Genomic DNA, 576,716 nt, shown 5'->3' on the forward strand with positions numbered 1-576,716 from the left:
CACACAAAATTTTCAATTTTTCATTAAAAAAAATACATTTGTCCTACAACCAACAACTCCAAACTTACAAAAAAAATTATTTCCTCCCTTTCCCAAACTCAACCTTCCCTCGACACCCCCCAACACCCAAATTATCTTCAAATTAAAAATTCTCTCACCCTTCATCTCCCCTTTAGAAACCGCGGAAAAAAAATAATAAAACAACCCATAACAGATCTATCAGTTAAACAATCCCGTCGCTCGTGACGTTGGTTAAATGCACGGTAGTTTCATGAAATTACCCAGCGGCCAGGGAGGTGGGAGGGGGATTAAAGTGTGCCTGGATATAGCGTGAGTGGTATGAAACTGTTAACCAACGCGTTTTGCGTTTACCACGATGGAATGGTAGAGCTCATCGTGGGGTTGTCAGTGGCGAGAGGAGAACATTGTAGCCGAGTGGGGAGGAATGAGGGGGGCAGGGGGGGATAGTTGGCTCTCGACTTACCGAGCAGTTCCAATTATCTAATTGAAAGTAACAGCCCCTCTTATTCCCCCCCCCCACCACATCCCTCTTGTTTCTCTTCCACGGACATGTACAATTGTTGTACTACTGTTGGCCTGCTCCCCTTCTCCTACTCACCCCCGATGAATCGCCGTAGGTGGATTGTGGTCACGCGCGATGCCTTTTGCGGATGAAAGAGAAAGAGGGAGAGAAGGAAACGCGTGGAAATACACACGAGCCAATAACCGTTAAGGATTTCCATCTGCTTTGTTCCCAGTATGTGGTTCAACGCCACGAGAACAGTCTCACTGAGCTAGGGGTGGGGGTAAAGGGGATGGGTGACCGGGATTTTTCTCATTTTTCTTTTTCACAAATGAAGGCAATAAACAGAGTAGCGTTTCGCTCCCAAAAGGGCATTAAATATGTGGAAAAAAAAGGGATATGTATGTGCTATTGACGTTTGCAGACGGCGAAGGGGTGTAAACGCAACGTTTGCTGACGCGTGATACCACCACCGCAATTACATCAACCCCAAGCACGAGTGTTTTGCGGGGTGTTGGGGGTCGTGGAGTCGTGCGTGTGTAGATTTCAATGATTTTAACACACAGCCGCCAATAATTGGAAGGTCAAATTTTCGCACGAGAGGAGAGTGTCACGTCGGGTCAATGGTGCGATAGGTAAATTTGTTGAGGGGGATATTATTTTTTTTGGTGATTAATTGGGGAAATGTGATCGCGGGGACAGTTTTCACGGGGAATTGAATAAAACGGGGGATGGGATTAATTGATTTTTCGAGGAAATTAGGGATTGTTTGGGTTTTTAAGGTGGAAAATGTACGATAAAAATTAGGGGATGATTTTGTTAGTCTAATCTTGCTGAAATTCGAGAACAATGGGTTCACTCGCGATGTTTTTCCCCAAAATCAGCGCATTTTATTCTTCGTTTACCCTGGAATGATGAAATAATAAATATTCGATAAGAATATATTTAATAGAACGAACTAGTCGATACATCATCGATACACATTTGTTATTTCCTCTTCTCCCCGGTCTCATTCGCGTTGAAATTCCCCTCGTAACGTTGTTGGGGTATTGAAGGCCCCACAACTCGATCTTCCTAATCGCATCTTGATTCGGGGAAAGCCTCTCATCAAGATCTCACCCCCCACCCCCACCCCACCCCGCAGCGAGTATTACCGAAACATTGGAAGAGGGAGGCACGACGACGGAGGCTTTTGCCAATACTTTGGGAACAGACCGAAGCTGTCACGACACGCCTACTCCATCTGCAGATCTCCTAATCCGAGTTTGAAAGCGCCCTTTGCGCATAAAATCCGGTCTCGAAATAATTCAATAACAACATTGGTAAAGCAAGTGCCTTGTACCGTATCTGGACGGGGGAGATTCAGCCAAGAGTATTGCTTAAACCCTCCTGGGGAATGGAGTTAGGAGACGCATTCCCTTATGACTCGCCCCAGATTGGATGACGTCTCGGTATTAATATTGGGATGAGTTGTCCCAATGTCAAATTCAATTTTACGTAATTTGTGATCATCCCAAACTGTCAAAATTTGATTTAACTTTATCTTTTTATTTTCCTCGTATTTTCTCAAATATTGGGAAAAGGGAGGGAAATCTTGAAGATGTCGGCACTGAGATCAAAATATCATTTTTCCAATTATATTATTTTTTGAGGAACAAATTGCTCGAAATTTTCATTGGAAAATCCGCTTTAAATTCTTGTCAGGAGAATATTTAATTGGAAAAATGATATTTTTCCTTCGATGTAGGACATATACTATAGAAAATTAAAATTCACCCGAAGTGACCTCATATGAATCAAAAAATCATTTATTTTAAGTCGAAATGGGTTAAGTCAACTCACTACATTAAAAAGTTGAAAATTTCTTGTTCATATTTTCATATCTTTTCACCCCAAATCTCTCTCATGAGAATTTCCCTCGCATTTTCCATAAAATATCAGAAACGTTCTAACGGCGTGAATTAAACTCACTGAATTAATGACTTCATATTGTCCTATTCATCAATATTCAAATAAAAATTGATTCTCGTATAATTAAATTATCCACTCAGCCTGTGGAAAAATGAAATCACCTCTCCCCCCCCCCCCGGAAATACCGCCGAGTAAATATGCACATACACAGTAGGATGAGCAGACACGTACTATAACATATAACATTTTGGTCGGACTCTCCCGTTCCTCTTCCAACGCTACAGTGACGACAGTCTTATTAGTCACGCTACAGGCCTCTGCTACATAAGCTTATTATAGAATATACTATTCCCTCCGCCAGGGAATACACCCGAGTTTCCCTGAATTTTATACGAGGATTAAACCCAGACCGGGTTGGCCTGTGCCCACTGTTCAAACTCGGTCACTCAGGGTGGATTTCATTGAAATTTTATAATTAAATATTCTATTAAATGTTGAGTCGGGACTAAGTCGCCACGAATTCTTGGGAATTAGACGAAAAATTCATCAGAGTTAGTGGACGTGGAGATTTCGTATGAAATTGCGGTTCAACTGCTTTATTCGAGGGTCACCATTCTGGTTTAAACATTAACAATGGGATTTGTTCATCATATGAGATTATAAAACCTCTGAATCGTTCTTCAATGTGCTTCGGGTAAAATTGTACGGGGAATTTTCGAGGACATGAAAAGCTTTTTTGACGCACAAAGAATTTAATGTCCCAATATTTAGCAGTTAATTAAATTATTTTATTCCCAAGATTTCGCGACGAGTTTTCCTGTTATTCATTCAAATCTCAAATCGAGTGCGTGTGTTAGCCTTAATAAATAAATTGTTTACGGTCGACAAACTCCGAAATGATCACTTTTATATTTTATAATCTATATTTTATAAACTTTCGTGTATGAAAATCTACAAAATTTTATTTACATGTAAACAAATGTTTCGACACCTTGAAAACCCCTCACTCTCTAAAATATTTATCAAAATACCCGTAAAGGTTCACTCTGTCCCAGCACTTCCACACTAACACCCATAAATCCACTTTAGTTCCCCAAAAATAAACCAACAAATCTCCTGTTGACAAATGATGAGCAATGAAAAATAACCCGAGAACATAAACTCCTTCACGCTTTCATATCTCCAATTGAATCCAAAAAATGTTGGTACGAGAATTGTAGGAATGTTGAAGGGTCCACACAAGATCCATTTCCTCTCACCTTGAACGGACCCCGGGGTTATTAATTACCTGGGTCCAGTGGTGCCCTTCCAATGTCCCAAACTAATTAATTCCCCAGTTGTTTCCCACCTTTTTTTGTCGTTCACTCCGCTCAAAATAAAATTTTTTAAATCCACCTCGTCGGCCGCATTGTTCGGCCACAAGCGGAAGAAAAATCGTTTATATGTTTGCGAGCGATAGTCGGTGAGGCGTGTCGACTACCTATCCACCCCCTTACCCCCCATCAATGAAGAGAAATACTGGAGGGAGGGAAGGCTATACGAGAGATTTCAGGATGGATATTAGGTCGTCGTAATTACAGCCATTAGTCTGCGCATACATCAATTATCGATGACACGATGACACGAGACTGGTCGCTTCGGGCTTACCTCGCACGATGGGAATGACCGGACACTGGTATATACGTAAGCATGTCTCTATCTGTGTTGCCAATGTGGTACGCATCCCCCCGATGGACAATTGTGCAGAGGTATATTCATGCTGGGAAATCAATTCCCGTGATGTATTCTTCATTAAAAAATTCACATGCACAGATAGAAAAATTATTTAAAAATTACGCGCCTGTTCCGTGATCTGTCAGTCAAAATAATATTCAGGAAAAAATGCGGAATAGTTACGTATTTGTTCACTGAATGTTCCATTAAATCGATGTTCCATATATTATTTATATACTATATACCTAATCTGTATAAAATACAAAATATATATTCAATTTATCATAATTTTGCAATTATAATTAAAATAAATTCTATTGAAAACTCAATTCAAAACATAAAATATATATTTGATGATTTATTTATTTATGTCTTCTCTGTTAACTTCACAGAAAAAAAGGGTTGAAGGCCCCAGCTAACTAAAGTATCAATTCAACACATATATATCGGAAAACTGTCATATTCAATGTTTTGAATAACTAAATAAACATGTCATATTATACATACATATCATAATTGGAAAATATGGAGATGACTTGTTGACCTAACGACAAGTGCTGCTAACAATTTTTTCCATCGTCAAGATTATTATCCAGTATTCATTTAAGTTACAGTGAATTTAATCAGCAAAATCTTCAGTTGCCACAGGAGAGGCGAAGATGAAATTGAAAATTAAACTTGCAACTTGTAATAAATAGATGGAAAATGACTGTACCTCGATATATCCTCATAATTTATGACCTCTATTCCACCTGTCAGAATATTGGAGACTCGGTAATGGCATATGAGTGTCCTACCTTTTGTGACAACTGGTGCGAATATTTAATATATATCAATACACTTTCGTAATAATTCCCATAATTTATGGGAATGCCTAAGATAAGTAATCAAATTATTATCTTCGAGATTGTATTGTTTGTAATCTCTCTTAATAAATTATCATTCCGTGAATAGCTGATTGGTAATGGTGAAGGAAATATCAAATTCATCAGATCGCAAACAATTATTCATAAGTTGAAATGCAATCGTCTAATGGGGTATTCAGATATAGTAATTCCCAGCGACGTCTGCAACATCAGAATTCATTTCACTCGAGATGATTTACTTGTCAAATTGTCAAATGCTCGAATTAATCATACAAATTTAACTCTTCTATTTATTTATTCATATATCGTGGGCAATATCCCCATACGATAATTTTCTTCTTCCCACGTGAGAAATGTCCATCTTGACAATGGAAATAAGATGAATCCAGGACTGGAGATGTATCGAAAACTTTACGGAACTGTCAGGGAATTTTTCCTGAAGATTCCGTAATTTTACAAAATATTCTCTCCGTGAAGGGAATAATACTTTGCATGACCTACGTCTTTAATACACCCCAGAGATTTCTCTCAATTGCAAATCGTTCATTCCAGAAGTCATAAAAATTCTCCAGAGGAATGACACGACACATGAAATTCAGTTGAGAGCATTTATTTGATTCACCAGAGCAACGATAAATTTCCCTCATCATCTTTTCAATCATAAAATCCCATCAGCCTTAAACAATGAATATTTACTGATCATCACACTATGTACCACCCACCGGGGCCATCTAATTTGAAGAAATCCCCCCAAGGATGTGTTAATCTCAAAATTTAAACTCACACATGTGAGATGTGTAACCGGAATTGTGTGATGTTTTTACGACACTCGAGTAATTCAAAGCCTGTTTCCCATTAAATTTATTCTTCTCTGTTTCAATGTGAAGCAACACGGTTTTACGTGCCCTTTTTTCCACCATTTTTCTCCCACAAGAATAACAGAAAAATAAAATAAAACGACAGATGAAGAGGAGAGTGTCTAGGAAGAAGCGTGCGATAACGTCACGTTTCTAAACCTGCGCCTCGTAATTAAGACTTAAACTAGCCTCGAGCATTTTCACCCCACCCTCATTCACCTCTGGTAACTCGGTTATCTTATCGCGACGCGTCCTCCAGCCGTATATGGTCGTGTCTTATTTCCAGTCACAAGGCATCGACCCAAAAATCAAAGCGCCTAGAATGCTCCTCCCCGAAGGAAGTAAGAAAAAGTATCGAGAGATAAAAAAAGGGAGAAACTGTTTGAAGATGCAGGCGCCCTTTTTATCCACACCAGCTTCACTCGATGGGCGACGAGTGGCCTCGTTTGGGGTCTTGATGAATCGGCATCCGGTTACACTGGAACGATAATCTAAGTGGCAAAATCTGTTTTTTTAAAGTTTATTTTCAATGCTTCCGACTGGTCGGATTATGTTTCGTTCATTGAGTGGGTATTATCTTTTGTACACGACACTGTTTTTTTTTTAATTTTTGTTGTAAAGAAATTGAAGACTCAAAGGTGTCTAGGACATCGGGGAATTCGAAATTGCGAATAAAAACTTTGGCTTTTGTTGATTAATTTATTTAGTGGGGATATTTAGGAAATATCTTCTCAGGTAATCGGACGCCTTAAATAACTGTCAGCAAACAAAAATATTGAGTAGACATTTAAACACTTCAGTAACCAAATCATGAAAAATTTATGGAAAATTCACTATTCAAACTCTCTAAGCACTAATGAACTTTATCTATTAAAGTCAATCAGCTCGATTACAATGCAGAATTCCAAACTTCGCAATGTCCCTTCGAGATTAATTAATCAACTTCCCGAACGCTCCGTTAATAATCGTGGAAAATCGCCATATCCTCCCGAAGTTCCCCCCTAAAAATGTGTACCTCATTCAAAAAACTTAATAAAGAAAATGAGGCTATGAAAAGTATCAATAGTATCGATAGTATCGAGTATCAAAACCCTCCTAAAAGAAAACATTTCGCCCAAAAAAATAAAACATAAAGAAAAGAATCATCAGCGGAAAAAATATTATTCCTGAAGATGCCAACCTCAATAACCCTCATATCCCCCAGATGATCGCTCGTAAACAAGTCCATCGAAGCCGTTAATTCGCCAACACAACTGATACCTGACGTCGGAGAAAAAGAACTACGGATATCATCTCCACCCGAAATAATACCACCAATGGGTGAAAAAATTTCCGGTAGTTTAGTCAAACTGAAAAACTCGCCGCAATGTATCGGCGTGCAAAGGCATCAATGGGGTACCTCGACAGCAGATGCTGGAGTGTATTTGACTGGTACCGTATGCTCGGCTTCTGCATTTCAGGTGCAACCGTGCGCGATTAACGCACTCCGAAGACGAGAACTCGGTGGGCTTCGTTATTTTGATAGCTCCAGCTTCTTACATGATCACTGGTGCATTCCGTATACACAACATGAGAAAGTTGAGTGGTCATGATGGGAGCTTCCATTCCTATTCGCTCGTTGAGGTATTGGACCCTTAGTAACACAAAACGTGGGGGCTGCTTACTACGAAGGCTTACGTGAACATTTATAACGGGGAATGAGACCAAAGCCGCCGCAAACAACGAGACCACCTTTGAATCATGCTTTCGAGCATGTAATGGAGATAAACGCTTCGGTAGCTTCTGCTATCATATCACTCTAAAAAAGCTCATCATTCACGTGGAATTGCACCGGTAGTACAACTGTGGGTCCGTTAATTCGAATTTCATGAATTGTGAAAGTCAGAAATGAAATCGGATTGTAATAAGAGATCTCAAGTCGTCATCTACTCGATTTAAATCGGAGCAAACGAATTCATTTATTTTTGTTCTACTTGATTCACATCAATATTTGATCCCGTTCAAGTCCCTTTGATACTTCATGAAATGAACTCGATGCAAACCGCAGTCAACTCGAAAAATTACCAATGCGTGAGCATTTTCTTCTCGAAGATATCTCGAAAAATATGAATGACATCGTACAATTTCATAATTTTATTTTTCAATATTAAAAATACAGATTCAACTCCTGATGAAAAATTTCATCGTCCCAGGCAGCTTAGTAATTCATAATGCCCAAGATAACACAATCGACATGGGACAGTCAATCGTTTCAATAAATTCAATCAATCAAAGGAATTCGAGAATGACTCAAGCGGTATATCACAATTCAATAATCTTATATTAAATACTTCAAGAAAAAAACTCTCGAAATGCTATCATGCACAACTCTGGTCGATTCAGTTATCATCAGTGTCTGTTGTTTCAACAACAACGGTTCTACTTCCTCTCTTTCTTCGTCGGTTATTTTTGGAGGCAGCATCACCTCCAGCATGATTAATCTCATGAAGTATTTCGTCCTTGGATTTATCATCAGTCTGGGATAAATTTCTCGAAGATGATACTTTTACCAATGAAGAATTCAATTGATCTGCGTCACCACCAGGCGAAGGTTCCAATTCCTCCAGTGACTTTATTTTATGCTCTATTTTCGGAAGTTCCTGATTACTGCTATTGTGGGTAATTTTCATTGGACCTGGCGTATCTGTCGACACCTGAAATATTGAATAATTAATCCTCTGAGGTCATCCAGTGGATCGAATGGAGGCGAAAATTTTGTGACGTTTCAATACTTTTAAGTTCAAGATAACTTCGATGGGCTCTCTCATTCCCTTACTGGTAATATGTCCGGTTGGAGTTTCGTGATAGTGCCCTGTTCTCGAATTCCATATAGCTGAAAATGGACTCAGTGCTAAGGATTTCATGGATGTACTCAAAACAAACACTATTCCTATTATAACAGCTGCAATTATGGCAATGATGAGCAGCGCCTCGACAAGCCACTGAACTAGGGATGGCATGTGACCTAAAAATATAAAATAACATTGATAATAAAAACTATACGTATAAAAACAATTTTACAATTTCGCAATTTTATGCTGATTGTATGAGATCCCGAAGCTAATGACGTTTTCTAATTTGATGTTTCTCAATTTGCTGTAATGGACATTCTCTTGGAAATTGTGAGTGAATTGTCGACGAAATTTTAATTTTTACTCAATATTGGAGATGAAACACAAGAGTAAAGGGAATAATGTGCGACTCACGTGTGGAATGATGAACGAAATCGGCCAGAGCTCCTCCAATTAATCCAGCTGGCTCAAGAATAAGTGTACCCATTACTCGCGATAATACTTGTGCTGGAGTGACGTGGAATCTGTGATCTTCCATCATTGCTTCATAATATTGGATACAGTGGTCATCAGAAGCTGGAAAAATGAATGAATTTTATTAGTTTCATTCCAATTTTTCATTGTTCATGAAAGTTTATGTTCATTTTTATGGAACTACATACAGAAAAATGAGAAGAGTTTCTGATACCAAGACATTTTATGGGGTTGACAGTGGGTTGGCATCTCGCTGAAACGAAACTGTTTGGCTGTCAATTTTATTTCTGCGTCCTGAGAAAGAGAAAAATTTTTCATATTAGAATTTATTCCACTAGTTTGAAAAAAGATATTAAATTGTTTTACCTTTAGAAGCTTGAAGTATGTGATGATGAAACTAGCAATAAAGGTTACTGTTAAAAATAGCAAAAACATCTTCAAATACGTCCATTTCGTTCTCACTAGAAGCCACGTAATCTGCACCAGCGCGACAACTGCTAAAATCAATTCCCTCTGTAAAAATAAATTTCATTGAAAATCCGATTGAAAAGAATGAGAAGTAACGGTTGAAATTATTTCAAGCTAATTGTTGCTAAAAATCATTATAAGTTGAGGCTAAGAATTCTTTTTATTACAAAATTGTTGTAGCCTACGTTGAAGTAAATTTCATGTCGCTGTTTAGAGCGTTACTATGTAATAAATATAACGATAAATTACTTACATATGGCCAGATGTACGAATAATACACTCCATGAGTTCTTAACGAAAAACCGTGCAGTATTGAATAAATATCCATAAAAACAGTGGTCTTTGGTGCACGAAAAACATTAGAAATCATGGCATCTACTTCTCGCACAGTGGTTTTACCAACACCGAAATTTTTCAGTCTTGATAACTCAGCCCTCGTCAGTTCCATAACGATGTTACCGCTCAAAAGGCCATCGTCTTCCTAAATTAAGAACAGAAGGAAAGCTATCGATGTAATTAACTGGAGCTTCTAAGTTTTATTTTAAGTATCTACGAAATATAAAATTCTCAAAAACTCGGAAATTATTGAAAAGACTTTTAAATATCCAGAAATATTCTATTGCTTCATAAAGTTTCTTTTATTATCATGTATAATTAATCATCCACTCACTTCCAGGGAATTAAGTTCTCTATCGGTAAAATAATTAGGCTAAAAAGGGAAAACTTGCAGATTTAAAAGATCATGACTAATTCTATAATTCACCTCGAAAGTGACGATTGACAATAGTTTATTGATTAATCTTCGTGAGAACAATTCATCAGGAAGGTCTTTCAACTTTCCACCGTTGCTATCATTGAACGTCTGTTTACAAGTTGATGACTGCGATTGTTGTTGGACAGACGTAATTTCTCGTCGCACTTCTTTTTGTTCATGTCTGTTGTAATAAAAGGAGTGTGGATCCACGTAGTCCTGTTTATTCCTGAAAAAGAATAAATGCCTGAATTCCCACTGTTCGAATTGAACCAGAAATCGGAATAACCGTAACAACACAGTACAAATAACATTTGGAAAAATAAGGGCAGTGGAAATGATTTTTGAAGCATTAATTTGAGGTTATGATATTGTTGACTTGTTACAGTGCACTCACGTCGTATCAGAAGCCTCCAGAGTATTATCAGAATGTCCCATCGCTAATCCCCAAATAAACATCCACAGGAGGAAACAGCTTTTCGTGTTGATAAACATTGCGGTGCCTAATTGTTGGAGTGCGGTAACTGGGCTATTTTCTACGATGACTACTCTATGATCAATTTATTACGAAATTCAGCGGTGACACCAGTTAAATGAACACTTCCCCGTCGAATACATGACGAATCTACTCCTGGAATATCAAAACTCTCGAAAATGTCAGTGCTGGCGATTAGGCACCGAGGTTATTTACAAATTCAATAATGGAAGAGGGTGGAGGGGACTTTGGGACGTCTGAAACTGTTTGAGAGTTTCGTGGGAGCCGGCGACTGGTAAGTACTCAATCGATATTACAGATTTGGGTCTGGTCGGTGAGAGAAGAATCTACACTATCGATTAATGATTATTGGGGAATTTATTTTTCAATAGAATTATTGAGGTATATAATTTTATTATTAAATATTACGGACACATAGTTAGAAGGTAATTAACGAATTTTGAGATGAATCTAATCTCAATCATTTGGGAATAGTTTAGGAAAGTTTAGGAATACATTCGCATAGTTTAGGAACTAATAGTTTATTTATAATTAATGACTCTTTTATTGGCGTATAGTTAGCAGGTGGAGCAGATGATAAGTTCGAATCTTAATCGGATTTGCATAGATCGATGTAACATAATTTGGGAAGTCTAAAAAACATTAATTCAGAGTTTAGGAATTAACTGTTATTATTTAATTAATGGTTTTCTAATTGTGACTGGGGGGCAGGCTGCGCATGCGCATACGCCCTTGTGGCCGAGGGTATACAGGGTCCCCTTTAGCCTCCTGCTGGTGGTGCACCGGCATGTTTTGGGGGTAATTTTGAACCGAAAAGTCCTTTTCCACTTTTCGCTCGGACGCACCCCTATCGAGATATTGGGGTGAAAAGCACGGCCAATGGGGCGCGAGAGAGAGGGGGAGAGATATTTCTCTCTCACTCATTGGCAATTTCAAGAGAATCCTTGGGGGGGGGGGGGAGGTGATTAGATTAGATAATTAATGTTTAAAATCGTCGAAATAGATGTCGAAATTCCCAGGGGATGGCTCGCGATTTTCGCGGAATCCGGAGCAATAAACGTGTTTTCTTGATTATCAAGTAAACAAATGGATTTACGGCCTTTTGTCACAAGACATTTTTTGCAGAGAATCAAATTTTCTACAACAAATGTCTTCTGGTGGCATCCCGTAAATCCATTAGTTTATTTAATAATTGGATTTAAAATTTTAACCAAAATCCTCAATTTATTAATAAACTTATACATTTTCGCGATTTTTACATAAGATAGTCGTTTTCTGGGTTTCGGGGGGGGGGGGGGGGTGATGATTAGACCCCCCCCCCAAGGATTCTCTTGAAATTGCCAATGAGTGAGAGAGAAATATCTTTCCCCCTCTCTCTCGCGCCCCATTGGCCGTGCTTTTCACCCCAATATCTCGATAGGGGTGCGTCCGAGCGAAAAGTGGAAAAGGACTTTTCGGTTCAAAATTACCCCCAAAACATGCCGGTGCACCACCAGCAGGAGGCTAAAGGGGACCCTGTATACCCTCGGCCACAAGGGCGTATGCGCATGCGCAGCCTGCCCCCCAGTCACAATTAGAAAACCATTAATTAAATAATAACAGTTAATTCCTAAACTCTGAATTAATGTTTTTTAGACTTCCCAAATTATGTTACATCGATCTATGCAAATCCGATTAAGATTCGAACTTATCATCTGCTCCACCTGCTAACTATACGCCAATAAAAGAGTCATTAATTATAAATAAACTATTAGTTCCTAAACTATGCGAATGTATTCCTAAACTTTCCTAAACTATTCCCAAATGATTGAGATTAGATTCATCTCAAAATTCGTTAATTACCTTCTAACTATGTGTCCGTTTAAATATTCAGTCATCAGTGCTATTTAAAATAAAATTTGAACGATAGTTGGACCAACGCAAAAATAATTTCGATAATTTCGCAGACATATAAAATTGGCTTTGTGCACGGAATTATACGAAATTCGATAAAATTAAACTAAATGATTCATTGCAATTTCAATTATTCATTGAGAAAAAATTATTGTTGCCAATATTTAATTAAGTTCTAGAATATGATCAAGTTAATTATAACTGAGTGAACTCCTGCAATAACTATGAGCATTAAATAATTCATCGAAATTCTTCCCTCAAGAAAATCACAAATTTAGAAAAACTCAGTAATTATTAATAGAGTTCGTTCACGGTCACGTACAAAATACTCATCCTCTAGAGTAATATCATAATCGTAATTTAAACGTAACTCTGTCCCTCTCGATAGTGCTCAGACCGGGGACAACACTTATAAAAAAATAAATACGCTGGAGTAAATGCATATTTAGAAAAAATAATTTCTTCTCTCAGTGCACTCATTATTCTCTCGATCTCTCTCTTTGCACCTGCGTACATGATTATATTTTGATGATCCTTCGTATTATTCTAATGCTTCTGAATCAATTATCATCCAGAACACCAGGCGTGAGGTTTATCACGCCCTAAACTGAAATATTTCCCTTTCTATCGCCAGCTATTCAATATGAATTTCCGAATTTGATCTTCAAAATGCGGTCCATTTATACCCTACTAAGGCTGATCACCCTGACCCCCCTTAGCAATTCAAATCGCAATGTCGAATTTGTTCCAGCGTAAACCTCATAATTTGACTCGCCATTAGCTGGGGATTTATTTAACGTAGTTTGATGCAGCCACCCCTAAACCCAAGATTATATCCTATGCCATTTCCATGACTGAAATTTCAGAGCCGTCGTAAAATTTCGTATTTCATCCCTCTCCCTCGCTTCGCCTTATCCATACATTTGTCGCACTTGTTATTACAATATTTATTATCATAAGCTTTCCTCCCCTGCGATGCACCATCTAAAAAATACACCAGCTCAGAGCCATCGCACCCGGTGTTCCCTCATTGAGATTCAAGTGTCGACGTCAACACTCGGTACTGTGTTATATCGATACACATCATGAATGTGTTGACACAGGCTTCCTGGCCCTGGTCCACCAGCCAGCTTCATCATCCACCTCCACCCCTTTTCCACCCCTGTTCCCTTTCTCCCACACTAAACGATTTTTCCCGATGATAACCGGAATTAATGATCGAAAAAAACGACATAACATCAACACAATACAAACAGGGGTTGAGACCATCAGAAAGAGGATATGTGACCGTTACTTTTTGTGTCATCTGTCCCTCGTGTTTTCATTTATACCGATTCCATTGGTAGGTGACCAGGTCAGCAGATAGGAAGGAGACACGGAGAGAAAAATTGTTTAAAAATTACGTTGCGTAATCTGTCAGTAACAACAGGATTCAGTTAAGATAACAGAACTGTTCCGCATTTTTTTTACTGAATGGTCCGTAGTTCCTCTTGAATATTTTGGACATTTTCCTGAAAATTCATTGAAAAAGTGCGTAATTGTTCCGTCATTTTTACTGAATATTGTTTTGACTAGCAGATTACGGAACACCTAATATTTAAACGGCCGAGGCTTCACTTACAATCCTCGATCAACCCTGCGAACTGTCTGATAATTCCCCGATAATTAATTATCACTGAAAACCCCTTAAAATATTTTAGTGGAATATAATTGTGTACATTGTATCATTCTTGGATTCGATGATGAAATCAAGATTTATTCCACCCTCGGCTCTCCAGCCTGGAAGAACAAGACTGTTGCAAGATTGGATTGACATTCGAAGGACCATATAGGGATCAAATTGGACCAATATTGGATCCAACGATGGAATCAGGATTCTTCCAAGCTGGATTTTCCAGGCTCGATCTCCAATCCTTAATCTACCTTGTTGCCATCGTCACGATGGACCTTTCTCGCCTGGGAACATGTCCCAAGTTTTCCCGTTTCATGACATTCTTGATATTGTCGTCAAAATTAGGAGATCAGAAAAATCCTCAAATACGAAACTTCTATTCCAAGTAAAAACACGTCCCATGGTGCATTGAGTCAGAGCAGATGGTGCCTTGAATCGCGGTGAGCTCTTTTCATCAGCGGAAAGATTTCAAAAAATCCGTTGGAAGTTGGACCGGTGGGGGATGGGGATCGACTCTGCCACTTCCTGAGGGTGAGTAAACCCACTAGAATATGCATGACGGAGGTTATAGGCAGAATGCGACGATGGGATCATGTCGTGTCGTAGCTATATTGACTCCATGAAGTGCATATAGCGTTTTTCCAGTGCTCGACAAGGAATACACGAGCTGAGGGCTCTTGCTCTTCATTTACAGGGGACAGACCCACGGGAAATTGAACAACTTCACCGGGAAATAAAAAATGCGGAGATCGGAGGTTGGATGTTGAAGGGAGAGGATTTATTGCACTTAGGAAAAAATAATAAACATCGGGGTTGGGGGGAAATTTATGGTCGTGGTAGAACGCGAATGCCATAATCATCGGGGAAATGATTAAAAAGGTTTTAATTGTAGGGAAATGTGTTTACATAAAGTTGCAGTGATTTCGTAACCTTTTTCCAAGAAAAATGCTTTCTAGGGACGGCTTAAGGGAGAAATTATTAATTTGTTAAGGGACTAATTTTGGAAAAAATTTTTGCGATACACTCTCAAGTCCACCTTTTATCCCATAAAGGTGTAATAAAAACGCTAATTAGTCTTCGTATAAAAATCTCAATTTATTAAACAATGATGAATGCCCAGGAATGACAAATTTTTTTTTAGGGCAAACGAATTATCTCATATTTGTACGTATTCAATTTTTTTCTTCATTTATCCAAGTTAATGATTTTTTCCAAGTGAGTTACTCGCGCGGGACTTTCTCGACCTGCGAAATAGCACAAAAATTCTGAAGGAACGAATCGTGAAAAAGTTTTCCTATTCCGAAGGGAAAAATTCTCGTATCCAAGTGCCCCTGAATTCTCAATGCACTTGTCAGTTTTCCGTGCACGTACGAATGACATAAATTTTCATAAAGTCGCTGGAATATCACTGACATCAAATGTAATAGCGAGGGAGAAAGAGAGGGATCGCTTAAATGTGCAGAACAATGTCTGAGTTCTTCCGGAGGTGTTGAAGAGTTCCGTCCCCAATTCAGTATCATAATGAATTTTTATGAATTCAGACATCACGGCGAGGTAAATGGACTGCCTTAATTTTTTTACTGTATGGTACTGAATTTCTGATCGGAGTGAGTCGTCAAAAGATCCGACGAGTTTGCGGATGACCTGGCGGAAACTTTGTGCTCTCAATTTTGGTAATTAAGGCAGAACAAGTTCAGTTAATTTTTGGGATAATTATGTTACTCAGGGAAATTCTGTTAGCGACGTAGTACTTTCAGCGGGTGAAGCTACAGCGTGATATTCATTTGGTGGGTTTCACTCACACCTGTGAAATGTTGAAAAAAATTCGCCTGAGTGAAATGTTTGAAAAACTCGCGAAGTAGTTGATAAAAATTAGGAAAAAATTGATAAAAACCTCTATAATCCGTATTCTGCTAAATTTTTTAATAAAAAATTCCTCGTCATAAATTCTCTAAGTCCCGTTCTATCTATTATACGATAAAAAAATTAACAATTAATGCAAAAAAATCATCGATATCCAACAGTTGGTCTTTAACTATTCAATAAAGCATTCGCAAAGTCGTGAAAATATTTCCCACTAATCGAATAAAAACCGAGAGAATCCGCTTTGAAAAAAAAGTTCCCTAAATTTGATTTTTCTCAACGTGGGATAAAAAAAAATTTTCTAGCGTAAAATTCTCGATTACGCCATTTTCCAGCCCGAGAAAATCCTCCCCAAGCCTTTTGAGCCCTTCGAATAAAATCGTTTGAATTCTCCCATTTTTTTTTCCCCCACATGAATGTGAGTAGAAAAGCCCCCACAATCTGCAATCCGATATCGTTGAGTTTCTCAACCACGAGGATTTCCCCAGCAATTCCCTCTGTACTTTACGTATCGGAAAATAGTGAAGACCGCCTTCGAATCCCTTCGAACGTGTCTAAGATATTTCTAATTCCAACGTGACTCCATCCTGGACATTTCAATCCTTCCAGTTGATCGAAGCCTCTCAAAACTTTTCATACTGACTTGGCCATTTCCCCGAGTTTTCACCGCACGTTTACCACTCTCTACCCCCCGCCCCCATTCACCTCCTCCCCATCCTCCTGGAAATCCATCAATCATGTCTTTATCAATTCGACATGGTGATGCTGATGTTAATGGCTACTGAAATCCCAATTTATCTCGTTTCAAATGACTTATCTCAACGAAATCCTGTGGAACAGGGATTTAAATTCACTTAATAAAATCCCAATGGGGTTTTCAGGAAAATTGGAGATAAATATTCTGCCAACTGCATCTGTCGAATTCATTGAATATCTCCATCCACAAATCACTCTCTGCGGTGATAACTCATCGTGTTTGTGGTAGTGAAACATGAAATTGAAATTTTCTCATTGTTTTTTTGGAAAAATGTGCCACAGGGAGATAAAAATCGCAGAAATATTATCCCCAAAATTACGAAGACTGAATAAAAAATCACATTCGCCGATAAATCATTGGTAGTAGGAATATTTCTGTGGATCGCGATGTTGTTTATCCAATAACATATTCTGTGTTAGTTTTATAATTTATTCCCAACTCTACTGGGGAAAAAGTTTCTAGTTTTCAGAAGCAGTTTCTGGACTCGCTACTGAGTACGAAGTAAATCGAGATAAGTCACATTATTTCAATAATTATTTTGGACCAAAAGGTAATTTCTAAGAAATCTGAAAGTGAGAAAATATCTGCAGCAGCTCCTTAACTCTTTTTCAATGAAAAATTCCAATAAAAATATAAATAACCACTGCAGTCATTATAATAATTTCTTCCCCAGACCCCAATATCCATATCATTAAAATTAAACGGAACATAATTACAATATTAATCATCTAATAATTATCCCCTCCTATTTCCCAATATTTTCCCTGAAGAACCTGATGTCCTCCGTCTTTTCCTTCACCTCCACGTCCTGGGATTCACTGCTATCAAATGTCGAAATATTTTTTTTTCAATGGCACATTGATGGGGCACAACGGCGCAGGTGTGCATCCGCGCTCGCCCGGCCGCAGCCGTGTAGTTTCCAGGGGGGTGCTGGGGCTATAGATATATCCAGGGGAAGGCAGTCCAATGTGCCTGCGCGAGAGGGCACATTGCCGTTGGGGCGAGGTGGATTGAACGAGGACAGAGTTCAAGGGTAGATACCGACTTCGGGGGGGCAAGGGGACAGCGGGGGTAGGAAGGGAAAGGGGATGGGAGGGTGGCTGGATATTGCGAGGGGAAGGGAGGAGGACTGCGGGAGGGATGAAATTGTGGAGGGTGGCGATGGTGGTGGAGAAGGGGATGGTGCGTCACAAGCTGCAGTGAGCCCAGCAGTGAGGCGAAACGTTGGGCTCCGCGCGGGAGTCTCGTGCGCGCCCGCTTAAAACCCCTTGGTGCCGGGCTAAAGCTCGTCAACACGCGACTTAACCCTACATTGGTTTCAGTTATTGTTAAGGGTCAAAAGTGGATTAACAGTTTTTTTGGTAAATTTTTCTTTTAACCGAAATGCTTGGAAAAGAATGTTTATTAGCTGAACGATTGGCTATTTTAACGTTCTTTAATTAGTGGGGGTGGTTCAGCCACTGGTGATTTATATTTTTATTGGTGATTTGGGTGATCAGCGGAGGGAAAAAATTCACCGATTTCGGGGGATGATTTGGCGATTGGAAAATATTCGTTGTGGGGATTTTTGTGGTTTTTTAACAGTGGAGAACACTATTTTTATAGTACCTGTCGTCAATTACTTAATTAATTGTGATTGTTTGAAATTTTTACTGATTTAGTTTCCATAATTAGAGGGGGTGTGAATAATAATCACATTTTTGTTGAGAATTCTGAGGGTGGAAGTGAAAAACACGGTCGTCTCGATATTTTTCCTTCTTTTCATATTTCTACCAGTGATAAACACTATTTTCCTATAACAATTTCATATTTTTCTGAATTAAGTTCGAGTATTTCAATAATTTTATCCATTGAATCAATTAATATTTTCCTATTTTCTTAATATTTTATTAACAATCATCAAAAACCTCTGAATCAATTTTAAATTATTGAAAAATTAGCTTTGAAAATCATTTATTACTCCGGCTTTATTTCTTTGACAAGTAATAAAGTGAAAAATAGACCTTTATTTCCTGTAATTTTGCAACTTTTACGTATTTATTTTATAATGATTTTAATTCCCATTTATATTGTTTAACCAACAAAGGAACAATAGTACAAAAAATCTTTTCCAAATATTCCAATAAATTCCACTAGTTTTTCAAATGATAAATTCCAAAAGTTCCTCAATTTTTCTTCACGAAACTAATTAATTATTAATTAATTTGTACACGTATACTCGGCCCTGTGGACCCTCGCCTTCATTTTTTATTTTTACATCATTCATTCATGCGTTTGAACACATCGGGATACACAGCCATCGGTCAAGGGACTGTACGTGATCGGGATGTGATACTTGTTTGTGGATTCACTGTTCATAATAGTTAGGGGTGGCGGGAGGGGATGGGGGAGGGTTGTTGTGTCGCCTGGGTGGCCTAGTGTATCCGAGAACTGGATAAATGGTCGCAGGTGGAATTTCCGGGGGGTCAGTGGGTGGCTGCGGAGAGCTGCGGATGCGGCCTGTGCGTCTGACTCAGTGGGGAGGTGATCCCCTGCGGTTGCAATGCGGCGTTTCATCCTTAGGCTGAGTTGCTTTTTGAAAAAAAAAAATTTTTTTTACGTCACTTTGAGTAATTCTTGAGCGCTAAGTAGGGATACATCGATGTTGTCAGACATGTCGCAGCGGACGCTTGTTTTTTCACTTGCGCTGGGGTATTCGGAGGTCTCGCAGTCTCTTTGAGACCGGTGGTCGAGAAAATTCGATTTTTCCAAGGACGAACGTTTGATCGTTAATAACTGACGAACCGTAGAGTGAAAGTTCAATATTTTTTTTGGTTTTCGAGGATTTTTTAGGAGCTTTAAGATGAAATTTGACTCACTGGAATCGCGTCGTTTGATGAGGAGATATTGAGGATCGAAATCAGCAGTTTTTTATGGGATCGGTTTTGGTTTACAATTTTGGTCAATGCAATAATTGATAAGTCATGAATCGCAGAGAATTTCATGATTCTTTCCGATTTTAAAATAAAGTTTGAGGCACCAAAATCGTATGTTTTCAATGAGAACATATTAACAATTAGAACCATTTTATTTCACACGATGGGACTTTTTTTTCAAGTCATTTTAAAGTCACGTCTCTCTCGATAGTTGATAACTTCATAGACCAAACTTCATAATCAATTTTCATTTTGTTCTCAAAAGTTAAGACGTCATTTGACTCACCAGTGTCGCCTGTATTGATCGGAGGTACTAATGAGGAGAGTCATTAATTTTTTCATTGAAATACCGTTTTTCTCCCGCAGTTGATTCAACATTTTCTCGTAAAAGTTAACAAAGTTGGAGTGAAAGATCTACAGAGTTCTCCAAATAATTCCGGGTTATAATACTGATACTAAAGTTTTATTGGCTCCTTGTTGCAGTAAAAAGTGATTGCTCGCGTGAGACAATGAGTCTGTTCATTAACGTTTCCAAGTTAATCCACTGACTTCTTTTTATTCTTCTAATTAATCCATTTTTTACCATTTAAAGATTGTCAGGCGGATTCTGTTGTTGGGCGGGATGGCGGATGGGGGTTGGGGGGGGGGGAGAAGTAGAAAATAGATGGAGAGTTTACGGGGTTTTCGGGGTGGAAATTGAAATGCTAGGGGGTAGGTCAGAGGGGAAAAATCAAGTGGCAGGTTAGACATGTACATAACCGAGATACCTCGGGAAAATAGCATTCTTGAGGGGTGGAGGGTGGGTGGGAGGGGGTTGGGGAGCGGTATTATATGAACGCGATATTTCATGGGAATCTCTGAAGTCGGAAATTCTCATACTCGGTTGCGATCGTAAATGGTATTGTATTGCGAATGGGGAAGGATAATTTATTTTTTCTGACGTCAGGTTGCAATAAACTGAAATAAAACGGGAGCTGAAAATATTGGGGATAAATAATCGAATTATTTTCACTGTAATTCCTTCATTTCTCGGCTGTTTCCATCAATATGAGGAAATATCGGTCAATGACCCAACTAGATCGAGATTTATCCAGTTATTACACATGAATGGAATAATTAGAAGGGAAGTTTCTGCATGGAGACAAAATTAAAAAAAAATGACGTGCCTGATCCCTAATCTGCCAGTTAAAACAATATTCATTAAAAATTATGGAACAGTTACGCATGTTTTCACGTGCTGGACATTTTCCTGAAAAATTTTTACTGAATACTGTGTTAACAGGCAGATTACGAAACAGGCACGTAATTATTAAAGAATTTTTTTCTCCGTCCGATGAAAGAAGAATAAAGAAAATTAGTTGAAATCCAGTGGTCGTCTTCAGAAAACTACGACATTAAAATCAAAATCATTATTTTTTTCTCTGTGATAAACGCCCCTGGTCACCCCTTAAAACCTGAAATTTCGAATGCAACCCCACATGTCAACGTGCCACGACGAAGTATCCACTCGGCTAACAGCAAGTGTCTCTTACCGCGGTTAAAAAAATAATAATCACAGGTGAACTGTACACAAACCCGCAATGCCCTCAACGAGGGAATAAAAAAAAATACCAACCCCTGTTTCTGTCTGTGTTGTCCAGTGTGTATGTGTTCATGTCTGTGTTATCCAGCGTGTGCATGTGTATCTGTCTACGAGAGTATGTGCGAAACGTGCAACTCATGAAATATTGTTTGCAGTGTAAAAATGCGTTCACGTCGTCGGCATATCAAGTGACTCCATTGGTGTTTCACCCAACAGTGCGTGCATTTTTTATCCGTAACCCAGTGTCACCCAGGTGCTCACACGTACACACAGATACAGCATTGTTCGCCTTTTTTATGTTTAACGGGGGATTGTCAGAGGAAATGACGTGACGTACACGCTCAGGACAAACAAACTGTTGAACGAGTTGTGAGATTTTTTTTTTCTGAAAAATTGTAGTTTGTTGCGTGCCAGGGATTTTCATCGTGATTTATCCCTGAATTTTTGTCATCGTGTACAAATTCAAATAAGATTTGATGGATAACAGGATAAATCTTGCAATTATTTTATCAATATCAATTGTGGGATTTTTGATAGATGGAAAAATTCTAACGGACACAGGGAGAAATATTAAATAAAAATTACGTATTTTTTCATAATTCCCATTACAATCCCCCTCCCCACCCCCTCAATAATCACATCCCCGCCATCTGTACACTTAGAGAAAAGTCTGAAAAATTACTGTGTCGGGCACTAGAATCGAGTTGCACCATAAAAATAACACATAAAAATTTCTATCAATACCGTAAATTTCCTAACATATTTCATAATTAATATGTGGCTTCGTAAAATTAACAAAACAGTACTATAAAATTTAATGGTCCATCATTTTTCATTTGATGTTAAATAATAAATGGATCGAAATCTTCTAAAAAATTCTATTTAGATCAGTCTATTTTATTGGACCTTCTTTCACATTTTACTGTGCCACACAGCAATTTTTCGCTAACTCATTGTGATTAGTTAACGGTTAATTAGTGAGCGTCGAATATAGCCGACTACTGCTGAATTTTTACGACACCGATATAGAAGGGTTAGGAGGAGGGGGGAATCAAACTATAAAAATTATCAGAGTTTGCTCTTTGCGTCACAGCCTCGAATATTACCCCCCCCCCCTTCAAATTACTGAGCTCATTCAACCGCTAAATGACGGCCTCATCTGTCCACTCAACTAGTATTTCTCCATGTTTTCATTTCAATTTTTTTTTCACCGATCCCCTGCCCAGGGTCGCCCACAAGTGCCTGAGATTTCTTGGCATTGAGCCTCGGCACGCCCGCGTTTCAGTCTCCAAAGTACTTGATAACACAGGCAACAGCCACTGTCGGCCGTCTGGACACATTTCCGAAATTCATCCTGGGTTTCTCTGACTCTTTGAAAATAAAAAATCAGCCAACCGTCACTCTCCGTCGCTTTCAGGTTGTAACAAACGATTTCGAGTCGTACGTTCTCCGCCTATTCCTCACTCTGCATCTCAGTCGAGTTAATGCTCCCCCGGAGGTTGAAAAATAATTGAATTTCTCATGCAAAGGGTTCTTACTTCCCCCATTTTGTCCCCTCCACCCATTCGCAAAACTGAAATGTCATTTCTTCTTCTCTCAAACTTTCATAAAAACTCATTAGCAGTAAGTGTACCGGATTTATTCAACATTTTTTTTTTTTCGAATACGAGAGAAAAGTTAATTCTTGTTTGAGGTAATAATCCTCGTGCACGGTTGGAGGAACATTGGATGAGTTATACATTTTTTTCCCCTGGAATGGGAGTTTTTTTGCGAAAAAATAGTGGAGCATTATTTTTTTTGGATAATGTCATTCGTATTCGCGAGTCCATAAAAACAAACAGAGACATAATGGCGGACGAGTGGAGGGAGAAATGGAGGACGTGCAGTACGTTCGATATTACTGGTGATGTCCGCATTGCGTTTTTTTTAATGTTTGAAAAGTATTTAACTTTGGGGAAAAATTAGGGTTGCGATGGTTGACAGGTGGAGGACGGGATGGGGGATAGGGGGAGGGAGATGTTGCGGGAGGTTTGAACGGTGGATTTTTAATGAGATGGGACGAGCGGGGTTGGATTAGCCCGAGGGCTGGATTAATACTTACTTACCAACTCCCTCCTGGTTGGGTAAACCATGGTACCGCGGTACACAGGGTAAATCGACGAATCCACCACTCCTCCGTTTACGTGTTTCGTGTTCCTTTCAGTTCTTCGGAATTTATGAAAAAGTTTTTCCTGCGATGTTCCTCGGGTCGGTCAGGAGAAGTGAATATTGGAAGGTGTACGGCGAGGGGGCGGGAACGGGCTGGAGGGAGGGTAGAAATGTTGGGGAATTGCGGGCGAAATCTGCGGAAGATATTCAATTAGTAAATTCCGGAATTCCATTAGTAATTTTAATTGCCGCAGTGTTAGAAAAATATGAAATCACACATTTCGATAATGATGAATTAGTCCGTCTGCCCTCGGGGCAGTTGCCACCCCTGATCGCCCCTCATCCGCTAGACCATTTACCCAGATAAACAAGTGTAACTTCAGAGGGTTTATAACCATTGACATCGGGCAAACGTATATCATACGATTATCGATAACACTGACATGTATTTGTCTCCCCCATGTTTACCCCTCTCCCCCATTCTCCTTCAGGAAGTGTTTTGTCGTCCCGAGTTTCTGCTGTGAAGTCCGTAAAACAAGTGAGGAGATGAAACTGTAGAGTTGCCAACGAAAGGGTGTCTGTGTGGGGGGGTAGGGAGAAATGAGAAATGGGTGATGACACCCCAAACAAGAGGGAAAAAGTTTAGATGGTACGTGAAGAACAGAGGATAAAGTAACGTGTGAGTTAAAAAAAAAAAATTTAGTGAGAATTCCACGAGCCGAGTGAATTTCGTGGTACAGTGTGTGCTGGGGGGTGGGGGTGGGGTGTGTTGTGAAAGAAAAGAAAGTAGTGGATGGAGTTTAAAGGGTTACAAAGTGCATGTGAAGTGAGAGGTGAGAAAGCGGAGCCACTGAAGACAGGTCAGATAGATTAGATGGTGGAGGTGCTTGATTGGCGGCCTTGGGAGCCTACGGGGCCGTGCAGGGCACCTCGCACCACCCCACGTAGTCTCCCGGGTTATCGGCAGCTCTTGCCGAATATCGTTGGTTGGGTCTTAGTGGATCCCGTTGATTTTGGTTGGGGGCCACAGACAGTGGCTCCCTCGATAAAGAGAGCGACTGGCGAGCGTCATGTGGCAAAGCGGCGGCATTGGGGCCCATGCGGCCAACAATCCGTGGATGAAGTTGATGGGTATTGTACACAAGGAGAGAAGACATCACGATTCGGGGGGCGTTGGGGGCAGTGGACAGGCCGCTGGTGGTGCAAACGAACGGGGACTCAATCAGTAAGTCCAGATATTTTTTCTTTAATTTTTTCTAAATTTTCTGTTAGCGATATATTTTACCTGCACGGAGAGAACTCTGGGACCTTTTATTGTACGATTACGATGAAAAAGCACAATGTCGGTAAAGCGGACCTGAGAAACAACACTAGGCCGCTTAGGGAAATGCGCGAAGAACAAAATTCTTTAAAAATTATGGGCCTCTTCTGTAATCCGCCAGTTAAAACAATATGCGGTAAAAATTATGGAATAGTTACGTACTTGTACAATGGACGACGTAACAAGCCCCGTGACGGGGGCCAACGCCGGCAATAATCGGAGATATTCGGCCCTCACCGTTAACCAATCGCAGCGAGTTGATGAAAAATTTCTCAACATAATAAACAATGGAGAAAGAGAGAGTGAAATAAATTGATCTACGTAGGAATTTTTAAGGAATTTCTCTCAACCTTTCATTTAAAATCAAGTAAAAAATGCTAAAGCTTCAAATTTTATAGTGCTGGTTCGTAGATTGTTCGAAGCAACATGTCGTTAATTACAAAATGCACTGCAAAGTTTACGGTTTTAATAGGAATTTTTATGTGTAAATAAAACACATTCCAGTAGCCTAACATTTTGCTCCTCGATTCTGCTGCCCGACACAGTAATTTTTCTGTACTTTTTCTCACGCCCCAGGGTATTAAAAAATCCAGGTGAAGTGCACTCTTTCCTATCGTCTTTTGTCGTTAAATTACACTGTAAAAATGAGGGGAAGTAATTGTTGTCGTTTTAATTGGAAATTCCCATGAGAGAAGTGTTGGAAATTGCACAACTTATTGCCGGTAACGCAGGTATTGGACTTTCGGGGTAGTTTAAGTCGACCGCAGGGAAATTATTGGTGCAATAGTCCAACTGGTGAACCTTATGTATGGATTGGCCTTCATACATGCAGTTCTTGTACTGTTAAAATATCCTGGACTCTGTCCAATACTGCGGTCTGTGGACTGCGTCGTTATTCATTTAGTTAATTACAAATTTACCGCGTCGTTATCGTAACAATTAATCAAACTGTTACTACATGATTATGAATGACTTCAGGATTGTTAAATCTAATGTTAAAGGGAATTCTGCTTTCTGGATTATCAAAATTAATTTTTAAATGCTTCGAGTCGCTCAATTTGTACGCTCCATTAATTTCCATAAAGCGATTCAATATTTCACTGCTCTCACATTCCATCTGATAAACTTGACAACCGAACCGAAATAACTGACCCTATCTACAAACCATTGATCCATTCGCGTCGTTTTTTATTCAACTTGCCCATCAAATCTGATATGTGGGAGGGATTCTTCATTGGGAACATAATAAATTTTGCATATAACGATTTTCCTGTCCGCGTGCGATTTTCGATTGAAATGTTTGAATTTTTATTTGGCGATGATTGAGAACAATTATCTTTTTCCATTAAGGACAATGAATAATATTGTTGGAAATTTCACGTGAATCCTTTTTCAAAATTTTAAGAGCTATAAAAAATTGTTTTCGAATTTTTTTTTGTCTCGTACATAAGCCATCATTATCTCACCTCTATCCCGAGCTCTAGTGAAAATGTATTTCAAGATAGAAATGAGATAACGATGACCGATGACCGATGATATTCACAGCACGTTAAGGTAATTTTTATTTAAAAAATTCTCTCTGTCTAGTAACATTTTTCCTGATTTTTGGGAAACTTTTTACTCATCTTTTTTCCCAGTGCATCATTGCATGAAATGGACAAAATCCTCTCAAAGCTTGTGAGTACTCCAACGTCAGACATGGAGTTATGAGGGGTCCTCCTCTCACACAGAGATGTCCCTAGAAAATATAAATGTCCTCCATAAAAACATAAACTCCCTTATGCCTGGGAAACCATCGGATGAGTCACGTCGCAGGGTGCGATTTTTCCGTGTATTTTACCGTTATAAAAATGCACTAGGAATTACGTATGCTTTCCCAGTGGAGGAGCACTATCTCCAAGACGACGTTCTCCACGACGTCGGCCAGTAATATTTCATCGCCCCCCGGGCGACTTCTTGTGAATAAATTTTTTCTTATTTATTTTCTTCCTTCGACTCAACAACGACTACCGATAATGCTTTCGAGGGATCCGGGGGGATGAAGGGAGCTGCATACACGGTGATGCGAGCAATTTGAAGACGGCTGTGCCTCGCGTGCCAACATTCAAACACGGACGAAAATACAGAATTTAATCCTAAGACTGTGGTGTCGGGCTGCATTGAAAGATGTGACAGTTGCGACGTGAAACAGACGTGGATCCAATAATAATGATGAATAGAAGCGATAGAATACACGCACACACGTCATTTAAGGGTTGTGAATTTCATTAAAATTTCATTCACACCTTTGGAGGGTAAAGTAAACGGAAAAAAACTTGAATCAACTGTACGGAGAGGGATTTTCAATGAAAATCCTGGTACGAGAGTTGGAAAAAACTACAATTCCTGAGTCATGAAAAAATCTAATGCTGTTGAGGTAATATTTCTTGGAATTTCTAGTGAAATTCCTGGAAAATTTTCAGACACAGTCGGGAAAAAATTAGTGAAGGGACAAAGTGTTGTTTCACGCAGTAAAATCGAAGAAATATTATTTTTTCGCAAGAAATAGGAGAGAAAATGCGAGTCTAGCGAAATGATTTTTCTAATGCTCCATCTGAATTCTGGGACCCAAGTGGGGTTTCATTAGATTTTGGTTTAATTTTCCCTACGCAACCACGAACATCAATTTAACGTGACGACATAATTTATTTCGTCACCTTCTCCAACCCTCCTAGACATTCCTGCACACCGCAGCCCCAGGCTAATGTTTTCCATGACATCAATTCAGGGAAATATTTATTTATGTTGCGATAAGCCTGTCTAACTTTAATACAAAAATCTCAAAGAGAAAATTTCAGAAAATCGAAATCTATTGACCTATTTCTAGCAAATCTCTAACAGAATCTGAGTAAAAAATCGAATTTTCACAAGTACGAGACCAAACCTACGCTGTAATTATTAAAATCATGATTGAAAATTTCAAAATTAAATGAGTTCTGAATAAGTGCAACAGACTTTCGAGATATCGATGGTCTCGATGGTTGTCCTTTTTGCATTAAAATTCCTCAGAACTTGAGTACATGATCGCAAAGTTTCGAAAAAATGTCTCTCCTCGTACCGATTAATCATTCGGATTCTCACTTCTGAGTCAGAAATGAAATTTGAATATGAATAATTAAGGAAAACATTTCCTGCTTCCTATCCTCTTACTACCGCGCAACTCACATGTACCATAGTAACGGCTATTCACACCGTAAACTTACTTACTCCGATTTAATTGCCATGAATTTCCACGTAAATGTACTTGAAGCGTGTCCCTGGCCTTAGAATCGACCTCGTACGAGCCTGACATGGGTGTACATCTCGCATCGCAGAGTAATGTAGGTGACGGTTTATTGATTCTCAATTATCTAAACGACTGAGGCTGAAGACTGCGTGAAATGCCTCTTTGCATTTCCCCACACGAATGAATTGAAAAAAAAAGCAGTGAAAAAACGTTAGTGTCGTTTGCTATTTATAAAATAGGAGATCCCGCACAAAAATTATTAAAAATCCTGGAAATTATGAGGAGTTTTCCACGAAAAATAATTTAATTTCTGCGAGGGCGGGGGCGGGGGGAATGTTATAATTAAATAATCGATTCAATTGGATTTAATTATCCCAATAACAAACATTACTAATTCAAGACACCAGTGTACACGGCAGAGCGATAATTTGATGTCGATAAGCACGTAAATTTTATCAGATGACTCTTATCGATATAACTCAACGATAACAGTGATATTATCGACCCTCGATGCAAATCCATGAACCGTGAAATATGAATTGATATTCAAGCCCAATTTCCATAACTTTTTTTCTTAAATCCGAATGGATTTGAGAATCGGAAATTATTGAACAAATTAACTGCTGCGTCAACGAAAAAATACATAACATAAATGTACATAAATGTACATGCATTACCCGTAACTTTATCCTTGGTAAAAGTTACCAGTTTCTTTTCCCGCGAATTAGCAAAAGTAATTTTTCAACAGTGAGGGCATTGATTGATTGATTTCCATGAAATTACGAGCGAAAATTCCGGGAAGTCTAGTTGTCAAAGTTACCCTGCGCATGAGTACTTACTAAACTCTAGGTAGTGGGTGAATTCGCGATGTGCTAGTGCTAATTACACTGCGGGTAGAAAATCCCAACACGCGGGGTCACGAAACAAAATAACAACCATCGTGCTGATCATCCCTCACCCTCTCACCCCCGGCTTCACCAACAGACGGAACACGAAATCATAGGAAGACGTTATTTCCTCTTTGCCGCAATCTCAATTTAATTTTTCTGTCTTATGGTGCATTGTACTGAGAAGATGGAGGTGTCATGCACATAGAGAAATATTCAGTAGTTACGCCAATAGTGCTCTAAAATTACCGATAATTATCCGATCACCTCGTTCCCCAGAATGATACAAGTCACTTTTAACTACTATCCACATTTTGATCATTATCTCGAAATCTAGCAATGATGGAGAAATTTTTATCATAACCTTTTTTATGGAGTGAATCTAGGGCTACAATTAGTGTCATTACAAAAATTTTGCTATCTCTCTTAGATTTGGAGATATTTCTCAAAAACTCAATGGATAGATAAGTCGAATATTGCGTTTTACGACGTCGCTGATAAATTATGATAGAATTTTCATTTTTCTGCAAAAAAATAATATTATTATTATTATTATTTAAAGTATTGAAATCTATATGTCGGATTTATTTCCACTGTCGATTGAATACTAAATTCTTAATTTACATTCCTTTAAATATTGACAAATTATTTCTATGTATTTAGAGTCGGTTCAATTTGCAAATTTGGTGGCTGCATAAGGAGGAGTCCTGGCAGACCTTGTCAGCCTGATTAAAAATTTGTTTCTATGGATCTGGAAATTTGGGTAGTAACGTAGGGTGTGGTGAAAATCTTGAGAATCTGCTCCGCATGAGTAGAGCGGATCATTTATAATTTCAACTCGGTGTAATAATGCTTCAAGATGGTAACGGTTTGTTCTAACACGATTGACACTAACAATAAATTCTCTGGGTAAATTATATTACTTGTACCAAGTGTGTGGAGAATTGTCTACAGTATAATTCAAAGTAATTAGCATTTTTTTTTCTTGTGGTTCGTTGATTGTGGTAGAATCATGTTTGTGGTAGTAGATGATTCCTTTGTTTTAAAATGATGTCGATAATCTGTGTAGGGAATGGGAAATTCGTCCGATAGATCGTCCACTGGGTTCGGTAAAACACTTCTCGAATATTCCCCGTATTCTGGTATTCTACTGTAGCAAAATAATTCTGTAATAATAAAGACGTTACAAGAATACATAATCCATGCAGTTGAGTTGTTGCATCCCTTCAGGGAATGGTACGATGGGTGTGGCTCGGAAATTGCTCACTTTGGAATGGACTTTTCGACCCAGATGAATGATTCCCGGAGTTAGCGAGCAATTGCAATTTCAAAAACGACTCGATAAAGTGCACTACGACGTCTGCACCGAATTCTCTTACCCAAAATAGTCTATTGCATCAATTCTCATCGAAATCCGATAGTCAGCTGTATTCTGACACTTGCAGTTATGCTAGAAATAATGGAATGACAAAATCCAGGGATATTCGATTAAATAAATCTCTGATCCAGCGACAATCGACGAATTATGGTCTTCTTCATTTTACGACATTCGGAAATTTACTCTACTTTTTCCTGTGTTTCAACAAAAATATTTGTATTCGTTTCAGCGTCAATTATTCTCAAACAGTGAATTTTTTTTTAACCCTGGAATATTGTATATTATATCTACTAATTTTTTTGGTGTACATTTGCATGAAAGTTCTAGCTGAATAATGGCAAAAATTAAAGAAAAAAATTTCAGGAGTAATTTTCCAAATGTGAAATCAGGAAATAGTTCAAGAAATGGTTAAGAAAAGCCACATTTTCTCCCTGAAAATAGGTGTGTTAAAATTGCTGTTTTATGACGCTCAGGAATCTTCGCTCTTCAATTTGCAGATTCAAGATCTCTTCTCCTAGAATTATAATCCCATAATCGCTTGAGAATAAAGGGCTGCGGAGAGGCCCACGGGCAGAGGAGGGCAAAATCCAGGTATTAAATTTCAGAGTACAACCGGTACTGTAGCACAGCGCTGTTGACGTTTATGCCAGGAAAAACAGGGTGTGGGGTTAATGTCCCCTTAACGATGAGCTTTTATGAAAAAGTCGATTGATAATGGACAGTCTGGAAATTTCCAATAATCCTCACTTGAGATAGCGGTGATTTAGCGTTTATTTTCCCTCCGGACTAGTCTCAATATTTGGACGATTTTTACCTCTTTTCTCTGGAAGTACATGTTCCTGTCATTGACAGAGGAGATAAAAAAATATTGAATTATTGTAGTCGATATTTGACTCCTGTGGACTTATATTTTACTTTTATGTCGAGCTTCTCTTTTTTTCAGTCAGAAAAATTGATTTATGCCTCGAGGACTGAGAAGTGTTGAACTTAATGAAGGGAGATTAGAATCGAGGTGTCGAGGCCCTAAGGATATAAATACTATGTTCAAGTCACTGGTACAGAAGGTTCGTACTCTCTGATGAGCGGCAGGAAAGTGAGTACTTCTCGGCCCTTCAAACCCCAAATTCTCCCCCATTTTTCAATTTTAAAAACATAAAAAAATCGCTAAATGATGATTTTTTTTCAACCTTTTCCCGCGATCTGTCACTTGTCTTTTTTTCATAATTTCTTGTCGTTTTTGAGAGGAAAAAAGGTCATTACAACACCCCTGGCAGAATGGTACGGTAATTTGTATCTAAAATTTCTCTTCATATACGTTTTCATTCCACAGACAGAGTCTCTAATTTTTTTTTCAACTTTTTTCGCCGAACATCGGGAAATTGGATTACTCGAGTTGTTTACTTCCACCATTTATTCAAAACCCCCAGAGGGTAAATGTAACGCCAACCCTTAAAAGCATATCGAATACAAAAGTGTGATATTTCCCGAGGAAATATCATACGGAGTGTTATCAATGTTAAATGGATCGGAGGGTGGGAAATTTTCGTAGTGACCATTGCATTCGGTGTGATTTATACTTAAGAAATGAAGTAAATTAAATCGCCAAATTTTCGCGGTCATCCCTGGCTTGTCGAACAAACGCAGCAGGTCATCGATCACTGGTTGGAGTCGCGAGGGTCAATTGGCTGCAGTAACATTTGACCTCTCGAATTTCCAGGCATGTATACAGCAGTGATTTTCATTCGTCGAGGGCAGATGTCCAGTTGCCTTCGAGCTTTCAGGATATTGTTCATTCGCCGAATGAATCGCGAAACTCCATCAGCCAAATGTCCACTAAATATCAACAATATCAGCCTGTAAACAGATATATGGGCACTTGAAAACTGATTGAAATTTTATGAACAGTTGAACAGGAATTTCGAGTAAGCGGTGCACGGAGGGAATAATTAAATCAAAATATCGGAAGAGAAACGCCGAAATTACGGTTTCAAACGAATGAGGGGAAGTTAATTGAAAATTATAAGTTGGATCTGAAATTTTACTTGCGCACGGAATCTTTAGGTAGTGGTACCGTAAAAATGAGTTATCAGTTTTCCTCTTTTACTGAGATTGAGATTAAGATAAGCCGCGAAGGAGGAATAGCCCATCCATCCGAGAAAATTTACGAATCCCGGAACATAAAAATTACTCTCCAACTCTGAAGAAATTATTGATCGCTCACGAATTTTTATCCTCGGAGCCGCACTAATTTTGGAACTTTTAGTTCAATACGACCAGTTTTAGATAAATTAAAAACTTTTTGAGATGCGAAAAACAGTTTTGGAATTATTCTGCCTGTCCTCACGAAAAAGGGAGCAACATTTATGCTGAAACCCCAGGCAATTATGTGATTGTAAATTTACATTTTGAAGATTGTCATCAATTTTTCAAAAATCCTTTAACGATCTGGCTATAAAAATTTGCTCAATATTACCACATAAAAATTCAGATAAATTGAAAATTCTCCAACAGGCGGTTATTAAAAAATACATCTTTATTAAAATCGTTAACAAAATATTAAATTCCGTTCAACATTCCCCTTCAATTAAATGAAAATCAATTTGTTTTCCGGCCTTACACTTCGTAATTGAATTTTCACCTTTTCTTTAGCTAATTATCATTGATTTTTTTCTTCCTGCAGTTCGCATCCCTAATTCTAACTTGAAAAAATCCTGATGTCGTCCTGAGCCATTTAACCTCCACCGAGTAACATTCGGCTATCATGTTCTGGTATCTCTCCACCCGGAACCAATTTCCGCAAGTACTTTATGCTTCCTCGGATTAACCGAGAATCTTTTTCTCAGTGAAAAAAAGCATTTCCGCGGCGTATCCTAACCACTCTCGTGTTCACAAATACCAACGAGTCCCGCCTGTTTCCCGTCTTATCGCATCTGCAACGTTGATTCTCTCCGGAGGGTCGGATAGCAAGAAATACACCCACCTGGAAACTTGTTTATAAAAGGGGACTTCATAAACAGAGCTCCTCTCGCAGCCCTTAACGACTGGCTTTCATTCCCTCCTTCTTGTTTGCTGTAACTGCTAGTGAGGCGTCTGTCTGTTTTTTTTCTTACTAAAGTACACTTCTGGGGTGATTCGACGCAGTTCCATTTGCAATTGCACTATCAATGGCTCCCAGAGACATGAAGGGAATATGTCGGTCGTATTGTTTGAGTTACTCTTCTCAATGGATCAGAATTAGAGCAGCGAAGGCAATGCAAGCGTTGTTTGAGTTGGCTGTACATCTTTGATGTCTCGAAGGACAATATTAAGATGCAGTGAAGCCCGAAAAATCCATGAGGTAGCCATTTCTTGATGGAATGGGCTACTGACCATTCCATCATAACGGAAAGTTAAAAAATGTTATAAATAGTGCACCTAAAATTTGAATTTGAGTCGCATTTTGAATCATCTTCGAGAGCAGAGGATTCCGCACCTTTAGGACATTTGAATGGGCGTTAAATAATTTTTTCCTCGATAACCCTCAGCTGATGATTTTTTGGTCTAAACATCTGTTTGGGAAAATTGGTTTTCCTCTCAGAGGACCTTGCGATCTATATTTTTCACCCGGACATGCCGCTGTGGATCCCCATCTCTCAATTAAAACTTGGTCTCCGTCGAAAATAATCAGAAATCGAGTTTTCCACTTAAAAACTCATAACAACGAAACAATGGGATTCCCCTTAACAGCATCACCTCCGGGATGTACAGCAAATTGTTAATTACGCCTTATTTTACTGGAGCACCTCATTAACTTGAATAAATACCGGGGTCAAGATCTTCGCCTGAGATTACGCGAGCGAAACCCGACAAAATTTCCGGAATAATAAACCTGAAGAGGAGAAAAAATTGGGATATAAAGTTGGATGAAGACCAGCGGATCCTCGTCCTGGGAAAATTGGCATTATTCATCGGATGGTCTACTTTACCCTGACATTTTCCATTCAAAGAACTCACCCACGACTTCCTCACCTCAGGTGCTTGTCAACTTTAAAACAGTGCTCCTCATCTTCTTCCGTTCTTCGGCTTCTCGAGGAAACGGATGTGAGTTTCGAGAAGTTGGAGTGTAAACATGAATCGATGGATATAAATTGTCAGCGAGAGTCTTCTTATTCCATCATGAGCCATCAGAGGGAGAAAGAGAAATACACTCCAGCGACAGGGGTTGTAATTTTCACCCAGAAGTCGGAGCTATTTGTAATGTGTCTGCTGCACCTGATAAAAGACCCGAGTTCTTTTCAGCAGAAGGTACTATACACCTTCAGCTCGTTAGTTTTTTGCAGATCGAAGAGCACGTGCATTCGCATTTAACTGCAGTAACTCACGAAGGGCTGTTATTTTCGCTGAACAATACAATTGTGACAATGCAATTATGAGATTCCGAAGGGGTTCACGTGGTTTTTATGAAAGACTAGAAATTGATGAGATTGAGTTAGTGATGAATGTAATTGGTAGATGTTTTTTAAACGACAGTTGGCATTTTATTCATTTATTAATTCATATCGTAAAGATATCCAAGCAGTCCTTTGACTGCCCTTTCTCCCCTAAAATCCCCTTTACTTTCGTTGAAGTCCGTTTAACGCTAAGTTTAACATTTCATAATCACATTATTATGGAAACTTCACCGATGTGAATTTGAATTTGGATATTGAAATATCAGCGAACACTTCAAAAAATTACAAAAAAACGAGGTTTGTTGATGCTAAAGAAAAAGTTAAAAGATTGCAATTTGTCAAGAATTATGAGAATTTTTACTTGAAATAAATCATGAACAAGCAATGAATTTTCAATCAATAAGGTATTAGCTCGGAATCTTGACAGATTGATTGACCTTCCGCTGATTACTGACCGTTAATGTCATCCTCACAAAATACGTTTTCGAATAATTAGCCAACTCCAATTATCGACTTATAGTTAAAGACGTTTAAAAACAATGTTGATGGGCAAGATATAATCTGAGACATAATTTTTTCACCGTTGAAGGTCGAAAAATTATGACAAACAATCGCCAGCACTTCATGTTAACTCCATTGATTCGAAAAAAGCAAACACATTATTCTCGTATGAAATACCACGTCAAAGTACGTTTTAAACCCACAAATAGAATTTTAATTAAAATTCACGAATTCAGATTGGAATCATAAAACAATGAATTATTACTCTTGTGATCGTGTGAAATTAGGGCAACAGCAGTACAACCGCATTGGCAAAAAAGAAAGCAATACTTTATTTGAAAAAGAATACCAAAGCAGATAAGGTAGCTGTCTCGAGCTGGCATGAGTGAAGATGGTAAATATCTTGGAATGGAAAGAATAGAATAACTCTTCCGTGTCATACTCGAATCAGCAACTACTAGGTATGTCTGCTATTTCATGTAGACGAACCGTGCCTCCATTGCAATGCCCTTCGCGTGCCAACAGAAGGAGCTGATAGTGAGACGGAGAGAGAGAGAGAGAGACGGAAAAAACCAGGGAGGATGAGGGGCTGAGATATCTTTTGGTGAAGAGGACGAGTAGTGGGTGGAGATATGCAACGTTGACGAAGCAATCTTCAAACATTGTTGAGTACAGCATCGAAATCTTCCTCGTAATGTATATGTGACTGGAGGGCCAGAGAAAGGGATGTTAATTATCAGAGACGTTAATACACAGTACAACTGATGTCTTAATTCATAATTTCATACAAAATCATTTAACAGAATTATGTGGGATATCATTGGAGATGTAGGAAGTGGAAATGCCTTACTGGTCAGACTTGTGGCAATTGAAGTTTTCGAAGCTGTGAAGAAAGGCCACTGGTGACCTTATTTTTGGGACAGAAGATCACTGGTGACCTTATTCTTAGGGAGAAAGGTTACCGGTGACCTTATTTTTAGTAAAACAGTATCAGAGACATTGGGCTATGATTGAGAGTAATTAGAAAAACGATATAAATTTCCTTGCATCAAACTTTGGAGTGGAGACCGAGGAAAATGTCAATTTTCATTTTCCCCATTGATGGCATCCTATCAATGCAGAAGAGTCGTTTGAATTCTTGATGAGTTTGTCGAAGTACTTTTTGAAGGAGACGAGCTAAAGGACCACAGACCCCCCTGGAGATTGGAGAAAGAGCGAGGGTAATTAAAGTGTTAGTGATGAGACAAGTTGGAGCAGTCCGATTGCTGAGGGTGAAGTTGAATTTGAAGTTGGTGATGGGATGCCGGAGGATACATGACATTTGGCCATTGTTTCCCCGTAATGTCTCTTATGGTAAAGTTCGAATTAAATGCAAACAGAAATGCCGACAAGAAATTGATAGTGTTCAGGCTGAATTAGGCCAACGTGCAGACATTTTCCAAAAAAATTGTATTTTCTACATTTCCGATTGTTCTACATCGTCTCCAGTCAAATGATTATTATTTTGAACCGGAATTGGATGACTGCAATGCTCTCGTCCGGATACAAACAATTGTCTCGTAGCGGTCTTAATCTCTTCTAAGAAAGTCTTAATTGTTAGGTCCGGAGGATCTCCTCTTCGATACAAGAATCCTTCTTCCGGTCTCATTACTCATGAAAGTATTCCATCTACTTCAAGGAATAAGAATACTTCTGTTGGATCGACAAGGACTTAGTATCACCGTCAGCTTCGGCTTTAGCAAGGGCCAAGGTGTTGAAAGCTGGGCGGAGTGAGAAGCTTTCACCGCACAGCTAAACCGGATTTGTCCTAATCCGTAATATCAGGACTGTATCCACCACTGCACCACCCGAAAGCATCTCCAAATTTTCAGAAGTCTCCCCTTCCTCAAGAGCTTTTTTTGTCACCGCAGTGGAAGGAGGAAACTTGGAAGGGACTTCGGAAGTTTTTTTTTCATCTGCCAAGTATTTGATTTAATCAGTCTAAAAGGTTTTTCTTGTTGGGATTGCTCGATCTGTTTTTGTTAGTCACCAGGAAGGGGAGGAATATTCAATGATCACCGGGTGTGCAGTCTGCATGGATTTTCATTCCAACTGTTGAAGTTCACGGGGATGAAAAATGCAGGAGCACCAGTGATTTCTCCACTGGGAGATTCCATCACCCACGGGACTCAAAGGCTGATTGTCAGCACTTTACCGAACAACTTGTCCCACGAGTTGTTCTCCGCCAACACCTATTACTAGTTACATGATAAGATAGAATCCAATCAGATAACAATGGTCCTCTGATCCGTAATCGTGATGATTGTATGATTTTCGCGTTAGGGGTGAATTGGAAGTACTCCAATTAGACGTAACTCACGTCCAAACTAACTTGTTAGCATTTATGACGATGGTTACAGTGTAACGTTTAACGATTCCAGAATTTCGGAGACCAGATGTTGCTGGTGGGGACTGAATTTTAGTGGTAGTTCTACAAGTTTTCATATGAAACGTAGTTCATTTTGGAAACGTTATGGTTAGAATTTTTTGGTACATTTCGAAAAATTTTAACACAATTTGCAATGAATTTGTAATGAAAGTTCAACTTTTTTCATTCGAATAATTAACTCCGATAGATCAATCACATTTTCTCCTTTAGTAACATGGATTCAATCGCTTTGGTCCGACACAATTTTTTGAAAGGTTATTTCCCGAAAATGATTAATTTGGATCATTTCTTGAATACTTCCAAAACAATGACTTCAATATTTGGTGCAATAAAAAACACATCCCAATACCTCAAATCATTCTCATTGTCAGTTCCATTAAAGTGCCGTACACACAACGGTGCCCAAGGGTCTGACTAATGCCCTTCAACCGTCTCGAAACAATGAAGGGCCATCGGTGAAAAAAAAACTGAACAATGGCGCACGTTGGATGGTTGCCCGTGGAAAGAATGTATCAAGCAACATGTGGCACGTTACTTTGTCATTATCCAACGGCCATCCTCGTCTCATCGAGTGAATAAAGTTGAACAAAAGACCGAGAGTCCAGCGGTGAAGTCCGATAGATCAAGACTGATTAATCACCGCAAAAGATACCTAATTGAATTCCTCTACTCGAAAATCTGTCGGCTCCTGTCCAACCGCTATATCACCCCTAATTGATGTCCCTTTTCTGCTTCCAAATTCCGGTGATAACCATCACACTCACTTGCACGTTTATCCCCATTTTCATCCTCCATATTGGCTACGATGGTAACATTATCGTCCCCTAAATTTCCGTCACTCCGAAATTCGTTAGTATTTTATTGCACTCACGATCGATTGTAATAAAGGGGATTTAAGAATATTTCATAATTCGGTGCAAAAGAGTATAAAATTTACCAATTTTTATTTTTTCATCCTCTGTCATGAATAAATGACTTATGCAAATGTTGTCAATCCTCATAAACTTTACTTTTGAGTTGAAAAATCGTTTTTTGGTTAAATTCCGACTTCTAACAAATTTATTGCAAGTTTTTGCATTTCTGATAGACCACAAACTTTATTATTCATTAGAGAGCGGCTGAATTAAAATTAACCACATCGGACTATTGAACCAATGAGGAATAAGCGGGATACACTTCCGAGATATCGATAGTCTCGATATTTGCCCCTTTTACAATAGGAAAATACGATCTCCACCACCCATTCGCTTTTCTCCGTACCCTCACATCTGTGTTTCTGCGATGAAAAAGCCACCCTCGTGCGCATATCACTAATTCAAATTGTTCATCTAAAAAATTAACAATTGGCGGGAATATTCGATTTTCATCAAGCATTGTATCCCGTTGCAGATTGAATGGCTGCGTGTACCTGCGTTATGTACATAACGTGTAGCCTGCGTTGTACGGTTTTTCCTCAGCTATGGGCTCATCGATCCCCAGGCCCCGTTGTATTCCAGCTTATAAATATCCACAACGTGTACAAAAGCAAAAGTGGAAGGGACTGCTATATTCATGTATTAAACATGAGACGAATATGCAGTCTGGTCAAATGTACATTTACATCGGGTTTACATATTTCATATTCATGTTCATGTGAATGCGCGTACGTCTGTAGCCACTACGTTTGGTAAATGTTGATGTACGTTTGCCCTGTACCTACATTTTATGTTTTTATGCTAATATGGGGGAGATTGAAGGGGCGGGGTGAGACTATAAAAAAAATATTGTGTCGAACTGTTCTGGGAATTTTTTGTGGAAATTTCAGACCAACACTTATTTTGTAGGGAATGGGAATATCGGAGTGATTCTTTGTTATAGAATGGGTGAAATATTTTTTAGTTAGAGATCTACTTTGCCGGAGGTTATCTGTTTTTTTGGAGCATGCGCTGGAAAAAATGGCGTGAATCAACCGCATTTCGGTGTCTGGATTTTTTCGCACGGAATTTTTCTTTAAGTTTGTAGTGAGGTGAAGAGTATTTTTAGTTTATCTTGATTTGTGTACAAACTAGATGTTTTTTTTATTAATAAAAAAAGTAGGAGAACAATTGTTAATGTAGTAATTGTAGGGGTGAATTTTAATATATTGTTTTGATAGATTGTTGAAGCAGAGGAGGTCGGTTTATGATGCGTTTCATTAAGTAATATAATTATGTGAAAAATAAAATATATGAGATAATAATTATCATCGTGTATATTACATAATTTCACCCTTGAGTGGTCGCGCTTTTCTAACGTTTCCCTCGCACTGCGGTAGCGGCCTAGGGGTTGTATGAGGTTTAGCTACCCTCCGCTCAAGTGCGAGCAGCCGAGGGTTGAGTTTGCATTAAATAACATTTTCTATGTTGTTAGTGATGGATTTTAGCTACATGTAAAGTAAAGAAAAATATTTGCGAATATTTATTGACTAAGCACAGATGTTTATGAAATATTTTTTAAGGATAATTGGGAGGGAGAAAATTATTTAAAATAGGCAGTCGATATTGGGAAGATTTCATGAGTAATTAACCTTCCGATAGGGAAATTATTTAATCTCTTCTAATACCCCATCCATCCGGGGATTTCTGAATTTCCAATAACGTTTATTATTCGTCGAGAATCGATAATTTTTTTATCGATTTTTGAACATAATTGACGTCTGGGCACATCATATTCCGTCGATCCTTCAGAATCCTTCCTACCTTAGTATCCTACACTTGAATGTTACAAACTACGTGCACTTCCATCTCTAATCGTGCACATCATTTCTCATTGGTTGGCATTCATGCCGCGAAATTCAAAGTTACTAGAAGGTAACGGCGCCCAATCGCGCGTCGTTCGTACTCCAATCAGCATAAAATTATATAGTTGGGTATTTACACATACACATGTATACATACATACTACTTCCATAAATTTTGCTCCCGCTGAACGATAATTTTTCCGCTGCTCCACAACAATTTTTCCAAGTGTACAAACTGCGACTCGTTTTACGGTGTCAGCACATGAATTTTTCTTGAAAATTTTTCTCAACACAAACTACCAGCGCTCGCGATCTGTGTTGGGTTAGGAACTTTAAAGGACTAGGGAGAGGGATCTTCCGCTTACGTATTCCTTCATTTCCTATCCTCAAACTCCGTGGTGCTTAATACCCGCTATCTCTTTCAGCTTCACCCGTTAAGTTCAGAGTTCCAGGCGAACGGTCCTTTCACACGGCGCTCCGTAGTTCTCTGCATTTTTTATTACTCAAGTTTTGGGTAGCATTGAGTTTATTTAAAGGATCGCGATCGCACGGGTGTTGCGAGTTTACTTGAAAAATTTTCCTTCATCGACGTTGCTTGCGGGTCTTCTAGGGATGACGAAGTAAGTTTCGCTCGGGAAAATTTTCAAGAGTTTGCGTTAAGCGCCTGTTGAGTGCTGCATTTTGAGGACACGTTTTAAGGAGAGAAGTTTGAGGATTATTCGCAAATTTCCAGTTCATCAGGTAAAAAGTATTTACCTAATTTACGGATTTTTTAATTTTATTCACCAATTCTATTTTACAATCATCGAAAATGTGTTCGTCATGGAATTTCTTGGAGAATTGGACCTCGTTCGCTGAAATTTAATCCTCTGAAAATTAAACTGACTGCAGTTCAACTTCCCAATGAGTTTATAAATTCAAGCTGTAATTAAAAAGTCAATGGTCCTTTAACATTTGCGGAGATAAGCGAGACAACTGATAAAGGTTTTCACTTAAGATTGAATTCAAGATTTGTAACATTGAAAATTAAGTTAACAATTGATAATTTTATTGCTTTTTCACCGGTAAATCGCATTCAGTTTTACTCTCCAGAAAATTTCCAGTCAATTGTTTATGACATTTCCTATTATTTTTAACAGAGTGACATATTTCTCTGGAAACTAAAAACGTCGTTCACTCAGCTCTTCTTGCTGTGATATCATGACACTATCAATGTCCCCAATCCATTATTGGCGAAGGAAAAAGTCGTTAAAAAATCGTACCCACGGAAGAATAAATCTGTAATGGTGCCCTCTGTTCGTTCTATTTCCTCATCCGTTTGATAATTTAATCCTCATTCTATCACCCAGAGTACGCCTTTCGGGCGTAGCACTTGGACCCCGTTAATTCTGCAGAGGTTTCAAGCTCTGCATCCTGTCAGCCCACCCTCTCCCCCCATTACCATTGGAAAAAGACGGGAAAATTTAATACCGTGGAAATTTCTACGGCGTCGGGACGAATTGACCATTTCCACGCTTTGAAATTGTTTCCCTTTGTTTCCGATTTGACGGCTCTAAAACTGGAGACAGCCAAATTCATCACGTCAGTCAAGATGACCTTCAAATTGTCATTCAGTGTCCTTCATGCCTTTCGCTGTCATTCAACTCGTTTTGAAATGAATATTCGGCTTTAGCTCGATTTTTCGTTCAATCTGCATTCGCAAATTTGATTCCATCACGTGCGGATGCAAATGGGGGTGCGGTATGGAAAGTGGAAATAATTTAATTGTACAGGGAATAGATAGCAGACAAATTGAGTAATTGGAAAGTGGAGTTTAATTAATTGGGAATATTTTTCGGTCTTTAATGGAAAAATATGGCGATTCAGATTTTTTCGCTCAGGGAGAAAAAATGATTTTTGCTGATTTATTTTGGAGAAGTATTTAATTTTTGAAAATTGTATTTCTCAAAGGGGGACCGAGCTAGGTTTAAATTACGATAATCATATTACTCTAGAAGATGAGTATTTTCAACGTGGCCCTGAATGAACTCGATTGGTAATTATTCAGTTTTTCTAAATTTTTGATTTTCTTGAGGTAAAAATTTCAATGAATTATTCAATGCTCCTAATTATTGCAGGAGTTCAGTCAAAGTTATAATTAACGTGATCATGTTCTAGAACAATATAATTCACGCAATTTATACCTAAGCAGAATTGTCAGGGAATTACTCGATTTCAGAAATAAAGAATTGAAAAAATAAATATTTCTGGGAAGTAAATGGATATTTGACAAAAATAATTTTGTGTTGATATTTTTCAACTAACTTTTTACAAATAATCCCTCGGTTCGTGAATTTTATCCAATCACATGGAGCAGTAAATACATATGAACGTTGCGGAGTGCGAATGATTTGACTCGTTCCCACCAGTGGCAGATTAACTCATTTAATACTACGCAGAAGCTGTGTTGACTAACGATGAATTTCGTGGATCACCACGTGTGTCACAGGCCCCTCTGAACAACATTAGAATTTCAACAATTCAATTCACAAAAGTGGTTAATAAAAAACAATCCCCAACCCCGGATTTTAATTACGGAAAATGTAGAAATTTTTTTGCTTAGAAATTGAAGATCTTGAATCTCGTTTGTTGCATCAACAAAGTTTGATTAAAGTTTAATTAAACCTCAGTAACTTCATCTAATTAGAAGCATGATTATATTGCGAGTTATACTGGTATCTCGATATTTCCATAATTTAGATAACAAGAGGAAATTCTGACGGGTTGTGCATTGGAAGTGAGATTGATTAGTGCATTTCGGTTCGTTAGGAATTATGCGAAATTGTGTTTGTATGCACAACTCTGTTAGATTTGTGGGGTAGAGATACGCGCTGGAGGGCGCACCGTAAATGTAGGAGGCTCATATCTTTTTGTGCTTGTGGGAAAATGTTACCATTATAATTATGATATTTCCGCCCCGAAAATATACCATTTTTCGGGAAAAATTAAACGAATGAGGGAACGTTTATTTGTGCGGGGGAGGTAAACTTTACCAACTGGTACACAATTTTCGTTGTTATCTACATAAAATTTATTGGACTGGAAGACTGCAGTCAGAGTAAAACTTCTGTAGTCTAGAATAAAAGTTAATCATCATATGATAATTTTTACTAAACTCCGGGGTACAAGCGATACAACAAGATAAGTTGACTGATCTCTGACTCGAGTGTATGAGGAATATCTTCGAATCCAAGAGAGATAACGGAATTTTTGTAATAACATTTGTTATAGCACTTAATTCGCTTATCAAAAAAGGTCATAACAAAAATTTTCCTATTTTCCCTAGATTTCCGGATATTCATCAAAAACTAGTCAATACCCAAACGTGACCTTTTCCCATTTCATCCCTGAACTTTCTCATATAAAATAAACGAAATTAAATTGTTATAAAATTCCTGTCAACATTTCTCTCCCTGTAGATCACAAATGTACACCATAACTTCCATTCAGTCCCATTTCACATTCACAAATTCATCTTCACATGAAGCCATTTGAATTAAATGTATCATTCTCCATCTCACGTCTTTAATTTCCACAAGTTTACAATAAAATCTGAAATACCTCATTGTTACCAACAAACAGAGTGATGAGAATGACATCGTTATCAACGTTGAAAGGCGTGGCTGTTTAACCGTACTCTCCTTTGTCGGGGATTTCCGGTTCACAGAGCGACATCCAACATGAGAGCCCGGGACGCGAAGTTTAATCGACGTCTAAACCGCATTTGGGCGAGTGAATGGAGCGCTCCCGGATGTAATTGTTAGATTGTGTTAATGATGGCCATCGGCTTTATCCATCTCGAGAACACATCCTGTGTTCCTGGACCATTGCAATATCTTGCCATCGAACATCACGCCACGGGGGGATATTCATCGTCAATGGCTTGATTGAATTTCCAATTTTTTTTTTCATCGGCTAAAAATATATCAACGGTTGATTTTCATGGACAAACTGGGTCGGGGTCTACACCACTCGGGCGTTATTCCATGCGTCAAAGTAAAGTGGAACGTTCATTCTCATTCATTCCGGGTGGTCTCCGCTGGAGTTGACTCTTTTTGGAAATTTTTTTTTCGACGATACAAAGATTCTTTGTCACGCCTTCTTGGAAAATCGTCTCTTCTACACGAGGGACGGTATTGTGAGGAAAGAGGAAAAGGGGATTAGCTATAGAGAAAAATTTTAAACTTCAAAAATCGTGATTTCTAGTCTTCATTCTTGGAAAATGGAGAGAAATTTTCAGAGAGTTGTGCGCAATAATGGATTAAAATTAATCATTAATCCGGGATTGGTCACTTCTCATTAATGTTTGTATAATTAATGAGACGTGATATTCCTGAAAAGGACCCGCCACGGAGGGGAGGGCAGTTTTGGGGAATTTTCGGAGCATTGCCTTCTTCCTCCCTCGGAAAATTAATGGAGTAATTTTCGAATTAATGTGAGGGGAAAATTCAGTTCAATTAAATGAGGAAAGCGGAAAACTCGAGGTGAACATATTCTTGAATTCCCGATAAATTACAAATTCTGCATAAGTTCACCCGGAATATTCATCGTACCATTAAATATTCAAAGAAGCTGGAAAATTTTGACGCTTTGAGTGGTAAAATTTCTGAAATGTCCTTAAATTATTTATGAAATCCGCAGCTACTTTTCCCATAACTGAAATTAAGTCTGGTTCAATCCTAATCCATAAAAACACTCTCTAATTTTGTTTTCATTCCATTCCATCTCTTATTGATTCAAACTAAATGTTCTTAGAACAGTTCATTTTCAAAAAAAATTACTAGAATTTTGTTTGCAAGACCCTCAAGGTGTAACACATTTCGTAGAAAAATTTTAAATCCCGTGAAAATCATTGAATCCAGTATGAATTTTTTCGAATCGGAGCTTGACCTAACTCCATCACCAAGTTATTGATCAACAGACGAAAAAGCCCCAAAAATTTCCAGACTCACTCAGACCCGGTGCACTCCGACATAAGATTCGGCATAAACTTTTTGTCGAGAAGTCTAAAAGCATGAGAAGATGGAGGGTGACAAAAAACTGTAACCTCGGCCACTCGATAAATCGCCCTTTCCACGTCTTGAAAAGTCGGAGTGTCTCTCGTCCGACCGCTCGTTGAGGCTCACCCCTTCTCGGAAGACCCGGCAAATGCCACCATCACCATTTCTACGGAGGGAGTGAAAAAAAGTAAACGTTGTAAAGAGGAACAAATGGCGTTTGGAGGGCTCAAGTGAGTGGCCTGCAAGTGGTTTTCCGTTGATCTTCAATTGCGACATTGATTTATAAGTGGTTTGCTCTCGTTTCGTGGTTATCAGTTTGACGGTGAAAGGGACTGCCCGACTACTTCTGGTGGTTGGTGATCAAAATCAATTGACTGGGGACCTTGCCAAATCTGCGAATTCAATTTATGCATTTAATCAACTTGAAAGGAGACTTTAAAATTACTTCCTGTATTTTATATGATATATTATATATTACACAGTATTTTTGATGATTCGCTTTGAGCCGAAAGACAGTAATTTTTAAATAACTGCGAATCTTAAAAAAAAATCTTGTTCACAATATTCACAGCGGAAAGGAGTTTCCTCCTATGTACAGTGGCACCTGAATTAATAACAATGTGAAAACCTCATTCTTTTGTTTGAGTAACTACCGGAACGAGAATAAAACTCACGTGAAGAATTCAACTTTCTTAAACCCTCGCAGGCAAAAATATAGATTTTTTCTTGTCATGAATAATTGGTGGAGTTGTAACGAATAGGGCTCGCAAAACAAGAGGCAAAAGATTTTAGCTGGTAAAGGTTAGTCAAAAGCATGAGGATATTCATTATGGATAATTTTTCATTGTAAAATGACTTATGATTTTCAGGTACTTGTAGCACAATTGTGTATTTCGTTAGGTCACTTGTTGCCTTGCCACGACAACCTGTTAGGCCAATGTCACGGCATACATTCAAATATTGATCTACATCGTTTACCGGGCTGCGTTGGGTGCCAATTCAGGACACAAAAGACTTGTAAAAACGTGAGTGAAATTGTTGAAAACAATCTCGATTCTTAATGAATCAATTATTTCAGAAAATAATGCAGGTGATGAGGCGCGATAAGTTGACGTATTTGGAGGAATAACTGCGAATCTAAGGGAGATAGGGGATTTTCGGTTATGACATTTATTATAGGGCGTGATTTACTCCACAAAAAAGGTTGTCATAAAAATTTTTCAATCTCCCTTAGATTCTGAGATATTCCTCAAAATCTAAGGGGACCAAGAAAAAAAATTAATGGCTGACATAAAAACGCTTTGATCACTTGTTCCAGAAGCTTGTGCCATTCAAATCGTTTTTTATGTACTTGAGATAAATTTTCCAACCAATTTCAACTTTAAACAAATTAAAGAACAGTAAATAAACAAATTAATGAGCTCTCTAATTTTACTGAATATTTTTTCTCATGAACTCGTGCAGATATTTTTCTACGCGAAATCTAAAAAAAATTGTTTTTACCCACAAATGTTTCGAAAAAATTCACAACAGAGTGACTCACAAAACTACCCCGTGTTATTCTCAGGACCGAATACTTGGTCAGTTAACAATAGTGAGGATAGTTGGACAAGGTCGGAGGGAGAGGGGTTGGAAGCGCAGTAGCAATGTTTGCGACGACAAACAAAGCCGCGATGCGGAAAGCCTCACCAACAGTTGTCATACATTTCGTTGAGTGCTTCACATGCGATTGTTTCACCTATTCCTCGATGGTTTTGGGTTGCCACCATCAAAAGAATAAAAACCCACCCGAGTGAATATTTATTTATTCTCCATTTCTGACGCATCGTAGCTGAATTTTTTCTGTCTCTCTATCGCGGTTATTTATTTATGTTATGTTGGTCAGTTATCCTAGAGAGGATGATCAAGTTCTCGTCATCGGAATCATCTTGAATGTGCTGTGTGCATCTTGATGGTATTGTAGGTGTCTTCGTTGGAAATCCATTACTTCGGATTATTTTTCCAAGTAATAAATTGATTTTCCAATTGTCCGCTATTTTGCTTGACAGGCGATCGTTTTTGTTGCGGTGAAACGCTGAAAATAACAGTCATAAAGTAGAATTTAGGGGGAGCTGGGGGAATTAGGGTGAATGGTATTTTCTGTGGAGGTACTTCCAGAGAAATGGTTTATTCGAATCAAATAAATGGGTTCATTGAAATAGCCGGTAACAGAATTTCTATAGAAACCTGAAATTGACTTTTATTCGTAGTACCATTCACATAAAATAGAAAGTACATTTCATTCTGATTGGAGAATTATTTGTAATTAATCAATTCTATTTTACCACTGTTCAATATTTTTACAGTGAAAATCTATAAATTTTGGAAAAACGTCCCGAGGAAAGTCGCAAATATTTTGTCTATCAAACGTTTCAACTCCGAATAAATGGAATGTTGGAATTGAAAGCCTCCGATATTATTGACAACTTGAATTAACACAGTCATGGAGTCATGCAATTTTCCCCGGTACGAAATTCAGTACTCGAAAGCACATGAAAATAATTTTAAAAAAAATGAACGAATATTTTTTCTCATCCATTCACCCCTTTCGGCTCGGAAAATTTCAAAAGCCAGGGCTCGTTGAAAGCCCCTAGAAATCTTTGGAAATTCATCTCCGAATCGTTGAAGGAAGGCATGAGCCTCTCCCGGTATCAATACACCTCAACACCTGGGGCATCGAAATAGCGGAGAGAGGGAGAATCATCCCTTCTTGAATGAGCATCGTTCGATATCTGAGGCTGTGGAGTTGCTGCATATGAGATCCCCCGGGGGCGGTTAGTCAATGCGGCCAGAGCTACCGTAGAATGTTAAACCCGGTAAACGTAAACTGCACTTCAGATGCTCATTGAAGATTCATGTTAATCCAGGGACGATTTCATTTTCCCAAATGAGGGAGGATCAACAGCCGGGGCTAGAAAAACGAGAAATGGAAAATGGTCTTTCAACAGGGGATAAACAGATGCAGCGGTGTTGAGAATATTCGGTGAAATGGCCGTAAAATTACCTAATCCGAGGAGAAGGGGCTTTTCTAGTGTAATTTCTAGTAATAATTTCGGAACTGTGAGTAAATTCTCCGGTTTGTCGCGGAAAAATTAGGAAAAAATACATAATTTCTATGGAAATAGCAGAATTTATCTGCACAGAGAGAGAAATTCTTTGAAAATCAAGTGCCTTTTCCGTAATTTGCCCGTCAAAATAATATTCAGTAAAAATTACGGAAAGTTACCCATTTTTTCACTGAATTTTCTACACACGGAATGAAATTTTAGGTGAAAATTAGACCTCCAGGGGCGCAATCAGGGTCGAAGGGTAGTTTTATCACAAAAATGAGCCTCCTATGTCTAATTTGTCCAACAAAACTTGACCTAAAAACTGATTGATTGCCATTACATCCCACGTTTCCCTCTCTAAACGTTTAATTTTTATCCAAAATTTCATTCTGTGTATTTTTTCTGGAACGTTCACTAAAAAAGTGCGGAATTGTTCCGTAATTTTCGCCGATTATCATTTAAAATGTTCTCTGCGTGTAAGAGTTCCAGAGTTATACTGATTCCAAATATAAAAATTCATTTCCCCCACTCTCCTGGCGCAATTCACTGAACACTACTCTCCTAGTGGTGGAGTCCCTGCTATCAGTCGTGTTGTTCACTTGTAAACAACTGAAACAAGTTATTTACAAATACAAAATCGAGTTTAATGTGATAGATGTCTCATGAGAGCCATTGGTGTGTGTTATATAGGTCTTTGTGTGCAGTGACAATTCACTGTGGACTTGTACGATTAATTTTCCGCTGGATTTTCCACTGCACTCTTACTCACTATCACGACAGTATGTTATTCAAGAAATTCCCGAGAGTCAGTGCATTCGTTGTCTTCCACGATTGTTGGCGTCGAAATTGAGCGGACACGTATCTTTAAAAATTCTGGTGCCTTAAGAAAAAATATTCATAAACATATATTTGAGAAATCTGTATTTACTCCAGCTATGTCTTGCGAACTTCCACTTTTCTCGAAAAATAATTCTTGTTTGTGCATTAGATGAATAGTTTCGCAATTTTTGCTGGATATTTGTCTCCATGAAGGGAGTAACATACCCCACAGTTGAGCTCGAATTCACTGACAACGAGCGTCACTCAGGCAAATTGCCTTTGAACTCAAAGGGAGGAGGACTCCCTTAACTCTGTGAATTAGAAATGTTTTTGGTGGGGTTACAGTGCGACATGTACACTCCCTGCAACTCGTGCAAATCCCATGAGTCTTCTTGGGTACCAGCAGGACAGGTGGATTAATCAATACACACTGTTTCCTAGGACGACATAATCCCATAGATTATTCTGGTGTGGTTGATTCAAATCGCACAACATTGGAAATTGTGTGATTTATTGTTTTAGGATACTCCTGCGAAAAGAATAAAATCAGGATAATTCAAGTAACTAGGTAGTTGAGTTAATTTTCTGAAATAACAGCGGAAAACGAGAAGTTCTGATATATTTTAAACGCACGTGATAAAAAAAAATTAATGCAGTGGAGATAACCTAGCTGTGCAGAGGCGATGCTCGTATCGACTCAGTTTCCACCCTCTCCATCACTAGGTGCTTATGGATATTGATATGTATACATATGATATATATGCAACGCGCTGTTTCGTACCCCACTGTTAGACGAAATGCGGTACATGGTCGCGTGAGAGAGAGTATTATATTTCCACGAGTTTCTATGGTATATTGCATGAGATCCCACTATGGGTTTCTGCGTTCATGTGATATTGGCAATTTCCTCTCTCCTGTCAATTAAATCCGATACCCACTTTTTATTAATTTAATCAGTGTTATTTCGCAAGTTTATTTCCTCAATTTTGGGTAACTGAACCGTGTAAAATAATTACTTTACGGTGGTGGTCGTGTAAAATATTTACTTGACAGTTTTTGCTTCAATTTATATGGTGAAAAATACATTGATCTCTCCAATCCCTTCCATAACTACCCTAGCTCCCCGGTACTTTTAATTTCACCCCCCAAATTGACATTTTTTCAGCCAAATCCCCCTCTACCAAATTAACGAATACCAATCACCCGAAAAATATCGTTAATTTTACTCCATTACCCAGCGCCTCAATCTCCTCCCCATCATCTCACCAATTCCAATCCCAATTTTCCAATTCCCTCTCTCACACACGAGTGACGACAAAGCTATTGATTCACCGTCTCACGTCCTTGACATGCGACAACTTTCGTAACAAACTAATGTTCTTTCGCATTTCAACATTCTCAACTCTCCAATAATTCGTAACCAGGGAGAATGGCCACTTGAGGTGTTTATTTATTTCTCCCTACATTTCTAGACCTCCAGAATGGCTTCGTCAGTGTGTCGTTGAGTCGAGATTCAGGTCGTTGAATATACGAGTGAAAGTTACGCCAAAAAGGGCAAAAGTTATTCAGCCCTACAAAGACATTCCGCCCCACGTACCTCGGGCGTTTCAATTCCACGAGATTTTTTTTGGATTCCCCACTCCTGCCAATCCTCTTATTCCTGGTATAACAAGGTGGGTATTGTTGTTGAATAATTCTATTTTCAAAAGACATAAAAAAACATATGGTGAATTCATTCGTGCTTCAAACCTCGACAAAGGTGGCGAGAATAGACGGTATCGATCGATACTTTGTCTTTTTCTTTCGATAGTGGACGTACGAGCTGCACTGGGGGTGGAATGATTCAATAATAATGCTCCTACGGGTGCTTTCCTTTTGAAGAATTCAAGATGCTTGGAACGAAGAAAATTCACCAAATTGGAAATAATACGATGGAGTGAAAAATTTCTCTTTGATCCAGATTTTTTGTTGTTAATATGTCATTCATACGGAGACATTAAAATAATTGAACGCAACCCCTTTTTGAGGGGGTTTGGCGAATTTATAGGGGAATAAATTACTGTTACTCGCTACGATTTCCCTACTACCCCTTTGGTCGTTTCAACTCGGGCCCATTACAAACCCAACATAATCCATATGATCCAGCAAATCCAGCAAAATGATCACAAAAGTCAATATTCTCGTTCCCCGGAGTGCACACTAATAAAAGGGATTTGTCACTGTTAACGAATCGATGCTAGTCGTAGGTTAGGCCCTATTAGGTTCCCCCAAACGTTCATTAATAGTCCACGAATGTATTGGAGGACTTTTGCAGATTGAATGCAGAATTTATTAACTGAACGGAGAGCAATTTTCGCTAAAAATCACTCTACCGTTCCATAAAAGTGCATCATGAATCATGATTTCCTCATTTGCTAGCTCATTTCCACCCCCCAACTCTGCCATTTATCAATAAGTAATCAATTACATTCTGAATAAATGAATCGTTCCATCAGTGTGAACATCGAAACTCGATGCAATATTTTAAACATTGGGGGGCAAAGGGGCCATTTTTTTCCGGAAGACCCCGTTCGTCAGAACAACAAATCTGCACGAATATTCAATATCTTTGAAAAATTCAATTCCATTAGTGTCACGTTTGAGGGGATGGGCACTTTGATACAACCCCTACTTGTCAATCATCCCTTTGACCTTCCGATACCACCCCAAAAATATTTCATTCGTGTCTGCGCGATTGTAAAGAGGAAATTTTAAAATATTTGAAATATTTCAAAACTAAAATTTCAGGTAAAACGAAAAATAGAGAACTAGAGATAAAATTTCAATACTCAACTGGAAAATAGCACCCTGAGATATTGTTAAAGAATGAGACTCTATTGACGTGAATGGATTTTTCAGTATTCATCGATCATTCGACTTTATCAGCTTGTCTCACCAAAGAAATTGACAGAAAATTATGGGAACGTGAAAATTCGATGGTTCGCCTCCCCACGAGTGTTTTATTCATCTTCTGACAAGGAAGATTATGTACTCGGATGGTTATGAATGGTATCAACATGTTCTCCACGGAAAATAGTCCATGCGATCACTAAAATTGATGGCAGGTAAATAGACAACATGAAATATCGCTAATATTATGGGATCATATCGACACTCCCTAATAACAGGGCGTGTAAATGTTGCGGCTTCTTAATGAGACTATGAGTTACTCCAATAATTAAAAATATTATAAGAATTATAATTATAATGAAAAGAAATTGTAAAAATCAGTTTATTTTTCAAATCAGATTTTAATACAGTATTTGATACCATAACCATCATTTCCATTGCAATCCGCCATTAAAATATGATTAAAATTTTTTTTGTTGTTACATGTGAGAACATTCCCGGATATGTTATACGTAGATTAGGTAATTAATCAATTAATTAATTAATAGAGAATTTTAATTATGAAATTCGGGAGAATTATCCTTCGGGGCTAGTTCTCCTCGTGAATTTCAGAATCGCCCAAGTACATCCGATATTATTCTCACAACTATATACAAACATGACTCGTAAATATTTACGATTTGTGTTCATATACGAGATCATAACCCTAGCCCCGGGCGTATATTTCAGGAAACTCTAAACCAAATCGTTACACTTTGACGAGCATGAAAGATATGTTCAAACTATTAGTGTCCCATAAAGTTCTCTGACATTTCACCTTTAGTGAGCATCTCTGGTAAATTTCCAACATTGAAAAAAACCGCGATTGTTGAATCGCAGGAAAAAATAAATTGTGATTACGATGAGCCCATTTCTTCCGATTCCCGAGATAAAATCATCAGACCCAATTGTGGCGTCAAAGGAATCGCAAATGCGCATAAGTATAACTCAAAAAAAATTTTGTCTTTTGTTTGAGGTATTTTGCAAACCTCTGATACACCAACGGACAATGAGGTTACTGCGTATATCGTTTTGCACAACTGCAAATGCCCTCTATCGATTGCTGGATGACCCTTGACCTTTTTTTAAGTTCACCATCAATTCTCCCGCAACTACTCGCAAATTCTGGTCAATGTCGACGTAAATCTTGGAAAAGTCTAGCTCCTCGTTTTCGTTGTTCTGCTGATTTATATCTTGATTGTAAACACACCGACCTGTTTTAAATGAAGTCTTCCATAAAACAGGAAATTATTCCACCGCCTGAGTAATTTTTCCATAGGATCGCGACTGGACGATTGCAATCCTTCCATTCAGAATCAGAACGATGCAAAATCAATTAAAAATCCTAAATGACCCGTTTGACTCAATCCCTAGCTTAGAGTATCGCGCTGACTACACGATACGATTTTTCATTATGAAAATATCGATCCCCTGGAGTATTTTTATCCTGAAAAATTGAAGATAATACTCATTACTTCCAGTCCACGTCCCCCGTGATTAATCAGCTCCCCGAATCCCTCGAAAAATCAGTAAAAAATACGTAATTCCCTGCTCTCGAGACTAGAACTGACCCCTGGGTGTCAACCCACTAATATTCCCCCTTCGGTTCCTTTGTTCCACTGGCCGCATTCATTCACAATCGCCATTATTTCTGAATAAAGTCGGTAGAGCACCGCACAATGTACCAAAAGTCCAATTATGAATTAACCTGGAGCTCCGCCAAAATTCTGGAGATAAGTCGTAAAAGCGGGAGCCAGTCGAGTCTCGAATGGGTCAACACGAATTTCTCGAGGCAGAACGAGAGAATATGATGATTCTACCAGATCATACCAGTCCATCATCAATTTTTCCATATCTCCAACACTGTCGCCTTCAACATAAAAGAATTCACTCAATTATCGGCATCTCGGTGCCATTTTTCCACGAGAGTGCTTTCTATTTTCTTCATTTAGACATTCTCCTTGGAATTTCTTCCGTACTTTGTAAAGAACTGTAAGTGCAGTAATAGGGGGAGGGGTTAAATTACGTTCATTAGAGCTTTCGCGAAAGTTAAAAGAATTTGAAACTTCTTCAGCTTTTATTGTTATCATTTCCCGTAATTTAATTTCCGAGACGAATAGTACATTGTCGTCCGACGAGCGAAGAAAATTCAGGGAAATTTACATTTACATTGTTGTAACAATTGCTCCTGAAATATTGATATTTTTAATAACTGATGGACTTGAGTGATCATTCAAGTGTGTTGGGGACGTTGTTAGGAAACAATTAGAGAAAAATTCTAATTATCTTCTAGTGGATTTGAGTGGAATTCAAGGTTTCCTCCGCGTACAGTATTTTTAATAGAAAATAGGAGATGTCACGATTTTATCGTTGATAATTTTACAGAACACGTTGAACGCAATTTTTCAAATGTGTCCATCTCCACAGTTTCACAAACTACACTAATGAATATGCAATTGAATGTAATGAGAATTACCCACCGTAATTGCTCTGCACTTTGAGGAAATAAAAAGAAAATGACTGATGGCCCAAGTGCTTTTAGAATTTGACAGAAATTCCATTAAATACTCCGTGAGGAGGACTTTCGGGGAAATTTGCCTTTGAGATTAATGGGATTTCCCACAATTCCTGCAATTTGACAGGTTGAACAGTGGAATAATTGAAGTATTTCAAGTGCCAATCGAGAATATTATTCCCTCACGTTATTCACTCTGGCGATTCGCGAAAATACTTCAGCTGTTCTTTCTTTTTATCTTTTACCCCGTCATTTGCATTTGAATTTAATCAGTCGATTCAATTTTAACATCTCAAGAGAAGTTTTCTTATCATCTGCATGCCGCGCCTATTCCATCGAAGAACTAAAATAATTATTTCGCAACGAACCCGTCGAAGATTAAATTATTTCGGTATGATACATCGGTTATCAGTGCACTCACGCAATTTAAATATTTTAAACTTTTAAACAACATGTTCAACCCCTCCAATATAATTACTGAAATATTCTATTTTAAAGGGAAATATTCTCGTTTTCAAAAATATCCAAATAATTTATTCGATCATCAAATCCATTCCATCGATTTATTTTCTCCGTTGACCACTTCAGTGGAGCATCTCCCCATCGTGACAGACATCCTCAGAATAACCAAACATTCCTCTCCCCCCCCCCCACGAATTTCTGTATCTAATACGACCTCAACAGCATTATCGAATAATCTCGTCGCTGGAACATCCCTCTGTGGGATAAATTCTACATAGTTTGGATGTGTGGGCGTTCAAGTTGACAGATATACAATACTTGGATGGATTTGATCTGCCTGTAATCCGGATACTGTACCCAAGAGTGTACACACATCGTTGAATTGTAATCCGAGTGCGATCGAATCTATATTCACGTTCGATCTGTAAATCCTGGTGTTTACAAAATTCATCAATTACGGTTTTTATTCTTCATTTATTACATCAGGTTTGGAAAATTAATTTTGTAATGATATTGACATAGATTGGAAAACAATATGTCTTTTCAATATTTCTGAAAAGTCATTTCTTGTTAAAATCGTTCCCTCAGGAATTCGAAAGTTGAAAATACTTCAAAACTTGATTTCATAGTTAAATTAGCGAATACTAAAAATATTAAATATAATTTTAAAGATTATTTAAAAATGAGTGACATTGTCGTTTGTTTCTGCAAATATAGACTGTGGGTAATGTAAAATTTTATAAATTATTTCAAGTTAAGCGGCTCCTGAATTCAATTAAATTAAAATATGTCCAATTGAAATATTTTCCCCCTATCGATATGGACAGTACAATCATCGATACTCCGATAATTTATGAATTCTCTGATGAATCATTAATTTGAATTAATTATTAATACGAAGCGGACTAGCGACATCCACCAATTTATCGGAGACTCTCCAAAATTACGAATTTCTATAACTACACGGTCACAATAATTGCGCAATCTCCATTTTCATAGAAATTTGCATTATCGAATTGACCAACACCTGTGGAGGATTTAGTTAACAAGTAGTGGGGATTGGGTTTACTGGAAATACCATGTGAATATATACTGGGACGAGCAACAATAACCCCTAGAATACCAATTTGCGAAATTCAAGCAGCATAAACAGAGCTTGCTGAGTGCAGATTCATTTGATCGTGAGTGAGGTCACTTCAACATTCCGGACGTTGGTAGTCGCATTCATATCCAAGAGCTGAGTGGGTTAATCGAATAATCCGGTTTGACCATAGCCAATTAACTGTCTTGGCGAGTTAAAATTGAACAACTTCATGATTATGGTATTTCTCGAGAGACAGCCGAAGGACGAGATGGGGTAAACAATAAGGGGTTTCTATTGTTTAAATAGGTTTTTTTTTATTTTGAAAAAATTTATGAAACGTCTGACAAAAGGGAAAAATGAATTTTTGCAAAAAATGCATCAAGAAACAGATTTGTGTTGCAGTGCCCTGAAATTTTTGGGTAAATAAATAGAAATACAAAAGAGCACCAGATTCATTTCATTTTGATTTTTAAAATTTCTAAAAAACTATATTATATTATATATGCACTCGTGTTCTCGGTTGAGGATGCGAGGATCAATGTTCAATGTATATGGAAGTACTTGATTGGATCCCCCTATTCTTATCACCAGCATAATCTCCCCTGATTTATTACCACCTCGTATATCGTATATTTTCACCTCAACACTTTTATTTATGCGGAAGGACTCATAATAAATATCATTGGCCATCTCGCACCCGTGAAATTATGACACTCGACGACGAGCATTAAATTCCCCACCCGATGATATCATAATCCGATTCCCATGCTTCAGGCATGAACATCCCCTATACAAATGCAACATCCTATAATGCGATAATTTCCATGAAAATGAAATGACTGAAATTTTTATACCGGACGCATGTTTAATGAGGAGAAAATTTATTCAGCCCGACAGGTGGAATATTTCAATCAAATTTTGAGGATGAGTAATCGAAATAAAATCGGAAACACATTTTACGGAGGAAAATATTCGATAAAAATTACCGTATGGTAATTACCGTGCCCATTTTTATCCCGAAACATAGTGAACATTCGTATACACTGTTAGGGAAAAATGGACCGTTGCACTAAATGCGATTTTAGGGAACGAAATTATGGCATTTCATATTTGAGAATAAAAATTCAGACTAAAATTTTTAATACTGTATAATAATTAACTTTTATTCTAGTTTAGAGAAATTTTACCCTTTTACCCTAAGGAAAACGAATCCAGAAAAATCCGGGAGAAAAGAGAGAGACACGTCTGGAGACATATTTTTCAAAGGAGATTGCGTCTGAGGAAAATTTTTCCCTGGGACATTTCGTTCGGAAAATTTACGGGAAAAATAATCCGACTACTGTAAAAATTCTCGAACGATGAATACATTATCTCCGGGCAATAAAGTATCAACCTAAAATGTCGCTAACTTCGAAGAAAAATCGACTAGTAGCGATAACTCATCATATAATTTTACAGACCGGTAGACTAATTTTCTATATCAAAAATTCCTCTCCATGCAGAGAACTCACTTCACTATTTCCACTGCTTTAACCAGATTTTTTTCCGCAACTCTCCCTCCGAAAGTTCACCCCATCGAATCCCTTTTTCGCAATTACAACGTACCCTGCGGGTGTAAAAAAGGAAAGAGTTTGCGTTAGTAACGGTGGACGCGGTGAACAGCCTTCCAGCGGCACTTTGATGTCCACGAGAAAATTCTAAATGAGGAAAAAATGACTGTTTTTTCACCTCGAAATTCCCTAGCATTCGTCAACAAGTCAAGCCATACCCGAGGGTATTAGAGTAACGGTTAATTTTCTTTTTGAAATAACAAGCGAAGTTATCGCTCATGGTGCTTTCATACGTGATAATTTAATAGGGCGACAACATGCGATGACAAATATGCTTGTCGCAAGCTACCGCAGCTTGAGGGGTGTGAATGAGACCAATTTGATGGTAGTTTTACTTATTTGGGTGGGAATTAATGAAGTTCTTCCCCCTGCACTCCTCTGCATTCTATTGATTTCCTCCCGCATATAAATAATTGACTTATTTATTTAATTGATAACTTGATTCGTTACATGATCTGTTCCATTTTTTTTTCTCTGTGAATTTCCATAACCGTTCAAATCATGATCGCACCACCTGACTGGTCCTCGACCTCTGGAGCATTTCACAGGGCTCCAAAAATCCCTACGAATGTTATGACACACCGGTATTTAGTCACCTCTCTTTAACGGATATATTTTTATTTCTTGTTTACTGTGACGCTAGCAAATTGACGAGCTCATCGACTCGTGAATTCCTCCCCCCCCCCTCCCTTTCCGTTGTGCCATTGAATTCACGGTAATGGTGTTATAAAAAAAAAGAAATTGCCCTGCATCGGTGCAGAGTTAACTCGCCCATTGTACCAAACCGTTCGCGGATAAAACGCCACTTTCTACAACACCATTTATCCTCTAGCTCTATTCGGATACAGGAAATAATGGAAGGACGTACAGAAGTATCATAATCGTTTCAATTAATTAAAATCAGGGAACAATCTCGAAACAAAGTTCATCGAAATTGCAATAAAGACATTTGTTCTACATATGGGGAGAAATATTCAGGAAAAATTATGGAATTCTCCGTTTGTTTTCCGATTACGGAAAAGACCAAATTGGTATCGACTCGAAATATTAATATTTTTATATGTTCACCTGCACAAAATCCAAATCTAGGAATGAGAATTATATTGAAGCAAAGGATTGTTATTCAACAAATGATTTTGGATAAATATTCAGTAATGATTATTGACATTTAGAATCATCCCTAATTATTTTATTTAAGAAAAATGCGCAAAGTGCCTCTCGAAATGGCGACAAAAGTCTTCCAAAAAAATGTTCTTCTGTCCAGAATATTAATTGTTGTCGAAATAATTTTGAAAAATGACCTGAGCGTTCCGTAAAATTATCTGTAACCACTTCTAAGTCCCGAATTACAGAAAAAATACGTATTTTTTATTGAATAACTTTCTCCTTGCAGCAAAATATATATCGTACCCACCATCCAACTGCCGTCAAAGCACTAAATTTAAGCCTCACAGTCGTCACGACATACGAACCATAAAACAAAGGCATTTAAAGTGAAACCGTAACTAAAGAAACCTGAAAAACAATTAATGCTGGCAGGCATTACCTTCTCGGAGCTTTCGTACTTATAATTCCCCCTAAAACTCCTTCACCAATGTTCGCGACTTCCGCCATCTGGTGGTGCTGCCCCCATCCACTTCAGAAACGGGTATAAAACGAGTGCGCAGTGGGGCGCGCAGGGTAAAACGCGCGAGAACTGCATTAGAAAAGAATAGGGGGGACAATTTCGGTGTTTTTTAGTCGTTTGTATGGCCAAATTTGAGTCATTGATAGAGACGTAATTAAGGTCTTATGACATGCATTCTAAGGGTTTGGGGGTGAAATTTTCTTTTGAATTTCTGATCTCTTATTTATTTTGTACAATACTTCATTGATTTTCCTTCAATTGTTCACGATGTTGCATGAAAAGAACCAATCATTTTTTTACTGATAATTTTGATTCCTTCGAAAATAGAGGTTGTAAAGTATACTTTGATGGAAGTTAAGAAAATGAGAGTAAAGGAATTTTTGTGATCAGAAATATCGATAAAAAAGAATTTTCCTTAGAAAAAGGTCTGAAAAGTTCCGGGCCTTTCAACATATTTTTAGTATTTTCATTTCATAGTTCTGAGTTTGAATTTCTATATTGACAATTCACCATTAAGAATCCTTAATTGATTATTTTTTAATTGGAACTTTCACTTTGAGACAAAGGTGAGGAAACATTTTTAACCGTTTATTTATGAATAACTAATTTTATGCGAATAATTCGCATGAAATTTCCTCACTCGTTACGCTTTTTATAGAAAAAAAAACCCAATAACTAACATCGAGATAATTCATAGAATAGATATTATGGTTTGTGAATTATTGCTCGTTATTCCCACCCACTTTTCTCTGTGTTCTTATGTTTTTATTCAAAATTATTTATTGACATTTTTATTATAAAAAATATACCGTCCACCAACGACCATTTCCCACCGGAGAAAATATCCAATTGCGACGGCCTTAAAACATGTTTTTACAGTCCAAATACGACTCCATTTAAAAAATATTCCCCTCCCGTTATTGCAGCTCGGTAAAATCCCGTGATTGTCAGTGCCACGAAAGCGTGAAGGTCCGTATGTTGCAATAAGTACGTGATGTGGAATCATAAAAAGATTCCATGCAGCAGAATTCCGCTGGTATGACACGTGAAATTGAATAGCGATGACGAACGCGCGTCAGTGGAGTGAGCGAGAGGAGCGAAGTGAGACAGAGCCGCAACAGCACTGGAGTGGGGGAGGGGATGGGGTTGAGCTGATGGTGGCGTGGGTGAGCGAGCTTTCCGAGGGCAGCCGAGCGCCGCCGATGTTTGAATACTCGGCGGCAGCACGTGGCCGCACGGAAGAGGGAAAATCTACTTGCACCGACAGGTGGAGTCGCCCAACGGTGGCCTCTCGCACTAACTCCGTCACCTCTCGCGCATCGGTGGCCTCTCGCACTGACTCCGTCACCTCTCGCGCATCGGCGGCAGTGCACATGCACTTGCACCACGTCCCATCGCGCTTTTGTGACGTCAAGACGCATTGCGACATACCAGCTCTCTCCGTCTTTCTCCGTTCGGTGCATCGTTTCGACATGCGAACTTCGCCACCTCGTCGGCTTAATATATCTGCTTTCATTGAACATCCCTACTCCCGGGGGTGGAAGGGGGCTGACGGTTTTGCGGATAGGCCTGCGCGGCTTCCGCCAATGACAGCGGTGGGGCGCCGTGAGCGATGGATTTGGCATTTGAAAATTTAGACTGTCGGGCCGACGGCAATCGCCGGCGGCAAAGGCCTGCGGGAATGAGTGAGGATGTCTTAGGGTACCTCTGGGCTCGCAGTAAATTCAACGATCATCGGGAACTGCGAAATATCTTTAGACAATGGGAGAGAACTTTCGGAATTTCGCTCACTTTATTGGAGATTGATTTCATTAATTATAATTATTTCTTGAACGTTATTTTGGTTTAGAGAGAAATAATTATGGAAGGTCAATCTTAATTGATAATGAAGTGTAATTAGGGTGAAACTAATTTTTTACATTTTGCAGAAAAAATATTAAATTGTCGTGTGACGAGGTTTGGTGGGATGCGTGCAAATGTTTTAATTGGGTTGTGAGATGGAGATTAGCGAAGTTATGAATGTGTTGATGGGAGAATACGAGGTTTAATATATTCTGGTGGATTTTTAATAACAGTAGTTAGGGGTTTGGCTATCATTGGAGCAGCCATTTTCATCAGTTAATTATTCTCAGATATTGAATTTTTTTATGGAAAAGGTAGTGACGTCGACGATTTTCTTTTTTGCTTGAATTTTAAAGTGATGATACAACACTTTAACACTTAACACTTTGCAATGACAAATTGTCAAATGTCATAGTCGGTGGATTAGAGACATGAGTGGGGATGTTTGAATAGTATTGTGGGTAGAGGATGAGAACGAGGTTAGCGCGGTTAGAATAATTTAGATGTGGCAGTACTCGGGGGTGAATTTATTAAAATGTACTTTGAATAAGAGGATTTAAGGGGTTTAGTGGATATTGAAGTGTTAGTTTCTCGGCTGTCGCTATTTTCAACACTTAACATTAAACAATATTAAAGTTGAATAAAAAAGGAATTTTCTCAAGATGAATCTTGACCCGGTAAAATATTTTTATCAACGATCAATATTTATTAGCCCCTCTCAGTAATTACCGCGTGTATTTAACTGATGTCTGGATATCTATCACCACTGATTTACGCAAATTCCATAGTCAATGGTTTATTTGAAAACAAAATCTCATAAATTCCAAATATGATGAATAATAATTGAATAATTTAATAGCGCAGTTACGTTGTCACATCCACTTGGATGTTATCCATTCTTGGATATCGATTAAATTCTCTTCGCGTATAGTGTTGATTTAATCGGAAATCAATCGTTACATTTCACCGCATAGAATAACCGCAATCACGCATCGTTTCAACACTATTATAGCTTCTACCATCTATTACATCCTCTCTGGTGACTATCCGCATTCACAAGGTATCGATTGTCCCCTACTCGTGAAACAATCGCAACTTATTGGCCGCTTATACTCCACCAGTGGAAACTGTATGTCAGATATTTCTCTACCTCGACAAAGGAGAATTATACTGGATGGGGAATTACACTGACTCGGGGCCAATTTTACGTTTCATTGTCGAGTGGCGAATTCTTGTGTGAACTTGGGGTGAATTGTTCTACTGGAATTTTAAGTAATTGGCCAGCGGTAATAAAATTGCAGCTATTTAACTTCGGCACTTCTCTGGGATGGCGTTGGGTCACTTGAGGGGATTGAATTAACATTAATTGTCATTTGGGGGTAATGAGGTCTAACCAAACGGATAATTGCATTGACAACGCTTGGAACAGTTGGAGAAATTTTCTGGGAATTTAGAATCATTATTCGCATACGTGAACGGACAGAAATATTCAGGAATAGTTCCGGGGAGTTTATGTGAGATGGGGATAGAAGTATGTAACAATTACTGTGCACCGTAATCTGCCAGTCACAGCAATATTCGGTAAAAATTACGGAACAGTTACGCAAACTTCGAATTTTCACGAGGCGATATAGAAGTTGTCCTAAGCTGATAAATAAATTTTTCTAATCGCATTATGGAAATTCTCAGCTTCTTCTCTCTGACCAGTACCGTCATTTTCCACAGACGATTCACATAGAAATTAGGGAATTTTCCGGAAAAATTCAGACGCGAAAGCTATTCCCGAAATTCCGGGTTCTGAATTTCCTGACCTGCGTCAACTTTCCATTGTAGTCTCCGATGTCTTAGAAAGTCGAACCGACTTACATCACAGTTACTCACCACCTAAAAAACCTTAACAGCAGCGCTCCGATGTCTTTGAAGTTTCTAAACCCGTCACGAAGTTTCAAAATTTCCCCTCCAAAACCCCTCAACTCTTCCGGCTTTAAATGTCTCCCGGCTTTTGAAGTAGCTCCACCACTTAAGAATGTTGTTACCGACTAGTTAATATTGAATTTATAAAACTTCTGGCTAACCTGGACCGAGTAAAATTGTGGAACTCCGTGTCCTGCCCAAGAAATTCATCAACTACCACTGTTTGTGTAAATTTCAACATGAGTTACCCTCCCGGCATTCGCGTACTTTGATGTTTGGTTAATAATTTTCTCTGTTTGTTACAGGTAAGTTTCCCATGCGGTGCATATTACGCTCGAGTTAACAGAAATTGTGGTGAGTCTCAAGCATGCCTAGGGGATGAAAAAACAGCGTCACTCCGGCATTATGTCAAGTAGAATAATTTTGCCAGCATTGTTAAAAAAATTGACTCAAGTTGCTGGAAAGAGAGTGGTAATTCATTGTACGAGGCAAGTGCTATGGAATGAATGTCTTCAGGTGCCTCTGACAATTTAAACAAATTTTCATCTTCTAATGGGATTATTTATGCTGATAAACTCACCCTAATGCACACGTTCACCCAATAAAAACAAATATTTCATCACCAGTATTATTTCTGTATTTTGTTATAATGTTCTTCTGAACTGGTTATTGAATTTCTTATATTTTCCATTTATACTCCTCTTTTACGTAATTATTTTCACGAAGAAAAAATTTCTTACGGCAACATCTGAATTCGAACAATCGCTTTTCAAAATCTTAACTATTTTCCAGCTTTCCGAAGGTTTTTCCCAACGTTAAAAATTTTTATTTCATCACCATTAATAAAACTTAATGGGAGGTGTAAATGTGTGTGAATAGTGGAAGCCTGAGCTTACTGGAAGCTCGTGACGGCATAAATTAGCCGAGTCATTACACCCTCTTTCATTTCTACGACTTTAGGCCCGTCCCAAGGACAACTGAAGCCATTTCCCTTCCACCTTCTGTGAGACATAAAATTGAACTCAATTCTGTTCTCCTGGAGACTTTAATCTCCCGAAAGTTGTTGGGGTATTTAGGGAGATGAAGTTCATGCACTTTCCAAAGGAAATTCCTAACTTTCCTCCCGCAAATTGAGAGCTTTCGGCTTTTAGCTTTACTCTCATAACAGGAGTTTAATCGTTTGGACCCACCATTGGAAGATTATTTCAATATTTTCGTTTTATTTGATTGTTTGAGTTCATCATTAAGAGAGTGAAGGTAAACACCGATGGAGTACCTGCACTTGAACTTGGGTGAGGGAAGGGGAAGTGAATTTATTCAAGTTTTAATCTGAGTAATTGCAGTGGGGGAGAACGAGAGTTGGAAATGTGCCAGGGAATATTAAACGGTGATTGGTCTCGTTGTGGAATGGGAAGAATTCTGAATAATCATCTTCTTCATTGAAAGTTCCACATTCTTGGGCAATTATTGAAATAGAGCGTGCGGAAAAGAGTTCGGAAAATTGTTCACCTCCTGAGCTGGGGAAATTAAGTTCTTTTCCTCAAGAAAATATTCCTAATTTCCATTTAATGGTCATTAAATTCGTAAGTTTTTATCATCCAACTAAGAATGAATGTCTCGTTGCACTTTCCTCAGCCCCGGGTAAATCGATAACCCCAGGGAAATAGTACAAAGGGATATTGAGAGAGTGGAAGGTTCAATTTTCGTATTTTCAGAGGGAAAAAAGGACCTTCTCAAAAAAATATTTCTCATTTCTGAATATAATTTCCGGATTACGGAATGCAATTTCCGGATCGCGGAATACACATATTTCTGATTCCGGAATTATAAAGACTCGAAATGAGATTTTTTCCGTGAGAGATTTGTAATTTTGGGCTTCAGTGAAAGCATTTCCATTAATTTCGTATTTTTCCGGAATGATTTCTCGAAATGTTTAAAGCCTAATTCCATTTTTTTGGACGATCGTAAAAATGACTGATATTACATTGCACCTCGCATGAGGTGACATGTGCGATGGTCATTATCGAGGTGTGGGACATGATCTAACTTGAAATTTCTAGCACTAACTCTAACTTCTAAATACAACTTCCCCTTAACTCTAACTTCAACTGCTAGGTTCAACGTCTAACTGTCACATCCAACTGTAATTTCTAATTTGGAACTACTCACGTCTCATTTGAATCCAATAACTCCGACATTTCAAAGCCTGAGAATAATTATCTTATCATAAAAGAGAATTTGTCGAAAAAGAATTGATTTTTGTCGCATATTTTCTCGTCAGTGTAAAACTCCGATTAGATATCTCCATCCATCCCATTATTTTCCAGTATCTCCCATAAGTACTGACAGATTTATGCAAATCACGGACATTATTGTCCCCGCATACCTATCCGTTTCTACTTCAAAATGTCTTCAAGAACATTAGCTTTGAAATTTCAAGCGTAATTTCCTTTTCGTGCAACAACTGCTGCCAGTTTGCTGGAGATCTCAGCATACCCTCTGGAAATGATTTTTACCCCTCGACGTGAGGTTTCCGCATCGTTTCACGAAACTTTAAATCACCCGCGTCGTGTCCTCCTCTGGTAATAATGAAAACAGACTGTCCTATATGTAAGTGGAAACGTCTCTAGTAGTTTACAATGGCAGCAAGAAATACATTGAAATAACAGGGATTGGGGAGATGCCCTTCGTCGTCTTGTTTGCTTGGATTACCTTGAGACAGTGAAATTTGGACGAATTGAAGCAGCTTCGGTCGCCAGAATTTCTGGGTCAACAACAGTTGCCGGTTGTCTGCAAAAATATCCCATACAGCAGAGGGAAAAATTAGTTCTAGAAGAGAATTATTTATTGCACGTGGAAAATATATTGATGCAGACGTTTTTGTTATCATTTCTGAAGAAGTTATTTTAGTCACCCAAACTGATTTTATCATGTAGATTGAAAATTTTCTTTTGCATAGCAGAGTTTAGAAAATCGATAATTTATATTAACATTTGAATCAATATTTTAACGTTAACAATATTTTATCCAAAAATACAAATTAATTCACAGAAAACAAATTTATCAGAAAATATAATAATAATAAAAAACTTAGAAGTGAAATTCCCATTACTGAAGTCATTTAAATTGTCAGAGTGCAATTACGCACCATTCAGATGATTAAATAATTGTAAAATATAAATACAATTATTTAAAAAATTAATCTTGGTACCAATCATCGGTGATTGGATGCAGCAATGAGCGTGATCTTATTATTCCTTTTCTCATTCTCAAGTGCTCTATTTCTTCTATTGGTGGATCATTTTGTATTAAACAACAAAAGTAATTTGGGTGATTACAATGGGAGTTTCGGAACAAGACTAAAAGCTCGAAGACGAGCAAAAGTTTTCTCCATTCTTGGAGTGAGTGTCGGATGCTGATCGACCTATAGTAGACTGAAACAGAAAATCGTATTTCAATGGAAGAAAACTCTTTATTGCTCATTCTTTCGATGCATTCCAATAGTACACGTTGTCTTGGGATATCTGGCAGTTTTTTTTAAGCTGCTTTAAGAATTCCCTATCGAAGCTCACACATTTCGTATGAAACTTCGCAGAATTTTCCGGAAAATCAATAATAGAACTGCCCTAAAAATTCCCCAAAAATATAATACTTCAAAACCAAAGATTCGTTCCCAAAAAAACCTACAAAATGAACTTGAACGTTCTATTTTATCAAAATTCCGTGAGTTTCACATAACTCAACTCTACCATTAACTAACAATTCCCCTCCATATGGTAATTCTTCTCTAAATGGCACACCACTACAGAATTACCAAACTTTCTCAGTAATTTTGTCCAACCTCATCCCCCTCCCCCCCACCCGTTCAATCAAACTAATTCCCAGCGGTCGTCTCCCCAAAATTCCGAATGATCACAGAAAAACTCCACCTATACCATTCCCCCAACCCACCCACCGGTCGCAAAAAATATTCACCACTCAAAACAACCCCCTCCCCCACATTCCAGCAAACTCCCTAATTCCCCCGAACCCCGTAAATGTCTTCTATAAAATCGATCTCCCCATGAATAACACTCCCATCGCAAGCTCTCCCATACCCCCTCCCTGATTCCCACCAAAAGTGATTTTTCTCTGAATGCAAAACCCCACTGCATTCCTGAAAAAAGCCTTCTCTCTTCATTTACATCGAAACCTTTTAAATGCCACGTGAAATATACCTCACTGCCCCGTTTTATGCGCTTTGACCGTACCAATAGATTGTCTCTTTACTCCACATGTTTTCATTGGCACCCGAGTGCTATCCACAGGAGTCTGTGATAGTGTATTTCCTCCCGCAATACATCAACCCATCCAAAATATAAAATGTTAAAGAATCACCAGTGATGTATTTTGTGGTGTCCTCTGTCTGAGTGTCAGTCTCGAACTATTCCCAGGTCAGCTATTACCTCTGTTTCGAAAATATACACCAACACTAACCGCCCACTTGGAACTTAAATAATTCAGGAGCGTGTGGTTACCAGAGTGAATCCCTCTCAGTGCTGATCAATGCAATTGTGTATTTTTGGTCGAATAACATCAACCAAATGATCATCAATAATTCATAGACAAGAGCAGCATCAAATCACCTCGATCGCACCATAATTTGATGTTCAATGGACATTGAAAATGGTTTATGACCATGTTATTTTTAATAATTCACGTTGACGTCGGGAGTTTATTTTAATAGATACATTTCTGAGTCTCAAATGAGCGTCAAGCGCCAACTTCTACTTTGACGATGGTACATTTCGTTGGTCCCAGTTTAATTTTGTTTCTCTGAATAAAAAGAAACCTGGGTTATTATCGAGTTTATCGTTGGTTGCGATGTCGATGGATTATCTTGAAAATCAATAGACCAACTGTCTTCCTTCAGGTGCCTCACGGTGGGTCTGATTGAGGTGAGGTATACGGATATTCAGGTGGGTTGATTGGGCTGTCAGTTGACAACAGCGAGGCGACAGTGTTTCGGAGGGAGGTTGACTCATTTGATTTTTCCTTGTGGGGAGACAGTTTTGATGGATCCGGAATTTTCGGACAATTGTGCTGGAGAAAAATGATGATTGGTCACCAGGTGGATGACGATGTTGGTGACAAGTTAGAGGACATGCCTCGGGTTGTGGTGTCATTGTCAATCAGGACAGTTTATCACACGTTGTGGTGATTTTGGTGATGGTACGATGGTGTGATAGTGATAATTCAGTTGTGTCAATTAACACTTTTGTGGTTAACCAGAGGGTTGATTGGGTTGTGGTGTCATTGACAGATTCTGATTGATTGGTCGCAAATCGACGATGCATGCTGGTATGAGAAGTGCGTTTGTTGGTGCCAGTAGGAGTACAGCGATTAACACCCGAAGGTATGAAACAGGTAATGTGACATTCTGTATCAAATACTGTTCTGTCGATGTTATGAGGTGTTTTTTCGAATTTTGAGAACTCGCGGCTGGTCTGGGAACACGGAAATAGACTCTTCGTCGGTTGTGTTTGTCAGGTGAGAATTGATTATTTGGCTGGTCAAATTTGCCAGGTGCTGACGGACGGGTTGGGATTGAGATGCGTTGGCTCGTCAGAGTGGCGGACTGTGTCGTCGGGGTTTTAATAAAGATCTTGGGACGCCTCGTCGGGGGTGGGATTGCGGCGCTCGCCATCTGGTGGGTTATGGGGGAACGTCGGGGCTTGCGAACAGTCGGGGGTGTATCTAACGGAGTCTCGGGAGCATCTGGGGTACCTTCTGGTTTGGCTGAATATTGTATCGACTCGCTGGCCGGAATTACCAACGAGTGATAAAGAGAAGTTTTTTCATTAGACGAACAGAATATCGAATATATTTCTCTAGTATTTGTTTCTAATTTTTTTTTGAGGAAAAGAGAAGATGGAATTAAGGATTTTGATCTTTTTTTTGGAGATTATAACGAATGCAGGACAAAATTGAAAGTTTGGATTTCTTATATATATTTTTGAACAAAATTACGTACAATTTTCTAATTTAATTCTGTGGTGATCCTGAGTTCTTCTTTCATTCTCATAAAAATGATCGATGATCGATCCTCCATTTAGTCATTTTTACGCAATATTTTTGCAGTATTTATTTTTATAGTTATATTTCATCTTCAAGATACTATTGTCCGTCACGTGATTATATTCTTCCCTTTCAATTTAATCATTACAATTAATTAAACTAATTGAAATTATTTTTTCGATTTGCGGATAAATCCTTCGATCTAGAAATCTACCATAACTGACAAAGCTATCCTGTATGTGCCTCAAACTGAAATTTTTTTTCATTTCCTCTAATTTTGAAAAAAACCTTTCTCCTACATCTGCTCGTGTTTTCATCTCACCCACCATACCAATCCTCGGAGTAATTTCATCCAATGATTGATGGGCACATGCAGCCTGTCTATAACCCCTTCTCGGGGTGCAAATGAGGGCGACGAAAAATATTGACTCAACTCTTCGACTTATTAGCAATTGACGTACAGTCGTTCGAAACCAGGGCAGCCATCGTTGACTTGCTGACCTGGGTCACGAGTTCAAACGTTGCCTGCAGGTGATTCGTGACGCACGCCTCCTGGTTCCCAACTTGCACCCTTCTACATTATCCTTCCCAGGAGCATGCGTGTGTATAACAGAACCCCCATATGCTCCATAACAATGAGTTAACAATGTACATATTTATAAAAAGCATTCTCGTCATGAATATCACGATGAGATATTATGAATACAGTGCAGTTGACGGAGTAAATCGGAAAATCGATTTCACCTGTGACGGGTGGAAGTTGACGATATCAAAGTACTTTGAGAGGTTTTTTCCTGTTGAGATTTTATATCACATTTACGTTCAAAATTCACGATCCCAATGAATTCTATTTGTTCAAATTTCCCAACACAAAATTGTTAAACTTTCATTAAAATTATAACTCATCAAAAATGTCCAATAATTAAATTCACAAACCACAGGTACATCGAAGAGCTATAAATCTCTAAAACCTTATAATTAAAAAATTCACAATACTTAATAATTCCAACTAAAATAATGTACATAAAATATAAAACAACGATAGTGTCATCAACCCAACTCCTGTATTCCACTCCCTTAAACAAAAAAAAAACTCAATTAAAAAAATAAAAATTCAACTCTGTCCACCAGGTTCTCCCCGTGCTAGGATAAGACATATTTCCTAAAATCTCTCGTCTCTTCCAAGCACACCCTTCTGTCAAACCCCCCCTCCCCTCCTCCTCCCTCTAAATCCATCAATACCTGATGCCCCGACACGAGAGAACTAGACAGACACAGTAGAGCACGGATGCCCAGGGGTCAGGTCACTGACATCCACCCATCGGCTGTTTGTTCCCAATCCTCCCTCAGTTGGTCCGCCCAGTGGCATACCCTAACCACTTCAGCATTACAAGCCCCCCAGAGCTGCGGTGCAAGAACCCACCAAGTGGTTATGCCCCAGTGTTGGCGTGACTGTAGTAAAAATATTGTCAGCACACGGAAGAGAAAAAGCCGGTTGCATTCACGACTCGATTGCACGCGAAAAGAGAGTCTCACATGGTGAACACGACGTGGTGGGAGAAGTGAGAGAAGGAGAAAAGAAGCAGGAGGAGGTGGGTCTGAAGGGGTGACGGGGGTCGGGGGGGGGGGAATTGTTGGGTTAGAGGGAAACGAGGGGGATTTAAACATGGCGAAACCCAGTGACCGATAGAGAGAGGGAAAGGAGAGAGCCGACCCACCCTGAGCCCTCACTTCTTTTCACCCCATAACTCGACTGATGCAGTTTGTGCTGCAGTCAGTCATTCCGACGCCGTGTTACCACTAACGTCAGACGAAAATATCATTCGCCCACAATTTCACCCTTCCCCGATGACCATCGATACAACGAGAATTGGTGAATCTGTGAGGAGCCACTGAGATCGAATATTGAGCCAACCTAACGTGGGGTGAGTCTGTATTCAGTGTGAAACGACATCTGTGGGATTCACCAGGAAAACACGGAATATCATCGCTGCAGGGAGCCTGCGAGGTAGAAAATCACAGTCGGTGTTTTTGCAGTGATAAGGCTACTTGTTATCTCGAGCGCTGGAGATCCGAAACTTTGCAGAGAACTGCATATACCGAGAAACGATACACAACAATTACTGATTAACAGTAACAATCAATTTCAAGCTTTCACTAATTCTCAAAAAAAATCACTCTCCAACTTTCCGTCATATTTACAAACCAATATTCCCAAACTAATTACACTGTTATCACAAATTATTTTTATGCAAATATAAGCACAGATATGCAGATCGAAGCCAAACATACATTTGCACTAGTTCCTCGCCCACCCCCCACCCTTCCACCCCCTCGATCTAGAGCTCCGATATCACCAGTCGGTCAGCACATCGAAAATTAAAAGCTCCTGCTATAATCAGCGATGGAAATCTCATCGGGGTTAGCGTGCCGCCAAGCAGACTCGTTTCATCAGAGATGTTTTTAGTTTCCCCCCCTCACCCTCTCGCCCCTCACCAACGAACCCATACGCTAGCACATTGCACTGTGAAAAATCCACAAACTGCGATGAAGTAGGTGTCGCCCCCTGACAACTGCACCGTCAAGTCGCGATATCCTGTTTCGCGCCACTCGAGGGGGTGGAAATCGACTTCGGAGAAATGCGCGGTCAGGTTGCATACCGGAAAGGGGATTGAATGGCGTTGTTGGTGGCCAGCATGGGCGGCTCGATCGCCACGTTGTCGATCATCTCGGGAATTCTCCTGAATTCATCAGCCGAGATAATCGTAAAAACCGATTAAAAATCAGGATCTTGACAAGTGCAATCGAGGCCGTCCACTAAATTAATTTCAAGTTGCAATCGAGTCAGTTCAATCGCCCGATATATCGACAACGATATCCGTCGTGAAAGGGATGGAGAGCTAGGGTTGTTATGATTGTTGAGTGAAGAAAATCGAGATTTAGGTTAGGGAATAGTGAATACCCAGAGCCATCTGCATTTTTCACTTGACAATCTCTGATAAGCCGGTGTCAGTGTCACTCCTGTTTAATCCATTCGTATGATGGAAGGGTGGAGAGTGGGCTGCATATGTTTTGTGATAACGGGAATTAATAAATTGTCACCTTCAGTTATTGAAGAGACGGCGAAAGTGTTTTGCAATCATCGAGTTGAATGGGTGGGCCGGGCACCGAGCGGGCAACGAGGCACAAGCTGAACGGGGTTCAACACAACGTCGGTCACGGGGATCATCTCCTCGTTATCGGCGAACAACCCGCTGGTGCCTGTCGTTGTTATCAATCAAATAATCAACCAAACGACATCGTTAATCTACCAAATATATACCTCAATATACCGCACAGCGTAACCGGAAGTATCAGCAGTTTGACACTCGATACAATTAACAATAATCATCAGGAGTACAAGACATCGAAAGTTGATACTAACGACAGTGCTAAGACAACAATGTCATCACCACCAAAGCACAGACGTGGCTTTGATCCAAGTGATACAACCGGAGGCGGTGATTATCGGCGTTATCGTCGCGTCAAAACGCGGAAGTAAGTCATTAAGTCCAACAATAAGTTGATTTTGTTCGTTCGAGGCACATGTTAACTCAATCAATCCGTGACTCGATTTAATGAACTGAAGAATATGAATTGATTGAATTTATCTCACTGACTTTATTGCCAAGTGACTTGGTTATTTGGGCCAGCTTGACATTTCATCAATCTTCTCGATTTAACCTGTGATACCAATCATGGGGATGATCGACAAGTGATAATGTATGGCTTGATCTTATTCCAAATCATCAATTTTGTTCACCCGCTTATCGTGGAATGCACAATTATATGAGATAAAAAAAAACATGTTCACAGATGCTTTGTATGTAATCACCGTGCTGTTGGAAGATGGACTTGTTAATGGGCTTCACTGATCTCTCCACAACAATTCAGCAAATGGCACAAGTTTAACACTTTGCTTGCGATGTTCAATGTTGGATCGGCTTAAAGAATTTTTTTTTTTCGTACAAATTGCAATCGTCAGTGTGTAATCCAAGTCTCGATCCGAAGCACATGTTGGATGATGCGATATATCGAGGATACATCACGCAACTGCTCCCAAGCTTTGCATATCTCTCGATGTTTCACCGAATTTTGCTTCAAATGTATTTTTGGATATAAAATACGGGAGTACAGAGATAATCGATCAATTACAAAACTGCACTGTTGGTACCATGAAAACACGTGATCATGAGTATATTTTTGTAAGATTGTTATTGTGATTTGAATGACGGCTGATGCACTTGTGTTTTGTGAATTGTTTTACACTGGGAATAAATGATTTGTTAATAAAAGAGGTGATGGGTAATGTTAAGGTTGTTTCTTACACCAGATGAATATCTTCTTTGTCGTTTAAGGTCAAAGGTGAAAGAGCATCGTATATTTTAGGAGCAATTAATTCTGAGTTTATGACCTCGGGTGGTAATCGAGGGTCGTTAAATATCTCGAGTAAGATAGTCCTGGAATAATTTCCAGCCAAATTTCTGGCTGCTTTCTATTTTGATGAGTTGTGCTTGCAGAAAGACGATCACTTAACAGAAATCAACTTTTTATTGATTATGTTATCGGATTTTTTTTCTGGGCATCAGATGCTCGCACTGATGGAACAGATTGGTTAACTAAACTAATGGATTTTGGTTGTGGATTAGAATCCATTTAGTCAATAGTTAACGAATAACACTAATAATGGTAATAGTTAACAAATATATATGTGATAAATATTTTTTTCTTTCCATTCCTTCATATTCAACTCTATCATTTCGTTAAAAATTAACGAATATCGTTTGGAATAAATCGATTCTCCGATTAATGCAATAACCAAGAGATTTTCTCTGTTGTAAAAATTGGATTAAATTTAGGGATAAAAATGTCTTGAAAATGATAAAAAATTTTATTTTCCGAGACACTTTTGTCCTGGTGCACACATTCATAATTCCCATGTCTTCTGGATTTTCCATTGATTCCATATGGGTCACCTCTCAAATCCCGCAGTACGTGACTCAATATGTGTTTCACAGGAAAAATATATCGTACGTTATTTCAAGAAATTACAGAGAGTGAAAGCTCTGGTGGTGGCGTGAAGGAAGTGAATTCGATCGAGTCACATCAACTTCCTTTCACTGATCGAATTTAGTGTTAAAACCACCAACCGAGTGCAGCTATGACGTGACAATGGCAAAATATCACTCTCTCGGGGTATATCGTTAAATTTTGCTGGGCTAAAAAGGGAGAGAATAAATAGAATTTCCTTACAACTCTATTATTCTTACCAGTGGTTTCGGTAAATTTTGTTACGGTGGATAATAACGTAGAGCGAAATTGAATAATACCGTTTTACGTTGTCATAATTTAACTCACTCACCAAGATTTTAAAGTAGTAGAACGCAGCTGAATTTTCTGTAAAAACAAAAGATTTTAAATTGAACGTATAATTGAACTTCAATACTCAATTACGTGATTCAATCGAAGAATAAATCGAACTGATCTCAGTGGCTTCATTCGGGTGAAATTGTCCTCAGATCAAAGTGGAAATAAAAGAATAGAAATTATTTCCTCTTGAGAAAGTGAAATTTAATTTTGCGACTCTTCAACCCCATCACCAAAAGGTTTCCCAAGATTCTGACTTTTACTGTTCTTTTTTCTTCCTCCGACCCCACTTTCTCGCTTTATCGAGTACCCCACCCTTTCGAGTGTCTCTTTCTCTTATTCCATCTTCATTCTCCTTCGGGCGAGTTGAGCCAGTGACGTTGGAGCTTAAATTAAACCCCACCTTGAGTAGCTTCGAGAAGGGATAGCTTTCACCTTCTCATCTGCCTCCCAAAAGCCAATTCCGGTGAATGCAATGTAATTAATTATCAGTGCAACTACAACTAAATATTCTAGTTAGATTGTCACAATACAATTCATTTATCAAAACGCGAAAGCCGAAAGTTTTAAATTTGATTCATTTGGTATGAACAGTCAGTTGAACACTTTTCTGGCAAAGAATTTTCCTCGAGCACTCATACTAAAGATATGTAAGCATTTACTGATATTATCACTACATACGCTCTTTCCTGAATCCAGTGAGACTTAAACTCTAGACGCTACCTCAAAAGCTCAATTTTCCTTCACTCTCTGAGACGCTTTTCCATGACGTTGAAACTCACCTCTCTGGTCCTCCCGCAGGACCTTTCATACTGTTCTATGTCCCGCCTGATCCTTGGATTGACGTTACTGACGCCATCATAACACTTCTCCTCACTTTAATTTGTGGAAAAGGATTGTCTTCTCTGACGTCAGTGACATGAGCTACATGAGGTCCAGACACTCTCTCTCCTTCTCCGTCTTCTGACGTCGGCGACGTAGGGCAGGTTTCAGCGTCATTATTCGCAGCTGTCTCCCTAATAAAAATTGCCACTCTACTCATATATCTACACCTACCGTTCCCGTAATTTCAACTCTTCTCGATCCTCACTGACAAAAAACTTGATCAATCAGACAAGACACAGCTCCTAACGATGGCAAACAACCTCCTTTTTTGCGATCACCTTGTGCGACCAAAAAATGACGATGACGATCATATGTCTCACCGTTTTCTCCTCACCAAATTCCACCTGTAAATCCTTGTCACAAGTAACTCGTCGACAAATCGTAATCAAACGATCTGCAGCCGTCCTTGATAAGGGTGGTAACTGACCTCTATTTTGTGACGGTCCAAAATGGATCAAATACCTATCAAATTGATGCCATATCACAGTACTTCCTCATCGAAGGTCTTCGTGGAACCTCTCGTACGTCATTTTCCTCCATCATCCAAATGATTACATAGTTCCATCACAATTACCCATCACCAAGGTCACTCAATACGAACGAGAACTCCTTTACAAGCTTCTAAGCTTGTAAAACTCAAATCCAAGAGGTTATTCTATTTGAGCACATACCTCTTTCCACATATATCGGCCACAATACCTCGGGAAGCCGTTGAAAATCCCTCGCATGTTGAACCGACTGACCCAGTGACAGGTACGTAACAGCCCCCAGGCACCCAGTTCTCATCCACCAAATCCCTACAACACAACGAAACTCAGTCACTGAATGTTGATACCAATTCCGGCATTGATGAAGGATACAAATTTCGGTGCTACGATCACCTCGGAATATTGGTACCGCAGTATCGAAGGGACACACCTGTGTTAGGGATCATCAAAGTCCCTAGTCTTTTGCTACATCACTGGCGATTTGTCCAAGAGGTGTCAAGAAAGTAATATTGTTTCAGTCGGGCGTGATTCACGGATCGTTCCATACGCGTCATAATGTGGAAGGTTAAGGAGCTTCTGGTTATCAACAATATCAGTGTGATATGGGGTTCGTAGGAAGTGTTGTCATCGATTCGGTGATATTTATGATCATCACCAATACAACACTGCGATTCATCGGCATTTGCGAAGTTTGTATTCCTCATTCTATTCTGCTGACCGGCTTCTTCATCTGCACTCTCTTCATGTAAGTTATGATTAAATATGGGGAAGGGGTTTTTGTTTGGTGGCCTTGTTGCCACTGGAAAACTTAAGAACTAGCTGTACTGTGCGAATATGACATGAGTTTCCAACAAAAGTCCAAAGTTTGTGACCAACTCTTTGGTTAATCGATCGAGGAACTAGTGACTCTGACAGCAGTTGCTAATGGTTGGGGTAATTCAAGATCCTGAGGGTCGTACACCTCGCGATGTGGGGGAAAATTCTAAATTCATTTTCTTTCTCAGTACAATACAAGTTCTTTGTTTTCTTCTGTAACTGTCTTGTAATTGCTTGATACGTAGACCCCCTCGGGCCCTGTGATCTCTATTGTGTTTCTTTCGAATTTTCCTTCGAGTCGCTGATGAAAGGACAATCGTAGTTCAAAAGGAATTCCAGTATGAAATGAACTTCGTTTCGAGGGGATTTTTATTTCTCCGGTTCACGTGGTCTACATGAATAAATAATAAGTATTCGCGGTGACATCATATTATCCTGGGAAAATCCGTTTTTATCTGTCGGTGTAAAGGATTTCCCGTAGAAAAATTATTGTCTGAGGAAGATCTAAGAGAATTCTTCAGAAGAACCGTCCAAAGATATTCGGAAGATCGCCCTGGTGATCCAAAACGATTCTTTAAACGATTTTTTGAGGACAATATTTTTCTCCAAAGATATTTTGAATTCAACTCTGAAACATATTCTTAAAAAATTCTTGAACAAATCTCCAAATAAAAATTGTTTTCGATCTTTCAAAGATTCTTTTGGCGTGACCAGGGAGATCTTCAGATCTTTCGATGATTAATCTGAAGATTTCTGAACGATCTTCGAGAGTCAGACTTTTTCCGACGCGGAAACTACCGAACTCCATTTTGTCCAGAATTTTACAGCGAAAGGATTTCAATCCGAGTTGCGGTCATCTCCCTCAATTCACCGTGAAGTTAAAATGAATGAGATGCAAGTCATTTGACAGTATAATAAGCCACATGCCCTCGTCTGGAAATCCCTCAAATTTCGTGAACGAACCGGTGATAAAGACCTCAGTGACGTCGGCAGGAGCTGCCGAGTGGCCGCAATAGATTCAAACAGTTGCAAGATTTCCTCCGAACAATTAATTTTAATGGCTCGATGATGATACCGTGGGGAGAGGGGGGGCCCGAGGGTTTGGTCACTGTACGTATATTGCAAGTATCGCCTGGAGATTGAAGTGAGGTATTGAATTTAACCCCCAACATGGCCGAATATTGCATGCTCCATCAATTCGTTCAATCATGGCCGCTGACGCACGGCTTGACAGTCATTGATGAGAGACACTGGTGGAGCATCGCTCTTCGATAATTATTCCATCCTTTCTTGTGTGCAACAATGAAATCAGTTTAACGTGACAATGGCAGAGATGCGACTATCGGAATTGATTGAAATACGGTAGCAAAAAATTTTGAAAACAATTTCGTACACTGAGAAAACTAATTATTTTTCCCGAATATCCGTTTCCTTTACTTTTTAAAGAAAAGTATTGATTTATCTATTGATTATATGCAATTCTGATTGGGTTTAAATTGCGGCAATTATATTGTTATATGAGTGCAATCGTTTGACGAAAAGTTAATGGAATCCATGAAAAATCACATGAAGAATTGATTTTGAGGGTCACAAATATCACAAGGCCACTCAATCCTCTACAACAATCTCCAGGAATTCGGACTTGATATCACGTAGAGATAGAACTTGAGGGTAACCTTGAAATAATCGTATTACTTGGCAGCTCCTGACCCTCCAATCATCAAGATGAATTGGATCAGCGAATTGTTTCCAGCTGGGATGATGCTATCTGGTCAGAGAGAACACATCAGACCCAATATGAAGCTCAAGAAGCGGTGATTACACACTGCAAGTGTATAAACCACTTGCAACTAACTCTGAATACCCCTCCACCCCCTAACCCCCTCTCACAGTATATCTAGTTTCCAGTTGTAAATCTAAACTTGTTTGGTAAACTTGGGTAAATCCCACCGTGCACAATTCACTCCTGAATACAGCTTAACCGTAGAATTTGTTAATGGAGAAAATGTTGAAGTTGCCGACGAAATCCAGATAAGCCGTGACGAGATGTAGTTAACGTGGGCTCAAGGATTTTATTGAGGGTATGGACATCTTGGCTCTTGTTATTCGGCATATTCGAAGAAATCAGGGGTGGATCAGAGGGGTTTATAAAATGATGGGGAGGAGGGGAGGGAGATTAAGGGTCAGGAAACTTGGTGAATAGTTAGGCCTGTTCAGTCAAGTTTCTCGGCACTCAATTCCCCTCCCCGGAGAGCTTCCGCGTCGTATTCTGAAATGAGGAAATCGATGACCTGTTCATTGTGCCTGTGTGAGTCTCTTCGGTGAGGGAACTCGGTTCTCGAAGACAATTTAATTCAGAAAGAAAAACTGTTTTAGGAATTTTAGGATAATTGATACAGTTTTCTTGGTATTTTTATGGTTATGGTTTTTCTTGGTTTTTTTAGGTTACAATAAATAGACAAATAATCATATATAAAACTGGTGATATAGTAAATTACAATGAGTTATTTTGTAATCGTTTTTAAATACAAATTTGATAATTAACGATGAATCTATTAATAATTTTCACGAGTGTGAGATAAATTGTGAGGGAACAATTGTTTTTGTGTGGACAAGTAATTATCGTAATTCTTTCTTCATTATATAAGAGGCATTGTCAAAAAACGTGGCCACATTTGCACGTTGGAGACGTAAACGGCTTAATAAGTTATTTACGTTGTCATTAATGTTCCCCTAGATATTTTAAGTTATTCGGAAAAAAACCTCAAATTTACCTTAAGAGAAAAATGAATATTCAAAAATTTCCTAATTAATTATCTAAATTTCTAACTGCCCATGAATATTTCCCATTTGACAACTTTTGTGACACCAGAAATTCAGATGTTGCACCGATGTCAATCGTACTTTACCCCAACTTCCCCTATATCTCCCGCGAAGCCGCAACTCCTCACTTCGTGATGCACAAAACCACAGATGTTGGTAACGTAGAGTTCAACCGCAATGAACTTCCAGAAGTCATTCCAACCAATTTCCCTCTGACCCATACGCAGTTTCCCTCACCGGGGTTTCAGCGAGTCAATCCATTTCCGGCAGATGGCAGTGTCACATTCTGCTGAATTTCAACCCTTTTTGGTGCAGTGTAAGTGCACCAAGGAACAACGGCCGACTTCGAACTTCTTTTTTCACTTTTCTCCTTGCGTTACGAAGACGGTCAGGCTGGTCAGAGGCAAATATTTCCCAATGAATCAGCCATTTTCCCACCCACCCCCTCTCCCCCTCAGATATTTCGACCGCTCGAGGTATCGACGCAGCGGTACGAGTGGTCAGGAATGGTGTGACGCACGGGATTTTCCAGCGATGGGAGAGCACATGGTTCGTCCAGAGTGCAACTGCACTCGGGAGTACTCGGGATACGTTGAAAGTAGGTCGTGACGTAATTCTCGTGATCGTTTAACTGGGGCATATCGATAGAGACAGTGAAACGCGCGTGAAAGCACCGGGAATTCAAACTTGTTATATGTGTGGGGGGCGGAGAGGGGCTGAAGGGGGCGGCAGGAGATCTGAGGGGGGCGGAAGGGAGTCTGAGGGGTTGATGGGGGTGGGACTGGGATACCTGATGATGTTACGCATTTCGCGAGTTCCGCTGCCATGACATTTTCATGAAAAATCCAATACCGTTATTATTCTCTCACTCATCACTATTTTTATTGTCAACAACGAAAGAGGTTTCGCTGAATCGTAGAACGAATCCGATCTCGGAATTCTCTGTTTATATTTCTTTTTCTCCTTAGGTATAGTCCACGATTTTATTTATTTTCCACACATCACAGGTTTTCCGATTCTGGTTTATCCGTGGATTGTGATAAAAATTGAATTGGAGGGACGATGGGGAGAGGCGGGGTTGTGGTGAAATATCGGTGGTGGAAATTTGAGTTGTTGGGGATTCTTAACACGATGGAGTACGCTGAGGGGTGGAATTTCGTCACGTGAGGATTTTGAAGATGAAATTGAAGGATGAATGGAATTTTTAGTTAATTTGGGCCGTTTGGGTGGGAAGAGATTGATGGAGGGGGTTTTATATTGTTGACAGATGGTTTTGGTTAGGGGCTGGGGTAAATTTGGTGGCAGTCAATGGTCATTTGTTGGTAGGTGACAGAGACGTATTTGAGGTGCCTTCGCTGTTGGATGAAAAAGAAATTTGACGTTTCTCGTAGGAAAATCCGAAATTCTAAGGAATCTATATTCAATTGACGGTGGGGGCGGTTGGGGTTTTTTGGGCGTCAGCCCGGTGGATATTGATATCAGAAATTCGAGTTGTTGGAAATTCTCAACACGTTGGAAAAGTCGGGAACTTAAGTCAAAGTGATTGGCGACGTTTTGAGCGATTTGGGGGCGAGGAATTTTGGTCACGTCAAGATTTTTGAAACTACGTTACACGAAAGAAATAGAAACGTCGCTTTATTAGTTCAGTCCTACATTTTTTTCGTCTATTTTGTGAAACGAGATATTTCCAATGTGACTGGGTTACGTTTTTCATCCATTAATTGCCACACAGAAACTCCGAAATGTAAATTACGTTCAAGAAGTTGTTTTTGACGTTTTTCAAAGCACATTTGACGCTCGAAGTTGGAGAGCGAATTCTAGGGCAAAATGCTGTCGTAAATTACGTACCCAAATCGCCGTAAATTATTGTTATAAAAAGGTTGTTTACGGATTCACATTCGTAAATTATGATGAATATTTTTGCATATTACGTTTATTTTTCTGTCATTGACGACGATCAAAAAAGCTACGGTAAACGCTCATAAAATACGATATTTTCTCGCAAATTACGCATAAGTAAATGATAAATTACATTTCCATTAAAATAGTAGTTTACGATTTTTTTAAGTACAAAATGCGCTGAGTGAAATGTAAAAATCCGTTTGATTACCCTAATTTACGTTTTTGTTTTGATCATAAAATCCGCCATTTTGACGACTAAATTCGTATGATGGCGGCAAATAAACCGTCCGATATCCAGTGTGAACTTCATTACACCAAAATCATTGTATCATTTCCAATAAATCTTCAAAAGTTGTCGATCAAGTCCTCATCCAGTCTCCGTTTGCTATTCCGTTGATAAGTCTCAGATCGATTACCTTCACAACAATAAAAAATTTATTGCTCCGAGACTTTTACGGTCTGCATCCGCGGAATGTTCAGAACCTCTCCATAAAAGACTTTGCATTATATGGACAATGAGGTGATCAATACATTCTGATATCATCCGAAGTCGGTTTATTTCATTTTATAAAAATATCTGTGAATGCGGAGAAGAACAAAACAGAATAATTACAGAGCCACAGAGTGGGCGGTAAATTATATATTATCTTACATAGATATATCTATACATTGGTAAATTGAAGTCAAAATTTTGAAAACACAGATTTTCAATAGAAAACAGTTTCTGATATGTCGCAGATCGAATGTATTTTATCAAATGCAGAAACATTTTCTTGTAATTCACCTTGATGTCTTCATAATTGGACGCAATTACCGAAAGATTTGATATCAATTACAGAGTAATTGAACAATAATCATTTCGTAGATAGCCCAGTGTTCAACAGCTGAAGAACAATTATGTCTGTCTAGTGTAATTTTTCACGTGAGTGACTCTATTGTACTGCATTCTGAGTCATACTCCCGGGGAGAATCAGAACGAGAGCTATTACGGTAGTCGGTTCGCGCTGATTTCCCGTTTGTCGCCTTTGTGCAATTCATTATTTGGAGATTCGCAATTTTTGCCACACCAGTTAGTCGTTGTCAAATCCGAATGAATCATTATTTCAGTGGACAGAGATGTTTTCAAGGAGAGCTGAATATAGAATTTATGAGCGATACTTCCTGTGTTTGTAGAATATGAGTCTCTGAATTTTTTGGTTGATGGAAACTCACAGCATTTGCGCATTTCTCTCAATTATTGATTGAATTTTAGTGCACCGTAGTTTTGTGGGAGAGAAATATTGAGTTAGATGTGGAGGAAATTTCAATTCCTTGGAAACACGAAAATAATTCACGAAGTTACTTCGAGATCCAGATTAAATATAAATATTTACGATAACAAAATAAAATCCCTATCGGTTAATTACTATTTATTATCTCTCTTTTTATTTATTTTTTGTTTTAATTTATTCAACATTAAAATTTTCTCACTGTTTACTGTACAATGAGACTAAATTATTTGCAATTCATGTAATCGTCATTCATGTTCCTGCAATAATTAAAATAAAATGGAGATTTTGCTGTGGAGAACCCAAATTACTTTCAAAATTCCACGTGACAATCTTAAAAATTTTTAATAAATACCTACACAATAAAAATTTATTAAATTATGGGCATAGATTGTTAAATAATATCAAAACGGTTCGACTATGAACTGTAATCTTCCATTTATCGCACGCCAAAGATATATCTTTCTCCTCTGATGTCTCCAGATCAACTGGCTCTCTTAATAACAAAGTTTTTACACTCTGGGCCCATTTGACAAAAGGCCCTGGTTAATTGATTCCTCTCTATTTCTTCTCTGCTTCTGTTTATTGAAACTATTCTAAACATTTTCCTACTGTTCTGAGAAAAACCGATGAAATACTTCTTCGTCTCTCCATCGACTTCTCCCATCCCCTTAAAACACAGCCATCCCCCTCCCCCCGTCCCTTAATAGCCCACCCACAATTGGATTCGACTTATGATTACAGAAACTCTCTCCTCCGATACTTAACGCGTGAAGAGAGGGATTAAAGGAATGAGCGGATAAGTTTGTTAGGAAGTCGAGCTGAAAATAGCTGCACTCTGTTTCTCCAGACCATCTCAAGTGCTAGGGCTTCGAGCGACCACTCTCTCTCCCCCGATTCTCCTCAATCGTGTTAAAATAACTGCCCAGTCTTATATTTTTTTTCACCTGTCTGTCCAACTGATCGAAGGTGATAAATAACTGAGCGCTCTAAACCCAATTTCCAAAAGTTTCCGACACGATTCAACTGGCCGCAGTGACATCAATAAGTACTGGACCCAGAAATGGTCCATGATTCATCTTGAAATCACCTTTGGTTGATTCTCCGGATTATGAATTTTCCGATAATCGATTGAACATTTTATCTACTCTATTTTCCAATCATAAAGTCACCTGAAAAGGACTCATCGACTGTTCGACTCTTTATCCCCTGCGGGAGCTGTCTATCCAGCAATTCATGGCTTTCAGCCCCTAACAATGTAATATTAACCACGTGTGCAGTGTATTCTTCATGTAATCCTTCTTGAAGAGAAAGAAATGTCATTTTTGTGGATAATGTCTCGACGAAGAGTCGTTTGTCAGATGTACGTGAAAAAGTCATGATCATCCGCGGAGAAAATTTATTGTCCGCCGAAGATCTTTCCGAGTTCTGCAAAAAAGTCGTCGGAATATTCCCGGAGATCGATAGTTTTTTCGGAAAAATATGTGTTAACGAGTAATTTAGAAAATTTCAGGGCCAGATCAGCAATTGAACTAATTTTCTCATCTCCCAGCCCTTCACCCATTGTCCATTCAATGAATTGTTCCTCATCAATCTCAAACATCATCATCACCTGCAAAGAAATCATTTCGAACGCATTTTCCCCTCGAATTTCCCGGGCTATTTGTTGAATTCAAAACATCATAGTCACCCATCTCCGGAATTTCCCTATTTTCTTAACAGTCCACGCATTTCCCACAGTTAGAAACCCCATTAAGGGCAACAGAAAGCTAAAAATCCCCATCTCAAAGAGTTTATCCCCTTGAGTCTTCCGTGAAGCTGAAAATTCCCCGGGATTTGAAATAATATTCTTAGCTTTCGGTGCAATAAAACGAGAAATTCCACAACACAGGGCACATTTACATCTTCCCCCTTAGGTCCTCCACTCGGGCATCTCAAAAAACATGCGACCCTTTCTTCTTCTTCCCCTCTTTCTTACGATTTTGCCAGTTCAGCGTGCGATATTAGCGCTCGACGGAAATTCATAGCTGTTACGAGGGCAGAATATTTTGGTCACGGTCGAACAAGCCAAGAAGGGCGCACTGTTGTTACCGCCTTGCGCTTCTCGCCAACCCTCCGCCAACCTTCCGCCGCCTGTCCACCGACTCTCAACCGACAATCGGTTTAAACGCATAAAAATGGACTGAAACACTAAAACCATTATCCATTCTTACTGTTTTGTTTTATCCACTGCAGATAATGTAAATGCTGGTAGGGAGAGAGGTCACACACTGTGTAATGTAATCTGCAGTGTCGCGTGCAGCGGAATTCCCTCCGGATACGCACATACACAGGGTCCCTTCCCCACTTCCATCCCCGTCTTGTTAAGGTATATTCACAGGTTTGCCTTTCTCTCGGTCTTAACCTCAAACTCATCCTTTTCACTCTGCGTCAACGCTTCCAGCTACTGGGGCACTACAATTCCCCGCGATTAACGAGCTGACGAGCCCATTACCATCGATTTTCCACTTCCGACTTTGCCCCAGTGCTCGGTTCTTCTTATCAAAGTCAAAATTGCGAAGGAAATTTGTCGGAGATGCGAGGGGTGGAAATGCGGAGATAAAAGATCAATAAAAATTATCCCCAAAGTCGTGAAAGTTGGGTAATTCTCGGACGAAGTGTCGTTCGGGGAAAAATTACCAGGCGAAGTTTCAGTTTACGAGACGTTGGAGGAAAATTACGCGAAGGTCAATCAGTTTTCATTGAACACACGGAGAGAACAATTTTTTAATTACCGAACAGTCAGGGATTTTTTACTGAACATTCCATACTTTTCTGAAACGTTTGGGACTTTTTCCTGGAACTTCACTGAAAAAGTGCGTAATTGTTCCCCAATTTTTACCGAATATTGTTTTGACTGTCATTTTGTCTTCAAAATCTTTCGCCCTCCGTGTTGACTCGATCCACCTTGATCAATTCTCAATCAAGCTTGATCCAATCATCAGTCCATCGTCCATTCCCACCTGGAATATTATTCATTCAAAATGCTGAGAATGGGGGTTATGCATTGAAGAGGGACAACAGGTATAAACGATTTTGGGGTGGGGGGTTGTAGCAGCTGGAGTGATATCCCGGTACAGTTTGCGCGTCGACGAGTGTAATTGGGACACGGTTATCGCTCTTTGGCACCGGGGGTACGCTGTACCCGTCACGCTAAGCGCCATTGATACTGGATTTCGGTATTGCTGTGAAGATAAATTGCCGGGGAATGGGAAAAATGTCTGATGAAACTTTTGGAAACTGTTCAAGGTCATTTGTGTGGAATTCCTTGATTCCATTCCACGATTTCTGATAACTCAAATTTTTAACTAAATTGTTGAAGAAGAGCTGGAAGTTTCGGTGACAATCGCTCCACAACAATTAATGCAGATCAAATTGCGTTTGGAAATTTCCAATTAATGTGAAATACGATCCAATTTGATACGGAATGTTTACATTTTTATTACAAAGTTCAGTAGTTCAGGTGATTCTCGTTCTTCTGCTCGCAACTCCATTGAATTTTCAGTGAGATTTTATATTTGCTGAATATTTTCCCCTAAATCGAATCCAATCCAACTCATCCGGAAAGGGATAGTAAATTCCCTATAAGATTCCAATCTTTTCTCATTCCTTTTTCACCTCTTCCCCGTCGGAACTTCAACATTTTTCAAAAGCGAAGGATCGTTGAATACTTTTCAATCAATTTTATTACTTTTTTCGCAAAACAAATATACCAAAGAAATGGTATTCTTCTCATACCCTTATTTAATCTACATTATTCGCACTACGAAAATTCCATTTCCTACCCTAAAGCCAACACTGTCCTCAGGAATTTTTCTCCATATTTAATGCGTCATGCAAACCATGAAAAAACACTGATTCACCCAGATTTCGGCCTGTGTTACTTCTGCCCGAATGCTCAAACCCGATCCAGCTCACGAACCCACGAAGGCAGAGAGTTAATTCGGTAAATCGAGCCGACCGAAGCGTTATTCTCACCAGTTTGATTCTCTCCGTCTCCAGACTTATCCACTTCCGGTGAAATTCGAATAGTGTCCACTTTGAAAGCAAAGCCCAGTGATCAAGTGATCATTGATCCCCGTAACTCGGTCCTATCAGTACGGATTGATGCGCTCCACCCCCGGGCCAATCCCTGGACACTTCGCGTCACAACTTCACGGTGAAGCACTGAATATCGGAATGATCCCGCTTTGATCGATCGCCAATACCAGTTCACAGAAAAATATTCAGAACGAAAATAATCGCGAGGATTTTTTAACCGTATTTCCTCTCTCACCCTCACCCCCCGCCCCCACCACTCCATGAAAATCGAAGTTGTCGGGCCAATCCTGAGGGGACTCTCGACCCGTCACATCCGATAAATTCCACAATTTCAATATTCCCTACTGAGAATATATCGATTGTAACAAATAAAGAGAAATATTCAGTACCGAACCATAAATTGAGAAAAACTGACACGTTTTCAATTTTTCCTTCAATTTTCTTGATGTTCCAAATGCCCCCGAAATAATCAAACTGATAAATAAACCATTTCGTTGGTTTCCCCCCCCCCCATATATGAATATTCAACAACAACAAAAATTCCTGTTTTATCGGTATTTAATTACTCAGTGAACGACACAATCCCACCAGTTTCGACATCACTTCCATTTCCCCGAAAAATATTCAGAACCGCAGAATAATTTTACTCGACATTTTACTCGACATTTTCCCACCCCCCGTCTCTCTTGAAAATACAAAAGCTCTTTATCAGCCGTTTCCCCAGTTATCTCTCGCCTCATTCCCCCAAACACGGACCACGGGCATCCCGAGCCCAGTCAAAGTTCTAGTAACTCCCCGATAAACAAATCCTCACTGTAACCTTGCCAATTCAGTTGACAATGGTTATGTAAACCCTTCAAGATTGAGCCACAAGGCCACTCGCTCCCACCCCCTAGTCCTACCCACCCCACCTCATTCCACCCCTCCCGCTGACCTTCGCGAATCGCCTCGTTTCTCCTCCCACAGCCAAAAATCCAATTTCACTGGCATTGAATATCATTATCACCCTTCCAACCCTCAAATTAATCATAAAATCATGAAACAATTGGATCATTTACCGCCACCAAAAACACGGATATCAAATTATACCTCAATTTGATGTGCAATAATTGTAACGCAGTTGATTCTGCGACTGTTAATACTGCAGTCGTCCCCCAATCGGTGGAAATTCCTCAGGTAACTGCATGGGAATACCCGGGGATGCCACTCAACAGGTCGATATTATTGGAACGTAGACGGGTGAAAATTTCGGGCATAACCCACTGCTGTCGTCCCTTTATTCCCGGAGCGCACTCTCCATTACCTCCAATTCATCACAAGTCCCATTGTCCGAGTGAACAGTAAACACTTTGGGGTATCTCAGAGACAACTTGACTCACCAAAACCGAGAATTTCTACCGGGAATTTCTAGAACTGGGGGAGAATCATCGAGCCAACAGAGATGAAAAATCCAGATGACACAACATTCAGAACTAAAAGACCTGTCAAGTACAGTACAAACCGAGGAAATGAAAACGAATAAGCGCGTTGTATGATCCTGCTTTCATCCGGAGTAGAATAGACGGCTGGAAGGAAAACTAAACAAGGACATTATTGTACGATGCAGTGGAACAGCAATCGAAATTTTTGATTAAAGTGTTTTGGTGTTTCTGTAATGACCCGTGATTTCCGGTGCTAAAATTATGATTCTCTTCATATTCTCCACAGTCAAAAAATCAGCAGTTAGGTATCAATTAATTTTGCAAATTATTGCCACAGACAACTGCACAATGTCCCATTTAAACAACTTTCATCGGAAATCGAAAATTGTCGATAAATCATTAATGATAAGTAAATAGTTTTATTGTTGTATGATTCCCCCTGCGAGATGTATTTCAAAACTGCTTTAAATTCCCAGCAATCACAATTGAAATCTATAATTAAAACTCCCACTTACCATCGACCAGGGTATAAAAACTAGTAGCTATGCCCTCCCCTCTCATAAATGGACGTATCGACCTCACGAATGAAGAGACGGAAGGAAAACATTTCAATGCAATGATGACACGTGATTACTTGACATGAATTTTGTACTAATAGAACGATTAATTTATTTCGAATGCAGTTAACTTATATCAATGAACGAACATCATTAACAATAACTAAACCTCTCTCCAAACTTCAAAAACGTTCGTTCAAAAATGACCAGTGGAGTAAAACAAGCCCTCATTGCCCTCATCTCTTTATTACCAGTAATAATTTGTCCCTCACACATCTGTGTTTGGAATATCTTCCAAAAATCTTTGACAGAATCTTCCAAAGCTCACCCCAGAGATTTTTCTCCTGATCCAAAAGCTCTTCAAACGACACTTGATTTCCAAATACTCCAAGAACTTCGACTCCGCTTGCCAAATCATTCTCAAAAAACTTCTGCCTAAACTACCCTACAATTAAACCCTTTCTGGAAGACTTTGTCATCTCCAGATCCTGTTGGGTCTCCAAAAAAGCTCTTCCACATCTTCTCCAAAAAATTCTCCCAAAGATTTCCCTCCATCAACCTACGATTCTCCCCCCTCCCCCTTACATGTATCTCAAAACCGTTCTACATCTCCAACAATCAATTGAACCCCACAATTAATCCACCCCTTCCCCACTCGCTGAACATCGTTCATCAAGACATCTCCCTCCCTCTCTCCATCATTCATCGAATAAAAACCCATCTTGTCCCATGCAACCAGCAACTACCTCTTGCATCCATCTCCATTTCTCCTCCACCCCTCCCTCTCCCCCTTCCACCCACACCATCCCAACATGCCGCCCCTACCCCTCCATTTCTCCAGCATCGCCCCCACCACAATTCCCTCCCTCCTCCCCCCAGCATCGAGCTTTTCCTCAGCATATCCCACCGCCGCATATCTCTCTCCCCCACCCGTAATTTCGGTATATCCCCCTGTTCGTCTCACCGTCGGTTCGCATGCACCCAAGCGCCCCAGTGGCGCCATCCCCAGCGTCGACGCCGGCAATGGGTACCATTCCACACCCGCCGTATCCTACTGCCTCTACCTATCCCCAGGTTCAACCTACCCGACGGCAAACCTATTTAGCGAGGGAGCTCCTCGGCTCCGCGAGCGCGCTCGCGAGGCTACTCCTCTCTGATTTAACGTGACATATTAGCAATAATAAATAAATAAATAACAATTCGGGGAGTACCCAGATGTACAACTCACCTGACGATACGTCACAGAGCTGTCACAGTGGTATTACTTGAGAGTGAATTAAAACAAAATATATATATACATATATATATACAGATATATTTTTCGACATCATCCTCATGTGCTTCCGATGTGTATCAACTGCCAGTGGTAGTGGTAAATGTGTCCCTACGTCTTCAAAATTTTAGATGCGTGTGCGCGAGTGTCCGTTCATCTCCGGTACATCACACTGTACAATCAGTTTCAGTTTATACCCGAAATCACGTTGTTCCGGGGCGATCTGATGCACTCCAGTATTCATCAAATGATGCACTCGGTGTTGATGTTTTATCGTTATCAGTGTTAATCGTTGAATATTCCGTTGAATATTTTTAGAATAATGTTGAGTAAAATTAACGTCAAAATATCCCAGTACTCGCCGACATGCGGTGAACACTGACAAGTTCAGCGATTGTGCTTGACGATGATGTGTAATCTGGAAACAACATCCTGGTGATGTTGGTGAGGAGGTGACTGGAGGATGAAGTTCTGGTGGAGGATACACCAGTTGTCATCACCAGGGTGGTCAATTGATAACCGTGGCGATCGCTGGCCAATGAGCTAGCCCCTTCATTGATGATGTGACAATGTGTGATTGATTAATCCGAATAATTGTAGGACAGTTTTTAACAGCACACGCTACCGTCTTGTCCTTCCGTCCTGTCACAATTTGTTCACCTGTCAATGACGTTGATGAGCCAAATCCTCGTGTGTGACAATTAACCAAGTGCTGGTTTTCGGGGAGAATTCATTGGATTTTGTCATTCATTATTGTCGTCCTGATTGAGGGACGATTGTTCATCGAATAAGAACAGCGAACAGAGCAGCCGCCCCCATGCAACATGCAGATGATCCTGGTTGCTGGCGGGTGAGTCCATCTCCGGGTAACTCCTCCATTCGGTGTTTATTTTTTTTCTAAATATATTTTCATTGTTGTTTTTTCAATGAGAGATGTGTCAATTGTATCATCTGGATAACAGCCACTGGTGTCTCGTGGTACCACTCATTCAGGGGTTATTTCACACACTGTCATGACTATATGCCATTCATTCGCTTTCACATGACAGACGCAAGAGTCTCAACACTTGTGTACATGTGTTGGGCTGCGCATAATCAACGAGATGTGTGATCCATGTGTATCGGGTGGAATTGACGTTTGGTATAGTGGTGTTGGGAAATATCTGTGGGTAATTGCCGTTTGCTCGATGACCTTTGAAGGGATCTTATTCGGGGTTAGATAGATCTCTGTTGCGCTGGGGATGTGATCGAATGTCGTTGGCACAGTCCCGTGGGAATGTGTTCCTCCCTTACCCGTCAGCCACGTGCATGTCGACACTACCCAACTCGCGCCTGTCTGACCCGGCCATATACTCCATCCACTGATTCTTCGATATTTTCATTCATTTTTTAATTGTCGGCGATTCGAGTGGCGAGGAGGGGAAGGGGGGAATGCACTCTGCGGGTTTGGGATCGTGGGAAAATTTGAATATCCAGCGATTTCGGAGTAATTCAAGAGCTTTTTCACTGCAATCATTGGAAAATTGTTCTTGAGAGGTTTAAGCAAATGGAAGTTCCGCCGGAATTTTTGGGATTTTTTGGAGCGAAGAGGAGTTTTTTTTTAATAGGATGGTGGGAGGAAGGGGGAGTTGGATGAATTGTTTGTTAGAGAGATCATTTCGTTTTTGTTTTCATAATGAAGAGGATATTTTAGAAAATGCAGTTCTTGGAGATAAATTTAGTTTTTAATTGATAAATTTTGGATTATTGTTATTGGAGAATAATACATATAATATCGTATATGACATATGTATGGATTAATTTTGTTTTTTAATCGGTGAAAAATTCTGAATATTCGATTATTTGGGTTTCGATTTTGGTATTGAACTGCGCATGTTACTTCATCGACGGAATTTATCATACCTGAAATCCATAACCCGACGACGACCTCGGACATTTCCAGTAAGTGAAATTTGAAAGTTCATTATTTTTTCCCCCTGCATCAACCCTAACGCCGGTCTCTTGAAAATATCGATTAACTCTTGTCTGAAATTCCAATTATTTTCTAACAGCATTAACCACCATCTTCCAATGACTTGTTTACTATTTTTTTAAATAAAAATATTTTCCCTGAAGACATTGAATTCCTGATGAATTTTGATTTCCTCTTATCGTACACAATTCTCTCGTCACTCGATATTTTCCACCCAGAGGTTAAAATGTTGCTGGCATACCACCTATATGGAAAAACTGTCGATTCTTCTGCTCCTCTCGATATGCCATCACAAAACCCTGTCACCATCGAGGGCAAATGTACTGAGAAAATTCCCTCGTCTGGGAATATCCTTTTTCCACCCTCCGACTGAGTTCCTTCGAGCAGTGACACTATGAATGGGGAAAGAACAAGTGAACGACTGAAGCCCGGTCATTCCTACCCTCTCAACCCCTAGCCTCCCCTCTTGCCTACGGCTTTTATGTCTGCGTATTTCCTTTCCGTTCGCACCTTCCCTCTTTCGGCAATTTCTCCCGAGGGAAAAACCGGGACAACTAATCGTTTGCTCTTTTTTTTTCTCAGTGACCTCCGGCAGCTGTCACCCCACACGCTCCACATGCTCACCTCTCGTTTTTTCCTCATCTCGTTTTCCTATTTCTCATAAAGAAAACGATGCGACTCCCCAGGAGTCACAAAATTGTTTCCACTCTCTCGGGAATTTCCACAATTTTTTTTTATTTATGACTTTCTTTCGCTGAACGGTAAATGAGGAATTCTTTGGGAAACAGGCCACTGGAAATTTTTCTATGACTTCCAAAATTTTGGAGATATTCGAGGGCACTATTTTAGATGGGAGGACATTTCGTAAATTTTTTCAAATTTTAATGGCGAGGCGCAGATTGGATTTGATGTACTTTTTCGTCTGAGTAACTTGATAAATTACGATTGGAGAGAGAAATATTTTTAATAAAAGTTGTGTATTTTATTATCATCTTTATGTAAAAAATATTCAATTTTTTTCTCGCCGAATTTGTAGCCAGTCAAACGCATTTGGTAGCAGAAATAAAGGGAAACCCGTGGTTTCTTGAATTTGGACATTCAGCGGATGGTCCTGCAAATTTATGATCAACTATCCATAAATATGTATTTTTTTCTAACTGTGTACTTCCATCTCTATTGATATTTCCAAATTTTTCAATCATTTCCGTTGACACCGAAAATTTTGGGTGACACACTTGACAATGAATCCCTAAAATGTAGGTTATACATCTGGGTCACTGACATTTTGGACGTGGAACGTGGGCAGGAAGGGAAATGGCAATTCGAGATCTCCATTCCTTGTGCATCCATAATCCTTCACTCATTCAATTGAGAATCTGAGATGTCCATTCTTTCACGTAAAAATACGAGATCACGTAGCTGATGGAAGAAATGCACATTCAATCAGAAACTCACAAATCCTTGGATAAATGTTGACGAGCATTCAGAACTTGTCGAAAGTTGTCGGCAGAATGTAGAGTTATTCATCGATCCATTCAACATTATCAGACAAGGACATTACCACACAGTAGATGCAGACTAATGGCTTTAGTGCTAGTGTAATTAATTTAAATCTCACACGATAATACCAAGGGTGCGATAGTCACGGGAAAATTCAATGTCCCTTGACCGGTGGAAAATTAGTCGTGAAAGATTAAGTGAAATATCCTGAGAATCTCAGGAATCATTGAATTTATGGTAAAAATCCGGTAATTTACGATACATAATATTAATAGCAATTAATCATTTTATCATCATTTTATTTTTGCGTATTTTGGTACAGGAGAATTTATTAATTTTTTGTCTTGTCATTACACTATTAGAGTGCACCAGAAATCATTTATTCTCCAGTAATAAAAATATAGAATTCCGCTGAATTTTCACTGAAAGGTCAGATGTGTCAATTTACCCCTCCCTTAATCGAATTCAATAACGTCCCCAGAGGAAAGTGCAGCTGTGACTCCAGCAAAAAAATCCCAGCAGTTATGCAGTCACAGTTAAACGGAAAATTCTTTAAACAATTATTGAATTTTCAGTTCATCCTTCGGTGGGAATGAGGTACACCCTCTTGATTTTTAAAATTTCATTACTCTTCTTCTTCTCCCCAGTCACTTACCACATCAATTTTTCTCCTTCACTCCTCTCCATCACGAAAATAAAATCCACCTCATCAGACAGTACCGGGGGGTAGTACAATGCAAAGAAAAAGTGATGATGGAAATTACTAGGGCTGCGGAGAGGGAAATACTCCGTCAACTTCTGTTGATACTCTATAGAAATCACTTCGATTGCACATTCAACATAAATCCGGTGAATCGTGAAGTGGGAGAGGAAAAATTGATGAGTTGCAGAGGTTTATTTACCAAAAAAACGTGATTTCCAGGGACTTGAAGTGTAATTAAAGTGGAAAAAATAAATCAGAAAATTATGTGCTGATAAGACACTTTTTCTCTCTTTCTGGTGTTTTTCGGCGGTGATAGAAGGGGGAGGGGTGGTGAGGATAGATTGAAAACTTTGTTTGGCGAGTGGCTTGTAGTTTGGTGAACGCAAAAACTAGATTTTCCGATATTCGATCGGCACGAAGGGACGAAAGTGGAGGATGAAACCCCCGTTGTCATTGGGTATAGACTCTTCTTCTCGTACACATTTTCCTTTTTTTTTTCACTGGAAAAATTGTCCCCTCTGAAACTACCGCATCCATACTGTGCACAAAGTGTCGCATTGTTCTCACAAACTACCGATTGTATGAGCGTCACTTTGGAACTTGATTTTCCCTCATTTTTTTTCTATTGAAAGTCGTTTCTCCTGATTTCCTCGGTTTTTTGTAACGGAGGAAGCGTTAGCAAAGGATTTATTGAGGGTATAGTATTTTTTTCTATTTCAATGTCCGTCAGAGGATAATTGATTGATTGAAAACCAATTATTGAATATCAATATCTTAAATTTATAGCCTGTCACATCATAAAATGTTCTAGAAAAAATATTATTATACAGAAGTGGAATATTATTATAATATTTTATATTTAATTTTTTTATTACCAAAATGCCAATATTATTAATTAGAACTATACAATATTTTCCGGTCTAAAATGAATAGAACACGTGTCCAAATATCACAACAATCGGATTATTATTTATTATCTCCACCAAAATTTGTCTAGAAACTCGTTTCTTGGAACTTACAATTGGCCTTCATCCAATTTTCATTTCATAAACCTAATAGTTGAACGATTGTATTAGTGTATTTCACCCCGAATTATCACGTCAATCGAGTCTACACATATCATCCTACCATTCCATTATCATCACCACAACAAAAAATCATTTGAACTGCACCTACTCACCTCACAAAATCAATAAAACACCCGCAGAAATCTCAAATCAATTTCATCTCATATTTTTCCGTTCGCCACTAAGATATTCCCAAAAACCGACACCTGAAACATGAAATACAACAGAATTAACAATAAATAAACCCATCACCACTCTCCCCCCTTCCCTAATACCCAATAAAACAATTCAGACGACAACACAACGAGGGACTCGAGCTCTCCAAAACCCGTTGCTCTAAATTCTCAAATTTCCTCTTCTACTTGATCTCTAGACATTGACAAGGCCGAGTCTAAAAACGTGCCGCAGCAGTGCCGGCTATTTTTACATCATCACGGAAGAAAATAAAAAAAATGAGAGACCATTGACTCGTTGTCAAAGGTTGCAACGAGTGTAAGCGCTAAACTCTCCACCTGACTCATTCCACACATTTTCCACCAAAACTTCCACCCATTGTTCATCCCCTAATGACGTAATTAGGTTCAGTAATTGGTTGTGTGATGAGAAACGCGCGATACGATCATTTCTCTCATTAGAATTACTAGAATTCCCTGCCCTTCACCGTCTGCCTCCCTTCCCCGTCCACCGACGGGTCAACAAATCAGAATCAATATATCATATCGCCCAATCTATCTCTGAAATATTCGATAATCCACGTACGCCTAGTAAACTGTCACCGCTGTTTCTATTTCCCCCTCACCCCCCCCCCCGCCGCAATAACTTGTAATTACACAGTAATTGCCGGTGCAATTATGCGAATCAGAAAATTACGTTTGGACGGGTGAAATATACGATTGTGAGAAGCAATTGGTATGATTGAATCGAACGAACGTGGAGAATTCTAAATCCAATCGGTGAGAGGCTCTATTTAATTCGTCGTCGTAGTGATGAAAAAAAAAGGGGGGGAAGGGAATTAGGTGCATCACATTTGGATCGATTCTTGGAGGAAGACGGGGGAATTAATGCGTTTCAGGGCTTTTGGGTTTTCAGAGGTATCAGAATTGTCTATTCGAGGGGATCGGAAGGACTTCGGACTGTTCCAATTATTGAATTAAGGACGGAGGGTGGGGGAGAAAGGTGTAATTGTATTCTGGTGGTTGTACGTTTCGGATGTAAAACACGAGGGGGATAATAATGCAGGGGGAGAAATATTCTTGGAAAATTAGGTGTCTGTTCCGGAATCTGCCAGTTAAAACAATATTTAGTAAGAATGAGGGAACAGTCACGTCCTTTTGAGTGACTTTTCAGGAAAAAGTGCGAAACTTTTCCTCCATTTTTACTGACTACTATTGACTGGTACATTATACGTAACGTAACGTTTTATATTTGGGTCTATGTTTCCCCCACCTCCCCTGAATTGAAAAACCTCCATTGTGCATTCACCCACTCACTTAATCCCCGAAAACCATCTCCCCAAATTTACTTTCTCAGCCAAAACTGCACCAACAGCACAACATGATTTAAAACAATTCATAACTACCGCATTAGCTAATGATCCTCTCAGGAATGATTGGCATAAAACACTGTGACGCATCTTTATTGTGGGTAAAGTGAATTAGTGATAAGGCAGTCAGACGATCCAGTTTTTCCCGACGTCAGGAATTCCAAACTTCATCCGAAAAAATAAACATTTGGGTCAAATTCCTCGCGTACTTCCAAACTGCCACTCGATTATTTTCCTCCTCACCCCCCTAAACCCCACCCAACGCCCCACGACGACTCAGTGGATGCACAATGTATCCGTTAATTAATTCCTCAATTAGTGCTGTTTGTCCCCAGAGGTGTTCGAATGCATCAAAGAAAATGAAATCGTGACTAACTGAAGTCACAAAGGTTTAATATATGATGACTTCGCCGCACGTGTTTTGGCCGACGGGTTATTTTCGGGTTGCGTTATATGTACAGGAAATAAAGTGAGATTTGAGTTTTCAAGTGGTGTCGATTCACGGGTGGAAAACAAGGTGAATTTTCATTTAAAACGGATGAGGCGGAGTATTTGTTTGAACGAGCAAACGGTAAAATAATCAAATTATACGTTCGAATCTTTGGTTTCAGGGGGATTATGAATATTCATGAGAAACAGGTGGGGTAGAATATAATGTTTCACCTTTCGACGGAATGTGGGAGTGGAATTTTAATCAAGTTTGCTGGTACATTGTGAGTGATAATGTGGCCTTTTAATTCAGGCATTGAAGCAATTGGGAGAATTTATTAATTAATTGGTGGAGCTGTTGAACGAGATGAGAGAAGAATTAATTATTTGAGAATTATCTTGGGAATTGGGCAGAAATTGCGATATTTAGAGGTAGCGTAGTAATTGATTTTTTCAATGGACTAAGATAGCTCAGAAAATTTATTAATACATTATTAGAGCTATAAAATTTAGTAATGAACGTTTTTTTCAAATAACTCCCTTCTAAAAGTCTTTCAAATTAAGGAATTTAGGTGGATTTTGTCATCGATCTTTTTAAGATATCGTAATATCTCTACTTTAATCTGTTTTTATTATTCATAATAATGGACTGGTGGTAATAAAAAAGTTATTGTCATTTGGAAAATTATTATTAGCTTTAGGGCCATTCACTGACTGATTTCAATGGAACGTAAAACAATAACACGAGACAACTTCATCCATTAATTGGTGAAACTGTCAAATAGAAGAATAAACTTTTAAACATTTATATAATAACAATATTAAAAACTATAGGATTTAGAGCTTTTAGAGGGCTTTAAGATTAAATCTTCTACAAGATTATGAAAATCAGAAATACCGAGTGTCTTATAGAAATCTCTCCGAACAGTCGAGTTTTTATCTCGTAGTCTTAACAGTTGAAATAATTAATGACAGATTAATTAAAAATAATTTCGGAAATTTTTTTTACGGTTTTCCATGCGCTGATTTAGAGGCAGCTTGCAAAGACCATTGTCTATAGAGAGATTTAAGTATTTAAGAGGGCGTTGTCAGACAATTTTCTCTGAATTCGCTGGCTCCCGGAATATTCGTAAAATTATCCACATGAAATCTGGTGGAATGGGGTAGAGAAAAATTAATTTCGGAAGGATTATCTTATGAATTTTTAGAAAGAAGCGATTTAGGGAAATTGGACAGGATTTTTCGTAAATGATAATGAAATTATCTACGGGGAAGTCTTCAGGTCTTACTGGGGGTGTCTCCCTCAATATATAATTTATTACTCTTTCAGTGAAAAAAGTGGACGAAAATTATGGTGACAGTTTTCAGACAGTTTTGATACAATTTTCGATTAATTAAAATTTTAAGAGTAATTACATCTGAATTCCCAACTGAAATTTACTGTTGTCCTTAATTTTTCAAATGCTCAAAACAGGTACACAAGGATGCAAACAAATAAATCGATGGAATGTAATTAAATGAATAATATGAATCAACCAGAAATAGGGGGAGGGGAAATTCATAAAAATTTCTATCTGTCCAAGATCTTTCAGAAATCATCAGGACAATTATCGAAAGATCTTTGGAAGTTCTTCCTGATGACGCAAAAAAATTCTTTTCAACGTTATTTTCTTTCGATAAAAAAATATTTTCTTTGAAAAATCTCCCAGAGAATGTTTTCGGATCCTCAAAGAGATCTTCGATAATCTTTCTATGATTCCTCTGAAGAATTCCGATAGATCTTCGACTTGGAAAAATTTTTTTACATATGAAACAATATCTAGCAACGAGAAACTTTATTAAACTCTAGGAATCCCTTTTTTGCGTTCATTCTCCTCAATTTTTAATCTCAAAACTCAAAAGCATCGGTTCAACATTATGGCTGACAATTTAAACTCGTGCCAAACGACAATGTCCTCGGCTATTCATTCTTATCTTCAGAATTCAGGCTATGGGAAAATACGGGCAGCAGGCCAGGGTCTACGAACGCAATAATGTGACTTGAACAGTTGGATGCTCTCACAGTCGTTGAACGTACCCCATCTAACCTTTCAGCAGTAAAAAAAAAGGGAGGTGAAGAGGACTCCCTGGATTGCGCCTTGGAATTGAGACTGAAGCGAATTTTGAAGTGAAATTCGTTGGAATAAATTGACAAAGCCGTGAGACCCGTGCAAAGTCTCATTTACTCACAAGAGTCACTTCTTCGCAGGGGCTATTTTAACTCGGAATCAATTTGATGTGGCAATGATGAAAGTGGATGGTCACGCGAAGTGGATAGAGTTAGTTTTCCCCTCATTGGAGAGGTCTATCGATTCCAGAAATAATTTTTCTTCCGTGTGATGCCGGTAAAAGTGAATTGATTATTTATTTTTAGTTGTCCAGGTAAAAGGGAACAAATTAGCTGGACCGGAACCAGATCTGGCCGAAGATTTGTCAGTCTCGGATCGAGACTTGTTTTGAATTTGGGATTTTAATTGGTGTCGTCTGCACGAAGAGAACAATTTTCCAATTTTTATGGTGTGATTCCGATACACGGAAATGAATTTTAGGGAAAAATTAGACCTCCAAGGGGTGAAACGAGGGATGAAGTAGGAGGGATAGTTTGTAACTATTCCGTCATTTTTACCCAACATTGTTTTGACAGGCAAATTACGTAACACGCACCGTAATTGTTCAAGAATTTTTCTCTCCCTGTGGGCTTATCAATTATTAATCCTCCCCCAGTCAGAAAAACATTGTTTGGCCCAACAAACAAAGACAATTCTATTCTCGATTCAAATGGAATATCTTTCCTTCAAAAAGTATTCACGACAGCAAACATTACCGTCTTTTAGTGTCAAATTTCCTAGTATGTGATTTCTCCAAAAGCCAGTACTTAAATCTCTTTATTTTCGTTATTCTCCTTCTCTCATCCGCTTTTGATGCTCAATACTTCGCAGACATCGCGATAACACTCACCGGGCATTTCGCCCACTCGCAGCTTATTGTATTGCAGTGATAGAGACTCGCAGCTATGAATACATGATAAATCGAGGGAGTTACTGTTTTCTTTGAGAATCGCGAAGGCTTTCTGATCTTCTTCACCCGCTACAATCTCAAACTATTCCACTTTCCATTGTTTCCAGCGCTTCTGCCAGGGGATGGGCGGACACACCAGAGGTGAATTTCATTTCAGTTTTTCGGTTCCGAATCGCTTTGTCCTACGCTGTTCGCGAAAATTTTTCGCTCTGAGATGGAATGGTTGAGTAGTCGTGGATAAAATAATAAATCATGGTTAATGAGGAGTTGAACACCCTAATAAACGAGCTCTTGAGATTTCAGTCGACTGGTAGAATGGGGGTTGATCAGGAGAAAGGAGAGCTTCAGGCGATAATTATTGATATTTATTAGACAATTTCACCATTTTTCTCTGCCCCTTTCAGACGTTTTTGGGGCGTAATTCTAGACTAAAAAGAATTATCACTGAATAAATGTTTGCACCATTATTGCCTGAAGAATTTCCAGGCACACCCCCGGAATTCGATTTCAGTGTCGTTCTTCCTCAAACTTCTACGAAACTTTTCAACAACTGAATTATTTCTCGAACAGAATAAAATTTTTTTCTGTTCAAATTCTTCAGAATTATCGTAAGTCCGTCCGTTTCGGAAGCCAATGCCGTTTTTCGCTCAATCGCGACATTTATGGAAGAAGTTTCGGAAATGCCTGAGTGCTCGTGAATAAAACAATAAATCGTAGTTAATGAGGGGTCTAAAATGATATTAAATGAACTCTTCAGATTTCAGTCAACTAGAAGAATGAAGATTAATCACGAGAAGGGAAAGGTTTATTGGGAATATGAATATTGGATGGAAATATAATACTTCATAACTGATCAGAGCAATAAAATCAATAACTTATTTATCTGGATGAACAGAATCTCAGACAAAAAAATTTACAATTTTTTAAATTAAAAAAAAGTACCCAATGAATTACGGTCTGACCCGGGTGATTTATCTAATCGTTGATTAATTTTAACGGAGCAAACCGCAGAATTTACCTGGCAACTCATACAACTTTAATTTCGACTATTTTTTAATTAAATTTTACTCCGCTCGCGAATTACACCGCAATCCCCCTTCGAAACGTGATTTTTCTTCTTTTTTCTGGTAATTTTCATTGAATTTTATACTCCGTGTACTCAAAAGACGAGTGAATTCATCGGGACTGCGAGGACGGAATCGATTTTCCAAAATTAGCACCATTTATCGTCAGACAGAAGCGTTTATGGAAAACGAATCAGAAGCCAACGGAAATTTATTCATTGCATAAACGATTCCATCCATCCAATTCTCCGCGGTTATCTACGACATCCCCTCAACGATTGAACATCATTGCCAGCCCTTAGCCCCTCGACTCGCCCACATTCCGAACATTCGTTTCAACTTTCCGACAGACTAGTGGTACTTTCCGAAAAATGCCTCTCGAGCACTCACCCCTCACATCTCGTTCTTACTAGCCTCCTCGAGGAAGTTGGTACATCCTCACACGTGCTCCCAACAGATGACATTCTTCGAGTGCACTTTCAGATTCTGAGACAGGGAGAATCCATTCACCTTGTTGGAGGTAGTTCAGCTGTGGTAGTGAATTGCGCTGAGCCTCTGAAAAATATTGGCGATGAATCCTGATGGTGTCTTAGCGTGAAATACGAGGAACCGAATCGAAGATATGAGAGAATTATGAGATCGTCGCGGTGAGACTAAAAACAAAAATTAAAATAAAACTTTGAGAGCTGGATGAAGCCCTAAAATCTAGGAAAATCATGTCACGAATGTGGGAGATGTCTTATCGTGTAGTATGGTAATGATTACATGATAATGAGACAGAAAAAATATTTTTGTCAAGAAAAGATAATTTCTCACGCCTTTTGTGAATATTAACAGAAGAAAATATATTTCCACTTCACTTTACCACACCGAGACTTAACCACTCAATCACTTCCTTAATTGGCTGGAGTTGCAACGAGTAGTAATGATGTAATTGGTCAGACATTCGATAATCAGTGATCGAACGGTTGATTTTATTCGGAAGGAGAAGAGCGTTATTTGTGTGTTAATGATCTCGATGTTGTTATGAGCTCCTCGAAACTTATTCTGATTATTAATTAAGTACCGAACTTAATTGTTTTGAATTTTTCCAACTCTGAATAAAAATCAATCATTAATTAACTGACATGATTGCTAAATATACAAATAATTTTCAGATTTCCTGGATATTTTTGTAGTGAGAATTTTGTTGTGGGGTTATTTTTCCCCCGGTTATTTTTCACACAAAAAAATCGTAGCTGTTTTTGTTGTTTTGGTAGATATTTTGACGCGGTAAATAAGTTGGGAAACTCGAATTATTATGTTTTACCCTCAAGTGCGAATTTACCCAGTGAAGTTGGAACAAAACCACCGGTTGTGATATCACTGGTATCACCGATCGTATAGCACAACTATTCTTCCTTTATGCTCAGGTGGTGCCAGACAGGAGTGGCAAATGGCTGAAATACCCGTGTCCTCTGTGGTTTTCACCCTCACAGACGGATATTGAGCGCCCCCTGTTCGGGTATTTAAATGCAGACATGCCGGACAAAAGCGCTTACTGTTGGTGGAAATTTAAGGGAATTATTACGAGGGATGTGATGGGTGGGTTGAGAACCTTTTTACTGTTAAATTTATGGGGACGAAGCTGTGACGAATGCAAATTATTCTTACATTGATGATTTCAGTGTTTTTTTTGACAATTTTGGAAGTTTTGATTGCAGTTTAAAATAAATTGTAGATAATTTGAGTAGAGGAGGGATAATTTTTAGTGAATATGTTTTTTCGTGCATAATGCGATATCGTTTAATTAAGGCGATAGTCAAAATTGAAATTTAATTTTATAATTGAGGAAGGATTTTTAACATTAAATCAAATCAAGTTTTTCAAGATTTAAAACCATATTTCTACTAATGGGAAGACGGCTACTCATTTTTGGAGAAACAGGAAAGATCTTCAAAAATCGTCTGACTAATTATTCTCCATATGCGACTGAATACATAACTTGACTGACCAAATCAATTAAAAATTTCGGATTATCAAGAGTCTAATGAGCTTACGTCTTATTTAAACCAAAATAATGTTCAAATTATTTCCGAATTAGACAGTACAAAAATGGAATGACATTGCGAAATGTTTAAAAGTAAGATCTTTCTCTGAATTTCACGAAGAACTCGACTTCCGAGATCATCTGAAAATAACCTGAACGTGATTCAGTTGCTTATCTCGATTGGAGTTCATCCCAACATCAATCGCACTGGTTTAATATTTATTAGTCCTCGTAATCTAACGTGAATGTTTCCAGCTTCGATTTCCTAACACAATGATCCAGCTGCCCCCCCTCCCGCCCCCCTGCGGATCGCTATCAATCTTCCTCGGCTGTAAAGACCCTCTTCATGATGATGAAAATATCAGTGAGTTCATAAAAATAATGCTGAGGAGGAGCAGTCGAACGTCAGCAGTTTCGTCATGTGATGGTTTAAGTCACTAGTCTCCCTTGTTGTATTTCTTGGTGAGGCTCTTTTTTGTTTGAGAAGTTTTCTTCCAATGGATCAACATAATGCGGTGGACGTAAAAGTGTCTTGGGAATTATTTCGAGATGATCTTCGTAAATCTTTGAAATTCAGGGGAAAATCAAAGAGCTGGGTTTTTATATCAGATTAGATTCACTAAGTAAAATCGTCGTGAAAACACCTTTCGTCATTTCCGCTTATCGTTATTCATTAGACTGACATCAGAGTTAGTTTTGTGAGGACAATTTTATTTGAATGATCATTCAGATGATGATCACCAAATTAACGTCATGTTGTCGGGAATGTGAATTATCTTTTTACGAGATACATTTTCTTTTGGTAAATAGAACTTTTCCAGAATGTCAGTTTGTTTTCATTTTCACTGCAATATCTCTTTCGAAAGATTCCAGAGATCTTCCAATGAATATGCTGAAGATTTCTGAAAGATCTTCACAGACAAATATTTTTCAACACAAATTTCATTTTTTATTCCACCATTTCACCCAATAAAATTCTTCTCACCAAATGTCTTTCCACAAATTCCTACAATTCATTCGTTCCACAATCAACGTCTCCACGTCTCTCACTGATGACTCAACCCCCGAATGAATCCCTTTTGTTGATGTTCATCTAGATCCATAATCCACGATGAAGAATCGCGCATAATCCGCAAACTGGAATGACCCCGGATTTTCCAGTGCCTTGTTTCGGGTATCAAGAGTAATATTCCTCTCATCTCAGTCCAGAAGTTTGCCGCAAGCCATCTCTCCTTGATGACGGTGCAGTCGAGTGCACGCCCTGCCCACTGGCAAGTGAAATCAGGCCACAGGACAAGCCCGACATATTTCAAATTTATTAATACACATTTTACGAAATTCGATGGCGCTAGATATCACCGAAGTATCACGATTGCTATCAATTATTCATGAGGGAAGACCCAAAAAAGCGATGGCCTGTTGTAATTCCACTCTTGCACGACTAGATTCTCATCAAAAAAAGGGGTCTCTGAAAGTGGATATTCAAGTGCCTTTTACCCTCCAAATTCATCAATTGAATTACCCGATAAAAATTTAACGAAATGGATAAACAATCTTGAGGTATTTACGGAGCGGTTGAGGAGAATTCTAAAAAGTCAAGGATTCCATGGATTTTGTGAATGCGATCTTCCAAATTTAAAAAAAGAACGTACACAATACGTTAATTCATCCCTTTACAATTCCATTTCATTTCAGGATTCAGTTCACGATTTTATAATAGTTCACAGTTTGATATTGTGTGCGATGCCTCACGGATACGAAAAATTACTGTATATTACAAAATGAAATGACCAACAACTGAATTGACTTCCAAAAGTTCATTAAATTTTTTTATGTAATTTAAAGTTATGATCCTTGATGTTTTCCCCAATCCTTAATATTTTAAATCCATCTTCACGACCTGTAGGAGCTCTATGACCCTTAGGACCCTCGTAACGCCTGAAAATTCATTAATATCAGGTAATACTACTTGTTAGTCACATTCGTATTAAATAGATTCTCATTAACATCATTATGAACAAAATCAATCTAATTGATCTGATTTTTTTACACAGAAAAGTTAGGGTTTCGTCGCAAAAATATGAGTGAATTGTCCATGTGAAAAATAAGATGTCTGATTCTATTTTTTTTCAACGAAAACTAACAATTCACCAATTACGACTGCACACTGGAGTCGTAATTTAAAAGTTTTTATTTTTAGTTTTATCAGCTAGCGGATTGCGATACGAGCATTGTTTTTACACTTATTTGATGTGCAGTGCATTGTAAAATGTTGCTAACATTTTTTTTGTGTGTGTAGACAAGCTAGTACACCTGAGGTAGTATCCAGGTGGTTTTATTTTCTTTCATTCCACCGCATACATTCGTTCTCCGCAGTTTCTTTCTTCAGTAACACATTTCTATGGTAATTCCAGTAAATGTGCCTCAAAATCATGAATTTTTACGCCAACGTGAACCTTCATAAAACGAGAATTTACTTCGTGTTATCTTCTGTTATCTTTCGTTACTATTTGCGATTTCGTAACGCTATTTCATTTGAGATTTTCCATATTTTTTCTCACATATTTCATCTTTAAAATGTGGACTGTTTGTGTCAAAGTGCTTCATCTAGGAGGAACATTTTTCTAGACTCAGGAAGATTATTCTGAGAAATTTTAACAGCGGACCAGAATGTGTCTGAATGATCAATGAATTTGGTGGAATAGTTCCTTACGGTTAATAATAGTTTACCAAAAGTAAAGTGAATCGACAATGTACGAGAAAATAAAAAATCCTACGAATCTATTTGAGATAATTATATGAATATATTTATTTCAAGTATATTCTATACTTAATTAAAGTATAGTCATTATACTTATATCAAGTACATACATTATATATTATAATTTAAATTTTTAATTAAACAAAATTAAGTTTCTATTCTCTTCTATATTAGATTTTCTATTAATATTTTTTTCATGCTTTAGATTGAGACCTACACAGCCTCATATACTAATTTAAATCAATAAATAAATTTCCAAATAAAAATACTCCCATTCAGGTTTGCATTCTCTTGAAATAATGCACCACCAATTGCATCAATTCTCCCTAAACTGATCGGGGAGACGAGCCAAATTCGATGAAGTAAATCCCCTTGACGTTCCTCGTCTGGCAAAACTCTGGGATATCCCAAAGTGCTTCAAATTAAATTTATAAAAATCTCCTGGCAGCGGTACACCTATGTCTCACTACAATTTACACTTCCCACCACCCCCGCCCGCGCTGGTCCACCCCCATCCCCATCGATTACGTCTACACATCAACAATTCTTCCCACGTTTTTTCATCTCTCGCCTATAGACAAGTATAACCGAGATAATCAGCGTTCCGGTGGTGGCTCGAGTCAGTGCGCAACTCAGCCAGCCAAAAATTCATTCAATCGTGTGAAACCGCACGGACAGCGATGCAGAATTTATCGGACACTGGTTAGAATGAATGCGACGAACGTGTTCGCTTGACGCACCAAATTAAAAGAGCGACTGTCACGTTTTAACGGTTGAATAGTATTTTTTTGCCTGTCATCGTGGATATTTGTTTTCTGAGTGTGTCATAGTTTTTTTGGTGCTCTTGACAGAAATTTTTGAATGAAATGCGGGGGAAAAGTCTTGGAAATTTTGGAGTGGTGAGATTAACGATTTTGAAAATTCGAGACTATGCGCTCGTAAAAAATTATATATATGGAAATTAATTGTTATTCTCAGTCAGAAAAATTATATTTTGACCTCCAGTCCAATAATGTTTATATCAATTTTGTCATATCAACTTTTTCTCACCATCAGGACCAAACTGAAGTAACGATAATCCATTAAACACTTTTACCCAACGGTACCACAATTTTTATCACAAGTTTCTCTTCACGTCCATTTATTATTCAGATTCCTGAATTTTAATTCGGCGTTCCAAATTCGTACTATCATATGTAACATTTGTGTAACCCCTGATATGACTTTAAAAAACGATATGAAAACCTCGAAATGTTATTATCATCCCTGTGAAATCCTCTATTTAATGTGGCCTATTATTACCCCTCATGTTTTTCAGAAAAAGTCAGGAATAAAATGAAAATGATGAAAAGTGATGGGAACATTTTAAAGAGAATTCACTGACACTCGTCGAATGCAAATGCGTGTGAGAAGGAAAGAGAAAAAAAGTGCATCTCACAGGAACAAATGTCGGTCCAGCGGAAAGTTTCAGGCAGCTCTCGTCCATTTCCGCAGAGCCCGTGGGTTTTTTACACTTCCTCTTCATCCCGTCTCTTCCGTTCGTTGGAAGCACATTCACATCGTGCATCTCAGCATCTTTCCACTGTAATGAATTATTAATTAAAAATCTCGGAGTTTTTAATGAAATCATAAAGGGGAAGGGTATTGGGAAAAAAGAGCTCCACCACCTCTGGGTATTACTTCCGCTACATTGAACAACTCGGTGGAGACTTGAAATAATCGCGGTTATTAGAGTCAAACCGCGGGGAAGGTCTGCGCACATCGACAAACCAGTGACCTGGGGACTGAGTTCACCAGTGTGATGAAATTTCTCAGATCCGAGGAGTTGAATACGTCATGTCTTATTTTTAATGGCATCACAGCGAGAGAAAAATTCAAACAAAATCACAGCTAAAAGAAATAAAGATTATTTTTGGAACGAAATTATTGTTGGCTTTTTGTTATTGATATTATTTGAATATATTACAAAACATTTTGGAAGAAATAATCTGTCAAAAATCTCTTAGAATTCTGCAGAAAAGTCATCGAGAGATCTTCGGAAGTTGAAAAGATTTTTTGGAAAATTCTCTGAGGACAATTTTGTTTGTTAAAGATCTTCTGAATTTGGTTTTGGACAATATTTTTAAAAATCTCTCTTTCGAATATCTCTAATAAATAATTGTTTTGACAAAAATTTTTCTACGCAAGCATTTACCATAACAAAATCGAAATTTCTTGAATTTTGGTATTAAAATTGAATATACATTCACAAGATTAAAAATGAGATGACATTGTGACGGTAATTTGCAGAAATTTCTACCATTACACGCCTCAAAATATTGATATTCAATACAATTTCTGTGAAAGTCCATTTCGTTTAAATCCACTTACGTAAGAAGAATTTCCCTCTCAATTGTATTCACTTCACGTGAAAATACTCCCCTTGTTCCCTAGAATATTTCCCTCTCCATCTGTTTGTTTACAACGGTCTATTCCTACATTGACAGGTTCACCAGTACCTCGTGTTACTCGACTACAAATCGATATCGTTTCCCGGTATTTCCACACAACAAAGCCGATCAATAACAGCTGTTGCATTTTTCGTTGGGTCTGGTTAATTATAATCCCCCTAATGGGCACCCCCTGAATTGTTAACAGACCTCAATGCTGACATTACATTACTGCATTATTCACTCAGTTCGCCTATTAGATTCCGACTAGTCAGTAATTACGCAGGATATTACAAGTCGACTCACGAATGGGTGAAAAAAAAAATGTTTTTTAATGGGTAACGTAGAGAGCTTTAATGCCGTGCAGTTTATGAGCCGTTAAATTAAACCGCGATGATGCGTTTCGCCAGTTGGTGTCAACAATAGTTTTTCCTTATGAAAAATCGTTAAAAAATTTCAGACCTTGAAATATTGCGACACACAAATTTTTCAGTCGCGCCAGTAAACGGACACTCGTACGTTCAATTCATCAAATTTAATAATTTATTAGAAATAAATGAACGAAAAGGTTGATTTCTCAGTCAATCACACCTAGAGATAAATCTGTAATACGTCCCGATTAAAACCTTCATCAAAGCCATAGGTCAGGAAATGCTCTCTGTGGCATTGCAAATATTGTTTTAAAAATATCCAGAACGATATAATCCAAGGAAACATAAAAAAACCTTTCTTCGCGGTTCAATCGAGTCGATAAAAACTCTTGTCTCTTTCTAATCTATAAATAAATGGTAAATAAGTCTCCCTGTCATATAAATATATCATATTTTTCCCCTATATGCTCATCAGCCACGGAGCGTAGTGATCACTTGAGGTTCAGGGATTTTTCCTGGCTCCGCAATGTCTTTACGACCCCCAATTTCCCAAATTCTCATTCGTTTCAAAGATTTGACCTCCTTGCTTCGTGCAACTCACTCTCACGAAATTTCGCAAAAAACCGAAAAAACACGCAACTATGCACTGAGGAAGTTGCTGACGTCTTTCTCCCCCACCCCTTTAACTCCCGGGACAATTCGTAACATGGAAGTAACCCAAATAAATAATGAATAAAATGAGAACACAGACTTTTTACCATTGTCGAGTTAAATAAATTGCTGTCAATATTTACATAAATTTTTTATATGCCTTTTTCTAGAAAATTTAATTTAATTTTTAGAATTCAACGGTTCCACTGTTATTATTAGAATTTTGGAAACTTCAAGATCTAAAACTCATTAAATTCAGATCTAAACAAAATTTTTTTGGTTTTAATTTTAGTTTAAATAAATTCAATAATTTGGTTATTACAAATAAACTTTTAAGGGCATCAAACCGATGATTTTTGTGAACTAAATGAATGAGTGTTTTTTAGTTGTTATCATTTTTAGACCTTGATGATTTTTTTTTAATTATACATAAAAAACAGGCAATAATGATTGAGGATTGTGTCTCCATCACGCGCGACTTTTGTGGAAAAGAATGAGGGAGGAATTTCTGTTGAGCTGCATGGTTCCACTATCAGCAACGCGATAGTGAAAGAACGTAGTATATACAGGAATGAAAAATGTAATCAAAAATTGGATCAAAACGATTCTAAAAGGCTGAAGTTGCCCGGATTTTACGTTTCCTGGTTTAAATTCAGATGACCTTTTTCTCCTTAATGGGGCTGAAGTACTGAAAATGGTCAATACAACTTTTTTCCACAAAACGCGAGAATATTCCTGATCCCCACAGGAACTTCCTCCCCAGAAGACACAAAAGTTTATTTTTTTATGGGAAAAAAACATTCCACAATAATTTTGGCAACATCCACTCTCAGGTTTTTACTGAAAACAATCCCTTACAAATCAAATAATAATAAAATATTAACTACAGCTCAATAATTCGTTTACTTGATAACTAAAACAATTTACTATTAGCAAACAAAGTTTTTACTCAGTATAAACATTTTTTCCTTCAAATACTCCAACCATTTAAAATAAAATTATCATATGACCAATAAAATCAATTTCGTTTATCATCCAAATACCTTAACTCCTAAAAAATAAATCATCTCGCCCGCATCTCCAGTCCCCCCTCAATAACTAAAAACTAAAACATACAACAATCTAAAAATTTCAAATCCACATTATGTACCCACCAAAACCAATTTATTTCCTCATCCAAATAATTCAAATCCAAAAAATACATCATCTCACCCCAACCCCCATTCTCCCCCCTCACCCAAAAAACTCAAAATCCCTTCTCCTCCTCCACTCATCCCTCAATGATCACCAGCCCCCCCCCCCTCAATTCCATCACTCCCTGCATAACCATGCGGCTCACCTCGTCATGTCTCGTCTACCGCGTTATGCGATCGCGCAATAAATAAGGGGGTATTGTCACGCTCCCGTATTTGCCGCATAGTGCCATGATACGGCAGGAGAATGAGCGAGCTATTCCAATCCAGTCGTGAGTGACTGAGTAAAATACCTTATAAACAATGTATAGCTGTGTCAAGTCGGGCACGATAGCCATTGGCTCATGTGGTGGTTTTCCTTCGCCATGACCCCCCTCCAACCCTCTGAGAGCCGAGCCACAGTCGTTTGTCCATGCTCCAGAGACACCCCCTCCTCCTCCTCCTCACCCCTCCCCCTTTGCCCCTCTTCATCACCCCCTCGTTCTCTCTCAGCGCTCTCGAGGGGGTTTTGTTGGCCGGCTCGATATTCTTTCTTCGGTATTGCGGGACGAAGGGTGGAATGAAGAGAAACTAAGGGTAGAAGGGGTAGAGAAGAGGAGTATAAACTGGCTTTGGGTGACGAGAAATAGTGGTTAGGTATATACGAGGGTAGAAGGATGGCACGCGCTGCACAAGCCAAGGCCTCTCCACGCTTTAGCCTTTGGTTGGTGTATTTTGTCTATTTCCCCCTCCCCCCTTCGTCCCTCATCGCTTACCAACCCCCTGCCGGTCGGTTCTACCACTCGGCCAACGAGCCGATCGTCTACCGCACACGTTTTCGTTGAAACACTCCGATACAACGCGTCTGACCATGTACAGTGCACTTCTACTTGGTGACTAGATAAAATGGATAAACAGGGTTGAGAGAGGGCTTTGAGGGGCTGTTTGTGAGTGATCGGGGTGTGAATTGTTTGGAGGGGGATTCGGGGATCTTTGTGGTGACTGGGGGGATGAGAGTTTGGGGGGTGCGGTGAGGGTGACAGTGGGGGAGACTGTGATTTGAGGAGTCCGGTAAGGTGATTAGGGTGCGATGAGGGGATGGGTTTGTGGGGGAGATTGGAGGGTGGGTTGTGTCATTGGTTCGGTGGGAACAGATTTTGTGGATCGGGGTTTAGGTTGATAAATCGGAGGCGCGAAGGTCGAGTGATTTTTATGGGGAGTTTTAGGGGATTTCCGGTTGTGGAAAATTCTGATGCAATCGAGGTTTTTTGAGGGGATTATTTTTGCGAGCAACAAGTCGTAAGACATTGGTGGAAATGTTTTTTTTTCAATGGATGTCGGTGGGTAGTTGGTTTTTCTTTTTTGGGAGAATGGGTATGAGTTTATAGATAATTTTTGTCGAACTTTTCTCTCGATACATCAACAGGAGTGACGTTGATGTGTTAGAAATCACTGAATCGTATTTTTCAACGCTTCATGCCAGTGCATTAATTTCCCATTGAGTTTTATTAGTTCATCAACAATCCCTATTGTTTTTTATTTATCAATAAAAGTCCTGTGATTCATGGGGGCATCCGGTACTTTTTGCCCTGAAAATGGTCTGCACGAAGTCTTGCGGAGTTTGTGCAGAAGTAGAAGCGAATTATTGATAGACTGGGATAGTGTGTGGGAAAAATTCAGGAAAATATTGCACGGGAAAAAAGTATTTTTTAAAGACGGTGTATTTTATTGCAAAAATATTGGAAGTTTGCAGATATTTTTGAAAATTGTGTGGCCCGGAAGTTTATTTAATTTGTTCCCCGGCGTGGATTTGATTGTATAAGAGGTTCTCATGGTTCAAAAACACGAGATTAAGAATTAAATTCGAAAGTTATGGAAAAATTCCTGGAAATTAATGGAAGTCCTTGAATTTTTGGAGGTGATACGATTTTTATTGACGCAGTTAAAATTGTTGTATATTTTTCGGAAAAACGTGGACTAGTATTTTTATGGCTTCACGAGCTAGTTTTATGATCGAAATTAGTATTCATGGCTTTCACGAAGAGAAGGGGAACTATTTAAGAAGTGATTTAAAAATTTCCGCTTTTCAAAATTACGACCATTTTTCACGAATAATCAGTCATCATTCTTTGGCTTGAGAGTTGTTTACTGGAAATTCCACGACATCAGTCGATACCTCGAACTTTTCCAAAGGAATAGTGGGACATAAGCTATCAAATGTTCACTGAATTTGAAGGTCCCTGTAAAATTCGAAATTATTTTCCCAAAAAATCGAAAGACCGTTAAAAAATATTTCGCCCAAAACTTAATTGTCCTCTGCCTTGAAGCAATTCAGTCTCTTTAAGAATTACCTCCATAAATTAAGATAAATTGGGTCATTTTTTAATTTCTCACATTTTCTTTCCTCATTTAGCAATCGAATCGTCCATATTAGAAAGAAAATTGCTGCACAACTCTCCAAATTTCAACCAATAAATTTTGAGTTGCGGTTCCAGTCTAGTTTGACCCCTACGTGTTCGTCAATTATTGCAACGACTGATGGAATGACGTGTTATTCCACATAGTTATAGTAACTAACGGAAAACTAATTATTAAGTAGGGAAATGAATTCATAAACATTTTTTGAGTGCCATTTTTGTTACGATTGTTGAGAACTTGACATGGTATGTTGTAACATTGCAAAATGAGGAAAGTTTTGTTTCAACCGAGGAACTGCAGTGAGTGCGAGCGTGCGGCTACGATCGAATGTTGCAATCGTTGTCGCATGAAAATGGCCGAAGCACGGCATTTATTTCATATCTGAAAATAAAATTTCGATCTCGAGTTTACCCAGAGCTGGAAAAAGTTGTGGATAAATAAGACTTCTGTTGTTTCGTGCCATTGATAAATTTTCCGAGGGGAAATTTTCATCAGGACCGGAAGCTCAACAAAACTCGATCCATTATCTCCATTACGTGATTCGGCACGTGAGGGGCGAAGGGGTTGGGGCAGTTGCGGAGGCCCCTTCGGATCTTTTCACCTCGGGAATTTTTCATCAAGCGGAGAAGCCCAAGAATTCCTCAAAAAATTTGTTTGCTAATCCACAAGTAATTCTGTGGAAAAAAAGCTTTTACTGAGTTCAAATACATTTACTCACCCCCCGTTTCTGTCTATTAATGACCCAGACTAATCTTAAGTACATTTTCTTGTACTTACCAAATCTATTTGGATTTTTCTGCCACTTTCTATGACATAATTCCCTCGATATCGCAATGTTTCCCCGGATATTCAAATAAAAATTATCGAACCGTCCAAAAAAATTCCCTAGCAGTTCTATAAAAATTTTCTCCGCTAGATGTCACTTCGTAATTACAAAAAAGATTCGTAATTTATATTGACTATTTCTCCCTGTGCACCCCAACCCGTGAAACCTCTTCAAAAAACGATCGAGACCCTTCGGCGCCTCATCGGAACCAACAATTTTCACCCCCCCTCCCCCTCCCCCACACCACAGTATCGCCAAACAAAGGAAAATCCTCCGTTACAATTTCCTCCCTTTTTCCCAGTACGAGGGCATTTGGCATGTGAAGTTTTACTCAACTACTTATATTTCAGTGTCAAGTGTCCCCTCATTCCGCAAAAAGTGCTCGTTAACAACCGTTGGAATATCTGTCATCCCATTTTTCGCTGAAATCTCCGCAATAACTCGAGAAATTGCCATTTTACCACCCACCCCATTCCCTCCTGCCCCTAAAACTCCATTCCACCATCTCCGTAGAGGGGAAAAAAACTAGTCCAGATCCACTGGTTTCTACGCATTGGCGTAAGCCGCGACCTTCCAACAACGATTTAATGTCTCGACTCGCAGGACACGAGCACCAGAGGGGGTCGAAGATGAATATAAGGATTGCACAGAGGGACAATTCACCCACATGACAAGTGGAGTTATAACGGTTGAGGCTGCTTGTCGATCGAAGTTTAGTGCGCGTTTACGTGGAAATTGCGGTTGAGTAACAAATTTTCTACGGCTCAATGACAATGAACAGCGGGGCGTCACATAAGGCCGCATAATATCTAGACCAGTGGTGACGGTACGTGTGTGGTGTGCCATTGGTGGAGGCTGATTGGTGGATGCACGTGATACAGAGCCGGTGAGACCTCACGGTATGAGGTACTTTGTACTCAACAATTCGGTGGAACAGTTTATTTGACTTTTCGAGTTAATTTCCGGTAGTCGCGGAGGCTCGAGTTCATTAATGGAGTTGGAACATTGTCAGTTCGACACTGGGACGTTGTGTGCACGGGGTGAGAACAGTTTATTGAATGGAATTGGGGAAAATTGGGGAGTATGGGACACCGGGATTTATCTGGGAACAGGGAATTATCGAAGGGCGGGGAAAATCGGTGGTGAGGAGTGAAACCCTTTTTATTTATTTTTATTCATTTGTTTTAGACGTCAGGGTGCATTTTCGGGGCAAAAAAAAATTCAAGGTCAATTCCATGCGGGAAACATTTCCAAGAAAAACTCTAGCACGAATGTTAGTTTGATCGATAATTTGCTAGAAAAAAAAATTAAAAACATATGTAATTAACAAAAACAGTGTGAACATCCTCAAGGAGTTAACGAATTAATCAATAAAAAATGCTGTTTAAACTGCATATCATACATATGATATATCATATAATATCACATAAAACTTCAAGTTTTTTTCCTTGAAACTTCATAAATTTCCATTTTTACCTCTAGTATTCGATAAATGTCGACTGGACGGCTCTCAAGTTTTTAACATGATAACAGACCGAATGGCTTCTCAAAATAAATTCTCCCCATATATCAGATTGAATTCCCCAACCCCAGAGATCGTCATTCCGGAATAATCCGCACAGAAAATGCGCTTTCGAACGAATAAATCAATCAATCGTTAAAAATTTCGCAGCAATATATCATGTACATTCTTATCGTTTGTCATTGAAAGGATTACGTCCCCTGGACTCTCAATTCAACCCACACATCCAAACGTCTCGACTTCCCTATGAGAGAAAAACGAGCGAGGGGGTCACGCTTGAAATTCGCTGGCACTGTAAATACAGAATCCAAGACATACGATTTCGTGCTTGACTCCAGCTTGTCCAGTCGCCCGTGAACGCAGTTACGTGAATCACAGATTCACACTGTGTAGCACGAAGTGAACCCACTCAGAGTAATGCAGATACTAGGGTACCAACAGTGTACTGAGTAATCCCAGGTGCTGGTACAATCAAGTACCAGGACGATTTCCCATCGGGCGCCTATCGATCTCAATCACGATTTTTTCGAGGGATACTGATCTACTCAATCAGTCTCCAACGTGTTGCATGGACGAAGATAAAAGCTCGGTAACCAGTTTTATCGAGAGTGAGGATAGACATGGAAAAGGCGCCTGCGTGGAGAGAAAAGTTCGGGAGAAATTAAAATAACAATAATATTTTTATAGTCATGGAGGGAATCAACGCCGAAGAACCATTGTCTGTCAAAGATCTTCCTGAATTCTCCGGAAAAATCATCGAAAGATCTTCCGAAGATCTCCCGTGAGACCCGAAAATATTCTTTGGAAGATCGTCGATAGAAAATATTTTTTTCTGAAAATTTCATCAATTAGACTTTGAAAAATATTCTTAAAAAACTCTTTTGAACATATCTTCAAATGAAGGTCATCTTCCGGAGGTGTTTTGATGACTCTGCTGAAGATTTCTGGAAGATCTGCCGCAGAAAATAATTTTTCTACGCCAGTGGAGATAATTAATATTTTCTGTCGATATTCCTTTCCTGCGCACTTCACGCGTTTTTTGTATATTAAAGTTAAACAGTCGAAAATAAACAGCGTCGTATCGAGTATAAAATGGTCGAGTCAACGCAATTCGCTGAATATTTAACTACCGAAAATGCGAAGTCAGTGTAACCACTGAAAATTAGTACCATTAAGCAATTAATTTGTAGATACTAGACGAAAAAAGCCAATACCGCGCAATGTAGAGAACTCGAAAATCATGTAATTGTCGATGCAAACAAGAAAAAACGTGATAAATAATTTTTTGAAAATACAAAAAAGTGAATGAAGGGGATTTATGACAAATTCACCGGAAATAAATCAATTTCACGGATTGAACTGAGTTTAAATCAATGGCACAGCTGACAATGGGGACTGGTGCTGTTGTTACTGCAGTGTCACTTGTGAATTTATTTGCAGTGAACTTTGCAATCATCGGGATAAATTGGTTGAGTGATATGACTTATTTAACATGACGTCATCGGAATATTGTTTCTTGGTGCATTTTAATTGAGGGGATGGCCGCAGTAGCGGGCATTTATGGAATTTCAGATGACCGTCATCATCATCATCGACATCAGCATCATGCGTGAGTTTTATTATTGATTAAAATGACGAACAGAAGTGGAACAACGGGCTTTTGAAATCCCCTGATTTTTTTATTATCATATCTCTACACAAAATTATACACGAGAGAATGTTTTTTTGAAAAATCCCAGTGCTGACGCGAATAGATTCTAGTGAAGGTACTGGACATTTCATTAAGGAAAATGTGAATTTTTCCCGGTATTTTTCACCAAACTTTCACCAACACCAAAAATGACGAAAAAATTTACCTTAACAGCACTGGAATTTTCCAAAAAAAATTCTCAATCTGTTTCAAGTCGAATTATCGAAACGACAGAGGAATCAAGTTGTCATCTATTTGATTCAAGTAGAAACCTACAAAGTAATTAATTCAGAAAGGTGTTGAACTTATGATTTATCATATCAGCAATATACTTGATCCAAATATAATTGATTAATTAATTTATATACTTAATTGTCATTCAAGTTCTGATGAAGAAAGGGCACTGAAAGACGTTTTTGATACGAGAATCGAGTGCCGTCGACTTGAATTAAGTGCTTCTTTCACGTGAATCAAGTCGCAGCATTTGTGATCCGGACGAAAAATAACTCTATGCAAATTTTTCATGATTCAAGTGGATTCAGGGACAGTTGGCAATTATTTAAAGAGCAAAGGGCCCGGGTAGTCCCTTTGCATAACTACTTTACTGAACCGGAAAATCTTTGATTCATAAACAGCCCCCCTCATTCTCATTCAAACTCCATGTCTCGATCATCATGAAAAACTTTTCCCTGCAGTTATCGATGCAGACACCGGTCGCTTGGTGTGCCGCACGATACGTCTTGCATTAGCCAAGAAATCGATGAGTCAGGGGGGTAAAAATGCACAAGGGATGTGAGAAAAAATATGTCCCGTCTATAAATACACTCTTCTTATGAGTACTCTGCAGTTGAAACTATATTTTTTCCCTGAGAATTTGTATCGGAAGTGCTTTGATGAGTCTAGTACATTTTTATCTCCTCGAGAGTGATTGACACTTGGTGAAAGTGGTGGTAAAGCGTAATAAACCTCGAGCTCAGGCTCGTTGAATCGATAACATGTTTCTAGTGCCTCAGTTCTCACCTGAAAATACTATTACGGTATCTATCGATTTCAGAAAATTATTAGTAACTGGTTATTTTAAGTTAGGAATAGTGAATGCCTAATTTAATCATTTGAGTGATATAATTTAGTTACAGGGAGACTAGAACAAATGACTAATTACGTCGTCTTGCAGGCAGTATAAAAATATTTTTTTACTATCTTTTGTCTCTAATTTTACCCATGAAGTAATCAATTATGTTTATGAATCCCTGAAAATTCTGTGGAACTGGGTACTGGACATTAAAATTCTCTTGGAAATTTTAACGACCTTAGAAATCTTCGTCTTCATGAGACCACCCAGTTTTCGATGAATATCTCGAAAACTGGGCAAGATAGCAAAATTTTTATAAGAACCTTTTTTGCAGAGCGAATTAAACACTACAATAAATGTTCTGATAAACATTCTGCTATCTCTCTTAGATTCGGAGATATCGCGCAGGAATCGACTCAGGGGAGAGTCAACTCATCGCGTATTACCAGTTCGCTACTAAAATAAATCGTTGCATCAGTGTGAGCGATGAATAATAAGTCATATCATCTTTGAGTCAATGGACATAGGGAGTAGCACTCAAGTTCCAATCAGTGTCAAATGATCTACATGATAGCGATGAATAGGTTCTATTACCGTTTGATATCCCAATGTACTGCATCGATAGTTCATTGTGAGGAAACATAGTTCTCGTGCCGCATCGTCCGAAGGTCACCGAGGCCAATATCGGAAATCAATTAAACGACCCAGGGAATGCTTTGGTCGACAGAATTCAAAACTGCGGTTACACACTAATATTGTGTACCTGTCAATTGTTCGTAAGTGATCCTTCGTCTTTTAGGTAGATTGGATGGAAAAATTGTGGGAATTCCGTGGGGAATTAGTGTGAAAAAAAAATACCCTGGTAGGAACGGGCCAGGGTTGGGCCAGTGCTACCAGACTTGGACCAACACGCGCCTTTTTCAAAGATTATTGAAAAATACAGAAAATTTTTTAAACACTCTATCGCATCTGGAATTGAAATTTCTTTTTCGTTTTAATTATCGTTTGTTTTTTTCCGAAAAAAATGTTGAACAATATATGATGAGTTTTGAAAACGTACAATTGATGGCTATCGTTGACACTTTATCAAAGAAAATGAATCATTTGGAAGATAAATTTAATTATTTGTTTATAGGAAGGAAATGTCATTTTTTCAGTGTACAAGACGTGACATAATCCCCGCTCTCAATTTATTTACACTCACTTTTCATGAAGTTCCTATTACATGACGTAACAGTCTAGTTCATGAGTCCCACAATTACCAATCTGTCTCCAATATCCCCCACAAACAACCCCCCTCACTTCCTCCCTCCCCCTCCGTACGGTAAATTAAACCGCGGCGAAATACCTCTCAAATTGAGTGAGCAACACAATATACCATGTAATTATTGTCGGCGAAAATTTAACCGTTCGTTCAAGATGCGTTCGTTCACATGTAGAATCCTCCATCTAAAGTGAATAGCCAGAAAATTTTCACTCCCCCCACTAATGTGGCATTTGCATAAATTAGCCACTCGAGTTTCAGCGCAAACTAATTTCATCAACTCGTAAATTATCCGTTGCCGAGAATGTGTGATGGTCGATAACCGTTTACGGTACACAGGCAGATGATAATTAGGCCTTTAAGTGCTGATAGACAGAGTAATGTGGGCATTAAGCTAATATGGATCGTCCATTGTGGTTTATATTTCCGTGAATTTCAATCGTCTATTATTAATTCTTCGTTGCAAGTTCAATTGCATCAGCAATTCCATTATTGATTTCTCATCAATGATGGAGGTCCTGCAATCGTCCCATCACTCGTGCTATTGTTTTTCTTTGTTTTATAGTTAAAAGGACAATGATTTTTTATTGTTAAATAATTTTAGTTCATAAATATCTACCCGACTAACGATTAACAGTTGACCCAGACCTAAGGATCCACTATCCCATGGTTGGGGCCCGATCATAGCCCATTATATATCAGCCAACTTCGGGTCGAAGTTTGTTTAGTCATAAATTAGTACCTGGATTTCTCTGTAAAAAAAACATGTCAGCTTTTTTGGGTTCATATCAGTCTATATATTATATATTATATACTATTTTTCACTCGAAATTTCAAGGTTACTCTTCATAGCAGTGAAGTATCACAAAATCTACATAAATATTATTCAAAAAATCCTGAAAAAAAAAAATTCCCCATTCATGTCATAAGGCTTATCCGTTGTCATTTCTCACGCGAACACTCTCATCTGTTGTGCAAAATCATTATCCCTGGAGTGCCCCGAAACACCCATATGAAACGTGCCGAGTTCCAGCCGACTGAAACTCATCGATCCGCACACACTTGCATCGTGTACACATGGCTGAATGTACATTCAGCAACAATTCGGTGCAGGGTAAAACGGAAAAGCAGAAAATTGAAAGAAAAAAAGGCCCAGTATCCATCCACTGTTCATATGTTTTCGAGCTTATGCATGACAATGAGATAGCTGGTGGCTTAACGCCCGCGCATTTACGATGACACTCTATAATAGGCTATTCTTCTGTTGCACTCCCCGAGTCTTTACAAGGGAATATGAATTGCAGATCCTTTGAATCCGTGGAGTGCATTGATCAATATTTCAGCAGAAATATCCTTTGTGATATCTCGTTGATTCTGGGAAATGACAGGGAATTTGTAATGGAATGTCTGCTTTGACATTTTTTAACGCGTTTAGTTAAGGATCTGGTGTCTTTTGGGAGATCGATCGAAGAATTTGGGCGATTTATCGAATGGATTTGATTCAATTTGTTTTGCTCATTAAATCCCATGAAATGATTATGCAAGGCTAGTGAGTAGTTGGTAACAATAACCGAATCATCACGATTCATCAGATCTTGATTCATCTTATCTGATCTGATGATTCAGATCTCGATTCAGGGAACCCCCATTACAGAATTTTCACTCCCACGTCCATCATAACTCACTTTAAACTTTTTTCCCTTCATCCAGTCTATACATTTTTAATTATTTTTTAGGGGCACATTCGTTCCTTCACTATTTTCATTAAAAAACATCGAAAGAGGACCCAGAATATGCCGACCCGTCAGACAGATCTTTTTTGTCATCACCAGAATGAATTTCCCTTCGTTCACAGGCATTTGAAGGGATGACGTGGAAATTAATTTATCCCCGAAAGGGTGAATTAATAGGGAATTGAATCGAGTGTTCTCAGTCATCGAAATGTTGATTGAATTTTCAACAGCTTTGAAATTGCTTTTATTACAATCAACATTGATTCATTGATATAACATCAGAGTACTCTCGGAGATTCACTTTTGTTCAAAAGTTCATAACGAGGAGAATAGCTCTCCTGTGTGAGAGATAAAAGTTTCAACTGACACCTGACGCTCTCAGGATGTTTTTCCTTCTTTTACGACATCCATAAGAGAAATGTGGCATCTCTTACACCATCATAATAAGGGTCACACTATCACCAACTGCAGACGTATAAGCTTTTATGCATTTTGCATTGAAAAATATCGTAAGTTTGGATATTCGTCGTTGAGGGTAGAATTTTCCCAGAGCATCACAGGATTTCTGAGGATCAAACTTTTACGATATCCACTCGATTTTCTAGTTTGTTGTTCCATAACAGATGTTCCGTTCAATGCTCTTTATCGAATATTTTACGATTATTTTATTGTTTCAACTTTGAAGGTTCAATTTTCTCAACTACTTTCAACCCTTAAAAATCATTCCAAAATTGAATCGAAGAAACTGGTCATTTTTCATCGTATTCTCATAATATAATAAAAGAATTGAAATTTTTTCCCTGCAGAAAGAAAGATTTTTATTAAACAAATACAATTTGTTTAAATTTCGAGTTTCCCTTGATTTCAATGGCACTGAATGAAAACTTTGCATTACCCTGATAAACATTTGTCCATTATCTACTAACGATTAAACACTTAATGTAACCAAACTGATCCTAGTAACTAATCTGTCCTGTCACTGACCCCATCAACCCCCTTCCCCCTTTAATCATAAAATACGCATTAAAAATCTTAAATTCCATTCCTCAATTTTCCTTCTGTCCTTCAACTAATCCAACGTTTCACTAATTGATACAAAAAGAATACTTCACGAGAATCTTCCCCCAAATTAATCCCTGCGAACTCCTCAAGTGTGAACAGAATATTGTCAGGAACTCGTCATCACTTCAGTATCAATTTTCATGGATGTAGCAATCCAGATGGGTCCCCTCATGAATTCCCATCAAAAGTTTATTGCACACTGTACACAGGAGGCAATTCTAGTTGTTAATACCCCATCATTGCTCCACCCAGTCCCGTACTTGTCTCTCTAATTACCCGGGCCATAATAATCCTGAAATAATTCACAATCCACCCTATCCACAACCCCATCCGCCACTTCTCCACGCCTCGCAACCCTTCCGCCCCCAGGAAAAAAAATCACTCAATCTCAGGGACGTCCTCTCAAGATCCATTCCCTCAACCCTCCTCTCCACCCATCATCCCCCCCCCTCCTGTCCCTCCGCAACCCAGCTCGCCTGGTGGCTTAATTAGCGCCAACGAGGGAGGATTATTCCATTACCATAAATAACAAAAACATACAACAGTAACAGTATTATCTAAAGTCTAAGGGAAGAAGTGGTGGGGTTGCAAGTGCGGGTGGACGCTCGGGGGTTGGTGCAGTGACGTCGATATCACAGTCTGGGATAAATAACTCAGCGCCATCTCCCGGGGAGTTCAGGAAGTAACGCGTGGATGGCGATGCACGTGGACGATCTTACCATGTGACGTGATTCGTATCGAGTTCGTTGGCACACGAAATAACACAGAGTTCTTTTGTACTGGTTGAGGGTGAGTGAGGTAATCTCGCGGAGGAAGTGTTCATGAATTTGATGAGGAAGTTCAAAGTGATTGAAGTACTCCCAATTTTTTGTCAGTCGTTGGATGCAACGGGGGTATCGGGGGAAGGGGGTAGTACTAATGAGGTGAAGTAAACTTCAGGGTCAGGGTTGATAATTTTTGGGGGCATTTAACGGTTGAAATGCTTGGAATTTTTTGATGGGTTTAATTTTTAGTGGAACTTCAAATTTTTTCGTGATTGAAAATCCGGCAAAAATGAGAGATAATTATAAATTCTTCTCTGGAAATTAATGAAATACCAGAAAATTCTGGTACACGTGTACTTCAATTTTTAAAAGATTCACTGCGAATGCGGATTGGGGAGGAGAGAGGGAGGGTGCAGGATTTTTTCGCCTCTAAATTCTAAATTCACTTTCAATTTTTTATAATTATCATTGTGTATTATGGTGTGTTATCTATGTCATATTTTTTTATCCACAATTTTTAGAATCTGAAACTCATGATTATTGACCCGATATTCATGCAAAAAATTTTATTTTCATTAGATAAATAACCGGAAGACAAGAAAATTTCTTTGCTCTCCCAGCAGTTTCCCCAAACCTAACAAGAAAACTCAGCGAGTCAGAAATTTTCAGAGTACCAGAACCAGTCTAAATACTAACAAACACGCCTCAATTCCACCACAGTGCTCCTCACAACACTTCTAAGTGCTTTACTCCCCTCAACGTTGATTATTATCCCCAAACTCAACCACCAAAAATGAAAATAAACCAAACACTCCACTTTGAATTCTCTAAAATCCAACTTTCAGTTTATTTCATCAGGTCAGTCGCTTACGTCGACTGACCGCAAGGTTTTTTGTCTATAAATACAACGCAACACTAAAGATACCAGACAGTGAGTATTTATTCCAGTGGATCGATAGAGATCAATTCATCCCTTTTTACGTTTCCCTGGAGGATAGTAAAACAGTTCAGAAATAGATCGTCAGGGGTTGCGAAGGGGGAGAAGAAAGAACCACCACAAATGCAACTTCCGTTTTCCCTATTTCATTTTTTTTACTGGCGGGGTAAAGAGTCGGCGGGTGGGGGAGAGGGAGGGGGTGGAGAATTTTCAAAGTGTTACTGCACTCTCGACCTCGTGAAACCCAACGCCTATGGATTTACCTTCGTCGCTTTGACGTCAATGATCGGACAGTGGGGGCTCGGGGCAGACTTGTGGCAATGACCGAATTATTATAAATAATCCAATCTGTTTACCGTCTAGAAATGCCAACGTTGGCTCCTCAATTCACTATGTCTATAGGTGGATGACAACACGAGGGTGGAATATCATCCATACGTGACTGTAGACACCTGCTGGGCTGATGCATCACGCTAACCACTAATGATATTACTTACTGGGATTAGGGGATGAACCGTTCAGCTTGTGTGGCCCCTGATTTTTTCTGGGGTGGGATGAGTCGAGGAGGGGAGAGCATTGTTTTTCAGTGGTGTTGATTATTGGCGAGAGGGGCAAGATGAGTTATGCGGGGAACGGTTATTATGAAGAAAATTGAGTTAGGGTAGAATTGTTGGGGGAAGGGGGTGAATTCGCGTGGGTGTGATGGGTGGGGGTTGGATTAACCAATAACTTCTTGACAAATTCTTTTTTTCCTGGAGAAATGAAAGACCCGCTTTTGTCGGATATTGGCATTCGCAGATAAATTTCATGTAAATTTTGGGGGGGGGAGGTGTGAATGTCTCGAGTTTTTTTTTATTCGAAGTCTTGTTTTTTATCGCTCACGTTATCCATCAGAATAATTTATATATGGAAAATTTATACATATTAGTGATAGATTTTACATAAATTGTTTCCATACATTCAAAGAAGGCATTCGATACCTCCCCACATTTGTTTATATAATTTATTCTGCATATGTTTTAATCGCGTGATAAAAATTAACGACAATTGAGTCCCGCTAGTCGCAGACCCTATTCATCTCATCCGAATGTACCAGAAACGAAAAATTCACCTAAATTCATTGGGTACCATCAGCCAACCTCTTCCATCAGTTACCAAATCAATCACTGACCAATAAATAATTGTAGAAACGATCTGCCTCGTGCGTTCCACAAATTGATTTTCCAACTCATAACATCAGAAGCCTCCGCAAACCTATCAATAAACCCGATAAACCCCATTGAACATCTATCGAAGTCACGTGAACACAATGTCACAGTGGTCAGTGGCCCAGATAAACTTGGTTCTCATGGTTTCTACAGTCCATCACTGCTTTTACCAACCACGAATGCCGAGCCGTTCTTGATACTTCATTGATGTATAACGCTGGTTGGCCGCATTCACTGAGTGCAAGTGTACCGTAGTGTACAGGGGCGGGCCGTTTAACAGAAGGCTCCCCCATTGCGCCAAGGGAAAACAGGGATGCTGACCTAGATTTTATCCGGCATAGCCTTCTCCCCTTCCTCTCCTCCCCTCCCTCTCTCTCTCACTCTCTCTCTCCCCTGTCGTTTCAGCGAGTGTTTTACCTTCGACAACGAGATGCCGGTGAATGGACTCTGTTGGGGTATGACGCAAACACCATAGCACACCCTCATCTGGTATATATTTTTTTTTGAGGGAAAGGAAAAAAGCTCCAGTCAACTGGCAGATTCACATTGACATGATTCAACGATTCTCACTCTAACGAGTGCTTTGCGCTTTTGACGCGGTGAGGGGGTGGGTAGGGGTGGAGAGGGGAGCATTTTTCGGCTGGGCGGGGAGGCGGGCGAGGGGTGGCGGAGGGCGAGAGAGTGTGGCGTCTATGGAGGAGCAATTTAACGGAGCAACGTAATTTCATTGAGCTATCGACGATTCAACGGGCGAGGGCCAGTGGGACTCTCGTTTAGCCTTCAGTCTTTGCTCCATTTATTTTTCGCAATTCCGGGAGACTAGCAAATGGGTCAGACGGAGATGGGTTTTCTTGGGGTGGTCCTGAGCCGGAGGGTTTTTATGTGGGTGGGGGTGTTTAGGGGTGTCAAGCGGTCGCGATATTTTTGCAGTGATTGAAGGAATGAGTTGATGTTGAGGAGGTTTGGTAACTGCTGGACAGACGGAGGGAAATTTTTGGGTGATACATGAAGAGGAAAATTTGAGAATTTTTATGGTGTGGTTCTGAGAAAAACTACTTTATCGCCTTGGGAGAACTTCCATATCGGCTTCGTAAAAATTCAAAGTCTGGTGCAGCATTTCCCAGGACGAAATACAACGTCGGGAATATTCGGCTATATTCGGTGTTCAGGGTTAATCACTCACAATGAGTTATTGAAAAATTGCGGTGTGATACACTAAAAAATGGAGGAAGACCCACGAAAATAAACTGACCGAGATGGGAATTTTTAAAAAAATTCTATCAATTTTTTATTTAACAGCAAATAAAAATGATAGACCTTCAAATTATTTACAAAACTGATGACAAATTTTGTGGCATTGATAGGAGTGTTTATGTCTGAGTTAAGCACATTCCAGTGTTCTAGCATTTTGCACCTCGATTTTAGTGCCTGGTACAGTAATTTTTCAGACTTTTTCTCTCCGTGTTCGGCCGGTAAATAAGAGAGATTATGAGTTACACCAAAAATCTATTTAATTTCCAGAAACAATTTTTGCTGGCTCTGGTTTTGATGTAAATCACTTGAGCAATTCCCTTCATCTGATTCATAATTTAATCTCTATTTAATTGACATGAATTATTTCATTATTCAAGACGTTACCTCACCCACTTTCTCACCCGATATACCTCTACATTGTCTTTTGGCAGAGAATCTAGAGTTCTCTCCAAGTCCTTGGCCCCTGATCTCCGGTTGCTGTAAATGTTGGCACTCGAGCCACCACTCACTCAGCCTTAAACAACCCCCGGCTGAAGATCAATCATCGAGTGTACGTGGCCCATTGTCTCTCTCTCTCTTTCCCTTGAGCAGTTGTTTTTTGTTCTCTCGAGTGGTATCTCCGCCCCGTTCATCCCGGGCTTTTTTGTTAACAGAACAAACAGTCGTTGATGGGACATCGTTGAGAGATATTGAGTTACGTCGAGGGCATAATGAATTTTTGAAGATTTGGGGGGCATTTTTCGATGGGGGAGTGGGTCAAAGGGGGAAAATCTGAATTGTACGGAATGATATTTTCCAATGGGGAGATAGCTATGCAGACGTGACGGGCTTTTGGCGGGTCTCCACTGTCGCGTTGCGGAAATTCTGGGTGCCCTGGATATCCACTATTTATTTGAAAAATATTCAGAATATCTTCTCGGGGTGTTTCACAAAATTCCAATGCACATTGAGGAAAAAATTTGTCAGTCGCTAAATTTTATGATCCACGAGGGAATGTCTGGGGGGAGAGAAATATATTTATTGAAGGAAATTTATGAAATTCATAGGGAGAAATATTTGATAATAATGACGTATCTGGTCGGTAATTCCGAAGTAAAAATATCGTGGGGGTGAATTTTACGAGATTTTTATAATCACTATTTTGTATTTTACCAGCTCCGTGGGGCAACGGTTAAAATAATTGGCCAATAGACATCAGGGCTGACTACCAACCTACGTTATAGCCCCCAAAAAAGAGAATGCCTGACGAAAAACCCAGTAAATCCCTTCGTATCGCTCGATACAATACGCGAGAGCCTTACGGTAGCAAAAATTTTAAACCGCTTCCCCTGACGGCAATATATCCTCCCCTTCTCTTCTCCGATAGTGGTTTGGTAATTTATCTGACGGTACTGGTATATCTCATCTCTCTTCAACGGACCGCACGTTCCCTCTCATCACAAATAACGGCGAAGAAGCTCAGCAGTTTCCTTTATCTCTTCTGCGTAGAAAAATATCTATCATTGGAGTATGTTCCAGGAATCTGAGGAAGAATCTTCCGGAGATTATTTTCAAGCGTTTTTAGTAAACTAATAAGGCCTTTAGAAGACAAGTTCTTCCATAGATATTTTTTTTCTCGGTGTTTTTAATACTTTTAAAACATGATTTTTCTATTTGAAGATCTTAAAAAATATGTTTTTAAATAGTTATTTATTTATTAATGAAGTATCTATACTTCACATCGATCATTCGGAATTTTTGTACCATCAGCATTTGCGCTAAACATTTTTCTCTTTCTTCGTCTCGCACAATCGATTCTCGTTACATCTTCAATTTTCAGTGGATTAAATTGATATCCTCGTAAATCTTTCATTCTGGCATTTTGCCGGAAGATTACACAAACTATCAGCTTCCGGAGTTTGTCGGAAAGTTCATATGAATTTTATTGGCCCTTCGGCATTTTTAATTTTAAGGAACCAGAGGAGTGAGTAGAGGGGAGAGAATTGACGTTGCAAAAAATTGATTGGAGGGACGGAGTAATCTCTTGAAATTGTTTTCCTCAGGTTATTATCGCTCTCAGACATTTATTAAATTTTTTCATGTCGTGGGGCATGAGTCACATTTAATAATTTTGGGGATTTGCCGCTTATCTGGAGAGCGAGGATTTCCCGGAAAATGTTCAAAGTGGCTGTGAAAGATTAAAACGTCCTGGTGAATTAGCTTTTTTGGCGGAAACATTTTTTTAATCCTGAGGGTATAAAGTCGCTGCGTGCATCGAGGAGAAGTTATTTTGATGTGACTCAAGTGATAAATAGTAATTATTTTTGGAGGGCCCAATCACGTCAATTAATCAAATAAATAAATTAATAAATTTTTGCAGTAAATTAATCATATTTTTCATACTCTTTTGGTTATTTTTCTTTTAATTATGAAAATATACTTAATGAAGGACCCTGGGACAACTACATGTTGGATGAACAGGGGACTGCTCCAAGGCAGTACTCGTTCCCGTTTTCCTCCATCGAACTGCCGTCCCACGCACTCTCATTATGCTTAAGGCATGAGTCCCTACGACGTCACACTAATGACTCATTAGCCCAGTAGTACTACACATCTCTCACAAATTCTCCCAAGCATCTTCCAAAGTCACTGCAAAGAGCCGTTGGATGACCCAAAACGATCTATAGAATAATTATCGGAAGATTCTTCCAAAGATTTCCAAAAGATTCCGGAGACAGTTATTTTTCTACCCGAGGTCACTAACTTTTCCTGGAATTAATTTTGAGTATCATTGTCAGAATAAAAATGAGAAAACGGTACCCTTTCCTTCCATGTATTACCCCCAACCATCAGAATAAATTTTTATACAATTTTTTATGCGCATATCAACGAATAGAATTGTTTCGAATTGAATAGGGCTTGTAAAATGGTATTTTTCTATTCCGTTCCATTTATACCTTCTACCATATCATTGAGGGATCAATTCCACCCTCTGACTATTATTTTTATCAAAACATCAATCATACTCGTGAGCGTAATGACCCCACCCCAGCCCCTTTCCGCCCCCTAAACTTCCTGACACTTCCCCCTCCCTTAATTATCCATAAAAATGATCTGCTCCCCTCGGAACACCCGAAGCGAAAAGTGAGTCCTTTAGGATTAAAAAAATGGAGTTCCCATCTTCAGGACTTTCCTCTCAAGTTCCGAACATCTTTAAGAAAAAAAATATTCCGTCGAAAATCTTCGAAAGAATCTTCTTACCTCACCATCGAGCAGATCTTCCGAAGATCCTCGATGATTCTCGTGAAAAATTCCGAAACATCTTTCGCAGAAAATACTTTTCCCACGCGGGGGTGTGAAGAACTCTAGAATTCACAATTTCCCCACCCTCTCATCTCCGAAAAACTGAAACAGAGCCAGGTGGCGTGCGCGTGGCAGTTCAGCGGCATGGCCGATGGATCAGGTGGGGTGTGGCGGGGTCCGGGGGTGAGTTAAACCGGTGAAAGGGGTGAGGTGGGCCGAAGGGGAGAGGGTGAAGTGAGGGAGGGTGTATTGATTGTGCGCGTGGTCGGTTTCGTGGAAGTGAGAGGAGGTGAGGAGAGGACACTGGGTTAGCGGCACAGGGGGTGAGAGAGGAGGACTCCATCGGAGATGAGCATCAGCGCCACACGGCCTTGTCTCTTTTCCTCCTCGTGTTACCCCCACCACAAGTACCACTCAGCTTTCTGTGTTACTCGCTGGTCACGCCGCGTGCTCCACGACCCTTCCTGGAATCAATGCCGCGGTATTCTGACGCTAATATGCCAATGAAATTTCCGTGTTTGTTTCTTTTGGTTGAAATTAGGGGTAGTTGGATGAACAAAAAAGGATGTCAGAAGGGAGGTGCTGAGCGATACAAGGAGGCAACACCTCGTTATGGCCATTAAAGGGCCAAAAGGATTTGCTGAAGGATCTTTTCTGAAGGAATTTCTGAACTTCAAAGTCTCAATAGAATTAAAATCATAAACTCTGTTGATCCGAATTTCTAAGGTCTATCAGAAGTGTTTTAATTTTAATAAATGATGGTCAGTGTTTTGAGGTGGAAGAGAGCGTAACCTCCTACTAACTGCATTTGTTAACAATTGCTGATACTTTCTATTGATGGGGAAAGAGGAACACTCGGTTTTTTATACGACAATGGCTGGGGGCATTCAAATATCGCGTCACGCGATTGCAGAGGGGAGGAGGTGCTGTAATTTGTGACGATTTGTAACGGAGGGAAAGAGAGTTGACGACGTTGTAACGTCAGCCTAATTGATGAAGATCATTTGACGTGATAAGAACGGAAATTTAAGAATTTTAAGGTTTTTACGGTGGAGTCAGCAGAGCCCTTTATTTTACTACAGCACGAAAAAAATGAAATTTCACGCGCATTTAACTAACGATTTAGAAAAGCTTCCATTCGGAAGCAAAAAGAGTAAACTAATAAAGATTATAAAATAATAACATCAAAATGTTAAATTGTAAAATAAATTTAAAGTTTCATTTAAAAAAAAATATTACGATAATTGAAGAGTTAAGAAATGAAAAATTTACATCTTTCCCAGGATGCAGAGGATTTTTTCAGTAAAAATTACCACAATAATTGGTAATTGCGTAGCATTTTCACATTTTTTTTTCATAAAAATGATTAACCTATGAAAAATTTTACTAACCAGTTACGTAATTAGCCCGGACTAATTATCTAACTTGAGCTAATCAGTCAATTTATCCTGATACAGTAATTTTTCCCGCACGTCCAAAATACATAACGATTACCAAACGGTCAGGGAATTTCCACTGAACATTTATCTCTCAGTATCAAAGACTCTACCGCATATAAATAATTTTCATTCCATTTCGCAGTCACCCACACCTCTTCTCCTCTTGCATCATTCCCGTGTATATCATCGAAAGCACGTTGCTGCGCGCGCACCAAAAAGCTCCCTCCCCCCTGTAGAATGCGCGAGTGCGCACGAGTGGCGCATGCTACCGAGTCGTTCCGAAGACGTACGACCTCATGTGCCGCCTGAACCGCCAGCGTTGTACCGTAACATCGCAACGCCCCGTGTTATCCGACCAAATGAGACAAAAAGAGACGAAAAAAAAAAATTGCTGCATTTCATTTATTCCTCTCCGTCTTCTCCTCACCTTGGAATTAGTTTTCATTCATTCTCCGGATCCTAATTGGCTGACTACCCTCTCTCCAGAATTAATTAGCGTAACCCCGTGTCAACAGTAATGGCGGGAAAATCATTATTACACGAAAAAAAAAACAAAAATCAGCATCGATCCGCCGCATGACCAGCGTCGTCGTCTCTACCTGTGTGTGCACCTCTTTGTGCTTTCACACCCTGTTTCTCTTCCGGCTACAACCCCTCCCCCCCTCATTCGCTCTCCTCAACCCCTCATTTTTCAAACGCCACACACACACATACACATGAATTCTGAGAGCGATCGTCACGTTTTTCTCGTCGAATGACGCGAAACGACTCCACCCTTGTGCGCTTCGGCGCGTTACACTTCAAAAAGATGAGTGCCTATTAAGATTTACCCCCTCCACATTTTGTGATTTTTCCTCTGGTCTCAACCACTTGAATGGCGGAGCTTCTGTCGTCCCATATCCAACGTCTTTTCCTCTTTTTGCATCTGCCCGAGGCACATACTTCTGCATAATTCGGTTCTTACGTAATCGAGGGGGTCTGACGATTACTTACCTTTTTCCCTTATCGTTCGTGTGACTATTGAAATCGTTTGAGAGGATGGAAATTTCCCTTTATCGGATTGGGACGATTGAAATTTTTTTGAGGGATAGAAATTTGTGTCGATTCAAGGGGAGAATTGAGGTTTCGATTATTATTGGTTTTGGTTATATTTGATAAATTATATTGACGGGTTTCGTAGATTTTGAAATTGAAATTTCTATCCTATTCAATGTCACACTGTCCAAGAAAATAATTTTTTTTTATTTTTCCACGTTTTTCTCAATTCAAAATTCTTTTCCAATGGACTCGCGCGGGTCTGACGATCACTTGCCCTTTTCCTTTATCACTGACACGATGATTCAAGTCTCCCAAGTTGAACTCATCCAATTAATAACCCAGTGAGTCCTTTTCTTAATTGCAAAATTAAAAGAAAATGAAAGGAACGAGTAATTTTTTCAATTGTAAACCTTAGTTTTTAATTTTTGTAATTATTATTCATGTTCAATGGAAATTTCGACTATATTCAAAAATTAATGGCGTTCAATACCCCTTTTCTGAAAATAGCTTCTAAATAATCTTTTTGCATCTCCCCTGAAGCAGATCATTTCGCTTAATTCGTTTTTTAGGTAATCGCCATGGGGTCTGACGATGACATACCTTTTCCCCTTATCGCTCATCTCACGGTTGAAATTCTCGAGGGGAAAAGCAAAATCCAGTTCTATCCACCTGCAGAAGTGAAATATCAATTATTATTTATTTTTGACACGCTGAACAAGGGGTTTTTACACATTTCATGAATTTTATGGTAAAAATGTCCCTCAATACGCGGAATAAATTTTGTGCTCTCTGAAAAGTGTCTAAACTTAAGGAAAAGTGTTTACAGAGCATGGAATAAGGGACAAACCGATAGAATAGAAAGGAAGAGAAACAGAAATAAAGGGCCTATTGTTCGCGGGGTCCAGAGTGTGAAAACTCTCTTTAGATTTAGTCAGTTGTTGTGCATATGCCGTCAGAGAAAGAGATATCTTCTGCATGAGTGCACATTAAAAACTCACATAAAAATTCGAAATAGAAAGAATATACACATTTCTATTTTATTTGAATATTATTTGAGTTTTATTTGAGTATTTTGTCCCCTAACTTCACGCTTCACAACCCAAAAATACATTTTCGAACCTTTAAATAAAAAAAAGTTACTTCCTCTCGGTTTACCCCTTCACTCCAGAATTCTCCCCTCGTTCCTGCTCTATATTTCACCCAAAACTTTTTTTTCTCATGGGAACTCAGCCGCAGATATCGTTTCCACAATCGATTTATTAATTTTCGCTTTAAAACAGTGAAAAACGTTGGACTACAATTAACAACTCTCCCAAAAAACTTTGAATTAACTCATCACCAACGATCTGTTAACCCCCAATGCCGGACCTCACTGAACCCCCGTAGATATAAAACCCTCCAAAATGTCGTCACAACAGATCTCTGCAATAAAATCCCCTAGAGTCCACCCCACAACCACTGATATTATCCCATAAATTTTCCGTGAATTCCTATGATGTCTCCCACCGTCTGGAAAAATCAAAAATCCCCTAAAAAATGCTCGAAATGCTGGAAAATGGCCGAGAGGTCACGTAAGACTTTTGAGACGTGTAAAAATGGCTTGAAGAGGTTAGGACCTCAACGTAGAAATCACCCAGGTGTGTCTGTAGTGGTGAGAGCCATTGAAAAGAGAAGCCCACGGGCGTGCAACAGAGATGGAAAATGGGAGTACAACACGAGTGGATGCGAGCGTCGTTCGGTGAGACGATGAAGAGACGGAAGAGGGAGCCATGAGGATGATAGAGGCAGGTGGTGGTAGTGATGGTGGGGTGTTTGAGGGGCAGGAGGAGGGCGGACTATTCGTTGAGTGGATTGCGCGCAGCTCAGGCTGACAGGCAAGGCAGGCTGGCAGGCACGCAGGCTGCCAGCGCACTTGTACCGCACCGCGGCCTTCCAAAGCTCCATCCAAAGCTTTTGGAACATACACTAAATTTCGTTCCGTTGTGTATCGGCATTCGTTTGCGTCTCACTCGTGATAAAATAATCGGAAGTTTAAATTTAAAAAATTCTACCATCAATGTGCAAGCAAATCAATAACTCGTGATTTCATGAAGTTGATGAAGTGATGACCAAATGTGTCAGACTGTTACTAATAATTAGTGATTAATAAGTATCAGTGATTGATGATAAGACGCATACGAATGTTGCAGTGGCTGCTGTTACGGTGCGACAATCGTGTATTTTTACATTATTAAAATTCTATCACTCGGTTCAGTCACTTTTGAGGGTGAATAATACATCATTGACGGTGATACTCGGTGGTAACGGGGGTTAGGGATGGTGGGGTGCGTCATGAGGTGACAGAAATTTTTTACAGACATTATCTCATTGGAATTGTAACATCAGTGATGTGATTTTCATCGAAATTATCGAAATTTTCAACGATAAGTGAAGGACAGTGCGCAAGATACAGAGAGGGTGAAGAGGGCGTACGGTGTTTCAGGGGTGAGATGGATACACCTAGAGGGACGTTGGGAGTCGTCGTCACGACTCGTGGCGTGACACAGTGACACTAGTTTTGTTGTTGTTATTTTTTTTTTCGTTGCCTTTGATACGCGGGATTTCAAAAAATTCCGGGGGTAGTTTTTTTAAAGAGAATTTTCAGGGAGAGGGGACGTTATCGCGATTGTCTGCAAGGGGGTTTCAAGGCGCACCCGTGGATTACAGATCCAGGGGGGGGGGGAGGGAGGATTTTTGAGGCTGGTAGTGGTAGTGCTGAGGTATCCGGTGAAAGTGGCCCGTTTTGGGGTAGTTTAATATATCGCCGCTCGACGTCGTACCATTCCTTCTTCATTCCTTCCTACTCTGTTTCTCTCTCACTCTCGGTCCTATCTCCTCTGCAACCACCCCCCTCCCCCTTCCGTTTCACCCTCCCACCGCCCCCCCGAAAAAGCCTCGTCGATCCATAATCCGGTGTGGAGTGGTAGAAAGGCAAGGTGAAGTCGTTGGGGGGTCTCAAAAATTTCTCTCTCACTCATACCCCTATTCCCTACCCCCTCTATACCCCCCCCCCCCTATCTCAAACGGGTTGGACGACAACGAGAAGAATCATTGTCATTGGGCGCCTCTGGTGGTAGTTTGTATTCTCGTTTCTCGTTGTCGCCACAGTCGTTCATCGTGTTTTCGTGTGCGTTTTTTAACCCTTAAATTTTTTTTCAAATTGTTGTGTTGTAGTTGGCGATAGGGGGGAGGGGGGATAAGTGAATTTAGTGAATAATACTGATGACAAGTGGTGATGGTGTCGTGCAGGAAGGATCGAGGAATGCCGATGGGTGATATTGAATCATGAATTTATCATGAGATTAAACTAAATTTGAGAAGTAAGATTATTATGGAGAGAATTGTCAATTGTGGATGTGTTTATTGTAATAAAAAGTGGTAAATTTGACGGTGGGATATTTGGAATTAGTAGGACCCCTGGAAGAAGCAGCCATTTTGGTGGCTGTGGGTTCCTGGTGGCGGTGCGGGTGTCGGTGGGGCAAGGGCGGTCAGCCGATTGCAGTTGGTTGCGGGGGTGCGGCGCACGGGGGCATGGGGCTCGGGAGGGGGAGTCGCCCCCTCTCGTAACCGCCGCGAAACGCCAAGATTTCCCGCATCGAGTTCATCGAGAAATGGGGGCTGACCCCTGTCCTCAGACCGAGGCAGGACCCATGCCCCCACCGGCATGGTGCGGACGAAGGCGACGGGAGGTAATGAATTATTTGATATTTTTTTTTTATATGATAGTGACCTAGATACATTCAGGCGTCTGCGGATTATTCGAATGGCAGCAGCGGGTGACCTTGAATTTTTAGGTGACGTGGGAATTCCGGGTTTTTGAGGATTATTAGACTCGTTGGTCAGCCAATTAGGCCCAATTTATTTAATTTTGCGGATGACACGTGGGAATTTTTTTTATGATGATTAAATTTGGGGAAGGGCTTTGGTCAATTTTTGTTTGTTGGGGTGGGAAAATAGTAATATCGAGAGTATAGGATTTCTTCGTTTTATTGGAGTACAAGGAAGGTCGTCGAGGATTGTTTATGGAGAGTTAAAATTATTTGGAATACACTGACGTTTCGATTTTGATGAAAATTGATGGAATTGACTACAAGAATTGTTCCAGTTTATGATAATTCAGGGGTTATTATGTCAGTAGTGAAGTGGTAGATCAGCTGAATTATCTCTGAGTTCAGTGGTAAAGGAATAAATTTAAATTCAGGGCAATGATCTCCGTAATAGGGAAAATTATCCCTCCAGACACATCTCGTGACACACCCCGTGAATACACCGCTCCATTGATCATATCTCAAGCACATGAAGTTGAAGTTTCGATTTTGCCTGTCAGGTACGAGGGGAAAGGGAGAATGGATTAATTAAGAATAGTTTAATTGAGTTATTTTCTTATTTATCATTTGTTAGCATTGAGTATTCCAATCGGTCACAGAGTTTAGAGATACCCTTTTCATATATCGGGTCACGTGTCGTCTATAATTCATATCGCAGGATCGATCGCACTTGCATGTGTCAAATTTGGCTAAATTACTTCCCACTGACTGGATGTATGTCATTGTGAGGGAATAAATTGTTGCGTCGGAAAACTGGGGGTGTGTTCGATCGGTGGGGTGGCATTTTTTTCACCTGCAATTGGATATTCGAGGGCGTCAGGATGTAATTTGATGGTCGATGCTGCTGTAATGGCAATTGGGATTTGCTGGGGGATAAATTCGTGGTATGTTCTGGTGTAAATTTCAACAACAATTTCAAGTGGATTTGTTTGAATATTTTGTAACAAGTAATTGTTGTGAGATGTCCCTGAGTATTTTTAAGGGCATCCCAATGATAACTCAAGATAAAAAAGAAAATTATCGGAAATTCGAAGGAATTTTCTGCTGTTTTCAAGTTTAAAGTAAATTTAATTAAAAATTTTCGTTTGTTAATAAAAAACATCATGCATGACGTCATTTGAGAGGCATTTTTCGATGTTGAATTCATCCAAAATAATTCTGAGTATTTATCGCAATTGAATGATGGAGATGTATTGAATTTTTGGACCCGCATTTGCTTTTATTGCGATTGGATGTTTAAGGGCTTTAGGATATGATTTAACGTGCCATTTAGATATGACGGCAATTGGGGTTGTGGTGGTAAATCACTTGAGGGGAAGTAGTGAGAGATAATGTAAATACGTATATTTTATAAAAATTGATTTATATCAAAATAAAATAAAATATAAAACGAGAAAATCTCCGTTACAACTGAACATAAACAAAATGAATTCCCAATTCCTCCTGTAACCCACCTCAACCAGTCAATTAATTCAGAATGCAATTAACATTTATTCAACAGTCCACCCTAAACAACCCCAATGATTTCGACCTTTGACGAACATTCCAATTACATGAATCCCTCCAAATTACGCATTCGACTCTCATTTCAGTTGCGTGACGTTCACGTAATACTTCCAATTTCAAATATCACATCCACCGCCCTGATATTCACTGACCATGGAACAAAAACTATTTTCTATTTTTATCAAAAATAAATCACCCCAACTCTGGTATTCCCTCAGGCCACCCCCTCATGAAAAAAAAAATAACTACTGAGTAATCACTCCCATTAATCACACGTCTGATATAATAAACCTCCCGGAATCATTAATGATATATTAAGACTGATTATTATTACTGATCACGAAGTTATGATTTGTGTTTATGATGAAAAGCACCAAGGAAAATTAACCCACTGTATCTAATCGCAAGCGAATCAATATTTACAGTCAACGATGAGAGAGTCCTGATGGCCTCTTGCTATGCACCGTTTATCAGTTGATCCTTAACTTCAAACCCGTTACGCTTTCTTTGACGATAAAACATTGAAAATGAAATATGTTATAATTTCCGGATTTCATGACTAAGAAATTTACTAAGAACTGAGAAATTTATATTTAGGGGATTGGGCAATAGGGGATGTCTTCAGTGCTTAATAACTTGAAATCCCTAGAGTGAAAATGCACGATTTTTTTTTCATTCTGACGGCCCAATTTCAAGCTTTTAATGGCCTTGAAATAATTTGATTTTACTCGATTTTACTTGCTCGATCAATTATTCAATTATTACCAGAAAACGTTCAGCAAAAATCGCTCAGCACGAAACCAACTGCATAAAATAATAAATTGACTCGAGGGATTAGTTGTAAAAATACTTGAATATGTGCAAATCGTCCAATGAGTTGGTACGACCAATAAACAATAGATTTTTAATTCTTGAATTGAGAGAAGAAATTGTTTCTGAAAAATCCTGTTTCATATAAGCAACTGCATTGCATGTGAAATAATTCATTCCATTCAACCGCGTATTTAAACATACCTTGAGAAAACCAACACGTGGTAGAATGTAAAGAGGAAAAATATGAATTGAAAAATCGATTAATGGCTCAATTATTGTTAACCCGTTGCATGCAGCCGTTCCAGGCCCAACGCAATGCAGATAATAAGTGAAAAATACTTCAATCTCACGAACTAATTACGGGAATTACTAGTTAAATAGCATTATTCCCGGCCCTTTGAAACTACTAGACAAATCGTATTTACATGGAGTCAAATATATCATATGATCCGTATAATATTTTCCTTTTCTTAAAATACTGATCCCTGTGGGAAAGAAATATTTGAAAGGATATCAACATTTTAGAACATTTAATTGATGTATCATTGAATAAACTTAATGTGTTTTAAATTTTTCTCGTGCACTTCAACTGGAATATCCAGAAGTGCCGTAGCCCAGCAGAAGGCGAGAGCTACTTTAGAGAACGAAAGCGTTCTGCGAGAATCGAGTGAGGTGCTCCATGATTTCACCCATTTTCAGTCGTTTTTTGCTCTCTCATATTTTTTTTTTTCGCCCACGCTAGAATCTGTCGATGAAAATATCCCCGACGAGTGCTTCCCGGCGGTTTGAAAATATTTTTAGGAATGTTGCCAATTGACGGTGCATCAAGGAGATTGTGGGAATGACGAAGGAGAAGGATTTTATGCCATAAACGAATTAGTTCCTCACGTCTCGTATTTGAAAAATTTTTTACCGAAAATGTATTCAGATTTCGAAAATTTGAAATTTCAACGTGTAGCGTATCGATTTAAAATAGTCTTCTCCTCCAATTTAATTAATCAATCCGTTAATTCGACATTTCAGGCCGAATAACATTGAAAATTTTGTTATTCAATTTGTATAAAAAGTAGATCAGAAATCCCCTCACAATTGATTTCTTCAAACCTGTGACATTAGTTAACCTTTGAGTGTTCAACTCAAACAAATTTATTGACAATTATCCATCAAAATCCCCAATTCAAGTTGAAAGACGTTTCAATCGGCTTTAATGGGCCTTTGTTATCCGAATTTCCCTCCCTCCCCTGGGCTTAACTGATCAGAAACTGCAGTGGACTTTACGACGTCATAAAAAATTCAGAAGAAATGACTGGAATGAACGATTACTGGATTTAGGATAAATGTAAAAGGGAAATAACAGGCAGTAGGCCAGAGGCCCTTGTCCTAGGGGCATGTGTGCGGTGCAGAGGATTGCGGAGAAGGGCAGTAGGGCATTGATGCCTGTGGTGGGCATCCATGGCATCCAGCCAATGCCGTAGTAGTGCCGCAGTTCCCAGACACATCCAACTACTGTTTCCTTTTCTCCTCCCCCTCACCCATTTTTTATTATTATCCTGTCGGTATTTCATCGTATGGTAACTCAATAACATTGAGCGGAGAATCCAAGTGCACGCGTATGTTTTTTCTCCCCCAATTTAATCCCCAGGAATAGATTTTTTCGCTGCCAAGAATGCCAGGATGACCTGCATTTTTTTTTACTCGAGTCAAGGATTCTGAGGATAAAGTTTTTCGCTCGATTAGTAGTTGGGTAGAAATTTTGATTGGCTGCCATCTTACCCACTTCTCACGTTTGAGATACTCTCGAGGGGGCTTTTCGGTCTCCAGTGGGTACCCTATATGATCAGTTCGATGAGAAATAGAAAACTTGCGCTGTATACCCATTTCCCCAGTTTCCCATTGCCCTCATTTTTTCATCAGTTTTTTACTCTTACCCAATTGGATGTTTCAGGGGCTCTTTAAATTGATTACTGGATTTTTTGGAGACAGTTGAGGCTTTAAATTAATTATTGCCAATTTTTTTAGAACTTCAAATAGTTATCTATCCGAGCTGTACATCGTCAAATAAAATTAAGGTCGTTCCCGATTTTTTTACGATCTACTGGAAATTTCCCCGACTTCTATAATTCAAAATTTATGGTGTCTCCTCTTATATAATAATGAACGTCGATTGGAATTCTGCGGAAGAATAGTTGCTTTCGATTTATTAAATTTGTTTAGTGTTTTTTGAATAAATAGTTCTAATTGAGACATTGTTTCACTCACTATAGCTTCCAGTATCAAAATAATTTGGTAGATTCTAACAACGACTGATTTTGGGGCTCGGGAATACCGGCTATTCATCCCTTGAATACTCCAATTACCCAAAAATTCGCTTAATCCCAATAGCCTTAATGACGACTATTATTTAACCAATATCTCAATTACTGTCATTATGGTATGTACACGGAGTCAACATACGGCACAACCACGTCTGCATGAGATACACCGTGTTCACTCTAATACAAGGACACGATGGTCATCCTCAACTCCGTGATGCATCAACTCATGTTAAACATATTGATATTTCAACATGCGAACCAACGCATACGAAAATCGATACACGAGGACTAACACATGTCACTTGCCCACCAAGACCACCCACCCGGAATGAAAAATATCCATGGGGGTGGGAAAATACACTGTTGTACGGCATTTTCCTATGTATATTTTCAGATATGAAATTTCTAAATTAACTTGTTGGAAGGAAAATGGGAGAATTTTATAACAAACGCATTTTTTGAATAATTTAGCGTGACAAATCAGTGATGGAAGGAGTTTAGACTGAAGTAAACAATCGATACTAATACAATTGGTATTATAAATTTTTTCTTGTCTGATAAATTATAATTTTTTATCGAATATTGAATCAATAAAATTAATGCAAAACATTTTACAATTTTGCTATGATATTCCAATACTTAAATCCCCAAACATCACTCTCTCTAAAATCATTTCGATTTCCGAAAAAATCAAAGACTGTCAGCCCGAATGCCGCAGTAGAATAGTCCCAACTGTCATCAGACGAATCCACCCTAAACCGTATGTATCAGAATAATCGTCCGTGATGTGTCATTCAAATCCCTATGACTCTAATTATCATCATCAGACTGAAAATATCAACGTCATGACAGCCACCAAAAACCCACTGACACGTACTATCGCCTCCCCGCCCCTTCGCAACATGTAATAAATTGACTGCCACACGTCAATAACGTCATCATTACCTGTCCAGTATTCCCCCATTTCGTGAAATATCGTACTGAAATTTTGGAAGGACGATCAATTCACGTTATAATTAAATATTTTCCCATCAATCGTACAACCTGCATAATTATTTGTTTAAATCTAATAAACAAGTTCATGTAAATAATACTAAGTAGGGGTGGGGGATGATGATCATTAAGTCTCGAAAGTGGAAAAGACAACTGGACTTATTTAATATTTAAAAGATTTATAAATTACAATTTTGACATCGTCAATGCCTAGTGCTCATTAATGTTTTTTACCATTAATAAGTGTTTAATAATTCAGATAAATTGTTTATTCATTCTAAGTACAAAAGTTTCTCCTATCAACAATATTTTTTATTCAAAACATAATTTTTCCTCTCAATATTTAAAAACTACGAAAAATAACTCACAAAAACCCCCTGATGATTCCATATCTTAATGAGGTCATTGCCTGCTATCACCCTCTAAAGCCCCGAACAATCTGCCCCAACCCAAAATAAATCATCCCCTTTCCCCCCGAAATAAATATTTATTTAATGCCATTTATGTGTTATAGCTTTAGGAAGGTAATAAACTCTAAAAAAAATAACATTCCACATAAAGATATGATTTCCAGTTAATAAAAAAACCATTTGTAAACTATTAATGTCTTTCCCTGAAATCAATGAAAAACAATTGAAATCAAATTTTCACTCAACTAACAAATTTCATTATTTATGTCTGCTCGCAACAAAATATTGTTGATCTCAGATGAATATTTTCAAAACAAAAATACTATCGATTTTCCTTTTCAGTTGAAAAAACCTGGTCAAAATACCCCCAAAAAACCTCAGTACCAACTATCGCCCTCTGTACCCCCCAGAAAATATTCCCCACCCCAAAATAAATCACTCCCCCTTCCTCACCCCTTCCCCCAAATATTTCACACAGATGTTCCCAGACGGAGCGTCTTCCGGTTTGTTAAGATGAGGCTAGGTTCTCAAGAGGAAACACTCTGGGCGGCCATTAAATCGAAGCCCAAGTCTCCAATCTCTCCCCTCGTTCCCTCACCCTATCCCCCCTAGTTCAAGCCTCCAGCCTCCCAACATACCCTGTACACATTAAGAGTGAGGAAGGAGCGGAAGGGGATGGGGGAGGGAATGCTAATGAACTGCCTCACCACTCGATACGTCGATGTGAGAGGCACTCGCATTAAACGCCCTCGTTCAAGTCTCCCCCCCCCCCCGTCCACCTCCCACTTCATCCCCCTCATCCCTTCGCAGTGCCACTACCCGTTCTCATCATACCTCAAGGAGAATTGGGGGATGAATCCCTTTCCATCCTTCACCCCTTTGTCGGATGAAAAAAAAAGATGGTAAAGGGCTCAATAGGTTCTCACCAACGCCTTTGGGAAATGTCATATATCCTCTTGAAATAGGGGCGAATAGGGGTGAGGGGGTGCGCAGGGGTGGGGGTGGTGGTATAGGTATAATTCTTTACGGTTTTTGTGGGCGGTCGGAAGCTCACTGAGGGCCGCAGAAGCTACATGAACTACATGATGAGAGAGTGAATTAGTGATGACATGGAGAGGACTGTGGGCGACATCTTGAAAGGGATCATTCAGCCCGTCGAAATATATTCTGGCTCGTAACACTTGGGGGTTGTTTTTTTTTTTTTGCTCAAAGTAATTTCCTTCCTTTGTTCGGGGCGTGGGGATGACTGGGGGAGGAGTGGCAGTGGTACTTGGGTGAGACACTGGGAAACAGACGTCGTTGGCAGGATATTGCTTGGTCTGGGGATGATTACTCCTGTCTGAAATTTGATTTTACGAAATCAGGATAGGGGGATGAGAAGTGGAGGACTGGGGCCGTTCAGACGATAACTGGGTTATGGGGTAGGATGGGAGGAGGGGGATTATTGTCTTGGGATCTGTTAGGGTGGGGAAGAGGAAAGGGAGAAGAATAGGCTGAGGGGACGACCGGTGGGAGTTTCTGGGGGTGAATTGTGGGGCTCAAACGTAATATTTTTAAGGCGTGTTGCACAATTATGGCCCCTCATCGAGTTTGATTGCTCTGATGAACACAACTTAATGATTTATTGGATAAACATTGAACCGACATTGGACCAACATTGGAGGGATTATTTACGTTGGCGTATAGAACGCCAATTTGGTTTCGTAAAACGAGAATTTAAATTAAATTCCAACGTCTTCAGAAATTTTTTGTTTCAATTCTCGTTCGTGATGACTAAAAACGAATGTAACTTGGTTTATTATGAAATTAGAACATTCAGAGTTAGTTATTATATTGTTGTAATGATTTAATGTTCTTCTAGTCGCTTAAGTCATTGAAATTTTGGCAGTACTCATGGGAAACAGAGAATTTTATTGGCCTGATGAATGGCCACAACTTCTCAGTCACGTACGAAAATTGTGAGACACTATTTTACAACCAGCTGATAGTTTATTTAAATAGTACATCGGGTACAGTTGTACTTACACGTACGTGGATGCACTTGAATTTATCACTCTCGTATTTTTAGAAGTATTATGCACCCCACTCCCACCCCCACCAGGGTTATTACCTCTTAATATCCAACGGGTAGTGCATACAGAGGGGTTCTGCCAAAAATTCTCAAACCAAGCTATTTTGCGTGTCATTCAATTTTTTTGTATTCACTAAATACTTTAAAAATAAGAAAAACATTGTTTACACTCACACAAAAACCCGATTATCGAAGAAGACATGAATGATTATTTATTGTGAAGATGGAATTTGAAAACTGACTTTTTTGAGTGTCAAATAAGAAGAAAAAATCCCGCAAATCGACAACCCCATTCGCACACCATAAACAATGCTCTCAATTGGAGAAAAATTGTTCTCTCTATAATTCAACGTTTTTTAAAACGCTGATGATGTATAGAACCAAAGGCCAATTGATTTCACTGGGCTATTCGCGCACGTCACGTTCACGGAAAATAAAAAAAGTTCTAGGTAAAAAGTGGGAGGGGGAAGGGGGAACAGCCATTGGCAATTGACGAACCGGAAATCGAGGAAAATTTCCATTCGTCGCCCGTTGTTGTGTAGGAGAGGGTGCGCCTGTACCCACTCGCCTGGGTTTCTTCACAATTACGAGCTTTTTTTTCTGAGACTTTTGACTCGATGATACGATGCAATCATCCAAAAGCTCTTAGAAATACAAAAGAAAACTTTCGATGTACGATTACATTGATAGGAAAATTCGGTTGACGATAATGAGCTCCGGATTCCCACCTGAGTATTTTCCAATTTTTTCAGAAATTAATTAAATTTTGTTAATGAAATCAAGGGCAAATTGGGGCCGAATCGAGTGCGTCAAGATGGAAATTCACCGGGAAAAAATTCTTCTGCGTTTTTTTTCAGTCATTATTTTTATATTTTTAAGATGGGAATTAATGGAAAAATTAAAATATTTTTGTCTCCACATCTACATCTGGATGATGGAGAATGACAGATTTCAATTCGCGCCAGTGATTCTGCTAGACTGTTATGATTGGCTCCAGCTCGATTAACCTAAGAAATAAGTTATCCAGGTTGAACAATCATAATTCATGACTCATTTGACTATTTCGGTCGTCTTGAACGCGATCACGTGAACTTTAAAAACTTCTAAGAAGGCGTCTGACATTTGTAAGGAAGCGATCGATTCGCAGATTCGGTAGGAATGACTTCTTTAAATAGGACATTCATCTCCATCAATTATTGGATCCCCTGGCAATTACATTAGAACGAAGCCACTGAGCAGTGCGATTGCAGTTAATGTGCAACTCACGCGGTAAAATTGCTATCGGTCAAAGGTCTTCCAGAAATTTTGAGAAGAATCATCGAAGGATCTTTGGCAGACCTCCCTGGTGAACCCAAAAGATTCTCTGGAAGATCTTCGAAAAAAAACATTTGTTTGGAGATATTTTCAGATGAGAGCTTTTTAGAAATATCCAGCAAAGTCCAGATCAGAAAATCTTCAGAAAAAAATATTCTCTGTCAAAAATCTTACAACGAATCTTTTTGGGATGCCAGGAAAATCTATAGAGGATCCGTCAACGGCTCTAATGAAGCATTCTGAACGATTTTTGACAGATAATAATTTTTTTACGTGGTAAGCTCATCTGGATTGCATTCGACTATATAAAAATAAAATGGATAAGTCCTGTTCTCCAGATGAAACAGAGAAGGGGGGAGGAGAATTCCAAGGTATATTTGCACTAGTTCCAGTTCACAATTCTAACCACCATCCGTAGTTACTGGCTTATCGATCGTTAGAGCCACATCGCCTTGTTGGTTTCGTCAAACAGTCACTCTCTCTCGCAACCCTTAACAGAATGAGGCCAGATGACCCAAATTTTACAGACCGCAGTGTTAGAAAAAGAATAAAACTTATGGACAGTTGACTATTAATTTTTAGAATAGCGGGGTTGAATGTGATTGAAGGGTTGAAAAGTTTTGAAATTTCTGGTTCCACCGGGAACTCAGTAAAATCAGAGAATTTATCTGAAGTTAAAGTTCATTAAAATTTACAACCTAATACAACTATTGGGGATCAAATGAATGGCAAATGATTCCCAATTCGTCTGTTATCAACATTTTTTTCCCAGATTTTTTTCAATTAAAAATAAGAAAACTTAGAAATGAACAACATTCATTCGCTGCAAGTCCTCCCTCAATCAAGATTTTTAAAATCAATGACCTTATTCATCCTATAACAATGGTACTGCGACATCTAAGAACTTGACAATTGTGACGAATTTAGTGACAAAGAATTCACGATAGTGAGAATGCATCAAAAGGTTTTCTCATTCATATCATCCAGCGTACTGGAATTTCTGTGACATCACTCGAGGATCCTCCGATTTTTCAACGAATATCTGCGGTTGGGTATCGTCAACTCGACGTATCGACAGCGACACGACAGCTTCAATTTCCTCTCAGATTTTTTTTTCCCCCCAGTCTTCTCAACCCAACTTGATGGAAACACGGTGCAGACGCACTGAGTTGACTTCGAAAATATTGAAAAAAAAACCTGAGAAAAACCCTCTCAACCCTATTTTTACTGAATTCAATTTACCAGTTTCATGTTCTCACAATGTTTCGCATGAAGAGGAAAAACAGTTTTTCATGCGTTTCTTTTTTCGTCGAGTGCACAGGGAAGCAATTCATAAATTAATCTAGGAAAAAAATAACGACCTTGCAGGAGAAAAGTTTTGATGGCCGAGGCATTGACGCACTTTGAGTCACGTAGTGATACAGGTTTCCCATTAGACCACGAGTTGATGTTATTTTTGCGTTTCATCGGGAATATTTTTAGATACAACCAAATGGCAATACCCCGCATGTCAGGTGCGTTGGAAAAATAGAAAGAATTGAGTGCCTGGTTCAATTCCCTCTTCTCCCTCTTCTCGAAGAGATAAATTAATACGAGAATTTAAAAGATTTATAACTGTCGACTAATGTCAAGATGCACTCAATTACTTGAATTAAATCACAGCAGGAGGTGTTCAAGCCAATGACTTAATTTTGAACAGATTCTGTGACTCAATTATCTGATTCCATGACTTGATAAAAATTACTGCTTGATCCAAGTTGAATTGGATATTTACATATTGGGATAATACTTGACTCTGATGGGGAAGTATCTGTCCCTCCATATACCCAATAACAGATTATCCTCTAACTTTTGTGAAAATGATTCATCTCCCCCATTTTATCATCAAAATTCACCAGATGAATTGACAATGCTGATTCTAGGACTTGATTTAAATCACGTTTATGTTTGATTCAAGTTGAGTTAAATGTTCAATTCAACTTGAACTCTCATAGGGGAGTGTCTCCCCTTCCATACAAACCAATTACAGATTGTCATTCTCCTTTTATGAAGATGACTCATCTCTCCCATCCCCTCGTCTAAATTCACCCGATGAATTGACAATGCTGATGGGAAATACGATAAGTTCATCATAAAGTACTGAAAACACCGTGCACTAGTCATCCATTAGGCTTGGTACGGTGCATTTCAAAAGCTGTTACCACGAGGCCCTTTACCGGAAGTGGGTCACCGTGACTGCATCGTGTAAAAGTTTAACGCGTCTGGGGGCCGAATGTCGTAGTTGAACGTCATCCATTCAATGAGCTACAGCAGCATGTCATGCTATCTTTTACGGTTACCGGGCACAAATATTCACCAAAAAATTCTCTGTAATGATGCCACAGGGATGGAATAAAAATACCTCATTTTTGGTCGAATTCCATTCACTGGACGGCTGTGAAAAATATGCGGAGAAATTCCATCAGAATATTTCGAGAATAGCTTTTTCATCGGGCAACGAATTTGTGAGGAACTATCAATTAATAATTTCATATATAAAGTCATTTGTCTCTTATACAGAATTATTTCTTAAGTTATTGCAGATATTCTTATTAATGAGACACATTTTTCGAAATTTTCGTTTCAATTTTTCATGGTAGATCCCAGCAACTTTATCGCATTTAAATTTCTAGGTCTCTCATTGGGGAGGTTTTCATTAATCTCGTATTTTATTACAGATCGCTGCCGAAACTCACTGGCCCAGACGAGGAAGGGCCAAACCCTCACACCCAATACACAGGCGTCTCACAGTTCGAGCCAATACCACACGATCATGACTTCTGTGAAAGGGTCGTCATCAACGTAAGTATTCCAGTCACTTCCAAACGAGCAAAAGATCCACCAAAACCGGCTCCAGGTGAATGATGAATCGTTTTTTTGGTTGAAGTGAGACTTCGCCATTCATCATTTGGCATGGAACACCTCATACATATTTGGCGCTGCAGTATATATCCCCATTCGAGTATTTCTTCCACCCGGAAACTGAGGATAAATACTCACATCCCTTCAGCTCGATCCACCGATAAATTCTGGGAACAATCTATCCACTTGTCCTTCCAAAACTATATTTTTTTTCTCTTATTCCCACTGGTTAACTTCCGAGGCTGATGCATTTTGGCACAGTCGCCAATTGGGCATCGCGTGACGGATTTTGCGGGTGGAAAGAAACTTCAGCAATACGCCCACCCTCCCGCGAGAGTCCAAAAGTATTACCGGATAAAAAAAAAGGAAAGCAAAAAAAACGGAATTCAAAATACTGCAGAACGGAAAACCGTAAAACCCGTCAAAAATGGTGATAATCCGGGAAAAAAGGAACGAGATTCAGTGGCTCCGAAACAACTACCGGTTCCAGAATTCATGCATAAATAAGAGAAACCAGTGGGATCGTCTCCCTTCTCAATCTGGGTCGTGATTTCCATGCTCCCATTGTAAAGCTAATCGTGAAAGCTCACGCAAAATCTATTCAGCCTTTGCCACCAAGAGTTGTGTGTACAAAATTGTCCCTAATTGTCCTCGAGATATATCTCAACTCGGTGTATTCACGATTTGTGAGCCTAATTTCACGACAACAATCTTCCGTCTCTCTGAATGACATCATTTTGCGGATGTGAGACAATATTGTTCACTGAAAATGACAGAATAATCGTAAGTTTTCGGGATTCTATTGCCTTAAGGCATCACTTCTCAAACTTGAGCTCACAAAAAAATTGCGCTCCATAAATTCACGGGGCAGAGATCGACCTAAATATTACGATTGTTAGACTCAGCGGAGAATTAATGTCAATAGACGAATTAATTTTAATGATGGGGATCGTTTATTGATCACAATCGTCAGTCCAAAATTAAATATATTTCGATTTACTCTTCATTAAGAAAAAAAAAAATAATTTTTTTTGCTTCCGAATGGAATATTGATAACGGAAATCATTTTTCTGTCTCTCTTCGTTACACAGACATTCTCATAATAAAGCGAATTGTGGCTTTAGAATTGAAATAAGATTCTGTGAAAATGTCAGAAAGAAGTGAAGTGACCTAGCCACATAATTTGGCATTTGCCCAAGTTCATCTTGGAATATCTGGAGGAATATAGTATCAAGGTCGTATATTGTGTGCAAAGGGGGATTATCCGTTCTCAACCGGTGACATGACCGCATTGCGCCAATTATTGTAGACACTTTGTCTCCGGAAACCTGATAAAAACTAATCAATCAATTTGTCTATTTATATCCCTCGATAAATGTATTCTGAAAATTGTTACAATGTGTAAATAAAATTTTTTATTATCTCAGGTGAGCGGGTTACGGTTTGAGACACAGCTGCGTACGCTGAACCAGTTTCCGGACACGCTGCTTGGCGATCCGGCAAGACGGATACGTTACTTTGATCCGTTACGCAACGAATACTTTTTCGATAGGAATCGGCCCTCATTCGATGCAATTCTGTATTACTATCAGAGTGGTGGACGTCTACGACGACCAGTTAATGTTCCCCTCGATGTCTTCTCCGAAGAGATCAAGTTTTACGAGCTGGGCGAATTGGCAACCAACAAATTCAGGTGAATATCGTTACTTTTTGTTTCTGAATGGAAGTAGTGCAGTCGTTTAAATTTAAATTTATGATCTTTTGAGTTATGTCACATCATTATGATCCGTAAAATTGAAAAAAACAATTATTTTTCAATCGCACGAGAGGCCAGTATGCTAATTAATTATAAAAATACCGGCACTATATCCAACACAAGAACAATGTTTAAGTTGTAAAGCATTTGATGTCTCCTTTGCCAGCGTGCCGACATAATTCATCCACAACTTTCTATTTGGAAGCATCCAAGCTCCGAATTTTGTAAAAACGACTGTTGCACTTCCCGAGTAAATTCGTAAGATTCAACAAATAAGTCTCTCTATGCCCCCCAAGTTAAACAATACCTCCTAAACATGGAAAACGAGGAAGATGTTTGTTCCAAATTTGATTGAAGATACTTTGTTTTCCTCGCAGTTGCCAAATTTGTATAAAGTTTGCATCTAGTGATGTGGAAGTAGGATAAAGTTCGGGGAAAAGTAGGTACGATCATCAGGATTAATGGTTATTTGACGTTTGATGTTCCAGGGAGGACGAGGGATTTATCAAAGAGGAGGAGAAGCCACTGCCGTCGCACGAGCTTCAGCGAAAAGTTTGGTTACTATTTGAGTATCCGGAGAGCTCACAAGGAGCAAGAGTCGTTGCTATTATCTCCGTATTCGTGATCCTATTATCAATCGTAATATTCTGTCTTGAAACATTACCCGAGTTTAAGCATTATAAAATATTCAACACTACGACAAATGGCACAAAAATTGAAGAGGACGAAGTGCCGGATATTACGGATCCGTTCTTCCTAATAGAGACTATTTGTATCATCTGGTTCACGTTTGAGTTAACGGTGCGCTTCCTCGCCTGCCCAAATAAACTTAATTTCTTCCGTGACCTTATGAATGTCATCGACATCATCGCGATCATTCCTTATTTCATCACACTTGGTACGGTTATTGCCGGAAAGGAGCATGAGATGAATTTGCCAAAGGCACCAGTCAGTCCACAGGACAAAAGCACCAATCAGGCAATGTCCCTTGCGATACTTAGGGTCATAAGGCTTGTGAGGGTATTTCGAATATTTAAATTATCGAGGCATAGTAAAGGGCTTCAGATACTTGGGCGAACGTTGAAGGCCTCCATGCGTGAGCTCGGTCTCCTCATCTTTTTCCTCTTCATCGGTAAGTTTCGTCAACATTTGATGGATTATTCAGATATTAATGCCATTGTTTTTAAACGGAAGTCATCATCGAGAGTTATAATTATGCGTTCAAGTTTGTAATCAATGGAGGGATGGTATTATCAAATTTTATACGAACATTTAAATTCTTTTAGTGCAATGACTAAATGTGCTATATTCCTAGATGATGGGTTTCGCATTTGTGTACGGAGACATTCAATAAAAATTACGAAGTTCAATCGCTTATCGTATACGTATTTAGTGCATTATCGAATGCAGAGAGAAACATTTAATAAAATTACTCAAAGAGTTTGCTAAACCTAGAGGGAGGGGTCGCTGAGAGGAAAATTACCGATGGAATTAGAATGTTTACATGAGATTAAAACAGTAAGTTATCTAGAATGGTTTGTTAACATGTTTTGTTTGTGCATTCCAAAGCACAATTGCAAAAAAACGTGATTTTTATTGAATGATTTCCTCCCCGATAAAGGAAAAAAATTCATACCGTTCTTTTTAGCAATTGATGATCTGACGATGAGTTGGGTGAGAGTGTCAACGAATGAAATTATCGGAAAATATTGTCAATGATTGGGAAGGTATCCGTTAGTAGTTACGAGCTCGTGTTTCAGGGGTGATCCTGTTCAGCTCAGTTGTATACTTCGCCGAGGCTGGTACAACAGACAGTTTCTTCAAATCAATACCGGATGCATTTTGGTGGGCGGTGGTCACAATGACAACCGTTGGCTACGGCGATATGAGGTATATAATTATTAATATTACATCTGAAACGCGTTTTTTTTTTATTCAATTGCAGGTGTGGTGCTATTCTCCTCGGCAGTATACTTCGCGGAGGCCGGCTCCGAGAATTCGTTCTTCAAGTCCATTCCGGACGCGTTCTGGTGGGCCGTTGTCACGATGACTACCGTGGGCTATGGTGACATGACGTATGATGTACTCACTTTCATTAACATTTTAGTTTATTGCCACAGTATGCTCCTAATTTTTTTTAAAACTTTGATTTTTTTCATTTCCAATGAGTTTTGTCGTTTAAGATTTCATTTGGAGTTTAACTGTTAATTTTATTTATCAATTTTACTAAATGGTTTGTTGATCGAGTAACTGATTGCCATTTGTCCGCATTATTCCCCTCCCCCCCGAAAGATTGTTTACTTTGATTTATTTATTTATATTTGTTCTAATTATTTTCATTGATTGGGTTCGTTGTATTTACACTCATTGTTTTGGTTTATTTATTTGAATTACTGTGAAATAAAAAGTGATTCACGACTGTTTTTGAGAATTTTTGTTTACATTTTCTGATACACGGTGCCATATACAATAGAGTGATTAATGAATAATTGAGTCGCATTTATTTTCTCAGCGGAGAGCATCAGTATATTTTTGCTTAGATAGAGAATTTATTTGAAGCATTTGTTATACAGTTTGTTTTTTGAAGGCATTTGATACGCACCGGAATGCACTGTACGTTAGCACAAATTATTTTTTTTTTCACGTGAAATAGTATTGAATATTTGTACGCAATTCTTGAAAAGAAAAATTTTTAATCGGGGAAAATTCTTTGTTACAGTTTCGTGAATTGAATTCAATTGTAATAAGTAGAAATTCGGATGTTTTGTTAATGTTTATCACTGCCTAGAAGTGGACGATATGAGTGCATCATTGATCCCAGACTCTTCGGGTATTTATTATTTGCGTTATTTTATTTATTTTCCGTGAATCAGAATGAACTAATAAATTTGATTATTCAGTTTTTTTTTATTCTTTACTTTCATTTAAGTTTGTTAACCCGTGATTTTAATGTAAAATGGAGTACGTCCGACGTCATTGTTACGAGCATTAAATTTGTCTGAACCCAAACTTGAATGAATATATTGTTATACCGATGATAAATAAGGAGAAAAAAAACAATGTGAAGAGATGCTATCGTGGAAAAAAAATATTGAAGTTTGAGGGAAAAACTTGCACTTCTTAATTGGATTGTTAACATTTTTATCCGAATTAAGGGAGAGTCACGATCGTCCACTCGAGCTCTCTCGCATCCCAACAAAGAATTTTTCCAAAGTGTCAAGGTTTCTTTTTTTTTTCTTTTTTTTTTCATTCACCATCGTCATTCCCCCGAATTTTTAATGCATGCAATTCAAGCCCACGCTGCAATGCCGCGAAGAATGTCGAGGGAATGAGACAGGCATGAGGCTGAATTATGATTCGCTGTTTCATATTGCTCGGAGTCCGATGTAGATTATCGTGAATATCTTCAAAGATAAAAATATATTTAGATGATAAAAAAAGGCAGATTAATTAACCACAATTTTGTCTACCTTCCCGTTGAAAATTCATATCATATCATCAGCGAACCAATTTATTTTACCTGAATTTTTCATCTCCTTCATTATGATTCAAATGAATTCACCCCCTCATCACCCTTCCCGGCCTCACCAGTAGTTGGTTTTCCTTTAATTATTTTTTTTTATTTTTCTTTTTATGTATGCCCTACTGAGATAGCAAGATTCACTGAGCCAGATTCACTCGTGGGTCCCATCATAATTATGCATTTGTGTGAACTACCAGTTGTACGATTAGTCGAATTAGTGGAGCTAATGATTCATAAATTAAAAACCAAAGCTTTGAATAAAAAAAAATGTTTTCAAGCTCGAGATAATGTAGAACCCTTTGACAATCGGTCGAGACACGTGAATTGTTTTCATTGTGAAGAGAATAATTCACTAGATGAGCCTCTCGCAAGTAAAGCCACACTCGACACGGCACACCAAATAGACACCACACCTCGCACATAGCTCGTTTTTTTTACAAGAATGAAAAAAAAAATGTTGCATTGAAATGAAGTAAGAGAATACCGATGTGCACAGTGTCTGGTATCACTTGTAATTTTTTTCTTTTTTCTTTTTGAATAATGTTAAAGGCCCGTCGGTGTGTGGGGGAAAATCGTTGGATCACTTTGCGCTATTGCTGGTGTCCTGACGATTGCCTTACCAGTGCCAGTTATCGTCTCAAATTTCAATTACTTCTATCACCGTGAGACTGACCAGGAAGAGATGCAGTCGCAGAACTTCAATCATGTGACCAGCTGTCCGTATCTCCCTGGCACAATAGGTAATTATCAGAATGAAACGAGTGAATTTGATTGAGAGAATAAATTATTTCAGATAAGAATTTATGTTCTTGGCAGAAGAAAATATCTTTCTGGAAACATCTTCTTGTCTCTTGAGATAATTCTGAAGGATTTTATTACTTTTTTGTGTCCTCGAGTGAAACTTAACAATAAACATTCTCATGGAGTCACATAAAATTTTTGTAACATCGAAATCAATTGCTGATGAACGGGAACAAAATTATTTGAAATTTGTATTTCTTCGGTGTAATTACTTCCGACGGGGTTCGACTTAGATTTAAATTATGATAATTATATCACTCGAAAAAGGATGTGTATTTTGTGCGTGACCTTGAATGAGCTCCATTGATAATTATTTCGATTTTCTAAAGTTCTGATTTTCTTGAGGAAAGACTTCTGATGAATTATTTGATGCTCATAATTATTGCAGGAGTTCACCCGACGTTATAATTAACATGATCATATTCTAGAACAATGCAAGTGACGTAATTCAAACCTAATCAGAATTATTAGGGAATTACTCGATTTCAGAAATGAAGGATTGAAAAAATAAATACTTTTTTAAAGTAAATAGATATTTGGCAAAAATTTTTTTTCTCAGTGTACCCTTGGGTGTCACAATAAATTAAAAATGTTATTTCACCAAATTGCCCAAGAAAATTGTCTCATTCTTATTCATAATATTCATACGTGTTAAAGTAACTCGAGGGTAAAATAAGTGTCACATGGTCAAGGTCCAATGAGCCGTTGAAAATCCCTTTACTCAGGAAGCCTCAAGACGTTTGATTTGACACCCGCAAATCCCATGAATTGTTCCCACCGTATTTTTTTTCTCGCCATCCACTTTTCTCAAGGCAATTGAGACATAACAGGAGTAGTAACCGATATTGAAGTGTGTTAACAGGCCTTTAAATTTGATATATTGAATAATTTCATTGAAGCAGAATTGTTTCGCATAGGTCAACACAAAAAGAGCTCGATGTCGGAGTCGTCGTCAATAATTGAGCTTGAGGATGGTATTTTGTTAACCCAGCAGGATGTTGCTAAAAAGCCAAACTGCAATAATCCCCGTTACAATAACAACATTGCAAGCATTGAGACTGACGTCTGACTACTAGGTAATATGTTTAAAATTATTTATAAAAAAATCACAACGTCCGCAGACAAATCTGTACGAAGACGTTTAGGAAAGTCAAATTTACAATTTACTCTCTCTCTCTTAACTGACTCAAACTCTGCAGTCAAGTCAAAAATTTACTTGACTCAACTAAAACCACGTCTGAGTCATATCGACTGTGACTTGAATCAAGTCCTTGAAATTGTCCTCCCGAATGTAACAAGACTTACATCAAATTGACTGACACTTGAATCAAGTTTAAGTCAAGTGGCAACTTTTCTGTCCCTCTCACTTCAGCAAAATAATTCCAACAAAAATTATCAATTCAATCATTAACGTATTTCTCTCAAACAGTGAAGGAGACGGTGGCAGCGTGGCGGCCATTGAAGAAACACATAATGAAGAGCATCAGCTCCCTCCGGTACCTGACATAAGGTTCGTCCCAATGGCACTGCGAGAGTGACTACGACGATAAAGATAATAAGAACCAGAACCACACGTCCAGCAATTACTATCCACAAATAACACAAACATAGCCAGTTTGTGTTACCCAAAAAATATAAATAAACGTCGTGGTACAATCTACACCCTTCGAATGCAGCTCGATGTTATCTTGCAATTGCCGAAAGCAATTCGCAGATGCCATTTTGCACACCGAATTGTGCACAATCGAGATACATTGAGGGACCGATAACTGATGATTAACATACTTTTGGTACCAAAAAAATCAATCAATCCAACGTAGGGAATGAAAATAATGAACGAATGAGGAATAATCCTTGTGGATGCACATTGTTATACAGTGTGCAATAAGCATGCCAATTGCTGTTTTCTCGCCCCACCACCACCGACTCCAGTGTTCAAAATATCTAATCTCCGTTAGCGCCGTAAAAAAAAAAAATTCCCATCGACGAATTAAAGAGTTCAGGACTGAGAGAAGTGCGAGGACAAAATTGAGAGAAGACGATGAACGACTTGATGAGGAAATTTTACATGAAGAAGTCACGACAAGAGGAGTGAGGGAAATCTAGAGAAATTATTTAATAATAAGGTCAATAAAAGAGTGGGAAAGAGGGTTGAGAGAGTGAGGGGAAGGGGGGGGGGATAAATGGGGGCAGGTGGGAGCCCCGGCGGGCCGCGAGGATCATACAAGATAATACTCATTATTATAATTAATAATTAATGAAAAATAACAAAACAAAACGATTATATAAGGACGAAATAAAAAAAAATGTTTTACGAAACGATATAAAACAAAATACCAAAGACTACAGAGGCAAGGAAGGGCGGCGCCTTGCAGCGGTGATGAAGGATGAAATATGTAAAATTATAAGCGTACTAATGAAGTTTAAAATTAAATGAAAAACAATTTTTTTATCGGTCGTTTTTACGAGAAAAACAAAAATAGACGCTTCGGCGCGTCTTAAATGTCGAATTAAGTCCTGCATATATATAAATATACGTGAAGAAAGGGTATATTCATATATATATCTATGTATAATTTATTGGATGTGCGTGTATGTATGTTTTGTTTAATTTAAATATGAATGAATAATCAGATGATACTGAAGTGGGAATTACATGCGCGCACAACCATGGACAGTGGGGCCGCGGCTCGAGGATGGTACCGTGGTAATATATATAAGAATTTATTAAAAAATGGAAATAGCAAGTTGATACAAAAAAAAATCACAAATCCATGTAAAAATACCAAAAAAACATGTGAGAAGAGGTCTTGTCGTTAAATTTACTTTGTTTACTTACTTTTTCATCGAGAGCACCTGAACTCATTCCCGCGGGCGTCGCCGTACGTTGTACCGAGGGTGGAAGCTTTAAAAAAATATTTAAGTATCAGTTCATCATGTGCTCTGGAGAAAAAAAATTATTTAAGTCACGGATGGATATTAATGACAGAAGAAAATACTTTTTTGTTGACTGATATAATTATTATCCTGTGTAGGGCCTTGATAAAAAAATCCTTTTTGTATTTTCCAATTTATTTCCAAATCTTTCAAAATAATTGTAAATGTTGATGATTTTTATTGAATAACTATTCAAGGACATTTTTTTAATGATGATTTTATAGTTTAATGTCATTTTCTGGGAGTAACTGGCCTGAAGATATACACTCAAAAAAATATTTTCGTCTGTGAATACTGCAAAAAAACGTGATGATCGCAGAAATAATTGACTACATGGATTTCATTCGGATGCAAAATATAAAATATCATGTTCTTGGCAAAAATAATTTTTTTTTCTCAGTGTGACGATCGGTTTCGTGGGCGCAGGAAGAGCACTTTGTGAGGCTACAATATATGGGTGAAATGGTGGGGTCAGGAGTCATGATAGTGACGTGAGATAGGTACGGGTTACACGAATCGGTTTAAAAAAACAGAATGGAAAATGCCGCATGATGTGTACGTGACTGTGCACTGTGTCCCATCCTCTATTCCGTATGTCCCGGTGTTCCCTTGCGCGCATTCCAGTTTCAATTTTTTGAGCCTCTGACATCCGACGATGTCAGGGAAGGATGACGGCACTATTACTTTTGGAATGTTGAATTTTTTTCGCGATGTCAAAAAGGTTTCCGCATAAATTTGTTTAAAGAAAATGGAGAAAAGTTATTTTCACGTATGAGGAATTTTAATGTAAACATCTGGAGAATTCGGAAATTTCAATGAATACGGAATATCTACGATTCTTTTTACGGAAATTTCAGGACTTTTTCATCAGAAAAAAGTTCGGTAATTTCCCCCGATTTTCTCGCCATGCAAAAGCGGTAAAAATTTACCAGAAATTTACGGAAATTGTCCAACAAATTCACTACATTTTTACATTGAACAGTTTCTTGCGTGATTCGAAGAAATTAATCGTCCTATCTCTGAAAATATTGGGGCTAAACGAGTCGTCTTCCCTGTCCTTTTAATCGCATAATTATCAAGATTAAATTTCCAACCCCCCACCAGATTTCCCCTCCTAAAATCTAAAAATAATTCTGAGATCGCTTTTCAGAATCGTTGATAATAATATCGTTTACCCGGAAATATCGTCCTCTCCACAACTTTGTTATACATTTTTCTCGTCCTCTCGTCCCGTCAATTACGAAATTCCCCTTCGCATAAATTAGGAAAAGCAATTTGATTCCAAAAAAACGTCAGTGAACAGAAGACCTAGTAACTGGAACTGGCGCGCGAGTAACCATAATGAAATCTTCACTTAATTTTTCATCAAAGGCCCATTCTTTCAGGCAAAGAAAGGGTTCAAGTGAGAATTTGAAATTAAAAACGCAAAGCGTAGCCAATCCTTCCTGCCGATTCCATATTGTACCAGCTAGCGTCTACTTTTCAAAAATGAAAAAAAAACTGTAATTACTCTACTTAGCCGTAAAAATGATATTTCACCGTCTGTGTAAACAAACGTATTGTACAGTATGCTTTTTTTTTCTTCCAGCGAGTCTGGTGACTGCCTATCCTACTTCTCATAGTTATTTAATTGACGAAAAATTTTAAAATGATTAGACGAGAAAATTCTCGATGCCCGGCTTTATCGGGATATCCGCCATTGTGAAAGAAAAAAAAAATTATCCATCCATATACCGTCACACTGGTTGAGAGGTCTAAAATTTGGAACACGTGTTCACTGTAAAGAAAAAAGCAATTGAATTTTTCTCACAATTTTTATGTTTTGTTATAAATTTATATTTGTCTTCAGCGATGGACAAATTTTTATGAGTAAAAGCTCGACAATTATTTTATAAAACAGGGTGAAAGTGCACTAGCTTAAATTTTTTCCAAATTAGAATAATTATGTTAATTACGTGAAAATTTGATCTGAGCGATGAGAGTGAGGAATGACCAGTTGATCATTATTTAAGAAGACCTCTTGCCGTCCCACTTGATCTCCCAAAAAAATTTTTTAAATCAAGAAATAAAAATACCCTCAGCCACGAGCGAGAGAAATTCAAAACCATTTTATTGATGAACAAGTCTGGCAAAAAATGTCCCGATCAAATTCCTAGGTTATACGTTGAAACAAGCCCTAGATGTAAATTTGCATTAATAGCCGTAATGGTTAGGCTAGAGTAATAGAAACAATTCTTGGAAATAAATTATTATTAAGAATGAGAATACATGATCATTACGACGCGAAGTTGTCATTATATCATTACGGTTAAATATCATTAGAGTGCAAAAATTTCATGATCTGTTTTCATTTATTTACTGTTGTTGACGAGTTACGTTTCAATCAGAGTGATTACTAGAGAATTGATAACGGGGCTAGATAAGTCAGAGCTTGAGGCGAAATTAATCTACTTTTCGGTAAATAGGAGCGATGGAAGTGTCAATGACACGTCAATACATAAAAAGATTCATGATTCACGGGAAGCCGGAGTTGGTTCTGATGATTGTCTGCTCGTCAAATCAAATTGTCGTGCGAAAATAGGTCTAGAGTCGTCATCTACTCCATTCAAGTCCCAATACAACTTGAATCAATTGTTTCCCTACTTGATTCACATAAGTATCTCGTCTGAGTCAAGTTGCTTTGGTACCACATGATAAACATGACGCAAAACTCTGCAGTCAAGTCGGAAAATTACTTGACTGGCGTGAAAATAGAGTTTGAATAATACCCAGTGCGACATGAGTCAAGCTGCGAAATCGAATCATGAATATAATGAGGTTTGAATCAAGTAGATTAAGACTTGGATCGAGCCTTGAATCAAACTTGAATCAAGTCGCTGTGTCATTTTGTATTCTTTCGAGTGCGACAGCATTATAACCTGCGACTGCGGTAAAGTCAGTCGCTTCCGTACTTTATCCAATCCTAGCCATATCAAATCGTGGTCGTCGACTTGAATCATGACTCTTTTTTTTGCGACGGAAAAAAAATACAAGAGCCGTGATGGGACTTCAGATCTGTGAGACGGAACAAGAAAGTCGCACACATCATACACTCACGTTATATCATTACGAACCGCAATAATAAATGATAAAACATGAACGGACAAACTTAAGAGGCATTGACGGAGGCGCGAAAATATTCTATTAAAAATTATCCATCATAAACTAAAACGAGAAAATTCAATTCCTTATAAATTTTTCATTCTCAATGAAATCGTCATTTTCCCATCGCCTAAGCATAGGAGTAAATTTTATCAAAACCATTCAATTTTAATAGTAAAGAGAGAGATAAAAAATTAAATAAATAATGACTTTAGAGATGATGAGAGAGAGCAATAATTACACAATTTACGTTACAATGCTTTTAATACAAATGATGAAAAATATTTGAATTTCTCGCCTTGCTGATTTAGTGGAAAGTACGATGCGAAAAGAAACAGTTTAGCTTATTTAATGATGAACAATTGATGAAACAAACTATTCTATAAAAATGATAAAATTTACTACTGCTACTATACTATTATACTACTGCGAAACTTATTAATATTAACTGTAACCATCTAACGAGGTGAAAATTATGGTTAAATCAATACATACCAAACTACTCTGATAGACAGTGTGGTACTAGAATACACAAACACGTGAAGAATAGTCGAGTATTAAATAGTCGTGTAATTACATGGAATATTAAAACCATTTTGTGACGATTGAAGAGAGAGCAATGAAAAATTTTCATTCTTATAATGATGGTATGACAATAGGGAAATTATATTAATTTTTCGCCCCGCAATTCTAATATTTCATTATTTATTTGGCATTTACACCATTCATTGACAATTTGTGAAGTAATTCATAATGGGACGGTTCATTGTATGATTTTTCAACGAGTGAAATTCTCAGTGTAAATTGAATATGAAAGAAACGCCAAAATGTGTTTAATTTTTCGACTAGAAAATGCCCGCGAATCCATTGGACTTCCATAATTTATTCGCTCGACTGCTAGCCATCACATGATAACACGCTGTACTTCAATTTCACGCAATTTATTTATCTCAGAAATAGTGATTGACACATATTTGATTATGACACACGGAAATCGTTGAAATACGCCGAAAAGTTAAATGTCAATGTGGGGTAATGGGGTTTTGGGGGGAAAATTGCATCACTGAGCTGTGAACCAAGTGATGTTGACAATTGTCATGAAAATCTTGTGCTCTAAAGTCATGAATCGGTGAATTTTTTAGTAAATTTTTCACTTATCAAATGATTCGATTGATTGACACTCAATGGACTAATTCCGGTAAATTCTGATATATGTATTTGTCTTCCGGCCGCTAGACCATGAGACTTCACTTAAATTTCCTGAGAAACTTCTAAGAAATTTGGCCACTCTTGCCCTCAAAACAACTTTACAAAAAAATTCTTAATTTTGAATATTATTTCATTAAAAAATTCCGATGATAATGAAAGTGAGATGAAAAATTACGATTCTGAGTATACTTTGAATTTTTTGACAGTTGTCAACCTTTTGATACCACAAAGGGCTCTTATGAGGTCCTTTCAATCACATTAACTCCCTGTTATGGAAAATTAAACTCCATTTTTCACGGTATAAAATCCGAATTGACTTGATTCAGAGCTCGATGAATAAAACTCATAAAATTATCATTCTAAACCCGACAAAAGAGCTAGACCCTTCGAAAAACCAATCGCTGTATCGTGAATAAATGAACCGAGTAGGCATTCCAAAACATAAAATGATAACCTAATTTTCCTTAAAAAAATACTGAGAAAAATCTTTCTAGAGAAATCAATAAACGAGAGGAAAAAATAACCCAAAAATAGAAACAATTAAATTCGTCGCTGACGCCTAGCATAAATAAACAAGAGGAAAAATGCACTAAAGACTAGGGTTTAATCAGGCTGGCATAGAGTCTAACGAGAAATTAATAAAAATCCATGAAAAACGAGAAAAAAACACTAGTGCCGGTGCCGTTGCACATCCCTTATTGGCAAGAAAACTTTTCTCTCCGGATAATTTACAACAAAAGTAGAAAAATAATGATTGACCCTCATGGACCTTCATTTCTTCTCATCAACAAGCATATCAGCGCAAAATTTCTAGCGGCAAAATCCCCCAATTTTTGTAAACAATTCCATATGAATTAAACAATTGTATTCGAATTCATCGCGTGAATGTGCAATAGGGAATGTTCGAATGGCACCTCACGAGACACGAGAGGTGTGTGACAACGTGTGCGACCGCTCGTGGATCGAGCTGACCGCTTTCAAGTGATATATTTAGATATTAAATGGATAAAAAAAACGATTCAGAACTAAAAACCAAAAAATATTGAATTTAATGTAACCATTAACCAGGAAAAAAAAATTAAAGTTTGTTATAATTGAAGTTTTCAATAATTTGAGCCACATTGAATGATAAGTATTACTTATAAATAATAAGTAAATTTAAACATATACCTAGAACATATAGATATACTATATATATATATGTATGATGGTAATGTACATATAAATATGTATATAGTATAAAACAACGTCGAACGGTGGAGATGATGAACGTTAAATAATCGCTCACACTAAAGGATGAAGAGGAAATATTAATTATTAATTAATAATGACAAATGAAAATCATTCATTACCAGAGTAAATGGAGGGAATATACTATTGTTACCATGTACATGAATGAATTTGACTATGATTAAGCTACTCAGTAGGCTTAGAAAAACCAAAAATGATGAAAATGATTAGTATGAGACAAAAATAAAAATTATTTAAAAAATTTGTATAAGGGCTGCACGTGGTGTGGACTCTCGCGCTACTCTAGCCAAATCGGAATTCGTTTCATTAATTATTAATTACTTCATCGAGAAAAAAAACTTATTTATATAGTGTTGAGCACTGTTTTAAGTGCTTTTCATTTTTTGGCTGTGTGAAGCTTCAAACTAAATAACTGAAAAAAATAAATGAAGGAAAAAATACAAAAAAAATAATTATCGATTATTATTGGCTTTGCATAAAATCCATTCTCAAAATTTCTCCGAAAAATAAGGCAAAAATGATGATAATTAACAAAAAGAAAACGTGTTTTAGGTAACGGTATTAGAAAAAAAGTATTTTAAAACTAAACGAATCAATAAATTATCAGAAAAATCTTCGTAGTGAAGTGATCGAGAAACGAGAAATTTTAAAATTTCAATGATAAAAATAAAGTAAATAAAAAATTTAACAAAACGAATATCAGCGCTGTAATTTCTTCAATATGTTATAATTATTCCGCATCTCCGTTTGTACGCATTTTAGAAGAAAAATATTTGATAAAAAAAAATGAAAAAATGCAAGAGAATAACTTCAGATCTACTATGTAACTCTGACATAACGGTACTAGCTCAGATAAACATCCTGCCGAGTTGCCCCGGGTTATGCTAAGCGCCACCTGGCCCGTATACATTATTTTAAACAAAATGATGAAAAAAAAATAACACTAATAAACCACCATTGAATAATTAAAATAAAATGAAATGAAGAAGAATTACATTAAGCATCACGCTCATCATTATAGTAAATGGGATACGATAATTAATACATAGCTCTATTTTTTCGCCCGACGAAATAATAATAATCTATATGTAAAAAGGCTAATTTTTTAAGAACATCAAGCTAAAACTGAATTTCCATCTCTGGCAGCAATGAATGCTTTTGTAAATACCTGGTTATTATTATAAACTATTTTAAAGGGTAGAAATGATGGAAATACTCATGAAATAAAAACTGGCACCAGAACGAAGTTACCGAATTACGATGGATTTCATCACGAGAAAATGATTTTAAAAAACACACAAAGTAAAAAAATAATAATAATAATAAAGAAACAAAAAAGTCGGTCGATCGAATTTTAATATTCCGTGAATTTTGAAGTAAAAATTTTATGATAATGAATATTGATAATTGTAATTCCCACGACCGAGCCACGATGAGAAAATTGAATAAATTAATGGAAATAAAATAATGAATCAATTTTAAGCATCGTTTGCGGAATAAATTTGGGTATTCAGTGCCTTGCAGGGAGTCATTGCAATTTAACATTAATTAGTGTCACTTGGGTCTTCCATCGACTTATCTGTCGATTCCATGAGCAAGTCACTGTTCTCCCTTGTTTATAATTCCGCAGTCATGCCCAAGGTCTTCGCTTCCTTTCATTAAAAAAAAAACGTAAACAATTTTAAAAAAAGTAAAGTCTCTTCAGTACCACATGATAAGTCAGATGAATTTGCACACTTTCATTTTCAAACGCATAGTCATATTTTCTATTTGCGATGATAGAGGTGGAGATGATAAGAGTTCTATCGATGGAAGCGATTGCCAATAGGACGATGGCTCGTCGTGAGGCCAGCCCGGGCTCCCTTATAATAAATTACCAAAGAGAAAATCCAATTAGAAATGCAAAAAAAAAAATGGACGATTATGTGATAAGTGTCTTAAAAATTTGGGTTCACTGCTGATTAACAAAAACCAACTCATCTTAATTTTTACTATTTTTTCAATACTCGAATAAATTACTGAAAATATTTACTTGAACCGGGTACCAAGGCACTCAGGGCAATGATATTATTATGCTATTTGTTTACCCAATAATCTAGCATTAAATTATGTTGAAAAACGTCGAGGATAAATAATGGAACGATGAGACACCGAGATAACAACAAAAATTACCAAAATTCAATGCATATTTTCAAGTACAGAAATAGAATTTACTGTATAATAAATGTATCCCCTATTCAGGTGATACATATAACCTACATAAAAAAATACCTATATAAATTCATAAGGTACTTGTTTTCCCATTCATGAGTACCTCGTGCGTGGGCATGTCCTGTCAGTATTAAAATGAAAATCCCCATATTAAAAAAAACGTATGGAATCAATATAGGAGTAAATATCGTAAAAGAATGGTAAAAAAATACTTCGGAACGTAGTTTGTATCTATAAGATTGAAATAATCGTACGAACCCATCGTCGAATGACCCAAGAGTGCAAAGAAACTGAGGAAAAAGACGAGTAATAATTTCCAACAATTCTTTCGAACTACCTAACTACCTACAACATTCATTCCGCTTTGATTTTGTTTTACTTTTTATTATTCAAGGCGCAAAGTCGCTGTAAATAGATTTAAATAAACAATAAATGGAGCTGTTGGGACATACCCGCGTGTTAGAGTTAATGTATATAGAATGAATAAAGAAGGCAAACCAAGAATTTAAAATAATAAAAAAAACAATTACTGTAGTAAATGGGAGCCCGTTTGACGTTGAAAGTAACCAATGAGAGCGAGAAAGTGAATGCGTGAAGTGAAAGAGAGCGAGAGAGAGAGAGAGATGAACGAATGATCAAGAGATTCTGCTTAAAAGTGAATTTAATGAAGCAGTATCGAGCATTTCCAATAATACCGACACCAATAAATACTCCTAAAGATGAAAATTAAACGTAAAAATTGACTAAATGTTATTTAAAGAGATGAGAAAACATTGCATACATAGTGAGCATGCATTATCATTATCAACTAAAAAACCGTAAAGTGGAAAATATAAAAATTCGGAAAACAAAAACACTACTCTCTATGACTAATTGAGATATCAGTTTAAAAAAGGAAATTATTACTACTTATTAATTACTAATTAGCAAGATACCTTAAGGGTCAGTCATAATGGTAAACCATATAGTCTATTTGTTAATGTTTCAGATATTTTATTAAATGTTGATATAATGTATTGACGACATTCCTTGTTTGTGGCAAATCTCCCTCGCATTAAAAAAAATGAACTTAGAAGAATCTTTACCTCCCCCCAAAAACAATGCTCCACCTGTCTAAGCTGATAATCGTAAACGAGAAGAAACTGAATTAATTGATCGGTCAATAAATTCATTAATCGTACCCCTAAATGAAAAATCAATAAGAGATATTTAACAAAATCTAATGCCTTCGTACAATCGAAGCTGGCAATCTGCGCCGTGTTTGCGCCAAAAAAAATAGAATTTAAATTCGTAAAACAAATATTAAAACTGATTTTATTATGAAAAAAATACATCGCCGTTACGCTTGTCAACGACTATTATCGGAGAAGAAACAACAAATTTATATTAATTTAATATGAGTAATAATAAATCGTGGCAAATTGACTGACCGAGCGACCACCCAGCGACGTTTTAACGTCGTAAAAAAGAATTTATATAATTCTAGGGTTAAAAAAAACATTTTTATTGTAAAACACGAAATGAAAAATATTTATATTGTGCGAATACACGATATGCTGTGCGAATTTAACGAAAGCTATTGTTCTTATTTTCCTTTCTCAATTTATTATCTCAATTACTCTTCCCCCCCCCCCTTTTTTTTCATTGTCAAATATTTCCACACGTTTGTACCTATCGATCAAGTGGAAATACACACTAAATAAGTGGCTCGTACAGGTTGCAATGTTTTTTATCCACAATGAGTATGTTATTTCTAAAAAAAAAATTGAGGGTTATCATTCAGGGTCAATTTAACATGGGGCATCGCAAATCGTAATCTCACACTATACGAGGACAATATATGTAATAACATAACTGTACCAGCGCGAGAAAAATTTTGTGAATATTGATGAAAATGGCAATGATTGAATCGATAAGAAAATTAATGTCAAGAATTCATTCAACCTGTCAACATTGCACAAAAATAAATAAAAAAAAAATGCAGCAATTGTATCGTGTGAAAGTCTTAACTCCCCTGTTCAGTGTTGCCCGAACCAAAGTATTAATTCAATTAATAAAAATTTTCAAATGAAATATACAAGAGATGACGTGAAAATAGGAGTTGACATGCGCTTAAACAAATAATCATTATAAAATAGACGTTCTTCTGCAATCACCAACGGAAAATAATTAATTTAAACGATAAAGAAATGAAATAAAAAATTATAATAACGTAAATGTGAACAAAAAAAAATATATAACTGTCGCGAGTGCATCGACGATTTGTAATATTTTATAAATAAAATTGGCATATCAATTTTTAATCGAAGAATTTCACTCTGAAAAAATAAATGAAATGAAAATAAAGCGAAAAATAATGGATATGAAATGAATAAATTGTCATTCTCATAAAATGCTCTGCTGGTTTGGAGCTGTAGTCATATCGTTAGAGCATAAGTCTGTATGTGACGATGTTAATTATTGTAAGATAAACATGAAAAAAAATTAATAAGTAGGAGCGTATCAAACTATTTGTCTGGTATTACTGGGCATGCTTCAATAGATTTTTTATAAACAAGGTTCGTTCGACAAGATGAAAAAAAAAACAAAAAAAAAATAATGAAGAAAATTTCTTTCTCATAATTTTTTCAGATAAGAAAATAAAACATTTGTTTGCAACGAATTTTACAACTCGATGAAAAAAAAAAACAAAAGCAAAGAACAAATGAAGGATGTGAAATGAGAGAAAAAATAATAACAATCGCACCTCGACGAATCTTATCCTAATTTATCACCTATGCAAAAAAAGAAGATTTAAAAAAAAAATAAAAAATAATAATAACGTGTTTTGGGCCCTTCCGTCCAATTCGCCATGTACCACTGTCATTATTTATTTAATTTTGCAACTTACGTACAATAAAATTGTTATTGCTGAAATAATTACATTGTAATCACCTGAAATCATATATCACCCTCTCACAATAATTCCAAAAATACGGCAAAATTGATGAATCATTTTCGCGCAACGTTGGACAACTGATCCCGAATTCTGGAAAAATCCTCTACCAATGTTTTCAGAGTACTCGGTGGCAATTCCATGCTGATCGTCCTCTGTATGGCATCCGCACCATCGTCCACCGAGGGCTCCTCGATCTAAAGAAAAAGTCAAAACCAAAATGTCAAACATTTCGATCGAAACCATTGGTTTCAATAGTTTTTAGTGAAATAATATTCTAGCCCGAAAGTAAACTATAGGTGAAAAAGTATAGAAATTATCTGCATTGATTGCTTACAATCCAATTATTGTACAATTCTATAGACTTTTCGTAAACAATTTGCAGTGTCTGTGTACGCATTTTGATCGGTGGAATTCTGATGCTGTCATGGGAAAAGAGAAATCCCCAGACATTGTCTTGAATTGAATTGACTTCGGGAAAAATATTTTTTACCGTCCACCGGGACCACACCATAAGGCCCCGGCCAGAACACCGTCGGGTCTCTTGAGATCTCAATTACCGTTCCTCTAATTAAAAAAACTGTCCACCTCCCCCCCCTCTAATCACTTCATTACCGCTTAAAAAACCTCCCCAATATTTTTCCCCCACCGTTAGCCTTCCACCCCTATCCACCTGATGACTTTCATCCCCAATCCCTTCTCCACTCTGAAATGACTCTCCCCCGGACCAGTTGCGTCGGGACATCCACCGAGTCGACGTCTCCAACTCGTCCATCGCTCATTGCCCCGAGCCAATCAACTCCTAATTAACCCCGTAATCAACAGCAATGAAAATCTGAATATCTCCGGACACATCGAGGAGTTAAAAAAGAAAAATGAAATCAAGTACCCAAGAAATGTTCAGTGTCTGCCCGAGGCGCCGTCTCCTCCGAAATCCTCCACGATTTCCCTCACCATCCCGGCCGGCACCGTATCACCACGACCATCACAACCCATCCACAACAGAAAGAGTTAACACATCTACCACAAACCAGCGCAACCATCGCGATACACACACATCAAAATCCAATCGCACAGCCACAAAAACCGCGGATAGCGCCATTGAAATATTGTCAGAGAGTTTAGTAGTGAGACTGAAACGTTGCCCGGCAATAGACAAGATGGAGGCTAATGCACGTGAAATTGAACGTGACAAACAAGAATTCACAGACGCTATCAATCATTGCATTGATTTACTGCGTGCTAATAATTGTATAACAGACATTAACAGTGATGTGATAACACGTAGAGCAGCAGTTATTGGACAAGAGATGTACGAGTGTTTAAAAAAAATACGTGACAGATCAAAAACAGTTACTAAGACCACGAATAACGATAAAAATGAACGTTTACAAATAATTGATATTCATGAACGTGATCACATTGTGAGAAATCACGTTGTCAATCCGGTTAATCAGATACACTACATCAAGGAAGAACCTCCGGAGATAATTGAGACTGAGGAGACTGAATCGTACGAGGACGAGGGTGAAAAGAAGATAACAGTGAGGGATGTGAAAACACTGGAGGATTCCGATGATTTTGATCTCAAGAGGCATGACACAGATGAGGATGATGCTGTGCAAAATCATCAGATGCATCGGGTGCGTTTTGGAAGGGGGAGAAAACGAAGACGACCCTATGCGAGAATTCCCATTGAGGAGAAGATAAGGGTTGTCAATTTGGCTAGATCCAATCCTAATTGGACATTGGCATGGCTCAAGGAACGATCTGGCTCAGAGAGGTTGTCCAGTATTATTCAATTACGACAGTGGGAGAAACAGGTGTTGTCTAAGAGCACCATCATCGATAAGCTCAATGTTATCAATGCATGGGTTTACTCGAGGTATTTGGAGGAGAGGGAGAAGAATTTTGAGGTGTCAAATTCAATGCTGAGAGAGTGGGCTATTGCTGCAGCACAAAAATTTGTTTATCCAAGATTCAAGTTCGAAGCTAATGATGCCTGGTTGGCAGGCTTCAAGAAAATTCATGGACTTAAAGCTGGTGACATTTACGAGGACTGAGTACTTTCTGGTGTGATTATTATGTTTTTTAACATTTTTAAATAGAATATGTCTGAATTGGGTGACCAGTGGGACACATAACCACAATTTGTCATCCCTCGACACAAGAGACAAGTGCAAATATTTTTTTCTTCTTTTTGTTTTTGCTTTCGTCTGAACGACCATCACATTCAATCGTGTACAATGGACCGGTTTCCCGGGAAATTCAGGTTCTCGTAGATTTGTTTTTTATGGTTATGTTGATTAATTGTGGGAGGCTGATGCTGGTGCCATTTTTGACTTGATATCTTTGAAGATTAGGTGATAATGAATGGCTGGGAGTTTCAGTGCAACTCTGGATAATTGTCGTAATGGATTCCTCATATTTTTTATGATAATAAAATTATAAGAATTTTGTAAATAAAGATGTGGGCTTTGGAGATTTTTTGGAGGGGTGTTTACTCACTGTCATTTGCAGGAGGCAGGTCGATGATTTTGGATCCAGTGGGGAGGAGGAGAGACTCTCGTTTATTTGACAGGTGGTGTTTATAAGTCTTGCTGGCTTCAGTCCATCCATTATTGTCGAATTATTGATTTTATTTATTTTTTAGTTGCACGGTGACGTTTGAGGGTTTTGAGGTTATGGCAGCTGTTTTATCGACTACAATGAGAGAATTTTATTGTTTATTTTTTATGAGCACCGCTAGATGGCACACGATGTGTTAAAAGACTATGTGGTAATTTTGCCGGCCGAGATGGGATATTTTTGAAACTGGGAGGGACTATGATTCCAACAATTGGAAAGAAGAATTTATAAACAGGTGAGGTTTGCTGTATTTTTAGATAAGCTATTCATTCTCAACTGAATATCAGTGGATTAGATGGTACAAAGAGAATGTGATTGTGATTGTTGAAGTAAATCACAGGGGCTTCGTTTGAAAACACTGTAGTACCACCGATTTATAAATTGAAATCGATTAGGAACCCTAAACTATATAATAACCACAATACACCTGAAATTAGTTTCTGCCTGAATTGCAACCACAGAATGGGCAACAGATTTATTATATTTAAAATTAATTACAACATTGAAAATAGAGGTTGAAACAAGTGAGGATTCTTAACAAGTAAAATATGCGAAACAGTATCATATATTTTATTTATAATTTAATAATAACATGACGATGAATGAGAGGTGGTGATAGAACAAGATTGAATCTCTTCTTCATGCCTCGACCTCTTCTTCTTTAATCCTCTTCTCCACCCACTCAGGTTTCTCCTGAAATAGACCCAGTGTTTTGTAATTCCGAGTTTTATTTATAATTGTCGAGGTAGGGCTTATGCACGATAATTAAAATAATTATAGTAAATGGGGGCTTGGCTGCAGTGGTTCAATACCATTTTCGCCGGCTAAAAAATAATAAAAATAAATAACTAAGTACTAGTAATTAACAAACAATTAGTTGACACACAAAGCCCAAAGGAAGTTTGAGTTTTAACAGAATGACAGGAAATTTGTTAGACAATTCAACCTGTAAATTACAGTTATTAGTCAGAAAGTCAGTAGCGCTGACACATTTAATCAATCTTTAATGAAATCCTTACCTATAAATTGTAATTACTTTACTTCTTGACATAAATCTCGTTATCTACTGTTTCAATTCATTTGACTAGTGATAGAAGTTTACGGCGTACAGCTGTGAGTTAAATAGTATGTGCACGGTGAGAAAAATATTGGAAAAAGTAGGTGAGAAGTTACGTAAAAATTACTATCTGAAACGTGAGACTAAAGGTGAAATCGAAAAAAATACTGAGTTAAATTTACTGTTGTGTTTTTTGTATTCGACCGGGATTCAAATTCACGACCTCTAGCATTGGGGGGTGGTGATCTTACTTCTTAACTTTTTAACCGTTTATTCAGATCAAATTCGATAAATTAGAGCTATTACGACACTGGGACATATTAATTTCGCAGGAACGAACGAATTAATGATAAATTTATTATTTTTGACGTCCTTCAGGGTATTCTTGAATTCACCCTCCATTTACCCAGAAAAATAATTAAATATGAACTGATTATTGACTTGAGGTTATGTTTCCGCGTTTACCCAATGTTTTTTACTTATTTTTTACACGTAGATATTCAATAACAATTGCGTACTCTTTCCGTAATTCCGGAGTAAGAAGACGTCAAAAAAAATTGATGAAAAATGATTTCATCCAAAAACGTCTGAAATAATGCTCCTGCACGCGATTACGTGACTAGTCACGTACTTTTTCCTGTACTTTTATCTCCGAGTGAGATGAAAAAAAAGATGTAGAGTACTAGATAGAGTAAATAATGTATTTATATTATTCATAAAACTAGGCGTAAGCACTGTGATATTTAATTTGGTACTAGTATTTTTGGGTTAAAAAAATTGAAAAATAAAATATCATGCCAATTGTAAATGATCTGAAAGAGAAGAAAAAATATCAGATTTTAACTCGGTTTTTCTCATTTTTCAGGAAGCTTGGTGCCTGGTTTGATCCAATAATTATTAACAGTGGAGATAGTTGGCAATACAATAGAGGTATTTGGCAAAATTATCGTGTATTTTCTTATTTATGGTATCATTATATCGAGTCTTCATGTCCACTCTGACATTGGGAAGGGGGGTCTACTTCTTCGTCTGCCACTCTGCTTTCTCCGATTTCTTCGGCTAGTGGAAAGAATTACAGACGAATTCCATCAACATATGTACAGGGTATGTCATTTTGATGTACAGAAGATGAATAAATATGGAGGTCGATTGGTTCAGTCACTGGGCTTACCTCTTTGTCTTCCTCCTCAAGGGTGAATTCCTTCTTTTTCACCTGTTTCAGTTGGTTACGGAAGTTGAACTCAGCGGCCTTCTTCTGGAGCTTGGCGAATTTGGACTCGTATTTGGAGACCTTCTTCAGGGTCGGTTTCATGCTGTAATGTAAGTCATTATTTTTTATTCATGATTCACAGTAAAAGTTCACTGTCAAAGTAAAATTCTTTTTGTTTTAAAATTCATTCAAGTTTTTGAATCATTTAGCGGCTCAACCGCTAAAATCGGTTCTAAAATATCATTAAAATTTCGGATACTTACAATTTACCTCGGAGGTCGTTGACTTGGCTGTTCAAATCGTTGATCTAAATATCAATAAAACTGAATATTAAATAGTCTCCTTAACACAGCTCTCTAAAACATCACTTTCCAAATGCAAAACGTAAAAAAAGAACGAAATTGAAATCGAATCTGGAGAATGGAAAATCGTGTTTCGTTGACCCACAATATTCCTCCGACTCTCAACCCCCTTCGAATTCTCATGATAAAAATAAAAGATCTCGTGAAAAAAAAGAAGCAAAGTGAGGATCAACAAAGTTTCGTAATCCCAGTTGAGAGGAGTTTGTGGTAACGTCACGATTTTCAAAAGTCCGGGGAGACGGAAATCGAAGCTTCTACTTTAGTCAGCTGAGAAATGTTAAAAGTCTCGAATTCACGTGGTCTTATTCAACAATCGTTGAATATTTTATTTGTTCACTATACCTCGAAGTCCTTCCTCTTGACGATGTATTCAATGTCGAATTTTTGATCCTCCAACTGGCAGATTCTCTGGTGGTACTCACGTAGCACACGCTTGAGTGTTTCTGTGTGATTGTTAAGAACAAAAAATCAAGGGTTTAGGAATCTACTGATAATTTTCACGATCATTAGATGACGATATAAAAAAAGTTTCCTTTATAGTCGACTTCATTCCGGCATCTCTCGGACGGTTATGATTTTCTCAATAATTTCAATGTCACTTTTGTATCCATTTGCACATCCAATTTTATCTTTGAGACACTTCTGAATTTTTCTCGGCCATTTAGCACCTCTTCTCCCTCGTTACCACCCGATATTTTCAAATAAATTTCTCTCCATGCACTCCTTCGTCGACGAAAGAATAATAATTACCGTCATTGGCATCATCCACAGGTCTGGCCTTTCCGCAGCGCTGTTCAATGATGCGTCTCCTCTCCGCTGCTTTCCTCTCCTGCTCCTTCTTCAGCTCTTCAGCAGCTTTTTTACGCAGCAACAACTAAAGACACCCAGGAAATGTACGGCATGTGGATGGGGAATTACGAGGGAATGGTAAGTCACTCACCCTGAGTTTCTTCTTTCTCTCTGGGGTCATGAAACCCTTCTTGGCCTTTTTGGCCTTGGAGGCCTCCTCCAAACGTGCGCGTACCTCTGCACGTTTTCTGTCGGTCTCCGCCTGCTTCCTTTTCCTCTCCTAATTTCATTTGCATTTTCCACATAACATTATTTCATTCATGATTTAAAGAAAAACTATTTTTTAAAAATGAGAATCCAGTTTACGTGGCTTTCGCTACACCGATAGAAAAAATTAATTTTGTCAAGAGAATTTCATTTGGACGAACTATCGTTACAAATTTAATGTGATGTATGTGATAAGCTCAATTCAAAGCTTTCTGTCATTCTAAGAAACGACAATCAATTTACTCATCGAAGTATTTATTTCATGAGCCCAAACTTTTTTATCAATTCAGGAAAGTCAAAAATTTCTTGACTGGAGATGATATTGGGGTTTAAAAAAATGAACTTTTTCATTCTTGTGATGAGTACACAACATATGACTTGACTTCAAAAGTTATTTCATTTGATTAAAGTAAATACAATTCGTGGAGGAATGACTGATATTCCTCCGAGATGTTATGTATTTTTAATTAGTTCTAGTGATTGATAGTTGTCTGAGGAAAAAAATATCTCGATAAAAATCCTTTTTCCTATCAGTGTAATTCCAGATACCTTCAAAAAATCTTGAATCTAAGAATACTACAGCAGAAAAAAAACGTAGAAATTAAGAATCCAGTAACATTTGCTTTGATTACGGATACAAGTGTGTGTGATAGTGTGTGTGTTTCTTACGTACATCTTCAATGCGTTTTCTCTGTAAAAGAAAGAGAATTTCGTAAGGTGTGACTGTTGAAATTCATTAAATTTTTGTTTTCTTGTTGTGTGAGTACTAAAATATTGGGTTAGCATCAAAAAGCTCATCCTATCGAACTACCCCGTCATGCATGAAAAAAAAAATCTTTCAACACTGAATGTGTCATATCGAAAAATGATATTTCTAGACGGTGTTTGTTATTTTGTCAGTAACGTGAAACGTTGAAGCGCTCGCTCGGTTTTATAATTATCACACGTAGGCAGTGGCGTTGTATCCTATGCCTGAAACAGGCGTCATGAGTTTTGGATGGCAGTGGGGGAGAGAAGCCTTTGAGGAATATCATAATTGTTGGCAGAAAGTCAACATTCACTCAGTGACAACCATTTTATTATATTATGCAAGGATGTCTCGAAAAACTACGTCCAGACGGTTTTTTAGGAAATTGGAATAATTAATTGGGGTGGAGCCACGTTTTCTTAATATTTATCATCACTGGGGAATTTTTGATGAATTATGGTCCAATTAAATTGTATGTCGGTTTGAAAGGGCCTAGAGACTTGGAAATTGGGCTATCGAATGAGTTACGTTGTCACTGATCAATTTGGGAATTGTCTTTTGATCTGAAAATACGAAAAAGTTCTCTAGGAATCGCGTATTATGATGGGAAACAAAATATTATGAACTGTTATGAACAAATGATAATTTTTTTATTCACGAAGGTCATAAATACCAAACTAAATTGCCTCCGACTTCAAGACAAACGTTAAGATTTCAACCTTTTCAGTTTTTCAATCAACAAAAAAATTTCACTGTCACATCACAATAATAATTTTACGAATAATAATTTCCAAGATGAAAAATTATCAGTCGAAAAAATTGTCGTTAACATTGACGACAACTAAAGTTCTAAATATTGATATTTAATCAATTGGACTGGCAGCCATCGATTTAATAATTTTCCTTTTAAAAAATCTAGAAAATGATTTTGAAAAGTTATAACAGAAGTTCTGATTTTTTTTCTTTTTGCGAAGCTCACAGAGGGAAAAACAAACAATGGATTCTCTCTCATCAATGTTCCCCTCCAAATTTCAATCATTCACTCATCAATCGACAAAAATATTCGCCTAATGCCGATCGCATTAACAGCATTGAGGCGTCAATTTCCAATTTCCTATAAAATCATGTCAATGGAAAATTCAAGCGACCTATAAAATGTTATGGAGTGCACACGTATAGTGCTGGAATAGAAGTGGATGATGCTAAAGATACGTTTAGTACCGTAGCTTTAATCGAGTGTGGGCGAGATTCTATATCTGTCCTCACTGCGGTACTACGTGTATCCAGCAGACTCCACCCCATTCCTCAAATAATTTCAAATGTTCCCAATGATTTTGGGTAAAAAAAGCGATTTCTCCATTCAAAATAATTCAGGATTGATGATAATATCATGCACAGTCACGAAAAGCACACTTATTATCTACTTATACTTGATGATGAAGATACTGCGATGAAAAGTTGTGGTGGAGTTGTCGATTGCACACGAATTTTCGTTTTGAATATCGGGTTTCGCCGGTAACCAGCCGAGCATGGAACACAAATATTCAAATTAGGTGACGGAGTCGGGGTGGCTAACGCTGCAGATGTGTCACAGCAATTTTTATTATTTTTTTTTTCCATCGTGTTTATGGGAATTTTTTTTTTCTGAAATACATACCGTACTTCGTCATCGATGGCCATGATTGTATCGGGATGCTGCGCTCGATTATCTGGAAATAAAATATTGTTTCTGGGGGTTTTATCGAATTTATTGGGCAATCAAATTCATCATTAACAGCAGGGGTGAGGGGATAGTCAATATCAGGCTTAAGAGGATCTCCGCGATGAGTTTGAATTTTTATCAACAATTAACAATTTGGAGATTTTAGTCGGTCACTTCGATGGCAAAATTTATTTACTCGGATTTGTATTTTTCGTTTAAATATTGACGTTGCACTGCACAAATCACGGTGATGACAGGCGCGATCGATTCGATATATCGACGATGGGGTCCAGACGTTTGATCAACTTACCTAGTGATCTAAGGGATGAATGCGAGCCTGCCGCTTAACTGAGTGGAATACCCGTGACTGACTACTCCGTTGGGGAGAATTTCCAACTCTACTCTTGGGAACATCAGCGCAGGACAAGATGATTGGCTGGAACGATTTTGGGGAGAAACAGTGGTGTTCTAAAAATAAGGTGAGAAACTGAAAACCCGAGACGCCAAACACCAGATTTTTCTGTCTTGTTTAGTCCGAGGGATTTCAAGTTTTTTGCGAAGGTCTTTATCCGTTGTTTTTTACAGCTGAAGAAGTTTCTATCGATTGGATTTGAAAGAATTGTCAGGCCAATTAACGAATTTCAATCGTGATTGTAGGAGACTGCTATCAGAATTGGAGATGACAAAAAAAATAATTTTTAGGAGCAATTCATTTTGAAACTATAAATTTGAGAAAATAATAGATTCGATTGGAACGCAAAAACCACTTAAGCTTCGCAGAGCTTTCATAAAATGTTATCGTCATTTACAATACCAATAAATTTCTTCATCATCGCAGTTAAAACGGAGCATCACGTGGAATTGACAAAAATAAGTGGAACAAATGGATAAGATATTTTTGTATTTTCGATCTTTAAAAATCGAAATGTGCCATTTAATTTCTGAAAAAAAGTCCACTCTTCTCATTAAGCAATTTATCACTTAAGTTAATCAATTTCAATGGGATGTTATCAATGGTTATATCATTAATTCATCAATTATTAATTTCTTCAAATATTTAGATCACTTTTCTTGACAGCTATTTGTCCCTCGAATGACGTCAAAAATTATTCAAACTTCGCTAGAATATCCGCGTTACCGACGCCTTAAAAAAATCAAAGTACAAGCTTTAATATTCAAAGTTAGATGTCGCTCTTACCCCTCCTCCACCCACATACCGACAGATTCTCGATTCTCTGCTTTGATTCCCGGTCAATTCAACATTCGAAATTTTAACACAAAAATTAAACACAATTTCAACAGTTGAGAATTTATACATAAAAATCAAAAAACTATGTACGTGTGTGTGGTCAAGGACTTATATTTCGGTGGCACTATTAAAAAACACTGTGTATTTAAATAAATAATTAGACAAAATAATAATAAATATAGTTCCTTTTACTACAATTTACTGTCAGTGTACTTGGAAATTTGTTTCAGTGTTGAGGGCTCGACTATTATCGGACTGATTACATTGACATTTCATTCAGGTGTGCTTGATTGATTACATGCGTGGTCCACTTGACAGTGTGTAATGAGGGATTAGAGGGACATTCGAAATTGGATAAATATCGTGGTAACAGGCCATTTACGTCCTATTGAAACTCGAAATACTCCCGGCATTCCAGAAATTAAATTTTCTTTCATTTCGAGATGCATTACACGAACCGATAATTATTTCATAATCAATTTCTCATGCATTCGATAAAAATCGGAATAATGAATTATTATTTATTCATAATGGATGTTTAATCTAGGAAAGTGATGAATTTCACGTTTTGCTCTGTTTTAAAATTCTCCAGAGAGGGATTTAATTACAAACAATGAAAATTGGAAATTGACGTTCTTGTTGAAATGAGATTACTATGAATACGTTGATGATCACACGTTTGATGAAGAAATTACCGGAGATTGGGGATTTATTAATGCAGCGAAGCTCATTATCCAGAATTCCAAATTGAATGTTCCCTTTGCAGTTTGATGGCTAGAGGGGGCCTGTACACTTTATTCTTTCGCGAGATAAATTGAATAATTGCTTGGCTCGTTCGCAAAATTTAACTCTTTGATGTTCCGGGTTATATCAACAGGTTGTGATGCAAAAGCCGGATAGTCAGTAACATTTTTATTTTCTATCATCAATGCAACATGGTACACCTCTGCTCTAACTATTCGCAGAGTCCCTGACAACAACTGGTATTCCTCGCAAAAATACAATTATTGTATTTTTTTCCCCGCCAAAGATGTTGATTTAATCGTAATAACTTTTATATTTCATAGTTCTAAATTAGTGATTTTACTTAAAATTCAAATGATTGACGGAATTTCCATTTCTAAATTTATGGAATATTCGCAATAGACGTATTTGTCCGCTGGTTGGTTTACCATAATAACAAAAAAATTTTAGATCACTAATCTCATTATTTTTAATCATAAATACTAAAGTGAGAGTATGTTAAATTTCTATTCAATTACTCAAAGACGGGGAGGGGGGGAGGAGTTCGAGTCATCAGGCGATGGACCGACAATTGATTGTTAATGAATCTCACGGAGAATAAATTAATGATTCTGTCAGTGTAGGCGACCCACCCAAATCAGAAAATCAAAAAATCGTTCAAATATGAGACTTTCATTTTCCAGGAAAAAGTGATAAGAGTTGTCTTCATTTCAGGCACCAATTTTTTCCCCGAGATCCTAGAACATTTGGACTCAACTATTATTTTCCGTTCTAGTATTTGCCAAGGTAAAAACTTCTCGCTCAACTTTTACCAAAAATTTCCTCTCCCTTATCCCACGGTAATGACTAATTTTTTGTTTCCTCCTGGGATCATCAAATATGTTCGTAATTTCGGAAAAATTGCTGCTTTCTATCATCAAATGGATATTAGGATCATTAAGTATCCCTAATCTTCCGCTGTCTTTTTTAACGCACCGCAATATATCTTTTCTCCTAACCATTGTACACCCTCACTCTCCTGTTCCTCATCATCTCGTTCAACTCTCGATTTTCTCGCGCCCGCTCAGTCTCCGGCGATTCCTAGCGAGCGTACAGCATCCCGCAGGCTCCAACGAGTTCAGTCGCCGTTCAGACCGCGACAACGCTGGGCACCGAACCGGTCGCTCTTCGCCACGAGCCCTAAACGTGCGCCGAAACCGTTAAGTCTATCATTCCCGAAAAATTGCAAATTACAAACTCCATTTCGCTCCGATTGCAAAGAAAAAAAAAATATAAATTTCAGTTTCTGGGAAAAATAATTGAAATTAATTTTAATTGTTGTGTCATCTGCGACGATTTAACTTTGTTATTCTCATCGCACTTCGCTCGTGATAAAGGGGCTTCTGACAGTAATGTATCTTGCACGTGTATTTTTCGCATTTTTCAACTGCAATATTTTTCATTTTCATTAAATTGTTGTTGCGATTTTTTTGCCGACACGAATTTAACGTTTTTATTCCACTTCACGGGATTTTTCTTTGTACTTTTTACATTCCTGTGCGGAATTATTCTTTATGGATTATTTAGTATTATTGTTGGAATTGTTACTATTAATTTCTTTCAGAAATTGAATTTTACTAAATGTTTATCGGGATCGAAGTGGTCTCCATTATTTCCCCCTAGATTTTACCTGTGATCGGTGGCTTTCTATGAAGATTATTCTACGAAATCGTTAGAAATTTCTTCAGCTCAATTATTTTTTTTTTAACATAAATCATTGTTATTGCCATCAACAAGAATGTAAACTTTCCATTTATAAGTATTCCAACATGACTTCCTTTTTTTTATTCTCTGTCAAATTATTTGCAAGATAACACTCTTCACAAATGGCGCGATCCAACGAAAATTATTTCAATGAATAGAAATCCTATAATTAAAATCTTTTATAACTAAGTAGCCAACAAATTTTACTAAACTGTCCGGTTACTTTTCCCCGAACCGGTGAAATAGCATACGATTACCTAATAGTGCGGTGATTTCTCCTGATTTTTTTCTTTCCGTAAAAAGAGTTTTACCCCCAAAAAATTAACTCCTCTCCCCAGACAACAATTCCTCTGCAAAAAAAAATTTTTCTTACTTCATCGCATAGACTGCCTCTTGACGAACATTATATTCCTCCCAATGGATAGAAAATTCCCACGTGTTGTACCGTTGTCCCAGAAGCAGTAAAAAATATTTATAATGCTAAGTTTACCGTCCATTACACGTCATTCAATGTTCGTAAACGTCTCATCGTAAAAAAAAATCTCCGTTCGATTTTTCAAATAGAACAAAATTTCCTTCAAGAGAATTTTAAAAAATATCCAACTCTCTTCCATATTCGATAGATATCCGCAAGTCTATTGTCTCCCGGTGCATAATAGGCCAACTCGTGCGGACCTGTTCGTGTTCGCCAACTGCAACTAACTTTTCAAGAATTTCATAATCGATAAACAGAGTTAAAACAGGAAGTCTCTCCCCAAAAACTTGGACAAACTTGTCCTCGAGGAATTTCAAATGTCTTCCCTTGACCTCCAACTGTTATGAATCATCAAAATTGTTGTCCCCCTCCTTCTCCCCCCCTGGAATAATCGATACTCACTCCTTGCTCTTGCAGTTTTCCATTAAATTTCTGGAAACCTCAAAATTGTTGGTTGAGAAAACGAAATACATTGGAAGTAAATCATCTCCACTGTTCAGTTTCTATTCAATTTTCTTCGGTACACATGGATAACGGCTCTGCAATTTTCATTTTATCGATCACGTTCACATTGTCTTCTCCCCCAAGAATCTTTCACGTTCTATCACTCGTATGTAATCTTTCCGGTTGATCATTTGAACTCCCGGTCGTACTCTTACGATTTACTTGAGTGTCCCATAGCGACAATTTCTTGAAGAGTGCAGGAGCATTTGATTCTTCCCTTTCGCCCACAAAAAAATACGAAAATTTTCTGGAGCGCAGGGCATATATATTTATTTTGGGGGAACTGGCCCCTAACATCTGGGGGTATATCATTGATTTTTAGAGATATATTCTGAATTATTGAAGATATTTCCATCGACCGAAGATGCGGTCAGATATATTCAATGACACTTCCGTCTTATTTCCGTAATAAAAATGTTTGTTTAATTGAAATGAAATTTTATTAATCACAATTATCTCTTCTATAAACCTAAAAATCTCGAATAATTTTTTTTATTCTGAAATCGTTTTTTAACGACCTCAAATCGAATTCTGAGACAGACATTTAAATTTCCCTTAACTTTCTCCTGATTCATTTTGAATCTTTTCCCTGCCTTCCCGATAGTAAAGTGTCATCAATAGCATACCGTAATTTTACGTCATCCAGATGTAACGATTTATCGAAGTAAAAAAAAAAACCTCTGAATGGAAGAACGACCCAAATAACTTAGTTCCAACCTCTCGATCCCCATACTCCACCCACCACTGTTCCTCTCTCCCTGAGCTGTCGGTACGGATTTCCTGCCAAGTATTCTGTTTACGAAACACCTTTTTATTTCCACCCCCATCCCATATCTCGCCCGTACAATTCTACCCCCGTTCAGTCTGTAATAGACTGAAAGGCTGTCTGCACCGAGTTAACTCGGAAATTTTTACGTATCCAACTATTCCAGAACTATATCCGGTATTTTTAATAAAACTATTCTCCCCCTCCGCCGACAAATTGTTCAACTACTGCAACTCCGCGAATTCTTTTCCACGATTTTGCAAATTTTTCCTTCCCTCGAAGTCTCTCTCACCGTTGGAATTTTAACATTTGAATTTCAAAAATGAGTTGAATCATTTGGACTGTAAGGATTTTTTAAATTAACGCTTCCTGTGAGAAATGATATATATTACGTTGAATATGTACATTGATATTGATATTATATATCGACGTGTGATATATAATATATTATGTATTGTATATATTTTTTGTTCATAATATCAATCCTCAGCTAAAATAATTTGTTTTCCTCAGTCTACGGTACAGTCTAACAGTCTGACTCCTCGACGACTCCATTTATTATTACATAGGGGCCAAATACATAGAAAGTAAACAGACGTAATACCTGATCAATCATCACTCGTGTTTGTTTTTTATCCATTTGAAAACATGACTTTCTTCCGCTTCCACGTACCTCTCCATAATTCAAACGACAATTTTATATTTGTTTTCTCCCTTCACGTTTCAAACCCCTCATCTCCGGACAGATATTACACCCCCGATGACACCGAATAACTACCTCTATCTCCCGCGAATTCTAGCCCTTTTTTTTCAAAGAAAAACGAAAATATTCGTTCCCTACGCTTCATCTTTAATCCTACAAATGTCTGACCCAAGCTGGACATATCCACTCAGTCTCCATTCAGTCTCACTCCTCATGACTCTCATATTCTATTTTGCAATCATAATGTTTACTTTGATCGGGCAGTCTGATTGTACAAACTTATGTTTTTATTTCACTTTTCACCACAGAAGAATCAGCTGAAAGGAAAAAAAATGGTAGGGTCTGTACCGGAGTCGCCGTAATTTGACTGCGAAAAGGGAATCTCATTTCCACTTGGGGAGCACCAAAGGACTCGTTGGCACGAGAAAACGGAAATACTTGGATTTGAATATTAGGTCGATGAACATATTCCAGGGGTGGGACAAGGTTTTTTGATTGAAAATGTTGGATTTTCAGTCTCAAATTACGTTTCAAAGTTTTAGTCAAATTATTCTGCTATAAAAAAAACCAGTAAAATTTATTTCAGAAAGAAATAATCTTGTGGAAATGTTTCGGCACATGATGAGCCCGACAGTTCAAAAGCCAAATTCCTCCCCCAAGAAAATTATTATTCCTTTTGCAGATGTAATTTTTTTTTATGAACTCAGTGATCTCATGACTTTCCCTCTCCCTTTTCTTATCCAACGAATGTAAATTAAGTCGTGTATTATCCCCCTGAATTGCGTTGTTCACCATTGTTGGCTGTTCATCGCGGCGAAAAGCCGCAAACGTACACGTTGAAGGAGAAACGTGGGCTTGTTTTAATTCAAACGTTCTAGAATGTTAAATATCCGTGACCGCAGCCACTTCAGAGTGGGCTCGATCCTTACACACCGAGAGCCTCTTTGTTATCTCTGAGTGGAAAACAAAGGGAAATGCTTCAACAATGCTCTGAGATTTCTCTTCCTCCCCTACCTACCCCTTCGCCCCCACCCCCGCCCACATTTGTTGAGAAACAGGGGCACTAATTGTAAAAAAAAAAAGAATAATTCCTGATGTGGCATTCGCTTTGAGGGAAAATAGAGAAGTCTGAGAAATTTGAGACCGAAGTGAACATTTTTTTGGTGTAAATTCTCCAGAAAATTCTGCGAATTTCGTTGAGGAAAAAATAAAAGAGATTCTGCAGTCAACTCTTGATTTTTCACAGAGGAAAAAAAATATAATTAATCAATTAATTGTGAATGATTTTATCGTTCAAAGACTGATTAACTTTGCAATCATATTCAATGAGTTTTATATTATTTTTAGTTATTTTTTTATCTTAATTTCAGCATTTTTTGGTACATTGTATCTGACACATATTCTGTGAGTTTAGAATCATTTTTTTATGAAAAGAATCTAATGGGATGGTAAAGTGTATCAATCTTCGAAGGATATATACAAGTATAATTGATTTATTAATTTTGCAATTTTTTTCTCTGTGAATTAATGCAGTCAACGTGATATCAACTAAGTGACACGTGCGTGGGGTACGTTTGATCATCATGATCACTTTTGAGCTGAACCGTGAGTTAATTATTTTGGGGTTTTATGATGACATTTTCTGAGCTAGTGACATTAATCAGGGCAATCTAATCACTTCATTTTGGGGATTAAAATTCAATTATTGTTTCCTTTCACGTCAGACAGGAGAATTTTCATTCACGATGAGTGACACCCTAGCGTCTTGAAATTTAAGAAAATCAAAAAAAAATTATTGTTTTTTTCCTTTAAACATTTTCTACCATTAATGAACCAGTACTTAATTGAATTCCATAACCTGTTTTAATCCGGATGTTTATTCATCATAGGAGACGTTTTCCAAACAAATCATTCAATTAATTTCATTGAATTGTTTTCAATGATTTCCGGAAAACTTGAAATCACTAAAAATCTTAAGTAAAATTTTCTACCAGTATTTTATCGCAGAACGTAAATTTCTTTGTCAACTGATAAATAAATCCCTTTAAATACTAATCCAGTAATTTTCACGCTCGTGACACTCATAAAAACAAATCTTAGCCTTTCGTGTTCTTACCCATTTTCATTCTAAATTATCTCCAACGATTTCACACAAACGTAACATTTACATTCCAAAACCCGTTCATATGCCGTAATGGCGCTCCTTTTCAACGTAAATGCGCCATTAATTAGCCACCCGTGTCCACAATACGATTTCTTGAATACAGTATTGAACACGTAGACACGTCCGAGTAAATAAATCACTGGTTATTTTTTTTTTATCTCCGTCTGCAGGCGTATTCTACGGAAGTTGACTTGCACTCTCATCATCCAGTCGTGCCCCAACGGTTTACGGCACCTCACGTGAAACAACTCAGCGCAAAGTGTATCACCGTGTATCGTAATTTGATAAATAAAGTCAAAGAATTCAAGGTACATCGATTAATTGAACTATCGCGAAATTTCCAATCAAGAACAATCGATTTAAGACGCAATCGACACGTGTGCAGTGATTTTAACGGGAGAGATCATCAAGAGTGATTCGATATATCGATGCAATCGAAGTGAGTCACGTGCGATAAGCACAGGGGAGGAACGGAACCGGCGGCGAAAGCACCGCAACAATCGCAAATCGTTGGTGATACGACTGTTGCGTTTAGTTACCGCTCCGAGAACGACAACGAAGCGGCGAAGGAGAAAAAGAAGGAAGAGGTCAGACAATTCGGCCGTGATTACCGGAGTTTGTGGACAAAGGCCGGGAGCGAGATCGGGCCCGGATGCTCGCAAGGACAAGACGTCGGAAGTGCTGCCACGTTGGAAGGGAAAATCTTGACAGTCCTCAACAAATTTCTGACAAAAGCCCCTTTGGTTAGCAAGTTTAAACTACTTATGGTGAGTTTTTACAATTTATCTTTAATTCAGTGGGGGATGGGGATGACGTAGGGGATGATTTTACTGATTTAAATGTAGGGATAAAATGACATTGGCATGCAGCTATACGAAAAAAAATTTTGGATAAAAATTAGCCCTCCAGAGGACGAAACATGAGAGGGAATGACAAACAACCACTTTTTAGGTCGAGTTTTCTTGGAAAAATTAGACTTGGGAGGGTAATTGTTAGGATGAAACTAATCTTCGCTCATCTTATAGTAACATTATCGACGCATTAATCCGGAAGTAAAGGTGTTGTCGTTTTCCCTCAACTTCGTCTCAAAATTTTCAACATTTATCTCGACAGCAGTCAGACTTCTGCCGAGTGTCGACTAAGCATCCCATCAATTTTTATTTCTTTCATTCCTCCGTGTTTATCGTATCACCACTGCAGTTATTGCGGAAAACGTTCGTAAGAGTAGCACGTACATTCGTGTCCACATTACGCGAAAAAAAAAAAGTTTAAAGAGAAAAACTGGAGCGCAAAAAGTTTTCGGTCGGCTCTCCTTTGCGGTGTATAGACGAGATTCGTATATACGGTTATAGCTACCGGGGGTGGATGGGGAGTGTGTGGGTGGCTAGATTACGAGGGAAAAATTCTCGGTTGAGAGAGAAAATTGGTGAATGCGATTCAGCATTAACAGTAATCATCCCTTAATGCTTGGTCTATTGAAAAAATTTTTAAGGGATTATGATTTTTTTCATTGTTCAAAGCCTTGAGCTTAATGCATGAGCTTAATAAATAAACATTAGTTGGAGTAATCCATATTTATTCATCAACACAAAAGTGAAATTAAAAATATTGGAAGTATATTTTTCGGGAGGGGAGGGTGGGTTTGTTCGACCTGAGCCTTCACCCACTCATTACGAATATTTTAAGACCAATTAGAATAATTTTGCGACGCCGAGAAATTTTTTTTTAAGCGGTGGTGTGGAAATGGAAGCCCCGGTTTTTGAACAAATTTCCTTTCGGGACTTCAACCCCGGAAATAATCACGTTTGACGAATTTACTCGCGGTTTCTTCGACAAAAGCATTTCGTAACTAATTACGAGTATTTTAAGATCAATTAGACTGTATTATATACTTAGAGAGCTACAATTTTCCTTCCGCAAACTCGTAGAAGTGGTCAAATCTATTTTTTTTCAATTCCCCTTCCCTGATTTTAACCCCGGAACTTCTCAATGAGGAGGGAGCAATCAAAAGAATCATAATAATTGTGGAAAGAATAATAATTGCTGTTAATATTCATTTTCAATATTTACTTTCAACCGTTTTCAATGAAAAAATGCCTCTAATCGAATTAAAAAAGGAATAAAAAACCCACTAAAAATGTGTCTTTTCTTGATCGAGAATAGAATATAATTTAGACTATTAAACACCTATTTTTTCATTTCGAGAAATGAGGAATTGACGATCGTTTTCAGTTCATTTATGATGTCTTTCTGAATGTGTCATGATTGCTCTCGCCATTTAATGGGAGTTTAAATCAGGTTTTATGTAACCAATTCAAATTTGATAAATAATGAGAAATTGATGGTTTTACACGATTGAAAATTATCGTTTTGAGAACATTTATCATGTTTTCCTCAATTTATCACGATTGCCTTCTCCGTTTAATGGTAATTTAAATCAGGTTTTATGGGACCAATCTCAATTTAATGCCTGAAATTCCGTCAAGATTATGGGAATCATTTAGAGAGATAAGCCCCTCCCGAGGTATTTGAGCGTAGGGAGCAAGGGACGAGGCCCCTTGTTCTCAAAATAATAGGAAGTGTATCCACACAGAGAGAATATTACGCAAAAATTGTCTACAAACACTTCCACTGAGAGAAAATGTTTTAAAAAATTAAATTCATGTCTTTATATAATATATGCTATATAATATATAATTCGTGAACTGTCGAACATGAGATTCTGGTGAATCATTATTTTATCCAATAAAAAAAAAATTATGGAACAGCCCAACTGTCAAGTAATAACATGCTCAATAAAATTTTTTTTTCCATCGAATTAAATAGCTCGCATGCCAATAACGGAGAGGTCTGCCACAACCATTTTATATCAGGAGAAAAATTTTCCGGAGTAATAGATTGATTGTTGCGTGGTGGGTGGACCATTAAAACAACTCCCAATAAAAAATTCATAGACTGCTGAAAAAATAATAACCCGGCGCTCTGGTTTATGAATATGCCCCGTCAGTTTGAGTGACTTATCAGTTGCCCTGTCCCTAGTAATTTCATTGGTACTCTTTTGGGAAAACTTATGCAATTTTTCTCATTCCCTTCCCCCCTCGTGTAACACGATTCGACTGACTAAATAACTCCCGAGAGTTTTTATTTACAAATTACCGTGTGCATAAGGAAAATTATCATCAGAATAATTGGGTTGTTTATTCCTCCTCATTCTGACGGCATAAATGAATTATTTAATTAATTTGTTATATGCCAGAATGAACATTGCAAATACGGTTACTGGAATTTCACGTCTGAATTGGAAAATTCATGAACTTTAATTTATGTTATGAATAGAGAGGATTCTGTGAACGATTCAGATTTTTTCTCTTTCACTTAAAAAATTTGCAAAAAATTATGGATAATTCAGTAATTTGTACTGAATATTTCCCTTCGTGTATGGTCCAAGCTACACATCTACATAGTAATTTTTCATTTTAAATTAGTTTTGTACAGACAGTTGACAATCGATATTTAGCTGGATTTCAATGAAAATTAAAGGCAGCTTTCATTTTGCCTCGTTGTGATTGTCAAAATAAATTATTTAATTAACCCGTTATGCACCAGAATGAACATTGGCCATGCCGCTGCCAGTGTCGACGGTATATTGGGAAATTTATAAACTATAAATCTGTAAATTAATTTGGTTAACGAGTTGAAGTTCATAAATTGAGGGAAAAAAGGGGCGAAATAAAGTGGAGAAAATTGGCTACATGTGTTCACTTTGCGGATGGACAGGTGAACAGATAGGGTATAGATGGGCTCAACAAACTCAATGGTCCCCAATCAATTACTCCGTAAGTGCTTTTTTCCATTTTTCACCGGTTTTGTGTGAATAACAACTTGCAAACCACAAGTTCAGTAGTGCAGTTGTAAAACGAAATAAGTCACTTGTGACTGGCGGCCAATTTTCGATGGATATCTCGAAATCTAAGGGAAATTGCCAAATTGTTCTCTGAACATTTTTTGTGGAGCACATTGAGTACTACAATAAATGTTATGATAATAATTGCGCTATCTCTCTTAGATTGGAAGATACTGTTGAAAACCTCTAATCAAAAATAAGTGAACTTATCTCGTTTTACCTTTTCGCTACTGATTTCCGTTCAATAAACCACTGGCATAATATTGAAAAGGAAAACAATTGAATATTGGATGATCAACACTGTATTGGAAATTAGTTTTGTGAATGGAGCATATCACTGGATACTAGGATTATTGGTTGTATTCCCGAGGACTTTGGCTCGTTAATTCGGGGAAATATTTTTTGTGGCTAGTTGTCAGTCACTCTGTTGCAGTACTCGACAGGTTTTCATCGTGACTTTTTCCCAGTCACGGATAGGGTATTTCCCAGTTGCGTTGATTTGAATGGCGGAGACAGGGAAATGAAAAATTTCGTGGCCGTTTTACGTTTCGATTTTTATTTTTTAATTGCCATGCCTTTACAATGTTCAGAATATTTTCTGCAATGGGTAGATGTAATAGGGGAGTGTGAAATATGAAATTCTGATTAATTTTTTGGGAGATATTTTTATTGATTGAGCCTGCGGCTACTAAATTCCATTAGCAGGAAATATTTCAGGGAAAATGGCAGTTTTTTTGTTGAAAAAGAGGGAATAGTTGCACTGGATAATTACAGGGAGATATTTTTTTTATAAACAATTATCGCAGCGAGAAATATGATAAAGATTATTTTTCTCTTCATTTGTTGGATAATTATGGGATCATATCTGAGTTGAGGATTTTTAACAGAACGTGATGCCCATAACGTGGGACAGGAAAATGGAAACCTCGAAGAAATATTCTCGTTCTATTAGAAATACTCGAGATGTTCTTAAACTTTTTCTGTGGTTTTTCCGTAAAAGGGAAAAATAAAATAGATTATTTACGCATACGGTGTTCCATAAATAAAACTGTCGTAATGTTTGGAAACGGAGAATTTAGAGACAAACACCAATTTTTTTTTCAGGAAAATCTAAATTTATGATTAATTCTCACGAGAAAATATTCTTATGGATTTTTTACGAGGAGAAGGTGTAGTGGAATGATAAAACATAATTCACTAAAAATATTCAGCGAAATTCAGTGAGGAATGGTAGCCAATTTTAGTGACAGAATTCCCGGTGATTTTTAACGTCAAAATCAAGATGTCTTTCCATAGCTTCGAGGGGTTCGCTTTATTTGGACTTTTATTGAGGAAAAAAGGTGTGTTCAAGTTTTCATATATATAACAGATTTATGCGGAGAGACAATAAAAAATTTTGCGAGGATATGAGGTCTCATAAATTATACGGTCGTAATATTCTAAGAACTTCGGGGTTAGCGTTCAACAGATTTTTTTTTTCCAAGGAAAACATACCATTCCGGTTATTTTTCCATCGGCAATGCGGTATCGGAAATGCCCGTCGATTATTCATTATCATTTTCCAACGTGCAAATAGTCTGAAATTTACTGGAATTTCTTTGGAGCATATCAGTACCAATCTATTAAATTGAAATAAGTTGACTCATCTTTAAATCTATTTTTTGAGCAATATCTCCGAATCTAAGCGAGATACCAAAATTTTTCTAATAACATTTATTGCAGCCCTCAATTTGCTCGACAAAAAAGGTTATGATAAAAATTTCGCTACCTCCCCTAGATTGCGAGATAGTCATCAAAACCTGGTCAATAATGAAAAGTGAGTTATGTCGCTTCACCCCTTTGCTATAGATATCCCTCCAAAAATATTTTTACCCCAACTAGAGACAATTTACTCCGATCATTGTTGGTGTATTTCCGTACTCCTGAAATATGAAAAGTTGACTTGTTGTGACTTCACTCGATCCTTCAATTTCAAGGGCAGACAATAACACCAGAATCATCGATCCGTGTGTAGTCGATGTGACTCTGGTGCTCTCCGAATGTGACAAGTAGTGTCACATCGGCGCCACAGAGATCCCTCAGGAATCAACGATCGCTGGTCCATTGTCTCAGCAGGATTGTTCGTGCCACATGGTAAAGCTGACGGCGTCAAGCCAGATCTACGTGTGGTAATGTTTGCACTTCCTCCTGCATACCACTTTGATGGGCTTTATCTTCAACAAGGGCCTTGCTACTCCACCACAAATGAGAGCCATCATTCCGCCATTCCTTTTCGAAGTCCTGCGGGGAAATTTTGCGAGGAGAATTCTCACACTGATATCTAAATATTTGTTAACAACGAATAGGGGAGGACGCAGTGAAGTTACTCCGAACACAAAGAGAAAGATCTGATAATTTTTATAGTGTGTTTTCGATAAAAATTACTGTGCTGCCTAGAAAAATTGCTGTGTGGCAAATACAAAATCTCGTTAACATCCCCCAAATTCTTCAATCAGCATATGAAAATAATTCCAATACACAGAGTCCACATTTCCCCTTCCACAACCCTCCCCCAGCAATTCGATGACAATTCAGAGACACAGAAAAGTATCCGAACCGCTGATAGGATTGTTTTCGATAAAATACAAACCCAAAACTGATACCAGTACGTGACCAATGTCTCCCCATTTCCTTCACCCTAACACACCCCCTCATTGCCTTTTTCGATTGTTTCCACTTTTCAGTGGACATCACTGTCCCTTTAATACACTTCAGTCAATCTCCAACTCCCAGTGATTTGATTCAGAGTTGAATAGCCAATGCAAACACGTATTCACAATTTTTGAGATTACGATGCTTTGATACCGCTGGACCTTTCCATTGGAAATTTCGTCCATTGCTGGTAACTGATAGTACCATCATGTCAGTGCCAGTACAAAGGATACAACTTCCACCCCTTGACCTCTCCCTTTTTGCTGTTTATGGTAGTCAGCTAATAGGAAATATTCGAGGGTTCGAAAAGGGGCATTGAGCATTAGTTCGTGAACATCTATCGATGTTGAATGTTTGACAGGAATTCAGTTGGGAGTACACATAACACAAGGATTAGGGGTAGTTGGGGTGTTTCTCGTTTTCGAGAATGGCATTCTAATCATAAATAAAATAAAACAGGAGAAAAAGAAAAATGTGGTGAGTTCTGGTGATGTCGATTGTACACGTCACATGTTCTCTTTTTGCAGAATTCAGAAAACGTGAGCGTTACTTTTCTGTAGTGTGAAGAGCACGAGTGGTTGAAGAAATACTGGGAAAAGAGAGGGAGTTTCGTTGCAATATTTCTTCTGAATAAGAGCCAACGTCGGGGTGAAAGCTACTGAGAGGTGAATATGCTCGGACAGGGGTGGCAAAGGGGAAATATTTATAATTCACTGAGAGAAATTGGGGAGGGGGAGCAGTGGAGGCTTGAATTGAGCAGCTGATTGAAGTTGAAAGTATTTTTCTTGGAATTAACTCGAATTAACGTGAAAGGGTTGAGAAAAATTAGATGTTGAAAGGGCGGTCGTGTCACCCCCTGACTAAATGGAGCATAGATTAGTGATCGGTATTCTCTTTCCTGGGGTTCGTTTTATTGAAAAATTTTATTTGATATTCAGCACACGATATTTGGTTTCATCTATCAAAAATACTTTTTTATGTATCAATTATTTGTTTTTTTCATAACGCAGATGAACACGGAATTGCTGAAAGCAATGCGATGCAATGTGGTGCTTTGTGACACGACAAAGAATTCCATTCAAATTAAATAGTTGGTGGTCCTCTAGAAGTTTCATTTGATCTCCTGACAGTGGAGTCAGAGTTGGTGAACAAATAAACTATGACGAATAGCCCCGTAGTGAACAATCATGGGGAGGGTGAAAAGGTGGATTAATAAAAGTCAAAATATATTTGTTATATATCTGAATTATATCATATAGAAAATCGTCAAAAATGTGGTGTGCTAAATACTTATGATTCACCCCAATTTTGGTTATTCGTTAATCTTAACGAAAGTCTCCTGGGAATGGACGATTGATCTTCCCTTTTGAATCATCAAACTTTAAAAATTATGAAGACAACTCGAGTGTGATGCTGATCTTGCGTAATGGTATGATGTTATTAACCATGGTTAATCATCCGTGAATATGTAAACTCGATGTAACTTGATCAGGGATGTTGGGGCACTGTGTCCAAAGTATCAGGATCGTTACAGCTGGTGATTGCAACAGTTTACGAGAGACGTCGGGGATAATCCTGTGATATCACTAGCTGATCCTTAAATTTTCATGTAATGAGATTGGTGGCAATAAATTACGTGTTTGAATAGACAGTTCATATCAGACGTCTGAAAATGTACTTTATTGGATTAACAATATTTCTAGTTAATTCAATCGAAGATGTAGTTCATTCAAATTAATTACAAAAAGATAATAAGGCTCGGATTAATGACTATAGCATCAATGGAGTAATGAAACCAGTAACTGAGATTATTAATTCATTGGTAAAATATACAATCCATCAGCATCCCTTGATGCAAGTGACTTTAACCCGATCCCCGAACAAAGAACCAGAGAAATTCCAAGAAGTTCCATAAATTCATCCAACGAAAAGCAAAAACAAGAAATCCCCACTGAAAAAGGGTGAGAAGGTTTCTCCGATTGTCTCTCCCCCCGGGATTTCTTTAACCAAAAATATCCCTCCCTCGAACCTCCACTCGAACGCTTGTTTTTCCGATAGCCTCGGGCGAACCCCAGGGTATACGAGTGAAGATATGATCCCCAGTCTTCTACCCAAACACTTCTTCGACCTGTTTACGGCTCAACATCATCTGGTTAACCCTCGCGAGAGGGAAAAAAAGTTCGTGTAAAAAAGATTGAGTAGTGACAATAGTCGAGACTGAACTTTAGACTGGTATCCACGGGTTAGACCGTAGATTCTCATGTTCATTGTGTGTCTTCTCATTCTGGATCCACGAGTGATATTAATTACCCTTTTTTCCCGGATCTTTACGTGTCTTTGTTGGTCCTGCAGACGCTTCCCAGGGCTTTTAAGAATTTCAGACAGTGGAGCGAGGAAAGTGCCATATTTTGGGGTGAGAACGGGGCGAATTGTTGCTATTTCAGTGTGGGAGGGTGGAAACATTAGTTGGGGCAGTCTTCACAAGTTTTCAGACCCTGGATAATTGGCTGAGGCCAATGAGAGTTAACAGCACAGGGAAGACAAATTTCTCATGCTAAGTACTGAGATTTAACATTTTACATTTTCCAGATTTAATTAATTCATTGTTAATCTCACCGGGGGATCCATGGAGCCCTCAAACTTTGAAAGAACACCACGATAAGTTCAGAGATTTGTCTGTTAAATTGCATAAATAATTTTCTTAAAAATTAAGAAATACCGGAGGAATTACTGACTTGAAAAAGTCGATTTAAGAAATGAAATATTTTTTCTTTTTTTAAGATTCTCTCGTACCCCAAATTAAGCCATTTTTGCTTCATTTAATTGTCAGACATTCATAAACAAACAAAAATTTTTTTTTCTGCTAAACAATGCACCAAAAATAATGTCTCAACTCAAGAACCTGGTGGAGGCCGACGTTTAAATAACACTTCTTTCCAATTTTTTTTACATCAGTTTTTATTAGTGTAAATGATGGAAATATATGTTTTAAAAAATGATCTTGTCTAGTCTCCCTTTTACGTCTAATGTAGTAAATTAAGACGTTTAGAAGACACCAATCTTTTATGACTGAGGAGATTTTTCTTTCGTGCTCTCACATCTTAATATAAATCCCTTGAGGCAATCAATTTGCGATATTTACTTTTCCCACAGCCCCACATGTCTATTTCTATCCATAATTAATTCTATGACTCAGGGAATTACCTCACGTATGCAGAGGCACTCTCACTTGCTGCGTCCCAGGAGTACTAATCGTGACCAATGATGCTATTATTTTTTAGATTCCATTGCACTGCATTCCATCGGTATTATAACTTATCGACGAGCCACGAGTTGGAATTCCAACACCTCTGGTGCACATGTGCTATGCTCAACGTGGTTTAGAAATAAGATTGAACGTGATCTATTTCATAATTCAAGAAATCATTAAATTCTATTTTATCACCAATTTTTGGAGACTTAAGAGTTTCCTCTTTGTTCAGTCGCATATGGAGAATGATTATTCAAATGACGGTTGAAGATCTTTCGTGTTTCTTCAAAAAGGTCTAGCCTTGTTAATAATTTATTTTGCTTCCTGGTAGCTTAGTCCGTAAGATGACTTCGCGCGAAACTGAGAGACCCGGGTTCGATTCCCGACTGCGTTAAAGAGACAATTTTCACTGCTTACGTTAGATATTTAAAGTGGGTCAACGCCAGTTATTTCAGCCACAAGTGGTTCTAATAGGCTCACAGGAGAGCATTCAGTGGTTGAGGACTATTCCCGCACCTTCTGTTTTCCCATGTTCCCGGACAAGTAACTCTTCGCCACATGAGTGGTTTTTATTGTAGGAAACCAGTCATTATTATTTAATGACATCGTTGAACAGCTAGAAACAGACCAGCCGAGACGTGAACCTTGAAAATTTTCATAATGTTAAATTGTCGACAAACTCACTCCCCTGGGTTGATAACCTTAATCAGTCGAAATTTCGCGAGCGCCTTCATTTGACGGAAATATCCGAATAAATGGTGAAGTAAAATGTACGAGAAAGTTCGGGGAGAGCAATTGCTCGCCTTGTTAGCGGTACTGCAGACCCTTATGAATTAATATTCTTATTGCTGAGCTATTCAGGTGAAAAAGTTGATCCAAATGAAAAGGTTAAGGTGAAAAAGTTCATTTGAATGGAAATTTTTTTGGAAATCAGTCGTAATTTCAGTCGTAATTAAGTCGTAATTTAATTGGATATATTTTTGGTGGATTCAATCGATATCTACAACAAATGTCATGAGACAAATTCCACTCCCTCTTTTACATTCGGAGGTATTCGGAGATATCGATCAATAATTCGAGTGAAGGATCAGTCAACTCATCTCATTTTATAATTTCGCTAATGAATTATTAGTTCTATTTAATTGTTTGTTCTCTGTCATTCATAAAATATATAATATTATGCATAATTCTGTCTCTGTCACTCGATACTGATTCCTCGATGTATCGAATTCCTCCAATAACTTCTCTGAATGAGTAAACGTCCCATTTGCGGCTGAATCTGAACGTCAATCGTTCTCTCCCCCCGGCTACCAGCCAGTGCCCAACTCTAGGTTACCATTACTCATCGTAACTAGACAACTGTGAGTGTTGAGTGTACTAGAAGTTACCTTTCACCGTTCAAACTTTTACTCGTTTAACTTGTCGACAATGGACCGGTCGTATTGTTCCACCGTTTACAGGTATATATGAAGGGCTATGATTTCAATGCACGTGCTGGTGAATCAGCTGGAGTACCGAGGGCTCAGTGTGTAGACCTTTTGTATCGTCCAGTGGATCTCGCGCTAATGACAATACCATTACCATATTTTTGTATTACATAATTCCACTTATATAATTTACAACATTTTTTGTCTCAGAAAATTTGAGGCAAAAAAAATCTTCAGAATAAATTTAGGGAGAAGGAATTCTATAATCGGAATTCAATGGATTTTTTTTTTCTGGTGAAAAATTCACTAAAAAATCCAATCCGTCGACATAAAATGGAAACATCCAATACAAAATTTGTAATAATATTGATAGGTCTCTCTATTAAATTTTGTTCGAGTGAGAAATAATTTCCCAGAGAATCGGGCATTTGAAATTCATAATGTTCTATTCGATAGTTGTTCATCGATGGATCTGATTTATTGGATACGTTGTATTGATTCTCCATAGATCATCTCACTGGTAATTTCTATTCAAACGATCACAACCGTGTTAGGTAATTCTAAATACCCTCAACTTTGCTTCCTCGATTCCCTCGGTTGGAAGTTTTTGTTTGATAAAACTCTCCAACTCCTCCGGAACTTTTCTGTATTTACAAAAATGAAGCCTCCAGCTATCATCGAAACGACGAATTATATTCTGAAGAAAAGCAAGAGGCCCCTCAGGCTTATGTATTTTATCATAGCATCTTCTCGTGAAGTGCTTGTTTTTTTTCTCCTTTCGGATCAGCCCAGAGGGCATCACTTGGAGCAATATCCTCGCTTCAATTCCCATTCTCACCTTTCATTTTTTATGAAATTCCATTGAAGTGCGAGTGATATATCTACACTGCAATATATTAAATTGATGAAACAACTTTGAGAATTCAGTATAAATTTCTCTCGAATTTCCATTCCACTTTTTGCCAATTTTCATCCATTAAAAAAATCCAAAATTATTCATAATCACCAAGCTTCGAGTGACTTTGGTAACACCAAAGGACTTGGACCATTAAATTATCCCAAACATTGTCTCTCCCTGAATTCTACACATCTGTAAGTTAGAATTAGAGAAACCCCATTGACACAACCAGGCACTGATCCACCTGGCTTTTGCTGCACATCAATTAATGGTTACAAGTTGCCCTAGTGATTCAATTAATCTTCCCATCTACAACTCCAAACACACCCTAGGTCCCCTGTTGAATTTCCAACATAAATAGCTAGTTCAACAGTGACTGTAGGGATCGCAATTACAAATTTCGTGTCAAGCAATGAAAATGCCATTTTCTTGTGATTCTCTGAGTTCGTAATTTTGGTACATCACGGAGAATGTGTTCAGCATTCTTGTAACTTAAATATTCAGACAAACTTTTGATTTTGGTATGTAAGTTGTCCCTTTCTCGTTGTGTCTCATAATACTGTCTGCTATCAGAGATGAACAAGATCATGGAGCATTCGTACTTTGAAAATTTTAAATATTATACTATATATTTCAACATTTATGAACAATCATGAACAATTATGGACCAATCAATTATACAGGATAGCCAATCAAAGCAGAGAGCTATTTTCCCAAAAAAAAAATTATTCTACTGCTCCATAAAAGTCTGTTGGGTCATTATTGCATCATTTCTATGATTCATTGGAATTTAATCAACATTAATATGTGATGATAAATTTTAACCCTGGGTTAGAGTAATCTGATGCATGATAGATTGATCATAAATGAGAATATCTCATATATGATAACTGTAATCACTTATTTCTGATTAAAATCCAGGATCATTTTAGCTCTCGGGATGATTTACTTTAAAGCAATATTTATCTAGGGGGTTATTGTAATTTTACTAGCACAACGTTACACCGGAGTTTCCATTCCGCCTTGTTACACCGAAAAAGACCCTTGATGAGACCGTAATGCTGGATTACAAGATTGTAAGGACGATAATTCGTGAAGGGGCTGACGTTAATCGTGGAATCACAACAAAATTTCGCGCATCTTTTTTCAGACGTGATGAGAATTTTATCTGCGATAGTTAATCGCTACTTTCACAGTTGAATTTAACACCCTGGGACGTTTTTCTCCCACAGGATGACCAATCAAGGGTTAATATTATTATATTATACTTAAATTTAATTCATCATCGCGTGAGCTTCATCATTCGGTACAAAGGCCTCCAGCGGCGATGTAAACGTCGGTAAATGGAGCACAGCAGGTACATGCCATCACATTGTTGTGTCACTGAATGTTTCCACAAACAGAAGCCATCAGTCACATTGCCAACGGCACGCTGAATTACCCTGGATACCGGGTGCACGGAGGGTGACTAGTAAGACATCAAGAAATGCACGAGTTAGGGGTTGATGGTGGTGCCAGTTGTCCCATGAGAGCTACAATGATGATGGCATCGCACTACTAGACTAAGCAAGCGTCACTGTAATCGTAGTTAATAGTAATGTATGTCTGTCAGGTTTTAGGCGAGATTATGGTGGTTGCAACGATTTTGGATGGGGATGAATGGGTCGGGTGAATGCAGATATAGTGAGGGTCGTAAACATTGCCGAGTATCTTGAGAATTCGAACGCTCGAGGGAAACAGATTATTCTTGGGAAGCTGTGGCCAGATGATTCTCGTCTCCGATTTTTTTTTTGCCCTCTTGTGTGGGGATGAGAGGGGTTGATGGAACCATTGACCCCACCTGTTACCATCGCGATAACACAATGAGTGTCATATCTTACGGGATTTTTCTAGGAGCCAGTTATTTTTTTTGACGTTTTTTTTATGGTTCAATAAAGATCTTGGGGTTCCTTCGGGGAGGATTGATTTGTTTGGTGGTGGGGGGTCATTTTGGGGTAAATTATCGGTGGCTCGATCGGTCAATCGGTGGATAATTGTAGCTTCCAGTGAAGATTGTTTAATATGATTATGAAAAAACAGAAATTAAGAACCTCAGTTGATCGAAAGTATTTAGATAAATATTTTATTTGCCTGAATACGAATGTAAACAAATTGACATGCAGGCGAAAATTCATAATTTTTAAATAGTTTTGTCACCGCAGTGTCATTGACAAATTTGAGGATTGGGAATTGTTAAATCAAACTCTAAAACGTATTGGGAATTTATTGACTTAAAAAAAATCAGTAAAGTTGATCACGGAATATTTTAATTCTAATCCTGATGTTGTCCCTGTCCTCGGAAGAATTGCACTTGTGCAACCGGGCGAACCCGCGATAATGATAAAGTGCTGTCAATACAGTTAATGTCACTCTCCTCCTCTCACGTTAATTAAATTCTTTTTACGGAGATTTTAAATCGGACAGACCTGACCCTCTGGAATCGCTATTTCGGGGAGTCATGAGAGGGGATAGTACGCAGTCGTCACTATGAAAATAATTCCGAGAATGAAAGATTGAGAATAGTTGCGGTAAATTTTCTTACGTATTGACTTTTGCCAGTGCATTGGTGACATCTCTGTGCTTTTTGAGGGGATGAATATCCTCTGGGGTTATTTCCCTGTCTTTCATCTACTCAACATCCATTGTACAACTTCCTTCAATAACCTCACCTCTGGCCAATCCCTTGTGCGTATGTTTTTCCCTCCTTCAACCCCATTTTTCCATCAACATCTTATTGGCACATTCTTCACTTCTCTTTCACCGACAAATACTGACTGAATCATATTCCGAAGTATTTCCGATAACCACTTTTCATAGAAAAGCATTGAAAACATGATTTCGTGGGGTGAAATGAAATTTCCGCATTGACTCCCTTCCATTTCTGAAAGGAATTTTTCCCTTTTTTTGCCAATTTATTGCAACGATTATTCCGGTTCATTGGAATGTCTCGATTTAAGAACAAAATAGGGAAGGGGACATGGTGAAAGCTGGAGAATTTTGGGTTTGAAATATAGGACCGATCACCCACACGAAGCAAAATATTCAATAAACGGAAAATTTTACAGAATTTTTTCGGAGTGTTCCCTCATTTTTATTTCAATTTCCGAAGTTGATGAGCGGCCTTGAGTTCTGTAATTTTCAACAATGAAAAAAATTCGTAAACTTTCGACTTCTGCATCAGCCTAAATGAGTCGCTGTTAACTTCAACATCTTTCCTATATTACCGACACGTCGATACTGCAGAAAACAGTATAACTATCAATGTCCCATTCAAGCTGATGTTTCACAAATCACTTAAGTGATTATCTAGATTATTTAGATCGATTACGCGATTTTTTTGATGCATCAAAGAGCAAATTCAAAAAAATCTTCAAGATCTTGACGTTTTTATCCGCCCTTATGGCGCCATAAATACCTCAACTTCGCTCTCAGTCCCGGAAACAAAGATCATAACTAAGTATTCCACTAGCACGAAAAGTTATTCTATTTCCGTTTTGTAATGAAATTTCGGTGAGAAGTTACTCAATTGAAAGAGTCCAACAAAACTGATTGGCTGCCAATATCAAAATTAGGTCAAGTTTTTTCATTCCTCCCCCACTTCTCAATCTGCATTGTAATTAAACAATAATGTGAGAATTGATTCCTTGAAAAGTTCATGAGGGACCAGGGGCAGATGGCGGAATGAGAACGATTCGGAGAATATTGGGGTCAACTTCAGCAAATTAACAGACTCCAGAATTCCATCCACGTTTCACATTCAGGAAGTCATTGTTCCAATTCAGTAGACTGGGCCTCTTCAGTGTCTGTCAGATTTCTACTTGAGGCTACTCATGCAGAGAACTGTAGCCAAGTTCCGTTGGGGAGAAAGTAATGAGGAGAAGATGAGAACACTTGTATGTGAATGGCATTCAGTCACCTGTTACATCGAAACTCGATCAGTGAGAGTTCTTTGTTTGGAGGGGTGTCAATAACTATTTTGTTGCATTCACTATTTTTATTGATGGCTGTGAACTTTCATTCATTTTAATCTGCATAAAAATATTTTTTTCTTCCACTAGTCATGAGGTCATTAATTACTGGGAGAAGAATTACGACTATTGAGTCTTTTATAGTAATTAATTCTGAGATTATTTTTGGAGATATAAATGTTGTGTATTTTGGCTGATAATTATCTCTTGTCGCAGATAAAATCCTAGAGATAATTGAGGGGTTTCCAGGGGAACCATTGGAACAAAGTAAGTTGTCTGAAGAATCCCATTCAATCGATTGATATTGCAAATTTTTGTCAGGTTTTGCATTTACCCAGCACCACCTCCCCATCTAGATGGCTTCTCACGTCTTTCTATATCGAATCGAAATATTGATTTCAACTTTACAAATAATATTTCCCATACAAGACTTGAATTGAATATTCTCACTGACACTTAAAACTATTTCAATCAATTTATTAAAAGCACTAAAAATATATTCAGAAAAATCAAATTTCTCGTTGTGAATAGAACATGACAGTAAATTTGGTCGCATTTATCATCTCTTCAGGACCTCATCAATTATCGATAATAATACCGAAAACATCTAATCCCGAAAAACTAAAATATCGACTTATTGAAACTTCAATCATGAATAACCCAGCAACCAGAATCCTCCATCAATTCGGAAGCAATCATAATACTGCTGACCGAGTCGGTCAATCCCCTTTTTTTTCGTTCTGGTCATCCAAACTCATCCAAAAACCGATGTTCACTTAGCTCGAGGCTTATCGAAAACCAGAGCGGCTCGATTACTGTCGATTGAATGACCAGATCGTTCTAAGCTCTTTTTACGAGTATCCGGGATAATCAGCACTAACCAACCCCAAGGGACATCTATGGAAAGAAAAGCAGAGTGAAAGAAATCGAACTGGGAGTGATATGTAGCTTATATTGTATCGTTTTTCGGATAATCGATTGTCACACACTAACTTTCAGTCCATATCTGTCTCACAAAGCATGAGCTTTTAATCGTAACGAGTGCGGAATTTCCTAGTTGTAAATAAATATTTTTATAGAAAATTAAATTGACTGATGTTATTTTCATTCCCATATTTATGCGATAGTCAGTGAAACGTGGAGTCGTCAATCTATTGGACAGTTTACCCTACCCCATCCAGGAACGGTATCGATAAAATTGAGGATAAATTCTCCTGTCGATCGTGGGAGTTGAAGATGGATTTAATTGTACAGTTGATTCGCCATTTCGAGTGACTAGTGAGAAATGTCGAGGAGGCAATTGTAGGTAGGACAGCAGGAAAATGAGGAGGTGGGCTACCAGAGTAGGAGTTGTGCCTTTATGTGATTGGCTCACTGGAATAAGATTCGTGTCTTGCAGTTCTGATTCTTCCTATTCCTCTTCACCCTTCTTCGTTTGTGGACTCTCATTTCTTAACTCTCCACCTGGTCCTTCATTTGTTTTATCTACTGCAGTTCATCTTACTGTTTTAGTGCGATTTCTTGGCTCTCTGTTGAGGACAGTTTCAGTGTTTGCACAATTTTCCCAAGAGAAATGAAGAATAAAGGAGATTTATGGAAAAGCACATTTCATTATTCTCGGATTATTTTTTGTTGTGTCTTATTGGAGTTCTCGTCGACTTTATGAAATCTACTCCATCTTATTAATTGCAGATTTATTTGGGATTTCAGTTTTTTTGTTTAGGGAATTTTTTTGAACCTCACCATTTAGGGCAATCATTTCCCTGATAATTCTGATTAGGTTTGAACTACGTCACTTATATTGTTCTAGAACATGATCATGTTAATCATAACGTTGAGTGAACTCCTGTAATAACTATGAGCATTAAATAATCCATCGAAAATCTTTCCCCAAAAAAATCAGAACTTTAAAAAAAAACGAAATAATTATCAATGAAGTTCATTCAAGATCACGTACAAAATACTTATCCTCTAGAGTCATATGATTATCATAAGTTAAATCTCAGTCGATCCCCATCAGAAGTAATTAGACCAAAGAAAGACAGTTTTGAACAAATAAGTATTTCTTTCCAGTAAATCAATATGTGACAAAAATAATTTTTTTTCTCCCTGAACAATAAAAAAAAAATAGTGCGGCTTAACGCTAGGAAATTTTCCTAGAAGAGGTCACAAGGGTCACAAAAGTCATAGAGATTCCTAAGTGTTGCCTAACGTTAAACATTTTTCCAAGATCACGAGAGTTATAAAGGTCATAGAGACTTTAGAGATCATAAAAACAAATTAAAAATACTAAATACTAAGAAAATTCTCAAGGGTCATAAACTTAAACGTCGTCAAAAATTTATAAAGAGTATCCAGAGGCAGATTTAGTCATTGCCCGTTTTCCTTTAGAATTTATATGAACAAATGGAAAATATCGAGTGATGCGAGTGGACTCCCATCCCCTCTCCATCAGGGGATGAGAAATCCACGCGAAAAAATGGTCTACGTGATTTGAGAGGATTGAAGTCAATCAGAGAACTTACGATTGAGGTATGATTAATTAATTCCACCATGAAAAATCATGTTAATTTTCGTTGACCCAATTATCGAAATAATTGAATGTAAAGACATCCCTTGGTAGAACGTAGAAATAATGACTTTGCAAATGGAACGTAGGAGATTCATGTTAAGATAGGTCTTGGCCCTGACCGAAAAGAGTAAGAACAACTAAGTTCCTGAGAGATATTCCCACTGTTACACACCGGAGACAGAAATCCGATATCGACGGACACACTTTGACTAGAATTAAAGTTAATTCGATTGTTCGTCAATCGTAGCACACCCTACCCTAGACTATCTAAATTCCCTGAAATACATTGGATAGAGAGAATAAATTTCTCAAGGGGATGATTCAACTGGTTCTGCTTATCATTAGATTCAAAGTTTTTTTTTCACCTCCCCATGCGCACATTGGAATCTCCTCAATCGCCCCCTGTGGTCCAGCAGTTTTCACAAAGTTCGCTTCCCCCTTCTAAATCTTCGCCGTTGGCTCCGGACTACAGGAGAATTTCTAATGATGATAATACGAGACTATGAATTCCTCATTCATTTCTTTACTAGGAATTCCGTAAGTACAACACTTTGAAATTCAGTGATTTTGTCAATCAGAAATTTTACATAATTTCCGATTCTTGAAGACAATTTTCCCTCGCATTGTCACCTGATGTAGCAACGTCTAGAGTGAACGATTTTACTTATTCAGGGGACGTGAGAGAAGAGATGTTGTCACAAAAGTGGTGGAAAGTTCTTCGTAACGGCTTTCGAGGGTTTCATCGAGTCGTTCTTTATTCGGAAAAAAAAATGGGGAAGAGCTTGCTCTCATGTGGAGTCACGTGGAATATTCAGAGAACATATTCACTTTATTGATTTTAGGACAGTCCTCACTTTTATAGTATTATTATTAAGGAGGGAGAAGACTTGCTAAAAAAACAGTTTTTTTTATTACAAAAAAAGTCCTGGAAATTCCTCTCGCTGTTTAGATTGGAAAAACGCGGGAATGATTTTAAATTAGAATAATGGAATCGTTTAACACACTTTAAAAAAAGGGCAACATGTCTATCTTGTAAAAATTACGAGAGGCAGATGTTTCACCACAGGACAATTTACATTTTATTATAAAATGCGTATGTAAACAACATTTTTGATGGTTTGAGGCCTGTCCCACATCACTGCATTTCAATGCTAATCCCGCTGCTCCCATGGTAATTTCTCCTGTCCCTTTGTGAATGAAATGTTTGAACAAAATTGGGGGTGTAAAAATAAACAGGGTGAGGGTAAAGGAAATTTCGTTTTTAAACGAAATTTCAGTTGAAGCTTTTGGGTGGTTGGGTTTCATCCATTAAAGTGGTGGCAACAGCAATATTTTGTATTGAATATTCACATATAATACCACAAGTGGTTCAAAATTATCGAATATTTCCCGATAGATTCGTTGCAAACAAATGAAGGAGTCAAGTTTTTCAGGCTAAAAAATCACGAGTGCGAAGCACGAGTGATTTTTCCTGAAAAACTTGACGACTTCATTTGTATGCAGGGAACCTAGAGGGAAATATTCTATAATTTTGAAGCTCGAGTGGTATTCAGGGGATTATTTTTCCTATCCAAATTTCGGCCAAGAGAATTGTGCCATGACATGAAAAGAGGTTTATTTGGTTAAGTGTCGTTTGTTTACCAAAATATTCAAAAAATTATCGCTGATATTCGAGGTAGGCTATACAAAATATCAACAAATGGTGCAATTCTATTGGCTGAAATTTGGGTGGGAAAAATAATCACTGAAAATTTAGTGTAAAATGTACCTTTTTGATACCACAATTGGGGAAAATATTTTATCCCGGAGGGAAATAACTCTGGGAATGTAATTAAGTATTTTTAGGTGTGAGCCGATTGAGGAGGGCAACTAATCAGTGTCGAAGATTGACACTTAGGGGTCGTGTCCCTTGTGCATTGAGTCGCAATATGCCGATATGTCAACGTCGGTGGGTTGAATTACTTGGTCGTGATAACATGCTGGCTTTAACGAGTTGATACAATGCCTATCAGTGAATCAGCAATTATCATTGTTCAAGAAACAATAGAGATTACGATTTTCTCTAAATAATTCTTCATTATAGTCAGGGTTAAATTTTTTTATAGGGAATTTACAAACAATCTTGCAGGATATTTGTTAGTAATTCTATGACATTTTACATCCACTTCATAATTTACTATATCGAGAGAAAAATCAGTTGCGGAAACAAATTGTGGATTTTTTTTCTAATCGTGGAGTTAAATTCCCTTTTGACAAAAAATACACCTAAATAATTTGTAAGGAAAATTACACTCCAAAGGTTGAAACGAGGAATGAATTTAGTTTTATTACAACAATTACCCTCCCAAGTCTAATTTTTATCCAAAATTTCTTTCCGTGTACTAAACGACTTATAAAAAATGAAATTAGAATCAATCCAGGCCATCGGGACATTGAATAATGATTTATTGGATGCTTGTAATTAAAACTAAAATCTCTGCAAAGGTCTGTACCGCAAAAATTTGTTACTATACATGTTCTTCTTCCATTACCGGATGGAATTACTCGGTTAATTCCCCGCCTGGATATTTCGAATTTTGCTCTGGCAAGTGCTGCTAGTGTCCAATTTATTGAAGATAGCCCGATAAAACCACTAGCAACGAAACGTGACGGTTTTTGTTTGTGTTGCGAAACAACCATTATCGTGGATAGTCCGACCAATGTACAGTACGTACAATAGAGATTAACAGGTGGTCCAGTGTCCAAGTTCTAACTGCACAGAGAACTTGGTTCTCATTCCATAATTCCAAGGGACTAATTACCTGTCTTTTAAATTTATGTATTTATGTATCAACTTCAAAATCTGGGAATTTTTACAACTGAAATATTTCTTAAAGGTCTCCCTTCGTATTTGCATACTCAGGAAAAAATATATAATTTTGCTGGGCCCATTTGTTTAAGACAACTAATTGTTGAAATTTCCATGAAACGAGTTATAAAAAAAAGCAGAAAGACTAGACGATGTTAATAATTTCATATTTACTGACAAAGCTGTCCATTCGCCTCCCGGAAATTCAACAGAATTTAATCCATGAATGGACGCAACTACTGAATGTGCGGAGATCATGTGGTATGCAATGATAACGATAATAGTTGCAGTGATTTGTGCTCATCTCGCCCGCATCAGGTCAACATTTGTGTTCACGTCAGTGAGATTAATTTACCTGTTGAAGGGATTACGCCCATGTGGTATGAATGGATTTGCGGTTGATGAGATGAATTCTCTGACCAGTAAACACTTTGATGATATTTTTAGAGGGAAATTGAAATGTACCGTCTTGGGTTTAGTTATTCATACATAAATTCACCCTCAAGCCATTTACCTTCTTACTGAAGAGGCAAAACCTACGGCATTCCTCCCTCCGTTATGATGTTTACATGCCAATGCTGAATGAATAACTGTGCTCATGAGCACGAAACTCAAACTATATACACATATAGAAGAGTACATGGAGAGAAAACTATGACAAAAAATGCAATAAAATATCTGCCCAAAAAATATTCATATACAGAGAAAAATATTCAGTAAAAATTACGGAACAGTTACACACTTTTTCAATGAACTTTCAGAAAAAGGTCCAGAAGGTTCAAGAAAAAGTAAAAAATGCGTAATTTTTTTCTCCGTGTAATTTTCAGGGAATTCAAAATTTGGGTATTAACGTCACAAACAGCATCCCGCATCGTAGAGTTTATTACTGATGTACGTTCCCGATAACTTTGACCGCTGAAAGCTAGAGTTTTATCAGCCGACCTCACTAGCATTATTAACAATGATAAAAACATTTTAATCAAGTAATTTATTGGAATGTACAGACTCGAGTCCACTTGAGTAGGAATTCTTCTCTCGCATATCCATTCATTCCCACCGTTTCATTTTGCCCCACCCTATGAAAAACATTCCGCAACTCCGCATAAAAATATAGTAATCAAGTTAAAAATAAAACGAACCCCAACAACAAAAAAAAACCTCACAGAAATTACAAATGTACAAAATTCCCATTCACTCACCTCATCCCCAACAAAAAAAAAATTCTCTCTCTGAAACAATATATTCTCCCGCCCCTCTGGTACGATGAACAATTCTATTGGGAGCTTACGAATTACTCAATCATGTTATACAACACCAACGAGTGAATACAACTCATGAAAATTCACCCTCTCCCAGTGGATGAACGTCAATCACCGATAGAACTTAATCACAAATCCACCCCCATCTACAGTTCCAAGTGCAAATGATAATTCAACAATTTTCCCCTTTCTCCATTATTATTTCAGACACGTAAAGACACAGAGGGTGGAAGTGGGGGGGAGGAGGAGGAGCCGGTGGATGGTGGTTCATCGAGGCCATCGGTGAGCGACGCTACTTGGCCGGATGTCCGAAAGCCATCCGTGACGAATGATACAAACAAGTTGACGGGGCTGAGACAGCAACATTTACCCAGCAATCAGAGACGACAGAGTGATATTGGAAGTGACATGGCAGAGGTTAATAAACAGTTGTGCGCGAGAAGAAGAGGTGATGAGTGTAATTTTGGTGGGACTATTCAAATTGAGTGTGATACGTCATATGATTCGTCAATTGCTGTTGATAATCCATCAGCTTTATCAGGGGGTATTGCTTCAGGCTCGTCGTCTGGACAAACTCGCTTGACTACTAGTTTGCTGTTTGAACTGCCGGACGCCCGGAGGGGCTCCACTACTTGTTTCGACGAGAGAATGCCATCAATTAGTAAAGCACAAATGAAAGGTAATTTTTGCTTTTAAACTGCACAACTATCCTGGTAGAAAATTGTACAAGAAATTTTGAGTGAAGAAGGTTAAGATTGTTGTTGGGTAAAATATTTACTGAGTTTAAAATATTTGTCTTTGGAATATCTGTCAGAAATTTTTGGAAAAATTATTCGAAGAATATTTCGAAGTTTTTGGTGAGCCAAGAAGATCCTTAAAGACAAATACTTTGAAACATAATTATGGACTGTAGGGTAATTGACTTGTCATTTCAATTTTTCAGAATTCGAAGAAGCTTTCAACCTCTTTGATAAGGACCGAGATGGAAGTATCACGAAGGAAGAGCTTGGAAGAGTAATGCGAGGTTTAGGACAATTCGCGAGAACTGAAGAGCTTCGCACAATGTTAGAAGAGATTGACACTGATGGTAAGTACTAAAAATTTTCAAATGCCCGTTTTTACCATTGAATTGTTTGTTAAATTTAATGCAAAATATGGCAATAAGTCTTGTGATGATGACATTAAATTCGATTCAGAAGAATTTTTTCTTTCGAATTGTTATCAGCAAAAGAATTGTTATTAAAATTTTATTTCACATATCGCCATCTTATGTCATCCGCTTATTACTTCCTCTGATCAACGGAGAATCACATTCGAGATTTTAATCACAATAAAAGTGCAATAGTGGGTAGTTAAGTACAAGGGCCATTCAAATACAGCAAAGTAAAGTCCATTTCGAAGGCTCTGAAACCTCTTTTTATTTTCTACGTTTCGAAAACTGGCACTTCAAGCACTGAAATCGATGGAGCTTCGAATGCTCCAATGACTGTCAATGAATCCCTGTTGCAGACTACAATTTCTCTCGTACTTGACGATTGCTTTATGTCAGAATGTAGATCACGTAGAAATGATACTGGACACCATTGTTCAGGACTGATTAGAAGGGAGATTCCCTCAAATGCATTCGAATACAGAGACTCTAATACCTGACTTAGATCCCTCACGTGGAAATTAAATAAGAATTTTTTCATATAATATTGCAGAATCGGTTCAAATTTCTCGATCCAATATTTCCCGGAGCAAATTAATTTGATGGGCATTAACCAACATTCAACTAATGAACTGAAAGTTAATATGTGTAAAACATATTGAGTGTCCACATATTTTTGTATTCGGTGTCACAATAATTCTTGAACTTTCAGTTAAATTTGTAAAGTTCCAAAAAAATTGCGTGTTTCTAGTCTTTTTTAAAACAAACCAAAGAAGAAACTCAATAATTACGGTTTCATAATTACATAATTTTAACTAAATATTTCTCTGTCCTAATGACTTCACTCGTAGACCGATTTATTCATTCGAAACGAAAATCGTTAGCTATCAACGAATGGTGAAAATGAACATGACCAAATGAATGTTCGGTAACAGTTAGCGAAGGGCTCATTTGAATAGGCGTCAAGTCAAACAAGGTTCATCAAATATACATTCATTAACCATTAACGAATGAACGTTTGGTGGAGCCAAATAAACCGTAACCTAAAACCAAACTCCATTCGTTTATAATAATTAATCAATTCTATCGGTGTTCGTGCAGTGGGTCAAGTCCGATCTCACCATTTAAAGGTGAGGTTTATCGGATCATATCCTAAATCGATCGAAGCGATGTAAAATAAAAATAATAAAAAATATATTTCTTGTCGCGCAGTCTGTAAGTGAATAACTTAGTGAAGTAGAATATTGGATCGATTTCCAACATTAAAAGAAAATTATTCCATTTTCCCGAGTGCCACATATCCCTGGAATTTCCTATTACATATTCTTCTTCAACGTTCTCACATTGCACACCTCAATAACATTTTCTCTTTTTATCATTGACAATGTCAAACTCGAGAAGGTTTTCTTACCATCTCTTCCAACGCGATTCAATGTATAGAGACGGGAAATTTTACGGTATATCTCACACAAGTTGAGATTTACGGAGACGCCATCGTATATCGGTAAACATCCCTACACCCTTCACTTCTTTTTTTTTTATTCATCATTTAATCCAGTCTACCCCACAATCCCTGATCGTTATATAACACCACGTGCACATCTTGACTTTCATGAGTTGGATTTTCGTTGTACTCGACGCATTTTTATCGATGTCTCAAGAGCAAACTGTCAACACGGTTGTAATTTTATTCCGGTATAAAAATACATTTCAAGAAGATTTTTATATTAACGAGGAGGTGATCAATATTTCAGAAAAATGGAGGACGAAAGAGATTTGAAATAAGTTTACATTTCGAATGATAGTGTTAACGAGGATCAGTAAATATTATCGAATGGATCATTGGGATCGTATTTGAATTTTTGTATTATTGAATTCTCAATTTGGAATCAGTGAACTATATTGAGAAGACTAAAATCAAGTAAACGTACAAGTTTAATTTACACTTATCATATACAGTGGAGGAATAACTTATTTCAGTCCGTGATTAATATTTTTGATAGAAGAAAATATTTTTCTAGTCGGTCTTTCAATTTTAATTTCAAGTATTGAAAATACTTCTTCAGTACTTCATACTTCATGGGACGGTGAGAAATAATCTTTCATTATTTTCCAAATTTTTCAAAATCTTTTCACTGCACGTGAATACATTTCCAGTTTATTCTCCATAAAATGAATTTAATCCCAAGACACGAGGATATCTTGACCTCATTTTGAACGATAACAAACATTCTTGATGACATGAATTTGGTGTAACTTCTGAAAGCTCTACCTCTATATTCCCACAAGCTCATTGGTAATTACCCCATAACCCCCTGAAAAGTGCCATCTGATTTCAAATCATGATCCACCCTCTGCAGTCCAATCTTTACATTCTCCCTGATCCTCCCAAATCCACTCACACAATTGTCGATGGGTATTTAATGTGGCTTATCACCGTCTTACGAGCGAATCTATCGGCCACTTGTCAATAAACCCGAGGATGTGTCCTTCAGCACTTGGCATTCCTCGCTCAGTGTCTCCATTTCTGATCCAGTAGTTGGAAGATGCACGACTGCATCGTTGGCGTCCTATTGGAAAATTACCGAGGGTACGGTCGTTCGAACACTAACTGTTATTGATGGTGAATGGTTATCTCTTACCTCGGGTTCACCCCCGATGTAAACCTCAGCAACCAGATGCATAAACCATCGGATAATTTGCGGACGATAAATTTTCATGATTCGAGAGATCTTCATTTGCAATTCCAAATTTTTGAGTTTATCCCGACAATTATTTCTTCTGGTAATTTTTTTAGGTTTTGATTCTTCGAAATGAACATTCAAGAACTTAATTTTATGATTTGATTATTATATATATTTTTTACCGATAATTACAGTTAAGATTACGATGATTGAGAATAATAAAATGGTTTCCCAATAGAAAAAAGAGTTGTAAAATTGATTGTTACGAATATCTAAATAGTTTGAGTATTTTTTATCCAGTTAAATGGTTCCCTACTTTTGTAGTGGACCATCAGAGCTTTCATTTAAGGCTTACTTTACCGTAAGTTGTTAGATATCCTCTAATGATTTTATTATTTCGCTATCTAATTGCAGATAATAATTTTTATTTCGATTTTAAATCGTTAGCCCTAATGTGAAAAGTAAAAAAAAAATTAGAAAGCTTTCCTTTGAAGGAAACTCGCCGAAATTATTTGAAAATGGTTTTTTTAATTACGATCATTTCCTGACGATCGTAACCAATTTATTTATGTCTCAAATTCGACCAAAAAGCAATTTGATACCTATAAAGAATAAAATTCACATTTGCATCGGCGCTTTGGTGATAATTACTTCTTGAAAGTCGTATGATCAACGAAATGAAACACGCCGGCCAATTACCCCCCCAAAATCAATGTTTGTAGATTATGATACGCATCCCCTCCATAGTTTGCACATGGTAACAGCCGATGAATTCGGCCAGAGTGGCATTTCCTCCCCAATATTCACGATTAACCGATGATTAGCCCGTCATGTATGATCGATTGCGTCCCGACGGGGCTCGTCATTGCCAAAGACGGCTGTGCCAATCGTCCCACCGGTAAACAAAATCAGTCGCAAAATCGAGAGGCACCACATCAACCGCGAAATAATGACATTAATAATTGATTGTTCATGTTCCAATTTTTTTAGGATCATTCGACGGCCAAAGGATCATTAATGAGCTCCAATGGGACTACCAGACACGACCCGTGATTGTAATAATTTTTTTATACACCGTTAGACCCCGGTATTGACCCTGAACAAATGCACACTGAGACATTTGAGATAATTACCTCAATAATTGGCTATTCATGTCCCGGTGCTCGCGTGATCATTTGGGGAGTGAATAATAGTTCAAATGAGAAATTCATGAGGTGTGGCCAGCAATCAGGCCCGCAATTAACATCGAATGATTTTTCATGGAAAATAAATAGGCGCAATTGTTCCTCAACATATATTGAGTAAAAAATCTGGTAACAATTGCAGCAATAAAAAAATTAAAAAATAACTGAATCAAGAGATAATAGTAAATTATAAATTCAGCACAAATTATGCACAAATTAACTAAAAAATGAAACGGGAAATTTTTACCAAAAATTTCTGTTTTATGATTTGTAATTGTCACGTGTGCATTTATCAATTTTTATTTAAATATTCTCCATAATTGTGGTATGCAATTTCAATGTTGTTTGCAATTTTTATTTATTTTATTGAAGTAATTCTTATCCGATTTTCCTCTCCGCGTAGAACAATGAGGCATTTTTTTTCCTGAATGTTCAGACGTTCGCGTCTGTCACAATTGTCCACTCTAATATTAATACATCATTCCGCGAGCCTCATGCATACCATAATGGAAAGAAGAAAAGCCCCGTCATTTTTTTTCCTAAACGAATGCTAGCTGAGGAGCTTTCTCCCATATTTGACCACTTTGAATGGAAATGTGCGCTCCCATAATGCGATGTAAAAATACAATCCGAGTGCCACTTCTACGATATCCACTCTCATAGCATTAAAAGTTAAATTTTGAATGTCATTTTCCAACTTTCTCATCTTCACCAGATTCGGAGATTTGCATTTATTAATGTACGAGCCTTCCGCCACTCAACATACGTTAAGGTGTTTCTAACACGATGACAGAGTTCTAAACTGGTAATTTGGTTTTGCAATTTCGAGGCTGTGCATATGTTGTTTAGCAGAGGCTTGAGAAATGCTAATCATGAGAGTTAGACCTCTTTCACTGTTCGAGTTTGCTGGCTCCATAAGTTGATTAGTTTTTTTTTATAAACCGGAGAATCCGAATGAGTGGATTAATTCAGTTATAGTCAGACTCCACATAATGAGCTGGAGATGTACTAAACCCACAAAAGTGATTTATTCAAATCGAAGAAAATATGGTTTTCCCTTTTTTTCATGAGAAACATAAAGAATTATTTACGTCAAATAATTTTATTGTCAATTTTCTAATTACAAAATTACGAAGAAAAAAAAATTGGCAAAATCGACGGGAGCTTTAATTAAACAAATGTCGGGACTATTCGTAATGTTTTCCCGTCTGATACCTAATTTTTATTAAATATTTCTCTCCGTGTTCAACGTCAATAACAACCGGTAATGAAAAAAATGCTTGAAACTTCAAATTCTTCAGACATTCGAAATCCTCATGCATAAAATCCAAACTCTCCACATGGCCCTCGCCATTGTCCTCCCCATCATCATAACTTTTCATCACCCACTTGGACCATTGTACATCCCCTTCAAATACATAACATTGTTGATGCTTGGACAACCGCAAACAACCCGGAATGTTTAACCAAAGAATTTCCATGCGGGAATGAAGCTGAGTAGGTTCAGCAAAGGTGCGTGCCAGGGATTTATCGCATAAACAGCCACCAGCCACATTCCGCGTATTCAGCTGCACACGAATGATAATTTTCCACCAAATTTTCGCGAAATTCTCTCGCGCCAGATAAAAATCTCAGTCACTCTCCCCCATCCCATCCTTTCAGTCCCATTGGCCCTCTCCTACGCTCCACTATGAGCCTTTCCCATCTACATCCCTACTACTAATTTTAATTTCCCTAATTGCAATCATCCCGAACGATCAAACCAAAAAATAACTACCAAATGGTACGGTAATTTCTATCATTTTTTTTTCCCACTGTATTTTCCATTAATTTCGGACCTTCTTTAATTAAAATTTATCGTGCATTCCCGATGATCTTTAATAGTCCAGCGATTACAACTCTAATGAAGATACTTCAGGAACTGCACGAGAAATTCTACCGCAATAAACATCCAATTAGAAATATGCAAATTACATGAAACGAATGCAAATCCATTGGGAGTGAAATGGAAGCGTCTTTGACTGGATATAAAGGGGAAAATTCCCAAATGAGTAGTTCCCCTTTAACGTGATCAGCCGGGGGTTGTTGCGTCGTGGGTGGCTGGGGGGGCGAGGGCTCGGGGCGGCGAGGGGGAGGGGGTGATCTTTTCGCTCCCACTTGAATCAGCCGTTGGACAAGCCGAGGGTCACAGTGCACTCGCAAACTTTTCCACGAAGGAGAATCACCTAACACGAGTACTTCGTGAGTCTGACGCTTCTCGAGTGTGGTAATACAAGACCAAGTGGTATTTTAAGGTACAAAAGACGTTGGACACTCGACCCGCGTTACCCTCATCCCTGTCAATGGTGGTAGAGAAAGGGGATGAAGGAGAAAATGGCGGAAGGTGAATTGGGGGAAATTGAAAAGTCAATTATTGGAAATATTGGCGGGACAGCTCAGGTTATTTTCTTTAAAATCGAGGTGTAAGGGCTGTAACGTCTTGGGAATTAAATGATTTAATTTTCAGGAACGTGTCAATGATTTTTAGATGGAGAAATGAAGATAGGTACAATACAATAAAATTTATGGAAAGAAATAGTTGAATAAATATTTAGGAAAGTTATGGCAAATGTAACTGGATGATTGTAAAGATAAACAGGAGAAATAGAAGAGATGGGGGGAAGTCGATGTAAAACAAAGAAAATATTTATAACATGAAAGAAATAAAATGAAAATTGAAATTGAATATTTAGGGAAGTTTTGAATTATTGATGGGAATTAATTATGCTAGAATTCCATAATTGGGCTTCTGAATGTCGCTGTCATCACTCGAAATCCTTATGCTGCCTCAAAAAGGGAGGAATAGCAATGAGAAATGCAAAACTACTTCTCCTGGACGCAAATCTCCTCATATTTTCCCCGTCTGTGCTCGTCATCCAGGAGACAGAGACGTACAAAGTGTCCCGTCGTGCTCCTTCCCTATACGGTTGAATGTAGAAGTCACTTCAGAAGCACTCGTGACCTAAGCGGATTCAAGTCCACGATAAACGTAGGTGTAAACGGGATTTAGAACATGATAAAATCGCTCTGACTGCTGGATAATCTCTCGTCTTGACGACTCTCGGCTCTACTCGTTTCCAGTTTTGATCCTCTGCCATCATGCGGCATTTTGTGTGCTCTCTAGGAGCAAAAAAAATTCCAGGAGAAATTTTTTATCTCTTCTATTTCACGTCAACATCAATTTGACAAATTACTTTATCACTGAGGAATCAATTTTTCAGTGCAATGAGCACACAAATATGTTTCATATATTCAAATATGTAAATATATCCGGAGGAAAATATTCAATAAAAATTACGTCTTTTATGGAATTCTAGGGCGACATCCAGCGGAGGAAAATTCTACGGAAATGTCATGAAATTTTTTGGGAGCGTTCCGTAATTTTATCTAAGTTTTTGGTGAACAATTGTGTTAGCGTCATGGAAATTTTTTTAGTCATCTAAGGAAACTCAAGTTCCGTAAATTGGACTGAATATTTCTTCCCGTATGATTCGTGCAATTTAATTAAATTAAATGAACAATAAATTACTCATAACAGACGCAAAATTATATACCAAATATCCATTTAGAAACATATTTCTAATTTATTACGAAAAATAATTGTAGTATACGCCGATGAAGAAATAAATATTAAATATTTCCATCAAATTCCCCCATTGTCCCCTAATAAAAAACAATTCATGGAAAAATGGAATTTTCAACAAGATTTTTTATTCCTCGCGTCGTAATGTCCATTCGTCCTTCAATTTTTATTCACACCAAATACGTCCAGGCAAATGAAGTTATTGGTCTACCCGATCCATACCATAAAGGCATGTCCCTACGAAGGGAGCATTGACTACTCCCAATAAAGCCCGAGCTTATAAATTTCAAAAAAAGAGACGAGACTAGAACTCGATTATCGGACGATAAATTGTGGAACGCAATTCTCGGGGGTAAATTCGCTTGGCTATGAGGTACTTGAATGACGTCCACGAGTCACAAATATATTTTATAAGAAGAGGCGAAGCGCCCGGATGAGTTCAGGGGGGTGGCAATATAGATACGGAGGTGCTGATAGCAAATTTCATTCTCCATACATCGTACATCAGCACCGGTTCATTACACATAGATAAAATCACTGAATTGTTATACGAAGAGTACTTTTTTGTGAGAATTATCCTTCCATTTGGTCAGTTAAAATATACTATTGTTGCTATTCGATACATATAATTATGCATAATTATAATATTATTAATTATACATATGATATATATTTATAAAAAAATCGAAGCGAATCAGAATTAGAGAGAAAAAATTTCCGCTTTATCGCAGTCAGGAATCGAACCCCGGTCTCCCAGTATTGCGCTGGGCAGTCGTACCAACTGCGTTACCGAAGTAATATTCAATCGGAAAATTGAAATTACTGAAGACCTAATTAATATTTATTAGCATCAGGATAATACTCCTCAAATGAAATATAAGATTCGATTTTTATTTATCAAAAAATTGTGAAAGTTGAAATTTGCCACGCGGGGAGATGATTTCTACCAAAAATTTCGTTCTGTCGAGGATTTTTGAATATGTTACGAATTCCCATAAACATTATCTCACTCGCTTTTACATTTGGTAGGTTTAATGTACCCACTATATCTGTTTGGTTCTCTGTGGAGGATATTTGGGTACTCAACGCGGCTCAGTTAACTCGTTGATGGTGTGAGTGCTACCATTGAGATGAAATTCGCAATGTTGGTGGGGTTATCCATTCGGGAGAGTAAATTAGGAAAATCGTACTGTGCATACACTGCTGGGAATCTTGGCATTATACCTTCGTATCTATTATTTCATTCTGATGAGAATTATAAGCGGTATTTTAAATTCTGCTTTCTATTTTTGGTTTGAAACATCACTTACATGTGGACTTGTTTTTAAATCATATTATTTTATCAAGGGAACAAATATTTAGTAATATTTACGTAACTATTCACGTAATCCGTAAACGACTGGGATTTTTAGGTATTGTTTGTACACGAAAAAAAAACTTTGATTAAAAATTAAACCTCTAGAGAGCGAAACGTGGGACAAAGTGACAATCAACCACTTTTTAGGTCAAATTTTCTTCGAAAAATTAGACTTGGGAAGGTAGTTTTTGCAATAAAACAAATTTTTGTTCCTCGTTTCGCACCCCGGAGGTCTAATTTTTACCTAAAATTTCTTTTTGTATTAGAATGAAAGAGAAGACTTTTTAAAAAGAAGAAAATGGACAATTTTTATGAACTTGAACTATGAAATTGCTGCATATTCATAGATGCAAAATATATTGAACCAATGTATCATGAAATCTCATGTATTTATAAGCTCGCATCCATTACCACGAGTCTCCGAATATTCCACACTTTACAAACTTTGTTCCATAGTTATCCACTGGTTATAAATTACCCGCGAAATTTCAAAGCACATTACTCTAGTTTTCATTCATCCCGACGATAAATTCCACAACTGACAATTTACAATTTCAATCAAGAACAGAATACATTTCATTATCACCAAATTTGTCCTGTGCAAATACTGCTAATTTAAAAAAGAACAATGTCATTATTCATGTTCATTATTATTTATATTAACTTATGAATTTCATGAATAGCTTGATATATTATCTATGGTAATAGTTTACACCGATCGTTTTGTCTTGAAACCCCAGTTGCTCGGTGAAAATTTTCAAGATCAATTCAAGTCATATATTAACACATATTTCTCTTCAATATTGTCAAGTATATGATTTTTGCATATTCATGTATGCAAAATATATTGAACAAGTGCCTCATGAAATCTCATCTATTTATAGACCCACATCCATTACCCTGAGCCTCCGAATATTCCGCACTTTGCAAACTTTGTTGCATAGGTATTCACTGCTTATAAACTAGTCCACTGAATTTTGCCAACTACTACTATATTTTCTATTCACAAAGGAGAAGTTATCCCGAAAAATATATTATGAAAATAATAAAGTCAAATATTAAAGTCAAAGGAATTTTAAACGCCCAGAAAAAATGAATAAAAAATACAGAAGAAAAATTTAATCAATTTATCACTGGAATTGTTGTTGTTATTGGGAAATTTTACTTAACAATCTACGTATTCAAAATTTACGTAAAAATTCCAGAAAATGATTTTTAACTGCAGATTACGTAAACAATTCCGTAATTTATACCGAATACCTCTCGCCCTGTAAAAATCTCGCTAAATACCTCATCGATAATCAATACAAATTAATTTGCCTGTCTCTAACTTTAATTGAATTTCTCCAGGTGATGGAAATGTCAGTTTGGTGGAATTCGTAAAAATCGTCAGCAATATCGGAAATGCCAGTGCAGCACAGCAGACAAACCTCAGCCAAGAAGAGCAAGAAGAGCAAGAGCTTCGTGATGCCTTTCGGGTAAGTCCATAACCACATTTACATTTTTCGATTGCCTTTTCGGCACTGAAAATCATCATTTATCATCGTAAACAGTCCGACCGAATATAAGCAAAGGGAACAATTAATCTCACACGCAGAGATGGATTTGAGACTATAAATTATGAGAGACAGACGTCCACCTGCGTGTGAATGAAGATTTATACATTGAGTGATGTGAATAGCTCTGATCGGTGAGCTTTGAACACCTTGACAGTTTGCACGATGACGGAAAGAATTATTCTGAACAATTAAAGTGGATATGAGGAACGTTTTAGCCCCGATGACAGTTGACAAGACGTTAAATTAGACATTCAGCGATTTTTAGCGAAATATTTTTGTCGATTTCACACGGGGCCATGATTGAGCCAGTATTTAGCCAGTACGAACCGTAGAATAATGAAATGCCAGTGGAAATCAATCAAAACTTCAAACAAATTATTGCTCATTACCTTCCTTCAGTTTGCGGATTAAATAGTCACTGAAATCAGGATTTTTCAAGATCATTTCCATCGAACTTTTCTCCCCGTAAATTTAACCCTTATCACATCTTTGCATCCGATCCTAACAGCAATTCAACTAAATAACATGAATGAAAAATTTCTCTCCCGTCACAAATAAACATTCATTCAACTTTGAACTTGGTAATTCAATAATTCACTCGGCCCACCCCAGGACACTTACACGAGCAGAATTCATTCCTATCTCCATAACTCATGAAATAAAGTCTCCCTGAGCGAAATAAAAATATGAAACATAAATTATTCTCCAATTCGCTCCCCACACTTTCAATCTGTCTCCATCGGCCATTTTTATTCTCAATTCTCAGATGTAAATTGCTCGAATAACGGGTAGATTTCGTATCTCAGTTATTCCCGATGACGACAACAATATCACTAAATTAATAGTGGTAATGAGGGCGATTCCATTCGACTTGGAAATTAATTGTCATTATCAATACTGAGGGCTGTGCACCACAATGAAATTAAAAAACTTCTGAATGGCCCACAAATACTTGAATTCACCGCTTCTGTGGCACCATGAATGCCACCCTTCTATTCGGCTTTTAGTATCAAAACCGGGTACTTTATATTCCCATCCCTCAGACTCCACTTTATCGTTCAATTTGCACAGATTTAATTGTCCTTCACTAACAGATTGGATCCATTAAATCCGTCCTGATGATATTATTTTTCTTTACAACAATTGCGATGCCTGCAAACTCGAGAAACTACATCTGGAATTAATTAATTTATTTTTAATGGTACTGAGGGTGCGTCAAATTAAATCCACGCGACGACAAATAGTTCACCGAATTTTACCTGATCTTTTACTCAATTTTTCATGTACTAATGCTACCAAAGCGGATTAGCTCGGGGTACAGCTGATTGAGGTGGAGATAACAGTCGGTATTTATATTTAATTATCGACGAATTATATCGAATTATTTAAAAGTCGTAATTGAATTTTATTTTGCGAGCATTATTCTTATTCAATTTGAGAAACGGTAGAAAATTCTTGAAAAGAGAAAATTATGTAACATTATCTTTGATAAATCAAAGAAATTTTTCTACATCGACTGGTCGAAATATTACGAAATATTTGCCGGAGTTCAGTCATATTCCGCGTCAGTAATAAACTCATCTTTTTGGAGCCGTAGTTATCAACAAAATTCCTCCCCAGAAAACCATCAGATAATACATGATAATAATTCCCCGAGACAACTTCCAGACAACCTCCATCTTTTTACCAACTGGACACTTCATTTACGCTGGGATAAATGAATTTTCCGTTCGCTTTGCAGCCGGAAAACGTCCGGCAATTCCTGGACTGCGCTCGGCAGAGAATAAATGCAACGACTGCCCCTGAGTAGAAAAATAGTGGAATTACCTCACCTGTCTTTCGAAAAAAAAACAGACACCACTTTCACTCCTCATTGGTCCTTTTTCACGTCGATTCACTTCTACCCACTCCACGACCACTCGTTTCCGAACACTGTCCCCCCTCCTCTCATCCGATTCACCAATTTGCTTTTCTCGATTTTTCACCTGTACAATCCCACTCCTCACCAACTAAACAATATTCGGAGGAACCTTCATCTTAGAGGGGACCTCCTTGAACACTCCACACTCTCCACATTTGTTTTGTTGATTTTACGAAGTGGGTTCGTATGTGCGGCAAACTGTCGTCTAGTGAGAAATTGATTTCTCCTCGGTTTAAAAAAATACACGAATAAGAAAAATGATTGTGAGAGAAATCGGAGGGTGAAAAATCGTCGGAGGGAATTTGAAATTGTCCTGAATTTGATTTTTATTTGCTTCACCAATATTTTTCTTCATTCAAAAATGTAAATAGGCTTTCGTCCAATTAGAAAAATAAAAACTATTTTATTCGACTATAAATTGAATTATTAACGTTGTTTATTTCAATAGTTTCACGGAAAGAAATTTTAGATAAAAATTAGACCTCCGGGGGAGAAACGAGGGACGAAGGTTAGTTTTATCCCAAAAATTACCCTCTCAAGTCTAATTTTTTCGACGAAACTTTACCTAAATGTGGTCCATTGTCATTTCGTTTCACATTTTGACCTCTGGAGGGCTAATTTTTATCCAAAAGTTCTTCCCGCGTTCAATTAAAAAAAATCCAGTATTGGCACTTGAGACTTTAATAAGAATATAAAGATCTTCCATAAAATTAATAAAATTAAATTACTCATACACCTCACCAATCCTCACGTTATCATAATCTCGGAAGGAATGCAGACGTCTACAAGTGTACAATGGAAATAATTGGACATCGCTGTGAAGGGAATTGCGGAAACCCGTTAACCGAAACTCTGTGGTTTCACGTTCCTTGAATTTGGTGGAAAATGTGTGTTACGAGCGATCGTTCACAAAGTTCTCCAGGGGTGGGCTGATTATATCCGCACCATTGGACAGATCGTTTATGATGATATGACTGGAATAATGCAAGTTTCAAGAATTTTCAACTTAAAGTTTTCTGTTTCATTTCCTCGATTGAAATGGAAAAGATTTATTCGCAAAACTTCAACGTTCCATTGTTGTTCTTCAGCCCCTATAGTTATTTCTCCCCTTGTGTCTGATATTTCCGGAGAATTATCCTCCAATTAAGTGAATGGCATTGAAAAAAAATACAGCAATGAAATGGAAGATTGGAAATTGATGAGAAATATCGATTGAATATAATAATAAGAAGTAGAAAGTAGTGGTAAGAAAAGAATTCCAGTCCCGACACTGGAAATGTTACCCTTAAACGTGAATTCTTCCCGAATTTCTATCAAAAATTGTCCAAAAATCCTCAGAAATTTAATGACAAATCAAGTGACTTCACACTAACAGCACTAAATTTTTTTACAGCCGAGAGATTGCCATTTTGCCTAGCACTTGCGCTAGAATTTTCTCGGAAAAATTCCCTCTGTGAAATCAGAGAGAAATTTATCAAAATCCTTATCATAATTTTTCCTTTTTTCAGGTACCTTTGCCCATTTTTTTTTCATCGTCTAACAAATTCATTGTTTTGCACTTTCAACAGTGGTTTTTACAGCGTGTCAACTGATAGCTTCCCCTCCATTTTCTTATCTTCCGAAAGTTTTTACTTCCAATGTCGAAGGCTCTCTATGTAAATTCTCGGTGAAAAAACGAGTGATGTAAAATCGTTGCGAAGAGCCGCGAGGACTGTCTCCACCGATTAGGGAAAATATCTCTCGACATTGTCGCTAGTTTTTTTACTCTTCCTTTTTGGCTGTTTTTTTTCTCTCATGTTGATTCAGGAGGCTGATTTGTATTCTCGCCCAAGGGGGTGTGTAGGACCTCGTATACGAATCACCTCAGTGTTTGCATACACTCGTATATTTTTCAACCCCAGAAAGAATATTCAAACATCATTCCCGAATTTAGAAGAACAACAAATTGTTAGACTCTAATTATCATAATTTAAAAAACCTCTTACGCAGTGGATAATAAATAAATAAATATCACTTCACGTGTGTCACGGGATTATCAGAAAATTAGGATTTATCGGAAGTGATTTATCATTTTGTGAACACATAAATGATCCATCGAACGTGCAGGTGCTGTGATAGAGAGTACATTTTCCGGTCTACGCTTCAACAAAATCCCAGTCAATTATAAAGTGTACAGGATAATGATGGAATAGTGATGGGGTACACATTCATACTTTTGCAACGATTATTGTCGACGGTTGAGAATAATGATGCCAATTTTATGTGAAAAATAGAATTTTGGAGAACAAAAGTGAATTGTTATTCGTTGAATCAGAGCTGTGGAATAACGAGAATGGAGAATGGATTACTAGTGATGATATTGTATATCTGTATACTTTTTTTCAATCATTTGTTGTTATTTAAAAAATACACCCAAAATTGATTGGTGAATGGCACATTGAAATGCGAGCTGACACCGAATTTTTATTATTCACATCGAAAAAATGAGAATTAATTTCTTCATTCAAGAAATTATTGAAGTTCCTAAATAACAAAAGGATCATCCGAATGATATTGATATTCATTAAAATATTATTGCCTTCTTTCTCTCATAAACGTGAATGCCATCCCTTGGACTTTAGTATATTCATTAATATTTAGATTTTTAAATATTTACCTCCAGGTAAATACCATAGGACCCTCGAACCAATTTTTCCCAGTTTAGTGACAATTCGGAGTTCAGGAAATTTTAGTTTCTTTTCCTTTTGACACTGCAGTGATTTCATTCTTTCATTACGGAAGTGCTTTTCCAAACGAAGTCGGAATTTTTTCTTAATTCCACCTTAACGTCCGTCAGCACAGAGTAGATATTGATAGAACTTCTATTGAGACTGGAGAAGAATCGAGGATAAAGAGATATCCTCGATTTTTCTGCATCAGCTGTTCGTATTTCTCAAACCAACCGGAAACGATTGACTCACTCATATTCATTCCAGAGACTTTACTGGCATGCAAATCACTTCTATTATTTATTTATTCGAAATACACAAATGAATATGTCCCCAAACTAAGTGCATTCGGCAAAAAAATAATTTTTTCTCAGTTCGTTACATGATTTCTCTGAATGTGGACGAATCACTCTATTCCAAACGTCCAATTTTTTATACTATTATATTTTCCGCGAATATAGGGGGTTCAATGGATCGAAATCATTAGCAGCTAATTTTCTATTGTTCATGTCTTTCAATATTAAATAAAACTGATTATATGAAAAGAAATTTTGAATTAAAGTTAAAGCTCTAGAGAGCGAAACGTGGGACAAAATAACAATCCACCACTTTTTTAGGTTATTTTCTTCGAAAAATTAGACGTGGGAGGGTAGTTTTTGCAATGAAACTGATCATCGTCCCTCGTTTCACCCCCTGGAGGTCTAATTTTAACCGGAAATTTCTTTCCGGGTACTCATCCTGAAACTAGAAAATTCCCTGAGTCAGATGATTATCCAATTCTCCCAAAAATCTACAAATTTTGACTGAATACACATCTGGCGATTCACCCACTGACCAATTATACCAAATCAAATATCTACCATTACAAAGATTTTCCGAATCAATTTGCGTCCCATGAATTGAATTGCTCGGTCGTCGCTCTATCCTCTCGGTTTTTCCACTGGCAAACCTCTTTCACCAACACATTTGCCCAATCGACGTACAAGTCGAACGCTTTTCACTCCCGTTCTCATTTCTCTTTTGGTGGAGTACGTCAATTACGTTCAAACCGAGAGGTTGAGATCGGAAATTGAAAATTGGGTCGACAAACGTGTCAATCCGGAAGGTCGTGGTAATACAGCATTCAGACGATAAACGAGCGACCCATCAATGCTTTTCCACATCCCTTCTGGACTTCCGATTGTCTTTGTTCCAGGTTGGACATCGACATTATTCCCTTATTCCTATCTATTGATTTGATCTACCCAATTGGATTTGATCTATTAATAAAAAATTGGATTGACAAATATTTGCAGTGTTTCATTAGTTTCAAAAATTAATAGCCTGAAGGGTTTAAATAATAACTAATCGTCAACTATTGAATGTGGTGGGGACACTTTTACGACTTATCATTAATTTTATGTTTCTCATTTTTCTTAGAGAATCGCTCGTTTAAAAAATTGGTTTTTGAAATACCTTTCAGAATTTTTTTCAACAATTCTTCGAAGATTATTTCGAAGATAGATTATTTAGAGAATTTATCGAGATTATTTAGAAAAATTTCAACAAAAGTCCTTTGAACTTCAGACATTCGTTTCTTCTGTCTACCAAAACAATCGCCTGTCACTGTTCCACACAACAACCGATGAAATAAATCGACACGATTTTTTTTCACACCTGATAACCAGTAACAATGTGTAACTCTCTTCCCCTCTAAACACCCATTCATCATGACCCTCCCTCTCCTCCACACACACACCCTGCCCAGTAATTCATCTGGATCTCCTCCCACTGAATGTTGAATTTCGTATCACCTTGGATGTAATTTCAGATTGATGGAATTAGGAAACTTTCGATGTAGCAGGGCGGTACTTAGATACTGAATTTTTGTTCAACTTTGCTCTGACATAAGGGTGCCCTGTGCATGCATGCAGCATCCCCTTGCTGTGAGATAAAGTTTCAATGGGGTTGCAACAACTCTGAGGAATTTTAGATACAATAAACTCAGAGTACATCTACGCGAGGAATCAGACACAGAAGTAAAGCTTAAATCACTTTTCTGGCAGACATTATTCACAAAACAAGTTTTGCTGATTGTAGATCTTATAAATAAAATACCGGGGACGAACAAATTACTAGTGAAAAGTTTGAAACTGAGTGGAACTAAGTGATGTGATAATATTTTTTCTATCAAATTATATCAAATCATTTCATTGATTGTAATTAATTAATTAACAATGTCAATTAGGTCGCGCGAGTCCTTTGGAAGATGGCCCTTAAGGGTGTTTAGACATGAAATCAATTTACCTATGAGGGGAAATAAATCAGTACCGAAATGATAAACCGAGATAATTCACATTTGACTATCGACTAATGTTTGGTAAATATCTCGAAATCTATGCAAAATGGCGAAATCTTTGTCATAAACTTTTTTATGGAGAAAGATGAGTACTACAACAAATGTTATGATAGAAATTGTCCTATCTCTCTTAGATTCAGAGATATAACCCAAAATCTGTACTTGAAAATGAGTTCACTTCGCTACTAAAATGTTACACTACTGTTACAAATTTCTATAAAAGACTCAAAATGTTGGATTCAGTGGAAACAAATCAACGTTTTTTCCACTTTTTTTCATTTCAAAGTGATGTAGACTGGAGGCATTCGACACTGATTAAAGTGCGTTACTGATTCCAATTTAATACTCCACATTTTTTTCCACTCCAATACTCTCCAACAACTCCAACTCACTCGATATTTGTAATTCGATTTAATCAGCATTCTGCAGTGAAATCCGAGCATATTAAAATGAATACACAAACGCTTCACGAATACCGGTGAAAATACCTAATCATATTTTTAACTTCATTAGCTCTTGAAGTGGATCACATAACGTAGCCAGTGCAGTGATGATTATGGAGGGAAAATGGAAAAACAGAAATAAAAATGATCATCTATTCACCCAGACAGTAAATCATTAACATCTTGATCTTTTATTCTTCCTGATGACGCCATAAATGCCTCAGTAAAATTCATTAACCTCATCAAAATTTTTCAAATTTACCAGACTGTTTAAATAATTTTCTAAGTAAGGCAACGACTTTAAAAACTTGAAATTAAAAAATCAATCCCTCGTAAAGTCATTCAGTACGAAAAATAAGGTAAACGAGACAGTTTCTGATCAGGGGACACCACCTGATGTTTTGGTCGTATTTTTAACGGAATTGTTGGGAATTGGCACTAGTATTTAATTTCAATAATTATCCAACTGCGCATTCACCCATTCTAAACTGGGCTGACCTCCAAACAAATCTCGTATTCAGCTAAAATTATGAGAAATAATTTAGTCAAACCACGTGCCAGCCCCTTCAGAATACAATTTTTAAATTTGCTGTACAGTAACTGCAGTCATAAATCCCCGATATCAATTATGAATTCACGTCATTTTTGCTAGTGTATCTCCACCCAAATCACGGAATGTCCTTATCATCGCTATAGCCTCACCCAGAACATCTGTGGAAATTCATCGAAATGGAGACATCGGGATTAATCGGGTCAGGACATTTGTAGAACAAATGATGAGATTTTTATTCCAATCCTGCTTCCATATGAAAATCGATATTTTAATCATCAACTATTGATACTTTCTCCCATTTTGTTCATTTAGCAGACACCCGGAATCGATGAATATCTACATATTATCGATGGAATTCAATAGCCAAGTGGTAAATGAAAAAAGTCACTTTTGACTATCGACCGGTTTTTCGTGAATATCTCGGAATCTAGGGAAAATAGTGAAATTTTTGTCATAACGTTTTTTGTAGAGAAAGTTAAATACTACAACACATGTTATGACAATAATTGCGCTATCTCTCTTAGATTCAGAGATATACCTTAAAAACCCTGCTCAGAGAGGACTTCGCTTATCGCAGTTTACCATTTCCCAAATGAATTCTCCTCAGACGACAAAAAAATTCCAAAATTTCTCAAATTTTCATAAATATTTCATTCCTAAATTTTTATACTTCGGATTCTCCTTCATTTTCCTCTGAATGTGCCAATCCAGTGAAAATACTCCGCGCACGTGTAACCACTCGGTGATTTGATCATTAATTCCCTTCACTCAACGATAATTAATTTGATACATAATTTTGTTCTCTATAATGAAGTCTCAATTAATGACGGCGGGTCCTGCCACAACCACATTCTTCCACTATCGCGGCTTCAAATTGGACGACGAAGAGATTTCAGGATTAGTGAGACCTTTGCAATTGTTGAAAACAATAATTCAACTGTTTTACGGTTATTTTGACAATTACAAGCGTCACATCCCTCGTGAAATCTCCTTCATTCATTGTCACGTATTTTCGACATGTTCTTCAGATTCTATTGTCACCTGAATCCAGTGATAGTGGTCGACGACGGTTCTACACTGCGTTGATTAGTCGTCGGAAGGATTCAAGTTTATCGTGTTTGCTGGAAATTCAAACACTCGGATGATTTTCCAGTGAATGAATTGGCCGAGCTGGAGACAATGGAGAAATACCCATTGGGTTTCGGTAGCCTTTCTGCCATCGACGTATGAAATTGGCTTCTCATGAATTATGGTACTACTCAACGATTTTCGAGAATTTCATGGGACTATAATGTTGAATTAAATTATGAGCTTATTAATTGAAAAAACTGCATTCATTCCAAATTCAGATATGTTTTTCTCATTTTTGAGACTCTTATGTCGTGTTATTTAAAAAAATGTTATGCAAAATATTTTTTTTATCGCGAGAGAAAAATTAATCCTAGAAAATGATTATAAATAATCTATTCACTATAGATGCTCGTCTATTTATCCATTCAAAGTGGATAATAGAGATGTGGGAAAACCATTTTTGTCTCAGATATAAAAAATTGAATTTTCCTTCCTCACTAGTGAAACTCACTAATTAAAAATCTCAGCATCATGCGAATTTATTTCTGAACCTTTAAGGAGTTGAGTACATGAGGGGTAGGACTCGAAGATGATGTCGGGAGTTACTGAGGAGTTGTCTAATACCTTCGCCGTTTGACGGGGCCATAACTGTGATAGGTACTTCGAATGTAAGACAATAAGCTCTGAAAATACCAAATGAGCAATCACCGACTCAGTGAATCGGCAAATCATTCCGAGATAATCATCGACTAATGGCCGTGTCTTTTCCTCGCTTTCTGGCTCAAGAATTCTATTGGATTCACTAAAAATGAAGGCATTGTCAGCCGTAAAATGTGGGAATTGTTTCAATACCTTCGTGCCATAAACTTTTACAAATGAAAATTAATACCGGGAATTCACTCAACCGGGGAAAATATTCCAGAAAAACTAAAGAACTTGGTACTCATCGATTACGAAAATGACAAAGAAAATTTGAGTGACGATATAGGAATTATTCACAGAAAAATCAGAATTTCATTACAATAAAAATAGTTTTACCACATGACAATTTTTTTAAAAGGATCATTGAATTTGTCTATTGCAGAAAAAATTGAAAATCTATTTTGTAAAAAGTTCAAGAGTAATTTCAGAACTCTTTCTAATTATCTCTCCCCGCAATTTACAAATTATCTGCATAATCTTCCCCAAGATATAGACATTTTACTTTTATTCTTTCTCGAAGATATTTCAACACTTCCAGATAAAAATAAAACATCAAACTTGTGAGAATAACCCAACGTCAAATGGAAAGTTCCGGTGTTCGGCCACAAAAGTTTGTTCGGTTTTGCTTCACCCAAGAATAAAATTGTGAAGATCCTCGCATACCCTCAAGGCAATAAAAAAAACTCCTGAGTAATTTTACCGCCCGGAATTTTCATTCATCATATCTCGCGTTAAGAGCAATGGCATGTTTGTGCTCATGAATTGTAAGAATAAATAGCCTCCCACAAAAAAACCGCAGCATAATTATCGCATACATTCATTTGTATTACTGCTCTGTCGCACGCGAGACGTTGAAATTTGAAGGGACGTGCACCCTCGTTACCTCATGAGGGCCATAATTTCCCGTTGAGTTGATGAAAGGTTAGGGAATCCCCTCAGATCTATCAGTCGTGCCTCGTTCTCGCCAAAGCCCTGTTGCAATCGACCGGAGAACTACAGAAAAATATGAGAGGCCTCTCCTCGGAGGTGATCTCGTGGGGAATGAATAAATGACAATGACAGAGTTCACGTACGAGAAGAGAGAATTGTGGAAACAACTGCGGCATTGGCCACATTTGCAACTATTCAGAATTAATTAATTAATTAGGTGGACTGGTAGAATTTTTATGAAGTACCATAGAAGGTTTTTGTATTATTTATTTGAAAAGTTGGAGCCCTAAATGAGGGTTATTTCCATTGTCAATATATTATATTAATTTTTAGTAATTTCATATCAGTGACAATTGACAATTCTTCCAAAAAACATTTTTTTTCACAAGTAAATCCATTAAAAATAAATAAATATCAGTGAATTCATGAATTATTCACTGAGATATTATGTGAACAAACGGAAAATTGTTGAAGGAAGACTTTAATTTTATTAGACTGGGTCGTTTTATTATGTCCTAAAAATCAGAAATATTTTCGGAAATATTGGAAGAAAAAATTTCCCAGACTACGAGAATTTTATGAATAATTTTATCTCAAAGGAACGACTTACAAACTGAATCAGCTGAAGGCATTCTAACCGATCGATTAATTCCCGTTAATTACACCATTGCAATAAACTTCCATTGAACTCATTACCCCGGGATTATTAAAATTAATCCACTAACGACTATAATTGTAGTCTGAATCCCATAACTGACTTCCGTCGAGCATTTCATAAATTTAATTAGCAGATTGATGCGCACCTGCTGTAGCTCTCCATTCACATTAATTTCTCCATTCTCCAGATAATTATGATGAATAACATTTGTACTAATATTAAAAAACAAAATCACATCCACCGATTGATGAATAATTCCGTCTGATGATGCATCACCGCCCGAACAAATACATATCATTGCGGCAAACAGAGCGGAATAATTGTCGAGGAAAAAAGTGCTGGTAAGTACATCATAAAGATGTCCAATAAAAGTGTATTGAGAAATGGTGAAGCGATGAGGAAGAGGATCCATTTGAAAATTGAATGCAATGAGCGTGATCTCTTCTTGTTCTACGCTCATGATTTTTCTATTGACGATAGATACAGGGGGAAGAAGAAATAATAAAGAATTCTTGGAATATTAAATTCCATTGGCCATAAGTTGTGATATAAATCCAAGTGAATCCGAGGAATGGGGATGGGGGTGGGAGGAGTAATTACCTAGGTCTCGCTTGAATTTTTCTGATCAAAAAATGTGAGTGGGTGAATTCTTTTCTGGGGAAACGGAAATCGGTCGAGGTTTATTCACTTTCTCTGCTGTTTTTACTCCACCCCCTCCACACCAAATGAATTGAAATTATTGAAATAATAAGACTATATTGAATTCCCTTTGAAATTAGAAAATATAACCATATTTTATAGTCAATTCAAGTACATTTTTTTCGTGTTAATTGAACTAGAAATTTCCCTTTTATATTGTCCTCAAAAATAATTAAACATTACAAAATTTTGTTGAATATATTCTTGAATTAGAAGGATCCTATCTTAACTTAAAACGGGATCATCCCAAATGCGGGCCCTTTTAGCGGGAGGAGGCCCAGGAGCCGAAAAAAACGCGAAAAATAAAAATGTCGGTTTTAGAATATTCCTAGATCCCTAGAGAAATCGCAAATCCCCTCACGAATTAAATATCATTGCATTCATTACGCTATTCATATTATTGTCCGACACATCCGTCAAAAAAAATGATCACACATTAAAGCCTCTTCACTGTACGAACTATGAAAAGGACCTCATTTAAAGTTATCAACCATCTCGTTAATAATCCATGTTCATGCGATTGTGGTACAGGGGTTTCTCCACTCGTGGGAGGTTTATAACACGACCCCGAGCCGAGTGCATCATTACACGACTTTGAAAACACTTTCCGTGAGTATCGAACGCGATTTTTCCAATCAATGCTCGAGAGATTTTGCGCACGAGGAGCATTCTTAGGTCTGTTTTACGCACAGTACGTCAAAAACTTCTAAATGAAGGTGTTGATATATCAGAAAGAAAAAAAACGTCTTGGAATGACTCACCGGCGTTGGATAAAAACAACAGCTCCGTTTTTATCTCTCCAATAATCTGCCTGTAGACTCCAATGTGCTCACGCCTCCTGGACAATTGGCTTCGACTGATTCGATGACGAAACACAACACACACTCACACACTAAAGGATATTCAAGTACTGCGTCTCTGCCCTTTCCGAAATTTGCACTACTTGCAAAAAATACATTCCTTCAATCTTTAAAATTTTTGTAGTTGAAACAAATATTGAAAAATGCGAATATTAAAAAATATATATATCATTATACATCATTTATACTCGCATTATTAATTTATAATATATCACATTATAAATGCAATTATTTATTTACGTAATTTATGTGGCGTTTGTACCAAATTAACGAATTACTTGAATATCCTTGACCACAGCACATTTTCATAACCTTTTCCAATAAAATGCTAAACACTTCACCAACACTCCAACACTAAATAGTTCACTTTCCAGAAACACTCGACACTTTCCAACGGCCAATGTCAATTGTCCCTGTCCGTTAACACAATGAAAATGCGAATAATATTCGTTCTGATCTCTCAACTCACGAAAATATTCCCACCAAGTACGACGTTCTCACGGGATGAGGGCATCGATTCGTTTGTTTTTGTTTTGGTCACCGAACCCCGAGGGCCCAGGCAGTGGCTCCTCGTACCATTACATCATCCGGGTGAAGCTCGAATCGTTGAATCACTTTATCACCACAACACTAACCTTCATACTGCGAGTCCATTGTCCCAAGTGAAAAACTCAATAAAATATTCTGGGCATATAAAACCCACCGAGGAGTCCTCTAAAAGCTTGCATTACCTCGATTTTTTGTCTGCTTGGGTCCGGGGTCCTTCAGGGCTCGTTTCTCTGCATCGTATTTTGCTCAGAAGCCTCGGTGGACCGGTTTTTCTCAGGTAATTACAGGAAGCCGTACCCGCGACGCGACTACCCCACGAAATGGCGCGGTAACTGCGGAAATGACAACATGGCGCGAGTTGCGCGCCTCGCGCACGCGCAGATCGACTAAACAACTATTTTTTGAATATTTTTAAGTAACTGTTATATTAAATAATAATTATTAATTATTATTAAGGAAGGTAAAAGTCTCATCTTGCCTTTGTGTCACTATAAGTCTTGTCAAAATCATCAGTCAACTATCCACGAAGTTTAACACTTCATCTGACGTGGTAATTTCCAAATATATGTACCTGGAGAAATTAAGCCCCAGAGGTACTTAAAGAAGGCAGTCATTTTGTAGTGAAAAAAAACTGAGTGAAAAGCATTCCATTCGGTAAACTCAAATAACTCTGTTTGTTGCCTTACGGAATATGATAATAGAGACGAGAGGAAGGGAATTTTTTTACGAGCAAAGGTAGAACCGTTTCACTAAGGAAAGAGTAAAATCCTTTCATTAAGAAAAATGTAAAGGAGCCGTTTGTGAAGATAAATCCCTGTCTCATTAAGACAATTTTTTTACGCGCAAGAAAAATATCTCTCGCCAATGTAGAAATTTTATCACAATATTCAATTCTTTTTATGTAGATTTGTGCTTACATCATGTACCAACTGAGATGCCATGGAGTTGATAATGAACTAGATGAATCACTACATCGAGCTATCCAGTGGTTACATAAATTCATTTTCCTGGAAAATTTATCCGATGATATTGAACGACGTGCAATTAACCGAATGATCGATTGCACAGTCATCCAGTAAATCGTTCAATAATCGCATTTATTTTGCTCGACTGGAACTCACTATTTGTAATGTTTGATTTACAGCGAATTGCTAGTGTTAGTTTCGCCTTTTGCACGCGTTATAAATCCACCGATGATGTAGTTGCGGATGCGGAGAGAAAAATCGAAAACAAATCCGGAAACTAGAGATATTTAAATGAATGTTCGTTCCATAAAAATAATTGGATGTAATTGTAAAGTTAATCATTCCGCGGAGAGAGAAATTATTTAAACATTATGTACTTGTTCGGTACTTTCCCAGTCGAAACAATATTGAAGGACGAAGGTCAGATATATCACCACAATTAGCCTCCCAAGTCTAGTTTTTTAATTTATTTATTAATTGTAGGATTTTTTCTCTGTAATGGCTGCACGTACAGAACAGTCATCACAATTCCGGAAACTCCACTTTCATTTTCATGTTTTCCCTTATTCCACAACATTTTTGATATCCGTGACATTAATATCAAGCGTCTTGCCCTGGGGTAATGGCATCGTCGGAGTGCAATGACTTTGAAATACTCTCGCATCAAGATTTCGCCGGTTATTCAAATTCACAGGGGAAAGAAAAATGTTAATAAATGCCTCCTTTTTTTCAGGTGTTTGATAAACATAACCGAGGATATATCACAGCCTCCGATCTGCGTGCGGTACTACAGTGTCTCGGTGAGGATCTGTCTGAAGAAGAAAGTGAGTAATTTTTTTTTTCGTATTTTTTCAAAAGGGGGTGAGCAAATGTGAATGTAGATCACGAAATACAAATTTATCAGGGGTTGTGGACTGTTGGAGTTTCCCGATAGTATTACAGCCCTTGTAGCCATTATTGTCATGGTTGTTAGCTTGGGAGTTGTTCAGTCTGTGCTAATCGGAATGTAATCATGTGGTCGGGATAAACCTGGACACCACAAATGCGCGTATCGTATTGCCGGGGGAGAATTTGAAGGGTTTGGGTTGTGCATTATAATGACCAATTATTGATAATTAATTTATGACGAAGAACTCTATAAAAATTAATACTAAAAAAACGTATCTCAAATGGAAATATTATTGTCTCCATCAAATAAATTATTCGTAATCAAGGAAAGTCATTAACTTTCCCTCTGCGAAATTATTCAGAAAATTATACTAAAGCAAATCATAAAGAAATATTTTTTTCAGTTTAATAATGACAGATCAATCGACAAATTAATTACCGTCCCTCATTGTTCCTTCGTGAAACGCATTTTAATTAAGTTCATAAAAGTATCATGGCCCATTAGTTCGTGAGCTACCTCAGGCATAAAAATTTGACAACTTCGTACTTGAGTTCCATCTCTAACGAGCGGATCAAGGCGGAAAATCCGTTTACCTGGACTCTTTTGATCATTCATAAAATATTGTTATACTCAGCGATAACCGACCTCAAAGCTATTTCCATTAAATCCACAACGACATTATCCACAAATTCTCATCGCATCAGTGGCCAGCATGACTCCCCTCACTGTTTGGTAAATCTAATTCAAATATTGTTTGACAAATTGTATTCGGAAAAAAAATGTGGGGCTTGAGAGGCCATCGGCAGTGGTATCGCATCGATTGCATCATAATTTGTCATATTGCCATTTTGTGGTAATGCTATGGTACCACGAATAGTGCCAGGCCTCCTAATAATTTCCCCTAGTGCGGTCGACGCATGCAGCATGTGGCCCCTGTTGACTATTCGGTAAATTGGAAAACGACGACGAGCCTATTCCACCTGAGTCTACTAACCAAATCGTTATTACCGAGATTGAGTCAATTATGGCGGGAATTTCCATCAAATTGTTGTCTTAGAATTATTACGATGATAGAGACCAAAATAAAAATATTGATGGTAATCGCCAGAGGATTATGGTATCGATGATTCCGGTCCGTATTTAATGCATTAAAAAATCATTATTGTTTAAGAACAATTGACCTTAAACCCCAGGCCCAGTCGACGGAGAAAATATGTGATTGGTCGGATGCAACTGAATTTCGCGAATTTATTTTAGAACTCACTTCACGAGTGATTAATTATCGATCCACGAAGAAGTAAATGAAAAAATGGGGTATTAAAAGAACTCGACTCCCGTCTATCCCCCTAGGAATGTCCGATAATTAATTACGATTTGTCTAGAATCTCCTCACCAATCTTGCCCCCTCACCGTGATACAAGAAAATCACGTTAACGTTTTTATCACGCACTTCGTAAATAACAAGAAATTTATTATGGAGAGGAATGTCTATCAAAATTGACCCGTGAATTCTAATTATCGTGTGTAATACTGGTTTTATACAAGACTTTGCACTAATCTAGATGAACAATACATTGATCCAGGGAAAATGAAGCTGTTTGATATTCCACTTTTATAATTATTCTCTTTCTGTAATCATTTCATTTTTTATAGTGACCAATTTTTTTCTACTTCATTACGAGATATAAAATTGCTTTTCCAATATAATCGTTGCATTTTCTGCTACCAGATAATTTCTTCAGAAATCCCATCACGGAATGTCCCAAAGAAAAACTCTAATGGACATTCCATCACAAAAAAAAATTTATTCAATTTAACCACTGATCTGGTGCACATTCATTAACTTATTAATTCGACACGTATAATTGTACGTACGAACTGTAAAGGTATACGATTGGATCGGACGAATCCCCCACAAGCACTTGTAACTGGTAATTCGATTGACGACAAAAAACTTGTCTAACGCTTTTATTTTTCTATGGCATCAGACTGAAAAGAGGTCGAGTGGGCAGACAAACTTGTGGGATCCATGATTGTTGTTGGTTAAATCCACACATGGGTCAGAACCCAGTGTTTACTCGCATACAACTGGAAGTAAACTCCTCAATGTTGAGTTTACCCTCACAACTTTTCGAACTAATTATCTTCGGTAATTGCAGACTTTTTTTAATCAATTTGTTACTTCTGTGGATCCCTTATCGTCTCGTTTCAATGATCACAGACTAAAATTATTGCTATTTTTCTCCAGGTCAAAATCAAGTGAATAATTGTTGTAACCACCTCTCTAGATATTCGTATCTATATATTCAATGATTTAAATTTTAAACAAATTATAGCAACTAACATTCAACAAACACCCGAAGACTGAATACAAGCGCTCAAGCCAAATGTTCATAAAAATTGCATCGCAGACTCTCGTGTTATGGATTCCCTAGTAAACTTTTCAGTTGAATAATTTTCTCACCATATTATTCATTAACTAAATTTAAAAACATTAATACACATCACCATTCCCTCACTGTTGTGGGGAAACAGCTTCTGAGCTTTTTCAATTCCGTAATTCTCTTAAGCCCACCCCCTACCCCTTCCCCAAAACCCGCGATAAAATACTTCTGGAACGACAAACAATATTTTAAATAAGAGGATTTCTTTTCCGTGTGAATAATTTTAGTGACAAAATTTATCGGTGAGAACGAGGATTAAAAGCTTACCAATCCACCACTTGAGATAACAATCCCATTCTCCTCAATATAATTTTGTCATTTTTAAATTGAAAACCTCGCGTTTTTAATAAATCACGAATTCGTTGAAAATCTCGTCGAGCATAACGTAACGTAAATTTCAACATTGTACCTGAGAATAATGAGGGCGAGATAATTTTTGAATTATTGCAGCCCAGTTAGCACAGCCACCCACCAATGGCTCCTAATGGCTCAAACAGTGGGAGTAGTGGGCACACTTCATTATTACAGAACCAAGTTTTTGGGGGGGGCGAGGAAGGTAGATGCTCCAACTATGCACCAGCTGATTGCATAGGGGTGTTGGTAGTCACACACCTGTAATCACATCAATTAAACTAATGATTTTAGAATTATGAGAAATGACCGGGGCCAATTAATATTGGGAAGTTCTTCCAGAGTTAATGATAATTTTTCTCATTTCAGTTGAGGACATGATCAAGGAGGTGGACGAGGACGGCGATGGGAGGATCGATTTCTACGGTGAGACTTGCATATTGATTACAGTGTTAGAAATAAACGAATTCTCATGGACAGACCACCAATGATTTTCAAGATCATGATTTCACTGAGGATTCGGGGAAATCCTAGAATTTTAAAGCTCATGAAGAGGAGAACTACGATATACCAAGAGAGAAACATTTTTAGATTTCTCTCGTGTAAAATTTAAAATTGAAAAAAAAATGAGATATTTGAGAAGTTATTATTTTTTTCACACGTCAATGTTGACCAAGCCTCCCCTTGTGCCTTCTGATTACCTCCACTAACTAAATTATAATAAAAGATGTAATTAAAGCACATTGAAGCTCATTGATGCGTTGCTTCAATATGAAAGGTTGATGCCAGATAACAGAGAATAGCATCCCAGCGTCAAAGTTCATTCTTTATAATCAGGGAGAAACCTGTGAACGACGGGCAATGTTACACTGTGATGAAACTTTCTCAAGTACTATTACATCGCTCCCCAATCGCACCGTGCACATGCCCTAACCGACCCCTTAGCCTCCCAAACCATGTCTTTTCTCATAAACTTTTACTGAAGCGGTGAATGCAACTTTGTGACCTTGTTATCGAAATGTATTGATCCCACGATGTTCAATCAGTTTGATCAATTTTGCATTTGTCACTTTGGTTATCGGATAACTATTCAACTGTCCACTGACACTTTTTCGTCGGGGAGATATTTCCAAGGGGCGAAGGGATATCTCTGGGAGAGTGACGAATTTTGGAGAACAATAATTTCAATTTATCTGTGAAATAATAAAATCCCAGGGATTTTTTGCTCCACTTTTCCTTACAATACGTTGAACACATGCAACGAGATTTTGCAAGTTGAAGATAAACTTAGAATCCGGAAGAGTTATCTCCTAACTCAACCTTGACAATGTTTTTTCCTGTTTCCTGCTTCAATGATTAATTAATACCAATTGAAACTTTGTACTCTCCATATTTACTCATGCCCAGAACTTGGTCTGTCCACTCATGACCCAACTCACTCACTCGGAATTCATCATCTTTACTTGACTCTTGTTTGTCCAGAATTTGCACGTTCACTGGTGGAGCCGGGGGAGGACGAGGACGAGGAAGAGGATGAGGAGGAAACACCCCAGTCGCCCCCCTTCTAGGATCCGTCGAGGCCACCAGACCATATCCTAAATTCCAATATATTCTTATTCAATTTTATTCGTTAGTCGAAATAAACTGGTCGATCTAAGAATTTTAAACATAATTATGACGATAACGTTGATATTTCAAAATACTTTTATTAGTCATAATTAAATCATTAATCCTAAAGCCCGAGCATACGAGGAGAAAACGATCTCGAAACAATAATATTCTTCTTAATTCAAGAAATATTTAGTTATAAATGAACTTTGGGTGGAATTATTTCTATGACGAGACATTTATGAATGATTGTCAATCGTCTTATTGCAAAAATTGATTTAATTTCAGGGGATGAAAAGAAAAATCATTATATTTTTCTTTTAATTAATAAAAGTATTCTGCTCTCGAGAATTGTTTTTTCCTCGTGAATTTTGTCATTTCATGGACGCCCAGGCGTACGCTACACACGTGTAACTATTTGTGTATACATATGTATGTATCATGTACATTTAATTAATTAATTAACCAATCGCTCGCTTTCTCGTGAGTTTCGATGCGTCTCCATCAGCGGAGGAGGTCACCATTTACTCGATATAAAATTTCTGTTAAAATTTATCCGCAATTTTGAAGAATAGATATAAATCTTTAGTTATAAATGATTAAAACTTATGAAAAATTATCCTGCGGTTTTATTAGAAAAAATTATATCATTGTTACGCGATTATTTTGAAGAAAGTTTTGACTTTACTTCGTAATTTAAAGCGTCAAAGGTAATTTTTAATGGAAATTTTTCATCGTCTGAAAGATGGAGACCAGCAGCAAGGGATTTCATACTCGATAGTTCTTGCTGAATTATTCAACTCGATGACTATCTGTAGCTTGCATTTTCAACTAGAAAAAAAAGAGCGTCTCGTGTTAATCTCCAACGAAAGATTTCGCGTTCTACAATCAAATGAGAGGTCCAGTTACGGAATGAGAAACTCCATTGTTTCAATTTCAATTCCCTCAAACCCCGAGGACTTGGCAAAATCCTCTTCAATTATCGATTTCGGAATTAATGAGGAAATGAGATTCCGAGGTTCATTCAATAGAGTGCAATTATGATTTCAATATCGAGTATTACTCAAGTAACTGGATGCATTGTTTTTATTAATACAGGAGTAATTGTATTCACGTATCTGCAGATTTCATGGAATTCCTATGAATGCGAAAGAATGAACATTGTTCGTCGGTATGCAGTTAATTTATATGAAGTGTTGATGATGAAAATTAAACGTGTGAAAAAAAATCTGTGGAAGAGACGGAATATGTTAGGAAATTCTATTGGTTTTGGTTAAAAATTTATTGGAATTATTCTACAGATGACGTTTAGGGAACTTTCATCTACCATTCTTTTAATGTTAAGTCTATTCTGTTGAAACATTTTCTCGATCTGTAGGAAACAGTAGAATTTTACCTTTTTATTCAAACATGATTCGACAAAATCCTTCAACAATTATCTATTATTAATAATACAATAGACATGCAATCCAGAACCATCTAAAAATTTTTAGAGTTGAACAAAAAGCTAATGAAATTATTTAGTAATTTTTTTCGAACTGCTACGTTTGGTTTTATAGTAATTAAATCTTTGATTCTCTGGAATTCATGATGTAACATGAAAACTTCAAATAAATCGTACACAACAAAAAATGACCAGTAGAAAGAATTTGAAGAAAACAATGGCATTTCTTCAGTTCTTCACGGAAAATTAAAAAAGAAATTGTAAGAAACGAACGGAATTTCCCAACGGTAGCTACGATTTATATCTTCATTCGTGGAATACTTGCCATTGCGGACATGCGTCCGTCGCATAATAAAAAAAATTTCTAAAGAATGTCTTTTTCATCGATTAAAATTACCCGATTAAATGTGCACAAATAATGCTATGTAATATTAACATTTCAATGATATTATTTAAGACATAAATTTTGAAATTTTGTTGCAAGAAAAAGGGAGTGAGAGAACTCTGTCGGATGCACTGGGAACTAACTTCCATTTCGAGTTATTGTACGCGTGCGCTTTTCTCGATTGACAGCAAACTCCCCTTATTGACTTGTCTTAATGTAGATTTCGATATGACCTAATTAACATTACATCGATTACGAAAATAAAACAATGAAAATGTCATCTCACTCCAGTCGAAACAGACTAAAGATCGAGACAGGAGAAATTGGAAAGTTTGAAAAATTATGAACATCGGAGGGTAAAGCGTCTCTAGTCTGTATCGACCTCACTATATGCTCAAAAATTCTCGATATTCTATTTAAAAAATGTATATATTCCGAATTAATTCAGCCTCCCACAGCATCGACTGATGCAAGAAGCTGAACTGATCTCGGAAAACTGAGAAAATGAAGATCATTCAGGATGTTCATCATCCGGTAAATCGTGAATGTAAGAAAGTACTAATTAATTGTGATTAAGATAATGCTTGGTTCAATCGATCACGTTTGTCTCGAACAAATTTTCCAATATTATAATAAACATTTCGTCTATTGAAAATTTATCCCACTGATTATGAAAATCAAATGATATACAAAAGTCTATTGTTAATGCTAAAGACGAAAGCTATTATGCGGTGTTTAAAATATTTTAAAAATTCAAATAAATCAATCACGAAAATTGCAATGAAGTTGGTGAAGTTTCATTACTAAAGACCTCATTTTCTGTTATCATTTGTTCTTTGAAGGCAGAAGTCGATAGAAAAGTTATTATTTAAAGTCAAGTAATTTTTTTCAATTACTTGTCAATTCATAATTATAAAACGAATCAATGGATACAGGCTATTTTAAACTCTTTTATTTATTAGCCATAAATAAAATTACACATCTTTACAATATTTAACAATATGCATTCTTCATTTCAACTCTCAGAAAATATATACCATAAATATCTACTATATTTCAATTACACTGCAGGCTGTGGGCCCTTGGACGTGCTCGCACCGTACATATAAATTTTTTTATTCATAATTACTTGTAACGTCTTCAATCAATTGGTATCGCCACCTTAAATTTGATACATTTCGTCAACATTAGTTTTGTCTTTCAAACCTAATTGTAGCTATTCCAAAAAAGTCACCACGATTAAGTACGACAAGTCAATGCGTTTTTTCATAAGAAAGAAACTCTTACATCCTACGAAATGCAACGACGATCATTAATCCCGTCGTCTTTGATTACCAAATACCCCACATCGAAAATATTTTTCTTCATCTTAATTCAAAGATTATGTTCATTTGAAATTTGTAACAATTTTTGGGGTTTGTCATTTATTCTTTAATCTACAAAAAAAAAGTTCAATCATCTTGCGATGAAATTATTTCGCCAGTACGTTTTTCCTTCACAATTTCGATGTAATGACATTAATACAAATATTCGGTGTGAAATAACCGAAAGATAGTTTTAAAAAATTTTTTTAGTCTTCGAGGCAGTCTCATGATATTATTGTCCTCGAGGAAATTGCCAATTGGGTTGTTATTCACAAAATGAATTTCAAAATGTTCTTTGACGATGTAATTCTACAATTTACATTGAATCATACCAGTACAGATGAACGGCGACGGCACTAAGTACAAATTACCATTCGATATCCCATAATTATTTACAAATTTATAAAACCAGACGCTCAATGATCTTGTAATCATGTCAGATCGTTTAGTATCGAGAAAAAGGAATATTTGTGTTCTATACAGTCGCCGTCCATGTCTCCTTAAACATACTCGTCATATCTCCCGAATCATTTTGAAATTCTACAATTTCACAGTAAATAACACAGTGTACATCATCATGGAGTGAACCTAATCTAAGTTCACTTGATATATATATACAAAGTTCACAGCTACTGCACATTATCGAAAAAATAATTCCCACAAAAGCTGAAGCCGAAACATCATCATCGCAAATCATCATCTCGATAAGTACAACCCCTGCAGCAAATTTATCCCCGTCATCGATCTCCAGGTATAAAAGACTACTAAACCCTCGAATATACTCTCAAAAAATCAATCCCCTAAACATAGTAAAGCTTCAAAATTTCGAATTCACTGCAGTGTGTTTTTACAAGTCGATCCTTCCCTTCCATTATCCAATCAGATATTTTCCACTCACAAAAATACCACTAAAAATTATTCAAAGTCATTATCACTTACAAAATTCGAGTCCCTACCTATCCGCGTCAAACCGCCGCATGTTCGTCCTCAAAATAAAAAAAAAGTCTTATTCAAGCCAGCCTTTCGTAAGCCTTCGCCCCCTTGACAGGATTATCCCTAATTGCCAAAAATTTCGATTGACGATGCTTCATCGTCATCAACCCCTCTCACATAATCTGTCCTTCATCCTCACTCTCACTGTCCGCCAACTCCTGCGATGTCGCAAGAACCGTTAAAGACGCAAGTGCCCCTTTCCTGCCCTTATGCCTGTGCCTCTGCGTCTGTTGGCTGGACCCTTGAGAGGGACCCCTGGCAAGTATCAAAGGCCTCAGTGCAGTCCTCAACGACCAGTACAATCTTGGATAAGACCTCTCCTGTCCCGCCAAGAGTTCCCTATTCCTCTGCAATTTACTCGCTCCACTCTCCTCGCAAGTTCCACACGTCACCCTCAACATCGGTAGTTTTTTATCATCATTAAATTGCCTGAGTGCCCGCTCCCTCACGTATACAAAGGGCCTGATGACCCTGAGCTCCTGCTCCTTGACGTAATAATGAGCCTTCATGGCTTTGAGCTTTCCAGTGCAGAACAATGACGACAAGAATCCTTCAGCGAGATCATCGAGATGCTGACCAAGAGCCAAAACATTGTAGCCATATCTCTTGGCCACTGAATAAAGTCTCTGCCTAGTGACATCACCAACTCGCCCACAAACACCACAACTCTCGGAATTTCCTTCAACACTGGTTTCCACAAATCCATCCCCTGTTTTCGTAGAATTGATGAGCTCAGTCTGCTCCTCAGCCTCTTCATAGAAATATGTAACCTGCAGATTTTTCAAGTAACTCATGCTCTCCAGAGGATCATAACTGCTTCCACTGTTGATTGTCACAGCTCCGATATCAAAATCAATATTCTTGGACTTTGCGTAGAACTGATACTGGTGTAAGGTATGCAAAAGAGCGAGTGAGTGCTTTCCTGCTGCCGCACCGATGCCAACAGTCGACACAGGAAGACAAACAAGGACTCTATCCTTATCTCTTATCATATCATACTCGTGAATGGCCTCAACAGTTGGCTTCCAAATACTCCTAGAGGGGCTGTGCCACTGTGGTCCATTACCCTCGCAACTCTCCTCCAATTTCTTCAGTAGAAGATCTTCATCCTCAGATACTGAGACGTCTTCTTCCCTGATGTCTTCGTCGTCAGACACATCATTCGGTAATTTATCGTCTCGTTTTCTCTCAGCGAGACCTTTACACTTCTTAATGAAACTTGTGCCAGATGATTCAGCGCTACTTCCACTGCTGCTCGAGCCACTTCTACCGAGATGATCAGTTGTCCTCACGTCATTCTCGTGAAATGATAAATTGATACCACTGTCTTGGGAACTGACTGAATTAATAGCCGAATATATCTCTGGCAATGTTTTTACTCCCTTCGATGACATCTCTACAACGGATTTGGCTGATTGTTTGCCACTGTGTTCCTCCTCTTCGTCAGATGTTTTTGCTCTTTCGTGATTGGTCTGGGCAGCTGCGCGTGGACCAACGACGTATATCACAGTTTCGTCGGACGAACACTCACTCGACATTTTGCTCTCTTGGGATTGAAAAAGTTCGTTGAGTTTAGCACCTTTTGAGAGACGAGCGAGAGGAGAATCCGGCAATCGTCGCTCTGGGGTTTTGTACCCCGGGGAATTGGTTGATGGGGTCGATGAGTGGAGGTCTGGAGAGTATCTACCTAGACCATCTACCGCATTCACCATACACCTGTCCATAGAAACAAAATATTTATGTTATTATCGTCTTAAAACTTCCCAACTGAAATCATTGCAAGATCCTTACCTGATTTCGGACTTGACTTCACTCGCCATTTCCTTCGAGAATTCCATGAGATACTCGGCAATCTCACTGGCTGAGAACGAATCATCCCTGTGTGCCTTATCACTGCCATTGGAGGTTGTCCTATGGGGATAATGCTGTGGTGTTCCAAGATCTGAGGAATTGCTTTCAGACAATACATCATCCACTTGAGAAATGACTTCCCTGATCTCCGATTTGATCTCCGTAGCGATATCCTCGGTTCGCCCCTTCAGATAGGCGTGAAGATCATCATCAGAGCTGTGACTAAAACTGGATAAAATCGGCGAGCATCTCCCCAGCTTCTGGGTGATGTGTCCCTCACTGTGCTGCGGACAATGCTGTTGAGGATGTGCTGGATGATGCGAGGTCAGGGATGAATAACCACAGGGATACGGTGAAGGTGAGGATGATGAGGTGGGTGAAGATGTCGATGATGACAACGGAGATCTATTTGGACTGTCAGTGGTTCCATCGAATTCCAACGAACAGGATAATTCAACTCGACTTGTGCAGCTGCAGTGTCGATTTCTACCGACACCAGATGAATTTGCGAGTCCTAAACTAGCTAATGTCTGAGGACTCAGGGGTATTGGCACTGGCAGAGTCTTTCCTATTGCAGAGCTACCGAGTGAATTGCATCTGGCACGTCCCATTCTCGGTACATTTCCTCCCGTTGGCACTGCATGCTCATCTGATAATAACCTAGCACCTGCTGGAGTTGTTCCAAGAATTCTGGGAGGTGATACCACTTCGCCAACAGCAAATTGTACAGCTGGGGAGGGGGAGCCAGATCGCGATGAATTGGTGGAAAATTGTCCGCTTGTTTGGCTTCGTTCAAAGGGTTTCTTGGGTTTTGATGAACTGTCACGCTTGTCAACACCTTCGATTGTTAGGGTTTCCTCCGAGGGGTCTTGAAGACTGTTTTGTCTCGTCATCGAGAGGGCCGGAAGACTATGATGTCGAGGGGAGGACAGCACCGAAAGTGGGGGTTGATTACCTGTTCTCGGGATGTCACTGTTTAATCTTCTGATCAATACCGCGGAGTTAATATTTATGTCACGCCACTGGTGCTTCCTGGATTGAGGATCGAAGGGTAGATCTTGCTTCACGTTATGGGAGTTTCCAAGGAGCAGATCTTGGGCCTCGGCTGGTAGGATGAACCATCTAAGGTACTCCAGCTCCTCGGAGAAGGTGACGCTTCTGTCAATTTGGAGGGGATATCTGTGCGCCATTTTTCGGGCCCTGTTGAAGATGTTTCGGGCTGTCTGCAGGCAGTCACTGTAACTCTGGGGAAAAACTCCACCACCACCTGATACTCGACGCTCTGATGATACCATTTTGCCGTCTGTGTATCTTATTGATCCCAACCACTTGCGCTCTTTGAAGACCGAATTTGTGTGGTGACGCCATTCACCGGTGTCTGGATTCAGGACGTACTGAGGGAGGAGTTTCCAGCCCTCCGTTGCTACCATCTTCAAGGCTTCTAGAACGAAGGCTAACTCGGCCTCGGACATGAAGTAGGGGAGGGAAAGACGGGCGAAACCTGGCCGGAGGGCTTCGGCGTTGCAATCCTCCCTTCCGCAGTGTAATTCACTAGGTAAGGGAGACATCCGTTAGTTAATGGGAACAATGTTGGATTAAACTATAATTAAATTTCAATAAAACCACAAAAATTTGTAAATTCGGGAGAATTTGGCAAAGATAATTTTCAAAATTAAAAAATCTTTCATGCAGTAATTTCATTGAAAAAGTTATTGAGTAAAGGATTAAAATTACCTGTAGGAGAGTACAGATTCGTATTTTCGTGCAAGGTCAGTGTCAATTCCCATGAGATCGTGTGCATATCGACCGGCGCATGCGCATCCACCTCTCGCTTGAATTCCAAAAACATCATTTAAAATAGCGCAAACAAAATTATGATGAAGAAAGGTGCCCCTCGGATGTCTGACCATAAACGAAAATATTGGCAATCGTTTGATATTGTTAGATGTGCTGCCGAGGAGAATTAATTCCGGTATCGTTCGCACGTGCGCCAATACTTGTCTGCAATACAGAAATAAGCCTTAATTAATTTGAGTAGTTCATTACGTTAATGTTTTTGATTCTGTATCACGTGTGAGTTATGTGATATTAATTAACAGGTCATAAATTATCGACGGGGTTACAGAGAAAAAAAATCCGAAACTTGGAAAATGTTCATCAACAGTTTCATGACTGGAGGTCGGGGTCATGTGTGATAGAGACGTCAAGAAATTGCCTGTGACGCATTCATTTAATTGTCAGAGGCCAATTAAACATCTAATCGCATTACTCACGTCTTAATTTACCTAAAAACATTGGTGAAGAGGTCATTCTATCGATATTTACCCGGAACATAAGGAAGCTTGAATGAAAAGTAATAAGTCGTGTGACACTAGAGCAATTTTGATTTGCAATTAATTTTTTAAATGACGTCAAAATCCATAAAACCCTTAATTTTTCATCGCAATTATTCCCCAAAACTTCATAAACACGGAGAACATTGAGAAAAAAATTAAGAACTCATATAATTAAAAATTTCCCTCTCACTATCACCGAAAACTCTCAAATTCGCTTCGATTTCATCCAAAACTTGAACCTTAATGACCGTTTTTCAATGTCACTGTCATAAAAGCAACAATAATACTTCCCACGAAATTAAAAAATAAAATTCCATCAGCGAATGTCAAAACAATTAAAATTCCCCGAGTATTCATGAGCCCGTCGTCAGTCTCACCATCCATAACACACTCGATTTACCAGTTTGATGGTCAAGGTCAGTAATTACCTGATGTAATCAGGAAAATGCGAGTAAAAATAATACCAAAGACGAGTGAGAACGTCAGGTATTAAAATTCCTATCAGTAAATCTCACGATAAGATAGAAACAATTACAGAGCTTTGCACATAGTGAGCTCCTCGTTTAACAGCCACCTCGTGATAAAACAATATCCAATGATAAATATCTCTGATATAATAATCAATGCACTCACCTGGAGATTTTATCTTGTCTAGTGACAATGGCCTGTGCTGTTACATTTTCCTTCAATTGCATTGCCAGGCCACATCTTATGGACTCAACAACACCAGCTGTACCACTCCTCTCCTCCCTCAACTCAGGATCTCTCAGGTAATGATGCAAATCTCTCATGTCCTCAGTTGCAATGTCCTTTGAAAGATGCGATCGTTTGATAACAAGGACACCAGGTGACTGTGCACCACCCATGAACTTGTGGCCACTGAATATTATTGCGTCCTTGTGAACAGCAGTCTCGCCCACACCTGGTAAGTGTGGATTCATGTCCATTTCGACGAATGGAGCTGGGGAAAGTGAAAAAAATAAAGGGAACATTAATGGCATGACTCAGTATCGTTAGGTTTTACGATAATGATTCACGTTTTTGGAGATGTCGAGTGGTACTTTCAAGTGGTTGACCATAATTCGACAATAAAAGGGGTGGAGTTGACCGTCGAGTAACCGTTTATTGGACATTTATTAGTAGTTTGGATGATTTAAGGATTAATTGGTTGATTTATTTTTGGTGATAACCAGTTTTTGTGAGGACAGTTCGCCGATAATTGCGCAATTAGTGCGGTATCTTTTATTGGAGATTTTATGGTATGAGGTGTTGCTAGAAGGATTGACGATTATTATTCTGGTTTTCCCAGTTGCGCAAGAATGAAATGTTCGAAAAAGCATTTGAGGACATCGAGGGATTGTATTTTTAATTTTTTACATCAATTAGTAAATTAATTTTCTTGTTCATCCAAATTTCAGTGATTTTAGTTTTTCATTTAAATGCCAATTATTGTTGGTAGTAAATCGTTGACATTAGTTAAAATCTGATCAACTAAATGACCTCAATTTCTTATTTGTTCTAAAGAACAAGTAAAAGATTAGAAACAAAAATTCTTAATAAAAATTGCGTCTTCTGACATAATTTATTTACCAGCTGACGTATAATCCCAAACACTGAGTGCTCCATACTGATGCAGCATCAGGGTAGTGGCAACATCATCAGCAAGCACCCCAGTAATAGAACTAGCAGCACTGAAACATCCAACCATAATTCCCTCGAAAGTCCTTGCCTCCTGCAGTTTCTTCTCAAGATCATTTAAATCCAAGAAGCCCTCCCTGGTCTCGGCGATTCTCACCACCTTAAAGAATTCAAGAACTGAGTTTAACAATCAAGAAAATCTAGAGAGGGAAAATGATCTGGAGTGAAAGGAGCCCCGTTGACATTTAATGCCAAGGATAATAAATCCACTCGTGTCGGCATTTATCTGAGTTGCGTAACGCTACGGTCGAGCTCTACTATCAGAATCGATTGTTGCAGATTAGTGATTGGAATCAATGGACATCCAGACGTCACAGAACTGGATTTTATCCGCTTTTTCCCTAACTCTACTTCTTCGCGCTTTGATAATTCTAGAATTATCCCGTCCACGTTATGAAAAAAAAATTTCTTGTGCGAAGATTATTATTAGCTACAAGAAAATCACTTCGCATGTCTTATGGAATATTGGTATAGGTTTACTGATGACAATGAAATATATTTGGGATTGATGACTGAGTCTGGGACTGAAGGTCATGGGTGCGGGCCACAGAATTTTTACCGAACGGTTCAGGTAAAAATTATTCTGCAGAAAAATTTTTAAAAAATTGTAGCAATTGTTTTATCACTGTACGTTCACCAATAATCTTTGTTGCCCTTTCGATATATTGATTTGTTCGAAGGAATTCAGAGAGGAACCACCTGGACATCAGCCAAAAATTGGTGGCGAAGCGATTGTGTTTTCTGGCTTGGTATCAAGCACGATTATTCCATCTCCCTCTGTCTCTCAAAGTTTAAATCCGAAAAAACATTTTGGCTGTCATCCATAGGACTTTGACTTTTACTATCTGGCTAAGGATGAACATCAATGACCCAGAATTGTCTTGCGCAAATGTCTCACTTTTGATGCTTCAGAGGAGATGAGAATTTCGAAGATCGAATCAGCACGTTTTACATTTTTTCTAGATATTTTCTGGTAATTTTTACGGAATATTTCCATGGATTTCTGTTCGTACACACATCCAAGAAATTGGCGTCACAACTTACCACGTGGAAAACATTTTCATCGAGTGAAATTAATTTCTCTATTACCTTGGGATAAATGCGGAAATGCATTCCATGAAAATAAACAAACTACTTGATTTCAGTTTAACCCTCCGTTCTTGAAATGCAAATGGCTTTCGTTGGTATAATCCCTGCTGTTTGAAATAACTCGCCGCCTTGTTACGCTCCGAGTGAAAAATTATACCGTAAAATAAAAATGATGTACCTTGGTGTCGTGCTCTCGCCAGGGTCGCAAGTTGGCGTGATGTTCGAATGGCCCGACAAACACGATCATCGGCCTCCCAGGGAGGTCAAGATGATGAAGAAGAGTGCGCAGGGCATCATCGGTACCGTGACCCGTAAAGAGTACAGCGTCCTGCTCTCCTGCCCCCACTGCATGGCGAACGATGTCTCTGGCCTCGTGCCTGCAACACACGGTACAGATTGTTAACATTTATGTTTCATGAAAAAAAAGAGCACACGAGAAAATGGGATGCAGACCTTAAAAGGTTTGACACATTTCATGATCATTATTTTTTTTATTTGCAGACGATTTTTTTAGACTGAAATTTTTTTTCCGCACCGTACAGGTATGGCACTCAAGCTTTGGATTTTTGCACTTCAGATTGTTCTACATATCTATCGAAAATGGAGGAATGTGACAAAGGATTGCAATGCTTCCATTCGGAGGTGAAAAATCCCTAAAACCGAAAAACCACTGCGTTAGAAAATTTTATTCTCCGAAAAGCTTTCATCGAGCATAAAATTTCAGAGCTACACTCAGTTAAGATAAACCACAAATGTCTAGACACACTGGAATGGTTAGTATTATCCAGTATCGTGTGGATTTACGGTACTTTCTGATCGAATGGTTGGAAACCCACTGACTCGGATTTTGTTGAGAACCTGTCGTCGCTGACATTGGTATAGACACTAGCTTCCTCGAATGTTTTATGATAGTGTTGTTGGATCCGTTATTGCTCCAGTAAACCCATGCATTCCAATAACTGGGACAATTGTCTCAGTGAGATTGCATTTCATTTAATTCTGAAAAACTGATCCTGAGCCAAATAATGATAAATCAAAAAATTGTAGACCATTTAATCTCGATAAGAAGATCCTCAAAAAGAAAAACCTCGCCAATCTGATGCTATTACCTAGACCAACGAATTTGATGCAAAAACCACAAAAAAGAGAAATAAAATAATTAAACGACGCTACAACCCTTCGAGGATCACTGGAGTTGTAGTCGACATATCAGAAAGACATCAAGAAGTACAATGACCCTAAATTTATTCGATTCCCCGGGTTGGTTTTGATGCTTATCGATTATGGTAAACACAACGAGAACATCGTCAAATTTATTAGTTGAGGTTGAAATGAACCAAAAATTTCTATCCAATTTTCCTTATTTCAAATATTGTTCCCCAGGATTAATAAACAAGTTAATTTTGTCGATGATTGTTTTACAACATTAAATGACCATCGCCATCAGTAGAATGGGCTGATTAGTTTACCCAATTCAACGGGCATTTATTTACCACTGAATGTTCTCCAGTAAAATTCATCTCCCATCAGACCTTGACCCGATGCAACATCACACGAAGGTCTGAATATTTATTTTCTCTCGTTCTCATGAATATTAATGTCGATCTTGTGCGAGGGAGAGAGAAACTTCACGATAATAAATAAATTCCGGAGAGACGGGGGAGAGTGATGAGAGCATGATGATATCCAAGGTGATTAAATTGAATCCTTGATTCTGTGGGGGATTACAACCAGCACTGGGATAAACCGAACATAAACCGTCACCAGGGAGACAGCTCGTAGCCTTGATGATGAGACCTTGAGCTTTTGTGGAGAATTTACAGAGATATAAAAGACAGGCTTTTAATCAGCGACTTTGTACCGAGATTTTTTTTAATAACTCGGGGCGAGATTGAAGGGAGAACTGAGCGAATGGAGTTTATTTATTCATTCTCCACTGTCTGTTGCACGAAAGAGTTGTTTCGCCGTGGGATTGGGTGTGACGGAATGATAAATTTACTATCGCGAAGGCGTTTCCTGTGGTATTTCAAAGGCAGTTCAAGTGCAATGTCGATGGATTGTACGAGATGTGACGTCATAGGTGAGGGGTTTCATTAATTATAAGGTAGTGCAACGAGGGAGGGAGGGGGACATTGATTTTTTATGATATGGATGGAATCCAAGGAGTTGAGAGGATGTGCATTTCGAAATTATCTCGAGAGGGAGTCGTTTGCGCATAAAAAAATGCGTTAATTGTTTAAAAATCCGAATTTTTAAAATAATTCGGTAAATTCGATTCTCATTTTAAAAAACTAAAGCCTAAACCAAAGACTACATACACATCAGTTCCTGATTCAATGTCAAATCATAATTATTATGCGAAAATTTGATTATAGAAAATCGTCTGAAGTCCGCTCTTTATTCATTTTTCAAACGTTTCGTTTTCCCCCACCCTCCCTTATTTCACGATTTTTTTTTGAGAATTCTTTTCCCAAGCGTGAAATGGAGATTTAAATATAACTCTTTGAAGTTCAAGTAATGGAACCGTTGAAAAACGGAAGCAGTAAAAAAGTCATAAAATCATTTCAAGGAAAGAAAAAAAACTCGTCCGAGGACTTGCATATCCTTAGGATCCGTTCCAGGACATGTTTGCAAATGCTCATAACGCAACGACTTCGGTTCACATGTGAACACCCAGGAAGTAACTAAACATTTCCGGTTAAACAAATTGCAGTCCGCGATAACTAAACAATGACAAAGTCTGTTGATAATTTGACAAATTAAGGGCATTTCTAGTACTTCAACGCGATTTTCTCTATAATTATTGAACTAAAGTTGTCCACAACTTTAAATGCTGTCATTCTTGGGTAAACATTTGTAGATTCTCTGAATAAACCACATGCAGCAGTGGATATACCCCCAGCCGTCTACGTCAATATATCAAGTGGAGCTAGAGGCGAGGGCACATTGCGAGCCTTGAGGCAGTTGGAGACACAGCAGCGGACAGTATGACATTCACGTCCCCATCGGAGCATCTATTTTTCCACCATTTTCCTCTCATTTCTTACCCGAAATGACTCACTGTTGATTCGAAATGTATCGTCTGTACTCAAAGAGACGTCTATTTTTGCTAATGGAGTCAGCGTCTTTGAACATCAAGGAGTGGCAGTAGAGTGACTGTTTGGCGAGTGAGACACTTTTGGGCAGATTCTGCTATTCGATTATTCTCGGTTATCCTCTCTCTTGCTTCAATGTTATTGCTGAGGTCATTCGTTGACAGTCGCCGAGGGATCACCAATTGATTGAGATAATTTTCCTAACTTCTGGTTTCCTCGGTGTCATTATTATTTTTAGAGATCGTCTTGCTCCGACAAGGACGTCTGCATGGCATGTCAGTTTGGCGCATTGTTAACAGACATTTATTGAATTCGGAGGACGAAATCGTTGCTAGTGCTCATTGCGGGGAAATATTCCGGTATTTATCGATACTTTTCGATGGCTTATGTCTCTAAACGTGATTTTCGTGTTTTGATTCTGACGATTCATTAATTAATGTAATTAAACATTTCATGACTAATCAAGTACAGACAGACATAACTTTCGAGGGCATAATAAGTTTAATATAAATTTGACGATTTCATACTCACTTTGGAAATCGAATTCTCCACACGACTACTTCATTGGTAATTTATCTCCAACGTTTTTTTCTGTGTATTCAAACAACTAGTTTTTACGGTGTATTACAAGGTTTCATGAATGGAAAACACGTTGTTATCGTTCAGTATTTTCTTCAACCTTTGTTGCGACCCCGTCTTTATCACCTCCCTCATCTGGTATCTATTATTTTTAGTCTCCCTCAGCTTTAATAGCCAGCCCCGACATTTTTATTATGCACATGTTATTACGTGCGTGGATACACCAGGTACTGAGGGAACTTTTCCTTTGTTCGAAGGCTACTGCAACCAGTGTCAGATTTTTTTTTTACATTTTTATCTGGGGCTTCTGCGTCTTCATTTCACGGGGATTTTCCCGGCGTTCTTTTAATCTAATGACTCCAGCAACTTTCGGCGTTGAATTACGAACATCGTCACCACCTCGGATTCCGGGATCCGGTGTCAGTGTGAATTTTTGTAAGCGGATGAAACTTGTGAAATTCGACTTATTTAACGAGATTTTTCAGCGAAGAATTCACTTTGAATGCCGAGGGGCGGCTTTATGGCTTCTTGGGGCTTAATTATTTCCGCAAGTTGATGGGTGCGACGTGCATGAACATCTTTGTGGATTCACCGGTCAATTCGGAGACTTGAAGCTATACGACGAGAATTGGGAAGTGGAAAAATCACGTCCGGTCGGTGTCGAGAAGTCTATTTTCGGGGCTATGGGAAATAGGTGATAAACAGAGATGTGATTACTCTGGTCATTTTCACGTTGGGATGTCGAGAATTTTGGAAGTGGGTCAATTCGTTAGTTTACACGTACAAGATATTTTGAGGAAATTTTTGGTCAAGTGTATATGTAAATAAGAGACTGTGTACCAAAATTGTTTTTCTTTATTACTTTCTATGTTTGTCGTCTTGGGTGATACAATGAGAAAAAAAATCCTGAGGAATAGGAATTTTACGATGGATTGAAATGGTTCTAGGTAATCTTACCTCTAAAGTAAACACCCCAGAGAAAATACCCGAGGAAAATTTTCTCCCGCCCCAAAAACCATCCCTAGAAATTATTTTTTGTGTAAATGTTATTCGGGGGAAGAGAATTTTTAGAAAATAATATCCGGAAACAACTTTCCGGGAAAAAGTTTCCAGGGTTCAAATAATCGATCCAAATAGTTCATCGATTGAACCGTCACTGATGAAATTGTTTGCACGAGGCACAAATATCGATTTAATTTCAATTTTGTCAATTGACAAAGAATGAGGTCAGTTATCTAAACTTTTTTTATTGCATGCAAATCAATGTCTGTTATCAACTCTAGATTGTACAAATTTTCCTTTAATTGTTATCATATGGTTTCTTCGCCAGTGAATTCCTGCCGAAATTTGCTCTCCAATTCGCTTTAAGGAAATTTCAAACACAAATGATGCCCTAAACGAAAAAACTTCTCCCAAATTCCCCAAATTCCTCTTGTTCTTTTGCACTTCTCTCGTGCAGTGACCGAATTATCGAGCCTTCAATTTTTTTATCCTTAATCTTACAACATCATGCGCTGAAAATATCGACATGTTATCGTGCAGCACGGTCGACATTTGCCCGATGCGCCGAATGCAAGACTTTCCTTCCTAACTTTCTATTCTCAAGTCGCGTTCGTTGCATTCTATAGTCCATTAGCCCCCCCCCCCCTTCCCCCCTTGGGCGGCCGGTATTTTAAATTTCCTCTTCCTGAAGTTCCGCACGCGTCCAAAAGCCTCTTCCGCGAATCGACACCAGTGGACAATCATTAACTGGCTCATAGATCATGTTTACGAGTGTCAATTACCACGTAACATTCCCCTCTCCCTCTCTGGCTGTACGTTTACCCCATTAAGAGATTTCCTTTGTCCCTCGAATTCAGCGAAATGTCTGGTTGTGTGAGGGGAAAAAGGCAATACGCATACGGCTAATTTTATTTGCGTCATTGGGAATAAAATTTAATTGGCTGGATGCAACGACCCACGAATGAATACCACCCTGACCCAAATTATTCTCTACCGCAGTGTGACTACAGTTCCCGGAAGTTGTTTTTTTATTTCACTTTGGGTTAAGTAAATGCAACACCTGCATAATGAACCGCATGGCCTCGGCTTTGGGTTTTCATGAGAAAATAACATAAATGGAGTGAAAATATGGGCGACCGTAGAAAGAAAAAAAATTGGGGAATTAATTTTTTTGGAATAAATAATTCTGTTTTATTACGATAGTGCTGTTTTCAACTCTGTAGGTGGTCAGGGGGTAGTCAGGGGGTACTTGATGGAGAGTAGTTGATTACAGATGAATTGCAGTACTGTACAAATATTTCCGATGAGAAATGCGGTTACTTAATTGCTTGAATTAATTTGAGAATAGTCGCCGAATAATCATATTGCATCGTCTTGATAAATAAATGAATAAATAATAGTCGAACATAGTGGGCAAAAATCACAGTCGTGAAAATAAAGATAACATAGAAACCAGGAAGTGAATACATAAATCAAATCAGATGCAGAATAAATCAGAATTATAGGATAATTTTTTAATTTGACGCATTAGACGTTGAAAATTGCAAAATAATTCTCGTCGCATATAGCCTATAAATACTATCATCCACTTGAGAGACTTTTCCATTGATCGAATGGATAAACGTTAATCATGGAAAATTATTATGAAAAATTTGTGATTAAAAAAATTGGAAAATTGTCAGATAAATTGACGTCACTTATTTCCGTTCGTTTATCGATCTGTACGTAAACACGGCATGATTATTGTCCGTTGTCGGAGGGCTTTCGCTTTCACCAGTCATTGAATAGATCTCGATCGAAAGTCACTTGTTCAGATAATTCGTTCGACTCTCGCGTGTATTTATGCGTGTCTCTTTGAATCCACGGGGATTCAACGGGTGACACACGATAAGGTTTCAGAAATATTTATTATCTGAAAGGATTCCGGAATGATTCAGTAGCGAAGTGGTGAACTGAGATAAGGGAACTTGTATCTCAGTCGAGTTTTTCGATTGTAGCTCCGAATCTGAGGGAGATAGCGAATTTTTCATCATTACATTTTTGGTAGAGCTTAATGGGCTCCACAAAAAAGGTCGAGATAAACAATTCACTATCTTTATTAGATTCTGAGATATTCGTTGATAACTCTTTGGTAGTCGAAATTTACTTCTCTTGTTTTACCACTTCGTCACGGATTTATCAACGACAATTTTGCGTCATTCACATGTTTTATTCACTCAAAGTGCCACTTTCATTAGTACGTAATGGCTGCAACAAATTCGATGCTGCACCCTTCGTAACAATGCATACACATACTCCTGGTTTCCGGGAAAGTGAACATAATTAATTCACTCGGCACTCGGCTATACCACAAGGCCAACAACCCCCACCCCTTTGTTCCATCGCAATAGCCTGTGACACACTGAATTTCTGAAATTCGATTATTTGATTTTATCAGTTTGCTAATTTTTAATGAATTGAAAATTCTCGGAATTGATTTAAATTGTTATTAATGTTAATAATAAAATTCAAGAGAACTTTTTAGATTTTGGATAAAAATAAGCTTTGAAATTTTTAGTCGAACTGTAATACTATCCGAATTTCGATGAAGTGGACCTCAAATGTCAGCCCATGAATTGCAATTAGTGCGGAACAAGTGTTTTTTTTTCATCGATGAACTTGAATTAGTACTTCATCATTTTTCGTAGCCTAATTATTTCAAGGATCAATCAAATTTTTTTGAATGAAAGAAACAACTTTCCTTAATGGGAGAGATCTTTGATGTTTTTATAGTTGTAAACTAACATTGAATCGAGTTAAGTAAAATATTTGTAATTAAAAGACACTGCAAACCTTTAATAAAAAAGGAAAATTTGTTTGAAATTTGAGTGAAAGGATAACACAACCAAAATTTTGAAAAAGTGAACCTGTGAAAAATCTGATAGATACTAATAGTGATAGATTTTTAATCGATTTAATATTCAATGATTGATCTCAATAATTTTTCTTAATAGTTTCTATGAATTTCCAATTAATATTTCTCATAATGTCTAGAGAAAAAAAAAGATTTTTTAATGAAAAAAAATCGGCAGAATAATCGAAGAAAATTTCAAACTCGAATTTGAGTCGTGGCGTGACGCTTTCAGTGATAGAAGTTGGATATTGATCTCGACGGTGAATGCCCAGTGAGAAGAGAGTCAAATGCGTTGTCTCCGGGCCCATTGTTGGCCTACATCGGCGAATGAGAGGATCCCTCGTAATTTAGGACGAGCAGGCGCACCTGTCTCTCTCACTCTCGATCATAATTTGACTATTCACCGTTGAACACTGAGTGTGACCTCGGTTCATCCGAGTTGTGGAATTATGAGGGACTCACCTGAAGAGTGACGACTGAAGGCTGCAGATGGATGTTGAAGCACGTGTATCTCCTAAGCACGGCAACACTTCCTTCGTTATGTACTCCTCCAGAAATTGTAGGGATCTCCCCGACGATGTGTAATCACAGTAGACGACTGGAATTTAAAATAAATAATTACATTCAAATCCCTCATCATTCAATTCTTATAAAAAAATAATATCAGACAAATGACCAAAAAAAAAGAAATTTCATAATTTTCATCTGCAATTTTTTGCTGAACTACCAACAAACAAGGAGACACACCCGCCCCCCTTTCTAAGTGATTATCGATCTTTTATTGAATACCATTTGATATTATTATTTGTTAAAAATGCATAGTACCCCAGATAAATAGTTTAATGGGACTAAAACAAATAATTTCTCCGGCTTTATAATCTGTTTGCAAAATTCCTTCAGAGAAATTTATCGATTAAATCAATCGATTTGCATGAATATCGGTCGTTTCGAATATAAATGGATCCTCGATAAAAAAATCAACTCGTTGAATATCCTCAGGCCGATAAATACTCGTGAACTTCAGCAGTTCATACATCACAACTCCCATACATCATGATTTCTCCCAGCAATAGCCGATTTTATCATTTTCCAGTCTCACCACGACTCACCCTCCCCCTATCGCCCCTCTCGAGTTGCAACTGTTTTGATATCATCATCAGGTATCTCACGAATGAATGATTTTTAACTCAGGGAGCTCCAGCTGTTTGCGGACTCGTAACATAAATAACGAGGAAAGTTTCTATAATGAACACGTAAAGTTTATCGCTGTTGGAGACAAGACAGAACAACAAGGAGAAAGGAGTTTAAGTTACAAGTGTAGTCAGGATGAAATGAAATGGCTGAAGGGATCGAATGATATATCATCGTATAAAGGATTATTTTCCCCTCTTTAACGTGAAATTGTCCACGAAAAAAATTACTGTCGTATTGTAATTACGAGTGGGTGGAGGAATTTTGAGGGGATCTTTGCTAACTTTCGCTTGTACCAACAGTGTTGAATGACTTTTTTTTTTGAGGTTCAGTGGATTCAACCAGGTCGTGCCTGTTCCTGAGACATTCGAGTTCCTTCCGCTCTCACTCTGTTCTCTAATCTCCCTCCCCTGGCGCTCCCAAACAAATCGATTTCTCTCATGACCACTGAAAATTTGCTTTTCACTTTGGTCGATAAAATTCGCGGTTTTGATTGTTCGGTTTTTATCGAGTCGACGGGATTTTTATTTGTCGAGTGTATGGGAGAAAATCGCGATTATATTTTTCGATGCAGTTCGTGTCCGGGTATTTTTCATTTAATGTTTTAGAAGTATCTTGATTTTTAGAATCCCGAGTAATTTTGGAGGCCCATTTGTTCACTTTTATAATGTGTTATGTGTACCCATCTTATGACTGCAATTTTTTGAAGAGCCCCTGGCAAGAATGTATTTTCGTACGAAATTTTTTGTCACATTTTACAAGATTTTAAGCATCAAAATTTTCCATTCATCACCAAGTTGCGTGGATGCTGTGTCAGAAGACATATTTTTGGCAAAACTAAAAGGTTCGTCAAACAGAAGCCGCGCTAATTTAATTTCTCAAATTCCAAAGAAGTCTGAAACTCATAAATTACATTTGAGTCATAGTTATTTAAACTCATGATTTGTGAAATTAATGAACTGTTTTTTTCCGTTTTCCATCATCATTCATCTTTATGATCAACTGTTTCCCACATTCATCATCTCCCTCATCACAAATCTCAATTTTACATAAAAAAATGTCAGATGTTTTCCCATTTGAACAAAACACAATAAATGAACAACAAGAAAATTAAATGAAAATTAAAAATTATTAATTGAATTAACTACTTGAGAATTGATTAAGTTGATTTATCATTTTAATTCAGAAGTAAAAACTATTAATTAATTACAATATTTTTTGTGTTGAAAACTGTTTGTTGTCAGTTTCGTCATAGAAAAATCTTGAACATGAAAATTTCTACTGGCCAGGCTGCCATTTATCACCTTCTGTTGGTACTATTTAAAAAACCCTTTTACAACAAGACTAAACACTTCATCAAACAGACCCCGCGCTAATTTTATTTTTCAAGTCTTCAAATTTGGTCGGAGTCGTGACCAAATATTTCGACACCTATTGAACACCAACAACACGAATAGCTGATCAAGGTTAGAGAGAATTAAAATGAACATCAGATGTCAATGATCTCGATCGAATTCCCAGTTTTTTATCTTCATAAGGACCAGCTAGTCACTCGGAGGGAGTGCTACGAGCATTCTCATCATCTCATCGTCACGTGTCTTGACGATGATGGACAGTTGTGGGTCATGGACGGTGTTATAATGCCCGGTAAATATTTTCGCAAGTGACTGAGGGAGAGCTGCGGTTCACGTGTGGGTCTCGAAAGAAACCAATGAATAAACGATAATTGTCATTGCGGTGAATAGAGATACCGTAATTGGGAAGTTTGATGAGCTTTTTAACGCAATGACTCTGCGGGAATGTAAAAGACAACTCCTTGAGGCAAAAATCGAGAAGTTGATGGGAAGAGTTATCACTGAAGAATCAATAAATCTTCATTTGTTTACAAGATAGAGCTCGTTCATCTGCGAATATAAAATTGTTTAGTAAAATTAATTGTCGTTTCTGTAATTTTTTTTGTCTCATTTACGGAGAGAATTTACAATTTATAAGTCGTAAGAGATTTTATGAAAATGAAAGAGAAATAAATTTATGAGACAGTGAATCGTTAATTATTGAACGAGGGAAGAATTAATTGGGACTTTTTTAATGACAGCGGTGGGAGTTGTAAAATATTTTCATTTCAGTTATTATGTTTCTGATTTCAACGATAAATTATTGACGAGTTTTTTCAACACAATGACCTCGTCGCAATGTTTTTTCAACTCTCTAAAGTAAAAGTGAAGAAATTAAATGTGAAAAGTTTGACGAGAGGATTTGCAAATCTTAATCTGTTGAGGAAAAAAATGAAAATAATTTATTTGACGGATGGGAGCGTTTCCTATTAAAATTAATCACCTTTTTATAGATAATTGGCAGAACAGACATAATGAATGGTGTGGGTTTATGAGAAACTCAATGTTGAATTAATGAAACAGGGAAGGAATTCCCGACAAGAATAGCCGGACAATTCTGGCTTTTTGTCAAGAATAAAAAAGATAATAAAATATTTTTATTCCGGTAATTATGCGCTTGATTCCAAGGATGAATGTTGAATGCAATTTTTTACACAATGTGTTCGTTCCAATGTTTTTTCAACTTCCTGAAGCAAAAGTGAGGAAATTGATGGAAAAAATCAATCCCAAATATTCCTAAAACTCTTTACTCATTAAAACCATAATGGGGCTAATTAATTTGTAAATAAACTTATTCTTTACATAAATAAATCTTCTCCTAGCCAATTGAAAATAAATGAATAAAAACCCCTGGACATTCTCCCGGTTTTATGGAAATGAAGGGAAATCAAATTTACGTCCAATGGCATCATAAATTCGGAAATGACCGAAGGGGTTCTCTCCATAAATAGTCAGACAACTCCACCTTTTTCACCAATAACGTATTGGCTAATAAAATATTTTCATTGCAATCATTATGCGCCCGATTCTTATCGTCCCCCATTAATTCCGAGCGTTAATCTGATTAAATGCCCCTGCATTTCAACAACAACACATAAAACAACAGTTCGACTGATAATTAATTAAATTGGATGGATGTTGCTATTTTCCCCAAGGAGAAATTATTCTTATGATGTACTCTACACGTGTTTGCCTTCTCGGGGGGGAAGCAACTGGGCGAGTGGTGAGCGATGGACCGATGGATGACGAGATGAAAATAGATCCCGAGAATTGGGACGAGGCAGCACTAATTCGCAGAAAGAGCCTGCGAAACATTTTGTCATTATTTTCTCCTTTTCTTTTATTCCTCATTCGCTGTGACACTGATGCACGGTCGCCTTTGTTGAGCCACTGGTTTAAATGCATTTAACAACCTCGGTTATAAATATTCATTGCTGCAGTTTAGTGTGCATTTGGAGTGAGGGAGGGAATAATTAATTTCTGTTATTTATTTCTCGATGTTGACGATTTAAAGTGGATGCCTTGAGGTAGTGTAATATTTATTTTCTAATTTTTATCACTAACAAATCGAAGGGTGAAAAATTTAATAAAATAATTTTTCTTCTTCCGAGTATTATGATTTTTTTAATGGCAATTGGATTGAGTGAATAATTTGTTTAGAGGAATGTAAAATCTTGTGATTTAGGTTTTTCTGTTGTGATAAAAATATTCAGATAAATGTAAACATTTAAATGAGAAAATGCATTAGAATCAAATCAATTTCCAGGTGCAATTTCGGTTTTTAATGAAGATTCTGCATTAAACTTGAGGCATTTCAATCTATTCAGACATATATTTTTAATTAATTAGTAATAGATATTCTCATTCATGAACAACGCTATTACCCCTTCCTTTATTATTGATTAATCATCCAGTCATGACGGACGATATGAAAGTGATGTTAACGATCAATTAAGATATTCGAAATTGATGGGATGATACCGGTTATGCTAATTCGATGGCCGTCATGGCACTCGACGGAAGTTTATAGTTTGTTATGATGATTAATCGAATCTACGTCATTTCGGTTGGTCTCGAATTCTTCTGACTGATTCCTTATATAAACTAGGCTCAGGTCGATTCCATAATTTCTCTGAATACGAAATTGACGAAAAAATTGCTTCCCATACCGGTTATTTTTCCATATTTTCTACAACACTAGGTTATCATTACATAAACTGCTGTTCGCGAGTTACGTCATCCAGAATTTTTCTAGCGAAGATAGAAAATTATCAGCCTTTTGTGGACGATAATTCCGCTTCACGAGAGCACTTACATGTAGGAACTCGAAAAATATTGCGCACTGATGTAAGAATTCGGTTGACATTACCGAATAAATTCAGTTGAATATTTTTTTTATCCACTTGACTGAAATACATATGCGTTGGACTTGACTATAACTCTTGTTCATCCCATGTGGAAGGAAATTTTGGATAAAAATTGGACCTTTAGAGCACGAAATATGGGACAAAATAGCAATCAACTACTTTTTAAGTCAAGTTTTGTTAGAAAAATCAGACTTGGGAGGTTAATTTTTGTGAAAAAATTCACCTTCGTCCCTTGTTTCGCCCCCTGGACGTCTAATTTTTACCTAAAATTTCTTTCCGTGCATAAACTAAACATTCCTGCACCGTTGGAAGAACAGAAGGGCTTTGATACAAACGAGTATTTGGTAATAGTTATCGAACTTCGATTGACCTCGCTAATATCAACGAAATTTTTCTATTGGTTCGATGATGCTGATTAAGCTCGAAGATATTCTATTTTTATCCTCTGTGTAATCGCTTGTATTAATTTCTCAGTTGTTGACCATTCGCTACGAGGATTCTTTTATTATCGCGAGAATCGCCGCAACTGCTGATTTCGCGAGACACTTGACCGTGAATTTGATTAACCGATGATAATCGTAGGCAGTGGATTCAAATGAAATAGAATTTCATTTGAATTCTATTTAAGATGCTATGGTCGTCACGACTCTGGTTCTGTTCTTGATAAATTAAATTTGTTTTCGATATTGCGGTTTAAGGGATTTGTCGGTGCGATTGATACGGCAATGATACTCACCAGACTTTATGAGAGGATGATCCGAAATTTGGGGATTTTTATTTGAAAACATTCAAGAATTATGTGTTATTCGTTTTCAACTCGGAAAATATTTTCTTCGTGAAGATTTTCAAGGTAATTACATCACTCTCTTTTTGGGAAAATTACAACTGGAGATTAACATAATTTTACATTTGTAAAGATAAGAATAACGCGACTTTGCGAAAATACAAAAGTACAAAAAAATTTCGAGAATAACTGCATTGAAATTACTCAATGCATGAATATCGTCCTTCAATTCTAAATTATTAAAGTAATCATGAAGTTGAGTATTCAAATTCCAAATGACTGAATTAATAAAAAATGCATTTCCCCAAATTTAGTACAATTTAATTAATGGAAAATGTAGTTCCATATCGTGAATTAGATATAACTATGATAGAAATTCATCATCGATCAGACATTTCCAGTATCAATTATATTCCTATTTTCTAATGTCAATGAGACTATTAGACCTTAATCAATCTAAGTCAGAACGTCTTCGAATATTGAAGAATCGAATGATCGATGGGCATCCGTGTTTTATCCAGTAATTTTCCCTTCCCCTAAGAAAAAAAATATAATTTCACCAATTCTACTTATTTCGTACACTGAGTGTTCAAAATTACTTAAAAATTCGCCTTAAATTCCAGTGCACGAACCATTTGATTCAGGCAGAAGTACATTTTTTGGGTAAAATCCTCGCAGACCTTAAGGCAAACTATCGCATGATGCAAATAGCCAAGAAATCATCGGGAAATTCCAGCTACAAATTGTTCAATGAAAATCCCAAACACGAATACTTTGAAAAAAAAAAAGAAATTCAAGAAATATAATTTTGTAAAAATAAAAACGTCTCTGAAGAAAGTGAAAATTCGGTAAAAATAATTTTCAGACTTCGTATTTATTCTCTAGACAAAATCCTGGACCTCTTCCAAGCAAAATTAGAAAAAGTGAAAGCCTAATGAACGTAAACCTTCCATGTGGAAGCAAAAATCAATTAAGCCTGACAACAATAACACCGCCCGATCCCCTAATATCATGAAAAACTATGAACTGAAGCCTTTTAGTGTATATGGCCAAGGGTAATCGTGTTATAAATAACGCCAGCCTTTCTCGTAATCCCCAACACGTGGCCCAATTTCTGGACAAATCGCTTCCGCGTTCCTATGACGTCGAAAGGACAAGTCAAACGGCTAATTGAGTTCGCGTCACGACTACACTTTTTGCCGATTCCATCCCAGGAAACGGTGTTTAAACCGAACGATGAAATTGATTGATGGGTGATACGCATCAATGGTCAGCCGACTAGAAGTGCCGAGTAAGAGCCAAAGTCTTTTGTCTCGTTGTCGTATGACACCAGGGAATTAACCCGTGCCAATGAAGCTCACTTGAGGAAAAAATTGAAATTGCCGAGAGGAGGGGTAATTTGCTGAGCATTCCGTGTATGTCATCGAATCAAAATTCCAGCCTGAAGGACAGATATAACCAACTGGAGTCAGACAAATCCATTGCACACGCAATTCAATGTTATCTGCTGTTCACTATTTAGTATCGAGCAGCATTGAGGGGGTTATTTATAGAAGAATTTTTATGGCGATTTAATTGTGTCGATGGATTCTTCATTTTTTAACATTTCTCAAAAATTAGAAATGATTTGTTTGCGTAATAAGACTGTGAAGATGTCCATTAAAAGTTTGAGATGACGTTGAATTTCCAGTGAAGTACATTACAATTTACTTTTAAATTCAATTAATTTCCTGCCTCAAAATTGTTAACTTCCTGCCTCAAAACTCTTTAAATTTTCGCAAAGTTCAATCATGTTTCAATATAATATAATATTACATAACATAATGTGATACAATAGCTCCTTATCACAAAATAAATTCCAAAATTAATTTCCAAAATAAATTCACCTCTCTTCATAAAAAATTCCAGACACACGCAATATTCCCCTTTGTCTTACCCCTTAATCCCTCTGAATCGATTCATATTCACTTTCGTACCATAAAACGATGGCTGACTTTAGCTGAATGTCTGTCATCAGTTTTCCCCGACTCATCACTTTAATTATTGAGGAGCGGATTTCCGTTGTACATCCATTGAAAACACGAGATGTTGGCTCAATAGCAGACTCCATTCAACTCTATCCTGTGCTCGACCCAATTGCACAAACGCACTGGGATCTGTATAAATTAATCTCCGAGAAGTGCAGCCCTAGCGTACGTCAGCTGAGCCTCTCAATAACTGGTTCGCTTCAATTATCAAATAATTGTCAGCAGTTGCATTTCTTTTGTCGAACAATGGTTTACATCTGGAAAAGCTGGAGCTGATGAACGCCCACTAGTTTCACTTATCATCGTTTCAATTTGTATTGCACCGAGCAGTAGCTGTTCCTAATATCGTTTGTGTCATTCGTTCCACTGGAGTCAGTGGAGAATGTTAAATAGGTGAATGTATGATTGAATGGTTCCGGTGCATGTGCTGACTCATCAAATGTCGTTAGAATGAGTAGCGCTGACCAATTTGGTGGTGAGACCACTTCTAATGCCGGGATAATTCCATCAACATTAGAAACTATTAAATTTACGCAGCGACAGGAGCCCTCCGATCCACTTGAAATTGTTGGTTGTACGGATGTTAAAACTTATAGTCCAATTTAAGACCTCCGCTGGGTCCCTTTGACCTGAATTGCCAAATCCCGAAGTATCTGGTAAATTTGTTAAAAGAAAAATGCGATTTGGTCGATTGTTAGACAGCAGTTGGACAATTCAATGCACGAAGAAGAATATTCAGGATAAATTGTGGAAGAATTGACGTAATTCGTAATAATAAATCATTCACCGGAAACTATTAGAGAAGTGGAGAAGAAGAATTCTGATACGGTGAGCAAATTCCGATTCATCACTGAACAAAGTACGAAATTGTCATATAGTTTTCCTCGAAGGCATAAAATGTAACGAACGATTCGCGATGTGTTGTGTCTCAAAAAGAAATAATTCTTGAACGTTAAAGAATTTTTATGAAGCTCGTGAATCATTTGTTCGCTATGTTTTATAAAATGTCCCCATCTTTGAAAAATTATAAATAATGTCATAATGTTTGAATAACCCCAATCAAATCCCGAAAAATTGCTGATCCACCCTGGAAACGCTAAATAGGCCAGACTGACCTGGCAAATGTAGTTTTGACGAATCTTCCTTTATTTATCAACTTGTTCATGTTATTGGCTCGGCAAACTGGATCAGTCAGGGTGCTTGCCAACATTATTCGAGGAGTATAAGCCTGCTGGGACACATGACGAGGTGAATCGGTTGTTGTACAACGTGCGATAGGCTGTTGCATAAAAGCTTCTGCAAGATTTTAACCCAAACATTATCAGATTTAGATTGAAGCTTTTGTTACAGGTCGTGAGCCTCGCCGATGATTGGCCGAGTTTTCGGAGTAACTGTCGGTGCTTTATCGGTTTTACTAACATGAATCGGTTGGATTGGGTGTGCGGTTAATGCTCCCATGTTCACAGAGTTTATGCAATTAAGCGACTATGATATTTTTAGACACGTTGCAGTGAGTAAATCGAGAGGTTGCGAACGGGTAAATTTGCTCATGTCGATATTAATGTCACGTTGGTACCGAGCTGACAGCTATAATGTATGCATTCATCATTATAAATAAAAATTGCAAAAGCATAATTTTTTACTCGCGTTAACGAGCGGTTGGCTGTCTTACAACGTGAGAAATGATGCACTGCAGAAAAAAATGTATTTCAGTCAAGGATTGATATTCTTGACAGACCAAAATATCTTTTGGTAACTTAAGTCCAGTTACAACAATTACAGTTGACCTGAGCGATTTAATTATTATACTGTACATGATCTTCTCAAAAAACCATTCATTACTTTGCAAATGTTTTAAATTTCAGTTTTTCTCACGTAAAATAATTTGGAATGATTCCAACTGTTAATAATAGTTATTGAATCATTGAGCAAATGATCTCAGATCATTTATAGAATAACAATCTTCTAGTTCAACATAATTATCGGACCTGAAATCGCCTGATTTCCAAATCATATTTAGTCTTCTGCTAATACTCATAACAATATATCAGAAATCATAGGTTCTTGACAGGAGAATTTTTCGTGCTCAGCGACAGCTATCGACCTTCGTTATTAATTACCCCCCCCCCTTGATAAATCAAAATTAACTCACTCGAACCGATACGATGAATGAACATAAATAGATTCTCTTATACAACTTACAGTTTTCCGCATAATTGAAGCCTCCATTGTCCCGTGTACCTATAAATGGCGTGCTATCGACCCATTTAACATACCCTAGCACTATCCGCATGGTAATTCAATCCGATCATGCAAGGGTTCAACAAACTTGTACAGTCTAATGTTATCAAAACTACGGTTTTCCTGTTTCGGTAAATGTCAATAGGTAATTATCAGCGATTGACCGATCATTATTGTCACAGTGATATTCATCAACATGTGAGAGGCGATGGTATTGCCTTGGAGGCCATTGAAGTTGGTAGAGTGTCGACTATTTAATGAGAGTTATGTAAAATAAGTTCAAGATGATGAAAATGATGTGAACAGAATAAAGAATGTGAACGTAGCTTTTTTGAAGAGTTAAGTTGATATTGTTTTGAGATATTTATGTTTCGAGGATCGAAAGCATGAGGTTTGGCAGCACTGCGGTTGGAAAACAGCTTCACAGGTGAACATACAAGCCATATGGCGTTAAAAAGCTCCACTGATAACAAAGAGGGACGAAGCAAAAAGGTCACAGCGCATCACAATATCGACGGTTGAAAGGAGATATGTGTTGGCAGGCGAAGTAGTGGATATTGATTTTCTGGAAACAATATTCAGAGATTCTATTATCAATGAATGACCAATTCCCATCATCAGCTGGATATTGATCAACGGTGAAGGTGCGGCAGTATGGACTTGGAGGAAATTGGCGTCGACGAGCCAGAAAATCAGCGGAATGATGAGGCAAAAAAAGAGGTGATTTGGGGAGAGATATGAGAAGACAGTTTGATGAAGATAAATCATGAACCTCAGGATAATTTTAGAACTTTGTCTGAAAACAGCCTCAAGATTGCAAATCAAGTCCATAGTCAACATACAAAATCGATACCAAAGATGGTGGACTAATAAGTTTGCGGTGGATCATCGCATCGGTGATAGGGACAGTGTTGGAGTTATCAGAGAATTTGACACCTACTAGGGGATATTGATTCACTGAAAACAGTATTCATAGATTTTCCTATCACAATTTGATCACTTCCCATTATAACGATGATAGTCATCAACATTTAAAGAGTGACGTTAATGATTTCGAGGCCATTAACGTCGGCGATTCAGGAAATTTGCGGCATGATGAAGTCACGATGCGGGTGATTTGGTGGAAGTTATGTAAAATCGGTTTAATAAAGGCAGATGACGGATTTCCGGTTAATTTGAAAATGTTTATCCGCGAAAAATGTAACGCAAAGATTGTTTACTTCACTACTGGTCAATAATCGATAATGGAATCAATATTCCAAACGATATAATCGATAGTGTCGCGGATATTCTAGAATCAAGGGAATTCTGGTGAAAATCAGTTGAGCAGTTTTTCAATTTTATGACGTCTTGTCACAGAATCGTGGAGATTAATTAATGTGATGATTAAAAATAATGGATCTCAGGGCAGTGTTTTCCAAGATTTATCCTGATGTTCTATTGACCGGGAGTCGATGAGGTGACGATTATCAGCAATTGCAATCAAAAAGCAAACTGCAGATCGAATGTAAAGTCCATTTTGATTTAAAATAACATATCAAGAGTAAACAGCGATGCACCAAAAAGTCTATGACGCTGATGAATCAGATTGATCTATGATTTTGTACTTGTGAATATATTCACAAGTTTCATCACCAACAAGTACCCAATCATGGCTATTATTACGACGATATCGATCGACATTCGAGGTGTGACATTATTGACACAAGAGCCATTAACGTTCACGATCTAGAAAGTTTGCGTCACGATGAGATCATCACAGAAATGGTTTAGTGAGTGCTGAAAAAAAATCGGTTTTATGAAATTAGATCTCCTTGCAGTCACAGTGATCTCAACCTTGGAGATAAGCTTCAACTGAATGTCATAGTCTAGGTGTACAGCAAGCAGCGATCGATCGAAAGGATTGGAATGCATCGTAACATCCAAAATTGAAAGAAGCAATGTTTCTTCACTTGAACAATCTGATGTTGGCACTGAGGAAAGATATTTATGACTCCTAGGGAACCCCAAAGAACCCAAAAATCCTTCTTCACGCAGCACTTGCATTCCCCGATCACAATTAAAATTGGCAACATGGTTTTGCTAAATCAACTGTGGCTCATAAATAAGCCTGAGAAGTTGTTCTTCCAGAAACGGAGGCAAAGTTCGCTGAGTTCTTCCACGACACCTCATCAAAGAATTTCGAGACTGTCTTCCCTAGTGACACAAGGACCCACCAGATTGCAAGATAAAACTTGAAAGTAATTTCACTTTTGTGACGGGAAATATCAGACGACAGAAGCGATGACTGCGTTGAGCTGTACAAATGGATTTGAATGGCGTGGAGGTCATCGCTCCCCGCGTAGCTTTTGCGATATTTTTAAAGTCCCTGTGATGTTCCTTATGCTGCTCCTCAAGTCGTTAGCATCGATCAAGGTACAATAGAATCTGATAGAGGAATTCATGACAATTCCATTCTTCCTCGGCTTAGCATTATTTACGTTGACAACATGGTATCATCGGTGGTTTTGTTGGAACCGGGTCATTCGTGCAGGGGTTCAATGCACCGTTGCGTTTTGTGAAACTTAGAACACTTCGGGTTCAGGTGCTTTTCTTGAATAAATTAACCCGGCTGATTGATATTGCACATTTGCAATCCTGTGGATTTACCATCAGAATTTTGGAATTTCCAGGTGATACATTGGATATGCTTTTGTCTTTCTCGTGATTGTCACGAATATGGGCCGCTCGGGATAAAATTTTATCGATATCGATATTGGTTCACAAGTTATGATAATTATTTGCAGGTTTTTTGAGGCTCAAAAAATTAATGTATTTTTTTGATGCCCAAATCTCACAATAGCCCCATAACTCTCATGTTGGAACTCACTTTGAGGTTCAATCGAAGACAAATATGGCGACTCGGGCTGCGTCTTGTTTTCAGTATAAACGAAAATCAAGTATTTTATCAATAATCGAATCGTTTAAAAAAAACTAATGAAATATTGATTTTGCGATGGAAATTTGTTCTGATATCTCAGTGAAATTTAAACGCGGTAATAATTTTTGGCATTCGCTTTGGAAAATGAAAACAAAATATTATGATTAACCTGGGCAATCGAAAATTCTACGATTTCTTCTGATAACAATTATCTTTAATAATTTTTTTCAACCTTCAAACGATATCTGCTCCATTCAAACAGCATCATTGAATCACGGGATATCTCACATGACGATAAATGATACGACATTCACTCATGTTGATTTCGCATGTACTTTCTAAGAAGTTTGCATTCCCAGCGGCAGCAATAAATATACCATAATCAAAAATAGATTTGCCCCGGTAATATTGAATCCAAGTATCCTAGTTCAATAATTACAGATTGTGCTTCAGATCCAGTCTCTAACGACACTTCAAGTCCCATTATTCAAGTTCTCCCAGTTAATGATACCGAGCTAGCCGCAGATAATGACACTTCTGTGGTATCCACATTGCCCTCGTCCACATGAACCCATCATCAGGACTCGCATCAAAACATTTCGCCAGACATTAATTTAAAACTATTCGTAAGTCTACACTATAAGAAAAACACTCAATGTCATTTCAAAATTTCATGATCGTTACAGGTAATACCAGACTCCGGACATACCAGGACTCTTAATGCTAACGATTGGCAAATTCCAATCGAGAAGTTCTCGATTGAATGAATTCAAAATAAATGAATTTAAAATTTTAAAAAATCTTTCAGGGCCCAATTGAATAGAGCTATTGCAACTGCAATTCCGCAACGAGTCCCTAACGACACTCCAAGTCCCATTATCCCAGTCCTCCCACTTAATGACACCGTGTTGGCGGCAAATAATGACAGTCCAGCGATACCCACATTGAAATCTCTCCACCTGATGAGCTCATTATCAGAATCCGAATTAGAACATTCCTCAAATGCTCCCTCTCCCGCGAAATGACAACAACTCATGTTAATTAGTGGAACGACTCAATAATAATCGTCCCGTCGTTGTTCGCGCCATTTCCAATGATTTTCCATGACCCAATTGTAGAAGTTTTCTGTCGTGTTGGGACAAACACTGAGACATTGATTATTATGTACCCGCAGTGCAGACTTTGTACTCAGTTATATCAGAATTTGTGGTGAACAATTTAATACTTTCCCGGCATTTACATCCAATGGTTTAGAATTATATCTGCTACCGAGACTGGTAACACCTATTCATATTAAGACACTTTCTACAGTGAGTAAAAATAATTATGCCCTCGTCAAAAGTGCAGTTTCATAACGCATAATATTCGAGTACCTCCACTGACTAGAGATAAACAGAATAAATAAAATTTTGATGCATGAATGAAACAATCGTGATTCACGAGAAAATTGCAATGAAGTTTGAAATGTTTTTCACATCAGACTGACAGAACGGAAAAATACATGTGATTATTCACGTGTCACGTTAATTTTCATTGTTCACGAGTTTCCTTGAATTTTAATAAACACAGTTTATGACACACTCATGGATGGAACAATGTATACACCATTTGTATTCTATTCTCAAGCGAAAACTTTGGCGATAACTATTAGTCTCAAATATCGTTAACATCTGACGTAGTCAGTGAAATCAATGAATAAAATTATTGAACCCAAAAGTTATGAACGACAATTTTTTTTTATATAAAGATATTTATATCTGAATATCATCCATATGAATATTCATGATTTTTTAAAAATTGTCGCACGTAATTTAATTAAAAGACTTTATTAAGAAATAATTGATGAGAAAACTGACTAAAAATAGATTTTGATCTACAACTTATTTTATCGAGATATTTTCTCAAAAAATCCTTCAGCTAAATTTGTTAGCTGAACAAAATTATAAAATGAAGTGGAATAATAACAACTAATGCAGTCAATTACTCATTTTAAATTTAATAAAATCACTCATTTTGTAAAACAAATACTCCAAACACAACATCATTAAATTTCTCGTTAAAATCGATAAAAATCCAGCAGAATTCAATAAAATATTTTCATGTACAAAACAGACAGGGGAAAAATAACTGGGGACTGAATGTAGCGCGATTGTTACCCACTGACATTCCACTCGAGTGGAAATGCATAAGCATTCGCCGTCAGCGTAATTGCAGTTGCCGTTTGCAATTCTGACCAGTTAAGAATTTACTTGCATTCACATGCGCATAAATATAAGTGCGTAAGTGCCAGGCCGAGAGGACGATATGCCTCAAGCGATTGGTTGTCTTGAATTGAAAGGAGTGGGTGTTATTTTTATTCCGCAGTCGAGGACAAAGGATTCTTTAAGCTTTACTCAATTGAATCTGCACCCAGATGCTATTGATCATTGAGAAACGCCGATAAATCGTCATAAATCCTCATCAATGGCTGGAAAAATTATGTGAATGGATGTTGCGCTGAGAAAGCGAAAATTTTCATTCCCCGCGTTTTCGGAATTTTTTTTCGCTCGGCAACGGCTGGAAAATCACCGACACGCAAATATATTGTGATATATCATCATCCATATGCCAACGTGTCTAGCAATATCTGCGGTAGATACAATATCTGTAGCTTCCGCCCGCGGCGTGCGGAGATACAAACGAGAGTATTATGCAACTTACTAACACATGTGCAGGAGGAATGGTTAGGATTGAAGTTTAATAATATCGGCCTGTTGATGGATATTCGCGTGCAGATGCTATTTCACGATCGTAACGGAAGCCAAGTATAGAGGAGGGAAAGCTAATTGGCCGGATTTGGATGACTGGTGGATGGAGAAAAATAATGAATGAAAAATACTCCAAAAAAATGATGAAAAACGGAAAATGACAGGGACATCACTGAAAATCGGTGAACTATTCATGAAAATCAAAACTTATTTTCCTCTGGAAGATATACTGAACGTCCAAGACTGCGATCGCTCACGACTCGCCTTTAATCACCACGAAACGACGATTGCATTGTTATTATTGTCCACAAACAAAGAAAAATGAATTGTTATCGCCGACAAACATGTGCATTGTAACTGGTCTGTGGGGCGATTCGCTTTGAAGAAAAAAAACTCCAATTGTCTACCATCAAAAATCACTCAAGTCATTACGGGGGGATTCCCCCTACTAATCAATGCATTGTGCTGTCCACTGTTCCCAGAACCAGAGAGAAACAGTCTAATTTGATTCCACCAACTGTGACATCATCTCTGAATCGATGGCTTCCTATGAATTTCAATGAAGAATTCACAAATCAGTTAAAGTTATTAAGAATCATCGGACATTATCCATAAAATGATGAAGCAATTTTGATATGAATATTATAAAAAAATTTATCTGAATATATTATATGTCATTTTGCCCCACCATCCCCTATTTAATGTCTCATAAATTTCAACGAGTTCTCAGGGTTATGCGTATTTTCGGCAAAGTGACTATTTTCTGACTCATAAAAATTTTTGGCCGTCATTTCCGCTTTTCGGAAACTTTAATTAACCGACAGTTACTCTCCTGAATTTTTAAAGAATTTCATCATTGAAGATTTATAATTGGAATAAAATACCAACGAACAAAATATTTCCTAGAAAATCCTAATGAATTTCTTGGCAAATCCTGCTGCGTTTCCATTGCACCGACTATTTGTTCATAAATTTTTAATTAAATAAACAATATTTTAGTCTGTATAAAATATCGATAGAATTCCATTTTCCTGAAGACCTGATTACACTACTATTCGCTTATTTGATGTTTGTGTTGAAGACGAAATTAATTAATTTTTTTTCTATCTGAGAAATTATAATTTCTGGTGTAATCATTCTATAAAAAATTGGTAGAAATCGGAAGGATTCACCTCGGGGCAATTAATCAAAGAGTCAAGTTGAGGGACTCTCGTCTGTTTGCTGATAAAACATTCAGAATTTCATTGAATTTCGACTTAAATTAAAAATTTACTCATCAAACATAGAGCGAAAAACATATCCACATGTAAATACTTGGCTGAAGGCCCTCAGGTGATCGTTTATTCTAAGGAAATTATTTTCTGTGTATTGTTGTAGCAATAAATTTCATAAACCATAAAAAACATGGAAATCCAGAGTAAAAAAAGCCCGAAAAATAAATAAATAAATAAATAAATAAATAAATAAACAAAAGGATAAAAAAATTGCAAAATCAAAATAGACATTTAAAGTTTGATTTTCCTCCCCTCTTCGATAGCAATCATCAGATTTTTCTCTCTAAGAACGAAATTATGATGATTATGATTATGATTATGATTATGAAGAAAATCCAAAAACCTCAAAGGACAGCCCCATTTTCTCAGCTCACTCATCAACGGAACTTAGCAATGAATCCTCAAAAAAAAAAAATTCGAGGTGATCCTAAAAATGTTTGAGAACGCAAATACCTCAACAGCCCCACATTCGTAAATAACCCGATAACGTCTTCCTCTGATAACGATCAAGTGCCACGTGAGTGTGTAAAAATACTCAGCGTAGCCAATGAAAGGAGAGTTAACGGCTGGGATCCGCGTGGCTAATGCCGGCCATCGTCTGTGCACGTGGTCGCTCTTCTCCGAGGGCTTTGGAGGCCAAGACACACAGATGTTCAACACTTCCAAAGAAAACGAGTGGAACAACCGGGTTTTGTCTCTTCCACAGAGATTCGCCGGGCGATCACGAAGTTCCGCGATACTCCGCATTGGTAATTTTCTCATTACGGGCACTTAGCGCATGAAGAAAAAAAAATATAAATAAATAAATAGGGTATAAGAACACGATTTTTCATTATATTAGGTGCCTTTGCAATTGCCCGTATTTATTGCCATTTTTGTCGTATTTCTCCCCCGCGTGGAAAGTCAGGAGTTTCGAGATGTTTTAGGCGGACGGAAAATTCAGTGGAAAATTCCAGACTAGGAAAGCCACACAAAGGGGAAATGTATTTTTAACTGCGAATGTACGGGGCTTTCGTGATGAGTGGACTGTCAGCGTGTGGTCGATTATGGAGCTTCATTTCAGGATCTCAATTCAACGAGTATGTGAACTGATTTTGATAACGTTCTGTCTGTTTTTGTGTTGAAAATTTAGCCTGGTAAAAAGTTGTAATTAATGAATCACGAAATTTTTCGCTATTTCCTCGATAATTAATCACCCATCCTGGCATATGTATTTTTAAAATATTTTTTTAAAAACATGTTGACCTAGAACTAATTCAATTTTACATTTAAATTAAAAATTGTCAACTCAAAAAATATACCATAAGTTTCCTCGAAATTCTCATTAATTCTCATTGAGAATTCTTGTCTGATGAGTAAATAATAGAAATGGTAGACCAATCGTTCTTAAATTATTCCAAGAATTAGAATTTTTTAATTTAAGAATTTCCCCTAAATTAATTAAAAATGATCAATTCCCATTAAGCAGTCGCTCCGAAAAGCCTAAGAATCGTTTATAATTTATTTCAAAAATGTCATGTCTTCAATAAAAAATGGAGGTGTGTCATCTGAAATTATCTAACGCTATAAAAAAAAACTTCCATCGAATTCAAATATTTCGAAAAACGTAAACACTGTCAGATGTATTTGTAGTGGTGTTACAACCTGATCCGTTTTGAAAATATGCATAAATTAGGGCTCAGCGATGTATTCCCATGTATTTTCATCACAGGTCCTCGTCACATCGGCCAAAAACGACGACGAGTGGCGGACAAAAGCGACGATTCAAACGTGAAACTCCAACTTCTCGTGCTCTCCCTCTTCCTATCTTCCTCTCTGTTGCTGTCAACACCCCCTCATTCACCCCCCTCCGTTCCGTGTGGTAACCGGTATTCTCGACGTAAACAAGCTACGACGTCATCGCTTTTTACGATCCCCCACCACATGGAAAGGGATCGCTTGATACCGCGTAGGGGAAATATTTTCACGGATTTGATTTTATTTGTGTTAACGCTCTTTGAGTCATGTTTATGCACACGTTTATGACCTAATTTTTCACTAGTTCCCCGGGAGCATGTGTTTGATGGTAGCCTGCAGATGATTTGATGATTGGATAACCGTCGATAGTACGTAATCATTTAATTAGAAGATTATATCGGAAATTTTCACTGGTTTATGAGTTGTGTAATGTACCAGGTTTATGCCCGATTAGACTGTAATTTATTGCCTATTCAAATCGTGAAAAACGGGACAGTTTTTCATGTAAAAGTTATAACACAAAAATTGGGCCTTGCATTCCGTGCATTTACGCAACTGCGCATGGATAATTTAGTTTTTTTTTTAATTTTAACAAATAATTCCCCGCGAAGTGAAGAAATTTCTTAAGAATATTTTTTAGAAATCTGGAAAATTCTTCTAGAATCTTCTTCTGAAGATCATTTTATTTTGACAAAACAAAGTCTTGCGTGAACTCACAACCCTCCAGAAGATAATTTTGAAAGATCTTGTTGGAAATAGTTTTGATGGCAGCTGGAACAATCGACCCGTTGTAACCTATCAGGGAATAACGGAAAATACTCCGATTGTTTATGACCTAAACATCCCAACCCATGGACAACCCAATATACAAAAAGGCCTTGTCTTCGGGGTAGACCTCAGCTACAATTATATCGAGTCCTTGACGACAAACTAAATATTAAAAACTGAAGAAAAATCTAGACGTGAAATTAAACTGAAGGAGATAATTATTTACAATAATCTTGACATTTTCCTGAAGATCTGTGGAACGTAATTATTGATCAAAGATCTTCATGGGACGATATTGCAATGATTTATTAGTATCATAAAGCCAAGAACCCATCTCTTATAAATCCGCTTTAGTTTACAACCATAAGTTTTTTATTTTGGTCTATTTGGCGCCAGAGTCGTGTTTATGTGGCTCCAATTAAATTCCCGATTAAAAATACCATCATAATCTGCACAACCTGCACTGGCTAATATCACGGTTCTCTAGTCATCGCACGTCATCAGCCCCAGGAAAATTTTATTCATGAATTGATGAACTCGATTTCATTCTCTTATCTATATTTTCGACCACGCTGATTGTTCATACTCGCGTATGAATCACCTCATGTCTGTTAGTCTGTCCATAACTGGCTCGCGTGCCGTTCTTGGTACAAATGAAAGACAAATACTTAAATTTTCATTCGGATCCAATGGAGCTGATATTGTATCTCTGGAAGAGGCGTTAGCTTCATTGGAACCGTTAGAATGTACTCAACTCTCGACCGGTGGATCGTAAAAACTCGCTTGAGTAACTTCCTCACTCGTTCAGCCATTCGGGATAATAAAACACCCGAAATATTTGCGGCTGAACACGAGACTTTGGCACGTGAATCCACCGAGAATTTTCCGCAGTGGAAAATCACTCACCTCCAATAACTTTCGTTCACCTTCGTACGAGTTCCAATGCACTTCATTTTTTTTTATTTAACCGAAGGACACACGACTGACAAGGACTTGACGACTAAGCGATTTCATACAATTCAATACTTTTTTTCCTACACTGATGGGATATTTATCGCAATTGTGTGCCTCAGGGGCTATAAAATACCGAGAATTATTATCCCCCACTTAACCAGCAGTCAGAGAAGAAAATATTCTGATTTTATATTTCCGAGTCGAACAGTGCATTGGCAGAAGTTTTTATTTCAAATAATGTTTTGCGGAATATGAGTCCAGAGTGTGAAAATTTTTAACGTGACTCTCTCGAGCCAACAGCCTTGAGGTTTTTATCGGATAGTTAAAGAATTTTTAAAAGTAAAATCTGATGATTTTTTGCAAAATGATCTGTCAAATCTGTGATAACCTATAGAAACTGCAACAATGAGAGTAATTTTTAAAGTTTTCGGTTATACGTGAACTTACATGAGACAGCGGAAAATTCGTAATTTTTCCAGTATGGCCGACGCGTCGATAATGTAGAAAACTGCACAACTAATCACTTTTGGAATTACCCTCGTTTTAGCAAAATCATTGTTATTCTAAAATCAAGCAGTGACCAAGATTGCGTATTTACGTTAGTGATAACAGTCACAAATAGTTTACAAAATGAAAGTAAATTAATTGAACGGTAAATAACACTTCAATAAACAAAATAAAAAAATGTTACCAAAAAATCTTCGTTATTGACTTTTTTATTTCCCTGATAACGCCATAAATATCTTGAGACCCGATCGAGACCTTTACAAGACTCGTTGGCGACAATTTTTCCACCGGCAACTATTGTTGAAGTGCTCAGTCAATCATTCATAATCACAAAATAGCCAGAAGATTGATTACAATCGGGTACATGTGGTGGAAGAGGTTAATATACCTCGACAATTTTATCTTGTTTTGCTTGATGAAATCCGGCCTTTATCACGCGGCGCATGGTGACTCTTGTCTGGGTTGACACGCATGTGTGTCACTCACATCAGGTTTGTATCGATTTTTTATCGCATTTATAATGACCGTATTGTTCTCAATTGTTATTTATCCCTCGTGTTTAACTTCCCCTCGCGCAATAACAAATAAATCAGAATCTTCAAAGCGGTGTTTATGGAGTACAAAGATAATTTATGGATGAGAAACAGACACACTGGCAGACAGATATGATTGAAGTGTGTACCGATCTCTCGACCTCACGTGGCACTTAACATAATTAACATTATTGGTTAATTCATTATGCTAAATTCGGAGGGATATTGTTTTTTTTCCGTGGATATCGTCGGTCAATTATTATTCTCACTATTGGTTTTGCTATTATTTATATTGTTACTATATTTAGCTGGAGGGGGGATATTTTTTAAATATTGTCGTGGAACAATTAATAGATGAATGACTGAAAATATGAATGAAATAGCAATAATGTTAATTTTTAGTTTAACTTGAAGGAAAATTCAGAATTTGGAAACTTTTTAATGGAACTTTACTCGCTTTTATTGGGATTTTGATTTATATTCGACTCCAATGACGTGAATGACTTTCAAAATAGATCTGTCTGATTTTGGTAGCTCGAGAAATTTCGGAATTTATCTCTAACGCATGCCGAGGGAGGTGAAGCCAACCTCCACAATCGTAAAATAAAATTGTGAAATCGATCCGGGTGTCATTCATCGAGAAGATATTTTTGACAATTTTTTTTTTAATTTGAGATCAAAATGAATCACTCGGGCGCGGGGTTAATGCGCCTTCTCGCACGGCCAATGGAATTTGCACCCGACGTTTACCCGAGCTCGACGTTTACAAACACAATCGTTTTTTTCATCTCGATGCTCTTTAAACATCGTGTGTCGACAATATTCCAGATTTGTCGGTCAATTTTTTTGTGATAACAGCGCAGGTGCGTTTGTTAACAAATACAATTTCGTCTGCAAATTAACAAGACGATTACTCGAAGTATTTTCCGCTGATCGAATTCATTAAATCTAATGAATAACGAGAGAATAAAAATACTATTAGGAATTTCAGTCCCATTTCACGGAAAATTTCAATATCGGGAGTCGCAGAATCGCGTGTTCAATTATGTTTTTTATTTTTTATTAAGTTGTTTTAAACTGCAGATGATGAAATAATGAAACTACGACAATTAAAAATTACGAAACGAAAAATATCGTAAAATTACCGCTTAAAATATATCCAAGAAGTCTTGTTCACAATGTAATTATGCTAGACCTTTTAGCCGAAATGTGAAGCGCCATTTTCTAACAGTGGACTTTGAAAATGTAAAAATATTTTGAACAGTTGTGCAGAATAATGGCGCAAAAGAACACGACGGATGACAAGATCTGTTTCTCGAGGAATGGAATAATTATAACGGCCAAGCAAGGGACAACATTCAATTGTAGGTCAAGGAAAACCACTTGAATCTAATCGGTCGATGCAAAACTGGTTCGATCCGAACATTGCCGTCTGTGAAAATCCGGAGTGGACAATGATGGGATGCAATAAAATCTCAAGAAAAACCCTCTCAGTCGTAAAACGAGCAATGAAATTGCCGCGTATTGAAAAATTCCTAGTAAAATTTGAAATTTGAAGATAACATTTTTTTAATGCAACCGTTGATGATAATTTACCGCAATTTGATGCCGTGCGGCCAATTATTTTGTAAGTTAGTGTGGAGAAGAGGCAAACAGAGACATAAAACTAAATGCATGGGTGAAAATAGATTGAGTCATTAGATCTTGGAATATTCCGCAATAATTACACTAATAGTTCGCAATTATCGGGTGCATATAAGAACCTTCACCAACGATTTTCCTCTACATTTTGCATAATTCACTAAAACAAAATGAAATTCACCATAATTACGAAATTAAATTGAACTCCAATAACGAAAAATTATCGAACAATTTACTCTTTAATTAAAAATGCAAAGTCAGTGAAGGACATTCGTGAATAAACAATCGACCAAACAAATAAATTCCCCCTGCAACATTCATAAATCTTCAGAACTATTAGTTCCCGCATTCCCAAAACGGAAAACAAAATCGTAAAAATTGATATGCGCAAAGTAAAAAAAAACGACTTGAAAAAATGGAATGCGCCTTATCATGCAGAACAAATTCAAAAGCGATCACCTCAGCAGTTGCTCGTATCTTTCCATCGGGTATTATCGTCAAGTGGTGGTGGGGGGCTGTCGAAGTAAGAGAGAGAGGGAGAGAGAGGATGAAAAAAACAGAGGAAAAAAATTGAGAGAGGCGCGATTCCAACCAATAAGGAAAGTCCCACTGTACAACTGGCGGCGCCCTGCAGTCTACTGTAATACGCGGGTTATGCAATACAACTCGCACATGGACCTACCAAACGAGGATTGCAACCACCAGCTGTAATTCAACATTTTTTCGAGCGATTAATGACTATGCAACTGTTGCATCTTGACAGGGATACTGACTGATGCATCACATGGTGAAAAAAAATATTGAAAATTTTCCTGACGTTATTATGATGTTAAATATTGTAACGGAGAGCAATAACCAATTGCCAAAGACCGAATATGCATTTGACAAGATGTTAATTGGATGAATTTAATTTCTAAATTATTTCACGTCAATCGATTGCTTCAATCAATAAACACTTGATTTAATTCTTAGAATTGTGGTTTATATTAAAGAACTATTTAGTTTAATTTAATTAGATTTCTTTCGATAAAAAGAATCAAATTTTAATCGCATTGTTATTCTTTTATTCAATTCAAATAAATTATTTATTCACGAGATCAATAAAAAATGGAAGTTGAATTGAAACGATAACTTATTTTTTAATTTATAAAATCACTTTCTGTAATAAAAAATAGTTATTGAAATTGAAAGAATTATTTCACGAGAATGAAAAATAAATGAAGCTTAAGTGTTAATTGGAATAAAAGTTCTATAACGAGTTATTTCACGGAAGCCATTTAATTGAATTAAATTAATCATCATTTGGATGGAATTTTTATGAGAAAAAAATAGATACTTTCAGAAAGAAGGCTATCTCGGAATGACCAGTAATTCCACGACTGATAGCACTCGAAATATAGGACAATATTCTGTTGACCAATAGCCGTTGTTCACTGCCGCCGTACTGTCTGCCATATCCACAGCTGATCAGACAAAGTATTGTTTCTTAACAATAACAAAATATGTACTGAATCTCTCGGCTTACGTAATGACTCAGATAACGCAGTTTAATTACTGGCGTCCGGTTTGGTGTCGAGTTACAGATACAGGAAAAAAACCATCCGGTCATGTGTGTCAAAGCAATCATTAACATGAAACATCATAAATCATCGCATTGATCAGTGCAAAGAAATCGATAATGTCTTTTTCATTCATGAGGAAGTTCTCCAGGGCTCGAGTTTGTCATGCGAATCTATTGTTTTAGTTTCTGGTGGTATTAGGTTTTTATCGCCGAAATGGAATTTTTTACTGGCGCGATAATTGGAGATAACGCGGATTCATGTGCAGGTTATTTTGAAAATAGCTGGGAAATGAGGGATGAAATTTATATGATTTTTTCGAAATAATCATCAAGATGAAAAGAATTTATCGTAAGGAATATTGAAGTTTTCGTGGTAATTATTCAAATTCCCTGGTGAAAATATTCCCCTTGTCTATAGTTCCCAAAATTTCGTGTGGAAATGTCCCATACAAATTTTCCCTAAATGCTGATCCACTAAAGATATTTCCAAATCCACACGTAAATTTTCTTAAAACAAGACAATAACCAAAACCGTCTTCGATTTTATACAAAATACCTCCGAATAGACGCAGTTTACGAAAATTTCTCTCAAGACCTTTCTTGCAGCCCTTGAAATTCTCCACAAATAACGTCCTACAAAAAATTCCCCTAAACCCTCTCCCTCCCCAGAAACACTCACCCCCACAAGATAATCTCCACCATTACAATCAGCTCCCAAGGAATCTTACCTTTCCTGCGTCCGAATGGTCCGAAGAAGGTTCCATTCTTCCCAATAACATTATCATCAATATACTTCAACAGCTTGGCAGTGTCCTCTCCCTTCTTCACAGCAATCGGCTTAACGCATCTCGGTGGCTGTCCAATCTTAGCATTCTGGCAGGCCAATCCTCCCGTTGCACTAGCCCCCTGAACCCCCCCAGTAGTTTCCTCCGGTAGAGAAGCAATTCTCCTCTGGGATCCACACCAGCCCTTGCTGGATATCTTCACCGAGCAACTCATTATCTCATAGTCTCCAAAAAATCCCTCCACACTTATCACCCCTTACAGCCCCCTCACTTCACCACAATGACCAACTTCAATCAGTTCTTTCAACCCTAGTCCAGCATCATCCCAGTCATATATGAAGCCTTAAAGTCTTGAAAACAAAAAAATCTCCCTCTTATTTCTCCTGAAGATGTGGCAACCGAGTGTTGAGCACCTGGCACCAAACGAACCGGTCTAAGATTGCAAAAGCCCGACGCGAAGATGAGACCCGCAGGTGCAACAATAGCCGTGTGCGTCCCCTCCGTCCCTCGCCCTCACCCAAAACAAAATTCCTCCAAAAAATTAATCACCCAAAATGTCCCCACTGTCGCAAGCTCCCCCCAAACTCGCACAATTCAACCCCCGAGCCCGCAGCCCGGAACAATGCAATTCGCCCCAGCTCACCCTCTTAGTCTCCTCTCATCGACTGAAAAAAAATACACAGAGGGATGTGCGAGGGAGACAGAAATATCCGCGAGAGCGCGCACCCAGTGGTGGGAGGTTGAACCCCGGGGGCTGTTCGATATCCCTCTCGGTTTTCGCGTCCCCAAGTCAATAACAAATGCACTCCAACAATTCTACTCTCACTCTCGTCCTGTCCCTTCGTCAAAACTGTCTTTGCAAAGTAAAAAAAAATTTTATTCTTCCCTCCGACGCCACATGAACTAACGCCTCCACCAGAAATGGGAAATCTGAATCGATTAATCCCAAAATAAATCTTAATTCGTCAATTGGATGTCAATGTACGCCACTGGAGATTTATCTCCCCTGTTGTCTCGCAACACTTCACTATTATTTTGTCCAACGAAATTGGTATTTGTGCACTATCAGCACGGGTTACGCGGCGAGACTGAGTGTCTGGCACAACCGGCGTTTGTATCCAACTCCCTCTGCCTGTTCTCGAGACATTTCCCCACTGTTGGAACTCTCCTACTCTAGGCAACTCGCAGCTGAAACTTCTCTGCACGTGTGACGTCACCCCGCGACGCGCAGGCGCAATGGTTTTTTTCCACTTTATCAAAGCGACTGGTGAAAATTCCTGCAACGATTGGCAGTAACTTTTTTTTTATTTATTTAATAATCTGGGTGATTCTTTAACACGACATCCCGAGGGCTTGTTTGTCTTCCTTCGCACATTTCTTCACTTCACGGTTGCATACTCAAGGTCGCAACAGCACGGAATGCTGCACTTTCGCTGGGGGAGGGAGAGGAACTGTGCACTTTGCATCCTGACACGTGCTCTATCTCGGATGAGTACATGACTGACAAGAACAATGCGATTAAAGGTGACTATTTTTTAAAATTCTTATTGTTGCTGTTTTGAACTGCTGTTTAAATGTTTTTGGTGATTGTTATTTCAAGCTGTTTTGAATCTGATGTGGAGGGGCGGAGAGGGGATGAGCTGCATGGGAGGTTGACCTAGGTCACTGGGACTTGGATTGTCCCAATTTCTTGCCAACTTCCGAGGTTTTCCTGGGAGAGCACACAGACGAGGGAGAAGGTTCAATACAATTGGAGGAGTAGGAATTTGGATGTGAGAATATGGGTAAATAAAAGTTCATAATTTTTAAATATGTAATTTTAGGTCTGATGAACATTACGGAAGGTCCAGTAAAATTACAGAATTTTTACGGAGCTTTCCTTTGTCAATCTCCCTTGATTAAGCACCCGAGAGTAGTTCTTGCGTTTCATTCCTTGAAAAAAAATTATCCAAGTGGTTTTATTAATGAATGGGAGTGCGAGAATTAATGAAGTTAATGGTCATTGAGTTCAATTAAAGAGTCAGTGTCTAAGTCTTCCGGAAGATGGGTAATTAGTAGCGGCATTTAACTGCACAAAGCGGACGATTCTCAGTCTGAATTGTAGAAAATTATTATCTGAATTTTCCGTAACGAATCCGGAAAAGTAAGACCATAATTAATTCTTAGTAAAATTTGAGGAATTTAACAATGGGAAAAATTAATACGTCATTGATTGTCTAGTTGCACGATGAGCACTTGACAACATGAATAAAACAATAGAGTCAATAAAAAATCAGGATAATATAATAAAATCCTTTGTGAGCGGGAAACGAGCACTTGACGCACACGAGAAACTGTGGGTATGTAAACCTTTCAATAGATCAGAAAAAATGAAAAATTGATTTTTAGAATGTTCACAATAATTTTCCTTATCGGGAATCTGAGATAAACTCTTTGAATAACCAATAATCATCACATTGCATCATGCGAGATATGGCCTTCAAAACCTTCGGATAATTGTTTTTCATTCCGCGTTCCCTAGGATTTATTCATGAATTCATGACATTATTGATCGGATCGATGACGAATGAAATGTCGTCCGAGTAAGCAATGAGAGGCTAGCCCAACATTGTTCTTTAATTTTGCCTTATTGACACCTGTTTTGTTGACAAAAAATTTTAATTGGTCATTGCCTCTGTCGCGTGATGACTGAATATCAATGCGATTATTCTGAGAATCATTAAAATAAAATCCCACCACTGACCTGGCCAATACTTCCTGCCAACTACTCGGGATATTTATGCGATTAACGCACGAAATATTCTCAACAACTTGACTCTGCCTTGTCTTCTCTCATCTCCGAAATCAAAATCCCGAGCCAAGAATAACAATTTTACTTGGCAACGGACAAAGAAATTGTTCAAACATCAGTATAACGTGCCAGTGATTCAAACGTACCGTTCCATTCAACGACAAATTATTATTGTCAATACAAATATTCATCCACTGATTAACAACATTCACTTGACGCAAACATCTGACCATCATAAATTTACCTTTTAATTTGACGCAGAATAATTTCTCGGACGTTGTTTAGGAGTATCAATACCCTCGTGGATTAAATTAAGCGGCTTAATTTAAGATGTTCACAGTCATTGAATTTATCCTGTATTTACATTAATGTATTTTGTACATTAACAAATAAACGAATTCGTTTGTTTGTTTTATCATCAAAGTATTTTAAAGAACTTCTCGGTCATTTTGATTGACTGTGATTATTATTAGATGATTGTTTCCAGATTAATTGCAGCGTTACGATGTGCAACGTTAGAATCCAGAGTTTTTTTTAGCACCAAAAATGCACTTCGCCACTCCCAAATATTTCTCTACGGACTACAGGTGCCAGATCTGCACTGTGTGACGCACGAAGTTATCCTTGAACTTCAAAACGTGATAATTCACAGCCGCCTCGGGAGGCCATGCATCCTCCGCAGCTTTACGTAGTCCACTTTGATGCAAGCATCTAGACACTATTATTCATACTCGAACGATATTTTATATGCACATGCCGATGGCTTTGAATTTATTTGCGATAACGAGACGCGAAAGTGTCGATCGTCGATTATGAACTTCTCGTTTTCCAGTTTTGTTTCCTTTCAAACTGAGAGAGTCACCCTTTTTGTGTAGGCATTTTTATTTAGATTATGATGAAGATTATGGGTTTGGTTGATGGATTTTACCCTTCCAGAGCAGGAAAAATAATCGCAGCTTCGGTAGAATAAAAAGTACAGAACCAACGATTGATAGAACGTATTGTACCGACAGCATAAAATTTGCTAATCAGAACTTGAATTTTTATGGAAATTTAAATAAAAAGTACAAAGATATATTCCCGTCAGGGCAATATTTCTCGAAAAGAAAATAAAATGAGACACTTAGACATAAAAAATTTCTTAAAATACCCTTTACCACTTCAACTAAAGAGTAATTTGTACGAAAAATAAAATTAGATGTTTATCTATAAAACATTTACGGAAATACAAGTTTCCGACACAGGGATAATTTTTACCAGAAATTTCTCTACGTGCAGGCTATGGACTTGACCATTGTGCACACTAGTTTTCTGGAATTTATCGGGTCAGTGATGTTGCGCGTGGGAGGCCTTACTGTTGACCCAGTTCGCGAGTTTCATCCCCGTAAATATCAGCTTTCATTCTGCTACGACCTTGAACTTGTTGACTTTTTTTTAGCGACCGATAACAGTGGAATTGTGGAGAGCAAATACTATTGTGTTACGAGTGGTTATCGACGTGCTTGATCAGACTAGAAAATTTCGACATCTTTCGAGTGGCTCGATGAAGAATTCTCCAATAACCGAGGACGGAGATTTTCCACATAATTATGATTGAAATATTTATCTCTTTTCGACTTGAAAATTGGAGTTTGGATATTCCGAACTTCTTAGGCAACTTTTATCGAACTTTTCTCTGTCTGCATTATCTTTCCCCCACGTTCCCTATGAAATTATTAAATTGAACAATTTCTCGAATAATTCTCGTGATATTGAGTCGTGTCCCCCCGACATTGCCACAAGGTCTCAATCATATCTCTCCCGGGTCTGAAAACCGCTGTCCGATACCCTCAGCATTGCAAACATGAATTTGTGTGAGTTGCACTTTAATCACTGAGACGTGACAGTTCTAACTATGCACTGGTGGAGCACGTGTTACCCAGTCGCGCTTTGCCAAGTCAAGTTTTTATTTTGTACATCGCTGGATAATTGCTGGCCGAGTGAAGTGATGCAAAATTATTAATTCCTCGGTGAAGCGTGGGCGACACCTCGCAATGGATCGCGTGATATTTATGCGCGTGGAAGAATAATGGTGACAACTGGAGTTGGTACATAATTTTGCTATCATCTCGACGAGAAATTTTGACGTTTTTTTTCAGGAATTACTGGAGGTGTTGACGTCTTGCTGACGCGTTTAATAGATTTGCCAAATGTGTATGCGGATGTTGATCATTAGTTATCAGTCCAATTTTCAATTTATTTCTTATTTTAACTGAAACGAGACATTTTCACCTCGTAAATTGGAAAAATTGAGATATGTGAATAATTTTGTGAATCACGTGGAATACTAAATTTATAGGAATTAATTTGCTTCAATGTTAAAGTTACATTTATTTTGGGCTCCGGTGAAAGATCACACAGTAGTGGAAATATTGAATATTGATAATTGATTGATTGAGTCCCAAAAGCTCATCAAAGTCGCAGAGCATTCTGGAAATTTCTGGGCATCTTTACGACCCCCTGACGCTTGCAATCACATTGTCAATTTTTTTCAACTGATCACCATTTGTAATAAATTAAATGCTTAATTTCGTATCGCTATAAATCAGTCAAGAACTTCAGGAAATAGAATTATTGTCTTCTTCCTTCGTGTGTAGACAGGAAGAACGTCTTATTGCAACCAGTAAAACACATCTCCATGTCCAATGTCTTCAAGATGTCTTGAAGACACTATTTTTTATCGTGAGAAGAACATAAACTTGAAAACTTGCATTTTCTCAATAATTTTATGAACGCGCCAGTCAATAAAAAATTTTATGGGTTTAATTTGCATTTCTTCGAGCATTAAAATTTAAAAACACATTGGCTCATCTCCAAGAGCCCACGAAACCGAAACCTTTGGATTTCCATATGCCCCAGAAACTCATAAAAGTTACTCCCTTAAACGTTCTATTGCAAGGGCAAATGAGCGTTATTTCAAAAAAAATTTTGAAAAATCATCCGAAATGTCGACTTTTTTCTGACACATCCCTCGAATTTGTCAAATGTATTTGTAGATGCCAAGCACTTGCAGTAAACTAAATTTTTCATTTCTTAAGATTACAAGACACTCAATAATTTGCAAAAATTTCAAAAAAAATTATTTGTACCAGAAAGAATGTTTGACTTCAACTAATAAAACCCAACACTTCTGTGGCCAATGTTACTCAGCCATCTTGACACTAGCCTTTACCTTGAGAGGGTTATAAACTTGAAAAATCGCGGTTTCCCAATAATTTCATTAATTCCCCTCAATAAAAAATTTTACGCGTTTAGTTTGCATTTTTTCCACCATTAAAATTAGAAATTTAGTTGGCTCAACTCCAAGAGCCCTCAATACTGAGACCGTTGAATTTTCATGAGCCCCTAAACCCATAAAAGTCACTCCCTAAAATTTTTCAATGCAAGGGCACATATCGATTGACGATATTTCACGTCCGATGTATCACGCGATGCCACTCACGTTATCTCACGTTTCTTATTTAGTTCCCCATCTTTTCTTTGTCCATTCTTGTATCACCGAGTCGTAATATCACCCTCGTTGCAATACAACGGATCAGTTGGGACGACGCTTCCTCTCCCAATGCTTTTTTCCTTGTATTGATCCCCAGGTAATATCCCCATATATAAGTGCCAGTCCACGCGGTCCCTGAACAAAGAAAAAATGTCTTCATTCAATCGATTCGTATCCCAGGGGTCTGTTTATTTATTTAAAACTGATGGCGATAAAGTACATCCGGTGACTGTCTTCGGTGTCTTAATATTTTCATTAATCATTTCCGAACCGACCGGAGGGTAGCTCAGACAAAAATTAAAGAACACTCTGAAAAGAATTCACAAAGAGCATTCAAAAAAATCGTTAAATTAATTTACATCAATAATTTTGCTCAATTAAGTAAATTCAACTTTCAAAATATGCTAAAAAAATTGTCCAACTCTTTAATAATTATTCAACGGTTTGTGAATACAAAATTCAATTGAGGTCGTGATCTTGAAGCCAACGAATGTCGAAAAAGTCATAAAAATTCCCCCCTAGAATCGTGTGCGTCGTAGGAACACGAATTGCGCATCATTTATGGGGGAAGCCAAACTTGCCATGGTAACACGATCACCTCGTGAAATAATGCCACCATCGTGTTGCACCGACAGTTTTCGAAATTGTTCCGCTTCCTTCACAGCATGCCGCCATGTTTTCTCATAAAACAGTTTGAAATAATTGTTTTTCCTTATTCGCAAGTATAACTGAGTTGTCATTGGGGTGGTTGAAGGTGCGGGGGGGTCGGAAGCAGAGAATTTCCCACATTTTCCGTCCGTTGAGGATTAAAAGACTCCCCGGAAGATGCTCAAGTTCCAGGTGACTACCAAGGAAGACCTCAAGACCGCGGCGTGCATTGAGAGGAAAAAGCAGATCGAAGAAGCCAGAAAATCGAGGATTTTCAATCCACGTGTGAGACGCATTGGGGTATGTTATCCGGATGTACATCATCTCTATTTGCTGCACAAACGTATCATTCAAGTTATACTGTTTGCTTTATCGATTCCCGTCTTTCTGGCCTTGGGGACTCCAGGATAGGAAAGAATGAAGAAAAGTACGGGAATTGGATTTGAACGTTCATTCAATTTTACGTTAATGGCAAATGTCAACTTAATAGAATCGAATACTTTTCAAGTGAAGTAACACTAGCTAATGGCGAACTGAGAATGAAGTTTTATCTTCAGCTCTGACCACGAATTGCTGATAAAATTCCGAAAATTGACCTTGACAATTCATACAAATTACGTAACGAGAAGTCAATCCCTCAACTGCCGAAACATTCACCCCACAGTTTCTATGACTCATGAGCCATTAAATCCTGACAATTCCCATGAACCTTGTAAAGTATCAGTAAAAAAAATTCTGCGCAGATAGATAAAGAGTTCCTGGACAAGCAGATCGTGGAGAAGGAACAGCTGCGTCAGCGGGAGCGAGAAAAAGAGTACCAGCTGGATGAGACACTAGTGCGCAACAGCCAACTCGCGATTATACTCGAGCAAAGAGAGGAAGAGGTGAAACGATAAACTCCATGTCTATCGTATTTATATTGCTATCATTTATTTTCTTCCACTCGCGAACGAGGCCACGCTATATTTCTCTATTTCACAATATCCTCGCACTGACTGAGGAGAAAATTGATAGACCAAATTGAGTGATTGAGGAAATTTAAATAGAAATATCTGATGGCTTCTAAAAAAATTCTATCGGAACTGAGCTAAAATTGTATTTTTTCCCTTGATTTTTTCTAATGTTATACAACTCATTTATAGAATTCTGCTATTGATAGCCTCTTGATTCTTGATTCCAGTCCTCAAGTCACTCTAAAATACTTTTGTGATTTTTCTCATTAGAATTCAATCCTCTTTTCGGGTTCGTGGCAATCAAGATGGTCTAAAAATGTTCAAAATATATTTTGCAGGTATATATATGTATTTGCATGTACGTCTGCATGCTTCAATCTCCATATGCATGTGCTTTTTCTTTCAATGTTTATTTCCAAATTTCTTCCTCTGGGGTCTTTGAAGTATTCTGAATTTTCTCATGAATGTAGACATAAATAAACGCTATTTACCAATCACAATTGAACAAAATTAATCCCGAGTAAATATCCACATAGCAAATATCCACTTGTTTCCTACAAAATAAAACCTGAGATATTTCAATGAAATTTTTACTCGTGTAGACTGAATCTCGTAAGACTAATCTTCCACGAAGCTCAACTCCTCGGGTGCAATATCACACCCGGGAGAAGTCTAATTATAAAACTGAGAATACAGGGAAATTCAAGGGCATGATGCAACGTTACACGATACTTTCATCCTCGGTGTAAATTATTCCACCCCTTCTAAATCTAACGACGTAGTTTTAATTGTTAATTATTCACCAGGAACGAAGAAAGTTGAATAAGGAGATTAATGACTATCGGCAAGTGTTTCAACGTGCGCAAGATCGACGGGAATTCGATCTCTATGATCCGGATCAATTGAGAAAATCATTGCCAGCCAGAGTGGATGACGATGATGCGAGGATTGGATTGGCATCAGCGCAAAAGTAAGATTATCGATTAAAGATATTCATTTTCCGAGACCATCTGTAAATTTCCGTTACATTTTGCTACCAACCAAAGCAATTTAATGCAGCAGTAGTAATTAAAATTCTTAACTTCTCCTAATGCAATCCTAATGAACAAATTCTTCCAGATTCGAGGGTGAGGATCCGCACCAGGCGGATCGTCTGAAGCTCCAGAAAGAGCAAATGCAAGCCTGGCTGATGCAGCAAGTTCACGAACGACGAGCCATCGAAAGTGAGCGCAGAAACACGGACGAAGCTCACGAGAATCTCATCCTCTCCCGAGACAAACGAGCCAGCATGCTGGAGCGGATGGAGCTGGAGTGCCGAAGGCATCTCCAGGAGGCGAACGCTCAATTCAATCGCAAACTAGTAAATTCCCCCAAAAATTCAATAATAAATTCGCGAAAACCTGGACCTCATGACAATGTGATGGATTCCCTGTCATCATTTTGGCTCATCTGTTTAAGGCAGAGGAGCAGGAGTGGCGGAAACGCACCGAGAATTTCAAGGACGAGGAGGACAAACGCGCTGAGATATACAATCACGTGACCGGTGACTTCCTGACGGAAGCGAAGGAACAGGCGGAGAGCAGCCGTGGTCCCCATCGAGTTCTCGCTGAGAGATACAAGGGCATGACCTTGCACGAGCTCGAGGCCATACGGAGTGAGCAGTCGCGACAGATGGAGGAAATTCAGGTTGAGTGAACTGAAAGTGGAATTATCACGTGTAATCCCACAAGAGCTCCCCAATTATCGAATAATTTCCGATAGTTTCCTTGGAAACAAATAAAGGAGTCGAGTTTGTCGGATTGAAAAATCACGATCCGAGGAGCAAGTGATTTGTATGAAAAATTCGTCGACGTTGTTTGCTTCCACGATGAAAATCCTTGTCTCAATGTGTCAAAAATATTTGGCACATCACTCCGTGCGGTAAATGGGGATTTGCGTACATTGGCTAGGACAATTCTTCATGAAGCAAGTGGGGTATAGATTTTCTCGGTCGTTTGATTATGAAATGCGTCTGCTGCTTGTCTCCCACCCCTCACACTCGCCAGAAAATCTTTACCGCACTTGTTGCATAATGTATTATTTTATGCACTTGGAACAGAGGGGACTATTGTAGTGGTTGATTTGAAGCAAAGTAAGAAAGTTTGAGAGTCAAACTTAGTCTTACAATATTAGATATTTTTTTCTTCGAAAAGGGGACAGTGGGTCATCAGTCTGGGAAAAAAATTTTGGTGATGACGTTTGTTGACTATTGCAGAGGCTGAAATTAGAGGAGAGGCGCAGGAACGAAGAGTGGGACAGACTAATGGAGGGCAATGCCCGAGCTGGTGAGCTTTACCAACGAGAGATGGATAAAAAGAGACTGTACGTAGCTTTGTATGCTTAACTGAACACAAACTTCTGATAGTTAACGCGCGCGTTTTTCACGCCCAGGATTTTGTGATTTATACATATCTATAGATATCGACCAAATTAGATATTCGATTCAGTTGAGTTGACAGTGTAATGCTATTAGCGCTATTTAGGATTGGAAGGCTACACGTGTATGATCTCTGCTGATATATTTTAAGGCAAATCAACAAACAAATTGCGGAGGAAAATCTGAGACTGGCGCAGCAGCAGAGATTGCATCAGGAGCATTTGAATCGCAGGGTCTATAAGAAGGATCATATGCCAGAGTTTTTCCAGCAGTTCAACACTACCACACGTTGAAACACAACTGTCATTTGCGCATTGATTACTTGGCAGATAAATATTTCGTCTGACAAACTGAATTTATGGGATGATTTTATTGCAATCATTTACCACCCATTGGCACATTACCTCGGGTCGAATGGGGAAATCCCCGACCTCCAGAGGCGGATATATTCAGCCGAGAAATATTGATGTCAAACAAATCGATATAAAATAGTATTGAGACTTCATTCAGCATACAAAAAATATCGACCTGGGAAATATTGATTAAAAATTGCTTATCGGATTATACTAGAGCGATATTCCGTGTATGGATATCATATCGAACCTTCTTACGATAAGTCGTTAACTTCTCCTTGATTAGTTTCTTTCATTAGTGTGAGTGAGTTTGAAGCGCAAACGTACAGCTTGTAATTGAAAAATGATCTCTAAGCACTTGGTTTTTAGATTTATTTGAAATGATATCTATCATCAAACTGACCTGATCATTCCCGATGCCACTTCAATAAAATCTTCATCTAAACTGCAGCGGATAACCAATCCATGTTTAAAAATTGGCGCCAAGTGTAGTACTCTCTCGTAGTAACGTAGTAAAGGCGGAGATTGCCGACGCTTATGAAGTGGCTTCAACCGCAAAATTTCGTAGCGGTGGCGCATAAACTACGATGGTGAACGTGCCTGTTGGTAAGATATTACGATATTATCGTTCCATAAGCGTCAGCAAGCTCCCCTATTATTCTAAAGTCAGCATAAGTTTTAACATCGGGTATAACCCGAAGTCTCCCCTCCCTTCGCCCTTCATGTTGGTAACGTGGTAATATCCTGAAATTACGCATGCGCGAAGAAGGGAGGGGGAAGACTTCGGGTTATACCCGATGTTAAAACTTATGCTGACTTTAGTATAGTTCTGGCGTCGTCGTCGTCAACAAGCAGATCCTAACCTTCATTCTTGTTCATTTACGTATCAGAAACGCATTCACCATCTATCAAAATATCGGTAAAAGAATCAAATAGATCAAAATGGGGGAGAATGGCGACAAAACCGAGACGCCATCATCAGAGCTGCAAAATCAAATTTCGTATAATCCAGTGAATTCCGCGTTAAAAGTCAGTGAATCTCCTTCTGTGCCAACATCTCCAGAGGCATTCAAGAAGCCCCAGTTGATAATCGGCCCTCGTCGAGGAAAAATAGTGGGAATACGTTCTGTACCTAGTGCTCCACCAGTGACATTGGCAGAGGAATCAACAGCAAGCGAAGACGACAAAGAGGAGAGTAAAACCTCCTGTAGTATCAAGCTTGAGAAGCCACCACCAGCTTCAGAGAAGAAAGCTCCTGCTCTGCCTTACAAGGAGCCTTCCTGGGCTGGTACTCCTTCTTCAGATTATAAAATGGAGGTTCTCAAATCTGGTGTTATTCTGGATACAGTTGATCTGTCGAAGCAGAGTTTCTTTGTTATTGGGAGACTTCCAGTCTGCGACATTCCCCTGCAACACCCCACCATCTCCAGATATCATGCTATTCTGCAGTACAGGGAGAAAGGCGACGAGAAGAATGGAAGTGGATATTATTTGTACGATTTGGAGAGCACACATGGAACTTTTTGGAATAATTGTAGAATCAGACCAAAGACCTATGTGAAATTGAAGGGAGGGCATATGATCAAGTTTGGGTGCAGCCAGAGGAAGTTTATTGTTTCTACTCCACCTGAGGATGAAGAACAGGAGTCTGAATACTCTTTAACAGAACTAAAGGTATGTTTGAGTGATGGTTTATCTAAATTTTTACTGGTATCAATTATTATTTATTTTTAATCTTTAAAAATGCACTCGTAAAGACAATTATCCACAGTACATCATAACCTCAAAAACAATGATTTGTTTTTGTTCCAGAAAATCCGAACACTGGAATTATTAGAACGTGAGAAGCTGGAGCAAGAGCGTCGGGAACAGGAAGCAGAGCTTGAAAGAATCAGAAAAGAGAAAGAAGAGTCTGAAGGGGTGGATTGGGGAATGGGCGAAGATGCTGACGAAGAGACTGACTTGACAGAGAATCCCTACGCCCAATCGAACAACGAGGAGCTGTTCCTGGATGACCCGAAGAAGACCCTGAGGGGCTGGTTCGAGAGGGAAGGCCACGATCTCCAGTACCAAACCGAGGAGAAGGGTCTGGGACAATTTCTGTGCTGGGTGGACCTGCCAATCGACAATGGACGAACTGCCAGGGCAGAGGCTTTAGTCAAGGGCAAGAAGAAGGAGTCTGTGGTGCAGTGTGCTCTGGAAGCCTGCAGAATATTGGATAGGCATGGATTACTTCGACAAGCCACACATGAAGGGAGAAAACGAAAGTCTCGTAATTGGGAAGAGGCCGATTATTATGACTCTGACGAGGACAACTTCTTAGACAGAACTGGAACAATCGAGAGAAAACGCCAGCAGAGGATGAGAAGTGCGGGCAAATTGGAGGCGAAGATTGAGACTTACTCGTCCTTGGTGGATAAACACTCAGAGGTGAGCAAGAAGATCATTGACATCGAAAATGCGTTGGAGAATCATCGAAAAGCTGAGCGTGCTCAGGATGATAACTCCAGTGAGGATGCGTTGGACGCGTTCATGTCTCATTTGAGTAGCTTATTACTCAGTAAATCTGATATGGTCAAGATGAAATCCGATCTCGCACAGCTGAGGAGGGAAGAGGAGGGACTAAAGAAACTTATTGACATTACTAAGCCTGCAAATATGCCTTCGTTGAAAGCTCTTCATTCAGTGCAAAACATCGAAACGAGGAACAAAAAGGAAGAGAAATTAATCAGGGAGCCACAGCTCGAGGTTGAGAGGATAGGAAAGACGTCTGATGTGGGAAAAGCTTACCAGGGCAGCAGTCGTTATGGATTAAAGAAACCTAATCTCCAAACTGTACAGCAACGTTTGGGTGACGAAGAGGAATGCAGGAAGGGCAATGATGGTCCAGAGGAGAAGGAACTCGTGGAGGTAGTCCAGGAGGATGGCAAAGACGAAATTGAAGGGGATAGCCAGTCGAAAGAAAGCCCTCCAAAGAAGATGAAGAAGAATCAGAGGAGAAGAACCGATAGACTTTCTAAGGAAATAGGAAAAAATTACCCTGACGATCTGGACAGCGAGGATTACTCCATGTGGGTGCCACCAGTGGGTCAGAGTGGAGATGGAAAAACCAGTCTCAATGACAAATACGGATATTGATAAGAGGCAAGAACTTGAACTTCTGGCAAATTGTAAATAATTTAGATTTTTTTCAGGAGTCATAATTTATTTTATAATTTCTTGATTTAGGGACGTATTTTTGTGAGAACTTTTGTATAAAGAATTTGATTGAGATGTTACCAGAAATAAATCGTTAAATTTTATTATACAGTTTACACTTATTATATCAGATGTTTTCTTCATAATACATATATCATAAGAAATTAAATCGATGTAAGTAAGTTATCAGGTGATTATCAGAACCATCATTCCCGGAGAAAGAATTTGTTAGGGCGTAATAGTAATTTTTGTCAAGTTGAATTATTTAGTTACTGAATAAGTTGACTGCATTTTAAGATCCTCCACAGCCTCCGCCACGACAGGCACTGCGTTTCGGGGGCTTGTACCCTCGGTTCGTATCTCCCATCAGCGGATTATAGTCTGTGATTATTGGAAGAATTATCATTCACTAATTAAATGGAAAATTGATAAGATTAATAGTTTACCATTATATTTAGATTTAGAGGTCGATGGCCCACCGAGTCTGTGACCACCAGCTTCATCACTGTGTTTTAACAACTCTCTCATTTTCGCCTCCTTTTCCTAAGTAACAATTTGATTAAGAATTCCCTCAATGAGAAAAAAATGAGACTACAATAATTTAATTGAATAATTACAGCTTCTTTTCTGCGTTCTGCTTCCTCGACAGTTTCGTTGTATTTCGACTGCATTCGTTGTCTTGCTGCTTCAATTGACCTCAATCGCTCCTCTTGTAGGTCAGGATCTGTAGAACATATTCGTCGATGTGAAAGGAATGAGGGAGGTTTATCTGGACTAAAATGAAAATATTCAGTACCCACCTTTCTTATACTTTTCATCGTACTCTTGTTCATCCTTTCTTCTCCTCCAGCTTCTGTACTTGTCAGCTATGTATGGAGAAGCGAAGAACAGAGCCACCCCGGCTCCCAGAATGTACCAGCCAATTGAGGCTATTGCAGTCCAGACTAAAATGAAATTCTCTTTTTTATGACAACGAAATTTATAAAAATAATAGAATATTTTTCTTGCTCGTTCATTATTCTATCATTTGTTCCAAACTACGACTACGTTTCTAATTTAATGAGGGAAATGACATAGCAAAATACAATTTTATGTATTCTGAACGATTTTAACCTCTAAAACGTCAAAACAACATCTGTAAATGGGCTCAATGACATCTCATGAAATTTAACATATGAATTAGATAGTAATTGTCATACTTATTGGTAGATATGAAGTTCTAGGAGGCAAAATATCCTCTTCGTCCATTGTATCCGAATGTTTTTTTGCTCAAGTCTGTGAAACCAACTGAAAATGTCAACTAAATACTGTCAGTTCAGACAGGCCAGCTGTGCACAGCTGATTGGTGGAGACTCCTCGAACTAAATTCTCCAGGCACCTCCACATAAGTTCAACAACCGGTGTAAACAAAACAAGATCTGCTGAAAAAGTTGATAATGGAAGGAGGTGAGGAGAAAAAACGAACATTGCCACTGAAGTACAGAGGAAAGTTCATAACGCGAAAGAATCTGGAGCACAAATTGAGGATGAAACTGGCGGTGGCTGAATCGTGGAGGAAGAGACAGGAGCGAGCTCAGGCTGACATGTTGAGGGTTAAAACAGAACCCCTGGCTCCAGTGGACGATGTCAAACGTCCGGATTTCAATACCCTCGTTGGGAGTCGTATCGTCGATATGGAGGTGCTCGTGGAGAGCATGAACTGTAACAAGTGCAAAGAAATACTTTCGTTACACAATCTTGTGCACGAGAGACGAATTGGACTTTATTCAGTATTTAATGTTTGGTGTCCTCGGTGTAAAATGATCACTGAAGTTCATACTGGCACTGTGCAGATAGAGAGAAGTCGAACACATGTTCCTGATATCAACAGAGAAGTTGTACATGGTATACCTAACCTTTTTTTGGTTATAGCGAACGGAATTATTATTTTTTTTTTAAAGACCCCGGTGTCTCATCGATAATGCGATTTGTCTTATGCAGGTTCAATAAATGCCGATATCTCTCACAAATCCTTGAATCAATTCCTGGACTCATTGGACCTTCCAACGCTCCCTGCTAAATTATTCAAGAAACACAAGAGTGAGATGCATACGACTGAACAGGATAAATCCAAGGAATGCAATGGTAAGGGTATTGGTGACAAGGACGGCTCGATGATGGAGGACAACAGTGAAACTCCTCTTGACAATGAAGTTGCATTACAAGAAGATAGCAATCAAATCTTTAATGAGGATGAAAGTGGATCGAAGCGAGACGATGAGCAACCTCCTGGAGAATCTGGCGATAGACCAGAGGGAGATATTATTAGAGCTCCTGATGACAATGAAATTGTTGATGAGAATCAAGATTCAGAAAATGAGGAAGACAGTCAAGCTGAAAGTGAAGTTACAAATCCATCAGAGGGTAACAGCCTTCTTGATGAAAATGAAGATCAACAGGAGACGAGCAATTCTTAAGGGAAGAAAAGGTAAAACTGTCCCATTCGAAATGTTTTCTTCAATAAAAAAGGCTCATGATATCATCTAAGATAGCAAGTTAAAAATATTATCCATCGTTTGTACTATATTAGAGTTCTATGTCAAATAAATTTTGATATAAAAAAATCGTTCAAACGTTCTTCATTTAAGTTCCTCAGTCGTATTAAATGAGGCAGAATTATTGGATTTGCAGGGTAAATAGAGGGAATAACAAATACTCCAGCCACTAGTTAAATTTTTAACATTACGTTTTATTTATCGTTTATTAGTGTAATATGCAATGATAAATATACGTATATGTATCCACATGATGCATACATACACATATAAATATGTACACGTAGTACTTGACAATAGCGATTGTTATAAATTATCTACAGTCATGTGTGTTTTGGGTGTTTGTAGTTGCTCATCTCGTATTATGCAGTTTCATTTCATCAATATAATTCACAGTATTTTCCATTAGTCAATCTCAATCGCACTATATTTCTTCTTTTATAATAAATAAATTATAATCCTATATAAAACATTTACCTTTCGTCTTTATTTCACGATATTTACACAGTGTCAAAGGGATAGGAGGAAAATTCAGTATTCATTTTATCGTTAAATAATATAATTATATGATAACACTCGTCTCAGCCTTTAGTGTACACTTCCGAGCTTATCCGGCAACGTTATTAAATACAACCCAGTCTTCATGTTTGTTTCATGCATCTCCATAATTATACCAATTCTAAACGTTCTTCGTTACGTTATAGTGATATGAATAACGAGGCTGTAGCTACATAGCTGCCAAGTCTACTTTTTCATTCATCAATACGTATGAAAAAAATTCAATGAAAAATCCCGCTTTCTTAATAACTTATATTGAAGTGTATCTTTCTCGTCAAATTGTCATTTCTTTGCATGGTATTACTTTTTTTTGTCATTTATTAAAATAGGGAATAAATTATTCATCCCTAGAAATCACAGTAAAATGAAAAAATTATAGACTTTTTCTATAAATCAGTGGAATTTTTTGGTAAAATTCTTGCAGAGAAAATTATTCCGACGAGTACATTTTTCAATTAATTTTCTTTCAGACGTATTAGAAATAATTTATCTCGATGGCGTTTGTCTACGCATACAATTAATCCAATTTCGATTACTAGAGATTCACTCTTCCATGCTCGCTCTCTTCATGCCCAGTATATAGTATATAGTACGTTTATTCCCACTGTGCACCTAGACAAAGGCTTCCCCCCAATCATTAATTATTAAATCAACTGGCTTATTACAACGTTTATTTTACAAAATTATACGAGCCATTCTGTCAACTCCAGTGAAATTCATCTCAATTATAAAAATAATACATTATTCATCTCTTCGAATTGTCAATTGGCAGAATGGTTCGATGTTCTCCAGTGATTAATTTATCTCATTAATATTCTAAAGTACAGATCTCTAACTAGTACATTTTTCCTCGATTATGAGTCCGTGATTACTTCGTCGTGGATGGATTTTGCACAGTTGGTGATTCTGTTGAATACAATTTGTCGAGTATTTGGCGAAAAAATTGAACAGTCATGATTTATCATCTATTGCCGGATTCATTATTAAAGTCTCGGAAGTGTGGCAGTGATTAAAACTTATTGCCAATCAATACTCGACTCGATTGTACGAATTTTATTACACAACTTCTATTGGGTAGTTTAACCATTATCTAATGATATATCGACTAATTACATTTAATTTGAGCGATTACATGGCATCGGGGTTATCTACTTACGTGTGACTTAACTTCACCAAAAAAAATAAACAGTGAGAAAACAATGTACATAATTTTGGATATTGAACCACACTAGATTGAATTACTTAACCTACATTAGGATTAATATGTCTTATGTATCTGTATTCACAGGACTTTATCTACAATTCAGAAGGTATTTTAACGAGGCAAATCGTCTCAATCGATAAAGACAACATCTCGTGAGGACAATTGAACAGATTAAGGAGCAGTTGTCTGGGTTAACTTTACTCACGATTAACTGTTGGCTTAATTAAAGGTTAGGATTTCTGATTGGTTAGAATCAGTGAAGGGGGGACTTAACCCACCAGTTAATCATGATTAACACAACCAAAAAACTGGCCCTAGTTCACGAGATTCCACAGAAACTTTACAATTAACGAAGAGTTGCCCTACTTCGCGGCTCTCTCTGAGGCCCTCTGGAAGCATCAGAAGTTTATGAATGCACCTTCGAAACATTAATAAGCAGCGAATGACTGATCAAACGCTTTAAATCACATTCTCACTTATTTGTCAGGGTATTAAACGCAGTGTGGCTTACAGAAACGTTTCCCCTAGTTTATCCTACTATTTATATCCCCCACTACTTACGGATTAACCTTAACAGTACTGTTAATTAACATCTAGTGACTAATCCCCATGATTAACTTTGTACAATCTTTACAAAAAAAAACACTTGATATGATTATGCACCTCACGCTCTCCCATCACACGTTAACATACTATCAGTAAGTTATTTGTTTTATTTATTTTGGAAGAGACACTGTACGATTACTTCATACCGAATAAATTGTATTATTTTTTCTTGTCCTCTTAGGAGATAGGAACGTTATCGAAAATAATGTCAGTTATTTGTCGTGACGAGGGAGAAATTTACAGGCTAATGAAAAATAAATGCCACGTTCATATTTTTTTTAATCATTTTTCATACGTAACGCAGATCAGCAGGTATTAATGGCATTTAATGAAGGAATAAATGGTAATACCAATTATCCTTTATGGCTCAGTATGGCTGCTAGGTAGGTTGTTAAAATGTCATTTGTGCTTTTTGAAAATAGGATAGTGCTCGTTAAGTCGAATACTCCATATTGCTTAGCTATCCCGATGATCGCTCAGTCGACTTGTCTCGGTTGGACCGTTTGGATTGAAAAGACTGTTGAGCTTGTTGTACCTCTGGCTGCCAGAGCTACTCATTGTATTCGAGGCCGAGGAGTTGTGCTGATTGTAGCCAGTTCTTGGGAAACTAGGCACTTTGTCTGGAATCATGAGAAAATTGATTGAATACATTAAACAATTGCTGAAATAAATAATCTAGTAATTACTTCTCGTAATATAAATTCTCACCTTTACTGCGATTGTGCCTGAGCCTTTCCTGGGAATTTCCTGGGCCGCACTGTCTCTTAGGAATACACGAGTAATTACTGTCACTGCTATACGTCGGCGATGACGTGCGATTGGTTCTCCTCCGTGGGCTTCGGTTCGTCCTGCTCCTGGAGCTGTTTCTGTGCCCACAGCCAGTTCCAAATTGACCATTATACTCGATAGTATCGGCATAAAGGCAGCTCGACTCAGAGCAAGAGCAGCAAAGCTCAGAATGAGTATTGGAGTCGCACGATTTTCTATCCCACTCTTCGTTATCAGGCTGATAGAGATTGTCATTTCTAAAGATTTCGTCGTTGTGTCGGTAATGACCTTCGCCATGTGGTCCATGATTAGGCAAGTTAGGATGGCTGTAGCCACCATCGTGGGGCCTGTAGTCCTCCTTAATGCCATTCTGATGGCCATAGATGACTGATCCACTCTCGTACTCGTTCTCCTGATTTTTGTAGTCATAATGATTGAATCCCTGAGGGAATGATGGTACCGGTGGTGGATTGGTCTGCGGTGGAAGTGTTGTGTACCTCCCCTGCTGATGATTCACATGATTATCGTGTTGTAGACCATTCCAGGGTGTCGGTGATGATGAAAAATTATTGCCAACTCTGACAGGTGGGGTAGGTGGACTCTGAGAATTCCCTGAATTCGTAGCGTCCAGGTCATTTTGCACATTCCTCTTACCAAGGTGAGGACTGAATGCAACTATTTGTTGCTGCATTCTACTGGATAATGACGTTCCAGTGGGTGGTGGGTGCTCTGGGGGTGGTGGTAGCATATCGCACCAATTTGGCATGCCCCCTTGATTCGGTTGATTCTCATTCGTAGGTATTCTATACTGCGGTCGTCGCTGAATATCGGCATTTTCATCTGTATACACACTGCTTGCGTTATCACTGCTCGGTGATAACGTCGACTGGTTGTGATCTTGATTAGAGTCGAGATTCGAGTAATCTGGTTTAACGCAGGAATCACTCGAATTTGATTTTTGTCCACTCCCATCCATGGAATCGGGACTTCTGTTACCCACGCATAGCGTTGTCGTTGCGTACGGCTCTGGTGGTGCTTGCAGTGGTTTTCTCGCATTGTAGAAAGTCGTCAAGTTCACCTCAGCGTACTCAGAGCCCGCCATACTCACAATTCCCGGTGCAAGCATCTGCTGATTATTCAGCAATTTCGTCTCACAGTCTTTGTCAGTGGATCCCTGGAGAGTATTGGTCGGTCTCCAGCCTCTCTCCAGCCACAGCGTATCCTTATTCAATTGACAAATATCACTCGCTGTACCCACGGGTACATTGAGGTGTCCCAATTGTTTGCTCATTGCCTGTCGTCTGCGGACATAAAGAACCCCAACCAATCCTGCGACGATAGTGAATACCATTGTTATCATCAGAATGAGAAACCACGTTTCGGAAACAATCGATATTCCCCCGTGACTAGGATCAGTTTTCGGTGGCAATTGTGTCAATTGTCCTGGGTCCATATTGAGTAACGTTGGACTTGAGAATGGACCAAGTCCTGCTCGAGTTGACGCTGCAACTCTTGCGGTATAAAGACCACCGGTTGTCAAACTATTGATGATCACGGAAGTTGTCGTTGCATTCAGAGGCATTTGTCCCAATATTTTATTGCTACTGTTGCTTTTTATCTGTATTCTGTATCCAATGAGTTCTCCGTTCTGATCCCCCTTCGGTGGTGCCTCCCACCTGACGAAAGCAGACGTCATGTTGATCATGCCAACGTGAACGTTCTCAGGTGCTCCCGAGGGCACGTCCTCCAGGGTTGTCGCAAGCTTCACATTACTCGGTCGTCCTTCTATCGTCTTGTAGAAGGGGACGAGGAAAAATTCGTACATCGTGTACTTCTTGAGATTAGTCAGAACATAACTCGTCGCTCCAGCGTTCATCACCGTCACCATCTGGTACTCAGGCTTGTCCGATATCTCTCGGTATCTTATGTAGAGGCCTTCAACGAGGTCAGCTGCACCGAGAATGTCCCAGATAATTTTCACACTTGTACTGGTGAGGGCTTGCACCTCCTTCAGGTGCAGTATTTCACTGTTCAGTCGATCTCGTGCACGGATTAATTCCATTTGAGGTACTGAATACTGATTCTGACTGGTAGTGTGGGCAATGTCGGACAGAGGACCTGGCAGTGATAGCCCCTGGCTATTTTCCGCACGTACGAGGAAGACGTACTTCGTATCGGGCTTTAAATCCATCACTGTGTAAGTGTCGTCTATCACTCCGGTAGCTGCTATCACCCAGCCTGTGTTGAGATTGCTGCTGAAGTACTCTATGTTGTAACCGATTATCTTACTTTTACCCTCGTGACCTGGACTCCATGTCAGCGTTACAGATGTACTTGTTATGTTAACGATTCTTGGTTTACTCGGATTTTGGGGGAGTGATGACATATCCGGGGTTTTATGCAATGTTGTCGATGCACTCACTGACAATGTTGCTGACCAAGATGTATTTCCCGATTCTGACGAGGCTATGCATGTGTACAGACCCGAGTCTGCTGACTGGAGTTCGTCAATGATGAGTGTACCATTGCTCGACATTGTTATTCGATTACCCAGGGAGATGAGGACACCGTCCTTGTGCCACTGGACTCGAGGGGTGGGAGTACCAACCGCACGGCAGGGTAAATACGCTGTGCTCTTCACTGGTAATGTCTGATTGGCTGGACCAAGTTCTATTATTGGTGGAGGGACTTCCTCGATTGGAGTTACCTGGAAATCATGAGAGTATGAGTCTCGTGTTGGGGTATTTTTAATTGGAGCTACGCGTGGGGATTTTTTTTATAATATATTGAGTTTTTATTGGATTTTAGTTGAAAAAAAATATTAAATTGACGTAAATTAATGAGTTAAATGTCTGCTTTATGACGTTGTCTGACTTAAATCGCTTACATTCTCATTTTTCGTTATTTTTTCCAAATAAAAATACCCATCTAATAAATAAAAATAAAAATGAACGCATGACTGGGAAATTGTGCAATAAATTAGGAATGTTTTAAAAGTGTACAACGAATAATGTTTCGCAAGGCCCGATTAATTTCGACTGAATCATCACCCTTGACTTTGCTTTCAGTCCGCACACAGCCGTAAACTTCATCTCATTTTTCGCTAATCTTGGATTACTTACCTGGAGAAATATTGTTGCTGTGCTGGCACCAGCCTGGCTTATGGCGCTGCACACGTAGTGTCCCTCGTCCTTTTTATTGACTTGTTTTATGTGCATTGAGCCGTCCTCATTTATAGTGTAGCGACCCTGATAAACATTGCCCGGGAACATCAGCTCTTGTGATCCTTCTCGGGACCAGAATATCGAAGGCTTTGGGGCCCCTCGGGCCGAACAAGCGAATGATACGTCTGAGCCTGTACTGACAATCTCGTCCTTTGGAAAATCCGTAAAGACTGGACGCGCTGGTAAGGGAAAATAATGCGAAATTATACTCTGCTCGGTCTCTCACCGGTTTAATTTAATTAAGTAAAGTTCACTATCACTCGATAGAGGCAGATTAAGATGCTTAAGATCGGATAAATAATAATTAACAAATTCAGGGGAGTAAGTGAACCCGACTATTCAGTCTGAGGATTTCATTAGATTAGAAACAAACTGATTAGAGAACAAATCCCCATCATGATTTCTTATGGAAAGCAATATTCATAATAACAGAAACAAAAATATATCAATATTATTTAAAAAGTAGCTATTTCCATAATAATATTTTTTTCCGAGATATTCTCTCACATATTTTTGTCGTGATATTCTGAAGTGTGATATTTTCCCGCAACCCTATTCCTCTATATCGATCACCACTTAATTTAGGTGATTGATTGTTTACTCACAGTGTACGGTGAGGGTTGCACTGGCGGAAATCGCCCCGACTCCATTTTCAGCATCGCAAATGTATGTCCCAGCGTCCTGGGGTGTAACACGCTCAATCTTCAGGCTCTTGTCATCAAGAATGTGGGCACGTCCAATTGGCATTTTTCCATCGTGTCTTCGCCAGAGAATTTCGGGTGGTGGATCACCACTCACGCGACACGCAAATTGGGCTGTTGTATCCACCAAAACTGTCTGATTCTCCGGTGTTGACTGGAAGGAGGGTTTTACGTGAACTGTCAATGTTGCCACTGCTGATTCCTTATCACCCACCATATTGTGAGCGACGCACTGATATTTTCCTTGATCAGTTTGTCGGACATCTGATATCATCAAGTTTCCACCGTCCACCAAGGTTATTCTGGGTAAAATGGAAAATCATTAATCAAATTATTGGTCGAATGAAATATATCGACGTGTTTGAGGATACCACTGTATCGACTGTCTACTCTATCGTACTGATACAATGGCACTGGTATACAGTACCAAATCGCAATTAAGCGGCTCCGTTCAAATTCAACGGAATGCTACACTGCATGGTGTGCATGTGGGATTGTAGCCCTGACACGAGCTTCAACAACACCGTGAAAATCGATGGCTTCTCGATTGTGTCCTTTAATTTATAGTATCAATTAATTCGCTACTGACAGACCTGAAAGTCCCAACTGTGTACTCGACGGGGAGGCCAGCGGTGCCACCGGTCCTGTCAGATTTAATCAATTTCTAGAGGACGAGGTAATTCATCTTTAATCAGTCGACTTGAATATTTAATTCCGCGGTTATTTGATGGATTTCAGATGCTTCTTTTCGAAGGAGTGAATTTGTGAGAATTTCGGATGGAGGAGATAGATCAGATGGAACACTTTTCATGATTAAAATCCTTCAAGACTAAATAAACATTATATTTTTATGTGTAATGATTGTAAAACTTGATAAACGAGATGAGAATCTTGTTCTTCGCATTGATAAATTTAATTCTACGGAATTGATTTTTGTTCGAGAGTGAAAGATAGATTATTAAAAAATAAAAGTATTCGACAGGGATACAACTCAAGATTAGTTCATCCCGGGGCATTTCCATTTTATGAATTCTTGTCCGTTATTTTTCCTCATTACTAATGCTAGTTTTGAGGAATTTTACATTAAAATTTGTGATCAAAAACCGATTCATTTATTTATCTCTTCTAATTTGTTTTAAAAAATGCGAAAGGGATAGACCTCAAGCTTCGTTCATCCCACAAAGTTTTCATCTCATCAATTTTGAAATAATTATAATTCCGGATATTATTTTTGCCCTTTTAATATCCCTCTCCCTCCCCAAATGCCTTGAATTCTACTGAATAAAATCTCTTACAAAAATGAGACCCAGATAACACCACGGAGCAAGAAATTTTTAATTACGTTTATACAGTATTACATGCTAGATAAAAATGGACTTGTTGAAACTCCACCGAAGGAAAAAGCACGAAGTGGAAAGACCACATGTATGTCAAGTAAACAAGACGGCTAGCGGACAGGTACGCTTCATGTCCAAGGTACAGCCTACGAGGAAATTAAATAGACGTGGTATTTCACGATGGAGCCGAGTGGAGGAAAAATAAGCTCGTTAAATTAAAGTCAACATCATGACTTCCTCAATCTTCTCTCCAGGACAAGATAATAAATGGCAACCATGAATATAAATAATTCGCTCAACTAACTAAGATCAAGATTGCAGTTCGGTAATTTGTCCTCAATGACGTTGGTATGAGGGCAATTGGGCCCGTCGGATTGCGACACACGGTAGTGTATCGATCCAGTCAATTTTCGAGTCTCCAATGTCCCTATGGAAATTATGACTTACGACTGCAGAATAAAAAATTGTTTCTGGGCTTTTTCAAAAAAAAAAAAATTGTTCTTGTTCTTTCTTAAGTCTGGAGATGACTCTTAATGAGATAAAAAAAAAATTAATGGAATTGCTCGAAAATTTTGTACGTGCAGTCGCAGGAAAGAAGAACCTAAATAACGAGTTCGTCTCGTCCATGGGTTTGGACTGAAGATAACGCGGTAAGAATTATGGAGGACATCCTTTAGCGCCATTCTCATGCAAATTCTCGGTAGATTATGGGTCCTTGTGTCCTCGGATTATTACCATTGGTCCGTCGTGCACACGGTACTTCAACTGTACCCTCTTATTGGCCTCCGGCTAACGTTCGCGGGATATGCTACGGGGGAAGAGGATCCCGGGGAATTTCATCGTGGTGTAAAGAAGACATGGGAATTAATAGCTGGAAATTATTCAACGCTCTTACATCCATTCTTACTCTCTTTAGAGATACTTTGTTGGCTTTTTTCGGGGGTCTTGGGCACGCGGGGGGGGGGGGTGAGGCATTGCCTAGTGCATCATCTCGATCTTTTAATATTAATTTGTCAATGAGTGAGGATTTTTTTCTTACCTCTTGGTTGTCTCAAAGTCTATGACATGACCATTCCTCTTCCACTGGAGGGTGGGCTCTGGATGACCCCGTGGTGGGCCACACTCGAGGAGGGCTGTCTCACCAGCAGCTACTCGGGTGTTCTGAGGCTGGGCTCGAAATTCATCACGCAGAACTGGAACAAAATTCAAAATAGTTAGTGGATTTTTTTTTAAGGTTTCAGTGTTTGAAAATTTATTTGACTGGAGTTCACACATATTCTGTAGACATAAATTTGCCGGTAAAAATAGAGCCAAACAATTCGAGGCCCTGTGACTTTTTCAATGTTTGATGATAAATTCTTAAGATTTTTGGGGGGGAAAAATTGTATTAATTATTCGTTCTCAATATAAGTAACCGATATTGAACATGCCACGACTTTGGAAACTCAAAGTAATCTCCCCTCAACACAAATCAAAATGGGCACGAATGAATGACACGATTTCTCGAAATCCCTGTTCCCCCAAAAGCTCAATCTCTCATGTCATCTCAGCAAGTTGTATTGCTTTTCCTTTTCATCCACATGTAGCCTATTCCTCACCCTAACGGACTCCCCGAGCGTGTCTACGTACCCATACATTCTTCCCATCCACCCAGGTACAACACTCTCAGCCATCCGGGTATTTCAAGTTGAATTCGCCTTTGGCTGCGTTCGACTTCTCCGGGGGTTCGTGTTTATCGCTATTCTCAGCGTCCTGACGTATACCATTACCATTTATCACGAATGCGACTCTCGGACCATTTACGAAACACGCGTTGCCGCGGAGGGGCCTGAACGGTCCGTCTCTTAAGAATTGCAGAATTTCACGCCAAGATCCCTTTTCCACCTTTCCTCAATGCTTTCCCCATATATTTCCCTTAATCGAATATTTGCCCATTACTTTCTGCCCATAAATTTATCTCATCCCCCGGAAAATCCACACCTCCATTCATGGAGGAAAAAAATCGGTAAAAATGAATGAAAAATAAGTTCAGAAATTTTTCAACACCAAAAATTCAAGAACTGGCGATAGAAAATTATCGCACCTTAATTTCCTCAGCAAAATTCACTGACTTTTTTCACCGTATTCCCAGTCTCATTTATTTATCGATTCTTATGAATGGAAAAACAATCCCTTCAGGTACCAATGCAGACTCGTTAGCACCCCTATATTTAGTTGACCCCGAAATGCTTGATTGGAGGTATTGTCGGATTTTAATTAACGTCAGATGCTCTCTGGGGAATTGTTAACACAGGAAATTGTATGGAACGTATGAGAATTCAATTCACACAATGTCTCCCTTCGTCTTTTCATTCCCTATGGCGCATTTCCCGGGCTTTATCCTTGCGAATTAGATATGGCACACGTCAACAGAACCAAAAACAATTCTCACTTTCTGTCAATACTTGTTATTCCGTTTGTCGTTCCCTTTCTTCAATTGAACTGCAGCACTGGGAGGGCTGCAACAATGCCGGGATCGAAGACTTTGAGGGAATAACAAAACTACTGAGGATAATAAGAGTCGGAAAAGTGATGAATCAAGAGATCATGGAATGAATTTTTTAGTGTTTATTGATAACTGGGAACATTCAGTTCCCTCTTGTCTCAATCCTTTGAAAACCCGTTCCAATTCAAAATGGAACTTTAAACTGGAAAAATTTAATTCTCAAGTAAATTAAAAAATCGTCGTCTACTCTAAGGAAAAAAATTATTTCTGGAGATAAGAACTGACCAACGATCGGCCAAGATTGGTACAGTCAATCAATCGGTCAATGCTGGCCTCATGTCCTATACTAGGGAGTATCCATCTATTTCAGAGGAGAATTTTGCAATTTTTATTAGACCTTTAATCTCGCTTGCTAATTACGGAACCCGCGCGTAATTGAACCTTTTTCTTCTTAATCTTCTCCCTCCGTGTAGTTTTTTTAAAACAATTAATGCCACGTTAATGAGTAAAATAAGGCGCAATGCAGCTGGGATAATTCGTTCGGTCGGTGTTTTTCGTGTCCCTGCGTTGCCCTGGCCAGAGAACCTGAACAAACAGACGCACAATAAATTACTCTGTAGATTCGCGATGTATATAAGTCACGCCGCAAATACGAGCCACCGCGTCGTTCTATCCTAGTAAACATCGTATATTCGGGACACGCGCCACTCGTGACGTACGACCGACACGTGACCGTTTCGTTCTACCCGGTACATCGGCGGAAATGTTGTACCGGAAAATCGGGCATCGAGTGTCATACGGATGTCAGGAAGGCAGATTCAGACTGGGTCACGGCCGGGGCCTGTGTCGATTGTTTCCACAGAACTGAAACTTCGGGTATTGTTTGAACTACTGGCGATTCGATGTGCCTCAGTTGGCCCAGGGCTTTTGTCCACCACGTGGTCAGCATTGGCAACGAGGAAGTGGTGAAAATCACTGGTTTGTCGAGCGTGATAGATAATGATTTGGGCACGTGTTACTGTTTCAATTGTCAGAGTGCTAACGACAGTTAGCACTCTGACAATTCCACGGATGGATTTCCACGGGGAATTCAGCGATATTCGTTCTGGTGCATTAATCTTTTCTATTCTCGGGGGAAGGGGACGATCACGAGGTGATCATTGTCAATGGGCGACAGAACTGGATTTCTTCGGAAATAAATTTTTCCAACCGAAATTCCTCCTGAAATTTTCCCTTCACATATGACAAACTTCTGAAGGGGAATTTCTCCCCCGATAATTCTCTGCTCGGAAATTTCTGCTGCTGGAGAACTCGTGATTTCAACATTGATCACTCATTAATGATTCATTTAGTTCTGTTCACATGAGAAATCAATTTTGTAATAATTAAACAGTACAAATTTACGTACGTGACGTTTTGGAAATTATCGGCAATCGTCGGGGTAATTTTCAGTGATTATTTCCCACCCCGAATAAATTATTCTGTTGAATTAAAACCCGGAACATTCCATCAAGTTCATAAACCAAACCACATCAACTGAATCGATTAATGTTTGGAATCTTACCCCGACGTACTACTGAACATACAGAAACTTATGTACATTTCAAGGTGGTTGACATCAAGTTTTCGGTACAAATTCAAAGTGCAGTCCAACTCATCGAATACGTGACTACCACCGATTAGTGCAAGCTTGGGACTTGGTCTCATTGGACCTCTACACACATATCTCGAAAGTGAGAGGACAAGTGTGTTGGCACATTGGAGGAGTGTACCAATACGCAGGCAATGCCTTGGAGCACCATTGAAACCCCCGGTGAGACCACACCGAGGATATTTGAATATCTGTCTCGGTTCCACGATTATACGTAACCACAACCCCATTGACTTTACTCGTCCGTGGATTAAATTGCAGATTCTACTCTCGAATTTACTTAATGGCCAAAGTTGACTACCACCTCACTGGGCTGACGTCTTCAGAGTGGCTGACACTACAAGTCAAATAATTGTGTGTAATCACGTGGTGTAACGAATAGTTTATAAATTGATTTAGTTTGATTCTGAGGGTGACAGCTTTCCGAAGAGCAGACGCGCGTTTTCGAAAAAAAAGTGTCAGTAACCGAAATCAGGTGCAATTCAAATCAAATAAAATTGAGTTCTTGGTTGCAAATAAATTAGTGAATGGAAAGGGAGAAAATTGAATTAATTCACATTCCCGCGAGCTACGAGAATCAAAATCTGCCACAAATCTCGCAGCTATTTTCATGCAGTCTTTAAATCATGAAATTCACATTTAATTATCCACAATGGCTTTGATATGTCGCAGCGTTCACGGCTGACTGTTCGATGGAGCGTAAATTCGGGGAATATTTAAGCCAGTCTAGGCGGCAAACTTATAACCCCGAGATCTCATCAGACGGTAGACGATGGGGACAGTCAACCCCAGTCAAGCTAATGGAAGCGAGTGCTATACTTCAGGGGGAGGCCTTCATCAGCATGTATAGTTAACAAGTCGATCTTGATATTGACGACGACGAGGGGAATTGAAGAATCTATCACTGAAGAGTGGTTGAATGCGTGAGGATTAATGAGCTGGGATATGTCATATTTTTCGTAGGACACCATTCATCAGAACTACTTCCCCCTAAATGGCTGAATAAATGGAAATGTGGTAAATATACAATATACATTACATAAAATATTTTTTCTATTTTTTTCATAAAAATTTAGTTGAAATAAACCAACTATTTGTTTTCAATTTTTCGAATGGGAGTAGCATAAAAGTTACTCATAATTTGATATCGAAATGTTTCAACAGCTTTATTACTCGCTTATTCAATGCAAACAAATGGCCCGAACGCATTTCCACTACCAGCGTTTCGTCAATGAAATTTTTTTCAAACACAAATATTTCGTTTACCACTGAAAACATATTTCGTACAATTTTTTTACTCACTAAACTGAATCGAGCTCTGAAACACAGTATTGTATTATTATTATCACAGCCATCACAAACTCGGAGGAATTGTTGATGCGTGATGTTTAACTTTACAGTGGAAATAATTTATCGGGAAACACGAGTGGTATTTTCCAACGAGTAGGGCAATACAATTCATTTAATTTAAACAACCGAGTGGGCGTGCCGATTTAACCAGGAAAAGCGTGTGTTTATGTGGTACATAGAGATGCAAAAGTACCAGTATCAAAAGCTCCAACTCCATACCACGGTTAGACCAAAATATTTAATCATAATTCAGCTGTTGGTTAATTAAGTTCATTCTCGCTGATAGTTAACTCGCGTGAAATAACAGTTGTGGAGTGCAAAATGTGTGGATAAAAGTGCAAATAAAAGGTGTGGCGGGAGGGGGGAGGGAGGGAGGTAGAGGAAAATATTAGCTGAGAGTAGAATTGAGGTGTTAGCCAGAGGATTAAAGCACAGTTGGGTTAATGGTGCGAGAGACTCTAAGTTATAGGCAATTAAGATTAAATCCAGTGATTCCTGAAATTATACGAAACGGAAAGTGGAAATTGTGCTAGTGGGAGAGGCCATGTACCACTAGATATAAATAGTAACTTTATTATTACAATTGGCTCTTTGAAGTTAATTGGAATGAACGATACTGGAGTACTGGTGGAAGCTCGGGATGACGGGGGGGGATTCCTCAACACCTCCAGCTGACCACGTCTAGAAAATACTTGGAGGGGCTTATCGCTGCATACACAAATCCCCAGGAGTTGTACCTTCTGTGGATTGTTGGTATGCCGTTAAAATGGACAGATAATAGTCACGATGCTACTCGGGAGGAGTATAAAGAGTGAACGAGAGCGCAGCAGAGGTAAATTATGGTGGCATTGGAGGCCTTTCTAAATTAGTGCTGTAAATTTATCTAGGGTGTTTGTCGGAGAGTTGGGCCTCCCTCGATTTACATAGGAATGATAGTGTAAGTAGTGCTTATTTATGCCACCATATAGGGCACTGCACGCGATTTTCGTTTGACACGATAGCCCTGTGTGGTGGGATTAACAATAGCTTCCTCATTGCTCAATGAGGCTGTTACACTGCATCGGTGGACAATTCTAGAGCTCAGCATGTAATTGACGCAAAAATGAAAATTCTAGAAGAGCGGGCGAAGGCCTGCAGACGAAAAAAAAAAATTCTTGTAAAAAATGACCAGACTTGAACAAATAAATTCGAAAATCAATTAGATCCGGGAAGCCGGTGTCGGCCAGTAGACAAAAAGATGGAATTTATTTCAGGAATCGGTGTAATAAAAAACAGTACAAAGTAGGTAGACTCGATGAATAAATGATTTTGAAAATTGCCTTATCTGAAATAAAATAAAATAATGGTAGATAGTCGGAAATGAGAAACAGCCATTTCAGGAGCATTGAATTCAAATAAATAGTTCATGGAACAACACGGGTACAGCACCATCCAGCGTTGGAGATGGTAGAAAATTTACATCGATTTACACCCAACGTGAATATCGGGTTACTGCTCTGCTTCACTTCGCCAGAAAGGTTTATCCAAAACGCAATCTCGCATTGGTTGCTCTCGTACACACTGGATTTATATTTTCGAATATTCAGCTTCCGGGTGTATATGCAAAACACGTTTCTATGCCAACGTTATTGCCGATATGACGTTGCAATAGAGAAGTGTGGCCGTTAGTGCGCCTCGTTTAACCCCCGGCTATCGTTTTGTATGTGCGTTTTCGGTAACTGGTATTTTAGTTACGATAACTACGGGTTAGTATTACCCTGACGTTGTCGGTAGTTGGATAATTTGAGATGATTGTTAGATGCCACGGTATTTTGTGCCAGTCGATTGAATACCCATTGCGTACCAGCCTACCAATCAGAATTGCATGGTTTGAATTTTTCGCTCAGTCGATGAGTGGAAGAGAGAGAGTACACAATAACTGTCATGACACAACTGGGTCATTCCAGCGGGGGATGATGCACCCAGCCGTCCATCAATCTAGTTCAAAAATGCTTTTATAAATCAATTAACTCCCGGTTCGTCGTCATTATTCTTCCGATATTGATTAAATTATGGGGCGCAGGGAATAGAGTCTCACTGCCGACGAGAGATGATTTTTAAATATAACAACGCTGGAAAAGATGAATTTTCCTTACATCTTGGGATTGATAAATTTTTCCAACACATTTGCAATGCTTTTCTCGAGAATGCTGCGACTCAATGAAATTTTTAACGCTCCATCTCACTCTTTTCCATTCGATAAAAGCCAGAAAAAATTTTTATTCGTCTCTGGGAATAATTTCAAACACATCCTCTCCTCTCCCGATCACAATAGATATTTTTTTCTCACTGAATACTTTGTATTCACCGTGTCGAGGACTTTATCACCTTCATCCTGAATAGTTCCTGTTACTCCTGACTTTAATGGCGCTATACTGAAAGAAAGAGGACGTGAGGTGCTTACATCAACGGGACGATTTGACTCATGAATTTTCCTTCACCATGTGGAGGGAAAAGATGTTTTGGTGATTCCGGGGCACATGAAAAGCCTAATCAGCTAATGTCTAAGCTCGTCTAGACCGGGGTAACCAACCATTGACTCGGGGGACGGCATCACGCGTGCCTCATATTCCCCCCTGATATGCTTTGAGGTCGCGGATCGAGGATAAGGGAGACCTGCACGAGTGACGGCTGGCGGAAACCGAGTGACATCAAGGGCTCCGTGTTTCCAAATACACTAACAAAGTTACTACTGTGTGCGTCCAAGGATGTGGCACCTTCCCCTCGGTGTGATTGTATTAACAAAATCAACTAACCGAGGAAGCAGCTCTCGTGGGGACACGTAAGACTGAATCACTTTAATAATTAAATAAAAACAAGAAACAGCAAACTGCACCCAAAGAGGTGACCCATTTATATCGAATAATGTGTATCAAAGGAAATTGTTTTGAATTTTTCCCGCCGCTTCAGCTGAGTTTTTAATGGAATTTTATAAACTTGGGGATTTATTTGTTTGAGTGTTTCAATTCCAGTAGTAAATCATTTATTCAACTGAGGGATTACTAATATGGAAACACGTAATGAAAACCAATTTAATTTCAATTTTTTGGGTTTATTTCCGGAATAACTTTAATGAGAATTAGTGAATTCACTGATTTTAATGAAAAGGTGTTCATTTATTGAAAACAATTATTTATTCGAGTCGATAAAATTTTTAATTGTACATCAGATGAAATATTTCACTAAATCAGTGAGGATTACCGAATCCAAATGAATTTATCAAAAGCACATTTGAAATTGAAATTAACAAACTCGTTTATGGATATCAATGAAAAAATAATAATTTCACACACATCATGTGGTACTGTCCAAATTTCCAAATCCAAAAACACAAATTTGCAAATGGAACAGATTTTAAGTAATTAAAAATAATTTGTCAATATTTAAAGGAATGTGAGTAAAGTATTTAGGGTTAAACTGACAGTATAAATAAATCTTATGTATAGATTTCAATATTTTTAATAAAAAAAACAATTATTCGATCAACAGAAAACCACAACCCACAATATCAACTATTTTCCAGTGAAAATTAATCCTTCCCTCTAAAGACACTGTACGTTACATCTATTAGTACCACAAATAGCCAACTATCCGCTGAAAACTAAAAACCCCTTTTTACCCTGAATTATTAATACGGAAAAGCGCCATTAGCCAAGATGAATGGGGTAGCTTGATAGCGTGTGGAAGCATTCGATATACATATTTCTCGTGGTCATAACGTGCCGCTGACGTCGGCCTAAACATCGGGCTAATTAAAACGATGCTAGGCATATGCAGGGGGGTTGGGGGGGGGGGATTAGCACCCTCGTAAAACGAGATTATCCTCCGGTGACGAAGCGTGCACCTTTTTTATGCACTACCTGACCCGCGAGACTTTATTACCGTCTTTTTTTTTTTTTTTTTCATTTCTTTCGGCTCTTTTTTACTCTCTTCATCTTCGCACTTTTTTCTTATTCCAACTTTTTTTTTCTCTCCATTTTCAGGGGATGAAGAGGGAGAATTATACCTGTAGGTGCAGTTACCACCTTCGGTATTGCGTGAGACGAATGAGGTTCTTGGCTCGAATGTCGTTATGCCCTTTTTTAAGTCCCATTTTTATGTCGAGTAACAAACGAGCTTGATTATTTCCTTTTTTATCATGTATTTTTAGTGAATAAAGTCGTAGTACGAACATGTGGGCAGAATGAGAATGCATGACAAGTCATAAATATCTGGCAACGGTTTATCTGTATCGCTTACCGATTCCAATGGACGAACACGAGTTTAGTTGACTTTTTTTTTAGTAGCAATAACACTAGTTGTGTTTGCTTCTGCTGCAGGTATCGCTCGACGTGTGGCGGGTATTGTGCAAACGATTGCTTGCGTGAAGAAATAATTTCTCTCTACTACTATCCATTGTGCGATAATTCGATACACGGATAATCGTATTGGAGAGGTGGAGCAGATGAACGGATAAGTTGGAAGCGAAATCAAATCGAATCAATCGGTTTCTGCAGTTTGCAGCGACATGACGGGATGTCCCTTACAGAACATTTTGCATTCACTCCGATGTAATTCATATTTTAAAAAGCATTATAATATATAGTATATAATAATAGATTTATGGAATCTGTCATGCTCTCATGGTCTTTCCTAATTGGGACCTCATGCTATTTTCGATTAATCGAGATTTTCCGGGGATAACTATTGTCTCAATCACCGGGGAGCCAGTAAAAAGCGTTGGCACCGAGTTTTATCCTATTTTTCACTCTGAAACTCCAATTCAAGTTTTCTTTTGATGGTGTACTCCGCCGTATTAATTGATTTCACTCCAAGGGAAATGCTAAAAATACGGGGGGGGAGGGGGTCTTAAGTATTGAATAACTGAGAACTTTGAACTCCGAACTTACCAAGATTATTCGAGCATTGAATTCAACATGAATATTAATATTAAGTCTAAGTGCTTCAGGGGCTCGAATCGGGATTAAAGTTTTAGAATTCTTCCTTTTTAACTGTCAGTTTCCATTGATATTTTCAGTGACGATAATTCGAGTTTTAATTCGTGAAAATTGTCACACTTTCTGTAGCGTGCTTATGAAAGGGGATACAATGTAAAAGAGAAGTTGACTTTTCACAATGGGATTAAAATAGTCAAATTGAAAAAATTGAAATTTCGTTGAATGTTTAGGGGATTTTTTTCAATTAAAATTTCATTGAATTGCAAATTATGAAAAATACTGGGAATAAGTCTACCGTAATGTTTTCAACTGTGTAGGAAGTGATAAAAAACATTCATTTTGTACTTCTTGCATTCAAGGTATTCAATTAAATGCCAGATATTTCCACCTTCTCATCGTGAAGGGTCTACGTACCGTCTGACATAAATTTTTCCAAGCGAATGGAGTTGGAAAACAGACCCGAGACTTATTTAGAGCGTGTGAAATAGGGATGGAAGTCTAATTAAACTCTTTCTTTGAACGGTCACGTAGCGCACAGAGATCAAATGGGGGGGAAAGAGGGGGGAGGAGGGTATGGTGGTGTAGTCTTCCGGGTTCTTGGAAACGATGCGGAAAATAAATTGTAAGAGCAATTCCAGTCCTCAGAGATGTTCTGTTGGTACAACGCTAGGTGTTAAAACACAGGGGCCTTTGGTACCAGACTCCCATTCTCCAGTACTCGTCCCTTCCCCCAGTGGCCAGCGGGTGTTAACGATGATTAAGCAACAGCACGGGTCACACGGAGCCACGATGACTCACAGGGATGATGGAGATGAGGGTGAAATCTACGGGTTTGGCTATTCATTCAAGTGCACTTCAAGGTGGTGATGGAGGTCATATTTTTGCTTTTTCAAGTGATGTCGAGTGTCTTGGGGTTGACATGGAGGCCTGTGACAGCTGCTTGCTATTGCCCAACAGAAATAGTGCACATGTGTCAAGACTGAAGAGATAGAACCTATCGGTGGTACGTTGATTCACAACGAGAAGTCATCTGGTATTATACGTTTCGATGTTTCAGATGGAAACTGTCTCCGATTTCAGGAATTCGGAGTCGAATTAGACCCGAAAATTTATTGAGAGCGACAGGTCAAAAGGAGAGATTTGGAACAATTTAATTTTAGGGTCAGGTTCTCAAGCGCTTAGAAGTAATATTGATATTGATGGTAAATTAAGTGACTGGATGATGTCCAACGTCGTAGATTCCCAAGAATTTTCCTGAAATAAATGACTTTTTCCTTCAATTTTTGATTGGCACTATTGGACTGACACTTTAATAGAAATTATCATCTTCGAGTTGATTTCTTGAGGCATTCAAAATTAAAACTGATATTAATATCGTGTTCAGTTGGGCAATAATTTGAGAATGAAAGATTCTGGATTTTTATTAGTCCCCTTTGGGATTTCATTTATTTTTGGAATTGATAGATAGTTAAATTTAACGATTAATTTATGATTGAGGTCTCGAAGAATTCATGTCGTCGTCGTTCGTTTAACTGACGGTTCGAATAATCTTAGAGTGCGGGATTTTCCTCCATTTTTCGTCAAATTTATCGATGAAATTATGAATTGTTGATTACAAAATTTCCGTTAATACCAGTGAAACTAATTCTGTTAATTTGGTGCAATGAGTTTTTAAAAATCAATCTATCATACCAGTCCCTACCCAACAGAAAAGTTCAAGTTGATTTATTTTTTGAGGAATGAAAAATTTCATTTAAAGAATATAGAGAATAAAAATTTGACAACAACTACCCCTTGAATTTTCGAAAATTTCAACCATTCTGAAGATTGAAATGGCGGCCTTCCTCCAATTAACAACTTGTACGTGAATTTGGAGCGAAAGAATTGAAGGGGTTCTTTTTTCTTTCTTTTATTCCTCCCCCGGAGAAACTAATGAGAGCTAGACACTTGCACACATGTACCCAAAGGGGTAACGGGGAAAGGGTGTTTTTGGAATGGAATGGGTGCAATGGGGAGCAGTGTCACACGTCAGGTTGAACGTGAAACGTTTGCAGAAGGGTTGGCACGAGAGTTCCAGAGGGTTATGAAACAAAAAAAAATGAGAAAACAGCTCGATAGTGAGAGGGACATCTCGAGGCGGCGAACATACCCTATCTCGTTTTTACTATTGAAGGACCTAGTTAACAATCGCGGAGGCACCGTGCAGTTCAAACAATGGAGGTATTCTTCAGCCAGATACACCAAAGAGCATAATCTCAGATTCACTGAGTGCAGGGTCACGCACATACTCGTTTCGTCCTGACGTTTGGATTATTCAACTTTCCTCGGTAGTCGAAAGGGACTCTCGCCCTGCAGGCTTTTTGCTTTTCTTTTATTCAGTATCATGTGCCAGACAACTTGAGAATACACTCGTTACAATACTAGTGATTAATTTAATTTAAAAAATTTTTCTTTCAATTTTTCATTAACTGAAATTCTTATTTAAAATTGAGAGCATTTTTTTTCTGGCTCTTTCGTTGAAATGTTGTTGTCAGTGATTTTAAATTATACTGGAAAATTCATAGACTTGTTCCTGGGGACTCCTCTCCCTGTGGTAGTCTTGGAAATGAAATTATGTAAAAAAAAATTAAAAATAAGAATGAAACTCAATAAAATTTTCTCTCAATTTTCGTGGATTTTTCCACAAGATAATTTTTTCATCTGGGAATATCGATTGAGGAATGCAGCAAGGGGTTAACCAAAGTAAATAAAAACTGTCAAATGATTCGATCTAGCGTGTTGCTAAGGAAAAGACACAGCATTGTGTATTGTCTCCTAGGTACGAAAATACCCTGTACGACAAAAGGACGGGATTTAACACCAGCCTCAGCATTTGCGCTGTACAAGCGACAAAGAATCCACGAGGAGTTCTCGGCTAACGTTGTACACAATGAGAAAAGGAAAAGGTAGCGATATAGATCGAGATAAAGGTATTGGTGTATTCAGCCCCCATATACGGACAATTCTCCCTGCGAATGGGAATAAAAGTCGTACTCGGCTGAATTGTCTTCGTCGTCGGTAGTAACCCGGACATTATAATTTGTACCGAAACTTTAAAAATTGCCATCTCATTGGGCCATTTATTGTTGCAGTTTGGATTTTGTAGTCGAGCTCATGTTGGTGTCATCACTCGAAGGTAGGTCTGGTGTATGAGGTAAGGCCACAGCTAAATGTCGTATCGTATAAAACCCTATGCCGTGTACACATTCGGCCATTATACAAGACACGCGCACTATCCCACACCATATTTGATATAATTAAAGTCCATAAATAAACACAATGGTACAAGGTACCGGGTGCAGACGGGGTATCTATTGGAGAGAGCTCTGTGGGTAAGGGCATTCAATGCAAATGTCGGGAGGGTTTCTCTCGCCGTGAGTCTACTTGGTGTACTATTCAACAGGGGCCTTGGAGGGAGGGGGGAGGACGAAAAAATTCAGGGGATGGATAGATGGATGCACGAATATTTAGATTCGAATTCAATTGAATTAAAAAAATTTTTTCTACGTCATTCAGGGAAATTTTCAAAATTGTCCCTTGAGGGTATAAATTTAATGAGTTATGAAAGCACAATATTTTTAGGGGGCTCCCCCCGGCCCTCCCGACGCTGGCAACGCAGAGGGGTGCCCCCCCCCGCGCAGAAAAGGAAAAGACTATTTTCGCGAATTCGTGCATCTAACGATCGACGGAGTTGCATAACAATTCATCTCGTGGCATAGTTTCAAGAGGGTAAAGATCGAGATGTTTGCCAGAGTGCAAAGGAGCAAACTTCGAACATGGGCTCATTTTCTATGGATTTTCCCTTACTATTGGCGCTAATCCTACTTAAGAACTTGGGAAACGGTACGCTGAGTCGCTGGAGAGGGATGCATCCAGAAACTGCTATATACCGCTCCCAGGGAAAGTAAGCTCACGATTAATTAAAGGCATCTAGACGGTAGAGTGCGCATCTGCACTATATTGTCGTACTTGTGGCACAGGTCCTACCTTCTGATACTATCAACTGCAGCGTAACGTTGCGCGAGGAATGGGGCAAACAAAGAGTAAGGAGATTTCTATTTAATGGAACCTAGACTAGAGTTTTTTTTAACGTTTAACGATTTCTCGTTTACGATGTTCTCAACTCAAACTTTGCCATCATCCCTTTTCGCGAAATATCTTGGGTAATTTAATGCGATCGGAAGATGTTTCAACGGAGAACGAAATTTCATAAAATTTTATATAATTACATGGAGAGAGAAGTATGGGAAAAATTATTCCGCCGGGTGGTGCAACGTGCTGGAAATACTGGAATGTGTTTTATTCATACATACAAATTCCTATCAATACTATGTATTTTCTCATTAAGAAGATGTGGCTTCGTAAAATTGACTAAATAGCACTATAAAATTTGAAGGTCTATCATTTTTTATTTGAGGTTAAATGAAAAATTGATAGAAATCTTTTAAAAAATTCTATCTGGGTCAGTTTATTTTATTGGGTCTTCTTTGATTTTTTACTGTGCCACACAGTAATTTGTCAGTAACTCATTATGACTAGTTATCAATGAGCGCCGAGTATAGCCGATTATTGCCGAAGTTGGACAGTATTTTCTATCGAAATCACACTCTAAGAATTATCAAATTTTCCCTTCCCTAAAAAATCTTTCTAATTTATTTTTCTTTATAAAAAAAAGCGATAAACTTCCCCACTAAGAAAATTGAATTGCCCAATTGTTATAAAAGTAATGGAAAACTCCGGATAATAATTAACGAACAGCATTCCATCCCAGAGATAATTAAACGTCCCAACTCTTTGTGAAGAGCCCTCTTTCGAAATAGCTCATTTGACTGAATCCAGAGAGATGCTATGATTGGGTGGATTGACATGAAGCCCCGAGTTGTCCACTCGGTCTTTGATGGCTAACAGACCGACTGCCGTGCACGAGAGGAAGAGAGAAAGTGAACCCGGATAATTAGTTGTGCGGTGAGCAGGGGGAGGATGCATGCGACTAGCGAGAGATACCAGACATCCATGGATCTGCAACTATTCTCAGTCGACCATTGAAACTGGTCCCGAAATGAGGGTTCAGTGGAATTGGATGAATTGGGAGGGTTGTGGAAAAGCCTCGACCTTAAGATGGATCTGGAATTTCTCATTGGATAGTGCTCATCGAAGGACACCCCTGGATGCTCAACCGGGAAGGAGTGATGGCTCCTGTCGTTCACTGAAATTGCATTGCAAGGAATATCGGCTGAATGAAGGTTTTTGTTCCTCTCAGGGCGTAGGGACGATTTTTCATGATTAAAAAATAATTACATTGGATACTCCCAGGGAAATCATGGATGAAGAATAATTTATAAGAATTAATCTGTCAAAAAATCGTTTTTATGTTTTTTTTTACTTTAAAATTTCTCAAAATTGTTGCCTAGACCTTCTGCTATAAAATCTCTGCATTCAATAGAGATTAATTCAATTAATACTTCAAATAACTAGTCTGTGAAAACAAATTGCAACAAATTACAATGAAAAATCACTAAAGATCTACATAACAAAGAAAACTAAAGTTTGGACCATGAGAAACGTTCCAATCGTTAACAGAGATGATAAAATTTATTTGAACGATTTTCTCTGGAGATCTCGGTGTCGATTAATTCACGAATTATTCTTGATTAATCGGGCTGTAACCTCGGAAATGCACGAGATGTGCATCGTCACTGTAAGTCTCACTGCGTAATTGGCAGCATCAGGCTTATCTCCCCTGAAACGTTCGATTTTTATTTTCTCTCGTTGCGGACCAGTGGGATACATAAAAGTCCCCGCAGGTAGATAAAGAGATTGAGGATCTTTAGACAATGAATCCCGGGCTCAGAGGATCAGATACACATCGCCATGTCAATCCAGTGTAATCTCACTTTAATACGTGACACGTGACCCGGCCATTACCGATCGACGCGCAAGACTCGGAATTGCTCTTATCTTTTTGGGTATGTGTAACTGCATCGATGGGGAAAAATCAGTGGTTGCGATTATCGGGGGGCGCGTTTAGATAAGAAGGTTCCGGCGATTTGTTTATCGCAAATCCTGGGCTAATCGCATTCGATTTGCCCTGATTTGGAGAGGATGCGATTAATTAACATTTGCCAATTTCAAATTACATTTAACGATTTTTTCTGTTATAGATAATTTTTTTTCATGATATGAATCTTCTTATTTTTTCACTCAGTTATTTCAAAAAATTAAAGCAATAACTGGATAAAAAATATTGCGCAAATAAATTGGATTTCATCGATAAATGCGACCCAATTTTTTCCTCAAATATTTTAATTAAGAAACCATCGATAACGGAAGTTGTTAAACGTAATTTCCTCCCTCAAGATCTCCTCAATGAAAAATAGAATATTTCTTTCCAATAATCTCTCATTAGAACGGATTAAACCAGAACGAACTCACCAATAAGTATCAATAACCGTGACCCCCGAACAAATTGTTCCCATACCTGCAACAGAAGTAAAAAATCCAATCAGATTAAAGATTCGATTTGAAATCTCAATTACCGGATAATTGGTAATAACGGTTATCAAATACGGATGAAATTTCCTCTTCCTCTCCCTCCCCCAGCGGAAGCGATACTATTGGAGAAAATTTTCTCAATTCAGCGGGTATAGTGGGTGCAAAAGTTATTTAGCTGGTGGTGCTCACTCCATTTCCACTCGTACCGAAGAGTCTCACTGGGTGGGGAAAGCATCATCATCAGGTTTCGCTGTGTAGAAAGATCCGAGAGTCTCTTAGCGATTGCTGGAGAAGGTTCAAGGGGAAGCACAAGCGGAAACAGACGAGAGGGATACCGGCACTAGTGAGAGATTGAGATCCCAAGTTGTTGGTGTACATCGCTATGGGTGCAATTATAGTCGACCCATTTTACGGACAATAACGAACGAATCGCTGGGGCGGGTGGGAGGGATGAAGGTAGGGCTGGAGCACCGCCAAATCCGAAGAAAAGGACGAGGCGATATATAGTGGTGAAGAGGCAGATTCACGTTTCCTATTCCCCGGTAGGAGGGAGAGGTAAAGCCGGCTTAAATCGCAAGGTCGCGTGGGACCCCGAATTTATTGCATACCTAGAGGCAGACGACTTGCAGCTCTCGGCATATCTATACGGATAAAATAAAACGAACAATGGGATTCAGGAATCCCTGAATATTGCCTGACAGAGTGGAAAAGTGCAACTGTAATTTTTCGAGAGACACTCGAGCGATATCATTATCGGTGACTGAATACTTTTCACTTGGTGAGTACTTGAAAATGTCTGGTTGCGATCAATCGAATTTTTTCATCGGAGTTGAAGAGTTGATAAGCCGATGGATTTTCATACCTGAGTTTAACCGTTTTTTTTTTAATTTTAATGATTTTATTTTTAGAAAAGATGCGAAATTTTTAGGGGATTGTTGTCACTGATGAATTTACTTGTTAATTTTTTTTTTACATTTATTTTCCGTCGGAGTGGGTTATTTACTATCTGATGGTATCAGCCACTCGAGTGTCTCACAATCATTGAACTGTTCCATCCGCTTTGAAAGCCCTGATAACCGCGAAATAACAGTGGAGTACAATTGTCAATAAATTACACAGATGAAGTTAGATCTTTATTTTCATGAAAAATCACACACCAGTCGGGGGCTCGATGAAGCGCGACCGTTTCGATACATCTGCGAACTCAACTCCCCGGCACAATGGACGATCCGATAACATTTTATATGTTATTTTGTTTTTTTTATTCCAGCCCAACAACAATGTGGAACACGCTCCATTAAACCCAGGCGCAAAAACTACAATGGACCTGAGGCGTTTTCGCTAACTTGAAAAAAGTCCTCCTACTGACTTAACTGGGCCGTATGTAGCAAATCTTTATCCCCGTTCGCTCGTATCGCAACTGTGTATCGACGTGATCAATCCGGTGTCTCGCTGCATTTTAACGAGATTTTTATACGCAAAGTTAAAGCTCTTTTTTCAAAACACCGCAGGACAATTAATTACCACATTAAAATTGACAATTGAATGAATGAATCAACATTTAATTAGCCTCGACGGATAGGGCTCAAGGACGTTGCAGTATTAACAAAATGTAACAGCTCAATTGAACATGTAATAAACGAAAATTAAATGGGAGAGATTATAACTCTTCCAAAAAAATTGAGACGAAACTACCCGAGTGGAAATTGAACTCAGGTCCGGATCAAGTCCTGATCAGGTCGCCCTCATGTATAATCAGGTACTGATCCGACGACTGGATCAGAACTTGATCAGGCATGTAACGCCTTGACTTGGTCCGGACCTGATCAAGCCGACCTGGACAGGATTTGATCAAGTCAACATTATCTCAATCTGATGATGCTAATAAACAATCATTATTAGCTGAAAACAAAAAATAATTCAATTTTTTCACTACTGTTCATCTATCTTAAGGAATATCTTCCATTATTAACAGTGAAAAACCACCTGTGATTTTACCGATGCTGGGGCTCGAACCTGCGATGTTCCGATTATCAGTCCTATGCCCGATCTACTAGGCTAACCGGATCTTATGATCAAGTCAATTCTATTTTGCCTATACGATCTCTATCGAGGTATGCGTTAACTTTGTAATTATTTCCGGATGTGCGCGTATATTTTACAAGATTTTTTCGGTCACGATTCAATTCCGTTGATGACAAAGATTTAAATAGTAATATAATAATAATGAGCAAATCGAAGTTAGAGAACTATTTTCCTCTTGAAAATAATTTATTTGTAAATTTAATACGTCTACACATATTTACACAAAAAAAACACTTGAATAAAGTACATTATATACCTGATTCAGAATGGTCTAATTTTTAGCTTCTCATGTATTTAATGTAGTCTGTAGTTTTCGAGATCTGGGGGATTGGATCCAAACTTAATCAGAATCATCCGATCAGACTAAGCTTAGACTGATTGGATGAGAACCTGATTCGGTTCTACCTGGACTATTTATGTTCTGATGAACTGGATCAAAATTTGATGAGTTTCCCATCGATATCACTAGATCAGACTCAGATGAAGATGATCAGATCAAAACCTGATCATAATTCATCTTAGGTAGTTCGGAACAGGATCACTTGATCAAAACTTGATCAGTTCCTCATCAGGCATGGCCTGATCAGACAAACCTGACGAATACCGGATCAAATACTGATCCAACATCAGAGCGGCCTGAGGCGATTTCCACTCAGGCTGACCTGACCAAAATCTGATCCGAATTATTGCAGGAGGACGGACCTCAGGTTCAGATCAAGCTCATCATATCAGAACCTGATCAGAGTAAGTCTGATCAGATGCAACAAATCAAAAACTGATCAGTTCTTGATCAAGTCTCGCCTGATCAGTTGAACCTCGCCACCACCAGATCAGGTTCTGATCAGACCTCAGGCGCGCCTGACATAATTTCCACTCGGGTAAGAGAGGCGGAAGGGATTTTTTTCATCGTCCGCCTCAGAGTCATTAATCTCCGTTATGATTGTTCGTTATATTTTGTTGAATGGAGTCGTGCACAATCCGCGGAAATTAAGAGTCTCTACGTGCAACACACAGCCTCCATTGGCCGTAAAAATGAAACAGCCGAAACTCATTAGCGAGACTCGGTCATTCCCACCGTACGATAGCTGTCGTCGTCGGTTCATTTGTCACTGAGATTATATACAAGTATATAAGCAACATGACCTTCAATAATTTGTCAGCGGGGAGCAAACCCACTGGAGGAATATTCCAGATAAACTGCTCTTTATTTCCGAAAGTCCATGAGGTAAGCTGGTTTTATATTTATAGCCCGGGAAACTTAGTTCTCTGTGTCAACGAAAACCATTAATAATCGCGCTTCATGTCCCAGTTCGGAGGGGAATTTTTTTTCATTATTCTCTTTCAACTTAATAAAGAACTTTCCACAGCGTTTAATGGAGTTTTGTTTTCAGACGTCACTTTGAAAAATCATATTGCGTTTCGATGCGGTATTATGGGAGAAAGTGGGTCACAAAAATTGTCGGAGATAATATTTACTCAGCACTGGGAGCTAACAGACCGCTTGGAAGATCACTGAATATCTTAATTAGCAAGCCACTCGGTGACGGTAATTATTTCACTTCACATTCCGATGGACGTGGGGATTTTACGGAGTATGTGGAATTCCATACCAATGAATATTTTAGTTTCGTAAATTCCACGAACAGTTTTGAAATGTTTTCACGTTGAAATGTCTCGCCTTTTTATTTTTTCAACGAATTCGCGTTGAGTTTAATTATGAGAGTGATAAAATTATTGTCGTAATTGGTGGAATATTTCGTATTTTGCGGAAAATTGAGTGGATACTGCCAGATAAATCACTTTAGTTTGATTTAACGGGGAAACTATGGAAGTAAAATTATTTGACAGTCAGAAGATGAAAATTTTTTAATTTAATTAAATTCGCGCTGTAGGAATATTTTTTTTATTTATTTATTTGAAGTGCGCAAGTTCATATGATTTATTTACATGGGTTGTTTTCATAGACTACATTTGTATTGCTTAAATGACTGGATTTTTTTTTCAAATATTTCAAGGATTTTGGATTTTACAGTTTTTTAAATGGAGGAAATCGAGTTTGGGACTGAGACCTTTAATTTTTTAAGGTAGAACAAATACTCATTATTAATTTGAGGTGAATATGTACATATATACTCAATCGTGTATATATTCATTGTATATTTTCGTAATAAATTGGAGCAATTGAAAATATTTTCAAAATATAAATTTCTCCGCTGGACTTCACGCACTTGTGGTTTATGTCTTCACATTGTTGGTTTAGAATCACTTGAATTATGATTCTCAACGGTAGATAGTAATCGAAATGTCAATTGCAAAGAATACATCATTTTGAATTGTCCTGGCAAGTTCAAGAAAGAAAATTTTACGATGCCAGGTTTATTAGCCTGTCAACCACTTAACGGCATTTGGACATCATGACGTACCCAGCGTTTCTCCACGGAGGTTTAATGGGGCCCTTGGTTATGCCCGAAAGCTTTTTACGAGCCAATCGCCTAGTATTTTCGCTAGGCCAAACCATCCGGTGAATTGCAAAGCTGTCTACATCGTAATTCACAATTCACTAATTCTTTTTCTCCTCTTGTTTTATTTTCACGACTTCTTGTTGCGCTTTCGTTCTTCAGTTATCTTTATTTGAAAGTTTCCCCATTAAACATTGGCTCTTTGTCGAGGCCCATTAAAACTCACGGTATTGTTGATCGCGTCTGCTCAGGTGTCGTTACTTCTTACATTTTCTGATGTCTTGTTTGAATTTTCTTTTTTTTTCTTTTCATGAGAATTGCATGAGCCAAGTTGGAAATTGCGGTGCATCACGAGAGGAAGTTTACAACTGTCAGGTTATTAATGATAAAGGAATAAAAAGTATATTTTGAGGTAATTATTTCCCGGGGGAATGAAATTGTGTTGAAAATATTCGTATCAAAACGTTTGCATTCAACATTCGAGGAGTTCCTGGGATGATTCACAATTGCTATGTGCTTCTCGTATGCTCCGAGGCTCCATCTCCGTGCTATTCTTCAATTTTCCGGGATAAAAGAGTTGGAGAGCCCGGCCAAATGTAGAGCAAATATTCTGCCGGAGATAGTGATCGAAAATGGAGAGTTCATATCCATCAGACGAGAAATTGGTCGATTTTAGGTAGTGTAACAGGATGAATAGTTTATTTATTTCCATATAAAAATTTCAGGACAGTATTGAAGATTAACTGACACTCTGTGAGGCAATACAACCTTGCGAAAGAAAAAAAATTGATTGGTGAACAACTCTCTTGAATAAATTTCAGGAAAAACCAGTTCGAATGAAACAATTTTTTTTTTCCAACTCCGAACAGACAACCAATTCCCGTTGATCCGAAAAAAAGTACTCAATCATTATCACACATGAGGGTACATTGTCATGATAATGGACAACTTCCCACTGAGTGAGAAGTAATTTTAATCGATCAAGACTCGGAGGATACTCATGTCCATATCTCATAATCGTGAGTGCTTGAACAGCAAGTTGCGGCACGTGACTCCGCACTGTCACGCCATTATTCCGACTTCTTTTCATCGGCTATTCATACCCTCTCACAGCCCAGACCCGCCCCATCATTTGATTTTCATCAAAGGTAATACCGGCGCGGGACAATCATGCACACCCCCTTGTGACGTCACTCGCGCGCTATTGAGAGGCGACCGATAAATAATGCATTATTTGCATATGTGGGTTGCAAAATTCATGGTGAGAAATATAGGTGGCGAAAAAAAAATATTGAGCCGCGGAATTTCCGAGAAAAATTGTCATTAAAAGTGCAGAATATCCGTTATATTTTTTCCGACGATTTTAATTAAGAAAAAAATTGTTTTCCTTCATTCAATGCAAATTTCATGAGTCCCACACAGGGAATTACTAAATTAGTGAAAAATTTCCGGGTAAAATTTACTGCTTCTGTGCAGGAAGTAATTTACAGCAGATTTAATCATGACATTGTTTGCAGCGCTAGAACGAAAATTAATTAAAAAATGTAAACAGTAAAAGATCAACAAATCACCGAAAAGTGAACTAAAATTACAATTTTTAAAGCACGGGGTGTTGGCGGTTGGGAATTTTCCTGTATTTTTGTCTCGATGTGAAACTTGAATCTGCGGATGTGGTCTAAAAGCCTTGGATCTTGAATTTCCAAGTGAAATGTTTGTGAACGGATTTTTGTTTCTCATTTTGTATCGAGGTTTATTGGAGCTCTGTACTCCTCGACTGAGTGAGAGGCAGGCGAAAAGCTAATAGCTCTTCCGCGTTGGAGCTGAAGCCACTCGCGGTAGCCGCAGCATCCAAGAAGCACATTAATCTTGGGCCTTCTACGTGGCTAAAGTGCTTCCGATGCTCCGTCCGTTCTTTCCCCTTCCCCCAACTGTTCGGGCTTTCCTTGCTACTTGACGGGCTTTCTCAGTTACGTGGGGAGGAAGCCACCGCCCTCTCCATGGCTCGGATAAAGGAGGTATTTGGAGGGAGGGTCATGCATATTTCCGCGAAAAAGCACAAATCACTGGGTGAATCGATATACGTCTGCATCATTTGATGAGTAATTCCTGGAATGAAAATTTTTCAAAAATTTTCAATCAACTGAACGGTTATTTTCTCCGGGTAGAGGAGGAGGATTTAACGCTATAGAATCCATAATCGATGGAAGATGTAAAATCGGAAGGAATATATCAGACGAATATTTTATCAATCGAATCATAAATTCATATCTCCCCAAGTCAAGAGATTTGACTTCGATATTAGACGCTTTCGATTTGGTCTTCGGTTTTTTTGAAAAAAATTTCTGGAATTACGGGGAAAGCTCGGGAAATAGAGCGAGTGAATTCACATTCTTTTACCCCCGGTGAATCGAAGAATTTAAAGCAATTCACGAATGTAACCCAAAGGAAAAGTCTCTCTGTTTCATGGAGGGGAGTTGAAAATCCAGTTGCACGTCGACCTGGTTTTTCCTCGGCATTTTTCTCCGGCACGTTTATTCGGTGCACAGGGACATCAATTTATGGAGCTCGCGACGCCATTATATTCGCCAAACGGGTAAATCAAATTTTCAATAACTGCGGTGTAACCACCTCTATACTTTGCGCGACACAATCTATATACAGAGCAATCTTTTTCATTCTCTCAATGTGCTCAGGCTGTCATTTATTTTAAGGTTGGCTTTTATAACGGAATTGACCTCCTTTCAAGTTTGGAATTAAAGTGAGTGGATTCTCTACTGTATTTTATCGAACCCGATGTTTTATTTTTACGCCCACCGTCACATCGGAATCCCAACGACGAGTGTATACGGTGTTAAAAGCTCAGTTTTTTAAAAAGTTAATTCATTAACCGCTCCATTATAGACGCGTGATGTCTCCTGTCCGTTCTTAAATATTTTACAAGCGCCAGTAGCTCTCAGTGATCGATCTTTCTGCTTAAAATAGCCAATCAGATGTGTACCGCTGATTTTGGAAATGATGAAAATATCTACAAAAACATTTTGGGATAAAAAATACAGATGAAGTATTTTTTGTTGGAATATTTTGTAGTAAGAATGTGTCTGTCTGATTTCACTTGACATTTTCAATCCACAGGATAAGTGAATGTCTAGATTTCCTAATCTTTTGTAGCCATTTTTAGGCACAGTAAGAAATACAATAATTTTTTTCTAAAGAATCTTTTTTTAGGGGATGAATAGTTGATTTTTAAAGCGGTTCAGTGAGTGTTTTTTAATGAATTTATTTCTACATTTTTAATTGTCGGAAAAATCTCTAGAAAAAGTGTGCGAAATTAAAACATTTAATTTTGATCATCATAAATTTAGAACTTGAATGATTTCCACAAATGGCTTTAAATCTCGTGTCAGTCAAACGTCTTATTTTCAATAATTTAAACGATCCCGATGTGCCCTGACGAGACGGATTTTTATTTCTGTCTTAATGTAAGACATCGTGAAGACAACGGCTCCTTCACTGTCTGTTTTATTGATTCGGGCGGTCTATTTATTTCCCACTGTCGCATCCGGAGCCAATGACGAGTGATAATGTTTTAAAAGCTCGCTTTTCTGGTGAAGAAGTGACGCCGAGTGTTACTCCATTAATTCCCAGTGATTGGGCTGTGTGACAACTGGGCTGTGATCGTTAAAACGGAAATACTATTTTCAGAATTGTACATATTTATTTCACCACGTCTCCGTGTATTACCTCGATTCTCCAACTGGCATATCAGATTTTACGAGCCTCCTCGGGGATCTAGAAGCGATTAGCCGTAATTGAAAACAAGCTGTTTGAGTGCCTTAGGTGCTTACTCGAGACTTCCGTATGGGTATAACAGCTGTTAATTTTAGTTAATCGCGGCACCCACCAGCCCACGCCAACTTTTTATTCTCACATCTTTTCTTCCTGCTGTCATTCGCTTTTTGCTACAGCTTTGAATCATTTTTTACTTCGAGAGACAAAAGACATTTGGTGAATAAATTAATGAATAATTTGTCTCTCTGAGAACGCGAGAGTGATTAACATTCAGGGAACAGCGGAAGGGCGTAACAGCGGAGTCGGCCTGGGGTCGGTGACGAGTCGTCATCAACCAAAATGAATTACCAATTTTTTCCGCGTGCAATTCGATCGAACGAGGTTATTAAATTTCATTTCCAATTTTAAATTGGATATGAATGCGATGCTTTTAAATTTCGGATCTGGTTCATTAAATAATTATTACAATCAAGGAAAGTGCATGTTCAGAACTTTATTTTTTAAATTATTTGTTATTTATGGATTGAGACGAAACCGCGATTGAAAAATTATCTTTACAAGATGAATTTAATTAGATTGAAGTGCGTTGAATCTTAAAAATTGTGGGGAACGAGTTTAATCGACAACTTATACTCCAAGCAAATGGACTTTTGGGACACATCGAAAAGCAACACCCAAGGGATATCGCTACTCCATTCGGTACCAGACAAATATCGGCCCAATTTACATATTTGATTGTGACGCCTAGGCCCACACCGGCAGCAACCGTAAATTCCAAAACCCAATGGTAGCCGGTACCAGAACTGGGAAAATGCAAATCGCGTACCTCCCGAAAGTGCGCGCGAGTGCATAGTCCACTGAGTAACGCGTATATATCCCAGCACGCTCGTTTCCCCACCGTTAACTGCCATCGTCTATCCCAACGCAGGCATCTTGCCCAGACAGAGAAATCGTTCCCCCGTGGATTGTCCGCCCGTTCGCTTGTGGCTAATCCCGAATTAACAATTTTCCGACATTTTTTCCGGAATTTCGTTGGCTCGATTTTCTTTTGAATAACTCGAACTGCAGACCCAGGGTCTCCTCCTTGTCAGGGTGACAGAAGGATAGGCTGGGATCCTGCATGCTAAAATTATTTATTGGCAATATAACAATTGTTGACCAGCTGAAGATCGTCCCTAGAAAAGGCCAATACTAACACTAATTCGGGCCGTTTTCCGATAATTTCCAAATCGATAATGAATATATAGAAAATATATCAAACATTTTTATCAATACATTAATAAGATTTTTTACATTTTCTTTCTTTTCACATTTCCTACCTTCCTATTATTCTTAAAACAATATTCAAGGTTTTTACTACTCCCCAACTCCTTTTATAACGCTCCCGCCCTCGCAATAAATTCAGAACCTGAGACATTAGACACAAAATCGTGTCTAATATCTCAAATTAAGACGTCGGAGTCAGTATTTTTCCCCTGAGCTCTCGCGACATTCCCCAACCTACCGAAAAAACCTTAAATTAAACAGATCGGTTTTCTTTTCCACCCGACGTCTGGCTTGTTATTTCGTTAATGCTCGGTATTCCAACTAATTTTCCGGAGACACTTTTTTTCGTCCGGGGATTCCTCTCCCCTCGTCGAAAATTTCCAATCCTCTAATTGGGGAATACAAATCGCGTTATTAACCAGAGTATTTTTCCCCTTTTGTTATTTCACCCGGGTGAAAAAATAGCCCGGGAACAATTAAGCCACCCTCGCGTAAGCCCCCGAGGCCGGCACAAAGGAAGAATTAGGAAGAGGGAGGAAAGTGGAGTTTAAGACTCGGTGGGATTGGCCGCAATCGAGAGCAATAGAAACTTTCTAGCGACTTAATTTCTACCTCATGCATTTTTCAGAAACAATATTGGAAATTCCGTCTGAATATTCCACTCGATTATTCGAAACACGAGTCAATGTACTTTATTTATCGAGACGGGACTGCGTTGCGCGGGGTATACACCGTTCACCGATCTTTTTTTTCCCCCTCTTAAAATGTTTTTTTTTTTATTCTTTTCTTCAGTCTGCGATTTGCAAGTCAATGGGGTTACCCACTGCAACTTATCGGCCTATCCATATCTGACTTCGTACGGTGCCAAGAGTCGTCAATACAGCCGGGCTTCACGCATCCTTTCCGGAGTACGTGTGTCAGGAAGTCACTCGTGAGAGCACAGGGTGAGATTGAGACGTGGCACGAGCTGTTTACGTCATTGTCTTGGATCTGATTGAAAGGGCTTGACGGAGATAAAATTTTCGATGGTTTGATTTATTCAAAGAACGTTATATCGTTATTTTTTCATCTGTTAGGCTAAAGTCGCGGTTACAAATTTTCCTAATAAATATTAATACATAGTAAAACGCAGGAATAATTTTTCCACCACCGAAAACCTCCGAAAAAGCTCTCGAATCCCATTATTTTTCAATTCAACTTTATTTCCCTCATTCCTCCCACGGGCGCAATATCGGATTCATTCCGCACACAATTATATCCCGTAAACGGTAATTTTTAATTTTTCCAACGATTCATACCTACGAAAATATTGAACTGATAATGATGATAATGACAGTGCATAACGAGTCAATGTTCAATATTTATCGAAACTCATGGGATACATCCGACGTGTTAACAATTCTCGGAGGATAATCCACAGCGAATTGGCGGGGTTTTAAATTCCGAACTGAACTTGCACTCGGCAATTATAAACATCACGTTTACCGATATATCATTGGATCAATATCAAATATTGTCATGCGATCCAGTTTTACATTTTTATCCTCACAGTTGATTTTATATCATCCATTCTCGGTTCACTACGCAATTTAATGAGTTTTATAAATCCCAATTTATCGAGTAAACTGCCGTCAAGCGGCCCAACATAATTTATTCAAATAAATCATGAAATACGTCATTACCGTAGCCCCGGGAAAGTGCCCCTGTAAGTGATCGATCCGGTGGCGTGGCAGTTCGACTAATTTTGCAATCACTAAATGACAGGTTACTTAGCCTCCAATTAGTAACCCGTAACCAACAATAAAGCGATTTAGAATCGGCCGATTGGTGGTACGTGATACATCTCATTAGTCGTGTTTTTTAGAGGAGTTTTGTGCAATGGAAAAATAATGGAGCGTACGGTTATCCATTCGATTGCCATAATTTTTACCTCACTCTCGCTATCGGGCAGGTGCTATCGCACCTCCTCTGGCGCCATGATCTACTCGACTCGTTATGTATTAATCCTCGAGGGGTAATACACTCAACGAATGCCTCGCTCAACATTTGATATCGAAATGCATTTCTAAAGGAAATATTCTCATTTTTTTTCCATGTGCCAATTTATTTATTTACGGTAAAGCTGTATTTAATTATTCCTCAGTGATTGGACTGTACGGTCGTTAGCTGATTCGCAATGGCGAAATTAATTATGCACAAACGATGGTAAATTTATAAAATCATTCGGATTAAAACTAATATTTTATGTCTATTCGATTTTTCTATTTATTGAGTTACGTGAATTAATTTTGAATAATAAATATTTCCCACAGATAATTATATTTTCATTACGGAATTAATAAAAAAATCAATTTAAATCCATCGAGATCATCTGTTGGCCATCAATTTCTTTCCCCTGCGCAGCAAAATTGTAATAAAGTCGTTAGAAATTTTGTTTGATTGATTTATACTGGCGTCCGCAGCCCTCCGAAAATACCTGAAGGGTCCCCTATCTTCGTCGGTCCCCAAGGGATGCTCGTAAAAGTTCGACACGTCGAGAGAAGAAAAAAATAACGAAAATAAAACTAGCGGAGTGAAGGGCAGGGAAGACAACACGAAGCGACCGCGCGCGCGGTAAGACTCATCGAGTTTTATGAGTTTAGTTTTCAAAAGGGGCGTATCCCTTCCGCCAGACACCGCGGCGTGATATTTTACTTTTTGCTCTTCCCCTCAGTATTTTTCTTACATTTTATTCTCTCCTGCATACCCGGGTAAACCACTTGGGCATCGTTCCCTTCATTCTTGCTTGGGGTTAAAGCCAGTGGGTAACCAAATCTATCGATTCCCAGTTCACGAGAATTCTCGTGTGATCTCCAGCTATCTTTGAGGCACTCGATGTGGCTCAATTAGTTTAGCGGAAACTCAGACGCTGACAGGTCTTATCTGCCGACTCTATCGAGCCACCATGTGCGCGGGCTCTTTGAAATTGGAGGAGAATTTTTAATTTCGTCGCTGAGTCTCTCATCTGCCTTCGCGTACAAACGGTTCTACACGCTCAACAGAGTGGGAAAACAGTTGCATTTGGGACAGCGAAAATAAAAGGCCAAAGTACGAATGCAGATGTTTCACTGTGGAATCACGTAGGAAGACAATTTCCGAGAAAAAATGGGATTTTTTTCGTTGCATTTCTCGTCAAGTTATTTTTGGATTAAAATTTCTATCTCTTATTAAAGTTTTTTCCATGAATTTTCAATATGGAAACATTAATGCATAATGTCAAATTACAACGAATATTCGATTAATTGTAGAAAATAAAAACTACTCTCTAAAAGTAATATAGTTTATTTATTCTCTTCATGAGAATACTACCATGAGAAAAAATAATTGGATTACAATAAACGATAATTAAAAGAACTTTAATAGCAAGGTTTAGTATAATATGAAAACCCCAAGGTATCGAGAGGAGTAAAATAAGGTCCTCATTGGCCCTCATAATCGAAATTTAATCAATACATTTACCTGAATGTACCTGATATCTTCTGGTTTTCGTAGGATAATTAAACTGGAATTTACATTGACCCTCCCCTGTATTTCTCACTTAAAAAAAAATATTATCGCGAAAAAAGTACGGTTTTTTAATCAATGTACCATTCTCAAGATTTTATCTCAACACCATGTATCTGTCAGAGGACTCCCTTTCTACCCAGTATCAATGACACCACATGATAATCATTTTCGTACGTCAATGGCTTTAAAATATTGGATAAGAGTACCTGAATGCGCGAAAGAAACATCGGTTAAAATTATTATCTCGTGATTTTTAAATGGGGATTCTCCAGTCTCGCGTATGTAAATTCCAGCCTTTTTCCTCATTTTCTTCAACGAATGCATGTAATGCGCTTCGAGATGTATACGCGCGCCTATGTAATGAGCCTCCCTGTTTTGCGTCTTTGGCTCGTCTCCACTTCCAAGAGGCGTTTCCTCGCAGCCCCGTCCACTCTTATTTATCTTTCGTCTGTATTTCCATTTTTTTTTTCTATTTCTCAGATTTTTTCCTCACCATGTCTCATTCTCTCGTTCTTCGCATCAAATTTTCCGAGAGAGGTTCCAACTTGTTTTTTACTCGCCTTGTCCTCGTGGGACTATCTGACGATACATGGATATCCTTTTAGCTGTGCCAGACGCCTCACATCGTACACAAGAACTCGTTTTTTTTTTCTGAAGGCATATGAAAAAAATAGCCGGGATCAATTTGTCTTCGGTTTCGCGGACTCGAATATCTGGCGATTGGGGTTTCATTTGACACGCGGTATTAATTATCCACATCACCGTGATTTACTCGGGCTGTGATAACCATTTGTCAGAGGTGATTCACCGATTTAAAATTTTTTTAAAACGTCCAAATCTATTTTTAATTATGACTGTGGTTGTGGACCACGGAGTGATCCCATCGTTGGACGGATCCTTCGAGACCAATTCACCGAGGAAAAATTGAAAATTCATGAATGAATTAAAAAACCCCTCACTCAAAAACCCTCAAAATATTCTCCTAGTTCACAAATTCAAGATAACACGCCCTTGAGTCCTCTCGACGGCGATAAATTTTCGTAACATTTCAATGAAATTTCCCCGTACATATGCGGCACTGAATATTCCCATCATCGAGATCCCCCCCAGCATTGAATAACAATCAATCACGGTTAATTCACCGAAGAAATTGTCCAACGTGTGTGCTGCGGTCCGTGAGAGGCGGGTATTTTGTGAAATTGATCGTGGGTGTCTCGATCGTCCTCCAGGAGAATGAGAATAATTACGACGGCCTGTTCAATACACCGAGTGTGAGGAATAATATATACGCAGACAGCGGGGCGAAAGGGCCAGAGGGAAAAAAATTTTCACAAAGGGTACGGATGATAATTAAGAACGTTTAAGAGGCCCTTGCGGTTCCGGTGTGTTTCGTGTGGGCTGACTTGATCTAATAACACCTTTCGTCTTGATATATACATCCAACCGCTGCTTCGGACACGGCAATATAGATATACCTCGACAAAGCCCTCTGTCTCTTAAAAAAATTTTTTTTTTACGATGCACCGCGGAAAAAATAGTTTCATCGCGCAAACTGGCTCAAATGCATTCAGTCGTCTGGCACGCGCGAACGATTTATCCTTCCATCGCAGTTGGCGGTTTCGATGGTCTCACATGTCGGTACGTGTGTATGTGTGCATGTGCACAGGGGACTCTGTATGCGCGTTAGTGCGCGATAACGCCCCGGGAATGCACTATAAAGCAGAAACAAATGACTGGCGTACCTCACCCTTGTCTTGCCCTGACAGGAGGACGCTGGGATAACTTGAGGCCTCCCACTTGTTCCACCCCCACCCATCGGGCACGTACGAGGTCTACGTGCACGTATGATATGTCAAGTGGCTTTATCACTACATCTTCAAGTTTTTCCCCGGGCCGGTGTCGGTGATGTTCGACGGTGAATGTGTGACGGAAAATCGGGGTCCTCAGTCGCAGCACGGACCGACGATTTGTCCTCTGGGGTCTTCCGGAATCACGAGATTTCGGGATTAACAGGGAAATATTTGTTCCGGGTTTGAAAATAGAGGAGTTTGGCGAGTTTGTTTTACGCGATTTTGAAAAATCAGTTTCCATCTGCGCTGGAAAAAATAACTGATATTCACACACATGGAAAAACTATGAATATGTTATTTTCATAAATATTAATTGTCCAATCAAGAATTTGGATAAATTATAGAGTTCTCTCTTTTCTCACATAAACAAATTTATAATTTAATATTTTTCTTGTAGATAAAATCTAATATCACTTGAATAACGAATTCTAGTAGAGAATTTCCATTATTTAATTGGTTTTTAATTTTTATGCAATGGTTTTATGCACAATGTGCCCAGCCGTCTCCTCGTTCCGCAAATGTTGTCGATTACGTACCACAGAAGATTTATCATCGAACGTAACGCCCCCTCCCCCACCCACGAATTAACCACCCTCATCTCAACGGCGTCCGGTTGTTTAATTCAACGTTTCATGATAGGAGAAAGCACGACGGAAGTACCAGTTCGTACGAAAAAGGGACGAGCCAACAACAACGCTGACGAGAGGGGACGAGCGCTGCAATAGAGATATGGGTGGGTTTCAGTTGTACTCAGTTCGGTATTTGATTGGATAATGTCGAGCGAATTAAACCAATCGTGGGATTAATTGTATCTGCCTCGTGTACATCTTTTTCTGTTTCACTCACTCGAGTCGCCTGTGATCGCTATCCCTCCCCCTTCGCCCTTCCTCGCTGCGTCTAGTCTCACTCGTTTTCCGCTTGCTCGACAAATTGTTCACGCTAATTGGGAAAGTGAAAAAAAAAATATAAAATCACGGAGGAGAGGGAAAATGCAGTGGCGTATGTGGCACGTTCGGACGACGTGATTGCGCCTCCATCGGAATACGGTTTCGGACGGCGATCAATGGCAATGAAAATTCGGTGGATTTATGGCTTGAAAAAAAGCGAGAGTTTTTGTATTCCCACAGAGACCTTATTTTTCGATTTACTATTTTGTTTAATTTATCGCGATCGCTTCTTCAAGACGAAAAAAAAAATGTGTCCACTACAACTCAATTTAACGAAATATTAAACGTTTCGCTTGAGTTCCAAAGAATTTCATAATTAAAAATTTATTAATTTATTTGCTGAAAAAAATAATGAAAATAAATTCTTGAATATCTAATAGATTTAGAATTCCTTATGATTTGGATCAGATTGTTCATATTTCCACTAAAAATTCAAGTAAAATCGGTGAATGACTGAAGCTATAAATTTCATTACATTTTCCAACTGTCCACGAAATTCCAATTTTTCCCAACGATAAAATCCCTGCAGACTCCCATTCTCCAGAAACTTGCCGGCGGGAAAATATGATAGATGAGCAGAAGGATTGTACCCGTCCCCGTGGGCTTGTTTCAATAATCACAGTACAAAAACCGATCGACCGAGGAAGAGCTCCCGATTATTTTTTACATCTTGCCACGAAGCTCTTTTACATTTTCCCCCTTTGATACACCGTTAGCACAATGTCATTTGTTTTTCCCCCATCTTCGTTTTTTTCCACCACTTCGCAATCACTCATGGGAGACAGAGAATAAACGAGGAAACCCAGTTCGATTTAACTGTCACGTTGAAGGGGGTCGTCAGTTCTGTCCATTTTTTTTTTATCATCACGGAATCAAAATATCGGGTGGTATTGAGTAAAAATAACAGATGCTGTATCTACCCTCCGCGATTATATTTCACCACTCGGCGTCCATTTTGTGTTCTTTTCTTAATTGATGACGGCGAATTTCACCGAGTGAATGGAAAATGAGGAGCGTTTAGAGAATGACGAGATGTATAGTCAACGGTAGTTAAAACAGCTGAAGGGTTGGCTGGCAGTCCACGTCCGCTTAACATTTAAATTGCATTGTTTCTGTCGTGAGCGGTGCGCCATTCCCACCCCCCCAACCCCTCGTCGGTCCGACAAACCGGATGAATGATATAACAGAGCATAGCAGTGAAGAGGATCGCGATTCAACAAAGAGGATCCTTCCCCTTTCTATTTTTAAACCTCACTTCAAGCCCATAGGTTTCTTCTGATTGCTCTGGGAATGACACGAGTCCCGCGAGCATCACAATCATCGAGTGAAAATCGATAACGAGGGGGTTTGTACCCCAGGTCTTCAGCGTTATCCACGTATCTACACGACGATTAACGTGAATTTTTTGTTTTTATCATCGCTGTCTTCCTTTGATTACTGAGAACGAAACAATAAATGGAATTGGAAGCTCATTACACGGAGGAATCAATCACAGCGTGAAAGCATCCAGAAGGTATTGCCAGCTGGGTTTAACGTCGGATAAATTGCATCGGTATCTCGATATCTCTGTACAGTTGCAGTCGCGTAAGTATGATAGGATTTTTTTCTTTGGCTTTTTCATTTACACGGATCTACACATCGTCACGTTCCCAGACGATCGATCTCACCGATCGCGATTGATCGGGATGGTGCGGGGGGCGATGTGGCAGGGCAAGTGTGCATGGATGAGATTTTGTTGCTAGATTTATTAATACTGCTTTGTTTTATTGTCACAGGAGCAAAATGTTAGGAACGAGAAAGCTCTGATCATTCAGTTTTTTTTTTCATGTTTCAACCTATTTTAATATTTAAAGAAATTAATCTAGAGATAGGGGTTCCGTTTCCCCTCAATGAAATGAATTTGTTGTCATCGTGTCATCGTCATGAATGACTACTGTCTAAATAGCATTCAAGTGTCTTCAATTGAGTATTTAAAGGGCCCCAAATTTTTAGTGTCGTATTTTAAGACATAACAAAATGTGTTGGCTATTAAATATATTATTACGACATTTTGTGTACTTCAAATTGAGACGGCACGACCACAACTACACGTACCTGAGCCCCATCATCGAGCACAACTCCCCACTTTTACATACCTGCAACAGAAAAGGGGAAATTGATTAATTTACCGACGTTTTCTGGAATCAAAATAAATGCATCAATTATCTTTTTTTTTCGGTGATTCAGGGTACACGGAGGGTGATCTCCCCTGTGGAGCATTGGATGTCATGCGACCACCTACAACACAGCATCATCCCCCCGGCATCGCTGGAGGTGCCAACACCGCAAGGGCACTCGATCACTCAATTAGGCCGCGGTGTTAGTGGGCGTGGCCCTCTGACGCACTCCAACACATATATCACATCTCTCTCTCCCTCTCTCACTGGCGTTTCACACACTGCCACCAATAACCTATCCCCGGAATATAGATGTACAGAGTGTACATGCAGTTAGGGTGAGAGGGCCGCCAAAGGACCTATGCTTGTACGCGTACACGAGTTTCTCGACGCCCTGACAGCCGATCCGTTCTCCCGCTCCATGAATTTCAGCTTCGGCGGCTCGGTCAATTACTGCACATCGGGAGGTCCTTCGAGTTGTCGTTGAGATATCGCATTGTTCAGGGGGGAGGGAGAATTTTGAGAATTGAATTGGGAAAATTATTGGAGTCGCGGTCGATTTTAAGGTCGTGGTTGTGATGAGGGGGGAACTTAATATTTCTCCTGGAAGTATATGGAGAGAAAAGTCCTTGAAAAATTTGGTGTCTGTTCCGTAATATGACAGTCAGAACAATATAGAAGTTTTCCAAAGTCGATAAACAAATTTTACAAGGCAGCACACCATAAAAATTGTCAGATATTTCTCTCCGTGTGTGTCTCCGTGAAATATTAACAATTTTCAAAATTCAATCGATGTAAAAATATTCGGAAATTTCTATAACCATATAATTATGTGTTGGCACACTTGAGATCGTAAACAAATGGCCTTTGAGAGACATCAACCGCCCACGTTAGTCAAGTTAATACTCGTCGTTGTTCAACTCGAGTCTCGGTAATTAATGCAATTCTAAAATATGCTAATCCACGAGTACCGCGCATTCGCAACTATATTTACCGTCTTAAGGTTTTGCGCTGTGTGGTAGTTGTCTCCTTGTCTCTTTCTCTGTCAGCATCAGCGTGCATTTACATAGTTCGAGGACGAAAGGACTCCCTGTCTATTCTTCCCTTCTGCTTTCATCACAAGTACACAATGGAGGGAACTCAGCTCCTGCAGTCGCTGTGAGCTGTGTGTCGGGTTGAGATTAAAGATCGAATACACTGTCGACTGCGAGTCTTACAACCTTGATTCCGTTGAGTTTGTCTTGTGCATTGTTTTGGATGCAGTTTGTGTTGAATTGTCGTGGAAAATTTTTCATCCCAATTGTTGAAAATTTGTTTAAGACGTCTTAACTTTACACGGGCGTCGGAAAATTTAAATCTCGAATTAAGAGACAAAATGAAAGTCTTAAATGATTTCAGTAGCGAAGGGGTGGACCGAGATAAATCACTTTGGACTATTGACCAGTTTTTGATGAATATCTCAAAATTTAAGGAAGATAGCAAAATTTTTATCAGAACCTTTCTTGTGGACCTAATTGAGAGCTACAACAAATGTAGTTACAAAAATTTCGTTATCTCTCTTAGATTCGGAGATATCGTCAGCGTATTTCGGGTTATCAGTTTGCTAGGGAATTTCTATTTCAGACACTTTTTTTCCTGCTGTGGCTTAAATTAAGATGCATTGAGGGCAGTTATTTTTACCCCGGGAATACCCATCCAGCAGTCCTTCAACACCTCTGAGTTAACGATCCAATCATGAAATGCCCCCCTAGTGAATGGGAGATAATTGAAAAATATAGGTGAGAATCGATCCATATGGAATTCATCATGAGACAGCTGGCGAAGGGCCTTTAATTAAGACGTTTATATCATTTTAGAGGGAATCAGCGACCCTTGTTCCCAGCCCCAGCCGAGTACCCTCCCTCTAACGCGTGAAACATCGAGGGGGAACTTTGAAATTACAGTGTTTGCTCCCTAATTTATGTGATTGACCGTTGTCCGAACAAACTCAACACACATTCTTATTCGAGACAAATTTTCCCTGAACAACTCTTGTGCGAATGTTTCGGATGTGGAAATAGAGTTTACGATTTGTTGTTGAAAACTGGGTTAAGAAGTTCTACCTCTTGGCTTTTGTCAAAGTGGGAAAACTGAGGCCGGGAACACTTTGCCCAGCGGTGGCATCGTCAAATGGACTAGCCGGCTCGTTGACCGCAGAGTTTATTTTCAAGGATCGTTGCATCTTCCTTGGCTTGAAATTCCCACAAGCGTCATGTGCTGTATTTCCTCGGGACAATCCAGGAGAATTTACTGGATATAGTACTCCTGTAGGCACTTGGAAACGCAAAAAAAAAATTATTTCGCATCTTTTCGTAGCGAACAACGCAGTCATATCGTGAAAATCCGAGAGTGTGGATAATTTTTTTTATTGTTGACCTCAACCTCAAATGGTTAGGACGCACCATTCTACCCGACTGGGCTTTGATCGCGAAACCTTTCGCGTGTGAAGCAATGAACTTAACCACTGCGCCATGCAATCGTGGTAAAATGCGAGTAATTTCAAAGAAATATCCTGAAAAGTGACTTTAAATGTTTTCTAGATGTCCTCTCGGTATCGTTGAGCCTCAGTTATCGTCATAAATTACAATTTAATTTATACATGAACTCAATTTGTTGTATTTGATTTACGAGCGCAATGACTACTATAACCCTCACTAAAACATAACTCGTCACCTAAATTTTATTTTCGTCCAAGAAACATATAATTACTGAAGCGCGTGCTTTTGGCCGCGAAAAATGTGGACAAATACCCAAAGGATATAACAAAAAAACTGAGCACTGATTGCAAGGTTGAGTTGAACGACGCAGATTTTCGTTCTCTCGAAATGTCCATTGGACTGAAGAGACACCATGAGTTTTCCTCTGAGTATACCTATACACTCGCATTCATGCTATTCTATTTCATGGCTCGTCTACCAGGAAACTGGAGCAATCCCCGGCAAAACACATCGCCCTTACTAGACTACCGAACGGAGATTCAATATTCCAACGAATTTCTGGGGAGAATTTTCCTCTCCGCTTTCTCCCAAACAAGAGGTGGAAAAACCAAAGTATAAATCCTCCCCCGTTCGATAAAATACAGTTTCAACAATTTTCAAGTCGGTGGGATGCGTTGGCACTGGTAACTGGCAACTGGCAACTATTGGTACATTCAAATCAATGAAAATGAATTGGCAGCGTTAAACGCACCGGTACGAAGCTGTCGATAAGATCGTCTTTCCCATGATCATAAAATTTTGCTCAATGTCTCTGAGGTACGTATAGCCGTCAGAATCGTTAGGTACCAGGTTTCTCGTTAGCCACAAAGATTCACATTGAGATAAAACTAACGACCGGAGTTAGAATCGATAACACGTACCATTTGCCCTGTAGTAACAGTCGACTGATCCAAGTGGGTGTAAACGAGTATCGATCTTCGGTGTCGATTTGAAATGAAATTCCCGGGGGAGTTGTACAATGCCTCTCGTGCCTCCCGATACCCTGCGCGCGCTATCGATGATTTGAAAAAAAAAAAAAAAGCGCGGACAGTGCTTTGGAGGGAGGGTCTGACCGTTCGCGTGTCTCAACGACATCGGCACACAGCGATTTTCGAGAATAGGGGAATCGATAGGACTGATGGGTATGGAACAGGGGAAAAAAAAGAGAGCGCCGAACGATGCGACATTGCTGGGCGCCGGGAATGGCGTTGGGAACACGGTGCGGTGAATTTCTATTATATTTCCGGATGGGGATGAAGCATACATCGCGTGATCCTACTGAATTGTCCGACAATCTCTCAACGCGAATAGGGTTGCAAGGTCTATTCATTTCTACGCGTTCGAACTGCCACGGGAAACTGGCAACATCGACACGCAGCAGTTTTTTCGCCCCAAATTCTTTGTTCTATTCGTTATAACGAGATCTCGGTTATTTTCACTGGTTAAAAATGGGGGAAATTTTAACAAAAATATTTTCCTTTCTCTTAGGGTTGAAAAGATTCTTATTAACCATTTTTTCTGCTCTCAATAATGTAATTGAACATAGATAATAAAAATCATTAATTTATCGAAAATTATTGTGATGAATGAAATTAAATATCTTGATGCTCGTACATTGTTTATTTACCCGATACTGAGTGGTAAAAATGAGGAAAATTTTAACCAAAGTATTCTCTTTTCTCTTAGGCTTGGAAAGATTCTTATTAAGGGTTTTTTCTGCCCTTAAAAAATAAATGAACATAGATAATAAAACGTCATTAATTTGTCTAAAATTATTGCGATGAACAAAATTAAATACCTTGATGATCGTACATTTTTTATTTACCTGGTACTAACTGGGGTCATGTTTTATAGATTGGATCGTTAACCTAGAGGTGTTGAACGATTCGATAAATTATACATGGGGTACTTTCGACAAAGTTGTAAAAATTGTCCTCTCGCTCGTGATAATTATTCCCGAGGAGAATGTGCGCTGGAGTTTCATTGCCATCGTCATCAGGGAGATTATATCGCATTAAAGTCTATTAAAATCGTATTAAATAAATCACGGATATCTAGATGATCTTCAACTGGTTCTCCAATAATCGATATATACGCATGTGGGACGAGTGCATTAATCCCTCTAATGTAACACGGTTCAGCCATTAGTGGTGCATTTCTCTAGTACCCAAGGGATTGGATGAGGGGTTGGTCAGAAACCCAACAAGTTCACCCGAAGGGTTCCTCGCTCGGATACATACGAACAATTTCCGTCCACCCCAAGTTTTTTTTCTATTTAAGCTGAAGCTGTTCAGTAATAAAACAGATGTGGGAAATTTAATTAGCATCAAACATGTGTTTAAATTATAATTAATATTTCGGAGAAGAATTAACTTTCCAAATTTTTATTTTCCCACTGTTTATCTACTCCTTGAATTATGGATCGCAGTGAATAAATGAATAAAGACATAGGTGAATGAGTAAGTGAATAAATGGATGAATATATTTTTTACAATTTCGTTCAATAAAAAAATAGAAAAATTATTGGAAAAGGGCTCTTTCGATTTTACTGGGCAAATAGAGTGCAGACGATCAGTTACGCCTTCGTTACCACTTAGTTCCGGTAACCGATGGGTAACACAATACTGGTAATCACCCGCGACACGTGACAACAGAAATTATTTTAATGATTGCAATTGGCCGGCAATTAGCCCACACCCGGGACACTTTTTTTCACTTGGAATGACGAGAGGTTTAACACGTTTGGTTGTGTAAGGACAAAATCAACGGGATGGCACTTGTAATACGTATTAATGGGCTGTGCGTTTTGGAGAATGTGCCGAGCATTCGAGTAACCGACGTAATTGGCCAATTTTCAGTGCCAATGGTGCGACGCATGCATTTAAACGGGATTGCCGGACGGGATGATGCCGTGTAAACTAGCGGATCATCATCTTGTCTTATTGGGAGTTTTTTTTGAACGACGGACGGGGAATTATTAGCAATTTGCGGATAAAATGTTTTCCTTAAATTTTATTTGTATTTTTCTGCATATCTGATGAATAGGATATCACCGTTTTTATTCAGTCTGATATATATTTGTCATGATTAATGGATTTTTATATTTAATATCGTAGAAAAAAATATAATCAATCTTTGATGTCTGTCAATGTTCATTGGAAAAATTCCCTGAGATTCTCCAAGAATCTCCATGAAGTGAATTAATTTAATTTTATATGCAGCAAATAAATAATTTGTTCATTAATCTGCGATAAAAAAAATGGAATAAAACAGGAAAATATTTCTCTTTCGCAATAAATTAAAATAAAACAAAAACGACTCCTAAACGTGGAAATTTGTTAATGTGAGAATATTTCAGTCTTATCCCCATCTCCGTTCCACATCCTCACTGACGGATGAAACTTTCATCTGCGCTGTGCACTTGGCTAATGGCGACGACTTTATTTCCCCATTTTCTTCTCTCCGCCACTTGTTTTCCACTGAGTCTCGGAAGAGTGCGGTTCTTGCGCGTCTCGTAGGGGCTCGTGAGAACGTAAAAAATGGAGGGGTGAATTTTCTACCCGTTGAGACAAACGAGCGTCGATAACGTGGCTAGTCCTTTTTCACTCCAGTACTATCTTGGCAATGGTTTTTTTTCCCAATTGGCGAAGCCGTTCTTTTCCTCGTTTACCTTCGTAAAGCGGCCATCGTCTTTTGCGTAACTCCACGATGCGCCACTGAAAATCTCTAATTCCTTAATTTCTTAACGATCACCGCTGCCATTAACGACCCCTCGTCCCTTAGTCTTTGCGTTATGTGTTTTTACAGCTCGTCTTTACGGAGTTTTTATTGCCGGACGTCGAGAAGCGATGGGCGCGCGTGGAATTCTTTTTTTCAACTCGATAATTGGGGGACTTGTGGTCTTTAGGTAGGCTCTTCATTATTTTTATATTTGTTGTTATGAATGACGTAACCAGTAGTCCCAGACACATTAGTTTAACGCGCGGTTAATTTTCCTCCTTCAATTTTTACCCTTCGCTGGTCTTTGATGATTTTTACCCAAATTTAAGATAAAAATTTAATTAATGAGTACTAGTATAATTATTTAGTATTAAATATAAAATTAAAAATACTATAAAAACAAAGAGTCTTCCAGACTCACTCGACTGGCTCGTAATGACGGCAAGGGACAGGGGAAAAAAATTCACGTCGCAAGAAAATCCATAAATTTTCATCGGCTCCCCTTCGTACTTGTAAACGTGGCGCGGAAAGTATATACGACACGCACACGCCTGTGCGTCTGATAAGCGACGAAATATGATTAGTCTATACAGTAGATAGTCGAAGAGATCCCCCTGGACACGCACGCGACCTGGTTGGCTATCAAACGCGAAAAAAAAAATCACTGCTCGCAGTAGAATGACGAAACCACGGGATGACTTTCCCGGGGGCTAAACGGCTTTTAGGGACCGATCGAATCGGCCCGCCACAAATTGGGTACACTGTGGGGGGCTGATGGCCAGGTCGGGATGGCAGAGACAATGCCGAGTGCCTATCACCCAGTGGCACCAGGCATGCCACGCGTCGATAATTTACATCGATAGAAAATCCTCCGATTTTTTTTTTGAAAATAATGGATATGGGATTCGACAAACAGGAAACGAATTTTCCTGGGTAACTAGTTGTCCTTGAGACGGCTTAATTTAAGCCAAAAACTTTACAAATGATTTGTTTATTAACATTCAATGTAATGACTTTTTTCGTTCTCCCTGATGATGCCATAAACTCTTTGAGGCAATTTTCTGTTCTGATGAAGAATTCCCTCCGATTTATTTGTAATCGACTCGCGAGAATTTGTAGAATGCAATATATCCAAGAGCTTGGAGTCACCTTGTCTGAATATTTGTCAGTCATTGACATATCGTCGTGAGTGTTCAAGAACTTCCGTCGGTAGTAAGTGTGGTAGTGTGTGCCTTCGAGAAACTTTCCAGTCGTCGTTTTCACCGTCACCGAGTGCAACTTCCCTCGTCGAAGATAAAGAGACCAAAAAGTGAGGAATGAAGGGCCGCAGGACGTAGGAAACATGAAAAATAAGAGTCATGAAAGTTTGACAGTGACGGAAGGAAATGCTTCGACACTGATGTCCCGAGAACTTTCTGAAAGGTTGATGGTAAAACTAAGTGGAGTCTTCGTGACCGCAAGATTCAAGGATTCGGAAGTGTATCGTCACCGATATCCGCTATTTTCATGGACAAAGATCTTGTCTGGTTTGAAAGTTGCCTGTGGTGTTTGGAAAACACGAGATAAACCATCGTTGCAAAATAGAGCATTTGGAAAGTTTGATTTGATACATATTCCCCGGAGGCCGTCGATTATTCTCCACTCCCGACAAGACTCAAGCATTTTTCCACCGGTCTATTTTTTATTTTTATTTTTTTTTTCCATATATTTCAAAGTGCTCGCTGTATATCATTACTGCAACTTACTGCATCTTGCCCTCGAGCTACACCATTACAATTAGAACAACAATAATAAGTCGAAGGTGCTGGGGATTCAGGAGCACGAGTGGAATGAAACTTTACCGCTGTGGGGCATCTTGCTATAATGAATAACAGGTTTTATGAAAAATATTTGAATCGTCTTTTTGCAAGACGCCCAAGTGACAATGGCCATCTATTTCTAGATAAATCCTTGTGAGTAGTGAGAACACTTCGTTGCACCCCCTACAGGCGTTAAAAGCTATTCCGAGAGAGGAGGCTCCCTGCTGATTCGCGTACTGAGAAATACTATCGTTGGTATATAGCTCAGGAAGAGGGAGGAGTTGAGACTTTTACTGAAAAGTACATGGGCCGATCTCTCGTCGTAAAGGCATTTCGTATGGGTTTCACTGTCATAGCCAATAAACGTCGTAATAATGACTCTGAAAGTCTGAGGAGTGCTTTATTCGTGTCCAAAAATATTTGTTAAGACAAGCGGTGTTGTTGGCTTGTGGAGAAATCGCGCGAAAAGTCATTCTTTTTCATTCTGAGAACATTTTTCCTCTGATCCGGGGGGGCGGGGATTTTGACAAGAGCTAATCTAATTTTCAATTGAGTTGTGCGGGTATTTGTTCAAAGGAGAAATGGGAAACAAAGACGCCTCATGAGGAAGGTTGTCGTGAATGATGATTTCACAAAAGTAACTAGCCAGGGAAATTCCCTAGTGACTGAGAAAAATGCCTGTCGACAATGAAAAGGGAAGAACCCAATAAACTAATAATTTAATGCTAAAATTACTGAAATAACTAACGACTGGAGAAAATTTCTGCAACGTCGGATGTTTTTCTATCGAGGATAAGTAGATTCCTAGACCTAGTTAATTATTCTATTATTCGATAATCCCGCCATCGGCGGCCATTGCTCACCTCGTCTTCTGCACTCTTTCAACATGAGGTACATAACATATAGAGGAGCCCTACAGGCAAGGGAATATATAAGGCATACACCAAGCCCGGATATGGCTTGGCGTTCTCATTTGAATATAAATTACGTTGGCCAGCATGTAAGTAACGGCCGGCCGGTTATTGTTCCGGTAAATTCTTGCACGAGAGGATACTTCATCGGAGGAAGGGAGGAAAAAGGATTGCAACGCCATAGAGCACGCGCTCGGTAGGTGGATCAGTGCGCTTCTTCTTTCTAGCTTGTATTAAAAGCTAGTGTCATGAGCCCTGCCTGTCTTCCCTATGTGTGGGATGCACACTCGACGGATATTAATGCTCGCAAAACGCTCCGAGATAAGATAAAAGGAATTTTTAATGCCATTTTTCATCTCTCTCTTTCCCTCTCACTCTCTTGGGCGCACTGAAACATTGGTATTCAAATTGTTGGGGTGATCGGGCTACTTTGTACAGACATCGTTGACCGTTCGCTGGGAAATATGACGCCTCTGGCTTTTGGAATGACAGCAATGGTAGGCGTTGGTAACAGCGAATCGCTTATGGGCTCCTTGTCCCCTGTCACAGAGCCAAGATCATCGTCTCTCTTTCCACACGTGTTAAGAGGTGTCTTGAAATGATGGATGTGACTCTGGTCGCAACTACCTTTGCATGTCCTCTCCTTTATTCGACTCCCTCAGGAGCACAACCCTCTGACCATTATTCTCTGTACCTCGATCAGACCTCCGTCAGCTGCTCTTTTGACGTGGATACGTCTGTGGGTTCAATCCAATACACGGATATTTCTTGAGAAATGGTTTTTATGTTCAGTGACGGATGGTGGAAGCTTTATAGAAAGCTTTTGATTTTTTGAGGTATTTCGAGAAGTTTTCGGACTCATTTTTTTCGCTGGTTATGTTGTAGTGCTGTGGCGCCGTAGCGAAGGCAATACTAATTAGTCATGGGTCCATGTGTGAGGCCCGGAGACGACTGGCGTCGTGCAATCTTTTGTGAAGATTATTGGAACGAGTGGGGTTCGAGCCCTCGCAGTGGAGAACGATTCGGGTTACTAAAAGTTGGATTTAACCAACTCGGCCACGGCGATCAGCTTCTGTTGCTAGTGTGTTAGTGAGTTGTTGTAGCGCGTGAGTCGTTACAACATTGGAAGAAAATACAATTGATTGGGAGAAATTGTCAAGGGAATTCATGGGGTTTGGAGACAATTCGAGGTTGTTAAGGTGTTTCTGGAGAATATGAAAAGAATTCCAGGAACTTCTCGAATTTTCAGTTACTTTGGAAAAAGTCCGGAGTTTATAAAAAGTTTGCAGGCCTTTCAGGAATTTTTAGAAAACTGCAAGGATCTCAGGAGTTGTCGGACCGGTGGTTTCTAGGAAATTCGAAGATGAAAAAAGATCGAAGACACCGTCACTTTCCATTTTTTTTCTTCACGCCCTGCACTAATCTTCCCACGAGCCTCTTTACTCAAGACTTTATTTGTCTCTGGGTTTATAAAGATTCTAGTCTTTTGACGGTGCACATGATATTGCCCGGGAGTATTGGTTTCCCTTTGGGCGTCTTTACGAGCGTTTACAGCTATTAGCGATAATTTGACGCGTTATCGTCAATCTTTAGTGGGGAGAACCTTACAGAAGGCCTCACGGGCGTTTCACAGCACCCAGAAAGTGTTCACGCGGCTTCTTTCTCTCGTGTGATTGGTATATAATAGTTTTTCAGGAGAAACCAGAGAAGTTTCGCACTGTCACGCAACCTACCCACGTACAACACGAGTTCCTCTCATTCTTTGCACATCGACCTTATCTGCTTGAAACATATTGCCTATATTTTTGGTGATTTTTTTTCCCGCGGTATTCGGGAGATTGCATGGGATATGATTTTTATCGAATACCTGGTGTTTTTTTTTCTTCGATCCCTCGGTGTTCTGTGCGCACCATTGCCTTCCACTGGGGAATTTTAGTTTATTACAGCATTCGATTTCAATCAATAGCTAATATTCCAGGAGAATAAACTCGAATTTTTTTTTCTCTGTTTGTTGGGGTTTTCAGCCTATCCCTTTTGATCAAACAATTTTTTTAACGCGAGAGGGCTGCCGGATGCTTTGTATAGAGAGTAAATACGAGATTGCAGGGAAACTGACATAGAGTGAAATTCGTGAATCAACGGCGTTTATGGGAATATATTGGCACGAGAGTTGAAGCAATAAATTTGGAAAGTGATGATTTGGTATATTGAGGCTGCTAATTAATGAGTTTCGGCTGGTATTTGCACTCAGGCCGGATTTACCTCGATTTCGAGAATTCAATTCAATTTCCAAAGAATTTTAATGCAGCTTTTTGCATTCAGACCTCGGCACTCTAGGGTTTTTAGTTTTTACATACCTAAAGACCATCCTGAAAAGAATATTTCATCGTGAAGCTTGGTGGAAGTCGTGTTCGCCCGGGCACTTAACCACAGACACTACACGAAGCACTTTTCACTTGTTCCCGGGCTTGGTATCTCTTTTAAAGAGTATCCCTAGACAAGAAATTTCTGTAAGCTCCTCTTTAACAGCTTTCATGGCTTAAAGACTCATTTTTTCAGCAACACCATATCCATCGCGATGAGTATGAATAAATAATTGGATAACAGAATGCATCTAAAAATCATAAGCTCAACGAGACGGAAGTACTCAGAAAGAAAATCCCGTTTTCATAATTCAGTTTGAAAGGCTCTGCTGCAAGTCGCAGAGATAAAAAATATATTTATTTCTGATGGCAGTGGCTCTACCGACTCGTCGAGCCGAATGATTATGGTGGGCTCAACTCTCAACGCATTAAATTCTTGTTTTTTTTTTCCTCTTTTAACCCAGGAATTTTTGTTAATAATTCGCAATGGCTGTGAGTGAGCAAGAGAGAGTATCTTGCTTATCGTTCCGCGCACTTCTCGTCACGCCCAGGCGCGTTCTTCCGCACGTGCTGACGATAAATTATACTTGTGCGCACACACCCGCACTTTCTCGGCGCCAAAATCGTCTTTGGAAATATTTTGCAGGATGCTACGTAATTATGGCGAGTTGTCGCCAGGTAAAAAGCTTCGATATTTCATTGAAAGTTCATTAATATTCAATTTCTGATAGAGTAATATTTTTTTATCAATTAATGAAATTTATAAGGGCTCTGTCTCCTTATTGAGATGAATTTATTTAAAGAAATGAGCATCACCAGGACCACAAGTGTCTTCTATTTCTGTTAAAGTGACGGCAGGATTGATGTATAATATAATATTCTTTATTCTTTATAATTCTTTTTTCTTTATTTTTGAGCCAAGAATCTTCTTCATAAAAAGTGACACTCACTCCACCCCAAAACTTCCCGTAACTGCGTGTAAGTTTCCACTATTTAAGAAATATCGAATTAAAAAAGCGGCCAGAGCACATCTTAATCACTCTCACGTTCTTTTTCCTTTCTCGATTAATGTCCCCCTGTTTTTATTGCCTCCTCCCATTAATTTCCTTGTGATACACACCGCTGACCACGAGCCAAGCCGTCACTGACATTTGCTCCGAAAAATCCGCTCTTCGTCCAACGAATTCGCTGCTGGAGAATTTTTTCGCGACATCCCCCCCAATTCGTCTCGGCCATTAAACACGTACTGGGTTAACTATACACGTCACCCTGTACCCAGTACCACACACTGACAAGTTCCTTTGGTACATTTCGATTTTGCGGAACAAACGAGCTCGTACTGGAGCGCATCTTAATGAGACGGCTGTCATAACGAACTGAGCCAATCAATTATGTTTGGCCGGGTGCATACTTCACATACAAATGTACCTTCCACCGAAAATAACGAACTGCGGATGTACCCCCGTGGTAGGGGAGGGCAGTCTCTGAACACGACAGAAGAGTTCTGATGCATGTACACACAACGTGAAGGGGATGCAACCGTTGCATTATCACGTCTACGTGCATTAAAGCAATTATCACGATCGCGTTGGCCCGTTTATCGGCTCCGGCCAATTGACACGGACGATAGCGTCTGTTGGTGGGGGAGGGGGAGGGGAGGAGGAGGAGTTCGTGATAAAGCCATTGTCATTCGAAAGCCCATCCTCAAGCCTAACCAGAAAATCATTGGCTGCCTCCATTGGGCGTTAAGTCAACCTCTTCCAACAACGTTCATTACATTCAGTTGTTAATTACCGATGGGAATGAGAGAATGTAATTGAATTTTATGGAAACTCGAGGTTGGACGGTCCTTTGATGATTTTGGTAATACATTGGGCCTATTAATGGGATTTTTCTATTTGTGGAGCATTAGTCTGTGATCATACCTCTTTGATCAATATATTTTATTGGAGTGTAATTAATTGTAATTATATGATATTGCTACAATAGCGTCAGTAACATGGCTAATTGGATATTTATGGGTAATAAATTAAAATCAAGTGAAGAGGGGTGGGAAAGGGTTGGAAATTTTTATACGGAGAGAAAAATCTGGAAATTTTTAGAGTGTGATTCTGATATCGGATAAGTTAAAATTGAATGTCTGATGCAACATTTTTCATTCAACCTCAAATAAAAAATAATAGACCTTAAAATTTTATTATGCTGTTTAGTCCATTTTACGAAGCCACATCTTCTTAATTACAAAATTTATTGGATTGATAGGAATTTATATGTGTGAGTAAAACACATTCCAGTATTCTTGCACGTTGCACCACGATTCTAGTGCCCGGCACAGTCATTTTTACTGACTTTTCTCTCCATGTATGATCTTTTAATTTCTTTGAAACTTTGGGGAATTTCGTGAATTGACTTCGATTCAAAATACTGACATTTTGCGAAGACTTACTGTGTCAGCTTTAGCACATGTGCACTTATAAAAATTTTAGACGGAAGTTTCTCCATCTAGGAGTTGTAGATTACCCCTGAAAACGTGAAAATATATGTCAGTGCTGTCATCGGTGGAGTTTACGCGCCTCTTTGATGATTTTGTTCGCACGTCGTGTCCGTTAATGCATCTCCCCCATTTTCTGAATAATACCGATGTCGTTGGTGTCTTTTACTCGCACTCACACGCAGTAGATAAAGCCCTCGACGGGCCATGTGCCATTGCGAATGTCTCCCACCCGTAAGTTATGTATATTTGAAGCCACAGCGTCTGATGCATTAATCTGCCCACAGGATTTAAATCGGTAAATTAATGTACAACGCGAACGTCACCTTTTCCCGAGGGCCACAACTCTGGTGACAAGGCTGATCTGGTGTTACTCATCGCACCGGCTACTATTACCACCCCGGGAAAATATTCAAATTGGTGAATCTTATGTGTTTGCGTGTGTCGCAATGGTTCACGGAAATCCTCGATGCGATTCGCGCTAAAGTGCAGGAATAGACGGCTACGGGTACTCGATAACGGGGGAAGATCAAGTACGTGAGATTAGTGAGAATCTTTTATGCGTTATATATGGACAAGACAGTCTATTCAGAGATTACCGATTGCGTCTGCACTTGTGAGAGTTAAACGGATACACGAGAGACATCGGAAAATATTTAACTTCGTGGGGGGTTAGGGATTCTTCGAAATGACGCAAAATGCCAGCAAAACCCATCGCTAATAAATTCAATAATCTATGATTTATCGACCGCGTCGAGGGGATTTTCCTATCTCATGAGATAAGAGTCAATTAATTGATGGGAATTTGCATGATTTTTGAACACTAAAATTATTTTTCCATTATAAATTTTAAAATTAAACATTGGTGGGAATTGCTAACAAATTTTTAATTGCTCATATTCATTGAACCATTGGCGAATTTATATCGATAGGACGTTGGGTTTTTTTTTATCGACGATGGAAATTTATTTGTGAGAAATGACCGGAGGCTCTGCAATTATACAAATTATCTGGAGGAAACATTTTACTGGATAATTCGGCGGGACTGGAGCTGTCAATTCAGTACAGTGGGGCTTCCGTCGAGGAGGAAAAAACCAAAGGACGTGAGATACTGGCGTTGCGAGTGGCAGCACATTTAGTTACCCAGCTCCGTGGTCCATGACGCGCTTTCGACTGAACGGTCTAATGCCTTGGCTGTTTGTCCGGGTATTTACGCTGTGCATTGATCGCTATTTTTTTTTGAGTTGGGTACAATGGGTGGGTTCGGTCCGAAGCTTCGAAATACCTCCAGGATGTACCGCGAATTCACGGAGAATTTTTTTATTGAAACGGATTCCCAAATTTCAGTTGTAAAACAAAAACTGTTGGGGATAATAGAACATTCCAGGTAAAAATGGCCTATATACATATATATATGTTGTTGTTTAAATAATTAAAGGACCCCTTTTGTCATATTTTTATCTATTTGCCTTATGTAAATGAATCAACAAATTTTGCAATAATGTAAATGCCGATATTTCAGGATCATTTCTCTCGGATCGAGGATTTCCAGCTTTTTTGTATTTTCCGCACAACATCAATCCCCAGGATATAATCCACAGTGTCATCGCCAATGACAGATGAACAGACAAAAGAATTTCCCTTTTTTTCCATCAAAATCTGTCATCGCGACTGACACCTCACCCATCGCGCCGGCGTTTACCGGTTAAAAACCGAAAAAAAAAGAAATCTGTCATCGCCTTATCGAGATATTCTTCTTCACTGATTACCAGGTCACTTTATAGAATCTCGTTGAACGCTGTCCCGTCAACCTGTCATTCGACTTATCCCCGTGTATACAAGGCCAGCGCAACGATTTGTTAAACGCTCACCAAACTACCTGGCCGTATAATCCACCTCGTTAATCATTCTCCGGTGGTTTAGACAGATCAACCCATTTGACTCGTATTATGTAAAAGGCCGTTGGAAATCTCAACTAAATCGGCTCAACATTCCAGAAGTATAAAATTAAGAAATGAAGTGAAGGTAACGACCTGTTGGTGCGACGACAGCCGAATTTATCATCCTTTTAAAGTGATGAATGTATTGTGTATTTTTCGTTTCAGATAGTTAATTATCCTCTACAATTAATCGGTTCCAACCCAAATTGATTATTAATTTGACCATTATTATAATTAATTACGGGAGCGTGAAATTTCTGGAAAAGAATGCACGGAGAGGAAAATTCAGTAAAAAGCCGGGGAAAATGATTTCTCATGCGCGGAAAGAAATTTTAGGTAAAAATTAGACTTTTAGGGAGCGAAACGAGGGATGAAGGTTAGTTTTATCCCAAAAATTAGTCTCCCAAGTCCAATTTTTCCAACAAAAATTCACCTAAAAAGTGGTTGATTGTTATGTCCTCCCACATTTCGTCCTCTAGAGGTCTAATGTGCATCCAAAATTTCTTTCCACGTGGTGGATTTCGTAAATATTTCCGTAATTGTTTGTTCCGTAATTACCTACCTGTTCCGTGATCTGCCAGTCAAAACAACATTCGATAAATATTCAGTGCAGAATACTTACTCATTTTTTCACTGAACATTCCATACTTTTCTCGAACTCCTTGGGCGTTTTCCTCAAAGTTCGCTGGAAAAGTGCGTAACTGTTCCGTAATTTTTACCAAATATTATTGTGACTGGTACACTACGGAACAGGCTCGTAATTTTTAAAGAATTTTTCTCTCCACGTACTGGATCATTCTCTTCGCGTAGGAAAAACCAGTCCAACTGCACCTCCTTTTGTTGAAAAAAGATAAATCTTCGCCATCACCTTTTCAGTCTCTCATTTTTTTTCAACTGTATATTACTTCAACCCCCACGCCCCCCTCCCCCCTTCACCGGTATCCCCCATCGCTTATTTAGAACTTTGGACCTGGCTACTGTCATGGAGGTTTTAATGCCGTCCTTTTCCACCCCCTCGTTCTCATCCCCCACCAGTTCGAGTTATACGGAAAAGTTTTATCTCCGCGTGATGTACGAGCAAACTCCACTGTTTCGCCAGGAGAGCCAATACAGCCCAGTGAGAATTCTCGTTGGGATTTTCCTTGTATCATCGCGCCACTATATTTTACAACAATTTTCGAGGAGTCTTCCATCCAGCAGTGATAAATTGTCAGGTGCAAATTGCCGGTGTTACAGTTTTCCCCGGGTTTTCTTTTTTTTCCATCCCAGAATTTTATTTCACGAGACGACGACGTGGAATTAATATTGCTTGACATATTTAATTATTCTGTCAATATGCTGTGTCAGCGTGAAGCCTCTTGTATATTGGCTTGTAAAATTTGTTGATCGATCGAGTATTGCTCGAGGGTCAATGTATGTGTGTGTGTGTGTACATATGCTCGGGCTGATGCGTCAACGACAGTTTATTCGCGTGTTGGAAATCACTCGTATCCCATCCAGGCGTGTTTTGATACATGGCTTGGTTATGTACCGGCAGTTGACTGCAGTTCGCTGGAGAGATATTTAATCAACCGGGAAATTAGTAAATTAGGGGAAATCGATGAGTTCGCGGTCATAGTCATGATTTTTTTGCGGCCTGTTGTGGGATTTTGGGTTTGAAGGTTAATTCACGTTGTCAATTGCATTAGTTTTTGAGGACTTCATCAGTAAATAAAATTTTGGGTGAAGTTTCATTCATCGATTTTTTATAAAACAAAATTGTTGGTATAATCATTGTAAAGGTCTCCACTGGAATAAACGCAAAGAGAATTGTTCTCTTCTATTTATCCAACTACATTGCTTCCAAAATTTTCCACAATTTAGTGAATAAAACTCCCATAATTTTCGCACGTCTTAATCTATGTCGTCGGCGTCAGTGAGAGGTCCTCATATTAATTCATGCTCAGTGCCGGCAGTCGTGGCTTCGAAAATTTATCACCATAGCAGATCGCATATCTGCTTCAACGATGCTCAATCTAATACGTATAGAGCCCACTCGACCCAGAATCGCATCGAACTCCTGTGTTTTATCGCGCGCTTTACTATTGACTTCCGTTATCGCACATGAAGAGCTATTTTTCGAGATATCGCGCTCGAAAAATCGCTTAATCGGCTGGAAAATACTCGAATAAAATATGGAAATATTAACATAATGTGAAGATCGTTGTCGACTCAATTTATCATCACAAAATTTCCAGAATTATTCGGTCTAATTAATCTGACATTTAATAAGAATCCCCACCACGAACTCGCCCATTTAGTCTTTGACTCCATTAATCAGGGAGTGTCATCCACTGGGTCACCCAGCGAGTTTTTCCTATCCAAAATTATAATGAGTCCCTTTTGAATCGATATCTGATTCAGCTAATGCTCTCTCTCGGCACTCGGCTTATCGCAAATCGCGTCGCGCGTCCCCTCGAAATGAGGGAAAAAAATGCCCAATTAAAATCGTGTGTCATTTATTCATTCGAGTGCCCTTCGACGGCATTTATCTCGCTAATTATTATCGCGTCCCTCGACAATTTTGTTTCTCAAACCTCATGATGACTCACGGCTTCGGTTTTAATGAGTTGTTGTGGAGTGTTGATCAACATACCTGAAACAGAAAAGCAGAAACATCTATGTAACGAGGCTATTAATTTTACCACAATGAGGTGATCGTGTAATTATGCACCGGAGGTATTGGAAATTGATGTAAGTTGCCTAATGACGGTATTAATTATAATATGCTTAATGGGGATTATTTATGAGGATATACCTGTCGCAATAGACTTCAAGAATTAATATTTTATCATGACATTGAATACTCCAATTTTATTTATTTCTCAGTTTCTTGTGAAAAACATAAAGCAATTTTTAACTACTTTTGGCACCCGAAGTTTTATTAACTGAATTATTCCCATTTTTATCCTCCAAAATTTAATTTGCATAACAATTTACTCGTGAAGTGATTTATTAATTAAAAAAAATAAAACATTCCCATTGGAATGAATATATGAGTTCAGTATCCCATAAAATACAGTCGAATAAAAAAAAATAAATAGAATAATGAAACAATTAATCCATCCTCATAAAATTGAATGTCTCGTTATTAATCGAGCGGCGATCGCGGAACATGAAAGCGATTTTTTTTATTGAGCCGCAAGGCGTCGTGATTTTTGAACGCCCAGAGGCGATTGCCATCGCCCTCTAGCTCCCGCACATTCACCTCGAAAATATTGTTTCTGTCGGCATAATGGCCGAACCAACGCAAATTAGTTTACCAATTAAGAATACGCCGGCACTGAAATGTAGGAAGCCTCTCAGAGATGACCCGTATCAAAGACGATCTTTATCCTCAACTCTACGCTTTCTTTCTCTCCACCCATTCACTCCCTCGATCCCTCCTGACTCCGAGGTCGTATCTTCATGGAAAAAAGAGAGCTCGCAGTAACGTCTGAGAAATGGAAATAAAGATCCTTTATCTTTGGGCTCCTGTGCGGCGTTCCATCGGGCTTTCTCGTTACTTTTTTTTTTCTCTTACTTTTTCTCTCTTCGAGTGCAATGACTGCTCGGGAGGACCCATGGGGGGTCATTCCGTCTTTGTAATCTGAGAGGAGCATTAAAAATTTCGAAACGCACGAGTGGGAAAATTTTATAGATTTTTTTTATCTGATAATTTATCTTCAGTTATTTTTTTATGATCGAAAATTGATGACTTTCAGGGAGAGAAATTTTTTTGAAAAACTTCGTTGTTAGTGTGCAAGTAGCACCAGCTAGAGGCTCACACCGAGCTTCCAGGGTGACGTGACGTCGCCGTTCTCTACCCAAGTGATTTTTAACAATTTTCATAAATTAAAAATGAAGATAAAAAGAAAAATTTTTCGCACAAGATATAAAATGTCCGAAATGTCCCGGTTCTATCGCCCGTACGGTATATCATCTCTGAGGGGTTATGGCGCGAGTTCTGCGTCTGCCTTTGCGTTTTGTTTTTAATTGCGCGCTTATAATTCGTCGGCGATTATGCATTTTAGTAATGGCCAGTACTAAAGCATTCTCCGGCTTATTTTTTCCACCGCGTAAAGAAGCAAAAAGTGGTGGACTGGCGCGTGAGATAAGGGATAGTCGGACATGCGATCCGTGCATAAAACGGCCCTCCCTGATGCGAAATAAAGGCCACTCTCCGCCCTCCCTCTCGCTCCCTCGCTCGAGCAAGGGCCAAAAGCCCAATGGGCTCTCCGGAGGACCTTGGGGCCGAGGAGTCAAGCCTTAATTATCCGCGTGTCGGTTTGAGATTGATAACGCCTCCGTGTTATGTGCGGACCCACGCGCTATATTGCGCTCTCCCTCTCCCGAGAGATCAGATATCTCTTTGAGATCGCTTGAGAGGCAGAGAGGACGGAAAAAAAGTGAGGGGGAGACGAGGAGGAGGAGGAGGCTAATGTCACGGGGGAAAAAACACACATTTGAGAAAATCGGGGGTATAAAGGGTCAAATAAATTTTGCTCGGTCGTCGTAAACTTGGGGAGCTCCTCATAAAACGTGATTCAAGGACGCTGAACGGGGCGAATGCATGTATTGCAAGTGAAAATGCCCGGCTTTTCCATGTATTTTACGACGCACGTGGCGGCTTTTCCCCGCCAGCACGAGGAATTCAGAAGTAGGTGGGCTGTTTGAACACGAAATTTAGAATTTTTTGAAATCGTGAAAATTGCGGAATATTTTATCAATTTTTGAGAAATCAATTCTTTTTAATTGCACGAAGAGGAAAATTCTTTAAAAATTACGTATACAGTTACACATTTGTTCAGTAAACGTTCAGGAAAAGTCCAAAACGTTCCGAAAAATCCAGTCCCAAAAATTCGTAGCTGTTCCTTAATTTTCACTGAATGCTGTTTTGACTGATATGTACTTTTTAATGAATTTTCCCTTCGTGTAGAATCGAAATGAAATGAAAGGAAATGGACAGTTTTAATGTTAATATCAAAAATTGTGGATTTTATGGAATAATTTGTATGAGAAATCATAAAGTGCTGGAATAAGCAAAAAAATATTAAATAATATAGTAGTACTTTTTAAAATAAATATAAAAAATAGAATGCAAAGGAAAATTGTCAATAGAAAAGGCACTTGTTGAGATGCAATATTGGAGGCCTGTTGTGCATGTGTATGAGTGCAGCGAAGAGCAAAGAGCTCGACGGTGCATACACCGAGGAAGAGAATGTGGCAAAGAGCGGGGCAGACCCGTGTCAATAGACCAGGTGATGTACCATCGGTACTCCAGAGTGGTGCTATATGAGTAGGTGGTACGTATGTACACAAGTACGACCCGTACATGTTCCGGGTATCAACGCCGATCGAGATTTACGAGGCCATGGGGCACTGCGGCGAGACGACAGACGGTACGACTATTGACAAAATCGAGAGACACTTCAACTCACTGGAAATCCTCGGTCTCCGTTAATTTCGAGTAATCGAATCTCGCGGTCTCGAATCAAAGAATCACCGGCAATTGATTTTCTTTTTTCTCCCGGAAAATTGATGAAGCAAACAGGGATAACAATAAAAACGGCTGATCATATATCTTCTAGTTCATTTACCGAATTTCGTCTGCTCGTTTAGTTTCACTCTTCACTCGCCAGGTCTCTTGATAATCCGTTTTATGGACTCTTTGATACTGAAACGAACAAGTCTGATGACCCTTTGAGGCTTTACTCAAGAGCTTCGAGGATGAGGAGCAGTCGAACGCGGGATAATTCGGGAAATAAAAATTTATGGGGAATTTTTATAGTTCGGGGATACGAGTGGAGAAGATTTTCGATGCCGAACAATCGGAGAATCAAGGGACAAGATGGGAGATTAGACGTTGAAGACTTGGATTGCATGGGCCATCCAATATCAGACTCAAGGCCGAAGCTATCCCTTTAATCAACAATCACCCGGTCTTCAGCTATTAAAAAAATTGAGGTTACACCTTCACCCCCTATTTCTCACCAACAGAAAAAGTAATTAATGATTAAATCTTACAAATCCAGCAATTTCAAATCCAAATGTGGATTCTCATCATCTCCCGATAATCCCGAAAATTATACATATCATCATAGCACCAGGAGAACCCAACGAAGTAGCGATCTCCTCAATTTCGGTTAACTCCATGTGTAACTTGGCTTACAAACATAAACCGTAACGTAAACAAAACACGACACTGGTAAACATGGAAAATTATGGTGGAGTCGAGGTTGCGGGAATGCGCCCAGAAAATTGTTTCCAATTCTCAAAGGCCACGAGATAATGCTCATTTGGTTTCGTTGCATTAAGTTATCAGTGCAAAATGCCCACTTTTTTTCACAGTAATTTATCGCTTAATCACCCGACGTGTTTCACCTCCCCCTCCCCTCGACGCTATATACCACACACATTTTATCGTATTATTTTTAATTTATTATTTACGGGAGATAAGTGGCGCTTGCGAGTGACAAAAATATAAAAATCAACCAGCCCACCCAGTTTTTACGATTAAAATGGTTTTTCCATGCTAATGTAAATTTAAAAATGAAAGATAATATTTATCGTGATTCACTTTCTAATTTTATGCATTATGAAATATATTTGCTCGGTAATTTGTTTATTCATCAATTTTTTAAGACAGAAAATTTTTAAAAACTGAGTATTGGCGAGGGGTAACGATCCCAGTGGATATGTAAGCGAGTGGTAACAGATTGCCGACACGTCCGGTATCGTAGATTGCAGTTGGCGATAGTGGGAGAGGCGAGGAAGCGAGCTTGAGAAAATTAAGAAGCCTCGAGGGGGTTGGACTGCTCGCCGAGGAGGCAAGGGGGTTAAACCCCGTGCACTCGATGATTTACATTCACTCCGAGTTGCAAGTGCACCGAGGGATTCACGCTGTGACTTGTCCACGGATGATGATGATGATGATGTCGTATTCCGATGATTATGAAGATAATAAAAGCCATGATGATGACATCAAGCAGTACGCCAATTTATCAACGCACTAGGTCATAAACCAGTCGTCAGGGCTGTATTAAAAATTACTGGAGAGGGAAGGGGGATGAAAAAAAGAGGATAAGCGAGTAACTTGATTCATTCCAGATGCCGAGAGTGAAAAGTTATGGAGGATCTTTGCGGTGATAGCGGACGACGACAGGTCCCCTCGATGATTCTATTAAACAGACGGGTTTTTTTTTGAGGGACATGATAGGAGACCTCTCCCACCCACGTGTTTTTAGGGGCTCGAAGTTTGGAATGGAAAATATCATTGGAAAAATTGGTTAAAAGTTGAGTAATTGGGAAAATTATTTGAAATTCATTAGAAGAGTAGATGACATTTTTTTTATTGGACATTTCTACTGATTTTCCCATCCAAATTTTATGGTACTTTGGTAATTATTAGTTTTGATTGAATTTCACGTCGAATTTCGATTAATTATTCATTCAACTGATAGAAGGTCTTAAAATTCTCGTAACTTGATAAAAAAATTTCGAAATTGTACAGAAAATTGAGTAAAAAATTCTGAGAAATATACGACAGGTCCCCCAACGATATTATTACCCAGACTTGTTTTCTCGAGAGTTGATAGTCGTCATCTCTCCCGGCCCACGTTTTTTTAAGTACTCGAGTTTTAGGAACAGAGCCGAGATGAGCCACTCATGTGGATGCCTGGGAGTCAGCTTATGGCCGAGGTGTGACTTTGGAAAGAAATTTCCAAGGATTTACATTCACCGCCTACACACCGTATCTATCACACCCACGAATTTCTCCGGGCTCTCGTGGGATTTTGGATGGTGAACACGTGTTTGTTTGCCTAGTACAGGCTCTATCGTAAAGTGTGGATTTCAAAGGAATCCATAACGATAAGCGATATGTTTTTATGAAATTCCAGTCGTACTTTAAACGATAAAATAACTGAATCCTCGGATTAACTTGGCTACAAATGTTTTCAAGTGGTGGGGGACGAGTCAGTCTTTATGAGCAACAAGGCGGGCCTCTGCAGCACGCCTTAACAAGCTCATTAGTCTATTTGCATGACAGGTAAAGCGCCCTGGTGTGGTTTCAACCGTGCAAATAATAACGGGTTTTACACACGAGAGTACCACAACGTTGTCGCGCTGTTGAGCTCTCAGGTGGCCAGAGTAGATCGTAAAGTGTAATCGCGTGCGAACCACCATTGTGGCTGAGAGTTTTGATCCCTTTCTAACATATTCCACTTTGCAGCTTCAATAGATACCCTATTGCAAGCACAGCAGTCAATTATTCGACCAATTTCTATCCATTTTTCCTCCTCAAGCTAATTGCAATGGCCCGAAAATTCATCCTCCCATTTATTTTCATTATCGAGAGCGAAAACAATCGGCGAAACGATTACAAATCGACTCGTCACTGGAAAATTCAGAATTATTTCGCCGCTATGACTCAAAAAACAAATAAATCTACCCTATTACTACTTAACCATCCCCCTCGACGATCCCAGAGATATTGAATTTAAATTACAAGTTCAACCTTAAATTACACATAATCGATTCATAGCTTTTACCAATTGAACAATTTTTTTGCCTCAATAAACATCATCTCAACGGAATTGAAATTGCCTCTGGCACACGAGTAATATACTTACGAACGCAAAAGAACGAATGAATCGGGGGGAGATATAAAATGCCCCCCCTCCCCCTCCCTGCCATCTAGTACGTTGAAAACAAATCATGAGATGATATAAACTCCTCGGACGATTGAAATCGATTATATTTCCGTAACGATACTCGCAGTATAGTCCGAGGGGTATTCGTGCGACTCGAGAAAAGAGAAATGTATCTCGGTAGAATCGAAGCCCATTATCGGTGGATGGCGACGATACGATACTACGATTGGGGGGGAGGAGACAGGGGCCTCGATTACCCCGTGCTGTGGAATCCTGGTAATCATTACCTCGCAAATACACTCGAGAATATTACACTGGTGCTGGAGGGAGGGTTCACCTTTTTGCAGGGATAAAAAAAAAGGGCTGAGGTGCATCATGAGGTGGGTCCGGGGCTCATTCGTCGGGGAGACTTGCATCGCAAAGTGGACGAGCCGTTGCAGATTAAGGGGACAGGGTGGAAAAGACACGCACGATTCGATGAATACATGAGAGAGATCTGAATGGGGACTTCCGGCATGACTCCACGATCGTTCGTGACTTCTTTACGCGATAAGTGAGTGAAGATGGCGGATGAGACTCTCGTGTTCATTTAGTTTGAGAAAAAATTGTATTTTTATTTAGTTCCATATTTCCCGTATTTGAGATTTTTTTTACATGTTAATCTTTTGATCTGCGTCACAATAATAGAAATCAACTCGTGGGGTATTTATATCTAAACTTAGTGAGGAAATAATGTAGTAATGAGTATATAAATAAGTAAATATACTCATTATATTGTATTTCTACAATAAAATAAAATTTTTATTGTATTTAATTCGTTCACAGAACAAATTTGTCGATTTAAAAAAATGCGAATCACAAATCTAGAAAATTATGGATTATAGGGAAAACAAATGTATACAGAAAGGCAATGCAATACAATGACAGTAGAAATAACCTACATTTTTGGGTCCATCACTATGAATTGAATAAAAAAAAAGTTAATGCATTCTCTGGCTCAGGTCATTTTTGAAAAAATAAAGTGTGATGTTAAGTGTTTTCATTTTTCTTCGTCGAACCTGATCCATAAAAATCCTCCCAACAAAATACATGAACAACTATATGGCAAATGGTTCCATCGAGCTCCGCCATATCCATTTTTTTAGATTATTTTTGTTCTTCCGGCGGTACATCGTGAGCACTCGACACAGAGAGTCGGATAGAAGGGTACTCTAGTCCTGTCGTTATTTCACCGCCGCAAGGCCGAGCTCTATCTCATCTAGATGAAAAGGAGGGGTTGAGTTTTAGCTCGCCCTGCGTCTCTCTCAGAGCCGCTGCTCGGAGCTTCCATCATCGTATACCCCAAGAATGTTCTAGCACCGGTGGTGTCTAATGTCCTACAACGTCATATTTCTTTCCCCGTTGTTTCCCTTTTTTAAACTTTTAAATCACATTCTCGGCATTGTTTTTTTCCACGAGCTCCTTTATTTTTTTATTCTGAATGAAAAACTCAGTGTCTCGGGCCGAATGTTACGTGACGCACAAAGACGATATTTTTAACGAGACACGTTGGAGTAGGAAGAGACTTTAGCAGCACAAGGGAGCGAGGGCAAAGAGATGCAACACGAGGGAATATAAAGCGTGCACTTTCAAACTGCCGGGAGGTGACGTCTTGGTGAGTCTCTGAGGAGTCAGAGAGCCTACCGCAGTTTTTTTTTCTCATCTCTTTCAGTTTTTTTTTCCATTTGTAACACCTTTTCTCTCTGCATTACCTCCAGACACAGTGGCAGTGGATCATGAATCATATGCGCAGGCAGACAATGAGTGTTTCGTTGGCTCCTTGATGATTTATATCGGTGGTACCCCAAAATAAATAAATAAATAAATAAATAAATAAATATATTACTCGAGACTAAACGGATTGAAAAATTCTCTAATAATTACGTGCCTGATCCATAATGCGCCAGTCAAAACAATATTCGATAAAAATTACGGAATTTTTAGGGACAAGTCCAGAAGGTTCAAGAAAAAATATGGAGTGTTAAGTGAAAAAAGGCGTAACTGCTCCGTAATTTTTCAAGACTTTTTCTGTTCGTGTCGTGGAACTTGTAATGAAATAGGAAGTTAAAAACTTTCTCTCTAAACGAAATCCAGTGAAAATTCGCGGTAAATTGTAGAAAAATAATTTCTAATATTATCGTTTGAATAAAGATCTTGAACGAGGAATTAGTCATTGGTGGTGTGTGTTGGGTGGTGAATGAAGAAAACATGGTAATAAAAAAATACAACGGAAAGAGGAAAGGAACGGGCGTCTCTCCTTTATAAGTGTCGTTGCAGTCAGTCTCTCGTTTTTGTCACACCGACGTGAATAATGCACATCTCGCACAGGGTTTTGTCCTCACTTATCATGTATACTTGTAGCCAAGTGTGAGAAAAATCGAGGGTCTCATACAGTGACGGGAAATTAACATGCGGTGTTGGTGCTACGGAAGAGTGATTCAACACTCAATTTTACCCGGATCAAATTGATCAAATTGTTGACCAATAATAGACTGATAGCGATTCGAGAGGACGTCTAATCGAGCTCGAATCGGATTTTCATCCGCCAGAGTGCTTTATTCTATTATCGGACGGATAAATTCGGTTGGAGGGGAAATTGTGCAGTCGATAGAAAGAGGAAAATTTGTACGTCTATTTATAAATGATACCACCCTCTATTTAAATCAAATAATCCTTCTGATTAGTTCCATTATATATCGTATAATGGCACCCAAAATAACATCTGAGTGGAAAATTCATTTAGCGGGACATTTATCCAATTTTATCACTCTGCAATTCCTCCCGAAAATATCGTCAGTCTCGGTTATTTTTTGTCTCCTTCACCACCGAAAACATAACAACAAAACATTCTATTAAATAAATTCTTGTCAACGGAATGATCCACGGCTCGTCCGTGTGCAGTTATCTCTCACAAAGCAAAGCCTATTTCACGATGAAACAAGCAAGATACATTCGTCGAGCCCAAGTTTATTGTTACAAGGAGTTCATTCGTGGCAGCCGAGTTGGAATGAAAACGCAATGAAAAACCACAAACAAAACGTGAAAATAAAAAGAAGAAGACGAAAAAACAAGAGCCGTTTAGAATGCACGTTCAAGCCCACTCGTGTTTATTTCCGCTCGAAATAGACGCTTTGTAAATGATCCATTGAACAACTCGGCATTAGGTGCATTACACTTGAGGCATTGCTATGCATTATCTCGAGATGTTGGAGCGCGATCGTTCGCTCAGTTTGCCACTGATTCAGCCTGTTTAAACAACTTCGACGTTTATAAATTATTGACAAGTTTCTATCAGTTACACACACGCACGACCAACGCTGCGCCGACGTGGCGCGTGGCTGTTCTCATAGGGGCTTCGACTCCTCGCCAGAGGAAAAGAGATCAAACTATTCAAATATCGTGTGTCCGGGCGCCAGGGGGACAACCAGACTCGTTCAACCACTTTGCTTTTTTTTAATCTCTCTGCTTCAACTTTCTCAATCCGTTAGACTATATGACAGTTCCAGGGGGGAAGGGGGAGAGGGAGATTGGGATGGAAATTGCGACTGTGTCGTTGTAAAAATTGATGCATTTTTGGGATTTCAAAATTAGATAATTGAGACGTGTGTTCTTGGCTGTGACAAGAAGCAGAAAATTTAGGATTTTTGAATGTTAGAAATATTTTTCATGGATTTCTATGAATTTTTGGAGAGTTAGAGAATTTTTTATCGTTTCAATGGATTTTTTAGTTTTTAAAAATATATCTTAGTGCCTTTCAACACTCATTTTCAGTCTTTCAGCAGTGAATGACCCTCTGCCAATAAATTATTCCAAATAAACAATATGTAATTGATCACGAATTATCGTGACTGGGTTTATAAAGAGACGGGATAAAGAGTCGATATAAATGCTGTGAGAATGAAACTAACCGCTGATGGATTGTATTCATTCTATTCTCGTTGGCTGTGTGGTCGTTAAAGGATTTGCTGAGGGGCCTTAATTAAGCGCAAACTGCCACACTGAGCATCTCTCACTTAATTCCCTCCCCTCGTCATCCCCCACTCTCATCTGTTCTTCCTTCCGGCTCCTTGACGATCTTTGACCTTTCTCCTCATTGCAGTCATGCCCAGTGTCGACAGAAACAACTTGCTTGGTACTATGAACTCGTATCATGAACATGGTTCTAATTGTTTTTGCGTGCTTCTTGAAAACTTTCACTTGGGATTAGTTGGGGTTGTGCATGCACAGCAGAGCGTTCACTTGAAAATTCGGAGGGGTAATGAAAAAGTTTACGAGGGGGAGGTGAGGAGTGATTTACATTCTAAAGCCCCTTTACCTCACTCATTTGATTTTTTTTTTCAATATAATCTTTTTTCCTCAAATTATTTTTTACTTGGACTTCTCTAAAAACCTCACGAAAAAACCCCATTTGGATAGAAAAAAAATCTCAAAATTAGTTTCCCAAAAGTGAAATAAAAATTAAAAATCCATTTCGTTTACAAACATCCACCCCCCCCCCCTCCTGCCGCCAGTTTGCTCACATGAAATAATCCCATACAAAATCACATAAATTTTCACTTCTAATATAATTTTTCCCAATTTTCCTCAGAACTCTGTTCACCCCTCTCAAAAAATCTCTCTCCCCCCCCTCAAACGGTGTCAATAAATCGATTAAGCGAGATTGAAAAACAGGAGAAAAATTGAAGGGTCTGTGGCCCTCCCATACGAAAACGACTCTCGCGGGTTGCCTTGGGGAAGAGTTCTACAACAGAGCTCAACGAACGAGAGCCACTTGTATTCAAATGCTCTCCGCTCCTCTCCCACCCCAGTGTTTCGCCCGTCTGCGAGGGAATAAACATGGGGAGTACGGATACAAAAAAAATAATAATAACAATAATAATAATGAAAGCAAGTGAGAACGAAAAGATGGGTAGGTCGGACGTTTATAGCAGAGAGAGGAGACAAGCCCTCGAATCCCCTGGTGAGTTGAGTTCCAAAAAGGTACCTCAACTATATATGTGATGCGCCCACCATTTGCCGTGAGAACAGTGCGACTTTTACGATTATGCCTCCTCCTTGCCTCATCCCTCTGGCAGAGCGCTATTTTACAGAGTCGTATAAGCACAAGTGTAATTAAACCGGGAAATATTTAAGCACCCTCTCCCCTCATCTCATCCTCACTTGCAATGAGGAAAATAGTGGAAAACGTGAGAATTTATATGGGACTTTTTAACGCACAGTTTAACGGACCGAAGGAGAGAACAAATAAATCAACGGGTCCGCAATATAACTCAGTCTAGTAGATAAAATTACACCTGGCGTTGTAGATAAGAAAGAAGAGACAGTGAAAAGTCTTCATTCATTCGGTATAACGTAATTTTAGTCAGGCTAAATGTCATTAGCATGACAATTTATTCATCAAGAACTAGAGCAGTTTTGAATGTACCCCGAGAGACCTCAACAAATCCCAGGTCCATCAGCGAATAAATTTTACTCATCTCTCTGGATTTGCCACTGAAATTTTACTCCAACCCCTTGGTACATAATCTCACGTTTAGTTTTGACTACACTGGGGCTAGCATGGATTGTTGGAAAATCCCCACGTACATTACCTCGGGGCCGAAATAGTCTACGAAAACGCATAGATCTGTCGGTGTGTATTTGTATAATGCTCTTTGCTCCGGCTGGGGAGATGTGAGGGTGGCCCGGGGATGGAAGTGGTGGTGAGGAGACAGAGGATACTACTCTCGACATTTGCATAGTTCGAAGACTCGGGGGAGAGTGAAGTCGTCGGAGGGGGGGGGGCAAATGATTCAGTGGAGAATACCAAAGGGGAGACTGGGGCAAAATGAGGGCTCGAGAAAATCTCAGATTTTACGCTGATGATTGTCTTCTCCACCGTTACACGAATACAAAAACTTCTTGAAATATTACGCGTCTGTTCGGTAATCTATCAGTTAAAATAGTACTCAGTAAATTTATGGAATAGTTACGCATTTTTTCAGAGACCGTTCAGGAAAGAGTCCAGAGCGTTCCAGAAAAAATTAGTGAAAAAATGCGTCTGCTCGGTAATTTTTACTGAATACACATAATTAAAAAAAAAAAATTCTCTCCATGTCGTATTATTCCTATTCATCAATATTATTGTCCATCTCAGCTTAGAAGACAATAGGAAGAGTCTAGAGCCTCTGAAAATGTTAAATAAAATATTCTCCAACATATAAGCCCTTTAAATTTATTTTATAAAAAATACAGAATTTATTTGCTTTGGGGGAAAACCAAAAAAAAACCGGGAAGTCACATTTCGTCCGGGTCTCCCCTCCGTAGGAACCGGCGACTGCTCATAAATATTGTATCAATCTAATCCCGTTAGATTCTGAATGTATGAGTCGGAGGGTCGAAGGTTCCACTCAAGAGTATATTTTCCGATCATTTGGACTCCTCTCGAGAGATAATTCCATGGAAATTCGGAGGATGCGTTATGTATTCACCTATTATACTTCAGGTTATGTCTCGTGGCCCTCGGTGTTTGAATTTTTCAGCAACAGGCTGGCTGGCTTTTCGGCGAAGGTTGAGGGGGATAAAAGGGACTCGGAGACATCGACATTGACGTGGGAGTCTGGCTACTGCGGGAACTTGGAGCAATAATTGCCAGATTGTTTGTAATTGCGAGCTCTCGAGACAAGTGGATCGACGACTGGTTGAGGGGTTTTTTGAGAGGGCAATAGCGGGAGAGAGAGACTGAAGAAAATTGAGGGAGATGGAGAAACAGAGGGCACCGTGTGTGGGTGACTGTTATTGACGACTACCTGGACAGACGATACAGAGGAAAAAAAAATTGAGAATGGGACAGAGGATAATGGTGTACATCAGGAGAGTATTGTTTTCTTTGAAGGGACTACCGGAGACATTCTCCTTTTATTCTGCCTCTGATGATGCACTGTACACCTATAAAATTGAGAAGCTACTGTTCTGCTCTTGAGGTCAAAAGCAGAGACAAAGGGAATGGGCTTTCCTTTTCATCAGACAATGTCTTGTTAACTCCCTCGGATATTGGAGGTAAAAAAAAGTCACTGTCGGGCACCTCTGGAATTGAAATTGGATGTTTACATGTATTAGCTGAATTGTAGCCATGGAAACGACACTGCAGACACGGTGATATACACGCTAAACCCGGCGACTGGGACGACAACAGCGGGGAGAAAGGGAAAGTGCAGCTGAGTGGAAAGCCCAAGGAGCTTTCGAGGGTGTCCAAGGATTAATAAACCAGTGATGCTCAATGCCACTACAGATAGCCCGTCGAACAATGGCCGGCTACGTTCCATTCCGTGATATATCGCTGACGAAATTACATTCCCCGTGTCGGGCTACGGGATTCGGGACTGAATGCTGATGCAAGATTGTTGTAACATGCATTCGTTTCGACGATGCAGCTAATTGGATTCTTCGGTGTTGATCATTTTTGGGTGATAATGATGGTTCTTGGAAAAGTTTATTATGGCGTAGTTAAAAGTTAATATTGAGGTGTGGAAATTTTTTTTTAAACGCAGAGAAGTAGTTAATATACGACTCTGAACGAAAAAAAAATTTGCAGATGCAACTGACTGATATTGAATGGATTAAATTAATTTGTAGATGCCAATTATAGTTTTGTAATTTTTACTGGATATTTCTCTGCGGAAAAATATTTTGGATAAACATTAGACTTCTAGAGGGCGAAACGTGGGATAAAATGATAATTAACCAACCTTCGTCCTTCGTTTCGCCCCCTGGAGGTCTAATTCATATCTGAATTTTTTTTCTGTGGAGAGGAATTAAGAGAAACCTTTGTATTGTTTAAATCCTTAACAAATAAATTTGTCTGTGTGGGCGGAGTACAGCCTGACCTCCTCTACTTCGAATCGGAAACGCCTGAATTCCCAGAAATTATATAATCGGCTGTTTGTGAGTTTAATTGAAAGAATGAACCTACGTCAAACCAGCTATGAAATGAATTGTCTTGACGAAGACAATATGCCCCCCCTCTCCCAACTGCCCCTTTTCCTGGAGAAATTCCAAATCCCTTCTGTCTCGCGAAGACTATATAGTAATTAACCGAAACGGTACAACAAAGCGGCATTTAACGGCGTTTAGTCAGCGCGGTGTGTGCGGCTGTAACGTTGTGCGCCGCGGGGACTGCCAGAGCGTCGATAAGGTCCGCAACAATGCTCCAAATCCCGTATTGTCCGTACTCAATATCCACCTTCCCCTCTTACGGGGAGCATTCATGCACAGTCGGCTTAATTACGACAAAAATCCATAAGCGATTGTTTGAGAGAAGCCATTCTCGGGTAGTCTCAGACGTATTTCAGTGGGACTCTGCCACAAAGCTGGGGGTCTATTCTAGGGTATTCAAATAAATATTCATTTCATTTCTAATCACTGCTCGGGAAATTACTATTGGTTTGGATTCAATTGAATTGAGGGTGTTCTCTTGAATTTCACTGGTTCGCTTAAAAAATTTTCAATTCCCATTCATTCAAGTGATCGGTTTTATGAAATCAATCGAAGTGATCGTTTTATGAAATCATCGAATGAGCTTGACAAAATTCGGTTTCCATAATTGGATGAAGATTGAAGTAAGATATGTATTTTTGAAGATTCTATTAGAGGAAAATTGAATAAAAATATTACGAGGCAGTAAAAGTATGGAAGAAAATCAGAAATTCCAGTAAAAATTCTTTTAAAGTGCACCTTCATCACAAAAATTCATGAATTGTCTCAAATTGTCGAGATAACCATAAAATTTTCGATTTCCCACAATCCCGTGTACACATTCAGCCTTTATCTCTGGAATATATAAATCAGCATGAGTAAAATCTAGACATCTCGAGCTTGGTGCCCTTCAGCAAAACTAAGACCAACAATTTAAACTCAAGAGGAGGAGATACGTATTTTATTTTATGTGTATCGTAAAAATTGAAGTTTACGAAATCCTTCAGGCTTTTGTTTATGCGAAATGGCAGATAGAGATGCACTTCAACACGGGGGTCCGTGTTTTATGACGTGTGTTTCATAAATGCGAAATGTCAGATGTTAGATAAACGCGTAAGAGACGATAAAAGAATCGATGACTCTATCTTGCGCTTTTTTTTCTCTCCGGTATATCTCAGCATCCGTTGGAAATGTGTACGGGGGTTATAGATCCGGGGGTGGAATTTATGTGGCTCCTTTAGTCATGCAAAGTTGCTGATTCGGTAAATGTCGGATTTTACGAGGGATTGTAGGAGAAGAGTTGAGGCCAAGGAGAAGGCAGATGTACTGGGGATGTCTCGAGGGTTAATGTAACAGAATTCTTGAGAATACATTTTTTTTTAATGGAAAATATCCTGATTTGCAACAACTTCTCATGAATCCTGTTGAAATCGCACTCATGACGGCGCGTTATACACGTGAAAAAGCGTCCGTTTACGCTGAGAATATGCCCCAGAGTGATAAAAGAAAAGATGAGAGGAAAATGTAAAGAGGATCGGCGAGGGGAGACAAGCGCAAAACTAGAGTACTTTGCCGACATTCCGTCCGTCTGTTTTATACGGGGCATAATATTTTCCGAGCATTCGCACGTCACTGTGATAGAGCGATATTCAGGGGAAGAATACTTGGATAATGAAAAAAAACATCTAAACAGGGGGTGGGAGGAGTGAAAAAACATATCTTCAACTTCGCGGACGATTTATCCGCCTTTGAACAGTGACAGTCACTGCTCTATATGAAATAAAGAGTTGCAAATAGGGAGACAAAACGGTGACGGCTGTGAATGCCGGATTAATCTGGCGCGTCAGCAGCATTTTTCAGTTTGAAATTGTCACCGGCGGCCGGAATTATTCTGTCTCTCCAGTTGCTGGTCTTTTTGTCGATTTTTGCTGCAAAATTTGACGTATTTTAGGGTTCACGATTGAGACATTAAGAAAGATTTGATAAATATATCGGAAATCCACATTAATTCAATCTGCTTTCGGTCCACACAGAGACAACAATTCCTATCTAGGTCAGTTTATTTTATTGGGTCTTCCTCCATCTTTTACTACGTCACACAGCAATTTGTCCGTAACGCATTGTGATTGGTTAACGATGAACGTCGAATGTAGCCGATTATTGTCGACGCTGGACTCTGTAACGGGAAATGTTGGATCAGACTTTGAATTTTTACGAGCTCGATATAGAAGTTTTCCTAAACCGATAACGAAACTTTCCTAGACGGCATAGTAATTATTTCAGACTTGCAGTTTGCATCGAAATCGTAAGGCAACACAGTAATTTTTATCGGAATCATGATATAACCGTTGCCAGATTTTTTTGCTCTCACAATGTCATGAATTAAGACATCTCAAAGTGACTAGTTTCATCAGTGAAAATGTTGACGACGTGTAATGCAATTTGTTAGAAATTTCTCTCCTCCTTCCAAGTTATTTAATTGATCCAGCGATTTCTCGAGACTGAACAATCGTTTATCAGTTTTACCCGATCCAGCAATTTCTCCGCAAGGCAGGATCATCGCCCGTTCAATATCCCTCCGGGTACACTTGAATGCTCCCTCCCCCGTCGAAGGAAAGGTAAACCCAGGGATCCCCTTTCCGCCTCCACCGTAGACTCACAACCCCTTGGATGAACGGATGCTCCATGTATGTGTGTGATCAAGAGCTCACAGCATGGCGTTACCTCCGGGGAGTAGCGAAGAATGTCTTGGCAAGATAGCGTGGAAGCTCTCTGAATAACTTTGTTAGTCTAATTTATCGTTGAATTTATCCGGAGAATTATTAATGGCCCTCGTGAGTAACTCTCCCGAGGTCTACTGTCAAGATATCATAGCCCCTTTGAAAAGTCATTCTCATCGATAATGACCTGTATCTGTGGAAATTTAACCCAGTGGGCTTCACCTTGGGCTTGGCGGTGAATTCGAAAAGCCGGAAGATATACGATATCAACCTGGGCTTCCGGGGATGTTGGGACGAACTGGTGGATTAAAAGCTACAACCCCACCCATGCCAAATGCCTCCCCGCTAATCAATACGCATCCAGGAGGGGCTCCTGGTGTTATCTTACCGTTGGGAACGAGCTCCATGAGGGCTCGAACGTCCTGGGGGTGGGGCAGTCTGCGTGTACGCGTGCCAATGCGTATTCAATTAATTCAGGAATTTCCAGAATCTTTCATAACAAAGCCGGAAATATAATGAACGGAATCAGTGGAGTGAGTGTTGATTTGTCCGACCGCATGATAACTTTCGAGGGAATTTATTGGCATTTTGACAACCGGTGCAACGGATATTTTTTTAGGAAAATTCTTTTCCCAAAATGGAAAAAGAGGTGCACTGGTGGCCAGTAAAAATTCAGGGAAATGATTGAAAAAATTCCTGTGAGGATTTTGAAAATTTGCGGTACAGTGAAAAATGTGAATCAATGAATTCAGTCAAATTCAAGCTGTTAATATGGGAAATTGATATGGTACCGTTACTTGACATGTGAAAAATGTAGTAAAGGGTATTCCCCGCTGTCATGGACCCTCGATTTCCACTGGGCAACGAGTCAGACAAGCTGAGAGCACATAGCAAGGTCACATGGGGTCGTGGATGCAGGCTTTCGCGTCAGGTACTCGAAAGCACTCGACGCGCGACTCCCTCATTCCTGCATGCACTCTTGCACAGATACCTAGATGTGTATGGTTCGTGTATGGTTGTCTGTGTGCAGTGGTATCTGTTTCACGCATCTACCGTACACCGACTCTCGCGGGATTGAGTCAACGACGTGGCTTTGTCAATCAACGCTCGTGAATTGAATTAATTTCTCCGACCTCTTAAAATGTTCGCATGTCGCTGATAGCTAGTGGAATATCAGGCAATTTTTCCTCGCTTCTCCCCACCCCCGTACCCCGGCTAGCGGTGACGATGGAAAATTAAAGGGGACTAGCTCATTGCCAGGCATTTTATACGTATGCCAATTCTCTTGGAGCGTGTATTCAGGTGCTTCAAAGGTTAGAAATAGGGTTTCACCCTTTCGAATGGAGGGGATGGCCTGCACTGAGGCATCACACGTCGTCACGTGTGCCACTGTGGAAAATAGGGAGACATCAGACACACGGCACTGACAAAAGTCGTCCTCCGGGGGAGAAAATACGACCGAGGGTGTCATCGATGATATATCGTCTTTCTCTTTCGGTGCCAGTCGGGACAACTATTTTTCATCTCAATATTGTTGAAAATTCTCACAAATCTATTTCTTTTTCTATCTACTTTTTACGGATAAATCTACACCGAGAGACATTTTTTAATAAAATTGTAGGAAGAAGTTCAAGTGAATTTTCCCGCTTTTTTCGCGATTTTCGGTAAAATTTCTGAAAAGTTGTTTACTCAATTTTCGTGAAAAAAAAAATCTCGTTACAGAGTCTCTAAGACGACTGCAGGTAAAAATTGAGAAACTGAAATTTCGAATGAAAGTTCCCTCTGAATTTCGGATTCGTAATTACAAGGCAAATATTATTTATCTTTATCCCTCACAAATTCTAGGACAATTCTCGTACCTTCGATAAACGAAACTAAACTAAAGTGAAATTAAGAAATTGAAGAAAATATTCCGAGTGTCTCAACCCCACGCAGTTCTCGATCACTAAAAATATGAAGAATAATTTTCCACCCTGAGCGATTTCGAATGACTCAACAGAAAACAATGACAAGAAATAAAATGAGAAGCAGGAAGGGCCCGGGTTAGAGGGTAATTCCGTAATTTCTCAATGGTTCGGATTGCGTCACGTAGAATATTCGATTGCGCTGATAGTGACGGTAAGATATGCCGGCTGGAGAATGACAGAGGAATACACTCTGGTGGGAGATGTGGCATCGTGTACAGTGAGACCAGTGGACTTGAGCGACGAGCGAAGATAGTGTCAAACGTGCAGTGAATAGCCTACCCGAATGACTCGACTCCTCTCGCTCTCCTGAGTGGCGGTTTCTTTTTGTCGGTTGACCGTAGTCGACAGAATCGCAGAATGACATTTACGACGCTTGGTAGCGAGCCCCAAGTGCATTTCTCGACACTTCGTACTTCTTTTTTCACTCGTAATATATTTTTTCCCCCCTTAAGGCCCGGTTGGAATTATTTGAAAATCGATACATCACCTCAAACTGCCATTACAGGTTGCAGGCAAAATAATTATTTAATAATTACCAAACCCAATTACCGCGCTTCATTTATTGCTTTCGTAGGTTCATAATCATGTTTGTTTCTAATAAAACCCTTATTTCAACAATTTATTTATGCAGGGAAAGAAATTTTAAGTAAAAATTCGACCTCCAGGGGGCGAAACGAGAGAGGGTTAGTTTTATCAGAAAAATTAGCCTCCCAAGCCCAACTTTTCCAATAAAACGGCCTAAAAGTGGTTGATCATCATTTCGCCCCCGTTTCACCCTTTAGAAGTCTAATTTTTATCAATTTTTTTTCCTGTGATGGCGATTTGTGATCACGTCATCCTCTCCAACGGGGCCTTAAAATGTGTGCCGAAGTGATAGAATATCGGCGGCGGTTGAACTATCCGCCATTGTTAGCTTTTTTGATCTCACACACGTGATTTATTTTCTTAGGATCGAGATGGGACGCGTGAGGGCGCCATAATATTTTAATATCCTGCGGCGTCACGTCCACCCCAAAACTGGTCAGATTTTACAGAAAATGCTGTACTCACAGTGAATTATCGACGATGAGGAGATATATTCTTACCTGGAAACAGAAAAAAATACGCACTTCAGTGAGATGAATCAAAGAGGCGAGTTATTGTTGAACAGGCATAAATAAATGTAAGAGAAATAAAACATCTCATTGTGGTTGAAATGTAAGTCACAAGGGCTTATTCACAATACATCTTGTGCATCGGGGAAATCATCGAGGAGCAAGAAGCCCGAACGACGACATAACGGTTCTCTTCGATCTTTTGAACAATGCTCTTTGTTGTCCACGAAAATAACCGCGTGTCGCATGACCGAACATATACACTGGGGTAAACTTTACCCGGGATAAAACGTCTTTTAAAAATAATTTATAACGATCTGTGAAGGTAGAAATGGGATTTTGTTCAATGGAAAGATTTCTAGATTGTGAAAAAATGTGTCGTTTCCTTGAGAATATTTTTTCTTATTTTTAGTTTAGATCTGCCGAAATTTCGGGGTATTCTATCGGTGGGTAGTTGTCACCACGATCAAGTGTTATTTTACAATTGCAGGAGTACAAAAACCCGAACTCTTCATTCTGTTACTAAAAACAATTCCCGTAAATTTCCCGTGAAATCCCAACTGCCAATTATTTTCAGTTCATCCCGAAAATTCAGCACGGCCCATGTATTCACATTTCTCATCGTTTTATACTCTCGTCGTACGAGTGAAAGTGACGAGTGGACGCGTCGAGTGCTTTTAGCATCGGAATGTCGCAAAGCGTCTGCAGCCAGAAATTCCTCGATCCCGTCCGTAATTCACAAGAGAGTGCGTGTCGCTTTCAGGGTAATGCTAATCGGAGTGGTGATATCTCAGAGTGTTAAATATTTGTAAAAAAACAAAATTCACCATCAGCATAAACAGACTGGCATTTATTTATTCAAAATAATGGGGATAAAAATTGTCGGCCACCCAGTGTCTCCTGTTTGCGGACAACTTGAAATTTGACTTCTGCGGTCTAAAAATATACACACACCCTTTCAGACGACGAGTTATGTGGTATATGTACACAGCTGACGAGAAACCCTTTCAAAACAATCGGTTAGTGGTGAGGGGGTGATGAAATAGACAAAACCTGGAGCATCTCTTCGTCGTAAAATTCGTCTGAATGGGCTGCAGACAAGTTTTTCGGCGCACGCGGAGGGGTTGGGACTAGTAGGAGGGAGGAGGGGGGACCAACTGGTTTTCTCAACAATACACATGAATACGGATTAAGGGATCGCGTTACGAGATCGATTCTGATGATTATGGAGTGGGCATCAACATTCCCGGATACTTCATGAATGTTTGAGATACCTGCGAAGGGAGACGGCACTCTGTTTATCTAGAAACCATTACAATTTCCATTAACCTTAAAAGCTCTCGGATGAATTTACAAATTACATGGAATGAATCTCCGGGGGGAACGATGAAGTAATTGTTCTTTGGAGATAGAACCCTTCGGCATCAGATAAGAAGTGCTCAATGTGTATGGAGTCTTTCAGGAGTCTCTCAAAAGAAACTTGTACTGATAATCTCGCTGGTGACCTCGCTGGAGACGAGCTTCCTTCTCGGTTTACGTTCGTTGGATTGAAGTAATAGTATTATTTGGGTTCGGTTGGAGTGAGGGAAGATGGGACAGAAGTGATCATAATCTGAGAGGTATTGGTTCAACTGATAAATGCGAGGTGATGTCATTTTTTGAGGCGAACTTTTGTGAATTGAATTTTCATCGGGGGTTTAATGTCCTAATTTTTGTTGAATCAGGGGAAAAGCTGTCAATGTCGACTCATTATGGAATGAAAACCAGGGAAATTACGGTGGGAATTTTTTTAATTGAGCTCCTAGTGAATTTTTAAAATGAAAGACACTCGATCCGACTCGAATGGCGGAAAGAGTTGGAATTTTTTCAGTCAGGACTGCTGCCACTACTAAAAAAGCAGAAACTGAAATAAACGAGATTGGCACGAAATCTCTCCATTATCGGGTTCTCCACTTCGCGAAATGGATAGTTAGTCGGTTAGATTTCATCTCATATACCTTTCCTGCCCGTTTTTTTCCAGCCTGGTCTCTTTTTACTCAGTTTATTTCGGTGTTGCAAACGGCTCATCGTCTCTTACAAAGACCCATTCATAGTCGAAGTCGAGCGAATTCGTAACCACCGGGCGTGTTAGAGAAGGCAAAAGGAGACAGAACGAGAAGTGAAAATAATGGGAAAAAAAATCAGATGGGAGTATGTGTGACGTTGAGTTTTAAGGCGAAAGCGAGATGTTAAAGTGAGGGAAAGAGGTTTGAGACAGATGCATAGCAGCCATGGCTGTCACTCACGCGTCAAAGGATCATCCCATTCAGTTTCAACGCAATGAGTAGATGCTTGAGAAGTTGAATCGGAGACGCAGCAAAAACACATCTTTCGCCAGTTGCCGACTCCCCAAAATAAGTGATTTTTATCTTCAAACGGTGTATTCGATTACAAGGACAAACTGCCTCCCTCTATGTAGACTAAGAGAAAAAATTATTTTTACTAAAACTCCATTTACTTCAGGGAAATATTTATTTTTTCAATTCTTTAGTTCTGAAATCGAGAAACTCCCTGACGATTTTCATTCGGTTTAAATTGCGTTAATGATATTGTTCAATAACATGATCATCTTATTTATAAGTTTGAGTGAACTCTTGCAATAATTATGAGCATTAAATAATTTATCGAAATTCTACCCTCAAGAAAATCCGAAATTTAGAAAAACTAAATTATTATTAATAGAGTTCATTGGGAGTCAGGTGGAAAATACTCATCTTCTGGAGCAATATGATTTAGTAAAATAATTTTTTTTCCCTATTTGGAAGGAGCAATTTCTTTTTTAGAGGACCACAGTTGTTGTAATTAGAGATTGATGAGGATTGGATTAGCAAAATAAATATTTTTCCCCAAGTAAATGAATGATTGACAATTTTTTTTGCAGAGACAACTGGCCTTTTGGTGGAATTTCAGAATTTCCGATGGCACCGGTGCCATTTTATTTATTTCCAGCGTTGATCTGCATTTTACCTCACTGTCGATTCATCCTCGAATATCCCAGTGGACCTCAGATTTAAATAGAACAGAGTGATTCCCTGGAGATAGATGTGTGGTCGCCTACAATTCCCCGAGCTCGTTTCATTCAATCTACACTGTCACATACATTTGCCTGGTTTCGGTCGCCCAGTGAAACGGTAAATTTGGTAACAGATAATTCGTCGATTTGATACTGAAATAAAAAAAAAGAATTGTCGTTTTCGATGAGCTCAAACGACTGTCACAGCTGCTGTTGATGACAAAGGGCTTGGCTATAAAAAAACTCATGCTGGAATATTGCGATTTAATAATCTTCCCGATTTTCTGATCGATTAGGTAGCACCGTCATTTTCCCTTTCTTTGTCGTGTGTTGGAGGTGGAGGAAAAAAATCTGGCAACAATTTAATATAAGGGAGCCTTCTGGGTGTGGGGACTGCGTCGGGGGTCGTTATTTGATTTTTTTTTTCACTCAACTGAACATCTTTCGCCTGTTGGCGATACAACGGAATATTGCAGGAGTGCATTGTGAGGGGAAGTGAATGATTCTGAGTTCTTGGGATTCTTTGATTATTCAGTTTAACAGAGGAAATTTTATTGGGTAGAATGACCATTATTTTCTCATTTTTCAGTGGCAATTCTACAGAAATTGAATTTTTCACACCCGATAGATTTCAATTTTTTTATATCCTTAATTGGGATTTTTTCAGACAAGTCATCTTCCTGAATAAATACTAAAACAAATTCGATTTCCATTATTCTATTTCAGACATCGGAATGATCTTAAATGTCAGCTGAAATTAAATTTTGAATTCGTAAAATATTAAGTACTTCTCAACCTGGTAAATTAATGGAATTAATCTTCAATTATAACATCAGTTCAAATTTCAGATTATCAATTATTTTGAGCTGCAAGCCCTCTTAAACTTCTTGATATAATAATTGCAAATGAAATTGCCCTCTCTAATATAATTTGTCGCTGAATCCCGAGAATTTCTTAATCTCCCGATGGATCCATCGAATCACACCACTCGGGCAAATCCGAACATCTCTTTGGGCACGTGCCAATTAGTTGAAACGAGCAACAAACACAGAAAAGCCGGACACGTGCCCGAGAAAACTCCTTCTTCAACCCTCAAACACACATTTTATTAATATCTTATCCCTGTTGAGTTGGACCGTAGCACATGTGCTGTAAGAAAGGGAAAAAACTCGTATTCTAATAGTCGGCAAATGGTACAATAGGCGCTGTGCACCCGCACCGGGGTGATGATGATAATGGTTTGGGGAGTGCGAAAAAAAAGCTAAAGTAAAGAGTACACGAAATGGGTGGGGGATGGGGGGACTCCTGAGGACTGGGTGCGAATACTGGTGTGCGACAGATGTACAGTACCACGTGCCCGCGATTCGTACCGCTGTTGAGTACAATGTACACCCGAGGAGCATTGAAAATATGTACGAAATAGCCTAATTGAGTAGTCAGTAGGCGGACAGAGGCTACAGTTACTCGGAAGGTGCATTTATGTGTAACTCCATTGCTGGGTTCCAATGCTTTTCTCGTCTATTCAAATGTTCATGCACGGAAAGAAAAGTATGTGAAGAATTACTGTGCCGGTCACTAGAATCGAGGTACAATATACTAGAATGTGTGGTACTCACACATAAAAATTCCTATCAATTCCGTAAATTTTGTAATTAATGATATGGGACTTCGGAAAATTTACTAAACAGCATTACAAAATCTGTAGTAAATAAATGAAAAATTGATAGAAATCTTTGAAAAATGCCTATTTACCTTTTACTGTGCGACACAGCAAATTTTGCATCAGACTTTGAATTTTGCCGAGACCGATATAAAAGCTTTCCTAAGCGAAAAAAAAAACATTTTACTAGGCGGCATAGTAATTTTAAACGCGTTACATCAATTATCAAAAATTAATATTGCGCAGATTTTCTTTCACATTTCAAGGAATTTTACCATTTTATCAGTCACAGATTACTTTATTTTTTATGTAATAGAAAATTTGAATATTCCAAATGAAAAAAAGTCATACAGAAAAGTTGTGAAATCTAATTTTGAAGGGAATTCAATTTTTTAATTCATTCTTTAAATGAAGAATGAAATACTATTTTTTTTTCAATTCCGAAAATTTCGTAGTGTGTGAAATAAATGTTATTATCGTTTACAGAATTTTCTTTTAACATTTAAATGCCCATTCGCTTTTGTCAATGCATTCTCATCCCACTTCAATGGATATTGTACTGAAAAATAATATTCATCGAATAGGACTGGTTATCGAAATAGGGGGGAGGAGGGGGCGCTTTGATTTCAATCTCTGGAGTGAAACGCGAGAAAAAACCCGGAGCTATCGAGATTTCCAATGAAAAACTAACAGAGACATTATTAAGAGTAATAGAGTTGGGTGAAAAATAATTGAAACCGGTTGAAACAATTTCGGAATGAGGAAAAAAAGAATGGAAGGAGGGAATTCAATCGTACCATTCTGAGACTTCTCAGATACCGAGGGCTTGTTGGAGTAACTTAACGAAGATTAAGCACTCGCGGCATTACATCCATTTACTGCTTATTTACTCTAATTTATCTTCATTTCCATCCGCTGCTTGTCGGTACATGCCGCTTGCTAAATGACGTTGCGTAGTGTACATGTCGTATGGAGAAAAAATAAGATGCACACTGGGGAAAGTTGTATATTCGAGACGTCTTAATTTAAGACATAAGACCATTTTCCCCATGTCTCCGAATGGACGAGACCCCGATAAAATCCAAGATCAAAAGCCAATTAATAATGAAATACCATTTAATCGTAAATTACATCACATTTGCTTCACTTACGAATTTGATTGATAAATAAACCAAAAACAGAAGTTAATAATAATAATATTAATTTCAATGTATCAATCTGAAGACCTAAAGATGTCTTAAATGTTCAAACAACAAAAATTTGAGGACATTACTGCGCCCGAATGCGATTGGAAATAAATTCAGCTGTTTTTTAAAGTTTCTTTCGACCGAACAGGGAGGGGGGAGGGGGGGATTATTTTTTCGAGTGAAAGGGGATCAAGCAATTTTTCATTATTATCACAAAGCCGACGAGAAAGGGGTGCGGGCTGTGTGTTGCTTGATAATGGAGGACCGACTGTACTGAACGAAAATAAAGCAGGCGAAAAAGGGGAGAAGGGGCGAATCAATCTTCCGTAATCGGATGAGAGCATCCGGATTGTGTTCGTGGGGATGCAATTGTCAAAATCAAAATCCTAAATTCAAATATCGCACTCGAAGTAATCACGGCGCCGACACTGCGACGGTATGTGTGGGTGGTAGATGGAGTGAGGGAGGGATGGGGAATATTCACTTTGGAGATTTGTGGATGAAACTGGTGGGTGAGAAGTTGAATGTCTCTCTTTCTCTTTGTAGTTGGGGATCTCCAGCTGTGGAATCGCCACTCCGACCCTTCTGAAATTATTCTAATGATGGTGAATGGGGAGAGGGATGCCAGCTACTGATGGCAAGTCACTCACGTGACGCGAATTCCTTCTCACTTGAGTTTACCCTACGGTTTCTCATCGAATATCCACTTTAATCCAATGAATTTGTCATAAATAGAGGGACGGCATTGGCGGCGGAAATGTCGCTTGTACCACCTTCAATTATTCATCTTGAAATTGTAAATATTTCATGGATTTCCTCCCCCGTAATAAGTCCATTATCTCTTCCTTATGTTTATATTTTTTATTTGTTGTGAGTGGAATATTTTTCCCGTAAATATCTTGACAAATTCAAGCGAATGATTTTCACGAAAAAAATTCCTACTTTTTACTACTCACACGTCCATCTTGATAAGCTCACACCGTCCAATCATAATCCAGTCATTAATGATCATCCCACGATGGGTTTGTTGCAATGAAATACCTATCCGGTGACTCATTACAATGAGTTGAGCAAGAGAATCGCGCAATTGGCGGACAATGCATGTCTCTCCCTTCAATTAACGAAAGCTATGGATCGTAATGATGTAATTCAATAGCAGAAGAAAAAAAATATTGGATTCCGTTTGTTTTTAGTGGACAGCACCGGTGGTACAACCAAGCGGTAATATTCCATGGCAAGTTCCGAGGGAGATGATCGGTGCGCGATGGAAGTGGGCTTGAGTCGTATTTTGTGGCAGAACGATGACTGGCAACGATAAATAAGTGCTTTTTACGCTGATCACTGGACCCTCGTCTTCGTGAATCGTTTGGCTGGAGGGTATCAGTACCCAGGTGACTGACATTACTCTCCTGGCGGTGCCTAATCTGTAATCAGTAATGCCGCACCATGTCATGCCACACGTAGTGCCCACCATCCACGGAGCTGGCCACCCTTTATGGTATGCTCACCAAGGCCTCGAGAATACTAGGTGGCCAATATGATTGGCCGAGTGATGTTAAACGTGGATGTTTCGGAGATGGACTTCGCGTGCTTTCAACTAGGCCAATTACCGTAAATGGAATTATTTGAAGATATCGTTCGATTATTTTTCGAAATTTCGCAATAATTGTAATTTAAGATCAAATTGTCCAGGACCTTTCTCAATGAAACATTTAAACTGACTAAATAATTAAAAACGAAAAGGTGCGACGAATGTACAACATTATACGGAGAAAAATATTTATCCCAGAATAGTTTTTGAAAATTCAAATCAGTATCACAGTGTAAAATGCTATGATACCAATTAGTTTAGAGCGTCAAAATTTTTTAGTCCTGTCTACATTGTCAGGTGAATGAACGCATTGTTGATACAGTCAGGCATGTCAAACGCCCCCCGACACAGTTGATCGTGAACAAATTGATGGACGTGAAACACAGTGCGCGGTGAAGCAAAAGTGAACACTGGAAAATATTTACCTCTGGTTGGTTATATTCCACCACATATTCTATTCTCCTAATGGCAAAACAATATAGACTCGCTATTGCATTATTGATTCTGGAGAATGGTGCACTATTACCGAGTTATTTGTTTCATAAGTGCGCAAAAATATCTTTCCGGCTAGAAATAATGGTGAATGGATGGGGAAAAAAACAATCCGATATGTTGGAACAAATTTCCGGGTGATCCGTGCGGCGCCCGACGGGCTAATCGAATTCGGGTCGCGAGATGGCTTGGACAGGGATGATAAATTATTGACAAAGTCCAGTAGGCTATCGTCTCTCAGGGCCGGTCGATAACCAACTCGCGGAAGCATACTCGACAGTGTTACGAAGTACTAGTGGTTTATCTGCGAAATAACCGTTACGAGGCGATGAAAACAATCCGGAAAACTCTAGGAAAATCCCTACCTTAAATCAAAGGCGTAATTGTCCCCTCAAGGGCTCTTGTCTTTGAATAAATATTGAATTAAGCGTCTTTGACTGTAATGTGTTATCATTAGAAAGATAATCAGTGAAGAAAAAAAAATCTAACGATAATTTATCCAAACACTCCAATAAAACAATTCGAACCAGAATCCCATAATTTTCCACCTGAAAAAATTTTTTCGATTCGTACGTTGAGAAAAAAATCTTTCTGTAATCTAGGATAAATAATTTTACGCTCGCTATCACGGATGCATGACACTGTGTATCGCACTTCTGATATTTATGGCCTCACCCGTACGAAGGCCAGAGCGATGACCCCCAGAGCCACATGAAATAAAAAAAAAACCGGCCCTCTGACGAAAAAAAAAAACATAAAAATGTATCACTTCGCCAGAGGGCCGGGATCTTCGAGACTTGTATATACGGTTGGTCGAGCGAGAGAGGGCAGAGACTTACTAGTGCAAAGAAAAAGAAAGCCAGAGATCTCGATAAAGCGTTGCAGGCCAAGATCGATTGTCGCTCGAGATTCTTCGCTACCACCGATTTATTACATTCTCTCCACCCTCGATTTCCCATTCTCCTTCAGCCAGTTCCACATTCATACACATGCATTTCACAATTTTTCTCCGCAAATCATCAATTCAAAGCAAGTCGAAAGTCTCGAGAAAATAGTTCCCCCGGATTTTTAGAAAACTTCAGTATAAATTATAAATTTAGAAGTCTAACAAGTATTAATGGATAAAATTAAAAAAGAAAAGAAATTATAAATAAGATTTTAATTTAATTTCTGATTCGGATAAAACTGTTCTCCACTGTTGCAAAATCAAATCAAAAGTACAGGAACAAAATAATTATTATCTTCTCATAAACTTTTTTGACTTCAATTAATTTTTCCGCAATAAGAAAAATGCCATTTCCAATTTTTATTCAGGTAATTCCTTCGGATTCCCCTGAAATGATAATCTGATAAAATTTTTTGCAATTTCCGATTCTCTTTGATCCACTCTACGCCATACACACAGATCCTACAATTTTTATTTTGAAACCATCGAGTCACATCGAATTGGAAGTCTCGCGGAACAATTTCCCCCGGGATTTTTAATCCACTCCAGAGTGAATTATGAATTCACAGGAAGGAGACGAAAGTAAAAAAAACGAAGTAGGCGTGCAGTCAAGTTTCCGTTCATGGAGTTGATGCGGGGCGACAGTGGAAGGTAGAGCCAGGACTACCACCAGTATCGGTCATCTCACCGCCATATTTCATGCCCTATCTACACACTTGGCTACGCCTATATCGTAGGGTGAGTTCATGCTAGGGCTGTACCGCAAGGCGAACGGTCAGGAATAAGAAGGTAGGTGAGCATTGTACGTCTCATCCAGATGACTCCTCGATTCTCGAAGGAATGCAACAGCCGAGATTTATCCGCAGGTTGTACCTTCAAAAATCGTCAAAACCCATGTGTCACGATGGATCGTCCAGGTGTCGGACAGTGTCACACTGATTACTATTATTTTTCCCGGGTTATGATTTATCGTGATTCTCTGAATACATGTAAATGAGGGACACTGAGGTGAAAGTATGCGCCCTTAAAGGGAAAACAAAGTCTGTATAATTTGGTGAGTGAAATATCTTGAGTCCGATTTCCGAAATAAAATTCTAACAGAATTTTATTTAAAAAAATGAATTTAATTAGAGAAAAAAAGTGGAATTCCAATTTTGTTTTCTTTAAAGAAAATATGATGCACCATTTTCAATCTAATCTCATCAATAATAATTAATGAAGGAATTTGAAATTCAAAAATTGAAAAAGTTTCACTCATCAAGACCCAAGTCTACCGATTTTACTGTTCAATGTCTTAATTTGAAACGTCCTGAGCCCCCAAGTTTTTGCAATGTGGACTGAAGAATGTCCTCCTAAAAAGTGCAACAAGCTCGTTATAATAATCACTTTACCCCGGGGCAGTGATTTTTTTTCTCACGTGAAACCGGAGATGGGGCCCATAACTTCTTTGCCCTTTCGCCGCGTCATCAAACGCTCTTCTTTATTTGGCGGTATACGTCGGCCATTCAACTGGTCTCACTCCCCGCCACTGACATTCAACATTATCAGAAGCACTCGCGAATCTCTGTGGTGCCCTTCGTGGAATAATTGCCACCGCAAACTCCACCGTTCCAAACTACAAAGTTGTGTACACACTTTGAAAACTGTTGTCAGGGACTGTTTGATACTTGTTTCAAAGGCAGAACGAGTGAGTGTAGTTTCTGAGCCAGGTTGATCGTCAACAGCAGCTGCGGTGATGCGCCGTTTAACTCCGAGGGGGCAGTTTCGGCGACTCATCCGAGGGCTGAAAGTGATACACAGTTGGAGGATGAGGGAGACTCGGAGAAATCATCTGGACTATTGATTATCAATCGCCAACTGTAGTGGTCAAGCTTTGATGAAGACCAAGTTCTGACCCTCAGAGTTGCGTCAATTATCATGCTGTGTCTATCAGGAGCTGCTGAGCCAGCATCTGGGTCGATCGATGGGGGGAATTCGATGGATCGAGGTGATGTGGCAATTACTTGAGAGAAGTGAGAACAACTTGTCTCACACCGTTTACTATTTTTTCGATAAATTTTCGAGAGAAATTTTTGAAGAGTTTCTCACCGACAACTTAATAAATTCAATTCTTTTTTTAAACAGACCAAAATGATTCCTTGGATGGAAAATTTTTCTTTCCTATAGTTTCGGCCATTGGTAAGTTTTAACGACGAATAAAATAATTTCCCAGACCACTCCTCCCACTCCAAAGAACCATCAAAACTCGGGTACTCTATCTGCCGAGTATATTGGCTAACCCAGCCGCACAGTTCCGAGCCAACCATATCGTCTGAGGGTTTTGCGCTTGCGCCCAGTTATCCCCTGAATTGTCCCGGGACCGCCGTAATTTACTAAATTGAATATCGCTACAGGGTAAGACGACGTTGCCGAAGCCACCAAAGGCATCCCAGAGAAAAGGCCAAGAAGGCACTGGGGAGAATCACGAACAAGAACTTAAAGGCAATGTATAGGGGACGACTCAATGGCGTTAGATGCAAACGAGAAAATTGGCAAATTCTGCTGAGCGAATTGTACATTAGATTCACGAGATATTACATTTCCATCTATTCAACCACTCCCCCATTATTCCGATTTATTCCGACACACACGCGTTTCTACGAGAACGAGATGGTGATCTCTTCTATTTACGAGGAATCCGATATTTTTTCATATTTTTCTCGTTCAAATAAATTGAAAGAAATGAATTTATATGGCAACAGCTCATGAGGTTATATTTTCCTCTGAAATTATCCTATTAAATGTGTTCTTAGAATTCTTCAGAAAGTTAATCTTTTTCAGTTTATTTTTGTTGTAATGAGAGAAAATCTATGGGTTTTAAAGCCTCGTCCATTTCCTGACATTTTTTTTCCTCGTCAAGTCCTACGTAGAATAATTCTTCGAAAAATTACTTGGCATTTTTCCATGAAATGTTAATTTAACCTTTAGAGTGTGATAATATCCGGCAAAAATTTTTAACTATGTCCATTGAATATATTATTCACTAAGTTGCCCTGTGATTTCGGGCTTCCATTTTCAACTCACTTTACTTTTATACCCGTTGGGGTCATGCTACTGAGAATGCTTTACGAGTACCACCGCACACGAAATCGCGGGCACTCTCTTTATTCGAGTGGCCTCGTAAAATGGCCCCTCGTTTTCGTTGGAATCGTGTACAATGTACCTCAGCCATGGGAAGAGCAACGGCCACGGAAAACAACTTAATCCGCGGGGCACTTGCCTCCTGGCTGACGCGAGAGATGCACGTGAATTTAACCTGGCTCATGTTACGAAAAAGAAAATTTTTTTGATGATTATAAGGAGTGAGGGAGATACAAGTAGAATTTGTGCGTGAGGTCTGGAGATTCTCCGAAGTCTTTCCCCTACCTATGTGGTAGTTTAAATCGACTTATCGACGCCCTCCGGCTGTACGCGCATCCAACGGTGTTCCCTGAATCTTCGGAGGATGAGGAGGTTACGGTGGCGAAATTTAGTTTCGAGACTATTTCGACCTTAGCCCACGAAAATTGTTATCCATGGTCTCCTAACAACTATGCAGACAAGGGTTCGTTCTTGATTGGAAGGGGAAAAAATTATTGACCTGAAATTCTTCGTCACACGCAATAAATTTTTATTAAACATAACTTCCAACGAAAATTAATTTTTCTGACTCTCCATTACTTCCTACTTCGAGGCATTTTCCACCCACAAATGGCTCATAAAAATTTGGAATTACCCGAATTCTCAACGACATTTAACCCATCGCATTTATATCCCCAAAATTAAATTCAATCTCGATTACCTGAAGAATTTAGAGACCAATTAAATAAAAACTCATCATCAAAACAGAGGAATCAAAAGGTCATAAATTGCCCATTAGTCCCCGATGTTGTGATAAAAAAAACTCGAAAATCACTGGCCAACACGTTCCCATCTCTTACTTCCAACAATCAAGACAACTTTTATAGCAGAACACCAACGTCATTTTTTCCTCATTGGTTCCCCAGATTGAAACTATTGGCTTCGGGAAAGAAATAAAAGATTTGGTGAGTGGTTTGTGGCTATCTGACATTCGACAGTTACAACACTTCCAAGATCTCATAACACGAAGTTCCCATCGAGAGACAATAACACACGATGCATCGTGGTGGAGAGTAACGACCCAGAGAAGTTTTTAAAATTTATTACATGATTTTAAAAGTCAAAATAATTCTCGACACATCCTCAGGTACCTCATTCACTGATCTATCCTCGTCGTCAGTCACATAAGTCCCAAAATATTTGGACTCAAAGTTATAAAAACCATACGAGTGAATAAAAACCATTGATTCCCAGGGTTTTTGATTTATGATTGAAAGAACAAACCAACGTAGAGAAAAATCAACGACTTTTCTCCCCGCGTAGATTGTCGGATAGTTGTCGAGCAACTTCTCAATAAATACTTCAACCTGGAAGACACGTTTTGTGTAGTTTTGATTGCTCACTCGTACGAATGTAGCTGTCGGTGTTGCTTCCAACAAGTAGCTGAGGATTTTCTCGATTCAATGCCTTCACAACGCACATTCAATACAACGATCACGTACAGCTTCCTGACGCACACGGTCAGTTTCCCACGCGATACCCTTTTACTTTATTGACCCATCAGTCCCTGCACTGAATGTCACATCACCGGGTCCTGTCTAACAGAGACTTTCTCCGAATTTTTTTTTCCCCTCACACTTTTATTTCCAAGACGCGAGATGTGAGATTACAGAGATGAACGAAAAGAATCCAAGTGATTCTGGAGATAGGGAGCAGGAGGCAACGTGCTGAGGTGTAACCAAGCGGACGTATAATTTTCCACAGTCGTGCCAGTGTCTTAATTAGACTCTTCTCCACTTGACGCCCTGAGCTTCTTGACCGGGCACACTGAATTCCTCATAACCATCCCCTCCATTTCCACTCTACTACGAGGGCTTTTCCGGGGGACTCATTAGTTGATGGAGTCCTCCTTCCAGTCTACCTCCAGGGCTACAACTGGGTTATCTCCTCAACGCGAAACTCCACGTAGACTTCTCAACACTCACATCGTAGCTTCGGTTATTAGCTAATGGGGGAGGGGGAGGGGAGGCTGAATATACGGAGCAGATGTGATAGAATGAGCCGTTAATATCAATAGCTTTCCATGGGAATAGGAAAATTACGGCCACTGCTACAGAATTTCAATGATTGATCAGACAAATTTCTCCTTCGTATTGAAAAAACAAATTCCTTTTGAAAATTGAGAGCCTCTGAATACAAAAATTCCCAGTCATCACGAATCGTTCACTCGTTCAAGCAACTAATCCAGAAAAAAAAAGTGCTCCATCATTTGTCGGTTTCGATCTGAATATCCGTTCTAATCGTAAACCTGATTATCACCAATTGAGATGTTGAAATCTGATATTTCTCCGATCAATCCGCCGCGTCACTTTTTTTTTCCTACATCTCCGCACACCTCAATCAGCCCATCTGATTGTTGACCTCCGATGAAAGGAGGTCCCATCACTTTTTCATGCATTCGACTCTGCAATCAGCTTGGGAGATCGATTGGTAGTAAAACCTCAAGTGAAATAGACGAATCAATAACCACCCGACAACTCCATTCAAAGATTTCCACTCATCTGAGTCAACCATCAGTTTGGAAATTTCGTGATCGAATTCTGCATCGCTGTCTGTCTAGGAATCCCCGTGGCATCCAGTATATCGCTTTACTCGGGGTGTATGCACAAGGGTTACCGACCCCTGAGATGTTTTCAGCAAAATCCGACTCGCGTTACCGCTTATGAACGCGTCTCTTGGATTACAATTTCCTCGAACATTATGCTATAGTTGTCCTTTTCAGTGTGCGTAATCTGATGCTGATACTCGGATTAATCAACAAGAGCCCGAGGTATCGAAAACGTCGTGAGAATGTGGAGTAAAAGCCAAAGGGAAATGTGGAAAACTAAAAAAATCCCGCTCTCTTGAATTTTTGATTAATTGATTGACCATTTTTTTGTTCCGAGAAAATTGCTCTTCAGATTACTCCTCGTAATTTGAATGAAACTCTAACCCGTCTTTTCCGGGGTTCGTAATCTGATGTAACAACTCACTCAAATGAGCAAACAGAAGCCCGGGGTATTGAAAACACCCCCCGGATTTTGAATAAATCCTGGATAAAAGAAAATAAAAAAATAAATTGAAGCCTCGTTAGATCCCGCGGTAGGTCGAACCTGGAAACAATGGTCCGGCGCCGAGGGTAGTCAGGTGATTCCAGAGGGTCTCTTTACGTTACAAGGACAATGCCCATGTGGACTACTCTACATATGTCCCTATTAAAGCAGCAGGCCACGCATTATACTGCCTCCAACGAGAGGAGAAAGAAAAAAATTAACGAAAATCGCTTGGTGAATCCTCTCTTTCTCTCGCGGCGGTGGTGAATTTCCAGGAATAATGTACGATGGAATGGCTATGTTCGACGATAAATTACACCCTCTGGAAAGAAACTCGGCCGACGGTAATACCCCTTGGGTTACCATTCCTCCTGCTGGCCTCAATAATTTTTTATATCTCTCGGTGCTTTTCACCGCGAGCTCTCTATTCCCCTCATCCCCTCGTTCTATCCTTCAAAGGATTGGAAATTCTATTCCTTCCACCGCTGCATTATGCAGAAGGAAAAATGGAAATTTCCGGAGTTAGGAAAATGGAAAACGATTCACTTCTCTCCTCCATATCGCGAAAATTCCAGTTCTTTATAACCGACTGTATGTGGGTGTGTGGTGTCTGTGCGATGACAGATACTGCTAATCGCCCTCTCGCGGTCGACATATTCCCTCCAGCAGTTCGAAATGGGGATTAAGTTTGGCAATTTCAGAGCTGTGGAAAACTCGCGTGAGTGTTCTTTAACGATCCTTTCGTCTAATCAAAGAGACGGAACACACTCACTTCTCAACCGTGGTTTTGCGTTCTGACCGTTTCACGGTGATGTCGTAAAACTACCGGCAAATATCTCAGACTATTAACTCAATGTTTCAACTTCTCTGGCATCCAACTTTTCCTATCAATTTACCGCGCCCTGCGCTCAAGTTGTTTTCGAAAATTACCGAGAGATGAGAAAAAAAGAAGGGAGAGAAAATATCCCATCGAAATGAAAACTCATAAAAGTCCCGGGAATTCTCCAACGAAATAGAACAGATTATCGATGGTACTTCGAAGAAAGTGAAAATAGTCGGTGAGTCTTATATTACTTGGGTTGACTCATCGAAAATATGCGAGAATTCCACTTATATTTATTTTCAATCTCCTCAAATAATTAAATTGAAATACCATTTAATAAATTCAAATATAAATTTATCAAAAACTTCATCTGAAACAATTCAAATGAAGTAACTTTTCTATTGATAATTTAATTTGAAAAACAGTCAGAACGTGAAGAAAAACAAAAGTGTAAATGAGTGAAAAATAACAGATCACTATGATAACTAATAAAAACCCATGAAACCCCGTAAAAAATACAAAGAATAATCGATGGCACTCGAACGAAAATGAAAATACTCGTGGAGTTTTATACCAGCTGAGTTTCACCATCCAACATAAATCAGAATTATATTCGCTGAGTCTCTATCTCTCGCTTTTCCTGTTCCTCTTTTACCCTCCCCCCGCCTCATCCTCCTCCGCAACCCTCTGCATATTCCGTGGTACTCTTGTGCTATTGGCATATTTACCGTGGCCATTGCCGAGAACGTATTGCCACCGAACGCGTCGCTCGAACCCTACGATACGAGGACCATCGATTACAACTTCTATATTCGCCGGTGCATTCCACATACATATATCCACATAACTCCGGTAATAATTGTTGAGCACAAGCTCTTACACTCACTCGCTCTTCGTTATTAATGTGTACATAAGAAGAAAAAAAAACAGTGATTAAAACTTTTTTTTTTTCAGAAAATTGCAATAAAAGAAAAAGGGTATGTCGCTGTTGTATATGGGTGTGGAATAAAAAAGAGGTATCATTAAAAACCGCATTCGTAACAAGAGTTTTTATCTGAAAACGCTAACGAGAATGTAAGTTGTATTTCCGTGCGTTTTCCGGATTGAGAAGAGGGAAATAAAAGCCCCGAGGGAGGTGTGTTTTCTAATGTGCTAACGGGGTGGAGGAGGAGAAATGTATATCACCCACACAAAAGCCTGTCGTGACTCTCGTGCAAGACGAGTGAGAGAAATAATCAAACAAAGGGGGATAAGATAGCGTTAAAAGTTCAGCGACGGAAATTATACATTAATGCCTTTAAAAAAAAAAAAAACCTTGTTTCGTATGTTGTTGTAATGCACAGTGGAATTGTAAACAAGTCAGTAACTCGACAAGCGTATCGCAATTAATGCTAATTGTACACCAAGCTTTTACACGAGAATTATGCAATTGGACGATAGCTAATCGGTGTTATAACTCCTACGTGGATGGTTGGTAGTACATTTGGAACTAGAGATTTCGGAGAAAATCCACTCTGACCCCGCCACTTTGTGATTAGCATATGCAGGAGTATATCTGAGAGAGGATCCACGGGATTTTCAAAATCCTCGAATTAACTTTTGATATCCAGTGATTGGTATTATATGCCTAATGGAGCGATTTAATTCATTTAATCAGAAGGGATTTTATTCGAGGGCTTCATTTTTTTGAGGGCATTATCGCTCCGTGAGAATTAGCGTCTTCAACATTTCTTGAATTTTATTAAAAGAGTGGAGTGTAATAAGACTACATTACTTGATGGTATGTTATTTTTCGTCGTGTTGGTAATTGAATGAATTGAATTCTATCCATCATTTTTTTTTCCTCTATTTCTTTTGGGTTTTATTGAGTATTCAGGGCCGTTAAAAAATGATCTCTTCATCGTCAATGATCCCGAAACATAAATACGAAAGGAAAAAAAAATTGAATCCCTTCGACAGCACGACTCCACCCCTCCATAAACCGTAGAATACGCCGTCGATACGTCTGCTAGCGACGTTCATTGCATTGAAAATCGGCATGACATTTCGAATTTCAATAATTTATCGAGTTCACGATTCACGGGTATGCATAATCGATTTACATCGGTGGATACCTCAATGGTTACGAGCGAGGGAGAAGACGGAGCGTGAAAGCATGAAGTTTGGAGGGTAATGCGCGGTCTTTCGCGTGGACAACAAATTGTTTTCCCTCGGTTAGTTTGCAATAAAGTTACTGCATATGGCAGTTGATGCCCAACCACATGTGGACCACTCCAAGATGGAGATCAGTATTAATAATGATAAAGGGATGAATTTTATAATTTCTTACCTGCTACGGTGAGGGTGGCATTCCTACTGCTGACACTGCCCGCTTGATTCTTAGCAACACACCAGTAGACACCGCCGTCCTGCTCCTTTTTTCCATGCATCACACGTAGGAAGAAGAGGGATCCGGTTGGCAGTAGTACACGATGTGACTTGGCATCACCGGGTGATGTTTGCACCGGCTCACCATCTTTATACCACTCTATCGTTGGCTCTGGTTTACCCTCTGCTTTGCAGTTCAGGGTGACTGGCTCATTTTTTGCTACTGTTATATCCGATGGATGTTCCGTTATTCGCGGTGAGCGAAATTGACCTGCAAAAATTTTTTAAAAATTAAAAGTTTATTCATTACAGCGCAAATTACTTCTGTACCACACGGGAAAAATTTTTGCAAGCCTTGGAGGGCTAATTTTTGGGATACAACTAACCGCCAACCCTCTTTTTGCCCCCTGCAGGCGAAAATTAAATTATTAAAATTTCATTCCCTGCATACGCTATTCAATAATATTTATTATTAACCGAGTTTCAGTTCCCCAAATAATCTCAACGTTACCATTATCATTATCTATACCGCAACCAATACTTTCCACCAATCAATACCTGATTACTGATTCAAAAGCTTTCTTAAGCTATCACTATATATCAGGGAATAAATTAAATTTGAATGTATGTCGACGGATATTATCCAAAAATCCACATTGATCCATCGGTTTGAAGTTGGCAACAGCAGTGGATCGATCGCGCGAGGCATTCACGCACCTCCAGTCCTAATGTTCGTAGTTCATGCGATGCCCTACACAGACCCTCCCTCCCCCCTGCTCAATCAAAACTTGCCAGACACGGAACGGTAACATTTCACAGCAATTACTTATACGTGTTGCAGCGGCTCAACTCAAATTCCGTGTGGAAATAATAAATCAATTAAGTTTAATCATCGGGAGGAATGGGGTAAAAAATGGATTATTTCACGATGGAAAGGGATTGAGCTTGCAACAAGGGATTACCTTTGCCAGAGATTCTTTATACAACGCACTGAGTTTATTCATCGCTGGAATGTTTGAACGCGCGAAACGCGGTGGTCTATACCTTCCGCAATTGAAGCGCAACGGTGGTTATATTAAACTGAGGGAGAGGGTTGAAAATGTTGCGTGCGTTCAGTCACACACGCAAACTGATGTTGAGAAGGATGAGGGGTGGGAGGGGGTTAGGCTATATACGGTCTACAGCTTTGCGATGTAAGAGGCAGAAATGTTGGGGGGTTGGTAGGCAAACACAGCCGTGTGGTTTCTCTCATTCCCTCCCTCCTTCCCACCCTGGGCGTCTCTGCGCAGGCATTGGTGGAAGGCTTCGCGGAAAGCCGCTACATACGTTGAATCAAAAGGACTTTGTAATCATATTTTATTCAGGGATATGCATAAAACATAGGTGCAGGGCATTCGTACGTTCGTTCGCGTCCACTTTTATTTGAAAGGGCGGAGGCATATTTTATCATTCGTTGCTGCAGTCTCTCTCGCTTCAACATTTCCCTTTCTCCTCCCCCCGCCCTCCTCGCACCCTCAGGCTGTTTTTTTTTTATTTTGTTCGAATCTCTCTTCGTCCCTGTTTCGTTTTCTTCAAAACCGCGACATTTACGTTTCTCTTCCGGTTCTTCACGCCATTCCTCTTTCAACGGAGAAGTCCTCAGCGCTTTTGTCTCACTTGTCATTTCTTTCTTTTTTTCTGCGTCAACGTCTCTTGCACTCTATCTACCCACAGTATGCAAATTACTCTCACGTGGACCAACGAAATGAAAAATGAATCCTTCGGTACAGCTCTCTTAAGGTAGGATGGGAATGGCTAAATCCACAGACAGATACCACATTGCTGACTGAAATTTCGCAATTTCCTCAGACCTTATTTTGGCGGATGGATTCCTGACGTGAGATATTTTTTAGGGGAAATGAGGGTAGAAAAATGCACAGGCGACATTTCACAATTCATCATTCCTTGATTTATAGAAATATTTTAATGGTTTGATATTCAAAAAAATTATTATTCGATTCAATAACTTTTTAAAATTGAAGTCAAGGATAATTGCTAATCAATAGTGCATTTCTGTCATTTGTAATATGAATGGAAACCGAAAAATTTTTCTTATTGAAATGATTTTTTCCAGCATTAAATCGTAAAGAGTATTTTTTTACTGGTGGAAAATTTATCGAGTCGTTTCGTCATAGTTTTTTTGGGATGTGTGAAATCCCCAGGTTCACCTGATAATTAAAGGGAGGGGATCGACTCTGTAGTCTCGTGATAAAGACATTAACGTTTGGATACGGGGAAAAACGAGGGAATGGGAGAACAAGAAATAAACTGTCTGCGTGTGAATGCTGTTTGTTACAGGAGTTTCTCCATGATGATGCTTCAGGATACATTGATGAAAAAATGATTAGCGAGAAGAGGAGGAAATGGCCGGTACAGCTGGGCTGATCTGTCTCGATGTACCCAACGATAACTTCCACCCCTGAGAACGATAAATCGTCCGGTTATCTTTGTTAGGCACGAGTCCTCTCCCTTCCTCTTTTTTTCCAGTTCGGCTCAATTGTATGCCACGCAAAGAGGGAAAATAGAGAGTCGAACAAAGACTTTATCTCTCATGATAAATAAAAAACCATTTTTTTCCCTTTTCATGCCTTTTTGTCCATTGTTTGAGGCTCGTTACTGGCGTGAAAAATTCGGCATTGAGGACGCCTCAATCTTGAATTCTGTGTACGTTTGGGTAAAAAAAAACGGACCTTAAGCCATTGATATTGTTGCAATGTACAAGATTTCTTTTATTTTCCGTCTGGAATGTAATCGAGGGTGAGAAAGGCAAAGCATTGGAAATTTTTTGAAATTCGGATAATGAATACATTTAAATGTTCAATATTTGGAAAGTAAATTTAATTCAGTTACATTCAATTTAAAGATAATTGAAATTCAACCAATTAAATCGTAATTTAATTACAGTAAATTGACTGCTGCTGTTGAATTGAAACATTAGAAATGAGCGGTCCTCAAACCATGTAAATTATTCGCGCATTATTATACATTTATTTCCTTTATAGACTATTTAATATCAAATAAATATACGGAAAGAAATGTTAGGTAAAAATTAGTCTTCCAAGTCTAATTTTTCCAACAAAACTTGACCTAAAAAGTGGTTGATTTTCATTTCGCCCTCTAGAAGTCCAATTTTTATTCAAAAATTTGTTCTGTATAGACCAGTGTTCTTCCCAGAAATTAATCATGAGACAACAATTTAATTCAGACTCCGAACTCCACTAGAAGTTCGTACCTCACTAGTTTCATTTTTGCGGACACTCCGTATACGTGATTGGTATTTCAATTATCTGATCGCTCCTGGTGCGGGTACGGGAATATCTCGAGATTCCATGCAGTCGTTCGATATATCCCCCCGACGGAAGAAGGGATTTGATGGTATCTCATGGATAGCCAAGTATGCCAGGGATTACATATTCCCCGTGAATTCCCAAAATACACCGAAAACTATCAACTATGCGTAATTTTTTTAATATATATTATTCCAGGGTTCGAGTCCCCACTGGTGGCCAGAGAGCGGCATCATAAAGTACAAGTAGAGAATGACTTGAAATCGTAAAAATTTGTCGTAGCGAGGAAAAACCGCATATTTCGCATTATTTCTCCCACCCGTATTCTTCTTTTAGTGAACATTTGGACCAGTCAAGTCGTAGAATTGGTGAGTAGTTCTTTACGAGACTACTCAGTGTGGGAGGACGCTTGGTGTACTATATGAAAGTCTGACGGCGGCGACGACTTCCTTCGTGAGCATATTGCTCTGTAAACTGGTGGAATACGAGGCTCAACGAAGAAAAGAAAAACGGGGGGGAAATAAAAAGAAACGAGGGAGATTCATAAGTATCTCTATTCTATATTTCCGGTTGAATTGACATGTCAACGTTGTTACGGCGAATTTTTCTCGAGACGACGGTAAATAACAGTGAAAACCAGCGGTTGAAATTGAGATGACTCTCCCCTCCTTTTTTAGGGCCATTGTGTCCCCAAATTTAATTAATTTCAAGTGCTTCAGAGTACACAATAATTATTCGATTTTTTACGCTCCATTTCACTGGTTCTGTTATTTATTTTATTCACCAATGAACATGGAAATATAATTTATGAGTATTTTTTCAGTGTTTGTGTGTTTTCAGTGATTTCTTGTAATTTTGTGTTTTAAAAATTCCAAATTTTATATAAAGGAAGCTTATTTTTCAAAACTTTAGGAGTGAATAACTGCGTTTACTACACCCAGAATGTACACTGGGAATTCCAACCAATTATTTTCCATCCCCGTGACCAAAGAAACCCAGAAAAACTCAGTGCCCGTCTCTTACGTTCCATCACGTAAGAATCCTTTCGCCATGTCACCGATTTCGTCTACATCCCTCTCGAGGATTCATCGCACGTAAGAACACAGTGAAACAATGCCTAACACCACTGACCCAAAAAAAAAATTATTCCTCAATTATAAATTGAAAATTGTCAACTTGTGAAGACCTCACGATTTCACAGGGAGTGTTGGGAAGAAATTACGCGTTGATCTCTTCAAACTTGATACAATTAACTACACATCCCTTGAAAGTTACAAAATAGGTTTTTAAATATTCCTTCATACAATGGCTCGTCGGTAAAAATCAATTTCCCCAATATATTGTTCCGGAATTTTTTCCCCAACGATTACCCATTATCCCCATCTCCGCTACTATTTTCATCGCATGAAAAACCCTCCAAATGCACTGGCCATTGAATTCTTCAGCCGAATGTCGTGTCTCAAATAACGCTGGCATCAAATAAAACCCGTACAATACACAACACTGGCTTTCAATATTTCGACATATACACACTATGCCCGGGGCAATCGCCCGGTTATTTGTAATGAATATTCGAGGCCCAGAGTTTGATACAACATCGCGGTTGTGAAAAAATTTTTCTGGTCAAAAAATCCACCACAATTATTCATTGAAGTCCCTGGACCAGACTCTGACGTTCATGATCGATATTGATTTCACGTGGGGATAAAATATCATATAAACCCTCTCCCTCACCATCGCCCAATAACGAGTGGCTACCTCACTTAGCTTCGCAAAATTGTACATACGTGCATTGAGTTTCAGACGTGTTTTCCAATCAATATGGTAATTAAGTATCAAACGGTGAATTCGACTTTGCAACGTCGTTCTTGGTTATTGCCACGATAGATTCGTCACGGATCATCCTTGATAAAGTGGATGGCTAAGAAAAAAAAAATGAAAGGGGTATGAGGCCTGACTGAGGTGAAGTAAAGGGGCAGAGGAAGGGTTGGAAAATATAATCGTGAAATAATCAAGTCGATGGGTAAGAGTCGGTGTATAATCGTCCGAACCGGTAGGATATAAATAATTTATGTGTCGAGGGCTCGGAACCATGAATTTTTATGAACGTCCGACACGTCGCTCTGAGTTTTTCGCGTTTCATTGCATACTGGTATGAAGGGCTTGTGAAATCACCAGCTGGAGTAAGACATTACAGGGTATATTAATTTAATTAATAGAATTTTAAATTGATGATTGGGGTGGGATAAGTGAGAGTATAAGTATTTTGTTTTATCAAGTATTGCAGAAGTAACTTAATTTAAAATTAAAACTTGTTACTTAACTTGGAGTGGGAAAACATTGTGATTAATTAACACAATTTAAGAACTGAGTAGTCTTCTAACAGAAGAAATAGGAATTAAATGCTATAAAATAATTTAAGAAATATTTTCAATTGAAATAATTATGAGGGACGATGCACTTGTCATGTATTTCTTCCCCACTACTATTGATCTAATATTATCGAGGGGTGAATGCACTTAGATCCTTCGAAAAGCTCCTTACGAATGAATCATGGCTTTGTTGTGTTGTCGCATTAACGAGTGAGTCACACCGGGGCCAATCGGACTAGAAAAACCGGTGAACTAATTCCGATAGAAATACGAGATAAGAAAAAGTTGTCCACGTTGTGAATAGGGGTGAGTGATATTGAAGGATGTGGTCAGCCCCAAACGATGCACCTCTGACAGCCGCACTGCTGATTTTTCATCTCTCCATCGAAACTAACCGCAATCTCCCCTAATGGGGCAATTTTCGAATTAACAATCAATTCATTGTCGATGCGGACAGATAAACGTGACGAGCTGTTTTTTTTTATCGCATATGTTCATACTGGAGGTATCAATCAGCTACGAAATAGAGCGAACGCTGGACCAAATACGCCTGTTGAACGATAATCGATGTGCCCGGGGCTACATTCTCTCGTTTTATTTAGATTTTGTCAATTAAAATAATTGATTGAATCAGCAACATCAGTATTCACTCGGCGAATTTATCTCCCTCCCCCTCTTCCCCCCTTCCCCTACTCACATTCAACGGCTGCATGAATTGCACGATTGAGTTCTAGAAATATTTGCGACAACATATGACATATAAAATTGAAAAGAGTCCCATAAATAACATTTCATCCCTCCCGACATGTCTTAGGCCCATAATTAGCATGTTTACATGCCACTGAATCCCCAGGAGGTGCATTAATACTCGAGCAATTAGTGGAAACGCGGGATATTAAATATGTGAAAAATAAAAGTGTCAGAAAAACGTGAAAATTACTCAAACATAAATTCTCCATTGCGGTATAACGAGTGAAAATCAAAAATAAGATAGAAAAAATTTAGTTGCACGTCGAAAACACGACAGATTTCCAACTGTAATCATAAATTAAAACCACTGATCTTAACAAGTACGCTGTCAATAAGCAGATACATTAAGCTAATTATGGAAAGAGAAGAAGTAAATACTGACGGGATTCGCGGAGGTAAATCGCCCCTGGGATTTCACTGAGAGAAACGATCATTTCCTACTGTCGTCATCTCACCTCTCCCTCACGCTGCTCCACTCTTTTCCAACGGACTCTGGCTCGGGACAGGCTGTGTGCTTAATTGCATCAATTAATATTCGCTCTAAACTCCTTTTTGCCTGAGCGCACTTTTTCGAGCATCACAAATGCGTTACTTCCTGATATCCTTAAGGGGTTAATGAGATAGGGTCGATTACACCACTTGGTTTGTCGTGAAGAATAAAAAAAATCATCGCGATAAGAATTCACGATTGCTCTTAATTAATTATTTTCCACGAGAGTGATTTCTTCTTTTTTCGTGTTCAACAATTGTTCGGGAATACGCGAATGGCTTGAAAGGAATTCACCAAAATAATGGAACAGCCATCGAATGTGGGAAAATTATAATTATAAAAAAAAAATCCCCTTCGTTAGTTGTGGAATGAAAATAAAATGATAACAATTCACAATTGCTTTCAATTAATTATATCCCCTCACTGTCATTTCCCTGAGCCGTGAAAAATCCTCGTAATTCGTCGATTTATGGTGATCTCCACTTAACGAGCTATAAAATAGGTCAATGAAATTTTGAAGAGGCAAAACCCAACCGTCGATAATTGATGGAATGAACCAATATACATCCCCATCGAGCGTATATCGGCATTTAACTGGCGTGATGGTCCTCGTGTCGCCAACGAAATGTCTTGTATCAGTAGGCAGTGGAAAACGGACGTGCACGACAGACATGTATACTCGGTCGTCTTACCGTTAAAGTCTTATTAATTAGCGACAGAGTAGAGAGCCGCGGTGGGTCTTGCTCCAGACTGTAACACGCTCCACACAGAGTATATGCAACGCTCGAATATATTTATCGACTTCTACATTGGCTCCTCCCCTCGTCTGATTCAAGTTGAGATATTTAATTAAGCTATCCGTGGTGTGTGCCTTCGTCTATTCCCTTGTGCAGTTGACTCGAGGTACATTTATAGAGACGATGCTTTCCCACAGGGTGAGATTCACTCGTTTTATACCTGAGGTTAGTTCTGTCTTACGAGTGAATTTACTCCTGCAAAGGTGATTCCCTCAGTTGCAGCAAACCCCTTGATAATTCATCATAAAATACTTTGAAATTCTGATTAAACATCATCCATTGTTACCATTGGCACTCTGATATTTTATAGCATGAGAAATACGAGCCCGATGGGCCGAGGGAGATCTGGATTTAATTATCAAACTTCACAAATCAACAAAAACATCGTAATTCGAATTAAAAATCAGCCTTTGGTATTCTTGACGATGTGTTGACTGTATTTCAATATTTTTGAATTGAAAATGACAGACGTGAAGACCCTCGTAAACTCCGCCCACTCACTGGCAAATGCTGGATCGTGTGCACCTCTTCATTGGCTGAAAGTACATTTTTGAATTTTTACTTAACCAGAAAATGATGTCTTGATGCATTCACTGCGATCATCGTTTGCCTCGATTAACCTGTCCCACAGGGCTCATTTTATCCCGCAGAAGTTCTTTTTGCTCTTATCATAACGCGAATGTTCAGCTTCTCATACTTTATTTCTTTTCTCTGACGTACATTCTTTATTCGCAATTTTCAATTCTCCACGGCTTGTTCCCTATTAATATCAACTGAAATCTTGAGCGAAGGGCCCCAGTGGATTTTGATACCTCATTTCTCTCGTTCTTCTCCTGGCACCCATGGAGATTTCTGGAATCTCAAGGACTTATCCGTGTATGGGTGGATCTACTTGGAAATAGGGAATTGGCTGCTGCAACCTGGAATAGATTCCAGGAAGCTTCCAACTCTTGGTGCCATTGTGCACGCTCGTTTCGTTGGATTTCGTACGATCGCATTTAAATTCGTGAGGAGCAGCCGGTTTATTCCGTTTTTTTTTTCTCTTCAACTTCGGTCCTATTCCCCTCCCGAGCATTCGGAATAAATAAGTCGTGGGGGTATTGAGGGCTCCAGGAGGGCACAAGACGCTGTGATTTCTGAACAAGAGAGAGGGGGGAAAAAATTCAATCTTCTCCATCGATTCCTTGTCTCATTGGGCTTCTCAAGCGATATCCAATTTCTCGAACCAACACGGACATGGAATTTTATTGGCCGGGTTTCTGCCGTACGCACACTGACTGCATTTTTTTTTCTTCTTTCAAGTCCTTAACAACGCGGGATTTTATGAACGACGCCGGGATAGATCGGCGATGCGATGACGAGCAACACCGTAAATCCTATGGTTGCTTGTAAGCATCGCCAACAAGAAAACTCCTGTACATTGTCTGCTCCTTCTCATGGGTCAGTCCGGTTTTCACGCCCGAGAATAATAACTACTGCAAACTGGACCCCAATACAGCTGGCCAACTTCAGTGCTGTTTTTTTGTTGTCAACAAACTGGTTTACTTGAAAATTCTGGTTTAGTATTTGATTTTTGGTTGAAAAGGAGAGAATTTTGCTGGGAAGATTGACTTTTTTATTGGAAAAGAAATTGTGAATTTACAATTCAACGCCGCGAGCTTTTTTTGATACCGATAATTATTATTCATAAAAATATTGAAATAGTTTATTGTTTCCTGACATTGTATAAGTTTAACACGGCGAGTGCATGAGGAGTGTCCACTCAATCCTAATTCAACAATGAATGTGCCAAATGCTTTAAACCCTTGAATAACAAGTGTGCGCGATCGTTGAAAATTTCGACAGCGGCTACAGTAATCGCAGGAGGGCCATCAATCTACCACAATCCACTGACTTATTCAGCTTGAATACCAACAAGTTGGATTATCTTGGTCAGCGGTGAAATTGTTTAACAATTCAAATGTCACCGAATATTTTCAACCCCAAAATGACATTCTGATTCATCACAATTTTTTCTCACTCACGCTGGAAACTACTATTTAGATAACTGAATTACGGATGAATTATTAGCTTGGGGCATGTACCCAGGGTAAATGTATGTAATTTGATATCATCGATTCCTCTGTGCAAGCTTCGTAGGCACGCCTGCCATGTAAGCCCGACTGAGGCGCATTACTCGCGGTTTGATGTATCATTAGGTGCGTGATGGTTTACTCGAAAAGCCTTTACCTATGCACTTGTTCGTGATATTCACTGGATACTAATTGGATTGAAAAACGTTAATTCTCTATTTTTTGTTCGCTTTACGGATGTCAATGAAACGTTTGGTGACAACAAAAAAAATTCCAATTTAAAATCCCTTCACGATGGAAAATATTCTGTACAAATTACGGAACTCGCAGTTCGCTCATCAATTACGGATTCGACGGGGGAATTTTTCGCGACAATATCGCAATATTTCACAGTCGATTCAACCAAAAATTACGGAACTTTCAGGAAAAATTCCGTGATAGTTCCGTAAAATTTCCGACAACAGTATTTCGCTGTAAAATTACGGAAAAGACGTAATTTTTCTTGAATATTTCTCTCTGTATTTGAATTATAATTATTTAACCAAAATAACTGGGGCATTTGCAAGAATTCATTAAAATCTAAATAGTTCCTCATTGGTTTCAGGTATTATCGTATAATTTTTTTTTCCGTATTAATTGGAGTGGAAAAATTTTTACTAGCGTTGCCACGTAAATATTATCTCTATTGCATCGGCTACTTTGAACCCATTTCGTTTCTTTTTGGATTAAAATAGCCAGAGCGATTGAGGAAAAAATTAATGGCAGACACAAAGGTTAATGCACTGAAAATTCCGGGAGCCAGACAGTGGCTATAGTAGTCTGGCGGGCGGTTTAGCGGCCGTTGATTTAATTAACAATTGCCCTTGGCCTATGATACCCGTGATAGCGCTTTTTAACGATTCTCGCTATTCATTTTTAGGGCACCGTGTGTGAATGCCATTAGGATGCGAAAATTCTTTGTTTTTCATGGAGCCCATGAATCAGAGGATTTATGAACATGACTTGATTATTTGCCCGTATATATTTTTTTATTATTCACCTCTATTGGTCCAGAATGATTGGCAGATGTGGCTGAAATTATTTTAACACCGCCGTCGGCAATAAGTCGAGATAACAAGAGAGGGGCATCGAAAATTTTCACCAACATCTGCCTCATCTCTTCAATACGGAATACGAATATTTCAGTAAACCGAGGTCTACGATCGTATTTCGAGTGTATCAGTGCAACCGGATATTACCATTGGGGTTATAAAATATTACATGGTTGTTTGCCCTAGAGCAACAGTCCAATTCAGTGTGTTGTACATCGTGCGAAATTATTCCGAAAGAGACTGAGGGAGTGAGTGCATCAGTCAATACGTATTTTCATTGAAAAATTTTTTTACGATCAAATGGAGAATTAAAAAATATTATTCAGAGATTGAAATAACTCTTCTATTCGTGGTTGAAAATATACAGAACTGGATGTCTATAGAATTACATATATTTTCGATCCGCTTAAATCTCTTTCGATCCACGACCAAATCCCCGTATACAGTGGATATTTAATGCGGTCCACCGGTGTATTGGTTGTGGATATACAACAGGGGATATGAAAAGAAAAATAATAAATAGAAATAATAAAATCATGAAAGAGATAAAACCTACACAGACGATTGAAAATAATTGTTTTTTCTACCATTAAAAATTCAGGTGGATTTCACAACTGTCCGCCAGTTTCTACCAACAACAATTTTATCGAACAATTCCTAACAAACCTAATTAATACTGAAAAATTTGGTAGAAAAATTCTAGAGCTTAAATCCATTAACATTTGAACGGAATCTCGTTATAAAATCTATCGCGCTACGACCTTTTGCTCGTATTTAATATTTTTCTAATTTATTATCGCAAATTGAGACGCATTGCGAATTCTAGTCTTCGCAGTATCGATAACCTGATAAAATGTCTGGTTGAGTTAAAATTACGGTATCGAAATGTTGGGAGCAATCGTATCCGAGACAGCCCACAGTCGAACGCGATACTCCATCAATCATAATTTTTTTTTTGTTACAATGAAATGATCCTCCCACCCTTTCCACCATTTTTGGTCTGATTTTGATTCATGCCGAGTGCATCATTTAGGCTGCATTACGTAGCGATAAATTTTGGCGTGCGCTCTGATCGTTATTTCGCGGGGCTATAAATATGTCCCGGGAGCGCCCCAATGAAGCCGATCTACTGGTTGGGAATCGCGTAGGTATATTCCGATTGGTGAAGAGGTCGGGTATTTATCTCTCGTTACATTCTTTTTTTTTCACATGTGATTACTCGTGGATCAGTAGGCGAAGTTGTCGGGAACTAGTTCAACCGGTGATATTCAGATCGCGAAGAAGGCAACTTCGGGGGAGATGAAGCGATGAATTGCTCGTCCGGTTTTTATCCGGGAGAGTCGTCAATATGCGTGGCTCAAACCAGGGACACTGGAGTGACCATAAATTTTCCAGCTAGCGATAAATATGATCGGGTAATAATTTACATCGCGTTATAAAGATACATTCGTACCGATTGAGTTGTCGATTTTTTTTTTCAACTTTTACGCCTGACGATAACCCAGCGGTGGGGTATCGGCTTTCGACAAGAGGTAACCTAGTTGCAAATCGCCTTTTTCCCGATATCATTCGGTGAAAAATGATATTGGAAGAAAATCGTTACGTTAATAATTAAAAATTGAAATTTGAAAACCCTAGATAAAAAAATTCCCTGACGGATTTCACTGTTTGCTAATTAATTTATGGAATTCAGTAGCGAAGTGTCTCAGAGTCCAATTTTTGAGCAGTAACGTCGAATCGAAGAGAGATAGCAAAATTTTCGTCAGAACATTTATTGGAGTACGCAATGCGCTCCACAAAAAAGCTAATTATGAAAATTTCGCCATCTCCCCTAGATTTTGAGATATTCATCAAAAATTAATCCAGCTCCATCCCATTTGATTCATGAATTAATTTTGGTCAATTCTATCTTCTTTTTCAATAATAAAAAAAGGCTTTAAAATAATACTGCCAATTTATAATTGAAAAGATAACTACATTACATATAATATAATAGTAATTCTTGCTATTCTTCTATCCATAATTAAACAAAGAGCACATTTTCACGGAGATTACTTCTTTATCGTGAATTTTCTCCGAAAATTGAGTGCATTTTATGGTAGATTATACCGCAGTCTCAAACACCCCAATAAATTAATAAATTTACCAACACCTTAATTTCAATCGCGGTGTTAAGCACCCATTCCACCAGGATAATCATTCCTCAGTGATGTTTACAATCCTCATGAAACAGCACGATAAGCAATAGTAATTTGAGGGCCCGACGGACATCGCGTCGTTGGATATTGCGATAATTGTGGGGTACAGAAATCGTTGGGGCCCCTACAATATACGCATTTGATAGTTAATTTCCCTCGTGGCAGCGATTATCATGCCCGCTCGTTACGCACCATGCAAAGCCCCGAGTACGTTACGGCTTTCGGCAGTAGCTTCGTTGTTTACACCCGCAGTTACACGTTAAGTTACATTACGAGCTATCGTTGCGGCACTCGTGAATTCCATTCTCCATCTCTATCCGCACTTCTCTGTTTCAATCTCTATATGAGCAGAGGAAATCGGTGGTGTGCACAGGCAAACTGTATATACGTCGGGAGATGTACATTATGTATTGGTTAATACTAATGGTGGGGGCCCACGGTAACACTTTAATGCGATAGTTGGTGAGGGAAGGGGAGGGAGTTGGAGGTGCTGTTGTGATATGTTTTATCGAATTTGTGTCAGTGAGTGATAGTAATTTTACTCCCGCACAATACACCGATATGTCTGAATCGCATCACCGGAGGAGCGATTGATGATTTTACTTGTGTTTTAATGACTTTCATTGTAATTAATATTTCTAATCAGATTCACTCGATTTTCCTCAAGAATTCGAGCGGAAGGAAATCTTGAAAAAGGGTTTTCTACTAATAGTTTAACTATTTCTAACTTTAGCTGAAATTTTCCAAAATGTATGACTGACGGAAAATATTTCAGCCTTTTCTTAATGATGATAATCACCGTAAGAGCCATCGTTTTACGGTATTGGAAGCTGAGAGAAAATATGAGAAAAGGATTAGAATTACCTAGCACTTGGCTTTGGTAAAGACCTCTTCACAAGGTCTACACTTACGAACGATTTCTGGAAAATTACAAGCGTTCAATGAACGAGCCACTCTTGCCTTCTCTCCCTACCCCCTATAGCCCCCCCCCCCTCCTCACCGAACAAGTGGTGTTGGATGCTGCGTGCATCCTTCAGAGCCACTGGTTCCCACGTACGTGGTAGCATGTGTGAATATCTGTAAGAGGATCATTCGAGATGAACGGAATTTCGTGTGAGAGTTTGTTTAATGCACCGATGATAAGCATCAATTACCACTGGCGCTTGATTGTTGACGGATGGTAATGGAAGTATACCCCGGGGGTCAACCGAGCTGAACCCCGGGGGCTGTGGCATGCCGAACGTGTAATTGTGGAAAAACAAATCGTCGAATGTTGAAGGGGGAAAAAAAATATATTTTTTCTTTCATGAAAAGTCTCGAGTGTCTGGAGAAAGCTTAAAAATCTCGGGGAAACAGGAAGAGCTCGGAAAGTAAGAGGTGTTTGCTCGATGGGCGGCTGTATGTCGTTTGAGAGCCGGGAGAAGAGCGAGGCAGAAGATTCGAGTGAGGGGTTCACTGGGCTAGGCTAAAGTGGTTGCTTGGCAAGTTGAAGGTAACGGTCACCGTGAACACACTCACCCTCTCATTTTTTTCTTCAGGAGGGCTGAACAGAGACAGAGAGAGAGAGAGAAAAAATGAGAGGGCAACCCCCGGAGATTTTACCTTCGCTTCCGCTGACAGCGGTAAGTGACGTCCAGACGGAGGCCCCGACGTTTATACACACTGAAAGGGATATTTGCGGTGGAGGAAAAAAAAACTGTCCATTAAACTTTACCACAGGTCAAACAAGAGCTTCAATAAAAAATGTACTGTCTGCGTAATGGTGGTGATGGGGAGGAATGATGGAAAGAAATGAGGCTTTTTGTGACCGGTAAAATAGGCCCCGGGATTAGAGAGACGTAGTGTCAAGTTCACGGTCAATTCTGTTGATGGATAAGGATGGACTTTTTGATACAGGAGGAATGATCTCAGTGCGATGCCAACCGCGACAAATAAGGCCCTCGTCGTGGTTCTCCTTCACTTTTTGAGAGGCAAAAAACACGTTTTACCGGGTCAACTAACCTCGAGTAATTTGGCGATAATACTGGAATATCAATAACACGTGTCTTTCTTCTGTCGACATTTATTAAACTTATTAATGCAAATCAGAAACGGGCAATTTAATTTATGCTGATGAGAGTGGAAATTACATTTTGTTCCCTGATGCACGTGTGACTCGTTAACTAAAAACGCTGGCGCATGTAACCACTGTAGTTCACTAAAAGTTACCGCAGGTCAAACTATCCTAACAACCAACTTCTGCACCGCTGGTGGGATAAAAAAATCCATGACTCGGATATCGGCCCCCGCGGTCCTTCGTTGTTCGTCCGTGAAATCGCCAACTCTAAGTGAAACCACCGCTTTCCATTGGGTCGGGAAAATGTTTTTTTCCTCGTTTTTCAATGAACAAGCAAAATAAGTTCTCTATTTTTTAAACGAACTCTATTGACTCAAATTTATTCTACTTTTATTCGCGATATTATCCATTAACTGTAGAATCTTTCAAAATCCTCACAAATTTTTTTTTGTCGCTTGAGTTGCCTTCTGATGTCTACAAGACATACTGGAGAGCAATTAGTCACGTTTATTAATAGCAATTTGTCCATATTTTGTTGGAATGAGGCGAAACATGAGGGGAATTTCCCAAGAAGATTGAGAGAAAAAACTTCAGCAAACTTTATAACCGACAAAAAAATGAGTCTAGACATTATCTACTGTCTCGTATATGAAAAGCCACGCTGTGTGGTCCATAAATGTTTTTTCCTCCCTCGAACTTCCAACAAAAATAGAAGAACATGCTGCGGAAATGGGGGACAAGATCTATCTGTCTATACAGAGAGTAACTTTTTGACTCAAGCCTTTTCACTTTGACGTTTTCTCAATTCATACTACGGTATTAACACACACATTTGTATTCCATTACTGAACTTGGTGGATTGTGTAACTGGTGAGGGTAAGTTCAACACACCAGTGAATTGCTTTATAAATGTTCCTGGGTTGAAGGGAGTCGGTGATTTTGTTATACTCCTCTTTGAGTTTGTTCCGTGGACTCTCTGTTCCCTACCGCATGCTGGGGTTTAATTAATAATGCCGTCCTCCTGACAATGTTTGACCACTAATTACGGGGACACTGTGAAGATGCTGAAGGTTCTTAACCAGAGGGGACGATTCGCTTCGATAGCTCTGAAAATTAATTGATATGTTTGGGGAGATTTACTGGTGGAGAAAAAATTTAATTTCCGGAGCAGTTAACGATTGACTGTTAAGATACTGCTACTGAGTGGGATTTAGAAGTTGAAAAGTCATGAAATTTTCCATATCACCGGAAAAATTTATTCACCAGAATTATCTGAAACTTTATCTGATCCTTGAATCTCACTTTTCCCACCTTTTTTCCCAAATTCCGGTCATAAAATAAATGTAAAAAATATAAAAATGTTCTTTTAGTGCATTCAGTATCTACTCGCGTTTGAGTGACGGCACAATGTCCAATTGAATGGGAAAGAAACCATCCAATTGCTCGAGGAGCATTACCCAATAGCCTCCCAGCAAAGGCTTGGCCAATTGTTACAATTGCTTCCGAGCTCTATGATCAATGGTCGGCAAATTCGGGCTCCATGTCAAATTGAATTTACCTGGGCTGTGATATGGATGGACTACCCAGACGGAATTTCAAATGGAATAAATATTTATAAAGCCCGTTGGAGCGACTTCTCAAGTCAACTTTTTTTTTTTATACTCCTCGAATGGCCGTATCGAATTATAATCCATCAAAAAATCTCCCAGTGGAGCCCTCCCTGTCACACATTCCTCCGGTGGTGTGGGCTCGTTCTGGACCAATATCATTGAGTTTTTTGCAATTAGATTTTTAATCGGCTGACGAATGAAAAAAATTGAAGTCAAGTAGCATCTGGGGAAATACGTGTGAACACATTGCGAAGGGAGTATCGATGTCCATGAGAAAGAAAGCAATGTTCAACAAGGCTGAGGGGCAGTGGGAAGTGATGTGGTCAGTTATGGAGAAGGGAGGATAATTCATTCATGACCGGTGCATCCCGGAGGGCTGCTCCAACAATACCCGTTTAATTAATCAAGATATGCATGACGAGAAACTGGGTAGGCATGTGGAGCCTGGTAATGGTGGTTTTTTTTTATGGCGAGGGGGTAGAATGGTGAAACAATGGTCTTCGAGGGAGACTTCGACAATAACAAATGCATTGATGTCTGTATTTAAGACGTCTTTAAGGGGCTGCTCTTTTATCTTAATGACTCAGAAGTTAGGGATACGTTCATTTACCAAATCGATAACGAATTAAATTCTAAAATAATTAATTCTTCTGTTAAATCATCAATTAAAGAATTTATCTGGAGGGAAAAAACTATTTGAACAATATATAAGGAATAGATATACATTTTTTCAATAATTATTTTTGCGATTGTCCATATATTTCAATTCAAAAATACATCAGAGACAAATCTCATCATTTTGTACGGAGTTTATCTTGAGATTAACAACTGGGTAACTCCCCCTCTTTCATGCACGTGTGCCCCGAATAAATCCACGCGGTCTGCCGACAGATCATTTGGTTTTCCTAGCCAGGAGAAGGGGGAGGGGATCAAACAACAAATGAAAAGGAAATGTCTCTCACCAAATAACCTACCTCACGGTAGAAACGACACTCATCGGCTTAATCGCGTGAACCAGCTAATTATCACAACTATCTCAGAGGGATAATTGATAGTCATCCGATAAGCCTGATGACACCGTGTGTAAATCAGAAATAGTCTTTCGAGGCGAAAAGTCATTTGGCCTTATCAGCAGTGATATTCTACATGGTGTGAAGCTGAAATGAATTTCTATGAAGGGTTTTTCCACCCACGATATCCAGGATAGCCCCAGAGAAGCGATAACGAGTATTAATAATCTCGGTGGAGTTTGAAATTAATGTAGCACTTTGTTCGTTGAAGCTCGGCATTTTCAATTACAGTGAGATAAGAGATTTTCTTTTTTTTTCTTCAAACTCCACAGCGATGATCTCTCGTGGGTGATTTTTTGTCCCTCCTCTGCATTGAAAAAGTGAATTCACGATAGTGTTAACGATAAGATTACAGAGAGCTCCCCTCCCCCTCCGCCCTGCCCCCCGCCATTTGCCGTATTTAATTTAATTCTGTGGAATGATAAATGTGAATGTACGATTTTGGAAGGAGAATGGAAAGGGAAGAAATACAGTGTACAGAGGGAAAACGGTACAGAAAGTGGTTGTCTGAAAGCAATGATCAAATGGGGGTGGAGACGATTGGTCAGTCCATTAGGAGGGTCGAGGCGAAAACTCAATCACTCTCAGACTTGCAAACAAAAGGTACATGTACGGTGAAAAGTGAGACAGTATATGCGACCAGGGAAATGGGTATATCGCCTGGTGAAAGCAAACACAGGGGACATACACACGTACAGTATCCAGATATTCAGCGGGAAGGATTTGTCATGACGAATATTCACCCTTCACTCCAACAATTTATTAATATTCATGTTGATGGACATCGAGAGAAATGTCCCGGGATCCGAGTATATTGTCCGGCGGCAATTGAAGTGACTAAAATACCGATAGATTTTTTTTTTTTGAAAACTTTTGATGCATTTGAAGTTCCATCAGTAGGAAAAAAATACTTTTGAAATTTTTATTGAAATAAATTGAAATTCGAGGATAAAGTTACTTGAAATTGGTGTGGTTTCATTTTATGGATTTCAATGTGGCAGTTTAATTAATTTTTAAGCCTTTTGAATATTGAAAAAAAATCGCCGAAACTGCAAATCATCGCGCAGTGGGATTTCGTTTGTTTGTTGTTATTTACTATGAAAAAGTTGAAGGTTGTTTAATTGAATTTTAAGAGGTAATTTCCCAACAATGGTAACTTGCAGAGAGAACTAATATCAGAATTAGCAAATCTACAATAAAATAAATTTGTTGATAATAAATCAAGTGAGTATTTCAATTTTCCGACAATTGTAGTTTTACAGCTCATCCTGTTACCCGTGAAAACTCGGAAAATTTGTTAATGCGTGGTAATTAGGTCTCTAATGGTACGAGCCCGGAAGCTCACAATTCGCAAACTCCTGTTGGTGGTGCTTCTCGACAGTTTGATGTTGTTAATTACCCAGTTTGTACAAACTTTCTCTTGTTTTTCATCTCATTATCGTTTGATCCGACGACTGCCAACAGATATGTAAGCCAGTATTATAGAGACGTTGAGTCCATGGAAAAATATTGAAACTTTGTGATAAGAGATTTTGGATTTTTCCTGAGTGTAATATCAAATGAGATAAAAAGGCAAATGAGAGAGAAAGATGTGGGAAAAGTGTTGAGGAAAATTCATCGATGCGTGAAACAGTTTTATTCACGGATCGACGGTGAGCCTCTTGAAAAATGCAAGACGTGGAGCGATAAATGTGGGCACACGCGAGAGTACATTATGGGACACGAGAACATGGCAATGTGTGTTTACAGGAAAAGTGTATCGTTGTATTCTGATCATACAGTTATGTACACACCATCGGCGCTCCTTAAGCTACATGAGCAAGATGGCTGTATCATTCGGGGCTTTTGGTTGTAGGGGGGCGGGGAGGGGGGAGAGACACTGGTGAGAACGAATATGAATTATTTATCATCTACGATTGAAATCTAAATCGTTTGCCTGGAGATCTGGACAGAAATTTTCCTGGAAAAAATTCAACTGGTGTGAGAAATTCTAGTGCTGAGAGGAAATAAAATTTCTCGAGATTTCGGAGAAAGTATAAAACTCCTCTAGGCAATTGTCGGGGATAGAGAAATTGAAAATTCAAATACCTCCGACGAATCTCGTGTCAAATATTTCCTTTATTATCCATCAACATGATAATCTTAATATCAACTGTATATTTTTTTTCGAGAATTATATATTTTATTGCGTGGAGATACTGGGGTGATGCTTTAATCTCACTCACGGGTTATAAAACTTGTCCCAGGTGAGAGAAATGGGAAAGATTGTTTCCACGAATTACCAGCCCAACTGATAGGCGACAAACGCTGAGCAGCGATAGTGCTGGAACATGGGTTTTGTGCGCGATGGTGTATGTGCCTGCCGTAAAGTTTATGACTCCGTGTCGTTGGGGAGACTTCAGCCCAGAGAAGTCCCTTTCATGACGTTTACAAATCGGCAACGGGCGATATTGCGTGAGTAAAAAAAAATCGTCAGGGGGGGGGAGAGGAATGAAAGAGAGTAAATTGAAATAAAATTCTGTTCAAAGGAAAATTATCCGGTAAGTTGGATAATTTTGGTTTCAAAGGGGTGACGCACATGCGAATCGTGTGATTAATCGTCTTTGGAAATAATTAGGGACGACATGTGGTACGAGTTTCATGGACGGTGATAAATAAACCGGGAAATGATATTTCAGCGTCAGATTTTGAGGCACGATTTTAGGTGATGGATTTGTCGATTTTTTTTTATGGATCTATTTGGTCTCTTCTTTTTTTCTTTTCGTGGGATATATCATCGCTCATTAAGTGTGAACGTTCGAACGATCGGTGAGATGGCAGGACGAGTTTTTCACCGAGATATCTGAATCGATAGGAGAAAATTTAAAAGCCTCTCGTCGAGGCGGATCGTTCGAGGCTCTTGGCGTCGTATAAGATAGCCTTTGGGGGTTACTCTCTCGGCTGTGTTTTTATCCTGAAGAAAAAGATAAGAAATAGGTCGAAACGAGGGTGGCCATTATGTCAAATTAGGTGGATATAAAGAAAGCAACTGCTCCAAGAGACTTGCATAACGCCTGTCTTTGGAGTGATACCAAAATTTTTAGTTCAGAGTTAAGGGGCGATGGAACGATGGAGATAACAATTCCGAGCTGAAATTCACGGTGAAATCTGTGCCAATCGTTTTTTACAATCGTCGGGGCTCAGAGAGACGAAAAATACTTGGCTGGAATGAGGTGAGAGGAAGCCATGAAGATCTTTACGATTACTTTTATTTCAGGGGATCGAAAAACGTGGGTTGTTCATGAACGAAGGATAATTTTCTTCTGTGAGTTTCTTTCAAAGTTGAGGAAAAAATTTTAAATAAACTTACGGATGAATAATTTTCAGAATTTTCAAGGAAAAATTTCAATATATACGTCCCATCGTTGAAAAAATATTGGCATTTTCTACAGTCCACTAAATAATGCTAAACAGAGTTGTAAAAGTGATTCAATCGATTCACTCGTCATTTTCAATTTTCATCCCTCTTTTCCGTACAAATCACCATTGATAATGGTCCACAGCATTTGAGTAGATTCACAGTCGATTCAACATCGGGTGGGTATTTCCATTGGAAAAACGTGATCTGGGGGTGTTCGTTCAATTCCAATGCAATATCGTGAAATCACTCTCACTGAGAAATTTTGTATTCGGCACCATACTGTAAGCCCTCCATACACTCGAGGCCATACCTGTGCACTTGGACGGAATTTACAGGGAAAATTAGAAGAGCAGAACTAGCGAGAGAATTTCAGAACGAGGACTCGACAGAACGAGAGATGGAAAGAAAAATATATGGGAAAGTTACTTTGGCGAGAAAAAAAAAAGTGCAAAGCACGAGGGAAGATTGTGAATATCTCTGGACGTCTTTGGGGTGACCTACTTCAACAATCTCATGAGGAAACATTTCCCTCCTTTTCTACTCAACTGAATTCTTTCAAATTCAATCTACATTGAAATAACTTTTATCCACAAGATTCTCGGAAGTAATCGAGTTATTACCGGAATTCTCATAAAATGTTGCTCTGTGGACTTTACAGACTTGTATTTTCAACGATATTTGCAAATTCACGAATCAAGATTTTTATTCTATCAAAACGGGTTATTTTAGGGTGATTGAGATTATTATGGAGGTGAAATGTCTATTTCCATTCAGTCGTTGTCACTATTTCGATCGAAATGAGTTGACAAATCATGATTATTCCCGCTGGGTTATGGCCACATGAATCGCTCGATAAAGATTATTTACACGAGATAAGCGCGGTACTCGTACATACATGCAGGGCCATTGTTTGGCCGATGTTAACTCAAGGAGACGTTTGTATATTTGTACAACGGATTGTTTGCGGCTGGATGATATACACCGAGTTATGTCTCAGTTTTCATCCAGCGCCACCTGTTACTTCCTCATTGCGCGCGCAGATTTACGAGAGAATTTTCTTTCTAATAAAAAGACACGAAATGTCATTGTTAATTCAACAAAACCTGCTGTCTCGACGTTGCACATTAACAAAATTGGATTTCCCCCGCGTTAAAATCGAAGTTCGGGAATTCACAGGCACCGGCCTGTGAATTTTTTGTCAATAGTTTTATCGATTTTGACGGTTCGATTAGGAGAACTGCAGCAAAACCTAGCAAATTAAGGGAATTGCACGAAATTGTTATGGAAATTTTCGTTGAAAATATTCTACAAAAAAAAGTCCTGGGATTTGGGTAATTTTTTTTTTCTTTACTAAGTCATGTTTAGCTGGAGAACTCAAGGCTATTACTATTCACGAAAAATTTTAATTCCCGGCTGTTGGTAGTCTGAGCTGTAATCGTGCTATTTAAGTGTCCCGCATCGGAAATGAAATAGGAAATGAAACAACGTGCAACGTACGTTCCTCCAGGAGAAAATTCGTTGCAGGTATTTGTACATCCTTGTGTTTTCGACACAGGTGCAGGTATACGTGCTGCTAGAGTGATAAGCACCCCAGGGGGTACGAATGCACACTTTCATCGATTGGTTGATTGGTGCTTCGACACTGGGGTATCGAAAATACCCTCAAGATTGGAAACCATAACCCGAAATGGTCTGTCTGTAGCACAAGGCTATCTACAACTCCCCAAGAAATTCGTTGAAATACTTCGAGGAATATGCTTCCATCGATTGAAGGAAATATCGTTGGATATAATACCTGCCCCGAATGAAAGATTATTTTTATTCCTACCTGTGACCCCTACTGCCCATATATTCAATACTCGTAGTATTCGCTCACCTGAAACAAGAGAGAAAAGAATTATTACCTCAAAATTCAATGAAAAATTTTCACATTTTCAAAAATATCTGACATTCAATTTTTATCCTTAAATTTACCGGACAGTTTTTCCGAGTTTATAAACATGCACTTGCAAATGAATTCCAATTTTTTTTTTACGAAGTAAAATTTTTATTTTCCCTGAATACACCGACAGACAGGAGTTTATGAATGGAATCGGCAGCTATCACACTGTCAGTAAATGACCATAAAGTGTGATAACATAAAGGGCAACGAAAAAGAGACGAGCAAGAGGCGTCCAATATTCAGTGAGATAGACCGGATGCGGATGCGATATTCCTCTCCCCCTACTCCCTTCACGGCCGTTTAATATTCCGATGTCGATCGAAATATCGGTGGAATTCAGTGTGTGCGACTGGCTCTTATCGAAAATGAAGAGGATCGATGCAGCGGATGAATCACAGTAAAGTGAATGAAATTGTGAGTTTCACGATCCTGGACTTGTTCTACCAGGCAAAGTCAAGAGTCCTCGACTGCTCGTTCAAGTCGGCAAAATTACACGATAAAAATCTACCCTCCCTCCGCAGAATACCCCATTCGCAATGAGTCTCGGATTCATTTGCCTGAACTAATGAACTCCGGCGAGTGTCGAGTCAGCAATATGCGATTAGTGCAACAACTCGCCAGACAACCACCAACTTTAAACTCCTCTCAACCCACCATTCTTATCAATCCTTGAATTGATAAAGTTCAATCTTCTCCGTGTAGATGAAAAAAATGGTGATAATGGCCGGGAAAATTTGAAAAGTTGGTGAGCCAAGAGATGGGATGAAAATTTTTTGACGGCACTTACACGTTTTGTCACTTTGTGTTGATGGAAACAAAGGGAAAGGGGAAAAATTGTAAATCGCACTTTGGTTGGGAGGAAGAGTCGTTTGTCGATTTTTCTTGTTAAAAATGTGTGCGTGAATATACTGTAACGGTAGGGGGTGAGAACGGGAGGGGGGAGAGGGGGGGGTATGTACGGATCGATATGGCACACGAGATAGAACCTGGGTGAGGGCGGATGCCGAGCTAATAGCCGACATATTACTCGAAATGGACGTGACGTGGGCGGTGTGGGTGCGAGAACTCCGAGGCGAATATCTGACTTTTGTATGTATCGAGATATATACAGCAATAGAGGGCCGTTCCATTTTATTTTATCTTGATTCATTCTCATCTTTGTATCTACCCTCTGCCATCATGAAATTCACTTTGCGAAATTCATTTTTTTAATGGATCGAGAAGAAAAAAAACATGTCTTTAGGTTATTTCAATCGATTTATCGATATTCGATGAACGAACAAATCTAATTTCGTCCACTTCAAGTCTATTTTAAGATACATAAAAATGTATTTGAATCTATAATGATCTGATGTCATCATTTTATCACTCATTCGAAATATGTGAATGAATGAAAAATGTAACCCCAGTCTTTCGTACGCGATAAACTCCGCATAGTCTGCACGAACATCCCCCCGTAACTACTTTCCCTTTTTCTGGATTTTAACTTGCCCCCTAATTTTATTTTTATTTATCATTTATTTTTTCCCCGTCGGCCGGTAACTCCCGTAAGTGCACTTAAAAAATGGAAAAACACTCGAGAAACGACTGTGTAGCAGCTGTGCACCCGTGAATATCCCCGTTGGCGGTGGGCGCGTGTCGTCGGTATATACGGAAAATGCCGAGTAAAAAGGGAAAGGAATAGGGGTGGAAGAGTGGAGGAGAGGAGAGTCTGCACTTTTCCTCTTGACAGGCAAATCCCACCAGTGTCCACATTTTTTTTAACGTGTCCCAGGGTCATTTTATTTTCACTTTCCGTATTTTTATTTTTCACGAATGCGCCGACTGGCTTGGCAAAGAGGATGAAAGGTTGAATAAAAAAAAAATAAATAAAATGCGCACAGCAAACGGAAGCACAACGGAGTGTGGACGATGCAGGAGAAGGTACATGAGGAAAGGGAATTTAAGCCGATGTGCAGTACTAAGCAAAACGTAGACATACCACTAAATCGTGTAGTATTTTCTCCCATTTCCCCTTGCCCATCCCTTGTCTCTTGAATTTTTTTTTCCTCCTCCATCGAGGATTAAAAAAGAATGTAATCTCACCAGATTAGGCATCCCTGGAATTCTCGTGATATCATAGTGGCCGACCAATGGGAGCATGACTTTTCAAGGATTGACCAATAGTCAGACTCCTTCATCATACATCCTCGGGATTACTCTTCCGCTTCATACGTCGAATGGATTATCGATCGTTCTCCATACACTAGGTTCAACCTACCCTCACCCCCCCCCCTCCACGGTAAAGAACTATCCACGAGTGGAAGGGTTTTTCCAGCCCTCGGGGGCCGAAAAACTCTCATGTACTCAGTTGGCCTCAATTTATCGAGGGGTTGGTGTATATCTCTCTCGTCGGTAAAATTGAAAAAATAGAATAAAATAAATAAAATTACAGCGTTAAGAGAAACATTCCTTCCAACCACCCCTCCACCCCCTTCTGGGGGTTAAATAATGGCCTGCTGTTCCATCGATTCAGTTTCACGACTCTTTTCACCAATTTTCTCTTTCTCTTCGTACTCCTCGGAACATCTTCAATCCCCACCACCACCACCACCACCACCTTGAAGTGCGTTATAACCTCGATAGTATATCGTACTGGTCTGGGTGTTATCGGTGTGACCTTACCGAAATGTGGAAATAGAGGAATATCCCCCCGGGTGTACGATACGGATACCTTGAAATATAGCAATTCGGTTCATCGACTCGACGAATGAAAAATCACTTTATCGAACGGTGAGTGAGGGCCCAGCGCTGCCAACTTTATCACCCGAAACGTGTCTCTAGTCAAATGGAAAACATTGGCCTCTCGATCTTCGATTGGCGATATTGCTGCCCTTGAAAGTACATATGGCAAACGGATGTACTGGAAATGCATCATTCCAGGGGGAGGAGACTTTATGAGGTGTGTCAGTGAATGCTACTTAGTTGGAATTGCACAGTTAATCGTGCTTCTTTCTCCCTATATCCCTACCACCCCCTTCCCGGAATAGCATATATTTTGGGTTTAGAATTCCGCGGGAAAGGTGGGATTAAACGAGCAGGCAGAGCGTAAACACCAGAATTATTCACACCAACTGGATAATTTACGATGAGGGAGCTGAGAGAATGGAGTTTGGTGGGGAGACAATGGAGATTCACGCGTTCATTGCACGAGTTTTGAACAAAAGATGATGAAATTTGTGATGTGGGATTATATTGCTGGTGAATTTCATTGATTTCATTTTAAATGAACATGAAGATTCATGTTTTAAATCAAATTCAAGGAAATCCCTGGGCTTTCAGTGGAATTTTCAATGTTTTCCGGAATTTTCCCTGAATTTTTATGAAATAATCGTTGAATTAATTCATCTCACTGTCTCTTATAATTCTCAGAATCCTTCTTTCATCCTCTCCTTGTCGTACGATAAGACGAATGTATTATCATAGTCTGACAACGTTCCAATGACACTACAACAGCAATATCATCGAGTCCCATTGAGCTCACTGATGTAGTCCAATAGAGAACCGAAGGAGAATGATTCTCGAGTTAGAAGCGACACGACGAAAGTGATGCGGTGCATTGTTGACAGCGATGTGGGTTTTGTCGATTATTTCCCCGTGTACACCAACGCTCCAAAGGGTTTGCTGTGATTGTGTAAACGGTGAATGTAATCGCTGACGCGGCTCCTTGTTTTCTGCACTCCAACGAGTCGCGTCCCCGCACACCCCGACAAGAGGGATCATGAGGGAAGGAATAACTGAGGGAATCTATTCCCCGAGTATTCAGGTTTTTTTTTTCTCATTATTATTATTGGGTATGGCAGAGTAGTCTAGGCCCTCACGAGCCCTCGAAAATTGCTGGGGAAAAAGTCTTGGATGAGGTATCCCAGGACTTCAGCCCAGTAAATTATGAGGATTTATCTCCATTGTTATTGTGAGATACACTTGAAGATTCTCGGGTGTTTCAGAAATGAGAGTAAGAACTACTTTTCGTGAGTGGAATTGCGTACTCATTAAAGGCAGAAAACGAGCACAAACGGTGGAGTTAAAGTAAAAGCTCGTGAAGGTAAAGAAGGAAAATAAAATACGACTCTCGTAATCGTTAGGGTGCATAAGAGGTTTTTTTCATTCAATATTAAAAACTCGAGGAAAAATATCCAGTCGATTTAGAGGGAGACTTTTGCGGCCAATAAAATCACCCAGTTCACGTTTTTATTCCAGCCATTCTTTTCAATTCATCCGTAGCACACCCGTTATTCGACGATATCCCAAGTCGTCTTCCTTTCTGCTCTTTCAATCTTCTTTTCCCCCCTTTTTTTTCATTCCTCTTCCACTTGCTTCCCTCCTCTCCCCTCCCTGCCTCTCGCACCCTCATTTATTCTTTTTTTTTTGTTTCTCGCGATTCTCTTTTGTTTTCAATCCAACACTAGAAAGAGTGAGCAGTCGACAATAGACATTGTGGCTAAATTAAAATCGCCTCCGGAGTTTTTATATTTCGCTGCATGAGCAGAGTGCGGTACCATGCAGAGAGGCTTGAACGCGTGTGAGTCTCCAACACAGATAGTGAAGAAAACCGGAGGACCTGGCTCGAGGCATTTGGTTTCATTTCAGTCGACATATATCAGCCGGAAGCTGAGGAAAAATCCGATAGGATTTTTCTCTTACTCGGGTATGACTGTCTCGTACCAAAAGACAGACTTTTCCAATCAGAAAAAAATTTAGGTCACTTTTCGTTTCCATGTGCTTTTGAAATTTTTCATCGTCGAGTGAAATATCATTTTCCACATTTTTACTTGTCTCTCATGATTTTCGTGCTGCCGATTGTCAAACGATTCATTAATTCTGTGACTCTGAAATTTACTTAGCTCGGGGGAATTATCAAAGTAGATCAGAATTAGTTGTTTGCTGCTTTTGATTAAAACTTTTATGGCATTGAGAAAAATTGAAATTTCGTGAATATAAAATTTTTATCAACTTCAATTTATGTCCGACTTTTAAGATAAAAAATTATCTCAGTTGTTCCGGGGAAATTAATTTTCAGGGAATAATGAAAATGAAAGGCTGACTGATAATAAAAGTTGCCATAAAATAAGTCGAAAATTTGATTAAAAAATCGTTACCAGAAATGGTACTTTGATTAGAAATTAACTCGTTAATTTTAGTTACACAGTAGACCATTTATGTGGAGGAAGGTAGAAACATGGTATACATTACATTATAAATGCCTCCGGCATTTCTATCCATTGTACAGAGTTGCATTGAAATACGACCTATAATTAGCATACATTGTTCGAGCAATGCATTTAATGATTCAGTCTCGATCAGATTTCATTCATGAAATGTTCTGCATTCCGTTCTATTCCTCTATGTCCCTCCTCCCCCTTTCCACCCATCGCCCATCTGTCCTTTGTTATTATTCTCGTAAATATTATTTGGTGGAACCACAAATGGAAAATTTCACGTGCGCATTGGAATCAAATTCCGTCTATCTTTCTCGGTTATAATCAATTCCCATAAATTCAGGGATATTTCTGGAATTATAAAACGAGAGGGGAATACCAATTTCCATTGTTGGAAAGGCAGACATTTAGAGTATTCCGCATTCTCACCGATATAAACTAAAATGATTCTTGAATATGGCTCGTCAACATAAGGGAGAGTGAAGAGTATTCAAGAAATCCTCCTTTAACGACCTCATTTGCCTCGCCAACGTTACCAGAATAAAAGAAGAAAAGAAGAACTCTTCCGATGGCTATATACTCGGTGCCAGAATGGCGTTCCTCGTAATCTCATCAGCTTCAGAGCTTCCAGCCCGAGGTTTTGAAATGACGTCAAAACGCTGGAGGACCAACGTTATCTAATGATTGTTACAGAAGACAAGAGTTTCATTATTTCACTCCACATTATCCCTCTCAATAAGTCAAAATCTCTCCATGATTTCTTCGAATATGAAAATTTTCATTTTTCATTCAACATTTGACGTTTTTGTTGTACCAGAAGATGAGGAAGTTCAAAAATTTTCAAAGTGAATATGGAAAAAAGTCTCTGAATGACGAGATTTTTTTTTGTAACAATTTATCTCGATTAAACGCAATTCATAATTCATCTTCTTTGCGTCCAATTAATGTCAATCTCCATAAACGCCAAAGGGTGTATTTATCAATGGGATCAAATAGCGTTGAAGGCACCAATGACCACTTGATGGCGCCAAGTTCTAAATAATAATATTATTATATTTTACGATGTATTCGTGACTCAGGCTTTATCTATATTTTATTGTGTCCTCCACCTAAAAATATGACCCTCAACACCGAGGGATCAATAAAAAAAAAATCTCTCCCCCCAAAAACACTCCAATTGTTTACGTTAACCGGGCATTTGAAGATCAATATTTTACAGGGGTGTTGGGGTTGAAAGTTGCCCGTCCGATAACCACATAAAAACCCAAATATTTCCAGTCATCGTCGGCACATTTCCGTGTAATAGCGGAGGACATTGACTTTTTGACGAGTAAAATTGGGTTTTTTGCATTCCATTGACTAATGTGCCACCACCGGGGGGATATTCATCGAGTGGGGGATGAAAACCCTGCGTCATCTCACCTCCTATCAGCTCTATTTTTCCAGTTCCCGCGGAGGAAGAAAAAAAAGCTGCCGGGAAAATCTTTTTAAAGGAGCACAAAGGAATTTTTCAAATTAATTGTATCCGATATTTTTTTTTTCACCTCTTTTTTCCCCTCCTTTTTGTAAATTAAAACTCCTGAATAGAACGAGGGGTATTGATCGCCTCGTTTGCCAGGCTGTCGGGTCCTGCGCCTATCATTCTCATTCGCTCTAATTCGCCGCCCTTCGTATGCTGTCGTGGCCATGAGTAGAATGGGCGAAGAGATGGGGATGAAGCGGAGCGTGGAGAGTGAAGCGAAGATAGGACAAAGAGGAAGTGGATAAATGAATGAGGCACAGGTGCCCTTGTCCCCATCGACCCTCAACCTCGGGATATCATTCCAGTCTATGTTGCCCGGAGGATGCTAGAGGCTAAAAGAGAGCGCAATGTTTTCCTCTGTGCCTTTTTTTTTCTTTTTTTTTATATTATTTTTATCTTTATATTCTACCCTTTCGTTCACTTCATTAAGTTCAATCTCTGGCTTCTCGATGTGTGTAGTGGAGAGTTAAACATCGAATGGCGTTATTCCGATAAACCAAAAATCATTACCGTAAATCCCATTTTCCACGGGCACAAGGGGAGGGCAGTGAATGCTGAGATAATTCGGACATGATAATCTTTCTCGACAGTATTCCGCGGAAAAATAAGGCTGGGGTTAACTCGATAATACGAGCAACAGGCCAAAGCCACCCATTTCCACTTGTACTGGAGGGGAATTAATGTTGAAATTTCAAAGGTAGAAATATTCAATTTTTTACCAGTTCCATTTTCATAAAAATTTCAGGAAATAAAATAGGGAAATATCTGGATGAATACGAGAAAAATAAATTGAATTTTACATTTTCAACAAGTCTATTCTAAAGAGAAGAGCGTAAATGAATTTCAAAAAATTATGTTCAACACTTAATTCTCACTGTTCTCTCCAAATAGGTAAGACCAGGCGAGACAAATTTGCATAACTAATAAAATTAAACAGTTTCGGCAAATTGTGTACTCTGATACCTTATTTTACGATACGCGATGTCGTGGGAGACGAAAAAAAAAAACAGAAAAAAAAATAGCCCGTGACTTTTATCGTTCAGGTATATTCATTGTCAGTTCTGGTTGGGCTATTGATGTATACAGAGAATGTACCGATGAATATTCACGATCGTAGGAGGCAACTAAGGCCAAAAGTAACTTGGCGTAGCCAATTACCCGCACGAAGTGCAGGTCAAACTGCATCAGTGGCAAGAAAGTCAATAAATTATTCTGTGTACACCGTGAAAAATCCACCCCGAGAATATATTTTTTGCCTTAATTTAAAAAAAAACCATAGCTTCTCGTAAACAAATTATGACATTACATAACCTGACCTAAATTGCTAAACGAGATGATGAACTTTTATAAAATGAACTAACGACTTCTCATTCAATTTACATAAATGAAATTGCATTTTTCCCGAGTAACTTTTCAGTGAATTCAATGGATAACTAAATTCCTGGTAAAGGGATTCATGTTCTATTTTGTCCTTTATGCACCTCCATCTGAGGGCTCAACAGGGGTGGTCGGTAGAAAATACGTGTAGGAATAATTACCCGTGGCACTTGGCTGTCAGCCATAGAGACCCCCAAAAGCACGCGACTGGTCAGTATTATAGTGAACCCGAGTGTTTGAGTCTCTTTAAAGCCATCTCTATATAAAGTTACGAGATTATTACGTCGTCGCCACTGCTCGGAGATTCTTCCCTTTTCCAGTACTTGCAATTTATGGCACTAATTCACCCATCAAATGAATATTTTGAATATTCAACTTGTACGGGGGATGAAAATTAATGCTGTACCATTATAAAGGATGAATAACGCGAAGGGAATGAATTCGAATCTTTTTTTTTTTCCCAGAGACAGGACTCCAATGTTTTCCCGTAATGATGATGATGTATTTCAACATTCCAAATGCTTTTTACTCACAGAATACTCACGAGGAATTTTCCCCTTCTTGTGGGATACCCGTCGGCATAATGACAAGCCGCTCTCTGTAATTTTACCGGAGAAAATAGGTTTAAAGACTCTGAGCGATGTGTAATCCCCGACTACGACGAAGGGTAGGAAAAATCTGAGAAAGAAAGAACAACTACGAGTTGCTCGACGTTATCAACTGTAGTTCCATTCACCTCTGTTCAACATTGAAATTGTTTTTAGATTTAATGGAAGGATATAATTACAGAGGCGTTTGTGGGGATCAGTAAATTGGCTCGACAGCATGACTGTAGTTTCGAATTTTTTAGCTGACTCAGAATAAGGAGATAATTGTAATTTTATGACAGGACAGTAGCTGCTTTTTGTTAAATGATGTACTTAATTTTGAGGAATTTTAGTAAAACTGTGACTGGAGGAGATTTTTTAAAAAAATCGTCAATACAATTTACTTTGAAAAATGTAGTTCAACGGTCTTCAAAGTGTATATTCCATTTACCAACTGATATTTGTGTATATTATGTATACATGGTATTTTGTAATTAACGAAAATTGTAAAAAACTATGTATTTACTGCAAAAAAAATGCTAAAAAGTATAGAATAATTGATGGGTTTATAGAATTCCGAAACGATCATCTGATAATTAAATTTCACTATGAAAAACACTCAGACTATTTTGCCTTGCAAAACTATCAATTCTCCCGAAAATAAATTATCGATAGCGCCCAAAAAAAAATAATTATATGAGTGTAAGACATACGCTGATGAGACGACTGATCATCGGCATTAAATCATAAATCATGTTAGACGTAAACAAAACCGGTTATTCTGTTGTCTGGATGTGAACTGGATACACAGGCACTGGGTAATGGCTTCATAGAGGGTGGAAAATTGCTCCATGGCAATAAGGAACGACGTATACACACGGCATTCTACACGATCCTGGGTAATCCCGAAATATATACAACGAGGGGTTGCATCGAGCTTAATTGCATTTCCTCCCAGAATCGACTGGTCCCGTATATATTGATTGTCCACCAGACGTTTCGACTCATCGATTGTTCATGTGAGTAAGGCACGGCTGAGGGAGACGATGGGATGGAGAGGGGGGAGGCTAATAAAGCTACATTCTGGCTATTAGCAGGGTCTCGTGGCCTTAGTCAAACGCATGTACGCACTGTCGTGATTGGTGGTGCACGTTCTATCGACAAATGACGCGGAAGAGACTCCCCGTATCATTCCAATCCGTCGAGTTGGTACTGTACGCACAATTACACTTTCTACGATAGATTACGATAATCGAATTATCGATAAGGTAGAATTACTCGCGGTGCACCGAACAGGAATAGAGGGGGGAGGGAAGGGGGAATGGTTTCCAGTCATCTGTTAATTTGTTTTTTTTTAATGAATGGGATATTACAAGTGAAATAAATATAAATTTTTATCAAACAAAAGAATTATCTAAAGTAGTTTTAAAAATGAAATGAAACGTTTTATGAGGTGGCAATGCCTTTATTTCAATAAGAGTAAAAAAAATCATTTTTGCAATTCGGGAACCGCACATTTCGCCAATTTTTTTCAAAATATTTTCTATCAGACCACACATTTGGTTAAAATGAGAGGTTGGGGGAGATGCATTTGGCGGTTTGCCAAGATACGTCGGTGCTAATTGTTACGAGAACTGCCCCTTTGAAAACCATTATCCACCGCGTTTTCCCACCGGAATGTCCACCACCAAAAGATATAGTCCGGTTTATGTTGAATTGTTAGCCGCAATGCAAAGCGAAAAATCAGGTGGTATTTTTTCCCACTGATCCCACATTATCCGTGAAAAACAAAATGTCGGTGGACCATTGCGGTCTCATAAACCGCCTCAAAAATTAATTTTCCTCCCAAGGGTACACAGCACTAACGAAAAATAAAGTGATGGAAATTTCTTTAATTTTTATTAACTCACGTCTAGTCTTTTTATGGTTCATTAAAAAGCTAGAAAACTAATAAATTAAACATCAGATTTTTTTTTTCGTGGCCAACTCCCTTTGCCCGCAGTTATTATTTACTTGATTTTAGAATGAGTCAGGAGGTTAAGAGACGCGCCCTCTTTCCGAGTAAAAACCTCAGACCCCAACGGGCTATATTATTCGGTAGCATTTCCTCCTTCGTTTGCTACGTAAATGTCGAGGGTGTGCTGCGTGGGATGACGCGAGGATATAACGCCCCTAGCTGGTGAAGAAAAAAAAAACCCTCGAATCGTAAAAATGTCAAGGCCTATAACTCACCTTCTTCCTTAACTCGCTTTTAACCAATGAAAATTATCAATGATTTTGGCCTTTATCTTTCATCTCATTCGCAACGCTTTTTCTGAAAGGTACAGTATTTAATGGATGCTTTGTGGGATTGGCTGAATTATTGATTATTCGTTGATGATATGACTCATTGTTTGACCGAGGGAAACATGGACTATTCGGATTATTTAATCTGTCAGCATTTTTGTTTCAAATTCAATTGTGCTTGAGCGTACTTGCACTACAATTCTCTCCCTTTGATTTGTTGAAATTCCATTTCCACTCAACAAAGGGACAGTGTGTAATTTGTAGGGAATTCGATGTATTTCTTTGTTTTGTAACTCCGTTTGGATATTGGCAAATTGTTGAATGCAGTTCGAATTGAAATGATTTTACTAGACTGATTTTGTCGCAAAATGAGCAAAAAGACGTAAAATGCCGGAGAAAAATAGGATCAGTCATTTTGTCCATTTTAAGAGATTTCTGTGTTGGATTTAAAATTAATTACATTTTCAATATTTAATTTTTATTTTCCTAAAAAATTCATCGATTCATCAGCCAATAGATCAATGAAAATTTACTGTAAATAATCCACATTTAAAAAAAATCCAACATGTTTTCTTTCAAACTTCCAAAGTATTATAGTTTCCTCGATAAAGACGTTTTAGATGAACTACTTTTGACACCACAATAATCGCAAAAATAAACTAAACGTTTCGTAAGGAGCTAGTTAATCCCGTCGTGCTATAACCCGATGTAAATTTGAACACCGTGACAAAGACAAAAAAAAATTCAATGCGACAAATGCAGAACCACAGTCGAGTGAGTGATGTATAACGTGGCTGATAGGCCGTATTCATAAAATAACATGAAAGTTCACAAAGTAGGCGAGCCCTCCGTCAGTCTATATCCGGCGTACGACTATTTATAACTCGAAAACAAGATCGATAACCACGCATTCATGTAGGTTGTGTATATGAACCAGTGCATTGACACACGCATTAACATAGCAATAAACCCGATGAAAAAACAATTCTTATTTGCCGAGATATGGAGAGGCGCAGGCCCGTGAAATTTAATATCGACGAGGGGATGAGTAGAGGGGCTGCCATCCTTTCCCAAACTCCAACCGAGTCAACGAACTATGTAAAAACGTTGGCATCGACCCCCGTACGACTGTAAATTCTCGGATACGATAAGAGTTGAAATTGTTGAAGGTTTGGAGACTTTTCACGATGGCCTTCTACTTGCCAACATGGACTCGCTCCAAGCAACTGATTCCTTCACCTCCCCCTTTACCGTGTCTTCGGCTTGGCTTCTCTTGGATCCTCACTCCGGAAGCATTTGTCCTTCGTGTTGAAGACAGAATAAGAGATAAAAGTCGCTCAAGGAAAATGGACATGGAGAGAACAAGAAGTGGAAAGAGTTGGGCAGATATAGGGAAATTCAGATGATATTTGTATCACCGATGAGGATTGGGGGTGGGTTTTCCATATTGGAAAAAAATATTTTTAACTCTCATCCAAAAGAAGAGATTACGATTTTTCAAATAATAATTCTGGTGAAATTCTAATGCAGTCAAAGACTCGAAATAAACTGTTACGATAATGGGATTTCCTCCGCAATTGAAGAAAAAACCAAAAAATGTCCGAGTTTATCCAAAATTACACAATTCACAAGATTAAATATGAATAGATAACATCCATATTATTTTAATTCAGATAATACCTCGTTACTTTCCACACTGGCACACAAGTCCACTGCAAACTCGAAGCCATGAAATATTGATCTACAAATTAAACGTTGTAACAGAGGATAATACGGAAGAAGAGGCAGCTCGTAAAACGAAGCCACCCCGGAGGGCAACACATTAATTAAAGTGGTAGAAATTTTCACAAGGGTTCATAACTGAAGTACGAATGAGAAAGGACACAGCAATGTAGACTTTTCATTAAGTGAATTGAGTTGGCGACTCACTCCACTCAATTTTCCACGATTTATTCAGCATCGAGTTGCTCTTTTTTTTTTTTATTTCCTTTACTTCTGGAAAAACTCAAATTTTACGATTCATTTGGCGTTTTTTCCTGTCCACCAGAGAATGAGTTAATTCAGTGGGGATAACCGGAAGCTGCGTGCAAGCTGGAAGAGAGATAGAGACGGACTCACGTACATTGGAGAATTGACCCACCCATTCACTCATCCCTCTATCCTCTACCCTCTACCCCAGTACCTGCCAATGGGTCTAGCTAGGCACTAGCCCGTCTCTCCGCCATTGAACGCCACTGTCATGGAAAACGATGTGGTTTTCAAACCCTTTCTCTTTATTTTCATTGGATTTTCCGGGGAGCACGTCCATCGCAATTGCGTTTCACAAACGCTCAGTCAAATATTTCGACGCTTTAGCTCGTAAAAGCGAGACACGAATTCGAAGCTTTTCGCGTTAAAATTGTTGGCAGGGTTCTTGTTCTCTCCCCTCAATTTTTGTTATTTTTTTTTTTCATCAGTTTGGATAGAAGCATTCGGATAGAACATTTTGGTAATTTGGGAAATGTCAGGACTTTTCGGTGGAGGCGATTACAAGCGGACCGAAATTTGAGTGAGACGCAGGGTAAAAAAATACTTTCAACGTGGGATGAAGAGACGGTAAAGAGAGAAAAAGAGAGGGAGAGGTGAGTTTACTCCGTGCCCACGGCGCGGTCGATTAAAGTCTCGTACGTTGCCTTTATTAAATCCCGTTTTAATCTAGGAAAATGAAAACGCGTACTCGCTGCAACGGCCAACGCTTGTGACTGTTCCGTTAATCTGCACTCGAGAGACTAAAGGGCGTGGTCGTGTAACACGCGCGAGAAGATAGAGAACTCATGCCTCTGCTTGCTTTCGGTTTGATTTAGTTTGGGCAATGGTAAGGGAAGGGGGGTGGATAAATTTTTTTTCAACGGATGAAATCGTTATTTTCCGAGTTGACATTTCTAATAGAACAATTTTTCATTCTGAGGGGAATGAAAAATTTGTGATTGCACTGAGATAAACTTTTTTTAATCCAAACTTGAAGAATTTACAATCGTCTAAGACATTTTTAAAGATTAGTGAATAAATAATAAAGTGAAATGATGTTACAAAAGAAATTAATAGATGAAAAATCATATGAATGTAATTTTATTTATTGAAATGAATTTTTGTTGTTATCAAAGCTTTCAGAATGAAGGTAAACGATTTTTTTTTTCAATTCAATACGAATTTCCAATGAGCCTATCCTTCATCCAATAGAATATTGTATTTTCCTTTCAACAATAAATCTCAAGCTCTTTCATCTGAGTATAAATTACTTTTCTATAAAATGAGAGGAGAGATGATGAAACTGGGATAAAAGAAACGATGGGGACAGTTCACTGCCCTTCATCATACTCGTCGGTCTTCCCGTTAATTAAAACGATTGAAATGTGAATTTCTTCATTCACCGAGCCCAGCACGGATTACTTCTACTCTATGATTTCCGTCTTCAAACCATTTTATCCAGGCAATTTTTCTTCTTATTAACTGGATAATCTTTACTTGAAGTTCACAGACGGTACACTCTACGGTGTGCATTCAAGAGTACGAATAATGATAATCCCCTCTCGATAATTCTAGACTAGTTACGTACCAACGGAGAATGATAATGCTAGCTTGAGTACACAATTTAAATGATAATTATTGAAGTCTAATAATAAGAAAATCATCACAAACAAGATCCGTAAACTGCTATAATTGAGAGAAACGATGCGCGGGGGAATACGAAAGACTCGTAATGCGAGTTGTGCCATTCAAGATGTAATAAGAAAAAAAAAAGACGGCGGATGTACGTGATGGTGAGGACGTGACGCTTACCAACAGTGTTAAATCTGTCTGGGGTTGCGTGAAATACGTGGATCGGGAAACGAAGGCAGGAACAATTGATCCTTCAAAATTTCATTCTTTCAGTTTCAAGGATCAATGATCGAGGAACAAGCTTTTGATAAAAGAGGATTAAGGACTTTTTAGGTCCCGTTTGTTAGAAAAATTAGACTTGGGAGGCTAATTTTTGGGATAAAACTAATCGTCGTCCGTTCTTTCGCCCCCTGAAGTCCTAATTTTTACCTAAAATTATTCTCCGTGTAAACTTTTGCACTTATTATCAGATTACTTTTGAGAATTGATTGATAACGCGACATATTTTTGTAGAATAAAAAAAACAGAGGAAAAGGATTACCATTAATTCATTTCAAAAGAGAATAATTAATCTCAGTGATATGGAAAACACATTATTAAATATTACGGAATTTTTTTGAAATCCCATTGGAACTCTCAGACAATCAAAATTTAAAAAACAATTGAAATCACATTTTAGTGGACATCTAGGACCAGTTCCTCCGAGTCGATACAAAAAATAAAATTTCTCCCCCCACAACATCCCAATCTCCGTGCCTTCATTAATAAAGAAAAAATGGCATTAATTATTCAGCCATTATTTCGCATTTACTCTCCCCCTCGGTTAGTCGAGCAAATAAAAAATAACGCCCCCAAGAATTGGGTTTTCCTCTATAAAACTTTACTACGCGCGCCCCTCGGAATTCTAGTCTCGTTTGCAATATACGCAGGCAAAAGCTTCAGGTTATAAAGGGAATGCTAGACAGTGGAGGAGAAGCCCTCGGTCAAGCCTACGAGTATTTCCTCTCCCCTCTCCGTAAAACAGTTTCATTACTCTCAATCCCAGGGAGTCGCAGGAGGGAAAGGAAAGAGGGGAAACTGTACTTTTCTCATCCAACGAATTCTCAAGCTCGGAGAATAACGTAAGACAAGCAACACGCACCCTCACCCTCATCCTCGAGGGTTGTCCAAAAGCCTCTGTGCCTTAAAAAAAATGAAGACGAAGAATGAGAAGAGAAAACGCGGGACCCTAGGCAAGGGAGAAATCGTCTTGGATGTATCGATCGTTTGCCCCGCGTGATTCCTGCGGGGAAAGCTCACCCCAACTTCTTTTTCTCCATCGTCGTCTCCCTCGGGTTTGACACGCAGTGCAGAGGGCTGAGGGAGGGACGAAACACGACGAAGAATGAAAACGTTTTTTGGGGATACATTTTTTATCTAATAGCAGAGTACAGCTCACACTCTGGTTATGTATGAATTCAGAGACACGAATTTGGGGGAGGGAATGAATATATTTGCCGATATTTTGAGCTTATGAATGCGGAAGTGGTTCCGTGATGATATATTTTCTTCAGGTTTTCATTCATTTATTTATATTTTTCCTTAAAAACTCAGGTATTTTTGAACAGAAGAAATTTATATTTTTTCGGTGTGAGGAACCTCGATGTTTGGATTTACGATTCTGATTGATTATTAAATCTATTTATATTCTGAACGGGAATTATATGAAATGAGAATGACTATCATCTTTCATGAGGAATAAAGGAATTGATCTGATGAGACGCAAATTTTCGGCAGAGATTGATAGGATGACCGATGATTTTCGTGTTATGAGGTATTCAAATCAAATAAAGAGATGAATAAATACATTTGTCGAATAAAAAATAATTTTTGTGGAAGAATAAAGACTGAATAAATATCGCAAATCAATCTCATTACATCTCCCAGCAAGTCTCAAGAAATAAATTATAAATACATCAGATCAGCCGATATTTCGAGCTGACGATGAATATTTCATAAACCACGAATTATCATTCTGCTTCGCAACGAACTAAGAAATCCCTCTAATGAAAAATATATTTCGTGCACAGATTGAGCGAGTGATGGATCAAACTGATGGATTCCGAGTTACAGGAGATATCTAAGGGGATTCCTGGAGTCACTAAGAAAGGTATTGATCGCCTCCATTCCCCTCCGAACTAACTGAGTAGTTTTTCCAGCTGGGTCAAGTGTGAAGATGGACCCAAGACAAAATTCCTCCGAGAAAATCCAGAAGTGGTAAAACTAGAGGAAATGAAGGGTTTTTCAGGCGAGATTTGCTCTCACCAACATTGCCATGATTAAGATCGAAGTAGCCGAGGGTGTGACGTGAAGAGTTCCTGCATTTTCTCATTATCCCGGCTTTTGGTTGCCTCCTCGTGTATCAAGTGGGGTCTTCCATCGTTGTACTTGGGTACTAGTGAAATATAGCTATAGCTCCAGATGAGTGTAATCAACGATTGGATAGAGAGAAATGGACAAATCATGAATAAAATATTCTATTTCAATTTTTTTCCAAGTGCTGTCTATTCATTCACCACCTCAACATCTATTTTAATTACCAAAAACCAGATTACACAATTGAACCGAAAATTTTCTGGTACCGAAGGGGAAATTTTCACATGAAAATTTTTACTGACATTCTCCCACAAAAATCCACCTACTTTTCTCTGACTGTAGTGTAATCAACGATTGTCTGCAGACAAAAGAGGGTAAAAAACATGAATAAAATATTTAATTTCCAAGATAATTGAATAATAAATTCCCGAGGTCTTTTTCTCCGCCAACATGAAAGTTTTTCGATCGGCAAACTCTCCCGGGCGGACGATTCGCGTCAGTAATAATTGATTAAAAAATCAAGTGGTTCCTGAATCCGTCTCTTTGATCTTTGTCATGGCTTTTCCCATTCCCTCCCCATTAGTCCCCCTCTCCCTCTTCCCCTTCCCTTAGCCTGTCTTTCAGTATCGAATTCATTCGCCTGGCTGCGTTCAGGCAGACGAAGTCAGAGAGAGGTTGACTGAGGGCACCTCAAGGAAAATGTTCAGCCTCTCTTCCCAACTTTTTTTTTTAGTTCCTTCAAACGTTTCATATTATTCTACTGCCTATACACATATAAATATCTCATTATTTATTCTTTTAATTTTCTCACTAGCTTCTTCTAAAAGCGTACCAAAAGCCCGGGAGGGAAAATTAATTCCACAGTGAGAGAAGTTTTGTTTTCTGTTACTCCTACAACCCCCCCCCCCCCATCAGTGAGTGCAACGAGCACGTTACAAATGTAGATTAGGTTGCCTCCACCGTGGTTTTAACGACCGCGCACGGTTTAAAGTGCATGGGAAATGCGCCCTCTCAGTAATTAGGATGTAAATCAGATTCCGATGTTGAGGAGAATGGTACAAAGAAACAGAGAAACTTCCAGTTGCACGATGCTTGGAGGACAGAGATTCGATGTATTTGATATGAAAAAAAGGGGGAAGGGATAATTATTGATATCCGATCCACGTTTGAAGAGAAAAAAATTTTTTTGAAGGAATAGAAAAAAAAAATGGGGAGATTATTGGTGGGGTGAGGCAATTGGCCTGGAATCGAAGGAAATAGTTCAGTAAATGTTATACGGAAAAATAGGGTTCTCTTATAATTTAAAAAAACCAAGAAATAATAATTAAATAATACGCGACAGTTGAAGTATAAATATTTTTACCAAAAGTCAAGAACATGTGCCGAGTTAATTTTGAAATCGGTTAGCAAATTATAATTTTTTACTGAACAATTCTCCGTATGGGGTAAATGAAAGGTATAATTTACATTATGGGAAGGGATGTTCTGAGCAACAATAATTCAAAAAAATTAATTTCAAAAGTCAGATGGAAAATACGAGGAAAATTACCGGACTTTTGTCGGCTTTCCAAGTCACTACGACCCTTAAATTTAAACCTTTTTTAATACCTCAAATTATAAGTCATTAAAAACGTCTTATGATTTATGACATGTATGAATGACTGAGCAGTCTTCAACCGCATTGAACAGACGTAACTGTCTTTTTTCCAGACCTCCAGTATTTCAATGATTACGAGCTCATCCCGCACGATCTTTTTAAGCTCAATGTCTTAAATTAAGAGGTCTTAAGACCACTATTCTGGACTGAATGGATAAAAAAAACTGTGAGCAGTAGAAGAAAAATAACAATTGTCGATTGACCTGAAATTCTCATATCGATTATCGACTTCTCGGGAGTGAACCGAAAAGGGAGGTTACCAGGGGGGTGTGTCCTCTTTTAATTTATATCATTGTGGCAACGCCAGTACTGAAGACTACGTACTAATAATAGCTTTATGGGGGCTTTTATGGAGCGTCTCGCCCACAGGTACGAGATCTGGGATGCCAATGAGGCTGCGGTCAGGCCCAAACATTGTAACTCATGATAAGAATTTTATATTTTTTTTTTTTGTTGTTACCAAAGTCGTTGTTTTTCTCCTAGAAATTTCAAACTGTCTGATGGAAAAATTCTCTGCCTCTGCCAATTTACCACACCGTGATTGCCATCTTTTTTGGTGAATAAAAAATAAGGGTGGATTGGCATAGTGGATGTGAGGTAACGTTAATAATACTGAAATTTCGGGAATTCCACGTAGACGTGAGTGGTGTGAGGGGTGTTGGGACGATCACCTCTCGTGTGTACACGCTGGGGCTGGAGGAGCAAAGTTTTATCGTCCAATAAATGTGTCGTCTACCGGGCGGCGCCGTGGTACAACGGGTTTGCCGGCGAATTAAAATGCAACGCCTCGTAAATCTATTGTCTATTCCCCAGTTACTGCGTGGAAATTCTGTCGCGCCCCCCTGTGCCGATATAGATGGAGTCAAAAAAAATTGCGAGAGGGGCAGGGCTGGGGGGAAGGAAAAAATAAGATTGATGTACAGTTAGAGAGTGGAAAATTCGAGGAAAAACATGATTTTTTCTCATCGACAACTAATTTTAACTCGGACATTTTTATTGGTTCGATTCTAGGAAAAATTCGGAGTTTTCGAAATGCAAAATGCCATAGATTTATCGATTGAATTGTTGTTGAAACTCGATTCTCTTTCAAAAATCACTCAAACCTCAACCTCTAATTTTATTGGCAAAAAAATTATCTAATTTCAAATGCATGGGAGTGAGTAATAATTTTCACGAATCAGTGATTCTAGATGGCCGCTAATGAAGGCCCATTTAGTGAATCCCCCAGCAAAAAGCAAAACCCATCTAGAGATGTAGATTTCTGCGGTTGAAAGAAAAAGAAACCATTGGGGCAGCGTCGGTGGTTTCGAAGGTGAATATCTCTGGTCCTCCAACACAAACAAAAGAAAAGCTCGTAAAAACGAAATTGGCCAGTGAGAATGAGTAAATTCGACAGTGTTCAAATGTAATGACCGTTAAAAAGACAATTACACTCGGATGCAATTCACGTCAAGTATTTTTACCGGATTTATTTTATGAGTGACGGATACTATTATATATTCACTCCCGGAAAGTTGAAAGACTTCATCAGTAAAATGATGGCTCGCATTGATATCGATAATGGCGTTAAGGGGAATTCAATCAACGTAAATATCCTGTATCAGAGTGTTTAGACCCGCGTGGGTAGGAGAATTGGAAGTGCATCCTTCGCAGGTATTCAAGCGAGTAAAACGATTTATCAAGGGTAGGAGGGAGTCTTCAGGTTGTCCGAGCGTCAGCTGGTCCTCTTCACACGCCGGTCTTACGCCCACTCATATTTATAAACGTAGTGACCCCCTTTGTCATTCTTTAACACACAATTAATATCGCCAGCACGAAGGGTGACCTGTGAAATAATAAATGCTCCCTTTGTTCGCGGCCGTCAAAAAAAAAAAAACTTGGAAAGAAAAAAGGAAATTGAAAGGGGAAAAATTTTAATATGAGAGGAAGTGAATTCTCAACTATTGATCAACCTGTGGCATTTACCGATGGAAGAAAAAAATTCAGACGCATATTCAGTCGATGGCGAAAGATCGAGACTTACTCCGGGCAAATCTACCCGGTTCCCTGAATTTTATTTTTTTTTAGGTGCTCGAGAGAGGGATGGGTGACTGGAGGAAACTTTTTAAATTATTTTCCCTCCCTACCTACAGTATTTTGAGCTCCTCAAGTTCGAACGTGACGAATCGCTCAACTAGAGTATGTGTGTGGGTCTGGAGAATCGAAATATCTCATCGCAGGGTGAATTTTTCGCACGCGGTTTCCCTCATTCTCTCCTTTTACCTCATCCTCTCGGACCCACTTCACAAGCTCCTCAGCCCAACTCGAGTCGACTTCTCTGGTATCGCTTTTTGTGCGAAATTCCTGTCATGCCAAGATGTACAGCTGGCAATGAGTACTCACCTGCTCGATATCCCATACGAACAAATTTACATTTTCAAAAATCTATAAAAATATTTAAAATTCCTGAATTTAATTAACTTTCTTGATTTTAATAACCACATGAAAATTTTTGTTTTTCGTGTTGTTTGTTCGTCAGGAAATCATTGCGTGACAATGGACCCGTGACTCGAGGAAATTAAAAAAATATTTTCATGTACATTATTTAATAAATTTCCTCGTGGAAGATCTTGAAGATCTCCACCAGTGTTGATACTCAACTATGAATGCTTCATAAATTCTCAAAACCAGATCACCTCGAAATTTTCAGTAAATTCCGGGAGAAATGCCAGTTCACCTTCGATAAGCCATTATGACACGTCCATTTACGATACGATGTGCTCTCATCTGCTCTCTATATACGAACGTGTAAAACATGCATCGAAGGCCTCTCTACGCAAAATACAGACAATGACGTTATCCGTGCGCGTGACTCGAGGGATTCCCTTGTCGTAGCTAGTCGGTGGGTTTGTTCGCCCCGGGGAATATTTCCCGACAAATTCATTCCCGTAATTTGTGCGAGGAAGTTTCTATACAGCGGCACTATGTTTATCGTCCATTAACCGAGGTACCACCCAAAACCAAGGAGAGCAGATAAGAACAGAGGGGAAAAAGACTCCTAAACAAAATCTAATCTGGCGAGAGTGGTACGATATAAAAGGGTTGGATTACGCTCTAAAAATTAGTGCCTGAAATTAATACTTTTTTCTTCCACTTTCAAGACATTTCTGGCCGTTAATTTATTGCCACTTTATGGAACTTGATTTGTAAGAAAAAAAACAACATAATATAAAATATAATGATATAACAATATTTATTATTTCAATAAATATATTTTATCCAAAAAATGTCTGAATAATGGGACAAAAATCCTCCCTCAGTATAAAGCACAAATTTCGTTTTAAAAAAACTTCCAAACAAAATGAAATCAGGGAAACCCTAGCCGAAACACAAGTGTTGGATTAGGAACGGCACGGAGGAGTTTCAAGTCTTTTTCGTGAAAATCTCATTGAACTTGAGAGAAGAATCTCTAATCCCGAAACAACTGAATGCAACACCATTGTTGGAAGAGACTCGTCTTTCTCCCAAACAACCGTGTCACGCCTTTTCCCTTTCCCTTCGTCCTCCTATTTTCCTTCTTTCATTTTTTTTGTTCATCTCAACCTCTCTCTCCACTCAGTATATACTGGCATCGTACATTACACCGACGATGCTCTGTCCGTGCACCCCGGAGTACTACGCCAAGGAAATAAAAAGTACAGCCGCAAAGTTCGTTGTCTGTCTCTCTCCATTGAAGCTTGCACTATCTTACGTACCTCTCCAAACACACTATCCCCAGTGTGCAACGAGATTGGACCAAGCCTGCACGAACAACAAGTTGGTAATCCACGTTCTATGGTCTGCGGGTACCTACTCTTTTTCCTCTTACGTACAAGGCTTTTTTTCCATGGGGATAAAAGAAATGGGAATGAAGAGTGAGAAAGATCTAAACTTAATACTTTTTTTTTTCTCCTTTGCTGGGTTTTCTTGAGGTGAGCTTGCATATGATTTTCATTTTATCTTGGAGGGTGAGAGGGAGGGAGAGAGAGAGCGTCGAATCACAAAAATTTCTAAAGAACTTCAATATTTTATGTTAATTATTTCCATAACTGAGTCAATTTCTTAAAATATCCTATTTCATTAATTAATATTTAACTACATTCATTAATTGATTTGATTCATATGAATATTTGATGTTCTTTGACGACCAATTTTAAAATGAGCAATAAATGTACAATGTTGATAATTTACATATTACTCATCTGTACGATAATTTATTTAACCCATCAAAGACATTAAAGTCGTACACAAAACACTCGGTTATCGACACCTCGATGTCATCGAATGGCCATCAATTCAATCTAAACATCCTCCTCTTTACATTACCGCCGTCACGGAAAAAAATACGAGCCATTCACTCATTAGGCGCCACGTGGCGCGGAAATTATCTACCGGAGTAATACGATGGCGTCGTGGGTAGAGAGGAGGGGGATATGAGGGAGGATGAACCAGGCAGTTTCTCACCAACGGCTAATTAGGCACCGAGGCGTCGAACTCTGTCGGTCCCTTTTGGGCGTTAATCACACCCCGGCATCCAGCGGCATGAATCTATATACAAACGCACGTGATAGTCTATTCCGGCGTATGTCTCTTGTTGGATACGAAAAACTAGTGTTTTAAATGAAAACTTTGGTCTTTGTGTCAAGACATTTATGTAGTTGAGAAAGAATAACAGCGAAAGATGAAATTTTTCAAAAGGATTCCGTAATTTTCCCGAATTAATTAAAAATTTAATCAGCTGAATTTCTCAATTTTACCAATGCATTTTGACAATTCAAATTTTCCTTCAAAATTCCACAATCATTTGTTATTTAATTGTATTCCAAATGAATTTATAACGTGTACATTTGCAGTACAGACTATCCATAAAAAATTGCGAAGAGAGATGATAAAATTGTCGGACTAAAAAGAGAACCGGTGAATTAAGTTATTCCCGGGAATTATAATCACTCTCAGTGGTATGAAAAACTTTTTTTTTTTTTTTCACGAATGGCTCTCGTGGGGGATCTTTAACTGGGAAAGTTCTGGTGTTGGGCCCCTGAGAGCCTCCGGAAAACTAACTGGGTATTTGCGAAGGAGAGACGAAAGAGTGCAAGACACAGCGAGAGAAAAGAATACATACTTCGATGTACTTGAGGAAGTGCCAACGGTTTTCTCTTCACATGGTACACAGCGGGGGAGGGAAAGCTCTGAAGAGCCCTTATCTTGCGTTGGGAAAAGACGGTACTCCATCACCACAGTTGGCTCTAATGAAAACTGCAGGGTGTGTGGCTGTACAGACGGGGCGGGGGAGGAAGGAGAAAAAAAAAGGAAACATTGGGGTAAAAAATAATAGGGGAGGGTAAAGGTCTTGCAAAGAAGGGTCTCGCGCTCCCTGGTAAATTATAATCTTGAAAATCATTAAAGTGAGGTTCCCGTCGATATATTCTAGCATCAGAAATTGCAATAGACTTGAAGAGGTTTAAACAGTGGAATGAAGAGCCTCAAGATGATGGAAGATGGGACGAGGGGTGAGGGAGATTGGAAGTTGGAATTAATAATGATAACAGCTACGTCAAGACTATGCTTAACGATGGAGGTTGTTTTGCTGTAATGAACGATGGGAGATACTTCTCAGCACCACTCCCAGGGACTAAAAACATACCCTAATTGCATTGAAATGAGAGGGGAATGTATTTTGCAATGATATGGTCTTTCCAGTCTGTCAATTTACCTTTTTTATACATTTTTTTTTTTGTTCAAATCTTCTTCTGATGGGGAAGCCAATAAATTAGGGACATTAACGATTTCCATATCAATTTTTTCTCAACAATTTCAAATAAAGTAAGAGTTAATCAAAGTTGAATGAAATAATTTTTTTCCCTCACCAATTCGGTCCTACAATTATTTTCGTGAGTATTTTTTTCCTCTGTGTACACTAAAATTTTCTTAATAAGGATGGCATACAGTTGGAAAATGTCTTGAGACTCGTTCAGAGAAAATTGGACTGTCGCTTCAGGGCCCTTAAAGAGTTGCCAAAAGTTTAATTTTCCTCAGGTACAAGGGGATTTCCTACTTGTACGTAGTGAGCGCGCCACCTTGGCCTTTACGACGGCGAATATATAACCCCACGTTCCTCCGGTATTTTATTATTTTATTATACATACAAAAATGTACCGCTAAATTATATCTCTCCCCTCTCCCTCACTTGAAATTTTCATTTCAGGTTTTAACAAAGATTTTTGTTTTTACTGTCTCTTCATACGTATTTATGCTTTTTTTTTGCATTTCGTTACATAGACATCGCGATTTCACGACTTTTTGTCGTGACAATGCACCATAAATCGGGAATAACGCATGACAAAATGGAAAATTGTCGGCCTCGTTAAAATCAATTGGCTGGCAATCAATTCCCGAATAAATTGATATAAAAAAAGGCGGAAAAATAGGGACACTCCGGTAAAATAATAAAAATCTGACGAGACGATTGACTGAAATTTATCGTGAATTTACGAGAGTATATCCCGCATGTGGATGGATTGAATCGCTTGAAATCGGGATCATAATATTTATGAAACGTTTTATGACCACTACGTTGGCTAGATGTACAGTATTCCTCGTGATGTTGAGATATTTATCGTGTCATCGAAAATACCAAGCCATATTGCGACATTGAACGTCTGGCGTTGGACACGAGTATTGCGAGATGAACCCTGGAAAATATTTGACATCAATAGGGTCACGTATTTCGTATGACTTTGTATCCTCAATAGAACTTTACATCCGGCATTGTACGAGTATCTGTTTTAACTGACGGCACAGCGAATTAAAATTACGCATTAAATAACAAAACTAACTGTTGGCGTTTGCACAGAGACAAAATACCTTCAGCAGAAGCTAATTTCAACTTGAACAGTTTCATAAAAATTATGATTATTTTTTTTCGTGTATAAATGTCTCTGATTGCCTCCTGGAAGTCACGGATTAAGTCTACGATAAGTGAATGAAAGGGGTGGATAAAAAAAAAAATTCAACGATGGAGAATAAAAGTCAATCGATTTTATTGGAGGAGTTTCTTGGTGAAGACCTCACAGCTCGCTGTGTCAATGGAAAATCGACGAGGAAGAAACTCAGAACTGACTGATAGTGGATGGAGAGGGGCCTGTGGAACGGTGAAGAGAAATAATCCCACGAGACAGTCGAGCGCGTTGTTCCGTGAAATGGACGTTAGGTTTCCCAGGTGCGGGGACCACAGTATCCACTGAGCTAGAGAGCAACAGAGAGAGAAAGAGGATACCCGAGGGAGGCCTACACGCGCTGGAAAATTTGCCTCATTTACGTTAAACTATCTTTGGTCTTTCCTCTTTGCTGTCGAGAGGATGGAGAAATGCTGGAGAAGAAAAAAAAAATGTAGAAAAAGAGATGAGGTTTTGTGATTATGGAAAAATCCCTGAACTTGGAAATTGCGGGAACAGAGATGAAAACTCTTTCTTCAATTTCAAAAGAAAATAATTGAAAAGAATAAATGGATAATTTTCTCCATCTTCCGTCGTCTTATGAAAGTAAACTTTCAATCTCGTGGGGTAAAGGGAGAATGAGAGACGATTTATGATTAATCGGTGAAATATCTACCATTTTTGATTTGTCCCCCTCGATTCGAGGGGAAAATTTGCCTTATCTTGAGCTGAAGAAAACCCGTTGGGAGAATTAATTTCTTCCGACGAATAAAGTCAATCATCAGGCAAAATCCTTAAATTCTATTCGTAAAAAAAGTCTCAAGCAATTACACGAAAATCCAAGCAGTGACCCTCGCGAGAGTGGATATGAAAGTAGTGGATTTGAAAGGGAAAGGGGGCTCACTTTCACCCTCGGCAAAGTAATACAACTCCCCCAATATTTTTTGAGAACTTATATACTTTCGTCACATGCGCGTGACATTGAGAATCCATATCCGTTGGTATTTTATTCCTGTCCACTCAATTTCCGATCGCCACCAACGCATTCCGATGGTTCTTGAATTACCTTGAAACCGATATCCCCCATATGGGGGTCACCATGAAAAAGAAAATGTAGGAGTTGAGATGTCAGACATATTTTTTGTCCCTCCCCTTTGCAATTTTTACTGACGGCACGAGAGGAAAAGTGATACGGTAAGTGCTTTGGACTCACCCAACATCCCACGTTGTGAAAAAAAAAACTACTCTACCTCGAAAGCTCCACCAACGAGAGATTTCAAACAAGCCCGGAGCATAAATAGCACATTTAACATACCCATGAATATTAAAAAATATTATACGAAGAGAAGAATGTGAATGTGTCTGTGTTTTTATTTATTGTAGATTCACTCTTTGAAACGTTAATCATTTGCGGTGCGATTTTTTTTCTTAATAAACTATTTTCGCTCGACTTTTTTTTTCACTTATTTTACATCCTTTCGACCTGGGTAAAGTGTACTATGATGATGATCAAGACTTTCAATAGTTAGTGAAGCAACGAACTCACTCAATGCACCGAAAAAGAGCCAAAAAAAAATAGTTATTTTTGTTCTTTGCAAAAAATAAAATAATTACCGAGTACGATTTTGAACAACAGATAAATAATCCTAGAAGGGAGGGCTTCATACCAGAACAACGCAGGATTATATCCCTCTGATTTTCAAGTCAAGGACTGTCTCCATTGTAAACACGAAAGCCATACATATGTATCGTATCATGTTAGTATCCTCGTTACGGCGTTTGGGTAATCAAGAGAGGTTATGCCAACGCTTTTGGACACTGTCCATCCATAGAATGCCTCACCAATCAGCTGTTACTTCAGGTACTACACAGAGAAGGACCAATATGACTCAACACCGAGGCTAAATACACCTCTACACGAATCGTTGATCACTCAATGAGCACGTAATGGATTGACCATTACACCACCAGCACTAATATTAATCTCACCACTTTGAGTTCACCGTATTTTACCAAATAGTGTCATTATATCCACGGCCCTCCACCAGTCGTTATATCGACCGATAAATTCAATCTCCGGGTTTCGAGCGTAAACTCGATACACTAATGAAAATTACCTACAAAATTTTCAATTTACGGTTGGACAATGGTAAAATCATCCAGTCCCGCAGGAGCAGAGACATTCGACTTGTCCCTTCTATCTTTTCGTACAGACGCACATCAGAATGTAAATTTTTATATTGCTTGCCACCTTGGAGACTCCACACTTGCATTGGCATTTCTAAGCCAACTCAAGCGACCAGAAGAGATTCAAGTGCTTATTCAACAGCACCACTCAGCTCAGACACTCGTTCTTCCGGTTTCTATCCACTCGAGTGTTAGACGTACTGTGTCATGTTCTAAATTTTTCATCTTTCACTGGGAAGATAATTTTTTTCACGTACTCATTTCACAATATACTGATTAAAATAAAACGTACGATAACACCATATTTTCAGAATTTCCGGAAAATTTAGTCACGAAATTCAAAGCGATCTTATTTATATTTATGATATGAATGAAAAATTCTATAATCCCCAGAAACTTCAACAAAAATCCCTGTAAATTGTACCTCAACAGCACTAGAATATTTTCCAGCCGGTGAATTGTGATTTTTCTCACTGATCTTACTAGAATTTTTATAGAAAATTTCTCTCGGCGCATTAGCAAATGCCATTCCTCATCCCATAACAGTGAAATTCTCAAGTGAAAACGTTTTGCAGAAGTATAATTGCCCCGTGTAACGGCGTGTTGCATCACTACGTCCATATTTAGTAAAGACTTGTGCAGTACGCCATATTGGTGGAATTCTAATCCCAACTCGATCGAGTTCTCTAGGCCATTTACTCTCAGCGATTCACCATTTTCAGAAGCAACATGAGATTGTACTTTATCACGGTGTTGCTTCACACTGGGAATTTGTATGGGGTGATATCCATATCGAGTGATATCTTGGAAGAATCCCTTTGAAGAGACCCCTTTGTTTCGGCTCTTGGGGTTATTTGCCTCTCGCTATCTTGATCAGATGAATTTTACTCGAGTAAAGGAGACAAATTAAAAGGACACGTGACACCGTTAATTTAACGGGTTCCTCTGTGCATTATGAGAATGACACGTGCACAACGATTGTTGTGGTCCCCTAGATCTATTCTGTGATTTATCAAGCATTAAGTTTCAAGAATATTGACAATTTTTTTTTACCATTCTAACAGAGAAGTTCCCACCGAGGCCAATAAAAAATTATTTCCCAACTATTTTAACGAATGACTCAAAATTACATTTATCTCCATGATTAGATGTCTCAATTTGTATTTAACCCATTTCAAATTTAACTTTACAAAATAAAAAATAAAATATTGCCATTTTTTTCTCTGACACTTTTTAAATTTTCAATTTTTCTCGATTTATGCACTTCGAAATCTGAATAAACCCGACAAAACTACCGACACATCCCAGTTTAATGCAAACCCCGCGACGAATACAGAAGGGCACCACGTCGTACCCAGGTACGATAACTGCCGAGACGTGCGTGGCTGTCAGTCGTTGGCTACGCATAATCGATAATCCACGCGTGATCGTCCTTGAACCCCCTCGTCAACCTTCTCGTCCTATAGACAATTTTCCGAAACAAAAGGGACACTCATAAAACGAGGTGAATGAATAATTCAACTTGTCGAAGGTACTCTAGACACAGCCTCCTCCTCCCCCCCAAACAATTATACCGCGCAATAAATTCCGATTAGTTTTCCCGTCTCGTGTAATCAACCTCAGGGTGCCTCCATCATTTAATCGATTTATTTACCGGTTTGAATTCAAGGTGGGTCCTTCAGTTTGCGTCGTATCGATCGATCGCATCACAAACTTCCTCGAGATATTCCTTCAGAAGTTGAGGTTACGAATTTCTCATGCGTGTGACCGAGAGGAAGAGAGGGAGAGAGAGTTACAACAGGGGGTGAGAGACCGTAGAGATATAGTACCCGCATCAAGATATCGCAACATCGTAGTTGGGTCCTCCCCCTGTGCCCACACTTCCCTTTTCGGAATTGCTTGGAAGATGTGGCCCGTTTTACGAGGGTTATGTGGCCTAGGTGCGCGTGTCGTGCGTGCGTCGTTAGATGAAAAGGCAAGTGAGGTATCCTAGCGTCATATATTTTGCATTTTTATTGCCATCGGTGTCGACCCTTTACCGAAGAAACAGATATCCGCCTACGACGGCTTTTCGAAGAAGTGCCGTCTTTCCAACTTTTGCAGCTGTCGCAATGACGAGTTTTTGAATTTCAGAAGGTTATTTTATTCCATTATATGAGAGTGGGGTTAAACGGTTACTTTTTACATGATTTTTCTTTTCTTCATTTCCGTAGAAAAATATTACGTCCAATGAGGACGTGAAGTTTGGATTTTACTGAGGAGAAAAGAATGTGAAATTCTATTTTTATTGGAAATTATGATGAATAAAATGGTCCTGAAGTTGCGAGGAATAAAAAAAATCGAGAAATTTAGTGTTTCATTATAAAAAAAAAAAATGAACTCCGTTTCTCATCTGATTTTTTCGAGAGGATCTACATCTATGGATTCCAGACAGGGATAATCCCCGAGTAATTAACGACTGGTGAGTCGACGGCCGAAGAGGTGTCGGAATGATAAATTACAGTGATTGTTGAGGAAAAAATCACTATAGTGCCTAGTGATAAGAGGACAACAAGTACTTTGTAAAAATAAAATGACTCAGTTCGCCAAAGGATACCAATAATTACCGGGGATATCGAGAGCAACCGAACATTGTGGATTGTAAACGAACTGGTAGGCGTTTTTAATTATGGTGAGTGGAGCCAGCACAAACTGGCACACCCCATACAACACCATGATAACCCCCGATTTTATAAATGTTTATTCCGTATTGGTGGAAGAATCAATATTATCATTTTGATGAATTTCATGTCCATCGGACACGTGGAAAAATGGTAAAATCCAAGTTTTGGATTAATGTCAATAGGAGTTCCAGTGGGGGATCCATTTGTTGATTCAGAAGGGAGAGAATATTGAGTATTTTCATCACTTTGAAGATAGACAGAGGCTTGGCTTTGTTGACATGGGGATTGGGTCATCCTTTCCATCGGGTAAACGAAACGTTAGCTGGACAAATATCCTTGGGGGATGGGTAGAATGGGGGGGGGGGGTGGAGATGTAGCATAGACATGGTAGAAATTTGTACACTTGTTTCATCGTTTCTCATTACACACCGTACTTTTCCATATTTTTTTTTCCCCATCATTCGAATGCAATTTGACGGTTAAATACACCGAAGTACTTTATTTTATTCATGAAACGTCTGCAACACCTAGTGTCGGCTCCATCCTCTCTTCTCAACCCTCTCAAAGTGGACTACTAGATGTGAACGATGAAAAGAAAAGAGTAGTTTGAGTTTAAAAAAACAGTAGGAGTTGGATAACATGAATGGGGGCTGCTAATTATAGCCTGCATTATTTATGAAAAGTGCTGAAGGCCATGGTTACCCGGGGACATCGTCCAACCGGGAGTAAGGAAAAATTCTGTTTCTTGGGGCTTATACTTTTGTTCAACTCGCCCTTTTAAATTCTCTTTATGAGTTTTTTTTTTATGACCGGTTGTTGCTCCACTTGCCACTCGAAACCAATGGATTATTTATCAACGATTTTTTATTCTGTAAATTTTTCATTTCAGACCGAAAGGGAATATGCCGCTGATGGCTCACCATCATGACGTCATTATAGCTTTCCAAGAACATCTGGGATGAGAACATTATCTTTTTTGTTCATCGTTTTGTATACATTACCCCCAGTACTGGTGATTGGCCGGTTTTTGTAATTTTTTAATCACTTTTTCTCTTCCAAATTCTCCAAAATTAATAACTCACAATTAGTCTCGTCACAATTAATCTTCTTGTGAAAGAGTCAAATTAATGTAAACATAGATGAAGACTATCAACTGAGGAATTAAATCAATCGAACGAATGGCATGAATTGAAATGAAAAATTTCCATTGTGAGTGAAGAGTCGTGAGCGACTAATCGGTATTTTTTCAAGTCTATTAATTGATTCGCTCGTTAATTCGATCAACAGGAGAAGGAAGAAACTTGCACCGGTGAATTGAGGTCTCCCGTGATTATTATTGAGCCATCCATTGGTGAGGCGAATGAGTCGCGCGATCGTTAGCATAATTAAGTCTCGGTGAGAGACCGTCGATAAAAGCTTTGTTCTGTGCATGTGCACTTTATTCTATCATGGTTACGTAATCGGACGTTCTAAACTTTCAATGAGTGAAAAAGTTGGAGCTACGGTGATTTTGGTGAAGAACAAAAGCTTCAAACGAGATATTTAAGCTTCTGGTGAAGGACTAAATTTTTGGATAAGAGCGACATTCCCTATTTTATGTATATTTTATCCTATTCTTTTCGTGAATAATAAAATTTTCAAATGTGTGAGAAACTTTACTCACAAAATTTTAATATTCATTTGAAAAACAAGTGGTTATTTTCCTATTCTCTCGAGCCTTGAAGAGAAAAATAATGCACAAATTGAATTGAGAACCGCTGATAAAAGTTGGGGGAATACAACGCGGGGATGAGAAATCAACCCTCGTCCACTGTACCATCGTCGAGTGAACCTTGTTAGAGAATTACAGGCTGAAATTCCAACAGGGCTTCCTCCAGGGAGAGAAGACTGAGGTTTTTGCTTGCGTAGATAGAATATATTCACCGATCTTGATCCTACAGGGGAAACGAGCAGAACAGCTATGCTGTTGGCATTTTTTTTTGGTAAATTACAAGAAACTTGACGTTGAATTTTCAGTTTCCTGAATTTACGTAGAAATTTCATGTGGGCGAATGATGATTAAAAATTTCAAATTTTTTTACGTAAAATTTTGATAATAATACTCCCCCGAGTGTCAATTTACTCAGTAATTATATCCAACTTTGAGAAATAGAAATCGAGTTCAATCGATAGATCCATCTGGTTTATTGAGTCGCCTCATTCACGAGAGGGTGGTTACGGATAATCGGAAATGAATGATCAAACTATTGGAACTTGTTCGCGGAAAGTTCCGTGTCTCCGTACTATTAATTCCGATAATGAACGATTCAGAGGCGTTTTCCAGGTAGTAACGAAGGAGCATTATCGGCGCATAACACATACATGCAGTTGAATTATAGAAGGTATAGGTACCTGGTGTGCCCCGAGCGAAGCAATCACAGTGCATTGATTTCGACGTCGACTAATCGAGCCACCATCGATGCGAATGCCTGCATTTTAAGAGGCCATAAATAATCCCATAGGGGAATATATCGGCAGGACCTTTATTATTAAACGTGAGCAAGCATTATTGCCAGTTCAGTATCAACGAAAAATAAATAAAAATAATTGTTATACCGGTTGATTATAGAATTCAATTATTCTCGGTTTAAATCAAATATACCGAATTAACGAATCACACACAGAGAGAAAAACTCTCAACAACGAAACAACAAAATTTGACCTAAAAAGTGGTTGATTGGTTTCAAAATTTATTTCCTTGTCTTCCTTAATGTTTACTGAATACGGTTTTCACGGAGAAATTACAGAAGAGCCTCGTAATTTTTCAAAAAATGATCTCTTCATACACATTAGTGAGTACTACTCATTGATATGAAGATGAATACTGTGATTTAACTGGTAAACGAGTAACAACAAATTTTCAACACAAGTACAAACATGTTGAGTGAATAGTGTGAGATTGTAGTCGCGTGTTCACGGTTGCGTACACAAGTTGTTCAAAGGTAGAGGTGATTTATAGGTAGTTTTCACATTGCACGCAAAGATTCAGATGCACACGTATGTGGATAAACGTTAATGTATTGAACGGGGTTGAGTACATAACCAAACCGGGCTAGTGCGGATCTTTGAACCGTGACCGAACCGTTCATCGTAATCTTCTTGCGTGCGCGTTTGGATAAAGAACGTTTTGTTGTATCTTCTCACTCGTCGTTGTACTGAGATCTTGGGATGTATATAATTCGTCATCGCTTGGAGGTTTAATATCACTATCCGGGGGATTATCCTGTTCACGATGTCGTACGGGAGATCGAAGGGAGGAGACATTTTTTTAAAAATTACCTTTAACCCAAATTCTACTATAGAAAATCATCTATTGATAGCAAAAAAATCAATTTAAATTCACACGAAATCGTGAAATTCGCAGATCATGTTTCTAAATAAATTTAGATTTATCCGTCGAGAATCATCACACGCCATTTGCATTTTTTCCAAAATGTCACCCCAAAATTTATGAGACCTTCTCACCCAACGAAACTTTGTCTACAAAGAGAATATAAATGTCGCAACCCCGTCGAACCCAGCCGACCGGAAGAATCTATTTGAAGGAAACATACAACGTCGGTAGGCTTGTCGTCGATAGTTTATTCACTGTTTCGTTGTGTCCCTGTCCCCTGAGTGCATTAGGTGTTAACTGAATAGAAGGTCTTTCACAGTGGGACCAGACCCGGAAAAAAAAAATTCAAAAAATGGGCGAGGGGGGCAGAGGGGGAAATCTGGCCAGCTGCCTCATCGGTTTCATCTATTCTACGCGGGCGGCACCTGGAAAATACGTATTTTCATGCTGCGCAAGGTTAGGATATATTGAGTTTACTGCAACATGCTCATGTGCAAGAAGATATAAACGTGTATAAGCCACATCTGCATTGATCTCGTTGGGCTCCACTAGGTGGGATTTCAGGTAATTTTGACACCTGCGAACCGTAGCTTTGAGAGATAATTTGTATAGGACATTTCCAACGCCAAATAAATAAATAAATAAATAACTAGGTTATGGGGCTTCACCACTTCGATCACCACCGACAAATGTTGAATAAATCCAATGATGTAAAAATAAAATGACGGGAATCACACAGGCGTCAACCCCTTACACGACCACTAGATTGCCTTTTCGTGGGGGCGTCACTACCCAAGGAGTTCATAATGGTAAAGTGCAGTAATACGATCGCTTCTCAGCTTTAGATTAATAGTTTCCTCGATGCCGCGGGCGCCCTGACGACATACCCATCTCGTAAGCTTGATTTCCGAGGGCTTCTCACGGCAAGTTTATACAGCGAGTGAGAAAGAGAGAGAGAGAGAGAGAGAGAGAGAGATAGATGTTAAGAGGAGGAGAGGCTAATGGAAGCGAAACAGAGAGAGAGAGAGAAATACGATAATGGAAAATAAAGGGAAGGTGCGAATAATTTCCCCATGTCGTCTCCGAATGGCGTTCTCCTGGAGGGGTTGGTAGTCATTTTCCCCGGTTCATGGGGTGTGCATCTCAAGAAAAGCCAAGATATCCGGAGGGGAATGAAAATACGGATGAGGGAATGAAAGGGGAACAACTACTATTGCTCCTTATATCGAGCTTCCTCAACCATTTTGGTTTTTCCACTTCTCACAAGAGGACGATATTACAGTGATTCTCATTTCTAAATTGCTGTACTTATTCCAGGTATGGGATTACAGGCAATGATAAACCACTCAAATATTCCACCATTAAAGATACAGTGTTTCGATACTGAATTGTCGGTGTGGAGGACGTGCATAGCCTGAGGCTCGAAGAAGACGTTTTACGAAGGGTATCCTCGGAGTTATCGTTTACAAACTCGATGGGAGTCAGACTACTTTTTAGTGCAGTCGTATACAAAAGCCTCTGGCCGCCTTTCCTTCCACCCCATCCCCCTCCCCCCCCCCACTCCCCTTACGGCATATCGAAACTGTCCATTGGATTCACGAGAAGAGGAGAAGCGTGCTTTGGGTACCAGCGAATAGGAATGAAACGAGCGTACCTTTTATCGCCAATCTTTCATCTCGTTCCAGGTCAGAGGACATATACCTTGGCTAAAGCAGCAGAGAGGAAGTCGGCCGTTTCCTAATGCGGAGCAAACACAACTGAAATCGAATCGTACGATCCGATCTCCGGGGCGTTTGTACCATACGAGGAGACGAATACGTACGAGACACGAGAGAATAACGCTAAGTATGAGGTAGCCATGGCTACCTCACTTGATCTTTCACGAAGACAAATCAATCGGTACTGTGATCCTTCCAATCTTAAAAATGTCCCTTGCGGGGGTTTGAGAAGTATTTCACAATCACACAGCCCGATCTCATCGTAGGGGTGCAGATGGTAGATTTTATATCCCTCCTGCACCTCACTGTTAACGTCTTTAGCGTGCACTGGACATTTTTCAGAAATAAGGAAGGTTAGGGAGAGATTTCTACTATTTTCAGCCTTTTATACGATGAATTGGAGATCAAAGAAGACTTGATTGTCAATATAAAGGATCGGTAATCTTTGTCACTGAGGTTTAATTCACAATATTGAATTTTCAATGAAAAATGTGTTCGGTGAACAAAGTTGAGGAAAAATTGTAGGTGGAACATCCTCAATATTTGTTTAAAGAGACCAAAATTGTTTGTTAAGAATACTCGGAATACTTTGTCAACTTGTAAAATTTACATTCTTCGTTAGGAAAAATTATGTAACATTTTTAAAGGTCGTGAATTGTTGCACAATGTTCACTAAAATTTTTGTTCTCTCTACGGTTTTCAAGATGTCTCAACGGTCGATATACAGTGCCTCAATGGACTAACAAAAAAGGGAGAAAAATGAGAATCCCTGATATAAGATGTGCTCCCTCGGGAGGGGTAAGGACCCCTCGTATTCTTTCTCGAAGAATTGACCACGTCTTTTCCACCATTCTAACATTCTTCCAACATGGGAAGTGGTTACGCATGCGTCGTACTATTTAACAATATTGAGAGCAAGAATTTAATTAACATTGTGAAACGTTGGAATAACAGTAATTTTCCATGTCGATTAGTGGTTCGTAGTCTACGCACTATGGTTACGTATTTTCCGTACATGAAACACGTTGTGTCGACAAAGGTAAAGGAAATTACTTCCATTGAGCATTGAAAATTCGAGAAAAACAAAACTGTTATTCAAAGAAAGAATAGCAAATGGAGAGGATGAAAGAAAAAGATAAAAAAAAAATAAAGAGAAAAAGAAAGCAGACGTTCGATACTGACGATTGGATGGACTTGCGACTTCATTCCATCTGATATTTGATTAAAGTTAACTTTGATTCTTCTCAACGAGACGCAGACGAAAGAAGGGCCACTTTTGTTTGTTCCACGAATTCACCATGACTTTATACAGAAAATGGTTGAAGTAAACTTTTTAATTCAACTCCGTTATAAAAGCTCTCCAGTGATTTCTCCGGCAATCGTAGAAACTTCAAGAATTCAAACAAAATTTTATAATTGTCTGTGTGGTGTATCAGGATAAATGAATTCAAGAGTTGACACTCTCGTACAAATAAATGTCTCATGAATATATTTCATTCTGAGGGGATTTGCTGGTAGACAATAGTGGATAGAAACAAAAGTAATCAGTGAAACTGAGTAAAAGGTATTTGAAAGTATCGAGACATCCTATTTTCTCTGGTCTTTTATCTGTCTAGTTGTTGAAGAAACGGTCTAATATCACTACAGAAGCACAAGTGAATGCGGCTATTAGGTACCTACGTGCATTACTTACACCCACACACCTCAGACATCGGACGGAGAATGGACAGGGGGAGGAGGAGGAGGAGGAAATGGTGCGCGTAAACTTTCCTGATTACCAAACTTTTCCGATTCGACCAACGACCAAGAAAAGCGGAAGGGGCGGATTTGATCAGACTCTGGACCCTCGTTGGACAGTTACTGACTCATGAGGTAGCCCACCATTCACTATCCAACTTTCCTAAAGACTTCAGATTGCTCAGATCAGAAACAACATCTACCCAGTGTTCAACATTTTACAGGATATCAATTTCTAATAACGAAAAAATGAACATTACCAAATGAGATAAGAGGGAAAATAATGCTATGAAAAAAAGTTGAAAAAATCATGAATCATGAATAAGCCGTAATTAATTAGGCTGGATTACATTAGCATTGGCGGCACGCGAGACTCTCCGCGGAACCATAAAAATGTCACGTATATTCTCGCTATTGCAAGGCCACCAAACTTGCGCTCACCATTGTTAACAGTTTACTCCTCACGTACCCGGGATTTTCCCATACACACTGACTCCAGGAGTAAAATAAAAAAAAAAATGCACTCGCTATTGTGGCCTCGTAAAAATATATTTTACGATCTAAAATTCATGAAATGTGAGAATTCTCCCGCCTCGAGCCAAACCAAACATTACTTTATTTTCATTTAAAAAAAAAAAGAAAAAAAAAATCAAACTCAATGTTTCTCGTTCAAGTGTCTCACTTAATCCACTTTTACGCTCAGTTGGGGTTCAGAGTAGTTTCTAAATTTATGCGACGACGCCTTTGAACCACAAGACAAGTCGGTGCTGAGTGCGCGTGTCGCCCTGTGTTACGGACGTTAGTCCGGCTAAGTAAATTTTGAGAGTGCACTTTAGTATGCAAAGTGGCGCGATTCATCCGTAACCTTCTTGCGTATGTGTACATACGATGAGTTTGATGTACGATGAAAAATATCGAGGTGAAATGAGATCGTGTGAGATGTGTGTGTGTATTGGAACAAGGAAAAGAGAGGTGAATGGTGGTATGGGGATGGATATATATTAAAAGAGGGCCGGTTGGTCACCAGCTGGAATAACGTGCACTTTGTGGTTTTACATTTAATGGTCTGTGCTGGACCGAAGAAGTGAAATGGGAAACAAACGCGAATCAACCACATGCGCAGGCAAATCCAGCCGGGGAAAATATATTTTCACCGGCGGATTTTCTCGGGATGTGTATATATATGAATTTTTTGTTTTTTTTTTTTATTCTACCAGCGGTGAAAAACGCCGAGTCTTTTTCAGGTTATTTATGGGTAACTGCGTGACGTTTAATTGGTTTTTAATACCATCCGGGTCGCGCACTGTCTCAGGGGAATTGCGTGCCAGTTATGTATTATATAGGTACATACGTTATCGGCTTAACCGCGGTCTCGTTACGGAAGGTACTCTTTCTAGGTGGGGTAGAAAAACCAGTAGTTGGGATGTTAGTATCTCTCTCTCTTACCTGAAACAGATGAGAAAAAGAATAATTACACGATTGGTCAGATTGGTTGTGAGAGTGTGAGAGAAATGTCTCGTAAATAATCGTTAAAGCAGCGCGAAAATTGCATTTCACCGAATGCGAGAGGCGTTTAATGCTGCATTAATGATTTAGAACGGGAGTGGGAGTGGATGGAGGAAGGGGGATTGAAGGTAGTGGGGAGGGGAGAAAAAAAGATTGCGATAAAAAAAAAAACGATGAATTTATTTTTACACTCATAAATCATCTGCACGGGGCGTTATCGATGAACAGTTATGGCCAGCATAATTTTCACTGGGACAAAAACTGACATTCGATATAATTTTAAATTTTATCTCATCTCGATTAATTTCACCGTGAATTATGATTTCATTAAGCACAACAGTTGAAATTATTCTCACTGGATGAATAATGAATGAAGGATAATACGATGGTACAATGGAAAATGGCAATTGTGCATGAAATATTTTCTTATCGTTTAGCAAATATCAAACGGAAAAAAATAATTAAATTCCACTTGTGGTGGGGCTTTGAAATCAGGTCAATGGTGATTGTACAATTGGAAAATTAATATGTTTTATATCAAAGTCATAACCACATGTTAAACAATCGGATTGTTTTCCCCTCAAAAGGGGCAAACAGACGAGGAGGGGGAGGGGGGAAGGAGAGAATCAAATACATCAATTGATTCATTGTTATTCCCAGTGTCCTATCCTGGAATTGTGAATTTAACATCAATATTCTGGAATTTAACCTCTGTATCGTCAACACTTGCACGCACCAATACTTCAAGTGTATATTGAACATTCTCCTTCTCTCTCTCATGTGTAGAAAAGTATCGAAATACGTCATAGATGCCCTCGTGCACCAGTACAAAGGAGGGTTGAGGATCGTGTCGGGTCATGTGGCGCTCGTTTTTCTATTCTGTCGCCATGGTATAGAAATTCTGCTTTTTACCCTTGCACCTTTCTCACACCCACACAACTCCAGTGAGCTTTGATGCGTCACACGAGTGTGTGGATGCACATGTCTATATTGCAACGTCGTGTTGATGGTGCAACATTGAGTTCATGCTCCCTGATATCCGTTTTGGTGGGATGGTTTTACAACGATACAACCGTGAGCTTTGATCTTTACTGCGATCGTCAATGGAGTATTCCCTGTGTCCAGCTGTAGTCCAGCGTTCTTCAATTGTTAGTTTCCAATTCTCACTGAGTGTTCACTATCACGTTTCATTTGGAAACAAAAAAAAAATTTATCGAATTGCTGAGACACAAATTGTCTCATTCTGCTTTTTCATATCGAAATTCAATTTTTTCATTGATATGGATTTTCCGAGAATTAAATAAATATCGATGTAGTGCATTTCTAAGTCATTAGAAATTCAATCAATTTTTTTTACCCGAATTCCTCTGTGTCTGATATCTACGGAAAACCCTGGAATTTTGAACGATGAAATTCCTCTCATTTTATCGTCACTGGAGTGTGTTAAAAATCTCCAAGAATTCTAGATTAATTGACGTACCAATTACCAGAATTATGACCGAACGATAAATTCCCTAAGAAAAATTCTCAGATTTTTCTCTCCACCCGTGCGTGTCCACTATCACGTTCTACTTATAAAGAAAATTGACCAAGTTACTGTTGCCCCAAATGCAATAACAAAATTGAGCATTAATTAGCGCTTCCAACGAGTCTGTTGAATCATCGAGGAAGACAAAGGCGAGAAAGAAGTGTGTATATACAATTAATAAAAATACTTTGTGAGAAACACATGTGGGCGATATCCGGAGATGACACACACACCAAGCAACCAGTCATTGACCGTTGGTGGTTGCCATTGCAGCGATGATACTTCAACCAAGATTATGGAAATTGAGAGGTTATAAATAATCGTCTAGACGTTAATAATAATTTATAATTCATCAGTGAGGATGGAGAGGGGGGGGGGGGCAAATATTTTCGCGGCCAGTGAGTTTGATATATTGTTGGGTGTCACTTACCAAGCTACTAATAAAATTTGATTACAACCACCTCAAGTGAGTAGATGGATGGAGAATAGAGAATGAGAGATGGGAGGGCATGAAATTCAATTGGTTCAATCGCACGAGTATCGTTTCAATTGAAACAATCGAGCCACATACAGCCCCCTAATGCCGCAATGCGATGATCATTTATCGAATAATAGAGAGGTGGCGTCATACATCAGCGGGATTGATCGTAAATTATACGAGAAAAAAAAATGTTGCGGTTCTTCCGCTTTGACGAATTAAACTCTCCATTGAAATATCAATTTCACGTTGATAAAATTTGATTAACCGAGGACTTCTGTCCAATTAAATTCATAATAGATTCGTTTATGGAGTGCTACATCATGCGAGTATCATTTTGAAATATTACGTATTCCAATTCGCAACTAAAATGCCTTCTACGAATGAAGAAGAAAGAAATAAATCAGCGAAAGGGAGTAGATTTTTTTTTTCTTTTATCACAAGCGGCACTGCCTCAATTAAAATAATCAACCGCGATTCCCTCATCAGCATACGGGGTAAGGGAATAAGATCAGAGGGCAAACCGACTTGTATAACGGTAGCTGGTAGCATCAGTATCAATGATACACTTGGACTCCGGAAACTGCTATTACGCTGTTTTAATGCTCAAGTATTTGAGCGTCGGGGGAGTCCTAGGAAATGGGCGGGTGAGTGTGGGGGTCCGGGGAAAAAGGCTATTCCATCTCACTTTGATTGAGGTGGAATGAGGGGGGGGGGAGAGGAGGAGAATCAGACAAACCTCAGAAATGCCGTTCTTACAACGAGTCGACAGATGTGTACCGCCGAGAAAATCGACCTAATTGCATGGACCATTGAGAGAAAGAGAACCAAGTACACAGCTGGTGGTATAAAAAATCGAGGGGCCTATTTATCACGTGGCATAACTAATTATCGCGTTATTATTCTCTTTGAAGAATGATTGAAGTGAATTTTTTTTGTTAGTACCCATTTCCGTGAGTGACTTTTGTGAATATAATCGCGAATTTCAGTGCATTTCTCAATTGTAAAAAGGAAAATAAAATAATTTGTAATAATATCTATTAGACGAGTAATTTATAACTCATAATTACAGAATGAGAGATGAAAATTAAGAAAGCACCAGGAATTGACGTCAACAATGAGCTCCACCTTTTCCTGTCAAATGTCTTAAATTAATACTCTTGAAGATGTAATTCACGAGATATGATCTGGCGCCAGTTTTAACGCCCTTTTCGCAGTAGCCGCTCCGTAAATTTTCTCGTCAATGAGTTCGGCTGTTTGAATGCCACATACAGGCAACACTATTCCTCCGGATGTCAGTGCAACCATGAAAATTCTCGTAAAACTTCCCTCTCAACCTCGTTCTCAATTAGAACGAAAGACATCGAGTTCCAGTGCATTGAGTTGACGAGTTCTCCACGACTGACGGGTGTTGCAAACGATTGCTTCAGTACATACAGTACATAACTGTCTTTCTCTCTCTCTCGTACGGAAGTGCATTATCGCACTTGAACACTCGCGTTGGTAAGTGCCCCGTGAAAGAGCCGTCATTGTATTCCAAGCTTACGCTCATGTCTGTCCTCCCGTTTCTGGTCTCACATGAGACCAACATTCTCGTTAAATTCCAAATATTTCACACGAACTTGACTATAAATATCCCGATGTACAATGCACATTAAGAAAATCCAAGTTTTTCATAAAGTGCACCAAAAATATTATAAATTTTCATAGTTTTTTTGACACTAACCAATTGAAAAAATATAAAATTTCCCAATAGAAACAAAAAAAAAATCCGTATCGATAAATTTCGTAAACAAGCTTTGCAATATCCACTTAGTTCCACACGGTTGTTTAAACACTCCTCCATTATCCACATATCGGCCAACTCCATCTTAATCCCCCCACCCCTTACGCAAATAAATCATGGCCCACATGGGTCTGAAAATCGTTAGCCAATCTCTTCTTTTTTATTCGTGAGAATCAGATGCCGCTCGTCACGGAGATTAGTCCTGCGAATTTTCTGGATCACACCCATAGACATTGAAATTAAACATTTATGGACTGGTGTAAATTCATCCCCCAAATTTTCCCATAGATCCACTGTGATAAAGTTGACAAAATAGTATAGACTGGGGTGGGATAACATACAAATCCAAAACACTAACGTCTCGTGGTACCATTACCATTTCTATGGGGTGATATCCACCAGTAAAAGGGCACCAATACCCCATCCAAAAATCGTTTCCTCCTTCTTCAGTCCCCAGAGCGGTACCCCTCCAGTCCCTCATCCTACATCCCCCTGAGATTCGTTAGCACCCATAGTATAGTTGTTAGCTGAAAGCCCCTCGATTCGCTTATACCATCGGTCAGATACAGCTGTATATCGATGACTTTGGCCCCCCCCTAAAAGCCTTTCGTCGTTGTGGTTTTTAAAAATGAAAGGGAACAAAAAAAAACAGAGGAGAGAGGGGGATGAAATGTGAAAGAGAAGAATTGAGCATAGGTGGTAAAGAATTGCGAGGGAAGAAAGGAGGTGAAAACTTCTAGACTCGGGTGGTATCTCACTGGCACCACTATTCTTTCGCTTTAGTTCTCTATGTTCGGGTGGTAAAAGTACTCTACCTCTCCTACCCCACCAACCTACACCCTCTCCCCACTCTGAGCCACACCCGCTTCCGGTTCTTCCGGCCGATTTTCTTTCGAGTTCACTTCTCCTTGCCATTATGTACACCTTGTGGAGAAACCACACAGCGACGAAAAGAATTGGAGAAAGGCGGAGACCACATACACTGCAATCGTCCGCGCCACCACACACTCAGCGAGTTGAAACTGCTTTTTTTTTTTATTTTTTTTTTTTTTTGCAGAAAAAAAGAGACCCATTTTCACGAGGAATCAACGAAGATACTCTCGCCAACTTGTGAGAAGTTTCGCATTTCACCAAGACATTTGGAAGAATAAAGTTTCACCACTCAGATGAAATTGAATGTTTTTATTTTGTTGGATAAACTGAGTACTATATCATGGGTTTTATTAAAGATGAACCAATATGGTAAAATTGCTTCGGGCAATATCAAACCATACGTTATAACCGGAAGTTGGATATTTTTACAGCAGAGTCAATCGTTACTGGCCCCCAAGAACTGAAACGAATCCAAACACACATGGAGGAGGGAGTTAACGATCTCCCTTTTGCCCAGAGGGCCTTGGGGCAGTTAATCACGAGGTGTTCGCTGCTGGGAATATCGAACCATTTCCCCCCTCCCCCCTAACCCTCCCTACCCCACCTTGTTCAATGCATCTATCTCCCTCTCGGGAGAATGATTGTGTTCGAGGGTGATATATGCCTGCACAGGTGTCGAAAGAATGGCAAACGATTTTCCAGTTTGCTTGAGGACATTATGCGCCAACCAAATTAACTAATTATTGTTTTCCTAATCATAATTGGATAATTATTTATTTTTCAGAAATCATACAGGCCACTCAAGTGACTCAACATCAGAAAAAAAAATTTCTAAATTGAACAAAATGTTCCAGACTTCTAGAAAGCAAAGTGATTGAATGTAATTAATTTATTATTGTGGTTAGAATTTTAAAAAATAATTAATTGAATATAATCGCAGGTACTAATTTCTTGATTATGCCCTATTATTAAAAAATCTTAATCCAGTACATTATAACCCCCGCGCCGAATACCAAAGACCTACTGCACATATGCCGATATGGTACGGTATATTTTTCAATTTCACGCTTGAGGCATAAAAGTATCGTGGGAAAATTGTTATCCATGATTCTCGCAGAGGGAGGATCGGATTGTGTAAAAGCGTCAAGCGTGGATTATCGATGCGCATATACATAGGGAAGGCCCAGACGAAGCTCGAAGTTAGTCGACGTCTACGCCCCCTCGGCGCCTAACTTTCCACACTCACCCATACACACACAGACAATTTTGCCAAAGTTTGCAGTCGCATAAAATGTTTCGCAGTAGCGTACAGATATGCCCGTACATCCAACATCTACATATATTGTTTCTCGTACGACCCACCACGAATATCTTCCTCCTTCTCTCTCTCTCGTGGTAGAATTATAAGATATGGAACAAAACGCAAAGTTTCACCGAGTTCAAGCTCTATCCCTGATGATAATAGTACGATAGGTGATGCATTATTTAGTGACGGTTTTCGGCACAATGCGATAATCATTATAAATCATACCACCAATTGGCCTGACACCGCAGGGGGGATGCAACCGCGGTTTCTATTCGCGGCTGTACAAAACCACGATAGTTACGGAAGCCTAGAAACTTCCTGGGTGAATTCAGGGTACTTTCACCCTTCTACCAACTCATCTCATCCTTTGTTCTACTGTTATAGTCCAGCAAAGTCCACGGAAATGCATACCAAGTCTAGAAATTGCAACCATTCGTCATTCACTAGTGGGAAAATTAATCTAGAAATTTAGGAAAAAGAACTGATAATTTGGGAAAATTTTTTTCCCAACAGTAAATCATTGAAAAACTTAAATGCATTCATTATGTAAATCTTAAAAAATTAGACAGTTTTCACTACTCTCAACACATCGTATACTCAATTGAGAGGAGCCCATTCCAATACCGAGAAGCTAGAAAATTGTACCTTCTCCGAAGTAGTCACTCAATCGAGCAATCGAGAGGTCGCGTGTGCACTCCGTTCAGGTTGAAAAAATAAAATGGGGAAACGGATGAGTTATGACTCTCGAACGGGTGGGTGGTAAGAGGGAGGGAAAAGTATGCACATAAGTAGAGTGCGCCTAACGAGCGCTACCACCATTCCTCCCCCTCGGTATATACACATTAACATGAATATTTTCCATACGAATACCATCAGCACGCGACCATCGGTGCAATGGTGAATAAAAAAAAAAAAAAAATCAATGACATCAGAAGGACAAAATATCGATCCAAGGGAGCACTAGGGTACCGTCACATTGTTCGCCGCTAGGGGGACCACTGGGGGTACGCCTTACTACCGGATATATACGTCCCCTTCACTCTTTTAAAGAGAACCCCACGTGCCACGCGCCGTTCCAAGTACAAGAATTATCAGCTAGTAAAGTTGAATGGTTTTTAGGGCGACTATTCCCCCCCCCCCTTCCATCAACCCCGACGTTTTTTTTTTTTCGACAGCAGTAAATGGGGCAATCGTGAAATATTGCCGCATATGACTTCAGTTTATCTATCTGTGTTCAGGACTCTCGTGTATGTCCTCTGTCCCGTATTTTTACAGGATATCGAATATTCCTACTAAACACACTCTATTCTCGGTTCGCTATAAAAAAAAAAGTATTTTTTCGTGTACCCTCCGGCCTGGCACATTCCCAACAAAAATGTTTTTATTCTCCCCTCTTCACGAAAAACAAGAACACAATTTTTGAATTATCTGGGTGAAAAAAAGGGGGCGTGTGGTGAGCCGATAGTGACCGGAGCATTGATCATTCATCGATGTATCTGGCAATGAAAAGCCTTCGTGCGTCAACATCGAGAATTAATGATGCTGAGAAAAAAAAAATTGCTTCGAGAAAGATGAATAAATATTGGCACCATAAATTATATTAGAAAAAATATAAATTACTCTAAAAAAATTCCCTGGAAGGAGTCAGAAGCTGTAAGATGTGAAAATTAGCTGCTGTCAATTTTAAATTTTTTGGTAGACTAAAATTTCCAGTTCCACAACGAAAACTTTTCTAAAAAAAAAAAAAAATCCCTTTCTGCACCCTCCGGAAGGAAACGAAAGCAACAATGATCACGCTATGATGTGAATAGATCGTGATGTCATTGTTATCGTGTAAAAAATAAAAAAGAAATACATTTGAAAAGCGACTGAATGACTTTGACAAAATATTTTGAACTAATAATAGTCCCTCACTCCCCCATCAATTGCCAGTTGTCCAATTCGTGCATCCGAGTTGGATACAACAATTGTTGAGTTTGTTCATGCGAAAGGAGATGTGCATAATCTGAGACCAGAGGGAGGAATGAAGAAGAGAAAGCAGAGGGGAAAGAGAAACCGGAAGTTTTGAATCGCGGACTCGTGCCGAGACTAGCATGGTGGTCCCCGTGGTCTGTCGACGACGTCCGGATACCATAATCACGCCACGTTACCTTTTTGTCGACAGTCAGGCCGAGGAGGATGGAGAAACAAAAGCGATTAGGTGAGACGAAATACATGGGGCGACGAAAGGAATGAAACAAGGGGAAAGGGAAAATATACTCTGAACTTGTTGGAGTCCAGGGAGAAAGAGAGAGTACTCACGGCACGTGAGTAGGCGTGCTCGTGGCTGCCGAGGGCTATGTACAGATGAACGAGAGAGCTTCAACGATAATAATTAATTCCATGTTGTGCAAAATATGTTGAGAAATTTGATAAAATTTCTAGGGACAAAAATCCAAACCAGACGGAGAGAAATACACCATAAAAATTACAGAACTCAAGTTTCCTTATTGTTCCTAATCGAAACATTATATATTCAAGGGGAAAAATGAGCTTGAATTCCTTCAAATTACTTAATGATTGTTGTCGAAGTGCAAAAGTTCATTTAAAAGTATAAGTGTTTGTCAATAAAATAAAAAGTCTGCATAAATATCAACTCGATTATTACCAAACACTTGGCAAAAACTCCGTAATTTTTATTCAACATTTCTCTTCGTATATTTACCCCCATGGCGCTCACAAATTCCAACCATTTTGATTTCCTCAAATTGAGACATCAACCCCCTCCTTCCGTTTTACCTCGTCAATTATTTATTACAATTTCTTTATAGAAACGATCAACAGTGATGATTAAATGCATGACATTAAGTTCAACACAGTGTCATCCCCCTCACCCTCAAGACAATCCCTACTCACAGCCATCAAGTGCAATGTAATTAGCTCTTGTGGTGGGTAACATCCACATAGAAACTCGTCGATCTCTGTCAGATTCATAATCACAGTGTATGTTAATGTGCACATACCAGTAACAATTTATCACTCGAGTATTCACACATTCTGATTTACCAGAAATAATAAAAAAAATACCACCAAACACGATAACAACGATCATGATGTATATAGAGTATTGTTGTTATATTCCCATGCACCTCCTGGTCTGTCTAGACGTGGAATAATCTCAGGTATGGTGGATATGGTTTGGTGAAATATTTAGCGACTCACGACTACTCCCACCCGTTGCTGGTTAATAGGGATAACGAAGATGGAGGAGCATCGCCGAGATATCCATGGAATACACAAGGTTCATGGCTCGCTGGTTTGCTTCTGCATAGGTACATCAGCCCACTATAACCGTATGTACATGCGTTTGTAGATTGGGTAGAGGAGTACGAGGGAATTTACGTAGTTTTGGCAAGTTGATATTATACGAAGACCGGGTGAATGTTCTGTGGGACATAGCATACGCCTAGCCAAGTAGTCTAGTACAAGTTGAAACATCCTAGTTATTTGGTATGGGCATCTCTCACATGTGGCCTTTCTTCCCTCTCTGGCATCAGTTTAATGCTGTAATTTCCAGCTTTGCACAAGAATTGTGGCCCAGACAAGATATGATAATGCAAATGCTTGCAGATCCTCACTGTTACCACTCAACACATTTATATCATCTCGCTCTGACAAGCACATATGTATATTCAATGTGAGTATCACACCTGCATCTGTTGCATCTGTTTAGCAAATTGCTTTATGACTGGAACGATATATTGACGCCTCAAATGTCATTATTACATGTGACGTATTGCACCGTTTACCTGATGACATTTCAGTGATACAATTTCACTTCAAATAGTCACTCAATTTTTTATAAAATGTTTGAACCTGTGACTAATATCGGGTAAGAGGTGTTATTACTGGCCTATCAGTCGTCCGCAATTGCACCAACACTTTTTTTAACGATCATTAACAGGCACCTCACTATTCACTTTTTCATTTTCAATTAATTCTCCGCTTAGCCTCTTTGACGGCGTGTGTATATTCCAAACTCACCATGATCACACGATCAATATTTGCATATCAGAAATATAGTCTTGATTTATCGATTGATAGGATTGTACGATAGCCCAACCCAGTCATCTGAATCATTAATTCTTTATCCGGTTATAATGAAACTATGAAAACTAACCCGATCTCATCGAAAATGATAAAAGTTTGTTATTTTGACTGGTTGGTATAATCATCCGATAATTCTACCACACGAGCAAGAGTTTATCTCAAACTATTGCTGAATTAACTCGATGAAAAGAGGAAGTTGAGAAGTGGAAAGGAGACTTGTAAAGTTAAAGATTCTCAATGGTTCGTAGCACGTAGTCTCGTGACTACTCCAGCTCCGGAAATTTAATTAGGATTCTTATCGGTGTGTTACTCGATTATGATAGATCGGTCTGGGATACCACGAGACTTAACAGTTGAATGATACGAAATGCGCGAGAAAGCGAAGATGGGATTATTATTTCAAACCTTCAATTTCCTTTAGGATAATTATTATCGGAAATTCACGGAGTATAAGAAAATGTTCAATTGCCTGTAATCGGAAAATGTCTTGAGTCAACGAGTTTATTATGCAGAAATATTATTGTGATTGTGATGGTGATTGGAGATTCAATTACATCAATTGCCCATCGATATTCGATATATCAATGAGAATAGTATTCAATAGGTCTGGTATTATCCATAATGACGCCTCGTCACCCCTCTTTTATTCTTTTCTTCGATCAATTAAAACTGTCAGAAGCGTCTGGACGTCTGTACAACGACGCCATATTAGTCTCCCTCCTTGTGGCCACTCAAACGAGAGGGAAAGTGCAGTGAAGAGCGTGCTCAGAAATTTGAGTCGACGAACTCTCTGCGTGATCTCGTTTTTTTCCCCTTTTTGTCAGTATATTATATCGTTTTTTTTTCTCCCCACCCACTGTTCACCCCCCCCCCCAAGTTTAATAAAGAAATATCCAGCTGAGAACTGAAACTCGCGTGTCAGGCAAAAAGGATGTTAATTGATTGCTGGATTAAACAGCATCCACAAAAATTCAAGTTTCTAAATATTTTTTTTCGTTGATAAATGGAAATATCTTTATGAATTCCTCATGTCGTCCTTGATCGCTAGAAATGGAGAGCGTGGGTGTATCTGAAGATGTTGGACACGATCAATTTCGAGTCAATTTATAAATACTTGTACAACGTTAAGCCTATTTAGTGGATCGATAAGAGGATTAATCGATGGAGAAGAAATATCTCGTTGCTTGTCTTGACCCCCTCCATCAGTCAACTGACCGCGTGATGTTCAAACTGCGGATACATTTGTCTTTACTCTCTCCCAGCAACGCGAAGAGAAAAATTCGAGAATTTTTGAGAAACAATTCTAGTGCTGAGACTAAAAAAATTCCCCAGTTACAAAATCAATTTTCGAATGCTGGAAGAATTAATAAAAAAAAAAATTCCATAATATTCCCCGCAAAATTGTTCTACTCGGAAATGCTCTAGTGTCAGATCTACAATTTGATTTAGACTTGCTTCCAAAAACTAATGATTAGCATCAAACTTTCCGGATACACAATTTTTTTAACTTTGTCACGATTGAAATACTCGTTTCCAGCCCCAAGAATTCAGTTTTGCCCCGACTTTTTCTCATATATAGCGAAATTCCCCAAAATTTGATTGGTTGGTGTACGTCAGACAAGAGTGTTAAACCATGCTCTAATACATTCGATGACAGCTGCACGGATACCCGAAGGATGAAAACACCGAGTGTCTCCGGAGAGTTTAACGTTAGAATTCCATGGAAGAGGATTAGTAAACAGTTTATTTTAATACACACCACGGGAGGAATAAAATACAACGACAAGATGGCTGACATGAGCGGATGCCATATAAAAATCCACCGAGGAATTCAAAAATTCCCTTCTCCCCCATTTCCCCCTTCACCACTCTCGCTTTATTCATCCCCTCGTTATGTTTAAAAGAAAGCGCCTTCCAGAATGAAGTTGTCGCGAAGCGCGTGTTAGCGATATCTCAAGGCACACAGTCCACCTCTCTGTTCTCTAAAACCCACGATAAATAAAGCTGCAGGGCTCTCCACCACTAGTTTAGTTTCTCTTTTTTTTTTGGTCCTCTATTCTTTTTATTCCATTTTCCTTATTCTTCTTGATTTCTTTCGTGATGAGCCAATAGTTGCGCCAACATGAGATTCCCTTTTACATTCTTACATGGCTATTAATAAATTCTGATATTTGCCTTGTTAATTTCAATCAACAAAATTTAAGTCCTGCAATTCCAGTTTTAATTTTCTTCAAATGTGTATGGAGGTGTGATAATAATTATCTTCATATTTATGATTGATCCATTATCAGAAAATACTTTTTCGAAAATTGAGCATTTTTTTGTTCACAAGTAATCCCTAATTAAATCATGAATTTTGAATGGCTTTTTCTTCATTAATAAGAAACAATTTTAAGACTGAAAAAAATGAGAAATAATTTTTAAAAATCAAAAATATTTTCTTCAAGTTAATTCACTTTTTATTTCTCTATTGTATGATCCCAAGTGGTACCTAAATTAGCGTCATAGAGATGACTGATAAATTTACATTCAGGTATTTAGTCACCTCATTCGATTAATATAATACAATCTCGAGGGGTATAATAACAATTGACTGGTGTACGAGTATATAAAGAGCCAATACGCACAAAACCGAGATATACCACATCTGGTGTGCCAGCAACATATGGATGTGGTCTTTGGCAAAATGCACACATGCATGAGCTTTATCGAATGTTCTGCATTGACACATCATGGCGGAATGTGCAAGCACCATCCTCCATGAAATATACTCAATGTATGTATTGGACACTCCATCCAGGCGCACCATTCGACCTGATCGTTATTGTGGAGGCCAGTTAAGTGATACCAGATAACCCATCCCTCAATCTGCATTATCTAATTTATGGTATTGCAACTCGTTGTTAACAGGAAGTGAGAGCTCAGTGATAATTGCCATATATATACATATATATGTTTACATATATATATTTTTTTTCATTTTCATTCATTCATTCTGCACTTCGGAGAATGAGTGTCGCGTATCGATAATCATTCAGTGAAACAATTTATGAGAAAAAGGGGGCGGAACGTTAATGGATTATTCACGGTAGTTGGCACGATAAAACTGTTGTTGAGGTAAATGACTACTTGATTCAGTTTATTCAGAGGCTTTCATAACAATCGTTTTCTTATCGTCGTACCTGTGCAACTGCCACGAGGCAGTTACATTACGCGCTTTCAAATATTCCACGATTTTGCTGCATACCCCTTACTTGACTATTATTTATTGCTCGTAAATGTAGCTACTGGGAGCCCTGTACTAATCACTTGCACGAGAATACACAACGGTAGGAAATTAGTGGTAATATTTTCATGAAAAAATACTGGAGTGCTTAACAAGGATTAATTTTGTTCGATATGAGTTCTCTTTTAATTAAATCTCTGAACCCTGGCTTTTCATAAATAAAAAAAAAATTTAATAAAATATGTAGATGTCTAAAAATTGAATGACAAATGAGCAAATTTATGTAAAATTCAAACTTACATAAAAACAATCTGTCAACATAACATTATACGCATCACTGCACTCCGTTTTATTTTTTCATTAAGTCGATAAATCCAACCGAGCGATAAAATACGAGTCATCAAACTCTGTCAATGAGGTATTTTCCGTAATCATTTAATGCCCAGAGGTGACTGCTTAAACACCACTACAACGCAAAAGAGCCCCTCGAAAGTACAATTCATTTTTATAAACGACATATTTATTGAAATCATTTACGCTCACCTGCGACCTCTTTCGCCATTTAAGATTTAATAATAACACATGGAATTTTTCATTCCCCCTTTAATTGGCATTTGTACGTGGTGCATTTATGGCTTAATTAACTCACCATTACGGTAATGGTGAATTAAACTCGTGAAACCGGACTCGGAGAATTTCCAACAACATTGGGGTCTTCTCGAGCCGATGAATTAAGATTCTTTCGTAAGATTATCATAAATGTATAATTTTCACGTGAAATGCAAGGGCCCAGGTTTATAATTATTGAATTATTGAGGAACGAGAATATAATTATTGCTACACCTGGAGCTCGTATCACTGATTTATAATGACTGGTTTCGAAAATTTTCACACATAAAATTTTTAAGCATTACTTTTCGCGCTTTTAACGTCAGCTTTTTTTCTTTTTCATTTTCTACATGAGATGTTGCTAAAAGAGATAGAGCACTTCACTATTTAAATTAAAAATCCATCTCGTCCACAAAGTGTGCCACATGAAAGAAATTACAAATGTAACTGGAGAAAAAGAAGAGTTAATTTTTTCTCTCTCATTTTCCCTGAGTAAATCTACTCGGAGCAACAGTTTTCCCTCATGAAAAAGTTTTACTTTAGCACAAAATAACGAGTAGGGTCGCCTTTCCGAGGGAAAAGAAAAGGGGGGCAAGCGGCAGATTGGCAAAGTTTAAACAAAATGTTGCTAGCCGGTACGAGAAATCTCGAGATCTAACGACAATGTCGTTCTTCACTTTAAAAAAAAAGAAAAGAAAAAAAAAAGAGAGAGCAAACAATGCGAAAGGGAGAAAGAGAGAAACGAAAGGAGGAGATCCAGCGGAAAGAGAACAATTTATTCAAGAAAAATTGCGTTGTTTGGAGAAGTATTGATGTAAAAAAAAGTTGGGGGGAGATAAACTTTGGGTGAAACGTGCGAAGAATAGCGAAATGCCTCGGATAAAACAAAGAGAACGATTGCGATTCATCAGCACGTCACTCCCGCAAACTGTTTATGGCAAATCCAATTGACGATAGTCTGCAATATCTCACGGGTATGTGTGCGAGTGTCGATAACTCGATGACTTTGCACTCGAGATAGACATTCAGAACTTATTCCGGGAAGTATTCAGAGTTCTGAATTGATGAGAGTAAATAATGGGATTAAAAAAATACTGAAGAAATAAAATAAAACAAATTTAATACAGATCTTGACTCTGGACTCTTGACGATTTAGAAAATCGAAGGAAATTAATAGTGAAGGTTTAATAAATATTTTTCTACTCTCAAAATTTATGTTTTAATTTTTATTGTTCTGGAAAAATAGATTCATATGAGATAATTTTGTTTAATCTAAATTTTATGAAAAAAGTATTCTCATCCTTTAAACCTCATCAATTCATTTTGAATTTATTCCAAGGACTATTCACAATTTAAATTGACGAAAGTAAATAAGAAAATGAAAAAAATATATATATCTCGAGTCTGGACTCTTGACGATTTCGTTAGAAATTCAAATCCAGATATCTTAGCAAGACTTGCGTAAACAAACGAGGTGGACCGAAAAGCGGTAGTTAGAGTGGAAGCAAAGTACTCGAGAACACGGTGAGGAATACGGGGGGAAAGAGAGAGAGAGTGTATGCGTAGATTCTAGATGGCACCGGGTGGAAGCAAATATTTACGACAGACCAGTGTTGGTTGAAGAAAGAGAAAGAAGAACTGTAAGGGTAGAAGGAATGAGGGAACAAATTCTACTCCTTGGTACATCTAGGTATTTCTCGTTATTTACCTCGGTAATATGGACCACAACTCCCGCGGAATTATTAATGATTTGAGGATTCCAAGAGTGGAGAGGAGCGTCAACTCAGAATTCACGGAATTCAACGAATGAAAATTCTTCTCAACCGTTATAAATTTAATTTTGTTCCCTGAACGTGCAAAAGTTTTCTGTTTTGTACTGGTGGAGTATTTTTATGGGGCGGTAAGTGGGATGGGGCCAGGGGATGAGAAGAGAGGGGTGAGGGTATACAGAGAATGGGGAGATGGGTTGAGTGAGTGAAGTACTGACGAAAGATGTGGAGACGTCTCGTCGCGGCGCCGTAGGGGCGAGCAAGCGTGCAGGCAAGTGATAATGTCTTGTATCATGTACTGGATACTCACACGCATTTACGGGACTAACTGTGGGAATGTGTTTTGGCAAGTGGTGGCATCTGTGCTCAAGCATCCAGGGAAGACAATTTTCGAAGGGGAAGGAATTGTTTTTAACACTTTATACATACAGAATATCATGTAAACTAAACGCGATCAAAATCCTTGTTATCATCAACAATTCACCGATTTTTTTACACACCCTACAAGCAGCCATTTTTTTTATTATAATTAACTAAAAGATCGCGTTTTATGTGCTCTTTTCCGTAACGAAATATTTATTTTTTTCTGGTTTCAGTCTTCGCCCAATGTCCCTAAAAAAACTGTCAACAAATCCCAAAAAAGCCTCGTCTTGAAAGTTGGAATTTTTCAAATTTAGAAAAAACAATCAAGTGATTATAAAAAAAATTAGACAAGCCTGAAGATCTGATGTACAATGACAGAAAAAATCGGACCTCATCCGACCATTGCATCCTGAAAATTATCCTAGGAATATAGGAGTGATGTTCAAGTTTGGCGATCTTGCAGTTAATTGAACGAGTGTAGACGAGGAGAAAAACTGTAGAGATGGAGAGACCATCTGACTTGTGGAGGCGGACGAAGGCGTGTGTGAATAAAGATTGAGGAGGATCAGACTTAAGTGCGTCCACAAACGATGAGTCGCGAGTAAACCAGGGTGAGAATGGGGCAGATGAATGAGAACGAGATGGAGCTATGTCTTGGTGTAGATCTGTGCGCACTAGGTTCGGAGTCGTGTCACGTTCGTGAACGCGGAATCGATAAAACGCCCTGGAGTTACGACAACAGTTCTGTTGGCTAGATTTGGGAGGTCCTAAACTGTCGGATTTTAATTAAAAAATTCCGACAAATGAGTCACTACCCCCAACCGAGTGTATGCATAATGTGGATCCCATAGGAATAAAAATTTTCTGCTCACATGCTCATGAATGAAACAAGAAACTCTCTCGTGAGATGGAAAACAACTCTCGATTGAAATAAAATTTTCAGATACCAACGAGAGTGGAATATAGAAGGGAAAAAAATCGAATAGTAAGAGCATATATCTGAAAAAAAAGCCAAGAGGGAATAGCTTTGGAATGAGAAAAAAAAATTCGAAGGAGCATTCGACAGGCGAGCTTCTCTTTCCCCCCGAATAAGAAGTTAAATTGATAGAGCCCATGGCGCAGGAGCTAACCAACAGCCGAAAAAGGAAAAGAAAAATAATCTCACGAGTTACGAGTTACGTCGGTGTATTTTACATATTTAAATTGAATGTGTCGATTCCTTCGTTCAGTGCGATTGACAGCCAGATACACCAGGGAGGCGTATTTCTCCAGAGCTGTTGTCCAAAATTTGACTTTGAAAAAACTTCTACTCGACAAAAAAAACAACACAAGGGAAAAAAATTCAAATTTACGAGCGATTTTTGTAGCAATCATCTTTCAATTAAAAAAAAACAAATGTCGTAAAACCCTCATAAACCGAGAAACTCAACAAATTCCAAAAGATTTTCGCCAGTCTCATTGATCAATCACAATGGCCAATGTAACAATACAAAAGAGTCACTGTCAAGTGTTAAACCTGAAGACCCACCACCTGCTCATGCTCACCTGCCAACCTTCTGTACACAGTATTATCCGAAAGAAAAATATACACCCTCTCTTGTTCCACGTCGTCGAGCATCGATATCAATTATGCAGGATATGAAATACGAATATATCGTGTAGAAGGTTGTATTTCATCGGCGATGATATAGGCCCCGCAGGGGTAGTACACGAAGCCACACGGATGGAAAATACTTTCTGCATATAGAGAACAGTATTCAGGAGTAACAGTCGTGTGCTATCTTTGGTCTCAACGGCAACGGGTATATAGATTTCGATTAATTATTCCCGCGCGTCGCCCTGTCGTCCGAGAAAAGCACGGCTTTAGTCTGGGTGTGTGCTCGGTATCTCGTGAATAATTCCTTTCCGTGTGTCGCTTTCGGGCTTGCACAGTACATACTACACCGAGCTTGAGCGAGATGGGTGGGGAGGGGGTGGAAAGGACAGGGGGAAAAACTATTTTCATCGTCAAAGCGAATGGAAAATACATCGAATAGTACGAAATACACCGAACAATTCAAGTTGTTTTCAAAGTTATTATTCGTATCGACAATATCGGTTTGTGCTATAGACTCTTGGTTATCGATTAGCTCTACACACTCTAATGATACTTGGAAAATTAACAAAGCACATCTTGAGCATTAGACGTGCACTGAACTTTCAACTGGTAGTTCTTTATTTTCATCACCAACTACTGAGGTTCGAGAACAAAGACAGAATGCTTCCGAGATCCTTGACAAAGTTTTCCCACTGTTGGGATAATCGAGTAAAGACGAAGTGCAGAATTAACATCTTCAACGGGCGAGAGACCGAAATTCGATGCCTCAGAACTTGGCGAGGGAAAGGTCGAGAGAAGAAAAAAAAAAGTGAGAGAGAGAAAGGAGAGGAGAGACGAGTAAAAGCGTAGTCTGACATGGCCGCTAGGAAGACGGTTACACAAGGGCAAGATACAATTTTCCCTTGGTCCAGACACCCTCGGCTTTATTCTGCCTTTTCAAAACCCCTACTCTTTCGCCAGTTCTCTTTGGGCTTTCTCTCATCCGACAGTTTTTCCAACTTTTCAACGTAATACAGTCTCAGAACGAATTTCCGACGAGTGTTGAGAGGAAATTTCGTTGAATCTTTCATTACTGGCGCATTATTTACTGTGGAGTCTCGAGTGTCGAATAAAATTTTGAAAATTTCCTCGGAGAATACTCAGAAGAAAATTTTTTAAAAAGATTTTGTTTTCTAATATTTTCAAGTCATCCTAAATTTTTATCCGAATTATAAATATTCCGTGAATATTCTCTCGTGAAAACATTAATAAAAATATATATATTATTATATACATAACATATCAAATAATCCCAAATTATATATACATAATTGGGGCCAATTATATGCGCTCCAAATGAGGTAAAAACATATCAAATATGTATGAGATATTTCCTACAAACTTAATATTTTTTTTCCCTCAATCTGGATGAGCGTCTTTTGTTTTCAAGTTACCCCGTTTCGTGCGAATTCCAAGAATCGTCTTCCCCCCACACGCACGACAGACTCCCGGCTCACCCGTTTTCGCGCGGGGGACAATGGAAGGTCATCTAACAGAAAAATAACACCAACCTTTTACTGCAACTCCCAGCACGACGAGGATCACCGCAATCAACAGGGGCTGCTTCATTTTCGGTCGTATCCAATGCACTTATTATTCAATATTCTAATTAAAATATTTCAGCCGGTATGTAACCGTTTATCACTGCAACACAATCATCGTACTTGCACTTCTAACTTTTATAATCGTTGGATTATTAATTCACAATAGCACTTGATAACAGAAAAACACGGCACTCTGTAGTCACACCGAGGCTGGTGAATAAATAGGGGCACAGGGAGATAGTTCGTATCGGATTATTACAGCCGATTGTTTTGGTCGATTCGCTTTACCAGCCCCTTTGTTTTGGTAGTTCTCGCGGCCTCGGAATTCTAGGAAGAACGCTTTTCACTCGCACAACTCACCCAATGTTCTCCTCAAAAATCTATCTTAATTTAACATTTAACCTATCACAATTGAATTATCACTGATATTATTCAACACCTATAGAACATTTAATATACATTAGTTCAATTTAATTCACCTAATTCACTTTGTCAAAACACTTGATCATTTCTCCTACAATTTGCAATGATGTTCATCATATTTCCCCCGATTCAATCGCCTTCGTCGAGTTAGACTAACAATGTTTTATCAATTGTCGGAAATATTTCACTCACCGATAATAATCACAAACATTTGCGCCGATCCACTCGATAATGAACGGTGTATCGGGGAGAGTTTGTTTCAAAAATTGAATAAATCCACGGGAAATCACGAACGACCCGAGAAACGTACGCACAACGCGGCGGTTGCGTTACGACTGCCGACGCTGAAACTCCGATGCGGCGCCACGCGCCCCCACGTTACCGCTCGGCCGTTCCCGCTGATACTCGCGCCAACCGAGGTGCGCGGTGGGGCGCGCGTGCGCGGACAAACTCATACAGCTGAGAGTGAGACAGTAGGGCCGATGGTACGAAGGGTTGAGCGGCTGGATTACATTGCTGGGGATTGGTACCCTTCACAATAGAAGGTCCCACTAGCATCAACAACGGATCGCTGTTTCATATTCCATTTCAACATTTTTTTTTCGACGTTTTTGACGGGAGATTTTGCACTTTTTGTCGAGGTAATGCACTGGGAATAAAATTTTTTTGATTGAAGATAAAATTGTAGAATATTGATAACTTTTTTTCAATGATAATAAACGGAACACATTAGTTTTTTACAAATTCTTTCCAGTATATTTTATTTGATTTAAAAAATCAATTGGACAGGGGAAAATTTTCTATTTTTCTGTTTTTCGTCTGAAAAATAAAACAAAAGTGATTTTAAAGAACAGATAAACAATTTATTCATTTATTGATGGATACAAGTTGTTTAAAGCAATTTATTTATTTTTGAATAGTTTCTTTGTGGGAGAAAGTATTTCTGCACCTATTTTCACATTTTTAAATGAAAAAATTGTAGGAATATTTTTTCAATGCTGATTGGAATAAAATAAACAATTCGTGGTCACGTAAATTAGAGTCTATTTGGCATACAGTTAATACAATGAAGACAATCAACTTCTCGGCCGGTCTGTGTATTGCACGAATGCTTTCTTCGTGACTTAAAACGATTATTAGCCACGAAGAGCCGTTGTACCGCGTGCTGGAGAGTTGTGCCGTATTAATCTCGCCTTCAGTTAAACCAACGTAATAATATAACAAATCCGAGTTAGAAAAAAACCTCATTGGCCCACCATCAGCGCATAAATGATAGATCAATAGACGTTATTTCGATCTAAATGACAGTGAAATTTTTTCTCATATGAAAACAAATGGATGAAGCCCTCGGAGGTAGTGCAATTGCCAAAATGAATTAATCCTGCGAGTTGAAGAACCGGTAATGAACTGGAATTGCACGAATAAAACTTTAACATTGTTCCCCGAAGATTTTCACGAGATTATTTTCAAACACTCGTGAAGTGTTGTCTACGTTCACATATCATTCTTTATCTCATTGATAAATTCACCTCTATTCTCCATTGTCCTGCCTGCCTTTTAACCTCGAGGCCACAATACACCGTCATAGCTGCAAGATCCCCTGGTGGTATGGTGGCACGCAGGTTAACTCCAACGGATTAATCGAGAACATTGGCTTTGGATTCCTATAAAAAATCAGCCAACAGCCATTTATTTTCAGGTATACAGGCAATACTGAGTGATTATTAACAGTTTAGCTAAGGGGGTGAATAAATTTGTTTTCCTACCAGACCGCCCACATAGAAAGTCCCTTCTCTCAGCCATGCCGCCCTCGATCAACTCTCTGGCATCTATAAAAAATAGAAAAGTGGAACGATAGATTTTTTTTGATGATATTGGTCTCATAAATGTTGGCTGGAGTAGTTTAAACCGCTTTCGATTATTAATTTTGCAGTTTGCTATCACAGTTGACGATAATTAATGAACTCAACGTGTAATAGTCACGGGATTATATTACATTTAATTGGAAAACTATTCAATTAATTTCGAGTTGTCTCTCGGGACTTTTCAACGTCATTCTAATGTAGAGATTTTTTAATGGAATTTTTTTTAATGAAAAATAATTCATTTTCTCGGCCATTTCGTTGAAAAACACAATAACCATTAGTCTCGTGTCACCAATTTTTTATTTTTTCCCTTCAAAGCAAAATGTAGCATTCAAACACTGTTGCTTTCTCCAATTCCTCTCCTCCCATTTCAAAGTTTTCCATTATGAACCGCACTTGGCCTCTAGCTGTGTTAAGCCTGTATATTCACTGGAGTCAAGGATCCATGACGAAATCACGAACCAAGTGGTAATAAAGAGAGAATAGAAGAGTGGGGGGGGAGAGAAATATAAGTCACGGAGGGTGCGACAAAAAAAAATTTTTTTTTTTTGGACTCGCGTGGAGGAGAGGAGGTGCCGTAAAAAAACATACTAAATAAGAGTTGTGAAAAATATGGTGGTTTCAGCAGCCTACCGCACCCTTAAGTGCCCTGGCGCCCCTTTGCTCCTTTTGCGACTGGATGTCATACATCAGGGTGTCTGAGTACTAAAGCTCCGCTAACCAAATTCCATTTGCCGGTTAGGGAAAAGCAAAAAGAATTACACTTTTGTCACTACTGGGGTGAAGGATTAGTTTCAACATTCGGGGGGGTAATTACTAAGATGGAGGTTCAATTCTAATCGAATGACCGTTACATTAATCAAATTGTGGGACCCAAGTGTCCGGGATTGCCGAAACTTTTATGGATATTGTGTAAGTTTACGATAATTCGGAGAAAATCCCTTGGGGGAAAATAGCAAGAGGTCACCGAGGGTCAAGTATGAGTGTATGGAGTAGGGATCGGACTTTTTTTTTTGTTCCGTTTTTTTATGAATAGATTTTCTTATCTAAAAAACGGTTTAATTTAGAGGAGGAAGTCGTGGTAGAAGTGGATTGAGCAACTGTAGTTAGCGGAGAAAATTCATTGCTGGTTCGTGAAAAATAATTTTTTGAAAAAAGCCGACTCGTCAGACATGCGTAACGCAACGGATACAGCCTCTTACGGGCGCAGCCGTCCAGTAAAAGCTAGCCGCGGCGATTATAATTTTTCTATAAATATCGTGGTAGGCAGGCGTTTGCATGTGATAGGTCGATGACTATCGCAACGTTAGATCAGTAGGTGGGGCTGATATTCTGAAGCAAAACGCCTACGAGTTATTCCACTGCAGAGTTGATTTTCATATGCATGTAGAGCCTCCGATATCTGCACACGATTTCATGTATATGCGGTAAATATTGAGAAGTTCAGTGTTACAGGAGAAAGTGTAGAGGAGACCCGAGTAAAGCGATATCCCTGTAAAATATGAGATGATACGTAAATCATTGATTTTTTCCCGATTATTGGATAATTAGTAAATGTTGAGTGAACTATTAATAATTTTCCTTTTATTTCCCATGGGAAATTTTTTATTCACATATTCTAGTGTGAACGTGATTCAGAAAATTCCGAAATAGTTCATTTTTAAAGTAAATTTTTAAAGAATTTTTCGCTTCATGCGGATGAAACCGGCCAACATTTGCAATCGGAAATTATTATTAATTATTTGTTTCTGTTCCATTACAAAATACACTGGATTTATTTATCTCATTTTGCACGTCTCCCCTGCATGAAAGTAAGAGATCATTGTCTCTTATCCCGTAATAATGTGGGTGTATATAAAATTAAACAGAGGCGTGATTGAGGAGAGGGTCAGATCGATCAAGAGCATTATAGGTAGAGAATTGGTCCTGTGGGGCACATACACAGTGCCGCTGCCCTTGCCCCCTGCTCGCCTTTCCACCGACGTGGGAAGCAAAGTCAAAGTTCGCGAGGTGGCCTGATCTATGACGTTATTAGTCGCAACATGTGGCGACCCGTCGTGACCTGGTGGCGACATATTGGAGTGCGGTCCCTCACCGAAGGCACATCGGCCAGGTTATAAACCAGAACCCTCTGTACCTCCTGTCATACCCTTCCTATAAAAATGAATGAAACAGCAAATAAATGTTTTATTTTTTTCAAGCCAGTTATTCCCATTTCTTTTGACGATTCACCTGTCGTTGAAACTACTCAGACAGTATTTTTCCACGATTCCAGACTCACTGGTTCGCGATAACGTAATAAAAATTAGATCTCTCCCGGACTCGACCTTCTGTCGATAGATAAACTGGGATAGAGTCTTCTATAGTCATTTTGGATGAAGAAGAATGTATCTTGATTCCTCGTAATCTGAGCTCAGCGAAACTTCGATTCCACTGTGGAACAAACTAACTCCCAAAGATAACGAAACGTTTGGATTTTTATCATGATTGGCTCGTGGAGGAATCTAAGCTGCCATCTCCATTGAGTAAAAGGGAAAAAAGTCTGGAGTCTACAAGATTGGATGGCAGTGGAAGAATAAGGGTAGGAGAAAAAAAAGCGTAAACTTTGACCATTTGATCAGATTGAATTCAATGATATCCTCGATTTTTTTTGATTGAACACCGAGAGAAATTCCCCATGTGCATCAAAGGCCCAATTTCAATATTTCTGGGGAATATTCGCGAGTAAAAATGTACTCCGTGAGAAAATTGAAATGATTTTCTATTCAATGTATGAATTTAAGATGCCCCAAAGACACTGGTGCTTTCAGCATTCTGCCAAGACTCTTTGCATTATCGGTAAAAACATTTCGATGTACTCCTGTGACCCACCGGCACAGATTTATATTTTGAATAGAACAAGTTGTGGGTTATGTGCCAAACCGTGCCAGGAGTTGTATCGTAAGAGCATCAAAGGGGGCACACAACGCGCTTGTATATGTAACTGGAAAATTTGCAGAGACGACAGATACGGGGCGGACAGGACCTTCCGCATCACTGGTAACAGCAGTGCCAGGCGGAGAGAGCTTCGATATAGCCAATATCCAGTGAGCGAAATACCTCGGGTTTGTCACACACGCTTGGCTCCAATGTCCCCAACCTGCTGTCCACAGCTTCCACACACTTACCCATCCATTGCACTTACACAATGAGAAAATAATAATACAGTGCTATATCATGGGGAGGTGGTGCATGTGTGTGACGTGATCGCGTTTGAGTTCAGCCAGAGCAAAGAGGAGAAGGATAAGTGCAAGGTCCAAGAGAGTATCCATGGAGTTTCCAACAAACGTGACCCACATTCTTCCCACTGCTGTGACACCCAGCGAGCTTTTATACTGTACAACAAAGACCCGAGCTCATACTTGAAAAAAAAATATTAAGTAAAATTTCAAATGAAAGGAGTTAACATTTGGGTCAAGTGAGGTGTTTACATTGTAGTTGTTTTAACATTTTAATGGTCTGCATGGAGACAAGAGTCGGAGCATTTCTGTGGAAAAATTACATTATTCTTCTGAAATTAAGCTGCAATGTACCAGCACATGGAAATTTTCCGTTGCCCCAGGGAATTTTCTTTATCGGAAAAAAATATTTTTTCTTACTTTGAAGATTTATCATTCGACTTTTCTCCCCGTGTACCTTATAATTAAACCAATACCAGGAAAGCCGTCTATTTTCTTTACTTTCTCATTCCGGGAAAGTCCACGAATCCTCAATTGCCAATCAATCAGCTTAGTCTCTGCTCAACGCTCTCAATTATTGATTTTGAAAATTGGGCTAATTGAGATTGGGGAACATTTGCCGAGTATGAATATGTGAATAGGGAAATGTGAGCCCTGTGAAAAATAATCGAGCGCCGTATATTTGAGAATTGTACCACCGGAAATGATGGCGAACTAGGACGAGAAACAATTCCTTACCAATTTCTCGTTTCGTCTCTCTTCAACCCCGAGCGCTCCAGAAAATGTTGAACGTGCTCTGGAAAGAGGCCAGCCCAGTGCATTTGGGTTAAACAGAAACCGTCGGTACGTACCCAGGGATCAAACGAATTTCCATATATGTTATTGGGTGGCTTAATATGAAAATCTCACTCCAAGTATCTCCGAAGAATTTTCTCCCCCTCGATGTCTGAGTGAGGGGAATTGGACAATTGAGAAATCGCTGGAATTTTTGAATATTCCGAGGATTTCCACTTTGTTTTTGAGGTCAGTCCAGATAGCGGATCATGGCATGTCAATTCAGGTGGTGTCTCATGCCGTTTAATAATACCACTTCACAATTCACAAGGCACACTGGGTGCGATCCAGTCGGTATTGTCCCAGGACACTCCGTGTGCATCCAGGAGCATTACAAGCGACGTAGGCGTTCATCCACCAGTGGCGTGAAGCTTCAGGTTACCTTTGTGCAATGTCTAACAGATGATCCGAAACGATCCTTAAGATTTTTTTACGTTCACTCGATGCGCATCACGCGATCCGACAATTTGGCCAGAATCTTTCGTCTACATTGTCATGGAGGATTTTTTTTTTTACAAACAGACTGGTAAAAAAATTACCCCTTCAGTCCGTCGGTATTTTGACGGTGCTACATGTGGAAAGAAATTTCTCCGAAAAATTCTGATGCCAACACTGAGAAGTGCAGTCGAAATATTTTAATATTCCACATTGGGCAGACCTCCGTGATCATCAAATACTAAATGCAGTCCTGGAGAAGTGCCTCCAGAAAATAACGAAGAGTAAAATCATTGGCGCAGTTATGAGCTCCAGACAGTGGGGAATATAATCGCTATGAGTGGGCGCTCACGATGCATTCATACGAGCGACCACAGCCCTCGGAGTTCCATTCAAAGTTGAAATGTCAGGAGTGGGCTCCCATACTTTATTTCCATGACGAACCGTCAAACAGCTCCGAATTTATTCATTTCACTGGCTATTCTTTGAATTATTAAATTTTCCGAGAGACTGGGCGAGCAAAGGCACGACAGCTTTTTCAAGGAACACAAATAATCAATAGCAAATTTTTCACACCGGATGCGCCGAAGCGCATTTGTTTCACTTCTTACCCCCAACAAATCAGCGAGCAAATCTATGATAACTCGATGTCTCTTTCGTTGGAGATAAAGAAACGAAGATAGGGACGAAATTTATCGCCCGCACGTGGTCGCGCGTGTCACAAATAACTTTTCGCAGACTCAACGACCCTCGGGGCGACTTTACACGTCGAATTTCTTGTCTTGGTGACGTATCTGGCCTCTTAATGGATAGAGTTTCACGTGTTGTACGGCGCATCCCGAAAAAAAGCCAACAGGAACTCGAGTATTTAAAAATAAATCAATATTCATTACCTGGATATCGGTGAAGAGTAAAAAATAACCGCAAGCTATTTAATTTCGTCAGTGAATGGAGTCAATTAGGGTCTTAAAATACTTGAGAATTACAAGAGATTTTGATCGGAAATGAAATTCACCTCTAACTACATCACGTAAAGTCATTTAAAAATAAATCTCGTTAAAATCCTAGTGGCACTGGAAATACGATTCTAAAACAACTCACATGCAATTTTTTTTCCACTCCATATCTGATGGAAATCAATGATATGTAACGAACCTCAGCAGGGTGGGTGTTTCATGTATCCGAAAATAGAGAAAATGGAGGAAAAAAAAAGTGTTGGTGCGACAGTTTGACCGGGAAAATAGAATTTTCGCCCGTCACTTCCACATATTATGAAACTATAAAAAAAATGGACGTATAAAAAGTCATTTCGAGGCATTCGTATCACGGATATTCACTGCTATGCTTTCAGTGCCTGTACGTGATTGGCAGGCGGGAAAAAATTTAATCGAGGAACAATTCCGCTTGAAATAAAAATGGGTGATTTGTTGTTTCCTCGCACATTGAAGTGCAAAAAAAAATAAAGAATCATAATTTAATAACATGGTTTTTAATTTGTAATTGCTAGTATTTACTCATCGGTTTCTACGTCAACAAATTATGGAAATAAATTTTTAACTCTTGTTTCCTGGAACTTCAATAATTTCATAATTCCCGCTAAATTTAGTCGATTTTCTTTGCCGGAATATTTGGTACGGATAAATTTATTATTGGAAAATCTATAATATATTTTATTCTCATGAATTATTTAACTGGAAAAGAAATTTAACTGGGGGCACAAGAGTAAAAGGAAATGATGGGCCGGGAGACCTCGTGACTTTGATAATGTATTTTAACAGGATCGGCGGAAGGAGGGCAAGGGGTGAAGGGTGGGAGGGAAGAGGTGGGGGGAGTGATGGTGGTGGTGGTGATGAGGGGTGAAGTAAAGCAGTGCAAGCAAGCCACTGGGTATATCAACGCGTTATCGTCTGGTACGTGTGGCACGCGATAATTGAAATAATACTAAATAAGTTCCATAATTATAGCTTGCCGTGGGTCCGTCGTTACGTACGTGCAACCACGAAGCCACATCGCGATGAACTTGCGTCGGTGTTCGTGTGCGTACGAGCCCCATGTACACTGGACTTTTGTAATTCACGTTCGTGCTTACCCCCTAGCTATATTCGCCCTTCACGTGCGTTATTTTTATTTTTTCCGTTGTGAAATTCCGGACCGATGTGTCTTCAATCCTCTCTTCTGGGCTTTTCTGTTTTATACATTAAAATTTTTTTTTCCTCCCTCACTCCCGGAGAATTGATGTAGAACGGAAACTCGAGTGAACGAATTTACAACAACATTGGACGGGGCATGAATAATTATTAAACGCTTGTGATGAGGAGAGGGGTAAATACATACACTGAATGTTCATATACATGACGCGCCACATGGATTAGATAAATGACCAGATGCTAGCGGCGAGTCCGTCATAAGTGCAACAACCCGTGAAGCGCCACGGTTTATAATGAGATCACCAGGGAAAACAAAAGCCAGACTAGTGTGCAACCGACATCATGAGTAAAACGCACGCACTCCAGTGTCATGTCAACTTGCATAAGTGAATGATAAAGAACAACGCAGGAGATTATTTTATTAGTGACCCTGTGATCGTAAGCCCTCCCCACCAATGGAACAGATTTTAATTTTAAACAAATATTTTCACGTTCAAAGAAGTGACAAAAACACCCCATCAATATTCCCCTCATTTCCCAATAAGTGGAATGCACCCCCCCCCCTCTCCCACCCGATTCCGGCAGTAAAATTTAGCGTCCGGTTGTAAAATAAAATAAAAAATTCCAACTTGAAGACTTCTCCCAAGAACCCAACAAGAAAACAAAAAGGACTGCACACTTCTTTGAAAACTGGAGGAGGAAAATATAAAAGCCTTTTGGAAGGCTCTTGACAGTGGCCATCCGTTCATTGGCGGCTGCGAGGACACCGGCCCCTTTTTTACAAGAATCCCGGAGACTAACCAGGAGAGTGCTGCGTGATTTACGATCGACCCAGTTTCCCATTCTCGACGACAACACGAAACTCCTAAACTCACTTTTTTTCCCCCACCTTGAGAAGCACAAACGAGGACAAAGGAAAATCGATGGTCGATTTTTTTTCCTCCCCTTCCCGTGATACCGGTTTGAATCGGAAAAAAAAATCGTCCCCGCGTATAAAAATTAATTACAACTGTTCGTGCAGGAGTGGCGAGTCCTACCCTGGTAATTAAGAATTTGCATCGTAAATCGAACATCAGGATTAACAGTCTTGTGCCTGAGGTGCCCTCCGCAGTTTTCGAAAAATTGCGCTGGGGATAATAATGAAGTGAGTCCATTAAAAATACCTCTGTGACTACTATCGCAACGAGTATGATCTCTCTTTCCCCTCATCACCTGCACCGCTGACGCTATTATTACACTCATCTTCGCTTTTTCGTCCCCCTCCGGGGGGGTGCATGTGCTCCCCAACGATCGAAGCTGGATCCACTCGGGTTGGAGGCGCGCACTGCATGCGCGGCTCGATTACCGATTAGTACCGAAGAATCCTGATGCATAATGAACGAGAACGCTAGCACACTGGATACTAGTTACGGTCTACATGAAAGGGAATAAACGATGCGTCCCACATTGCTTCTCCTCTACGTAAGTAGTTACAACCGCCCCCGTGTAGCGAATTATTATCTCGCTAGATCATTTACCCGAGGAAAATTCACTTCCTCGCATTTCTCGGTGAAACTAACTCCGAAGGGCTGCAAAACCAGCAAATCGAATAATTTCAACGAAATTCGTTCCTGAAGAACAGAAGAAAAAAAAATTCCAAACGTTCGACAATTCTTTCTGGTTCTTTCAATTAAATTTGAAAATAATTGTTCTCTTTGAAATTAAGAAGAATTCAATTACTCCCCTTTTCTGAATCTCTAGAATGAACCACTGGCATTTCGTGGAGGTATAAATGCACGTCGGACCCCACGAGCGATCGGTGACCCCAACAGTTTGACCCTGGAACGGCGAATCCACGAGACACGGAAGAATATCGTACGGAAATATCGTCGAGACTATCAGAAAGTCCTCTATCCCTCCAGTACATATACATTCCCGAAGCGATTATCGAATCGTGAGGCAGGTCGTCGATTCGGTGATCATTGGTAAACTCCACGTAAGATTCACCGGGTGAGATAATGCGGCTTATTCTCGGTCAAGTTTCACTGGGGGCAATTTAACAATACAGTATGTGCCTTCTTCGACAGCTGTATCTCCAACTCGTTTCGTTCCGGAGCACCATTTGATCCGCCCGGGGCTGTGAAATGCTCGATGATGCATGAAAAGGGAACCCCCTGCGAGGCGATGAGACCAGTTGGAATAAAAAAAAAATATGAAGTTACATAGAAGGAGTGATGGGATTCACCTTGAACGGTTCAGTTTGCCGCTTGATTAATATTCGTTGCGCTACGCGAGATAGATATTTCCCGTGTGCCTTTCGGCGTCGCTCTATTCCACTCTTGCGCACACTTTGCACAAACAAACGAGTCGAGTTATTAATTGATTTATAACGCGCCATCTTGCCGTTGTGGGATGACCGGTAATCATTAATTACCCTGCTAATTACCCGAGTGTCGAGGCACACGAGTCACTTCTTGCACGAATAAGGATAGCTACAAGGAGAGAAAGGTACAAGGAATGAAAAGTCTAAGGATTTTTTTTGAGAAATTTCCTCTGCAGGGATTGGCTCAACCTAGTCTCCCTTGATTACCAATAAATGATAAAAGTGAATAGTAATGAGTGTTGATGGTAACAGCAATTTTTCCACCGACACATCAAAGCCCTTCCCACAATACCGCCAATAAATACTCGTAAATTATTAAAAATTGAACGATGAACTGGCACTGCACATGCACTTCTCCATCGATTGATTCGCCTGTGCAATCAATCAAGCGGAATTCCTCGGTTTACGTCCTCTTTTGTGCACTTCCGATGTCATCCAGCAACATATTACCAAACTTTTTCAATTCCACCTGAATCTATAAACGAAATTGGTTTATTTATTTTCCGTTGGTTTGAATAATTTTTTTTTTCCCTCCCGATCTAAAACCCCAAGCTTCAATCAATATTTGCTGTACCGCAACCGCGGGACAGCCAAAACAATAACTCGCGGGCATAACGGGCGAGATGAAAGTTCACGGGACAGAGGGAAGGAGAAAAAAAATTGGGAAAGGGGTTAGGGAGAAGGAGATGGAATAGTACAGGTTGTGAATCTCTGTGCGGTATGTGGGGGGATGGAATGCGTTATCACTGGATATCAGAATTGCAAATACACGATGTGGTGGTTGCACAGACTAGAAGTGGACCCCTCGTCGTCCAGGGACTGTGTGGGGAGATCGAATGAAAATAATACGTGAATACCAATGCTAATACAGAGCTATGATGCGGGTGGAGGTGAGGTTGCAGATAAGAAAGATAAAACTAGAACGTAAATGTCCGCCAACTGGAATGAAGGCACTTCTCGCCCTTTTTCTATTTTTAAATTTGTGAAGTTTTCCAAAAATGCCAGAAAAATATTTCCAATTCTGACGTCCTGGAGACATCAGTATTTATATTGTTGCCATGTCACTAACAAATCGGCCTAAATATGTCCCCGGAAACATGAAAATAGACCACTCGTTCCCATTTTTAATTAGGAATAAATTAAATTTCCTTAAACCCCGTAACAGCTGCGGAAACCGCGCAGAAACGACTCAATTTCATTCTAATGAATATCCAAATTAGATGTTTCCTGCCTTATCTTTTTGATAGATTTAATTTGTGAGAGGAATTAACTGAAGTGTGGGATAAGACAGTAACAAAACTTTATGTTCAACTTGACAGCGTAAAATGGTACGGTGTAACCGTAGCATCTGGCGCTATGAAGTGATGGCATCTCTGAAAGTGTTTGGGAATGGAGGACGGATGGCACGGCCAAGGTGATAATAGCTGTTCTTTACGGGTCCCATCATTTTCCAGAAAATGCAATTAGGTGAACAATTCCAATGAAAAGTCAGTTCTCCATTGAAGTAAGGAAAAAATTCCACCAGTTTTATATGGAAATCGGCCGGAAACATCAACTCCAAAAGCAGGAAGTAAAATTTAGTCCGAAGAATGGTGCAGTACAGGGAGAAGAGGACTCAAGTTACGAGTGTTTTACATTCCTGAAGTTGCAAGCATGAGATGGACTCCATGAAGGGCAGGTATACAACAGTGTCACTTCACGGAAACTTTTCTATGAGGACCCCGCAGTGAAAGTCCTCGTGGGCGCATATATCAGTAGCTGTGGAATTTTGTATATCGAAGAAAGCTATCAAGAACCACTATTTTCCATTTTCAAATGCCTCCGACATCTGAATAATTTATTACCCACAATGATACGCCTATCAATGATAATTGAAATATAATTCAGCCGTGCTTTAATTATTCATGGCCCTCAATCAATCCTCCCTTAATTAATTGACTTATTTCTGATCTACAATTTAAGGATTAAAAATTATGAAAAGTTTCATAAACTTCGTATCGTCCAAACTCGGTGGGTATAATTTTTCCAACCATCAACTGAAGAATTTCAATGTCGAGTCAAACATTGTCGGGCTGTTAAACCCATTGGAATATTTCGTGTGTATGTGGATCGCCTGGTGATCCGGCTCCTGCGATCGCAAAAGGTTGGTCATGAATAAAACAAGCCAGAGGCACGTCAAACTGGTGGACACACGCGATATCGGGGATTGGTATACGTTGGACAGAATGGAATTCCCCGGCTACTTGTATTGAACACTTTTCAACGTATTATTTCCTCCCATTGGTACTGCAACCAGTTGATGATCCCGTTGAGCAGCATCTGGAGAGTGAAAATTTCTTGATCCCAATTCACCACTTATTACTCGTTTTTTATTCACCCGATGTTCATCTACAAGTGTTCGGGGCTCTCAATGTCCCGAGAGATGTCATCCAGGAGCTAACAAAACGGTACTTGTCGAGGAGCAACAAATACGGGTATATAATTGACTGGAGATACCTCGAACAAGGGGCAAATGCAGTCTCGGAGAAGCCATGATTTTATTTAACATCGCGGGCGTTCCTTTAAATAACGTGAATAAGGTGGGAAGTGAAGTCAAATGCTGAGGAAAATAAGTACAAGTCGAGAGACATGGACATGCAGACCAAAGTGCATTACCTTATACCTGTCGAGGCGCTGGTATAATACAACCACTGGGAATGGGGGCCAGAGTTCAAGAAATGGGCCTATAAATGGTTCCGCGGAATTTAAGGCAAGCCTCTGGGGTCCATGACACCTACACCACCTTCGCTTCGAAATTATACTGTTTGACACCGAGTCCTGAAACATCCTTTTGACCGCATTTTCTAGCATTACGTAATAATAATTGAAGAGTGTGGGAATTTTTTGAAATCTGAGTAACGGATTTCCAATGGAACAATTCCTTCTAAAACCCCATCATTTGGGACGATTCCACGTACTGAATATATTTTACATTTTCCGTCTCCTTCCTTGAATTTTTCCTGATGACCCACAATAATATATTTCAAGGATTACTGACGTACTCCGCATAATATTTAAGTAATTGAAACTGTGGTTTTTTTTTCATCATCGCCTCGGTACTTCATGTTATTTCACAGTGAGTCCAGGATTTTGGGATGCGTCCAGTGCAGGCTAAACTCGGTCGAATGCATGGTGTATGCACCCATGCACTCCAACTGGAATATACGCCTGGGTAGATTCTGGATGTAATATAAACACATAACCAGAGATACAGTGTGTAGTACATTCGATGCTCCTTTTTCGTGGCTGTTCATATTTGGCAAAGCCTTTACATTTCTCGGTATACGGTTGGCTTAGGCGAATCCAATCTGCTTATTGCCCATTTGTAACTTTTTCTCGTGTTTCAGCAATGTTGCACTTTTATTTTTATCCTCGCCATTTTCTTTTTTTCATTTCCTACCGCAGCAAAACTTTTCCATAAAGAAATTGTGTGCTTTCCATACCTATAATATAGTCTTTCACCCCTACTTTCATCCACAAAGTAGTATGAATTTTTTTTTACTCCTCAGTTTAAGTTTCAACACTTTCTTTTTCTTTCGAGTTGTATTTCTTAATCTTTTTGGTGTGTTGATAATACAGGGGTTGGGTGGAGGGAGGAGGGAGGAAAGGGAGGGTGCAATTAGATTTTATTTTCAGTAAGTACTCATGCGCTGTATGACACTGGTTTTTTTTCCCTCGCGAGTCGAGAGGAGTGCAACGTGGCCATACCAGATATAACATACCCGACCACCAAACGTGCATCGACATCCTCGGATATATTCCAGCATAACACACTCTCGTGGGTGTGGACGGCTATCGTTATCTCGGGCATTAAAGTAATGCCAAAAGTGCGGGTAAATCGCTTGCCCATTAGAGTAAACAGGATGAAATACTGTTATCGAAGGTATGGAAAATAATTTGATGATTCAAATTCGGCTTGCAGTCTTGCGTTGGCTGAGAGCAATTGAATTTGCATCTTCGCAGACCGGGATTGTTACTCTTATTTTGTGGAATATTTGGCTGGAAGTTCCAGCGGATAATGAGAGACCTGAAAATGAGAAATGTAGATTTTTATATTCAATTAAAATCGGTATTTTTTAGAAACAAAATGAGAAGAAGACGAGGAGTATTTTTATGAATTTCGTGGAATTAAAATGTCCATAAAAACTGGTGGACGTAAAATTTTTGTTTGCAGACGGTATAAATCATGCCGTAATTTTTACTGAATATTTCTCTCCGTCACGCTGTTCTGTTTCAGTAAATTGAAAAAATTCACTGATCATCAATTCAGAGATCGAGAATATATGCTGGCTTAAGCCGTAAAGTTATAACCGGAATACATCAGCTAGAATCAATATTGACATAAGACTACAATATCCCAAAGCGCCGAGTAATATTAAGCCGGCCAATCAATCACTGGCATTACTTAGCGACTGGAGTCATACGGGAAGACCTGTTCAACTCTGTACTTGGTGATTGATCGGCTGGCTTAAGTATTACTGCTTACCGCTCTACGACGGACGTAATTGATTCCGCGCTGGGGCTCACCAGAACCACCCAATATCTCTGTGGGATATGTATCGTTTAGAGGGGCTCCTGAGTACTCGATTAGTATCGAATTTCAGAGATACTCGATACGAGAACAGCGTTGATTCACTTGATTGTTCGTAATCAAGAGGGTATCACCGTTTTTCGCTAATCGATTGTGACAAATGGGTCCTATTATCCTTGGAAAATGTCTACAGCTGACTTCTCCAGGCGGACATACCCCACGGAATCTTCCTTACCGGTAAATTAAAAATTCGTGTACAGGAAAAAAAATCCTTAACGTTCTGAAATTAATAAATTTATTTGTTGTTTGCGCTTCATTTATGGTAACGAGCGTTGGATTTTTTCTTCCCCCGATATTTTTTTCTCTTCTGCCGGCGGAAGTTTTTTTTCCCTCTGCGCAATGAGCATTTTTCAATTGAGAAGATGTCGAGGGGAGGACCCAAAATCATAGCTACATGGGTGGCCAACACTGCTACTACTAGTCACGAGGATGTTTCCACTTTTTTTCAGTGTGTTCTTAGGTTTTTCTACTATTTGCTTAGGCGCTCGATTGTTTAATGAGCCCAGGTTGATTCTGTAGATTTTTTTTTGAACAGAGGGGACGCAAGACACTAAATTTCACTCCATCGACGAATTTTCATATGGATAGGGCCACTAGACTTTTAACTGGTAGCCGGAGGGGACCCAATTGGGTAAATATTTTCTCTCGTCTTATTTTTTCATTTCCATAAACTAATTTTTATGCACCACAGTTCTGGGGAATAATCGAGTGAATTAAACTCGTGATACGGCAAATGTCACGGTTCTCACGTGGTTTTGTGGAGGGAATTTTCATCAGTGGTTACTGGCTTCAAGAGCCAGATGTACATAACTCGTTTGCGGCAATAAAAGTCACAGATTTGATTCAATTTATGCTTAATGTGCCCCAGTTACGACATTCATCCTCGGATATATATTTTTCCCATGGAGCTACCAATAATGATTTATTCATCCTTGGCTCGGAAAATTTATTCCCGACGTCAGCGACTCACTTAACGCCCCTTCATCTTTCAAACTATATTCTTATCGCATCAATAATGTTGGCTTACCTCGTTACTCCGGGTATCGTCGGCAATCCACTCCATAAAGGTATCAATTCTTATTTCGAGGTCTTGACTATTCCATTATCTTCGCAGTGACGATACCATGATAAATTGAAGACAACTAAATACCGTTTTTACACTCCTCTTCATTACCCCTTTTAGTGACGTCCAGATGACTTGCTAAGTGCATCAGCGAGTGTTTTGCTGACAGATTTGCTGGGAAAATTTTACTGTTTAAATATAGGAAAGAGACTCCCATCGGTGATGAGTTCTTTGAAACGCCGGCTACAGACAGAGAAGACTCCATCATAAAAATAACTATCAAACGAAATCCGAATTTCCACTTGACACCAAATGTCCCCAACACAACCGGCAAAATTCGTTGGTTTTTAATCCACTTTTTCCTCAATTTTTGAGGAAATGTGGAACACGTCCGGCACAGGTGTTCGTACGTTTTTATTCATAAAAAAAAAAGTTGAGGCTTTTTTTTTTAACATGATATGGGCTGTTGGCTTGTGCTCCAAGTGGTCTATATGAAAATTCTATTAACGGCATCAAAAGAAATTCCATGTGGATATAGTCCCCTAGTTAGTGCTGTGTTGATCTAAGGCAATCCCTCGGAATAATAATAACGCGCGACAGGCACGCACTCTCTCAGTCATTTCTGCTGCACGCGTGTGTCCAATTTCTCCTCTTCATTTTTACTCACTGAATTTTTTTTCACCTCGACTTTTATTTTTTTCATTCTCAATGGTGCGTTACAACAGCCGCGGCATCGATCAGACTTTTTAAAAGTCAAATTTAATTCCTCTGAATTTATTACACTCTATTTATTTTTCAGTGAATGGAAGTGAGATAAAGCCTGATTATGCCGAAAGGGTATTCACGCCTATTGGCAATAATTATCAGGGGGATATTACGGAGAATAGCTGGTGATGTGCCGCTGGACGATTGCCTTGGCAATCTCTCTCGTGACTTCAAATAACACGGCTGCTCTGCTCTTACCAGAGGACACTGCGACTTACGCCCGGTGAGTGGTTATATTTGCTTCGTACGCATTACCCAGGGACATGGTAAATGAGATCCGGATATGTGTATAACTAATGCTAGCCACTGGATCGCTAATTAGCGCTGTACTAATGGATTTTTCGGTCGTTACTTTAATTTATTGTGGTTGATTTAAAATTTACAGACTGATTTCCATTTTTTCCTCTCGATCTAATGAATATATATAACGAGAGGTCTAATTGACTCATCAATAAGTATATTCCGATGACTGAATTTCGCTCCCACAATCGAAGGCGACTTTGCGAGAGAAAATTGTGATTAGTGTTGTGAGGTAAAAATTTCACTCGACTAGGGCCGGTAATAAACAGTTGAGGACAATGAGGGCCTTGTTTTACTCCATTTGACACCTCGGGGTTTTCATCTGGAAAACTCGACTCGGAATGAGAAGAAAATATTTTCTGTTGCTTGTACTCACAAGAATATATCCGAAATATTCAATTCCCTTCGGTTTATTTCGTTGATGTTACAAATGTTTTCTTTGTTTTCCATCGACTCCTGCTCTTCCCTCTATTTACAGTCTTCCCATGTACTTTTGGTATATCTCATATCACCTGTTTCTTCTGGTTATAACATGTCAGAAAGATACTCTTAAATAATAATAAAAATCATTATTTTCCTGAATATAAAAAATCATAAGACGTTTTTAACTCGACCAAATCGTAAATTCAAATCATCAGATCATTTGACGATCAACTACTTGACAGAGTGCAAGGGCATGTATTTTCCAGAACGTATAAATGCCATGGCATTATACAGTAGGCAACGACGTGTCGTGCTAGTCGAGCAATAAAACCTAATCTAGCTCAACTAGACACGTAACTTGTGTAGGGAGGAGTATTCCAGACAATGTGACACAATGGAGGGAGGTGGTAGAGCGGGAAACGAGAACTATATGTGAACTGTTGTATGGGTCACCATGGGCAAGAGGTAGAGGGCAAGGTTCGCCTGGCACTTTACGAGCCTTGGGGTTGTATAGCTTTGCCTTCTATTCTCCAGAGCTGTACACGTTGCTGGGGCCCGACAATGATGACGTCGGTGCGGTGGCAGTACGTATCGCTGTACGCCCTTGGGCGGTACTCCCGTTACCAGTTCAACTCCTGTGAGAAAGCTCGTTTGCCAAAGAGAAGCTTACATGGTCTACGGCAACCGGACCTATTATATATGCCTCGTAAACCCTGTGACTTCACTCCGGAATTTTCACTCGGCTTCTCTTTCCCGAAAAACTGATGCAGGTGACACATATCAGTGTGGAAATATTTCAATTAATTTATTTCGGGACGCAGAGTCATTTACTCGAGTGTTATATTGCTGATAATTAATTGATAAACGCCAGAATATTAAATTCTCGATGAAGGATTGAAATTTTGTGGTTCCATTAAGTAGTAATGACCGAAATTGTCCGAAAATTTGTGGAAATTTTATGGAAAATAATTTATTCACTGGAATTTTATTGAATGCCAGCACTACGTGATCACTGGATACACATAAGTTTGAATGATGAACAAATGGAAATGACCCATGATTAAAGTTTATTTTCAGCGAGTAAGAACAACGTCGCTGACTCAATCCATCACCGATGACTCCACTTATATTCCCCCGAATAACTGGAGATGCAAGAAAAGAAGAATGTACACGAGGGTTTGATCGTTCATGTCGATGGTCACAGAGTGATTGATCGTTTTTTCCTTTTATACCGTCAAGAAATCTGATAAAAGCAAAGCCCGGATTTATTGGAGAATAATGCATGGACTGATATTATCATTTTTCCAGATTTCAACGAAAATAAAGGCATCCGTTGAAATAATAACGTCGACGATACCTCGAGGAATGTTCGTCGAGAAGTCTTAAAAGCTTTTTGTTTAGTGGACCTGAGAAGGGCGCCGGTCTCGCGAGATGGAGACAAATTCATGAAATTCAGTTGAAAACCGTCTGTTACGAGGGCTTTTAACGGTCGTCGGGGGGTAGTCGATCGTTGCCATCCGTTAAGGAACACTTCCGCGGCTGGCTGGAGGACCTACTACACAGAGTGAGTAAATGTCTTAAAATAATTTTCAAAGCCAAGTTGGAAGATTTTATACACTTCTCCCCGTAGTTTCAGTTGTTCATCTTACGACCGACTGTCATAAATGAATTCATTTTACTGTCCCGGGACTACTAAAAGGGTCGTCAACGGGTTTCTCGTAAAATTGATGTTATGAGATTCAAAAAGTCTGGGATGTGTATCAATAATATCCGCATTACATACGATAACTGTCGAATAAGCGATATTTCCATTTGAATTACCCGAAATTTCCGCTCCAATCGTCGAGTAAAATGAGGGAAAATTAGGGCGAATTAGGAGCGCATAATCTTCAATTACATTGTTATGAGATGCCAAAATTCCCAAACTTTTCAAAATCCATTGGAATAAATGATAAATTCCTAAACTATTGAAAGCATTCAGATTTTTCCCCAACGTTCTCTGGTTGGATAGTCCGCTGCAGCCGTTGAAGGACGACGCGTATGAAATAATTGAATTATTGCATTCATGAGTTGTGCATTGCCCACATATTCATGCGTGGCATACCTAAGGACAAGCCTCCCCCTTACTTGAATTCCCCGGCAGTGCATCCCACCGAGTATCTCTTCTCAGCTTGAAACCGTGTCGACATATAGCTTGACAACCTTGGCAGCTGAGAAAAGCCTACCCTCACTCTACAACACTTCTGATGCGAGCATTTTCAGCTCCTTCCTGTTGCTCTACCAGGTATGTCAAGACTCTCTTCACTCAAGTCTTTCGATGAAAGCAGTCTAGGTGCTGGAATGAGTGGAGACATGAGAAGGGGAGAGAGTGAAGTTTGCGAGGAATTCACGAAGGGCAGGAGGGGAAAGGACCCTGTATTTCGGGAATGGTTCCAATTCCTTTGAAACAATACTCCCAATCCACAAAAAATCATTAACAATTAACCATCTAATTAACAGAATTTTCTCGATTATTGGAGTAAAATACTTCGAGCAAAGATCGTGAGATCCCGGCGCCAAAGAAATCGAAATTGTGTCATGTCCTGAATAATTTCTGACTTCCAATATATTTTGGTGTTTAGATCTATTCTAATGGCTCACCCATTTGACAAAGAACATGTGTTGACAAAGGGGGCCATCGATAGAAGGAATCCAGTGCCACAGCTGTACTTGTGCAAATACCGAAAATGTGTGCCTTAACATTTGTTATAACGACACGAGGACTTGTTTTTATTTGTTTTCATTCCGAAAATCAAACATCCGTCTGCCAACACTGTACGTCAAACTAGGTGAATTCTCGCTTTTTTTTCTTCCCTCATTTCTTTTTTTTTCGGTTTTTTGTGACTTCGTGTGCGAGTGAACGTCTCACTTGAAATTTCCTCAGGGCTGGAAACCAGCTGAACGTACTAACGAACTAGCACAATTTTCCTCCGGGAGGCCCAGGAGATTTCATTGAACGAGTCGTACAATTACAAAAAGGTACTTGTAGCGCAGGGTGAGATACTCTTTCACTGAAATTCTCGACATAATTAAGGGACAGTTGACGGAATGACCTAGTTCCCGGTGGAAAATGCATCCCCATTAAAAAAATAAAAAACATCGCCGAGTTAATATGGAGAAAGTAGGGAAATGGTAAAAAATTCTCATTTGATTAATCATTGGAAGTGGCTGGAAGCGAGGAACTTCTTATTGAGCCAGACAAATGACACGATGTATCTTCATGACTGCTGAGTATATCCAGTTTCCCGGCTGCATTCACCCCGAATGCCGGAAAAAAAAACGAGAAGAAAGCAATCCAGCAGCTCACGGCAAGTGAGAAAGATAAAAAACTTTAAAAAAAGAGGTATTACACACACGTATACACAGTGAGGAGAAAAAAAATAGGGAGGTTATAGTTGGATTTCAGGAGGCGAGCCAACACACACATCTTGGATAAGAGAAATGGCTCTCAGGGGTTCTTCAGTGTCACGTACGATTGTTGTTTCAGTGGCTGAGAGAGTCGCCTTCAACTCGAAAACTAAACGGTTAGCGGTGACTGTGTCGCACCGCAGTGTTTGCACTTTTGACTATGCGAGGATTCACCGAGCAGTTGGTCAGTCTCTGGAATTTGCGAAGTCAGAGAGAAGTGCATTGGCACTGGCTACACCAGTCTCCACTTTGTCAACCAATTATTCACTCAGAATAATTAATTCATTAATTAAGTTATTCAGAATACTTGGATGGATTTACCCTCCATCTAGAATTTTTTTCAGCCTGAAATCTTGATTATTTTTACTCTGTATTAAATCTAGTAATTGCGGAGCATTCAATTGTTCGTGTCAGTAATTGCAAAAGCCTCGGAAACGATTGGAAAAAATATTTATCTCTGTTTTTTAAATTATTCATGACAAATGCTGAAAGATACGGAGGGAAAAATTCTTTAAAAATTACGTGCCTGTTTCGTAATCTGCTAATCAAGACAATACTCAGTACAAATTACGGAACAGTTACGAAAAAGTCCAGAACAAATGCTTAACCGCTCCGTCATTTTTACTGAATACTGCTTTGATTGGCAGATCATCGAAGAGGCCCCTAATTTTTCCCCTCCGCAAATGAATCATCAGTAGATAAGATTAATTCCAAATGCATCGGATAACTCGACATTCCGAAGAACAAATAAATGTATCATGGATTAATCCCCGTCGCGCGTAATTGGAGTGATATTTTCGCTGGAGTGAGTGACAAGTTCGTGTCAGAATAGAGATAATACGTCAAGCCAGATCATGTCTGTGGTCAACGCAAGCACTAGTCCGTGCACACTAAACCACACCGAAATGGAATCATGTTCGACCATTCCAAGCTTCCTTGCCCCTTACCCAAGGTTCTGCATGTTTCACCATTGATTGCGTTAATTATTCCCCAGCAGTTAAATCCATCACCGATTTTTATTTCTCCGTTTATCATTACATTAAATTATTCCAATAACATATTTTTGTTTCCATGGCGAAATAAATTGTTAGCATGCCTGGCTGCTCGGTATACGCACGTATGCTTATGTAATTGTTAAAATGGCATAGTGAACTGTTTGGCGTCAGTGGTGGTGGGCGTGGAGGAATGATTTAGAGTTTTTACCCGCCTACTGTTTAAATTACATGCTCCGTTGGAAATTCATTTTACCATAGAAACCGTCCACTCGTCTGTGGAAAGTGTTTTAATTTATTCCTCTTGGATATATCTTCTTCTCCCAAGAATGTTGATTACAGTCTAATATGGCTTACGGATTAGGATTAGGCCGGCACGTGCCCCTCGAAAAAGCCAAAGTACCTCACACTAAATTCTATGACGAACGATTACCCTCGAGTTGTTTATGTTGTATATCTTTTCGTTAAATGTGTTTTGTCTATATTACAGTACAAAATCCTAGAGATTATGGCCGGGCACGTTTTGAGAGGACTACATGAGGCAAAGATTAGTATTTTTCCATTACAATAATTCATCCCAAGGGTCCAAGGGCATCTCCCCTCGGATATTTGATACTTCTTTCCTCTACTTCAATCATAAATGCCGCCTGACGGAAAACTGGAGGAAAATATATCGATAACCGATCATGAATGGACCCTTTTGTACCGCTGGTTTACTTCTATGTGCATTAAGGAGGTACCACCATGTGCATAAACCTGTAATTATCGTAATCCCTGTAATCGGGAGAAAATACAGTTGCTACTGCCTTTGTGTATAACATTACCGATTTTCGATAGCCATATTTTTGTTCCTCAACTATGCCGTATTACGGGCTATTTAATTACGGTCTTTGATAGGTAATTCAAATTCTATTGCATAATTAACTCTAATTATCTGCTGAAAGTTCAGTGGAGTTTTCCACTAATGTTTTCACCAAGTATTTGCTCCAATATTTTTATTCAGTTTTTTTTCTAACACCACTAGTGTTTTCAGATAAATAACCAAAATGTCATTGTAAACACTGGCAAATGGTACGTTAATATTTCAATTCAATTAATGCTGTTATTTTGTGACATCAGTCATCTGCTGCGTTATCCATCATTCATTTTCCCCCATTTTTTTTCCACTGGTTTATGGCACGGGTAAACAAGCCAACGTCAAATTGCAAAACCATGTTCGACCGAGCGACGAGAGATCGACAGAGACCGGGAATCAATCTTCCGTAGATCCGGGTGGAGGTAGGATAGTCAGAGTGCCCTTGGTCAATCGGCCAAAACCGTTTTTGTTTTTGTCATTGGAGGCTCTTCCTTTTTTCCCGTTGTTTTCGGTGAAGCCCAACGAATTTATTAGCACAGCCATAGCGCAACTGCAAATCTGTTCGCTCTATCACGAGATTGGAAGCGACAACGACAAATTGGCTTGTCAAAAGCTCCGCAAATAGGCCTTGTTCCGATGGCGCTTGTAATTTTATCTTCTGTGTTACGTTGTACTGTACACGCTGGGGGGTTGAGGGCTGTGTCGACTGTCCGTGACCTACCTGGTATTTTTATACCAGCCCTTATTGTTGGCCAGTGTGTCATGATAACAGCCATCTCATTCGGGTCAACTACGTAACGTATTGTCCTCTGGACCAGTGAAAATCTCCACAGGATCCTACTGCCACGAGTGGTATTTCCAACTGAACAGGCTACCGATATTATTTTTTTCCTTCCATCGATGTACCCGAATTATTAACTCCAGCACAACTATTCTGAATAACATAACATTGAAACAGCGGAAATTTTCCGGTGGAATTTTCATCGTAAATTCACTTCGTTGAAATGCGAAGAATCTTTCTCTCTGTTTTTTTTAAATTGACTGCGTGGTTTGAAATCCTTTCATCGACGATATGAAAATTAATTCCGACCTCTGTTGAAATTCGTACAATGGAAAATACCGATCAACCGCGGACTTTCGAAAAATGATGGAATTATAGCAGCAAATTTTTCGAATGCTCCAACAGCGAGCGAAATTAACCTCAAAATACAATCGCCCTTTTCGATAATAAATTGAGATCGCAGGCGGAATGAAGTAATTTCCAAAACATGTCAATTGGGCCACGTGACGCGAGACGGCATGCAATTGGAGGAGTGAGGTGGAGAGGGAGAATGAAAAAGTTATACGAAAACCGGAAATGGACCGACTGGCCAAACAATTGTAAACTTCCCTCCGTAAATAACCGGAAGCACTGACAGGGATATACCGTAGGACGGTGAAATCCTCATGGTGTGTGACCGCTTTTGTGTGGCTTGATTAATTCGATGGTAAATTTGTTGAGGACTAAATTAACTTGGGTTAATGCCCGCCGATGCGGCACTATCGATTGTAGATAAAGTTGTTTAAATTTGAAGTGATTGTACAGCTACAATGGAGCCTTCCAGTATTATCATGACTATTTTCTGGTTAGGGGAATCGTTTATCCACATGGCTGGGTTTATTCAGATTTCAAGGGGTCATCGAGAAAAAGGTGTAGAATTTTAAAAAATTCCAAGTATTTTTTGTAACTTAATTTGGCTGTCTACGCGCTCGGATGCTTTGCGATTAATTTTGAAAATAAATCATCCGTAGTTTTACGTTGCAAATCAGTTTTAATCCCCTAACAATCGACATTTTTGGTCGGATTTGGCAAGTTGTATGCAAAATCCGTGAATTTCAAAAGTTTTTTTAAGCTGTTTTGGTAACCCCCCTCGAGTTTGGCAATTCAACTAGTTCCCAAGCGTGTGACCTGATTTCCATGGAAAATCTCGTTGTACACCTGTGTATATTCCCATCTCTCGAGCTTGTATCATGCATTTTCCGGTAACAACTTTGGACACGTATTTCACAAACAATTGTGGAAGTGTGGTTCCATTTTAAGCTCGTAAAATTAATTTCATGAATGATGAACCACTAGAAAGTGGCTAGATTTCTTGGATTATTATGTGCTGGCTCTCCAATTCATTCTTCTCATTTTTATTACGTCCACTGGTTCGCTCGAGCTGATTGTGGCGTTGGATATCGTGAGACATTCACACATGGCTCTTTCACGTCACATAAAACAAAATGTCCACGATATGAGATTCCAGAAACAGTAATTTTTCACATTGGACTTGGTCACATCCGGCGACCAATAGCCTCCAAATCGTACAAATCGTCGGTCTCTTGTTTCAAGACATCTGGTTCGAATTTTCCGAGACAAATAAGGCATTTCGTCGTTCTGAAAGCGCACCCCAGAGTATTCAAACTGACATACTGTTGACTCACAGATTTATCTATTACCGAAAATAGAATCAAACGGAGAATCATATACTCGAATCCAAAATATTTAGAGCTCGACTATTGTGACGTATTACTCTCGCCCCCCCGATATTTCGAGGGCTCGCCAATTACGGAATCATCCGAAATTTTAGTACACATTGAAAGCCCTCAATTGACGACTCTCGCAAACACCCAATCAATCGTCTCAGCTGTCAGCCCTTCCCCTGAATTTCCCTCTATGATATTAACGCTAATTAAATCTCGGATTGCGTCTAACCCTAAACACGTATCTTGGAGGCTGTCATCAAATATCAAAGAAAGTATTTTACTTGATATACGAGCCCCAGCATTACACGACTCCCCCGAAACACCGAGTCGCTCTGTACTTCGCAATCGAACGTAATTATCTCCACTCGCTCGTCGAGAATCGATCCGTCTTCAAAGTCGCCTCCTCTCTCTCATTTCCCTCCCCCCGCCGTTCATCATCCAAACATTTGTAGCAAGAAGGACCCGAGATGACAGGGAACCTGAGGCCAAAGTGGACCATTAAAAAAAGTATAAAAACAAATCAGAATAATTCACGTGAATCCATCCGTGACTTTCTAAATTAATCGTAAATTAAATTAACTGATAGTGACTAATTCATTGTTATGCCTGGTGATTTTTTTTGCAGTTGGTCTATTTTGCCTCAACCCCCTCTACTTATCAGTATCATTATTTCGAAAGCAGAGATAAAAACCGGAGAAATTTTCAGCTGATACGAAAACTTTTCCGGTCTTTCTTCACTCGTTATTTCCAAAAAAGCACGAGGATAACAAGGGTCCTGGGGATATTGCAGACGCTCATCCGGCTGCTGAGCAAGGGGTCTTCCTTGTACTCCCCCTCTTCCCTGTACACCAGTTTCCGCTTTTAACTTACTCAACGGGGCTAACCTGTATGCGTGCGATGGAGAAGTCGAGAGGTACAGGGGGGTATACACACGCGCAATCGCGACCACTTGGCCCTCCTCCTGAAATTCCGGAGGGTCTATGGATTTACAGATGTCAACTGTTTTTGTAGTGACAGCTGTGCAGGGCGGAACGTGCCCGTACCGAGAAGGGGGTCTTGTACAAGACCCCGAGCGCGTGTATCATGCACAGAGCGTATGAGGAAGAGAGACACAGAGACCTGGTGCGCACATATTTCGCACATGCAAAAGCCCCGACATGGATATCGAGTTACCGTCTAAATACCCTGTATTCTTGACAGTGTATTTCGTCCCCCCTGACTGCAGGACGATTAGATTTTCAGGATACATTATATCCCAGACAATGTCAGGAGGACATCTGGAGGGGAGGTACATTCCGCCCATGTTGCCTAATTCAATAAAATTAGCGACGATCGTTCGACGATAATTTTTCCATTGTCCTTTGATTACGGGTATTAACTTACTTCTTTATAAACAGAGAGAAATATATAGTAAAAATGACAAAACTCAAGCTCGCTTACACGGAGAGAAAAATTCTTTAAAACTGACGTGTCTGTTCCATAATCTTCCAGTCAGAACAATATTCGGTAAAAACGACGGAAGGTTAATCACTTTTTTAGTGAACTTTTAGGGAAAAGTCCAGAACGTTAGTTCGAAAAAATATCTAATTGTTCTGTAATTTTTAAGAAATAATTACGGAAAAAAATCGTAATGTTGGGGAATATTTCACTTCATGTACTAGACTGGATAATAGACAATGATAATGCATTTTTGGAAGATAACTGTTGAAATTCGGAGTGAATGTTTCTCTTCGCACAACCGGCGAATACCACATCAAGAGCAACACCAGTGGTTTTCGTATTTGGAATTTTGGCTATTCACTGTCCGTCCTTTTTCGCCAGGGATTCTCCTATTTACGTCTATATTGTCAGTTTATCCGCAGCCCCGTAAATTTTGTTTTCACACAAAAGTTTGAATACAATGTACCATTGTATTTGCCGGAGCAACAACCACACATTGCGCCGGGATATTTCCATTACTCCCGAGATACATGATAAACTAATAACACGATAGTGATCCCTTTGCCTCCGCTAATTATCAGAATGTTGAAAATTTCATCCAGAAGCCAAGTTTAACGACTTTTTTGAACAATGCACGAATATCGAGGTTGAAACGAAATGAAACAAAAGAGGGGGCTCTGTTATAATCCGCAATTTGATGTGAGTGGAATTGCAAAACACGGCCAAATAGCCGACAATAAGGGCTGGCCTGATCAAACCCTCTCTCCCGTGACTTCCATCCACTGGTATATCGCTGAATTACATTCAGTCCGATCGGGAAACAATGCTCAACTCAGTGGGGGTGCAATGGATGCCGAATGAGCAAGGTGCAACCGATCTCATTTTTCGAATCGACTCATCGAGGCACCACATGGCATACTGTACAGTACCATCTGCGTATAAAATGCTAATTCCTGCTGTGCGTAGTTGCATCACTTCCTTTATCGGAGTGCATGATCGCACTGAGAGAAAGACAAAGCACTTGTGCACTTGTACACTGAGAGAATTAGCGAATTAGATTCAGAGAAAAAAATTCCAAATTTTAGAAAACAGTGCAGGAAGCAAAAAATTCCTTAATTTTTATTTAGTTTTTCTTTCTTTGCGATTTCTAAACTTCAGTATTCTTAAATAGATAATTAATTATGTTTGTACAGTCAAATAACAAAAAAATCTTCGATTGTTTTCTCAATTTGTGGAACTCTTAGGACCGGGCAATACCGAGGTTTTTCCACTTTTCCAGTTTCAATAAATAATTTGTTTTAATAAAACACCGTAAGGGCTGGGTTTGGAAGGAAGGAGATGTTATAAATAGTTTCTGAATGTTTAGTTGTTGTAAAACCACCTCTCATAGGAGTAACATCACCGGTGACACATGTGGAGTGCATGAGAGCATTGTAAACAGTTATTTTGAGCATCGCGTTATAAATTTGTGATTGATTTTCGGGAATTGATGGGGAACCGGGTCGAGTAAAGGTCAAAATGGAAAAATTGATAGCATCAACGAAATGGCTATTGACTATTAAAATTCTTGGCTGCGGTGCACGCTGGATAATGCACATACATGGCGACTATTCGATAGCTATTACACAACGGGTTTATACTCTGACTGTCATTACGACTGTCTGAGTCATTACGGATTTACTGCTATGGGTTATTGCTTGGTTAAATTGATTTTCCGTTCAAACATGCATTATTCGATATTCCATTATAAATAATTGAGGTGAAAAAATTGAGAGACGATTGGCAGGAGAATGATCAATTAACGGATTATTGTGCACTTTGAGGATTAAATTGACGAGTTCAAGTATTTCTGTTCAATAAAAGCATTAATCGCGCACGGAATTGCGCGAATATTCCCGGAGTTATTTTCAGACGAGTGAAATTCAATTTTTACCCCGGGAAATGAAATCCAGAAATTATATATTGCTATTTATTTCCGGTCGAAATACCGGGAAAAATTCGTCAAAATTCCCGGAACAACAGAAGAAAACCACAATTTTTCCGGAATATTTTTCTTCATATCCAGCAACTTGAAGAATAAGTTTATCGCATTACAAAACCATTGTCCGGCGTAACGAATCGCTGAGCCACCTAATCAGGACTCCATTCAAGGGCGCACATTCGAAATCCGGTGTCCTTTGTGAGCCGCATCATTAAAACCGCGTTTAAAGGAGCGGTCCACTGAGCATTGAAAAAAAAGGGGGGGCAACGAGGGAGGGGGAGAGTTCACTTTGGGCTCAACAACGTTGGGTTCACGGGTAGCACTTTCTATCCAGAATACAATGAGCCCACATGTAAAAGTTTTCGTCGTAGGCAGTTTTTGTTGGGGTGGAAAAATAGTAGCCCAGACCCTTGCATTTCTATGGCTAACGCGTCTATGATGCCGGGATTAGGGAGTAAGATTTGTGGTGGGGGTAAACATAGCTCCAGATGTACAACGAATAATGGGGAAGTGGGACAGAGTCAAATGTAAAATCACTATGGAAATGGAAAAATTGACTGCGTAACATCATGGGCTCTCGCCTCACTTCGACGAGATGAATAGGGGGTGGATGGGTAATAGACCACTTTACACTCTATAATCATAAACTGCAATATAATGCCCACGGGTTTTCTTCTAACTCAATAACTGGAGCTGTTGATATCCCGTTAATTTATTGTTCAACATCAACAACTCGAGTAATTTGTCTTCGTAAATTTTCGTAATGGATTTTGTCGGTTTAATTAATTTTTTCTTCGACTAGGAAGCTCTCATGTAAATTCGCCGTCAATATTGACGAGTAATTCAATAAATCGAAGGATACTGGAATTGTTGCTTTACCAGTGGTGACGATTAATCGGGGGCTATTCGATTTGATACACGGATACATGACAATGAATAAATATATTCTATTATTTATCGATACAGCTAATCTCGGCTATCGCCGAAATGCGATGCATCGATGTATAAAATATACACCGAAAATCGTGGCAGTTCATATGAGATATTTTTTACCTACTCTCTTTTCCACTATGATCTTTTTTCGGGTAAATTCCCTCCCCTTCCTGTGACAATGCTGTGCATTCTGCAATTGACAAATGGATATCTATATATTGACTCTGGGCTTTGGTATTGATCATTGGTCACTGAATTTTCATAACATATTGCATTCAAATGCTTCCAATAATTCGTGAATGGATGTTTATTTTTCTCCCACGGTGGTGCCACTGACAGTCATCGTTTACTGAGATCTAGGCCCAGATAATTTTTCATTAGACCTATGATGACCTATATAATGGGTCCCAATGCCTGGCCGATGTGTGAATGGAACAGATGTGCACTTGTGGACATTCAGCTTGCGATTCATAAATAACGCTCGAGATTTCTGGGCTTTCGGCTCTTTCATTGGTAAAGGGCCAGGGTATTTTCAGTGAGGTTGCAAATTTATTAACAATTAAGCGAAGCTGTTCAGTCACCACTCATCAAAGATAAATACTTTAATTTGGATTTTGATAAGCAAAAAGGTTTCTCTTTCGATGTGAATTAAGTAGTTTTGGTAAATATTTAATCGTACTATACGGTAGGTGATCATCGAGTCAACATTTGCAGTTTATATTAATATATTTGTGTTAAAATATCGGTGCAGTTATAACAATTGAAGGAAATTTTTCACCCAATGTGCAACCGCGATAGAATCCGGTAATTTGTATGCGGAGTCGGGGAGAAAACATTCCAGCGGTTTCATTCTTTTCTTTTCTCTTTCGAGGGCCTCATAATTTAGAAGGACGAGAGGACAATCATGGATAAAGTGTGTTTGGACACCCGCTGTCCAATGTGAAAGAAAAAGGGCGGCCAGTGTCATCAATATAAGCTTCTTATCCATTCGACTGAACGAAATTGTAAAAGAAAAATAACGTATCAGTGGTTTTGGATTCCTCTCGGAGATTTTCACACGACCCTCTGTGTACGAGCAATATCCGCGTGTATTTTTCCATGTTTTCTATTCTCAGAGAGTGCTACAAAGTATCCAGTAACAAAGAAATTGTGAGAATGGGGGGAGGGTAATAAAGGTTGAAAAAGAGGAAATGAGGAGTCCAACAGTTTTGTGTATATAAGTATATCATAGACTTTGAGCACCTGGTGGAGATAAAAAAAAACGAGGTTTTGCGGTAGAGACGCCCTTAAAGGTAAACTGTATTGTATGTCAGACCAAGATTTTTCCTTACGTTGAATATTAAACATTATACCGTGAAAAGTTTTTGAAAGCCGGGTTCTCTAGCCTCCGGGGATTCAAGTTCTAGTTTAAACTGAGAGTTTCTCAAGTTATTGTAACTGTTTTGACAAGTTGTAAAGCGTTTGCAAAGTCGAACCACATAAAAAAAAACAGAATGGACAATCGAAGCCCTAAGTTTAACTCAGTAATTTGATAATTTCATTTTTTTCAATCAATTTCATTGTTGCGAAGCAAAAACTGTTGCTGAAGTATAAAAAGTTCATTGAACACACAACTCACTCTCATTTTACGAACACAGATATCGGAGAAGATCGATATCATTTTTATAATGAATATTTTTTGTATTAACTCATCATGGAATTAGAAAGTAACATTTTTCTCCAGCACTTTGAATTATCTCCAGCATCTTTCTGAGAATTATTCCGCTCCCTGTTTTGTTCTGTGTGTAGGCGAAGGTACAGATAGTGGGTACGTAAGGTTGGCCGTTTGCAAATATCGATATACACGTAGTCGCTTGGAAAACGGTCTCTGCGGCTTGCCTACTGAGTGTATATCCAAACTATGGTATGGTCGACAGGTGCCTCTTGATGGTCGGGAGGACCGTTTGAAGTGGCCATATAATCCGTGCTTCGAGAACTGAGCAAACATTTTCTCGTGTACATACCTGGAAGATTTTTTTCATGTTTCTCCGGTCTTGGTTTTACATTGTGACCCCGAACACCAATGACACTCGTGAGAATTCGTTTTATTGATCGTCGAGACTGGATTTCAGGTGTTAAATGTCCTTTTTTTGGAGACGTCGAGACGTACTAATTGCACAAACCCATGAATTTATAACTGAGGCCTAGAGTAACCGAGATTATTCGACAGTTTTTCTTTTGCGATAGAGAGACTTCAGTTCATCCTGACTTGGCACCGATTCTATTATTGGCTCGACGCACCAGCGATTTCATGGTGAATATTTTATGGAGTGTTGACGACGGTTATTTTCGAGGAGTAAATCTGGTTAAAAAATGGCACGAGAAATCTCAATGATTTGTCAAGAGCGCAATGAGTCCTCGTAAACCGAGAGATCCTCACTGTTTCCTATTATTCAATACTCTATTTTGATGTGCCATGAATAGTATAGGATATTTGATGTCAGTCAAATACACCCGAAAACCCAAAGGATTGAGGGAGTTAACGGTATTTGCATAGCAGGAAGGGACGGGCAAAATGGATGTAGGGAGAGATGGCTTATTCAGCTAAGGCAGGAAATCGGAGTGGTACATACAGCCCCCCAATGTATTTTACCCGACGAGTTGAGATTTAGCCATGTTATCTCGTTTCTCGAGTGCAGCTACGGAATACTTATAGGTGCATCCGAGCGACGGAAGGCTCCTTCGTTGGAAAGGAAGAGAAGAGGGCACTCGGACGCAAAATATAACCGAAAGCCAAACGCAATTCACCGGAAATACCTAACCGGGAGAAAAGCATCGGTCCGTGCATCCGCAAGCAAAATGCAAATTTCGTGTCCATGGACAAGGCGAGTCAACATTTTCAGGGTACCATCAAGAAAATGCTGAGATTTTTCTTCCTCTGCATTGACGAACAGGCCCTTGTCCAGATAGAGAGAAAAATTATTTAATAATTACGTCCCGGTTCCGTAATCTGTCAGTCAAAACAATATTTGGTCAAAATTACGGAACAGACAGATAATAAAAAAAAAATTCTCTTTGTGCGATAGCAGAAAATAACTCGAAAAATTTCTGTGGCGAAGTCGCAATTGTTCACCAAAAAATCAGATAAAGATTGCGGTGGGTCACAAAATAAGCTGATAAGTCCCATTTCTGTCTGGCGCCTTAAATTTGTCCAGCAAATTCAGGGCGATAAATCGTTAATCCACAATAAATCAATCGTCGATATTTTATTCATCGTCGTTGCGATGCAATATTTTGATATGCATTATCAAAGGTCCCGGGAAGGCACGTGAACTGGGGCTCAACCACGCCCACGTACATCCTCAACACCTTCGATACGGTCTGAGCCCATCGAAGCCCTTTATTTTTCATACTGCCATGCTCCCGAGAATAAAACAACGGAAATCCTTTATCGCGCGAGCATCACAATTGCACCCAGCTTTAATTCTGTACGAGTAATTGACTGATGTCGATAGCACGTGGCCAAATCTTCAGTGCAGTAATTAACAGTACATCGGACAAATCTGCCTGTCAGGCAGCATATACGTGACCGGTCAACGGCAATGCAAATACATGGAGAATATCCATACCAAATGCATATGTAGCTCTCACGTGTGCATCGGATGGGTTCAGTCTGGCATTTAACTTTGATGTAATAGCTTATTAACGTGACTGGCCATCCAGGAATATTATTCCCTTCATTGTGATGTCACTGCAAGGACGGGGCTGCTATTGTTTTCGAGGGGGTCAACTAGAATTGACATTTTTCACTTTTTTGGAGAGAATGGCAGAACAGAAAATGTCCAGATGAAATTACATTCCCGATTAAATGCCCCACAACTAGTTCAATATTTGTGAATGGAAATTAGGAAGAACATTCTGTTTAAATCGACGATTATTCTTCACACGAAGATAAAAATTGTCGAAAAATTACGCATGTTTCGTAATCTGCTAGTCAAAATAATATTCAAAACAAAAAAAAAAGACGTAACTGTTACGTAATTTTTAAAGAGGTTTCCTCCCTCTCACTAATATTAATAATAATTAATCACAAAACATAAAAATAAAGCAACAATTGAAATTGATTTTAAAATAATCTATAAATCGTGTAAACATCGAAGTAACTTAATTGTTCTGTCATTTTTCCTCATGCATTTTCCAAGAGATTTTTCCTTCGAACGTCGTGAAAATAAAGCAGTAATCGCACTGTTGTCTCCGCAAATTCATTCGATCGCCAACATTGGGCTGATTACTTTAACCCCCATCCTTTTTCCTCTGTCATCCTCGGCTTTCAAACCTGGTGGTTCAAATAAAAAGACCACGCTGTTCAAACATTGATGCTCAGGTGGCTTGCCGTGAAATGAGCCACTGTGCACACATCGATTCTCCTGTCTATAGAGAAAATATCCCCCCCCCTTTCCCCCTCTCTACAAAGGGGGAGAGCTAACCCCCCCATAACAGATTGTGTCCCCAGTATTTTTATATTCACTTTATCTTCTATCTGTTCCCCACTTCTCTAGTTGTGTTGTTGCCCCCAAAATGCCCCGCGGTGCTAGACCACGCGCACTGGTTTATGATCAGTGGTGCTCCACCCCACGTATATGTACAACTAACTCTTCCAAAGCACTTACACGGCTTAGACTCGGAAATCCTAGTGGATTAGGTTCTGCATCCAGTGCGCACGACTTTAACTATCTCCGGGGAGTATTTGAATGTGTGGGCTATCGTCGTTGTGCATTTCAACTGGTCCCGGGTGAAGAGAGTGGCAGTCGACTACAGCCGGACGCTATAGAATTTTCCGCATCCGGTTTGACGAGCCAAAATTCATCCGGTATTAACCCCTCGGTGTCTTCCTTCGATCGCCGGAAAAATTCATGTCAAAACATGAGAGCAAGTTTTTTTTCCCTTCGAAATAATATTTTTCATTTGCTGGAGATGCACTCACTGTTGATTTAGGATGTAATTACATAATTGGATAAATATGTGACGGAGTTAATTGTAAAAACGGAAGAAATGTGAGGGGATATCCACAGTTTTTTATTTATTAAAATGAACAAAGAGGGGACATCGACATTCCGGTATTAGAAAAAGACAGATTCGTTTAAAAAAAAAATATTTTGCGTTAGGAATATTTAGTGCTTCTTCGCTGAGAAGGAAATTTGCTAGAACTAAATTTTTAATTTAGTTCTTCTTCGGCAATAAAATACAAATTCATCAATTTAATGCGTGACATAATTCGTGAAGATGAAGTCCACCCGGATTTCTCGAGTAAAATGAAACACTTAATACTTTACGAGAGTCCATTCTTATTCACCCTTTGTACGAAAGAGCTGCACCGCCTGTCGTGCCTGAGACCACATAAATCTGCAACAGTTGCAACTACATAGCCCGGTATACACTCGTGCAACCCGAATCCGTATTAAGACTAAGCCCGTTATTTAAATGTAGATCACTGTCCAACACTTTCACACGTGATGTTACTTACTCTCTCGGGTTTCGTGTACAACTTGAAATAAAGCCCAGGAGCTCACGTACACTCATTCCAAGTGGCCATTATAAATTAATTGCTGGATGCCGATAAATTTGGCAGTAACCAGTTGAGTTTTCAGTCGGTTCGGCATTCAGGCTGATAACGTCGATTCATATTTATTGCGTTTAGCCGGAGCATTAACACTCTTCGCAGAAAATACAGGCCTACATTGGACGCCGTCTCATTCGACTTATAACGCGCTGTTTCGGTTACACAGGGGCAGAGGGTTTTTTTTTCAACGTCCCGCGGGAGCGTGTCCCAAAATTTTACGGGCTCATAAATGTTGAGATGAGACTTGGGTTACATGCTCGGCATGCACAACTGTTCGTAAATTCAATGACATAACGGATTCACGGTCAATTCGCTGCACGTGTCGTATTAATAGATGAAAAACTTATTAAGTTTATTAGAGTTTCAATTTACATATCTGCTGCTTTAGTAGCTTCAGTCAAAAAACAAATCAAAATCAACAAAACGTTTCAATTATGTACAAATTCATAGATGAGATATATTAAAGAAATTAATAGAAATTAATTATCTATGATTTCGTCAGTTGCCCTCGAGTAAAAAATTAATTCTTCCCAAAGTTTATATTTCTGGACTTGAGAAATATTTATGGTTTTATTACTCCGGGCCTTCTTTTGTATTACAGAAAGGAGAAAGTCTCGGTCCATTTTTTTTGAAGACCTAGGATTACAAGGTACACTACAAGGGGAAATTATATTGTCGTCTAGAGTTGAGTTCAACCCTGGGCCTCACTAGACGGCCAGAAAGTTCAGGAACAATTCCCGTTTTAGGCAATAATATTTCCACCACCGGCGCAGGAATTTTCCTTAGAAATTTCTCACCGTGTAGCAACAGTTAGTTAGTTCATAACGAGCATTCATCCTTGAAAGCACCTCTTGACTATCGAGTCAAAGCTAAGCTTTCATTAATAACTCCTTCATAAGTGTTCCCTCATTTCTATCCCCATAATCCAATAAATTAAATACCATCTGCACCTTTATTCTCCAGTCTCGTCACATAATATTAAACAATCGTCTGTTTCAATGAGATGCAGACCCCCCACGGAGTAAAATCATCGCCTGTTACAACCTCAAACTAGAACAAATATCCCCGGTGACACTTGAATCGCCACAAATAGATTAATGCAATAAATTGAATGGATCCGGTGTGCGGCTAGACTCCAGAGTGAGCACAACTCGTACTGCTGGTGAACAAATGTTTGACGACGGTGCTTCCATAAAATTATGACTTATGATTCATCTTCGTGCAAAATTACCTATATCTGTACACATCCCAGACCGCTTTATGAATGCCACGAACCGAGTTATTAATTTGAACTACGGTCGTTCCTCCTTTTTATTGATGGCACTACTTGCCGTAGGAGACTTTCACGTGCATACAAGCGACGATGACCCACAGCAACTGGTGAGGCGCAGCCCTGGGATTTTCCTTCTCAATCCTTTTTTTTATTGAACATCATTTATTACACGACGTTCGAGACCGAAAAATTTTGGGAATTCCGAAGGACTCGTACGTTTCTCTTATAAATTAAACGATCATTCAATAAGGGAATGGCAGAGGTGGAGAATTTATAGATTCCCACCAGACCCATTACCAATGTCTCCCCCCTTTGAACGTACCCGGGACTTTATATGGGTCCATGCAAACTTGTCATATTTCTGACCATCTGGAGCCGGCAGTTCTCCCTCCATTGTACTTAATATCACTTAATGTGATATTTTCGTCTCATCGAGACCGGGGTAAAATGAAACTTGTCTATTTTTGTTTTGTTTGTTAACATTATTTAAGAGATTACGTGAGTATCTTCGTGGAAGAAAAATACATGTGAAAATATATTCTACACATGTCCCTATGATATAACATATCTAGAGAATTATATGCAATATTACATGGTCTATAACATGAGAATATTCCATATCTGCTTTTAAGAAAACGGCGACTGCTATTTCCTGTTCATTTGAGCCAGTCAAAAGTTATACTCCCGAGAATTTGTGCCGCATAAACAGTTTTTAAAGAATAAGTCATCTCTCACGAGAATTCCCCATCTCCTTCACGGCGCTAGACCATATAACTGTAGATAAACTGAATCCAACCCATATGGCACACATGTTTAATGTTACACCCGTTCTCAGACATTACGCAAGTTTATTTATTTTCATGTAGAATTATTTTCACCTTCTGCTCCGAGTGTCCTCACACATTCAAAATATTTGAACTCAAATCCAACCGCGTACTATCTTATCATATCATCAAACCTATACACACGTCTAAATAATTTTTATTTTCCCCTGAAATGCCGGAACACAGTACGATCACCAAATGTTCCGGTGGGTAATCGTATTGTCTATGGAATATTTCTCTCGCATCGGAACTCCCCAAAATTCCGAGCGCAAGATAATATCCAACCCAATGGAAAATCAAACTTTAATCAACTCCAAATCCCATTGCGAGCCTCCAACAGTTTAAATAATTTTTCAAAACTCTTCTGGTGCCGTGAGAGGGCTCGAAGAGCCGTGAAATTCGTAACAAGCCGCCAGGTATGCACGTATGACCGGATGGAGAGTGATCGCAAGCGATAAATTCACATCCCAAAGCCTGGACGTTCAGTCGGTTTCCTCGGACTTCCGACAGTGCACTATATATATATGCGTAACCGTGTGTATGCAGAACTCTCGAATACACCGAGTTTCGGTGCTTTGGATTTTCGCCTGCGAAGGAATATCACGCCGTCTCTGTAATAAAATGAATGGCCATGTTGGGGGGCATAAATAGTCGGTGAGACTCGCCAAAACAGTACAAGAAAAGGCTGTGATTTCTCGGTGGAATTTACACGAAACTCGAAATACGAAAAAGGATCAATTCGGGGTGATGTAGTGCGGGGGAAAATTCTTAAGTGGGATGATGGTCAACAAAAGAAACAAAAGGGGAGGGTAAAAGCTATCTGGATCTTTCGCACCTCGTATATCTGTCTCACGAGTTAAAAAACAACCAATTCTAATGGCCAGGGAGAGTTGGAAATTGCCATTTAAGTGGCAGTTTTCCCACAAACGAATGAATCACAAGGTGGAATCGTATAAATATCAGACAAGTGTTGGAACATATCACATCTGAGCAATAAACCAAGTCCGAGATACTTGGGGGAGAAAGTTTAAAGAGAAGAGGAGCGGATGCGTGCAGCAAGTGCATCGTTTATACGGGTTAACGCCTAATCGTAGAGGCTACGTGGGTGGCGTAGCGCATTCGTTGCAGCATCTACTCGTACGCGTGCACCGTGCTATGAATGTATAATGCATATATGCACCATTGGCATACGCCCCGTTCGCCGAGGTAAGAGAGAAATGAGAATTCTCACCCGGTATCGTTCATCGCAACGGCCGAGGCTATCTCAACACATCTTTAATTACGGGGTGATTTATCTGTGCCGCAACTGGGAAATCCGGGGAACACTCTATATGGAATATAGGGAATTGCTAGTGTTGGGTGATCAAGGTGGAGGTTGGGGACTATCGCCATCCCTGGCGAAGGGAAAAAAAATTTTACTATTCAGGGAGGAAATGGTGAAACGAGATGAGTTGACTTATCTCAGTCGGGGCATTCGGACTGGAAAAGTAATAAAAAATCACAGCACGGAGAGGAAAATTCTTTAAAAACTACGTGCGTTACGTAATCTGCCAGTCAAAACAATATTTCGGAAAAATTACTGAACAGTTACATAATTTTTCAGTGAACTTTCAAGAAAAATGCGTAACTGTTCCGTTATTTTTAGTGAATGCTGTTTTGACTGGCAGATTACAGAACAGGCTCGTAGTTATTAAATAATTTTTCTCTCTGATATTTATTTACTTTGGAAATATATATTTTGGACTACATATGGGGGATCCATATGTAGGGAAAGTCGATATGTTTTACGTATGAATAAGAGGAATTTTTTCATGGGATATTTTCACGCAGTGTCATGTAAAACTTACATTTTCATTCATAACACTGTCGGATAATTTATTTTCTCTCCACATGTATTCGTATTTTTACGTTTTTGTCATGTAATTTCTCCTGAAAGTTTTTTCCACGCATGTACTATCGCTGAAGGTAAACCGTGGCAACGGTGATTTGTGCTTTCTGGAAAAATAATTCATTTTCATGCTCCTCGTGGACTCCAGAATTGGTAGAGACGGATACGACAGCATTCGAAATGCGTATTTTTCCAAGCGATGGGCGCGTTGCCAAAATTCGGGATTTGAGCGTGAAAAACATCTTCGGTATTCTGTCTACTTGATCTTTCATCCTGATGTTGACGCAAAACCATATATGAACATTTTTCCAATTTTTTATATCCCCAGCATCGAGGTGGTACTTAAGGGGAGATAGATGAGCTCTTTAAGGTTCTGCCAGGAACCGCATAACAATTAAAAAAAATGCAACTAGTGCTCGAATTTTCAGTGGCTTAAAGGTTGATAGAAATTGGGGAATTATCGAATTACTTAACAATCTCCACTATTCATTGGATTTTTAAATAATGAGTGAATGAGGGATTTACAAATTGGACGATTCTTCACTTGGGCAAACCGAAATCTCTGATGAAAAATCTCTTAATTTCAGACTCCGGTTTTTCCATTTCAAGTTAATATGTCTATGGGCGTTCAAAGATAATTTGTTATCAGCCAGAAAGGGGTGGATTATACGTTAACCGCGTGACACACAGAAGTAGGAAGGATCGACACAAACGAATGGCGCGGTCTGGGTTGTAAAACGAGTGGTTGAACTTTAGTGTAGGGCTCATCAATATTTACGAGGATGAACTCTGATTCGATTCGACTCTCACTCCAAGCTTCTCATTTTCCCCACCTACATCTCTCCAGCTCTATGGTAGTTCAAGTTCTGACGACCAGCCCCACGGTAAATGTGACTCGTAAAATATCCTCAACTTTTTAATCGGAAAGAGTATAAAAATTCCTAATGAATTCACATCTCAGTATTTCTCATTTTTTAAATTGTGGTGATGAAATTCTTTGGGTCAACTCGTTGAATTATAGACTCAGCAGATGTTGCGTGTACATAATTTGATATTCTCGAGTAAATTTATAGCCCTCCTTTTCCGATTCTACGTCAAACTTTGAGCAATTAATTGGACAAGTAACATTTGCTGAGGAGTGATTGCCTTTCTCCGGCGTATACTTTACGAATGTCCCCGTTGGAACTTCACCAGAGAGGATCAAAGCCACATCTAGTCCAGGGTAAAAAAGAGATGAATGAAGGGACGCAAGAGAGGAAAACACGAATGGACCACCTACCAAAAAGTCACATGGTGCACAGGGTGGTATGGATATACAAGAGACAGTTCATTCGTTGAAATCCCTCAGTAGAGTGTGTGCGGCGGCACAGCTTGCAAGGACGTAAGATTAGTGAATGCCTTTGCCGCACGAAAATACCACCATTAATAATCACCAACAATGTTGTCACACCTCAGTTATGAAAACAAAAATGTTGATCAAGTTTTGGAATCAACTGGCTAATAGACGAGGCCCTGGGACGACGAGACGATGTGACATTTTACTGTACATCAAAATAACATTTCTGCAATTTCCGATAAAAATTGATAACGATATTTATAATTTTCCATAAAGTAGTATCATTTTTTTCTTCAATGCTAACATTCCACTGAATAATCGTCCTCAGCCCACTTTGGAAATAATGTCCTTTAATGGACTAGACCATGACAGAATGAAAAGAATATTCAAGTGGATTGTGTAGTGTGAACTAATGAAGCTCGTCGGGACAATTCTCGTTGATGTCAGTTCCTTCCCCCCGTTGTTTATCCCAACGGTCGAGATCTATGAATTATGTACACCTCTTTGTCATTCATCCAAGACTACTAATTTCTCCCGGACAGCCCACCCATGCGTTAAAAAATTGAATAAGAAGAAAACCGAGGAAAGAAAATGAATTCTGCATCTCAATGGATCGTTTGTGAACGAGCTCTCATTGTTTTTTGTGAATCCATAAATATCAATTTCAATTTTACGACAGAACCCTTCGAAGGATTGCACTTTGTTCTTAATAAGGAGAAAAATAGCGGTCCCTCGCGGCCATAAGGCGATTGAGTATCAAGGGAAGGGATAAAAAAAATACCGAGGGTCGTACGATCCTCCTCAGGAGGAAAAAGGAAACAGTCATGCATCTATTTTGGAAGGGGGAGGGAGAGGGGGAGAATCGTTGAGTCTTTCGGCTGATGTTCTGGAGTATTTTTCCACGGGCGCGAAGGACGCGTAATCCGGGGGTATCGTTTTACAATGCTGAGTCGCTGACTGTGTTAGCAGTTTGGTTTGGAAGAAAAAGAGGGAGATGCATCTCGGGGGCGACTTCGAGAAAAGGATAATATTGACTCAGCAGTGTTTCTTGGGTATATCCTCGTGGAGAAAATGGAGTTTGCGTCTGTGTTGTTTTTGGAGAACGACCTGAGCAGTATTTTATTGTACAATCTCATCAAATTGCTCATTCTGGCACTTTTTGGTACACTTCTGGGCTATTTTTCGCATTATCTACAACTGTATGTCAAATCTCAAAATTAGAAATGAGGAAAATTTTTTTTACAGCGAGAAATTATCTGCAAATATTCTAGTATAACAAGTAAAAAAAAAATGTGGGAGAAGTATTGATATACTTAATAATAATAATGAGGATATACCTCGGAGACAATCGACTACTGAATTTTAAAACTGTACTGACCCAAATCAACAGGTCAATTGAATAGACTGTTTATTAAAATTCCAGAGTAGTTTATCAAACCGTTTTCCGGACAATTAAATCCTAATTTCTTTACAAAAATCATTCAGATATGAAAAAATTTAATGACATTGTAGTAATTTTTCTGGAGATTTCTATCCGTCTGCTGAGAAAATATAAAACTCAAATGAAAAAAAGTATTTTTTGTCGTAGAAAAAATGGTTTATGCTGCATGAGTATATAATGGGCCCATCAATTCCAGAAAATACCCATTGACAATGTCCAGATGACATTCGTAGACGTGGTAGGCACGAACACTATGCGCGACATCCTCTCAATCATCATTACATTAGCGGTAATGATCTATTAGCATTTGTCAAGTGGCTGTCGTTAATACGGATTCAGGGCTCTACGCAGTCTATCGGGGGAGTTGATGGTGACAGGGGGCAGTGGTGCGCGACGAATATGATGTGCCGGGTTGACGGAAATGTTTGAAACAATTACCGGTCCATGGTCATCATTGGCTTCCGCGGACGAGAGGAACAAAACGTGACCGTCATATCTAAGTCTGTCAACTTGCTGGTCCAGGGAATACTGCTGTGATGTACCCTAGAGTGAACACGCCTCGGTAGAAGACATTAAACAGCAACGTGTTAGGTATTAATGCTGCACGTTGACTCTTTTGTCATTGGTAATGACAAACACGATTGCCATTGCGTCTGACGCCTACGCAAATCCACTTCGACAATTTATTTTGCCTTCGTGTTCGCATATCTCGCGTTACTGAGGCTGTGTATCGATGATGAGTGACAATTTGTAATAATTTCCATGCAACACCTCAAGGATTTGCGATTCATTGGTGTCAAAGGGAGGGAAATGTAGCTGATTCCAGGGGAATCAGTTGACTCGTGATTATTTTAATTAAGTGTCGACGTACGATGACTTACAGGATGAAATTGAGGGAAGAAAAATTGATGGAAATTTTTTTAAAGAATTCCAGAAGTTACGAAAAATATTTTGGAAATATACAAAAAAAAAATTAAAACTTCCGAGGACATTTCGGAAGGTTCTAGGTAATGTAAGGACGTTCAAGGATTTTCTGAAAAAATCCAGAGAGGAGGAAAGATCGTATGCTACTCGCAATTTTTTTCAACGACATTAAATTTTTATGAATATGTCAAGCAATTTTCCCGAGAATATTTTTTTTTCATAAAACCCAAAATTCACGGAAATGTTCTCCATTCAATTTTGGTTTTTTTATTTACCTCTCTACTCCGCCTTAATACAGAGTGCTTCCGCACCAAAGTTACGCTCGTTGAAACCTCTACGCTATGAAAGTGAACAGGAATAGTCTAGGGAGATTCGCAACGAGAGACGGGAATCTTCAGCACCAGGTGAATATCATCTCGAGTACGAGTTTTGCTTCTGCTACAGTGTGTGCAGAAGACGTGTGGATATCGTCTAACAGGCTCTGACCTTTACCCCACTGCACAGCTAATTCATACACGCGTAAGGAGGAAGAAGCTCGTGATAACTCACACATCCCCCAGGGGCATAAACATTCTCTTTTCTGTTCACCGCAGCTACTGCCGTTCACTTTAACCCCCCGTCTTTCTTAGCGTACTGGTGTAAGGGCTCACAGACTGCTGGTTAATTAAATAAAACACCCCCCGATCTCATTTTCGAGGCAGGCGTGGGTCCAACCGACGGAGAATGTTTCCATGTTGGAGGAAGTTTATTATCGTCATGTCACTCTTCTCTCCAGAACAACAAGAATTTCGGAAATAACAGTGGGAAGCACATTCCCTAATTCCAAAATATAATAAATAAATTACTGAATGAACGCCATTAGCCCTCATAGACTTTGAAATCTATCTCATTCTCTTCGTTTTACTATTCAATATCATCGATTGGTTCTGCACTTCTACATCCAACTCTGTGCAATTAGATATTTCGGATAATTTTCCTCTCACTGTCTGCTCCAAACTCCGGAAATCTAATGCAACCGCACTTCCAAAGTCCGGCATCGATTTATTATACTCCCGGAGTAATGGAAGTAGAACGTGGTTTTACCCAATTAACGAAAACACGTGTGTTATTATGGGCAGAATCATATCATATTTAAGCGAATATGTCCAGAGACTTTGCACATCAAATTGTCGGATTGAAAGTTTGAAAATAACTTATGGGAATGTAATTCGAGGGGTACCCGTCGAATAAACATGATTGCAACGTGTATGATGTATGCTCTTTAAGTAATGTGTGATATAACGTACGGTATTGCTACCCGCCCACCTATGGCTACACTGAGTTGGAAATCGATGTTATCTTTACCACGTGTCACTGACAGCACGACCTATGACAATGTATCGCTCGTCCAATGAATGTTTTCAAACAAAAATAAGTAGACAAGTGAAAGGAAATTCGTAATTCAATGCGACGATTTCTTTGTGATGAATGTTTTTCAAGTCGCTGTATCATAAATATCTCAGATTTTACGCAAATGATTGGCTTTTAAATCTGGAAAATACTCAATATTAATAGGAAAAGACATAAGGGAAAAATAATTATGATTGCATTTAATTGATCAGGGCTAGAATAATATTGAGCAACGATTAGATGAGATTGAATTAATTTTTCGCATTTTACTCCACTCTCGCCTACAATAATCGAACACACAAAGCGGAATCACTGTAAACACCGCCTCGAGATAGAGAATATCCATCACCACTTCATCATTGTCTGTTCTCATAATCCTTTGTCTGTTTAAATCCAACTAGAACAGATAAATGGGAAAGCTGACTGGAGATGAATCATAACCCGTCTGAGGGATTGATACAGCCTGTGATGATGTTACAATCTAAATGTCAGAACATTACACGTTTCCCGTGAAATGATGCTGCAGTAAGAATTATCGACACCGTAAATCTGTTAACGCGTCTGAATATGTTCCTCCAGTTTCAGGGGAATGGCTCTAGCCAGTCTGCAATCGTTAATCTCCTCGTTCGCGGTAGCACCTTGAACCAACTTCAACGGCAGTTTCGTTCACGTTATCTGGTGGCCGCGAATTGCTCGATAATCGTTACTGGCGCCGTTAACGTTAACATTCATATTGTTTATTTTTCTTTTTAGCGTCACCAGTGGTATCACAGCGGGTCTTTATTCTTTTAGAGACTCGTATTTACCACACAATAGAGATGATGAGAAGCAACGCAGCAGTTGCTGATTAATCGGTTCACAGGGTGCGAAAAAATAGAGCTTTTTTTTTTCTGCGGACGCAGCTCGACGGCGAACACCATCGAGTTTGATATTTCCCCGACAAACAACGATTTGTGGTTTTGGCTAAGCGGATCATGAGATGAGAATTTAACGGCACCTGGGTGTCCAACGTAAGTGGCTGTTAATAAATCTGTTGTCGCAGTGAAGATGCAATGCGCGAGAAAACGTACTGTACCGAGCAGATGCGCACGTTAACTCAGCTTGCCGACCCCGTTGGCCATAACGAGCATGTTTTGCCGGTTCCTTCCGCGAGCGTTGGTACATTAAGCTCCAAAGAGGTTTTGTACGGGTTGCTTGTGGGGTGGTTCCAGGCAATACATCCTGGAAAATTGTCGTCCTTTGGTAACGAACACATTAATCTGCACCTCGAAGCAAACCATTCTCTCAACAAACCTAATTCTGGGGGCAAAACGTGTTCTCGTGGCTGCACGATAAAAACGCATTATTTTTAAAAAATAATAACAATTATTATTATTGGAAATGGGGTAGTTTTTAACGGTTAAAATTTGTGAGTGATATTTTGCGTTCGTTTATTTATATGCTCGGAAAAGCACAACCGCTCTGGTTCGGTTAATCAGAGGCACTAACTTATGTGACAGTAAGGGATAGATCACCCTGGGCCTGATGACTCACATTAACAGTGGGGCCACTCCTTCTCCTCTGTTGGGACCCAAGACAACGGAGCATACACACTAGACCCCAAACTTCTCAGAATTTCCACCTATAAAAATGTTTTCCGATCTCAAGTAGAAATATGGGATTGAAAGAAATAGAAATCACAAAATTAACTTTTGATAAACAGTTTGAAATGTACCTTTCAATAATAATTATTAATATATTTCTGCATGAAGGTGCATAGGCCCATAGCACGGGTAGCGGTGTATGATCATTTTTGAAAATAAAAAAATTACTAGTCAATTAAATTAATTGAATTACTAAAATATTCGAGTAAGACAAGTGCTACTGCATGAATTAATGGACCAGTTGTACGATGTCCTGAAGGTGTTTCAACTTGTGCTATTCGCAGTGGTGATTCTCTAGTTATCTGACATCAAGCGTAGTACATTCCACTGGGACGTCTCCGTAGAATTTATTAGGCACACGCCAGCCGTTTGGTTTCGACTGATGTTGAGAAAACTTGTGATGGTGACTCCCGGACAAGGGAAGGATACGTTGTGGCTATTATGAAAGTCGGTGGACCACCTACACGGGCGAAACCTCCTACCTCGTTCGTTTCGCTCTGCTTCTTGATCATCCTTGTCTGGTGAGGTGGTGTATGTGCTCCGGTCGCACACACAACCGCATTGTATATTGTTCGTTGTCGTCAGCGACCACGGGAGCTATATCAAAACTACTGGGAACGGGGCTGGAGTACATCCCTTTGGTCGTCTAATGTTTCATGATCCCTGTCCAAGTTTTTTGCTTCAATTCCCCTTTTTTACGACCAAAAAAACGCCAGGATAATTGCATTTTTTGGACGTGGGTATAGTTGATGTTGCTAACAAATTACTAATGGCCTTCCGAATGTGTTCTCGATTTTTGTAATCTTTATTTTGACGTGAAAGTGTCCAAAGCTAATTTTAAGCGATTACAAAAATTTCAAGCGGATGCAAACTAAAGTTTTACTCCTTCAGTCCTAGATAAAGGGATCGTGACACATCTCCTGTTACACCAGAAAAACTTCATTTTCATTTCCTCCCAACCTCGTGAAATCTCGCCGATCGATACTGGTAATTACGGTGCGTGAAATTCTATGGAGCGGATTAAATGAGTCTTGAGCGTGATACGCAGAATGAAAAGAGTCGTCATGTACCCGTTCTTTTTCCTGAAATTCTCCTTTGTCAGTGTCTGGCACAGTCTGGATATTGCTCATAGAATTTTCGATGGCCCCTCCTCATTGCGTTCCATCAAATGAACTGTACCCAGAATGAAAGATCCGGCTGCGTCTTCATTAGTCCCATCAACAGTACATGAACCCTTTCGCCTGATTGCTCCAAGTCAACGAGATAAATACCTTCATGAAGCTCCTGATCTTTTGTGCTCTTACCGTATAATCCAAGAAGTGATGGCCTCCGGGCATGCTGACATATGCCACATGGCAACACAAACCTACCAACTTCATCATAATTAAAATCCCCCGATAAAGAGAGGAAAGAAACAATGGGAGAAATTGTTCTCCCTTCAGACGGTTCCTCAAACAAAAAAGAAAAAAAATATGGTATTCGTTTCCTGAATCTTTGTATGTGGTGAGGATCCCGGGAATATTTTAATGTTAAAATAAGAGATAGATTTTCCAGCAGTTTGATGGTTTGATGTTGATATCTAGGGGCTAGGGTAAAGCGTAATGGTACGAGCTATACCTAGTGCAGCGAGAGATATGGGTAGACCTTTGATCTCTATGGATATTTATTTAAAGAATATGACGCTCTGTTGACTTGGGCATCCCGTCTGGCTGGTTGGCCCCTGGTAAACGTGCATCTTTCTTTCACCGTTCATCTCCCTCAGTCATCGAGCTCTTCCGAAGGAATGCAAAAGCGAAAACTCACAATGAACTCTGTGATCGTACCAACCTTCATTATGGACACTCCGCTATCACAGCATCCGTGTCTATTTTTCTCATTGCTTATTTATGCTTTTCATTGTTTGGCTCTAGAATCGATAGCATCACTGATGACCCTATTGATTCTTTTCAGAGGTACATGACGAAGTCACGCACGAGCCCAAATAAGATTTTACTAAAAATCACTGGCCGTTTCGCTTGTGCTCCTTCTCTCGACTGAAAAAAGAAGAACGAAATGAGGAGCATTTAATCCGAAGAATCAGCCGTCACTGGGGGATTTAATTGATGCTGGGAATTAATACAATATCCATTTCAATCCGACATACATCACCTATTCAATTTGATTTTAAACGAAAAACATGTACACTGTGTTCCAATGAATTATTCGAGTGATTTATTGCATCAAAGGGGGAGAGACACCGTCGATTGTACAATAAGCAAATATTAATCGTTGTTTAATGCAAAAGGCTTCTTGTTAGCGATGTCCAGTGCGCTGAACCGCAATTAATAATGATACCATGATAATCATGGTATGTAATTAATCCTACCAGTTCCCTCTGCATTGTGGATGGTTGGAGAGCTACAGTCATACCCATTCAATGATTGGAAATCGGAGAACGGCTGCACATCAAGTCAATAATGCTGCATATACATCTTTTTGTGTTGCACTCCAGTTCAGTTGCATTTACGTTGGCTCTCTGGTTTGGCCCTTTGGTATGCGCGAAAAGCAGTGGAATACAAAGCAAACATCGCGCAGGAGGTATGGGATAAAAGCCCGATGGGCGCTTTACAGTGAATGCGTGGGAGGTCTCGCGCATTGTTTATGCCGACGTATAAAAGTGACGCATTGTTATTACGGGTGTAACGTGCTAGATGTGTAAATCAGGATCTATGCACGGCTGGCGCCTGAGAAATATTAGCGTCTTAGTTTTCGTTTCTTACTCTCCCTCTCTCTCTCTGTCTCTCTCCCTCTCTCTCTGGAGTTTCAGCGGATTCATTTCGTAGACACGTTAATATTCAGCTATTAACAGCTACCGAATGCAAGAGATACAGAGAATAACGGGGCAAATTGGACCAAAAGGATATTTATGGACATTTATTAATCATTAAATTAATAGTATTTCTATTAACTTCTGTCACAGGTGGAATTTTCATCGTAAAACTGTCAACATGTTTCATTCCTTAGTCCTCAGATTGGATTCATTGCAAAAGTTTTCGTCATTTGTAATTTTTCAAGAATTTTCCTCTCTTTGAACCTATCCCTTTTTCCAATTTATTAATGTCAAATAAGTTGGCTCAATTCACACGTAGTCGCTTCGGAGTTTAGTCAAATTTTCGATAAACTCCCAATTGAACTCGGCTCGAAAATGATATAGTTTCAGACAGTGCAAGTGTTGCAAAGCTGAGTAAAGAGTATGCGATATGATTCGTGATTTTATTGGGTCATACGTTATGCTTAGCGTGAAATGCTGTCGTCGAACCGTAAAATTGAAATCCAATAGAGAATGGGGTGGGAGCAGACCGGGAGGACTAGTGGGTGGGCTTTGGCACCAAAAAAATCCGGTGGAGACCGTATTTCACACGAATATTGGTCATTTTTCTCGAACAGGGAGGGCTTTTCACATGGCGGAAAGAATTTATCGTAAAGGTCTGACGGCCCACTTGATACCACCATACTTACCTCCATCCAGGCATATATTCAGCATGTAATTGTACGGATTATTTGAAAATGTCATAATTATAGAGCTCGAGGAGGCTATAAAATCGTCTATTATTTCCCTCCTTCTAATTACAATGTGAAACAGGGTTTAAAAATTGTTATTAATACTACGGTATCACTAGTAACTGTGAAAAAATATGTCGTGTATTTAACGAAACTTTTAATTTAACTGACAATCAAACTATAAATTATTCTTAACAGAAAATTTCATGGCAATTTTCCTGTAAAACAGCATGATCAAACTTTGCCTCTATATCAAGCTTTTATTCCCCATTGAATATCCGCACCTTATAATTTATCGGCCGTAGGTACACAGAAGGCTATAGAAAATGATAGGATAGCAGTGTTTCCATACGTAGCCAGCGTATTAGGAAACTTTCTGGCAATATATCTTTACGAATATTGATTTTGTTGATTACAGAAGGGCTGTTACTATTCTTCGGCTGAGATGAAGCGAATAATTAAGGAACATCGTAAATCAAGTGGTAAAACACACCGGTATTCAAATACACGTCTAGATTAAATTTTCGGTTCAGGATATAATTTGGTACTATAGGCAGGGCCTATTGATGGGTATGAACATCTTCGGAAGATGGCAACTACTGATAAAATCAAGTCTGAAAAAAAAATTATGAGCCTCGTCCATCGTCGGGATCGGACTTTGACGAGCGTTTCGGGGCTGTGATTTATACAACGACGTTTAAATATGGATGAAGATATTTCGTGCCACGTAAACACGTATATGACTAAAATGGCCAGGGGAAGCAACGAAGAAATTGCACGTGCCTGTTATTTCTTTGGTGCGCTCGTTGTATGCAATGAGAAACTAAACTATTAAAGTTCGGCTGTGAATCGACACGCGCGAATAAATTTCCCAGAAAAACGCATTTGTATTTACAATTTCCATCAATTTTATAAAATGCAAGAGTGCATGCAAATACAACAGCACAATTTAATCGTAAACTACGTGTTGTTTTAGCCTTTCAAAAATGTAATTTACGCTCGTAAAAAATACAAAGTTTTGTGTTGATAAAATACATTTCTCTGCATTAAATTTTCAAATTTAATTTCAATTCATTTGCTATTTGTTTGATGTTACAAATGTTTTTTTTGTTTTACATCGACTCCTGCCCATCCCTCTGTTTCTCCTCATCGTCTTTACCCTCTACCCAGTTACATTTGGGGTTAAATATAATTTATTTTCTTCAAAAAATTTTACATCATTTTTATTCCCTCAATAAAAATTGTAAATTATGTTTTGATTTTTGGTGAATTAAAATTTAATATTTTCTGGATTTTATACATTTCTCATAGCGGCATATATCCGTTGCGAGTGTCAAAATAGGTGACTGGAGCGATAAACTCCTTCCTGGGAAATGGCAACGGACGTGGAACGTAATTTACATCTTCTTACTGGTGCCACTGAGATCTTCGAGGGGTGCAGAAGGGGAGAAAGGGGGGAGTTTGAATTTGACTTCATGGGAGGAGAGTTACAGAGCTGGCTCCACGATTGCCTGGCATCAGAAAGTTAAGATTAAGTAGAATTTATAGAACATTTGCAGTCGGCTGGAGAGAGAGGGAGTCAGGACTCTTGACTACAATGAGCCAAAATGAAAGGGGAAAAAAACATATAACTAAATGGCGGTAAATGACTATCAACAATGCATTTTTCTTATAACTGCAGAAGTACATTCTTACTCCCTGTGTCACATTGAACGACGTCGACCAAGCGTGCACAACCCCGTCGTCTCTCTTGGAAAAGTTTTTGAAGTTGGAACGTTCAAGCGAGTACGTCACGGCCAGAGGGAGCGTAGGTTCTCTTTTTGGATTTTTTTTTTCTCTTGCTTGGGGAACTTTGAAGGTATAAGTTATACGGACACGCGGCCCGTGGCTGGTATCAGGGGGAAGGAGAACTTGGAGGGTTAGTCTCACAGCAACGGCGGAGGAAAAGGTTCAAGCAGTAGTTTTATCAAGACCTCTGGAGTCTACAGTACTTTCCATAAAATTCATATTAAAAGACGATGTTAAGATGGTACAGGAGCTTAACTGACTAACTAAGCAAATCGAGCGATGAGTATGAAAGAACGTCATCCCGTTGTTTATTAATGAAAAAAATAATTCCGAGGTCATCAGGTTTTCAGGAGAAGAAATCCAATTAATGTCGGGAAATCGTACGAGGGCGCAGCCCTAAGTAAATAAAACCGGAAGCCGAAAAGTGTAGGGATCCCGTAAAATCTAGCCTTTGGTTTCGGTGAGGCTGTGAGATATACCACCGAGACAAGATCGGAAGTGGTGAAGGGGAACGGGGAAAAGGGGAATATATGTAGACAGAAGGCTCCATCGAGCTGTTTGTCCTCTTGGTAAACAAGGACCCTACAATATACCCGAGAGTACCGACCGAGCACGGAAATAGAAACAGTCAGATGTCTTGACGCGGTACTGAATAATGCATTGGACCAGAGAAAATTGAATAGTAACACGTCGCGGGTCGAGAGAATGAACAACGACCGAGAGCGAATGATTGGGTAGTTGACACGACAACCTCATCCCACTGACTTTTTTCTATTTTAGTGATCATCGAAAGAAGTGTATCATTCCTTACGGTGCCCTCAGATTGGGTTAATTGCGAATTTTCCACCATTTGTTGATGATTTTTCTCGATTGCTTAATTGAATCTCCAACTTCCCGATCTGTCCCAAATGTCGACGGTTGAAGACTAGCGTCGCTTGTCGTATATATTTCAGAAATTCCTGCAAACTTTCTGATGATATTTACATTCGATTAAAACCTGTCTACCAGTTAAGAGCGATTTTTTCGAGAAGAGAAATGACATGTCAGTCATTCGATTAACGATTCGACTTTTGAAGCTGGAAATAAATTATTGACGAGTCTTATTCAGATATAATTAAAATTACTGTTTGATTATGTGGGACTGATAAAGGGGTTGACATATTTCGTCAGACGGATAAGCCGGTGGGAGATTCTCCTGGAATCCAACATCTGCAATCGATTGTCTTGGCCACTAATTTCTCATTAGTCGTTTCTCCCTAAAATCCGTGAGGACCGCCCATGACGCAACTGTGCCCTCACTTTTTGCGTAACAGCATTACGCCAATACATCCAAGTATCTAGCAACCCCCTTCTCTTTTCTATCCCCTCTAACTGAGGATATCTCATCGCAGTGTGTCGAAAATTACAAGGTAATACAATTACGAACGCCTGAGATTGCTTCATTTAAGAGCCATTTTAACAATTTAATTCAATCCGAAAATACACATTGCCTCTTTAATAGCTTTTAAAATTAATATTTTCATTCGATTATTTCTTCTGAACGATTTTACAGCAGACTAAAAATTTGTAATATCGTTAACGGTAAAAAAACAGTGAGACTGACAAAAAAAATTCACCCAAACCCGATGAAATTCTGTTTAGTATTCGTCTTAGCGGGTCAAAAGTTTGCGGCAAAACATACATTGTGCTGCTGTCGGAAAGATAAATAGAATCTGAAGAAAAATAAAACGACTACCCCAGGATCTGCAACTGAATTTCAATTCAACCCTCCAACTGAAAGGTCGACTTGTCTTTTATAATAATTTATTCAAGTGTAAGTTTGATTTATGACTCCCTACCCTTGTCCATTTTGCGAATTATTAATGCTAGGCGAAGCCCACAAAATACAAAATCACAATTCGCTAATAAAAAATTATTATTTTTGTAACTCATCCCAGCCCATCCCATTCACAGCCTCTGCGCAGTGAAATGGCGTCATCAAAAATGTGGTCTCATCAATTGTTTGGTGAGAAAAAGAATTGGTGTGTATTGTGAATGGGGCAGGAAGGGATATTCGAAATTAGGTGGGTATTGTGTTTTTGTTCGAACCTTGACACCGAGTTTCAAGGTGCAGCTGTTGTCAACCCACGTCTCCACGGTGAATACGGGTTGTAAACCGCGAACTGCACAAACCTGGTTACCCGGACCAACACATTCATGTCACTGGGTAAATTTTGCACATGCACAAATAATTCCAGAGTGAAGCGATTTATTCGCATCGATACTTGGTTTTTCCCATGTTCAAAGCATCCAACTCTCGACTGATTTATTTACCCTGGGGCTTCTTGCAAATTTCGCGTAATAATTATTGGCATATTTAACAGCGTCGTAAGTTTTCGTCCTTCAATTTTCATTAAATTCTTTCTAGTCTGTTACTCCTGCCATTATTTTCTAGTGCAGGAGAATGAGAGAGTACGAAAATAATTTTCATCCATTTTCGCTCTTGATATCTGCGTTTTTTTGTTAAAATAACGCAAAATTATTAAATGAAACGTGGAGTACGGATGCAACAGTAAAATATATGCTCTGGCCATTTGATGAAAAAACGATTACGACTTCCTCTTCGTTGAAAACTAACATTTAATAATGCATTTTCATAGTTGGAAAGTTGCTATTGAAATTACACTAAATTATTACGTTTTCCCCGTCAGTCTTATCAAGTATTTGAAATGAGAGGTAAAATTTAATGATGTAAATTTCGTTTTCCGTGCGGGATTTAATATTGAAGCTGTACAGACTCAACAACTGCTTTATTCAGAGTCTCTATAGAACAGAGAATTATTTTGTTCAGCTCGTGGCGCTTCACCCCCTGACTTTATACCTCGCTCCATTACCCGGCGTTCGCATATTTAATTTATCTAACAATAACTAATTAGGGAAGCTGAGTATTCAGTGGAAAACTCGAAACGTGGAAAACTTTGCTAATGGAATCACATAATAGAAATTCATGTACATTTGCGTGTTATTTATCATTTAATACGGTATAAATAAAGAAGATTATCATTTAGGCATTTTGGTGGATTTACCGTAGACGTCATAACTGATGACAAATTTACACTACCAGTCGGTGAATTTAGCAAACAGATACTGGCTTCATTGTAGGTTGGATTAGTCAAATTTCAGAGGATGATTAATTGCTCTTGGCTCACGGTCACTCTCTCGGTGAGAATAAGATGAGCGGAAGGTACGGCAGGAAGACAGGGTAAATGCGTCTTTGTCGGTGAAAGGTGGTGAACAGAGGTTCGGGGGGAAGTTCAAGGAAGAACTTTAAATGAAGCACCATTGAGATAAAGTCCCACCTCCGGACTATAATTTGAATATGTAAGAGGTCGGGGGATCGATAAAATTTTCCTTTCCAACAAATGAGGTAAAATGTTTCTTTGAATACTGAAGGATTATATTTCTCGACTTGAATAATCAGAGGAAAGTTTAAAGCTGGATAATTTGGGATGAAACTTTTTGTCGTTTGATAAGCCTAAGAGGACCTTTCAGTTCTACTTTTTGGTATAATAGTGGAGATCATATTGAATAGGGTTGTTAAGCAAATGATGGAAAAAATCGAGAGGGGAAATCCATTGAAAATTAATAAATTGATTTTTCAGGTCAAAAATTCTGTTGAGTCGATATTTGTTGGTATTTATTGGACCCTATCAATATCGATGGATTTAATTAGTCTCGGCAATAATGCATGCACAGCGTGCACCAATAATATGTATCATTTAGTGACCCAGAAACATTCAAAAGTGATGGTTTTCATGAACGATTGGTCTATTGTTTCTCCAATATTTTTTATTTTCAACGAGAAATTTTTTTCAACGTCGCGACAAACGATGAGACGACAAATGAAACATGATGGTTAGACAAGCGGAATCGCAACAACTCCGTTGTAGCTTTGTTTCGAAAACGTAAAAGCGGTCAACGTCCGCCTCCACTGGCATTATATTGGTGGGCCGTTTGCCAGTAAACTTTTGAACGAGCACACATACACAACTATATACCATGTAATTCGTATTTCAAATGTTGTCGGTGTCTACGCCAGTTTTCTCAGTACTCATAGAAAATGCTTGCTCACGAAATATTTGTCCTCAACACGAGAAAAGAAACTTTCGAAAAACAAAAAAAAAATTGAAAGGAAAAATGTAGAATTATATATGAGTTCCGTTTTACTCCCGGTTTCCACCTGATTCATATCATTATTTTGCCGAGTAATGCTCCTATCGTGAATTCTAAAAAAGTGGAAGTGATAAGTGTCCATAGAAATGGCTCCACCTGGAATTTTACAGCTTTGAAAGAGGCGCAGAATTGGAACGCAAACAGCTAAGTTCACTCCATGGGGAATAAGAGATGAGTGTGGTAGTTTTCCGGAAATATATGAAGCTCTTTCATGACTATGAAATTTTTCCATGCGGAACGAGCATCTCGATCTTGCGTAACCTAATTTTTCCATGAAGAGGGAGATATAGAATGCGAATAACAGACTACGAAGGAACTCTTCCCTCACACCTCTACTAGTAAGATGTCGTATATCAGGGAAAAACTCGCTGTGTATAACTAACTCGTAAGCATTTCTTCCCCTTCACATACATGTACATGCAAGAAGAATCGGGGTAAAATGGCACGCCTGCAAAATCTAGCCTTTCAACTGAACGGCTGTAATGACTAAATTGACAGTCACACAAAGCTGGAGAAAAAAATTTCGACAACTATATAACGTATATGTCTTATATATGCACTTATAATCTTTTACATGTCTATACATAAAAACCAAATACGGAGAGAACAGTATTCAGTAACAATAACACAACAGTTGCGCACTTTTTTACTGAACATTCTGGACTTTTTCCTGAAAGTTCACTAAAAAAGTGCGTAACTGTTCCGTAATTTTTACCGAAAATTGTTTTGACTGGCAGATTACGAACCCGGCACGTAATTTTTAAAGTATTTTTCTCTCCGTGAACTCCCTTTTCGCGTTGAAAAACAAAAAAAAAATATTCCATTTTACCCCGATGTGTTCTAAGCTATCGTACATCAGGGAAAAGCTCACGGTGTATAACCTACTCGTAACCATATCTTATCCTTCACATATATATCTATACTATATATTCCCGAATCTCCTGGCCAATGGTAACCCGCTCGTAAAGACCCTATAAAACGAGTAGCAGAAGCGCTGAGAAGATGGCGGATTGTTCGAGAGGGTTGGCTAAATTAAAGCCGCTGGTGATGGTCCAAGGAGTGGAGGTGAAGCCTGAATTATATCAGAAAAGATATATTGGTCTGCGGGTTCGCGAACTAACGGACCAGAGATTGCCACGCAGGTCGCGAACCCTTAACACTGTCACAGCGGGTGAGAGAGTAAGATTTTGGTAATTAATGGCCCTTGGTCCTGGAGGCGGTCACTGAATGCCCTGGGTTATGTTCTTCGTCTAAAACCCCGGCAAATCTCGGGGGCGGGGTTGTTAATGAAAGAGAAGAAATTGAAGTACGAGAGTCAGCAGTAAAAAACTACGATTAAATACAGCAACAGTAATTTCGAATCCTCTGTTTTACTTGACAAGAGGGAGAAATAAAAATGATTCGTTCAATGACATCAAAGGACAACACGTGCCAGCTGACGTCCACTTCCCTCTGATATTTTATCCGAGGGGATGGTGGGGTTAAATCCTCCACAATATTTGGTGATGGATCATCTGATGGGCTATTATGTTTACACATCTTCCATACACAATCAGTCATTTCGTGTCACTTTCCACCCTTTGAAATTAGTAGAGTGAGAGAAATTTGGCGGATTCATCTGCAGACTCGTAAGTATTACCATCAGTACTTTTATGAAGCCCTTCAAACCTACGACTCCCCGTCCCTCAGACTTTCCCTCTAATTATTTGCCTTCATAATAGATTAACTCGCTTGTAGAAGACATTCAGGGAGGGGGATCAGCATTTACAACAGCACTTGAAGTTACCCAACCCAGTGTATGCCAAGTTTCATGCTCAGTGAGACATTGCAAACAGCATCAAATAGGCCTGCGTTGTACCATGTGATATTTTATCACCTGCCTCTTCGCGTTCTGGTGAATTTCATCATCAATTTCCATAATTTACCTTCCGCCGATAATTTCTTGTCACATTCATTAAACACCATCGAATACTCTGTTGATCCTCAGAGTGAGCGGAATGCAAAGGGATATTTGTAATGCTGATTCTCTCTAAACCACATTCCCACAACTGCAACTTACGTTAATAGCTATCTAATGAGCCACGGACTGAGTGGCTTTCTGCTTCAACTAAGTGTATGCACGTACCACTCCAGAGGAACTCTATTTAGACGCTTCTGCAGGCAGAAACACGTGACTCCGGTGGTAATTATTTCTTTGCCTCGTCAAAGGTGCTCTCAGGGTGTGGATATCAATATACCATGAGAACGAAGGCGAATGAAATGTAATCCCCGGTACAGCTTATAGTTCCATGAAAATAATCAAGAGAGATCGAGGCATTAACCGTTACCTTAGCCAGAATTTCTCATTTTAAACAGTAATTGATGGTCTGAAGTCATCGATATCTTCGAAAAACAAACCAACGGCAGAGATCAGAGATCATTTTGCTCCCCTGTCCATCGACCCCGGTCTCCCTTATATTTCAGCTCAAGTTGGGCACATCCGGAAGAATGAGACAGCAATATTTGTACTCCTGTAACCTCTCACAGACCCGGAAAACAGAAAAAGGGGATGGCAGGGTCATGCAACCTGAGAGAAGAGTGGCTGCTGGTGACGGCTAGCCGAGTGGTACTGGCGGGTGCTTAACTTATTGTTCTACACGGTGGGATTATAACCATTAGCCAAATATTTTCTCGTTGTTGTCACTCGTTAACTGGCAAATGTAATCCGTCGGGCGAGGACCCTCTCTTCGTTTTCACTCCTCCCTTTTGTACCCGACACAAACACTTGCGAAACACACAACAAACCAAAAACTTTTACATTTTAATTCCGCCACACAAGCTGATGCTTTTCTATTTCATGATAAATAAAAAAACACTCTCATGTGTTTCTCTAGTCAATTGTGTAGAGCTGCCTCTTAAATATTCAATAGTTTTTCAAATAAAATACTCTCGCGGAATTTCTCGCCATTTACAATACTCGAAAGAGGACACTTGAAATTTCGGTTCCATTGCCCGAATTTTTTTTTTCCTTTCATTTAGACTAAGAGGTTTTAACGCCTCTCTTTTTTTTTCTATTCTCGTCGTTCAACAATCTTTTATAATTTTCAATTAACCCGGAGGTTTCTATTTTGGTATCCGAATGTACGCATTAACAATTCCGAATTGAGAAAACAAAACCAACGCTCGTCGGCATACAATCTGTTGGCTATGGAAATTGCCCAGTGGTTGCATATCACACAATCTAGATGTAACACAGTCCGGGGAAGAGGTTATTGTTCCAGACGCCAAGCACCATTGGCGTGAAGCCTTTCACACGGACGCCAAATTGGAGACTGCATTGAATCGTTATAGATGTGACGATAAGATACGCGCAATACAGTCGACGTTTGACCCCAGGGATTTTATGCGATCGGCAATTCAAGATGGAAAATATCACCCAGACTCCGTGAAATTAATTCAATTGAATGTAGATTCCAAAATTGAAACTCTCTCAAGGCTTAGAAACGAATCCCTTGATGATTGTGTTATCCATCCTGGTGGATTCCTAGTAATTCAACTGGAGCAATAAACGGCTCTTTAGTCCTTTGCACATGGGGCCAGAGTGAGGTTGCCATTGATCAATGGCATGGGGTTTGATACGACGATATGGAACTGAGGGACGCGATGCGGGTACCTGCCATTAGATCAGCTGATAAAGCAGATATAGTGCTCCATAATGTCCTAGTAATCTGGAAGCCTAATAGACCTCTCCAGCTAGGTTCAGTGTCCTGGTATGCGGATCATACACACAAACGTTTCAATGTGTTGAGTATATCATAGAGGTTGTCAATTTATATCAATGAAGCGCCGTGCTGTGCTGTCTGGGGATTTCTTAATCGATTTCTATGTTTCACAATAAATTTTAGAAGCCGTTTTAAGAATTTAAGGGTCTTCTATGAGAGGCTGAGGCCCTTTGAATACCTCAGCGGCAATTTTTTAATTTAATCCGAAGATGTTTTAGGATTAGAAGAAAAACATCGTTGGGTTTGGGAAATATTCACTCGTTATTATGCGCCGAGTGCAACGGAGAATAGGAATTCTCATTGATGAATGAGGTGTATCGATACAATTGGGCACACAAGCCCTACCTGTGGTCAATCGTCTCTTCTAAATTTGATGGATCGTTGCATTTCCAAGCCACATCGAAGAAAAACATAAAGCCCGGAAAATCATCCGTACAATGCACCTAGATACGGTGGGCTAAAATTGAGCAAAAAATGGGGGATGAAATGAAAAAGGAACCGAGAGACACGCGAGAAATATTCTGTGGGAAAGGAGCGAGAGGAAAGAAGAAAGGATCATTCGTCAAATAAAGAGTTCCCGTTACAGTTGGCCAGAAGTCGCTCTTCAAATGCTTTATACCTTTCGTGAGGTCTTACTCCAGTCTGGGCATCGATCGACTGGATCGATAGTCTCTGAGGGTTTTGAAGAAAGATGGTCGCCAAGGAGAAGTGGAATGAAAAATTCAGGGAATATTCTTCGTATGAATGTGCATTTCCCAATTGGATAGTCATCGATTTTGCGGGACGAATCACTACTCGGGCTCAATGCACTCGAATTATTTTCTGATGGTATTACATCATTTTTGGTAAATACAGAAATAAGGATGAATCTTGAATACTCCGAAGGTCTTGAATAAAAATCTGGGGCAGGATGAGTATCTGCCATTGACAAGACCATTTCACTTCATTCTCAACTCCTTCAACTAAATAAAAAATTTTTCATTAACTTTATCGATCTTTACACGAATGGAAATATTTTTAAAGCTTCACATTGGGTCACTCTAGTACACCATAACCTTGGGAAATAATCCTAAACGAAGATGTTCCGTATTTTATATATTTTTCTATGCACCCTATCATACCCCGTCTCTGCTAAGATGTAAAAATTTACTTTCTGGGGGTTCTCGGTCGCTTTGCCATTTGCAAACATTTCCTAAGGCATCCATGTCTTGGAATTCAGTCTCCACATCCCCAGTGAACTCAAGCCCCTCCAGGGCGCCTCCTGTGGCTTCAATTCCACCCTCTCGTATAGAGACATGTACACACTCTATCTGGTGAGGGGGATGGAGAGAGAAATAGTACCGGAGCAGCCACTCCACTGGAAAGGGCGCGTTGCACGCACGTACAGCCTTCTACTCTAGAATCCAACACACGTACGCACCAATCACAACGCGGATGGGGATCGAAACCTGGACCACGAAAACCGTGTCCAACGGACCGATACAACACCCGTCCAGCCGTGTACTACCGCCAACAGCGCTCACGAAGGCCACTGGCCTCGTACATTTGTTGTTTTCTAGTTTTTTTGGACGACAGATTACTCACACGCGACAGTTGAAAAAGATAGACAATTATCATTATTAATACTTGCTCTTCCAGAAAAGACTATTCATTGATTGCCGAAACGTGATTTTCCACAAGAAGAATTTTTTTATTAAATGAGTCAATCGATAATTTTTACATCTACAATTTTCTATATTTCCTTGTGAATATTTATCAGTCAATTCTTGTTAACAATGCAGGTAATTTTTGTGGAATATTTCCCTCTCTGTAGACGATTTTTCAGTACCCCGGGGACCTCAGGAGGAACAGAAAATAGAAGTAATTGTTTTATTGCTGACAATTGGATTACGAAACCCACGCCAGAAAGACAGTTTGTACGTCAACCAAGATATTTTCTTACTTTTTTTCCCTCCGAGTTTTTTTTTCCTGCTCTCCCCCATACCTCGCCCTCCGGCGACAGATTACTTCTGCACATCCTAGGGAGCGAAAAGACGTGAGTGATGGGACAGTTTAACCCATCCCTCTCCTCTCTTCAACATTGTTCTCCCTTTCTCTTTCACCCCTCAGCACTGTTCTCATACTCTTTTATTATCGAACGCACAACAACTTCTGGAGCATCACGTGGTGGTAAAAGTGGATGAGAAGGTGGGATCGATATTGAGACGGAATTGTAGTGCTGGAAGATATTTATCACAGGGAAAACGCTGACTTAATAATGTCCACGGTTGTGGGTTTGGTAATGCGATACTTGGCAGGTTGAACCGAGAGCCGAAAATCAACGAGACGTCGTTGCTCTGGTATCCCATGGGTGCCAGGTTGATGAGTCCAGTTTGGACAACTGCTACTCAGATCCTGTCATGGAGAATAAATTTCAGGGAAGTAAGTGATACAACTCGCTGGAGTATATTCGTGTCCACGTGATGAGGGTTCAGGGGCTCTATTCCAGTCCCTGGGACGTTCCAACTGCAATGTCATAATATTGCAATATGCAGTCAGCATGTCGTGTGCAATATAATAATGCGAAGGATAAAATTATATTTCTTTGTGCGATAGGAAACGTGAAAGTGCTTTTGTTATTTTCATTTTGACTTTATAATTTTTTTTAATTGAGAAATCGCATATTTGTTCTCAATTTTCTACGAAATTATCTCTTCCTGGTAATTTCTTTTCTCCATTGAATAATTATACTACTAATAATAGTTCAAGATCAACTAGGAATATTCTTTAAAATAAAATAAAAAGCGTATGAAGCCTGATGATGGAGTAAATGCCACTAGTAAGTGAATGTGCATCAAAATGGCAGTTAAATGCCTGACGCCCTCGGACCTAATCTACTCTTTAAAGTACCCAAAGTACTAACTAGCCTGATAGCCCCCTATCATATCTCATTCACTTGATGATATCCACCGTGGCCGCATCAGCAAAGACTTGGCAATTTTGTGGCAATAGTGTAAGCGCTTGTGAAGCTCCACAATTTCTAAGCCATGGGGTAGGTGAAATCGTCGTATATGCTGCCACTCTCAACTTGTCTGGCAACCAAATGGCGCATTAAACTTGCATCTTCCAGTATTTTATCGCAGTTGGGGCATACATTCAACCCAGCCAAACGGTGCTTCACCCCCCTCCCCGGGCCGTTCCCAAAAACCGAGGAAACCGAGTGTTCCTCGCGTCCCCTCAACCGCCGCACTTTATTTCCAGTAGAAATGGACGAAAGAAAAAAGAAGAAGTTCATCTCTACTCTGGCTTCTTGTGGCAGGGAGTTAACGGAGTTTTGGGAGATTAGTTCACCCTAGTGTTACACCCCTTGGGCAAAAAGCTTCTCCCGAAAGTTTATCTCTCTCTGAGCACCGGGGTAGGAGAGAAAAATATCGAAGATATGGAAAATTCGGTGGGGTTGAGGTTGCAGAGGTGAGTTATGCTGCACTTGGTATGTACCGTAGCAACGAACAATATCCTCAGACACTTCCGCGGTTCCACGAGTCTTCTCTCACTTGCGCCACTGGAGAATCCAGATTGGTCCTACGCTGCTGGGAGATGAGGGTAGGCAAGATAACCAGTGACTACACTAATTGTGAATCCTATGGGAAATCCCGTTTCAGTGTCTATTTAGTGTTGCTGGCATTGTAGGGTTTCACCTTGGGTTATAATTCCCTGAGAACAAGCACAACTTTGCTGACACGTCTGACGTTTTATACAAAGTATTATTTTATATTTTGAGCTTTCGTGAGGTCAGGAGATAATATTCCTTCGGCTTGAGCTGACACTTATCCGCGTTCAGAAAATATTTTAATTTGAATGACAGAGTGCCCTCTAACTCAATCGAAAAATTCCTCAGGTTATGTGAAAAAAATCCTCACAGCAATGTTTCTCATCCTTAAGATGCTGTTGGTGAGATTTAACCTGAGTGAGCCGAAGAGAAAATTAGCTGGAAAACAAGTTAAAGAAGCTCGCAGGTACATACCCGCGCTTCTACATCAACGATGAGATTGCAACGCTGACTGACACGCAAGTTGCGCGTATGCAAAAATCTCACTTTATCGTCCAACGCAGTGTTGTTGAAGAAATGTGAATTGTGCTCGAGGCGTGCATAACGTTCGGGCCCAGTTTCGCTGTGTAGCGCGTGTACACTCGGTGGGATAATGTATGCGAAACGTTTTTAGAGGTCTGAATGTTTTCTTAGGTTTACAGCTTGGGTTTACACCCGGTCACAGGTGATTTACGTCCAATGAACTTGGACATTTTGTTGTTCGGGATTATGTCTTCAATGTCGAGAATCACCATAATTCCGTGATCGCTTGAGATATGCGGGTGAGCGGAATGTAGAGGAGAATGGAAGAATTCTGGTTCCACAGGAAAAACTGTCCCTTTCCTGCTCTCCCTTACTCAGAAATTAGATAGAGGGAGAAAAAAAATTATTTTTGCCAAATCTTCATTTACTAGGGTTAGGGTTAAATTACGATAATCATATTACTCCAGAAGATGAGTATTTTCCACGTGACTCCGAATGAACTCTATTGATAATTATTTATTTTTGCAAAATTTCTGATTTTCTTGAGAGAAGAATTTCGATGAATTATTTAATGCTCATAATTACTGCAGGGATTCATCCAAAGTTATAAATAACATGATCATGGTGTCATAACCAGAATTGTCACGGAGTTACTCGATTTCAGAAATAAAGATTTCCCTTTATATTCGGCAAAAATAATTTTTTTTCTCAGCGTATCATATCTTAATTTGAATTGAAGTACTAATGAATTACCTCGAATGATGATGGTCGGGCTAAATGTATAGAGAATACTCGTGAGGAGGCGTTCGCGATAAATTTATTATCAAGCCGTCGATGTACTGTTAACGTATGTGCACAGTGGACAAGGTTTAAAAACAAATACGAGAGGAGAGAAAATAAGGGGCACATAAAAAGGCCTCACGAGGCTTTGCGTGCCATGTGACGGGCAGTTCGAGTCACGACGAGCCGAGGCAAAACGTTTATCACTGGACGATCGCGTGACTTCACATTAGTTCATCAAAAGAAATCCAGAAATGTATACCGAGAGTATGAATGATATGAATTCGACAATGCTCCTTTTTCCCGTTTTATATCCTGAATAGTTGATGAGAATATGTGAATCTCGGTTTTTTTTTCATTCAAATGTCTAACAAGAATGATTTAAAGTTTTCCATCCAATGGACTTGAAATATTTCCGCCTGGGGTGGATCGTTTTCATTTTTGTTTGGGTGTGCGTGTCTTGACGTTGGCAGCTCGAGGCGCCGGTTGTCCGCCCGATGAAATCATTAGTGTCCTTACGAGCGTACGAAAATTAATTGCACCAAGCTGACTTGGAAAATTTTCACACTGCTCACACTGCTCTCGTGTGCATTGAAAAAAACCCATCGCTCGAGGTTCCCACGCGCCCAACGACATTGGAATTGTTCACAGATGACAGTTGAGACATAATTTTCATTCTGTGAAAATGAGTTTTCCCTATTATTCACTCGTGACAATGCTTGAACGACATTTTAATATATTTTTACATCCATTTCACACACGAGTTACTCGAGTTTATCACCACCCGAGGTGGTCTACGGTGATAACTATGAACGCAGTCGCCATCAACTGATGCATATCGAAAATACTTTGACAATTGCTCGGAGTGTTGTTCTTCGGAGGAGCAATGAACATTATAATGCGTCCACGCTGGGTTTATAGCCATTGGCCACGTAAATAACAGCCTCACGGGACAGCCCGTATTTCCGTCCCGCGTCTTGTATAACCCACGCATAAAGGACATTTCAGCGAGGGCTAAGAAGTTCGAGGCATCATCCGCTTCTTCACTGATTTATATCTCCACGATTTTCGTGACTAGGTACTTCCAAGACACTGCATTATTCGTACTGCGTTGTGAAAAAGACACATGTGATTTTCCCATCCCAGTGTAAACAGGTGACTTCATTGTCCATTATAAATGGCTCAATATTTTTCCTTTTTCCAGCGTGTGGAAGAACTCAATTCCGTGACGCTGGTGCGAACCTCTCACCGTTGCACTTTGTATTCACCTCTCCACGTCATACTGCTGATCTCCCCGTCCTGAGGAGGCAGTGAGTCACCAGCGCAACACCACTACGATTCAAATGCCACACTGCGGTTGTCATGAGGGACGGGGGCAAAATGGAGAGTTTTTCAAATTCACATTTTCATAATTTTCTGCCTCACAAATATTCATCTAATGGGATGAAATGGGATCGGTAATCGCCGAAGAGCCAATCACTTGCGTAAAATCCCGGACTTCACAGACAATTCATTTTGCCCCGCTCTTCCCTCTTCGTAAAGCCCACATTGCGTCCAATAAATGATCAATTTGCGGGACCCCCAACCCCCTTAATTGCGCCTTTACAATGCAAAACGGGGAAGTAAGTTGATGCTGAAAAAATAGTCTTGTAATACCCGGGGTGATTCATCCCAATCAACCCTTATATTCCGAAGTATACGGTGAGGATCTCTTGGTGGAGCGCAGCAGGGCGCCGGCCCCGGCGATAATGAATTAACTGCATGAAACCCTCATCCCTAGATCGATGCAATCTGAATGAAAGAATTATACTTCAGGAGTCGTTCGTTCTTTCATTTCACAAACGCAGAATATCAGACAATTCAATGGGATGAGTCAGGATTTTCTATTCCTCGAGGCAGTCAATTGAGGCAAAAAAACACAGCAGCATCTGCACGGCTCTGCGAGCACATTAGGGGGTGAATTTCAATCCTCTTCACTCCACGAAAGTCAGAATAGTAAGAATCATGCGCATAAAAAATAAAAATCGAACGGGAATCCTTTATCGTACGGTTGGTCGGCGGTTCTTGCTCGTTCCGATTGTTCACTTGTCATTAATCGATGGATTGTATGTAACTAAAACCACTGCTCACAGCCCTCCAATATTTATTCCCGGAGATGTCTCGCCGGCTCTGAGGTGAACAAAATCATAATAATTGTTACCACGATGGGAAGAAAGTACCGAAATGATATTCAACTCCACTATGTCTGAATTCTCAGTGTGTAGGATGCTGGTAATGGTCCTTGGCACATTGTTATTTCAAGTCCACGTCCTGCGTTGGGGAGAGGTTAAATGGTGTTTTTTGTGACTCCCAAGAAGTTTGTTCCTGTTGTTGGGGCTGATGTAATAAAATTATCATTTATTTACAGGCTCGTGGAGGGATGGGAATAGTCAGTGCGCAAACGAGACAAAGAAAGAGGAAAATCGACAGCCGACAAGTGGGAGTGAGACGTGAGTACGGCCAACTGCCTGAAGTTTGATGCAAATATTCAAACTGATGCATTATTCAGGAAGGAACTATTAGAGTATATATAACCTATGTGTATATCTATTCACTTGATGCAGTTCTATATATTTGGTACATGGGTCTCGAAGTGCAACTAGGCGTACTAAACTGCCGCCAACGACTGTCGCATGTTTGTGTGCTTCGTCGTTGCTTGTTTTAATGTATTCCTTCTGGGCGGTTTGCCGCGCGGCAAAGTTTCGTGTCAAAATGGGCTCCTTGGTTGGGCGTTAGTCGAACCAACCCCTTGACTGTCTTGCATAATAAATGACCCGAGCCGTCCGCCAAACGGGCATTATGCATTTTATACATTCTGACATTTTGTAAACACTTTCGGGATTTTTTTTTACTGAATTCGTCAGGTCACATTGACCGGGACAATTCCCAAGCCGGATACCACACGGTGAGAAAGACATTCCATAATTTATACTAAATATTGTTTTAACTGGCAGATGACGAAACAGGCGCGCAATTTTTCAAAAAATTTCCGCATCATTTTTTCTTATCATTTCAACTGCTTAAATGTACAACATTAATTTATGAGAAGCCGGCTATCTCAGATATGAAGCACTCTTTCAGCTGCCCATCCTGCCCCGATTGCTCGTATACAGATATTGACTTTGATACAGCATTATTGTGTACCATGAAATGTGAAATGGTAGTGGGGCAGTTCTCCCATAACCCCTAATGTATGCTGCCAATGGTGAAATGGAAAAATCGGGGCAGAGTCGCAGCGAAATGGTACCGGAGATTAAAATTCCAGTTAAAGGGTTGGACCCTAATGGTCTGAGGATATCAGAGTTCACTGTGTTCCAATCCAACGTGTGGGTGATGTAGTAAATAGACATTGAAAACCATTATCATTACTCATAGCTCGTTATCATTACTCGTTATCAGTCCAGTTATTCCCGTGGTCAGTGCGAAGGGTGAAATAACAAAACAATTAATTGAGGGCTAAATATCATACTGAAATAATTATTTACTTCTGATTATTGATTCTGTTATTTCATGGAAATTCTAAATGAAAAAAATTTGCACTCCCTTTGGACACATGTTCAACAGGTCATAAGCGTGTCTTAGGTGGAAACAGAAACTGTAAACGATGAGACTAAAACAAAATATCTTTAGTGTATACAATATCACATTTGAGATGGTCTGAGTACACACACGAGACGATGTTTTTTCGGTAATTTTTAAAGCTCATAGTGCTATGCTATTTCTTTCGCCGCCCTCGACGGATTGTAAAAATTAAAATAACCCCGGGGGTGACATTTCCACGAAGAAGCTGTATTAACTTACTTCGTAGTACAGATTATAGAGACTCTGAACGAGAAAACGTACCGCACTGTCTTTTAATAGACTTCCCGTTGATTTTTTTTAACCGCTGGGCACACGGGTTCGTGCCAATGGAAGACTCAACATTTGTTCACACGTGTTTGCACAGGCGCATTTTTTTTTCACCTCGAATATTGATTTACAACCAAGTTGTCCGAACTCGCACCTTGATTCCTCAGCATTAACCGCGCCATGGTGTTAGACAAAAAATTACATTTTCAGAAGTTTTCTATTAATTCGCAACACAGTGGCACCGACGATAAGCAAAAGTTTAAAGTAAAGTGATGGTGAATTTTGGAAATGAACTTGGGGGCAGTTTGAATCAAGATTCAATTCAAGTTCAGAATATTGACGACTCTATTACGTATGGCATTTAAATTGAGAAAAAGCTACTAACAGGGAGGTTTTAGTGATATGGAAATTCTCTGTAATAACACCCAACACGATCGACGTGCAAAACTCTTCACGCCCGTTTGCTTTATACTGCACATAAGCAAAGATGAAAATGAAGCTATTCGTTATGTGGGTAATCGAGAAACCGGCCGAGATAATGGATGGCCGACATCATTCGGTGGTGAATAACGTTTCTAACTATAAATTGCAAAATTGCGTGCTAGACCCTAACCCCTGCTATACACATCGCTATACCAAGGTATTTCTGTGTACCACTTTATCAGATACACATTTCAGCCAATGCTGCAGAAGAGGTTTACGTGTTGAAGTGTACGCTAGGAAAATATATCACCATTTTCCACTACTTGGATTGCGGGAAAGATCCTACCGATAGCAATTTCATCAGAATCAAATTATATTCACATATAATACCACAAGTGGTTCAAAATTATCGAATATTTCCCGATAGATTCGTTGCAAACAAATGAAGGAGTCAAGTTTTTCAGGCTAAAAAATCACGAGTGCGAAGCACGAGTGATTTTTCCTGAAAAACTTGACGACTTCATTTGTATGCAGGGAACCTAGAGGGAAATATTCTATAATTTTGAAGCTCGAGTGGTATTCAGGGGATTATTTTTCCTATCCAAATTTCGGCCAAGAGAATTGTGCCATGACATGAAAAGAGGTTTATTTGGTTAAGTGTCGTTTGTTTACCAAAATATTCAAAAAATTATCGCTGATATTCGAGGTAGGCTATACAAAATATCAACAAATGGTGCAATTCTATTGGCTGAAATTTGGGTGGGAAAAATAATCAATGAAAAATTAGGGTCTCACCGGATGAAAAAACTCTGGCCAATGTCTTTTGTCGTGATGATGTATGGGGTGTCGAGGCGTGAACATCTGGAAGTCTCTAGCCATCGAAGATACCGTGAAAGGAAGTTTGAGACATCGCAGACCTGGAGATGAGCAGCAGATTGCTCTCATTATCCCTCTCAGCCGTGTCAATTCCTCTCCTCTCACACAGCATGACCCGGGTGCTGCTATCCAGCCATTATCTACTCGGTTTTCCCCCCCTCTACTAACTCCCTATCATCACCCCCGTAGCCTGTCTTCACAGCCGGGCAATAACCAGAAAACAGAAGACCCAAACCCGTTGAGCCATGAAAGGAGACCCATCAGGATCACCTCTCGGAACGTTGCGAAGAATTTATCCATTGGAGGTATGGCCCTGTTACGGTATGAGACGCGTCTGGTGATTGGATTTTGGCTGCTTCTGGTTTACGATCCCCAAGACTGTGATCGCCGAAATTTCATTGCGAGATCCTGAGCCGAATATATTTGGCGCGTCCCGAAAAAAAAAAAAACTAATGCAGTAGATGTAAAATATCTCGCGATTTCCGGTAAAATTTCTGGGAAACTCTGGGGACTTTTCACAGTTCTGCAAAAATTTACATTTAATTTAATAAAATTTCCCGTCCCAGCACTGGAATTTCCCTTCGAAATTTCTCTTCCTGCCGGCCTTTTTTTTCTTTTAAAATGCTGAGCTCTTTGATTTAAAAAGGCAACTCGTTGAATTCAAATTTATGGTTATGCATTAATTCAGAATAACGTGCCGGCACTGCTTGGGAAAGCCGAAAGAGTGGACAGAAAAATACATGATGAAATAATAAACCGTAATTTATGATCGTAAAATTAATACTAGCGGTGTAAAACCCACAGTATCATTCATGGCTTTCCGACGTGGGTGACAAAAACCCAATGTTACTAAAGTGCACGACAGGGAAAACAGGAATTTGAAGTGTGGTGTGACATAGACTCCGGTGGCTACAGGATCACACGTGGTGGAGTGTAATGCCGAATCACACGGCATACCGGAGCGCGTGAAACACCAGCTCCATAAATTGTAATTAAATCATAATGCGAAACCGCAGCTACGGTTGTATGTATATCTACCACCCACGATGCACCTGTATTGGATCCAATAGCTCCCTTTACTCTGCCATCGGGTAATTGTCTGACTGGTCTGCAGTTGCTCGATTTAAAAAAAAAGTTGACATTGTGCAGCTGAGTCTAGGCGTCTCCCGCGGATGGAAAATACGAGCAGTGAATTTTTTTTTCTTCATATCGATTGAAGTCATAATTTCTCGTGTGTTTTTTGATTTATAACACTTGAAATTGTACTTATATTGCGTGCCTCGCTGAAAGTTGCCTCTGCCACCACTCATTATAAATGGGAATTCCACCTAAAATGTCGCGAAGGGTCGTATCGCAGGAGGCAAAAGGAATTTAATTAGAGTGCACAACCGACGGGATGGGGTTCAGGTATCGCCGGGTAAACGAGTTTCATCCATTAGTTGAAAAGCCTACTGTAGTAGTTGCCACGTAATCATGGAAAAATTTATTGTGGTAATTTGAAGCTTAGACAAAATCGAAGATGCTCGACATAAAGAAAAATTTCAATTTATCTTGTCTTTACTTTTAAAAATTAATTATCAGAATTTTTCTATTTTTATTTCATTCGTGAGAGGGAATTAATTGAAAATTCATTCTTAAAGTTAATGGTAAAATAAAGATTTTCTCAAATTAGTTCATTATTTGTCAATTAGTCAAGCATTATGATAAAATTAATAAAATTACTGCTGGTGACATTTCCGGGCTTGCTCCCAGGTTGATGAGTTTGACCCACAGCCAACTTTTTTGTTCTACATTCAATGACGTTCTTCAGTGAAGAGAAGTTCCACACCGAACCGAGTACGCTTTGCATTTGCTTGCATATTCATTCACACTAATATTCAAGAATCTTGAATACTTTGTCCACGGAAATACCACGGAATGTGGAGCCAACATTCTCGTGTTTATTAAAATCCTTCTCGTGAGCTTCACCAAGTGCTTGCTCGACAAATCGGGACCACCACATAGCGCTCTATATTTTTATATCAAATATCTTCCAACAACTCGTTGTTCGTTATTTCCGGGGTCATGTTTGTTGAGCAATGAAAACTTTAATACTGGTCTAATAAGAAAACACGTTTGTTTTATGATGCACATATAATACCTGGAAACCTTAAATCGTCTTATACCACTCTATGGGCGTTCCTGGGTAGAATTGCCTGATTTACATAAACTAGATAACTGCAGCACCTTATTACAAGTCGAGGAAAAATTTTTCATGAAAAATAAGATTGTCTGTTTAATGTTAACGACTTGTAAAATACCAAGAGGGTCATGAAGTTTTTCCACCCAATGTTACGATAATTTCGATTAAAAAATACTTGATGAGATAAGAAATGCCGTAGGGATTGTGTGGAGTCTCAGAAACGAAGCTGATGTCATTATGTGGTAAATAGAGTCATTTTTTTATCCTGAAGTTATAAATTCTGCAAATTCTATAATTTAACTATTCAACTGAATGCAGTCCAATTCATTGGGACGTATCCTCGTACGAATGGCGTACCGCATCCGTCTGCTCATGATAATGCTCAAACTGGTGATTATAGTCCTATTTTTATGAGTGAACTCATCGTCAGTTTAAACTATTTGAAAACAGTTATTGGAAATTTTACTCTATCACTCATTATAAAAGAATAAAGACAATGTAAATGAGGAATATCTCATTATTACCACACGAAGAACTTCAGAGTTGTTTTTTAAAGTTTAATGCGAAAACTTGCGAGAAAATTTGCAACAGTCCTCATATGACCTCAAACATCAATCAATAAAATATACGTGCAATAAACTCATGGCGTACCAGTCCTAGAAAACTCTTCGATCAAATCAAAGTCCATAATCCTTGTTTGTGGTTGTGGAACTGGTAACCAGATTAATCCGCTTATCCTTTGATTGATTGAACGGGCAAGCCAATGACCAGGGGAGTGATCAATCATATATTGACCAATTGCGAGGGATTAACAGATGTGGATAATTAAATGTAGAGGCACTGGGAAAATAGGAACGGAAAATTTAAAAAAAAGCATCATTTATTCATCAACATCCTCCTTTCATCTCTCATTTCGCTATTTGAATGAGCAAATTATTCACAAACAATCAATATTTTTAACATTAAATATTTCACTCGAATGGGTAAAAAATAATGTCATGTGCGGCGACAACGAATTGTTTATTCTCGTAATTTTGCACGGGAGTGCGATGGGAATTCCAGCGAACGAGAATGAAATCACGGTAACTCCCAACTTGACACAAAGAGAATAGCAAATAACATGTGAATAAACAGATGTATTCTAGTGGTCAGTCGTACATAAGTCGTAAATTTCGTTGTTAATTTTCACTTCATGTGAACACGAGTTTCCTCTTTCTCACTCACTGTAACTTTTCAAAAAAACTTCAACCATTTACATTATTATGCACTTCACAATCAGAGAAAACAAATGAATTGTGAATTGTATTCACATAAAATCGGAAACAATTAAAAGTACAAGGAAAGTATAAATGTAAGAGGGACTACTGATAACAATAAATTACATCCACGTGAATTAACGATAATGCTAATTACCGTAATAATAAATTAAATTAGTCGACAATCGCATTTTTGTACATGAGTGCAGTTGATATTGCTAACAAATGATTGACATTTTTCTTCATAACACATAACCTCACGGTCCTTATTGATTTTTTCTATTTGATTAAAAAAATACAAATATACTCTATGAGTAATCAAATCTTAATTCATATCGGTACGTTGGGCCTATCAACGTCTGTCCCCACGGAAAAAATCATGAAAAATCAGGCTCCCATAAATAAAATTGTAAAAAAATGGAAAAGTTGAAATTAATCATGTGAACTCACAGTCGATGGAAGAGCAGAAGAATTATCTTCTTTCCTCCGGTGTTTACATTTCGCAACAACTTGTTTAACTCTTTTCAGTATATCCTTGTGTGTAGTTAGCATCACTAACCATAGAATTGGTTGAATCATTCTACATATTTTCAACACAATGAGAATGTTGAGGCAGGCCAATAACATACCGAAAAACCACGGTGCCCCCATCAGTAGATAAAGTCTCAAGAACAAAAAATATTTCTTAGTCAGTATATTCTTCTGATTACGCGTTGCTATTTCCGTACTCCGTTGTATTTTAACGATTCTGTGAGTCGTGAAGACAAAAAGAATATTATTCAGAAGAAGAACGAAGGCAGGTAGAAGAAAAAAATACAGATTGACAACAGCACTCGGTCCATTTCTGTAATTTAAGTAATTGGGCTTCAAGACAAAGTGCTGGGGTACTTGAGGAATATAGTCGCAAAGAGCAGCAAGAAGAGCCGGTAATAATGGTCCGCCCCAGGCAAAAATACTGTACATGAGCAATTTCCTTGACTCAACTTCACCACTTTTATGCGCATTTTGGCCTATCCATCGAAACTTAGTTATTGCCAGTGTCATGTCAAAGGATATTCCGTTCAGCCAGAAGACAGTTGCAATCGTAAAATATTGGAGAATTAACCACAGCAGGATCATCACGTGATCGTTAATTCGACAATCTTTGAGCTCACAATAACCCAGTAGTTGCAGTACAACTCCCTGCATCAGGAGACAAATGTTGTGTCGTACAACCGCACGATTGTACAGCCCTCGTCCCAGTTCTGGAACCGACAGATAGACAAGTACGACGACAATGCACAAGATCATGTGGGCGAGATTTGTCGACATGTACGTCTGAGCGCCCCAAAATATCACTGATCCCAATCCGAGTATCGACGAACGTTGATCGACACATTTGGCGATTATCGTTTTTCCATCGAAGGTATCCTCAATGCAGGTGTCGTTAGCATCACCAACAGCCACATGAATTGCATATCCTATTCTGTATTCTTTATGTATCACGAGCGATTCATTATTTAGACACTGAAATACACGATCCACCGGCTTCACGAGGGCACCACTAAAATCGTTTGCAATCGTTCGATTTACGCACATGAGGTGTTCGTCGAAGACACTGTCATATTGACAGCACTTTTGTGGTGTTTCTCGGGAAGGTGTAGCATTGTCGGTTGTGGCCGGTACGAGGAGATGATGGAGAACAATAAATATGAAAAACCTCCCCAGGACTGACCCCGACATATACATGTTGACGGATGATCCATGCGATAAGCACTTCTGCAGTTGACTAACCGTGACTGTGACCGTGCATCATTTTTCAACGACGTTCTTCCTTATTCCTCGGAGTGTTATGTACGACATTTCATTGGTCACGCGTGCCCACTCTACATAGAGTATCATAATCATGGAAATGCATATACCAACTTTTTTTTTTACTGTTCAATCGTTTGGAATTAAATTTCGAATTATTTTGTGTGCTCTCCGGACATTTTCGTTGCTGCTTTCTTGATGAAATGCAAGAAAGATTAAAATAATATCTATTTACTGGAGGTTTAAAAATAGTAATCATGGTAATACTTGAAGTGCGAAGGAAAAATTAAAATAAATGAATTCTATCCACTTCACTTAAACTATACAATGGTATCTCACTTTGACATTGCGTAACAATGTATTTTTACGGCAACAGTCTCCAGTATTTTTGTAATGCATGTATGCATGAAGAATTCTTTATTTCAAGTCATTTAGTCACCAAATATACAAATGTAGACATTCCCCGAGGCTATACTGTTAGATGATAATTTGGTTGACACACTTGACTAATTATGCACAGTTTTGCGATGCGAGATAAAAGTGATTGAGTTGGTAGATCATATTCACAATTTCCCTGGAAATGATTTATTTAAGCCTTATTAAACATCACCGTCAGTGAAATAATCCACTCGGAGGATGGTCAGGATTAGCCACACACCGCGAACAAAGCCCGTGAATTATGATTTTTCCTCCCTCTCTTCAGTCATGTTCGCCAGTCGGGGAATGCAAAATACCTGTCTATATATAATACGCATTCATGGAAAGTCACGTATCAATAGTCAGAGGTTGTGTGACTAAACACTCGAGTCCAGCGATGGAGTGTAGTTGTGGTAGGCCTTTCCGGAGGAATTACACATCAAGTTTACAAAGGACGTTCAGCAGTGGGAGTAGTGACTTGTCCCCTTGTGGGTTTTTATTTTAATTGGTGAAGTATTCTGGAGGATGTGCCGATCAGGAAGTGGATGGCTCGTGAGCCTCGTGAGTTTTCTATTCGTTTTGAAATTCGGAAGCTCAAATGTATTTTTCAAGTGCTGCGGTGAGGGATTTGCTCTTGATGATGATTTCAACTGCCAGCGAGTTCCTGACAATGTGAGAGAGGAGTCGTTGATGCTGGGTAATGACTCTCAGGGGGTTTTGGAAAAATGTCCGGATAGTAAGTCTATTCTTCTTATATTTCGAAATTTACAAATATAGAACGTAACATTCAATTGAATTTATAACCGGATTCGAATTTCGACGAGGAAAAATTTGTTTAAATTATTTTTCTTAAATACACGGAATGAAATTTTTAATGAAAGTTAGATCTCTCGAGGGGGAAACGTGGAATGAAATGAAAATCAACCACTTTTTAGGTCAAGTTTTGTTGGAAAAATTGGACCTGAGAGGCTAATTTTTGTGATAAAGCGGACTTTATTCCTCGTTTCGTCCCCTGGAGGTCTAATTCTTACCTAACATTTATTTCTATAGAGCAGTAATCGAGATTTACTTCCAGTAATTCACACCAAAAAAATTCAAGAAGCCAACGACACCGAGCTATCCTGCATGGGATTCCTGATGAATGGAACAGTTGTCACCTCAATCTGCGATAAAATGTTGAGCAATCAGACGTATGAACACTGCGATAGCCCATTTAAATTGTTGAGTTTCTGGGGAGCATCGATGGTGACATCTGCCACAATGATTTACACCCTCCCTTATCTACTAGTAGTTATCGTTTACTGCACGTACGCCGATCTTCGAAAAAGGGCATACGATAAGTCCCTGATATGCTACAATTCATCGTACGCAATTCTCAATCTGATGCTGATAGTACTGGGATTCTTCGAGCTGTGCCACAGACAGTTACCTGACTTTGTGTACGGTATATGTGGATCGGTGGTGGTGTACTTCATTCAAGCCTCTTGCATGTGGCTGTTCATTCTCTGCTTCGATATGACCCTGGTTATCACTCGATTCCGATGGGCGCCGTCCAGCGATTCCAAAGCGCGAAGTGAGAGGCGAAAATTTAAGGTCTACTCGCTCTTGAACTGGGGATTATCAGTTATACCTGCTGTTGTAGTAGTGATAACAGAGTTCACACCGACGCTACCCAAGGATTCGCCGGTGAGACCGAATTTTTCAAATTTTCATGGACCTCCGAACAAATCATTGCTGATTTACACACTTGCGTTACCCGTTATCACGCTCCTGACGAATACTGTTCTCTTCGTATACACGAGCTATCGGATGCTCAAAGTGAAGAAAGATAACAGAATATTAAATCAGAGTAGTATGAGAAATGCGAAGAAAGAGTACTTTGTGTATTTAAAATTGTACATCATCATGGACGCCCCGTGGTTATCCGGCGCTCTCTCCGCTATTTATCCGAGTCTATGGATTCTCAAGTTCTTCAGAGTTATCCAGCCAATTTTAATGCTGTATATTATCCTCCCCAAAAAGAGAATATTGAAGACAATTGGGTGCATGAAGACGCGCCCGGAGAACGAAGTGGAGGATCGCCGGGGGGATGGACATACGAAGAATAAGAAAAAAGATGTACAACCGCTTAATGACCATCATGAGTGCTGATTTCAATTATGAAAGACTGATTTGATAAAATTATTTGGACTGATTAGGAATTAATTGGCGAGTATACAGTGTTGTAATCACAATATTTGGAAATGTGTTTGCAATGGGTAATCAATATTTGCCTCTATCTGTGTGCCGAAAGGTCGGTTGAAACTGAACAGGAATTCAGCAATTCCCCGCCCGGAAATGGTTATAAGCACTGGTGATAGAGTCTTTAACTAGGTTATCGGGAGATTGAAACACTCGGAGCAATAGTTGGGCCCGGAGTACATCGAATTAGTATAAGAAATTGTTTTTCCTGAGATGACTAGATTTTTTTTATTCAGCGATAACTTCATACTAATTTCCATTACAATAAATATACTTTAAGGACTGCGAAAAAATTATCGCTTCACTTGGAATATAAATGTAGAAATTACGTAATAAGAAATAAATATGAAAAGATTTTTCAATTTGTATTGATATTCAAAGAGTTTTGAGAATAAAATACACCTGATCCTCGGATTTTTTTTTCTGTCCGTGAAAATGTAAATGACGGAGTTGGAGGTTGAACTTTTGGCGTTATAGGGGAGTAGAAGAGAAAATTGAAAATCGAATCAGTCGGAAAATCGGATTACTCCACGGTTTCAGCTCCTCAACCACAGACACAGCTGCTACGTCTCCACACGAGATACTATCGAGTACCTCTTACGTTCATGGAGCCCCGAGTTCTCCGAGTAAAATGATCATATTTCATTATGTTCACTCATATGTGGAATCTATCTTTTATAATCCGACTTTCAATAAATCCCCATGATGAACGATGCTACAATAATTGAATAGTGTAATCCACTTCCACATTCACTTCGCGATAATTCAATTAAGTCCATTAAATTTTTCAACGTTTAGCTCGGGGTGTACCTGCTTCAATAATGATTGATCTTTCAGGAAATGACGAGGAATTTCGTGGATCATATGCCACGAGCAGTGAGTCAATGATTGGTCGTGAAAAATTTTCGTCGCATTAATGCAGGGCTTCTTGGCATTTGGGGAAGGGGGAAGGGGGCTAGCGGAAAATTAAAGCGATCCAACTTTCCGCTCGAAGGACGTTCATATTTTCCGTTCTTCTTAATATTCATAACAGAAGATGCCTCGACTCCACATTTTATCTAGCGAAGAAAATTCCTGAAGACTTCAAATCACATTATCACAGCCATCACTTTTTTCAACAGATATCGAATTTTCCGATGGTTAATGGGACTCACATAAATGTGCCAAATTCATTAAATGATTTTTTTTTTATTGTAGTAAACTAATGTAGGTTTACACAATTTTGAGCGCAATTGTGACTGATTTTTCTGCATGTAATATTTAAATTTCGAGTTGCAGAAATATTCTCTCGTTAGCAGCATTCAGTGGTTGTGAATCTTCCTTCGAATTTTCTTATTCATATTCCAGATGAGTAAACGCCATTTTGCGATGTCTCATCCCATAAGTTGGCGGGCGCTCCTTTCTGCATTCAATGTGAAGAGACAAGTACGAGGGGCATCTTCACGTCTAGATAGCACAATGGTGAGACAACGAACCGAAAGAATAACTCACCCCGAATACAACGCAGTCTGCATGTGGAAAAACGTTGAGGTGAACGTACAACGGAAAATCATACGTGCGAGTTTAAAAGGTATAAGAGAAAATGCCGAGGTTTGTTTTTCTCATATTCAATCAGATTTATATGCAGCAACATTTGTTGGCAATCCCTAAATTTCGTGAATATCTTACTTCTCAGTTTCATCGAAACGATTTTTCCCTCAATTTTATGGCAAACATAAAAATAAACAAAATAATGCAAAACATGGAGGGCAAACACACTATTTACCTCCCACGTTATACCAAATGTCAAATGCATATATTTTCACTCTAAGTGGAACATTTCGGAAGAAATTCTTTCTAATATTCATGGATTCATGGCCACGATAGGGTAATTGATGGTATGTAAATATACACAGACATAACGACGTGAAAACGATCACGTTGATGGCCTGGTGTTGTGTAATTGCTCTCTGTAAAACCGAAGGGCCATAAAACCGAATAGTATTTTAATTGTTTCCCAAATGGCTCTCATTACAAAAATCTAAACCTGTATTTTACCAAGTGACGAATAAAAATATCTCGCTACAGGAACTTCCTTATCGATTGCTATGGCAATAGGAAATGATGGAAAATTACAGTCTACTGAAGAGGGTGAATAGCACAACCCTCCACTCACCCCGAACTCGACAAATGCTCCGCACCCCATCTACAAGGATTTTACCGAACCCTTTTCCTCACCCTTGCAAACGTAGGGTCATTTACCCAACGTTGAAAAATCCCCTACGAAAAAAATTATAAATGACACGAAATTGTGACCGAAATGTCATCCTCAGCCATCATCGACTTTCTGAATGTCGTCTTCAGTGGTGTCACTGGACGTAAAGAAAGATTTTCACGATACAATCGTGGAGTGGACGATAAAACCAGTGATACGTTGTTCTAGGGAACTTTTGTTCATCCTTTGAAGGACCCAGCGTTGGCATGTTCTCGACAATGGCGATTTTCTCTATTGCAAGTGTCACCTAACTTGGTATTATCATTGGCTGCCACGACGGCTCCCGATAGAAATACGAATAGCTTATCGATATCCCCCCACCCCCTCCCCCACACTATTTCAGCCATCCACGGAGAATACTCAGCGTTGAAACGAGCTGTGGAGTCCCTCGCGGTACCCGAGGACTTTCAATCGTGTCGTTTATCGCTATCCGATTCGGGAAAAGATTCGATATTCACAACGCGTGTATACCCTCACCTTCCCCCTCATCCCCATCGTCTAACACTCACTGCGTTTCTTGTCCTCACTCCTCCTTTCTTTTCCTTTTATTCGTTATTCTTTTTCTTTTTTGTTGCTGTCCCTGAGCCAGGGGGGGAGAGGCGGTGAAACTCCCTCCAAAGCTTCCCCGGCCATTCATGCTCATGGAAAAACCTCTCGTAGGATTAAGTATATGGGGATCACGTGAATGGAAAGTGAATTAGAACGTTATCCTTGCAACGTGAAAAAGAAGCAATCTCGAGTGTCGGGTTTGCCGCGTATGCGCAAAACCTTCGGATTTACGTGATCATAAAAAGTGGAGGAAAAATAAAGAAATATTCCATTTGCACGATTCCATATGAAGTAACAAAATAAACTTAATGGACTTTTTATGTCACATTTTCAGGAAAACAAATCCGAGGGGTGGTTTTTTTTAATTTTGTAAAATTGTTTTATCACTATTTTTTCATTTATGGTCTAAGGGAGACCCTTAGAAATTTGAACAAAAAATGACGGGCTTTACCGATTGCATGTTTTTCGATGTAAATCTATCTCCTTGAACGCGCTTACGGTTTGGAGGTCGAATCAAGTGCATTATGAATTTCATGCTCGCCGAGAGAGAAGATGCAACGGGTTGACTTGAGTTTATAAGCCAAGAGTAAGTTGCTTAGCCGGGGTAAATCCATGGGTCCTTACCAAAACTGGGTCGATGTTGGGCTTCTCAACACAAGCGTATTCACCGTGATCCTCATTGGTTCAATTCCATCGACTCGGATGGAGCACCATCCCTCTAGAGGTTTCCGGACACTCCAGAGAGTTTGTCTTGCTCCAATTCTGCCGTTGAGGAGCCCTGAGTGCAGGCCTCGAATGCAGAAGAGATGCCAAGATGACGCACTGGAGCTGTAGAGAGGTTGCACCTAGTGCTTCCTATGCCCTACCATGCGAACGGAGATTCTAATTCAGATAACGCCATCACAGCCACTTGTTTGATCTAACTAACGAATTACGGTGAAGTTATTGGAGAGTGAAATTGGAAAAATTCGAGTCTGAACTTGAGGAGTTTTGTTTCGAGGTTTTGGTATTTCTAAATTTTAGTCGGGTTAGTGAATTAAATGCAGTGCTGTGAGTTTAATTGAAATACTTCATTCGTGAAAAATCAGCGCTGTTATTTTTTATTATAATTGGATAATTCATCACAGCATTAAGTGCGGTGAATATCTAGAGAGCCCGCATGTACAAAATCCGATAGAGTCCAATAGGCTAGAACTCTGGATGAAGGATTTTCGCTTCGTACGACTTGGCCGAAGAAGGATGGGATTCTGGGATAAGACGTGGGTGATTAATGAATGGATTAATGGATTAGAAACCACGGAGTAATACCAGTTAGCGGGGTTGTCTGGAGTGCTGGGAGAGCGATCCGACAACGTAACGAGTATTTTAATCCATGCCCATTTGGAGACTTTCTCCCACTTTCCATCAGAATATGAGACAAATAAGGTACTGTCAGATGTCCATCAAAAAAATTAAACATCATCATTAAAAATAAACAACTAACACAGAAGAGAAAAATATTGTTCAGCAATTTTTACCGAATTTTTTCCTTCGTAAACCCAGACAATTTACAGGATTTTTTCCCCGAATGTACCCCCTGCTGGCTTCATTCCAAAAGACGTATGATCCCTCCGGTGAAATCACCTCGGAGGTCTCGAAGAAATGAGAAATCGTAATTCGGCATCGTTAGGATGTTAGGACCATTCCCTTCATCTCACACATGTGCATCGAAGGGACGAGAGGTACACAGTGAACGAGAAATTCTCTCTCGAGGGAACGAAGTGCCAGAGAATAAAATATTCTTTCTACTCTGAGTGCGAAACTTGAGAAGGTAGTAAAAGAGGTGAACCGCCGAAAATTGATTTATCCACGCGTCACCTGCGATTTATGCATGGTCTGTCAGCTCACCCCAGCCTCCCAGAGGAATGGAGTGAGACTGCGGTATCAACGCGGTAATAAGCAGATGTCAGGGTACAACAAACAACGTTGAAAGATTGTAAATTTAATAACAAGAATCAACAAAATAATTTATCACAAACTACGGAGGGATGTAGAATTGCCGAAGGACATTGCTAATTGGTGGGGTATTTGCACAAGCTGACAGATTACTTTCGTAATGGTATTGTTCAATGTTGAAAAATATCAGAGGAATTACACAGCGAGAATTTTTTTTTTAAATTACGTCCCAAACAAATAAATGTCGTTCAAAAAATTTCCGAGTTTTGCAATACTTGCGAGATTTCATTTATTTGTCGGGTGTCAGTGATAATAATTAATTAAAAAATGCTGGGATAACACAAGAGTTGAGAATTTTCCTCTCCGTGTGCTCAAACATTTTTTCAGATATTTCAATTCACAGAAAATATTTTATTCAAGTTCGCTCTGAAATTATGAAAACGATACGTTATTGTTACTGAATATTCCTCTCCGTATAATTTGCTAAAAAGAGCAACTAAAATTAACAGACAAGAAATTTCTCGAGTTTCGCGGGAAAATTAGATTTTCGTGTAATGTCGAGAGTAAAAATTATCACAAGCCGATGTCAGTGACCCTTATCCCCTTGAATTTATTAGGGTACACACTATCATCGCCTCACATTGGAAGAAGAGGGAAGAAAGAAAGGAGGAAGAAGTGAGGGAGATTTTTCGATAAATTCACAATAATACAGCAACGTTGGCTGAGGGAAGCACCCAACGTCACGGACAGTGGGTGGCGAAAGAGGTGGAGCACAGGTTAAACGTGTTATAGTCCCCAGTGTCAAAGGTTCAATGCCGTTACTTACCCTCTGTATGAACGAGTCGTTCAGCTACTTCTCTTTTCGCGTATTTCCTCGGTGAACTGTAACGGCTGTCTTATGGTAATTTCAATCGTATATATTCGTACATGGAAATAAATGCCCGCTCCCTGGTCACTGGTCTTGTTCTCGGGTAATATAAGTTGTGTGAACGTACATTCACCTTCTGTCGATATTTTTTTTCTTCCACCTAAGCGATTCACGAGCACTGGTCAGAGCTAATTCGATAACATATTACAAACCACAGCGATAGTCTCTCGGCGAATAAATGTGAAATATTAATGGGTTTTGAAGAGTTCCAAGTTTCACGGCACATAGGGGCGACTGGGGTAAAATGGTACTTCTATTTTTATTTGTGCTTTAACTTCTGAACTTATCTGAAAAATTATTGTTATCAAGTGATCTATACAAGTTGAAATTACTCACTTGCCGAGTTGTTTTTACTGTTTTTGGCACGTGAATATATTTCAGAATTTTTTAACTCATTTGGTACCGATAACTCGTGCCAAATACGAGTGGTAGTATATGCACATATGATTATGATTTAAATTTATGGAGCGAGAAGTTTTTATCCTCTACTGAATAGAGACACATATTCCATCTCTACTTTATTCTCCAAAACTTAGTTCTCCAGGAAATTTCTACATAACATCGTTCTGATAGCCAACAGTCAAAGTTTACATTCAATTGCAGAAAAATTCATGTCAAAGAGAAGTCTTCAATTGCCTTCCACATTACTATTAATATTTGCAAACCGTCAATACCTATTTCGTGGCCGACTCCTGAAATTTTGTTGTCGATACCTCAGTGTTCATGCACGAGCACCTTTTTCATCAGCTAAGTAGCTCAAATTTGTTTTCCTTCCGGGAATAAGGGGAATTAATGTGAATAGTGGCGGTGGGGTAGCGTAGAATGAGAAAATCCGAGAAAAGAATGAAAAGGAAGAAATAGATGGTCGTTTCTGAGCTGGATCAACGCAAGATTCTCTGCAGGCTGTCTGGAATTAAACTGCCCGTCGCTCTTGTCGTCAGTGCCACGAAAACGATTCCCCTCTGGGAATTTTCGTACATATATACGAGCCTCGGTAGTCTCGTGACTTGCTAGAGACGGGATTTTAATTAGATTTCATACTTTGTTTTTCACAACTGGCTGTAAACACATTTCACCATACAATACTTAAAAATGATGAGTGGATTTTGAGGGCATAACGTGTAATAGGGTAGACAGGGCAAAATGGACAGTGGTTTTTATGCAAAGTTATTTAAAAGATCACATCATATAACTAGAAAAAACCAAAGTACTGTAAGTTCTCTATTCTATTCTCTACACACAAAAGTATACAATTAATTTTCCAGCATTTAAGAGAATGTAAATTAAGAATTCGGAATTATATCGATGGTGTCATTATGAGCAATATTTTAGTTTTGACAATAATAAAAAAATATTCAAAGGATATCTGTCCGTCATACCATCCCCACACGTTATAAACCTCATCAGCATTTAGTTTGCTTATTAAAGCTCCATAATTTTCATTACTGCAACTCCAATCTATTTTTTTACGAAGCACTCAGTGGACTTGCTGTGTATTTTAACGACATTGAGATGGAAGTGTGTGTGTATAGAAGCCCACAAATTATAGTCCAGAAAAGATGGCCCCTGAAAGATGATCTGAAGCGACTCATCGGATTATCGTGAAAATAGTGGAGGTACACTGGAGACGAGAGTTGGTGTCTACTAGAGCAACGAAAACGGTTATCTCACTATTGCAGTTTTGAGGGCGACTGCACCAGCGACATGGGAATAACAGTAATCGTAAACATACATGGAGTGTGAAACGATATACCCATTCTCTATACCGATGCCAGTGTGGGGGAGGTAGAAGGGCTTTACGGTTTTTAATGGGCTGACCTGAAACTGATAACACGAGCGATGAAACGAGAATTGCGAGACTCGCGTGCCAAGCTCTATCTTTCATACCTTTTTTTTTAAACTCTCGAAGCACTCCTCCTCGATTACGCTGAATCGCCCCAAACCTCTGCATTCGCGTTAGAGTGATGTACCTTCCCCTGTCGTATATTCAACTGGTATTGCGCTCCCTCCACTGAATAACGCAAGATATTATTGACTGGACTTAGTGCTTTCGATTCGCTGATGAATTCATTGACGGAATATTGGATAATGCTTTTAAAATTTTGATTTGTCTACACGGAACGAAATTTGGGATGAAAATTAGGCCTTCAGAGGGCGAAATGGGAGACAAAATGGCGATCAACCATTTTTTAGATCAAGCTTTGTGGGAAAGATTAGATTTGGGAGGCTAATTTTTCTGATACCACTAACCCTCATCCCTCATTTTGCCCCCTGGAGGTCTAACTTTTATCTAAAATTTCATATTTTCATGAATAATTTACTGCCCCTCATGAACAATCAAATCACGTCGAGTTCTTAAGGCAATCGGCTGATTTATTAACAGAAAATTGCCTGGAAATCGGATTTTGTCAAGTTTTTTCACTCAAAAATGGAGTAGTAATTTTCCATTCGGCATTTTCTTAATTCGATGGCTCTGCAGGAAGTCACCAGCCATTTAGCAATGTCGACGATGTTTCGGACATGGATATTTTCGAATTGTACAAAATAGCCCGGTCCAGGATCTCGTTACTTATTGTCGGTAGCAACGGCTAATAGCCATGATAAATCATGCGCGCGTGCATCCGTAAACCTAACCCGTTATACCCTAGCAAGCGGCATTGTGTGACGGTGGAGATGCAACGTAGGCCATGTGCGTATGTATATATAACTGTGTAGTGAGATCCAACCACAGCAGTCGCGTCGGACTCTCGCGACTGCTGCGGGGGCTTTTGCTAATTCCCATTAATTTGGTGGGTTTGGTCGTACGCTGTAATCATTTTAATGTTTCGAATGCCGATCGGCATACGGACGCGATTATTATTCCTGTCATTGTGTGTTCACAATGCAGTGCGGAAGGGCTGAACACGAAGAGGGGAATAAAATTTCACTATCACTTGTATATTCTCGTTGCAGCAGAATTTTGAATTTCGTTATGGTAACGTGTAAATTGGAGGGGTAGAGGGATGTGGGGGTGGACGAGGGCTGTACTCACGCGTGATGAATTAGAATTATCATTTTCATTTCCTGCTACGGGGAAATCTTCAAACGTGAGGACGGACTGAGAAAACAAACTTTCGGGTGAGACACTTGGAATGACGGATGAGTGCCAACTTAATAAGACGAGCTCTCGAATACTAACGTGACTAGGCAAGCATTGTTCGAACGATTCGGGCATTTCAAGTCTATTTGAGACACCAGCGGGCATGTGGAAGTGGGCTGAATCGGCCGGGATATCGCGGCGCCAGGAGTTATTCATCCAGTCGTTAAATTTTTCATCGTCGCTTGAATTTTTAAAGACTTTAAATACTCGGCCTACAATTTACTTTTAGAAAATTTTCGCTCTTAAAGATGATTCCAATTTCTTTTTTTTATCTGTGTAAATTTCAAATTTTTTTTCACACCCACACGGAGAAAAAAATTCTTTAAAAATCACGGTACATTTACGTAGGTTTTCACTGAACGTTCCACACTTTTTTCTGAAAGTTCATTGAAAAAGTGCGTACCTGTTTCGTTATTTTTACCGAATATTATTTTGACTGGCAAATTACGGAACAGGTACGTAATTTCTAAAGAAATTTTTCTCTCCCTTTCTCACCCCACTCTTTTAAATTGATTATTATTACTAATACCAGACAAATAAATGGAATGCCATTAGAAAAGTTTAGGATTTTGCAAAACAAATATTTTTTTCCAATAGCAACGGCGAGTCAATGATTAATGTGCGTTTTCTCTGCGTCAGAAAGACATTCCCGATAAGAGATTAATACTGTCCATAGCACATTTAACATCGTCGAGATAATCAATTTCTTTCAATGAAGACTTTTTACCTTCATCAGAATAAATGACGCCTCTTTGCACCCCTCGCTCTAATCAGGTATTTTCATACATAGATTAATGTCTGAATATGTTGTTGTACACTATCTCCACTGCATCGTGTGGTTGACTGGCTGTATGCGAATGCCCATATTTTACTCAATCATTTGCATAAAGTCATTTCTGAATAAACCGGTTATTGGTGGTTCATGAAAATTCTCCCAGATGGTTCCCTGACACTGCAGTTATTTTTAATCGTACAGAAGCGCATAGTGCCCACCCGGTCGCTCGGTTTATGGGCGACCAGCACTAAATATCATCAGCAGATCATTAGCAGCGAACCCGTACACATTCCTGATGGAAAATGGCAAGTTAAATCACGCGCATCGGACCAGCATTATTCCCTTCCTTCCTTTCTCTCTCTCTCTCGCTCTCCTGAATCCACTCAGAGCAAATCGCTGATATCTTCACAGTGATTATTTTCCTTTTGAAATGTCACGGTGTATGGAGAAAATAAATCGCGAGGGAATCGACATCCGCTAATCCGACACGGGAAAAATGGAATTATGTCAGTGCACGACGATGTCGAAAATCAAAAGACAAACATAATAACCACCGGCAAATTACAGACACGATCGAGTGCTTTTGATATAGAATGGGAGGAAGCTACATAGCTGAGTTGGTTTGAGGTAAAAGCTAGCCAGGCAGCTCTAGCTTGGTATAACTGTATAATCAATAGGGGAAACAGAAGGGCGCCAACTCTGGAATGGAGGGATGTAGCATGGAACATTGGCAGGCCACCATTTTACGCGCTCGGGCAATGACTGCGACTTCGAAGACTTTGGATTATTTGCAGGCAATGGGTTTCGTGGGTATCTGCCAGGTATTTATCCAGGTGATTTATGCGACCTTTTATTCGAATATCCCACACATTGTTAGAAAATTCCGGTCCAAATTTCGAGAGAGAAAAAATCAGATAGTTGTCAATTGGATTTTTTTTCATTGTCGAATGAGTTTATTTCTTCAATATCTTGCATACTAGTTTATTAAACACTATCATTCAATGATTAAAATCGTCATCGACATCAATGAATTATTTATTCATATCCGTAACACCCTCTTCCAGTAGCATATAGAATTGGCCAGCGCAGATTTCATCGCATATTAATTGTTTCCAGATGTCAATGGTACCGTTTGATTATGCAAATTCCCTTTCAACTTCACTCTCTACCTGTCAATCTCTCTGGCGTGAAAAAAACCCAATGAAAGCTCGAATAAAACGGCACAATCGTGAGTCACACTGCGCGTATCGAAGCTGTGAGTCTGAGTGTGCTTTTGATCCCGTTATAGCGGGAGCGAAAAACTTTTGGCAAATTTATCGTGTCCCGTTCAAAGTCACTAGAAACACACAATCGGCTCTTGTCACTTTCTACTACATACACCAGCTAAACGCTTGCTCTGTTTTTGATCGTGGATGCGTACACGGAGCTTACATTTATTTCTGTAACGCTGATGCATACAAATGGCTGACTCTCACTTCTACCAGCAAAATACATCCGGTACAAATGGCCACTCTTGCCGGGGTGAAAATTCATCTTCCGTTGGTGAATCTTTGAATTACAAATCCCAGATATTTGAGGAATCTTCAGTTGGTGAATAATCAACGAAAATTCTGGCAACTGTTGTTTTGGTAGTTTATGCCATTTTTGAAATGTACAACGAGTTTCACGTTCCGAGCTGAGAATCCACCGACAGTAGACTTAATCTCCTGTAGAGATGACGGCGTGGATAAATGTCTATGCAAATATTTGTTGAATAACCATTGGTTGTTATTTTAATTATAATGAAGAGGATTGAGAGATTGAGAGAATTCACGTTGAGAAATTCTTAATAATTTTTCTGAGTTTATAAATGCAGATAAATCTGACAAAAGCCTTCCGACTGATTTAACAAATGTTCACAGCTATTTGTTGGCACTCGTAAATGCCATAAAATATTTGAGTCTATTCACTTCGTCTACATACAGCCGGTGGAATTGTGGATACATCAGCAAAGTTCACTGACCGATTGCAGAAGTGCCCAGGAAAATCAGATAAAAATTACGGAACGCTCTGAAACAATTCTGTAAAATTGTCCTTAACTACTCGGTGAGTGAATTATAAGTTTCCACTCAAGGGAACGAGACCTTGAACGAACCACTACGCCCTTGATCCACCAGGGATTCTTCTCCCTGCTAGAAAAAAAAAGAAATGAAGGAAACAATAAAAGAGGCGAAGCAGTTAACGAGAGCTTTAAAGCGTGTATATTTTGGCGAGAGTTTGCTTCCAACGAGGGTCGAAATATAGTGACGCTCTATTACCGCGTTTCACGAAATGACGAGGCATCCGAGGCTGTATATATGTGTGTGCATAAAATGGAACGCTCACCATCCTGGGATATCGTAGCATTGTGGGAGATTGGTCCCTAGTATGTCTGTGTGAATGCGACTGGCACCGAACGTCGAGTAGCACGCGTTGTAAAATAATTCGAGGCTTTAATGGACCGGGCACGGAAGTCAGGCGAACTATAAAGCCGACACGCAGACAATATCGAGAAAGAGAGGCAAAGAACATCTTCCTCGTCGTTGTGTCACTGTGCAACCGCATAATATTCAGCAGACCCGTCTCTTTCCAGGTTTCCTCATCCTTTTCACAGCACAATCGACTCACCATCTCGAGAGGCACGAGCAGTATTATTAAATAATTCTACTCGGCAAGCCAAGCATGTCCTCACTCCCGAAGGACCTTCCACGTCGTGTTTGCCTCGGCAAACTTTTCCACCTGATCGTGAAAACCTCCGACGTTTACTTTTTAAACTTAAACTCTTTGTAAATTTCATGTGACCGACGATTCGCTGACTCGAAGATTGCGGCATTAACCAGTTCATGACAAAACAGGATAATAATATCGTATTGTGAATAAATATGGGCTCCAAGTAACAGTAAGAGGGTGGCAAATGCGTCGTATTCTGCGTCCAATCTACTGGACAACCGTGTACATGTCGATCTTATGAACAATTCACGAGGTCATAGTGTCCTCGTGCGCCTGAAGCTGTCCTAACTGTAATTGAGTTTGCGAATTGCAAATCAAATATTGATATGCCACAGTGGTCCACATTGCACAACAGCCCACTTCTCCACGAAAGATACCGACATTCCCTTTAGATTTTAATAATATATGATTTCTGAATTTAATACTGATACGCTGAATCGCGGGAAAGACGGGAATTTCTATTGGAAAATGTTCTCCACGCGTGCGAGCATTTCACATAATAATATGCAAATACTTGATATCTCGATTAAAATTTAATCCCGCGAAACTTGGCGTACTGGTCATAAAACGCATCTGGAAAATGTAAAATACGCACGTAATTTTCCCCGGCTGGAGGGGAACGGATTTACCCAGTCTATTAAACATAAGCCCTCTCCGTTGTTCCATGTACTATCGAAACTTTCTCACCCGGTGATTCCTGCACGAAATCTATTCACCCCCTCTGCTTTTAAAAATAAGTACCACGAGATGATATCCACAAACTTTCTCTGAGCCTTTGTCGACGTTGAATTCCGATGATTTTCCGGGATTTCGAGATAACCCAGGGGGTGAAATAATGGCGCGCGCTTATTCCAACCGTCAAAATATCTTTCGTCAAGTCGTTTCCGGTTATGCAGGTTTCCAATAAAATTTTGGAAAGCAATCTCACACTAACAGCAATATTTGCAACTCTGGGGGTGTGATGGGGGTGACACTGTGTGATTAAAAAATCAGACAGGCGTCAAAGTGCCACGAAAATCTTCAATAGAGTGACAGAGACGCCTCAACATCGGGGATTCACAGCGGATCTCTTTCGAATCTCCGACAAGTTCCACAGACGAGGGTGGAAATAATGGTTCCTGACTCTCGAAGGGAGGAAAAAAAAACATTTCTCTCCTTATATCTTTCCCGTCGAAAGATAAACGTGTGTCTCATTCAATATGTGCATCACGTTTGAGGAAGATCGAAACTTCCCGCAAGGATGAGACCCTTGTGCATTTTTATCATCCGAGCCACATTTTACTCTCTTCCTTCATCTTTACTCACTCCATATATTGGTCATATAAAAATGTTAGGTAATTCACTTCACGCTGTATTCGAGAGCGCTAAATCCACAGGGATATAATGAGATGTTCGATTAGTGTAAAATGAGGCACACGAAGAAGAGCTGAGTAAATATTACGGGAAGAAAAATGTGAAAATTACGTGTTGAAACACGCGAGCGAAATAAAATTCAATGAAATGTGGGGGATTTATTCCCAACGATTGGAAAATTCTACGGAACCAAAGGGAAAAATCCGTACGGAAGAATTTACATTTTTAATGATGTATTAAAAAATACCTGGAACTAACGCGATTTAATAAGCGGAGAAATCCTTGTTTTTCTTCTCAGAAACCGACAGCTAGAACTCTTGCTGAGCCCATCAGCCCCACGATTTTACTTGGGATATGTGCATCAATGAAATGCGTAGATCCATCTTCTTGGCACGGATTTGAGCGAGCGCGTAGCGCCGTTTCTCAATATTAAGTTTCCCCCTTTTCCACAATCAAGACTTCCTGGTGATATCCCTCTCTACATATCTTTGCTCGTTCTAGTCATTAATGTAAGCTGTGGGATTTAGGTGATAAATTATTGCATTAAGCGGTCTATTCCGCGAACAGGATGAGGGTAATTTAGGAAAAATGACCGAGTAGTTTTTGTAATTCAACTGCTCACAGCCATTCAATTTTATAAATTTTACGGAATTAACTAATAAAAGGTGTTTACTAATTCTCTTTACTTATTAATAATGACAGATAGTCACAGATATGGAGAACATCGAAACTAATTAGTAAAAGTTGGAAGGAATGCAAATTGTTGAAAATGCAATAGTTTGTCGTTATAACAGTTCGAAAAATCCAAGAGTATCCACTTGTCAGTTACCAACTTTTCTCGTCATATATCTATCGCTTTTCTGTTTCATAATCCCGCTCCCCCCTCCACCAGGCAATTCACCAACGGCACAACGCGCTCCCCCGTTTCTTTCAAGTAGTAAGTAGTGAAGTTGCTGGAAGGCAGACAGTAGAAAAACACGTCTACGAGCAGACAAACTGAAATGCTCATTTACACCATAGCATTTCCACTACGGCTAAAGTTTAAAGACCATGAGGAAGCGGAAAATGGGAGAGGGGGCTAACAATGTGGCTTGTATATGGCAATGTTTTTTTTTTTCGCGCGAGTTTTCTTTTCATGATTCTGTAAGAAGTAAATAAGAAGAAACTTCGTCAGTTAAAAGTAGAAGATGCACAAGTCCATCTGCGTATCAACTTGCGATAAACTCATTTCTCCAAAAGCAGCCAGTAGATCGACTAAGTGGAGGAAATCAGGGTACAACGGGACCTCTGGAGAATATGGAGTTTCTCGTAAATTAATTTATTTAATATTTTCCAAGATGAAAAATCCACCATTTTTATTTATCCTAAAATGTTTTTCCTCGAAGAAAATTCACCATCATGAAGTGTAGTTTGTATTCCATGTTGGCCCCACGGTTTATCTAATATATTTTATAGCCAGTTTATCGCCGATTACAATCGAGGAGCTTCAAACTGTTGAGTCAAACTTTCTCTTTTTCCCTTCGATGTTGATACTTTCTATATTCGCCGGTGAAACGTGCGATAGGTACAAATTTATATATATCGAGAAATACAGTTCTACACACGTGTTACGTGAAGTTTTTCGAGAATATGAACATTTGTGAGAAAAATAGCGAGGGCTTTTTCAGCGGTTCAAACTATCCACTCAAATGACAAATCCATTGTCGAGGGGTGGCACTCTGTTGATCGAGGGAAGGGGGAAAGGAGAAAACTAGAGAAGCAATTAAGTCAAGATGGTAAGGTGCCGGAGAATAGAATGAAAAACTTTAAGGAAAAATAGGGTGGAGAGGGGAGATGACTGGCGGAATAAACTAAAGAGAAATGCTGGGACAAAAGGCACACATGTATTTTTGAAGGCCATTCACGTACACCCAAGCGACATCCCAATAACTGGCTGTGAGATTTGTGGTCCTCGTGAGAAAGGACAAAACTTATGGAGGATTTATAGGCGCATTTTCCTGAATAGCTGTCTTTATGATGGCATTTAGAGAAGATTGAGGCAAATAACGTATTTAAATTTTCTTTTTCATCACTAGTCGCTGCGAAAAAAATTTATTCCTCCTATTTTCACGAATGTAGAGGCAACTTTATGTCTTCATGTAACCGATATCCTCTCTAATATTCTCAGTCTAGATGCACAGGAATGGAGATGGTGAGGGAGCAGTATATTCGGTCTAACCTTCGCAATTACAATAGTAAGCGAGCAAGCTTGGCAGATAAATGGATCTATAAATAAAATACCCACGAGGAATTAAAAGTCGCCGATGTTGCTGAGCCCGCCTTTCTAACAGTAAAATATATTTTCAACCGTCCAAGTTTTTTTATCTGCTCCCAGCAATTTAAAATTCTAACAAGAATGAAAAATAATGTACCGTTTCCATTGTGAAAATGCCATCAAATCTGTCCTCATTTTTACACGTTTTTCTCGTATCAAAGAATTATTTATAAATTTTAAGTTCATCGGGCATGAGAGAAAATTCAATATCCCCACGGAAATAAAACTAAAACCAAAATGGTGGTTCACTTTTCCCAAACACTATACCAATGTGCACCACATGCGAAAACTTAGTTCGACCGACTTTGGCCTTTGGTAAAAGTATAAGTAGTTCTTAATTCGATTTTATGATGC

At 38.9% G+C, this 576,716-nt stretch overlaps 13 protein-coding genes and 3 long non-coding RNA genes across 42 annotated transcripts; 8 read left to right on the forward strand and 8 right to left on the reverse strand.

The window, feature by feature from the left end:
• Positions 1 to 7,988: 7,988 nt before the first annotated feature.
• On the reverse strand, positions 7,989 to 11,077 carry LOC135163405 (uncharacterized). Of its 2 annotated transcripts, none has more exons than XM_064122810.1 (8): positions 10,792 to 11,074; positions 10,407 to 10,623; positions 9,897 to 10,124; positions 9,542 to 9,688; positions 9,364 to 9,469; positions 9,116 to 9,277; positions 8,642 to 8,874; positions 7,989 to 8,563 (listed from the first exon to the last, which is right to left on the reverse strand). In XM_064122810.1, the coding sequence occupies exons 1-8, from the start codon at positions 10,887 to 10,889 to the stop codon at positions 8,249 to 8,251; spliced, it is 1,506 nt and encodes a 501-aa protein (XP_063978880.1). In that variant the 5' UTR covers positions 10,890 to 11,074; the 3' UTR covers positions 7,989 to 8,248. The 2 variants fall into 2 exon arrangements, with proteins under 2 accessions (XP_063978880.1, XP_063978881.1); XM_064122811.1 differs by having other exon boundaries at positions 8,380 to 8,563; positions 8,686 to 8,874; positions 10,792 to 11,077.
• Positions 11,035 to 168,787, forward strand: LOC135163403 (potassium voltage-gated channel protein Shaker). 7 transcript variants are annotated; one of them, XM_064122802.1, is made up of 11 exons: positions 11,035 to 11,164; positions 63,923 to 68,828; positions 68,920 to 69,023; positions 72,783 to 73,211; positions 148,856 to 148,979; positions 150,467 to 150,732; positions 151,284 to 151,927; positions 152,741 to 152,870; positions 154,868 to 155,058; positions 156,022 to 156,195; positions 156,549 to 168,787. In XM_064122802.1, exons 4-10 carry the CDS (start codon positions 72,826 to 72,828, stop codon positions 156,186 to 156,188), a joined length of 1,908 nt encoding a protein of 635 aa, XP_063978872.1. In that variant the 5' UTR covers positions 11,035 to 11,164; positions 63,923 to 68,828; positions 68,920 to 69,023; positions 72,783 to 72,825; the 3' UTR covers positions 156,189 to 156,195; positions 156,549 to 168,787. The 7 variants fall into 7 exon arrangements, with proteins under 7 accessions (XP_063978872.1, XP_063978873.1, XP_063978878.1 ...); XM_064122803.1 differs by having other exon boundaries at positions 63,923 to 69,023; positions 156,037 to 156,195; XM_064122808.1 differs by lacking the exon at positions 72,783 to 73,211 and having other exon boundaries at positions 63,923 to 69,012.
• Positions 94,825 to 234,061, reverse strand: LOC135163413 (uncharacterized). Of its 10 annotated transcripts, none has more exons than XM_064122833.1 (6): positions 233,111 to 234,061; positions 157,959 to 158,024; positions 133,451 to 133,519; positions 108,157 to 108,300; positions 102,319 to 102,581; positions 94,825 to 96,041 (listed from the first exon to the last, which is right to left on the reverse strand). In XM_064122833.1, exons 4-5 carry the CDS (start codon positions 108,283 to 108,285, stop codon positions 102,435 to 102,437), a joined length of 276 nt encoding a protein of 91 aa, XP_063978903.1. In that variant the 5' UTR covers positions 108,286 to 108,300; positions 133,451 to 133,519; positions 157,959 to 158,024; positions 233,111 to 234,061; the 3' UTR covers positions 94,825 to 96,041; positions 102,319 to 102,434. The 10 variants fall into 10 exon arrangements, with proteins under 10 accessions (XP_063978903.1, XP_063978902.1, XP_063978906.1 ...); XM_064122832.1 differs by lacking the exons at positions 133,451 to 133,519; positions 233,111 to 234,061 and adding exons at positions 168,803 to 169,000; positions 171,312 to 171,694; XM_064122836.1 differs by lacking the exons at positions 133,451 to 133,519; positions 157,959 to 158,024; positions 233,111 to 234,061 and adding exons at positions 108,386 to 108,608; positions 109,089 to 110,445.
• LOC135163414 (uncharacterized) lies at positions 107,113 to 108,639 on the forward strand. The gene is made up of 2 exons (XR_010299114.1): positions 107,113 to 107,617; positions 108,037 to 108,639. It is a non-coding gene; the product is annotated as an uncharacterized LOC135163414 (long non-coding RNA).
• Positions 171,979 to 178,017, reverse strand: LOC135163411 (troponin I-like). Of its 3 annotated transcripts, none has more exons than XM_064122823.1 (9): positions 177,877 to 178,017; positions 177,527 to 177,573; positions 175,790 to 175,807; positions 175,001 to 175,129; positions 174,811 to 174,934; positions 174,403 to 174,503; positions 173,962 to 174,005; positions 173,660 to 173,801; positions 171,979 to 172,124 (listed from the first exon to the last, which is right to left on the reverse strand). In XM_064122823.1, exons 2-9 carry the CDS (start codon positions 177,542 to 177,544, stop codon positions 172,071 to 172,073), a joined length of 630 nt encoding a protein of 209 aa, XP_063978893.1. In that variant the 5' UTR covers positions 177,545 to 177,573; positions 177,877 to 178,017; the 3' UTR covers positions 171,979 to 172,070. The 3 variants fall into 3 exon arrangements, with proteins under 3 accessions (XP_063978893.1, XP_063978895.1, XP_063978894.1); XM_064122824.1 differs by lacking the exon at positions 171,979 to 172,124 and adding an exon at positions 173,176 to 173,547 and having other exon boundaries at positions 177,877 to 178,009; XM_064122825.1 differs by lacking the exon at positions 175,790 to 175,807.
• On the forward strand, positions 174,823 to 240,079 carry LOC135163408 (uncharacterized). Of its 6 annotated transcripts, none has more exons than XM_064122819.1 (9): positions 174,823 to 174,987; positions 184,059 to 184,205; positions 186,085 to 186,681; positions 208,978 to 209,449; positions 209,714 to 209,857; positions 220,118 to 220,245; positions 235,457 to 235,547; positions 238,777 to 238,833; positions 239,890 to 240,079. In XM_064122819.1, exons 3-9 carry the CDS (start codon positions 186,679 to 186,681, stop codon positions 239,973 to 239,975), a joined length of 981 nt encoding a protein of 326 aa, XP_063978889.1. In that variant the 5' UTR covers positions 174,823 to 174,987; positions 184,059 to 184,205; positions 186,085 to 186,678; the 3' UTR covers positions 239,976 to 240,079. The 6 variants fall into 6 exon arrangements, with proteins under 6 accessions (XP_063978889.1, XP_063978887.1, XP_063978885.1 ...); XM_064122818.1 differs by lacking the exon at positions 174,823 to 174,987 and adding an exon at positions 180,664 to 180,947; XM_064122817.1 differs by lacking the exon at positions 184,059 to 184,205 and having other exon boundaries at positions 174,830 to 174,987.
• A 2,695-nt stretch (positions 240,080 to 242,774) lies between these two features.
• LOC135163400 (uncharacterized) lies at positions 242,775 to 285,790 on the reverse strand. Its single transcript, XM_064122799.1, has 8 exons — positions 284,619 to 285,790; positions 259,207 to 259,342; positions 251,354 to 251,552; positions 249,979 to 250,186; positions 249,022 to 249,349; positions 247,787 to 248,053; positions 245,993 to 247,603; positions 242,775 to 245,917 (listed from the first exon to the last, which is right to left on the reverse strand). Exons 1-8 carry the CDS (start codon positions 284,887 to 284,889, stop codon positions 244,315 to 244,317), a joined length of 4,623 nt encoding a protein of 1,540 aa, XP_063978869.1. The 5' UTR covers positions 284,890 to 285,790; the 3' UTR covers positions 242,775 to 244,314.
• Positions 285,791 to 285,946: 156 nt separating this feature from the next.
• Positions 285,947 to 295,889, forward strand: LOC135163406 (RIB43A-like with coiled-coils protein 2). Of its 3 annotated transcripts, none has more exons than XM_064122813.1 (10): positions 285,947 to 286,199; positions 286,276 to 286,459; positions 287,940 to 289,553; positions 291,753 to 291,946; positions 292,390 to 292,530; positions 293,406 to 293,569; positions 293,719 to 293,959; positions 294,058 to 294,285; positions 294,854 to 294,960; positions 295,167 to 295,889. In XM_064122813.1, the coding sequence occupies exons 4-10, from the start codon at positions 291,824 to 291,826 to the stop codon at positions 295,306 to 295,308; spliced, it is 1,146 nt and encodes a 381-aa protein (XP_063978883.1). In that variant the 5' UTR covers positions 285,947 to 286,199; positions 286,276 to 286,459; positions 287,940 to 289,553; positions 291,753 to 291,823; the 3' UTR covers positions 295,309 to 295,889. The 3 variants fall into 3 exon arrangements, with proteins under 3 accessions (XP_063978883.1, XP_063978882.1, XP_063978884.1); XM_064122812.1 differs by having other exon boundaries at positions 287,954 to 289,553; XM_064122814.1 differs by lacking the exon at positions 287,940 to 289,553.
• Positions 295,890 to 296,184: 295 nt separating this feature from the next.
• On the forward strand, positions 296,185 to 298,670 carry LOC135163402 (kanadaptin). The gene is made up of 2 exons (XM_064122801.1): positions 296,185 to 297,042; positions 297,181 to 298,670. The coding sequence occupies exons 1-2, from the start codon at positions 296,311 to 296,313 to the stop codon at positions 298,504 to 298,506; spliced, it is 2,058 nt and encodes a 685-aa protein (XP_063978871.1). The 5' UTR covers positions 296,185 to 296,310; the 3' UTR covers positions 298,507 to 298,670.
• On the reverse strand, positions 298,644 to 299,907 carry LOC135163412 (uncharacterized). Its single transcript, XM_064122826.1, has 5 exons — positions 299,766 to 299,907; positions 299,367 to 299,510; positions 299,184 to 299,290; positions 299,013 to 299,109; positions 298,644 to 298,947 (listed from the first exon to the last, which is right to left on the reverse strand). Exons 1-5 carry the CDS (start codon positions 299,812 to 299,814, stop codon positions 298,859 to 298,861), a joined length of 486 nt encoding a protein of 161 aa, XP_063978896.1. The 5' UTR covers positions 299,815 to 299,907; the 3' UTR covers positions 298,644 to 298,858.
• A 93-nt stretch (positions 299,908 to 300,000) lies between these two features.
• On the forward strand, positions 300,001 to 301,171 carry LOC135163410 (uncharacterized). Its single transcript, XM_064122822.1, has 2 exons — positions 300,001 to 300,450; positions 300,547 to 301,171. The coding sequence occupies exons 1-2, from the start codon at positions 300,003 to 300,005 to the stop codon at positions 301,020 to 301,022; spliced, it is 924 nt and encodes a 307-aa protein (XP_063978892.1). The 5' UTR covers positions 300,001 to 300,002; the 3' UTR covers positions 301,023 to 301,171.
• Positions 301,172 to 301,273: 102 nt separating this feature from the next.
• LOC135163401 (protein sax-3-like) lies at positions 301,274 to 482,968 on the reverse strand. Its single transcript, XM_064122800.1, has 7 exons — positions 482,190 to 482,968; positions 401,046 to 401,354; positions 310,538 to 310,691; positions 308,066 to 308,463; positions 307,359 to 307,639; positions 304,177 to 306,943; positions 301,274 to 304,088 (listed from the first exon to the last, which is right to left on the reverse strand). Exons 1-7 carry the CDS (start codon positions 482,245 to 482,247, stop codon positions 303,925 to 303,927), a joined length of 4,131 nt encoding a protein of 1,376 aa, XP_063978870.1. The 5' UTR covers positions 482,248 to 482,968; the 3' UTR covers positions 301,274 to 303,924.
• A 16,896-nt stretch (positions 482,969 to 499,864) lies between these two features.
• On the forward strand, positions 499,865 to 502,695 carry LOC135163399 (uncharacterized). Its single transcript, XR_010299113.1, has 3 exons — positions 499,865 to 500,187; positions 501,996 to 502,251; positions 502,318 to 502,695. It is a non-coding gene; the product is annotated as an uncharacterized LOC135163399 (long non-coding RNA).
• A 52,846-nt stretch (positions 502,696 to 555,541) lies between these two features.
• Positions 555,542 to 557,841, reverse strand: LOC135163288 (probable G-protein coupled receptor Mth-like 1). Its single transcript, XM_064122592.1, has one exon. The coding sequence runs from the start codon at positions 557,644 to 557,646 to the stop codon at positions 556,351 to 556,353; it is 1,296 nt and encodes a 431-aa protein (XP_063978662.1). The 5' UTR covers positions 557,647 to 557,841; the 3' UTR covers positions 555,542 to 556,350.
• A 184-nt stretch (positions 557,842 to 558,025) lies between these two features.
• LOC135163289 (G-protein coupled receptor Mth2-like) lies at positions 558,026 to 560,872 on the forward strand. Of its 2 annotated transcripts, none has more exons than XM_064122593.1 (2): positions 558,026 to 558,862; positions 559,202 to 560,872. In XM_064122593.1, the coding sequence occupies exons 1-2, from the start codon at positions 558,652 to 558,654 to the stop codon at positions 560,275 to 560,277; spliced, it is 1,287 nt and encodes a 428-aa protein (XP_063978663.1). In that variant the 5' UTR covers positions 558,026 to 558,651; the 3' UTR covers positions 560,278 to 560,872. The 2 variants fall into 2 exon arrangements, with proteins under 2 accessions (XP_063978663.1, XP_063978664.1); XM_064122594.1 differs by having other exon boundaries at positions 559,226 to 560,872.
• Positions 560,873 to 567,061: 6,189 nt separating this feature from the next.
• On the reverse strand, positions 567,062 to 569,193 carry LOC135163623 (uncharacterized). Its single transcript, XR_010299155.1, has 3 exons — positions 569,065 to 569,193; positions 567,921 to 568,044; positions 567,062 to 567,857 (listed from the first exon to the last, which is right to left on the reverse strand). It is a non-coding gene; the product is annotated as an uncharacterized LOC135163623 (long non-coding RNA).
• Positions 569,194 to 576,716: the final 7,523 nt, after the last annotated feature.

The sequence above is a fragment of the Diachasmimorpha longicaudata genome, chromosome 6 (assembly GCF_034640455.1).
Source record: "Diachasmimorpha longicaudata isolate KC_UGA_2023 chromosome 6, iyDiaLong2, whole genome shotgun sequence".
Classification (NCBI taxonomy): domain Eukaryota; kingdom Metazoa; phylum Arthropoda; class Insecta; order Hymenoptera; family Braconidae; genus Diachasmimorpha; species Diachasmimorpha longicaudata.

What these genes read in the sequence shown, in the direction of transcription:
- LOC135163412 (XM_064122826.1), bottom strand. Translation starts at nt 299,814, where the DNA reads ATGGACGAAGAGGATATTTTGCCTCCTAGAACTTCATATCTACCAATA. An exon ending in AACTTCATATCTACCAATAA is followed by an intron (nt 299,511 to 299,765) that starts GTATGACAATTA and finishes ATTTCATTTTAG; the next exon opens with TCTGGACTGCAATAGCCTCA. An exon ending in CTCTAAATCTAAATATAATG is followed by an intron (nt 298,948 to 299,012) that starts GTAAACTATTAA and finishes CAATAATCACAG; the next exon opens with ACTATAATCCGCTGATGGGA.
- LOC135163401 (XM_064122800.1), bottom strand. Translation starts at nt 482,247, where the DNA reads ATGAAGCAGCCCCTGTTGATTGCGGTGATCCTCGTCGTGCTGGGAGTT. An exon ending in GCTGGGAGTTGCAGTAAAAG is followed by an intron (nt 401,355 to 482,189) that starts GTTGGTGTTATT and finishes AAATTTTTGCAG; the next exon opens with GTCAATTTCGCTCACCGCGA. An exon ending in CAGGCACAATCGCAGTAAAG is followed by an intron (nt 304,089 to 304,176) that starts GTGAGAATTTAT and finishes TCATGATTCCAG; the next exon opens with ACAAAGTGCCTAGTTTCCCA.
- LOC135163288 (XM_064122592.1), bottom strand. Translation starts at nt 557,646, where the DNA reads ATGTATATGTCGGGGTCAGTCCTGGGGAGGTTTTTCATATTTATTGTT.
- LOC135163413 (XM_064122827.1), bottom strand. Translation starts at nt 108,480, where the DNA reads ATGTGCGCAGACCTTCCCCGCGGTTTGACTCTAATAACCGCGATTATT. An exon ending in CTGGACCGACATTTGTTCCT is followed by an intron (nt 102,582 to 108,156) that starts GTGAGATGCACT and finishes TTTTGTTTTTAG; the next exon opens with TCTCACCGCGACGATCTCAT.
- LOC135163403 (XM_064122802.1), top strand. Translation starts at nt 72,826, where the DNA reads ATGGGTGGGCCGGGCACCGAGCGGGCAACGAGGCACAAGCTGAACGGG. An exon ending in CATCTTTTTCCTCTTCATCG is followed by an intron (nt 151,928 to 152,740) that starts GTAAGTTTCGTC and finishes ATTCAATTGCAG; the next exon opens with GTGTGGTGCTATTCTCCTCG. An exon ending in GTGGGCTATGGTGACATGAC is followed by an intron (nt 152,871 to 154,867) that starts GTATGATGTACT and finishes ATAATGTTAAAG; the next exon opens with GCCCGTCGGTGTGTGGGGGA.
- LOC135163289 (XM_064122593.1), top strand. Translation starts at nt 558,652, where the DNA reads ATGTGCCGATCAGGAAGTGGATGGCTCGTGAGCCTCGTGAGTTTTCTA. An exon ending in TTTGGAAAAATGTCCGGATA is followed by an intron (nt 558,863 to 559,201) that starts GTAAGTCTATTC and finishes ATTTACTTCCAG; the next exon opens with TAATTCACACCAAAAAAATT.
- LOC135163405 (XM_064122810.1), bottom strand. Translation starts at nt 10,889, where the DNA reads ATGTTTATCAACACGAAAAGCTGTTTCCTCCTGTGGATGTTTATTTGG. An exon ending in CTGGAGGCTTCTGATACGAC is followed by an intron (nt 10,624 to 10,791) that starts GTGAGTGCACTG and finishes ATTCTTTTTCAG; the next exon opens with GAATAAACAGGACTACGTGG. An exon ending in CATACTTCAAGCTTCTAAAG is followed by an intron (nt 9,470 to 9,541) that starts GTAAAACAATTT and finishes TCTCTTTCTCAG; the next exon opens with GACGCAGAAATAAAATTGAC.
- LOC135163402 (XM_064122801.1), top strand. Translation starts at nt 296,311, where the DNA reads ATGGGGGAGAATGGCGACAAAACCGAGACGCCATCATCAGAGCTGCAA. An exon ending in ACTCTTTAACAGAACTAAAG is followed by an intron (nt 297,043 to 297,180) that starts GTATGTTTGAGT and finishes TTTTTGTTCCAG; the next exon opens with AAAATCCGAACACTGGAATT.
- LOC135163400 (XM_064122799.1), bottom strand. Translation starts at nt 284,889, where the DNA reads ATGAGTTGCTCGGTGAAGATATCCAGCAAGGGCTGGTGTGGATCCCAG. An exon ending in GGCGAGAGCACGACACCAAG is followed by an intron (nt 250,187 to 251,353) that starts GTACATCATTTT and finishes GAATTCTTTAAG; the next exon opens with GTGGTGAGAATCGCCGAGAC. An exon ending in AGACAAGATAAAATCTCCAG is followed by an intron (nt 248,054 to 249,021) that starts GTGAGTGCATTG and finishes TCTGTATTGCAG; the next exon opens with ACAAGTATTGGCGCACGTGC.
- LOC135163410 (XM_064122822.1), top strand. Translation starts at nt 300,003, where the DNA reads ATGGAAGGAGGTGAGGAGAAAAAACGAACATTGCCACTGAAGTACAGA. An exon ending in CAACAGAGAAGTTGTACATG is followed by an intron (nt 300,451 to 300,546) that starts GTATACCTAACC and finishes TGTCTTATGCAG; the next exon opens with GTTCAATAAATGCCGATATC.
- LOC135163408 (XM_064122815.1), top strand. Translation starts at nt 174,952, where the DNA reads ATGTACGGCATGTGGATGGGGAATTACGAGGGAATG. An exon ending in GGATCTGTCTGAAGAAGAAA is followed by an intron (nt 235,548 to 238,776) that starts GTGAGTAATTTT and finishes TTCTCATTTCAG; the next exon opens with TTGAGGACATGATCAAGGAG. An exon ending in TGGGAGGATCGATTTCTACG is followed by an intron (nt 238,834 to 239,889) that starts GTGAGACTTGCA and finishes TTGTTTGTCCAG; the next exon opens with AATTTGCACGTTCACTGGTG.
- LOC135163411 (XM_064122823.1), bottom strand. An exon ending in TGTGGATGATGCCAATGACG is followed by an intron (nt 174,504 to 174,810) that starts GTAATTATTATT and finishes ACAATCACACAG; the next exon opens with AAACACTCAAGCGTGTGCTA. An exon ending in AACGACCTCCGAGGTAAATT is followed by an intron (nt 173,802 to 173,961) that starts GTAAGTATCCGA and finishes CTTACATTACAG; the next exon opens with CATGAAACCGACCCTGAAGA.
- LOC135163406 (XM_064122813.1), top strand. Translation starts at nt 291,824, where the DNA reads ATGCTCAAGTTCCAGGTGACTACCAAGGAAGACCTCAAGACCGCGGCG. An exon ending in GGATTGGCATCAGCGCAAAA is followed by an intron (nt 293,570 to 293,718) that starts GTAAGATTATCG and finishes AAATTCTTCCAG; the next exon opens with ATTCGAGGGTGAGGATCCGC. An exon ending in CTCAATTCAATCGCAAACTA is followed by an intron (nt 293,960 to 294,057) that starts GTAAATTCCCCC and finishes CATCTGTTTAAG; the next exon opens with GCAGAGGAGCAGGAGTGGCG.